This window comes from Rana temporaria, chromosome 2 (assembly GCF_905171775.1).
Source record: "Rana temporaria chromosome 2, aRanTem1.1, whole genome shotgun sequence".
NCBI classification, from domain to species: Eukaryota; Metazoa; Chordata; class Amphibia; order Anura; family Ranidae; genus Rana; species Rana temporaria.
The window spans coordinates 243,014,102-243,517,445 of NC_053490.1; the positions used below are offsets into that span (position 1 = coordinate 243,014,102).

A 503,344-nucleotide genomic window follows, 5' to 3' on the forward strand; every position below is an offset into this window, starting at 1 on the left:
ATACTCAACAATGCCTGTCTGACTGGAGGGTAAAGAAAGCTTAGGAACATTTCTAATTTTGTTATGGGCTTTAATTATGTAATTATGCAATTAATATAATCATAGCATGACAAGCTCTTCCCTTGGTTACATTTACATATACAAAGCAGCTGTTGCTCTGCTTTTTGGTCTGAATGTCTACTAATGCTAATGCAAAAAGTAGGCTGCCTTTCTGATCCAATAACTGCAAAACTTTTTCAGTCACTACGAGGGTTACTATTCATATTTTACTGGCCTAGCCAGCCAAAATTGGACTTGTTGCCAGTTAATTGAAAGAGATATGGCTGTTAATTCTTCCTAATAATGGTGGCAACTTTAATCACTAACCTGGAACAAGTATCACCTGGGTTCAGGAATTATGACTGTGCTCAGACCTTACTTGTTGAATGATTGTTTCAGGTCAGTGAGTGCTGGTTCACACCAGCGCGATGCAGGAACCAGCGAGATTACAGTGCCGGTTCCAGCCTTGCATAGAAATCTCAGGCACAACGTTAATTGCACCCCCTGATCATATCGCAATCCCCTTTTTGTTTATGGTCAAGGTAGGGATGCACCATCCTTTTTTCTTCCCTCTTCTTCTTTCCCTTCCTCTTCCTTTTTATCTTTTCCTCTTTTCTTTCTTCCCCTTTCTCTGCATTTATATTGTTGCTTCCCATGGCTACAATATTAAATCAGCTATAGTTGGTTATTGTCTGTTGGCCCCTTGGGGCTAGATAGTGCTCCGAAGGAAAGATCCTGAGCTGGGTCTGCAGTTGTCTGTACAGATAAATAATTGTAGTAGGAGCACTCAAAGACATAAGTTGTGTTATTGTTATATTTCTATCTGCAAAATTTGTACCTGTGTACTAGTCCTCCAGATGATGACTATGATTGTTTTTCCCCTTCCCCTCTTTTTTTTTGTATCCCCCTTTTTTCTTTTTATTATTTGGTAAAACTTAATAAAAAAAATATTGGAAACGAAACTGTGAATTCGTACAGGAATCTGATCGCATGGGTGTGAACACCCATGCGATTTGATTCTGGTGCGGACAAAAAAAGGGTCTTGTACAATTTTGGTCCGAATGCGATGCAAATTCAGCCATGCAATCTGTATGGCTGAATTTGCATTGCACAGACATTGCATGTGATCTGCACAGCAGTGCAGTGCTAATCACATGCGATGTCTGACATCGCACAGGTGTGAACTGGCACTAATTCACAAATTATTGAACCAGCTGGCTGCCAGGCAAGTAGCATTATCAACCAAACCATAAAATAAGTGTTGCAAAAAGTGTCACCAAATACAAAAAAATAATAATTTCTCAGTGACAGCTGCAATCACAAAATGTCCACATAAACATTACATATTAATAATACTAAAAACCGTAATGCACTGTCAATATAAAGTGCATAAATTCATACCAATTAATCAATCAGGTAAACATTAATATATATATCAAAAACTGTAAATAAGAGTGTTAAAAATAATTCATAATTAATCTTAACGTCCATCAGAAAAAAAGAAGAGAAGTGCTCTTGTGCAAAAAGTTATTTTAAACTTGTGTATCAACAATAATCCATATTTCATTGTGGATAGCAAAATCTTCACACCCAATTCTCAAGCCACTTACCAGCTACTCTGACCCCAAGATGGGGTCCCAGTATCCCTATGGGATGGATGGATATCAGGAGCCAAGGTTCCAGGATGGGTTACAATACGACCAGGATGTTAAACAGTGGGCTCAGCAAAAAGGAGAGACAGAGTAACTCATAGGGTAGTAATTAAAAATGCATGCTTTTTAATGAAGGTTAAGGGTCCTTTCACATGGGCTTGTCCATTTGACGGACTCCGCTTGCTCAGCGGGTGATTGATTCGCTGATTCCTGCTGAGCAGGCAGATGACAGGTCTGTCTCTGTTCACTGTGCTGAGACGGACCCGTCAGAGTCCTGCTCCCCTCTATGGGGAGATCGGATGAAAACGGACTGCCTGTCCGCTTTCATCCGATCCGATGAGTCAGACAGATTCAAATTAGGTCCACCATCTGACTCGGATCGGATAGCAGCGGGTGTCAGTGGACATGTCCCATAGGGGTGAATGGAGCATCCGATCATGTCTGACTGAAAAATTGACAGGCGGACCTGATCGGAAAGCCAGTGTGAAAGGGGCCTAAAATTACTTACAAGGAGGTAGAAGCAAATCGCACATAAAACAATCAATCACCTAGTCACTGAGGAGCTACAGCAGTGACTTTATTACACCCGCTGGGGTGTCTGTATGTGATTGATTGTTTTATATTTATATTTTATTTTACTCCTACCTTCTTGTAAGTAGTTTTAACCTTCATTGAAAAGCCTGGATTTTTAATTACTACTGCATATCCTGTTCCAGGACATTCGTTTGGGCCTTGGCCGCAGGATTGGGTGAGAGAGCTTTTGCTCATTTGCAGGAAACAAGGTAACTGCATACAGACAGAGTTAAATGGACACTGTATACAAACATCACTGCTGTTAGTCATCTTGCTGACACTTGTAGTGTCACAGGGCTAAAAGATAAGGCCATCCATTCACAGAGACACTGTATACCGACAACATTGTTCTTTCACCTTGCTGAGGAAGATCCTGCATTCTTTATTTGATAATCCGGGCCAGTTGTGTTGTTTGGCTCTGTTTTTCAGGAGTTTAAGTGCACCAACGAGAGTGGCTAGCTGAAGATACATAGCCTCATCTTTCTTAAAAAGTACTGAAGCTACTAGTGCCATATGGGCACGCACAAACATATTCAGGGCTCTGTATATGCAGTGGGTGTACAGGACAGTTTATCTGGGAAGTTAAGCCATTAAATAGGGATTTGGAATTTTGGCTCCTCATATCCATAGGGATATGGGGATAAAGTGCAGCCAGATCCCTATCTCGGGGTTAAAGTAGCTGGTAAGCGGCTTGAGAATTGGGTTTGCACTTTTGGGTGTGAAGATTTTGCTATCCACACTGAAATATGGATTTTTGTTAATACACAAGTTTGAACTTTTTGCACAAGAGTACTTCTCCTCTATTTTTTTCTGATGGACTTTACTTATTTATGAATGCTTTTAAAACATTCTTACTTACAGTTTTTGAGGTATATGAATGTTTACTTGATTGAATAATTGGCATGAATTTATGCAGTTTATATTAATAGCGCAACACGTTTTTAAGTAGCATTTTCAGAAGAAGCTCAGCAATAGCACCCTCGTGTTTCTTTCAGTACAGGTTTTACTGAAGACAAATGGCACACCAGCAACTGCATTTATCCCAGCTGTCCCAAACAATGTTGCCACCTTTATTTAAAGAACGGACAATGCATGAGGTAAAATGTCAGTTGGGTTAATTGAGAGAAGGTATCAGAGAGAAGGTTTACTCTTACCAAGTGTTTGTCTATCAGTGAATACACCAGTGCAGTAGTTTGCAACCTATTAGAATAATTTTGTATGACATCAATTGAAAGGTGTTCTCTATAGCCTTAATAAGTGTTTTTTTTAGAAGCTGTTAATTCTTCCATTTAGACTAGGTCACTTTTTTTTTGTTTTCCTTCGAGCCAGTGTGTATGTATAAAAGCCAATGGATGTGAGGGTAAATCTTCACTTGTTCCAGAGTTACCTGTTAAAGAGGGGGATTACTCTAATTTTATAAAGATTTCCTCACATTTTTAGCTTCACATCTGAGACAGGATACAAAGTGACGAAGCGTTACCTCCCTGAACCTGATGCACAGCAAAAACTAAACCCTACTTTATCTCAAACTGAAAACATGCTTTTGGCTTAACATACACTTTAACTAAGGGATAATAACAGTTTTGCTTACGATATTGGGCAATTTGGTTGTCAGTAGGGATGAACACTGGCGTTTTTGTATCCTAGTACCAACCCACCTGAGCGAGCTCACGGGAAGCTGCCCTTGTACTGGGCTGATCATCTGTTGCTGCAGCAATACGTATACAATGGGCATGTATACATGTGGCTGTGGCTGCTAATTGTGATTGGCCCAGTACAGTGACAGCTTCCTGGCACGCTTGCTCAGGTGTATTTGGATTAGGATCTGAACACGATGGAGCTCATGTCTAGTTGTCAGCTTTGGTTGTATTTTAATTCCTTCAAGGTACATTGGAAAGGACTTTCAAACCATTCGTATTGTTATCTAGTTTACCACACTTTAAGCAATTGCATAGAATATGCTATTGGCTGTTTTGTGTAGGCTGCATACCTAATCTATTTATAGGGCCAAATCGTATCTAATGAAAGATTGCAGCTTTATTTATTAAAACAATCAGTTTGGTAGCATTAAAGAGGCATCACATTTTAACATGTAAAAACCAAGAAACAAAAAACATACATTTGTTTGTGCATTTTTAGGAGTTGTTTGATATTTATTAGAAAGTACAGATTTTAATGGGTACCCCTTCCACCTTACACAATCTTTGCCTTTGCCCTGCCCCCCTCTCCCCCCCCTGCAGTCTCCTGGGACATGTGACATGTCCCAGGAGGCCGCAGGATCATGGGAGTGTAGGCTGTACAAAACAATTTAAATTTAATACAAATATGAAATAAAATCACCATAGACCAAAATAATTCAAATAACTTTATTGATAAAAAAAAAAAAATTTGGTAATAGAAATGGCCGCAGCACCTTTATTGGTATATATATCTATATAATCAATTTTTTTTATCAATAAAGTTATTTGAATTATTTTGGTCTATGGTGATTTTATTTCATATTTGTATTAGATTTAAATTGTTTTGTACGGCCTACACTCCCATGATCCTGCAGCCTCCTGGTACATGTCACATGTCCCAGGAGGCTGCAGGATCATGGGAGTGTAGGCCGTACAAAACAATTTAAATCTAATACAAATATGAAATAAAATCACCATAGACCAAAATAATTCAAATAAGTTTATTGATAAAAAAAAAATTTTGGTAATAGAAATGGCCGCAGCACCTTTATTGGTATATATATCTATATAATCATAAATATTCCATTTAATATTATTTAAATTCTAATAAATACAATTTTCAATATTATTTAAATTCTTAATAAATAAAACTTTTAAAACTTTAAATTATCTCTTAAGATCTCGCTCAGTCATAGAACTTGAGCGAATACCATAAATAATAAATACAAAGTCGCCCCTTGACTTCAAGGGTGACATACCACATAACAGGTGCTGCGACAGGGTGGGAGGGAAGGGGGAGCACACCACACCATTCTTGGTCACTGTTGATTAAGGCCTCAGAGAAGTGGGCTTATATAGCCCCCTACACGTGCATAAAACCCGGGAAAAACATGATTTCAAACACCTGCATTAAGCCCGGGAAAAACGTGACCCATCCTGCTCAAAAACACATTTTCCCCGCCTGAGGTACACCTGCTAGCCACAGCAGCCTTAAAGTGACCATGACAAGGTTTTTTTTTTGTTTGTTTTTTTTAAAGTGTACACACATTACTATTATATTATTATTATTTTTTATTTAATTACATTGTTCCGACAGCCACAATCCCATGATGTGGGCACTAATTAATGCCCCCTTTCCATGGGAGTGTAGGCCGTACAAAACAATTTAAATCTAATACAAATATGAAATAAAATCACCATAGACCAAAATAATTCAAATAAGTTTATTGATAAAAAAAAAAAAATTGGTAATAGACATGGCCGCGGCACCTTTATTGGTATATATATCTATATAATCATAAATATTCCATTTAATTTTATTTAAATTCTAATAAATAAAATTTTCAATATTATTTAAATTCTTAATAAATAAAACTTTCAAAACATTAAATTATCTCTTAAAGCGGGAGTTCACCCATTTAAAAAAAAAAAAAAAATCTCCCCTTAGCTTCCTGCTCGTTCGGTCTAGGGGAATCGGCTATTTATATTAAAATATGTGCAGTACTTACCCGTTTTCGAGCTGCATCTTCTTCCGTCGCTTCCGGGTATGGGTCTTCGGGAGCGGGCGTTCCTTCTTGATTGACATTCTTCCGAGAGGCTTCCGACGGTCGCATCCATCGCGTCACTCGTAGCCGAAAGAAGCCGAACGTCGGTGCGGCTCTATACTGCGCCTGCGCACCGACGTTCGGCTTCTTTCGGAAAATCGTGACGCGATGGATGCGACCGTCGGAAGCCTCTCGGAAACCTGTCAATCAAGAAGGACCGCCCATTCCCGAAGCCCATACCCGGAAGCGACGGAGAGGATGCGTCTCGTAAACGGGTAAGTACTGCACATATTTTAAAATAAATAGCCGATTCCCCTAGTAATAACGAGCAGGAATCTAAGGGGGAAAAGTGCCCTCTAAGGGTGAACCCCCGCTTTAAGATCTCGCTCAGTCATAGAACTCGAGCGAATATCATAAATAATAAATACAAAGTCCCCACCAGCCAGTTTTGTCTGCTAACAAAAACGGCCTACCCCAACACCGTGGCCATTTCTACCATAGTTTGGAGATCCAAATTAAAAATATCTAAACCTATGTCAGATAGGTGAATACCATCTTGCCTATAAAGGCCAGAAAAACCTCCTTCCAACTCGGTGTGCCTATATGAGAAACTGTTCAACATAGGCATGAATTTTTCAATTGAGTGATTGACACGTCTCCGTATTTTCTCCAAAGATTTATTCTCTGGAAAAGATAGCCAAATCAGACGTGGAATCATTTCGGAGAAAATTATTTTAGCACCAGGAAAAGATAAATGCATATGCTGCAAATCGCGTTTTATCATAAAAATTAAATCTAACGTTGAATACTTTCCTATATCGTTACCACCAAGGTGGATTATTAAAATATCTGGATAAGGCAAACTATGAGATAACAAAGAAATGTGATGAAAAAGATTGTCCCATCGCAGACCACGAATACCTTTCCAGCAAACTTTAAAGGAATCAGGGGACAAAGACAGATTAGCAGAGTAACATCGTTGGCAAGCCTGTTTGTGAGCCCAGTGAACAAATGAATGTCCAATGATCCAGACGGAAGACAATGAACCTAGAATCAGAGAGAAAGATTAGGGCGGATATACAAATTGAACCTCTTAGATTCCCATCTACCTAAACTCATAATTACTGAATCATTAAGGCCCATTCTAGCAGCTTCCGTGGCAGCTCCGATACGGAACGAGTGAGAGGAAAATGTTAAATGACCAAGGTCTAAAGAAATCAAACAGCGCTGAAATATGGCTGAAAATTTAAATTTTGTCAATGGGGAAAAATCCAGATGGACTAAAAAATTACCCATACAGGAGGGTCTCACTGAAATATATCTGGAAAGGATTAAGTAAGGGCAAATAATAGGATCACTACATGCATGCAGCGTGAGCCAATGACCTCTGCCTACCAAATCTGTTTTTGACTTACTAATAAAAACCTGAACTTTATCTTGCGTAATGCAAACTTCCCCAAATTTTAAACCAGAGTTACTATTTTTATTATTTGGAACTAGTTCAGAAATTTGAAGTGCTGCAAAGAAAATTAGCACAAAAGCTGTATGGAAAAGTAACGCTTCAAATTCTGAACGACACACCTTAGTAGTAATTAAACAAATATTTCTTAAGAGCTCTATTGAAATGGGCCTATGCGTATCAGGCGTAAAGGTCTGTCTTTTATATCCTTTTAAAGCTTGGCGAACCGAAAAGAAACTGTTGCAAGCCGGTAAATTGTGTAATTTTAAGAAAAAGGAAATACCCGCTAAGCTCTTGTTTATGTGATTAAACTATAACTTCTGTTTCATGAGCGAACAAAGAAAAGCAAGGACCGTTTGCTCAGTAGTTGAAGAGCCAGATAAACCCAATTCGTCGGCAAACAAGAGCCACTTTTTCCATGCGACCGAGTACTCGATCCATGTTTTTGGGGCAATCCAGCTCTTGATAGTCGAGATAACAGGGGCTAAATCAGATCCCAAAGATGACTCGGGCAGGTGTAGCCAAACGGGTCCGCTTCTGGAAAAAGCTGCCTGAAACGGGCCATCTGGAAACGAGACAGGCTGTCAGCTATCAGATTACTTTTTCCAGGAACATGCTTCGCTTTTACCCAAATGTAAAACTTTAGACATAATAAAACAAAATATCTTAGCAGTTTTATTACAAATATGGATTTAGAAGAAAGACAGTTTAGCGCGAAGATAGCGCCTTTATTGTCTGAATGTACCAAAATTCTTTTGTTAGCAAAAATGTTACCCCATAATTCAAAAGCAACTACTATGGGGAATAGCTCCAGCAATACTATGTTCTTGGTTGCCTTGTTGGAAACCCAAAATGGAGGCCAGGAACCACAACACCAATGGGTGCTCCAAATTGCTGAAAAACCAAGAGAACCTGCCGCATCTGTGTAAAGGTCCAAATCAGCTGAAAAACTAAAATCTTCTTGAAAGAAAGTATGGCCATTATAATCAGATAAAAATTGGGACCAAACTAAAAGATCATCTTTTAACTCTGAAGTAAGGCGAATGTGGGAAAATGGGGATTTAAAACCGGACATTGTCATGGACAATCTCCTGGGAAAAATTCTGCCAACTGGCATTACCCAAGTGGCAAAAGCCAGTAACCCTAAAAAGGACTGAAGTTCTTTTAACAATACTTTCTTTCTGCGTAAAAGTAGAAAAATGTAATTTTGAATCCTAGTTATTTTAACCAAAGGGAGCTGATATTGGCATAACATGGTATCAATGTTGATACCTAGGAATTCTATAACCGTGACAGGAAAAACTGTTTTTTCAGTGGCAATTGGAACGCCAAAAAACTGAGAAATGTTCAAAAATAAATTTAGTAAAAAAAAACAGATGGAGGAATCAGGGGGACCGATAAAAAGAAAATTGCCCAAGTAATGGATAATTCCATCGCAACCCGACTCCTGGGAGATGACCCATTGCAAAAAAGTAGCAAAAGTTTCGAAATACCGACATGATAAGGAGCAACCCATGGGTAAGCACATGCCATAGAATTTTTTTTCCTCAAAACAAAAACCTAAAGAATTAAAGGATTCAGGAGCAATGGGCAGTAGCCTAAAGGCAGATTTAATGTCAGATTTTGCTAACAGGGCCCCAGTACCACATTTTTTTTAAGCCTAATCGCATCATCAAAACTTGCGTATGATACAGAGGCTAATGAATCATCAATTTCATCGTTCAATGAATCACCCTTTGGATACGAAAGGTGATGTATTAAACTATATGAATTGGGCTCCTTTTTGGGTACAATGCCTAACGGGGAAATACGAAAATTCTTAAAAGGAGAAGAGACAAAAGGACCAGCAACCCTCCCAGCTGCAATTTATTTTATTAATTTTTGTCTCACGACCTCGCTATGTGTCAAAAAAGATTTCAAGTTACTCACCATACTGCAGCCAACCCATGAAAAGGTTGGAAGTGTAAAACCTGAGGAAAATCCCTTAATTAAAACCTCAGCTTTCTCCCTGTCTGGGTACAGCATTAGCCATGGATACATTTTTTCCAGTTTCACTGGAGTGCAGGCCTTTTGAGTTATCTCTACTCTGGGTATGAGGGTAGCTCCTTTTGAAACATTTTGTAACGGGGTGAGTCCCGAAAAACAAAAGGAACATTCCTGCTTGTAACGGCATGACGTCGCCCACTTGCACTGTGATTCGTTATAAGCATAACAAAAAACTTTTTTGTAAACAGATGCTATATTCTGAGCTGATGGCTGTCTTGAAAAAGCCGTTTTTTGCAGAAGAATAAGGTTCAACCACAAACCAACGTCCTTCATTCCCCATCTTAAGTTAGGGTAAACCGAAATTTTTTGGCGGAATGATTCATCATAGTTATACAAACCAAAACCGCCAAAATTCCTGTAGGCTTCAAGAATGTTTACCAAGTGCTGGAACAGTGGCGGCTGGTGCTCCAAATTTTTGGGGGGGCGCAAACGAAGGAAAAAAAAAATCGCAGCCTCACTGTGCCCATCAAATGCAGCCACTGTTCCATCAATTCGCACCACTGTGCCATGCCATCAAACGCAGTCACTGTGCCATCAATTGTCACCACTGTACCATGCCATCAAACGCAGCCACTGTGCCATCAAATGCAACCATTGTGCCATGCCATCAATTGTGGTCACTGTGCCATCAATTGTCACCACTGTGCCATGCCATCAAATGCAGCCACTGTGCTATGCCATCAAATGCAGCCACGGTGCCATCAAACGCAGCCACTGTGCCATGCCATCAAACGCAGCCACTGTGCCATGCCATCAATTGTCACCACTGTGCCATGCCATCAAATGCAGCCACTGTGCTATGCCATCAAATGCAGCCACGGTGCCATCAAACGCAGCCACTGTGCCATGCCATCAAACGCAGCCACTGTGCCATGCCATCAAACGCAGCCACTGTGCCATGCCATCAAACGCAGTCACTGTGCCATCAATTGTCACCACTGTACCATGCCATCAAACGCAGCCACTGTGCCATGCCATCAATTGTGGTCACTGTGCCATCAATTGTCACCACTGTGCCATGCCATCAATTGTGGTCACTGTGCCATCAATTGTCACCACTGTGCCATGCCATCAAATGCAGCCACTGTACCATGCCATCAAATGCAGCCACTGTGCCATGCCATCAAATGCAGCCACTGTGCCATGCCATCAAACGCAGTCACTGTGCCATCAATTGTCACCACTGTGCCATGCCATCAAACGCAGCCACTGTGCCATGCCATCAAACGCAGCCACTGTGCCATGCCATCAAACGCAGCCACTGTGCCATGCCATCAAACGCAGCCACTGTGCCATGCCATCAAAGTCAAACGCAGTCACTGTGCCATCAATTGTCACCACTGTACCATGCCATCAAACGCAGCCACTGTGCCATGCCATCAACCGCAGCCACTGTGCCATGCCATCAAATGCAGTCACTGTGCCATCAATTGTCACCACTGTGCCATGCCATCAAACGCAGCCACTGTGCCATGCCATCAAACGCAGCCACTGTGCCATGCCATCAAATGCAACCACTGTGCCATGCCATCAAATGCAGCCACTGTGCCATGCCATCAATTGTGGTCACTGTGCCATCAATTGTCACCACTGTGCCATGCCATCAAATGCAGCCACTGTGCCATGCCATCAATTGTCACCACTGTGCCATGCCATCAAACGCAGTCACTGTTCCATCAATTCGCACCACTGTGCCATGCCATCAAACGCAGCCACTGTGCCATGCCATCAAACGCAGCCACTGTGCCATGCCATCAAACGCAGTCACTGTGCCATCAATTGTCACCACTGTACCATGCCATCAAACGCAGCCGCTGTGCCATGCCATCAAACGCAGCCACTGTGCCATGCCATCAAACGCAGTCACTGTGCCATCAATTGTCGTCACTGTGCCATGCCATCAATTGTGGTCACTGTGCCATCAATTGTCACCACTGTGCCATGCCATCAAATGCAGCCACTGTGCCATGCCATCAAATGCAGCCACTGTGCCATGCCATCAAAAGTGGTCACTGTGCCATCAATTGTCACCACTGTGCCATGCCATCAAATGCAGCCACTGTACCATGCCATCAAATGCAGCCACTGTGCCATGCCATCAAATGCAGCCACTGTGCCATGCCATCAAACGCAGTCACTGTTCCATCAATTCGCACCACTGTGCCATGCCATCAAACGCAGCCACTGTGCCATGCCATCAAACGCAGTCACTGTGCCATCAATTGTCACCACTGTGCCATGCCATCAAACGCAGCCACTGTGCCATGCCATCAAACGCAGTCACTGTGCCATCAATTGTCACCACTGTGCCATGTCATCAAAAGTGGTCACTGTGCCATCAATTGTCACCACTGTGCCATGCCATCAAATGCAGCCGCTGTACCATGCCATCAAATGCAGCTACTGTACCATGCCATCAAATGCAGCCACTGTACCATGCTACCAAACGCAGCCACTGTGCCATGCCATCAAACACAGCCACTGTGCCAATTGTCACCACTGTGCCCTTTAATTGTCGCTGTGCCAATTGTCCCCACTGTGTCACTGTCCAGTCATCCATCCACCTCGGAGCTTTATATTATAACCTGCTGGGACTTGTAGTTCTCCATCGTCTCCTGGGGCACAGGTGCATGCAATCCACCATCTTTGTCTAGTTTTTCTCACTGCTGGGACTTGTAGTCCCATAGATGGTGGATTGCATGCACCTGAGCCCAGGAGACGATGGGGAACTACAAGTCCCAGCAGGTTATAATATAAGACACCCATCCACCTAGGAGCCTTATATTATAACCTGCTGGGACTTGTAGTTCCCCATCTTCTCCTGGGCTCAGGCTGCTGACGGCTGGCATTTCACCCATAATATGCATTGCATTGAACATTAAAAATCATTATCAGTGACGGCCGCCCGGAAACTTTCAATAAGCGGGGGGGGGGGGGGCTGGGAGTCCTGACGGCCGCCTATTCGTCTAGATGGTACATTAAAAAAGTTTTAATAAGTGAGGGGGTTAGTGCTAGAGGGTGCCGCGATTTTGCCCAAAAATATATTTCTCACATGGGGGACTGGGGGGGAAGGCATGGCTTCAGTTAGTTCCCTACCTCTTTGCAGCAGATCCTCTCACTCAGGCCGTGCGTGTTCTATTGAGCTGCAGCGCTGAGGTCACTTCCTGTGCTTGGAGACTGTGAAAGAAAGCACCGCCCACTGGGGCAGTGAAATAGTTCTATGCACTGTGTGCACTCACTGCACCCGCCCGGCCATAATACAGGCCATCGCGCCGGAAATAGTGGCGCGTCGGTTTGCGCCACAAAGGCATATTTTAGCTGCCAATGTAGCGCCGCGTCTGCAATCTTATGATTGCACAGACGTAGCTCTACCCAAACCGCACTATGCCCGGCGCCCGGTGCCGGGACACAGTGCACATAAGGATTTTTTTTTTTTTTTAATTTTTCGTTTTTTTTAAAGGGACATGTTTAAAAAAAAATTTATTTTTTTTTTTTTTACTGGCTGGGGGAGGGGGGGGCGGCGCCCGGGCGCCCCCTATGGACGGGCCGCCACTGTGCTGGAATAAACCGCTACACTTATCTGGTAATTTTTCACCCATGATAGCAGAATATATACAAAAGGCCTGTAACCAATTATAGAATGATTTTGGAGCTGTGCGACGCCTATCCTCTGCTAATTCCTCCATTTTTTTATCACTTTTCCCAGAAAATTCTTTACCAGGGAGTAAAGTTAATAGTTCAATAAAATCGCCTCTCCAAATTTTATCTTTTATATTGGAGGTTAAGTGAAAGCCCAAAGGAGAAATTTCACAGGGCAAGGGCTCTTAAAAACAAACTGGGATTTGGGAAGAAATTGGAGAAGAATAAACAGATTCTTGCACAGAATTAACATTAGCTGTACTAGCAAGCTGAGAAAAAGTAGGCAACGATTGTGCTGATCAAACATTTGCTGGAGATAAATGCTTCTGACTAGAAATAGATTCCTGTAATTGTCACGAAAGACGATCCAGAGGTCTGGCTACCAATAGTAGCAGCAGGGAAATCTTGCCCCGACGCATGCGCACTGGCGCGCGTTTGCGCGCATCAATGTGCCTGGTGCGTGTGGCGGCGCGCGCGGCACGCACGGCGGTGACAGCGTTTGGCGACAAAGGACGCTATTTAAACAGTCTGGTGCTTCCCCATCTTGCTGACCAGTCTACAGCGTTTACCCTGAGAATCTGCACCTGTTACCTGTTGACCTCCTGTTTACCTGACCCGGCTTCCTGTGACCTTCTCTGTCTGCAACCTGCCTACGACCGCGGCTACGTCTGACTACTGCCTCTGCTCAATCCCTGGTTCTGTTACCTGCCCGCATGTGATACCGACCCGGCTTGGACTTTTGACTATTCTTTGGACTTGCCCTAGTTCCTGATCGCACTGGCTGGCTTCATCTTCTTCACGGGATGCGACGGGGTGTTCGGGAGGCTGGCTCCTGCGACACCTGTGGGAAAGAGATGATGCCTGAGGTGGATGCGGTTCCTAAAAAGCATCCGAAGGACCCGCAATGGCTTTGTCCTCTTCCGCGACGAGAGCTGGCTCCGTCTCCATCTCAGCTAGGCACTTCCTCAGCCATTCCTCTCCGCCTTCAGCTGCCGCTCGTTCCAGGATTTTCTTGACGAGGTTCTTCATGACCTATGGTAAGAGAGATGGGGGGGGAGCACACCACACCGTTCTTGGTCACTGCTGATTAAGGCCTCAGAGAAGTGGGCTTATATAGCCCCCTACACGTGCATAAAACCCGGGAAAAACATGATTTCAAACACCTGCATTAAGCCCAGGAAAAACGTGACTTATCCCGCTCAAAAACACATTTTCCCCGCCTGAGGTACACCTGCTAACCACAGCAGCCTTAAAGTGACCATGACAAAGTTTTTATTTTTTTTAAAGCGTACACACATTACTATTATTATTATATATATATTTTTTTATTTAATTACATTGTTCCGACAGCCACAATCCCATGATGTGGGCACTAATTAATGCCCCCTTTCCATTCACAAAGCACTGTGCAAGCTCATGCATTTGCACTGGGGAGTTCGCTGTGGTTCTTTTAGGAAGCTACAACCAATTCCTGTATCCAAGATGGCATCGCTGAGGGCCGACAACAGTAAGAAAAGCTGGCTGCGAAAAGACAGAGCTTGACTCCAGAGACTGGTAAGTACCTGAGTTTAAAAAGTCAGCAGCTGCAGTATTTGTAGCTACTGAATTTTCAAAAATAAAAAAAAACTGAACTTCCTCTTTAAAGGGGTTGTAAAGGTAAAAAATGTTCCCCCTAAATAGCTTCCTTTACCTTAGTGCAGTCCTCCTTCACTTACCTCATCCTTCAATTTTGCTTTTAAATGTCCTTATTTCTTCTGAGAAATCCTCACTTCCTGTTCTTCTCTCTGTAACTCCACACAGTAATGCAAGGCTTTCTCCCTGGTGTGGAGTGTCATGCTCGCCCCTCCCTTGGACTACAGGAGAGTCACTAACACACAGCTCCTTTCTCTATCTGCAATGTAGAGAGCGTCCTGGCTCTCCTGTAGTCCAAGGGAGGGGGCGAGCACGACACTCCAGTCCTAATTTAAATATTATCCACACCTTCCTGTCAAGGCCACACCCCTTCCTGTTTAAGACCTGCCCTGGAATTTTCCAGTGGGGACACTAGTTCTGAGGGCCTTGTGGGGGGGGGGGTTCCCTTAATCTGCAGAGATTTCCTCTCACTTCCTGTTTGGCTATGTGTCAGGAAATGAACAGATGGCAAAATAAAATTAACAGGGGCTATAACCATCCCTTGCTCTATCCAAAATTGAAAAAAAAAGTGTTGCCTATAGTTCTACTTTAAGCACAAATTTCTGCTAAATTTATGGAGGACTAAGAGGATATAACCATGCCAGTGGTGCAGCAGAAAACATGTAGCACAGTGATGGAGGTATGTGGTCCAGGCAGTGAACAAAAGAAGGATTGGGGGCAGGAACAAATAAATTCATCTGTTTATTTTTCTCATCAGCAATCAACAGGTTGATAGGACAGTCAAAATTAGAAGCAGCTTTATGGAGGCGCTAGACTAATTTTCCTCTAAGCCCAGTCCACCCCATAAGACTGGCACTACACTAACAGTGTAGCGCAAGCCGGCAGCGACTCTTTCCATGCTGACCCCCTGCAAAGTGCTGCCCTAGGCCTGGCGCAGGATACAGCATTGGGTAGCGCTACACTTATGTTCGACTAGAACATTGGGACCATCCTTAGTGTTGGCTCATCATAGGAAAAAATTACCAGTTTAATAATTTTTCTCCCTTGAGGGATGTCATCTGATGGGTCTTCAGTGCAGTATACAGAGATGGAATGGCTGTTTTCATCTGGACCAGGCAATTGTCATCTCACGTCTATTGGACCTTTAGGAGGGAAACAATAACTACAGGTAGATATTGATGGTCGGACTTTGAGGCCAAGGAAGTATGTTTAAAAAATAAAGTTTAATATCATCGTTATATTACAAAAAACACATAATGATAAAAATACAAATACAACAAATGACCACTATATACAAAATCCTTAGAAGTCGCCGACGCACGTTTCCGCCGTGGGGCTTCTTCAGGACGATAACAAGGATTTTGTGGAATAGTGTGTAACAGAGAACAATTACTTATATAGCAGATGGTCTCTCGATGGATGCATCCATAGGGCACATATAGCAGGCGGTATAACAAGATCGATGAGGAACTTGTCCACAAATTTTAAAAGGATCTTGTAGTGATTTTGAGATCAAGACAAAGTTCAAACTTGAATTAGGCATCACAGGTATAATCATACATCATCTGTACTAAAATAAATGGTCCTGTAGCCAGCTGGGACAACAGCCTTCTCACAAACAGCAGGATAAAATACCATCCGCACACAATAGGTGTGCACCCTGGGACACATGCTGTTTGTGAGAAGGCTGTTGTCCCGGCTGGCTACAGGACCATTTATTTTAGTACAGATGACGTATGATTATACCTGCGACGCCTAATTCAAGTTTGAACTTTGTCTTGATCCTTTTAAAATTTGTGGACAAGTTCCTCATCGATCTTGTTATACCGCCTGCTATATGTGCCCTATGGATGCATCCATCGAGAGACCATCTGCTATACAAGTAATTGTTCTCTGTTACACACTATTCCACTAAATCCTTGTTATCGTCCTGAAGAAGCCCCACGGCGAAACGTGCGTCGGCGACTTCTAAGAATTTTGTATACAGTGGTCATTTGTTGTATTTGTATTTTTATCATTATGTGTTTTGTAATACAACGATGATATTAAACTTTATTTTTTAAACATACTTCCTTGGTCTCAAAGTCCGACCATCAATATCTACCTGTAGTTGTTGTTTCCCTCCTATTATATATACGGATGTGGCCCATGTGAGTGCTATCCCTTTGTATTCTAGCCTTCCCTCTCCCCCCCTTTTTTCCTCCCTCCCTCTCCAGCCCTCCCTCCCTTCCCTTCTCTATTCCCAATCCCTTTTTCATTTAATATTGGACCTTTAGATATGTGCAGCTTCTTCACACATTATTAGATAGGTATAATCCAGACACATTTTATCTGTAAAGGCTTTAGCAGAGCTGAGACCTATTATGTGATCTTTTTTCTATCAAAGTGCAAGTGAGTAGGAGGAAAAGACATTTTCCCTTCTCACTCTTGATAGAACTAAAGCTAATATTGACTAAAATTAATTTGAACTCTTACATCCCAGGAGGCATATGTGTATAATTATTGCTCAAAGACTATGTGAACTTGTTTCAGAAACTATTAGCCTAGAAGGCATTTTCATAAGCTGTGTTGTTTACTTAACAGAAAACATGAACAATGTCTCTATGGGATTGATATATAAAAAAAGAAGGAAACATACTTAGGACTCCAAGGCTTTAAGGAAAGTTGGCTGAAAAGGGCAGGTTTTAACACCTTTTTAAATGAGCTGGAAAATCTTAAACTTCTTGGAAAACTCCTTCACGAAGACTGATGCGGCAAAGAGATATGCTGAAAATCACAGCATTAAAGTGTGGAAGATCAATCTAATACATAACATTTGTGTTGCTCATCTGCATTCATCATCATTTCGTATTGTGTTCACTGGCATATAAAGAAGAATCGTTTGTCTCCACAACATTGTTTGATGAGTAAGATTAGCTAGTCCTAGTTCAGCGTTAGCACAGCACAACAATGGTACACCCTTCGGCTCCTCCGTGGCTCAACTGACATTAAGATCCCTTGCATGCAAGACCATTTAGTTGCACTGCATCCATCCCCACTGTCTGCAGCCTGTCAAAGTCTATGGCAGGCTGCAGCCGGAGAGGGTTAAAAGCTGTACCTAGTAATACCAAGAAACCTATGCATTTAGGAATGACCAGTAAACCTGCTATCTGTGCTTTTGTCCTTGAACGCATAGAGCCCTAAACACAGATACCACTTGGTACTGGGCTCAGCTCTGTCCAACCATAGCCTTCCTTAGACTTTGACAGGCTGCAGGCAGCGTGGCTGGATGCTGCACTAAAAGGCTGGGAGGGATGCACTTCAGCTAAACTGCCCCATGTACAAGGGGCCTAAAGCCTGGTACACAATATAAGTTTTTTTTCGTTCAACCCATTGAATGAAAAAAAACCTGTCAGCTCTAGTCGGAGCCGCTGTACTAACTTTACAAAGTTAATATAGTGATCTGCCCCACTGAGCTGTTGTGTTCTGACAGTGGAATGGCCCCCCCGCCAGAACATTCTGATCAGCGTTCTCCACCATTGGCAGAGGCACGCTGATTGGTAGTCAGACAGCTGCTGGTTTTCCAGCATGCTTGTCCAACAGAAGCCATACAGGTTGGCATGATGGGCGGATGTTTTTTTTTTAACCCCCCGATGCCTCCCAACCAGTGGCGGATGGTCATGCAGGGTGCATGAGCCGCCGCCCCCCTAATCCATGTGCCCGGCCCCTAATCTACATGCAGGGTTCCCAGATGCATGGATTCCAGAGTTTTTTCTTATTTTTTAGTAACAAAGCACATGATTAGAGCCGAGGTTCTAATTGGCTTCACAAAGGGTGGGCTTGGGAAGCAGAGCACTGCGCCCTTAGCCCACCCAGCTGTGTGACATTAGCAAATTAATATTCGCTAATGTCTTCCTGTTTCTCCTCCCGGCCAATCAGGAAATGGGTCCTGAGACCTGATTGGCCAGGAGTCCTAAGACCCCATTGGCCACGAGTCCTAATTCGCCTGGGAGGAGAAGCGATCGCTGGGACTCGGGAGGAGATGCAGTGGGGGAAGCTGCCGAAGCCCTGACCTGAATGGCGTAAGTGCAGGGCTGGCAGGTAATGGCCAAACAATGTGGCAATTGAGCAACGGGGGGCGGCGATCGAGAAAGTGCCTGGGGTTATATGGTTGGCTGGCTGGGGAGGCCGCGGGCCACCCCCCAAGAAAATTGAGCACCAGCCGCCACTGCTCATGACATTCTAGCCATGTATACAAGGCTTAATACTCAGTTCCTGGAGTTCATAAAGAGCGTTATAGATGCTCATTAGAAATTTGGGTCCCATCCATGTAACAAATGGCACAACTTGCAACATGGTCATGTGCCTGCCAGTAAGGTGTGTAAACTGGAATGTAGCTGCAGAACTTCTATGTTTGTTATAGATGTATTTTTCTTCTGCAGTGTGGACAGGGTTAAACTGAATATTTATTATAACAGCCGCCATTTTTAAGGAGAGCATTTCTGAAATGCTCATCTATGGCGTGTCTCCATCCTAGCTGGATATGATTCGAACCTGAAGGACAGTATTTGGCTGATGCAACAAATCAAAGATAAGTGGGTCTGCAGGTTGCTGGGAGGAAAAGAGTGTACAGTCTTAAGCCTTGTACACACGATCGGATATCTGATGGAATCTAAGGCGATGGATTTTTTCGTCGCATATTCGATGAAGCTGACTTTCATCAGTCTTGCCTACACACCAACAGTCAAAAATCTGACCGTGCCAAAACGCGGTGGCGTAAAACACTCTCGATCTGTTTTCATCGGGCAAACCGATCGTGTGTACAGGGCTTAAAAGCTAGCAGGGGTGTTGAAAAAGATTAGACTACTGGCTGAACTCTGCTGTAGCTGGTCACAATCTAGAGAGACCTCAGAGAAGACTCACGTTGCGCAGAACCTTGCCTCGGAGACCAGGGACTTTCCCCCTGAGAGGGTATGAGGTGTGATTTGAATGCCAAGTGAAATCAGACTACTAGAGAACTTTCCTACCAATTTTCCGGAAGGAAACAAGGGACTGTCCAAGCAGGATTGAAGGAGTTACACCACAGCAACTCCTATACTTGTCCTAGGAATTGAATTAAATCAGAGCTTGTGTGCAGAAACCCAGGTGGCCTGGGTCGGTTAAAAGACTTAGCCCTGCTTCACATTGGAGCGATTTGGCATGCAAATTAACATGCCAAATTGGTGGCAATTGCCGGCAATGGCACTGTCTGATTTCCAAAAGTATGAATGAATGAATGAATGAAAAACTTATAAAGCGCGGCGGTTGCGAACTGAATCGCTTCTGGGCGCTAGTTGTTCGTGTCTCATGACATCAAAAGAGCAGAGTTTTGATCCGTCTTCTGAAAGTCAGGTGGTTTTCCTCCAACCGAATGCTGGTTGGTAAAGCGTTCCATAGTCTAGGACCCTGAAAAGCAAACCTTCTTTCTCCTTTGGACTTGTATTTGGTTTTTGGTACCCTGACCAGATTTTGGTCGGTGGATCGCAGAACGCGATTCGAATTGTGAGGTTCTATCTTGTCGCAAAGATATTGCGGAGCCTTCCCATGGATGCACTTATGTGTCAGGCAGAGTGCTTTAAATGCAATTCTGTCTTTTACTGGCAGCCAGTGAAGGGTTCTCAACGAAGGTGAGATTGATTCCCATTTTTTTTTCCCAGTCACCAGTCTGGCGGCCGTATTCTGAACGACTTGCAGACGGGAGATTTGGTACTTTGGGAGTCCGAGGTACAGGGCGTTAGCATAGTCCAGTCTGGAATTCACAATTGTTCCCACCACGACTGCTACGTCTTCTTTGGGGATAAATGGAATAAGTCTGCGTAGTAGGCGCAACAGATGGTGCGCTCCGCTGACTACTGACCCTATTTGTGCGTCCATTGTCATGAAGGTGTCGAAGATGACCCCGAGACTTTTGACTTTGGAGCTAGGGGTGATGATTTGGCCCAGAATGGGCGGGGGTGTCCAGGTTGTTGCCAGTTGACTCTTTCGGCTGGCGTGAAACATAAGGAGTTCTGTTTTTGAACTGTTGAGTTTAAGATAACTCTTAGTCATCCAGTTTTCTATCAAAGAGAGACATTTCTCTAAACTGAGATGATGATCCTTTTTGTTGCAGATGCGAAAATACAGTTGCGTATCGTCTGCATAAGAGTGATAGAGTAGTTCTTGGCTACTGATAATATCAAAGAGAGGGCGAAGATAGATGTTGAAAAGCACCGGTGACAGGGGGGATCCTTGGGGGACTCCACATGACACCGTGCGCTTTTCCGACGTGAAACAACCCAATTTAACTGTTTGTGATCGGTTTTCAAGAAAGGAAGAAAACCATGGTAAATCACCTTCTGCGACTTCTGCTACCTTGGCTAGTCGCATCAGTAACAGTTTGTGGTCTACCGTGTCAAAGGCTGCGCTTAGGTCCAGCAGAACCAGGAGACAAGATTCTCCTTCGTCTGCGGCCTCGAGGGCATCGTCCCATATTTTGAGTAAGGCCGTTTCTGTCCCGTGTCCGGGACGGAAGCCTGATTGTAATGGATCCAGTAGATTGTGGGTATCTAGATGCTGTTGCAGCTGTTGTACCACTACTTTCTCCATTATCTTGGAGAGAACATTTAGGCCTGTTATGGGACGGCGGTGAGTTGGGTCCTTGGGATCCAGGTTAGGTTTTTTCAAGATGGGCTGGATTGTGCCCTCTTTCAACAGGGATGGCACTGTGCCTTCCTTAAATGACTGGTTTATAAGCTGTGTGATGGGTGGTGCCAGGATTCTTCAGCAGTTTGGTGGGGATGATATCATTGGGCGATGTGCTGTTCCGCAAAGCACCAATGATATTTTTTGTGGTATCGATGGAGATCGGTTCCAGAGTGAACTTTGTTGATTGTAGAGCGTTTCTGTGGGTGTTTTGTGGTTGATTGACGGTGGGGTTGAGGGGGGTATTGTTTTGCATGATGCTTTCCCGGATTCTTTCAATTTTGTTGATGAAGAAATCCGATAGTTCATTGCAGAACTCTTGGGTGTCTGAGTTGGGGACTTCAAGACATCCTGGATTCATGGTCTGGGTGACCATCTTGAAGAGTTCGCGGGGGGCGGTTTAGGGCGCTGTTAATCGCCATAGAAAAATGATGTTTCTTGGCTTTGAAGATTTCTTTATGATATCGTGTTGTTATTGCCTTGTAGATGATGAGGTTATCCTCTGCAGGACTTATTTTCCAGGCGGCTTCCGCCCTTCTGCGCTCTTGCTTCAGAAGCGACAGCTGGTTGTTGAACCAGCCGGACTTTCTTTTTCGGATGCAGGCTTTGCGTTTCGGTGCTACTAAATCGGCTGACTGTAGCAGGGCTGCGTTTATGGCATCCAGTGTATCTGCGGCTGTTTGATGTGGATGGATTGTTTTGATTCTGTTTCCCAAGGTAGATTTGAAGAGTTCCGAATGGAGCTTCTTCTGAGATCTAGCCCAGTGTATTGTCACCGGCTTGGGTGCTTTTATCACTGGGGGAATTTTGGAGATTATGAAATTAATTGCATGGTGGTCTGTCCATGGCAATGGTTCATTTTCTAAAATGCTTATTTTCAGATTTTGTCTGAAAATTAGGTCGAGTGTGTGACCTGAAGCATGTGTTGGCCCGCATATAAGTTGCTGTAGCCCTAATCCCTCCAGGTGATCAATGCAGGCGTCCGCAATGGGATCCTGTGCGGAGTTGGCCCACAGATTAAAGTCCCCGAGCAGCAAAAGGTGTTTGCTGTTAAGGGTATAAGTGGATATAAACTCCGTTAATGATGGCAAAAACTGCGATTTTGGCCCAGGTGGCCTATAGCAGAGGAGAATGTGAACAGTCTCCTGGGGGGAAGTTTGAAGTTGAAGAGTAAGGGTTTCCATGAATGGAAGAGGATTTTGAAGGGCTGGCTTAGTGATTGTAATGCGATTCTTGTGGATCACCGCCAGGCCTCCTCCTCTTTGCCCTATTCTGTTTTCCGTTATAATGCGATAGTTTTCTGGCACCAATTCTCCGAGAATGGTGTTGCAGTCGTCTGAGAGCCAGCTTTCTGTAATAAAGAGGCAGTCTAGATCGTTTTGTAGTAAGAAATCGTGGATTTCTAATCGGTGTTTTACTGCCGATCTTGTGTTGATCAAAGCACATGATATGTGCTCGAGCTGGGTTAAATAGTTAAAATTTTTGATGGTCGATCGTCGATCGAATCTCAAAAGTTGCTCTATTTTTAAGGCCTGTATCACTTTTGGTGACTTGGGGGTGCGATTTCCAATGACATCTGTGCAGCAACCCGCACAGATGTCTCTGAAATCGCCCCCAAAGTTGGGACTGACATGCGGGAGTGAAATTTCAGCTGAACCCGCACAATTTTATTCCCACTGTCAGTGTGAACCTGCCACAGACCCTCCTTGTTGAACTTGGGAGAAAGTCTCTGCCACAGACTCCTCCTAATGAGCCTCAGAAAGACACCTCTGCCACAGGTCCCTTCTGGATTGAATTCTTGGAGATATGTCTCCTTAATTGAGTTACGTCTGGATCTCCTTCACCTTGTCGCCCAGGTACCAACTGACAGGTAATCAATCCCTCAGTGTCCAAATACCTCGATCCCCGGTGGTTTGTCCAGGCCCTTTTGGACCGCCAGCCTCCCAATGGCACTCCTTAGACTGACTCCCCAGCGAACAGCAGTACAGCTTGGGATCCTCAAAGGTGGGAACCCAGTGACTCACTGGGTGCCCGTCGCTGTTCAGATGCTCTGGGCTAGCATGGCCCCGGAACCAGGAACACCACGTGGCACGCACGCCCCGGCCAGGTAGGCCATAACGCCGGGGCGCCGTGGTGTGGCCACCCTAAAGGTGGGTGCCACACTGGACGAAGAAGACCCAGAACCAATGGCGTCTGCCCCATAAATACCCCTCCCCAGCATGCACCGCAAGGACAAACCCTTGTGATTGGCTGCTGGGAAAGAGCACCCAAACCTTGACTCCACTGCTGCCACCTGCAGCACCGGAGCTTAAAGAACACCCCAGTACAGCAGAATGGGCCCACAGCACAGCCAAGCTGAGACAGAGACCGCATTTTGCCACTAACAATCTGGATCAGAGTTTAACTATACTCTGATCTACCCTTAAATTTAACTAGCACCAGTACTATAAAGTACATAGGTGCTACATAAAAAAAAAGGTTTCCTCATAACTTTAGTTGCAAAGTCTTTCCACAAGCCCTCAAATAAAAGAACTGAATTAAAAAAAAATATATATATATATATATTTAGCGTAACAACTCTGCTTTGCTGGAGCAAAGGAAGATGAGCGGCCTTGAAGTATGTGGGGCTGAAATGTACCTACATAGACAGAAGAGAAAGGACTTTTTGCATGGGATGTGAATAAAATACCTGAGGCTGTGACAGTTGGATCTCAGTAAGCATACATCTCTTGAGGGGAAGGGTAGGATTAGTAAGCTCAGAGCGAATGGACAAAAAGATCATACATCATTGGTATGTGAGCAGAGGCCTAGCTTGAAGTTTGTGGGCCCCCGATGCAAAAGTTGACCTGGGGCCCCCCACTACCACCCACTGCTTCCACCACACACCAAGATACTTAATTTAACCACTTGCCGCCCGCCAATGACATATTGACGGCGGCAAAGTGGTTGTAGAATCCTGGCTGGACGTCATATGATCGTGGCGATCGTTGTTGCAGGGTGTCAGTCTGACACCCCGCAACACCGATCAAGGTAAAGAGTCTCTCACAGAGACTCTTTACCACGTGATCAGCCGTGTCCAATCACGGCTGATCACGATGTAAATAGGAAAAGCCGGTAATCGGCTTTTCCTCACTCGCGTCTGTCAGACGCGAGTAGAGGAGAGCCGATCGGCTGCTCCTGCGACAGGGGGGGGTTTGTACTGATCGATCATCAGCACAGCCCCCCCGAGGATGCCCACTGGACCACCAGGGATGGCCATATAGACCACCAGAAATTAAAAAATAAATAAATAAAGGATGCCACCCTAGACCACCAGGGATGAGGAGGACACAGAAAATGGATGCCAATCAGTGCCGCAATGAATGCCAATCAGTGCCCACAATGGGCATCACTGATTGGCAGGCATTGTTTGGCACTGATTGGCATACATTAGTACAACACATACAATAGTGCCCATCTATGCCCATCCGTACCGCCTATCCGTGCCGCCTATCCGTGCCCGTCCGTGCCGCCTATCCGTGCCCATCCGTGCCCAGCCGTGCCGCCTATCTGTGCTCATCTGTGCCACCTATCCGTGCCCATGCGTGCCGCCTACCCTAGCCCATTCATGCCGCCTATCCGTGCCGCCTATCAGTGCCCATCCGTGCCACCCATTAGTGCCCATCAATGCCACCACATCAGTGCCACCTCATCGGTGCCCATCAGTGCCGCCTTATCAGTGCCCGTCAGTGCAGTACCATCAGTGCCCATCAGTGAAGGAGAAAACGTAGTTATTTACAATGTTTTATAACAGAAACAAACAAAAACTGTTTTTTTTTTTTTTTTTCGGTCATTTTTTTATTTTTTTTGCAGAAAATAAATATCCCAGAGGTAATCAAATACCACCAAAAGAAAGCTCTATTTGTGGGTACAAAATGATAAAAATTTAGTTTGGGTACAGTGTAGCATCACCGCGCAATTGTCATTCAAAGTGCAACAGCGCTGAAAGCTAAAAATTGGTCTTGGCATGAAGGTGTATAAGTGCCCTGTATGGAAGTGGTTAAAATGCCCAATTTTTTTCTTTCTGGGGGGGAAAAAATGCTTCTAAACGCAGATGTGGCCAAACACGGCATGTAAATGCGGCAAAACCAAGCAAGGCCTAACTCAATAATAAGAAAAACATAGAAAAATGTAATAAATAGTGTTGCTCACGAATATTCGCATTGCGAATATTCGACTCGAATATAGCATATTCGAGAAATCGCGCTATATTTCGAAATTCGCGGTGAATATTCGCAATTCCGAATATTCGATTTTTTACAATTTTTTTTTTAAAACAGATCACATCCTAGATATCTCCATCGACGTCTAAAAGCATTGCTGGTATCATTAGAGACCCTGGGCCGAGTAGCTGAAGCGTTCATTGAATTTTCCAGAAAGATCGCAATGCGATTATTCGGCAAACGCAATATCGCGCGATTACTTTCCTCGCCCCGATCTTCCGCATCAGAGCGATTTTTACAGTTTCATTTTTAAAACAGATCACATCCTAGTGATCTCCATAGACGTCTAAAAGCATTGCTGGTATGATTAGAGACCTTGGGCCGAGTAGCTGAAGCGATCATTTTATATTGCCGAATATTCGCAATGCGAATATTCGGCAATAGGAATATTGCGCGATTATTTGCTCCGCCCTTTTGCATCAGAGCCAATCAGAGTTCTCCTTCCACACTCGTCAGAGGTTAGCAACCAATAGGAACCTGCCTGCATGGACATTATATAAGCTCACTCCCAGCACCATTTCATTGCAGATTCAGAAGCTGGCTAGAGAGTGTGGAGGCTGTTTCTGTGTTCCTGTGTCTTTGTTCCTGATTGATTTAGATCAGGGGTCTCCAAACTACGGCCCGCGGGCCACATCCGGCCCGCCAGGCCATTTCTTCCGGCCCGCAGCTTGAATCCTATCCACCTGTTAGCTGTGGAACCTGCGCTGCATATTCGCCCCAGGCAATAGGCAGCGCAGGTCCCGCAATCCCTTCCGGCGTCTCACTGTGTTGTTGGCTGCTGGGACCACGGCATCCCAGCAGCCAATGAGGTGTAGTGCAGACCCCTAGCCGCCTCCCTGCTCCCGCCTCCCACCTCGCTGTTAACCAGTAACGAGTGTGTAATACAAGCGGGGCGGGAGTCGGGAGGTGCAGCAGGTCTGCAAAGCCAGTGATGGAGACGCGCTGGACACATGCAAGGAGGGGGGCTGATACACTTGTGTGGGGGTGGGTTAAATGGCTCTGATGGGGACACAAATGTGGGGGGGGGCTGACTCTTATGGGGACACAAATGTGGGGGGGGTTGATAACTCTTATGGGGACACAAATATGTGGGGGCTGATGACTCTGATGGGGACACACTGGGGGGGGGGGGGGGTTGTAGACTGATGGGGACACACATTTTGGGGGGCTGATGAGACTCTGATAGGGACACAAATGTGGGGGGGGGGGCTGATGACTCTGATGGGGACATAAATGTGGGGGGGGGGGGGTGATGACTCTGATGGGGACACAAATATCTGTGGGGTCTGATGGGGACACAAATGTGGGGGTGCTGGTGGCTCTTATGGGGACACAAACATGTAAGGAGGGGGTCTGATGGCTCTAATGGTGACACAAATATGCGGAAGGGGAGGTGATGGCTCTGAAGGGGACACAAATATGCAGGTGGGGGTGGGCTGTGATGGGGACACAAATGTGCAGGGAGACTCGGATGAATGATGGGGGGGCTCTAATGGGGACACCAATTTGTGGGGATAGCCTGATGAGTGATGGGGACACAGATGTATGGGGAAATGGATGGGGACACAGATGATGGGGACAAAGATGAATGGGGAGACTGATGGGGACACAGATGGATGGGGACACAGATGAATGGGGAGACTGATGGGGACACAGATGGATGGGGACACAGATGAATGGGGACACAGATGATTGGGGACACAGATGGGGAGACTGATGGGGACACAGATGGATGGGGACACAGATGGGGGGACTGATGGGGACACAGATGGGGGGACTGATGGGGACACAGATGGATGGGGACACAGATGATGGGGACACAGATGAATGGGGAGATGGATGGGGACACAGATGGATGGGGACACAGATGAATGGGGACACAGATGATTGGGGAGATGGATGGGGACACAGATGGATGGGGACACAGATGGATGGGGACACAGATGATTGGGGAGATGGATGGGGACACAGATGGATGGGGACACAGATGAATGGGGACACAGATGATTGGGGAGATGGATGGGGACACAGATGGATGGGGACACAGATGGATGGGGACACAGATGATTGGGGAGATGGATGGGGACACAGATGGATGGGGACACAGATGAATGGGGACACAGATGATTGGGGAGATGGATGGGGACACAGATGGATGGGGACACAGATGGATGGGGACACAGATGATTGGGGAGATGGATGGGGACACAGATGATTGGGGAGATGGATGGGGACACAGATGGGGAGACTGATGGGGACACAGATGGATGGGGACACAGATGATGGGGACACAGATGGGGACACAGATGAATGGGGAGATGGATGGGGACACAGATGGATGGGGACACAGATGAATGGGGACACAGATGATTGGGGAGATGGATGGGGACACAGATGGGGGGACTGATGGGGACACAGATGGATGGGGACACAGATGATGGGGACACAGATGGGGACACAGATGAATGGGGAGATGGATGGGGACACAGATGGATGGGGACACAGATGGATGGGGACACAGATGAATGGGGACACAGATGAATGGGGACACAGATGATTGGGGAGATGGATGGGGACACAAATGGGGAGACTGATGGGGACACAGATGGATGGGGACACAGATGGATGGGGACACAGATGGGGGGACTGATGGGGACACAGATGGATGGGGACACAGATGATGGGGACACAGATGGGGACACAGATGAATGGGGAGATGGATGGGGACACAGATGCATGGGGACACAGATGGGGAGACTGATGGGGACACAGATGGATGGGGACACAGATGAATGGGGACACAGATGATTGGGGAGATGAATGGGGACACAGATGGGGAGACTGATGGGGACACAGATGGATGGGGACACAGATGATGGGGACACAGATGGGGGGACTGATGGGGACACAGATGGATGGGGACACAGATGGGGAGACTGATGGGGACACAGATGGATGGGGACACAGATGAATGGGGACACAGATGATTGGGGAGATGAATGGGGACACAGATGGGGAGACTGATGGGGACACAGATGGATGGGGACACAGATGATGGGGACACAGATGGGGGGACTGATGGGGACACAGATGGATGGGGACACAGATGGATGGGGACACAGATGATGGGGACACAGATGAATGGGGAGATGGATGGGGACACAGATGGATGGGGACACAGATGGGGAGACTGATGGGGACACAGATGGATGGGGACACAGATGATGGGGACACAGATGATGGGGACACAGATGGATGGGGACACAGATGAATGGGGAGATGGATGGGGACACAGATGGGGAGACTGATGGGGACACAGATGGGGAGACTGATGGGGACACAGATGGATAGGGACACAGATGATTGGGACACAGATGATGGGGACACAGATGATGGGGACACAGATGATGGGGACACAGATGATGGGGACACAGATGATGGGGAGACTGATGGGGACACAGATGGATGGGGACACAGATGAATGGGGAGACTGATGGGGACACAGATGGATGGGGACACAGATGGATGGGGAGACTGATGGGGACACAGATGGATGGGGACACAGATGGATGGGGACACAGATGAATGGGGAGACTGATGGGGACACAGATGTATGGGGACATGGGTGTAAAGCCTCATGCACGCTGGAAGTTTAGCCCTGCTGCATGATGCTCCAGCGTTTAGTTGCCAGCAAAGAATATAGGAGCACCATCCAGTCCTGCTGTCAGCAGTAAGTCAAATTCTATTCTATTCTTGTTCTACTGTGGATTTATTTATAAATTATTTTTCCGGCCCGCGAATATGTGTAAAATATAGAATGTGGCCCTCGAAGTAAAAAGTTTGGAGACCCCTGATTTAGATCATCACCAGCATTGCTATTTAGTGATTCCAGTGGATCTTTTCCAGTATATCAACTGCTTTTTTCAAAGCAATAGACCCAAGAGCTTTTTTCAAAGCTACGTTTTGTGCTGTTTTGTGCTGTTTTGTTCATTTGTGTTACTGTTTGATCCTGCAATCCTCGCTGTTCAGTGATATTTGCTAGAGATTTCAGAACACATTTTGCTGAGCTTTCTAAAAGAGCTTTTCTAAAAGCTAAGTTTTGTTCATCTTGTGTTACTGTTAGATCTTGCAGGTTCGCTGTTCAGTGATATTTGCTAGGCATCTCAGTTCACATTTTGTTTAGTTTTCCTAAAGAGCTTTTCTAAAAGCTAAGTTTTGTGTTCAGTTTAGTTAAATTTTGTGTAGTAAGTGTACACACTGTTAGTGTACATTTATTTCATCTAGCTTAGCTTAGTGTGTGTTTAGTGTCTGTGTTTTGTGTTTAAAAAAAAAAAAAAAAAAAAAAAGTTAGTGTTTGTTTAGTGCTTTTTTTTTCCTTTAATTTTGTAGTCCTTGTCTGGTGTACTACTTTTCTTATAGTTTAGTAGCTGTCTGTGTACGTCTTTGTCTGCGTGCCTGTCTTGTAAAAAATACACAAAAACACATTTTGTTCACATTTCCCCCCCCCAATAAAGTTTACCCCCCCCACACACATATCAGCAATAATGAGCGGCATCCGTGGCCGTGGCAGCAGGGGTAGGGGAGTTACTCCCAGTGCTGGATCGCTGCCAGCACGGGGTACCTCTCGTGCCCCTACTAGTGTTAGAGGATCGGGTGCAAGGGGAGTACGCCTGATCCGGGAGTTCTTCCCATCGGGCAGCCGCCCGATATTGCCATCTCAGGCTGAAGTAGTGGTGGACTACATGGGGCACAGCAGTGCCACTGAGTCGTCGGTCCCGACTCACAGTAGTACCACCATTACTCCGGTGCCTGTAGTACCCCCCCCAGCCCCCAAGAGTCCAGCATCTTACTGTTCGACAGCGACAGTGATAGGGATATCTTGGGGGAGGCCATGCATCAGGCAGACCTCCAGCTCTGTCCTGATGGTCAGGACCTTTTTGAAGGGATGGATGAGGAGGATGGGATACCTGCTGGCAGTATCCCAGAGACATCCCTTCAAACTGGTGCTGCTGTTTTGGTGCAGGAAACAGCAGCACCTAGTCAGACCCAGGCGTGGGTGAGGGGACAGCGGAGCCAGGCTAGAGGCTCCATGTCAGTTGGTTCCCTCAGACCAACACATTTCAGCCCTTGGTCTGACATCTCTGGGGGCGAAGAGGGTGACCCATCATGGTTGCCATCTGACGCGTCGGCTCACTACGTCAGTGACGACGGGGAAGGTAGGCACCCTGGTGAAACGGTGCGCCAGGTCACCACCAGGGAGACCATCGTCAGGGTCTCCACTGGTGATGGCAGCAGGAGGTGTCAGGAGGAGGAGCAGCAGCAGCAGCAGCAGCAGCAGGCAGCTCCACCTGTGCGCACCGAGTCCCAGCAGGTGCAAGTAAGCGTCACCCCATCTGACAGGAGGGCGGTGCTGAAGTCACCTGTCTGGAATTACTTTACCCTGGTGGCAGACAACCCTACCGTGGCCATCTGCCGGATTTGTAAAGTGAGGGTGAAGAGAGGGAAGTGTTTGGCTCGGGTGGGTACCACAGCCCTGAACCAGCACCTGAGGATAAACCACTGGGCGGTGTATGACGAGATGAAGCGTGGTGGTGGTAGCAGCGCCACCACCACAAGTGAGCAGGGTACAGCAGCCCCTGCCACATCTTCATCTCTTTCCAGCAGGTCATGCCCCCCCGCTCCCTCTAGTAGAGGTACTGGTACCGGCAGCCAGACCTCTACTTCCACAGCACCCTCCACGTCTGTGTCCCGCACTGCCGTCCGGCGCCAGGCGTCGATTTCAGACGCCTTTGACCGCACCACTCCCTTCCCCCCTGGAGACCGACGTGTGCGTTCCCTCAATGGGCTCCTGGCAAGGGTTATTGCCCAACATCTGCTGCCCTTCAACATAGTTGACAGCAACCCCTTCAGGCAGATGTTGGAGCAGGCCCAACCCCAATGGCGTGTCCCCAGCCGCCATTTCTTTGCCAGGACTGGTGTCCCTGCCCTACACCAGCACATTGTGCAGAATGTAACCCTGTCGCTGGATCACGCTGTCAGCGACAGGGTTCATCTGACAATGGATGGCTGGACCAGCAGGCATGGGCAGGGGCGCTACATCAGCTTCACGGCCCATTGGGTTTCCCTCCGAGGCGTCGGTGAGGGATCGGCGGCAACCGATCTTGTGGTGCCGCCCCGGGGTGTCCAGGGGAGAACTGCTGGTCTCCCTCAAGCCACTGTCTCCGCAGCTGCTGAGCCTCCCAGCAAGCGCCCCCGTAGCTACTCAAGTGTGGGGCACGTGCGCTGTCAGGCCGTGCTCCAGCTTGTTAGTTTAGGGGACCGGAGACACACTGGAGAAGAAGTGCTGAAAGCACTTCAGGCTCAGGTCCAGAAGTGGCTGACACCCCGAAGGCTCCAGGCAGGTATGGTTGTCTGCGATAACGGCAGCAACCTACTCGCCGCCCTTAGTGCTGGCAGTCTGACCCACGTGCCCTGTCTGGCACATGTCCTCAACCTGGTGGTGCAGAAGTTCCTGCGCACTTATCCAGGGTTGAGTGACATTGTGGCAAAGGCGCGTAGGATTGCCAGCCACTTCAGGCGCTCCCCAACCGCTACCGCGTCCCTGTCCAAGTTGCAGCGGGAGTACAATCTGCCCCTTCACAGGCTGATTGTGGACAGTGTGACGCGGTGGAACTCCACCCTCCACATGCTGAAGAGGTTGTGGGAGCAGCAAAGGGCGGTGAGGGAGTACCTGATGGAACTAGGCACTGAGAGGACTTCACCACAACTCCCTTTCATCGCCTGTGCGGAGTGGGGGCAGATAAACCAGGTCTGCCAAGTGTTGTCCTCCTTCGAGCAGGCGACCAAGATGGTCAGCAGTGAGCAAATCGGCCTCAATAGCGTGCTGCCAATAGTGTTCATGCTGGAGAGGACACTAGATCGCCTGCTCGAGGCTGGGGAGAGTGCCTTGGTGGAGCAGGAGGAGTCAGCAATGCTCCACCGAGACCAGGGCCAGGACGAGGAGGAGGAGGAGGAGGATGATGATGAAGAGGAGGAGGAGGTGGTTGCTGGTGTCGTCCCGGAGTCAGGGCCTGGTCAGGAGGGAGAGCCGGTGTTGGGGGCACCGATAGTCCGGGGGTTGGGCATGTCTGAGTTTGACCAGCAGCGCCTCAGGGATGAAGAGTCGCACCTCATTCACCTGGCCAGCATTGAGGAGTCACAGCGGGCTGTGCTCTTCCCCATGGCTGCCCACATGCTGAGATGCCTCAGGAGGGACCCCCGGGTTAAGACCATCAAGACGAGGGATGATTTCTGGATGGCCACCCTTTTGGATCCCAGGTGCAAGGGGAAACTGGAGCAGTTCATCCCAGCCAGCCGGAGGCAGCACCGGATGGAGGAACTGCAGGCAGGCATTGTCAGACGGTTGGAGCAGGAAACTCCCCGGCCTCCAGTTGTCCCCCCTCATCTCACCCAGCAGGTGGCTGCACCCAGCTGCAGCCGAGCAGGGGACCTAATGGAAGAGATGAGGATGTTCTTCCAAACCGAGCGACCCAGTACCAGCACCAGCAGCAGCAGCAGTCACCACCAGCGGCTGGCCCACATGGTGGCAGACTACATGGCGTCCGTCGGTGCTTCTGACAGTATGAGCACCGACGACCCCATGGAGTACTGGGTTGCCAGATTGGACACCTGCCGCGAGCTCGCTCAGTATGCGCTGGAGTTATTGTCTTGCCCCCCCTCCAGCGTACTATCTGAGCGGACATTCAGCGCGGCAGGTGGGGTGGTCACGGACAAGAGGACCCGTCTGTCCACAGACTCCGTGGACAGACTCACATTCATAAAGATGAATGAGTCCTGGATCGGCGGTGACTTTCTGGCACCCGTCGTCGGTTCAGGGCGCTGAAGGGTCCCTTGTCATGCATTCCCTGATAAAGCCCCGGACCTGATGTATTTACAGTGCTGAATATAACTATTTTAACATCAGAGAAAATCAATGTTAATATTTGGTACAGTAGGCTTTCTTTGCAATTACAGCGGTCAAACCTTTCTTGTAGTTTTACACCAGCTTTGCACACACTGGAGGAGGGATTTTGGCCCACTCCTCCACACAGATCTTCTCTACATCAGTCATGTTTCTGGGCTCTCGCTGAGAAACACGGAGTTTGAGCTCCCTCCAAAGATTCTCTATTGGGTTTAGGTCTGGAGACTGGCTAGGCCACGCCAGAACCTTGATATGCTCCTTACAGAGCCAATCCTTGGTTATCCTGGCTGTGTGCTTTGGGTCATTGTCATGTTGGAAGACCCAGCCTCGACCCATCTTCAAAGCTCTAACTCAGGGAAGGAGGTTGTTGCCCAAAATCTCGCAATACATGGCCACGGTCATTCTCTCCTTAATACAGTGCAGTCACCCTGTCCCATGTGCAGAAAAACACCACCAAAGCATGATGCTACCACCCCCATGCTTCACATTAGGGATGGCGTTCTTGGCATGGTACTCATCAGTATTCTTCCTCCGAACACGGTTAGTGAAATTATGATCAAAAAGTTATATTATAGTCTCATCTGACCACATGATTTTCTCCCATGACTCCTCTGGATCAGTCAAGACACCTATGTCAGCAGTTATTTCACACCCTATATACTCTTATTAATACTGCTGTTCATCATGGCACCTCCTGCCCATGTGATATGACTCTGTATCAACTACTACTGTTAATACTACTACTGCTGCTTCTGCTGCTGCTGCTGCCCAGTCAAGACACCTATGTCAGCAGTTATTTGACACTCTATATACTCCTATTCCTACTGCTGTTCATCATGGCACCTCCTGCCCATGTGATATGACTCTGTATCAACTACTACTGTTAATACTACTACTGCTGCTGCTGCTGCCCAGTCAAGACACCTATGTCAGCAGTTATTTGACACTCTATATACTCCTATTCCTACTGCTGTTCATCATGGCACCTCCTGCCCATGTGATATGACTCTGTATCAACTACTACTGTTAATACTACTACTGCTGCTTCTGCTGCTGCTGCCCAGTCAAGACACCTATGTCAGCAGTTATTTGACACTCTATATACTCCTATTCCTACTGCTGTTCATCATGGCACCTCCTGCCCATGTGATATGACTCTGTATCAACTACTACTGTTAATACTACTACTGCTGCTTCTGCTGCCCAGTCAAGACACCTATGTCAGCAGTTATTTCACACCCTATATACTCTTATTAATACTGCTGTTCATCATGGCACCTCCTGCCCAAGTGATATGACTCTGTATCAACTACTACTGTTAATACTACTACTGCTGCTTCTGCTGCTGCTGCTGCTGCACAGTCAAGACACCTATGTCAGCAGTTATTTGACACTCTATATACTCCTATTCCTACTGCTGTTCATCATGGCACCTCCTGCCCAAGTGATATGACTCTGTATCAACTACTACTGCTAATACTACTACTGCTGCTTCTGCTGCCCAGTCAAGACACCTATGTCAGCAGTTATTTCACACCCTATATACTCTTATTAATACTGCTGTTCATCATGGCACCTCCTGCCCAAGTGATATGACTCTGTATCAACTACTACTGCTAATACTACTACTGCTGCTTCTGCTGCCCAGTCAAGACACCTATGTCAGCAGTTATTTCACACCCTATATACTCTTATTAATACTGCTGTTCATCATGGCACCTCCTGCCCAAGTGATATGACTCTGTATCAACTACTACTGCTAATACTACTACTGCTGCTTCTGCTGCCCAGTCAAGACACCTATGTCAGCAGTTATTTCACACCCTATATACTCTTATTAATACTGCTGTTCATCATGGCACCTCCTGCCCAAGTGATATGACTCTGTGTCAACTACTACTGTTAATACTACTACTGCTGCTTCTGCTGCCCAGTCAAGACACCTATGTCAGCAGTTATTTCACACCCTATATACTCTTATTAATACTGCTGTTCATCATGGCACCTCCTGCCCAAGTGATATGACTCTGTATCAACTACTACTGTTAATACTACTACTGCTGCTTCTGCTGCTGCTGCTGCCCAGTCAAGACACCTATGTCAGCAGTTATTTGACACTCTATATACTCCTATTCCTACTGCTGTTCATCATGGCACCTCCTGCCCATGTGATATGACTCTGTATCAACTACTACTGTTAATACTACTACTGCTGCTTCTGCTGCCCAGTCAAGACACCTATGTCAGCAGTTATTTCACACCCTATATAATCTTATTAAGACTGCTGTTCATCATGGCACCTCTTGCCCGAGTGATTTGACACTGTATTGTCAATGTCTACTACTACTATTACAGCTCAGTCAAGACACCTGTGTCCCAATTTTTTGGTACACTATTGACTACTATGACCACTACTGATGCTGTAAAGTATTCCCCAAGTGTTTTTATGCTATGTATTACTATTACCATTACTGCTTGTAAATCATGCCTGTGTGATACTTAGTGGGAATGCTTTAATAAGCATTCCCAGTATGGATACCCGTAAATGTATTAATCTTAATTAGTGTGAATGCTTTAATAAACATTTCCAGTATTGATATACGTAAATTTAGTAATCTTATTATTCCTTACGTTTTTTGGTTCTGCGTAACTTCGGCATACTTTCAGCTATTGAGACCATTCAACTGTAAAAATGTTCGTCTCGTTCAGCTAATGATGGGACTTCTTCAAGTTTTTTTCTACTTTTTACACTTTTATAAATTTTAAGCTTTTAGACCCTTTTTTTTAACATTGAAGTCAATGAGAACATCCTTTTCCCCTTTGAATTCACATGCCCTGCCAAAAGTTTCAGCTACTTCATACTTTCACTTACAGACACTGAAAAAACTTTAAAGCGGTGACAAAATATTTAGCTATCCGGCTATGACTTTTCAGATCGTTATCGTTTACAATTTTTTGGTGAAAACGCAATTTACGTTTTGCGAATTTTTCACAAAAATGCAATAGGTTATAATGTAATCCTATGGAGGGGATTTAGAGTCTGTCATGTGACCTTAACATTGGAGATCTTTGTAATTAAAAATATCTTTACAAAAAGGGGAAACAAATTGGTCTCACGCCCACAAGATCTACTTTTCATACACAATTTTTATATCAAAACGTAGCTATGCTTGTCTGGTTTATGGCAATGTGACCAATTCTGCGATACGTATTTTAGTTTTAGTTATTGGAGCAACAGCCAGAAATTATGTCTCATAGACTCTCATGTGAAATTATCTAAAAAATGTTGCTGCAGAACTCACAAAGACGCTCTTTTCTAAATCGCAGACATGGCCACATTTTTAAGTTTATCTACATAAATTTCATATCGATGCGTTTACAAGGGCCGTGTATTTCAAACGGTGTAGTCGTTGTATCAATTGCATGTACGTTTGAGGATTTATTAAGCTTTGTTTGGAGGCTTAAATCATGTATTAGATCTGTGAATTAAAAGCGTTTGTAATGTTATTTCTTTCCATAAATAACTTTCCTGACCTCAGTGCAATATTCCTCCTCACTGACCTGGGGGGGAGGGGAAACCTATTGAGGGGGGAGGGGCGACCAGGAAGTCAGCATACTCTATACTTTGCAGATAGAGAAAGAAGCTGTGTGTCCTAAAGATAGTGTAGTGGTTATGGTGAATGTCTTTGGCAAGGGGCTCACCAATTAAGCTATTCAGCATTCCCACTCGCATTTTCCTCAGGAAATGCATTGTCTAGTTATATTATATTTTAATACTCCTGCTGCTGCCTCCATGCTGAGTAAAGCTTCATGACCTATCTGGCACAGCGGATCCACCAACAGCCTCCGCTACAAGCTACCAGACCGGATCTAAACAGCAAGTGTAACTATAACAATGAACCTTATGTTAAACCCTGTTTTGCGGCATTTATACTGCAACCATTGGGCTGTCTGCAAGAGCTCATCTGCATTCTCTCTCTTTCTTGCTCTCCCTCTCTCTCTCTTTGTATATATATATATATTGTTGCTTTTGTTATGTTCATTTTTCAACAGTTTATTTTGTGTTCGTCGTGTCTGTGTCGTGTGCTTTAGTTTGTCCTAGGTTAATGTTAAATAAAATAATAGTATAAAATGTTTTTGCTTATTATGAAGTTAAATGTGTTGATGTTGATTTGTTTGATGTGAAGTTAGATGTGTTGAAAAACCTACAACTCTATCTCAAAAAGAAATGAAACATTTCCAAAAAATAAGATTTTTTAATACAAAAATAAATTTAAATATAGCTATCAATGCGTTTCTGAATGCGGTGCAGTTCCGCAATATGACCCGATAGCTGCTGCTCTAGCAGAGCATTTTGTTGGGTGAGGTAGCTCATCTTCCGCTGGTTTTGCAGGATCCTCTGGTGGGTCTTTTCGATGAGTCTGTTCTGCCTCCTCAGATCTCTTGATGCTTTTAGGATATAATAAAAAAAGATTTGGATTTCAAATAACGTTACCAAATAAATAAAATATTTTTTTTTGCTTATTAATCAATCATTATCATGTGTATACACTTGTTATGTGTCTAACACATCCCGGGAGTGCAGAATTATTAGGCAAATGAGTATTTGGACCACATCATCCTCTTTATGCATGTTGTCTTACTCCAAGCTGTATAGGCTCGAAAGCCTACTACAGATTAGGCATATTAGGTAATGTACATCTCTGTAATGAGAAGGTGTGTGGTCTAATGACATCAACACTCTATATCAGGTGTGCATAATTATTAGTCAATTTCCTTTTCTTTGGCAAAATGGCCCAAAAGAAGGATTTGACAGACTCTGAAAAGTCCAAAATAGAGAGATATCTAGCAGAGGGATGCAGCACTCTTAAAGTTGCAAAGCTTCTGAAGCGTGATCATCAAACAAAAGAAGCGTGTGGAAAAACAAAGGTGCAAAATAACTGCCCATGAACTGAGAAAAGTTAAGCGTGCAGCTGCCAAGATGCCACTTGCCACAAGATTGGCCATATTTCAGAGCTGCAACATCACTGGGGTGCCCAAAAGCACAAGGTGTGCAATACCCAGAGACATGGCCAAGGTAAGAAAGGCTGAAAGACGACGACCACTGAACAAGACACACAAGCTGCAACGTCAAGACTGTGCCAATAAATATCTCAAGAAAGATTTTTCTAAGGTTTTATGGACTGCTGAAATGAGAGTGAGTCTTGATGGGCCAGATGGAAGAGCCTGTGGCTGGATTGGTAAAGGGCAGGGAGCTCCAGTCCGACTCAGACGCCAGCAAGGTGGTGGTGGAGTACTGGTTTGGGCTGGTATCATCAAAGATGAGCTTGTGGGGCCTTTTCGGATTGAGGATGGAGTCAAGCTCAACTCCCAGTCCTACTGCCAGATTATGGAAGAGACCTTCTTCAAGCAGTGGTACAGGAAAAAGTCACCATCCTTCAAGAAAAACATGATTTTCATGCAGGACAATGCTCCATCACACGTGTCAAAGTACTCCACAGCGTGGCTGGCAAGAAAGGGTATTAAATAAAAAAAAGTAATGACATGGCCTCCTTGTTCACCTGATCTGAACCCCATTGAGAACCTGTGGTCCATCATCAAATGTGGGATTTACAAGGAGGGAAAACAGTACACCTCTCTGAACAGTGTCTGGGAGGCTGTGGTTGCTGCTGCACGCAATGTTGATGGTGAACAGATCAAAACACTGACAGAATCCATGGATGTCAGGCTTTTGAGTGTCCTTGCAAAGAAAGGTGGCTATATTGGTCACTGATTTGTTTTTGTTTTGTTTTTAAATGTCAGAAATGTGTATTTGTGAATGTTGAGATGTTATATTGGTTTCACTGTTAAAAATAAATCATTGAAATGGGTATCTATTTATTTTTTGGTTAAGTTGCCTAATAATTCTGCACAGTAATAGTAGTCACCTGCACACACAGATATCCCCCGAAAATAACTAACACTAAAAACAAACTAAAAACTACTTCCAAAAAAATTCAGCTTTGATATTAATGAGTTTTTGGGGTTCATTGAGAACATGGTTGTTGTTCAATAATAAAATGAATCCTCAAAAATACAACTTGCCTAATAATTATGCACTACCTGTATACTTCTAGCATCAATACCATATTATGGTTCTACAATCTGACAGGTGCGCTTTATATGTTGTCCATTTTTATATCTACATTTTATTGTTGAAATGTTATTAATCATTGTGCACATATTTACCTTCCTGAACGAGGCTCACAGGACCGCTCTCTTCCTCCTGCTCTTCTGCTTGAGAAGTTGGGGTGGTGGGGGGGGGGAAGCTCCTCAGCTTGCTCCTCAACAGGAGCTGGGGTTGGGGAGTGGGAGGGCCCTGGCTGCTCCTCCTCATCCATCTCCTCCTCTGCCGCATCCTCCTCTGCCGCATCCTCCTCCTCCTCCTCATCGGCCTGGCGCCTTCTGCGCTTGGCGCGCACAACTGGCATTGGAGCTCCTATAATAACACAATGTTCATATATTATAAAAATGTTTTCTAATGACGTATGCAAATTCTGTGTACTCTGCTGTATTGTATATGAATACAAATTGATTTATATAGACAGTTAACCAATGGGACAATGTTATATTAAAGGGTCTTGTGGGCACTACAGGGGACTGAGCGTGAGCTGGGATGCCACCATGTTAAAATGAGCTGTTTTTGTCTCCTTTGTTTTGTTCAGACCATCTCATGTTAAAAAAAGGGCCTGATGGAGCACACGGGATTACTATAACAACCCCACTCCTAACACAGGAATTTAGTGGTAATCTATATATATAAAACTCAACGTGTGTGTGTGCATAAATGTATGTATGTATGTATGTATGTATGTTCCAGCATCACGTACAAACGGCTAAAGATATTTATATGAAACTTGGCACACAGGTTACTTATATGTCAGCCACAAACATAGGATAGGTGGTTTAAACCTTACCCACCCCCACTTGCCATGGTCGGGGTTTTTCTTTAAAGTCCCATGCAAAGCAATGGGAAAAGTATGTTCCCACATAACTTCTGTGTTCCTGTCTGCTGTCCCATGTCTTTTTTCAACAGTACTATGAATACCTTGGCTGGTGGTGATATATGTTAGCACAACATGGCATCTTGGTTAACAACATCTGACCTTACATGAATTACATATGACCTTACATAACTGTCACCAAAGGAGCTGCGGTGGCTCCACGCGATTGCCACTGCACTGACAAGTGATTCACCTCTGCAGCTAGGGGTTCGGATCCCGCTCTCGGCTACCTGTGAATTGAGTTTGGTGGTCTCAGCCCCGCCCCTGGTGGGTGTGCTATGCGAGGTTGGGTTGGGAGGACCCCCTCACACCCGCCATTGCCAACCGGGGCATGGAGAAAGGTGGCAGATTGCCTCTGGGGGAGGCCTCCCAACTCCTGCAGGCCGGCTCCTCTCTCTTTCGAGTTCACGCACAAAATACACTTTTTAAAAAAAAAACATAACTGTCAACAATAACTTACCTGGATGATATTTAGCCCGAAGACGTCTGACCTGATCCATTTGGCGCCTCTTCAGGTCAGACCACTTCTTCACAATCGCATTGTGGTCGTGTTGGCCGCCAAAGTCAGCGATTAGGGCGCTGACCACAGCCCTTTTCTCTGGCTGCCTCCGCAGCTTATCGTATCCTGTTTCCAGGAACTTCTGCAAGATGAAGAACAAAGTATATTGTAATACTTCTGTTGACAGCCTTATGGATATATGACGTAAATGTATGCTATTCAACAATTGGAAGCATTCTCGCCTTATTAATCAATGACAGGGGTAACATGACAGATTTTATATCCTGCCATTTCGGTCGCCACCTTTTTTGCATAAATATAGCAGCCATTATCATTTGCATAATTATGAATATATTATTAACAACACAGGATACACATATAGGGGGATATGCGTTGCTAACTCTTTTCCCTGTCAGGAGCCTAACGCCCCGGGGGGTCAGAGACGGGACCTTTTCGGAGGGCCACTGACGTATGTACCCGTCGCAGTTTTTTGTGATGTCACTCTTTAGGTGTGTGCACATTTTTCACTGCATCCGGGTGGAGTTTTTGGGTTGTGTTTTGCACGCCACAGGCTTTTCAACAGGAAAAAAACAGCTGGAGGCAGAATGGTTGCAAAACACTACGGGTTTGTTACCTAACTCTGGGTTTCAAGACCAGTCCACCTCCAGCTGTTGCAAAACTACTACTCCCATCAGCCACGGTCTGTCAGTGCATGCTAAGAATTTTACTTTTGCTGCATCTAGGGTGCCACAGTTTAGAGACCCGTGCATAAAGGCCTGAAAAATGGGGGCCTGCAGAACTTACAATACTAGAAGTGCCAGCATTCCCAGGCATGCTGGAAGTTGTAGTTCTGCAACATCTAAAGGGCAATATGTATTCGAACGTCCTTGGGCCTTGAGGACACTGAAGTCAGGACGTTCGCATACGTCCTATGTCCAAAAAAATGTTAAATTCATTATGCTAAATAACAAGGAAAAGTGCCTAAATACACATTTGCCAACCAGGGTGTCTGCAGCTGTCCAGGCATGCTGGGACTTGTAGTTTTGTAAAAGCAGGAGACACATTTTTTGTGAAATACTAATATCTGATCATATATACTAACTTTTAAACTAGACTAAAATGCAGTTGAAGATGATGAAATAACAGTGGTCAAAATACTTACACAAATCAGCAACTTTTCCTCAGACTTAGTGAAATTGCTTCCAACCATGTTGCTGTGTGATTGCGCTGCGATCATAAGTTGGAAACTGGCAAGGCTCCAGGAAATGGTCGCGTGTTGTTCGCGCAATTGCGCATGCGCGATCGAAAAATCGCAATCGCAATATGTTTTTTGGTTAAAATATCATACATATTCGATTTCAGAGTGCTGCTACAGCAGTTTTCGAAATATCTGCAATCAATTTCGCATTCGCATTTTGTGAAATTGCGTTAAAATATCTCGAATATTCGATTTCAGAGTGAGCCAATCAGAGCGCTCCTCCAGCATTTCTCGAAATTGCGCAATAAATATCGCATTCGCATGTTGCGATATTTCGATAAAATATCACGAATATTCTGAGCCAATCAGAGCGCTCCTCCAGCATATCTCGAAATTGCGCAATAAATATCGCATTCGCATGTTGCGATATTTCGATAAAATATCACGAATATTCTGAGCCAATCAGAGCGCTCCTCCAGCATATCTCGAAATTCCGCAATAAATATCGCATTCGCATGTTGCGATATTTCGATAAAATATCACGAATATTCTAAGCCAATCAGAGCGCTCCTACCGCAGTTATAAAAAAATCGCAATTATTTTCGCATTCGCAATAGCGAAAAATCGCAATCAATTAATTTCGATAAAATATCACGAATATTCGAATTTAGCGAATATATCTCGAATATTCGAATATATATTCGAGATATATCGCGAAATCGAATATGGCATATTCTGCTCAACACTAGTAATAAAGCAATTGTCACTGTAAAAATATAAATGTAGCCTACCTTAAAAGTGGATGGTGTCAGTAGGGCAGTGAACAGTGTCAGCAGGACAGTGGATAGTGTCAGAAAGGCAGTGGATAGTGTCAGTAGGGCAGAGGTTGGTGTCAGTAGGGCAATGGATGGTGGATGTGTCAGTCAGTAGAAAAGTGGACGATGTCAGTAGAGCAGTGGATGAGTCAGTCAGTAGGACAGTGGATGGTGCCAGTCAGTAGGGCAGTGGCAGTGGGGTTCTAGCTAGAATTGGTCCCTCTTTGCTTTCGTTGTGATGTCCAGTCCCCCCTGCGTCAGCAGTGCTTTAGCCTTATGCGCTTTGCGTGCAGCCGGTCTGGGTGACATCACTTCCAGTTTCGGGAGTGACATACGGCCGTTCGGGACGTATATACATACGTCTACAGCGCCTCTCGAACAGAGACAGTTTTGCTCTGTCTTGAGAGGCACGGATGCCGGGTTCCTGATACACTCACCGTTTCTAGGAAAGTTATACACTGCTTATACTCTGCCTGTGTCTTTGGGTAATAAGACCTTGTTTTTTCTAAGCAATGTTCTGTTGCCCTATCTTCCCCAAGTGGATGGTGTCAGTAGGGCAGTGAACAGTGTCAGCAGGACAGTGGATAGTGTCAGAAAGGCAGTGGATAGTGTCAGTAGGGCAGTGGATAGTGTCAGTAGGGCAGAGGATAGTGTCAGTAGGGCAATGGATGGTGGATGTGTCAGTCAGTAGAAAAGTGGACGATGTCAGTAGAGCAGTGGATGAGTCAGTCAGTAGGACAGTGGATGGTGCCAGTCAGTAGGGCAGTGGCAGTGGGGTGGCCCGTTCTGGCTAGAATTGGTCCCTCTTTGCTTTCATTGTGATGTCCAGTCCCCCCTGCGTCAGCAGTGCTTTAGCCTTATGCGCTTTGCGTGCAGCCGGTCTGGGTGACATCACTTCCAGTTTCGGGAGTGACATACGGCCGTTCGGGACGTATATACATACGTCTACAGCGCCTCTCGGACAGAGACAGTTTTGCTCTGTCTTGAGAGGCACGGATGCCGGGTTCCTGATACACTCACCGTCTCTAGGAAAGTTATACACTGCTCATACTCTGCCTGTGTCTTTGGGTAATAAGACCTTGTTTTTTCTAAGCAAGGTGCTGTTGCCCTATCTTGATAATGTCGATTAGCCCATTGATGGATGACCCTTTTCTGTTTCCTTTCAGCCCTTGGACTGTTGGAGCCTTATAGGCCTCTTAGACTGTAAGTGGACCCTATATAGGGATAGCCACATTAAGCTTCCCCTTCACAAGTGCATGCTACTAGTGCCTATCTTTTTAAAGTTCCCTAGTTTGGCTGATGATGATATGGTGACTACCCCCGTTCTAAAGAATTTATAAGGATACTTCGATAAGCAGTTTTTTGAACTTCATATGTCCTCCCTGGCTGCTTTTTGCAGCTAGGGTGTGCCTTCTGTGTCTTGATCTCCCATATATATCTTTGTATATTTCCTTGTAGAGCTATATATTGCTTAAGGCATGAAAAGCAATTGATTGGTGGACAATTTTACCAGGCCTGTCTGCGTATATTTTTTCTTATAGTGTGCACCGTAAATAGTCTTCACTTACCTTTCCAACTGTTGGCTGTTACCTGCCTTAGTAGAACATATTTGTATAGTTATATATCCCCCTGCAGCTAGGTCCTGTTCACCTACGGCCATATGCTTTTCCATATGCTTTTAGGTGGGGACGCACATTTTTGACATGCCAGATACATTGTTTGGCTATTTTCATGTATATTAGACTGCAAGCGCCTGAAGAAGCGCTTAAGGGCACGCAACATGTAGAGTTTTCTTCGCCACATCTCTACCACCAACCAGCTTTCCTCTACTAACATCATTTCATTTGAATCAGTTTGATCAAATTCTCTTACTTGGTAATAGTCGGTTGTGTTGGGTCAGGGGTGCCCAACCTTTTGGAGAGCGAGGGCCACTGAAGCGACTTGATAACCAGTCGCAGGCCACAATGAATGGAACGGATGACAGGTCTGTGCCATGCTACATATGCCAAGTGAACATGGACACAGCCCATGCTACTCTATGGGTTCCCTAATTCAATCCGCCCAGATGGAAGGATCCTCTTCTGTTTCTTTTTTTTTTTATTGGATTGGCGATAAGCGGGGGATAAATGGACATAGAGGTGAATGGAGGGTCTGATTGGGTCAGACCAATCAAGTGAAAGGGGTCTAAGGCTGCTTTCACACTGATGTGCCACATGCACCTGTGGATTTCCTGCAGGTTAGCGGCACTTTGCCATATCCTGCAGGTGTGGTGCACTTTCTGAAAGTGCATCAAATTTGCTGGTAATAACAAAAGTCTATGGCTCAGTGCAGGTAACCTGCAGGTGCACTGAGCTCCACCTGTGGATCAGTTTGAAAGCAGCCCAGTAACCACTGCAGAACAAATATGCCCAGATACAGTATATACACTGTGATTTCAGTAATAAACTTACCTTTAATAAGTCTTCTATTCAGGTATCACCAGCTGTTGATGTCTCAAGCAGAGTATATTTGGTTTTGCTTGTGACGGGAGCTAGTGCTATTTAGGAAGCTTCATTCACAACACTGATGCTCTGGGATGGTGGATCAGCGACCTGCGACCTGGACTTACCAAACCACCATCCCAGAGCAAGAGCTCTGCGGGCCACATCAGAGGGCTCTGCGGGCCACATGTGGCCCCCCGGGCCACTGGTTGGGCACCCCTGTGTTAGGTGGTGTCCGCGTGGTTAAGACTAAATGTTATGCCAATAATGTAATTTTTAATCACAAAAATAAAATTTCTATTTTGTACTACAATGCTATGGGTGTGCCTCTAAAGTCCATATCTCTTTCTCTTGAATAAATTCTGCGAGTCAGTCAGTAAAGCAGTGGACGGTGTCAGTCAGTAGGGCAGTGGATGGTGTCAGTCAGTAGGGCAGTGGACAGTGTCATCAGTGTTTTTTATTTATTTTTTAGTAGCCCTGTAGGGGAACCTCTGGAGGAATATAAGGAGTCCAAACAGACCCCTGATGTCTCACTTTTGACTGAAGTGACTGAAGATACAGTCCTTAACCTCCAACTCTGATGCTCAGCATGAATGAACAGAGAGAGCTCTGCACTGTCTCCCTGTTCACTCACAAACTGAAGCATAGTAAACACAGTTTACTATGTTTCAGGAATGAATGAACACAGTGAAGCATTCACTGTGTCCATTTAGAACAGGAAGGGGTTGGTAAATTAAAGGAACACTAAAGACAAAACATTATTTTTTTAAATAACAAACATGTTATACTTACCTCCACCGTGCAGCTCGTTTTGCACAGAGTGGCCCCGAATCCTGTCTTCTGGGGTCCCTCGGCGGCTGTCTCCGCTCCTCCTCACAACAGCTTTCCACCTTCATGCGAGCGAGCTCGCATGGTGGAAAGCTTTTGCGGGCGCGCTCCCGTGATACAGTCAGCGGCTATGCCCCGCCGCTGTATCACTCGGCCCCGCCCCCCGGCGCGCCTCATCGGATGTGATTGACAGCAGCGTCAGCCAATGGCTGCGCTGCTATCAATCCATCCAGCCTAGCCAATCAACGGCCAGGCTGGGAACCGAAGAGGATCACAAGGACGCGCGCGGGACTTTCGAGGGGTGAGGTAAGTTATACGGGGAAGAAGGGGGACAAGCACCGCCGTCAGATGGGCATTAATCAGGCTCAGGCTGCATTTATCGGAGATGGGCTGCAGATGGGCGCTGATCATGATGCAGATGGGTACAGATCAGGCTGCATTGAGGCTGCAGATGGGCACAGATCAGGCTGCATTGAGGCTGCATATGGGCACTAATCAGGCTGCATTGATGGGCACTGACCATTATTTTGCTTTAAAGTGATTTATTAAAAAAAAATTAAAATTCTAAAAACGTCCCTCTTAAATTAACCACTTCTCTACCGAGTCATAGTAAAATGATGGCGGCAGGGACCTTTCGTCATTCAGACTGGACCGCTAGGGGGCAATCCCCCGCCGCATTGCTCGGGACCCGGTGCACGTGCCCGGCGGCCGCGATGTAAACACACAGATCCATGTCCTGTCAGCGGTGAGGAGACCGATGCTGTGTTCCCAGTACAGAGGAACACACATCGATCTCCTCCCCTTGTGAGTCCCCTCCCCCTACAGTTAGAACACACTAGGGAACATATTTAACCCCTTCAGCGCCCCCTAGTGTTAACCCCTTCTCTGCCAGTCACATTTACACAGTTATCAGTGCAGTTTTATAGCACTAATCGCTGTGTAAATGTGAATGGTCCAAAAAATTTGTCAAAAGTGTCCGATATGTCCGCCGCAATGTCACGGTCACAATAAAAATCGCAGACCGCCGCCATTACTAGTAAAAAAATAAAAAATAAATAAAAATGTCATAATTCTATTCCCTATTTTGTAGACGCTAGAACTTTTGCGCAAACCGATCAAATACGCTTATTGCGATTTTTTTTACCAAAAATATTTAGAAGAATACATATTGGTCTAAACTGAGGAAAAAATGTATATATTTTTTTTAAATTATGATATTTATTAAATCAAAAAGTAAAAGATTTAGGCCCGGATTCACAAAGCACTTGCAAATATGCGCCGTCGTATCTGTGCGCCGGGCCCACAAAACTAACATACGCCTAAAAACAGGCTTCATCCCACCGACGTAACTTGCCTACGCCGGCCTAGAGTGGGCGCATATTTACGCTGGATGCATTTGGCGCTCCCATTGATTTCCTATTCAAATATGCAAATGAGGGAGATACGGCAATTCACGAACGTACGTGCGCCCGTCGCAGTGTGCGTAAAGTCATACGTCCGGCGTAAAGTTATGCCCCATAAAGGAGGTGTAACTCAGCGGCAGACATGCAAAGGTCTGCACCAGGGAACACAAGCCTGTGTATTTTACGTAGTTTACGTTGGACGTGAATATGACTAGGCGTAGGTTACGTTCACGCCGTAGGCAGTGATCTGGCGTATCTTAGGCAGTTGTACCGACGTGATTGTGAGCATGCGCACTGGGATGCGCAGATTTGCGCCGTTCGTTATACGTATCTGTCTGGCGCTCGGCCCATCATTTGCATGGGGTCACGCCTCCTTCCACTTACGCCGACTTATGCCTTAGAAACCCAGCGCAGATTTGGGAGCATTGGCTTTGTGAATTCAATGCTTGCCTCTCTGCGCTGCGTCGGCGTAGCATACAGGAGATACGCTACGGCAGCATAAATGTGCGCCGCTGTCTGTGAATCCGGGCAATTGTGTTTTTTTTCAAAATTGATGCTCTTCTTTTGTTTATAGAGCAAAAAATAAAAACCGCAGAGGTGATCAATTACCACCAAAAGAAAGCTCTATTTGTGGGAAAAAAAGGACGTCAATTTTGTTTGGGAGCCAAGTCGCACGATTGTCATTTGCAATTGTCATTCAAAGTGCAAAAGCTCTGAAAACTAAAAATTGGTCAGGGCAGGAAGGGGGTGAAAATGCCCTGTATTGAAGTGGTTAAAGGTGCCTTTTATACCCCTGTGCGTGTTATACGCCGATAAATACGGTACTTGCTTGCATGTACCCCTAGCCAGGCCTCGCTATGACTGAGGACAGGTGGGTGGGGACATTAAGAGGTAAGGGAGGTAAGGAGAGATCAGCATGCACTGACTGGCACCTGTGTGGAAGGGAGTGGTCTGTCCCATATTATTACTCACATAAATCTTAACGTGACAGGGAGGTTGCAGGGGTTCCCCTGATGCAGAGGCAGGGTCGCAATTGCGACCCCTGGGGCCCCTAATGCTATGCCTATATTTTAACAGTACTACACTCCATAGCCCCTTTTTGTTTTTTATCTACCACTGGGGGCCATGTATCATCATTGAGAGCTGCTGTGATATCGCCAGCCCTGGAAGTTTGGAGTGTTCAATCCGTGATTGTTAGCTGCTGCCATTGGTATTGGGAGGCTTATGTTACAAGCCAGCTGAGGTGAGAGGCTGGTGAGAACGGGTCACTTGGAGTGGAGCACCTGTCAGTTTGCGGTGGAATACAATTTGATTTTCTTTCACTTTGCACTTCTTGAATTTCATGGACATTATTATCTATTTTGCATGAGTTTGGACTTATTTATTTCTAAAGAACAGCCATTTGCATTTAACTAAAATATGAATTTTTGCATGAAGATTATTCTTTTTACTGTTTATTGCTTTTTTGCATTTCCATAAGGATTTTTTGCACATTTACTTGCACTTTATTTAGATTTTTTGATGCACTTCAATTATGCACATTGTACAAAATTGTTATTATTTGCATTCACTTAATTTTTTATGTTGTTTTTGCGTACCTTGTGTAGCGCCCCCTTGCTTTTAGCAAAAATTTAGTGGAGAAGGGAGAGTTACTTTGCTCCCTTCTAAGTGTTTGCTTAAATTTGGGACCTCTGTCATTTCAGAAGTCCACTGGGTCAATCTGTGGTCAGGGAGTGCAGTGTCACCTTTGGCCAGCAGTTGGCGCCAGAAGGGTTCTGGCGGAGCAGATCTTCTCCCAGCGGCCAATCGGAGGACGTTTTCCCTTGCAGGGCATGCTGGGAGAGGGTATATCCGTGAGGAAGGTCAGGTGTTCGGTGTGCTTTTTCCCGTGGGGTCCCCGTTCCATGTGCGGTACCCACCTTCAGGATACGCGCATCCATGGACCCCGTTGGTGTGGCCCTCCAGGCCAGGACCGAACCCTGCAGTGGATCGCATCCTACAAAGAGAGGGGATCTTCGCGCAAGACTTATTGAAAAGATCCTTGTTTGGCATTTTTGCCCACTCTGAGTAGAGTGGCGTGTTCTCAAATTGGTTCAATGCAGAGCAGAGAATTGCTCAGTTCTATATCCAGGCCTGATACCGCATGGTTCTCTTCTTCCTTCATCAACCTTGACCTTTCTAAATCGTGTTGATGTTGGCCGTGTTTGGCCTGAGCAATAAAGTATAAGACCTCCATTCACTCCTGCTGTTTTCAGAAATTACACCCCTAGACATTGCCAAGGTGACCTAGCAGGCCGATCCCAAAATCAACCAGCGGCTCCTTCGGGGGTAGCGCTACACTTGAAATACGTACTATTTATATTAGTAAGCGCCCCAACACCCCCCATTCTTCATATTCATATGCCCAATATTATTCCAGACCACTGTAGCTCAACATTATAGCAGCATGGGGCAAGCAGGCTCAGTCTCTGGACCGTAATTTTTGACTGAATTACAAAACCAGGCTTGCCTTGGCTTGGTGGATAATGAGTCCAACATTGGAAACAAGGAAATACTTCCCCCTGATGATCTGGGTGGTTTCAAGATGGACACCAGGCTGTTGGGCTGCCAATGAGTCTTTGATGCGCTTTCAGTTCAATGGACTAGCTCACTGGATGAATACTTGTCTTCCAATCAACACTATAGAGCTCAGAGCTATTCAGTTTTCCCTTCAATCCTGAACCTCTCATCTTCAGGTTATGTAACCTGGATTTAGTCAGATTACTCCATGGTGGTGGCTTACATCAACCACCAGGGAGGAACCATTAGTCCCACAACTTAAAGAGAAGCAGGTTTGATTCTCACTTGATTGGAAAGTCATGTTCCAGCTCTGTCTGGCATGCACACACAGGGCATAGAAAATTGGCTTGTGGACTTCCTCATTCTTCAACATCTGCACTCTGGAGAGTGGCCTCTTCATCTCACAGTGTTTCAAGACATCTGGCAAAGGTGGGGAATGCCAGATGTAGACATTCTGGCTTCCAGGTTTAGTAACAATGAGGATAGCAAAATGGGGGCAAGTGGGGAGGAAGGGGCAGTGGCTGAAACTGCACCCAAAATATCCCCACTCAAAGGGATTTCCTGGACTATATCGGTACTGGTAATGACAAGATACAAAGTAATATATAAAAAAAGATTTATTGGAAAAATCAATTATACAATTAACTCTATTAAAATTGAACAAACAAGAAACAGACGCTCGGGTGACCCCCAAGAATCATCTGTAATTGTCGATTGCTAGATTGGTCGAAGTCTCGACTAGTTTCGTGGTTGCCCACTTCCTCAGGAGAACCAATCTCTAGAACAGATACAATAAAAACATATGAACATAATATTTACACATACAGCAAATCATATATAAACATATAGGTATAGCTGAGTAGCTTACCCACTGAATAGACAAATAATGTGTGAACCATGGATGCCATACAGGATCCCCTGCGGCGGACAAAGGGGATATGGGTGGATACCTATGGTATAAAGTATAAAATGAGTAGACGATAAAACAATAATGTCAGCCTGGCAAGGCGAGGAAAAGGAAGGGGGGAAGGGGGGGAGGGGGGAAAGATGAGAGGAAGGGGGCGTCTGTTTCTTGTTTGTTCAATTTTAATAGAGTTAATTGTATAATTGATTTTTCCAATAAATCTTTTTTTATATATTACTTTGTATCTTGTCATTACCAGTACCGATATAGTCCAGGAAATCCCTTTGAGTGGGGATATTTTGGGTGCAGTTTCAGCCACTGCCCCCTCCTCCCCACTTGCCCCCATTTTTCTTCAGTTAATCGGATGATGGTACGTTTTTATATATCTTTTTATGTTCTTTAAGTGAAGCCATACTCCACTTTTTAACAATGAGGATAGATTTTTCTCCATGTCCAGGGATCTTCCTGGTCTTCCTGGTAAATACCCGGGTGTATTATGGTGCCCATTGGCAATCACACCTGTTGACAAGGCATAGAGTCAATGTGGCAGTTGGTCTTCACCAGAGCTCCTGATGGTGGAGATGGTCTGGGAACCTAGAGGCCACTTCAAAGGTTAATGCTTAATCAGCAGGGACATTTGGGTACATTCTAAGACTTCTATACCAACAACCTCTCAGACAACCATTCTGCCAGCTCAACCAGCAAAGCAAAAAAATGCTGTCAGGCAGTTCATCCAAAAAATAATCTGAGAAACAAACAATTGGAGGATTTAGGTTCAGCCTCTTGCAATCATAAGTGAAGGCTGTAAGACAGGCCCTTCAAGTGAAAGTTCCATACAAAAAATATACCGGTGCTTTTCAAGCATCTCATAAATGAGACCATCACTCTCCCATTTTTAGACAAAATTAAAGACCTGGTGTAAAAATTGCGGAGCACGATGCATAACAAAAAATAATAAATGCATTTTTTTTGCATGTAAAAGAAAATGTTAATTTAATATCTTTTATTTTAGAAACCTGGAAAGCATTGTACCAGCGATCAGAAGACTGCCAGTGTAAGTCTTCCCATACATCATACAGACAGACAGTTTTACACCGACAGGAAGAATCAATGAGCTGCCACAGCACTCAACAGTGCCATAGTAGTTAATTGAAAACTACAAGCCGACAGCCGCAAAGGCTGTCGGTACTTGTAGTTCATTAAGTCACAGGTATCTGTGAAACAAAGATGCGGTAGTGCGGGCGGAGCCCCGCACAGACGGTCTCTCTTTGAAAAGAGTATACAATAAATACGGATGCATGGGTATCCATATACAATACACATACAAAAAAACCTTATACTATACCCATGCATCCATATTTATTGTATACTTTTTTCTGTTTAAACTATAGATATAGGACTTTTTACAATGAATATCTGTATGAGTAAATGTTCTGAAGAAGCGACAACAGCCGTGAAAACCTTCAATTGACTTGATACATATAACAGCAATCCTGTTTTGTGTGTAAAATAACTGATTTTGGTATTTCTGTTTTTTAATATTCATAATAAAATGTTGTATGTTGATGGTTTTATCTAGTCAATTGTCTTTGATGCATTAATAATATACCAGTGGGCCACCCTAAAAAAACTCTCTCCCTTTCTTTCTCTTTTATTGCTGCAATTTTTGGGTTGTTGCCCTTCTGGTATAAGGCTGTTTAAGCTATCATTTCAGTACCCCCTCAGCTGACATCTCAGCCACACATTATCTATGATTATTAATGTTAAAACAAGGGCAAACAGGCTTCCTTGAAAATGCTAGCTGCCTTAATCGCCGAGCCCAGAGCTATAGGTGAAAGTCTCTTCTGGCTCCAGAAGGGATGATGAAGCACTCAACATGCAATATGTCCATATAAGGCCATGTTCACACTAATCTGACACGAAAGTCGCATGACTTCTGATCCGACTTTGCCCTGCAAATTTGGATCCTTGCGGCTTTAATGAACAGGATCTGGTTTTGATCTGACTTGGAGATGAGTGCGACTCGTCCTTTGACCAGTCAAAACAATTCCTTTGGCTCTGGAATGTATAAAACTTTACACCAAAATTATAGACCATTTGGGTCTTGAGGAGGAGCCCCACGCCCATTTTTTTTTTTAAAGGAGGGGGGTTCCCCCCCACCCAAGTCAATACCAGACCCTTGGGTCTGCTATGGATTTTGAAGAGAACCCCCACATCAAAATTAAAAAAAAGAGGAGCACCCCAAAATCCATACCAGACCCTTATCAAGCATGCAGCCTGGCAGGTCAGGGAAGAGGGGTGGGGGCGAGTGAGCGCTCGCACCTCTTGAACTATACCAGGCCACATGCCCTCAACATGGAGGGGTGCCCTAATTCCTACAGAAGATTAAAAGTCATAAACATGTGCATGAATCAAACTTGTAAGCCAGCAGGTACATGTGCTGAGAAATGTCAACAACTTATCATGAAAGGTGCTGTTGTACATCTACATTTTCTTCCATTATTGTCTGACTGACAACCAAGGATGAGACAGAGAATGATGCTGAAAATAAAGGAAAACATTTAAAAACTCACTCTATGCTAGGAGACATTTAAAAATCTATAGACCATCAAAGCAGTTCTGAAAAGAAGATTGTATACATTAAGGAGAGGTTAAAATTATTTTAGCATGATGTGGAAGCATCACAAATTTTCCCAGGGTATCTCAACAATAACGTAGTGCTACAGCAAAGGGTGTACCCATGCCCATGGAACAAGAAGCATGTCTGATAATAAAATATAAATTTAGTAAATATTCAGATAAAGATTTTTCTTGGGGGTTCAGTGAAACCTCAGCTACATCAATAATTGACTTTGAGGGGTAGGCAGGAAATCAAAGAGTTTTTAAATGAATACCTTTGGGTGTGAGGTAACATGACTATAAAAAAATTCAAGGACAGGAAGAATGTCATTGACATTTTTAAGTTTAATAGACATTTTTTGGATGTTACTAGCATAATAGCAGAGCATCATCAAAGACAAGCGGTTTGCCAGTGAAGAGCGATGATGCAACTGAGTGTATGACAAACTGAGATTCTGACACTTTCTAAACAATAAAATATTACATAATATATTTCATGTTGGTCACTGCAGCCACAATACATATGTGTGTGAAATAAATGACTTTATGAGTATGTATAGCATATTTGTCACTGGGTTAAATGATAACTCCAGCGAAAACTTATTTTAGTTAGATATAGTGGGAAGAAAGATTAGGAAGTTTGTCGTTGTTGTAGCTGCATTCAAGATATGTCTCCTCACTTTCTATCCAAATTACATTCTTCTTACACTAAAAGGCCCATACACACGATGCAAAAATCAGAAGTAAAATTTCGTCTGGCGAATGATTTTCGGATCGTTAGTATGGTGCTTTCAACAGCCAATTTCGTTTTTTCGTCCTACAAAGGTTGGATGCGCAGACTATAAAATTTTTGTTGTACGTGAACTCAACATCCAATTTTTTTACTTAGTATGGTTTTCGTACAAAAATAGTTGTAAGAGCAAGACTACACATGCTCAGAAACGAAAGAATACATACAAAACTATTCAACACATGACGTCACTTCTGAAGTTGTATTCTGTTGTACGAGAATTTTCGTATGGTGAGTAAACTCTTCACTTTCGACATGAGACTCGCATACAACAAAAAACGGACGAAACAGTCGTCTGAAAATCTGATCATGTGTACGAGGCTTTACAGGTAGGGAAGGAAAATATCCAACAAGGATAAAGACAACAAAAAGTCAATGCCTAGTCTACTAAAAACAGTGTTACAACTGTGGCTGTGTATCTGTTGCACTACTATCCTCTAATTTTGGGTCCAGATTACAACATTAGCACAGGACAAGAAGTTTCTTCAGAAGATATACAAAGCTCTTCAACAAATCCACAGACATCAATAATACATTGGCAAGGATTATAACCCTTCTACATTCTTATCAAAAACAAAACTGGAGTTGGAATATGGGGTTTCACTTTAAACGTTGAAGAAAATACATATGAAATAATACTGTTAAAAAATAACACAGTTGACACAGCAATCATGTTCAATTGTCCGAAGGACTAAAAGGGTACTTTTAGACCTGAGATGAGATTTGTGGCTGGATATGGTGATGATTTCATATTTGTGAGCTCTCAGAAATCATTGACTAAACAGATTAGAATACCTGTTACAACCATTATTGTTTCATATTCCTGATATGTGTCTGTTGCACCATGTACTTGTGTTAAATAGTGTAACAGACTCCCCCGGGACATACCAGAACCATCTTATGTCTAAAATCATTCTATGTCCACTAGGGGTATAGGATGACTGAGAAATGATATCTTGGACTACCTGAGATGGGATTATTATGTAATTATTATCCACAATATATTCCAGGATATCTGTAAAGAACTATTTACTGTTTGTTGATTCTGAACTCAACGGGTTAATTGTAAGAGTGACTCATTCATCATGTTGGGACACATTCTGTTAGATGCTAATTGACCCTGCTATTGTGTGAAGATGTCCTGTGTTTACACTTATGATAATGTGTATTGTATAGCAGGTGAGCGGAGACGGGACGTCTACTCTGAAATGTCATATCTTAGTCTCCTAGTCTGGGTAAATGATTAGTTAATTAGCTCATCTTAATTTATTTTCTGGTTACCTCCTCTTTAAACTGTATATAAGGTTGCATTCTTGGTTCTATTAAACACTCCATGTTTAGCACACAAACAAGTCTCGTCTCGTTGTGTGTTGAGGGCAGCTGGAATATCTGATATCTATATCCAGACTGATAGGAAGCGGTATATGACGGAAGCACTCTATGACGGAAGCACTCAAGCGGAGTGTGGGACGTTCCATTACAAATAGTTTCCTGTTCTATTTGTATTGCTTCCTTTGTGTGATTTACCTGGTGATCTTGTCAGTCCCACTTGTTTTTCTATTTCAAACAGACCTCGCTAAGGATGAGAGCACATCCTTCCTAGCGTGGTCAGTTCTATGGCTGAGCAAAACCTACCTGTCCTCCAATGACCAGACTAGTGATGGCGACCCCCTCCCTACTGCACAGCTATTTGCTGAGAAGATCAGAAGATCAGTGTTATGATGTTTCTCCACCCCCGCTCTCTAAACTCTTTATGAAGCTGAGAACTGAAACTATGTGATCACTTATGAAAAAAGGAAAAAAAGGGTATATACAAATGTGATACAGTGACAAGCAGTAATGTGTTTATTGGTACAATTTGGAGTGCCTGTACAGTGATCCATGCAGAAAGAGTTTAAAAACTTCCAAAATCCTGGCTACAGGAATCCCGGTGGGAAAAATTAGAACATGTTTCCTTTTTTTCCCACCGGGATTCCCGGCGGTTTTTAACCCGGCAGTTTACCTATGGGGAAAGCCTGGGGGGGAGCATACACACAGCCGGGATTCCCAACCAAAGCTCACATGGTAGTTTTCCTGGCGGGAACCCGGCCGTATGTAGGGGGAAAGACTGACCTAGCAGTTTCTCGGCTTTCCCCTCGGGTTTCCCAGCCTTAAAAAAGTCACCCAGTAAACCCGTACGTGTGTACGGGGCATTACAGACAAAACTTGTCTGTTCCACAGGCTCTAGAGGCCTGTGTGTGCCAGTATAGTCTAAATTACAAAGGGAGGGGTGTAAATCTCAACTGGACACTTTGCTATAATGCACATGTGTTTTGCCTAACATTTCTATAATAAACTGAATGGGTTGTTTTACATGTTATGTGCTGACATATGCTTTAATTTAAGTCAGGGCCTCCCCCTCTCCACACCCTGGCCCTCAGTTCTCTATTGAAGTCAAAATGGAAAGCTGGCAGTCAACATAAGTTTATGAAGCACTCTGCAGTGCACTGCAGACAGGTTGCTCTGAAGGTGATCAGATTGCTTGCACAAATAATCACCCTCTCTAGTCTGTAGGTTACTTTAGACACTAATGTTTCCTCCCAAGTCTTTCATTTTATCCATTATTTTAGTCTGGGTGACCTCATCAAGCAAGGGGATTTCAAAGGGGTCTAGGGGCTGCAATGTGTATTGTTTCCAATTCATGGTGAGTCCAAAAAATTGTCTGAAGTTTTTAATTATTTTCATTACCTTCAACGGGGAGGTCTGGGTATCTCCTAAAAATAGTAGTTTTTTGTCTGCATATAATGCAACCTTATCTTCTCCTACTTTCCTCCTGATTCCTCGCACCTCTGGGGAAGCCCTGATAGCTATCACCAGAAGTTCAATTGTGAGGGCGAAGAGCAGAGTCAACAAAGGGCACCCCTATCTCGTCCCCCTCGTAAATCTAAATTTATCAGAATATTCATTATTTACTCTCACTTTTGCTTCCAGCATTTTATATAGTTCTTTAATCTAGTTGATGTAGGAAGGGCCAAACTGACACTCTGCCATAGATACTGTCATTTCAGGCTATCAGGACCGTTAAGGTAAGTACTCACCGAGACCGAGATGCCGAGGGTGGCTACCTTTGCGACTCTGTGCACCTCACCCTCTGGGGATGGAGACAGCGAGCAGGGGCACAAAGAGGCACCGGCTGCCGGCAGCGGGAGATGATTAGCTGGAAGTCACTGAAGCTATGATTCGGAGACACCAAGGGAGCTGTAGCAGATGAGGTGAAGATGCCGGTGCAAGTCAGAGTCCACGGGTTAGAGAGCCTGATCGGGTCAAGCAGGAAGTCCAGGAAACAAGCCAAATGGTCAGGGGTTCCAGAAGGTAGAGAGTCCAAAACGGGAAGCCAGGGGTCAAAGGAATGGAGACGGAAGCGGGTCCAGTAAACAAGCCAGGAGGTCAAAGCGTAGGAGAAGGCAAAGAGTAGTCAAGTCCAAATCCGGGTCAAAACAGGTCAGAATACAGGTAATCTTCAAAGGTACTTCAGGTAAAGCTGACAACGAACCAGCCATTAGCAAGGAGGAAGGGGCTGGCTTAAATAGGCCGCTCAGGCCACTGATTAGTCCAAAGTAACATAGGTTCAGCACCAGGCTCCAACGGACAGCAAGCAAAGTAACACTTGAGCAGTGGCTCAGAGGCAAAGAGCTGGACTTATAATGGATAGGTCCTAGGTTCAATTCCACCCGGGCCAACTGGGGAATGTGACCGTAAAGGGCAGTGCCCTGACAGTGCCCCCCCCTAGGGGCGGACTCCGGACGCCCAAACTGTCCATTAGTTCTGGATGCTCCTGATGGGAAGCTCGGATAAAACGGGGAGCATGTATATTTTTACTTTTTCTTTTTGGATTTTGTTGATCCTGAAGTTCTGGTAGTGGGTGCCCTTCTTGCTTGTAAAGCCTGTTCAAATATTACCAGATCCTGTTTACGGACCATAGTACCATCCGAGGCATATGTGCAGTCTGGAGGGAGAACTTCACTTGGGGAGATAGGAACTGAAGACACAGGAACTGGAACAGAAACTGAGGACATAAGAACTGGAACTGGGGACACAGGAACTGAAGACAGAGGGACTGGAGACACCGGGACTGGAAACACAGGAACTTCGAATGGAGATACAGGAACTGGGGACACAGGAACTGGAGACACTGGAGCCGGAACTGGGGACACTGGAGCCGGAACTTGGGACACTGGAGCCGGAACTTGGGACACTGGAGCCGGAACTTTAACTGGGAAGGTAGGTACAGGTTCAGAGGCGTAGAAAAAACTCCCAATAGTACCCACCTGAAGAACCCTTGGCCGAGGTGGGCGAGTTGGGCAGAGCGATATAAGGTGCCCGCTAGCACCACAATAAAAGCAAAGTCCATAGCCTCTCCTCCGCTCTCTTTCTTCCTCAGATAGGCTGGATCGGATGGCCCCGATCTGCATGGGTTCCTCCTCCTCCAAGGTAGGCGTGTGTGCATCCACAGGAGCGTCAAGGCTTGGTGGTGTGGGAGCTTCATGGCTGGGCACATACAGAGTTTCATAATTTGGCACACACTGGGCTGGCTGGATGTCATAACTGTACTGGGGCTTCCTGTCCTTGGGTACCCGTAGGCCCCGTGGAGTAAGAGCAGACCTGGGAGTGCTGGTCCTCTTGGAAGCAGGAATATATGAGTCCAGAGCAGACATGAACGTCTCCCAGCTGTCCAAGACTGGACTTTTTTCCTGCAGCAGCAGGTGAGCCCACGATTTGACCTGCCCTGTTAGCAAGTTGACGGAGGCTCTAACCTTAATATAGTCTGTGGCATAGGTCCTAGGTTTAAGGGTGAACAATAGCTCACAGTCGGTTTTAAAGCACAAGAAGGATGCACAGCTACCATCAAATTTTTCTGGCATGACGACAAATGGTTCATAACATGCTGGTTCCAGGGCTGGGCGTGCTGTCCCTTTAAATATTTGAACTTCTTGTTTAAGTTCCAGAATGGTATGGTTCAGGCTGGAGACTTGCAGAGCCAAGGAAGTGAGCATTTTGAACAAGTCTGCGGACTCCATGTTATCGGTCAGTCCATTATGTAAGGGCTTACCTTCTTGGAGGTTTTGAACGGCACTAGTCAAAACAGACACCTGTTGGCACAGGGTTTCAAAAGGTGAGCGCACCCTGTCGGTCTCGGACATTTTGGGCTGGTTCGTACTATCAGGACCGTTAAGGTAAGTACTCACCGAGACCGTGATGCCGAGGGTGGCTACCTTTGCGACTCTGTGCACCTCACCCTCTGGGGATGGAGACAGCGAGCAGGGGCACAAAGAGGCACCGGCTGCCGGCAGCGGGAGATGATTAGCTGGAAGTCACTGAAGCTATGATTCGGAGACACCAAGGGAGCTGTAGCAGATGAGGTGAAGATGCCGGTGCAAGTCAGAGTCCACGGGTTAGAGAGCCTGATCGGGTCAAGCAGGAAGTCCAGTAAACAAGCCAGGAGGTCAAAGCGTAGGAGAAGGCAAAGAGTAGTCAAGTCCAAATCCGGGTCAAAACAGGTCAGAATACAGGTAATCTTCAAAGGTACTTCAGGTAAAGCTGACAACGAACCAGCCATTAGCAAGGAGGAAGGGGCTGGCTTAAATAGACCGCTCAGGCCACTGATTGGTCCAAAGTAACATAGGTTCAGCACCAGGCTCCAATGGACAGCAAGCAAAGTAACACTTGAGCAGTGGCTCAGAGGCAAAGAGCTGGACTTATAATGGATAGGTCCTAGGTTCAATTCCACCCAGAGCCAACTGGGGAATGTGACCGTAAAGGGCAGTGCCCTGACACATGCTGTCAAAGGCATTAACTGCATCAAGAGACAGAATGGCCCTCAAATCCTCCTCAATCGTTGGGAGTTGTAGGTTTAAATATACCCATCTTATATTTGAGCTAGTATAAACCCTGACTGGTCAGAATTAATACGTTTCTGAATAATTTTGTTTAACCTGGCAGCTAATACTTTCCGCATTTATTGTTTTACATCTGTACATAATAGGGAAAGGGTCTGTATGAAGAAGTATTAAGTGAATCTCTCTCTTCCTTATGTAACACAGTTATGGTGGATTCCATGTGGGATGGAAGCCCTCCCTCCACCGCCGACCAGTTTAGAACCCTCAACAGCTCTGGGAGCAGTACATTCCCGTAGCGTTTGTAGGGTTCTGCTGGTAGGTTGTCTAGCCCTGGGGATTTCTGGCCTGCCATATCCGCTGTAGCCTTTTGTAACTCCTCTGTTATTATAGGGTTATCCAGTTCCTTTCTGTCAGTTTCAGAAAGGACCGGGATCTCCAATCCTCCAAAAAAGACTCCCATTTCCTCCTCCTGCTGAGACTGTCAAAGATTGATTTCCTGTGTCAAAACAGGAGAAGCTTGCAGTGGTTTACTGGCCCAGACCCTTGTAACAAGAAGAGACACACACACAGCTTCCTAGCTTGTCAGAGTGGAAAAGGGCTGAGCTTCAGCCGGGCATCAGTTTTATTAGCCTCATGAAATCACAGGGCATACAGTTGATTGGTTCACATTAAACAGACACACCCACTAATCCTCCCACTCACCCATGGACCCACCCATTCACCCTCCCCTCACCCACCCCTCCTGTGACCACATGTCCAAGTCCTTTGTTTGATACTAAAGCACAGGGATTTCTTGATCAACTTTGCAAGGGTTGCCTAGTCCAAACAGATGAATACAAGAAGCAGACAGAAGGTGGAGGAGAAGATTTAGCATAACAGTTCTTGTTACAAAATTCAAAAGCTTCTTTCAGTCATCCAAAAGTCAATGGTTTCCTTTCAAACAAGCTCCCCTGAGTGTGTGGTAGGGGGATGGGGGGGGGACATCTGCTCTTGGTTTCAAATAGCTTTTGTCCTTCATATGTATAATGCTGAATTCATAACTTTAAAAACCATCATATATCATTCCTGATATAAACTCTTTAAGGAAAATAAACACTTGTTGTGATACATATATTTCACACATGCATATAATTAATATAAAAAGCAATATAACTTCATAAAAAAGATATAAAAAATAAATTAAGATAATATAAAAAGGATAAGACATTTATTTGGTTCTAATAACTAAAATTAACTCAAAAATAGGCATATTATTATAATCTATCACAATCCCCCCTTAAAATGACTATTTTATCAGTACCGTCCCTACATTCTCTTTGCCCTTTCTCTCACTTGAGAATGTTGTAAGTGGTCTTAACAGGTAAAGACTGTAACAGAGGATATGGTCCCTCTTCTACTTCCTTCATTGAATCTCCTATTTCACCCAAATTGAAAAAAGTAGGAGCTACCTCTTCAGCTGCTTTCCCTAACAGCTTCTTTATACAGGGCAGAATACAATAAAACATCACCACAACCAATATAACCAAAAACAAAATTGCTATACCTATTTGAGTACAGATGCATTGCCACCCTTTCATCCACCCAAAATACTGGTCCCAGGGATCTGTCAGCCCTGAATTTCTTTTTAACTCCTTGGAGAGTTCCTCTAATTTCTTAATGGCCAAAGTTACCTTACCATTCGGACCTGTATTGTCTGGAATATACGTACAACATGTACTTGTTCCAGGTAATATTTTACATACACCCCCCTTTTCAGCTAATATCAAGTCTAGGGCCATGCGATTTTAATAAAGATGTTTGTGAAGTGGCCTCTAGGTGCTCAGTAATGTGCTGGAATGCATCCTTGTTTACAATTAACAACCCTCTGTTGACCATAGCAAACATAATTTATCCAATCTATATTCCCATTACTAAGTTAAATTTCATAAAAGCATCCGTTTCACCTAATTACTATATTCTCCTTCATAAGCATTTTAATTGTATATTGGGCTCTGTCCTAAATATTTTATTTCCTAACAAAACGTATTCATTACATTACACTAGTTTTCAGAACCGATCATACAGTATGAATACTCTTGTCACATGACTGTTTAAACAAATATAAATATGGCTCTATCATACTGCATCATCTGTTCATGTTGTATCTTTATTTTTAAACTATTTTAACTGACCTTTTCTTTAGCTATGCAGATTAACACCATATTTTAGTAGAGAGAGAAAAAATACCAGAGAGAGAGAGTGAGTGTGTGTGTGTGTGTGTGTGAGAGAGAGAGAGAGAGAGAAAGAAAGAAAAAAGGAAAGAGAGAGAGAGAAAAAGATCTCTATATTAAACCAAACTACTAAATTAATATGGGCTTTCTTTCAGATCTTCAAACGATTGTGTACAAATTACCTTTTATTATTAAAGAAAGATTTGCCCTATACTAAACCTTTATAGTCCATAACATATTTACTTCAGACAAATATATATTTTTGCCTTCAAACATTGCAATGGACTCTAAGAGTCATTTAAAACCCATCAGTAGAAAGTTACATGGCTTATGGTTTCAAGCCAGCATTCAGTATGTCAGGCCGTGTAACCTGATCTCTAGCAGCCAAAATCACATTTCCTTAGTGCTCTCTACAGGAAAACACATCTGTTCGACAATCTCTTAAGAGGAAACATCTGTCGTCGTCCCCCCCCTTTGCCCAAATTGGACAAGATCTATACGATACACCATACAATGTGACTACAATCAAATTCTATAGTTTTTCTCATTTTTAACCCTTTTTTAAAATTTTAAAACATATTTAGTTTGTACATCTGCCAAAAATCATGTACATTACATTATAATATGACATTTCCCAACTACAGCAGCGACAAAAGATCGTTTAGAGGACAAATCTTGCAAAACCCACTGATCAGTCCCTGTGCATGAACCGACCAGCGTTTTCTTCCGAGAAAATTACGCATAATTTATATTTTATCAGAAATGTCACATTATAATAACTTTTAACACTTGTTTGTTTTTTAATTTTATTTTTACAATTTTTTTTACTATTTTTATAAAGTTTTTAGATTGAACATAACTTTCATATTTTAATATTTTTCCTGGGGAACCTTATAATAAACCAAACCCAAGTTTAGAATCTGTTGTAAACATTGCTCAAACCTCAACTTATTAATTCTTACAACCAGATCTGTAGGATTTCAGTTAAATATTAAATACCATGTTGTTTACCATTAACTGAATTGTATACAATTCTTCACACAATCTCAATCAATATTTTTTCTATTAAACCTTTGTTCTAATCCCATGTTTATGCTTTAACATGTCATAATACATTTTCAGTTGTTGGGGATAACATATTCATAAACATTTACAGGCAGAATTAAACCTAATTATCTCATTAGAGAACTTCTTTACACTCTGACATTAATTAACTAATTACCCTATGTAATATCTCACAGTGATCATAGGACTCAAAACCTGTAGTTTTTTTTAAACTTATCCGGACCCCCCCCTTTGGGATCTATATATATCAAACCTTATATCAACCCACAAATCCCAGTGATCACAATCACATGTATTTGAAAAAAGATATATAGTTTCATTCAGATGTGGGTGGCACAGTCCATCATATCTCATCTCCAGAGAATGTTTTCGAAGGAACCTCTTAATCATCACCCAGGGAATATCAGTAATTATTGGTACCTACATCAGAAATGCGAGAAAAAACTTGTACACGGATATTAGTTAACTATTTTCCAAGAGCGGTCACATAATTTCTCAAAGTATCAGACTGTAATTGCAACTGTCATAGCTTATAACAACCTAATCTAGAGACTGTCTCAAACAAGATTTCAAATGGGGATAATGAATGCTCCCCGTTGGGGCCACTTACACACTAACCCTGAGGGTGGCATGGCATGGTATGTGGAATAAAACCATTTAAATGTGATATCTAAAACGTTCTAATGTTCCAATGTGATACCCAGAATCTCCTCATATTTCTTTTGTGACTGTGAACACTAGGATTGTAGCAATGAACGCAAGGATTTACTCACTCTCTACCACCTCAGTGCTACCCCATGGAATCAAGGCATTGGGGTCAGGGCATCCAGGACAGCAAATGAGCGGATTCTACCTTCAGGTAGGTCTGCTACTCTACATCCTTCTATTCCTTTACGTGTTTGTCCAGCGAAGTGGCATGTTACCTACCCCCCCTGGACAAACTAAGGAGAGAATGAAGAAGAAGAGCCAGTGGGCCAGTGTGGGCAGCGGGCAGTGGGCAGGAGGTGATACCATCTGGGTTCAGGACGGGGCAATACTGAGCACATGGGATAGGGGCAGGACGGGGCAAGGCCTCAAGCATTCGGGTGTGGCCCATGCTTCCAGCAGGGAACAGCATTCGGGCGGGGCCCATGTCTCCACCAGACGGGGCATCGTGGGCAGAACATGAGGGAAATTAAGAGGCAAAAACCATAGTAACAGGCCCTGGGTATAACATTACAACAACCAAACTGGCAAAAAGCCCTCTTGTAACAAGAAGAGACACACACACAGCTTCCTAGCTTGTCAGAGTGGAAAAGGGCTGAGCTTCAGCCGGGCATCAGTTTTATTAGCCTCATGAAATCACCAGGGCATACAGTTGATTGGTTCACATTAAACAGACACACCCACTAATCCTCCCACTCACCCATGGACCCACCCATTCACCCTCCCCTCACCCACCCCTCCTGTGACCACATGTCCAAGTCCTTTGTTAGATACTAAAGCACAGGGGTTTCTTGATCAACTTTGCAAGGGTTGCCTAGTCCAAACAGATGAATACAAGAAGCAGACAGAAGGTGGAGGAGAAGATTTAGCATAACAGTTCTTGTTACAAAATTCAAAAGCTTCTTTCAGTCATCCAAAAGTCAATGGTTTCCTTTCAAACAAGCTCCCCTGAGTGTGTGGTAGGGGGATGGGGGGGGGGGGGGACATCTGCTCTTGGTTTCAAATAGCTTTTGTCCTTCATATGTATAATGCTGAATTCATAACTTTAAAAACCATCATATATCATTCCTGATATAAACTCTTTAAGGAAAATAAACGCTTGTTGTGATACATATATTTCACACATGCATATAATTAATATAAAAACCAATATAACTTCATAAAAAATATATAAAAAAGAAATTAAGATAATATAAAAAGGATAAGAAATTTTTGTGGTTCTAATAACTAAAATTAAACTTAACTCAAAAATAGGCATATTATTATAATCTATCACAAGACCTGTACAGACCCTCATAATACTCTTTAAACTTGTCTACTATCTCTGGTGTGTATGAGGAGATCCTGCCTTCCCTTATTTTAATTTCAGGGACGACCGAAGGAGACGAGTTTGTCTTAACAAGAAGAGCCAGAATTCGCCCGGGTGCCCCACGCTTTCCCCTTTCCCAAAAGTACTCTGCCTCTGAAAGAGTAGTTTGTTCTCTGCTTTCCTAATCAACAGTGTTCTATAATTCTGCTATTCTACAGACCAATCCCTAAGCCTGTCGGGTGTCGGGTTGTCCACATATTGTTTTTCCACTATTGCCACCCTCTCCCCGGCAGCCTTTTCACAATCCTTGATCCCCTTTTTGATTTTAGAAACCTTGTATCATTATATGATATAAGTGTTGCTGGCGCAAATGGAAAACCAAAATTATTCTGCAATAGTGGGTGTGCTGCAATCAGAAAAAAAGGGGCACGACACCCAATGGTGTCCCGTCCTAAATGAAAATGAATGTGGTATGTGGATTGCGCTGCCCTGGTGGTTAGTCTATATCCACCTACTTCTGGGCAATATTTGTAATTGTTAACCCCAATACATATCACCTCCGTTGACAATACACCAAATATATATAAGTGAGTATATGTACCAAGTGCTCATATACAGATATTCTTCTCAGAAAAAATGCAAATAAAACACAAAAAACATATATATGTGTACTATGCAAGTATTAAATAGTGCTCTTAAAGCATGCATTCCCCTATATCAGATTCAAAGAATCATTACCACAGAGACAAACAAATATTATAATGACCAGAAAGAAATTTAAAAAATATACATGTGACAAAAAATAGAGGATTTCTAAATTGGTCCTCTTCTCATAAAAGTCCTAATGTGCTAGCCAAGTGCTTATAGAAACGATCAATGCTTCTCCCATAAGACGTTAAAACAAAACATAATTTCACCACTTCAGTGATATTCCCGTCACCGTTTAGAATGGCCACTCACCAGATCTCATTTAATAAATGCCTTTGGTTCATTCCCAGGATAACCACTCCTGTTATACGTTTTTCCACCAACTGCCAGGTGCCTTGGATATACTAGTGTGGTCTCTTTTTTTCCTACAAAGGCTCACAAAAAAAGAGTGCCCCTCATGGTGTAGTACGTAAAAAATTTATTGATTTCTTAAATAAAAATAGGTATTACACTCACATTTAGTTGTGCCCGTATGCCGGCACCAAGCTTCTCCAGCTGTGTATTCAAAACATGTGAAGGATAAAAAGCTGTTCCTCTCGTGTTCCCCCCTGCGCCTATCTCATGATCCACGTGTGGTTCCATAGATGTCAGCAGCCTCTACGCGTTTCGAAAGGTATATTGCTTCCTCAGGAAGCTGCTGTACTTCTATTGGGCTACTGTATTTATAGCCCTCCTAGCTTGGTTATGATTCAAAATTCCTGCCCCTTGCCTTTCCCCGGAAATGCGCAGACCGGAAGTAGTTTGGTCGCCATTTTGGTTTCTAGAACCACCGCTTTGTTGTACCCCTCTTTAGTTCCCTGTTATTGCTATTTATTTATTATCTGCACTAATGTGCTTGGACCGTTATGCCCTGATAATTATTTATATTAATTTCTGTCCCGTCTAGGGGGCTGGAATCCGCCGTCTGTCGCGCGGGATATGCTTATCCCGCCAGACCGGACACGGTGTCTCCGCCATCTTTGTACTCCCCTCTCTGTTTGTTTAAGCTGAGCGGAAGCCGCTGACTCTATCCCACCGGATGTTGTGTTTCACCCGGCTGAAGCAGCATCACCGCCATTTTGCTTTACCCTTTCCCTTATTTATAATTACTGTGGTTGCCAATACCTTCCGTATAACAAGACAACATGAATGAAAATCTATGGATAGACCTTAAAAGAGCAGTGCGTGACAGACAGCCCAGAAATCTCAAAGAACTGGAAGAGTTTTGTAAGGAAGAATGGGCAAAGATACCTCAAACAAGAATTGAAAGACTCTTGGCTGGCTACAAAAAGCGTTTACAAGCTGTGATACTTGCCAAAGGGGGCAGTACACGATATTAACTCTGCAGGGTGCCCAAACTTTTGCAGACGCCATTTTTTTGTTTTCTGTAATTTTGAAAGTGTACATGTTGAAGTACTGTGTAGGCCCCAAACAGTTACTTTTCTAGGGGCATGTATCTCTTTTGTGCCCCTGTCAGTTGTTCGGACCAAATTCCAATGGGTATTGCTCTCATTCATTTATTTTCATTTGGTTGTCACAGACTCCAAGATATGGTACCATCCTGCTCCACTACATCCAGCTGAAATGGTACTCCTCTCACGGTTCCTAATCTCTATTGCTGCAAAATGGCTTCTTTAGCAGCAAGGAATGTGGTCCGCTGCTCTGAACCCCATGAGAACTCAGTCTTTTTCCTGGTGATATTGTATATAGGCCTAAGGATCAGTCCAAGATGTGGGATGAATTATCTCCAGAATCCAACAACTCCGATGCACTTCTGTGTCTCCTTTTTGGTAGTAGGCTGTGACAGCACCTGAGTACAGTAGTAGGTAGTAGGCTGTGACAGCACAACTGTCTCTGAAATTTTCCTCTCTGGCCTAGTCCATATCATTCCCAGGAATTTCACCTTTGTGACAGGTCCTTGGACTTTGTCTTTGTTGATAGCCCACCCTCTGTTCTTCATGTGCTGTATCAGCAGGTGCAGTACTTCAGTTACATCTTCTTTGATCCCAGAGATCATGATGTCATAAATGTAGTGAAACACAGCAACTTTCAAATTCAGGGAACTTAAATCTCGGGCAATCAGTCAATGAAAACTCATTGGAAAATTAACATAGTCTTCAGGAAGCACGGTGAAAGTGTACTGGCGGTCACCCATACACAAAGGCAAACTGGTTCTGACACTCTGGGTCTATCAAAATAGAAAATAAACCATTAATGTCTATCACAGCATAATATTCTGCTGCCTCTTTAGCAGTTTTCTCAAATATTGAGATTGTATCAGGTACAGCTGACTTCAATGGAGGTTCCACTTTGTTTAGACCTCAGTAATCCACAATCATTTTATATGTCCCTTCAGGTTTCTTTACTGAGAACACCGAAGATGAGAAAGGACTTACAGCAGGTCTAAGGATCCCTACTCTCAACAGTTCTTGAATAATCTCCCCAATTTCTTAGTGGCCTCCAGGAAGTTTGTACTGCTTGAGACAGACTGGCTTCTCTGGTCGAGAAATGTAGACAAGGGTCCATTTTGCATGGCCTCTGACCACAGCCTTCACTGCCTTAACCAGATATGCTTTATCAAAATATCTGAATGTGAATGTACCTTTTTTGGCCTGAAATGACTGACCTTGAAGTACATCCATCCCAAGAATATTTTCGGGTAACTCTGATACCAAAACATTTGTCCAAAATCCTGGTCCTTTGCCAATAGCCCATTTCCCTATAAGGGACCCATCTATTCTGGAAAAGTATTTCATCTGGTTATACAACCCATCTCACATAACCTGGAAATACCCTCTCCTATGGATTTCCAGGAGTAGGTATTTTCCAGGTCAGTAGGACTAGCGTATACTCTGACTATTCCATCTCTCACGAGGTCTAATGCCGCGTACACACGGTCGTTTTATGTCTTCTGAAAAACGACAAAAAAAAAAAATTTATGTCATTTTTCAAATGACATGTAGTTTTTTTTGTCATAAAAAATGACCGTGTGTGGGCTAAAACGACGTTTAAAACAACGTTTTTAAACCCGCGCATGCTCAGAAGCAAGTTATGACACGAGCCTGAATGGAACAGAGTGCCGTCGTACGTGTTGTACGTAACCGCGTTTTGCTAGAGCATTTTGAAAAAACGATGGTGTGTAGGCAACGTCGTTTTTTAAAATGAAGTTTGAAAAACTTTGTTTTTTATCATGATAAAAAACAACGTTTTTTTACAAGACAAAAAACGACCGTGTGTACGCGGCATAACAGTGAAAAATTCACAATAGGCTTTTTGCATGGCCTGATGCAATTGTGGATCATGGGTTAACACTCCCATAGCAAATGCTTTCTTACCTGACAAAACAACATTATCCGTCCTTTCATCCCATAAACATAGGAGCCAACTCAATAGGGGTTCCCCAGACCTCTGTTTGTATTGTTTTGCCAGCTCATAGATTCCGTTTGTGTAAACTCCCGTACTTCTTCAAATTCAACATCTCTGGGGTTGCGATAATACACTTCCCCATTTGCCATATCCTCTCTATCATGTTGCCTTTTCCTATGCTTATTAGAGAGGTCTGGCTCACTTTTTCTTTCCCAATAGCAGATCATCATATGAAATATTAAACTCTATGGTCGGGATTCAGAAAGGACTTACGACGACGTATCTCCAGATACGCCGTCGTAAGTCCAAATGTGGGCCGTCGTATCTATATACGCTTATTCAGGAAAACAGATACGCCGTTTATTTACGCGTTGAATATGTAAATGAGCAAGATATGCCAATTCACAAACGTACTAGCGCCCATCACAGTAAGCTACGCCGTTTACGTAAGGCGTATGTCTGGCGTAAGTTTACCCCTCATAAAGCAGGGGTAAGTCATGTTAAGGTATGGACGTCGGAAACGGCGGAACAGCCGTCGTATTTTACGTCGTTTTCGTAAGTCGTACGTGAATGGGGCTGGGCATAGGTTACGTTCACGTCGCATGAATGGACCCGGCGTATCTTAGGGAGTAAATTCAAAGTGATTCTGAGCATGCGCGCGCATGCGCCGTTCGTTCGGCCATGCATTTACATGGGGTCTCGCTTCATTATAATACAACAAGCCCACTGCCTTGCTACTTTAAATTATGCGGGCTTACACCGGCCCATTTACGTTACGCCGGCGTAAATATGGGAGCAAGTGCTTTGTGAATACTCAGCTTCCCTTTCAATGTTACGTCGATGTAGCGCATATGAGATGCGCTACGCCTATCTAAAGATGCGCCGATCTCTCTGAATCCCGGCCAGTCTCTTTATCCTAACTATTATTTGAGGAGAGCACATCCTCACAATCCCAGTTTTGGGATGTGACAATGACACATACCCTGGCTTTACTAACAGGTTTACACCCCTTCTGCTCAATGCGGCCCGTCGGTTGATTCCGATTCATTGGAAGACGCCACAGGTACCAACCCGTACTGAATGGGTGGTATTGGTGAATAAAATTATGGCTGCTGAGAAGTGGATGGCACAGTGCAAGGACAAATATGACAAATATGACAAATTCTACTCAATTTGGGCCACTTGGATACACTATGCAGGTCCAGATGGATTGCTTGCGCCGGGGCCCGACTGGGGTGACCTCCTCTGGTAAGGGGGCCAGATAATAGAGGATATGGGACGTTGGAGATTCAGAGGCAGAGGGGCGATAGAGTCTAGGCAGGTTTGCTACAGTTTTTAAATTTTGTAGTGCAAGTAGCAGATGTTCCTCTTCTCCCCCCCCCCCCCCCCAATTTCTGTTTTTTTGTACTATTTTACTATTTTATTATTTTATTGTTTTTCCCTCCTTTATTTAAGTTTTCCTTCTCTACTCCCTCATTGTCTGTGGGTCTGACACTCAGAGGTATGATTTGATTCCTAAGGTTATTTGGAGGCATTTACCCTCCACAGGGGTGTGCCAGACAGGGGTGACAGGGCTAACTCACGACTGAGCGAATTTATAACATGGCTCTAATATGTTGTTAATCATTCCCCTGGATGTGTCCCCCGAGATAGGTACACACCTGGATTGTTACTACCCCTATGCTGAACACATGTACCCGGTACACGATCCGATGTGTCATGTCATGTAATGTCTTTGTCTTCCTTTTCCTGAGCCATGTTGGCTGACTGTATGTATGTTTTTTGAAAATTCTTAAAATAAAGATTATATAAAGAAAAAGAAAAATAAAGGTAAACAGAGCCAATAGAGAGGGTGAATCTCCTTTGCGGGGCACAGACAGTAATTAACACTGACAGGGATTCTAATCCCTCTACACTCTATCCAAAACTAAAAAATACGTTTGCCTTTAGTTATACTTTAAGTCTTGGGTAGAATATTCAATAGATGGAAGTGTCAGGTTTCCATTCTGGTAACTTGCATCTTCTGGAATAGAAAGGGCAGGGAAACAAACACATACAGCAATTAAAACCATTTTAAAGGTTGGAACCACTGCCAGTTTTATTTTGCTACCTGAGACTATATAGGACATTTTTCCTTCACTACCTCTCCAAGTTACTGGTGCCTCCTGTAGCCACAAATTGGTAGCATTTGTCGATTATATGCTTATTTGTTGAAACACCTGTCTCACATCTTAAGGAATGTAAAGGAATTTGAAGTATGTGGTAATATATCTAATTCCAAAATTTATCTCCAGAAATATGAAATGTAAAACATTTCCCTCTCAGGTCTACCTGCCTCCCTAACAAGCTTTATCATTTGGTTTGTTAAAGCACTGATATATCTGTATCTGGATTACTTCTAAGTTTCATCAGATTTTCACTTAGAACTATAGACCCTTTCTTATTACAATCCAATCTAATAAGGCTTTTTTCTTGACCCATAGGCCCCTTTCACGCGGGTTGGATCAGTAATGATCCGCCTCCGTATGTCCGTAAGCTCAGCCGGGATCGCTTTGTTGATCCCCGCTGAGCCGGGGGATGACAGGGCGGTCTCCGCACACTGTGCAGGGACCGCCCTGTCTTTTCTCCGCTCTCCCCTATGGGGGGGAGCGGATGAACACGGACCGTATGTCCGTGTTCATCCGATCCACAGATGGAAGAAAAAATTGGATCTTCTTTCGTCTGCAAAATCGGATCTTTGCAGAGGCGGACGACAGGGCCACCATCAGGAATTATGGGGCCCCTTACACAGCTTCAGGCATGGGCCCTCCTGGAGCAGAGAACCCCCGGGGGGGTGCTGCCGCCTGAAATTGAGAAGCAGGGGGGGCTACCGCGAATTGAGAAGCGGGGGGCCCTTTAATAAAAAGAAAAAATATATATATATTTTTTTTTTTTAAAAAGGGGGGTTGTCATCTGGGGACCTGGGGATCTCTGGGCCCTTTAATAAAAAAATGAAACCTCTGGGCCCTTTAATAAAAAAAAGAAAAAGAAACCTCTGGGCCCTTTAATAAAAAATAAAAAATATATATTTTTTTTAAGGGGGTTGCCATCCGGGCCCCTGGGGACCTCGGGGCCCCTTACAGGTGTACTGCCTGTACCCCCCTGATGGCGGCCCTGGCGGACGATTACGGGTGTCAGCGGATGTTTATCCACTGACACCCGCAATCACATAGGGACCAATGCAGTATCTCTCCCTTCTCCCCCAGTGCTTTTGGTTTTATATGTTCCATTTTGCAATTGGGTAGTGTAGTTCAATCTCAGCTAAACTTACAACATACAAGTCCCAGCGACCCCAGCACTCCAGTATTGGCCCTTGTGATGAACTAAGCTGCTGAACACTACCATCTTGTGCTCAAAATAAAGTTCTACTATACAGAAACAATGAACAGTGTTACAGACATATTATACATTTGATCGCTTTTGCAATGTAGGCAGGGCTAGAGAATCCTAAAAAATCTAAATATATTACCCTGCCAAGTAACGTATTCCTGTTCTTTCTTCACCACTGCAGCACTATTCCTAAAAAAAAAAAAAAAGAATTGTACAAAATGAAAATTAATTTAATAAACAACACGTGCGTATATACCAGCTCACTGGAAATAGTTGTACCCTGGTAACAAAGAGATGGCCCCCATCTATAACTGGCGTTCACAGCAAGGAGCACAGGGAAGGGCAAATGCATTAAAGACAAAACCAGAGGAAATTCCCAGCTCAACTCACTAACCAGTCTGCTTACCAACCAAATTAACCTGTCCAACAGTCTGCGTTAAAAACAGGGGTTTAGTTATCACACATTTGCAAACGCATACAACACCAGTAACAAAGAGATGGCGCCTGCCCCCCCTGTTGGACAGGTTAATTTAGTTGGTAAGCAGACTGGTTAGTGAGTTGAGCTGAGAATTTCCTCTGGTTTTTGACTTTTGTGCGTTTATCCTTTCATGTGCTCCTTGCTGTGAAGGCCAGTTATAGGTGGGGGAAGGGGCCATCTCTTTGTTACTGGTGTAAATTTGGTCAGTGGACACACTGGGCACCTTTGCTGCCATTGTGCTATGTGCTGGTTGTCCAATGTGTGCCTGTGCCTTTAAGAAAGACTGGGCTACCTCCAGGCCCACTTGCCCCTTATCTATCTATTAAAATGCATGTGCTCCCACTGTGGAGACGTTTTAAAATTTAGTAGTGTTAGGACTGCAAGCAATACACAGGGTGCCGTGAAGAGGCCTTGCAGCTTATGCATGCGTCTGCAAATGTGTGCTAACTAAACCCCTGTTTGTAACACAGACTGTTGGACAGGTTAATTTGGTTGGTAAGCGGACTAGTTGGTGAGTTGAGCTGGGAATTTCCTCTGGTTTTGTCTTTCAAATAGTTGTACCCTCCTACTTTAGCTTATTGAATTCCCAATGTAAACAACATCATGCATTTGGGATATTAGGACTAAAAAATTGAATATTCAAATCTACAGTGTTTCCGTTTTAATGAGAACAGGTGCACCTGCACCAGATGTACTAGTCATTTTAGAATGAAGTTTATTTTTTGGAATGGAACTGAGTTTTCTATTCTACACAGCATTTTATATTCAATACAATAAGATAAATTCATAGGGCCATATTCTCAAATAATTTACGCCGGCGTATCAGCAGATACGCCGACGTAAGTCCGATCCTATGTTTAAGTGTATTCTCAAACTGAGATACACTTAAACATGCCTAAGATACGACGGCCTGCGCCGTTGTATCTTAGGCTACAATATTTACGCTGACCGCTAGGTGGCGGTCAGCGTAGAATATGCAAATGACTAGTCACGCCGATTCTCTAACGTACGCTTGCCCGCCGTAGTGTTTTAACGTCGTTTCCGTAAGCGATATGCGGCGTAAAGATAAAGATGCCCCCTAGGTGGCGTACTCAATGTTAAGTATGGCCGTCGATCCCGCGTCGAAATTTGAAAATTTTACGTCATTTGCGTAAGTCGTCCGTGAATGGCGCTGGACACCATTTACGTTACAGTCAAAACAAATGACGTCCGTGAGACGTCATTTAGCGCAATGCACGTCGGGTAATTTACCCGACGGAGCATGCGCATTACGATCGGCGCGGGAGCGCGACTAATTTAAATGATCCACGCCCCCTACCAGGATCATTTGAATTAGGAGGGCTTGCGCGGGTGGACTTTACGCGACGCCGCCGCAAGTTTACAGGTAAGTGGTTTGGGAATCAGGCACTTGCCACTTAAACTTGCGGCGGCGTAACGTAAAGGACATACGTTCCGCCGCCTCAGATCTTTAAGAATATGCCCCATTGACAGCATTTACTTACACTCTAAGACAGGGATCCTCAAACTACGGCCCTCCAGCTGTTGTAGAACTACACATCCCATGAGGCCTTGTAAAACTCTGACATTCACAGACATGACTAGGCGTGATGGGAATTGTAGTTCCTGAACAACTGGAGGGCCGTAGTATGAAGACCCATGCTCTAAGATATAAACTGGTACATAAGGAAGACAACAAAGAGTGAAAATAGAAGAAATAACATTTGATCTGGGAGTGGGCTTTTAAAAGTGTACAGTATTGTATCAAAAATTAGACTTATAGCCAGATTCAGGTAGGGCGGCTCACTTTTGAGGCGGCGTAGTGTATCGCATATACGATACGCCGCCGTAAGTAAGAGAGGCAAGTGCTGTATTCACAAAGCACTTGCCTCCCAATTTACGGCGGCGTAGCGTGAATGGGCCGGCGTAAGCGCGCCTAATTCAAATGAGGATGAGGGGGGCGTGTTTTATGTCGTGACCCATGCATGCGCTGTCCGTGGACATATCCCAGTGTGCATTGCTCCAAAGTACGCCTTAAGGACGTATTGGTTTCGACGTGAACGTAAATTACGTCCAGCCCCATTCACGGACGACTTACGCAAACAAGTAACATTTTCAAATTTCGACGCGGGAACGACAGCCATACTTAACATTGACTAGGCCAGCTATTTGTTCGACTAACTTTACGCCTGAAAACGCCTTACGTAAACGGCGTATCTTTACTGCGACTGGAAAGCGTACGTTCGTGAATCGGCGTATCTATTCATTTGCATATTCTACGCTGAACTCAACTGAAGCACCACCTAGTGGCCAGCGGAAATATTGCACCCTAAGATACAACGGCGCAGGCCATCGTATCTTAGATAGGTTTAAGTGTATCTCAGTTTGAGCATACACTTAAACATACGACGGCTTAGATTCCGAGTTACGTCTGCGTATCTACTGATAAGTCTTTTTCATGATCATTACTGCAATAAAATAAAACAGTGTATTTATTTATTTATTTTTGTTGGATTTTTGAGAAGTGTGGCTTATGTCTCAATTTCTACAGAAGAAACAGTGGTGACCAAATGTTTTTTTTTTCTTTTGGTGTGGCCCTAATGGAAAGTAAAACGTTTTATTAACTCATGCAATGTTGTCACCAAAACTATATTTTGACTCAATAAGTCCAGGAAGTCCTTTTTTATGACCAATACCACAAGATAATACAGTTAAATGGTGCTCTATTGCACTTCAATTTCACAAATGTGGTTTTCTTTTCAATTTCCGTCAGAAAATGCTTTTCCTCTCTGCAGTTTAGAAAGTGGATGTTGAATAAAAGAAACCTTGTAGCTGGGCAAGGAACAATGTTGCCAAAAACAGTATTACATAATAAAAGCCTAATAATAGAGTATGATATGGTATTAAAATAATTTTCCTTTCTTAAAAAAAAAATGTTCCTTTGTCACTTTAAACGGCTAGTGGGGAAGTCTGCCCTGGCAAATAACACTGTGCAATGAAGCACAAGAAAACAAACCAGTAGAAAGAGTACATTTTTCACAGTCAGGGCTGGACTGGGACAAAAATTTGGCCCTGGACTTCATCCAGACCGGCCCAATTAAATTTTGCAAACACGCACAAAAACAGTATATAAACTATATGCAATTGTGCAAAAAAAAGTAGCATAACATCACCTCTTTTATTATTTCACTTATTCTCTTCTGTATTTTTCTCCTCCTTCTCACAACACTGCGTGAAGTGGAGGGCTAACATCATGCAGGAACAATGCTACAGCCTCATTGGCCTCCCCTTACAGCAGGGTCCACATAAAGCCTCCTCCATTTACATCAGGGTCCCCAGAGAGCCCCTCCTCACCTCAGGGTCCACAGAGAGACCCCCTTGAATCAGGGTCCCCAGGGAGACCCCCACTTGCATCATATAAGGGTCTCCAGGGAGCCTCCCCCTTACAACAGGGTCCCCAGAGAGCCCCTTCCTTACATCAGGGTCCCCATAGAGCCCCTTCCTTATCTCAGAGTCCCCAGAGAGACCACCCTTGCATCAGGGTCCCCAGAGAGACCCCCACTTGCATCAGGGTCCCCAGAGAGCCCCCCTTAATCAGGGTCACCAGAGAGCCTCCACCTTACATCAGGGTCCCCAAAGAGCCTCCTCTACATCAGGGTCACCAGAGAGCCTCCCCCTTACATCAGGGTCCCCATAGAGCCCCTCCTTATCTCAGAGTCCCCAGAGAGACCACCCTTGCATCAGGGTCCCCAGAGAGACTCCCACTTGCATCAGGGTCCCCAGAGAGCCCCCCTTAATCAGGGTCACCAGAGAGCCTCCACCTTACATCAGGGTCCCCAAAGAGCCCCCTCTACATCAGGGTCACCAGAGAGCCTCCCCCTTACATCAGGGTCCCCAGAGAGCCTCCCCCTTACATCAGGGTCCCCAGAGAGCCTCCACTTATATCAGGGTCCCCAGCATAGGCGTGCGCAGCCTATTGCATTAGGGTGTGCACCCGAAAGCTCAAACACACATATGTGTGTATGCATGTATATATATATATTCAAAAGTATTGGGACACCTGCCTTTACACGCACATAGGCCCAGATTCTCGTAGAATCGCCTATCTTTAGGCAGGCGTAGCGCATCTGAGATACACTACGCCGCCGCAACTTAGAGCTGCATGTCCCCTATTCTCAAAGAACTTGCGCTTTTAATTACACCCGCGTAGTGTAACCGGGCTGCTGTAAGCCCGCCTAATTCAAATGTGGAAGTGGTGGGCGTGTTTTATGAAAATTAATTGTGACCCTGCGTAATTGACGCTTTTTTTCGAACGGCGCATGCATGCTCAGTATCACGTCGAATTTTCAAATTAAATTGCGCCCGCTCAATGCCTAGTCGACGTGAACGTAACTTACGTCCAGCCCCATTCACAGACGACTTACGCAAACAACGTAAAACGTGAAAAATTTTACGATGTTCCGACGTCCATACCTAACATTGAAATGTTTCTTCCAGAAGCACATTTGTGAAGTCAGGTGCTGATGTTGGATGAAAAGGCCTGGCTCACAGTCTCCGCTCAAATTCATCCAAAAGGTGTTCTATCGGGTTGAGGTCAGGACTCTATGCAGGTCAGTCAAGTTCCTCCACCCCAAACTCACTCATCCATGTCTTTATGGACCTTGCTTTGTGCACTGGTCCAAATCATTTGGTGGAGGAGGGATTATGATGTGGGGTTGTTTTTCAGGGGCTGGGTTGATAGGTGGCACCGATGGGCGGCACTGATTGTCAGCAGTGATTGGCACTGATAGGCGGCATTGATGGGCACTGATATGCATCACTGATGGGCTCTGATTGGTAGCACTTATGGGCACTGATAGGCTCTGATTGGCAGCACTGATTGGCAGCACATATGGACACTGATTGGCACTGATAGGCAGCACTGATAGACGGCACTGACTGGCAGCACTGATTGGCACTGATAGGCAGCACTGATGGGCACTGATTGTCAGCACTGAATGGCACTAATAGACAGCACTGATGGTTACTGGTATGCAGCACTGATGGGCTCTGATTGGCAGCACTGATGGGCAGCACTTATTGGCACTGATTGGCACTGATAGGTGGCACTGTAATGCAGCACTGATAGGCAGCATTGGTTGGCACTAATTGACAGCATTGGTTGGCACTGATTTACAGCATTAGTTGGCAATGATAGGCAGCTCTGACTGGCACTGGTTGGCCCTGATAAACAGCACTGGCACTGATAGGCAGCATTGGTTGGCACTGATAGGCAGCACTGGTTGGCACTGATAGGCAGAATTGGTTGGCACTGATAAGCAGCACTGGCACGGATAGGCGGTACTGGTTGGCACTGATAGGCAGCATTGGTTGGCACTGATTGGCTGCATTGGTTAGCACTGATAGGCAGCACTGATTGGCACAGGTTAGCACTGATAGGCAGCATTGGTTGGCACTGGTTGGCACTGATGGGGAGAGGGGGAGTTTCACATTCAGGAGATCGTGAGAATTGGCAGAGCTGTTCAGTGTATGAAACTATCAGATAATAAAACTGCATGCAGGGTGAGACACCAGCTGTTAAAAGTCAGCAGTGATGTCGGGGGTGGGCGGGACTGAATAGTTATCAATGGGATTGGTCTGGGCGGGCCATTACATTTCTCTGGCTCCGCCCCCTATCTAAAGCAGCCCAATCATTGGCTGGTGTTGATGGCGCTTGGTCCCACCCCTGACATTGTGGCTGAGTTGTGATGACTTACAACTCCTCTGCGAAGTCCGGGGTGGGCGAAACCAAGTGCTATAAACATAAGCCCCTCCTTACATCAGAGTCCCCAGAGAGCCTCCCCTTACATCAGGATCCCCAGAGAGCCTCCCCCACTTACATCAGGGTGCTTATCTCAGAGACCCCCCCTTGCATCAGGGTCCCAAGAGAGACCCCCACTTGCATCAGTGTCCCCAGAAAGCCCCCCACATAAGGTTCCCCAGAGAGACTCCCCCTTACATCATGGTCCCCAGAGAGCCTCCCCTAACATCAGGGTCCCCAGAGAGCCCCTTCCTCACATCAGGGTCCCCAGAGAGCCCCTTCCTTACCTCAGGCTTCACAGAGAGCCACTACTTACATCAGGGTCCCCAGAGAGCCCCTTACTTACATCAGGGTCCCCAAAGAGCCCCCCTTACATCAGGGTCCCCACAGAGCCCCTTCCTCACATCAGGGTCCCCAGAGAGCCCCTTCCTTACATCAGGGTTCCCAGAGAGCCGCTACTTACATCGGGGTCCCCAGAAAGCCCTGCCCTACATCAGGGTCCACAGAGAGCCCCTACTTACATCAGGGTCCCCAGAGAGCTCCTTCCTTACATCAGAGTCCACAGGGAGCCTCCTACTTACATCAGGGTCCCCAGAGAACCCCCCCACTTACATCAGGGTCCCCAGAGAGCCCCCTACTTACATCAGGGTCCACAGTGAGACCTCCCTCACACCAGGGTCCCCAGAGAGCCCCCCATTTACATCAGGGTCTCCAGAGAGTATTCCTTTTTACCTCAGAGTCCCCAGAGAGCCACTCCTTACATCAGAGTCACCCGGCTCTCCCGTGCTGCCTGTCTGCTCTCTGGTGCTGCCCGCCGCACTTGTGGCCCAGCTGCAAGAGGCCACGGCCGTCTCTGAGAGACTCAGGGCTATGGGCCCCAGATTCGGGGCTATAGCCCTAAAAGCCACCCCGTAGCGACACCTCTGGGCAGTAAAGCAGTGCTCAAATTCATTGCTGCGTGAGCCACGCAGCCATTAATTTGACAGGCTGTCACTGAAACTGGCCCACTGAGACAATGGCCTACTTGGAAACTCCCGGAAACTCCCGGTAGTCCTGATGGCCAGTACATGCCTGATCACAGCTAGCAATGTCTATTGACTTGCAATACCAAATGTTAAAATCCTTGGTTTTATGAAAAAACAAGTAATAAAAAGCGAAAAAGGCATACTAGAATCTGAAAAAACTTATGACGTGAAACAAGCAATGTCAGTAATGCTGTAAACTTTGGCCAGAGTAGCATAAGTAGGCTAATATAGAATGGAATGATGAGGATTCAGGAAACTTGAAGATTTGGTTACAAATGACAGGTAAATCTCTCACCAGTGATGTCAATGTTAGCTGAAAGTATGTGGATGGGCAAGAAGGACAAGTGGTGCAAGCTTCTCCTGATGAAAATGGTCTCTGCAGCTCAGAGGTCTGAATAGTTTTGTGTGCAAGCAGGCAATGACACAATTTTGCTTCTGCAATGTATTTATAGATGGTCTGTGTCAAATAACACAACCTAATTTCCTAAAAGTGTCACTAAACCCACATCATAAAAAAACTATCAATACATGCTATATTACATGCTGTTCATACTCACTCAGCCACTATGAGATTTGTTTTCTGGTTGATCCTGCTACTCTTTATCTCCACCTTTTGTTCATGTCCCCAATTCATCTAAGGATTTTGCAGCTGTGGTGGTATTTCTGCGCATGCTGAGTTTTCAGTGAGTTTCTATGCTGTGGAAAATGACAGCCCACTCCCTCCCATCTCCTCCATGCCCACTAACCAGCTACGCACAATGGGGGTTAGATATTACATGTAGAATATTGGTGGCTTTACCTCTTTCTTATTCTAATACACAGGCTGGCATAAATCTGCCCACACCATGTTATTTCCGCAAAATAATAAAGATTTTATTTCAAACATATATTTGCATGACAATGAAAACATATTTATTTGTACTCTTTGTCCAAATGTTGTTGTTTTTTTTTTTTAACATGTGACTAGCAGCAGAGGACTAGAAGCTCCTCCTGCTTATGTTTCCCTGCAGACAGGCTGGGACAGAACCGGGTCATGTGACAGCTGTATATCGATTAGGAAAATGTACTTAGATTTATTTATTTTTTCTTATTAAATAATTACAGTGCCATCATCCTCATACAGAAGTAGAAGGGACAGTGAAAATGAAACAGTGTGTGTTTAGTATCACTTTAAAGGGGATGTAAAAGTTTGTTTTTTATTTTATAAATAGGTTCCTTTAAAGGGTCACTAAAGGAAAAAAATGTTTTTGCTGTAATGACTGTTTACAGGGTATAGAGACATAATAGTTAACTGATTCCTTTTAAAAATGATTAAAAATAGATAAAAACCAATCATATAATGTACCTACAGTTTAGTTTCGTTTTTGCTGTTGTTTCCTGGTTCCCTGATGTACAGAGACAAAGAGCCAATAGAGGGCAGTGAAGGTTTTGCAAAACGAAACTGGATTGGTGCTGAGGAGTTTTAGACACCTCCTTGATTAGTCACCACAGTGAGAAATCTCCCAGTACTGTGGTGATCAGGAAACAGACAACCAGGAAGGGTCCAGAACAGAGAGGAATTACAGCAACATCAAAGCAAAAACGAACAATGAGGACATGAAACCAGGACTGCAGTAAGGTAAAGGAAGCTATTTAGCTAAAAAAAATAATTCCTTTAGTGACCCTTTAAGCTAGTGCATTGTTGGTTCACTTACCTTTTCATTCAATTTCCCTTCTAAATGTTTTTTTCTTTGGTAAGGTAAGTGAACCAACAACACACTAGCTTAAAGGAACCTATTTAGAAAATAAAAAACAAACCTTTACAACCCCTTTAACTTTGGGGCAGGACACAGGAGGTGTTGGGAGGGTAGCAGGGCATCATGGATGAATTTGCCAAATGTCACCAAAATGTCACGAATGTCAAATAGCATATTCTTCTTGAATTATTAGCTCAAGCAAGATTTTGGGTCAAATCTTAAACATGGCGTATGGAAATATGTTTTATTAGCTAGACTTCAGAGATTTTCAGTCATGCTCTAGCAAATGTCTAAAGTGTTTGCTTCTAACACTGGTGTTTGAGGGAATCATATAAATTCCTTCATAGCCCACTCAGTAGCTGTTCTGTGTTATACCATGGGAGGTAAGGGTGGTCTTCTTGAAGTTTTCGTCCTAGTAATTTCTATTGCTGGAAAATAAAGAACATTAGATTTAATCCTGGTGTAGTGTGTAGCAATCTGCTGCCTTCTACTGTCTGTGTTTGTAAGTAACTGTCACAGAGTTATTTATGTACATCACTTCCTGTCTCTGTGTGGCTGGATTAGAAAGCCGAGAGGGAAGAAGTACATAAAGGTAGAGGGTCTGAGACCACTAGGAGGGAGCTATTACTAATCCAGACCAGAAGCAGGGAATATTAGGAAAGTGACTAGATGTTTATTAGTTTACTATTGTTGCCCATGCCTTCTATTTGTATGTATGTATGTATGTATGTATGTATATATTTAAAGATTGGCAACATATCTGTCCCCTTGTTATCTCACATGGCACGTGTGTAGTGGTCAATTTGCTGTATGTTAGTAGGTGAACCTGTTTATTGCAATAGAGCTTATATGCAGCTTTTGTTATTCTAGTTAACCCAGTCCCTTGGTCTGGGATTTTATAATTTTAGCACAGAGCCCAATACCTAGCAAAGGCTAGAGCCAAGTTAGACATCTTTAGGCAGCTTAGGTAGTCTGAGGTCTAGATCTGAAGCTACTAGGGACTAAGATACAGAGTAGATAGGCTGACTCTGAGTTCCAGTGCCAAACCACAGTATCTGGTGGTGTGAAGATTAGTTCCAGGCTGGTTTTCCCCATCATCACTGATCTAGTCTTTAGGTCTTCAACACCAAGACAGAGGAAGCGTCATGATCATCTTCAGGGGCCCGTACAACTGATCTTTGTGGCAACATTCATCTGGAGGTATCTTTGTTAATAACTATACCGTGTATACCCAGGTATATGTGCTTAATTGCACCTGGACTTGTTGGGCTGCTTGCTGTAATACCTGTTTGTACATTGGATGTATGTACTATTATTAATCTTTTATTATATAAAGTTCATATTATTTCTATACTGGTGTGCATCTATATAATTATGGTTAATGTTTATGCTGGCTGCAGTAGTTCATATGCTTTGAACATATGCTTTGATTAGATTATTGCTTAATTTCCTAGGGCGGGGATTCCTCCCTGTTCACAAAGGCCCTGTCCTGGGTGAAGGCACTGCCAACTTTATTATTAATCCCACTCTTGATGACGGTTCCGATTCACTTATTTAACTACCGGTTTAGGGCAATAACCTGGAATGGCCATTTCTAATAAATTGTCCCCCCCCCCCAAAAAAAAGGCTACAAGTGATAACGTATTTATAATGAAATTAGTTTGCAGACTGGTATTTAAAACTGAGGAATGGATCCAATCTGCAATAAGGAGGAGCTGCCTTGATTATTTTTGGAGCCTTGGCCAATCCTCAGAGGTAGGCTGGCAAGGGGTTGAGACCACTCCATAAATAGACATGGGCCATGCCAGCAGGGGCAGTCGGGTGAAAGATGGAGATACAGTGTTGGGGAAGCTGTCGGTGGTCCTGAGGGGTTCCCCCTAGTCAGAGGGGTGTCCTGCTTTGGGATGGGGCTCATGCCAAAACTCATGAGAGGAAGTCTTTCCTGGAGGCATGGAAGCAAGAGAGGACAGAGTGAGTAGTGCAACACTGGTGGGGACTAACAAAGGGGGGAGACTGCTACATGTAGCCAGTCTCCCTTAAAGACAGTGATGTGCTTAAAGGAACACTAAAGGCAAGAATGTTTTTGGGGTAAAATAACAAACATGTTATACATACCTCCACTGTGCAGCTCGTTTTGCACAGAGTGTCCCTGAACCTGGTCTTCTGGGGTCCCTCGGCGGCTGTCTCGGCTCCTCCTCGCAAAAGATTTCCACCTTCATGCGAGCTCCCTCGCATGGTGGAAAGCTCTTGCGAGCGCGCTCCCATGATACAGCGGCTGCCATAGCTGCCGACTGTCTCACTCGGCCCCGCCCCCCGGCGCGCCGCGTCATTGGACGTGATTGACAGCAGCCCCAGCCAATGGCTGCGCTGCTATCAATCCTTCCAACCTAGCCAATCAACGGCCAGGCTGGGAACCGAACAGGATGACGGGGACGCGCGCGAGACTTTCGAGGGGTGAGGTAAGTAAAACGGGCGCTCGGGGGGGGGGGGGGTGGCGGCAGTGCTGTCGAATGTTTTTTTAACCTTAATGCATAGGATGCATTAAGGTGAAAAAACATTTACATTTACAACCCCTTTAAGTCTTTAGGCCTTCAGGCCTTTCCCTGAGAGATCTCCTAAGAGTCAGTCGGGTGGACTGGCGTAGAGACAGCCAGGAGGGCTGATGAAAGGGACAGCTGCAGCCAGGTGGGTTTGGCGTTGCCTGAAGAGGTGGTGCTGGGATCAGTAGCCACAGAGGAGAAGTTACATGCTGTTTCACTACATCTGTGGTACACAAAAAGGGGCTACGACTTCCTGCCTGTAATGAGCTAATGCTAATCTGACTGGGAGCCTGTCAGATCCATCAGAGTTATTCAGCTGGAGAGTAAGCAAGTGAATGTTCAGGAAGAAAGTGAAGGAGACTGTATATAGATATGTGTAGCGGGGTCATGACGTCACAGACTATGGATAGTGGTGCAGACTTCAACCCTCATCGGTTTCTAGCCATACTGTACATATGTGTTATATTTGTTCCCTCCCAAGCAGTGCATTGTGGGACTGAAGGTATCAGAAGAAACGGACTCCATTGACAATTGATAGGAAGAGACTACATTTCCCACAATGCCCTGCCTTTCTGGAGCACATGACGCCTCCGCATAGCCTGATGGGAGAGGCTACCTTAAGGAAGGGAGGAGCTGGGTTCGGTCTCTTGGGACCTGCATCTCTCCCTCTGCGGAGCTGTGGAGAGGATCACAACTGAAGACTTAGGCCTGAAGCCTGGACCTGGATCCACAGAAGGACCGGTCAACCCAGCAGAAAGAGACCAAGTGCCTTCAGTTTGCGCTTTCAGTGATCGAAGGGGTTCCGCCAGCCGAGAGTCGTAGCAGCAGAGAGCCCGGGGATCGTGTACTGATTGACCGGAGTGCTTATCGTGAAGACCTCGGGCGGACTGAGCCTGTTTGGGTGAGCGGGCACATGCCCAACTTGCACTGTTACCTCAACCTATAAGCTATAGAACTTCCTAAGCTGGAGTCCTGAGTTACTTCGCTGGTTTATAAGAAAGGATTAAGGCCCGAAAGTTTCCGTTATAAGAGTTGACGGTCGCTGATGGGACAATCGGTCTATCAGCAGTTATATCTCCCATACCCCCTAGACTGGGTTCAACTTTCCATTACCCTTTTTTGGATTACAATTTATACAAGTGCACCAACGTTTCACCACAGACTCTGTCCTCGTGGAACACTTTGAAGCTAATTGAGCCAGGCCTGGCCAGACTTCCTTGCATTTGTATCTTGTGGAGTTACCCATTAGGGGGAGCTTGTGAGTATAGTATCATCTATCATTGCTTATAGACTTATTCTAGTTACCCAGGTTTTTTTGTTGTTGTTTGTTTGCTGACTACTGCAGGGACGCTTGCAGTGTCATTCTTGTACATGTGATATTGTATGCTTAACTGATGTTTACCCTTTTTTTTTTTACCCTTTCTACTATACAAATACCAAAGTAAAGCTATTTCTTTTTTTGGTTTTACTACATTGCTTGTGTAAAGTGTGTTTACTTCCGGAGTAGCAGAAATTGCAGAAGGTAACATCAGTATATCATTATTGTTGCATATTTCATATGTGCTATTGTGACCCCAAGTAGGGGACACAATGCCGTTGCATGTGTCAGGTGTGCCAAGGGAGGGTTCGAGCCACTTAAAGAGGGGCGAATCACTTAGTGAGAGTAGATCCCAAATCTAACCAGCGGCTCCTCCGGGGGTAGCGCTACATATGTATATAGGAATAGGGCCCTGAAGTTTTAATGAAGTGGGCATCCCATAACCTCCCATCCCTATCCAAGTTCTTAACACTCTAATAAATAACAAAAACACAGACTGTTCTCTGACTCTGGGTGCTTATGAACATTTGGTGTGCCTGGCTGTGCAGGAGTGGGAGATCCCTTTCATCTGCAACTCATATGAGGGTAGTGCTACATAAATATATAGATAACAACTGGTGTTTTATTTTAAATTTGTATTACTATTCGTGCCACTAAGGGGTGTGTTGGTGGTAACTAAAATAGCCACAACGATGAATGAATTTACCTATTTCAGGTATTTATATAGCGCCAGTAATTTTTGCAGCACTTTAAATATTGTACATTCACATCAGTCCCTGCCCAAGTAGCTTCCTTTCTCACATTAATGCCTACATACACACTAGGCCCAATTTGGGAAGGAACTAATTAACCCACCAGCATGTTTTTGAAGTGTGGGAGGAAACTCATGAAAACACAGGGAGCACATTTAAACCCCATGCCCATGATGTCCTGACCAGCATGTGAACAGGGAACATCGTACTGCAGGGCAGAATTGCTAACCGCTAAGCCACTGTGCTTACCCAACAAGCTTTTTTTTTTGTCAGTTCTCCATTAAAGTCATATTACAGCAAATTGCCCTTGTTGACCTCTCACTCTGGAAGAACAAACAATGGGTTTTCCCTATAACTGTAAACACCTCTTCAGAATAAAAAAATGCTCTGTCTAACATTCAGAACGCAAGAGCTGGATTTTGAAAAGTCATGCATTACATAGAACAAAGTGTGCTGAAAAGTTAAACTGCTTGTACATACTGTGATATTAAACAGCTTTACTAATACTACTATAGCTGGCTATACAACATATGAAAAATCAAAGGAGTCAGGCAGAATAGCATTGGCTGAACAGCGACTGCAACCATTCAGATGCAGACAATGTTTGGGTATTTTCACAGCAGGTAAGACTGGCTGTCAAAATACAATAACCTACCAGGGGAATTTGTCCATCCTCTCTGTATACAGTAGAACAGATGGAGGAAACTGTAATTTTTTTTTATTTAGCCTGAAGGTAGATCGTAAAAACTGGTGTATGGCTAGCTTAAAATCACAAAGGTGGCTATTTTATATGCTAGCAAGGCACCATGGCCACCATGCTGCAGCTCAATTTTAGGGTCTTGGAAATGTTCTTATAGCCTAGACCATCTTTATGTAGAGCCACAATTCTTTTTTTTTCAGATCCTCTGAGAGTTCTTTGCCATAAGGCTCCATGCTGAACTTCCAGTGACCAGTATGAGAGAGTGAGAGCGATAACACCAAATTTACCACACCTGCTCCCCAGTCACACCTGCAACCTTGTAACACTAACGAGTCAGATGACACCAGAGAGGGAAAATGGCTAATTGGGCCCAATTTGGACATTTTTACTTAAGGGTGTACTCACTTCTTGTTGCCTGTGGTTTAGACATTAATGGCTGTGTGTTGAGTTATTTTGAGAGCACTGCAAATTTACACCGTTATACAAGCTGTACACCCACTACCTTACATTGTAGCGTAGTGAAAGTGTCATTTCGTCAGTGTTGTCACATGAGAAGATATAAAAAAATATTACAAAAATGTGAGGGGTGTACTCACTTTTGTGAGATACTGTGTGTGTGTGTGTGTATATATATATATATATATATATATATATATATACTGAGCAAAATTATAAACGCAACACTTTTTGTATTTGCCACTATTTATTATGAGCTGGGCACAAAAACCTACGACTTTTTCTATGTACACAAAAGGCCTATTTCTCTCAAATATTGTTCACAAATCTGTCTAAATCTGTGTTAGTGAAACAATTTGTATTCTAAATTAACATAACTTACAGTTCCATACGACAATTAAAATTAGCAGCTCGTAAGTGCTTATCAACCAACAAATGTGAAAACGAAAAAAATAACCACATTTCTTGAAAATGCATGCCTCTTTCATATCTTAGGACACTGTATGGTTTTGTATAGTTGTCTGTCCAGAAGGGACCTTTGGGTTTCCATGTAAAAAGAAAGGGTAAGAAGAAGGAGGCTGGAGGGGACAGTAGAGAAGAGACCAGGCAAAGAAGGGTACTTTTTGGAGGCAGAAGTGAATAGGATAAGAGGTAGGTGAAGAAGAGGTAATAAAAAAAGGGGGGCAGAAAGGTGTCTGTGTGAATGTGAGCACAATTAATTAGTAAATTAGGGCCTGATCCACAAAAACCGGCCGTAACTTAACTTTTGGCATTTAAGTTACACCGCTGCAAAATCTCTACCTAAGTGCCCGATCCACAAAGCACTTACCTAGAGATTTTGAGCGGTGTAACTTAAATCCGTCCGGCGCAAGGCGTTCCTAATCTAATGGGGCGAGTCCCATTTAAATTAGGCATGCTCCCGCACCGGACGTACTGTGCATGCTCCCGACGCGATTTTACCGACGTGCATTGCGCGAAATTACGTTACGCCGAGTTTTGTGAATCGTGCCGGGTAAAAAAAGATGCAGCGGGAAAAAAAAAAATAAAAAAAAAAAATTGACAGCGTCGCGGGAAAGAAGGGTCTACTTTTACATGGTGTACTAACTTTACACTTTGTAAAAGCAGCCCTAATTTTGCGACGGCAAACTAATACTTACGGAGAAAAAACGAATCTTAAAAGCTTCGTGGATCTCCGTAAGTGCTAATTTGCTTACCCGATGCTGGATTTCGACGAGAAATGCCCCCAGCGGCGGCTGCGGTACTGCATCCTAAGATCCGACAGTGTAAGTCCCTTACACATGTCGGATCTCCTGCCTATCTATGAGAAACTGATTCTGTGGATCAGTTCCATAGATAGAAACAGGGATACGACGGCGTATCAGTAGATACGCCGGCGTATCCCTTTTGTGGATCAGGCCCTAAGGATCCAGACCTGTATTTTGGGGCGAATTGGAAGTTCTACCAAATAGAACTAAGTTTTCCAGCTTTTATCTTCCTTCCAAAGGAAAGTGGTAAGGCTCTCTATTCTCTGGACTTCATTTACTGCTTAGAACCACAATGTCAACCAGATGCCCAGTCAACAAGATGATTTCCTAATGCTGGAGGGGTCTCAGTGCCCTCCTCATGATCTCTTCTTTTGTAAAAATGTACTCTACAGGGTACATCCAGGGGGTGGTCTCTGAGTGGGTCCGCTTCCCTTCCCAGGATGTTGTTGAGGATGACTGGTACTGTAAACGGAAATTGCTGTCCAATCATCACCTCCATTAGTTCCAGCAGTTGAATGTTGTTTCGTCAGCTGCAGTCCTCACACTGGGAGTTTCAAAAGCTGGAGACATTTCTGGTATATGTACCATGTCCTCTTTAATTTTATCAGACAACCTTCCTGGTCTATGAAGGTGCGGGCAAGGTCTAAGGCAAGTTTAGTGCTACCTAAAGTCTAGCAGCCCAATTATCAAAGTCAGCTTTTGTGGGTTAATGCTGCGATGAGATCAGGGAGGTCTCATTCAACCATGTTAACAAAGGCAACAGAGGTCTGTGAGTAGGTGGAGCAGTCCAACCTGGTGGGTAGACTGGGTGGACAAAATCTGGAGAGTCAGGTGCTCTTGTCTTAGTTGGGTAGAGCAGAGCTTTAGTGAACATATGAAGAATCCCTAAAATGGGGCCCACACTTTTTTTGTCTTGGTCCCATATTGCAAAAGATGTCAAACTGGAGGTGCTGCCTAGCCCGGAGTTGAAGCAAGAGCTGCTTTTGCCAAGAGATGCAGGATAGCCTGAATAAATTGATCCTAAGAAGCTGTTGTAGGCAATTATCATTTTGGCAGAAGCAAAAATCTGGGCGCTAACAGGGAGGTCCAGCAGTCACAAAAATACATCTTCATGGGCTTCCATCATCTAATGTTTTCACTTTCATTGATACTCACAAGATTTATTATCATTTTTTCTATAATTTATTATCTATTCAGACTATTTTCTCAACATTTTTATTATATTGACAGTTATGTACATTCATATCAGTTAAACTACTCTTTTAATTAATTAATCTATTTCACTTACATGCTTATATTTTACTTGTTTATGGCATCTGCTTTACATCTTTTATCTGAGGAAGTATCACCTCACCAAGAACTTCATCATATTGGTATTTAAATAAAGATAATTTTATCAAGAAAGAAAAGTTTGTTGATATTTAAATTTAAATCATATTAACTTAAAGCGGGGGTTCACCCTTAGAGGGCACTTTTTCCCCTTAGATTCCTGCTCGTTTTCTTTAGGGGAATCGGCTATTTGTTTTAAAATATGTGCAGTACTTACCCGTTTACGAGATGCATCCTCTCCGTCGCTTCTGGGTATGGGCTGCGGGAATGGGCGTTCCTTCTTGATTGACAGTCTTCCGAGAGGCTTCCGACGGTCGCATCCATCGCGTCACGATTTTCCGAAAGAAGCCGAACGTCGGTGCGCAGGCGCAGTATAGAGCCGCACCGACGTTCGGCTCCTTTCGGCTACGAGTGACGCGATGGATGCGACCGTCGGAAGCCTCTCGGAAGACTGTCAATCAAGAAGGAACGCCCGCTCCCGAAGACCCATACCCGGAAGCGACGGAAGAAGATGCATCTCGAAAACGGGTAAGTACTGTTCATATTCTAATACAAATAGCCGATTCCCCTAGAGCGAACGAGCAGGAATCTAAGGGGAGAAAAAAAAAATTTAATAAATGGGTGAACTCCCGCTTTAAGAAATTGTCAATGGGTGACTTTGCTACAGTAGAAACCCTTGAGCTTTAACCATTTACACTAGTTATCCTACCATCCTAATGTCCCTCCTAGGACTGGATTCCCCTAAGTATGGAAAGCAACCACTTATCAAAGGTTGTGTATACCATTAGTCCAAGGTCACTTGCAATCTTACTATATTTAAGTTATACTACCCCATTCATTTTAGATATGTATAATAATTGTATTTTATTTTTTTCCTATTGATATTGGGGCTATTTACTAAACAAGTGCAAAATCTGGTACAGCTGTGCATAGTAGCCAATCAGATTCTAAATTCAGCTTGTTCAGTAAGGCCCCTTTCACACATGCGGACCGTATGTCCGCTTTTTCATCCATCCGTTTACGGATGAAAAAGGGACATACATTAATCCCTATGAGATAGCGGGTGTCAGCGGATGAACATCCGCTGACACCCGATCTCATCGGTGTCCGCAATGCTCTGATTCTGCAGACGGAGGAAAATCCTATTTTTCCATCCGTCTGCGGATCGGATCGGGTGAACACGGACAGACGGTCCGTGTTCATCCGATCCCCCCATAGGGGGATCTGTCATCTGCCGGCTCAGCAAGCGGATATCCAAGCGGATACACATGTATGGATCCTGACGGGATCCGTACATGTGAAAGGGGCCTTAAGCTTTGACAAAAAACGCCTGGAAGCTGATTGGTTTCAATGCAGAGCTGCAACTGATTTTTCACTCTCAGGCCTCGTAGACACGACCGAGTTTCTCGGCAAAAATCAGCAAGAAACTTGCTGGGATTTTTTTTTTGCCGAGGAAACCGGTCGTGTGTACATTTTTCGACGAGGAAACTGTCGAGGATCCCGTCGAGCCAAAAAGAGAGCATGTGTTCTTTTTCCTCAACGGGAATGGAGAAACTTGCCTTGTCGAGTTCCTCGACAGCCTAACAAGGAACTCGACGAGGAAAATGATGTGTTTCGCCTGTCGAGTTCCTCGGTCGTGTGTACAAGGCTTCATGCTTTAGTAAATCAACCACTTTGTTTTCATTCTGAAAACCATTAAACAAGATACTGTACAGATACACTTGAAATGTTGTTTGAAGACTGGTTCCGATTGATAACATATTTTACTTGCATTAAAATGATTCAGCTACTCCTATCCAAACTTATCTTTAAATTAAATGTACAGTAACTAATAAAAGTATCTATTATTGGATATTTAAACTGTTTAATAAAATGTTTCTTACTTTAGCAGTACCTGATAATAGGTGATTCATGCTATGCAGCCAGCATCCAGCCTTCAGCCTATCTCATAGTTTAGGCAGAACTCCAGAGTCATACATACATCCCTAACTTATCTATTTTATTAACAGGAAAACCCAGAAAGAGATTTGGACTCTCATTTTCATTCATTTTTTTTTTTTGTTCAATAAGATTTTTTTTGAGTGAAACAGTGCATATAAAAGCATACAGCACAAAAGAACATAAATAAAAAAAGGGGTAAGAAGTAACATGAAATAATATCCGTAGCATCGACATCACCATTACTGGTAAACAAAATAACTTAGCCTGAGGTACCAGAGGAGGCATGAGGTCCCATCAATACGAGAAACGTTCAACATTTTTTATGAAAGCGGCTTAACGCATAATAAAGCTAACTCTCGCGTTTTCCCATGCTATTCCACAGCTCGCAAACCAGAGCTGTGCTTCACTCGGTACGCCCAGACTTGACATTGAAAAGCCCTCATTTTCATTCATAACTGGCAGAAATAACTCTTTAAGTTCTTTTTTTTTTGGATAAAAAATCTGAAGAATTAAAATCAAAATGTACATCAGAGAGAGAATTAGCCAATACAGTTTCCTTCTGTTTAGTTTTTTTTAGGTCACAAAGTATTAATTTACAATAAGTATACCCTAGTGAACAAAATGTTTACATAAGTAACAGATACAATCTGATGTATGGGATATAAAGTAGTATTAAATCCCAAAGCTAAGCATTAGTGGCGTCAGTGGAAATCTAGGACAGTCTACATTTTCCAGTAAGATTTGTAGTTATATTTTGGTTGTGTAATATAACTTTATGGTGCCTGTAAAAAAAGTATGCTATGTTCTCATCAGCTGGGAGATTTTATACACATCTTTTGGGACAGACTGTCTATCTCACAGTATCGGGGAGCCTTTGTGAATGTAATTAATTCAGAAGCTGGTACCTCTTTTGCTTCTTCCCCTAGAATTGGTTTACTGGGCCTAGTGTCCCCACCTTGCCCCCACCACAGTGAAAGGGACCTTGTTGGGTTACCCCTGTTTTATGTCAGGTAGTACCTTGTTTTGGAAGAAATCATCTCCTCCTTCAACACAGTTCTGGCAACCACTAGTGAACTTCACCCTAGCTATGTACAAAGACACATATGCTAACAGGGGCTGTCCTAAAAATTTGATAGAGAGTGGGCAAGGTGGATAGAAGATGCTATTATTTCTTTCATGCCCGAGTCTCTTTGATCTGCTCTGTTTGGTTTTATATTTTACTAGCCTCACTATTAGTTAGCCTCACAATTGGGGTAGTATCCTTACCCTTATGATGTACAATTTTGTTATATTATGCATTTATCCTTTGTTAGAGCCACACAACCACACACACAGGTTGTTTTTGTTGGTTGTTTTCAGTTTTAATTTTTGTTAGTGTGCCTCAACACCTTATTCTTTTACAGGTTGGTGTTCCCCTGTGTGGACTTCATCACCGAAGTGTCTTCTGTTTGTGTACCTATAAAAACATTGCTACAAACAACTTTAGTTTTCAGCAGTAAAACTTTAATAATCTTACCAAGATGCACTCTTTTGCACATGTCTTACACAATTATCTGTAAATCCACTTGGTAATGAAAGGTGACAGCTGTTTTTACGTACAACCTGCATTTACATCCATGACACATTGCAATGCTTAGTTTGTTTCCAAAGCTCCCTGGGATTTTACCCAAGAATGGAGTAATCAAAATTGTTTTCCAACCACAATTTTAAGAGTGTGGAAGAATTAGAAGCTTTTATTGCTGTTTGGGTCTCCACTAAAGACATATCCCCTTACCCTGTCAACAGAAAAGGAAGTGCATGGAAATGTCCCCAAGAAGGATACATGACACATTCAGTTTCCAACTAAGGCTATCACCTTTTCACATTAAATCCAAAGTTAAAAATAAAGCTTGGAATCTCTGTAGAACAAGATAGTTATATGTTGTATTTCGGACTTTAGAGTTTATTTAAACCTTAATGCTAAAAATCAGAGACTACTTTTCTTTGTTCCTCACAATTGACACGTATGTAGCTTGTATTTAAATAACTGGTGATTCTGCCAGTCCCCTTCAGGGATAAAAAAACAACAGGAAAATTAACGCATTTACCTCTCTTGGCAATAGACAATAGGTACACACCCTAAAAATTAGGTATCGCAATGAATAGAAATATAATATAAGTCCTTATGGGTGCTTTGAAAACCAATAGAAACACTAGCGGTAGGCAAAGGAAGTCACTGCATTTATATAATCCAGCCAATGAATGTGCTTGCATGGACAGTCAAGAAACCAAGCCCAGCAACCTAGTCTTCACAGATAGAGAACCTTTTAGACGACCTGCCACTCTGTGATTGTACTAAGTGGTGTACAACGTGCACGTGTCGGCGTCCCCACTCTCCACCCTATAAGACATCTGGTGGATTAGTCTCACCAGCTGTCTCTGGACATCCACTATCGCATGTGGTTGGACGCCTGCTGCACCTACTTGCATTGGATTTGGCTGGAAGCAAGGTTTGTGCCTCTCTGCTTTTTGTTTTTATGTTACTGGGTTCTCTATATCCTATATAGGGAATGCTTACTTTTAAACAATTTTCGTTGGCTCTATTTCTAGGAACCCTCTAAATAATCTATATTGTGTATAGACTGTTTATCTTTATATTGGGCATTTTGATCTATGCAGCATATGTATATTCCCTGCATTAATGCCTCATTTTGCACCCACTTGTGATGGATTGCCTATGCAAACTTATCATTCAATATAGGTGGATACAATAATCCCCACCCACCATGCTTGAATGTTACTTTAAGCAAATAGTATATATACATATATTTTGTTTTGTCTCTTTTTCTTTTAGACTCAATACATATATATTGGGGCATGATCATATTATTGGGAGCTGTACTTCCCCAAAAAGCTTCCTTAGCCATATCTTGCACAAGGTGACTCGAGGCATCCTTTATTGCCACATCGCATGCTGTTATTTCTGCATTTGGAGACACGCATGATCAATTTAATTTTCAATCACTTTGAGTCGGTAGGTTGCCATCCATAGTCTTGCCCTCAACGATGCTCTCTTTTGCTGCCTCTGTTCATGGTTTTTATTTTATTTTATATATTTTTTTATTTTTTATTATTTTCCATTATTTTTATTCTATTTTTATTTTTATTTTACATTTATTTTCATTTATTATATGTATCTGCTTTGTTGTTATGTAGATGCATATGTAAATATTCTGTTGTGTGTGTACATATGGTTTCTATTATGTATGTTTCTTTTGTCTTTGTAGAACTTGCTATGATCGTACCTTCCGGACATACCCCTGATGAAGGGACTATTCATATGTCCCGAAACGCGTCGGGTAGACCAATGACCATTATTATCGGCTTATTACTGTATCAGTGCATATTCTTTGTTAAAATTAATTGTGGGTGTCTCCTACACCACCTTTTACCTTTGTATATTTCCATTCTCATTATATTCTATACATTTTTTACTATTTTGATACCTATTATTTTTAGTGTGTTTACCTATTGTCTATTGTCAATAGAGGCATTTGCACTGCTTTTTTTTTTGTTTTTTTTATTTTATATTACTACACCAGGCTTCACTGGTTCTATACAGTGGCACCTGCCTTTATTTACCCCTGTGTTTCGTAAGTTGAGTTTCGGGGAGAGAAATTTTTCTTTTGTGAATGCCCCCTTTAGTGGTATCCCCTTCCAGTTTGTTCCATACCATGCTAAGCATAAAAGTAGATTTTTGATTGCCTGGTCAGTTTGCATCTTTGTTTCCTGCATGGGAAATACAACATAATGTGTCTGGAGTCCCATAATCAGCCTGTGTTGTCACGGGCTAATACATCCCCCATTCAACCCTGCCCTGCCTGATTTATAGCGGCCCCAGGCAAAAGTGCAGCCTCCAATTCAAGACAGCAGTCCCCACTCCCACAACTTGGAGCTTAGGGAGTAAGGGGGGAGAATAGTGGTCACTTTACTGTCACTAATAAAATGTTAAAAAGTATTTAAAATGATTAATTTTTGCTTTTATTAAAGTTGAATATTTACTGACAATTATTTTGCTTTTAAAACAAAAAGGGTTTACATTCACTGAAAATTCCCATATGCAATATTTAAGATAAATCCATAATATTTTCATAAATATCTGGTTTATCTAATTTTGTATGTTTATGTTATCAAATTTTTACTGTTCATTAGAAAACATCCTGCTTCTAAGGCCTCGTACACACGACCGAGTTTCTCTGCAAAAACCAGCAAGAAACTTGCTGGGAGATATTTTTTTGCCGACGAAACCGGTCGTGTGTACATTTTCGTCGAGGAAACTGTCGAGAAACTCGACGAGGCAAAAAGAGAGCAAGTTCTCTATTTCCTCGACGGGATTGGAAAAACTTGCCTTGTCGAGTTCCTCGACAGCCTAACAAGGAACTCGACGAGGAAAACGATGTGTTTCACCCGTCGAGTTCCTCGGTCGTGTGTACGAGGCTTTACCGTTACCAATAGCTCTCAGGTGTCTGTCACTGAAAACAGCTTGTTTGTGTGTATTTTGGGGGTTTCGAAAAAGATTTTCTCTTCAGAAAAAAATTGACACAGGAAAAACTAAAAATTTCCTATCAAATACTTACAGTCATTTTCCTTACCTCATAGGCTCCATGGCAGCAACGTTTGGGGTTAGCTCCGCCTCCATAAATACCCTATAGGACACCTCTCCCATAAATCTTTGCTCTAGGCTGCTATCCGTGTTCCGCAACTAGCCTACTTCAGACATTTAGGAGGGAACTCTTGCTGCCATGGAGTCTATCAGGAAAGGAAAATTAGGGTAAGTATTTAATAGAACATTTTCAGTTTTCCTGAGAGACTCCATGGCAGCAACGTGTGGGAAATAACTTGCCATACACACACGGATGGGCAAAATGTTGAACAAAGAAACCAAAATTTATATAACACTGTCAATTAACAGTACTTGCAAACCTAAATTGACAGCTGACGAAGCAGATGACCAGGAAGCCGCTCTACAGATTGGGAGCGGCATGTCGAGAAGCTGCCAAGAGGTCGAGATACTCAGAGTTGAATGAGCTGTCACTGCCTCAGAAGGAGCCAAGTCCTTTGCTTTGTAAGCCCTTTGAATGGTCTGTACGATCCAAGCAGCAATAGATCTAATCGAAGCCTGCATTCCAGAAAATCCGATTGTCTGAATGGAGCCGTGACCTCCAGGTACTGTTTCAGAGTGTGCCCCACATCAAGAGGATGGACAACCTGATTTTCTGTTGACCTAAAAGTGGGGAGCACAATCTCTTGATTATTATGGAAAACTGTGGTAGCTTTAGGGTTTGACCCCAACATGGGAATCAACACTGCTCTGTCCAGAAAAATAAGTTAGAAAAGGCTCCTTTGAATCCAAATTTCAAATTTCAGGCACTCTTTTGGCTGAAGTAACAGCTACCAGGAAGGTTGTCTTGAGTGTGAGATCTTTCGCTGAAAGAGGCTTGTCAGGATCTGATCCGAGATTAGAAAGGAAATCCAGAACAAGAGGGAGGCCCCATTTGGGGAACCTTGGTTTCCTCTGAGGTCTAAGCCTGATAGCACCTTTGAAAAACTGACAAACAAGGGGATGATTTGCCCATGTAACTCCTGTGAAAGCCGAGATGGCTGATATTTGTACCTGCAGTGAGCTTACTGCCAGGGACATTCTGACCCTTCTGGCATTAAGATGGGTCAGAATGGACTCTTCTGGGCAACCTAGAGCCACGAGCCTTCCCCTCTTAAGAATCAAACCCTGAGGTGCAGGTAGGACGGACAAGGGTGTAGAGTTGTGCCTTAAGACAGTAGATCCGGCCTGAAAGGTAGGGGAACTGGGTCTCGATAACTGAGGAGTATTAGAAGGGGGAACCATGGCCTGTTGGGCCAGAAAGGAATCACCACTATGACTTCCACCTTCTCTGTTCTGAGCCTCCGGAGAAATTGGAGTATCACCGGCACCGAAGGAAAGGCGTGGTCTTTGTGGAACCTCCACTGGTCCGTGAGAGCATCTATCCCATACGCCTGAGGGTCTCGGAACCTTGAGTAGTATTTGGTTATCTTGCAAGTGCATGGGGATGCAAAAAGGTCAACCTTTGGAGACACTCCCAGGGTCAAGAGCCATTCGAACACCTCTTTGTGGAGAGACCACTCGTTGTTCATCTGAACACAAAAAAAAGCAAGTCCGCCTGTGCATTCTGAATACCAGGAATGTAGACCGCTGAGATGTTGGACAAATTCCTCTGAGCCCAGCTCATGATTGGCTCCACTTCCTGAAGTAGGGACCAGCTGCGAGTTCTACCCTGCTTCCTTACGTAGGCCACTGCAGTTGTATTGTCCAACCTGAGCATCACTGAAGAGTTCATTAGATGGCGGAATGATATGAGTGCCTGAAAGGCGGCCCGCAGTTCCAGTATGTTGGAGACAATCCCCAGAGAAGGGTAGTTACATCTGCCCTGAGCCACTTCCAATAGGCAATAAGCAGCCCAGCCCGATTGCTGGCATCTGAGGTTATCCTGACCCATGTGATGAGAACGATCGAGTGGCAATTGCACAGATTCTTCCCCTGGAGCCACCAAATGAGAGAGACTCTCATGCATTCTATGCATGAAGGTGGAAAACCTTCAGTGTACAGCTCCCCCCACAGCCCCCCTAATACTTTCCTGAGCCTGATTCCGATCCAGTGATGTGTACGAGAGAAGAAGCTCTCCTGGGTCTCTGTCTCTTCACTGCCTGAGACACAGCAGTGGGAGCCATTGGCTTCCGCTGCTGCCAATCACAGTTAGTGAGGAGGTAAGGAGGCATGTCCAAGCTGCACTTTGTGTATCTCATAGCCAGACAAAGGCAGCTTAGGAGTGAGCATACATGAGTGCCAAGAGCAAGTAGCTTGCTATGGGGGCACTCAGCAGGGGGGGAAGCCAGGAACGCCGGTGTGGGATCCAAGAAGAAGAGGATCCGGGCTGCTCTGTGGAAGACCATTGCACAGAGCAGGTAAGTATGACATGTTTTGTTATTTTTTTTTTTTAAATGAACCTTTACAAACATTTTAAGGTACATGCACTGGTATATGGTGGACAATGAATTCTAATTATGGGGACTGATATTATAACAGACGGTGCATGCCTGTATAATAGTTTTTCTCTTTTTGTGAATGATTTGTTATGCACGATTACTAAGATTCTTCTTATGTTTTATTTTAAAGAATATGTTTTGTAGCCTAACTGCTGGTTGCAGAATCCGTATGTTGTTCATTAACTGTACTCCAACTTTCCTTTAAAAAACAGTGGGAAACTATTTTAATATTCATTCCCTAACATAAACAAAAATATGCCCCAGTAAAGAATGTATTTTTTGGGCTCTTTGTATAGCAGTTGGCATCCATCTCTTTGCTCTAGTTCCCCCAAACCTTATGTCATTTACAAAGGTAACCTAAACTTTGTCTCTTGGTGGGATTGTCAACACCTCTATAGTTATTGTGCTCTACTGTTCCTCTTACTCAACAAATATCAATCCAGTTGTTTGCTTTTTTTTAACTCTAATTTCAAAATTTGTTCTGCAAGAGTTCTAATATTATGCCTAACATACCGATAGCTACTAGGAGACAAGACTACAGATCTGAAATGCAATAATTGAGCAGCAAGCAAGTATAATCTTAGTCATGTTAAAAATTAGATGATTACATTAGTAATTGGATGAGTAATTAGATGTTATCCATTTAAAAATTGCTGCAAGCTATAGAGATTTTAAAGATCATAAAGAGATAACTTATGTTATAATTGTGCCTATATACCTCAGATAATTTTTATTGAAAACAAACACAAAAAGCAAAAAAAACACAACTTTTTTTCCATTACACTACACAAAACAAATCCAATATTGGTGAGGACACACAGGTATCAATGTGTAATGACCTTAAGGTATAATCTGTAATTTGTTCATACACTAATAAACATAACCCTACATTCAGATACAAATATATGATATTATAATAAGGCAACTGTGGATGTAGGTCTTCAATCTCTCTGTAGGTCATGAGTGTCCTCCATACGTCATTCTTTCCCTTTCTGCACCTGGCCCAACCATGGTCCACGAGCAGAACAAGGTACCACCATCCCCTAAACAACGGGGAGCGGTGGGCAGCATTATCATATAGTAACCGTTGGGAAAAACATATAAAAAACAAAAACAATTCAACCTCCGCAGGACCCAGTATTGACATAGAAGCCCCCTACCGGAGCAGCAATGTAAGTGAGGGAATAGTTCCTCCCCTGCTCTCTAAACCAGCAAGTCCCACTGATTGCTGACCTCTAAAGTGGTGCACTTGCTGATGTGGTTCTGCCCCCGAGGATCCTATTGTGGACCAGGCGTAGTGGAGCTAGCCCTGGGGTGTCCAACCAGAGATGTTGTTCTCTAATAAGAGAGTCATTTACAGATGCAATCCATTCTGTGTGTGTGGGGGCCATCGTAGAGAGCCATTTTCTTGCAATCAGTTTCCTAACCAGGAATAGTACCCCAAGAATGGCAGTATATGTATGTGGCATGTACAGTTCTTCGTCCAGCCAACCTAGTAGACAACGTTTAGGGTCAGTTGTGAGTTTGAGATTCCATATGCTATTGATAGTGGTTATCACTGCTGCCCAGTACTGTTGTAGTTTCGGGCAATTCCACAACATATGGACAAGCGTACTGTTGTCAACAAGACAGCGGGGACAGAGTGGATCATCTCTTCTGTGCCATTTGTGCAGCTTCTCAGGTGTGCGGTATGTACGGTGAATGATGAAAAGTTGGGTACGTTTTTGAGAGGAGGAGAGTGACACGTTAAGAGCATTGTCTAGTATTGTGTTCCATTCCTCATCAGAAATACGTCCTATATCATCCCCCCATCCCGCTCTACAGTTCAAAGTCATCGATTTAGAGACATGACTAAGAAGGGAGCTATACATAGAGGGAATTTGGCCCTTCCTGGATGATGACATAATGAGTTGTGTAAGCACCGCAGGTCTAGTGAGCTTCTAGGTGGAGGCCGTAGCCTGCGCCATGATGGCGTGCCTAAGTTGTAGGTATTGGAAGAACGAGGTATTAGGCAGGTTAAATTCTGTGCACAGGGATTGGAAGTCACGGAGTATGCCCCCACAATATAGTTGTGGAATATAGTTTACTCCGCTCCTTGACCAATTGGAGAAGTTTTGTAACTTGTTAAGTTCTGGGTAGTTACCGTTATACCAGATGTGTGACCAATTTGTATACCCTGTGTATATGAGAGAGAAGTGAACTTATGACAGACGCTTCCTGCGCTACTCTGCATGTGAAGAAAACGACAACAAGTAAATGCTGACCTGTGCCCCATGTACCCCGATTGTGCCCTCATGTGCCCCATGTACCCTGATTGTGCCCTCATGTTCCCCATGTGCCCCATGTACCCTGATTGTGATGTCATGTGCCCCATGTACCCTAAATGTGCCCTCATGTTCCCCATGTACCCTGATGTGCCCCATGTACCCTGATTGTGCACTTATGTGCCCCATGTACCCTGAATGTGCCGCATGTACCCTGATGTGGCCTATGTGTCCTGATGTGGCCCATGTGCCCTGATTGTGCCCCATGTGCCCCGATTGTGCCCCATGTGCTCTGATGTGCCCTGATGTGCCCCATATACCCTGATGTGCCCCATGTATCCTGATGTGCTGGGCTCTGTACCCTGATGTGCTGTGTCCTGTGCCCTGTATCCTGATGTGCCATGTGCCCTGTCCTGATGTGCTGTGCCCTGATGTGCCATGTGCCATGTGCCTTGTCCTGATGTGCCGTGCCATGTCCTGTACCCTGATGTGGCCTGTTGTGCTGTGCTCTGATGTGCTCTAATGTGCTGGGCTCTGTACCCTGATGTGCTGTGCCCTGTACCCTGATGTGCTGTGCCCTGTACCTTGATGTGCTGGGCTCTGTACCCTGATGTGCTGTGCCCTGTACCCTGATGTGCTGTGCCCTGTACCTTGATGTGCTGGGCTCTGTACCGTGATGTGCGCTGTGCCCTGATGTGCGCTGTGCCCTGTACCCTGATGTGCTGGGCTTTGTGACCTGATGTGCTGTTCCCTGATGGTGAGTGGTCAGTGTGTAGTGTAGTGGTCAGTGGGGTTTGTAGTGGTCAGTGTGCAGTGTAGTGGTCAGTGTACAGTGGTGAGTGTGTAGTGTAGTGATCATTGTGTAGTGTAGTGGTCAGTGGGGTGTGTAGTGTTCAGTGTGTAGTGTTCAGTGTAGTTATCAGTGTGCAGTGTAGTGGTCAGTGTGTAGTGGTCAGGGTTAATAATGCGTCCGCTGACACCAGTGCTGGGGGTAATAATGCGTCCACTCACACCAGTGCTAGGGGTAATAATGCGTTCGCTGACACCAGTACTGTTGTTTTTGAAGTTTGAAGGTTTGCATGCGGCCCCCCATGGGATATGAAAACTTGTCTTGTGGCCCTAATTTGAGTTTGAGATCCCTGGTCTAAAGGTAGTATAGTAGACTTATCCCAATTTATTGTAAATCCGGAAAAGGTTCCAAAAGTACAAATTAATTCCATGAGATTAAAAAGGGAAGCGGATGTATCGCCCAGAAACAAAAGTGCGTCGTCAGCGTAAAGTGTCAATTTATCTTTATGTTCCCCTCGCTTAAATCCGATTACCTGTAATGTTTTTTAAATGATTTCTCTTCTCTTTTACCCAAGCTAATGCAGCAACTGTATTTACTGTAATTTACTGAGAATGTATGCGTTAGTAAAGAATCCTTTTTTCTTTCTGGTTATTATAATACATTTGTTAAAAAGTCATCACACTAAGGCTGTTTCACTCTTTTTATTCTTCATAGAAAAAAAAAGTAGACAAATGCTGCAAGGTTATGAAAGATGAATCAGAAGGACAAAGCAGAACTACATCACAGAAGAACTTAAAATAAAAACAAGCACACTAGATCAGTCCTCGTCTAACAGCCACAGCTCTGCGTCAAGGACATAATGTAGGTGAAACATGACAGGGTGAGTTCATGTAAATCATGAAAGAGACTCATAGCTATGGGTGTAATTTAAGGAGTTAACCATAACCAACATGTTTGTGAAGATATAGGTATAAGGTGGAGGAAGAAGCCTGTCTACTCCTCCAGCACAACTCTTATTTGCAGGTCCAGTGCACCTAGCAACTAATCCGGCCATGTGTAAGATCCAATATTTGTTATCGTATTTTGTGTAACCTTATGGACCGTGACTCACTATAGATTTGTTTAATCTGCATTTCTGTACATTGTAAATACAGTTACCATTTATGTTCTTCAAGATGCAACAAGTGTAAGTGGATACATAAATTATCTTGACAGTTTTCACCATGAGGTTTTGATTTGTGTGTTTTAGAATAAACATACAAACAGCGTAAAATGTTATCTTAACTGGCCAATGTGTCAAAACATGACACTTTATAATGCTGTCTATAAACAAATATAACTAGTACAGCTACTACTTGAAGAGTGATCATAACAGTTCCTATGAGATTTTCAAACAACCTTTGTGGCCTAGATACAAGTGAATTACTTTGAAATTGCTTTAATCATTGTGACTTTTCTGTATAGGTTTTGCCACAAATTAAAGTTATATAGGTAGATTCAGTAAGAGTTAGGCCGGCTTATCAGTAGATAAGTCGACCTAACTCAGAATCTACGCCGACCTATGTTTAAGCGTATGCTCAAACAGAGATACGCTTAAACATATCTAGGATAGGACGGCTTGCGCCGTCCTATCTTAGATTGCAATATTTTGGATGGCCGCTAGGTGGCGCTTCCATTGCGGTCGGCGTAGAATATGTAAATGAGTTAATACGCCGATTCACGAACGTAAGCCAGGCCGCCGCAGTCGATTTACGCCGTTTCCGTAAGGCATTAGCAGGCCTAAAGTTATTCCATCTATCGGGTGGAATAACAATGTTAAAGTATGGCCGCCGTTCCTGCCGCGAGATTCAAATTTTTTACGTCGTTTGCGTAAGTCGTCCGCGAATCGGGATTTACGTCGTTTACGTCCACGTCGAAATCAATAGGCCCGTGCGGCGTACGTGGCCGCAATGCACACTGGGAAATGTAGGCACCCGGCGCATGCGCAGTTAAGTAAAAACGTAAAAAACGTGAGGTCAAGCCTCATTACCATCAAACACGCCCCCCTCCAAGACATTTGAATTTGGCGCCCTTACGCCCGCCCGCTTTAGGCTACGCCGCCGTATATTAGCAGGCAAGTACATTGAGAATCATGTACTTGCCTAGCTAACTTACGGCGGTGTAGCCTACACAGGCTAAGCTACGCTGCCGCAAGTTTAGGCACTTCTCTCTGAATCTACCTATTAATGCCTTTCCTCTATATCTTGCCCTCAGCAAACACACCTCACTTCTCAATATCTGTGCCAGCGATGAGATTAGACATAATTGTTCAAAGGGTCCAGTGTAGAGCGATAGAAAAACTGTGGGGGGTGGAGAGGAAGCAACGTTTTTTAAGTCCAAGAACCGCAAAGAACACTCACTTTCTTTCTGTACATTAAAAAAGTGACATACAGTATATCTGCCCTCCTCTTTTCTTTAACCTATTTCAAACTAAAGTAAAGACTTTTATGTTGCTATCCAATCATACACAGAGTATGAAAAATGTTACAGTATATTGCTACTGCTATAAATTAACACACATTTCATTCCACCCCCCTCCATCTGAAATAATAATGATTATTTTCTCTACTTTCTTACAATCCTAGTTTGTTATGTATGAATATTTTCTGCCTTGACATGAAAAAATTGCAGCAAAACAAATCAGTTGTTTCTCGTAAAGGCGGACACCTAACAATTTCCTCAGGAGAAGAATACTGTGTATTAAAAAGTAGAGAGCAAAGTTTTCAATGTCTGTAAAATGAACGGACATGGATATGACTTCTTTGGGAGCCTAACATACCATGCAGTGGTACTGAACCATCTTAATACATCTTGGAACTGGTTTCGTGAATATATAGTCACAAATGGGGGGTCTCTTGCCAGGACATCATGACCGGACCATAATGAAGAACATTTCTGCAATCCTCTTTTAAACTATTATTTATTTAACTATGGGAGGGTGGGTTACAGAAATGTTTTTGATAGGTCACATAGCATAATCTGTCTAAGCACAAAATCAGTGGTAAGAGATATAGTATATTTTATTTATGTTTCAAATTGTACACTACAACACTCTGAGACTTATAGGTAGATTCAGAGACGTTGCCTTAACTTTGCGGCGGCGTAGCTTAGCGTGTTTAGGCTACGCCGCCGTAAGTTAGCTAGGCAAGTACATGATTCACAATGTACTTGCCTGGTAAGTTACGGCGGCGTAGCCTAAAGCGGGCGGGCGTAAGGGCGCCTAATTCAAATGTGTGTAAGAGGGCGTGTTTTATGTTAATGGGGGTTGACCTTACGTTTTTGATGTTTTTTCTGAACTGCCCATGCGCCGGGCGCCTACATTCCCCAGTGTGCATTGCGGCTAAGTACTCCACACGGCGTGGACGTAAACAACGTAAATCCCTATTCACGGACGACTTACGCAAACAACGTACAAAATTTCGAATTTCGAAGCGGGAACAGCGGCCATACTTTAACATTACTATTCCATCTATTAGATGGAATAACTTTAGGCCTGATAATGCCTTAAGGAAACGGCGTAAATGTACTGCGGCGGCCGGGCGTACATTCCTGAATCGGTGTATCTACTAATTTACATATTCTACGCCGACCACAATGGAAGCGCCACCTAGCGGCCAGCCTCAATATTGCAACCTAAGATAGGACGGCGCAAGCCATCGTATCTTAGATATGTTTAAGCGTATCTCTGTTTGAGAATACACTTAAACATAGGTCGGCGTATATTCTGAGTTAGGTCGGCTTATCTACTGATAAGCCGGCCTAACTCTATCTGAATCTACCTAAAAGTCTCCAAATAATGCCGCAAATGTATATTAGAGAGTGTTTGTTACTATAAGATAGGAATATAATAAAATGTCCAATACATGACGACACCACCACCCCTCTCAAAACCCATGAAACAATTAAACTTATACAATTGATAGTACAGATATGTATGGGAAAAGGCAGGAAACTCCAACAATTTCACAGGATTATGAGGTGAAGAAAATATAAAGTATTTTTCTTGACTTTACTAAGACCCCTTTCACACTGAAGCGTTTTTTACAGCGTTTTAGCGTTAAAAATAGCGCTATTAAAATGCTCATAAAACACTCTCCATGCATCTCAATGGACCCTTTCACACTGGGTCCTGCAAGCAGCATCTTTGGAGACGCTTTTGGGCGCTGAAAAAAACGCTCCAAAAACGCCCCTCTCTATTGAAATGAATTCAAAGCGCTGTAAAACGCCTTGTCCTTTCACACTGAGGCATTGCACTGGGGGGGCGTTGAGAAAAGTCCTGCAAGCAGCATCTTTGGAGCAGTTTTTGGGCACTGAAAAAATGCTCCAAAAAAGCCCCTCTCCATTGAAATGAATTGAAAGCACTGTAAAAACGCCTTGCCCTTTCACACTGAGGCACTGCAAAAACGCTCTAAAATGTTAGGGTCTTTGCGGGGCTTTACCAGCGTTTTTCGGGCACTGGCAGTGTGAAAGGGCTCTGAAAGCACTCGGGCTTTCACATTGGGATTGCAGATGAGGCTTCGCTCGAATAGTGCTCGAATAACGTTTGAAAAATGCCCCAGTGTGAAAGGGGCCTAAAGCTTACTGGAATGGAGAAGAGAAGAGCATTGTTGCTTGTTTTTGTATGACACATAGGTAAAAATTATGTTCTTGGACCCCAGTATACAGGGCTCTGGTGTTAACACTAGGTAAGCAAGGCAGCCACCTAGGGGGCACAGCCGCTTAGGGCACAGCCACGGCCGCTAGCTTTGTAAGACTCAGCACCTGTCTCTATAAAGGCTTGAGTTCACTCAATGTATCAGTCGGCATACACATCCACAGGGGTGAGTCAGTGCCGCCATACACATTAGAACATAACTCTTTGATTACTGACTCCCTTGCTCCCTGCTCTTGTCACATAATGGTGGCTTGTCACTTCATTATTAAGCCACCCAGAGCCTGTGCTGAGAGACTGCCTAATTCTCCATCTGTGCTGGCACATACATAGGTGGGTTGAGCTAGCGCTACTGCTTTTCACTCCTGCTACACAGCAGTGTCCAAACAATTCATCCGGAGGCTGTGCCTGGAAATTGTTTAGACTCCCCAGCAACAAGTTCCCGGGAGGGAGGAAGAGTAAGCCAGTTTAGAGCACAGCCTTATGAGGATGCAGCTAAGACATTCACCCGGCTCAGCCCATCCATCCTGGAGACAGCTCAAGTAGTTTCAGTGTGACCATATAGAACTCTGTGGCTCTGCTGTCAGGTGGTGGTTGTACGATCCTCCAACCGGTAATGGCGGTGTGTTCGTGGTGTGTGGACAGTCAGGTGGACAGATAAAGTTGAGTCTGTAGTCGGGTCCTCTGTGGCTGTGTACACCAGACAGGCAGGGTCGCCCATCAGGGGGGTACAGCCGATACAACTGTAAGGGGCCCAAGCCGCCCACCCGGGTTAGAAGAAGGAAGGACGGGTGAAGGGGAGCCATGTTGTGCACTATAGAAACGATCTTTCAGCTTCTGCAGCTCTTTGTGTCATTGAGCTCAGACATCAAGCTCTTTACTGCCCCCTCTGGCTACTATGTGCATGTGCACCCCTCATGTGAGCTGCCTATACTGTGCTCGTCTGTGTCAACAACATATCAGCTTTGTGAAAACAAGCTGGGACCAGGTGGGAAGATTTCCTTTACAAGTAGGGACTGTGAAGGAAAAGGAGGGGGCTGTTTGTGTACAGGGAGGGGCCAGAGGCTTGTGTTTACAGATTTGTGTATGTTTTGGACACACACACATATATATACAGGTGTGGAGGGCTGACATATATACAGGTGTGGAGGGGGTTCTGGCATATATACAGGGGTGAGGGGGGCTGACATATATACAGGTGTGGTGTGGGGGCTGACATATATACATGTGTGAGGGGGGCTGGCATATATACAGGATTGAGGAGGGGGCTGACATACAGTATATATAGGATTGAGGGGGAGGAGCTGAGTGCATACACGTGAGGTGGCTGGTGTGTGGATTCGGTGGCACAGCCCATGGGCAAGCCCTGGGGAATGTTGGTGGTCAGGCTCGGGGGGGCCCAGGCCTAAAGCTGTGTAAGGGGCCCAAAAATGTATGATGGCTGCCCTGCGGACAGGTACGCCGCAAAATACCAGCTTTAACTATACGCCTGAAAAAGCCGACTACAGACGACGTTAGAAAATGCGATGGCCGTGCGTATGTTCGTGGATCGTCATAAAGCGATAATTTGCATACCCGACGTGGAAAACGACGCGAACTCCACCCAGCGGGCGCCAAAGTATTGCATCTAAGATCCGAAGGCGTACAAAGCCATACGCCTGTCGGATCTTACCCAGATGTCGTCGTATCTTGGTTTGAGGATTCAAACTAAAGATACGACGCAGGAAATTTGAAAGTACGCCGGCGTATCAGTAGATACGCCGGCGTACTTGCTCTGTGGATCTGCCCCAATATATATATTTTGGTCCTGGAATTGAAAAATGTAAGAACTATTGTTCTGGCATGCTACCCAAAAACAAATTGCCACTCTGTACCTTACTTGAAGCGATTGGTGTTTTCCCTTGACCAAGGTATGCAATCATTCTGTTGTACTCAGAATGATGAGATGAGCTATTAGACTAGTAAAGTTCAAAAGAGAACTAAACTGAACTCCAGGCAAACACATATTTTCTGCCCATACAGAGTATATTGCTTTTCTGCCCAGCTGATTCATATACATCCGTGGCTGTTTCCGATCTTACATAATGCTGCAGTGGCTACTGAGAAAGCTCTTATGCATGCCTATATATATATATATAGAAGGGTACCGCTAATTTTCTGTTTTGAAGCTGTCATAATTTTTTTTTAACATGTGCTGGGATAGAATTACTGACTCACAATTGGTCATGTGTTCAAATAATACTTTATGGAACAATCCCTGTCTCCAGGAATCTTATACTCTTGCTGACGTGGGTCAATATAAAACTTTTAAGGAACTAAAAACTGAATTTAATTCTTATTTCGTTGCTTACTTGCAACTCAGACATGCTGCTGTGGCACAGTTTGGTGTGCAGGGGGTGATCCTGCAAACCTCCCAAATGGAAGGTCTTTTAGCCTAAAATGATCATGTTAAATTTATATCACCCTAGCTAAAATATATCCGTCTACATCACCACTATGCTGGCGTTGTACAGATCAAGTTGGTTCCTTATTCCACATTTTATGGAGTTGAAAAAATCTGACCAGTTTCTGGAACTCGATATCCACCTTTATTGCCTCTCTCACAGGCAACTTGTTAAAACTATCACCTGCCCCGGACTCCTGGGCATTCCAGTCCACTAGACTGAAGCATGCTGCTCATGCTCAGTTTGGGACAGAAAGAGTATCCCTTAAAAACTCTAAACTAGAAAAGCTCCTTGCTGCCCCCGATCACATCAAATAGATCTCTAATTACTATAGTACGCTCATACAGTAGACAGAATAAACCCAAGGGAAAGGAAACTTAGAGAAAGATGGACCAATATTATACCAGAACTTACAGAGGAACAGTGGGGGAGGTGTTGACCTCCTATACGCCCACGGTTATCTCTCCCAAAGACAAATTGATACAACTCAGATACTTGCATCAAATGTACTACACTCCACTGAGACTGTATAACATGGGAATGAAAGACAGCCCCACTTGTCATAAATGTTTAGCAGCAGAGGGATCCTTTATTCACATGGTCTGAGATTGTAATAGGATACAGCCCCTATGGTCACAAGTGACCCAGTTTATTGCTGACACATTTGATCTGCCGAATATCTGTAGCCCACTGTTGGGACTCCTAGGCATTATAGAGGGTGAGTAATAACATGCAAACATTACTAAGACTACTGTTAGAAAGTTAATTACTCTCAACAGGATTAAGAGAGAGCATCTCACCTTTGCTGTCTGAAACGGCCTGGTCAATGCCAATGTGACGCTATATAAAATGACGTATGAATCCAGGGGCTGTCCTAAGAAATGTAATAAAGTTTGGGGCAGATGGATTCACAAAGAACCTGCGCCCTAAGTTACGGCGGCGTAGCGTAAATCTGCTGGCATAAGCGCGCCAAATTTAAATTGTAAAGAGGTTGGCATGTTTTATGTAAATAAAACATGACCCCATGTAAATGACGTCTCTAACGAACGGTGCATGCGCCGTCCGTGAACGTATCCCAGTGCGCATGCTCCTAATCACGTCGCAAATAGTCAATGCTTTCGACGTGAACGTAATTTACGCAAAGCCCTATTCGCGAACGACTTACGCAAACGACGTTAACAACGCAAAATTCAACGCTGTCCCGACGTCCATACTTAACATTGGATACTCCTCATATAGCAGGGGTAACCTTACGCCGGAAAAAGCCTTACGTAAACGACGTAAAAAAATACGCCGGGCGCACGTATGTTTCTGAATCGGCGTATCTAGCTCATTTGCATATTCTACGCCGAAATCAACGAAAGCGCCACCTAGCGGCCAGCGTAAATATGCACCCTAAGATACGATGGCGTAAGAGACTTCGGTCGTATCTTAGCAAAATTCCGGCGTATCTTGCTTTCTGAATACAGAAAAAAGATACGCCAGCGCATCCTAGAAGTTACGCGGCGTATCAACAGATACGCCGACGTAACTTCTTACTGAATCTAGCCCCAAATGTCTTAAAGGCTTAGGCATGCACGAAAGGGTACTTTAGGCATAAAATCAGTATTTAACATAATTTTAAAATCATTTTTGTACCAAAAAAAAAAAAAAGAAGCCAAAACAGCCCTGGGGTTTTACTTTAAAAAATAAATTAAAAAAACAACAACATTGTTGTGAGACATGTGGAACAAACTAGATATTACTTTTACTTTTTACATTCTGACAATCAGTTCTGCTTCACAAATGTATATTTTCTGGAACATGCACACTTTTGCTTGTGTGCTTAACGGTAACATCTTTCAATAGTAATTTTACTTCTGAAAATGCTAATTGCCTGAGTGGTATGCTGATTCTGCAGCTTCAGTGGTTAGCGATTTGCTGACCCAGAATAAGCAAGCAGCCAATGAACTCAAATATACAGAAATACATACTTGTTCTGGAGATGTGACTCACTAAGAGCTAAAGTGCGTGGGAAGTTTTAATCTCATCCACTGAGCAATTTAGGCTGCTTTTTCTCACTCTTCTGAGAAAAAGACTGCTGCAAACTTTCAGCAACATGGGGAAGAGTTGAAACCTTTGTCAGGTTATTATTACTATGTTTCTTCCTGTCCTGGTGATAACAACTCTCCTCATTTCTTGTCCTGCTGTAAGAGGGACAGGTAGTGAGAGGTTACATTTCCATAACAGGGTACCAGACACAAATGAACCATAACTGAAGTATTTACTCTTCCTAGGTCTTTCCTAAATTTAAATAAAATGTTTGGACTGGAGCTTGGCTTAAAGTGGTTCTAGTGTCTTAACATTTAGTTCCCTGATGTCTCCCCTGCCCTCCCCTGAAGCTAATGGAGCACAGATTGTGCTCCATTTGCTTTTTCCCAAATCACAGCTGCCTTAAAATGTGAAAACGGAAACCGGAAAGTTAGTGTGGCTGTTTTCTACTGCAATTTGCCTTAAAGGGACATGGTAGTCCATTCTTGGGTACTACATCTTTGATGGGAGCTTTTTTAAATACCAGCTACTGGGAGCTACAGGTGTCACTCTGATATATACAGAATATAAGAGGCATTTACTCTGGTACACCTCCATTTCCTGGGGCATCTGCTGCTGCAACCATTTGATTCTTCATCTTATTTTCAGCATATGTTTATCCCTTGCTATGCATTTTTTATCCATCTCCAGCCACCCACTAGAGTTATCTATGTGATATAGCAGGTTGTAGTCCTCTCTACAGTTTTCTATCCAATTACAGGCTGGATTTTTAAAGCCTATAGACTTTAGCATACGTGGGTCTATAGGCTTTAGGCTTTGCGTGGGGAACTGTATCAAAAACGTTTGCAAATCCCATGTATACTCTATCCAAAGCTATTCTTTTGACTAGGTTTTCTTCCTCATAAGAAGAAAGTAGATTTCTTTGACAACGTTGGTCAAATAATTCATGAATTTCATGACGGCTTTTGCATTTAATATTGTTTTTATGATGGCTATCACTTATAATATTATACAAATTCATCTATGTGGTTCCGTGACAAGCTCTTAAGTATTGTCATATACTTGGGTGTCTTCGAACCTGGGATGTTCCTGGTCCCACAACTGCAGTCTTACCTGTTGTGCCACAGAAGAGCTCTGGAGGTATTGCAATGTTCTCCCACCTTTATGCATTGCCTTGGACTCAGTAGCCCCACCTGCTGCCAGCTGCGAACAATGTACAATCAAGCAGCCCATAAATAGCAGCACTTCCTGTTACTCAGTGCCCGTTTGTTTGGACTTGCTCCCTGGGTCTATTGATAGCTCTGTGATTTTGACTGCTGTGTATTGAACCTATGTCTAAATTCTTGACCATGCTGATTTGGTACTTCACCGCCAGCTCGTGTATGACCTCCGCCTGCCTGACCATTCTTTGGATTTTGATTTTGTACCGATTTGCCTGATCTGATGCCGACTTGACCTGCCTGACTATGTTTTCATCTGAATCCTCAGCATTTAAGCTCCACTTCGGACACTACCTACCACAGGTAACTTACATTACAAATGGGCCCCAATGGCAGTGGTCCCTGCTGAGGTTGTTAAGGCGATTTCATGTCAGGGACAATTGAACTGAGCTCATGAACAGCATCTTTTTTCTCTGGATGCCAAGTTAGATGAACTTTGTGCTATGCTTAAATCTTGGTTGCCTTGTCCCCCTGTACCAATCCAACCCGCCTTTTCTGTGCCACCCAAACTTCCATTGCCTGAAAAATTTAGTGGTGATACTGAGGACTGCAGAGGTTTTTTAAATGTCTTCTGTTTGCATTTCCGCAACAACCTTGGGACTTTTAGCACTTTGTCTGCCAAAGTGACCTTTGTAATTTCCTTGTTAAAGGGGAAAGCCCTGGCCTGGGTCTCTCAATGCAATGATCCTGTGCTGCAAGGCGCTGACAAATTTCTGGCTTCTCTCCAGACTGTATTTGGTAAGCCAGATAGAACTTCTGCAGCTCACTTTTGGACATACAGCAAGGTACCAGGTCTGTGGCACAATATGTTATTGAGTTCTGTAACCTGGCTTCTAAAACTAGTTGGGACTCAAGGGCATTACGTGCAGCCTTCCGAAAAGGTATTCATAGAGCTGTGTGTTCATCTAAATGTCCGGTATTATGAAAAGTGCCAAGAGAGACTTAGAACTCGCTAGCTTCCTAGGCCAGTTTACCGTTCGGCCCCTAACTTCCAAGCACCACCTCAGCCAGAACCTATAATTTCAGTTGAATCCCAGGCACCTGTGAAATCCATGGAAGTCAGTAGTCTCCATCAAACAGAGTCAGAGAAACAACGGAGGCGTGCATTGGGCCTATGCTTGTACTGTGGACTTAAAGGACATTTGTTATCTGTCTGCCCTTCCGTCCAGTAAAAGGCAGGGTCTAACCAGTGTTGGAGGAGCTGGGTTAGACCTTACAGGTATATCCCTCCAAGATCAACATTACTGTTCCCGCAATTTTTCATTTAGCCTCTAAACTTGTCTCCTGTGAGGCTTTTGTGGATTGTGGAGACGCTCGCAAATTCCTGGACTTTTGCTAAAGAAAATAACATCCCATTTGTTCCTAAGTCTACACCCCTGAATATCACCACCCTGAATGGACAACCGTTGGGAAATGGCCTTGTAAAGTTTGAGACTACAACAATCACCCTTAAGGTAAGCGCACTTCATAAAGAGAAAATTTTCCTGTCTCTTATTGGTTCTCCACTTCTGCCTGTTATCCTTGGTTACCCATGGTTACAACACAAACATTCATATGATTGGGAAAATGGAGAACTAACCTCTTGGAGGCCATCATGTTACCTAAACTGTTTGTAATTGGATCATGCTCTGCTGGGGTTTTTTGCCTTCCTCTGGATAAACTGTGGGTATTTAATTGGGTATATGGGATTGTATAATATATTTATTTTTATTTTTTTATTTTTTTTATGGTTGAACTGGATGGACTTGTGTCTTTTTTCAACCTGACTAACTATGTAACTATGTACATTTATTTTTACTGTATTCAACAGTGGGTACATACAAAAAGAAAACACATCAACAGCCTGACAACCAGGCATACAGAACAAACAAAACAACACAAGACAGAAGCACTAGGCCACCAGTATAACTCCAAGGCTAATACAGAGCCTGTATTAGCCTTGAATATATATATTTCAGTAAATGTCACTGAGTCAAAAATTCATATCAGTATTGCAATTTTTTTCGGCTCCCATACCTCATGAATTAAAGTGCCTTGACAAGTTTTTATACCCCTTGAAATTTTCCACATTTTGTCATGTTACAGCCAAAAACATGAATGTATGTTATTGGGATTTTATGTGATAGATCACCACAAAGTGGAACATAATTGTTAAATGGAAGGAAAATGATAAATTGTTTTCCAAATATTTTTACAAATAAATATGTGAAAAGCATGGCATGCATTTGTTTTTAGCCCCCCTGAGCCAATACTTTATAGAACCACCTTTTGCTGTAATTACATTTGCAAGTCACACAGCAGTAATGTTAGCAGAGTACGGCTCACTTTTTTTGGGGCCAGGGAGTCTACCAATCCTAAAAGACATATTTCAATAGATGGCCCAACAAAAAGTGTCTTAAGAACACTGTGTAACTTTCAACTAAAACTGTTGTATAGCTTTGCATTCCAAAAATATGTGAATAAAATCTGCCCTGGATGAAGTGCATCAGTAGCAACTGGATGATTGAGTGGTAAAGATCCTAGCCAATGTGGCTGGAGTGAAGTATATTCTGTAAAAATGTGTACTGTATGAGATGGTCTATAGCCGACACCAGTCTGCAAAAGGTAACCTCCCAAATATCATACCAGTCATCCCCATCCAGCTGAGGAAAATTCATCACCCAGGCATTTCTACAAGGTGCTTAACCTTGCTGGTATCTACTGTATATAAAATGGTTTATATATGGTAGACAAAGCCTTAGCTAAGATATCATCACAGAGCAAGACCTTCAAATCACCCATTCGAACATTGATTACAGCGGATCTAAATTGGGCATTGTAGGCATGGCGAAATTGCAAGTAATCAGTGGCGGAACTACCGCCATAGCGACCCACGCGGGCGCTATGGGGCCCGCAGCCGAGTGAGGATCAGGGGGGCCCGCTGCTCCACTGTGAGGCTAATTGCCAGTGAGAATGGCAGCAACGCGGCACTCTCCGGGCCCCCCCCTTCTTCCCCGTTGCAGAGAGTGGAGGGAGCGGTGAAATGAGATGTCTCGAGTCGCTGCTAGAACCCCCCCCCCCCTCCGCATCTCAATCCGTAAGGGCAAGTCATGTCTCGAGTCCTTGCTAGCACCCCCTCCCCAGGGGTCAAGTCCTGGGGAAAAAAGTGTGGGAACTCCCACCCAAGATGCACTCCCCCACAAAAAAAAGAAAAAGATACGCTCATATGCATAATTACTAAACCGCATGTTTTTTTTGGTTTTTTTTCAATCCACTGTACCTTAGTAATCCTTTATGTTACTGGCCGCTTCCTCTATATGGATTCATCAGGTAGTGTGCGGGTATTCCGTCACTTCCTCGATGCCGCAATGTCTCCTGGGAGCTTTTGTTATTGTTCCCAGGAAACATTGCGGAGGTCTGCCGCAACTTGCTTCTTTCTAAATCCTGCAATAACTCGCGAAAGACCTCCGCAATGTCTCCTGGGAACAATGACAAAAGCTCCCAGGAGACATTGCGGCATTGAGGAAGTGACGGAATACCCGCACACTCCCGATGAATCCATATACAGGAAGCGGCCAGTAACATAAAGGATTACTAAGGTTCGCCTGCCCCTGACAGTGACTCGAGCTGGGCATAGCCGCTTCGTGAAGGATTGGCTCGGGCGGCTCGGCTGCTCTAGTCCTGCAAAGGGAACTGAGTTCCTGCTGTGAAAAAAGTGCAGGAACTCCGTTCCCACGCGTTCCCGCAGGACTTGAGCCCTGCCCCTCCCCCTTCTCAATCTGCGGGGCAGAGGAGGGGAGAGGAGAGATGAGTCTGCCCATGCAGACAGTGACACAGCTCTCCCTCCCCTCCTCTGCCCCGCGGAATGAGAAGGAGGGGGGAGGGGCTAATGAAGCTTGGTGCTTCTGGACATCACATCACTAGCACCAAGCTTCATTTGCCATCCCCCCCCCCCGCTTCTCATTCCGCGGGGCAGAGGAGGGGAGGAAGAGCCGTGTCACTGTCTGCTTATGTAGCTGGAACTGCTAGCACTTGACCAAGCTTCCCCCCCACTCGCTTCTCACTGCGCGGTGCAGAGGAGGTGAGGGAGAGGAGAGAGATGTGTCTGCTCAAGCATCTGATGTAATGGGGGGGGGGGGCTCTGTGCAACCTCTGATGTAATTGGGGGGGGGCTCTGTGCAACCTCTGGTGTAATGGGGGGGGGGCTCTGTGCAACCTCTGATGTAAGTGGGGGGGGGGGGCTCTGTGCAACCTCTGATGTAAGTGGGGGGAGGGCTCTGTGCAACCTCTGATGTAATGGGGGGGGGGGCCTATGTGCAACCTCTGATGTAATGGGGGGGGCCTCCGTGTAACCTCTGATGTAATGGGGGGGCCTCTGTGCAACCTCTGATGTAATGTGGGGGCCTCTGTGCAACCTCTGATGTAATGTGGGGGCCTCTGTGCAACCTCTGATGTAATGTGGGGGCCTCTGTGCAACCTCTGATGTAATGTGGGGGCCTCTGTGCAACCTCTGATGTAATGGGGGGGCCTCTGTGCAACCTCTGATGTAATGTGGGGGCCTCTCTGCAACCTCTGATGTAATGGGGGGGGCCTCTGTGCAATCTCTGATGTAATGGGGGGGCCTCTGTGCAATCTCTGATGTAATGGGGGGCCTCCGTGCAACCTCTGATGTAATAGGGGGGCCTCTCTGCAGATTCTGATGTAATGGGGGGGCCGCTGTGCAACCTCTGATGTAATGGGGGGGCCTCTGTGCAACCTCTGATGTAATGGGGGGCCTCTGTGCAACCTCTGATGTAATGGGGGGCCTCCGTGCAACCTCTGATGTAATGTGGGGGCCTCTCTGCAGACTCTGATGTAATGTGGGGGCCTCTGTGCAACCTCTGATGTAATGTGGGGGCCTCTCTGCAGACTCTGATGTAATGGGGGGGCCTCTGTGCAACCTCTGATGTAATGTGGGGGCCTCCGTGCAACCTCTGATGTAATGGGGGGCCTCTGTGCAACCTCTGATGTAATGGGGGGGCCTCTGTGCAACCTCTGATGTAATGGGGGAGCCTCTGTGCAACCTCTGATGTAATGGGGGGGGCCTCTGTGCAACCTCTGATGTAATGGGGGGCCTCTGTGCAACCTCTGATGTAATGGGGGCCCTCCGTGCAACCTCTGATGTAATGTGGGGGCCTCTCTGCAGACTCTGATGTAATGTGGGGGCCTCTGTGCAACCTCTGATGTAATGTGGGGGCCTCTCTGCAGACTCTGATGTAATGTGGGGGCCTCCGTGCAACCTCTGATGTAATGGGGGGCCTCTGTGCAACCTCTGATGTAATGGGGGGCCTCCGTGCAACCTCTGATGTAATGTGGGGGCCTCTCTGCAGACTCTGATGTAATGTGGGGGCCTCTGTGCAACCTCTGATGTAATGTGGGGGCCTCTCTGCAGACTCTGATGTAATGTGGGGGCCTCTGTGCAACCTCTGATTTAATGTGGGGGAATCTGTGCAACCTCTGATGTAATGGGGGGGCCTCTGTGCAACCTCTGATGTAATGTGGGGGCCTCCGTGCAACCTCTGATGTAATGGGGGGCCTCTGTGCAACCTCTGATGTAATGGGGGGGCCTCTGTGCAACCTCTGATGTAATGGGGGAGCCTCTGTGCAACCTCTGATGTAATGGGGGGGGGCCTCTGTGCAATCTCTGATGTAATGGGGGGCCTCCGTGCAACCTCTGATGTAATGGGGGGCCTCTGTGCAACCTCTGATGTAATGGGGGGGCCTCTGTGCAACCTCTGATGTAATGGGGGGGCCTCTGTGCAACCTCTGATGTAATGGGGGGGGCCTCTGTGCAATCTCTGATGTAATAGGGGGGGCCTCTCTGCAGGCTCTGATGTAAGGGGGGGCTCTGTGCAGGCTCTGATGTAAGGGGGGCCTCTGTGCAGGCTCTGATGTAAGGGGGGCCTCTGTGCAGGCTCTGATGTAAGGGGTGCCTCTGTGCAGGCTCTGATGTAAGGGGGGCCTCTGTGCATACTCTGATGTAAGGGGGGCCTCTGTGCAGGCTCTAATGTAAGGGGGGCCTCTGTGTGGCCATCACAGGTCCTCTTTATACTCCTATATACATGTATAGAGCCATGACAGGTCCACTTTAGTTATCCTGATATAAAATAATGAATGTGGGGGCATTTTGGTGGGCGTGATTTATTTTTTATTTTCTGGGGGGGGGGCAGCATTTCATTCTTGGTACCAGGCAGCACAATGTCTTGGGCCGGCACTGGATTAGAGCATCACCGGCATGGTCTCCCAGCCAGGGGAAGAGAGAGGAGAGGAAGAGGTGAGCTGTCCGTATCAGCAGAGAGCGGAATTGCCCGCTGTAATAGCTTTCATTTGGACTTCCAGTGTTCCCGGGGCTCATGTCACATAGCTCCACCTCTTGGTCCGGCACCTTTGATCGACAGAACGCCGGTCCAGTGTGGGACATGTGACATCATCAAAGGCGTTGGGCTAAGAGGTGGGGCTATGTGACGATGAGCCCCGGGAAGACTGGAAATTCAAATGAAAGCTATTACAGCGGGCAATCCCGCTCTCTGCTGATCCGGCCGGCTTGCTTCTTCCTCTGTACAGGTGAGGCTATATTGGTCACAAGCAATGCTGTAATGGGCACAGGTCATGCTGTATGGGCCACAGGCAGTTCAGGCTGTATTGGGCACAGGCCACGCTGTATTGGGCACAGGTCATGCCGCATTGGGCACAGGCAATGCTGTATTGGGCACAGGTCATGCTGTATGGGCCACAGGCAGTTCAGGCTGTATTGGGCACAGGCCACGCTGTATTGGGCACAGGCCACGCTGTATTGGGCACAGATCATGCCGCATTGGGCACAGGCAATGCTGTATTGGGCACAGGCAATGCTGTATTGGGCACAGGCAGGCCAGGCTGTATTGGGCACAGGCAGGCCAGGCTGTATTGGGCACAGGCAATGCTGCATGGGGCACAGGTCACGCTGCATGGGGCACAGGTCACGCTGCATGGGGCACAGGTCACGCTGTATGGGGCACAGGTCACGCTGCATTGACACTAGGGCGGCTCTGGGGGGCCCCATACAACATTTCGCTATGGGGCCCTGTGATTTCTAGTTACGCCCCTGCAAGTAATGAAACAAACGTGAGTTAGATAAGTGATTTATTGATTACATAACATCAAATTGAGGGAGTGCTCCATTGCGCACTATATCACAAACCTTTTTTAACACCAAACTTCGACCATGTAATAGAATCCAGGTAATTACAAAAGTTAGGTAATTGTGGGTTTCTCCACAATGGTGTGTAAAGGGAAATTTCATGGCCATCTCTCATCACAGCCTTACTAGCCACCCCCCACACCTTGACAGTAGCACACATGGACACAGTGAGAGGGTATTGGGCCCTAACTCCCCGAAACAACACATGTGTCAATGCCTCGTAGGAGTTTACCCACAATTTAATGTTCATGATATGTTTATTACATAGATGTGTGGTGTATTTCTCACCATATAACCAGCGTTGCTGACAAGACATTTGCTGATAGATTGAGCTTTGAGTTTTTCTCACTGTTATTGTCACCATTAAGCGTCATGCAAACTGGACATTTTGCTAACTCTCCTAGACTCACTTCCTCCTGCTGCTTGTAAACTTGTGTAACATGTTTAGGCTTGTCAAGTGCTTGGGCGTTATATAATTTTTTTGCCCATAATAATATTTTTTTCTGGATATTGAAATTAATTAATGCTCAAGCGCTAAACACGCCTAACGTTAACACGCGTGTAGGCGTGTCAATAATTTTTTCTGACAAAACTCTGCTGCTCTTGGGCACACTGGCTTCTGGGATTTATTTTTCTGCTCTAAGCTACTCTAAATGCCTATGTGTGCATGACATAGGCTATCATGCAGGGCTTTTTTAAGGCAGGGGAAAAAAAAGTCAAACTCCAAAACAACAGCAGAAAATATGTCTAGTGTGTATGAGGCCTTATTGTCACTACTGAAGTATTATTTTTACTAGTGTTATTGTCATTGCCAATTGTCATAATTGACCATTTGTTGCCTGCATATCCCAACAAAAATAGTTTGTAATCTATATATTGTCAGTAGTTACTTTTGTTTCCTCAGTATATTTGAGTCAATGCTGTTCTTAGAGGGCTATATTACTATGCAATTGAAACCCTTGCAGTCCTGTCACTAGCAAACCACAGAATAGAACCCCACATTTGGCCACAGTGCACTAACGTGCAGCACCACTACTCCACTGCTTCAATTTTGATCATGCATGCGTAAGTGGTAAACAGGTATTTTTTTTGTGTTTGTGAAGCATTTCTGAATAATTTAAAAAGCTGTGTTTGAAATCTGAATTGGATCTTAGCATACCTATTTCAAATTACACATACAGTACATGGTGGCAGATAACATCAAAACCATGCTTCCAGCCAGGTCCAGGGAGTGTACAGATTGTATATGATTGCTTTGTTATCTTAGGAAACTTTTACTGAGAAGAAAACTGATCGCTGACCATCTTCTTCAGAAAAAAAAAGAGTTTCAAAGTTTATAGTGAGAGGTTGATAGTAAACTGACTCTACTGTGTTGGCGTATATGTGTGAAATGAATGAAATTGTATCTATTGAAACAATGAACCTTTGGGAAAAGAATGAGCCTGAACGTTATCAATTAGTGTGGTTCCAATGGGACTATTATAAGTCCTCTGCAGACTTTTCTTCATACCTGTAATACTGCAGAGCAAATCTTGTACAGCATTCTGGGGCATCAACTGCCTGTGGACCATCAGATCCTGGAGAGCACCTTGCCCCATTCCCCTCTCTTTCCTTCTGTCTCTGCTTCCTGCCTCCCCCCACACACCTTTTTTCTTCCCCTTTTAAGTTCATCTTGTCCTTTCATAATCCTATGCCAGTAGAATTGTGTTAAAATTTTTCAATTTTTCATAATAGTCATTCAATTTTCTAATGGTTAGTGTAGTCAAAATAATGATCCTTTTCAGCCATAGTGATGAGAACATTTGAGGACTAGGATGGAAACATTTTCTCTAGCAAACAAAACTCTAAATGTGAATGTGGCTTTCAATCAGGATGAATTGTAATTTTAAAGAAACCTGTTTAGTACATCTAGGATTCCATTCAAGTAGCAGGTCTGGATGAAATTTTAACCACTTCAATATCGGGCACTTTCACCCCCTTCCTGCCTAAAGCCAATTTTCAGCTTTCAGCTCTGTCACACTTTAAATGACAATTGCACAAAAGTTTTTTATCTTTTTTTTCACACAAATAGAGCTATATTTTTGTGTATTTAATCACCTCGCCACTGGGTTTTTAATTTTAATTTATTTTTTTATAGTATTTTTACAAAATAAATGATAAAGACCAAAAGCTTTGGTTGAATTTTTTTTCTTTGTTTTTATTATAAAAAATTCTGCAAATAAATATTCTTTCTTTATAAATTTAGGCAAAAATACTGTATATTCTGCTACATTTCTTTGCTAAAAATAACCCTAATCAGTGTATGCTATTTAGTCTGTAGGAAAGTTATATAGCTACAGTAGATTCAGGTACGTTGCCCCAACTTTAAGGCGGCTTAGCTTAAGGCATTTAAGCTACGCCGCCGTAAGTTAGCGAGGCAAGTACATGATAAATAATGTACTTGCCTGCTAAGTTACGGCGGCGTAACCTAAAGCGGGCGGGCGTAAGGGCGCCTAATTCAAATGTGTGTAAGGGGGCGTGTTTTATGTTAATGGGGCTTGACCTTACGTTTTTGACGGTTTTTATTAACTGCGCATGTGCCGAGCGCCTACATTTCCCAGTGTGCATTGCGGCTAAGTACGCCGCGCGGGCCTATTGATTTCGACGTGGACGTAAACGACGTAAATCCCTATTCACGGACGACTTACGCAAACGATGTAAAAATTTCGAATTTCGAAGCGGGAACGGCGGCCATACTTTAACATTACTATTCCATCTATTAGATGGAATAACTTTAGGCCTGATAATGCCTTACGGAAACGGCGTAAATGTACTGCGGCGGCCGGGCGTACGTTCGTTAATCGGCGTATCTACTGATTTGCATATTCTACGCCGACCGAAATGGAAGCGCCACCTAGCGGCCAGCCTCAATATTGCAACCTAAGATAGGACGCGCAAGCCGTCGTATCTTAGATATGTTTAAGCGTATCTCTGTTTGAGAATACACTTAAACATAAGTCGGCGTAGATTCTGAGTTAGGTCAGAATCTAGGTCTACAGATAAGCCGGCCTAACTCTTTCTGAATCTAGCTAATAGAGTCCACAAACTATGATATGTACGTACAGTATCTCACAAAAGTGAGTACACCCCTAACATTTTTGTAAATATTTTATTATATTCAGTGACAAATTACACATTGCTACAATGTAAAGTAGTGAGTGTACAGCTTGTATAACAGTGTAAATTTGCTGTCCCCTCAAAATAACTCAACACAGCCATTAATGTCTAAAATGCTGGCAACAAAAGTGAGTACACCCCTAAGGGAAAATGTCCAAATTGGGCCCAAAGTGTAAATATTTTGTGTGGCCACCATTATTTTCCAGCACTGCCTTAACCCTCTTGGGCATGGAGTTCACCAGAGCTTCACAGTGGAGTCCTCTTCCACTCCTCCATGACGACATCACGGTGCTGGTGGATGTTAGAGACCAAAACAACAGCAGAAAATATGTCTAGTGTGTATGAGGCCTTATTGTCACTACTGAAGTATTATTTTTACTAGTGTTATTGTCATTGCCAATTGTCATAATTGACCATTTGTTGCCTGCATATCCCAACAAAAATAGTTTGTAATCTATATATTGTCAGTAGTTACTTTTGTTTCCTCAGTATATTTGAGTCAATGCTGTTCTTAGAGGGCTATATTACTATGCAATTGAAACCCTTGCAGTCCTGTCACTAGCAAACCACAGAATAGAACCCCACATTTGGCCACAGTGCACTAACGTGCAGCACCACTACTCCACTGCTTCAATTTTGATCATGCATGCGTAAGTGGTAAACAGGTATTTTTTTTGTGTTTGTGAAGCATTTCTGAATAATTTAAAAAGCTGTGTTTGAAATCTGAATTGGATCTTAGCATACCTATTTCAAATTACACATACAGTACATGGTGGCAGATAACATCAAAACCATGCTTCCAGCCAGGTCCAGGGAGTGTACAGATTGTATATGATTGCTTTGTTATCTTAGGAAACTTTTACTGAGAAGAAAACTGATCGCTGACCATCTTCTTCAGAAAAAAAAAGAGTTTCAAAGTTTATAGTGAGAGGTTGATAGTAAACTGACTCTACTGTGTTGGCGTATATGTGTGAAATGAATGAAATTGTATCTATTGAAACAATGAACCTTTGGGAAAAGAATGAGCCTGAACGTTATCAATTAGTGTGGTTCCAATGGGACTATTATAAGTCCTCTGCAGACTTTTCTTCATACCTGTAATACTGCAGAGCAAATCTTGTACAGCATTCTGGGGCATCAACTGCCTGTGGACCATCAGATCCTGGAGAGCACCTTGCCCCATTCCCCTCTCTTTCCTTCTGTCTCTGCTTCCTGCCTCCCCCCACACACCTTTTTTCTTCCCCTTTTAAGTTCATCTTGTCCTTTCATAATCCTATGCCAGTAGAATTGTGTTAAAATTTTTCAATTTTTCATAATAGTCATTCAATTTTCTAATGGTTAGTGTAGTCAAAATAATGATCCTTTTCAGCCATAGTGATGAGAACATTTGAGGACTAGGATGGAAACATTTTCTCTAGCAAACAAAACTCTAAATGTGAATGTGGCTTTCAATCAGGATGAATTGTAATTTTAAAGAAACCTGTTTAGTACATCTAGGATTCCATTCAAGTAGCAGGTCTGGATGAAATTTTAACCACTTCAATATCGGGCACTTTCACCCCCTTCCTGCCTAAAGCCAATTTTCAGCTTTCAGCTCTGTCACACTTTAAATGACAATTGCACAAAAGTTTTTTATCTTTTTTTTCACACAAATAGAGCTATATTTTTGTGTATTTAATCACCTCGCCACTGGGTTTTTAATTTTAATTTATTTTTTTATAGTATTTTTACAAAATAAATGATAAAGACCAAAAGCTTTGGTTGAATTTTTTTTCTTTGTTTTTATTATAAAAAATTCTGCAAATAAATATTCTTTCTTTATAAATTTAGGCAAAAATACTGTATATTCTGCTACATTTCTTTGCTAAAAATAACCCTAATCAGTGTATGCTATTTAGTCTGTAGGAAAGTTATATAGCTACAGTAGATTCAGGTACGTTGCCCCAACTTTAAGGCGGCTTAGCTTAAGGCATTTAAGCTACGCCGCCGTAAGTTAGCGAGGCAAGTACATGATAAATAATGTACTTGCCTGCTAAGTTACGGCGGCGTAACCTAAAGCGGGCGGGCGTAAGGGCGCCTAATTCAAATGTGTGTAAGGGGGCGTGTTTTATGTTAATGGGGCTTGACCTTACGTTTTTGACGGTTTTTATTAACTGCGCATGTGCCGAGCGCCTACATTTCCCAGTGTGCATTGCGGCTAAGTACGCCGCGCGGGCCTATTGATTTCGACGTGGACGTAAACGACGTAAATCCCTATTCACGGACGACTTACGCAAACGATGTAAAAATTTCGAATTTCGAAGCGGGAACGGCGGCCATACTTTAACATTACTATTCCATCTATTAGATGGAATAACTTTAGGCCTGATAATGCCTTACGGAAACGGCGTAAATGTACTGCGGCGGCCGGGCGTACGTTCGTTAATCGGCGTATCTACTGATTTGCATATTCTACGCCGACCGAAATGGAAGCGCCACCTAGCGGCCAGCCTCAATATTGCAACCTAAGATAGGACGCGCAAGCCGTCGTATCTTAGATATGTTTAAGCGTATCTCTGTTTGAGAATACACTTAAACATAAGTCGGCGTAGATTCTGAGTTAGGTCAGAATCTAGGTCTACAGATAAGCCGGCCTAACTCTTTCTGAATCTAGCTAATAGAGTCCACAAACTATGATATGTACGTACAGTATCTCACAAAAGTGAGTACACCCCTAACATTTTTGTAAATATTTTATTATATTCAGTGACAAATTACACATTGCTACAATGTAAAGTAGTGAGTGTACAGCTTGTATAACAGTGTAAATTTGCTGTCCCCTCAAAATAACTCAACACAGCCATTAATGTCTAAAATGCTGGCAACAAAAGTGAGTACACCCCTAAGGGAAAATGTCCAAATTGGGCCCAAAGTGTAAATATTTTGTGTGGCCACCATTATTTTCCAGCACTGCCTTAACCCTCTTGGGCATGGAGTTCACCAGAGCTTCACAGTGGAGTCCTCTTCCACTCCTCCATGACGACATCACGGTGCTGGTGGATGTTAGAGACCTTGCGCTCCTCCACCTTCCTTTTGAGGATGCCCCTCAGACGCTCAATAGGGTTTAGGTCTGGAGACATGCTTGGTCAGTCCATCACCTTTACCCTCAGATTCTTTAGCAAGGCAGTGGTCGTCTTGGAGGTGTGTTTGGGGTCGTTGTCATGTTAGAATACTGCCCTGCGGCCCAGTCTCCAAAGAGAGGGGATCATGCTCTGCTTCAGTATGTCATAGTACATGTTGGCATTCATGGTTTCCTCAATGAATAGTAGCTCCTCGGTGCTGGCAGCACTCGTGCAGCCCCAGACCATGACACTCCCACTACCATGCTTGACTGTAGGCAAGACACACTTGTCTTTGTACTCCTCACCTGGTTGCTGCCACACACACTTGACACCATCTGAACCAAATACGTTTATCTTGGTTTCATCAGACCACAGGACATGGTACCAGTAATCCATGTCCTTAGTCTGCTTGTCTTCAGTAAACTGTTTGTGGGCTTTCTTGTGCATCATCTTTAGAAGAGACTTCCTTCTGGGACGACGGCCATGCAGACTAATTTGAGGCAGTGTGTGGTGTATGGTCTGAGCACTGACAGGCTGACGCCCCACCCCTTCAACCTCTGCAGCAATGCTGACAGCACTCATACGTCTATTTCCCAAAGACAACCTCTGGATATGATGCTGAGCACGTACACTCAATTCCTTTGGTCGACCACGGCGAGGCATGTTCTGAGTGGAACCTGTCCTGTTAAACCATTGTATGGTCTTGACCACTGTGCTGCAGCTCAGTTTCAGGGTCTTGGCAATCTTCTTATAGCCTAGGCCATATTTATGTAGAGCAAACATTCTTTTTTCAGGCCCTCAGAGATTTTTTTGCCATGAGGTGCCATGTTGAACTTCAAGTGATCAGTTTGAGAGCGGGAGAGCGATAACACCAAATTTAACACACCTGCTCCCCATTCATACCTGAGACCTTGTAAAACAGGTTCTGAATCTGGGGAACAACTGTCAGCACTGGGAAGACCCTCCACGCCGAAAACTTACCTGACATGTGATGGCAGAGGCCAGCACAGAGGTGGGTGGAGACAAAGAGGTGCAGGCACTAGAAAATAGTATCAATAAAAAATGACTGCGCTTATTCAAAAAATGTGAAAGCGACGGCTATAAGTGTTATACAGACATTGCACAAGATAAAGAAAAAGAAGCTGCACTAATGAGATCAAATTAATACTAATAAATTGTAAGCTAGTTACTAACAAGATAAAACAATAAGTTATAAGGGTCTATAAGACCTAAAGTGCTACACAACCACTAAAGAAAGTGAATGGATATCAGTCCATGTGCAATGTATATAAACCAGTCCTTATAAATTGACACTAGTGATATTGTGAACCACCATAAATGTCCATGTACATCATGAATGTCTCCAAAGTGCAAATAGTACACAGCATCCAGAAAGTAGTGGTGATAGGAAAGTGGTTCCACCTGAATAACACACAGCCGCTTAGACCCGGAAGATACGGGCTGCTAGATCGAGGAGCCGGCCGGCTCGATTGTTTACATGCTTTCATATATTGCATCTATAAGGACTGGTTTATATACATTGCACATGGACTGATATACATTCACTTTCTTTAGTGGTTGTGTAGCACTTTAGGTCTTATAGACCCTTATCACTTATTGTTATTAATCTTACTAGAAAATAGTAGATGAGTGACAGTATGGAAGGGTATAGGGGGAAGTGCCAGGGAGGTCGATCCAGGGCTGGAGCATCCCAATAAGTATGCTCCCTTGAGTGACATTGATGAAACCAGTCAGGGACCAGCACTGCTGGAGCTGAGGGACTCTCCTAGCTGCCGGGGGAAGAACTGCTCCAGTGAGAGTGGGGGGCAAGCAAAGGGAAAAGAAAGACAGATTCTGGTGGTAGAGGACTCAATTCTTAGAAGGAAAGAGAGGGCAATCTGTAACAAAGACCTGTAGAGCCGAACTTTATGTTGTCTACTGGGCACTCGGGTTTGGCACATCACGGATCTGGTGGACAGATTAGTGGGAGGGGATGGGGAAGACCCATCTGTCATGGTGCACGTTGGCACCAATGACAAAGTCAGAGGAAGATGGAGTGTCCTAAAGAACGATTTTAGGGACTTGGGAGCTAAATTGAGAAAAAGGACCTCCAAGGTAGTATTCTCAGGAATACTACCGGTACATCGATCCACACCAGAAAAAAAGATTAGGGAAGTAAACAAGTGGCTGAAGAGCTGGTGTAGTAAGGAGGGGTTTGGGTTCCTGGAGGACTGGGCCCGAATTCTCAGTCAATAACCATTACTATAGAAGGGACAGACTGCACCTAAATGAGGAGGGTGCAGATCAACTGGGAATGAGGATGGCCAAAAAGTTAGAGTGTTTTTTAAACTAGGTGACGGGGGGGAGGGTTCAGAGATAGAGATAGTCAGCATGGAACATATTCCGGAGAGTAATATTAGGGGCATTAGTGGTAGGGTAACCAAAGCACATAAACCCAAGGTAAGTATAGTAGCAAGTCCTAGTTGCAATCTCAGAACACCCAAGAGGATAGTATGTGACCAGTCAAAATATATTAATGCATTAAAGTGATTGTTCACCAATGCCAAAAGTCTGCCAAGCAAAATAGGTGAGTCAGGAGAGCTATGATGTAATTGGTATTGCTGAAACTTGGTTTCATTCCTTACATGACTGGTCTATTAATATTTTTGGCTATGCACTCTTTTGGAAAGACAGGGTAAAAGGGAAAGGTGGAGGGGTCTGTCTCTCTGTGAGAAGTGATCTCAAAGCGAGTGTGAAAGAGGACCTGGTGGATGGAGAGCGTGATGAGTCTAAAGCATTATGGGTGGAACTTCATACAGATGTGCATAGTTCAAAGTTAATCATTGGAGTTTTTTATAGACCACCCAATGTTATTGAGAAGATGGAGAGCTCCTTGCACAGATGGAAAGGGCTGCAAGTGCTGGGATAGTGATAATAATGGGGGATTTTAACTACCCAGAAATTGACTAGAGTAATGGCACTGCTGGGACAGTTAAAGGGCAATAATGTATAGACCTATTACAGGACAATTTTATGGTCCAGTTTATTGAGGCCCCCAACTAGGAATGATACTCTGTTGGACCTGGTAATCTCAAACCATGCAGAGCGTATTACTAATGTTCGGATAAAGGAACACCTGGGTAGCAGTGACCATAACATGATTTCATTTGATGTTAGCTGTAAGCAAAAATCACATACGGGAAAGATAAAAACACTTAGGCCCAGATTCTCAAAGGACTTACGACGGCGTAGCGCCATGTACGCCGTCGTAAATCCCAATGAGAGCCGTCGTATCTATGCGGCTGATTCTTAGGCCTTGTACACACGGTCGATCCAAACCAATGAGAATGGTCCGACGGACCGGTTTCATCGGTTCACCGCTGAAGTGGCCTGACGGCCTTATATGCGTACACATCATCGTTCCAAAAAACGATCGGGTCAGAACGCGGTGACGTCAAACACACGACGTGCTGAATAAAACGAAGTTCAATGCTTCTAAGCATGCGTCGACTTGATTCTGAGCATGTGCGGGTTTTGAACCGATGCTTTCTGTACTAACCATCAGTTTGGACCAATCGGGCAGTGGTCCATCGGTTCGGTTTTGAAGCATGTTTTAACATTTTGGACCGAAGGAAAATAGACCGATGGGCTATACACACAGTCGGTTTGGACTGATGAAACTGAACCTCGGTCCATTCTCATCGGTTTTGTCCGACCGTGTGTACGGGGCCTTAGAATCAGTTACGCATAAATTCGGCTAAGATAAAAGCGGCGTAAGTCTCTTACACGTCGTATCTTAGGGTGCATATTTACGCTGGCCACTAGGTGGCGCTTCCGTAGATTTCCGCATTGAATATGCTAATGATCTAGATACGCCGATTCACGAACGTACGTGCGCCCGGCGTATCAAGATACGTTGTTTACGTAAGACATACGCCGGCGTAAAGTTACCCCTCATAAAGCAGGGGTAAGTCATGTTAGGTATAGACCTTGGAAACGTCGGAACAGCGTCGTGTTTTACGTAGTTTGCGTAAGTCATCCGTGAATGGGGCTGGACGTAAGTTATGTTCACGTCGACTAGGCATTGAGCGGGCGTAATTTTATTTGAAAATTCAACGTGATACTGAGCATGCGCGCGCATGCGCCGTTCGATAAAAGCGTCATTTACGTGGGGTCACAAAACATTTACATACAACACGCCCCCTACCAGCCTAGTTTGAATTAGGCGGGCTTACACCGTATCAGATACACTATGCCGCTGTAGCGGAAGATGTCTCTGAATACGGGACCTGCCGCTCTAAGTTACGGCGGCGTAGTGTATCTGAGATACGCTACGCCCGCCTAAAGAAAGCTTTTTTGGGAATCTGGGCCTTAATTTCAAGAGAGCATATTGTGAGGGCTGCTCTCCAGGACTTAGACTGGGAGAGAATATTGGCATCAATGGGCACAGAACAGAAATGGGAATTCTTCAAAAAGACTGTTTATGAACTCACTGAAAGTAAATTCCCATGGGCAATAAGTTTAAAAGGCTAAAAATAAAAAATATGTGGCTCACGGCCAAAGTTAAAAAAGCTATAAACTATAAGAAAAGAGCCTTTAAAAAATATAAAATGAAGGAACACTAGTGTCGTTTATTAAATGTTACAAAGGATATAACAGGATATGTAAAAAGGAAATCAAGGATGCAAAAACTCAAAACGAATGACAGATTGCAAAAGATAGTAGGACAAACCCCCAAAAAATATTCAAATATATTAATAGTAAAAAGGTCAAGTCTGAGCATGTAGGCCCTTTACAAAATAATCTAGAGTGGGTGACTGGGGATAAAGAGAAGGCTAATTTATTAAATACTTTCTTCAGCTCTATGTATACAAAGGAGCATGGTGGTCGTGACACAGCCCCAAATGATCCACAATGGCTCAAAAGTGATATGGTCCAGAAATATTTAGACAGAATAAAGGTGGATAAAGCACCTGGACCAGATGGCATACACCCACGGATCCTAAAAGAAATTAGCTCTGTAATTTCAAAGCCATTGTATATAATTTTTAGGGACTCATTAATGACAGGAATAGTACCACTGGATTGACGTAGAGCCAATGTGGTGCCTGTATTTAAAAAGGGAACAAAGTCTTTACCAAGTAACTATAGAGTCTAGACCTGTTAGTTTAACTTCTATACTTGGGAAGGTACTGGAGAGATTAATAAAAGACCACATAGATGAGTTCTTGCTGGAATAAAATATTTTAAGCAACACACAGCATGGATTCATTAAAGACAAAAGTTGTCAGACAAACCTGATTTCTTTTTATCAAGAGGTAATTAAAACCTTGGATAGTGGGGTGGCGGTGGATGTGGTATACTTGGATTTTGAAAAATACAGTTCCCCACACACAGCTAATGTGTAAGGTATAGTCTATAGGCTTGGAAATATCAGTTTGTAAATGGATAGAAAATTGGCTAAAAGACAGAATTCAATAGTGGTTAATGACTCTTACTCTGAATGGTCTAAGATTATCAGTGGTGTACCCCAAGGTTCAGTGTTGGGACCCTTACTTTTTAATATATTTATAAATGATATTGGGTCTGGGATCAAAAGTAACATTTCTGTCTTTGCAGATGATACCAAACTATGCAGTGGAATAACGTCCTTGCAGGATGTCTCCAATTTACAAGCCAAACTCAATGCTCTGTCTAATTGGGCAACTATGTGGCAGATGAGGTTTAATATTGATAAATGTAAAGTTCTGCACTTGGAGGCTAAGAATATGCATGCATCATACATACTAGGGGGAGTATAACTGGGGGGGATCCGTAGTGGAGAAGGATCTGGGAGTTTTGGTAGATCATAGGCTCAATAATGGCATGCAATGCCAAGCTGCGATTTCGAAAGCGAGCAAAGTCCTTTCTTGTATTAAGAGAGGTATGGACTCCAGAGAGAGAGAGAGAGATATCATTTTTCCCCTGTACAAATCATTAAAGTAAGACCTCATCTGGAATATGCAGTTCAGTTTTGGGCCCCAGTTCTCAAAAAGAATATTGGGGAACTGGAGAAAGTGCAGAGAAGGGCAACCAAACTGATGGAGGAGCTTAGCTATGAATGAAAGATTAGAGGAACTGAATTTATTCTTTCTTGAGAAGAGGAGATTAAGGGGGGATATGATCAACATGTACAAATATATAAGGGGTCCATATAGTGAACTTGGTGTTCAGTTATTCACTTTACGGTCAACACAAAGGACAAGGGGGCACTCTTTACGTCTAGAGGAAAAGAGATTTCACCCTTCAAATATGGAAAGGTTTCTTCACAGTAAGAGCTGTGAAAATGTGGAATAGACTCCCTGCAGAGGTGGTTCTGGCCAGCTCAGTGGATTGCTTTAAGAAAGGCCTGGATACTTTCCTAAATGTACATAATATAACTGGATACTAACATTTATAGGTAAAGTTGATCCGGGAATATCCGATTGCCTCTCGGGGGATCAGGAAGGATTTTTTTCCCCTGCTGTAGCAAATTGGATCATGCTCTGCTGGGGTTTTTCGCCTTCCTCTGGATCAACTGTGGGTATATAATTGGGTATATGGGATTGTATGATATTGTATGATAATTGGACCAAATTTAGACATTTTAACTTAGGGGTGTACTCATTTTTGTTGCCAGCAGTTTAGACATTAAAGGGGTTGTAAAGGTAAAAAAAAAATCCCTAAATAGCTTCCTTTACCTTAGTGCAGTCCTCCTTCACTTACTTCATTCTTCGATTTTGCTTTTAAATGTCCTTATTTCTTCTGAGAAATCCTCACTTCCTGTTCTTCTGTCTGTAACTACACACAGTAATGTGAGGCTTTCTCCCTGGTGTGGAGAAAGCCTCTTGAGGGGGAAGGGGGCGAGCAGGCAAGTCAGGACGGTCTCTACTTTGCAGATAGAGAAAGGAGCTGTGTGTTAGTGGGCGTCCTGACTCTCCTGCTCGCCCCCTCCCCACTCAAGAGGCTTTCTCCACACCAGGGAGAAAGCTTTGCATTACTATGTGTAGTTACAGACAGAAGAACAGTGGCCCAGATTCAAGAAGCACTTGCGCGGGAGCAAGTGTGATTTGCGCCGCGCAAGTACTGATTTGCTCCCAGGCAAATTTGCGGCTGATTCTGTAAACCAGTTAAGCCTGAAATTCTGCCTTTTTCCCGCGCACGCAGCCTCGCTGCTCCGGCGCAATTATTGCGCAAATTTTGCGCGGGGTGTAACTTGCGCCTTCATGGAATTCCCTCAGCGAATATGCAAATTAGGTACTGCCGATGATTCAGAAACATGCGCGTGTGATGCGCATCTTGCGATGGAAGCGCGCAAGCTTTTTTCCCCGCGCAAACTTGCTCCTGCTAAAAGCAGGGGCAAGTTAGCAAAAGATGGCCAAATGTCAGCTGCAGGAGCGCGCAACTTCAGCAGCACCTAGACAGACGAGCTGAACAAGCAGAGCACCCACATTTTCGGGACCTTACATCTGTGCACCAACATGCCAGGGGCAGCTATGGTTCTTGATATTCTATTGACTGAGCCGACTCGTAGGAGGGCACGGGAGAGGATTTACAGAGGGCGCTACAACCTTTTTGATATGAGTGATAATGAGGTGTATCGCATGTTTCGCTTCAGCCCTGAAGTCATCCTTGAGTTGGTAACAATCCTGCAGGATGACATCAGCAGCCCGACCCATCGGGGACAGGCAGTGCAGCCACTGGTGAAGGTAGTGGCAACCCTTCATTTTTTGGCAAGTGGCTCATTTCAGCGCACAGGTGGAATGGTGGCGGGGATGTCCCAATCCAGCATGAGCAGGTGTGTGCACCAAGTGATCCCTGCAATACTCAGACGCATGGGCACACAATTTATCAAACCAACCACGGCTGACCTGCGGCAGAAGGCAATCAGTGATTTTTATGAAATAGCCAGATTCCCACGCACTGTGGGTGCAATAGATTGTACCCATGTGGCACTACGCCCCCCCCCCGGCTCCTCGAGCATATCTACTGCAACAGGAAGCATTGGCATTCGATAAATGTGCAGGTGATTGTGGATGCACATGGCCTCATCTGGCATGTCCGTGCCAAACACCCAGGGTCAAGCCATGACAGTTTTATTTACCGACACAGCCCCATCCCAACCGAGTTTGACCAGAACATGTATGGAGACAGCTGGCTGATTGGTGAGTGACATGGGTGTCAGGTATGACTGCCCCCCCCATGATGCAGACATCACAAGGGGCACATGCACGACTAACATCCTCCTGTCTTTTCCCTTCCAGGTGACTCTGCATATGCCCTGGGACCTCACATGATGACCCCATTTCGTAACCCTCAAACACCAGGAGAGGAAAGATTTAACGAAGCCCATGCACGTACCCGTGCGGTGGTGGAGCGCACATTTGGCATCCTTAAATCTCGATTCAGATGTCTGGATAAATCAGGGGGGACCCTGTTGTATTCACCCAACTTTGTGTGCCAAATCATCGGGGCATGTTGTATTCTCCACAATTTTGCTGAGAGAAGGAGCATGCACATTGAGCTACGCAATGACCTTACCCCCGAACCACGCAACCCCCCCCCCAATAAACACTACCGGATCTTCTGAGGGAAGAGCAATCCGGAATGGTCTTGTGGAACGTCTCTTTGCACATTAAACACACCCTGATCTTGTCACAAGTATAATGCATGTATGCACACCACTGTAGTCCCTAGCACACACACGACACATGCACCCCAAATTGGATTAGACCCAACAATACCCCATGGTATTAGGGAGCAGCAACGCCGCGTCAAGGCTCCAATTATGTTGCTGTCCATTCATACACCTTTCACATGGCAGAGGGTGACACCCCTTTTCCAGCAGGAGTGCCACCCCCCCCCCATTCACACACCAGTCACACTGTAGTATACACTCCTCACCGTGTGTAGGGACTACAAATAAGTATAAAAGCTCATATTCTGAGCATCTAAAAAAAAATAAAACTCATATTCTGAGCATATAATAATTTTTCAAATTATATTAATTTTTTTTTTTCTTCTTTGGGCCAAGAGTGCCCCGGCTCCGGCTCCTCAATCTCCGTGGTGCGGAGGAGGCATGGGGTGGGGATGGAGGGGGGGGAGGAACATCAACCCCTACTTCCAGACTCCTCGCAGGTGGTGGCTGCATGCCCTCCATGGCGTTGGCCAGGCGGGCGAGGATGGTGTTGGTCTGGGCCAACATCCGCATTTGGCGAGTGGTGGTGTTCCGCTGATGACGGCGGGTAACTCTCCCCTCCTCCCGCACTGCAGCGGTGTTGGCCTGCACAGCAGCGGTGTTGGCCTCCACCGCAGCTGCCATCCTGCTGACCTCAGCGGTTATTAAAGCGGGGGCGTTCTGCTGAGCCACCAAGCAGGTGACTATGGCCTTGGAGTTGCCACTTATTTCATCCAGGCTCTGTGAGACATGTTTGTCCCGGTCTGCATGCAGGGTGAGGGCATGCTGCACAGAGGTGGAGGTGGATGCCATGCTGTCCGCCAGACGTCTAACATCTCCCACCATGGCCCCTATATGGCGGCTCTGGAGGGCCTGCTCCTCCAGCAGACCGTCACGGAGGCTGGAGGGTATATGCCTGGTTTTTGACAGAGCCTTCCTGGGAGGAGAGGCTCGGGCACGGACAGAGGGAGAAGGGGAGGGGTCCACAATGGAGGGGCTTGCCCTGGAGGGGCTTGCCCTGGAGGGGGATGACGTGCTGGCCGGGGGGGTGGTGGGTTGATCAGGGATGGTGGTATCCTCCTGGAGGGAGCCAGAGTCCTCCTGGATGAGGAAAAAGGAATCCTCCTCCAAAACAACTTCCTCCACCATACTTGTCCCCGGTAGGATCTCCTCCTGTACAAGCATTGCCATAATGTCCATGGGGCCTGACTGGACCCCTGGCTCAGGTATGGATGGCGTGGGTCGCCCCGCAGCCGAAGACGGCCCAGCTTCATCATCCTCATCACCACCTGTGGATGACACCAAAACGAAAGATTTTGCTGGTGCAACACACTGCTCACATGTTCACTTCTACCCCCTCCCATGATGCACAGCAGATATGAAACAAAAATAACTTACCAGTCCCCAAGTTCCCAACAGTGGAGTCATACCCTGCAAGTCCCTCCACCTGCTCCTGCACTAAAATTTGGGCAATAAGCTCCTCCTCATGATTTAGGCGGATCTTACATCATGGTCCACCTCCCGTGCCACCGGTATGTTTGCGGATAAGAGCCAGTTTATCCCGGACCCTGCGCCTCATGTCATTAAGTTTTTTCTGGATGTCATCCCAGGAACGGTCTTCATTACCCAGGGCATTGATGTCCAGGGTTATGGCTTCATAGATAGCCCTCCTTTGGGCAACGGTGGTGTTTGCCCGCTGGGCACCATATAGGACTTCTTTATGTTGCTGGAGTGCAGCAATTAGGATGTCCATCTCCGCAGCCACGAAGTTTGCCTTTCTTTTTTTAGTTCCTTTGGGAGGTGCCATCTCTTCAAAATGGGCTGAATTTCCTTGCTCAGGGGGGGTTGGAAAAAGCAGGATGAAATTCAGCAAAGAACCTGCGCAAGTCTGCTCCTATTTATTTGCTCAGTGCAAGCAGCTGAGCAGGATTTGCCCTGAAAGTATGCTAGGCGCAGTTTGACGCATGCGCAGACGGCAGCGCTCTAACTGCGCATGTGCGCGCCCGGCGCAAACCTCTGCTGAGCCGAAAAATGCTAATTTATATAGGGGCACACCCACTTTGACTTGCGCGGCCTTGCGCCCTCAGCTTTGCCTTAAACAGGAGCAAATTAACTGAACAAACGATTCCTGAATCAGGTGGCAATTTGGCTAAATTGCCCCAGCGCAGAGAAATTCAGCTGAGCAGCTCATGTGTAAGTAATGGGCAAATCTACCTGAATCTGGGCCAGTCTCTGCCACAGACCTTCCTTTCTCGTGAGATATTTTGGTCTGGAATCCTCTGCCACTGGATTCAGCAACCGGATCTCTTTAGCTTTTTTCGCTAGAACCTTTAGACCCGACAGACGACACTGTCAGTCCTCTCGGTGTACGGTGCATCCTTTGATGAAGCTTCCAGGCCTTCTCCTAAGGTACCAGCCTCTTGCATGGTCCTTACCAGGATAGGTCCTCCCCTGGTCTCCTTTATCAAGTGGCTTCCTCCCGCAGGACGGACATCACAGGATCACCTCTGTCAGACAACTGGGCCCAACAGACGAAGCTGCAGCCCCGGGCCAACTGTCGCGGAACCATGAACCAGACGTACAACAAGAGATAAGTGAAAATAAGAAGGCTTTATTGAAAATCAAGCTGTAAAGCAAAAGTCCAAACGGATGGTTAAACAGAGTCTTGCGAAGCCAGAGGTCAGGAACCAGAAGGGTAGTCGGACGAAGCCAGGATCAGGAACCAGCAGGGAAGTCAGACGAAGCCAGGATCAGGAACCAGCAGGGAAGTCAGACGAAGCCAGGATCGGAACCAGAAGCAGCAGCAGTCTTAGAAGCATGTGAACACAGGAGGACCAAGCAAGGAACTGAAGCCACAGAGCTCCTATATATGTGAGCCAGGCATCCAGCTCCTCCCAGTGGGAAGGAGGAGCCGCAGGGTGGGAGGCTACAAGAGTCCCAGAAACCAAGATGGCCGCCAGCACATGTCAAACGAAGGAGACAGGAGAGAGGTAAGACCATGACAGTACCTCCCCCTCAAGGGCCCCTCCTCCGCGGTGCAAAAAACGGTTTCTGAGGGAAACGTGCGTGGAAGGCTCGGAGCAAGGCAGGAGCATGGACATCTGCGGAGGGAACCCAGGAACGCTCCTCTGGACCGTAACCACGCCAGTGGACCAAAAACTGCACCCGACCGCGGACCAGGCGTGAGTCCAGGATATTGCTCACCTCATACTCCTCATGATTGCCCACTTGGACCGGACGAGGCCGAGGAACCGAGGAAGTGAAGCGATTGCACACCAGTGGCTTCAACAGGGAGACATGAAACACGTTGGAGATCCGCATGCCAGGAGGAAGCGCAAGGGCATAGGCTACCGGGTTTACCCTGCGAAGCACTCGGAAGGGACCAACAAAGCGAGGAGCCAGCTTGGGAGTGGGCACTCGAAGGTTGAGGTTGCGAGTGGACAACCATACACGGTCTCCGACCTGGTAGGAAGGAGCAGGCGCTCGTCTGCGATCAGCCTGGAGTTTCTGGCGCTGCGCAGAGACCTCAAGGGACTTCTGGATCTGTACCCAAGAGGCGCGTAGGACGGAAAGGTGATCCTCCACAGCCGGAATATCCTGGGGAGAGAATGCCTCCGGTAACACGGCAGGTTGGAACCCATAATTGGCCATGAAGGGAGACGTCCCAGAGGAAGAGTTCACCGCCGTGTTCCTGGCAAACTCAGCCCAAGGCAGGAGGTCAACCCAATTGTCCTGGTGATCGGAGACATAGCAACGAAGGAATTGCTCCAAGGCCTGATTGGATCGTTCTGCGGCCCCATTGGACTGAGGGTGGTAGGCCGAGGAGAAAGAGAGATGAATCCCCAACTGGGAGCAAAAGGCGCGCCAGAACCTGGACACAAACTGACTCCCCCGATCCGACACTATCTCCTTGGGCAAACCGTGCAACCGGAAGACCTCCCAGGCAAAAATCGTGGCCAATTCTTGTGCAGAGGGTAACTTCTTGAGAGGAACACAGTGGCACATCTTGGAAAACCGATCCACAATCATGAGAATGACCGTATGGCCTCGGGATGCAGGGAGATCCACAATGAAATCCATCCCCAGGTGTGACCATGGGCGCTCCCCGGTGGCTATGGGTTGCAGCAGGCCCAACGGAAGGTGCCGAGGGGACTTACTCTGGGCACAAACGGAGCATGCCGCTACATATGCGGCGATGTCGGAACGTAGGGAAGGCCACCAGAACAGACGTGAAACAGCCCAGGACAGCTGATTCTTACCAGGATGCCCCGCGGTCTTGGAGTTATGGTAGGTTCGCAACAACCGAGTGCGCAACTCCTCAGGCACAAAACATCTGCCGTTGGGTCTCCCAGAGGGAGCACCAGATTGAGCCGCCAAAATCTGCTCACCAAGGGGAGAGGTCAGGCTGGTGCGAATGGCGGCCAGGATCTGATTCGGAGGTATGACCGAAGTCGGTATAGATTCCTCCCTGGACAGCTCGGAGTACTGCCGTGATAAGGCATCCGCCCTGATGTTCTTGGAACTGGGTAGGTAGGAGACCACGTAATTAAAACGTGACAAGAACAGAGCCCATCTGGCCTGACATGGTGTCAATCTCTTGGCCTCAGAAAGGTAGGTCAGATTCTTGTGGTCCGTCAGGATGAGAACCGGAACCACGGAGCCCTCGAGCAAGTGCCTCCACTCTTTGAGAGCCTGCACTATGGCCAATAACTCCCTGTCACCAGTTTCCGGGAGTAAAACCCACAAGGAAGCAGCGGACCCTCTGGTGTTCTACGCTGAGACAGAAGGGCGCCTACTCCCGTCTCAGATGCGTCCACCTCGAGGACCAAGGGCAACCCAGGGTTGGGATGAGACAGAATCGGGGCCGACACAAAGGCGGATTTTAGGGCCTCAAAAGCCCGGACGGCCTCGAGCGGCCAGACCTGGGAATTACTGCCCTTCCTGGTCAGATCCGTGAGAGGCTTGGCCAGCATGGAGAAGTCCCTGATGAACTTCCGATAATAATTGGCGAAGCCCAAAAAGCGCTGCAAGGAACGAAGACCACTGGGCTGAGGCCACTGTAAGACAGCCGAAACCTTCTCAGGGTCCATGGAGAACCCCTCAGCGGAAATGATGTAACCTAAGAAGGTTACCTGGGATCGGTGAAATTCGCATTTCTCAAGCTTACCGAACAGCTTGTTCTCTCGTAACCGTTGCAACACTCGCTTGACATCCAGAATGTGGGCCTCCATGGATTCAGAGTATACCAAGATGTCATCCAAATAGACCACCACACACTGCTGCAACAGGTCACGGAAAACATCGTTGATGAATTCCTGAAAGACTGCGGGCGCATTGCACAACCCAAAGGGCATAACCAAGGATTCATAATGACCGGTCCTGGTGTTAAACGCGGTCTTCCACTCATCGCCCGCCTTGATCCTTACCAGGTTATATGCCGCCCTCAAGTCGAGTTTGGTAAAGACCGTGGCCCCCTTAAGGCGATCGAACAGCTCGGAAATCAAGGGTATCGGGTAAGCGTTCTTGATCGTGATGCGATTAAGGCCCCTGTAATCGATGCAAGGCCTCAACTCACCGCCCTTCTTTTTCACAAAGAAAAATCCAGCCCCTGCCGGGGACGAGGATTTGCGAATGTGACCACGGGACAGCGCCTCCATCACGTACTCCTCCATGGCCTCATTCTCTGCAACCGACAGTGGATAGACCCTGCCGCGAGGAGGAACGGCACCAGGTTGTAACTCTATGGCACAATCGTATGGGCGGTGCGGAGGTAGGGCAACTGCGCGCACCTTATCGAATACATCCCGGTACTCCTCGTATTCAGGAGGCAACAGAGAGTCCGAGGAAGTACACAGCAACTTGACAGGCCCATGGATGCAACTAGCCCCACACTGTGGTGACCATGAGAGGATCTCGGCCGATCTCCAGTCAAAAGTCGGATTATGCTTCTGGAGCCAGGGGTACCCCAAGACCACCGAGTAGTGTGGAGACGAAATAACCTGGAAGCAGACTGACTCTCTGTGAATGGCACCAATGGCTATCCCCACTGGAAGGGTCTCATGAGTCACGTGTGACGGCTGGAGGGGTCTGCCGTCTATCGCCTCTAGAGCCAGCGGGGAACCTCGAGCCTGCAGAGGAATGGAATTGGCGGCAGCGAACTCACTATCAATGAAAAAACCACCAGCACCAGAGTCCACCAACGCCTGGGTCGTCACCGAGCCCCCGACCCAGGAGAGGACAACAGTGATCAGTGGTTTATCAACACGGGAAACCGGGGACGAGGAGACTCCACCCAAGATCTGCCCCCGACAGGATCTCAGGTGCGAGCGTTTCCCGGACGGTTCGGACATGCCAACCGAAAATGCCCACCGAGACCACAGTACGTGCATCGGCCCTCGCGTCTCCGGAGTACCCTCTCCCCCTCGGACAGGCGAGCAAACCCCAGCTGCATGGGTTCACCCCCAGACAAGTCAACCCCAGGAGGCGTGGGAGGAGAGGGAGGCACGGGTGGGACAGCAAACGTAGGCGCCAAACTGTTAGGAGGCCTCCGCAGGCTCTCCTTAAAGGAAGGTCTCTCCCTGAGTCTGGTGTCAATCAAAATCAGGAAAGAAATAAGAGCCTCGAGCTCCACTGGTAGGTCCTTAGCTGCAACCTCATCCTTCAAGGCATCCGAGAGACCATGAGAGAAAGCAGCGACCAGAGCCTCATTATTCCAGCCCACCTCTGCTGCCAGGGTACGAAACTCAATGGCATATTCGGCTACGGATCGTGAACCCTGTCTGACGGACATAAGGAGCTTCGCAGCAGAGGCGGCGCGAGCCGGCACATCGAATACCTTCCGAAGAGAAGCAACAAAACCGGAAAACTCGGCAACCACCGGATTGTTGTTCTCCCATAAAGGGCTGGCCCAGGCCAAGGCCTTGTCCGAGAGCAGCGAGATCAAAAAGCCCACCTTTGATCTCTCAGTGGGAAAGGCATGTGGCAGCAACTCGAAATAAATGCCCACTTGGTTAAGGAAACCTCGGCACTGAGTTGGCTCTCCCCCAAATCGCTGTGGAAGGGGGGCAGAACCGGTCATACCCCGAAACACCGCAGGCGCAACAACAGGTGTCGGGGTAGACTCTGGCGCAACAACCGGAGCAGCAGTAGGAGCGGGCCCAGGAGCGACAACCGACCCATCGGCAACGGAAGCGAAATGAGCCGTGCGTTCAAGCAGGGTTTGCAACGCCACGGCGAACTGACCCAACAGGTAATCCTGCTGATCAAGTCTGGCAACCAGCGTGGGTAGCGAGGATGGCCCTGTACCATCAAAATTCATGGCTTGGTCCTAATGTCGCGGAACCATGAACCAGACGTACAACAAGAGATAAGTGAAAATAAGAAGGCTTTATTGAAAATCAAGCTGTAAAGCAAAAGTCCAAACGGATGGTTAAACAGAGTCTTGCGAAGGGTAGTCGGACGAAGCCAGGATCAGGAACCAGCAGGGAAGTCAGACGAAGCCAGGATCAGGAACCAGCAGGGAAGTCAGACGAAGCCAGGATCGGAACCAGAAGCAGCAGCAGTCTTAGAAGCATGTGAACACAGGAGGACCAAGCAAGGAACTGAAGCCACAGAGCTCCTATATATGTGAGCCAGGCATCCAGCTCCTCCCAGTGGGAAGGAGGAGCCGCAGGGTGGGAGGCTACAAGAGTCCCAGAAACCAAGATGGCCGCCAGCACATGTCAAACGAAGGAGACAGGAGAGAGGTAAGACCATGACACCAACATGGTCCCGGAGCTAGGATTCACAACACGCACCCCCGGCCAGGCTGGCCACGAGGCGCGTACAGAGACGGACCCCGCACCAATGGCGTCTGTCCCTTAAGTACCCCTCCCCAGCATGCACAGCGGGGCAACCACTCCCACTAATCGTTGCCGAGGGGGACACTCAATATACCATGACCTGACTGCTGCCACCCTTGGCCTGGGGTGGTAATAACACCCCCAGGCGATCAATGGTGGATCACTCCTAGCACAGCCATGGCTGGAACAGAGACTAAATTGCCTTTAATCACTCTGGTCTGAGCCAAATAACAGCTCAGATTTGAGGCAGCGCCTGTTCATCAGGAGCAGGGCGCTACACGTGGATCTCCTATGAGCTGAAGAGCTGGCAAACGTGGATCTCCTATGAGCTGCCGATCTGGCATATGTGTGTAGCACTACCCCCGGAGGAGCTGCTGGTTATTTTGGGTGGCACATTTACCTCGTGGCTCTTCCGAATTCCTAGGGGTGAATGGTGCATATAGCAATAGTAAGGGAATGTCCGCAACAAGTGTCTTTGCTGTGCTCTTTATTACCCAGCCGGGTAAAAACAATCAACTGGTGATGAAAGGGATACAGTTTGCAGGAAGACGGAGAACAGCAAATTCAGGCGTAGTATTTGGAACAGTCCTGTTCCCATATGTAACACTTTCCGTACTACTCCTGTCTGAGTGGGTTTAGTGTACCCGGACAGGCCCCTCTCACTGACCTGGCAGCCGTAGTATCACTTGAACATTTGTAGGATAAAGTCTCTGCCACAGACCCTCCTGAATTGACTTCAGGGAGACGCCTCTGCCACAGGCCCTCTCTGGTTGCAGTTACGGATGTAATCCTCCTTAGGTGAATTACGCCTGGATCTCCTTCTTGATGTCGCCCAGGTACTAACTGACAGGTGATCAATCCTTCAGTGTCTTCCCACCGAACAGCAATACCGCTTGGGATTCTCAAAGGTGGGAACCCAGTCGCTCACTGGGTTCCCGTCGCTGCTCAGATGTTCCGGGCCAACATGGCCCCGGGAACCAGGAACACTGCGTGGCACGCACGCCCCGGCCAGGTAGGCCATAACGCCGGGGCGCCGTGATTTGGCCACCCTAAAGGTGGGTGCCACACTGGACGAAGAAGACCCAGAACCCATGGCGTCTGCCCCATAAATACCCTCCCCCAGCATGCACAGCGCGAGGCTACACCCTCCTGATTGGCTGCTGGGGAAGAGCACCCAAACCTTGACTCCACTGCCATTTACTGCACAGGGGTGGGAAGAACATCCCAGTACAACAGAATGAGCCCACGGCACAGCCAAGCTAAGACAGAGACCCTGTTTTAACCACTTACCCCCCGGACCATATTGCTGCCCAAAGACCAGAGTACTTTTTGCGATTCGGGACTGCGTCGCTTTAACAGACAATTGCGCGGTCCATGGCTCAATTAGTGCAATCAGAAGAAAAAGAGAAATAAAACAAAAACGTTTTCCTCTTCTTCTTTCCTTTTTCTTGTGTTGTGGAGAAGCTGGCGGGACCCTGTTCTTACTAACTATTACCCCCCCGAAGTTCTGCACATGCTACCAAACATGGATCCGGCAAGGATAAAAACACAAACTGGAAAGGGTGATTACCCCCTCGGGGCTTCCTCAAAGCAGCAGACAAAAAAACACAGCAGTTGTATGCAAATGTCCTACTTGTAGAACCTTGGGTCAGGCAAAGTGATGATATCCCCTCTCTTGGTAGTGAGTATCTTAAAAGTGTGAACAAACAGTTCAAAAGATAAACAGCGCTGGTGAGATGAAATATCAGCTCAAAACTAAAAGAATAAATAACCCTGTGGATCCAGTTGGTGTAAGGTAGTGGACTCCTAAGTGTCAGTGCACCAAAACAATTCAAGAGAAAAATACCTCTGTAGACAAACTCACCCACCAAGGGTGTGAGATTGCCACAGTAGAGCGATGTTGAAGCTCTATAAGTACACCATCTGGTCCTCCAGGTAACAGTACGTCAAACACAGTTCTCAGCAAGGTGTCATGAAAGACAAATAAAGAAACAAAAATAGTGCAATATTGTTTAAATGAACCTATCTTGAGAGGGTTAATAACCTTAAGTGAGTGCCCGTACAATAAATCACTGAAAAATAAGCATAGAATACGATCACCGCTGTCACCGCCGTTTAATATCCTCCAGGGGCCGCGCGCGTGCTGAGCAGAGGCTGTTTATGACAGGCGCTGGATCGAGGTTGGTGGATGGTGGAGCGCGGTGGAACGCAGGCTATGTCCGTATGTAGCGTCGTTGTAGCCACGCCCTGACGCGTTTCGTCACTTCCTGACTTCAACAGAGGGCGTTGAAGGTGTTGTTGCAACACTAAGCGCCGGCAGTGCAATAATAGGCCTTTCATTTGCACTCTTCACTTTATATCCCCTCTCTTGCCTGTAGTGGTAACAGAGAAAACTTGATCCACTTTTCCGGGGCATTTGAGAACCACTTTGTCACTGAAAATGAGTCCAGGTCAGAAGTGTCATACTCCTCAGCAGGCAAACACACTCGCTCTCCAAGAAAGGTACTGACCTTGTCATGTTTGCAAAAGGGCAGGCCTCTACCACAGCCGTGGGAGACCTGAGCGGGGCCCATCTCTCCAATAGCGTGCCAATTGGTAAGTGCTGTCTCCGTTGCGGCATCCGCTTCTACAACAGGCATATACTCCTTATCTTCAGCATTGCTTACCTCCGGTGACACGATCGGGGGAGCAGCCGATGGAGGAGTCAGCGTTGATGAAACAGTCACTATCTCTGGATCAGCGATCACAGTAGTTGAAGAGGGTTCCGGCCATGGGGCCTCTTCTTCCCCGGTCACTGTCCAGTAATCCAATCCACATTGTACTCCCTCAGGGATTCAGTCGGTGGCTCCACTTGGAACAAATAGTCCTGGCACTTATTGCACCGAGCAAGGGGCAAAATACGGATGGCCAGCTCCGAACAGCGGGGGCAGGACAGTTTGAGGGCCTCCACGCTACAGCTGGAAAACAGGACTAACTTCACCTGGGTCCGCATTCAGATTCCGGTATCTGTCAGGGGGACTCCAGCAGTAGCAGACATTGCGTTGACTCCCGGCACAGACATCGGGGGTCGCAGCCTTTCAAATGGCGTTGATGGCACAGACATGCTTGCACGACTCTCTCTCGTAGGCGGGCAATCGCAGGGGTGGGTAACTCCTCCCATTCTCTTTCCTGCACATTGCAGGCACACGTGGCTTCGCCACACACGCACCCAACTTCAATGGCGATGTTAACTCCTTCCTTTCTGGCACAGTTTAACACACGACATTTCCTTGCATTAATGGTGGATTAAACTTCTGAATTTGTGTATTCGAGGTAACAGCCTATCCCGGACGAGCCCCCACATGTAGCACTACCCCCAGAGGAGCTGCTGATTGTTTTGGGTGACACATTTACCTCATGGCTCTTCCGAATTCCTAGGGGTTAATGGTGCATATAGCAATAGTAAAGGAATGTCCGCAACAAGTGTCTTTGCTGTGCTCTTTATTACCCAGCCGGGTAAAAACAATTAACTGGTGATGAAAGGGATATAGTTTGCAGGAAGACGGAGAACAGCAGATTCAGGCATAGTATTTAGAACAGTCCTGTTCCCATATGTAACACTTTCCGTACCACTCCTGCCTGAGTGAGTTTAGTGTACCTGGACAGGCCCCTCTCACTGACCTGGCAGCCGGAGTATCACTCGAAAATTTGTAGGATAAAGTCCCTGCCACAGACCCTCCTGAATGGACTTCAGGGGGAAGCCTCTGCCACGGGCCCTCTCTGGTTGCAGTTACAGAGGTAATCCTCCTTAGGTGAATTACGCCTGGATCTCCTTCTTAAGGACCGGACCAATATGCTGCTACATGACCCAAGGGGTTTTTACAATACGGCACTGCGTCGCTTTAACAGACAATTGCGCGGTCGTGCGACGTGGCTCCCAAACAAAATTGGCGTCCTTTTTTCCCCACAAATAGAGCTTTCTTCCCGGATCGCTCCCCGCGGGAACCCGACCGCCGCATGTAGCGGGGGGGTCCCGATCGGACCCCCCACCCAGGGCCGGACTGGGAATAAAAACCAGCCCTGGAAAAATGTCATACCAGCCCCATAGTTTTAAACTTTTTCGGCCACTAGCGGGGGTTGAAAGTGCCCCACTGCCCCCCGAAAAGCACTGCAAAAAAGTTAGTAAAGCACCGCTAAAAACTGCATCGCTTTACCGCCGACGCCCCCAACGTGAAAGCAGCCTAAGGTAGGGGGGGGGTTACTGATATAAGGGGGAAACCTTTATATCAGTGTCCCTTTACATTATTGTATTAACTCCCCCTTACATCAATGACCCCCCTTGCCCCTTAGGCTGGCCTTGCGGCGCTGTCACTGACCTCCTTTTAGGTGCACCGTGCAGGGATCAGTCAGGCGGCTCCAGCTTGGTGGCTCTGGTTTTCCTATAGTCTCCTTTCCATAGTCCACACACCTCTGACTTCTCCCATGACCCCCATCCCAGCGACACTCCCACTCTTGACTCCTCTCCAAACTCCCTCAGAGACTGCAGACTTCACATGATACAAGAGATGATCAGAGACTGCAGACATGATACAAGAGATGATCAGAGACTGCAGACATGATACAAGAGATGATCAGAGACTGCAGACATGATACAAGAGACCAATGCAGAGAGAACAGGCAAAAAAATATATATAAATGCACATTTTTTTACCTGAAAAATGTTTTTAATTATTATTATAATAAATACATTCACATTTTATTATTTACAGTATATTATTGTATTATAATACATAAGTTAACTCCATGAGAGAGGGGCTACAATGGCGAGAGAGAGAGAGAGAAAGGGGCTGCAATGGTGAGAGGGGGGCTATAATGGTGAGAGAGAAAGGGGCTGCAGTGGTGAGACAGAGAAAGGGGCTGCAATAGTGTGTGAGAGAGAGAGAGAGGGGGGCTATAATGGTGAGAGAGAAAGGGGCTGCAGTGGTGAGACAGAGAAAGGGGCTACAATAGTGTGTGAGAGAGAGAGAGAGGGGCTGCAATAGTGAGAGAGAGGGGCTGCAATAGTAAGAGAGAGAGAGAGAAAGAGGCTGCAATGGTGGGAGAGAGAGAGGGGCTACAATGGTGGGAGAGAGGAGCTGCAATAGAGAGAGAGAGAGGCTGCAATGATGAGAGATAGAGGGGCTGCAGTGGTAAGAGAGAGGGGCTGCAGTGGTGTGAGAGAGGGGCTGCAGTGGTGAGACATAGAGAAAGGGGCTGCAATAGTGAGAGAGAGAGAGAGAGAGAGTCTGCAATAGTGAGAGACAGGAGCTGCAGTAGAGAGAGAGAGGGCTGCAATAGTGAGAGAGAGGAGCTGCAATAGAGAGAGAGAGAGAGAGAGAGAGGGGGGGGCTGCAATGGTGAGAGAGAGGGGGCTTTAATGGTGGGAGAGAGGGGGGGCTGCATTGGTGGGCGAGAGAGAGAGGGGGGCTGCAATGGTGGGAGAGAGAGAGGGGCTGCAATGGTGGGAGAGAGAGAGGGGCTGCAATGGTGGGAGAGAGGGGAGCTGAAATAGTAAGAGAGAGGGAGAGAGAGGGCTGCAATGGTGAGAGAAAGGGGCTGCAATAGTGAGAGAGAGAGGGGGCTGCAGTGATGGGAGAGAGAGGGGGGCTGCAATGGTGGGAGAGAGGGGAGCTGAAATAGTAAGAGAGAGGGAGAGAGAGGGCTGCAATGGTGAGAGAAAGGGGCTGCAATAGTGAGAGAGAGAGGGGGCTGCAGTGATGGGAGAGAGAGGGGGCTGCAATGGTGGGAGGGAGAGAGAGATGGGCTGCAATGGTGGGAGAGAGGGGGGCTGCAATGGTGGGAGAGAGAGAGGGCTGCAATGGTGGGAGAGAGGGGGGCTGCAATGGTGGGAGAGAGAGAAGTGCTGCTATAGTGTGTGAGAGAGGGGGCTTTAATGGTGGGAGAGAGGGGGGGCTGCATTGGTGGGCGAGAGAGAGAGGGGGGCTGCAATGGTGGGAGAGAGAGAGGGGCTGCAATGGTGGGAGAGAGGGGAGCTGAAATAGTAAGAGAGAGGGGCTGCAAGAGAGAGGGGGCTGCAGTGATGGGAGAGAGAGGGGGGCTGCAATGGTGGGAGAGAGGGGGGCTGCAATGGTGGGAGAGAGAGAGGGCTGCAATGGTGAGAGAGAGAGAGGGCTGCAATGGTGGGAGAGAGAGGGGGCTGAAATGGTGGGAGAGAGAGGGGGGCTGCAATGGTGGGAGAGAGGGCTGCAATGGTGGTAGAGTGAGAGGGGGTTGCAATGGTGGGAGGGAGAGAGGGGGCTGCAATGGTGGGAGAGTGAGAGGGGGCTGCAATGGTGGGGGAGAGAGAGAGGGGGGGCTGCAATGGTGGGGAGAGAGGGGGGCTGCAATGGTGGGGGAGAGAGGGGGGCTGCAATGGTGGGGGAGAGAGGGGGGCTGCAATGGTGGGAGAGAGAGAGGGGCTGCAATGGTGGGAGAGAGAGAGGGGCTGCAATGGTGGGAGAGAGGGGAGCTGAAATAGTAAGAGAGAGGGAGAGAGAGGGGCTGCAAGAGAGAGGGGGCTTCAGTGATGGGAGAGAGAGGGGGGCTGCAATGGTGGGAGAGAGGGGGGCTGCAATGGTGGGAGAGAGAGAGGGCTGCAATGGTGGGAGAGAGAGAGGGCTGCAATGGTGGGAGAGAGAGAGGGCTGCAATGGTGGGAGAAAGAGGGGGCTGAAATGGTGGGAGAGAGGGGGGGCTGCAATGGTGGGAGAGAGAGAGGGCTGCAATGCTGGAATGGTGGGAGAGTGAGAGGGGGTTGCAATGGTGGGAGAGTGAGAGGGGGTTGCAATGGTGGGAGGGAGAGAGGGGGCTGCAATGGTGGGGAGAGAGAGGGGGCTGCAATGGTGGGGGGGGGGGAGAGAGAGGGGGGCTGCAATGGTGGGGGAGAGAGGGGAGCTGCAATGGTGGGGGAGAGAGGGGAGCTGCAATGGTGGGGGAGAGAGGGGGGCTGCAATGGTGGGGGAGAGAGGGGGGGCTGCAATGGTGGGGGAGAGAGGGGGGTGCAATGGTGGGGGAGAGAGGGGAGCTGCAATGGTGGGGGAGAGAGGGGGGCTGCAATGGTGGGGGAGAGAGGGGGGCTGCAATGGTGGGGGAGAGAAGGGGGTGCAATGGTGGGGGAGAGAGGGGAGCTGCAATGGTGGGGGAGAGAGAGAGCGAGAGAGAGAGAGAGGGGGGGGCTGCAATGGTGGGGGGGGGCTGCAATGGTGGGAGGGAGAGAGGGGGGCTGCAATGGTGGGAGGGAGAGAAGGGGGCTGCAATGGTGGGAGGGAGAGAGGGGGCTGCAATGATGAGAGGGGGCCTGCAATGGTGGGAGAGAGAGGGGGCTGCAATGGTGGGGGGGAGAGAAGGGGCTGCAATGGTGGGGGAGAGAGAGATGGGGGCTGCAATGGTGGGGGGGGGGAGAGGGCTGCAATGGTGGGGGAGAGAGAGGGGGGCTGCAATGGTGGGGGAGAGAGAAGGGAGCTGCAATGGTGGGGGAGAGGGCTGCAATGGTGGGGGGAGAGAGAGAGGGGGGCTGCAATGGTGGGGGAGAGAGAAGGGAGCTGCAATGGTGGGGGTGAGGGCTGCAATGGTGGGGGAGAGAGAAGGGAGCTGCAATGGTGGGGGTGAGGGCTGCAATGGTGGGGGGGAGAGAGAGAGAGAGGGGGGGCTGCAATGGTGGGGGAGAGAGAAGGGAGCTGCAATGGTGGGGGTGAGGGCTGCAATGGTGGGGGGGAGAGAGAGAGAGGGGGGCTGCAATGGTGGGGGAGAGAGAAGGGGGCTGCAATGGTGGGGGGGAGGGCTGCAATGGTGGGGGGGAGAGAGAGAGAGGGGGGCTGCAATGGTGGGGGAGAGAGAAGGGGGCTGCAATGGTGGGGGAGAGGGCTGCAATGGTGGGGGGGGAGAGAGGGGGGCTGCAATGGTGGGGGAGAGAGAAGGGGGCTGCAATGGTGGGGGGGGAGAGAGGGGGGCTGCAATGGTGGGGGAGAGAGGGGGGAGTTGCAATGGTGGGGGGAGAGAGATTATACAGTTAAAGGAGTTCTCTGACCTAACACTTTTAACCCCCGCTGTGCCCGGGCTGTAAAACTATACAAAATAAACTGTCACTTACCTGCCTACGATCCCCCGTTGTTCCGATATTGCCGTCCCGTTCTCCGGTCCCTTCCACTTCCTGGGGGTCGGTGACTCACAGTGCGCTCAGCCTATCAGCGGCCGCAGCAATGTCCCGTCGCGGCCGCTGATAGGCTGAGCGCACTGTGAGTCACCGACCCCAGGAAGTGGAAGAGACCGGGACCGGAGAACGGGACGGCGATATCGGAACAACGGGGGATCGTAGGCAGGTAAGTGACAGTTTATTTTGTATAGTTTTACAGCCCGGGCACAGCGGGGGTTAAACGTTTTAGGTCAGAGAACTCCTTTAACAATCTGCAGGGGCAGAAAAGACAGGTGCAGAGAGGGGGGAGATTATACAGTCCAGATTACAATTTGCAGGGGCAACAAAGGTGACAAAGAAAGGGGGGTGCACCATGCAACCCCCCCCCCCTCTCTCTCTCTGTCACCTTTGCTGCCCCTGCAAATTGTAATCTGGACTGTATAATCTCTCTCACCAATGCATGGTCAACCCCCCCCCCCCCCTCTCCCCTCTCTGAGATTATTAGACAGACGATTTAGATTTTCCAGGGGCAGCAAATTAGGTAGGTGGCAGAGAGAGGAGGGGGGCCCGGGGGGGTGCACCGTTATATGGTGAGAGATACTGTCAGCAGGATTTCGAATCTTTTTTCCTCACCTTGTGCTCCAAGGGTGGCTGGCCCGGGCTGCGCGTTGTCTTCTTCTCCTCTGCGACACGTGACTCTGCACTGGGCGGTGCTGGCGCCGCACGGGAAGAAGGAAGAACATCTGACGTTCGTTTCTTCTCCTGCTTGGCTCCTCCCCTCCCTCAGACACGTGACACACACGATCGCTCACAGCCGCGAAACTAGTGCAGCGGCGAGCATGGCGGCCGCAAATAGCAAGCGGCCTGGCCGCCGCTGCTTTAAAAAACTTTAAAAAACATGCAATGATTATTGAGGTGAGGTGAGAGGACATTAACGTGACAGTCACTGGAGTGGAGAGGGCTAGTTGAAAAGTGCGGCCGCGATGGCGGCGGCGGCCGTGGCCCGGCCACACAGGCAGCTAACTGGTTGATTTTTGACAGACAGCAGGCGGCCTACCGGGAATTTTCCCGCTATCCCGGTAGGCCAGTCCGGCCCTGCCCCCACCCGCTAGAAGGCAGGGACGTACAGGTACGCCAATGTGCCTGTACGTGCCATTCTGCCGATGTATATATACATGAGGCGGTCGGGAAGTGGTTAATGTCGCCCAGGTACTGACTGACAGGTGATCAATCCTCCAGTGTCCGGCTACCTTGATCCCTGGTGGTTTGTCAAAATCCTTTGGGATCGCCAGCCTCTCATTGGCGCTCCTCAGACGGACTCCCCACCGAACAGCAATACCGATTGGGATCCTCAAAGGTGGGAACCCAGTTGCTCACTGGGTTCACGTCGCTGCTCAGATGTTCAGGGCCAACATGTCCCCGGGAACCAGGAACACCGCATGGCACAAACGCCCCGGCCAGGTAGGCCTTAACGCCGGGGCGCCGTGATTTGGCCACCCTAAAGATGGGTGCCACACTGGATGAAGAAGACCCAGAACCCATGGCGTCTGCCCCATAAATACCCTCCCCCAGCATGCACAGCGAGGCTACACACTCCTAATTGGCTGCTGGGGAAGAGCACCCAAACCTTGACTCTACTGCTGCAATCTACTGTACAGGGGTGGGAAGAACACCTCAGTACAACAGAATGAGCCAACAGCACAGCCAAGCTGAGACAGAGACCCTGTTTTAAGCATAACAATTTGCATCAGAGTTTAACTACACTCAGATCTCCCTTTAAATTTAAATAGCAGCGGTACTTCAAAGTAACCAGGCGCTACATGTGAATCTCCTATGAGCTGCAGAGATGGCATATGTGGATCTTCTATGAGCTGCAGTGCTGGCATACGTGGATCTTCTATGAGCAGCGGTGCTGGCATATGTGGATCTCCTATGAGCTGCGGTGCTGGCATATGTGGATCTCCTATGAGCTGCAGTGCTGACACACGTGGATCTCCTATGAGCTGCAGTGCTGACACACGTGGATCTCCTATGAGCTGCGGTGCTGACACACGTGGATCTCCTATGAGCTGCAGTGCTGACACACGTGGATCTCCTATGAGCTGTGGTGCTGTCATACATGGATCTCCTATGAGCTGCAGTACTGGCATACATGGATTTCCTAATGAGTTGCTGTGCTGCCTATAAGCTGGAGCCACAGGTGACAGGAGTGGCTGTAGCTCAAAGGTGGAATTACGGACAGAATGAAATCCCCAGTGTGTGCTGAGTGCACAATGGGCCCCCCTCCTTTGGGCCATGTTGCATTGATCACATTAGGAACACACCAGTGGCCCAGAACCCCCCCAGGCAAGCCTTTTCCTTATTCCATCCTTCACCATGCAAGTGTTTAAAACAAATGGGTGCCTGCCTGCATACAACTGTAATTTAAAGAGATGCCTTAATCGAATTAATCTAAGGCCCCTTTCACACTGAGGTGGTTTGCAGGAACTATTGCGCTAAAAATAGCACCTGCAAACTGACCCTAAACAGCCGCTGCTGTTTCTCCAGTGTGAAAGCCAGAGTCCTTTCACACTGGAGCGGTGCGCCAGCAGGACCGCTCCAAAAGTCCTGCTAGCAGCATCTTTGGAGCGGTGAGAGGAGCGGTGTTAAAACCGTACCGCTAGAGGCCGAATACCGCCGCAATTCCGACGGTATAGCGCCGCTAAAAAAAGCAGTGCTATACCACCATCGCACCTCCTGCCCCAGTGTGAAAGGGGCCTTAAGGTAGTGGCGGGTACAATCGCCCATATTGGTTTAATATTGAGACGAAATACCTGGGGCTGCCCCAAACATGCCCCTGGTAAATTTTTTTAGAAATTAGGACTATCTCGGTACCCAAGGATTAAGCAGGAATTATAATAAAAATAACATTTTATTAATAGAAAAACATGATTAAAACAATTTTCACAAAAATTACTATTTACAATTGGAGGTTACAACCATGCATTGTTCATACAAGAGGTTTCAAGGAGTCGATGAACCCCAAAGATCATAAGGGGCACGAATTGTAGATCTCGACAAAATCCTCTACATGTTTCGCGGCTTGTGCCGCTTCCTCAGGAGGAGTGAATTATTGTTACCTGAAGAAACCAATGGAATGTAAGGCAGCACAATAGAGGCACCCAAAGGTAGTCCCCCCCCACGGCAGACACAGGAGACATAAGAATACGCTGATTTCTAGTATATCTGAATGTTCAGTATAGCAACGCAAAGGTCAAAGGCAGAGGGCGGAAATCAGTTTCATCTCATCAACATTAGAGGATCTTTAAAGATTTTTTTTCACCTTTTTAAGGTGTGGCTTGTAGACAGGGAGTATGTTGGAGGACTCCAAAAGTTATCAGTCACAACAGAATTCCAGCCCCCTAAAGATTGCCTTGAATGCCTTTGAGTACCTCTATTGTGCTGCCTTATGTTCCATTGCTTTCTTCGGATGACAATGATTAGACTCCTCCTGAGGAAGCTACCCAAGGCGCAAAAGCTGTAGAGGATTGTCACTACAATCTACAATTCGGGGTTTGGGGTTCATCGACTCCTTGAAACCTTTTGCATGCAACAATGCAATGTAACCTCTGATTGTATATAGTCATTTTTGTAAAATTGTTTTAATCGTGTTTTTCTATTAATAAAATATTATTTTTTATTATAATTCCTGCTTGATCCTTGGGTACCGAGATAGTCCTATTTCCTCCATCTTTATCAGGGGCATGTTTGGGGCATCCCCAGGTATTTCGTCTGCATACAACTGTTGTGACACATTTCCCATAACAACACAACTGCCAGTGCCTCTTATCTCGCCTGCCCAGCGGTTTCACCACTTAACCCCTTCCTTGCTGCACCTCACCAGCTTTTGCATTTAGCTCAAAGTTCTCAGCTGCAATAGAATAAGAGGAAGTGAAGCTTTGAAGAGGGAGGAGGAGGAGGGGGGGTTGTTCATATCTATACATGCTTGAAAGAAAAAAAAAAAAAAAAGATTTTCCACTGTAAAACTACCGGAGGCTAAAATGTTCAACATGCTAATTTGAAGTAAGCACGGGCCAATTGGGGAGAGGCAAGGGAAGGTTTGTGTGGGCGGGCAGTATTTGGGTGCTGTAGCCAGCCAATGAGGAAGCTGCAGGTAATGAAGACTAATAAAGAGACGTTTAGCGGAGGCTCTTGAAGTGAGGGAGCTGTGTGTGTGCGCGGAGGAGAAACTTGTGAGGGCTGATAGTTCTCAGTCATGACTAGGAGGAGGGCACAGCTGGACGAGTCAGTGTAGACACAGAGAGGCGGCTCCCTCACTACAGCTCACCTTACACCAGAGGAGGCACACAAGGTGCAGCGGGACTTCTCCACACAAGACCATAGAGAAGCTCTCTCCGTACATAGAGGGACCTCTCTCCGTACACGACCATAGAGAAGCTCTCATCGTACCTAGAGGGACCTCTCTTCGTACATAGAGGGAGCTCTCTCCGTACATAGAGGAACCTCTTCGTACACGGTCATAGAGAAGCTCTCTCCGTACATAGAGGGACCTCTCCGGACACAGCAAGGTCCCACCATGGACAGCGCGCACGCCAAGCCCGTGTGTGAGGCGCTCCGACACTTCGAGGTGAATGAGAACTGCGGACTGAGCAGCGAGCAGGTCCGGAGGAGCAAAGAAAAGTATGGAGCGAACGGTGAGTGAGTCCCCGTGCTGTCACCTCATAGTGATAGATTATCATTAGGTGCAGGCTATTGCTTGACTTGTGTCACTTCTTCTTCCATGTGATCATTAGGCCTGTCTAAGGAGGATGTAAGGAGTGTAACTAGTGACAGAGGGTCCCCTATAGAAGATGACGAATGCTTGTGTGTCAATAGATGTGTGTAGTGACAAAACTGGAGGAGCCTTGCTGGACAGGAAGTCCTGAATAACAAGGGTTCTCCCCAATCTAGCAGAATAGGAGCTGGTTCTACATTCATTGTCAGGACCTGACAGCTGCTCTTCTTCTCACCTCTGGTCCACCACAACAAAGCAGGTTGCTGTTTAGGTCATAAACCTTAATCATCTGATCCAAACACTCCTCACAGAATCAAATATATGATCAGATCTTAGAAATTGAGAAAATATACATAAGGTGTCAAGCAAAACTGATCAATCTAAGCCAAAAGGATTCTGATTGGTTTAGATGGAAAGTGCAATCGTAGGAAAGTAGATCGATCATTCAATATGATGCATATATGGTATATCAATCTCCTCTTTTTCGATCTGATTGTTTTGGACAGTAATTAAGTGTTTACTAATGTTCTGAAAATGTTCATTTGCTACAATACAACTCCTGGAAGTGTTGTAGTGTACAGTAAAACCTTGGATTGCGATCATAATTTGTTCCAGAAACATGCTTGGAATCCAAAGCACTTGTATATCAAAGCATTTTTTTTACAGGGTATACAAGAGAAGAGAGGCGCCTCTAAGTGTAGCAATAAGTTGCTAAAAGTTGTACCTTCATTAAATGTAACCATATTGCTACACTTGGAGACTCCTCTTCTTTTATTTTATTTTTTTTATACTCAGTTGTGACATGACACTACTCTTATATCAATACATCGCTTGTATATCAAGGCAAAATGTATTAAAACATTTTGCTTGTCTTGCAAAACGCACTCAAACCAAGGTTTTACTGTATTCGTATTGTGTTTTTGAATGACATTGTATGATCTGGTATTGTCCCATCGGATAATATTGTATGACCTCCTATCGTGTGCGTTTTCTAATGATCAGATTATCGTATGGTTGCTTTGAAAGTGGTGTGTGTGTGTGTGTGTGTGTGTGTTTTGTTTTTTTTCTTCTCTAAAGGCTGGGTTCACATTCAATGGAGCCGGTTCACACATCTCCGGAGCGGCTCCGGTGCTAATTGCACAGGAGTCCTGTGCGTCTTTTGGTCCGTTTCAGGTCCGAATTCAGACTGAAATCTGAACCGAGACGGTGGACAGGGACACACCAGACCCCTGTTGTGAGCCGCTCCGTGCTGCAGTGTGAACCCTAAACTGCATGGGAATTGCATAGTATCGCCTAGCCGCAAAGCCTTCACGGTTCGCCATGCCATTGAGATGACCAAAATGTACAATCTTCCTTTTTAGGGTTTTTTTCACACTAGGCATTGCATGTGAATCGCACAGGAGCGCTTAGTGGTTCCTGTGTAATTCACATGCAGTTCTGTGCAGTGTTTTTTTTAGCCCTATTCATTTTGAATGGGCTGAAATTGCAGCACACCAAGAGTAGTGCATGCGCTACTTTTGGAAACTCGCTGCAACCTGGATTGAGTGGTACTTTTGTGCCATGCAATCTAGTGCAGGCAAACACACTGCATTTGTGACCTGCCTTTAGGGTGTCAGTAACTTATTGACAACCTGCTGAAGATCAGAGTGCGTTTTGAACACTGTTCAGGAAACGCATGGAATGCAGGTTTCCTGCACTGCGTTCTGATGTGACCACGCCAGATGCAGTCTAATGTATTCCACTGGCCCTAGTTCACACCAGTGCAATGTGTTCTAGTGAAGTATATCTTTCTGTATGGAACAAAACATGGTATGCACTTGAACGCACATTTGTTCTGAAATTCTTTAAGTGTCCAAATTAAAAGCGGGGGGGGGGGGGGGGAGCACTAATGGAAAAGGGGCAAAGCCTTGGAAGTCACATGTCTCTGCAAATCCCCATGAAAAGGTATATGACAGCCTCAGTTTGGGGGGGAGTGGCCTGATTGGAGCCCATGCTAAGGTTGTCATAAACCTTCTTATGGGGATTTGCAGAGATGTGAGACTTCCAGGGCTTTTCCCTTGGATGTCTAGCGCTGGGACGAGCTCTGTACTTGTCTGCACCCCAGGTGTATGCTACATAAGGCTACTTTCACATTGAGGCGTTTTACAGGCGCTATAGTGCTAAAGATAGCACGTGTAAAGCACCTCTTGTCACTCCCGTGTGAAAGCCAGAGGACTTATACACTGGAGCGGTGCACTTGCAGAATGTTCAAGAAGTCCTGCAAGCAGCATCAATGGGCAAAAGCGTTAAAGTGTGCTTTTTAATCCTTTATTCAGCCGCTAGCGGGGTTTAAAAGCACCCTACTAGCGGCTGAAAAGCTCTTCTAATACGACGGTAAATCACCGCTAACACTAGCGGCGCTTTACCGCTGACGCCCCTGCGCCTCAGTGTGAAAGTGCCCTAAGAGGACCCGGTGGAGCCTTGAGTGGCACCTGTCAGTTTAGTTTGGGGCATAGGGCAAAAACATGGAACATATCAAAACACTTATAAATGCATATGCATCTAGAACTTGTGTGGGTCGTGTCTGCATATTTGCATGCGCACTGCAGCCCATTCATTTAAATAGGCTTCTGTATCTGTGAGGAAACACTGGGGGGGGGAAGTATCTGACCCTTTTTTTTAAAAACGCAGGCACATACAATTAATTTTGTAGATTTACCAAAACTATGAAATCTGAGGACCTTCCCTAACTATACAATTGATTTGTAGCCTGACAGGTAGGCCAACCAGTTGGTAGATCTAAAGAAGATTGTACAATCGGACTGGAATGGGTGTGTTGAGCTTAAAGGTGATTGTATAATCAGATTGCATAGTGTACAGCCTGCTTAATTCCCCGTTCAAACCTGTGCAATTTGTGGAATGGCATAACATTGTCTGTGAGGCTTTTACACACACATGCAATGCGCTTCTGGGTGGTTTGGAAGAAGATGCAGGTGCTTCTTCTGCAGATTTAGTGTCAGACTTCAATAGGAGCTTTCCTGGAGATCCTGCCAGTAACAGCACTTTTTGTAATTGATTACCAATGCTAAGCCACTGCCCTCCAATTAGCAGCAGCATTGTCCCTGTTGTATACACACTCTTTCATTTGGCTGCCTGTCTGGCTATTAGAATGACAGCCCGATGACTGACTGAAGGCACTTGCACGTCAGACTGCCAACAGTGGCAGTGGCTTACTGCTGTCACCCCATGACAAGAGGTGCTTTCCAGGAAAGATTCTTTTCCAGGATTTCCAGTAAAGGAGTTGGCAAAGTTTGCAGTATACAGTGACGCATGATGCCACATATGAGTGATAGATTTTGGGTTTACATACACTTTTTAAATGTACTTAAAACAAAGAACAATAAATAAATATAATGCAGCTTACCAGTCCTCAAATGTGGTAGCTGTATTTGTACTCCCCCCTTAATTTACCTGATGATCGCAGCAGTAAAACACTCCCTGCCTTCGATCCCTTTCACACTGGGGCGCTTTTCAGGTGTTTTAGCACTATACAATCTCCTCAAGCCTCCCCAGTGTGAAAGCCTGAGTGCTTTCACACTGAGACTGTGCACTTGCAGGACCAAAAAAAAAAAAGTCCTGCAAGCAGCGTCTTTGGGACAGAGACACACCGCTCCTAAACTGCCCCTGCCATTGAAATCAATGGGCACCGCTACCGAAGCACCTGCAAAGCGCTTTGCAGGGGCTTTAAACCCCTTGTTGACCCATTCTTTGGGGTTAAAAGCACCCTGCACAGCGCCAATAAAGCACCGCTAAAACGACTGCGCTAGCAGTGTGAAAGGGGTCTTGGGATGACTGCACTTGTTGTCGCCCTAGGACAGGAAATGTTAGGATTGTACAATACTACCACTCTTCTTTTCTTTATAACATTGTTTAGAGGTGTTCTGTAGTCCTCAGATACCTTGGCACAGGGTAACTGAGAAGAGTGCAGCACAGTCAGAGAACAGGAAGTTTTCAGCTCACAAGATATTTTTTTTTTTTTTTGTAGGAACCACCCTTTTTAATGCACTTATTGTGCACATAAAACACAACGGTTTTAATTGTATATTTTATTAATCAATAAAAAAAAAAGCAAGTAAGAAACGTTTGTTAGAGCTAGAAACAATTTAATTTTAAAGATTGTGATACTCCCAGCACTCAGATTTACTTCTTTTGTAACCTGGGTCCCCAGAGACTCGTCACATCAGGACAAGATTTTACCAGAGAGAGTCTTTTGTCTTTCCTGTTCTTCTGTTGAAGAGAACCTGTTATTAGCAAAACACTGACATTTCCTTCTAAAAATGCTAGTTGCCTGGCTGTTCTGTTCTTCTGGTTTCAGTACAGTACCTGATCTGGAATAAGATAAGGACTTCAGACTTTTGTCTATCTACATAATTGGATTTATTTCAAGTACAGTAAAACCTTGGTTTGCGAGCATAATTTGTTCCAGAAACATGTTTGTATTCAAAAGCACCTGTATATCAAAGCATTTTTTTTACAGGGTATAAAAGAGAAGAGATGCACCTCTAAGTGTAGCAATAAGATGCTAAATGTTGAACCTTCATTACATGTAACCATATTTCTACACTTAGAGGCTCCTCTCTTCTTTTATACTTGGTGACATGATGCTACTCTTATATCAAGACATCGCTTGTTTTTGAAGGCAAAATTTATGAAAACATTTTGCTTGTCTTGCAAAACGCTCTCAAACCAAGGTTTTACTGTACTTATATGGTGATGACAATTTACATAGTGCTTTACATATGTATTCACGTCAGTCCCTGCCCTAAAGGAGCTTAGGACCCTAACTCTTATTCATTCATTCATTCATTCACATACTAGGGCCAATTTATACATGGACCAATTAACCTACCAGCATGTCCTTGTGACTAGTATGAAAACCAGAGGGCCAGCATAACTCGGACAGCTAGCTTTTCAAGGAATGCTGGCAGTTCCTACATAAAATTGTGTCTGTACACATGTAACATTTGTGCTAATGTTACACGTGTACAGCGCAAATGTACCTTATTTGTTAGGAGGTATGTGCCTTTTTCCACCTAACCTCCTTGGTATTCAGAAACAATAGCATACATTTACAGCACAAATGTTTACACAGTTACAGGGTTAAATGCAGTCCATACACAGAAGCATGGGTACAGATTTTTCTATTGAATTTTTAACAGAGCATGGAGTTGTGTGTATGGGCCCAAAGCATAACTTTTGGCTGATCTATCTTTAAACAAAAATTGACACATTGCCAATCAAACTGAAGCATAACGTCCTTATTTTTATTTAAAAATAAAATTTCCCCAAAATGATTCATAAACGCAGTCTGACTTCTAAACCTAACTTTTCGTGTCCTAATCTGTACTCTGCACCTGTGGTGTTCGGAGGGTGCTGTCAGGTGTTGGTGCAAGGTCACGCAAGAGCCATTGATGCTAGTAAACCTTTAAATTACAAAATTAATGCACAGACTCTTTACTGAGCCTGTGAATAGTGGATCAGCTCTATGGGAGCACATGGGAAGTGCTCGGAGCCTGTCAGGCAGGCGGCATATTTTTTCACAGGCGTGACAAGCTCTTGTGTGATTCTAGATGTAGGAGTTTTCTGATTCATACACATGTTTATGTAATAAGTCATCTAAAGTGTGTTATCTGTGAATGTATAGGCAATTTCAAAACCTGAAATGTTGTGTGAAAAAGAAGGCTATTGTTAGATGGTGTCTGTCATTTTCAATTTGCCTTAGCTAGAAGACAAAACTTGCTAACATAAAAATGTTTCTATAAAATGTCAGTTTGAAACGCCCAATTATTTAAAAATAGAAACTTCCTTTTCTTTATGGCAATGTTTTTAAGTAAGCATAGGTTCACGCACTGTGCTCTGACCCAACTGAAAGTGTCAATATACATAATGCGTTTATTTTTTTTTATTTATTTTTTACTCCAGGTAAAATATGCAATTGGGGGTGTGTCTTATTTCTAACCTACCCTTCTTTTTTTTTTTTTTTTTATCAGAACTGACTTATAATGTTACATACATAAGCCACGATCTTCAGCAAGATTATTAATAAAACCTTGAGCAAAGGGAAAAATAGTGGTGTTGGCTTTCATTGAATAATCTGCTCTTTGCAAATGACAGCTGGATTCTCATCATAGCACCACTTTTCCTTTCTGTCGGGTTTCTTCAAGCGTTGCAGAATTATAGCTAGTCATGTTTAGATTTTATTATATATGAAATAGTGTGGCAGTTCTTTAACAAAAATGTATTCCATCTTTATGAATACGTCAACATGTTGCTTATAACTGCAAGTATTGACTTGGCAAATAGCCCTGGTATCTTTATTTCCATTTTAGGCAGATGCCTTTGGCCCATAGGTGCTCCTGTAATGGAATATGTACATTGTTATGTTGCATATAACTTTTCATGTATTCTTAAAGCGGTTGTATAGTTAAATTTTTTATTTTTTGCCACCTGTAAAGGAAAAGGCATAATGAGCCTTTTCCTTTTCATAATGAGCCATAATGCACCGCATACTAGCTCATTATGAAATACTTACCTTAGATTGAGGCGTCGGTACCTCCTGCCGGTCCACACAGAGGGAGATATTTCCCTTTGGCGTGTCTTCCGGGTATCACGGCTCCAGCACTGCGCGTGGCTGGAGCCGCGATGTCGTCGCTCCTTATTATAGGCTTACCTGTAGGTAAAAATAAAAAATTAGACTATACAACCACTTTAACTACTATGCCAGCAGAACTTCTGGGGAGTAAGCCAGCAGATTTTTGAATGTAGGTAGGTAACAAACACCAAGAGTATTAAGGAATGTGTATTACGGCATGTGGGAACTCTTGTGTATCTATTTTTCAGCTTGACATGTATAAAGGAATGGCTACTTCACTGTATAGTAGCATTTCTCCGATACCAATACTGGTGCCGCTACTAAGCATATGCACGGTTACTTGTGCAAATGCTCCGATACTAAAACTGATACCTTCAAGTCCGAAGACTGACTGGGTTCACATACTGTATGTGTGGGACCGGTTTTAATGCGATTTATAAAAAAAATCCAGTGCAATTTCGTTCAGAGTGTGAATCTTTAAAGTGTATGACACTGGAAATCGCACCTGAACCAGATTGAAAATCGTACTTTACTCTTTTTAAAATTGCACTGTGGCTGGCACATACTCTATTCTACCAAAAGTATTGAAATGCCTGCCTTTACATACACATGAACTTTAGAGGCATTCCCGTCTTAGTCCGTAGGGTTCAATATTGAGTTGGGTCACCCTGGGCAGCTTCAACTCTTCTATACTGGGAAGGCTGTCCAAGAGGTTTAGGAGTGTGTCTATGGAAATGTTTGACCATTCTTCCAGAAGCACATTTGTGAGATCAGGCACTGATGTTGGGTGTCTTATTTGGTTGAGGTCAGGACTCTGTGCAGGCCAGTCAAGTTCCTCCACCCCCTAACTCGCTCATCCATGTCTTTATGGACCTTGCTTTGTGCACTGGTCCAAATCATTTGGTGGAGGAGGGATTATGGTGGCGCGGTTGTTTTTCAGGGGTTGGGCTTGGCCCCTTCATTTCAGTGAAGGGAACTCTTAAGACTTCAGCATACTAAGACATTTTAGACCATTTCATGCTCCCAACTTTGTGGGAACAGTTTGGGGATTGCCCCTTCCTGTTCCATCATGTCTGCACATAGATGAACACGTTTGGGGTGGAGGAACATGACTGGCCTACAGAGTCCTGACCTAAAACTGATAGAACACCTTTGGGATGAACTGGAGCAGATACTGTGAGCCCAGCCTTATTGTCCAACCTCAGTGCCTGACCTCACAAATGTGTTTCTGGAAGAATGGTCAAACCTTCTCATAGACACAATTCTAAACCTTGTGGACGGCCTTCCCAGAAGAGGTGAAGGTGTTATAGCTGCAAAGGGTGGGCCAACTTAATATTGAACCCTACGACTGGGATGCCATTATTTGCATAAATGGGAACCGGGGCTAAACATAGGTATTGGTAAATGGTATCCGTGAATACTTGAGAAAAAGTATCAGTACTTTTAAAACCTACTGTTTATTATCTATGGGTAGTAATGAGCACTGGCGTAGCAAGGGGGGGGGGGGGCAGGGGGTGCTGTGGCCCCGGGCGAGACATTTAGGGTGGCGACTTTCCGTGCCTCCTCATTTTAATTCCCCGTGTCACCGACACTGATGTCCGCCGGACTGGCCAGCGGTTGTTTAATATCCAGCGAGCGCCCTGTGATTGGGCATATGGGGGTCATGTGAGGAGTGGGGCTGGAAGTCCCGCCTCTGCACATGACCGCATACGCCCAATCACAGAGCGCCGGGAAAGTCTGAACATGGCGGCGGGAGAAAGTGTGAGCCGCCGTCTTCCCCTCCGCTCTGGTGCTCTGCGGTACGGCGCTGTGTGGAGGGAGTTACAGCATGGAGCGGGCTGCGGGTGGATGGCTCTGTCGGCCGGCGGGGAAGAGAGTCGAGACTCCGAAGCAGTTCTGGGGTCCTGTCCGTCCTGAGGAGAGTCTCTGGAGAAGAGCAGACAGAGAGGTAAGGAGGACTGCATTTTCACCAAGCTGGGGGGAGGGGGGTGCGAGTATTACAGGAAGTAGGAGTTAGGTGGGTCGGTGCAGGTGTCGGTGCAGGTGTCGGTGGTCAGTGCCATTACCGGTTGAACTTTCACATATACACGATTGGCGGCTCTATAGCCTGCCAATTGTGTATATGTGCTGGCTGCGTGCCCCCCTACCCCCTCCAGTACTACCGCCGCCCCCCCTCCTGACCCCTCACCTTTAATCCCGAGATCCGCTGCCCCATCTGCGGCCCAGGACCGGCTCGGGAGGGTGTCAGGAGGTAAGATGGGAGGGAGACCAGCATCTTCCTCCTTGCTGATCTCCCTCCAGGCTGTGAATGCAGAAGTGATGTGTATTACATCCGCATTCACCTGTCAGTCATCTGGCTGCTATAGCCAGAGAGAAGAAGCAGATCTGTGCTTCATCAGCTTCTTTTGGGGTCCCCAGGTGACATTAGGGGTCCTAGAGACCCCTAATGTCTCCATAAAGAGTACCTGTCGGTGTACCTGTGCTATTATATAGGGGGATTTTTATCCCCCTATGTAATAGCAATGACATCAAGTGTAAAAAAAAAAAAACATAAAAAGAGTGAAAAAAAAAATAAGTAACTATAAAAAAAAAGCTCCAAAATGTTTAAGTCCCCCACGTTTACGCACATATAAACGTGGATGTTTATGTAAGGGGGGGCGAATTTATTTATTTATTTTTTTTTTGCCCCGGGCCCCCAGAACACTGGTTACGCCACTGGTAATGAGAGTGAACGAGACAGAGTATATACTCTATCTCTCATACACACGTGTGTTCAGGCTATCTCTAGCACCATCCTACGAACAGGTGCATAAATGCCTAGAAGGGGCACTCCCTGTGTCTGGGTGTTGTCATTTTTCCTGCAGGTATAATGCAGAGCAACTTAACATGTTCAGTGTGTGAAATGGGAACGCTAGCCAGTTTTTAGCCCAGCAGAATTGTAATTAATAGAATACTTCACCTGAAGCATTGTGTTTTAAGCTTGTGAAATGGTTTATTGGGCAAATTGCCTCATTGTTTCTACAGATGTAATGACCTGCAAGTTCCTCATACAGTACTAAATGTGAATAGTAAAATGTTTTAATTTTTTAGGTGTTTAAAACTTTCAGTAAGCATTTACTTATTCTGTAAAATTTAGAGCAGGACTAAACCCAAGAACTAAAATAGCAGGTACACTTTAATTAGCTGGTGTAAATTCATAAGTCCTTACGGTATTTGATATCGACTGTTTTTTATGTTTTTAATTAAAAAAGTACTTTGGTCTTTGGAGGTTTCTGTTCGGGTATTTTCTGTCATGTGGTAAACAGGGGCTCTTGGCTTTCAATGGAGACGATAAGTGGCTGTGTTAACATATATTGCGTATGGTTTACTGTTGTCAATATTAACAAACTTGCCATATCCAAATGCAATTGCTGGAGCACATTCCTGTAGACAGGAATTGGCTGTATTTTCCTTCCAATGGTATAATAAAAGGAATTTGCAGCCAGTGAGCAGAGAGCCAGGAGAAGCTGCGGTGTGTCTATCAACACACAGCATGACTCGGGATCGAGCCCACACGAGTGCCACCATAGCAAGCAGTTCATTATGGGAGCACCTGGCAGGGAGGAGGTAACAGCAGGTGGGGGGATCCTCTCCAATCACCACTGTCACATTTTAAAATCTGTGTGGCTGTGCAGGATTCTACCCACGGAGCCGCATAATTTGACAAAGTTCTGTGAATCGATAAACTACAAGTTTGTCTCCTCTTTGGAAGTTGGATTTTAGTTCTCGGTAAACTGTGAGTGTGCTAGAGCAGTGGTCATCAACCTTGTCCTGCAGGGCCCACTAACAGGCCAGGTTTTATGTATTACCTTGGGGAGATAAAGTCTAGAATACTGCAATCACTGAGGAGCAAATGATATCAGCTGTGATGTATTTCAGTTATCTTGCAAACCTGGCCTGTTAGTGGGCCCTGCAGGACAAGGTTGATGACCATTGTGCTAGAGCGCATCCTTGTAGTTCATAGATTTTTTTTTTTTTTTTTTTTTTCTGCACTTCAGTATCGGGAGGCAAACTTTTGTGTTGTGTTTTTTTTTTTTTTTTCCTGTCAGATAAAAAAAATCTATGTTTTTTTTTTTTTTTGTTTTCTGCTATCTGTGCCATGTTGGAGAGATTTACCTTTACTTCCTTTCCCATGGCCAAAACAGGAAGTGAGAGGCTTTCTTTGCAAATTAGGGGAATCCCTTGACCTCCACCACCATGTCATCAGGACTAGTGAAGCCCTAGGAAGGTTTCCCCTTTATTACTTGTAATACCTTACCACTCATAGGCAAAACTTATTTTTTTTGTTTTGGATAATTTCTACTTTTAAAAGAAAGGTAAAGTCTTAGTTTTTTACCTTGATGCATTAAGGTGAAAAACCTTCTGTGGTGCAGCTGCCCCCCAGAGCCCCCCTTTTACTTAAACTAGAGCTGGGGAAAAAAAATTACGATTTTATTTTGCTTTGAATGAAGATCGCAATGTAACATATTTCACATTTTTATATATACTTTTTTTTTTTTTTTTGTTTGTTTTTAATTAAAGTGTAAAGTGTTCCCAGAAAATTGCATTTTAAAAAGACTGCTGCGCAAATACAGTGTAATATAAAATTATCATGTAATATTTTATTCTCTACGGTCTCTGCTAAAAAAATGTATGCATGTGTGTGTTCTAAGTAAATTTCTATTAAATTATTTTTAAGTGGTTAAACTTCCCTCATTTACAGACCGAAGTTCATTCCTTTTGATCTAAAGAACAAAACCTTTACAATGTTTATAGTTAGCTGGCTGAGGAATGTTGTGAAACTTGGCAGACTGCCTGGTGTTTTGGGGGTGTGTTTTTTTTTTGTTTTTGTTTTTTTTTCCACTTTAATGCATGCGTGTAACATGCTTTTGATTATTAAGCTACCCACACACAGCAGTTGAAAAAATGTGCATTACCCACAGAACTCAGAGCTGTACAACATACCATATACAATGTGGTGTTCTTGGCCATATTGTACAATGCATTTTTGGAATAGCATTGCAGCACAACTCGCATATAAACCATGGGCATTGCCATCTCGTGTGTGTGTGTGTGTGTGGCCACTTTTGTACAAGTAATAGAGCTCTCAACCCACGTTCACATTGGGCTGATTTGGCATGCGATTTGACATTCACTTCTAGTTCTAGCCACATGTATGAAGGCCTGGGCACTTGATCTTTTTATTTTATCTAGAGCTGTAATTCACCCTTTCGAATACCCACTACACATGCCAGAAGACTCGCCACATAAGTTGGCATTTCAGTATAAGTCTACTTTAAAGTTGTCGTGTGCACACTGTGTGTTAGGAACAAGTGCAAAATCATGCTTTATCCTGACGTACAGAAATGTGCTGCCCTTCAGCAGACACACAGCAGTGCCATTAATTGCACCCCCAAGCACCTTTTAATGTACACAGTGCATTAGTGCAGTATATCTGCTACGTATTCCTGAAGATTTCGGGTATAGGTGTCAGAGGCAGGAGCTGGGGGGGGGGGGGGGGGGGTTAAATGTTACAGGAAAGAGGAGAAATGCTCTGTTTTCAAAGAGTAACGGAACAGAGGCCTGCCACTTGTTGCCATAACAAGAGTTGCATGAGGAGTCGATCGCCATAGTTAAGTCTAATATTCTAGGCTAAACAGCTTGGGAGAAGGGGCTGACTTTTGTTGGGTCTCCTGAAATATATGAAAGGTATCCAGTATAGTCTGAACTCCAAAATGTGGAGGATTGTTCACCCACATTTTCCCATATTCGGTAGTTTTCTGTTAATTGTTCCTATATAATAATAAAAAAAATTATCGATCTATCTTGTAATGAGAATATTCTGAACATTTTAAAAGTGGGTTTAATACCTTCTCTTTTTTTTTTTTTTTTTTAAAGAGGAGTTCCACACAAGTGGAAGCTCCGCTGATCTGCCCCCCCCTCCAGTGTCACATTTTGGCACCTTGCAGGTGGGGAATGGGTAATTGTCCCCACTTCCAGGTGACCTGGATGCGGCAAGGCCCCCCTGAAGTTCATCCCCCTCTCATTCCCTGCCGCCAGGCCATTTACAAAGCTCAGCAGGGAACCGGCTGTGAAGTCGCAAGGCTTCACTGCCTATTTCCCTTCAAGGCAATGGCAGCGGCAGCACCTGAGAGCCGATGGAAACGTCAGTTGGGGTGCCAGTATCGTTGGATTTCAGGACAGGTAACAGGACAGGTAAGTGTCCCAATATTAAACATCAGCAGCTACAGTATTTGTAGCTGCTGACTTTTTTAAATGTTTTGTGGGGGGACTGGAGCTCCGCTTTAATAAGGTATTTCTTGAGTGAGAAACTTATATAGCGCAACACATGTGAACTGAATCGCCTCTGGGCACTTAGTATCCGTTCCCTACTGTCCTTTGCCTTCAGAAAAGATGGAGTTTGAGTTTTTTTCTGAAGGCCAGGTGAATCTCCTCCATTCGGATGCTGGTTGGTAGAGCGTTCCATAGTCTAGGTCAGGGATATGCAATTAGTGGCCCTCCAGCTGTTGCAGAATTACAAGTCCCATGAGGCATAGCAAGACTTTGACAGCCACAAGCATGACACCCAGAGGCAGAGGCATGATGGGACTTGTAGTTCTGCAACAGCTGGAGGTCCGCTAATTGCATATCCCTGGTCTAGGTCCTTGGTCTGCAAATCTTCGTTCTCCTTTGGACTTGTATCTGGCTTTGAGTATCTGGAGTAGATTTTGGTTGGTGGATCGGAGAACGCGATTGGGGTTGTGACTTTTACATTTTTCACATAGATATTGGGGGGGCATTTCCTTGAACACACTTGCGCGTCAATCAGATTGATTCCCGTGTTTTTTTTTTTTCTCCCAGTCACGAGTCGAGCGGCTGTATTTTGAACGACTTGCAGACGAGTGATTTGGTATTTTGGGAGTCCGAGGTAGAGGGCATTTGCATAGTCTTTTCTGGAGTTGATAATTGTTCCCACAACGACTGCAATGTCTTCTTTCGGGATAAAGGGGACGAGTCTACGTAGTAGGCGCAGCAGATGGTGGGATCCACTGACTACTGACCCTATCTGTGCATTCATTGTCATGTGGGTGTCAAAAGTGACTCTGAGATATTTGACTTTGGTACTAGGGGTGATGATTTGTCCCAGAATGGGCGGCGGTGTCCATCTTGGTGCGGGAAGTCCTTTTTCGGTTGGTGTGAAACAGAAGTTCTGTTTTTGAGCCGTTGAGTTTAAGGTAACTCTTCGTCATCCAATTTTCTATCAATGATCCTTATTGTTGGTGTGAAAATATAGTTGCGTGTCATCCGCGTAGGAGTGGTAGTTACTTCTGGTTACTGATTTCAAAAAGAGGGCGGAGATAGATATTTAATACAGGCGACAAGGGGGATCCCTGAGGGACTTTGCATGACACTATGCGTTTTTCAGATGTGACAGGACCTAGTTTTCCAAGAAGTAGAACCAGGGTAAATCTGAGTCCGCGACTCTAGCTACTTCAGCTAGGCGGGTCAGTAATTGTGGTCTGCAGTATCAAATGCTGCGCTTAGGTCCAACAGTACCAGAAGACAGGATTCTCCTTATTTAAGGGTTTACTGAAAATCTATTAACTGTAATTAACAAATTTTGCATTACGTATTTTCAACAGCCTACATCGCGTGTGCCTAACCTGCGAGCCGCATGCAGCTCAAGGTCAGCTATGACTGCAGCCCAAGACAAAATTGTAAACTTAATGTGTTTTTTCCTTTCCAAAGAAAATATCCCACTCTTCACAACCGCGCCTTTATTCATATCATCAATTTATCACCAGGACCTCCATTTGTGAGCAACTATTTTCAAGGATGAAGCATGCAAAGGGCCAAAATATCCAATGAGTATCTTAAGAATGGCTACTACCTCCATCAAACCCAGATATAGATGCGTTGGTTTGTCAAATATCACACTAGGTTTATGTTGCCCTCCTTTTTTACTTTTATAATAAAGATTGTTGTGATCCGCCCTACTTTTTTTTTGCTCACCAGCTATCCTTGTTCGTGTATTTTATGTGTGGCCCAAGACCATTCCTCTTCTTCCATTGTGGCCCAGGAAGGTCAAAAGGTTGGATACCCCTGGTGTACATGATTCATGTGAACTGTTACTGGTAGAAACAGCAACTGGCAAAAGCCATGCTAATTATGCTGCTAAAAGAGCAGAAACCTTTCCATAATTTGCCACCGAAAAATAACTGGTTTGCAGTAAAGTTTAAAACGTGCAAAAAACAAGCTTTTCTTCATTCTTTTAGTCTTGCTTGGTTGTGAAAGTAGACACCTGAAAGAGGATGCATTGAAATAAGCTGTCAAAGTGTTACTAACCTGCAAGAGTAAAATCTGTCTGTATATATAGAATGGCATGCTTGTTATACTCACTATGGAACTTAAAGCGGTTGTAAACCCGCATCAAATAATTTTTTTTTTTCCCTGCAAGGTAAGAGTCATAATGAGCTAATATGTAGAGGTCGACCGATATGGGTTTTTCTCCGGCCGATGCCGATATTTAGAAACCGTGGCGGCCGATAGCTGATTTATGATGCCGATATGTTAAGCCAATTTTTCAGGCGCTTTTTTTAGTTATTTTTTTATTTGTTAAAGTATATTTTTTCACAAAAAAATGTGTTTGAAAGACCGCTGCGCAAATACCGTGTAACATTAAATATTGCAGCAATCGCTATTTTATTTCCTAGGGTCTCTGCTAAAAAAAAAATATATGTTTGGGGGTTCCAAGTGATTTTCTAGCAGAAAATATAGGATTTTTACTTGTAAGCAACAAGTGTCAAAAAAGATTTGGCCTTTAAATGGTTAAACTGAGAACTCTCCTACACGGAGTTTAGTTCATTGATAAGTAGCAACATTGTATATCTTTCTCAAAACTTGGCAGGCTTGCCCAGGAGAGGGAGAGAAGTCTTCTACGGGAAGCTTCAGGCAACTTGCATTGACTTCTATTACAGAAGCTTTTTGCAAGTCGCGGTGCTGGAGTTTAAATCGGCTTTTTTAAAGCACAAATCGGCCGATGCCGATTAATTTAAAAACGCCAAATATCGGCCAGCCGATATATCGGTCGACCTCTACTAATATGCACCGCATATTGGCTCATTATGAAATACTTACCTCGGAACGAGGTGTGTAAAACTTACCTGGTTCACGCCGAGCGAGAAATCATCTTGCTCCGGCGTGTCTTCCGGGTATCGCCACTCCAGCGCTGTGATTGGCGATGACGTCACTCCCGCGCGTGGGAGATTTAAATTCGGCAAGGTCCGGCGGCTGCCGGTCCTTTAGCCGAGGATCCCCCCTGCGCATGCGCCGCTGACGTCAGCGGCGCATTGCGAGGGGAATATCTCCTAAACCGTGCAGGTTTAGGAGATATTCTTTATACCTACAGGTAAGCCTTATTATAGGCTTACCTGTAGGTAAAAGTTTACAACCACTTTAAGGGGTTAGTTAATCCTCTGTATTGGGAAACTGAATCGGCGTTCGGTCTATCGTGGACGAGCAGGAGTCAGGGCTTTGTTACAGTAGACGGCCGCCTTTGACAGAACACCGCCGAACAGTTGCATGACACAGCGGGAGACCGTAAACAAGGTGAGGCTGCAGTGTACCATAGGCTTATACTCGAGTCAATATGTTTTGCCATTTTTTTTTGTGTAGTAAAATTGGGTGCCTCGGCTTATATTCGGGTCAGCTTATACTCAAGTATATACGGTACATGTAAAACTTTATGTAGGAGGATTTGTTTCATCCCTGTATCATCTGAGGCTGTTCAATTTACTGGATATATGTGAGGGTTTACATGCACTTTATTCATACAGTACATCGGTGGTTCTCAACCATGTCCCCAAGTGCCCCCAACAGGCCACAGGTGCTTTAAATCTGACCCAATGGCTTGCTATTTTATCTAAGCGAAATTCCTAAGCCCAGATTCACACTGGGCTGCCTGAGTGAAGCCGTGCGAGTTCAGCTGAACTCGCAGGATTTCACTCCCGCTTGTCAGTTGCGATTTCGGCCGCGATTTGCAAAAAGTACAGAAACAATTTTTTTTAAACTGGTATAGCGCCGCAATTTCAGCATTGCACCGTTTTAGGATGGTGCCATTGCCGCCGATTTGACATGTCAAATCGACCAGTGTGAACCAGGGCTTAAAAAAATGGTCTGTTGGGGGTACTTGAGGACAGGGTTGAGAACCACTGCAGTACACACAGGACATGTAAATTGTATTAATAAGCCATGGGTTATATGCAGACTATCTTCAGACGAGAAGTTTTAGTCCCTTTTCACACTTGTAGCACGATTTTGGACAGCAAAATCGTATGACAACTCATTCTTCATGATTTTCAATGACTACCATTCATACTGGCACAACTTTAAGTTGTGCCGTCTTCAAAGTAGTTCCTGCATTAATTTTTTTCTGAAGTTGGATTCCGTATTAACAGATCCTACTTTGGCATGCGACTTGTGCATGAAGGGGAACTCCACGCCAATTTTTTGGAAAAAAAACGGCATTGGTTCCCCCCTTCATGAGCATACCCTTCATATGGATTTTAAGGGGAGCCCCACGATGAAGAAATTACGTGGGCCCCCCCCCCCCAAAATCCATACCAGACCTTTATCCGAGCACCGGCCGGTCAGGAAAGGGGGTGTGGACGGGTGAGCACCCCCCCCCTCCTGAGCCGTACCAGGCCGCATGCCCTCAACATGGGGGGGTCAAAAATTAGCGTGGAGTTCCCCCTAATTATTGGGGGATCAAAGTCGCGTCCCTGCTCATTGAAGTCGTACTTCAAGTTGTGGGGCAAAGTTGAATCCACAGTCGTATGACTGTCTTGTCAAAATCGCGCGACTTTGTCGCACAAGTATGAAAAGGGCCTTAGTCTGTGTGTATATATATATATATACACACTGCACAGTGGCACTTCTTTTGTTCTGTGAATCTGTTTTGTGTACATTTTTATTTATTTTTTCTCTTGTATGCATGCTGCACGGCTTGGTTGTCCTGTATGGGGTGTAATGGTGTTTCTGGTCTCAATTTGTATGCATGGATGCCACACAGCACTACTCCTCCTCGTTCTGCATGTTGGATGTCATTTTCAGTTCTTTGTGTTTTTAATGGACGGTACCACCCACCATCCTGAAAGTGTATCTTGGCATCTGTTTTGTTTTTGCTTTGCACTGTACAGCTTCCCCTTTATTTAAAAATATATATATATATATATACAGCCCTCTAATATTTTGTGTTCTAAGAAATCCCTCTTGTGTGCATTGGGGCTTTTTGTGTCTAAAATCTCAGCTTATTTTAGAGGCCGTAATTAAAGGATAAAAACGGGATAAATGCTCTATTCATTAACGCTGGGATTGTTAAACAGGCTCCGGAATCTACGTTACCGAAGCAAGGTAAACAATGTAAGGGGACAGACATTGACACTAGCTGTTCTGGTATGCAGTTACACTTAAAGCAATACTAAACCTAAAACCAAAAATTAATATATTGCAGCTTACCAACTAATCACTAGATGGGATTAGTTGGGCTTTTTTCCCTTGTGTTTTCACTTAGTGATCTGGCCAGTTATACACCTTGTGTATTAGAGTGCCCCCACTCTGGATGAAGAACAGGGGGCATATTTGAACAGCAGCATTGTCTGTCTGGGGCAAGGGGAGTATTGGATGTACTATCAAAATTAAATGCACTAACCAAAAAAAATGCATTAATGAATTGCATATAGCATGTCAATGAGTTGTGTTGTGTTTTTATGCGTTTAGGAGGCATTTATAAAAGATTGTCTAAAGCTTTCAACCCCCCTTTTTTTTCCATTTTCACTGTGTCTAAGGCAGAGGGGTGCTCAACCCCAAGGTCCACAGAGCCCTCTGAGGGACTTGCGACCTCATGCTTTGGGATGGTGGTCATCAATGCAAGATTTTTGATGAACAACTTGCCGACCCTCCATCCCAGAGCATCAAAGTACATTGAGCCGGTGCCCGCAGCAAAGGAAGAAAAGGGAGCAGGAGTCCTATCCAGTGTAGAAGTCTTTGGCTCAGTCTTAACACAAAACCCAGCTAACCCGCAGGAGCACTGCATGGGTAAACCATCAGCACATCGGCCCTATAGCGGGCTTGGCACCGTAAGGGCTTGTTTACATTTTCAGTTTAGTCAGTTTCAAAGAATTTTCATTCAAATCTTATTAGTGATTTTTTTTTTTTGCAGCCATCGAAATTGGATTGACTTGGCATGTTGAATTATTTTTTTTTTTTTTTTTTTAAACCATGCCTATGGAGATCTTTAGGGGTCAAAATTTGTCTTCATTCCACGAACAGGTGCAATTCTAAAGCATGACATGTTGGGTATCAATTTACTCGACATAACATTATCTTTCACAATACTCTAATTTTTTATATAACCTGCACACTGTGCAGGGACTGCCCTGTCTTTTCTCTGCTCTCCCATATGGGGGGATCGGATGAACACAGACATACGGTCCGCAGGTGTGAAAGGGGCCTAAGTCAGTGTATTTTTTTTTTTTTTCCCCAAAAAAAAGACTGCTGACATAGTAATGCAACAACCGCTGATTTATTCTCTGGGGTGTCTGGAGGGGAAAAAAAATTATTTGTAGCAAAAAAGGATTTTAACTTGTGAACAAGTTTAAAAAATAGGGCTAGTCTTTAAGTACATTTTTTTTTTTTTTTCCAAAAAAATTACAACTTCAAAAAAACTTGCCATGCCTCTCTTGCTAAATACATTGGACTGTCTGCTTTCCAAAAGGGGGTAATTTTGGGGGTATTTGTACTATCCTGGCATTTTCAGGCCTGAAGAAATAAGATATGCCATCAGTAAATCAGGATTGATAAATGTCTCTAGATGTATCCCATAGTTTGTGGACTTTCACGCATTCTAAATAATATTCACTGATTTGCATTATTTTCACCTTTTTTACCTAAATTTAGGAAAGATTATTTAGAAATATAACAAACACTTTTTTTGCTAAATGAAACAAAGAAGAAAACCCAGTTTGTGATTAAATGCCACCAAAAGAAAGCTCTTGTTTGAACAAAATTATAAATATTTTATTTGGGTGCAGTGTTGCATGACCGTGCCATTGTCATTCAAAGTGTGACAGCGCTGCAAACTTGCCCTGTATTGAAGGGTTAATTCTACTGGAGAATTTTGGTGCTGGTGAGATGAATAAAAAATCTATGCCAACTGATGAAAGGAACATAAAGGCAGCCTAATTGTTGTGTCTATTAGACCATTTGCTTTTATGTTGCAGAACAGGCATCGGCTTTGCAGGGGACTTGGTTCACTCTAGCGCGCATTGTACGCTCAGGTTGCAGGTGAGGGAATTGCATCGAAACCTGCAACCAAATCGCACTGGTCTTGTGAGGCATGCAGGGCTTCCATTCATTCTGATCAGTCCCCCCACGCACCTCAGTCCACAGTGCGAATGTTGGTGCAGGAACAGCAGGGGCAAAAAGATAATGTGATTTTCGTGCGGCCGCGTTTAAAAAAAAAAAAAAGTGCATGCACTTTTGTGCATTTTTCACACGGCACAGCAACCTGTTCAAATTAATGAGCTGTTGTGTCCAAACAAATGTTTTTTTTGCCTTTCTAAGCTTCAGTAGCGCACAGCAAATGCTTTTTCTTTATACCGGTATGATCTAGGCCCTATTGTAGGGGGATACCTGTAATTGGGGGTGTGGTGTGTGTGTGTGTGTGTGTGTGTGTGTGTGTGTAAAACTTGGAGATTATCTATCTAAGTCCTTGTATATGCTTAATGCATTTAATGGGTACATTTGTTTGTTGCATATTTGCTTGTCTCTGTAGGTTTATGCAGTCTGATGTGTTATATGCTGAATTTCCTGTTTCTTTATCCAGAATCCTAGTTTATTTCCATAGGGTTTGTTTTCTCTTCGAAGGTTCCTTTTTTAGTATATAACTTCCAACCACTGTGAAAGTATGCTAGTTTTGCATGTGCTAATTTCCCTATAAGCAAAAAAAGATCTTATTTGGATTCAAAACACATCCTTTATTTGCATTGCAAAATAATCTAGGGTATGTTTTACAGATTATACGTGTGTGTGTGTGTGTGTGTGTGTGTATATGTAGACTAATGTTTGAATGCTAAGGGCAAATTTTGAACTTTCTGATAAATTTTGTTATTTTAAATGTACTAATCCCAAAAACGTTTTTTTTTTTTTTTTAATTGCAACTTGCCTATTACTAGATACGATGGCTTCATTTGTTTCCTATTTTAGGCTTTTTTCTTTTTTTCCCTTCTATATGCATCTGCTGATCCAGCCAGCAAGTTTGTTGCTTTTGAGACGCACTATCAAATGTATCAGTTTACATGGTTGAGACAAACCTTCAAAAGTGCCAGGGGCGATTTTAAAATGACCGATTTTTTTTTTTTGTTTATTCATGCAAAACCTTTATTGCAAAAGGGTAAAAATAGCTGTTTGCTGTAACTGATTTATCAACGATTCATGCTAAAACAGTTAACACTACCCTCCCCCAGATTGACCTTGCTGGTGTTAGCTTTGCTGCCTCTTCTCATTCCTCCAGAGTTGTCTCATTAATACAGGAGGTGTGTTGCTGGCCAGATCACCAGGTGAAAACGGGGAAGAACACTAAAACAAACTGATGCAGTCACATCTAATGATTGGTAAGCTGCAATATACCATATATACTCAAGTATAAGCCGACCCGAGTATAAGCCGAGGTACCTAATTTTACCACAAAACTGGGAAAACTTATTGACTCGAGTATAAGCCTAGGGTCAACAATGCCCATTTGCAACCTCACTGCTCCCAGCCTCACTGTGGCAGAGTCAGTGAACCTGAAATTGACAGGCTGCGGGCACCCATTCATTAAGTCGCGGTCTCCTCCTGGTCCCTTCCACGATGGGTGTTTCTCAGCAGACACGGTTCCGCCTATCACGGGCGTTCTCGCATCCTCGGACTCGGTGATTGGCGGAACACTGAACAGTGTCTGCTGGGAAACTGAGTCAGAGGATGAGAGAACGTCTGTGATAGGCGGAACTGTGTCGGCTGAGAAACTCCTTTCACTGAAGGGACCAGGAGGAGACCGCGACTTTTAAACAATGGACGCCCGCAGCCTGTCAATTTCAGGTACACTGACTCGAGTCTAAGCCGAGGGGGGTATTTCCAGCCTTAAATGGCTGAAAAACTCGGCTTATACTCGAGTATATACGGTAATACATTCTTGGGTTTAATACCGCTTTAAAGTGGTTGTAAAGGCTTAAGTTTAGTACGAAAGCTCCCCCCAATACTTACCTGAGCCCCATCTCGATCCAGCGTTGTGCACAAGAGCAGTGGCTCTCCTGGATATCTCCCTCCTGATTGGATGCGATGCATCAGCTATTGGTTCCCGCTGCTGTCAATCACAGCCAGTGAGGCAGGTGTGGGGCTGAGCTGCAGAAAGCCGGCTTAGGAGCTAGCACACAGGGGTGCCCCCATTGCAAACGGCTTGCTATGGGGACACTTTGCAAGGGAGAGGGGCCCTGAGCACCAGCAGGGGACACGAGAAGAGGATCGGGACGGTCCTGTGCAAAATGATTGCACAGAGCATTTAAATATGACATGTTTATTTTTTTTTGTTTCCTTTTTAATAATCGCTTTAATTTGTTAAATTTAAATAATTGCCATTCAACCTTGAACAGGGTGGTTGGTTTCTGTAGGTTCAAAATCACTTGGTGCTCAAAGTTGAAAATTGTGTTAAAACCAAATTCTATTTTTTAATGCCTCCCTACCCTGAGGATACCTCCAATGCAATGCTTATATTATGTGTAGAATACTTCTGTTTTTCCAGCAGTATTTTTGAGTAGTCGCATGATAAACCTTGGTCCTTTTTCCTCTACTTCCTATGGAAGCTGTAGCCAGTACTGAATGCTGCAGAGGATGTTCGTGTAGTGCATTAAAACTGCTCACAATAAGTAATTTAGGGCCGCTTTCATACTGAAAGTGCTGCTATTTTTGGCTGTGATTTACTGTCATTTTTGGCTGTTAGCGGGGAGCTTTTAACCCCCGCTTGTGGCCTGAAAAGGGGGTTAAAAGCGGTGCTGCATCGCTTTTTCGGCGGCGCTGCACATTGATTTCTATGGGCAGGGGCGCTTTAGGAGTGGTGAGTTTACCACTCCTAAAGCGCTGCAAAGAAGTTGATGGCTGACGCTCTGCCAGCGCAGAGCCCCAGTGTGAAAGCACTTGGAGTTTCACACTGGGTATGGAGCTGAGGCTTTTTTCAGGCACTTTACAGGTGCTATTTTTAGCGCAAAAGCGCCTGAAAAACACCTCCAGTGTGAAAGGGGTCTATCTAGCTCAAAGAATGGTGATGCAGGACAGAGGTGGGCAAAGAGGAGAGTGGTGAAATACAAGCTGTACCTAGTGTGTGTGTGTGTGTGTGTGTCAGTATGACATTAAAGCCCACCCCCCGCGCCTCCACATACCGGTGTACGGCCAGCATAAAGCGTAAATAAACCCACTATTTTAACCACTTTCGCAAAACTGCTATTTTCAAGGCATCTAGTGATTGAAGTTTCCAGTGTTCTGTCAGCCCTTAACTGAACTTTCAAACCCTTACATGGCTGGTGTCACAGCCAATCACATGTGCAGCATTATGGCAACTGCTGACCTAAATCAAGGCTAAGGTGGTACTGTCCTCAGATATAGGATAGGAGGGTTTAGTTTTGCCTTAATATAGATCAAGCTCACAGTTCAGTCCTATTAAAAATGATTGCCTTTTGCTTCCCCTCAAGCCACCGGTTATTTTTGCTATGCTGTCTAATTTGCCATTGAAATCTACAGAATCTAGTTCTATACTCATACCCGCTCTGGACATGTTAGGTTGTTCTCTATTCTTGGAATTGTGCCTAAAATCAGAGCCACTAGAGGCCAGTCAGCTGACTGCTTTAGGATTTACTGTTGCTGAAGGGGCAAGAAAACGACAGGAATGACAGACTGTGCGGACGGAACACTGATTGGGGAGAGAGAAAAGAAAAGCAGGAGAGGTGATGGCAAACTCTGCTGCAAGGGAGGCAGTAAAGAGTTAAACTTCCTTTCATGCCATTTATTGTATACAATTGTGGTGCTAGCTTTGATTGGTCAGTGATCACATGGTAGAGACAGGGCCAATCACAGCCCCCCTGTACCATGTGATTAACTTTGGCCAATTACAGCTAATCGCAACAAAGGACACAATACATCCTGACCACTTCCCCAGAGTAGTAAAGTGTTACTATGGTAACACTATATTTTTCTCTGGACAGTGTTAAAAAAAAAACAAAAAAAACAAAAAAAAAATTTAAGAAAATTTATAAAAATATATATATATATATTTTTTTTGTTCATACAGTCGTCTGTCAGTGATCACTGCCATACCAGTTATATAACGCTATACTGCACTGGTGTATAGTCTCTTTTGTGTTTAACTCCTTCCCTGTCATTTACACAGTAATCAGTGCATTTTTTTTATAGCACTGATTGCTGTATAAATGACACTGGTCCTAAAATTATGTCCGATATGTCGCAGTCATAATAAAAATTGCAGAAAAAAATTAATAACAAAAATGCTATAAATCTATCCCCTATTTTGTAGACGCTATGACTTTTGCACAAACCACTCAATATACGCTTATTGCGATTTTTACCAAAAATATGTAGAATACATATCGGCCTAAACTGAGATCTATATAATTAGTATAGTAAAAAATATTGCACTTTTTTTTTTTTTTTTTTTTTTTTTTTATTATAGCGTAAAAAATAAACCGTAGAGGTGATCAAATACCACCAAAAGAAAGCTCTATTTGTGGGGGGGAAAAAAAGGACCTACATTTTTGTTTGGGTGCAACATAGCACGACCACGCAATTGTCAGTTAAAACAACGCAGTGCCATATCGCAAAAAGTGCTCTGGGGGTAAATTCTTCCCGGGGCTGAAGTGGTTAACTAGCACAAAAGGAAAGCTCTCATTGCATGAAAAAAACATGAACATTTCTTATGGGAACCATGTTGCATGACTGCGCAATTGCCATTCAAAGTGGGACAGCTGAAAATTGGCCTGGGCAGAAAGGGGGCAAAAGTGCCCAGTATTGAAGTGGTTAATCTGTTTCTGTATTTGGGCCACATGCTCAATGGTTTGTCTCTTCTGTTTTAAAAAATACAAAATCGTAATGTTTTGCTGCTTGCAAACACTACATAGGATAGCCATACTCAATAACTATCTTCAATACATCTCTTCACTCCGTTACTCTCCATTATAATAGCAGTGATTGGCAAAGGAAGACAATGCTGACTTCCAACAATAAAGCAAACTCTGTTCTTTTTAATTATCCCAGGTCATAGGCTCAAAAGCCTTTTCTGGAGTCATCAGCCTCTAGTTTTCTCTGCAACCGTATATAATATATATATATATATATATATATATATATATATATATATATATATATATATATATATATATATATATATATATATATATAATTTTCACCCCGGTGACTGTTATGATTCTAGAAATCTTCTATTGCAGGTTTTAGCCCAATTTGTGGCCTCAATAGTTTTTAATGGTACACAGGAGGCCCAGATTAAAGATGGCTGTGAGGGGGAAAATGTCAGTATGTAAATACCTGAAAAAGCAAAATGATTAAGGCTACCATCAGGAAATTAAAGGCGAGCGGCCTAGGAGGGCTGACAAGTTAACGGTGCATAAAGTTTCTATAGCATATGTGCAGTAAGTTTCCATCACTGCTTATGTGCAGATGTAAAGAGGTTTTAGCTGAAGGACATGACCGGAAATGGCGACTGGTTAATAAGATGTGCGTTGTCTGATCCCAGCAGGCCCAAAATGTTAGTGGCCAAGAGTCCTCCTTAAAGTGTCGTCATTATGGCGTTACAAGGGGAGGCCAGTGGAACATTTTTTATTTATTCATTTATTTTTTGCTCCAAGACCCTTTGCAGTACATGTAGACTGTTAGAGATCAACGTTGCATTACTCACAAACGGGGTACATTTTACTAATTGTGAATTAAAAGAATTGTCATGAACATATAGTTTATGGGGAAAAAAATAAAATCAAAGAATATAGTCACAGATGGATGTGATAATTCGGGATTGGTCTCTAGGCAACTATATTCATATTCAGTGTTTCTGCTGCTTACAAAATATTCATACTATAGTGAACATTATGGTGATAATTGCTTTATTGTGTACGGTTTATGCCTCATGTACCCTAGGTGTTTAGCCATTGTGCATGATATTCTGGTGTTTTTGTGTAGATGGGAGGCATTTGTCCCTGGGTTTGTAATACTTTAGTGTTTGGTACCACTTGGCCATCCAGCTGCAGAAACTTTCAGCCTCTAAAGCTTCATGTACACGGGATGTTTTTACAACCTCTCCTGAACAATTTAACTTGACAGATGGTAATCGATGTTTAAAATGTCAGCTTTGCCATGTTTACATTTCGTGTTTTTAGAAGTGTGTGTGTGTGTGTGTGTGTGTGTGTGTTTGTGTGTGTGTGTTTTTGTTTGTTTTTTTTGCCCAAAAATGAAAAGCAAAACGCGGCTAAATGCGAGTTACCGCGTTTACAAGCTGTTACAGGAATTTGGCGTTTCAAATGCCTCTGAACATCCATCCTGAATGCTATACTTTTATTTTTTTGCATTCTAAAAAATTGTTCTAATCTTCACTGCCTAGAAACAATTATAAATGACCCTGTGTACTTGTACTGATAAGATAACATAGGGGAGAGTTCAGGGGCAGCTGGGGAAAAAAAAACCCTCCAAACCGCTCCTAATTTACCAGCAGCAGTGTACATGAGACGTAAGGCTCGGTTCACATCTATTCAGTTTGCATTTTTTTTTTTTTTTTTTTTAATGCTTTCTATTTTATTTTTGACCAATTTTCTTTGTTGGCAAACTTAAAAAAAGCAAATCCTGGCTACATGCTTTTCTGCATCTTCTCCACTTTAGACAACATTAATTTCAATGGGCAAGAGCAGTGTACACAAAGCTCCTTCACCACTCCAAAGATGCTGCTTGCAGGACATTTTTTGACGTCCTGCCAGCGCACTGCTCTAATGTGAAAGCCCTTGGGCTTTCACACTGGAGTGAATGGAGACACTCAGGGCGCTTTGCAGGCGCTATTTTTAGTGTTCTAGTGCCTCAGTGTGAAAGGGGTTTAAGTCTGGGGAGCAAAAGCACTTTTTTTTAATTTATTTTTTTTAAGAAAAGTCCCTGACCCTTTCCAAAAACGCAGCAGCTGAAAAGCATAGACGTGAACGGTAGGAAACCATGTTAAATGGACTGTGGTGCTTTTTGCAGAAACGCACTAAAAAAACGCATACTGAAGGTGTGAACCAGGCCTTAGGATTTTACAGGCTATCGGCAATGAGACTGAAATCTTGAGACACAGGTGCAGACACATGTACAGTTGTGCTTATAAATTTACATACCCTGGCAGAATTCATGATTTCTTGGCCATTTTTCTGAGATTTTTTTTCATATGACTAACTCAAACCTTTTTCACTCATGGTTAGTGTTTATTATCAATCAACTGTATTTACTCCTTTTTAAATCGTCATCACAACAGAAACTACCAAAATGACCCCGATCAAAAGTTTACATACCCTGGTGATTTTGGCTTGATAACATAAATGGCTATTAAAGGTTACCATCCCCACCTGTGATCTGTTTGTGTGTGTGTGTGTGTGTGTGTATATATGTGTGTGTGTGTGTGTGTGTGTATATATATATATATCTCTCAATGAGTTTCTGGACTCCTGACAGACCCTTGCATCTTTCATCCAGTGCTGCAATGAAGTTTCTGGATTCTGAGCCATGGGGAAAGCAAAAGAATTGTCAAAGGATCTGTGGTAAAAGGTAGTTGAACTGTATAAAACGGGAAAGGGATACAAAAAGATATCCAAGGAATTGAGAATGACAATCGGCAGCGTTCAAACTCTATACAAGTAGTGGAAAATTAGGTTTTCTGTTGAAAACCACTCAGGTAGCCCAACTAAAATTTCAGCCACAACTGCCGGGAAAATTGTTCGAGATGCAAAGAAAAACCCACAAATAACTTCAGGTGAAATACAGGACTCTCTGAAAACATGTAGTATGGCTGTTTCAAGATGCACAATAAGGAGGTAAGAAAGATGGGCTGCATTGCTGAGTCGCCAGAAGAAAGTCATTACTACGCAAATACCAAAAAGTATTCTGTTTACAATGCGCCAAACAGCATAGAGGCAAGCTTTAAAACTTCTGGCATTAAGTCATTTGGAGTGATGAGACCAAAATGTAGCTTTTTGGCCACAACCATAAACGCTACATTTGGAGAGGAGTCAACAAGGCCAATGATGAAAGTTACACCATTCCTACTGTGAAACACGGAGGTGGATCGCTGATGTTTTGGGAATGTGTGAGCTACAAAGGCACAGGAAATTAAGTTAACATACTGCATTCATCATGCCATGAATTTTATCAAAAAATACTGGAGGAAAATTTGCATTCATCAGCCAGGAAGCTGCGCATGGGATGTACTTGGACATTCCAACATGACAATGATCCAAAACACAAGGCCAAGTCAACCAGTCAAAGTGAAGATTCTGGAGTGGCCATCTCAGTCTCCTGACCTCACTATTATTGAGCCACTCTGGGGAGATCTCAAATGTGCAGTTCATGCAAGAATTTGCAGGAATTGGAGGAATGGGCAGCTTTACCATCTGAGAAGATAAAGAGCCTCATCCACAAATACCACAAAAGACTTCAAGCTGTCATTGATTCTATAGAGGGCAATACACGGTATTAAGAACTGGGGTATGAAAACTTTTGATCAGGGTCATTTGGGTAGTTTCTGTTGCCATTATGATTTAAAGAGTAAACACAGTTGACTAATAATAAATGGCTTCAGCCAAACACTAACCATGAGTGAAAAATGTTTGTTATTCATATTCTCTCACAAATTCTGCCAGGGTCTGTAAACTTATCAGCACAACTGTATGTGCTAGCCGAAGGGTACCTTTTATGTTTTTATGAACCAAGGAGAAATTCTTGAACATTCAAAAGGAAAGATTTCCTGACTCATATTTCTGTGTTGCCCACACCATCCACCCCCAGAACCTACGCTAGATAATTTATCTGATTCATATGGCTGTGAGTGCCAGCCTCTGATACAGGTTCCTGCAGGGAATTTGTTCATAATTAAAGGGTATTATAAGCTTACAATCGTATCTTATAGCTAAAACTTGTATAAAACGGCAACAGTTTTTTTTTTTTTTTTCTTCAGTCTTTCATTGGCTTATGAAATATTCACTGTTCTAAATGAGCAACAGAACTGAAATAAAATGTAATTGCTGACAGCAATTTGTGTCTTAAGTGTGTTTTGCTATTTAATTTATTTTCTTATGAGTACACAGGCAATAAAACCAATTCATACTCCCATATACTTTCTTATGATATGCTTGTATGAGCAATGAAACAAATTCACATACTGTAATACCTTTTTTAAGAGATAATGAAAAGTGGAAAGGAATGGTTTAATAAAACAAATTTACATTTCTACTATACTGTATGTTTTTTTTTACATGGTTAACTACATGACTCGTAATAAAACTATCTGACCCGCATCAGTAATTTTAAAAGAACTGAAGATCAGTTATTTGCGGATTCGTTTGCCTTGAGCTGTAAAAACCTGCAAATTTGGTTACATTACCATACAGGTAACCATGTTCTCTTTCTATAATCTATATCCTGATCGTGTTGATAGACATTTTCTATCAGAGGCTGATTATACTTAAAGGTATATTAAACGCAAACATTTTAATTTTTTTTAATAAATTTTTTTTTTATATATATATATATATATATATATATATATATATATATATATATTGCAGCTTACCAATCCTTAAAGTGTTACTAAGTCCACAACAGTAAAATCAGTCTGTATATGCAGTAAAGTATGCTTGTGAAACAAAAAAGGTCTGTAACAAAAACAAACATAGGAGCCTGTGGAGCATGATCCTACTAAATCCAATACTATATGTTCCTATGTGATAGCGAGTGTCAGCAGATGAACATCCGCTGACACCTGATCTCATCGGTGTCCGCTATACTCCGATTCAGCAGACTGAGGAAAATCCTATTTTTCCATCCGTCTGCAGAGCGGATCAGGTGAACACGGACAGACGGTCTGTGTTCATCCGATCCCTCCATAGGGGAGAGTGGAGATCTGACAGGGCGGTCCCTGCACAGTCTGTGGGGACCGCCCTGTCACCCGCCAGATCAGCGGGGATCAACAGAGAGACCCCCGCTGAGCAAGCGGTCAAGAAAGGTACGGATCCTCCCGGTATCTGTAGGTCTGAAAGGGCCCTTGCAAATCTTTCTTCCGTCAGTGACCTTAATTTAACCATTTATTCAATAGAGGCGTGGCAGTTCAAATTGGTGTTTGTGTGCGCATGTTTGTGTGTTCAAGAAGACTGTCTGAACTATTTTGACTTTGATCAGATGACATTTTCTTTTTTTTTTTTTCATGCAGAAACGTTTAGGACTCGCTTACTTTTTCTTACAGCTGTAGGATTTACTTAAGAAAATAATCTTGGAGATGTACCTGGAGACTTTTTTTAATGTTGTATCATAAATCGACCACATTGTTTTATGAAATTTAAGTGCTGTTTTTTGCACACTAATCTTTTTATACTTCCATTTTCATCTTGTAGTCAGCAGAAGATGAGGTAAACATCTTTGTGTAAGTGTTCTCTAAACTGGGTTTATTGTAATACGTGTCTTACTTTTTATGAGGGCTGCTGCTGTATATAACCTCAATCTGTGGTTGCAGATGTTGTATAATATGTCTTTAAAAATTAGCAGACCTAACTTATAAATGAAATGTAAATAAATGCATTTCCAGTGGGCTATATGAGTGTGGTTTCAGATTATGCAATTGAAAACGCAATGCCAGACCACAGAATGCTGGAGAAATTGTTGCTGTAGAAGTAAAGAGGAATACGTTTGGAAAACTTGTAGCTGAGTTTTACCATGACAAATTAGTCATTGGAAAGGATACAACAAACTTTTCCACTCCTAAGGAAAAATAATAAAATTAAAAAATTAAAGTGGGTTTAGGGGTTCTATACTGTTTAGGTAAAAAAAAACTTAAGCATGCAGCTCTCCCTTTCCCTCTAAATACATACCTTTTTTTTTAAAAGGGGGTTGTGAAGGTTAGTTTTTTATTTTCTAAATGGGTTCCTTTAAGCTAGTGCATTGTTGGTTCACTTACCCTTTTCCTTCGATTTCCCTTCTAAATGTTTTTGTTTTCTTTGAATTTCTCACTTCCTGTTCCTACTCAGTAAGCTGTTCTGGCTGGGGGTTAGTCAGCCAGATGACGGGGGCAAGCTTACTGAGGAGAAACAGGAAGTGAGAAATTCAGACAAAGAAAAAAAACATTTAGAGAAGGGAAATCGAAGGAAAAGGTAAGTGAATCAACAATGCACTAGTTTAAAGGAACCTATTTAGAAAATAAAAAAACAAACATTTACAACCCCTTTTGACCCGATCTCGATCCAGCAATGTGCATTGGAGCGCCGTCTCTCTGTGTCCTCATAGGACAGAGGCAGCAGTGGGAGCCATTGGCTCCTGCTGCTGTTCACAGCCTGTAAGAAGAGAGTTGGGGTGGGGCTGAGCTGTACTCTTGAGTGTCTATGGACACACAGCCAGCTTGGAAGAAAGCATGCATACAGTGCCACCAGAGCAGGAAGCTTGCTGGGGGGGAGGGTAGGAGCCAGGAAGGCTTTCACGTGGGGGACCCTAGAAGAGGATTGGGGCTGTTTTCCTATTTTATGAGGGTTTTATTTTTATTTTATTTGGTTTCCTACACCAGTGTTTGCCAACCTTTTTCTGGTCAAGGCATCCTTTAACTTGACCTCTGGGGCATTTACCCCCCCCTTTATGACAGGACATTTTTTTTGCGCTATAGACCTTTTGAAGAAAAAAAAGTGTTACTTTTTGCTATAAAACATACCCAATACTTGTAGAAAATCTAATTTCTTCATCAATTTAGGCCAATATGTATTCTGCTACATATTTTGGCAACAAAAAATCCCAAAAGGCATATATTAGTTTGCGCAAAAGATATAGCGTCTACAAACTATAGGATATTTGTGTGTGTGTTTTATTTTTTTATTTTTTATTTTTTTAATTTTTTCTAATAATGGTGGCCATTAGCGCCCCAGACCTGGAAGTGTCAGATCAGGAACTAGGTACGTGATCTGGCACGGAGTGGCCACCCTGCCGCAGTATATGTACGGTGGGCGCCTGCAAGTGGTTAAAATTATAGACAATCTCAAGGCATCCTTTTAAAATTATGGACAGTCTCCAGGCGCCCCATTCTAAAATGTAGAATCCATATTGGTCTACAGATAGACCATGGAAGTTGGAGGTCTATTGGGACACCACGTTAAAAAGAACAAGACTCAGGAAAGGTTGCCAAGTCAAACTTTTTATTAAGCTAATATGCCTGAAACCCACTTTAACTGCATAAAAAAAAATGTTTTCCTGTCAAGGACTGGACTTGACGAGCAGCAAAAGTGCTTCAAAACAAGCCACCCCTTGTACAGTATGAAGTAATTTATTCTCCAATATCCTGAACGATCTAAAGTTGGGTTTAGTTGGTGTAACAGGAGTGACTTTTGGGCACAGATTGAGCCAGGAGATGGGGGACACATGTTGGATTGTTTTGGCGTGGACAGTGATCTACAGTATATTCCTTAATGTCTGGAAAAAAACCTCACCTAGGTGGAGTGGTCTGATGCTGCATCTGTCCCCCGCCAGTTCTAAGACTGAGAACTGAGCGATCAAAGACCGCTGATCACTCGTCTCTCAGTCTTCAGGCTGCAGAGAGCTGGTAACTGTCAGTCACCAACTCTCTGCTCTGCCCCACCAGTGCTCACTGGAGCGCTGAACTGTATAGGAGGTGGGAGCAACTGGCACAGGCTCTCAGCTGCTGGCTGAGAGTGAGCCAGCTGCTGATCCAGGGATCTTTTTTTTTTTTTTTTAAGCCCACTGACAGAAAACTGGCCACAGCAGTGCAGAAGGAACTGCACACCTGTGATCATAGAAGTGTAGTCAATTTTTTTTTAAAGATTCAATTCTCCACAAATACAACTATTCTGTAATTTAAAATGAAAATATTACTGGAATGACTTCTTTTGAGCTATATGGTTAGTACTTTTCCACTCTCTAATTTGATGGAGTATAATTGTGAAGTACCTGGTGATGAGGCCTGATGTAAAGAGGTCGGAATCTTGCACCTCTGGCTCCATACCCCTGGTAAGGTAACACGAGGCATGAGAGCTTGATGTGGCATGTGTGCCTGACAACAGTTGTGGAAGAGTTGTCCTTATCCAGACCATAGATACAGAGCGAAGGAGATGACAGGCTGGGAGGTCACTGACAGTAGGTGCTTGGCAGGCTGAGGGAGGGCTGAGCACAGATGAAGCCACAGGTTCAGAATACAGAGTAGAGTCAGGCAAGCCAGGTCATTAACTGGCAGGCTGGTAGGGAAAGGAAGCAGGCATGGTCCAAAGGCAAGCCTGGGGTTGGCACAGGCAGAGTTCTTGGCATGGTCAATGCAGATCAGGTTGGCAACTGGAGAACACACCACTTTTCTTTTTTGTATTTGTGTGCCAAAGCTCTGGAGGAATGAGAACCGGAGGCACAGCAGCATTTGTCCGTTCTGGTGGTGGGGGGGTGGGGGGGCCCAGTGTGAGCCAAACTCCAGCTCACACTATTTAATCGGTTACAGCAAACTGTTTTTTTTTTTCTCCCATTCATGGCGGATAGGGCGATCGCTCCCACTGAGCTATTGTATTTTGATAGCAGGGAGCCGCCTTTGCTTCAGAACACAACAGTCAGTATTGCGGGCTATAGCCAGTGGCACAGTTTGAGAAATATCCAACAGGTTTGTTCTACAGAAATCGCTTTTTGCTTTGTGTGCAACCAGCTAGCTCATACAGACATACATGAATCAACATTTGGCCGATCCTTGGTGAATTGGACGAATTTTGATCCTTGCATGAGCAGTGGTTGTTAATCCTCTCCGCCTGCCCTCATCCTACTATCATCTGTCTCTTAATGGTGTGTGTGTGGGGGAGATTTATAAAAAAAAAAGAAAAAAAAAGTGTTGTCTATACCTGCTTTCAGAGTGGTGCTCATGTGACTGGCTGCCTCTCTCCGTCTGACAGCTGCAGCACGAGGGGCCAAGAATCCCCCGCTGACGTCGGTCGAGAGGTCACGTGAGCACCACTCTGAAATCAGTCGGCCTTTTCTCTTTATACATCTCGCGCACACGGGGGTAATATAAAAATGTATGTAATTTCAGCAGCGGGAGAGGCGGGCACTGTTACTAGCTGATAGGCAGGGAGAGGACAGCTGTGGATGACGGAGGCACGTATACTGACTACAGTGTCAGGGCAGCCATGATAAATCGTAGTCAGTTTACAGGGGAGTGCAGAACCAAGCAGGATCAGCCAGGTGATACATGGGGCCAAAATACGCAGCACATGCTTCAAAGGATTGGGATCCCCCCTTTTTTTTTTTTTTAAATGCTTTAACCCTGCATTACAAAATCGTATGCTTTAATTCAAACATGTAAACAAAACGAGCAGCTGGACTAGTATTTATATAAAATTACTTTGTACATTTGCAAGAAGAAATTCAGATATTCATGTGTAAATATGGTACTTGAGTTGCCTGGCAACACAATGGCTCAGTTTATGCTTGTTCTATATTAAAAAGGTAAAAGTTCAACCAGCAAGAGTTTTAATAAATTGTTTGCTTACAGGTTTTCCATGTTCATACACAGGAAATCAGGCAAGCAAAAAAAAAAAGCAATTATGTTTTACAAGGCAACACAATGTTCAATGTTCTTCCTGTTATAGTAACAACTTGCTCTTCTCGCAGTTTGTGTAGTGTTTTTAAGGATGATTTTTCTCGTGCCTTGTTTTTTTCACTATTTAAACACTTGCGCATAATAATTTGTGAAAAAATGATGGGTATTGTTTTTACTTGTCAAGGTTACATAGAAAAATGTTTTGCCTAATATATTGCAAAGTTGGCACTAGATAGAATCGTAGCGCGAAGATAAATGAGCCAGGGGCCTCTAGCTGTATTTTTGAACAATTGACTTTTTGGTTTAAAAAATAAAATAAAATAAAGTGAAACTTAAATCAGAGCTGTTTAAGGATCCAGGTATTAAAGCCCAATTTTGTATCCAAAAAAAGTATGCAAGTTGCTACAGGGGGCTTACAATTGTGATAGTCTTGCAGTTCTTTTTGTAAAGTAGCACCAGCGGAACTCCTATGCTTGGCAGTATGTTGTAGAGCTTTGTGTGCAAGCAGCTATCAATGCACAACAGTCTGTTACACCTCTGCACCACAGATCTGCAATCCTAAAGGCTGCTTTCACTCCCTTGTTGAAGCACCTTTTTGATTTTATTGCAGCACTCTGTCTTTTTTGGGTATGAGTCTAGCAGCCTGGCAATATTTGTCCACTGTTCTTTGTAAAAACACTCAAAATCTGTCAGATTGTGAGGGCGTCTTCGGTGCACAGCCCTCTTCAGATCGCCCCACAGATTTTCAATGGGAGTTCAGGTCTGGGCTCTGGCTGTGCCTTTTCTGAAACCATTAATCTTCTGGTGAAGCCATTTCTTGTTGTTTTGGGTGTATTCTTTAGCTGCATTCACACCTAGACGACAAAATTCCTGAAGCGCGACGCCCGTGCCGCTGCAGGGGAGAATTTCCATTGATGTCTGAGATGGTTCACATCTCATAAACGCCGTACGCCTGCCGCCTGAAAACAAGTCCCGGACCCTTTTTTTCAGGCGGCATTGGCATTCGGCCATAGACATCAATGTAAATTCTTTGTGAAAAAAAAAAAGTAAACTAATCGCGGCAAAATACGCCGGCGTTACAATGTGAATGGAGCCTTAGGGTCGTTTTCATGCTGAAAGATGAAGTCCCTCTTCGTGTTCAGGCTTCAGCTAGAAAGCTGAAGGTTTTGTGCCAATATCGATTGGTATTTGGAACTATTCATAATTCCCTCTACCTTGACCAAGTCCTCTATTCCAGCTGAAGCAAAATTACCCCAAAGCATGATGCTGCCGCCACCATGCTTCACTGTGTGTGTGTGTGTGTGTTGTGTGTTTTATTTTTTTTTTTTTATTTTTTTCGGCCAAACATATCTTTTTGGAATTATGGCCAAAAAGCTCAACCTTGGTTTCATCAGACCAGAACACATTTTCCCACATGCTTTGGGAGACTTCAGATGTGTTTTTGTTAAATTTAGCAGGACTTGGATGTTTTTCTTATAAAAATTCTTCCATCTTGCCACTCTACCCCATAGCCCAGACATATGAAGAATACGGTAGATTGTTGTCACACGTAGCACACAGCCAGTACTTTCCAAATATTCCTGCAGCTACTTTAATGTTGCTGTAGGCCTGGTGGTAGCCTCCCTGACCAGTTTTTTTTTTTTTTATTCTTTTTTTTTTTTTCATCAAGGGATGTCCAGTTCTTGGTAATGGCAATGTTGTGCCATATTTTCTCCACTTTGATATTCTTCACTGTGTTTCATAGTATATCTAATGCCTTGAAAATTCTTTTTTACCCTTCTCCTGATTGATACCTTTTAACAATGAGATCCCTCTGATGCTTTAAAAGCTCATTTTACTCCCCCCTAAAAGATTTCAGTTTGTATTTTCAATTGAGTATTTTTAGGTTATAGATCACATTAAATTATAGGTGGAAAAGGTTCTGAAATTTTATCTGTCTCCTTTTTTTGGCGTTTGTTTTTTTACATCATATTCCTGACATTTTAACAGGGGTGTGTAGCCTTCTTATATCCACTGTATATGTATTCCAGGACCATGTTGAAACAGAATTTATAGCCACCTGCTCTTCCACTGATGTATTTATTAAGAAAGGTGTACTTATAATTTTAAAGTAATATAGAGTTGTTAATGCAAAGCAAGTTCCTCTAACTGTTTTCAATGCATGCAACTATTTTCCCCTAATATACAGTATGTAAACAAGTCAAGTTTGCATGTTTTTTCTAGAGGTAGCTGGAAAACAAAATTGAACACACATTTCATGTAAAACATGCAATGCAGTAATAATTTTGCATAATTGCTACATTTTTTTTTGTTTTTAGGTGCATCTATTTGAAGCATACTTTGGGCCCGTAGGCATAAATGGCAAACCTATTCACAGCATGATTTTATCCAAACGTGAACCCTCCCTACACCAGCATTTAGTGACTTTGGCATTTAGTTCATGTACACGTGTCGTCACAGGAGCATGTATACATGACCTGAATTTTAGTTGGTTTACTGGTAATTGTTCTGACTAGAGTATTCCTTCAGATAATGACTACTTTCTAAGCAATAGAGTACATTCAAATTTTTCCTGTCCAAAAGCATGGGTAAAACTTCCCAATATTTGTCTATGCTCCTCCTCTTATTACAGTAAAAAAAAAAATATATATTAGTTTAGTAATGCATAGCATGTCGGGCAGATTTTTTTTTTTTTTTTTTTTTTTTTGTAGATCTATCCATCTATCTCTCTATCTCGAATCAATGAAAGATTCGTTTTGGCAGACCGGAGGAAACTATGTTTTGTATTTTGGTCATGCCCCAAAGTTCGAGGGCTGCGGATTTGGGTTTACACTTTAACAGCTTGCCTACTCGGCGAAATTCTTTAACTTTCACATAGTCATGGGCAAAAATATTGGCACCCCTGCATTTCTGTCCGATAATGCACCACTTCACCCAGAAAATTGTTGCAATTACAAATGTTTAGGCATTTAGGTTGGAAGGGTTCCTTTTCCTAACTGCTGTTTTTGAGGTGCTCAATGGGGTTTAGATCTTGACTCGTTGCTGGAAAGTTCAGTACTCTTGAGCGCTTTATCTTAAACCATTTCTGGGTGCATTTTTGACCTGTGCTTTGGGTCCTTGTCCTGCTTAAGACCCATGACCTCTGACGGCGACCTAGCTTTGACACTGGGCCCTACAATGAGGGTTCATAATGCCATGCACACTGTTAACATCCAGTGCAAAGCAACCCGAAAACTTCAGTTAACCTCCACCATGTTTGACTGTAGGGGCTGTATTCTTTTTAACCACTTGCTTACTGGGCACATATACCCCCCTCCTGCCCAGGTGAAATTTCAGCTTCCGGCACTGCGTCGCTTTAACTGAAAATTGCGCGGTCGTGCGACGTGGCTCCCAAACAAAATTTACGTCCTTTTTTCCCCACAAGTAGAGCTTTCTTTTGGTGGTATTTGATCACCTCTGCGGTTTTTATTTTTTGCTCTATAAACAAAAAAGAATGACAATTTTGAAAAAAAATACAATGTTTTACTTGTTGCTATAATAGCCAAATTAAAAAAAAAATAAAAAATTTCAGTCTAGGCCGATACGTATTCTTCTACATATTTTTGGTAAAAAAAAAAAAAATTGCAATAAGCGACTGGTTTGCGCAAAAGTTATAGCGCCTACAAAATAAAGGACTGAATTATTATTTTTCTTTTTTTACTAGTAATGGCGGCGATCTGTGTTTTTTTTTTTTTTTTTTTTTTTTTTTTTTTTTATTGCGACTGCGACATTATGGCGGACACATCGGACACTTTTGGCACCATTTACATTTATACTGCAATCAGTGCTATAAATATGCACTAATTACTCCTATAAATGTGACTGGCAGGGAAGGGGTTAACACTAAGGGGTGAGGAAAGGGGTTAAATGTGTACCCTATATAGTGTTCTAACTGTGGGGGAAGGGGGGTGGCTGGGGGAGGTGACCGATCTGTGTCCCTATGTACAAGAGACACAGATTGGTCTCCTCTCTCCCTGACGGCACACTGTCATTGTGAGAGCTGGCAATGAGAAATTATCTCATATATTTACATATGAGATCATCTCTCATTGGCCACACAGATCACCTACCAAACGGCCACACCGATTGGCCGTTTATGGCGATCTGTGATTGGCTGTGTCCAAGGGACACGGCCAGCACAGAAGTTCCCCGCTACGCACTCGGAACGCGGAAAGGGGCGGCCATAAAAAGACGGCGCCCCGGAGAAGTAGAACCACCCTGCGGCCGTATATAGTCGTACGGCCGTCGGGAAGTGGTTAAAGGCCTAATTTTTCTGACTGCAGTAGAAAGATGGGCTTTACAAAAAGCTGTAATTGTTGTTGCGTTTGTCCAGAGCACATTCTCCCTAAAGGATTTTGGCTTCCTCGGATAACTTTTGGAAAACTCTTTGATCCTCCTTCTTGAACAAAAAACATTTTTTTTTTTTCTGACCACTTGTTAAAGCGGAGGTTCACCCTAATTCACATGTATATCTGACCAGCTTCCTTATATTCGTAACAAGTACAGTCCGTATTTTTTTTTATTTTTTTTATCCTTTACGTAATCCATGTTTTCAATGTACTTCTCCCCGCGGGAGTAAGCGTTGCTATGCCTAGGGGGATTGTCATCTGGGAGGTCGGCCATATGATTGACGGCTATTCCCCCCGGCGGTTAAGGCCCCGCTCCCTGTATTGCGCAGGCAAGCACGAGTTACGGGGTTTCCGAAAGAAGCCGAACATGCAGAGATGTGAGTCGGCTCTATACGGCACATGCGCTCTGCATGTTCGGCCTTTTCCGGAAACGCCGTGACTCGTGCGCGCCTACAAAATACGGGGGGCGGGGCCTTTTCCACCGGGGGGGGGGGGGAACAGCCATCAATCATCTGGCCGACCTCCCAGATGTCGATCCTCTTAGGCATAGAAACGCCTACTCCCGCGGGGAGAAGCAGATTGAAAAGATTGATTACAAGGTACGTGCGGCATAAAAAAATGCGGACTGTGCTTCTTGCAACTATAAGGAAGTTGGTCAGATGTAAATATATTGGGGTGAACCTCCACTATTGCTATTTTACCTAATAAACAAGCTTGTGTGTGTTGTATAATATAATGCATGCATACACCACCAGCTAGGTAACCTTTATTGGAGTTTGTTATCCTGTTTGTAGAATACGGGAGATTCTAAATTTTGAGCACATTAAATACCTTTTTAAGAAAGTATAAAATCTTTTTGCTGTAGTCAACTGTGTACACTGTGATGCTGGGGAATTCAGCTCGGTGGTAGAAGCATTATTTGGAGTCCAAACTGTGGTTTTAAGACTTGCCCATGCAGGGGATTTTGGGAAGCAAAACAGGTAACCGAAAATGCCAAGCCACGTAGCTCACTTTTCAGCAGCACCCCTCTCCTGGGACCCGTCTGAAGACCTGTTTCCTAACCTGAGACCTCTAGGCTTTCGTGTGAAGTACACCTGTCCTCTCGACAGAGCAGATCTGTCTCCTGGATGGAGCCCTAAGCTATGGTCAGGTCCTTGCTTATACATTTGCATACTCAGTCTGCAATGCTCCAAAAATACCTGGACACAGGATTTAAGGCTTTGTCTCATCCAAGGCTCTTTAAAGCCTTCAGACTCTGGATCCTGATCCGGGATTATAAAGCCTGGAGAAAACCAAAAAACTATTTTTCTACGCTCAGTACAGACACTCCGAAGCCCTGCACTCTTAGTGTGAAACCTGTATTGCTTTTCCCTTTTACTCATACAGTAGCAGCCCCTATCGCTGCCACAGTACATACAGCGACGTGTTCTGATGAGGCTTCATTACATAACAATGTATTTTGCTGAGTTTAGAAAGATGCAACGCCATAAGGTGCCAAATGTGACAGTGGTCCGGTCAGAGCAGCACAGTGTTGATTCGATGATAGCACAATTTAACTTTTTATTTTAAACAAGCTTTATTGAAATGTCAGTGACCTTTAATAGTGTTCTATCAGCAGGCATGTGGTGACCTGCGCTGGGGAAAAAAAATACACTTTTTTTTTTTTTTTTTTTTCTCACACAGCCTGCAATGCAGTGGTGTGAATCAGCCACACCGGAGATGAGGCATTTTGTCATTGTGCGGTTGGACTGCACTGCTGTAAATGTACTAGAAGGAAAACATCTTTGTACTTTCTTTCTTTTATTAAAAAGCTAGTACACTATTGAAAATATACATACGTTTACAGGCTAAAATAACCCTGAAATGTGTTTAAATGAGCTTTTAAACTGAGACTAATCCCACTGTTATTAATATCACAACCTCATCCGGTACAGGAAAAAGTTTCATAAATAGATCTGTGTACATGCACTGGAAGTGGGAGTAGTAAAATGGGAAAAGCAGAGAAAATCCGACGAAAAAGCACATTTTAGCCTGAAGCAATAAAGTAGGTAAACTGACCAATGGACTGAATCTTTGAATGTATGTTCCTAGTACCTTTTTTCTTAAAAGGGTTTATCAAAATTAGTAATTGTTTCCCAAATGTAATAACACAGTACTTTTGCATTTCAAAGTTTGAAGGACTGTGTATTATTCCAAGACTAGAATGTTGGATCCCTAAAACATATATTTGTCATATGTTCCTTATAACATTTGCATAATCACAAATAAGCACAAAACTTCCCCAGTATTCAAAAACTAACTGATTTTGGGTAAAAAAACATGAAAAATGGGTTTTCTGTAAGAGATTCATCTATTTAAAGTGGAGTTCCGCCGGGAAAAAAATGTCAGCTACAAATACTACTTTTTAACATAAGGACACTTGCCTGTCCATGGTGCCGTCATGTCTTCACCGGAACCCGACCCATCCCTCTTCAGTAAGGGAATTGAAGCCTTGCGGCTTCACAGCCTGGTTCCCTACTGCGCATGCGCGAGTCGTGGGACCTGTGTGTCTCCCAGAAGACGGGGACATGGAGTAGATCGCCGCAGATTCTGCGGCGCTTATTTGCCAGAAGTGGGAGAAAATGCCTGTATTGGACGGGTATCTGCTCCCCCCCCCCCTCCCGTAAGGTGCCAAATGTGACAGCGGAGGATGGAACCCCGCTTTAAGTGCTGATTCAGTCCTGTGCATTAAACGGTGGCATACCTCTTGTATCTAAAACTCAGAGTGGATAAACTTTAGTAATCATGACATTTAAACTAATAATAATGGCCAGGAAAGAAATGCAGATGGTGCAGCAGTCAAACATACAATGCCTTGAAAAAGTATTCATACCCCTTTTTGTCATGTTACAACCAAAAACGTAAATGTATTTTATGTGATAAGTGGCACATAATTGTAAAGTGGAAGAAAAGGGTTAAATGATTTTTAAATGTTTACAAATATCTGAAAAGTGTGGTGTGCATTTTGTATTCAGCCCCCTTTTACTCTGCTACCCCAAAGGCCGCTTTCACACTGAGGCGTTGGTGGTAAAGTGGTGCAATTTTTTGCGGCGCTATGTGGCTGCTAGTGGGGAGCTTTTTTTTTTTACCCTCCTGCCAGTGCACTGCTCCAGTGGGAAAGCCCTCACACTAGAGTGAAAGGAGATGCTCTTTTAGGGTGCTTTGCTGGCGCTATTTTTTTTTAGCACTATAGTGCCTGTAAAGCGCAGTAGTGTGAAAGCAGCCCTACTAAAATCTAGTAGAACCAATTGCCTATAGAAGTCAGCTACGGTAATTAAGTAAATAGAGTCCACCCGTGTGTAATTTATCTCAGTATAAATACAGCTATTTGTTAGAGAACCTTGGTGAACAAACGGCATCATGAAGTCCAAGGAACTCACCAGACGGGTCAGGGATAAACTTGTAGAGAAGTTTAAAGCGTGGTTGGATTTAAAATAAAAATAAAAAATCTCGCAGAGCACTGTTCAATCCATCATCCCAAAATGGAAAGAGCATGGCACAATTGCAAACCAATGCTGAATATGCACACCACACTTTTCACATTTTATTTGTAAAACCTTTTAAAAACCATTTTATATATATATATATATATATATATATATATATATATATATATATATATATATTTTTTTTTTTTCCTTCCGGTTCACAATTATGTGCCACTGTCACTTTGTGTTGGTCTACTCTATCACATAAAACGCAAATTAAAGGAATTTCCCTGTTCTGCCTAGTGACATGACAGGAATCTACTGCTCCCTGTCATTGGGAGCAGTGATCGCTGTCATGTCAGTGGTAGCCCACTCTCCCCCCCCCCCCCCACAGTAAGAATCACTCCCTAGGACACACTATACCCCTTGATTGCCCCCTAGTGTTTAACCCATTCCCTGCCAATGTCATTTACACAGTAATCGGTGCATTTTAATAGCACTGATCGCTGTATAAATGAAAATGGTTGCAAAATGGTGTCAAAAGTGTCCGCCATAATGTCGCAGTCACGATAAAAATCGTAGATCGCCGCCATTACTAGTAAAAAAATAAAAATGCCACAACTGCTTCCTAGAGTAATTCTCTGCTGTAGCATCTGGGGGATTCCTTCTCTCTTTTTCGCTTTTTTTTTTTTTTTTTCGCTCTTTCTCCTCACATTGATGTCAACATTTTAGAGGTGTGTGTGTGTGTGTGTGTGTTTTTGTTCTTTTTTCTTATGAAAATATCTGGACTTGCACAATGCAAAGTAATCATGTTTATACATGATGATTAGTTGCACACAGTTTAGCTGCATTTAGGAAAATAAGGGAATTGCTGTGTCCAAGGTCGACAATGCACGTTTGAAGATGGCTGCAGTGCATTTAGCGGCAGAAAATGACCGACATGCCTTCCCTTTTCTTCCTGAAAAATTGGCATGGTTCATTCATCCTCATGTTGGTATTCTTTGCAGACATTGTGTAATAATAGTTGGTAAGCTGTCAAAGGTAGACACTTACATTCTGGTAAAGTTGTAAAACTTATCGTGATGGGTTCTGATTTTCGGATGCAACAGGACAAAATATCCCCTAGTTTAGTGGGTTCTCAACCTACTAGTGGCGTGACCCCTTCATAAAATTTCCCAAGTTGTGGGCACCTCTAACAGTAAATTTATTTTCGTAATGTGGGTTGTCGGCACCCAAGGCAAGACAAGTAATTTGTGCCCCTAACCTACGGACATTTAGCGCTCCCTGAGTCCTTTTAATGGCAACTATAATCACAGGTAGTGTCACTAGCTGTGTCTCCGACTTCACTGTGTTTCCAATGTTGTTGTGTCTCGTAGCGGTGAGACCTATGCCGAAATCAGGAGATGGGGTTTCCTCCAGCCCCTCCCACTTCACATTTCTCACCAGTCAGCTAAACTCTAGTCTTTGCCCCCTCAGACATGCCGTGAACTGAGAGGGCAGATGTGGGCTCCAGGAACAGCCCAGCTGGGCGGCCACAGGCTCCAGGGACAGCCCTGCTGGGTGGCCGCAAAAAGGCTGGGAGAGTGATGCAGGCTTCAGGAACAGCCCAGGATTTGGTGACCACTGGCAAATCATCATTTGACCCCTGAGGGGGTTCTGACCCCCCAGGTTGAGAACCACTGCCCTAGTTAGATGCTGGGATGTTAGGGGATGTACTCCTCTTCCCTTCGATTGCCTCTCTATCTGCCTCAGCGCTAGTTTACACCAGAATGTTGTTTGGGAAATGCATGTTCCCAGTGAGTTTACTGTACTGCATGGATATAAACGGGAAGTTTGAGACTTTAAATGAGGCCATAGACGGAATAGAGGTATAAGAATCAAAGTATATATTAATCATAAAATTGTAAAAACCAAATCCCTAAAGGAAACCACATGGAGAAAGACATTCTAGTGCACATCCTTCCATATTTGTTCACACAGGCATATGTATGTGTGTGTGGACTATGAGCATCAAGGGTATCTTAGTATATACCACCTTGTGCTACCTTGTGGACTGAATTGATTAGTAAAAACATTAAATGATATAGATATAGATTATATATATATATATATATATATATATAAATGAAACGTCAAAGTAGCATATGCGAAAAATTGAACAATGAGTACATTCATATACAAATATTGACATCATATATGGTGAATGGGTAAATTCCAGAGTTGATGGTACAGTGTGGACATGTATCTGCATCCCCAAGGAAGCCCGACGCATTTTGTGTATTTAATACACTCATCAGGGGCGGATGTTCAGAAATATCTACAAAATATAATAGTATAGTTGGTATAATTGTAACTCGGTGATCGGGAAAGGCATTGCGGCCCGACCCATATACTTAGAGGGTCGCTGAAATGAGAATTGGTGAATATGGAACCATGGCCAGAATTCTGGTCATGGTTCCATATTCACCAATTCTCATTTCAGCGACTCACTCTGAGTTACAATTATACCAACTATACTATTATATTTTGTAGATATTTCTGAACATCCGCCCCTGATGAGTGTATTAAATACACAAAACACGTCGGGCTTCCTTGGGGATGCAGATACATGTCCATATGCCTGTGTGAACAAATATGGAAGGATGTTCACTATAATGTCTTTCTCCATGTGGTTTCTTTTATTGATTTGGTTTTTACAATTTTATGATTAATAAATATATACTTTGATTCTTATACCTCTATTCTGTCTATGGCCTCATTTAAAGTCTCAAACTTCCCGTTAATATATCCACAAACAGGGATGGAGGCACATTATATGTGTGTCTCATTTAAAGTCCCAAAATTTTTTTTTTCTCTTGCTGTACTGCATGTGACCACACTGCCCTTGCAATCCCAATTAACGGCACCCTATACACAGATCGCAACGCGCTGCGTTCAATTACATGGCTCTCCTTGCTCAGAAAACTACCATCAAAGTGGAAGAAGAGGTGTTTTGGGTATAATAGAGAGAGAGACACTCTAGCACACCTAAGAGCAGATAATTTACAAACCGCAACTATCTGAAGGAAATATTTCAATGTTTTCAAGTTCAGATTACTAGCATTCAGCTGCTGTCCAATACAAATGTAAATGTAGCCTTCTAAAGGCGGCAGGTTCCATTTCCCTTGATGCACTGTCGGCAGTTTTGGAGTTGTCGGCCTGCTGGGTGGAGGTCGAGTTCAGGTGCAAGGTGAGCAAGAAGCACATGCCCCCACATATGGAAACTATTTGTTGGATCACTAGATGATTCTGGGGCAGTGGAAAATGGGTATAGCAGATAAATGTTAACAGCCAGAAATCTTTTGTGTGTGTGTGTGTGTGTGTGTGTATGTCTATTTGTTCACCTAGCATAAATTGTGTGGCATTACAAGAAAATCTGTTTAGGTACATGAAGTAAAGTTCTGCTTTATATAAAGCTTTCCAGAACTCTAATATGGAATAAGGATAAGGAAAGATATGGTATTAAAAACATATGCGCTGCTGTTTCTTGACTTTTTTAAACATTCATGTTCACTGGCTAGTGAAGCCATGATAAGGATGAATTTAACAATACTGTTTTTAACATTCTGCCCACATATACAGTTTCACCTTTTAGGTGTCCGTTTTATGAAGAAGTGATATACAGTCACTGCTTCATTCGCCAGCATTCACAGTGGAGATCTTTCTCCTCTAGGTGCCAGTTTATGAAGCAGAGTAGATCGCTTCATGCTTGGAGGACTGAAGCGATCTACAAACGCTTCAAACACTGGAGGACGGCCCTTGATACTGGAATTTTGTGAGACTCTACGAGATTACCGTATCAGAAATTCACAAACGATGAGATATCAGTTTATTAAGCAGTAATAAATTATCACTGCTCAGTACACTGACTGCGTGTATATGTTATTAAAATAACCAGTCCCCCTACATAATACAAATTTATGCATGTATACACATTAGAGGTGCAACGGATCAAAAAACTCATGGATCGGATCGATCCTCGGATCAGGAGTCTCGGATCATTTTCGGATCAGTAAAAAAAAAAAAAAAAAAACAGACAACCAAAAGTTTTGCCTTTTTACATTTTTATTAATATTTTTTTACTACTAATGGCGGCGATCAGCGATTTTTTTCGTGACCGCGACATTATGGCGGACACATCGGACAATTTTGACACATTTTTGGGACCATTACAGTGGGAAAAATGGCAATTACAGTGTTACTGTTTTACTAGTGTGGGGGCAATGTTGTCTATGGCTATTATTAATAGCCATAGCCAACATTGCCCCCACACTAGTAAAACAGTAACACTGTAATTGCCATTTTTCCCACTGTAATAATAGTCATAGCCAACATTGCCCCCACACTAGTAAACAGTAACACTGTGTGTATAGCCATTTGGGAAAAATGGCTATACACACAGTGTTACTGTTTACTAGTGTGGGGGCAATGTTGGCTATGACTATTACAGTGGCAAAAATGGTAATTACAGTGTTACTGTTTTACTAGACCGAGTACATCAGTACAGTGAGTTGGCTAATGGCTATTAAGCCATTAGCCAACTCACTGTACTGATGTACTCGGTCCGTCTCACTGTACTCAGGTTGCATGCAGCAGAGTCAGCGGCGCAGCGCGCTCTTGCAAAATAGAAAAAATCCACGAGCAGAGGGAGGGGTGATGACGTCAGCACGCACCGTCGCCGAGTGTACCAAGATGGCCGACCGCTCCGGAGCTAGGCCGAAGCCGCGGTCTTTCCTAAGGCCGCGGCGGCGGTGCATTCCGTGGATTGCATACTGTGCCGATCCGAACAGGTCGACCCGTTCGGATCGCGGATCGGGCACGATCCGTTGCACCCCTAATACACATACATTTTAAAGGGGGACATGGTTAGTCTTGGGGGAGGGGGGGGCAGAACAAGCTAGAGAGAAGTTAATCACTAAAGGGCCAGGCCCCTTTTTGCGATTCAGCACTGCGTCGCTTTAACTGACAATTGCGTGGTTGTGTGACGTGGCTCCCAAACAAAACTGATGTCCCTTTTTTTTTTTTTTTTTTTTTTTTTTTTTACATTTTTATGGCATTTGTATTTTTTTTACTACTAATGGCGGCGATCGTCTTTTTTTTATTTTTTTATCAGCGTATATCGTTGCTCAGCGGTCCCTTAACAGGCCAGGTTTTATGTATTACCATGGGGAGATGCAGTCTAGAATACTGCAATCACTGAGCAGCAAATGATATCACCTGTGATGTATTTCAGTTATCTTGCAAACCTGGCCTGTTAGTGGGCCCTGTAGGGCAGGGTTGATGACCACTGCCTTAAGTGGTTAAAAATCTTTCTCCTTGGATCCCCCGGAATTCCCTCTTCACTCCCCTATTCTCCACCTCCTGAGCTGGTGAATCAGGGAGTGTGAAGCGCTGAGATCGCAGCTTCATAAACTGGCCGTTACTGTGTCTTTCAATGACACTTCTCACTGTGCAGAGATCATTGGCAGGAGAACATGTTCAAACACTTCTCCCCGATTATCTGTTTCATAAACTGTTTATGGACTTGGGATCACCGCTGACACCTAAGATCCCAGAGTCATTTTGCTACCTTATATTACCTTCCATGCCTTACCATTGTTTATGTACCTTTTTTGTTCTGAACAACCTGGCCAATAGTGAGATGTCCGTATTGTAAACATGAGTTTACTTAGTCTGTGTTTCCACAGACTGGCATATAGTGGTAAAGTTTTCTGTAATCCTTTGGGTTATTCACATTTTATACCACCACTTTTACTTATTTTATCTCCTCAAGGGATTTAGTTGAAATCTTTTTCCACTTCGATCTTTCAAGGGGAAAACAAAGCACTCCTTCAGTATACTTTTTTTTTTTCTCACTCGGGGAAGGATAGTTCATCTGATGCCGCAATAAGCTTGAGAAGGCTTTGCATTTTTCCACTACTTACTGCCAAACCAATTGTTGAAAAGATGAATAAACACTCACGCTGTCAGAAATCAGACTTTCCAAGGGAAAAAGGGGACCTGGGCCAGACAAGAATGTTTCCTGCAGCTGCTGCCAGCTAGTAGGGCAGCTTGTGTCTATTACAGAGCCTGTGTAAAACAGAGCTGTTGCTGCACTGAGTTAGCATGTTGTAGTGTACTCTTTCTGTGGGGATGTAATCTGGCTGTCTTGGAATGTGGCTGGGCAGACTATGCAAATGGAAACTCCTGACTGCTGCCTGGGGAATCCCTTTGTCTACCATTGAAGGAAACCCTTGGCTGCTGAAATTCTTGTTGGTCCCCCCCTTCCTCTTTTCTGCCCTGCCTAGAATAAAAAAAAAAGATTGCGTAAGGGAATCCTCGGGAAACCACTAATAGGACTGCAAACAAGATTATCATGATTAACAGGTGCACTACAGTACGCCAAATAAAAGATTATGGACCTGAGTTTTTAGGTTTTAGCTGGTATTGTGGCTATCAGTCAGCCCCTATAGAGGAGGTGCTGATGTAATTGAAGTATACACTTCCAATAAACATTTTGTGAGTTGTAGTGGCAATAGGAGCCACTAAATCACAATTGCATTTTACAGTTTTTAAAGCTAAACAAAACAAACTGGCGGTGTATAATAACCATATTAAAATTGTTCTATGTCTCCCCAAACCCCCCCCCCATTTTTTATTTTTTTATTTTTACCTTTTCTGTGCCCGTCCCTGTGCTCCTTTTGTTTTAACTTAGCTGGCCAGACCATTTTTGCAATTTTTCCATTTGCTTTATTTTTTACTTACCACTTTCAGAGTATGCAATAGACCCCCAAAACCATATGTTTTCTGAAAGCACATGGCCAGTAGAATAAAAAAATGCTACTGATTTTTATTGCCCCATGATATTTACGCAAATGTTTATCGAATCAATATTTTCTCAAATATGCTAAAATCAATATGTGCACATAAACACAGGAAATGTTACAAATTCCTTTCAAAATTCCTACTAAATATAAGTTTAACCTGTATTGAGTTAATAAATAACAATCTGGAGGATTTCATTTTTCACTTGCAGCTTTCAGGGTTTGTAAAACACCTCCACCGAAACCATATATTTTTTGAAAGCACATGACCAGTAGACTGAAAAGAAGGTGCTACTGTAGGGGCCCAATAGTTGTGCAGCGCAAATGTTTATCAAATTTTCGGTTTTGACTCAAACACTAAAATCCTTAGTCCCCTACAAAACGCAGCATTCCTGCTAAATCCTAATTTACATGGGGTGTACTAAAGTGTACGCACACGGAGGGCCATTTGGAGAGCTCTGTGCAGGTAGTCCAGCTCATGTCAATTTGAGATGCAGCGGCTATAAGGACAAATCTGACATCTGTTCAGGTGTAGGTGCATGGCCCCAAACGCAAACCATGTGGGTTCAGGGGTGTCAAGTTGGGAGCAGTGGCTGTGTCTATACGTTCACTCTGTCCCAATTGACCTGATACGAACACATGTGCATCACTGTGCAGCTAAACATGGGGTTGTTTACATTCTGCAGCTGCAATGCGTCGCTTTGTGTCCACGGCAAAGTTGCTTTGCACCTGCCAAAAGATGCATTGAAGTCAATTGGGAAGTGCGCAGCCGCGTGCAATAAATGTGGTTTCAACGCATTTGTCTGCAAAAATGGGGTTCAAACAGGCGGTGAGGAAGCGGCATATGGTTTCGTCACTGCCTGTCGGCCACTGGAATGTGAATTTAATGTGGATCGGACTTCAGAGGCAAGGGAGACTTGGATGCATGTCTAAATCTACCCTTGGACCCCTTTGACACGCTTGCTCAGCGCGGAATCTGACCGCTGAGCAGGCGGCTGGCTGGTCTGTGTCCACTCTGCTTATGCAGAACAGATAGTTATCCTCTATGGGCAGTGGGGTATATCCTTCTGTGTTCCTAACTCCCGTGCCCTTTTTTTTTTATTATCCCTTAACTGTGCTTTGTCATTTTTTTTGTAATTATTTTTTTTTTTTTTTATTCAATTACTATTTTTTTTCCTGGTGCAAAGTATTCGTTTTCTTTTAACTCTGAGAGGTGAATTGTATTCCTTGTCTATTTGTTTGTGTAGTGTGTCCCATATTTTTAGTGCATTACGTGTTACCTCGTGAGTATTCTCGTCCAGTGCTCTAAACTGTGGGGCGTTCCAAATTATACTCCCTAATTTTACCTTGGACAGTGCATTTTCTAGCTTCACCCATCTTTTTTTCCTGGTTGTCTCTGGCCCACTCAACGACCCTAGACGTCACCACCGCGTTATAATATTTTCTAATGTCCGGGACCGCAAGTCCCCCGTGTGTTTTTTTTTTTTTTTTTTCCTGTGGAGATTCTGTGTTTTTTATTCTTCCATATATAGTTCATTATCAGCGTTTTTAGTACTTTCAAATAATGTTGCGGCAATGCGATTGGTATCTGGAATTTATAAATAATTTTTGGGAGGAGAACCATTTTCAGGATGTTAATTAAACCTATCCAAGAAATTGGTCTGTTTATTACTTTTTTTTATTTATTTTTATTTTGATTTCGTCTAGTTGGGATATCATTTATTTCATATACTTTCTTGATTGAGATAGCTAATTTGATTCCTAAATATTTAAATTCCTTCTGCCAGGGGAACCCAAACTCTGCCCTTAGGAGCCGTTCTTCTGACTTATTTTTGTTTACGTTTAGGATCTCCGTTTTAGTAACGTTAATTTTGAAATTAGATATATCCCCGTACTGTTTAAATATGTTTAATAGGTTCGGGATTGACGTTCTAGGGTTAACAATATAGAACATTACATCATCCGCAAATGCGGAAAATTTATGTTCTTCTTAATCTACTTTAATTCCTTTCATGTCGGGGCTATTGCGTATATTGGCCAAAAGGGGCTCTAAAGACAACACGAACAGAAGCGGCGAGAGGGGTAACCCCTGTGTCGTGCCGTTTTTCATTACGAATGCTGGAGATAACCTGCCATTAATTCTTATCCTTGCCGTTGGGTGGTGGTACAGTGTCTTAATCCACTTTAACATCCTAGGTCCCAAGCCCATGTTTTACAGGGTTTGAATCATGAGTCCCAAGTCTACCCTGGGGACTCATGAAGAAAGGGTGATGGACGTGAGGTCTCTCACGGAGGGACTGGAGAGTGTCAGCTGGCCGGGCCGTGCAGAAGATGCGAGGAAGCCGCAACGGACCCGCTGTGTGAGAGCCATCAGGGATGCCGCGACTGATACTCCTGCCAGGGTACCCGCTATAAACATCAGCGGATCTCTGGGCTATCCATGCCGCCTTACGGTGGAGCGGAAAGGACAGTGCATGGTGGTCGGTAGAGGAGGCTGAGTTCTGCCGCCCTCCCCATAAGCCCCCCTTCCTAAGCATCTTTTTTTTTTTTTTTCTGCATACCCTCTAATCCCCCCCCCTGATCTACTGCGGGGACGATAGAAGCTCCAGCACAAAGGAAAGGCAGCAGGAGGGGAGGTGAATAGATAAGGATTTCCCTCGCCTCGAGGTAGTTTTTCTGCAGGAGACCCACCTGACCCTAGAATCCAATGTTAAACTACCCAGACTCCCCGACTTGGTACTATGGGGACACCATTTCAAAACGGGCAAGGAGAGTGGCAATAGGTTTCGCAAAAGGGGTACGGTTTATACTGGAAGACGGGTGTAGAGGGAAGATTTCTCTTTTTAAAAGGGTAATTAGGGGAGATGGAATGCACGTTGGCGAATATCTATGCCCCCAATGCGAACCCAATTAAATACTTCAGTGAAATCTTAGGGAAACTGGAGGACTTAAGGCAGGAAATGTAATCTTGATGGGTGATTTGAACTTTTGCATAGAGCCGGAAGTAGATAGTACGTCCCGGGTACAGGAGACAAACAACGCACAGCTCAAAAAAAAAATGCATAGTAGACATCTGGAGAATATTACACTCAAAACAGCGGGACTATACGTTCTACTCCCCTGTACACGGGACATACTCCAGAATAGATTATATCATGGTAGATCAGTTTGCTGGAAATGATTGTGGACTCGAATAGAAATTGTTTTATTGTCAGACCATGCCCCTGTGAGTATGACAATGAATATCCCTGGCCATCAGAGGCCATATCTTACATGGAGACTGAACGAAGAATTGATTTTGGATGAAGTAAGCCTAGAAAGGGTGAAAAGAGTTAAATCATTTCAAGACAAATGATACCGAAGTGTCAAAAGCTACTCTGGGAAGCACACAAAGGTTTTATTAGAGGGATTTTGATATCAGAGGGGGCCAGGAAGAAAAAAGAAAGTAGGGTAGGAAAATTAACCTGGCTGCCGAAATATTTAAAATTGAACAAGAACATAAACGGGGGAAGCAACAGGAGCTTTACCATGAATTAATAAGAAAAAGAGATGAACTTAAAGAACTCCTGGAACAAGAGACTAGAAGGAAATTTAACATTATTTTTATTTAACATTATTGCAAAAGAAAGGTATATGTAGGGAAATAAACCTCGCAAGCGCCTAGCAAAAATGGTGCAGAGAAAAAAAACCAGAAATTACATAGAAAAAAAAAGAAGGGAGAGGTGGTACACTCCACAAAGGATATAGCAGAAACCTTCAAAAATAACTACAAGGGGTTGTACTCTGTCGAGCAGAAGAACTGTTGGAAAGGGGGAAAAAAGTTTAAAACAAGTTTTTGGAAGGTGCAAGACTTCCCAATATTGGACTGAGCGAGGGATCAATCTTGGATATGCCAGTGACCGAGGAAGAGATTAGTGGAGCATTGGCAGACTCTGCCAAAAGCCCAGGCCCAGACGGGTTTACAACGCTCTACTTTAAAAAGTGTAAGGGGATACTGATCCCAAGACTGTGCCAATATTACAATGGGTTAGGGACTGAATACGAAATGAGTAGGGAAGCCCTCGCCGCCACAATCATAGTAATCCCGAAGGAAGGGAAAAATGAAAGGCTCTGGGTACAGGCCGATCTCATTGCTAAATGCGACACCAAGTTGTTCACAAAGGTGTTGGCAGAACGACTGAAACGGCTGATGACCACACTGGTCCATCCGGACCAGGCGGGATTCATACCTGGGAGGGATAATGTGTTGAGAGCTCTGTTACTCATTAAAAAGATGAAAGAGGATGGGTCCCCAGGTCTACTCCTGTCGATTTGACGCGGAGAAGGCGTTCGAGGCTGTTCATTCATAAACTGAAATAATAGTAAACCGTGTTTACTATACTTAATGAATGGACAGAAATCACTCTGTTTATTCAAGAAAGAAAGGGGGCCAATTTTGTTTGGGAACCACGTCGCACGACCGCAATTGTCAGTTAAATCGACGCAGTGCCGAATCGCAAAAAGTGGCCTGGTCTTTGACCAGCAATATGGCTTCTTTACTGAGATAAAAAAACAGGGAGAAATCTGTGCCACCACTTCCCCCACTGCTGTGACTGACATCTGCTTTCCTTATCTCATGCACTAGCATGAGTGCAGTATGTCTACGGCACCTAGTGTATAACATGCGCAGGAAAGAGTGTATATGAATGGGCTGTGCGCGCGCTCTCTCTCCTACAGGTGCGAGGTTCGTCCTTGCGATGTTGCTTGGCCATGTGTAGTATAAAGGTGGGCGGGGAGTCTGACATCATGACCCACCCACCTATTCCAGAGTTTTGCAGGGCTCCAAATGCAGAAGGGGTGACAGTTCAAAGGTAGGGATACATGCAGGAGGCATACATATAGATCACTAGTATGCAGGGGTGTATTTAGGTTTTGTGCTGCCCTAGGCCTGACTAAACTCGTGCACCCCCTAATTTAAATATGACCCACCCCTTCCTGTCAAGGCCACACCCCTTGCGGTTTAAGACCCACCCTGAAATTTTCAAGTGGGGACACTAGTTCTGATGGCTTGGAGGGGAAATGGATTCCCTTAAAGCGGCGCTCCACCCTAAAGTGGAAATCCCACTGATCGGAACCCTCCCCCCTCCGGTGTCACATTTGACACCTTTCAGGGGAGGGGGGTGCAGATACCTAAAGACAGGTATTTGCACCCACTTCTGGCCACACAGTCTCGGGCAGACTGCGGGCATGACATCACCTCCCGTCCCCCCCCGTTGTGTTCTGGGAGCACTCGGCTCCCAGTACACAGCAGGAGCCAATCGGCAGGCATAGCGCGACTCGCGCATGCGCCGTAGGGAACCGGGCAGTAAACCGGAGCCCTTATTGGTTCCCTCCCCGAGGATGGCGGGGGGGGAGGCAGCAGAGTGACGAGTGATCGCTCCTCCTCTGCTGAGGATGGCGCTGGACTCAAGGACAGGTAAGTGTCCTGATATTATAAGTCAGCAGTATTTGTATCTGCTGGCTTTTAATAATTTTTTTTCAGCGGAGCTCTGCATTAATTTGCATAGATTTCCTCTCACTTCCTGTTTGGCTATGGGACAGGAAGTCAAGGGAAATCTCTGCAATGGGACAGGGATGGTAAAACATTTGAAGCGAGGCCCCCCCACAGTTGCAGAATGCCAACCGCCCACATACTGGAAGCAGTGCGGCCGATTTATGGGGGAGCTAAACTAATTTGCCTAACAGTGTAGCGTAAGCCGGTGGGGACACTGTCCGTGCTGCCCCCCTGCAAAGTGCTGCCCTGGGCCTTGTTGGCCTAGGCCAGGATACAGCATTGCTAGTATGCCATTACTTTGTAAATGAGGAGCCTGGGTTCATCCACTTTAAGGGAGCACACTAGTGCTGTATAATTGAATTATATGAAGATAAAGACCATTTTCCTCTGCGTGAGTATAAGGCCAGCCATAGATGGAGCGAATGTGGTTGCAGGAATGAAATTTGCTCGCTCCCCCCCCCCCCCCATCAACAGTGTTGATGTGGAAATATCTCCTGCCGAGCCATTGGACAGCCCTGCTGGGACAAGACAGTGTTAATTGCAAGCAGCTATTATAGCAGCTAGCAATAATCGCATGTAAAATGCGGCAGGCTGGTTGTACTCAAGTTGATCTATTGATCAATTTGGGTACATTCAGCCTACCCAAATGTGGTTTGACTTGGCAGATATTCAAACCCTTTATGAGCTGGCTTAGCGATCTCTCTTCAGTGGTTTGATAAGTCTCCAGTTTTCTATCAAAATGTTCATGCTCCCTGACTCCACCTTTTTCCTCCACTTGGGGGAAGCAACAATATAATCAATAGTCAATATCTTAGACCAATACTATTTTTACATCTAGCGTAGCTAATATTGGTGTGTAAGGTGTCTTGCACATGATACACGTTTTGAGCATCTATTTTTTTTTTTTTTAGACTTTATTTATTTTTTGTATGTATTTGCGTGTAATTTATGAGCATTTTTATGAAAATGTGTTCTCGTTCTGCAGAATATGTAAATTGCTTTTGTTCACACGGTAACTGTTTTTTTTTTTTTTTTTTTTATTTAAACTTAAGATTGCACGGTGCTTGAGCTTTTTCAAGCTGTAGTGTGCAAGAGGTCTAAGAAATATTAACCTTCATGTCCAGTTCTGACTACAGATGACAACCCCCTTCACCTCCCACATGGTGCTGGCTTTTTTTTTTTCCTCCATATTACCTGACAATGATGAACTAAGCAGTGACCTCTTAGGGCTGGATCCAGCAGCATTCTGTTAGTCGAGTGACGTACACATGTCGCACAGTGATGCATATGCACCACCAGTGCTAGCTAATAGTTGCGCCTTCTGCAGTGCGCAAAACCTCTAGGAGCCCCATGATGGCCTGGGCACCAACTTGTGTTTAATGAGACTTTTTCATCCAAACTGAAAGTGGGGCAGCAGCTATTGTACTGTGCAAAATGTCTGCAGGTGTTTTGTTTTAAGGGAGAAGGTGAATATTGCACTGTTATCTAAAAAAATAAATAATCACATGATATCGATCTCTAAGTTTGATAGAAGATTGACTCCTAAATGCACTATCCCACTGAAGCTTGGACAGAGCAGCATGCTGTGGGGATGTTTCCCTGCAGGAGGTTATAGATGGTTTGTGAGGCTAAACTGTTAAAATACAGCTAAATACTGGGAAATCTCATCTTGTATAATGCTTTTTCACAATGACTATTATACTTTGTCATTTTGTATTCCTTCTACCTTTGTCTAAATCATAGGCACTATATAATCGAATGATACAAATTATTTAACACGATGTAGATAGAAAATGATGTGACCCAACATATTTTGTAAAAGTGTACTTTGGCATCCAATTGCCAATATTCATTTTTGTAATATTGCATTTACAATTTTTTTTTTTTTTTTTTCTGTTTTGCTAATGCCCTAATAGGTCAGATTTTTTTTTATTTTTTTTATATACATACCGTTGTGTGCATAAGTTTACATACTCTGGCAGAATTTATGATTTCTTGACCATTTTTTTTTGAGAATATGAATAAAACAAACTTTTCTTTCACTCATGGTTAGTGTTTGACTGAAGCTATTTATTATCAATCAACTTTTTACTCCTTTTTTTAAATCGGTCACACCAGAAATGAACCTGATCAAAAGTTTACATACCCCAGTTCTTAATACTATGTATTGCCCCCTTTAACATCAATGACAGCTTGAAGTCTTTTGTGGTATTTGTGGATGAGGCTCTTTATCTTCGATGGTAAGAGCCGGTTCACACTGCGGCGGCACGACTTTGGGGGAGACTCTGCAAGTTGTCCTGAAGACGACTTCAGAGGCGATTAGTAAAATGACTTCTGTATAGAAGTCAATGCAAATCCCCCCGAGCTGCCCCCAAAGTCATACAAGAACCTTTTTCTAAGTCGGAGCGACTTGCATCGCTCCTATTAGAACGGTTCTATTGCATAGAATGAGACGCGACTTGTCGGGCAGCTGAGCCGCCTGACGAGTCGCCCCAGTGTGAACCGGCTCTAAAGCTGCCCATTCCTCTTGGCAGAAAGCCTCCTGTTCCTGTTGTGATTATGATTTAAAAAGAGTAAACACCGTTGATTGATAATAAATGGCTTCAGCCAAACACTAACCATGAGTGAACATTTTTTTTTTTTTTTTTTTTGTGGTGTTATTCATATTCTCTGAAAAATGGCCAAGAAATCACACATTTTGCCAGGGTGTAATTTTTTTTATTTTATTTTTTATCATATAAATAAAATATCTTTTAGAAGTGTTTGTCTTTCATTATTGACCTTTTTTGTTTTATTTTTAGTTCCAAACAATGTATTTGTTTTTTTTATGCGGATACAAAGTAGGTCTAGAAAAGTGATGGTGAACCTTGGCACCCAAGAAAGGGAGTGAGCAGGAGGAGAAAAGATAGCTGGCTGCAAATGAGAGGCACATAAACAGACCACTGTGTCAGGGCTCAGCAGCTGTGATACTCTGTGGTCAGTTTATAGAGGGGAGGGCATATCCAGGTAAGATCAAATGGCTATTTTTAGACGTTTCAGGGGTCCAAACGACACAGCACAAGCACTGTGCTGCATAACCTGATCTGTTTTTTAACCCCCCCCCCCCCCCAAAAAAAAAACTCTTTAGTCTACACATTTATAATGGCATTAAACTTTCAGTTCCAGGTAGGAGTGGGCTTTGTCACTGACACCTGAATACCTTATTCCCAAATGTAGCATTTTTTTAATGAAAAGGTATAAAAAGGCACACCCAGATTAATCAGCGCTGCCCATGTAGAAATTGTAGGGGCATGCAAGGACAACTTATTTTTTTTTATTTTTTAAGGATTATGTTTTTAAGAACAAAGAATTGTGAATCCATGATGAAAGTTTTCTGACACTTCGTCCAAATAGACAAATGTAACTTTGCACTTAAAGACAATAGTTTTTGCATTTGACTTTTCAATGCAATCTGGGCAAAAATACAGGACTTAAACCACTTCAGGCATTGGTTTCTGCTGATATTTTTTTGTTTTGTCAATACAGCTGGCAAAAGTAAAAAAAAAAAACTTCCTTATAGTTTGTTTTAATGACAGCATACTTGCAAAACCTGTTTAACATGATGACTAGCAGAAGGGAGGTAATTCAGCTCAATGCATTGCTGTGTATATTTGTAAGATAGTGTGGGGGTTATCCACAAAAGGGATACGCCGGCGTATCTACTGATATGCCGTCGTATCACTGTTTCTATTTATGGAACTGATCCACAGAATCAGTTTACCATAGATAGGCAGAAGATCCGACAAGTGTAATTGAATTACACTGACGGATCTTAAGGATGCAATTCTAGGCCGGCCCCTAGGTGGCGAGGCCATTGCGGCCGGCCTAGAATATGCAAATGAACACTTACGGCGATCCACGAACGTTCCGACGGGCCCGTCGCGCTAAATCTACGTTGTTTACGTCGAGTTACGCCGTGTAAAAATAGGGCTAAGTCCTATTTGACTTAGCCCTATTAAGTATGGCCGTCGTTCCCGCATCTAAATTTTAAACTCTACGTCGTTTGCGTAAGACGTCCGTGAATGGCACTGGATGCCGTTAACGTCTAAGCATATGATGTCGGAGCGACGTCTGTTAGCGCAATGCACGTCGGGTAAGTTACCCGATGGAGCATGCGCAGTACGTCCGGCGCGGGAGCGCGCCTAATTTAAATGGGACTCGCCCCATTAGATTTGGCACGCCTTGCGCCGGACACATTTAAGTTACACCGCCGCAAATTTCAAGGTAAGTGCTTTGTGGATCGGGCACTTAGGTAGAAATTTTGCGGCGGTGTAACTTAAATCGGAAGATTTAAGTTACGCAGAATATTTGTGGATCTGGCCCTGTGTTTTTATGATGAAACAATAATTTTAAAATGAAACGCAACCCATCAATGCCCTGAAGTGGTTTGACATTTTAACATGTTCAATACCTACAATGGTGCCTTTCAAAAAATAATGGTTACGTGTGTGTTTGTTTTTTTTTCTTCTGTTCAGTTCAGGATTAAACCTGAACTCCAGGCAAAGAAACAAAGTTTACTCTAATTATATGTTTGGTGTTTTATTTTTTTTAATTTTTTTATGCATGCATAAATGTCATTTTAAGTTCTTCTAGTGCCTTTACACATCAGAACAGGTATAAAGATGAAACTAATACATTTTAAACATTTCTTCACTAGAAATCCTCCAGTCCTTAACATGCCATTGTCTTTTTCATTAATACATTATGCAAATAAAGCATTCCTCAATTTAAATGAATTCCAAGTATGTTAAATGTTTACATAGTTACATTGGTCTAGCTTGGATATATCATACCTGGCTGTTGCCCCTGCAAGCTGGAAATCACTGAAGTAGATGCCACTACTCCAGTGATCTCCACTTGCTGCTTCTAGGTCCAATGCTGATTGGCTGGCCTGCTGTAAACTGCTCTGTACGGGTGCCATTCAGAGAATGGATGCATAGCGTTCTCTGACTGAATGAGGTGGAGAGCATGGGCCAGTGAGGTCATGCACTATACCTTGTCCAATCAGAGAATGTCTTGCATTTATTCAGAAAATGTGAAACATTCTGTGAATGGAGCCTGTGCCATATGGATGATCTGTATTCACAGTGCAACAGGCAAGCCTGCAGCAAGTGTAGCTCGCTGGGGTAGCAGTGTCTACTTCAGTAGGTTCCACTTTTTAGAGGCATCAGCCAGGTAGATTCTATGAATGGGTACATTGGCCCAAAATGGCCATTCCTGAAATTCCTCTTTTAAACACTCTTTCCTATATAAATGAGAAAGCTCTCTCTCTATTCTCTCTCTCATGTTTCTTTTTATTTTGTTCTTGTGTGAACAACTTAATTTTCAACAGTAAATCTTCAAACTATGAACCTATTGTAAGGTTCCTGTAAGACTAAGGAACCAAACTCTTTTAAATTATCTTTGTGTGCAACTTTTTTTAATCCGTTTACCTACAAAACATTCATATCCCTTATGTACTTTTTATAATCCAGTGCTCCAAAACTGCAACCTATTTTCTAGACAAGGTCTCAAAACTGATTTATACAGAAATAGATTTTGTTTGGATTTCCAGCTTCTACTTGCCATTGACCCGGTGCTGTTAAGTTTTGCAAAACAGTATTACCAAGTCCTTTACCATTTATTTAAAAAAATATAAAAAAAGTCATACTAGCCTCCACTGTGCAGTTCATTTTGCACAGTAGCCCCGATCCTCGTCTTCTGGGGTCCCTCGGCGGCTGTCTCTGCTTCTCCCCGCAAGACCTAACCCCCCCTCTGGGATGCGCTCTTCCAAGAGGGTTAGCTTGTTGGTGCCATAGCTGCCAACTATTACTTGGCCCCACCCCCGGCACGCTGCATCATTGATTTGATTGACAGCAGCGGGAGCCAATGGTTGCACTGCTATCAATCATCCAGACAAGTGCCCGTGCTGAGAAGACCGCATGTTCACAACGCAGGGCTTTCGAGGGCTCCGGTAAGTAAATGGGAGGGGGGCTGTAAGCATTGGATGTTTTTTCACCCTAATGCATAGGATACATTAAGATGAAAAAACGCAAACCTTCACAACCCCTTTAATTTTAAAAATGTTTAGTTAACAGCCTCGGTTTACCTTGTTTAACTAGATCTTTACCCATGTACAAATGGTGGCACCTAATCCTTACATCTTCAACTTCTACTATGAGAAGCTTTAATGCTTGGCTACAGTCCATACATACCCACATAGGGGCCATGTCAAACTGGTGATTTTAATTTATTTTTTCCATATGGATGCATTGGCCATTGGCAGAATCGCTGAAATGCCTCTGCCACTAATGAAAGTTGCTCTCTTCCTTGCCAGAACACTACAGGATCTTAATCTCTAGCATAGAAGCAGCAATAGATAACGTCACAAAAAAAATGACAAGTCTTTGCAAAAGAATTGCTTGTGTGGCCAAGGATTTGGTAATTTTGACCTAAAGAGCCTTAATAAGCAGTGATGTTTGTGAAAAAAACGCTGTGCCCATTGAAAAGAATGCGCTTTGGCAGCACCGCAAAATTGGCACTTTTAACCCTTTCTTCAGCCGCTAGCGGGGGTTAAAAGTGCCCCGCAAGCGGCTGAAAAGCTCTGCTATAACAGCGGTAAAGTGGCGCTAAATCTAGGGGGCGCTTTACCGCTAACGCCAGCACCGCCCCAGTGTGAAAGTACCCTAAGCTTTTGTTGGCTTTTGATAATAAAAGATCAAAGTCCTTAGTACTAGCACAGTGAAAATTGGGTTTCTCTGTAGCATTGCTAGACTGACGGTGACAGCAAGTTGTTTGATCATGGAGACTTTCAGAATACAGCTGCCGTTTATAAAATTTAGCACGCCCATCAAAAAAAAAAAAGCCCCTCCCTCTGGCCTCCTTACCTAAAGGGCTTCAACCATATAGACTTTTATTGGTTGGTACTCGGCATTACTAATGCTTGATATGGTGTCTGAGAAGTTACTCTGTAGGTACAGAGAAAATTGCATACCTGAAAAGCAAACATAAAAAAACATAGTAACAATAAAACATTGCAGTTAATAAATATAGTAAAACAGAGCAGAACAATAGAAAGAGAACCGTAAAACGACTTTTTTGTCTTTTTTGATTTTATATGAACTTCTTCCTTCTTTTTTTTTTTTTTTTTACACACTTTTTTATTTGTAACGGTTCCAGGTTTGGGTCTCTCAAAATGTGATGGTATCTTTGGAGACCCTGAAAGTGTTCCCTAGAATGTGCAGTGCTGTACCCTACGCTAATACTCCACTAGTATGTGTGGTGGTGGCATTTGAAACATTCACAGATGAAAAGACCAGGTTAGACAGGAGGGACAATAATAGTGGGTGTCATGCCTATATTTGTGTTTTCCAGACATGACATCTTTGGGGTAATTGTTGGGTAGGGGTACCAGGGAGGACATACGGAAAATGCCTCCCATGCAGCCGGCTCACTGCATTTGGATTGGGAAGTTGAAGCCAAAGCACCGTCTAGAAACAGAAAGGCTGTGATGATCTAATCCTGGAATTCAAGGAAGGATCCAGTTCATCCTGACGCTTTGTATAGCACATAGGCGTTCAGCAGAGCCAATTGAAATGGGTATACAGATACTTTTTTTTTTTTTTTTGTACCAGTGTCTGCCCTTATGGGCAATTTTAAATACGGCGCTATGAACTGGTCGCTGAGGTCCACCCCTCCCATATTAAGGTTGCATTCATGGACACAGAGGGGTTTCTCCACAACACCAGTTGGAATTTGCGCGAGGACAGAAAGAAAACCTTCCGATTGATCCCTCTACTTCACTGCAAGCAAATTACTTCTCAAGCAGGCTCTCTCCCCTAGTCTGAATTCTATAAGCTGTTGGGGAACCCCTGCGATTAGCTCACATGGTGCCACATGTGCCAATTCCATGATCAAGCAAGTGACTAAAGTGGCACACTTGTAATTGTCCATGTACAAGTGGTACCCCTTTCCGAAATAAGGGTGACACCAAGTCCCAAACAATCTTGCCAGTGCTCCCTATGTAGTCTGGGCAGTTCTCTGGCTCCACGTGACCAGCTCTTCCCTCATAAACCAAAAAACTATATATATATATATATATATATATATATATATATATATATATATATATAATCTGTCACGCTTGCTGAGACGATACCGTTTGAATGACAAGTAGCCAAAAAACGTAATCAGGGACTCATCAACGCAGACAGCTTGATCAAGAGTAAATAGGGCTGCAAACTGTTTATTAAAGTGGTTTACGAGGGGCCGAATTTTGTGGAGCCAATTGTATCCAGGGTCACCCCGAGGACAATAGTTCATTGTCCTTGAAATACATGAACCGCAAGATCTGCTCGTATCATGTCCTGGTCATGGAAGCACAGAACACGGCATATGGTGAATTGGGTCAGTGGACCAATATGACAACACTTCTTTTTTCTTTTTTTCCCATGAGGGATAGGCCCAGAAAGGTCTTAAATTCGGAAACCATAATAGGTTTCCAATCTCTGACAAGGGGATTAGTGGTGATGAATTGCTCGATGGGCCTGTCTTTGTCTTCTTGGTGGCTGCGGGACACTACTTGTGCTAGCCACCGCACCAGCTTTAACTGCAGTTATGGGAATCGCCACTTCACCATGTGATACTGCAGTGCTGGATGTATGACTAGGGTTTACTAGGCTGCTGGTGCTTGCCAGTTCACCTGAAGGAAGAGTGGCACTAGTACTGGCTCACTGCTCCATACGAGAGCCCTGCAGCTCTTGCACCTCCAACAGAACAATGTTGGGTACTCCTGACCTTAGCAGGGTCCACTACTCCAATGTCCTGCTGAACGCCATAAGCAAATACTTCAGACCTCAACTGTGACACAACAAAAGCAGTTATTTGCAATACTTTGCATTATTTTGCAGTTACCCTAACTGTACTGTGTTTTTGTACTGTATGGCTTTGATGTCTCTCGCCTTTTATGTCGTTTTATTCTGAAATCCAAATGAGGAAAAGTTTATTGCACATGTTTGAATAATCCTTTTTATGAACTGCCTTAGGCCCTTGGCCCTTATCACACAAATTCCCTCGGTTCCTCTTGTACAATTTCGATTTTGACAAATTATATGTTTACAAAGCACAGTATGTAGTATAGTATATAATGGCATTTTATAGATCAAATATAGTTCCTATCCAGTTCAAAAACTAGTGAATTTTTTTTTTAACCTGTACTCTTCATTAACCCCCACTAAATGCAGCCTGCCTAGTAAAGCGGACCTTCAGTCATGTTTTTCATCTTTGACATCATGCCTCTCCCTCCCCCTAGAGAGGGGGGTTGAGTCACATGAGGGCTGCAGATCTGGAGGTGTGCCTGTCTGTGTAAATCCAGGAAGTCAACAGGCAGCAGCTTCAGCTGCCCATAGTTATAATGGTTTCAGCCAGACTTGGTGGAGGCATATTTGGCAAGCATGGTGTATATATAAAATATACAAAGTGGATGGAGGGAAGCTTCAGAATGGCAAAGATGTGTTTTTGTTTTTTGTTTTTTTATACAGATTATGTGAGCAGACTGCAGTTCCTCTTATGTACTTTACTTTTTAGATCTACTTCTACTTCATCACACACCAGCTGTACTTACTAATCACAGTAACCATTCAGATGCTTCCTTTTAAGGCTGAACTCAGAAAATGTAAGTTTTACCTTGCAGTGGGCCTGCCCCTGCACTGCAAGGGGGGTTAACTGCTTATTTAAAGCACTTTTTACTTGCCTGATACCTCTCTCCTCCTTGGGTTATGGTCTCTGCATCGGTCTTGATGACATCAGAAGACCTTGGACTGCTGGAGTGCAGGGAAGAAAAAGTTGCTAGGACCTGGTGTAGCATCACTGAGGAGCCTGTTCGGGTCTCTGGCCAGCCGGCAGACATGGTGAGAAGGGAGAGCCTGGGTGAGCGTCAGAAGGCGGATGTCTCCTCCCGCTGCTTGTAATAACAGCCGAGCGGCTGCTGAACCGCATCGGTGATTATTACGAACTGTCCGCTCTAGAAAACGGTACCTGGGTAAAAACCCTCAAAGCAATATCGGTAATGTCAGGTATGTTCGCGCCTGGTACGATACAAAAGTGAAGATCGGCCTCACCGATAATCGGTCCATCCCTAACGTATTGTATTTTTTTTTTTTTTTTTTTAGTATGAGAAATTTTTAATGCTCGCCCGTTCATGCGAAATTATCCGAACTGTCATGATTGACTCTCAAACTGTGCACTAATGATAATCTTATGGGACAATTGCTCCAAAAACATTTTATTTTTCTTCCAATTTTATCATTGTGTGTACCAGGCATTGGGCTTCATTCACACGGCCATTAAATGCATATAGAAGTGTGTTTTTAGTTACGGATCTGAACGCAGCTGCATGGTTTTCAATTGGGCAATGCACACTGGTGATTAAACATGCACTGCATTCAGATCCGTAACACAGAATCCAAAGATCTGCATCTTAGAACGTGCGCTTTACATGATTACACGTATAAACCTATGTATATGCATTTGTAAGCACGTAAATTAAGCCTAAACAAAGGGGAAAAATAGACGATCAATAGGTATGCGTAATGCGTTTTTACGTTGAGTATTTTACTGATCATTACACAGGAACTTTTTAAATTTTTATAGAAAATATGTAATAACGGTAATAAAAATAAAAAATCCAGCCGGGTGAATAAAGTGTATGGTCAAAGGAAACTTTTATTTGGCTGTGTAAGCTTTTGCTGACGCGTTGTCATGTTGGGGAGATTCTCCTGCCACTTTTTATCCCAATGATTGCGTGTTCACTGAGGTTTGAACTGAGGAAAGATCTTCAGTAGGGATATAGGGCCAGATTTTCGTACCTGCAGCGCAGCGTAATGTAACCCGTTTACGTTACACCGATCCACAAAGCACTTACCTGTAAACTTGCGGCGGTGTATCGTAAACACGTCCGGCGCAAGGCGGCCCAATTCAAATGGGGCGGGTACCATTTTTAAATTGGGCGCGCTCCCGCGCCGGGCGTACTGCGCATGCTCCGTTCTCAAATTTCCTGACGTGCTTTGCACAAAATTACGACGCGCTGACGTGTTGAGAATCGCGACGTGCGTAACGTACTTACGCCGGGAAAACAAAAATTCAAAAGCGACGCGGGAAAGACGGGCATACTTTAACATGGTGGAGTAATTTTACACCATGTTAAAGTACCCCTATCTTTGCGACGGGAATCTAAAACTTGCGACGACGTAATGACAGGAAAAACCTTCGTGAATCGCCGTAACTGCTAATTTGCATACCCGACGCTGGTTTACGACGCAAACTCCCCCCAGCGGCGGCCAAAAGTATTGCATCCTAGGATCCGACGGTGTAATTCAATTACACCTGTCGGATCTTAGGGCTAGCTATGCGTAACTGATTCTATGAATCAGTCGCATAGTTAGAATGGCCCTAAAACAGAGATACGACGGCGTATCGGGAGATACGCCGTCGTATCTCTTTTGTGAATCTGGCCCATAGTAATTAAAAGCTTAAAGCGTAACTATGGCCAAAATCAAAAATGAAATGCGTGATACGGTCTGTCGGTTTTTTATTTTTTTTTATTTTAATCTTGTAGTAGTTTTATTAACTGGTGATCAAATAGGATTCAAATAGATACCTGACCAGCAGCTGGCTCAGCCTCTTGGCATACTGCTGAGAGCCTGACTAGCTGCTATCTCCACCTTCACAGCCTGACACTCCAGTGAGTGCTGGAGAAGCAGTGACTGACAGTTTCTGCTCACTGAAGGCTGAGAACTGAGCGATCAGTGGTCTTTGAGTCAGGGTAACAGATGGAGCATCAGATGCTGCTTTTTAAAGTGGTTGTAAACCTGTACATATACAGTATACCCAGTGAAGTGACCATCCTCAGATAAAACACAAAGATGCTGATTGCAGGACTTTTTCTAACGTCGTGCAAGCACACCGTACCAGTGTGAAAGGACTCTGGCTTTTGCACTGGGGCTGCAGGGGAGTTGTGTTTTAGGCCAGGGCTTGACAATCTGGGCCCCGGGCGCCAGGTCACAATTTGTCACAATTGCACCCGGGGCCCAGATTGTCGAAGCCTGGGCCTGCAGAAGGCTGCAAAGCCGCAGCCTCAATTACCGGCCGACGCGGGGACAATTTAAGGGGTCCCCAAAGCTGTTTGTTGTCATTCTGCAACATGAAGTTCTGTTAATGGCAGGTTCTCCATGTAAGAAACTTTCTAGTAGACTAAAAGAAATCCGCTCAATACTATATGCAGTAAGGCATGATAACAAATGTACTGAAACGGGGGGAAAAACCCTCACTTAATAAATGTTCATAGAGTATTGTACATCACTACACATGTTGGTGTGGTGAAGGTTTGATTATTTTTATTTTTTATCTTCATGTTTTTGATATTGATAAACTTTTTGCATTCATAAAGTGTGTGTATGTAAATCTCCCTTTCCCTCTTAAATTATTGCAGATCTGGTTTTATTACCTGTCAGCTGTAAATAGGCACCACATCCCTTGATTCACGAATAAACATGGGAAAATGATATGGGATTTTTAAGGTGCATGAAACATACAAAGGATTTATATAAAAAAATGTTATTATACAAAAATAGATGGAATAAAAAAATCCATCAGGTAATGTTTTCAAAAATGCATGCAGACATGTCGGGTCACCTGTGACAAGTGCATCCCGTGGGGGTCAGGGATGCACCACAGGGTAGTGAACCCTATAGCCGACTGCCGCAATCAGAGAGGAAGCGTGAGCCCAAGATTCCCCAGGGCGCAGAGTCTAAGAACCAGCTTAGTGGTCACCAGAGCCTCTAGAGGTGAGGATGGCCTTCGCTGCAGCTGAATCCAGGTCGCGACCCCTGGGGAGAGGAAGCGGCAACCAGGACTAGCGATGGTGATGGATAAGCCAAGGTCAGGGCAACAGGCAGACAAGGGTAACCGAGGGACAGGCAAAAGGTCAGGGAAACCGGCAAGCAGGAGTAGTCGAATACGAGCCAAAATCGATACACAGGAAGGTAAACATGGCACACAGCAGACAGGTACTCAAGCTACAAACAAAGTTGAACAGCAAAGCAGACCTGCATTGCAACAGTTAATATAGACTTCCTGGGGTGGGGCCATACAGGAAGGAGAGATGATAAAAAGGCAGCCAGAAGAGCGTCAGGCCTCTAATGGAGACATGAGGAGAAGGTAAGCTGCCAGACATTATTGCATGTCCATGACTGCATGTCCATGACGACAATTCTCTCAACATGTTTCGCCATTCGATTTGGCTTCTTCAGGAGTTTTTATGTCAAGTACTACGGAAAAGCAAAATCGCACAATATGTACACAAAGGATACATGAATAGACACATTTGAAACACAAGAATATAAAATGATGACTAGATCAAAGTCCATATCATGATCAGAGTGGCTTGGGATATGAAAAATAAAATTAAACCAAAATTTCTTTACCTGTAGATATTGATGGACCCATCTAAAAAATATATATTTCTTAGGACAGCATCAGGAGGAGAACCTTTTTAAGAAAGAGTCATATGGTGTACCATAGAGAGGGGAAAATATTCTATATCAAGCACAAATGTAAACATTTAGGAGATGCTGGGCCATCTAGAGGGGCAGACAAAATATCTAAAATATATAAATATTTAACGATCATACTAATATTGCCATATCCATAAAATAAAAGCTAAGGCAAATAAAAGATTACCTGGCCTCTCATACAAGAAGTTTGTAGGCAATCAAAAATAAAGACCTCAGCAATTTCCTTTCCTCCCCTGGATTTTCCACAAGAGAAACCGCTCTAAAGAATAATAATAAAATACAAAAAATAATCAAGAGTTTGATAATAAAGAATGGCCACAAATCCTCACATCAAAGCAAGTGGATACCTGATGGATGCAGATAAATTATCAATGCAGTCAAGGTAAATGGACATCCGAAAGCCATATAAACGCAATCATCCGGCAAGTAATCTGTAAAATATTAATGCTCAATGGGATGTGGACCAAAAGAAACCTCCATTTCAAAGAATCCAAACAAACAAGGAAAAAAAGGAAAATCTAGCTACTTACTGCGAAAATGGTGCCTGTCCTTCAATCGCTGGCCCTGCCGACCATAAAGACAACCACACCTCTTATAGACCCCATCCTCCTTCCCCATTGGATGCGCTTGGCACCAAAATTAATGGGAGGAGCGGGCGCATCAGGTTACCTAGAACTGCTGCGCCAGCCCAAATACCCGAAGAAAAAACCTAAGGGCATCAGGATGAGCGCCCTGGGTGCCCATATGGTCACCTGATTCAATCAGATACGACTCCTGCATAAGAACATATCAAAAAAATAATGTATAAATAAAAATATATAAACAAACTTTAACCCCAAAAAAAGAACCATTCTGAATGCATGGATATTAATCAGACCTCTACAATACACAAGATAAACAACAAGAACTAAATAAACGAATGTGTGTGTGTGTGTGTTTTAATAAAAAAAAAAAAAAAGTTTGCAGAAAACATGACTTGGAATCACCCTAGAGCAGTGGTCTCCAAACTGTGGCCCAAAGGCCAGATGTGGCTCTTTGCTTGCCTTTATCCGGCCCTTGGGGCACTATGCCTCCCACTGATACGAGACACTATTCTGCCATCTGACACAACTAATGGAGCACTATTCCTCCCTATGCTACCAGCAATGGGGCACTATTCCTCCCCCTAATACCAGATGTTTACTAACAATGATGCCAAGAAAATTCCCACTCCCGCTGGCCAAAGTCCGGCACTCCAAGAGTCTAAAGGACAATAAACCGGCCCTTTGTTTAGAATGTTTGGAGACCCCTGCCCTAGAGGAATGGCTTAAAGCTGTTGGACTCATTGAGCTCGGTATACCGGGTAGCTGCCAACAAGTGGATCCATTTAGTCTCCATTTTGGAGAAGGCTCTTGGCGACATCCTCACCTCTTTCATTCAGAGGTGTAAGTATTCCAATGCAAAAAATGTCATTCCTAAAGGATCAAAAGAATGAAACAAACCACTGGGTCTACTTGTAGGAGTCTAATTTTCTTTTTCTGAATAAGATACATGATCTCTAATTTGTGAAAGAAAGGCCTCTTTGTTTTGCCCACATAAAACGCATTGCAGTCACATTTCATAAGGTAGACGATCCCAATTGACTGGCAGTTTGCAAAAAAGCTTGGTCTGTATGTAGTACCAATTGGAAGGACCATTTCAGTGGAATTCGAACGAAATTTTCAAAATTCACATCGGCCGCATGGCCCTACGTTTTGCCCCAAATTTGGTTTGGAGATGGCTATAAACCAGTTGATCTTGCAGGGATCTGGATTTTCTGTAGGTGATTTGAGGAAATTGCTTAATGGTATTTATCAGCAGACAATAGAGGCCAAAACTTTTTGAATGATCTTTTTGACTTTTTGATCGTCTGAAAATCTCATGATTAATCGTACCTGTTAACCATCTTTTGGGCTCCTTCTTTTTTTGGGAGTGAATCAACTCCAACCTGTTGTTTTTTATTTTTAGCCTGTTTTTTTGTAGGCTTTCTTAAGAATCGAGCGACACTAGTCCCTATTAATCGGGACTGCAGAGACGAAGCTTCTGGTTCAAAATCTTGATCTCGGCTACAATTTCTTCTGATTCTTAAATATTGGCTATAGGGTATGGTCTGTACCAATGACTTGGGATGAGAGCTAGTAGCATTTAAGATCCTATTGCCAGCAGATGGCTTTCTATACAAAGAAGAACCCAAAGTGCCATCTGAGTTCAAGTAAATTGATCAGCTTTTGATCACGAGTCATTGTGAATTTTAAATTGTAACAATTTTCAGCCAATAATAAAAAGGAGGATAATTCCTCAAGGCTGCCGGTCCATACAACAAAAATATCGTCGAAGCGACGCCAGATCAGAACATGGTAAAAAAAATCTTTAAATTTGTCTGAGGAAAAAATCTCCCACTCCCACCCCCCCCCCCCAGGTACAGATTGGCGTACGATGGGGTAAACTTGGTTCCCATCCCAACACCCTGCACCTGGAGGTAGTGGGAGCGGTCGAACACAAAGATGCTGTTAAAATTAAATAACAGCAAATCCAGAATAAACTGATTATACTTGGAGGCACCCGGGCCTCTTTCTGATAGGAAGCCCTTCACAACTCTGACCCCCCCAATCATGGGGGATGGAGTTGTAGAGGGCTTCCACATCAATAGCCACCAACCATGACCCAGGTGGTACACACAGACCATCCAGAGATCTCTGCAAATCCGCTGTATCTTGAATATAGGAGCTTAAAGAAGCAACGTGGGGTTTAAGATCGTCCACTAACTTACTTGGTACATGGTGAATGAAGGGGGCGCTCAATATAACTAGTGGTAATAAATTATTATTATATTAAATTAAACAAATAATTAAATAACTATATTAATATATAATGAAACCAACAATATATAAATGTGTACAATCTCCAGAGGTACCACCCAGACTTTTGGATTTATACAGAGTGAAGATGCAGAAGTCCGTATAAAATTAAATAAAGTGCTTGTGCTCAGATGTCTTCAAACTTTGCTGTGCAAAAAAGTTTCCACCTTCACCAGTTTTAAAGTCACCCAAATTGTGCTCAAAGGATGGCACCTTACCAGATGGTGTTGACCTGTTAAATTAAAAAGAGGTCAATAGTAGCTTTGTGTCACAATGGACTATACATGCAGCTTGGTTCCTTTTGGTTCAGCCTGACTTCAACATCATGTAGCGGGACAAAGGAATGAAAAACCGCCATAGTATAATTCTGTTTATTTTAAAAGTTTAAAAGAACAGTGCCGAGTGGCTCCTTACTTTTGTTGGTACCCATAACCCTGCACTGAGGCTGTTCAGCTTGTAGTTAGGGAAATGGCTCCACGCTGGGGAAGCTGGCGTGCGTTCTACCTCTTTGTGCAGAGAACCAGTGGGACTGGAAGTGAATAGCTGTGCGTGCTCAGGTACTGCCTCACCTTGCTGACTCCGTTAGACAGCCATTTCCTGACACAATAGGTCTGCCAGGAGGGCAGTCTACATTTTTGTGGCCTTTAGGCAGTGCATACAGAGTGGGAAGTCCTAGGTTTATCAACGGTGAGAAACTCACAGGTATTTTTATCTATGAGATTTTCATAGAAGCCACGAGTAATAAGTATGCAGTATTTTGTCTCCGCATATTTAACTTGTGCAAATGGGACTGAACGATACCAGCTCCTATTCAGGCGAAGATCCATCACCATCTGTTTGTAGTTAAGAACATCCATCACTACAATATTTTCCCCTTTATCAGAGGGTTTGATAACGATGTGCTCATTTTGTTTCAAAGTTAATAACGCCTGACAATGGCATTATTGCAGAATATAAAGCCTCATGCTACATATTTACATTTTTGGTAAACTCCATTAATGAGTCCAAGCTCTGCAAGCTGAGATAACTTGTACGGCATTGATGCATTCACACAATTTCACAATAACAATGTAATAAAAACAAAGTTCATGAATATTCCTTTATCCCATTGTTTTGAAAATCTATGTACACTTCAAACTGTATGTTTGAATCGGTTCTGATATCGCTGTTTTACTAACCAGACAGCTTATTCCAAATAGGGAAACCTTCATTTTGTTTGTAAATATTAAAGATTATAACTACCAGCAAGAATACCGGTAAATCCTTACATTTAAAGAGCACCTGTTATGGTCATATCCACCATGGCAGCGCCTGTTGGCAGAAATCCACTCACTTGCTGCCACCACATCCCCCACCTTGTTGTGTCAGTGCCGTATCACCAGCTGTCCTATTAAAGTGAATGGGACTGTCAATGAGTCAATAGCGTGTCAGAGGGACAGATGCTCTTTAAAAATTGTATGTCATACTTGCCTCCACTGTGCAGTTCATTTTGCACAGATCCTCGTCTTCTGGGGGTTCCTCTGTGGCTGTCTCAGCTCCTCCCCGCAAGAGCTAATCCCCTTCTGGGAAGCACTCTCCCAAGGGGGTTGGCCTGCAGGCATGCTCCTGTGTCATACAGTGGCGGCCATAGCCGCCAAGTGTATCACTCGGCCTTGCCCCCTGCGCACCGAGTCATTGATTTGATTGGCGGGAGCCAATGGCTGCGCTGCTATCTCCATCGAAGAGCTGCCTCAAGCTGGGGGAAACCATTGCGGGATCGAGCCCACAGTTTCATGGCTCAGGTAAGTAACAGGGGGGGCTCGAGAGTGCAAGGTGTTTTTTCACCTTAATGCATGCTTAAAGGAATTGTAAAGAATTTATTTTTTTACAACTTAATGCAATCTATGCATTAAAGTGAAAAAACATTGAATGCCGACGCGGTCCCGATATCCTCTTCACCGCTCAGCCTGGCTGCTGATTGTCTAGAGCGGATGGATTGAGAGCAGCGCAGCCATTGGTTGGCGCTGCTGTCAATCACATCCAGTGACGCGGCGCGCCGATACAGCTGTATCACGGGAGCACGCCCGCAATTACTGACCACCATGCGAGCTCTCGCATGACTGATTAGTAATTGCGGGGAGGACCAGAGACAGCCGCCGAGAAACCCAGAAGACGAGGATCAGGGCCACCCTGTGCAAAACGAACTGCACAGTGGAGGTAAGTATCACATGTTTGTTATTTTAAATTACTTTTTTTTTTTTTGTGACACTTTAGAGCGAAAAAGCACAAAGCTTTACAACCCCTTTTTTAAAGGGGAGATTATTTTAAATCAAGCCTTTTTACTAGTGATTTAAATCAAATCCACCCTGCTAATAAATATGCTGCAGTGAGTTTCCTCTTGGAGCCTTCCTTCTAGCTCTGGTTCCACCTGAACCACAGCTGAATTTTCATGTACATGACAGACGTACTGAAGAATGCATTTTGGGTTTTAAAACCCTTTAGGGCACAGACAGAAATAGCTTGAAAAAATGTACTAACCCTTCTGCAAATGCAAAACTCAACTTAGCAGGAGTTCCATTTAAATTCTGACTTGCGGCAATAATGATCTAAAGGGAGAAATTGATTGGCTTACTGTAGGTACCAAGAACCGGTCTGTCTTCACTTGATTTCAGTTATGACGTTTGTGTGTGTGTAATGGGAGTTGGCTCATGTAAACATGGATAGTGAAATTGTTTGGTTTTCTTTAGCTAACAACCTGTAGTAAAATGTATTTCTTATCGCATTCATGTGTTTTTTTGTTTTTTTTTGGGTGGTGGGGGGGATTTTTTGGCTTTAAAAGATGAACAGAACAATTCTGTTTTGTCATACGTTTTACTCTGTTCAACATGTCAGGCTTGCTTTCATTCTTGCTCTGTATCCAGCAGGTGTCTCTTATCTCTGGAGCAGGTTGTTTGACAAGGTCAGTGACCTGAATCTGGATTTATTAAAGCTCAGGATCTCTTTACAGTATACAACAGTAGCCCCTAATATTGCAAATTACAGCACCAGATGTAGTTTTTAAAATTATTTCTGCCTTTTATTTTTTTTAAAAGCATTTTATGGGAAAAAAAAGATGTTCCAGAAATCCGAATGCATAGATCTGTCAGTTTAACTCCAATTGAATATGGTTATTTGTAGCACCTGAAGTACAACAAATTGGTTTGGTATTTGTGGCGATTTATATAACTGAAATATACCTTTTCGGCAGACTGGCCTTGACTAGGGGTCGACTGATATGTGTTTTTCTCTGGCCGATGACGATATTTAGCAATATGTGATGCTGATTTTATTTTTTATTTTTTCCTCTGGCAGGTGGCACTGGCAAGTTTCACAGTTAGATCAGTTTCACACAGTTGCACTATATCGGCTATGTAACCGAATGCAGAGAGACCAGCTGTTAAAATTTAGCGGGGATGTTGGGGTGGGCGGGACCCAGCAGCTATCAGACACCAGCCAATGATTGGGCTGCTTAAGAAAGGGGACGGACCACATACATGTAGCATCCCGCCCAGATTCTATCCCATTGGCTTGTTTGATAGCTGCTGGGTCCCACCCACCCTCGACATCAAACTGAATTATGACCGCTCCTCTCTCTGCGGGTCAGTTTCACACACTCTGCGGCTCTGGCAAGCGCTGCTTTTCCAATGAAGTGTGGGGAGGGGCAGCACAGTGGTCTAGTGAGTAGCACTTTCGCCTAGCAGCAAAAGGGTCGCTGGTTCGAATCCCGACCACGACACCATCTGCCTGGAGTTTGCATGTTCTCCCTGTGCCTGCGTGGGTTTCCTCCGGGTACTCCGGTTTCCTCCCACACTCCAAAGACATGCTGGTAGGTAAATTGGATCTTGTCCAAATTGGCACAGTATATATATGTATCTGTGTGTATGACTGTGTGTCCAAAGCGAGTCACGATCCTACGGGGTAAAATGACCACACCAGCCAAGCAGACACTGGCTGGAAAAAGCGCCCAGAGGCGATTCAGTTCGCATGAGTAGCGCTATACAAGTCATTCATTCATTCATTCATTCATTCATTCATTCATTCATTCAACAGGCATGGGGCGATTAAATTGACCGAATGTGCATATTAATCAGCCGATGCTGATTTTCTTAAAGGCCAAATATCGGCCGACTGATATATCGGTCGACCTCTAGCCTTGATGTACATCATAATTTTAAAGTAGTAAAGAAAATTGTGAGGCAGAAAATGTAAGTTCTATCCCAAGAAGAAAATGCAGGCTACCCAACTGGTAGAGTATGTCCTCTGCATCTGTTTCAGTGCAGGCATTTCCTTCTTGGCCAGAATATACCTTTTAAATGTATTACTGTAAAACTCCTTTCCTGGTTGTTCACATGGAAGAACATAAGAAATACAAGGGAAAGCCTGCTTTACATATGGCTCTTTGCGGGCTACCATGCTTGTATGAGGGGAAATTTAAAACACAAGGAATGTCACTGTAAAGTCAAACAAAATAGTCGGCCCTTGCATTTACGCCAACAGTTTGTTCAGTGTTTTACAACACAAGGGCAGACGGTACAGTTATAATACAACTCAATACAGGCGAGATCAGAGGGCCATGCTTGTTGGAGCGTTCAAGCTAGAAGGGAGGGTCAGGTGAAACAAAAGGTAATTACTGGCGGATGAGCTGATGGAGAAAATGAAAGTAAAGTTGTTAGGTGTGGGTAGGATAGGCTTCTCTGAAGATTAGGGTTTTCAGGAATCGTCTACGAGCTAATAGAGTAGGAGATAATCGGACAGATTGGGGGTAAGGAGTTCTATAGGATTGGAGAGGCTCTTGAAAAGTCCTGGAGGTGAGCATAGGAGGAGACGATGAGCGAGTTGGTGAGCAGGAGGTCTTGAGAGGAAGGAATGATTAGGTTGGTATTTTGAGACTAGGTTTGTGATTTAGCTGGTCGCAGAGTTGTGGCTGGCTTGTAAGTTGCTAGTTTTTTTTTAAGTTTAATTTGTTGGGTGAGCGGAAGCCAGTGGAGGGATTGACAGAGCGATTGGTAAGGTGGATGAGTCTGGCAGCAACCTATAAATATTTTATTGTGGACTTGGCTGGCATGTGTGTTTTGATATGCCACACCACTTTTCTGTATATGGCGTGCCATGGTGGCATCCACAGTAAGGAATCGACAGCACCAGAGGGGGAACCACAAATAAAGAGGTAAGGGACTGGTCTGTGCAAGTTGAGCTACATTGGTTGCCTACAGCTCTCATAGACTCTATCCATACATCTCTTGTGGTTTTACAATTGGGAACAAATAAAAAATTCTGGTATCCGGTAGCAAGAGCGAGCCATGTTTACTGTGGTCAAGTTGGATGGACAGACTTGTAAACTACTCTGGGATATCTTACTGCTGGAGACTGAGAGGGCAGGTAATTCAGCATACTGATGTCCAGGTGAACAATGATATCACTTTTCAGTGGTTGCAAGTTATGAGTCTGAAAAGATAATAAATTGTACTTTAAACGCTGGCAGCTATGAACTGTCACCAAAAGCTTCCTGCAATTAGGAATTACTGACAATTAATTTTGTTTGTGGCACAGGTATTTGACACACACACAAAAAAAAATGCTGCAAAAGTAGTGCAATATTTCTTTGCCCCAAGAATGTTTTACACTATATGGCTTTGGTTGTTTTTCTGCATGGCTTTCTTCCCTGTTTGTCAATCCGTCTCGTTGTTGAACTAAAATACAGTAAATAGTGGTTATTTTTAGCATAGAACTAACAATTTTGAGGAGAGTGTCAGGTTTAAAAGTATAATTTATCATTTCCATGTGAGTGCACTGAACAGAAGACTGTAGTCATTCTGCAAGAGATCTTGCAGATGTAATCAGGATATACCGGTAAAGCTGGCTCCATAGGTTGTACAGTGCCGGCAGACAATGAGGCTTAAAGAAAACTATTTGATTTGTATATATATTTTCTCCTTCATTTAAAGTAAAACATGACACAGATTCTACAACAATCTGGTCCTATATATGGTTCGAAGATCTTATGCTTTCTACAGAATTACAGTTCTTGACAATTAGACTGTTACTGAACTCTAGGTCCGGGGTAGGCAACCTTTTGACAAGTGTGCTGAATTTTTATTTTATTTTTTCAAAGAAATTAAGCGTGTAAATTTTATAACAAAAGGATGTCAACCTCGCACAATCGCAAAAAGTTTTTTTTTTTTTAATAAAGTAAATGCTGTAAACTACTTGACATCCTGCACTCATGCCTCAGATCAGCCCCATTTCCTGCAACTTCACACCTTCTGATCAGGCCCAATTCATGCATCTTCACACCTCAAACCAATGTTCTCATCTGCTCCACCGCCATACCCCCATGCTTATTTTTTGGTTACCGCTGAACCATCTTCTCATCTCTCCCACCACTGTACCTCCTGCACATCGGTCCAACCTCTGTTCCCCCTACTCTTCTGCCCCACCACTGTACCTCCTCTCTCCTCTGCACCCCTCTGCACATCTGCTCCGCCGCTGTAACCCCCCTGCTCATCTGTTCCACCAAGGTACCTCCTTTCACATCTGCCCCAACACTAAACCCCCCCGCTCACCTTTCCCACCACTGTACACCCCTGCTCATCTGCCCCATTTATGTACATATTTTCTCATCTGCCCCATCGCCGTATCCCTATGCTCTTTTGTCTCACTACTAAATTACCTTCTCATCTGTCTTAATACTGAACCCATCTGCCCCCACCACTGTAACCCGCTTTCTTATCTGCCCCACCAATGTGTACCGCCTGCACCTCTCACCTCTGTTCTCCCTACTCTCCTGCCCCACCACTGTAACCCCCTGCTCATCTGCCCCATCACTGTACCCCCCATGCTCTTCTGTCCCACTGCTGAACCCCCTTCTCATCTTTCACCACTGTACCTCCCTGAAGACCTGTCCCACCTCTGAACCCCTCCTGCTCATTTTTTCCCCACCACTGTACCCTCCTCATCTGCTCCACCGCTGTACCCTCTTATCTATATGAGTGATATGTAGAGTGGTGAAAGGAGAGATGACACATCTACCTGTCCTGGCACACTCATCCTGCTGATCCGACTGAATGCACATACAAGTGCATTCAGCCCATGCACTTGTATGTGATGTCACATACAAGCATCTGGAATAGATGCGCAATGATGAGCTCAGATCGGGCATTTTCTAAAAGTGGGCCTGTGTGCAGGATCATAAATGGGGGCCCTGCAGCTGAGAAGTGCGGTGCTCTGCGCCTCAGCAAAAGTTAGGTGTGATTTTTTTTTTTTTTTTTTTTTTTTTTTTGAATTTTTTTTTTTTTGTTCATTGCGCTGAATACTGGCTCTGACTTAAGAGTGCAGGGTTTCAGTAGTAAATGACGCAAAGATTCAGGATTAAATTCAACAAAGTTCCCAGAAGCTCATCAGTAATTCCACAAACTGATTGTGGTTTTCTCAATCAAAGTGAAATCCCTTCTTTCTGAGATTGGTAGTGGCAACCAAGCGAGTCATCTTCCTCCAGATAGTGGGCAGAGCTAGCAGGACTGTGATTGGCTTTAGCAGTGGCCAGTGACCGTCGTCATTCTGAAAACAGGGACTGCCCCAGCTGAACTGCACCCAATCTCTTCCCATCTCAAAATCTGACGATCGCAGCTACAGCAAAGTTGGAGAACCAAACCTTGTTTCCCATTTTTTACAATGTGTGGGGCACAGTGTGCAGTGTGGGGAATTGTGAGATTGGAATGCATTAGTGTCTCTGACACTTTCCTGCTCTGCTGACATGGAGGAAGCCGAGTGCCGGCTAAAGAGGCTTTGCGTTCCGGTGTTCCGTCGAGGTGCCCAGGATGTACGGCGCATGCGCCGTTAGTGAGTGCACAACAACTGATTTGCCGATCAGCTGCCCTGTCATAACCATGGCGCATGCGCACATTGTAGGAGGTAGCTCTCGATGAGAGATACCATGTCAGACACAATTTAAACCTATACAAATAGCGGGGGAAATCTGTAGTTCTCAGAATGGGCTTCGCTGTTGCGGGGCGGCTTTACAGTGTGCTGATGGTCCAGTTTTGTCTGTGTTGCAGGGCGGGTTTGCTGTTTTTCAGCATAAATTAGTAAGGGCCGGTTAACCCTAGTGCTGTGACTGGCGTTTTACTGCACTGTAAAACGCTGGCAGTCACCACTAGGATGCACAGAACACGGTTGTTTTCTATGTGCCCTAATCATACTTCAATTCAACCTGGACCTGGGCTGTAGTTGTCTGTGAAAATGCAGACAATAAAGGTTGATTAAAAAAAGGGCATACATTTCATGTCCAGGTGATGACAAATCTCTGCAAATTGAATTAAAGGAGTTGTAAACAAAAAAAAATTCACCTTAATGCTATCTATGCATTAAGGTGAAAAAACATCTGAAGATGCCGGCCCCCCCCAGCCCCCGTTTTACTTGCCTGACCGCTCGAAAGTCCCGCGCTCGGTCCCGGGATCCTCTTTGCCGCTCAGCCTGGCCGCTGATTGGCTAGAGTGGATGGATTGAGGGCAGCGCAGCCATTGGCTGGCGCTGCTGTCAATCGCATCCAGTGACGCGGCGCGCCCGAGTGATACAGTGAGCGGCTATAGCCGCTCGCTGTATCATGGGAGCGCGCCCGCAAGGACTTGCTACCATGCGAGCTCTCTCGCATGAATGTGGTGAGTTCTTGCGGGGAGAACCAGAGACAGCCGGCGAGGGACCCCCAAAGACGTGGATCGGGGCCACTCTGTGCAAAACGAACTGCACAGTGGAGGTAAGTATAACATGTTTGTTATTTTAAAGAAAAAAATAATTCCTATAGTGACGCTTTAAACTACAACAAACAAACAATAACTAAAAAATAACATTGCATGCATACTGTAAGTATACATCCACAGTTGGTTAGTACTTTTGGCAGCAGTTACAGCAAAGCTGATGATGAGTTTGACAATGTTGAGGTAATGCACAGAGGTTTTCCATCCCCTCCTATCTACAGTTTTGTCATGTCACAATGTTTTTATATATGCAGAATCCGATTTCTGCATGAGGCTGTCGGAATTCTCTTGCTGAGGCAATAGTTTGACTCCATTTGGGTACTTTTTAAATACATGGTCCTATCTTTATTTTTTTTATAAGCAAATACTTCAAAGTTTCTGATGTAGAATTGTTCATTTTTTTAAGCTACTGAGAAAAAAAAGTGAGTTGATCGTCCGTTGTTTTTAGGAGGTATTGATGGTCAGGTTCTTTTGACTCTATAGTGTACACTATATACTGCATAATGGCAACAAAAAAGTTAGTGTGTGTGTGTGTGTATGTGTATATGTATATATGTATATATGTGTGTGTGTGTGTGTGTGTGTGTGTATGTGTATGTGTATGTGTATATATATATATATATATATATATATATATATATATATATATATATATATATATATATATATATATATATATATATATATATATATATATATATATATATATATATATATATATATATATATATATATATATATATATAATATATGTGTGTGTGTGTATATATATATATATATATATATATATATATATATATGTGTGTGTGTGTGTGTGTGTGTGTGTATGTATATACAAATGTATTCACTACCCACTGTAATAAGCTAAATTTCATTCCACCATAAATGATTATGTATAATAAATTGCCTTGAACTTTTTGGATTCTTACAATTTGTTTTTTCTTTTGCCTTCTTTTTCATGTCTTCTTACTGAATTGGGTGACAGAGTTGCCAGCTGAAGAAGGTAAGATCCTCATCTGTCTTAAAAAAACATTAAAGATATTTTTTTTTTTTTTTTTTTTTTTTTTTTTAATAACATGTTACACTTGCCTCCACTGTGCAGCTAATTTTTGCACAGAGTGGCCCCGAACCTGGTCTTCTGGGGTCCCTCGGCGGCTGTCTCGCCTCCTCCCCATAAGAACTAACCACCTTCATGCGAGCAAGCATGGTGGTTAGTTCTTGTGGCCACGCTCCAGTGATACAGCCGGCGGCTATAGCTGCTCACTGTATCACTCGGCCCCTCCCCCGGCACGCCGCATCATTGGATGTGATTGACAGCAGCGTGAGCCAATGGCTGTTGAGCTTGACATTGACAATTTCCTTTTAACCACTTGACCAGAAGTCTTACCCCCTTCATGACGCGGGCATTTTTTTGCTATTCATCACTGTGCTACTTTTAATGCCTTCGCACCCAGCCTATAGTACAATGACTGATAGGTGGGAGCACTGTTGTTCTGAGAGGACCTCCTATGACTATCACGTGACAATTTTTATACAGCTGTGATTAGTCACAGTGATCACATGGTAGAGACATGGCCAATCACAGCCCGTTTGTACCATGTGATTGGCTTTGGCCAATTGCAGCCAATCGCAACAAAAGGCGCTGAATGAACAGTTTCATTCAGTAAAAGCGGTTGCCTAAATCGATGCAATTCATTGGTATAAATAATGTGTTACAAAAAAAATCCTGATTTGTTTCCCCAGAGTAGTACAGTACTATGGTAATACTGTATTTGTGGTCACAATGTGTCAGAAAAAAAATTGTAAAAAAAAAAGTAATAGACATTTTGAATTAAAATGTATTTCTTTAAAAACTTTTTTTCATACTGTCACCAGTCAGTGTCCCTTTATTGCTGCCACTCCAGTCATGACAACTCTATACTACACTGGTTACAGTCTAAAAAAAATTGTATTTCCTTTTTACTCTCCAAATAACCATGACAAAAAATTTCAACTTAAAAAAACTTGCAGTGCCTCTTGCACTCTTGGACTGTCTACTTTCCAAAAAAGGGGTCATTTGGAGGCAGTTGTACTATCCTGGCATTTTAGGGCCTCAAGAAGGAAGATGGGGTGTTAGTATATCAGGGTTATGTACCAGAATTCTGAATAAACAAAATAGTAGCGCTATGTGCAAAAATTACTATTAACAGTTCTAAATAAAAATAAATTATAATAAATAATGTAAGGAGTGAAACAAATGTGTACGTCAATACATATATATCTAAAAAAAATATTGTTATAAAGTGTTTCGAGAAAAACGTCCATACAGTGAAAAATGATTCAACAAGACAAATTCATAAGTGATTATACTCCAAGTGAAAACAATTAAAGTGTCCAAAGAAAAAGTCTTCTTAAATCTTCTTGATTGAGACCTTTCACCACACCAAAGTGCTCAGTGACTCCACACCCACAGGAATTGTGCTTACCAATAGGATATGCCTTGCATTCGCATGCTTGGCAAAAGTGCTGAATTTCTCGCCACACAACATAATCAATTCCACCAGTGTTCTCACAAGTCAAAACGTTGCTCCACATGTAAAAGTGACTCCAATAGTGAAGTATATCAAACTCATTTATTTAAAACCAGTAAAAAAGGCTTCACACGTTGCACTCACATTTAGCACAGCAAATAAAGGCACTTCAACAGTGAACTTGGCAGCGGGTTCCACACCACAGGTAATTAACTTGTTGTATTATGGTCTCAGCGGACCCAAGTTAAACCGTCAGTCTCACCCCCCTGCTCAGTTTGTCTCACTCGTCACTTCAAAAGGCAATAAAACACGCGGTGGTCGGTACTCGGACGTTTTCCTGGTATGCCGTGTAATACCCTATTTGAAGAAGTCCTGAGCGACAAAACTGGTCTAGGGGAAGTTACACGGCATACCAGGAAAACATCTGATTACCGACCACCGCGTGTTTTAGTGCATTTTGAAGTAACGAGTGAGATGAACGGAGCAGAGGGGTGAGACTGACGGTTTAACTTGGGTCCGCTGAGACCGCTGTGCTAAATGTGAGTGCAACGTGTGAAGCCTTTTTTACTGGTTTTAAATAAATGAGTTCGATATACTTCACTATTGGAGTCACTTTTACTTTTTCATGTGGAGCAACGTTTTGACTTGTGAGAACACTGGCCCAGATTCAAGAAGCACTTGCGCCCGCGCAACCATAGGTTGCGGGGCGCAAGTGCTTACTTGCTCCGGTGTAACGAGTGCTCCTGATTCAGGAACCTCGTTACACCGACTGCAGCCTAAGATATGACAGGCATAAGCCTCCTTATGCCTTCATATCTTTGGCTGCATTCTTGCGTTGGCCGCTAGGGGGCGCGGCCATTGTGATCTGTGTATAGTATGCAAATTGCATACTACCACTGATTCACAAAAGTTGCGCGGGCCCTGCGCACGCAAGGTACGGAGTTTCCGTACGGCGACTTTAGCGCAAGGTTGCTCCTGCTGTAGCAGGGGCAACCAATGCTAAAGTATAGCTGCGCTTCCCGCTCGTGAAATTTAAATTTCACGTTGTTTACGTAAGTGAATCGTGAATGGCGCTGGACGCCATTCACGTTCACTTAGAAGCAAATGACGTCCTTGCGACGTCATTTGCCGCAATGCACGTCGGGAAAGTTTCCCGACGGAGCATGCGCTGTTAGCTCGGCGCGGGACCGAGCCTAATTTAAATGATTCCCGCCCCCGGCGGGATCATTTACATTAGGCGCCCTTACGCAGGGCTAATTAGCATAGCGCCCGCGCAATTTACGGAGCAACTGCTCCATGAATCGCGGGCAAATCGAAATATTTGCGTGGGCGCAGAGAAAAATCTTTGCTCTTTGCCCACGCAAATATTGCTCCGATCTACCTGAATCTGGGCCACTGGTGGAATTGATTATTTCGTGTGGCGATAAATTCAGCACTTTTGCCAAGCATGCGAATGCAAGGCATATCCTATTGGTAAGCACAATTCCTGTGGGTGTGGAGTCACTGAGCACTTTGGTGTGGTGAAAGGTCTCAATCAAGAAGATTTAAGAAGACTTTTTCTTTGGACACTTTAATTGTTTTCACTTGGAGTTTAATCACTTATGAATTTGTCTTGTTAAATCATTTTTCACTGTATGGACGTTGTTTTTTTTTAAACCCTTTTTTTTTTTTTTTTTAGATATATGTATATTGACACACATTTGTTTCACTCATTACATTATTATAATTTGTCACAGATTTATTTTTATATTTATTTAGAACGGTTCATAGTCATTTTTGCACATAGCGCTACTATTTTGTTTATTCAGAATTCTGGTACATATTATTTATTTTTAAAGTAGCTGCTTTTTTGGGTTTGTATTGTGATTGGCACAGTGGGGTGGAAGAAGGTAGAAGGGTGCACATATTTCTTTTTTTTCACTATTTCTTTAGTATATCAGGATTGATCACTTTTTTTTTTTTTTTTTTTTTTTTAGATCTATAGACCAGGTTTTGTGGACTGTCTAACTGTCTTACAGACTAAACAATAAACACTGATTTGTGTTATTTTCACCAAAGAAATGTAGCAGAATAAATTGTGACCTAAATTTATGAAAGATTATTTATTTGAAAAAAAAAAATTGGTATTTTTTCATTTATTTAACCAAAAATACAAAACCCAGTGGTGAGTAAATGCCACCAAAAGAGCTTTATTTGTTTGAAAACAAAATTATATCAAATTGATTTGGGTACATTTTTGCGTGACCGAGCAATCGCCAGGTAACCACTTCAATACCATGCACATTTACCAATATAAACAAGTAGTGAAGATACAGGCCTAGTTCCACTATCTCGGCGCTATGGGCTAAAGGTATTAGTAACAGAGCAATAGTGATTAAATGTTACTATTTATCATTCAATAAGATTTGTCAGCAGCCGCTTAAAACTTCAAAACATCAAAATATATAGTAAATTCTAATAAGCAAATACATAAATTCTTATTAATTACTAAAGCAGCGCTAGTTGTCACTAAAAACTGTGACCCCTCTTTTCTATGACCGAGCATAAAAGAAAATGTTCTCGAGATAAAAGAATGTAAGCAAGAGTCCAGTGAAAAAAGTGTTCTTAAAAAAAAAAATAAAAAAAAATGGTGAGCTCTCTGCTGCAGGTGACATCAAACGTGCACCCTTCAGACGTCTCATGTCAATCTCCCCTCAAGGGAATGTACTGTACTCACCAGATGGTAGAGTTCAACGGGCTCTGAATCACTGCTCCGTCCGAATTCCTCCAACTCCAAAAAAACAGCAGTTGATCAGCGCACTATGCTCCAGGCCAGCTGGGATGATAGAAGATCATCTGCAGGCAGCACGTTGTCACTTCCTCTGGCTGGGATGTATGGATGGTTAGGGGGAGCCGTTGGTTGCTGGAAGTTTTCAATATCCCTTCATAGGATGATCCGAGTCCTCGGTAATGACAAGCCCCCTCCTATCTCATCCAGATGTCGCCTCCATACGCCGTGTCCCCGCCACATCCCTCTCCTATCACTGATCACAAAAAATAAAATAAAAAGGCTCCTTAACCACTTCCATACAGGGCACTTTATACACCTTCCCGCCCAGACCAATTTTTAGCTTTCAGCACTGTTGCACTTTGAATGACAATTGCGCGGTCATGCTACACTGTACCCAAACTAAATTGTTATCATTTTGTTCCCACAAATAGAGCTTTCTTTTGGTGGTATTTGATCACCTCTGTGATATTTATTTTCTGCAAAAAAATATTTGTTTTTGTTTCTGTTATAAACATTGTAAATAAGTACGTTTTCTCCTTCACTGATGGGCACTGATGGTACTGCACTGATGGGCACTGATAGGCGGCACGGATAGGTGGCATGGATGGGCTTGGATAGGCAGCATGGATAGGCGGCACGGATGGGCACTGATAGGCGGCACGGATGGGCATAGATGAGCACTATCATATGTGTTGTACTAATGGATGCCAAACAATGCCTGCCAATCAGTGATGCCCATTGTGGGCACTGATTGGCATCCATTTTTTGTGTCCTTGTCATCCCTGGTGGTCTAGGGTGGCATACCTGTGTGTTTTTTTTTTTTTTTGCATCTCTGGTGGTCCAGTGGGCATTCTCGGGGGGGAGGGGGGGGGGCTGTGCTGATCGATCAGCACAAACCCCCCCTGTCACAGGAGCAGCCTATCAGCTCTCCTCTACTCGCGTCTGACAGACGCTAGTGAGAAAAAGACGATTACTGGCTTTTCCTGTTTACATCGTGATCAGCCGTTATTGGACATGGCTGATCACGTGATAAGAGTCTCTGTGAGAGACTCTTTACCTTGATCGGTGTTGCGGGGTGTCAGACTGACACCCTGCAACAACGATCGCCGCGATGCGCGCCCCCGGGGGCACGCAGCGGCTCAATATCCTGAGGACGTCATATGATTTTTTTTTTTTTTATACTTAATGGCTGTTGCTAGGCAGTCATCCTAATCTGCCACTTCCTTCTCCGCGGAGCTGTTCCTTTTCTTCTTCCCTCGCGTTGCCTCCTGGGAAATGGGATGTGCTGTCTTCTGGGACCTGTGTGTCTCAAGAGACAGCCGCCCATTCACAAAGCGCTGCAGGAAATGGGCAGTGAAGCCGCAAGGCTGTTTCCCTTTGTTAGGATGGCGGGCCGTGATCCGATAGATCGCCCTCAAGGGGCTGACATTGTGGGCTCCCTGGACAGGTAAGTATCCTTTATTAAAAAAAAAAAAAAAAAAAAAGCAGCTACAGTGTTTGTTTGCATCTGCTGACTTTAAAAAAAAAAAGACATCGCGGCTGGAACACCGATGTAATCGTCACTGGGTTTTGTATTTTTTTCCTATGTGTAAATGAAGACATAACAAATTCTGAAAACAAGTTTTTCTTTGTTTGTGTTTTATAAAGTTGTGCAAAAAAATAATCTTTCCTCATAAATTTAAGCACACACACACACACAAACACACACACACACTTTCAGGTTTCTTTGATGTAAAAAAAAAAAAGACAAAGCTAAATTGTTTCAGAACTTTTTCCACTTTTTTTTTTTTTGAATGTGGCATATATACTATACAACTCAGTTGAACACCAAACTGAAATCTTTTAGATGGAGGGAGGTAAAAAATAAAATGTGGTTGCATTAGTGTGCACACCCTTAAACTAATACTTTTGTTGAAGCACCTTTTGATTTTAATCACAGCACTTAGTGTTTTTGGGCATGAGTCTGTTAGCATGGTATATCTTGACTTATTAACCACTTAAGCCCTGGACCATTTAGCTGGCCAAAGACCAGAGCACTTTTTGCGATTCGGCACTGCGTCGCTTTAACTCACAATTGTGTGGTTGTGCGATGTGGCTCCCAAAAAAAATTGACGTCCCCCCCCCCCCAGAAATGGAGCTTTTTTTGTGTGGTGGTATTTGATCAGTTTAGGCCAATATGTATTCTACATATTTTTGGTAAAAATCGCAATAAGCATTTGATTTCACGCAAAAGTTATAGCGCCTACAAAATAGGGGATAGTTTTATGGCTTTTTTTTTACTAGTAATGGCGGCAATTTTTTTATTATAAAAAAAAAAAAAAATTATATATATATATATATATATATATATATATATATATATATATATATATATATATATATATATATATATATATTATTATAATATTCTATATTATAATATTCTATATTATAATATTCTATATTATAATATTCTATATCATAATATCGTGACTGCGACATTATGGCGGACATTATCGGACACTTTTGACGCCATTTTGGGACCATTGTCATTGATACAGCGATCACTGCTATAAAAATTAACCATTAGGGGGTGCTGAAAGGGTTATGCGAGTCCTAGGAAGTGCTTCCAACGGTAGGGGGGATGGGCTATGTGTGACATGACACTGATCACCCCCAATTACAGGAAGTTGTGATCCATGTCCTGTCACTAGGAAGAATGGGGAAATGCTTGTTTACACCAGTATTTCCTGGTTCTTCCTCTCTGAGACGATTGCGGGTATCCCCGCAGATTTCAAGTCCGTGGGACGCGTGGTCGAACTTGCGGTGGCACGCCCACAATGCCGTATCTTAAAGGGGGATGTACAGGTACCTCATCTGCCCAGCCATGCCATTGTGCCGACGTATATAGTCGTGCGCTGGTCCTTAAGCGGTTAATATTTGCCCACTCTTCTTTACAAAAACACTCCAAATCTGTCAGATTGCAAGGTTATCTCCTGTGCACAGCCCTTCAGATCACTCCACAGATTTTCAATGGGATTCAGGTCTGGGCTCTGGTTGGACCATTCCAAAACTTTAATCTTCTGGTGAAGCCATTATTTTGTTTATTTGGATGCATGCTTTGGGTCGTTGTCATGCTGAAAGTTTAACTTTCTAGCAGAAGCCTGAAGGTTTTGTGCCAATATTGACTGGTATTTGGAACTGTTACTAATTTCCTCTACCTTGACTAAGGCCCCGCCAGCTGAAGAAAAACAGCCCCAAAGCATGATGCTGCTGCCACCACCATGCTTCACTAGTGGGTATGGTGATGTGCAGTGTTATTTTTGTGCCAAACGGATCTTTGGAACCAAAGTTGAACTTTTTTGTCCAGAATTCCAAAAGTGTAGTGTTTATACTGCACTAAAAGTGAGAGAATTATTTTTTAACTATATAACAGCAGCAATTAATCCCAGTGACATAATCAAGCAAAATGGTGTATTCAAAAAATAATTGCGCTAATAATACACAAGTGCAGTGCAAAAATATATAACATTAAAAACTATAAACAATTTAATGTGCAAAAAAGTCCTTATGATGGATAAATTCTTATATCAAGTCCATGTGAATAAAAAAATTCCATTAGAATCCACCACCAAGTAATTGGGCAGAACTTCAAACAAAACGGCACTTCACACCCAGTGGCAGGGACGCTTACCAGATGGAGTGGACCACCTATTGATAGAATGTCCCTCTGCGGGGTGTACAACAGAAACTCCTCTGAGATGGAACCAGACCCTCTGTGAACACACTGACAGCCCAAAGGTTAAAAACCTCAATCTCGCATATAAAAACAGATTTGCCGGCAAATTTGCAGATACAAAAACCTGCACTTCTGGGTCACATGGATCGCGATGGCGACAGTGTGTATCCCATCCCCACACCCCTTGATTGCCCCCCTGGTGTTAACTCCTTCCCTGCCAATGACATTTATAGTAATCAGTGGCTATTTTTTAGCTCTGATCCCTGTATAAATGTCAATGGTTCCAAAATAGTGTGAAGTGTCCGATCTGTCTGCTGCAATGTGGCAATCCTGATAAAAATCGCAGATCGCCGCCATTACTAGTAAACAAAAAAAAAAAAATGCCATAAATACCATCTCCTATTTTGTAGACACTATAACGTTTGCGTAAACCAATCTATATGCTTATCGAGTTTTTTTTTTTTTGGTTTACCAAAAACATCTTGGAATACATATGGGCATAAACTGAGGAAGAAATTTTTGTTATTTTTATATATGCTTTGTAAGCTCTCTGCAGACCATGGCTTTTGCTGTAGCATGTGGCTAATGTCAGGAATGACCTACTAGAACAGCGGAACTTTTATTTGGGATTAATCAAAGGCACTTTAAATGATGGCAGATGTGTACGGACTCCTATTTAACATAGGCTTGAATGTGAATACTTTGTTATGAACACAGCTACATACCCAGTTATAGGAGGGTGTGCACACTTATACAACAACATTATTTTATTTTTTACTTCCCTCCTAAAAGATTTCAGTTTGTTTTTTCAATTGGAAATTTCTCTGTCTCATTTTTTACATCACAGAAACCTGACATTTTAACAGGGATGTGTAGATTATCTATATCCACTGTGTGTGTGTGTGTGTGTGCATAATGTATATACTCACTGCACACACTCATAAGTTTGGCACAATTTTTTATTGCTTGCACATTTTTCAGAGACTATGAATGATGACAGACTTCTTTCACTCATGGTTAGTGATTGGCTGAAACCATTTATTATCAATCAACTGTGTTTACTCTTTTTCAATCATAATCGCAACAAACTACCCAAATAACCCTGATCAAAAGTTTACATACCCCAGTGACAGCTTGAAGTATTTTGTGAATGAGGCTCTTTACCTTTATCTTCTCATATGGTAAAGCTGCCCATTCCTCTTGGCAAAAAGCCTCCAGTTCCAGTAAATTCTTGGGCTGTCTTGCATGAACTGCACGTTTTGAGATATCCCCAGAGTGGCTCAATGATATTGAGGTCAGGAGACTAAAATGGCCACTCCTGAACCTTCACTTTATTCTGCTGTAGCCAATGACAGGTCATCTTGGTCTTGTGTTTTGGATCATTGTCATGGCTGATGAATGTAAATGATCCTCCAGTACTTTTTGATAACATACTGCATTTATCTTGCCATAATTTTTGACCAAATTTGCTGTGCCTTTGTAGCTCACACATCCCCCAAAACATCAGCGAGCCACCCCCTGTGTTTCACAGTTGGAATGGTGTACCATTCCTCATATGTCTTGTTGACTTCTCTCCAAATGTAGCATTTTATGGTTGTGGCCAAAAAATGTTTTTGGTCTCATTACTCAAAATGACTTTGTGCCAGAAGGTTTGAGGCTTGTCTCTGTGCTGTTTGGCGTATTGTAAGCTGGATACTTTGTGGCATTTGCGTACTAATGGCTTTCTTCTGGCGACTCGGCCATGCAGACCATCTTTCTTACCTCCTTATTGTGCATCTTGAAACAGCCATACTACATGTTTTCAGATAGTCCTGTATTTCACCTGAAGTTATTTGTGGGATTTTCTTTGCATCTCAAACAATTTTCCTGCCAGCTGTGGCTGAAATTTTATTTGGTCTACTTTTTAGTTTCAACAGAACCCCTAATTTCCCACGTCTTGATTAGAGTGTGAACACTGCTGATTGGCATTCTCCATTTCTTGGATATCTTTTTATATCCCTTTTTCCTGTTTTATACAGTTCAACTACCTTTTCCCGCAGATCCTTTTGACAATTCTTTGGCTTTTCCCATTGGAATCCAGAAACCTCAGTGCAGCACTGGATGAAAGATGCAAGGGTCTGTCAGGAGTCCAGAAACTCATTGACCTTTTATACACATACACAGACACATACACAGATTAGAGGTGAGGATGGTTGCCTTTTTTTAATAGCCTTTCAAACACCATTTGTGTCAACTTGTGTGCATGTTATCAGGCCAAAATCACCAGAGTATGTAAACTTTTGATCAGGGTCATTTGGGTGGTCACTGTTGTCATTCTGATAAAAAAAAAAAAGTAAATACATTTTGATTTGATAAGTAGCTAAAGTGTTTTTTTTTTTCACTTCCTCAGAGTAGTATATTGTTACTGTGGTAAAAAATGTGTAAAAAAAAAAAATTCTATGATAATGCTGTACTGCACTAGTAACAATTGTGACAAAAACTTACAACTTCAAAAAACTTGCCATGCTTCTTACTAAATACCTTGGGCTTTCTACTTTCCAAAAAGGGGTACTGTCCTGGCATTTTTAGGCCTCAAGAAATTGGACGTGTGTGTGTGTGTGTGTGTGTGTGTGTGTGTGTGTGTGTATGTATGTGTGTAAAATTATTTTTATTATTTATATATCTATCTCTATCCCAGTGGTGATGAACCAGTTCCTTACCGAGCCATAGTAAAATGACGTCGGCAGGAACTCTTTCTCTTTTGGACATCATATGACGTCCTGGGCTTCTCAGCCGTCTAGGGGGCACGCGACCACCGCCTCGCTCGAGACCCGGTGCGCGTTCCCAGCGTCCGAGAGATGTCCGCCGGGCACCTGCCTGTGATCACAGCAGGATGGTGTATCTGTGTGTGTAAACACACAGATCCACGTCCTGTCAGAGGAGAGGAGACCAATGTGCAGAGAAAAACAGATCGGTCTCCTCCCCTTGTGAGTCCTTGCCCCCTACAGTTGGAATCGCTCCCTAGGGAACATATTTCACCCATTGATCGCCCCCTAGTGTTAACCCCTTTCCTGCCAGTCACATTTACACAGTAATCATTACAGATTTATAGCACTTATCGCTGTAAAAGTGTGAATGGTCCCAAAAAACGTGTCAAAATTGTCCAATATTTCCGTCACTATGTCACGGTCACAATAAAAATCGCAGATCGCTGGCATTACTAGTCTAAAAATTATTAGAAATAAAAATGTCAAATCTATCCCCCATTTTGTAGACGCTATAACTTTTGCGCAAACCAATCAATATACGCTTATTGCAATTTTATTTTTTTGCTTTTATTTCAAAATTGTGATATTTATTAAATCAAAAAGTAAAAAATATTGTGTTCCCCCCCCCCCTTCAAAATTGTCGCTCTTTTGTTTATAGCGCAAAAAATAAGAACTGCAGAGGTGATCAAATACCACTAAACGAAAGCTCTATTTGTGGGGGGAAAAAAATAAAGATTTCATTTGGACACAGGTGTGCATGACCGCGCAATTGTCATTCAAAGTGCAACCATGCTGAAAACTAAAAATTGGTCTGGGCAGGAAGGGGATGGAAATGCCCTGTATTGATGTGGTTAATTACCTCTAAAAGAAGGCTCTAGTTGTGGGGGAAAAAAATTATACCAATTTAGTTTGGGTACAGTCGCTCTTTTCCTTTTTTTTCTTTTTCTACCAAAAATATGTAAGGAATACATATCGGCCTAAACTGAGGAAAACAACATTTTTTAATTTTTTTTGCTTTTATTTCAAAATTGTGATTTATTAAATCAAAAAGTAAAAAATATATATTTTTTTCTCAATTTTCGCACTTCCTCTTTTGTTTATAGCGCAAAAAATATGAACTGCAGAGGTGATCTAATACCACTAAACAAAAGATCTATTTGTGGGGGGTGGGAAATAAAGATTTCATTTGAGTGCAGTGTTGCATGACCGCGCAATTGTCATTCAAAGTGCGACAGTGCTGAAAATATTTGGTGCATTTTGAAACACAAAATATGACAAAGGCCCTCCTTCTGCTGGAGTTTAGGGAGAGGAAAGTTGTCTCATTCTTGCTTGATGTAGAATTCTAACTGCTCAATAGTCCTGTTGAGCTTTTGAAATTCTGTATCGGGTAAGAATGAGACCACTTTCCTCTCCCAAAACTTCAGCAACTGATCTCCGTTCCCAGACGATTACAGACATGCTGTTTGTTTAAAAGAGGGAATGCTACACTGTGGTAAACATGGCCCTGTTCCAACTTTTTTGAGATGTATTGCTGTCATTAATTTTAAAATTTACCAATTTTTCTTTTAAACTTACAAAATGTAACATTTAAACATTTGATCTGTTTTCTATAGTGAATAAAATGTGGGCTTTAGAAGATTTGTAAATCATTGTATTATGTTTCTATGTAGATTTTACACGGCATCTCAAATGTTTTGGAATTGGGGTTGTATAACCTTGCACTTTTAAAAAAAATCCTCACTTCCTGTTCTGTCTGTAACTCCACACAGTAATGCAAGGCTTTCTCCCTGGTGTGGAGTGTCGTGCTCGCCCCCTTCCTTGGACTACAGGAGAGTCAGGACACCCACTAACACACAGCTCCTTTCTCTATCTGCAACGTAGAGAGCGTCCTAACTCTCCTGTAGTCCAAGGGAGGGGACGAGCATGACACTCCACACCAGGGAGAAAGCCTTGCATTACTGCGTGGAGTTAGACAGAAGAACAGGAAGTGAGGATTTCTCAGAAGAAATAAGAACATTTAAAAGCAAAATTGAAGGATGAGGTAAGTGAAGGAGGACTGCACTAAGGTAAAGGAAGCTATATACCTTTACACCCCTTTAAAGCCATTCTTTATCCAAACACACAGATTAAGATGCAAGCTTGGTGGATGTAGGAGTTTAGCTTGTCATGACTCCCTTAAAATTATATATTTAAACTCTGCTGAGCTTTATTATTTTGTAGTCTTGCTAACTAAATGCAAAGTAATGCTATTTTGGGGGCAAACATTGAGGTAGAACTTACATATTCATACCCTACATATTTTATGTTTTCAGGTAAATCTTTATGGGAACTAGTAGTGGAACAGTTTGAAGACCTGTTAGTACGCATTCTACTCCTAGCTGCATGTGTATCTTTTGTAAGTAATTGTTTTTTTAGTTCTTTACTTTTGTGCTAGCATGTTGAAATACTTTTATATGCAGCAGACTTTCTTGTACTACCCACTCACCATGATGTCATCTGATATCGCATCACTCAAACATCATCATGTCTGCCAGTTCATCCAGAATGTTACTGGGTACACATTTTACATTTGAAGCTTACAATAAAGCACAGTTCCAATACCACATTCACACAGGCCTTGAAAAGAGGTGTCCGTCGCATTTTTACTGCTTCTTGACTACCAATGCCACAATTGTTAAAACAGGAAACATATGAATGTGTACACACAGAGGTGTTAGCGCTGTCTTACATTGTGAAAAGGCAATAGTAATAATGTTGCCTGTAGAATTCAGCAGGCGTTGAAGTGTTGAAAACGCCTCTATTCACCTTTGTTGGGAGGGGGGGGGGGGGGGGAGGAGAACAGGTACCCAAATTTGACGGGTAACTGCTCCCAATTCCGGTTGCCTAGGCAACCGACGCAAAAGCTCTCTTTCCCCTAAGTCTTCATATGACAGATCCTAGAACATTATGGGAACCAGTCGCAGACCGCAGCACTGCTCGCGCATGCACAGTGGGCACCCGCCTGTGAAGCCGCAAGCTGCATAGTCAGGTGCCCATAGTAATAGTAGAGATGCCGGTGCCACCGAGGGAGGACACGTGGAGAACATGACTGTGGTGAGTACACTGCTGTACCATGGGACATGTGAGTGTCTGTTTATTAAAAGTTGGTCATTACAAAAAGTGGAGCTGCTGACTTTAAATAAACAAGTGACTGGAACTCCGCTTTAATGCATGTTAAAGGCTTCTTTATAATTCCATGTCTGAACTCAGCCTAACTGCTCATGTCGCCTATATTATGTTATAAAGAGATATGCATAAAAAAATTGTAGCTCTATCCGTCTTATTACTGTATCATGACAATTAAATGCAGGTGTGAAATGTGTTGTTTGGAAGCCTGTTATCCAGAGATAATTAATTAAAACTAATCACTTCAACATTATGCTCATGGAATGACAGTGAGGCACATTTCTTATGAATGATTTTATTTGATTTTTTTTACATAAATAACTTGTGGTTAAGTATTATTGCTGAAAGGCAAAGTCCACCAGTTTTCTTATTTAAATGATTGGGGAAAGTAAATGGCCAAATCATTCTCTTGCTGAATTTTATTGTTGGAAAAGTGCAATAGGATTGCAGTAATTTTCACTCTGCCCTATAAGTGTGGCAAAGGTGTCCTGCTCTTATGGGCTTTCTATTATGCAAATACAGAATCCAGCAGTGATTGGCATCGTTCTAATGGGATCAGTGGTGTGCTGAAGTTGGGATATTAAACCACTGGAGTAAGTAAAAAGGCTAGCTTGTTCAAGTCACAAGGATCCATCCAGTAGTGTTTTTTCAGTTTACTTACTTGACCTAATTTGTTCAGTGCACACTGAGGCCCACTGTGCACTTACAGCACACGTTGGTGATTTAATTCAGAAAGCACTCTCACCGTGACACCATCCTATCAGCAGCTGCACCTGTCACTTGCAGCTGCAACTCGGATTAGACCTACATACTGTATGCCAGCACTGCACCCACCTTCTGAAGGAGTGGGTTCATGCTGATCAAGTAGGCATGTAATACTAACTAATCCAGTGGATGCACAGGCCAGGCTTTTACTGACCAGTCCCAACAAACTAGTCCAAATTAATACAAAGCATTTATAAAACCAAGTTATACCACGCAGTGTGAAGGTTTGCGGTATGCGGGGTACAGGTGCTGGGCAAAAATCAATGGCCAGCACTGATCGCATGCAGCTGCTCACAGGAGTTGGTACACGTGATCAGCTCATTTGACCGATTTCTGGACGCAAATGGTTTGCAATTAGGTTTGCCACTTCTGGCCACATACATGCAGCACCTAGGTGTATGTACTCATCAGTAGCATAGCATATTGTCTTGACGAAGGGGGCCAACGTATGATCTTTCAAACAGGCCCACTGCAATCAAAACTTCATGTTGCAAAAATGCCCATTACAATGAAAGTAGCTGACCGAAATGAAAAAATGCAGGTAGATGGCCTACTCTTCATGCTATAGAAATGACTCCCAAACACGATAAGCACAAGTAGGTGGTATAGCAATATTTTATCAAAGTAAGCTTTAAGAGTTCTGCAGTGTGGGAGTGAGATTTTTTTCCTGCTGTTACAAGCACGTGAGTCAGAACTATGCAAAATGATGTAAAATCCAGGAGGATGAGCAGGGTTACAACGCTAAAGAAAAAAACAAAATGTACAGCTATTGTCCGTTTTATGTATTCAATGCTTTACATTTGTCTCTCTATGCTGAGAAGCTTCAGCCTTGAATCAGAGCAACCTTTATGACAAATACAAAATGCCTGAAGGTAAAAAAACTGCCTGGTAAATTTTCCTAAATGTAAATTTTTCTAAATATGCAAATTAAAGTGTCACTTGTATACAGTAGTTTACGCTTTATTGCTATTTATGGATGTTTTCTTCTCCTCTACAATATAGATGTAAATATGAAACAAACATAAGGAATCTATTTGGGGAGCTCTCACAAACTCGGTGTGCTGAGTAAGTGAGGATGTCCCCTTACCTTACTGCTGTAAGGTAACAGCATAAAAACCCAGGTACACTTTTCTGGTCTTATCCACAAAAGGTGTCATCAAAATGGAATTGTTGTGATAAAAACACTTTTACTCCTGAAGAAGTGACGAATACGCGTAAGAGTATTACATAGAGTCCACCAAGAGGTACCGGAGGTGACGTTGGCGAACGCCCTGTTTTTTATATGCCTGTTTTTATCAAAACAATTCCATTTTGATGACACCTTATGTGGATAAGACCAGAAAAGTGTACCTGGGTTTTTATGCTGTTACCTTACAGCAGTAAGGTAAGGGGACATCCTCACTTACTCTGAAGAAAACACCAGAAATCAACCCCTTTTGTCACGTCACTTTGGCATCTACACCAGCACTTTTATTTTGGATTTTGCCTGCTGCTATGTTTATAGTTATCTGCTGCATGGACATTTAACCTAGTTTATTACAGTCACTGGTGTGCTTCGCACGCTGTACACTTTATTGTGTATCAGTACGTTTGTTATTATTTATTTCACTATATGACACCAGCACTGTCACTCTGTATTTCACATTTCTTCAGCTAGCTTTGGCTGCATTGTAGCACGTTTATTTTGATGATATTTATTTGTATGGTATACCAGTATAATTTTTTATTATTGCTACTCATGATTAGTAGCCAGACTATATTTTCCATTTTTTTCCATATATAAGGATTGGCTACACTTCCTCTGCACGTTATCCCACTCCCTATTCACAGCGCAGCACTACCCCTTTATTCTACATTTGTTCCTGGTTTGATACACTATTTAGTGCAGCAGCTGTACCCCTTCCTTTTCCCTTCCCCCCCACTCTTGTGGTAAGCGCGGTAATATCCACCCCATCACAAAAACGATGAAGTGCTGCTAAAAATGGCCCCAGTGCTTTCAGTGTGAAAGCGTTCTAAGTGTCTTCCAGCGATAAGATGACTTAGGCTCTTGGCTCTCCCCATGTGATATCTCCAGTGGGCAGGGCTGAGATTCCCCTGCTGACGTCGGCCAGTGGAGGGGAGGGGAGAGCCGGGAGTCGTCTGATTGCTGGAAGACACTGTTAAAAAAAAAAAAAAACACGATGTCTACCTTTTTTTTTTTTTTTTATATATATAAAGCACAGGCATTAGGATGCAGCTTTTTATGTGACGGAGGGGATGATATACAGATCAGTTTGTTTTGAAGCAGTGGGAGCGATAGTGAGATGACAGGGAGGGGGGAGGAGGACGACAGAGGGAGACACTGGGAGAGCTGCAGATAGCAGCGTATGAGGGAGGCACATACACTGACAACAGTGTCAGGGCTCAGCAGCTGTGATAGATCCGAGTCGGCATGGAGAGGGGAGGGTAGAATCTGGCAGGATCAGCCAGGTATTTCAGGTAATGCAGGGGGGAAAATTTCACGGCACAAGCACTGTGCTGTATAACATGCTTTAAAGGAACGGGATCTTTATCTTTATCTTTTTGGAATTGACAAACGCTTTAAGACACTTTTTTACAAGCTCCAGGCATTTTTTTTCTGCAAAAATGCTGATGGCTTTTAGGAGAGTTAAACGTCCTGTGTGCATGAGACCCAATTGTTGTTTTTTTTTTTTTTTTTTTTTACAGCCTTAAGTAGAGCTCAAGAAGACTTGAACTGAAAGTTTGTAATTCGCAAATTACATGATGTTTTGTGTTGGTACCAAACATATTTTAGATGACTAGCTGTTCTAGCCATCTCTGAAACAGCGATAGAAATGGTGAGGTTAACCACAATCTCTTATTAGTTTACCAAGTTTAAGAAATTAAGCTAAATGTAATTAAAAAAAAAAAAAAATTACAAAGCATGCTATGACGAGGAAAATTGACTGCAAAATAGACCAAAGTAATACATTTGATCATTCAGTTTACTTTTTGCATTGACTACTGTTAGAGTGGGTGCTTGTGGTACTTAACATTTGGAAAGGGGGAGGGGTGGTTCTACCATTCACTTTGTTATGTCAAGACTGGAAGTGGAGAATCTCGCCAAAGAACACCCCTGACACCGTGGTCAGTTTACGTGCCTCCGTCATCTGCAGCTCTCCTCTTCTCTCCCCTTCCCTGCCTCTCAGCTAGTGCCAGTGCCCACCCCTTCCCCTCCTGCTGCTTAAATTACTTTTCAATTTTCACACAGTCTTCTCTGTTTGGTAATGATAGGTGTCCGAGTGTATGTGCTTTATTAATAAAATTGCATTCTATACCTTATTTCAGAGCAGTGTTTAGCGCTCCCATTACTGGCCACCTCTCTACTCCTCCCCTCCTGACTGATGTCAGTGAGTGATTCTCTGCCCCTCCTGTTGTAGCTGTCAGATTGAGAGAGAAGAGAGGTGGCCAGTCATGTGCGTGTTGAGCGGCGCATTGAAATAAGATATATAGAACGGCATTTTATGTATAAAGCATACACACTGACACCTATCATTAACTAACAGAGAAGATCGAGTAAAGAGAACAGCGTGGCTTAACCACTTTAATACTCTGAATCAATTGCCTATTTAACCACTTAAGACCGCGGACCAATATGCAGGTAAAGCACCAGGCCCCTTTTTGCGATTCGGCACTGCATCGCTTTAACTGACAATTGTGCGATGTGGCTCCCAAACAAAATTGGCGTACTTTTTTTCCCACAAATAGAGCTTTCTTTTGGTGGTATTTGATCACCTCTGCGGTTTTTATTTTTTGTGCTATAAACAAAAATAGAGCGACAATTTTGAAAAAAATGCAATATTTTTAACTTTTTGCTATAAAAAATATTTCCCGAAAGAAGCCGAAGGTCGGTGCGCAGTATAGAGCCGCACCGACGTTCGGCTTCTTTCGGCTACGAGTGACGCGATGGATGCGACCGTCGGAAGCCTCTCGGAAGAATGTCAATCAAGAAGGAACGCCCGCTCCCGAAGACCCATACCCGGAAGCGACGGAAGAAGATGCAGCTCGAAAACGGGTAAGTACGGCTCATGTTTTAATACAAATAGCCGATTCCCCTAGACCGAACGAGCAGGAATCTAGGGGAAGAAAAAAATTTTTTTTAGAAATGGGTGAACTCCCGCTTTAAAGGATAAGTTCACTTTTTGAAAAAAATACTGCACTTTTTTTGCAGGTAAAGGAAATGGTGTTTGTTTTTTTGTGGAGCCTGTAAACCATTGCACCTGCCAGTGTATCTGCTTGCCCATATATCCTGTATGGGTAGGCAGATGCTGGCCTGTTTGTAACATGTTACACCCTAAATATGGTTGTAACAAGTAACCTGTTACAAAAGGTGAACTTATCCTTTAAGTCAGTGCACCAAAATCAGATATTGGCCTATTACTTCATTTTGCTAAACTTTACAACTTAGACACAATGACGGGATGACATCTTAAACCTCATCCACGATGTTTGGCAGGATATCCTGGGTTCTCATATCACTTCCAAGTATAAACTAATTAAGCTAAAATGCCTGTATTGTGCATATTGTACATCAAATTTACCTACCCCCTATTTGTCCCAAATGCTACTTACAATCTGGTACTTTTTTTTCACATGATCTGTGACTGCCCTTGTCTGAAAGTTCTATATTTACCAATGAATTTTTTGCCTTGCCGAATATCTGCTATCCTGTCTACCGCCTGTCAGAATACTTTAAGGGTGCTGAGATGCTTATCTGGAGATTAACTGGAAATCTCCAGATCCCCCCCCCCCCCAATTATAGACAGTTGGATGCAGCTTATTAACATTATTATTGATGAATATTATTTTTATTTTTTAATAAATATATTAATCCATTGTTTAAAATAATATACATGGCAAAAGGATGGCCAATATATATTTGAAAACCTCTTGGCTGAACACAAATGATACCATTGCATTAACTACATTTCTATCTTCTTGTATGGCACTTAGATGTAATCCTATACAGTGCCTTGTGAAAGTATTCGGCCCCCTTGAACTTTGTGACCTTTTGCCACATTTCAGGCTTCAAACATAAAGATATACATTTATTTTATTTTTTTTTCAATCATGAAGTGGAATGAAATTTATTGGATATTTCAAACTTTTTTTAACAAATAAAAAGCTGAAAAATTGGGCGTGCAAAATTATTCAGCCCCCTTAAGTTTAATACTTTGTAGCACCACCTTTTGCTGTGATTACAGCTGTAAGTCACTTGGGGTATGTCTCTATCAGTTTTGCACATCGAGAGACTGACATTTTTGCCCATTCCTCCTTGCAAAACAGCTTGAGCTCAGTAAGGTTGAATGGAGAGCGTTTGTGAACAGCAGTTTTCAGTTCTTTCCACAGATTCTCGATTGGATTCAGGTCTGGACTTTGACTTGGCCATTCTAACACCTGGATATGTTTATTTGTGAACCATTCCATTGTAGATTTTGCTTTATGTTTTGGATCATTGTCTTGTTGGAAGACAAATCTCCGTCCCAGTCTCAGGTCTTTTGCAGACTCCATCAGGTTTTCTTCCAGAATGGTCCTGTATTTGGCTCCATCCATCTTCCCATCAATTTGAACCATCTTCCCTGTCCCTGCTGAAGAAAAGCAGGCCCAAACCATGATGCTGCCACCACCATGTTTGACAGTGGGGATGGTGTGTTCAGGGTGATGAGCTGTGTTGCTTTTACACCAAACATAACATTTTGCATTGTTGCCAAACAGTTCGATTTTGGTTTCATCTGATCAGAGCACCTTCTTCCACATGTTTGGTGTGTCTCCCAGGTGGCTTGTGGCAAACTTCAAACAACACTTTTTATGGATATCTTTAAGAAATGGCTTTCTTCTTGCCACTCTTCCATAAAGGCCAGATTTGTGCAGTATACGACTGATTGTTGTCCTATGGACAGAGTCTCCCACCTCAGCTGTAGATCTCTGCAGTTCATCCAGAGTGATAATGGGCCTCTTGGCTGCATCTCTGATCAGTCTTCTCCTTGTATGAGCTGAAAGTTTAGAGGGACGGCCAGGTCTTCGCAGATTTGCAGTGGTCTGATACTCCCATTTCAATATTATCGCTTGCACAGTGCTCCTTGGGATGTTTAAAGCTTGGGCAATCTTTTTGTATCCAATCCGGCTTTAAACTTCTCCACCAGTATCTTGGACCTGCATGGTGTGTTCCTTGTTCTTCATGATGCTCTCTGCGCTTTAAACAGACCTCTGAGACTCGGTGCAGGTGCATTTATACAGAGACTTGATTATACACAGGTGGATTCTATTTATCATCATTAGTCATTTAGGTCAACATTGGATCATTCAGAGATTCTCACTGTACTTCTGGAGAGAGTTTGCTGCACTGAAAGTAAAGGGGCTGAATAATTTTGCACGCCCAATTTTTCAGTTTTTTATTTGTTAAAGTTTGAAATATCCAATAAATTTCGTTCCACTTCATGATTGTGTCCCACTTGTTGTTGGTTCTTCAAAAAAAATTACAGTTTTATATCTTTTATGTTTGAAGCCTGAAATGTGGCAAAAGGTTGCAAAGTTCAAGGGGGCCGAAAACTTTCGCAAGGCACTGTATGATCAGAGGTACTCAATGTATGTTTCAAGGCTGATATTACTGAGTTAACCTGAGTATATACAGGATGCAAGTCCTGTGCGTTTTTGATATTTCCAAAGATGTATGTTTTGGTATTTACAGAGCACCAATTCTTTCTATATTCAATTTTTTTTTTAAACTGCTATTAGGTTACCACATTTGTGTGCTTCCACTTTCTTTCACACTGTATTGACAGGAAATGTCTTGTGTTATGTTAGTTTTTCTACTGCAAAACTAATAGAATATTGACACATGTGCTTCTATGGTCTCCTTGCAACATAAATGTGCTCTGATCATGTGATCCACATGCATACCCCAGAAATAAGGTAGATGGGGTATGGTGACTACAATAATAATGCAAGTGTGCCAGTTGCATAAATATTAGATTTTTGCCAGTAGCATAATGTCTGAAAAATATGTTCGTTTTTTACAGCAATGCAGCTCCTAAAAAGGAATGTAAGAGCAGTTGCTACCTGGTTCTTTAAAGTTGCCAACATAGCCTGACGAACAGGTGTTTGCATAATAAAATATGTTAAATCACATATTTAAAGAATTGAAAATGTCAGTGATCACTCATGTGACTATAAAAATTGTACTTTTCAGCAAATATTAATTTTGACATTATCCAGATAAATACTGTTCTATTCATAGTTTGTAATGCTGTCCATTTTAACGCAAGAGAATAAAAATGAGACCAGGGCCTGTCTGTAAAGCTTCCATGAATAGAGGTTAGAATTGGATGTATTTTGTTCTTTGAGGATAAGCTGGATGGATCGTAGTTTGGTCGGTTCAACAGGGACCAGGCGAATTTCGATCTATTTATGACCATTTCTGTTCCAGAGAAGTTAAAGTTGAACTGACTTGTTGGAAAATGTTCCTTCAATCATGAATTGTTCAGTATATTCTGACAGCGGATCAGTCCCTGCTGTTGGAATACAATACCACAGCAGGGGGAATGCCTCCACCCACCTTGCTTGTGTGGATGGAGGAACCCGTTAGAAAAAAACATATCAGTCTACTGGTTGAAAAAAATTGATCCACATACCGCTAGCTATAGTGCAATGATGCACAGTAACTCATGACAATTGTTCAGATATCAGCTGAAAGACAAATGAAGACAGATTTTAGATGAGCTTCTATAGTGTTTTTTTTATTTTTTTGCACTTTATTTTTCATTTAACTTTAATGTTGTATTTCTAGATCTTTCAATATCTTTCTATCTATTTTATATTGCGACACCTTTTTATGAAGCTTTCACACAATCCTGAATTTATTTGGTTTATTTTAGGCTGTAGAAGGAGAAAATAACTCAAGCTCTAAAACCCGGTATACACAGGCCAAAATATTGGGCGGTATCAGCCGGCCGACACTTGGCACAGCCGGTCTGACTTCTATCGAAAAGACATGACCGAACAAGGTCGGCTGAGAGCTGACCGGTGTGTTATTGCAGTGGCATACCCCTGTCAGAACACAATAGCTAACATTGGATTGTTGGTACAGGATCTCCTCCTGAGTGCTTGTGTGTTTTTGTTTTTTTTTGTTCAGCCCGCTGGGTTGAACAGAAAAAACTGATACTGTGTACTAAACTTAATAGAGCAGGAACACAGCAATTTCATACAAGACTGGGCCAAGCCATATACTCATATTTTTGCTTCTTTAAGTCCCCAATGCTACGCAATTCTAGCCCTGGCCAAAAGTTTTGAGACTGACACAAATATTAATTTTGACAAAGCCTGCTGCCTCAGGTTTTATGGCAATTTGCATATACTCCAGAATGTTATGAAGAGTGATCAGATGAATTGAAATTAATTGCAAAGCCCCTCTTTGCCATGAAAACGAACGTAATCCCAAAAAAACATTACTACTTGATTTCAGCCCTGCCACAAAAGGACCAGCTGACATGTCAGTGATTCTGTTGTCAACACAGGTGTCAGTGTTGACGAGGACAAGGCCGGAAATAGCTCTGTAATGCTGATTTGAGTTAGAATAACAGACTGGAAGCTTTTTTTTTTTTTTATTTCAATCGTTTTTTATTTATATTTTTCAATCAAACAAAATAATGCATTACAATAGCATATAGTACACAATGCATCGTAACAGTAGGAGACAAAGTAATACTCATTATCTAACATACAGATATGTGTTGGCTAAGCAATATAATACTACCAATCATCAGAAGAAAAATTGTAGAGTATTTTCTGTAGAATATTTTCTCAATAGTATCAAGTCAATAAGAGATCAAATCACAATATCAAAGGAAAAAGAAAGAAATACATTAGCAAACAAATAAAATAAAGGAACTAGCTTTCCCGAACACCCCATATGGGAATCATAGTGTTTGAGAGCTATCTCCTATCTGAATAGTAAACAACGTGTCGGAGGAAATACGGTAAACAGAATTATGTCCTGTTTTTAAACCAGACGTTCCAGAGGTCCCATTGGATTGAGTATTTATGAAGAGAGCCCAAGGATGATGCTAAAATCCTTTCGTAGGAATTATGTAAATCCAAGAGGTCAATAGCGTCATCAGGGGAAGGCGGATCGGGATCTTTCCACTTTCTTGTAATCGACAATCTAGCTGCCAAGAGTAGATGGGTTATCGTTCTACGAAGATTAAATGAAAACCTGTCTATTCCTAATGATAAAATAGCCAATGCTGGATCAGGAGCCACTCGTGTTTGAGTCAGGTCAGATATTATATTGAAGATTCCTGCCCAATAGACTGTGAGCTTTGGACAACTCCATAATATATGGAATATGTCTCCTCTGACTGAAGTTGGGCAACGTCTCCAACAAGCTGCAGGGGTTTGGGGGTCAAATTTAGACACTATTACCGGAGTAAGGTACCAACGCAAAGTGATTTTGATAGATAACTCCAACAAGGAGGTGCAACGAGTGGCAGATTGATTGGCCTTACAGGCCAAGCGCCATTGGTCATTCGTGAAAGAGCATTTAAGATCTTTTTCCCAAAGAAGATGGGAGGCAGATTTATTAAAAACTCGTTTTTGTTGCATTAATTGATAAAATAAAGAAATGCCCTTATTTTGTCGTATTGGCGAAGAAAAATAGGTCCAAGCTGAAGCATTAACTTGTTTGGAAATATTGCCAAGTTTATATAGACAATGCATTAATTGAGTATATTGAAACTCGTTGGTGTGAGGGAGGTCATATTCCGATTTGATAGAAGAAAAGGTCTTGATGTATCCATTCGAATAAAAGTCGTCCAGATACCTAATACCTTTCTGGTTCCAAAAGGAAATCGGCATCCTGTTAGTAACAAAGTATAATGTTTGGATGGGAATTCTAACTTCGACTCCGGGCCCTGCTAGACCAGTGGAGCTTATAAATTTTTGCCAAGTTCGTATGGATGCAAGCATCGTAGGAGGTAAGTGTATTGGGGTCTTAACACCCAATAGAGAACCAAACAACCAGAGGTTGGTAGAACCATACGTACAGTAACTAGCCTCTATCAGCCCCCATTGAGTAGTAGGAGTATGATAGAACCACTCCTTCAGTTGGGACAAGATGGAGGAATGATAATAGTCCTGGAAATCAATATATCCAGTTCCACCGCTCATTCTATGTTTAATCAACCTATCATGAGTACACCTGGATTTCTTCCCATTCCAGACAAATTTAGATAAGAGAGATTGCATGGACTTAAAAAACATAACAGGAACAGGAATGGGCAAAGTCCTGAAAAAATATAAAACTTGTGGAAGATGTACCATTTTGAAGGCTGATAATCTACCCCACCAAGAAAATTCGAATTTGCTCAAAATCTGAAGGTCAGTTTGTAGTTTACTTCTAAGGGCAAGGTAGTTGTGTTCATATAATTTTTCGGTGGTCCTTGTGAGATGAACACCCAAATATGGGATGGTGGAATCCGCCTAAACATAGGGGAATTGATGTTGCAACAAATTTTTATTAACAGCATCAACTCCAATGTCTAAGATGAGTGACTTCAAGGCATTAGCCTTGTAAAATGAAACCTCGCCAAACCAGGATAGAAGCTTTTGGATTTCGGGTAAGGAGGAGAATGGATTAGTTATTAAGATGACATCATCCGCAAACAAGCTTATTTTATGTACTTGATTGCCAATATTAATTCCTGAAATTTTAGAATTGGTTATAACATGTTCTGCCAGGGGTTCAATCAGCATGTTGAAAATTAGGGGAGAAAGTGGACACCCCTGTCGAGTTCCGTTGGAAATATCAAAAGGTTTAGATAAAAGACCTGAGGTAAAGACTCTGGCTGTAGGAGTAGTATACAGAGCCAGTATTGCTTCAAGGATAGGCCCAGCAAATCCAAATTTCCGAAGAGTCAAGTTCAAGTAGTCCCAATTAACCCTGTCGAACGCCTTCTCTGCATCCAGAGAAAGAAGCAGAGAAGGCGTTCCCATCAGTCCCACATTGTGAATCACATTCACCATTCTCCTAGTAGCATCTGAAGCCTGGCGGCCTCTCATAAAACCCGCTTGGTCAGTGTGGATTAGGTCTGGGAGAACCTGATTCAATCTGCTGGCTATCAACTTGGCATATATTTTCAAATCAACGTTAAGTAAGGAGATTGGCCTAAAATTAGAAGGAGAGTTGGGTTCTTTACCAGGTTTGGGTAGAGTAACTATAATGGCCGACAACATTTCTCTTGGAAAAGCGGAGGTAGAAATCGAGTGGTTGTACAGTGTTGTTAAGTGAGGGGAAACTAAATCCTTAAATAACTTGAAATATTCCCCAGTATACCCATCAGGGCCCGGAGACTTAGAGGAAGGCAGACCATCAATGGTTTTACTGATTTCATTTATAGTGATAGGGGCATTCAATTGCTCAAGATGTTTAGCAGATAATTTAGGTAAAGTGATTTGATCGAGGAAAGACCCAATCTCCTCACTAGTTGGTTGATGGGTGCTAGCATCCAATTTGAGGTTATACAAATTATCATAATAAATGCCAAAGGCATCGGCAATGGATTGTGGATTGATGAGCTTTTCACCAGAAGTCGGGTGATAAAGGTAGGGGATTTTAGTTTTAAGTCTAAGACCTCTGATGCGACTAGCCATTAGCTTCCCTGACTTATTATTAGCAGTGTAGGAGGTTGCTTTAAGTTTCCTCAAATTAAGTTCATAGGATTCAAGTAGTAAGGACCGTAATTCGTGTCTCAGCTCAAATAGTTGGGACCGAAGGTGAGGCGACGGAGTAGATTTATTTCTGAAATCAACCTCCTCTATCTTTTTGGATAATTCATCGAGTTTCTTAGTTCTTAATTTCTTAACTCGCGATCCGAGTTGAATGAAGAAACCTCGCATATAAGATTTGTGGGCATTCCACAGTACCGCCGGGTCGGACACCGAACCTACGTTGTTGGAGAAAAATTCCGTCAATTTTTGTTTAAGAAATTCCTTGTGAGTAGGGTTTTGGAGTAGATAATTAACACACCACAGGTACGAGTGCTGTTTAGAATTCTTATTGGCTATTTTAATACTGATTGGTGCGTGGTCCGACCAGGTGATAGAGTGGATGCGAGAGTCAATAACATTCTGTAGTAGCCATTTGTCAGAAATGAACATGTCAATTCTGGAATAAGTGTTGTGACGCGAGGAGAGAAACGTATAGTCCCTCTCCTCCGCATGACAACACCTCCATATGTCAAAAAGATCATTTTCTCTAAAAAAGGTGGATAGAGGGGAAGAAATCCTCTTGGGACCGGAAGAAACATCCATAGTGACATCTGGAACAATATTAAAATCCCCACATAACAGCAGATGACCTTCCTGTACTTTTCGAACCTTCTCAAGCACGGATCTATGAAACTTCAATTGACCGTGGTTCGGGGCATACAAGTTTGCAATAGTATACAAAACATTGTCTAATTTACAAACTAATATAACAAACCTTCCATTCGGATCAGTAGTGCAGGATATTAACTGAAAAGAAATAGTGTCACGGATGGCAATCAAGACACCCCTTTGTTTTCTAGAAAAGTCAGCCTTAAAAACATAGGGAAAGGATCTATTGTTACATTGGGGGGTCGCCCCTTGAGCAAAGTGCGTTTCCTGCACGCAAAGTACATCGCATTTGTGGGAGATAGCAGTTCTCCAAAGCGAAGAACGTTTTGCTGGGTGGTTCAGTCCCTTCACATTAAGTGAAAGAAAATTGATAGACATTGTGAATAGCGTGTAGAAGCTGCTGGAATGTGTCGATGAAGTTCAAATTTTGGGAGTAGTGTGCAGAAAAAAACTACCTAGTACACTATATACTAGAATGATAAGGGGAAAATAAAAATAAAAACACAGGGCAAAACAAACACAAAAAAAAAAAGGCACACAAATATAATTAAAAATAGGTATCGGTGAGTTGCTCAATCAGAACAGGACCAAGGAAGTAGGATATTCAAGGCAAGATATGCTTAAACAGAAATATATCCTACAAACTTGGATAGAGCAATACCAGAACAAAGGTGTCAAATGCAACTAATGTCGAGTGATATTGGTAACCCGACACTATAACAGGGTAATGTTCAAACAGCAAAGGATGTAAAGACTGGCATCCAGGGAACATTGTTGCAGTGAAAAATAACATCAACAAATACTTCTTCAATGTATCACTTTGCAGCTGGGATGTGATGAGCTGTGTTGCTTCCTTTACCAAGATGTATACCGTCCATAGCCCGTCTTTCCTCATCAGATAGTTCAGGGAGAATGCCCCACGAGTGCAGCAAGCGAAGTCCATCTAGAGGCTTGGATATGATGATGGTTTTCCCGTTAGATGTTATCAGCAATGTAGCAGGATGTCTCCACTTATATGGGATCTTATGGTTGTTTAAAGCTTTTGTGACAGTTTTCAGCTGCCTTCTCATATTGAGAGTATATTTTGACAAATCAGCGTACATATGAACCTCCTTATAAGGAGCAGGGAGTTCAGGTTGGGATCGAGCTCTGGTCAGCAATTTCTCTTTAGTAGGGAAAAAATGTATTTTCATGAGAACATCGCGTGGGACGGATGCGTCCAGGTGTTTCGGTTTAGGAATGCGGTGTATACGGTCAATCATTCTTTCTATTGGGGATATGTCCGGTAACAAGGCCATTATCATGTCTCCCGCATACTTTTGTAGATCTGCCTGAGCAATAGATTCAGGAACTCCCCTCAGTTTAATGTTTTCCCTCCTAGAGCGATCTTCCAAATCCGCGATTTTAGCACGCATCCAATCTGCATCATCCATTTGATCTCTATATGCGTTAACCAAATTGTTCACAGTTTTTGATTGTTTCTCAATCTTATTTTCTACATGGAGGACCCTCTCTCCCAAACCTTTCATTTCAATAGAAAAGTTATTGAGCATAGCAGATATATTCACCATAAGTGACAATTGAAGGGATAAAAGCATATCCTTCATGGTAGTATCAAGGACCGGTTGGCCTGAGGTAGGATAACAGGCTATTGATGATGCCACTTTAAGGCCTACCTGGTCCTGGCTTGATGATGTCGCAGGAATTACAGGGGATTGCTCTGAATGGTCATATTTCATCCGCGTTTTAGCTGGGCTTTTAGAGGATGGACTATGAGGGGGAGACACCTCCGGGTTAAATACATGAGAGTCTGGATCCCAGTTGTCCTGTATCTCATCAGGGAGATCAGTATAATAGGAGGATGGCATTACCTCAGATCCGTGGGGGCCATTTTGAAGCTGATCCTCTGCTGCAGCTGACATATCAGACATGTCAGTCAGCTTTCTAAAGCGAGTTTCTTTAATCCGCTTGCGTGACTGCATCGAGTGTGTTCTCCCCTCACAGAATATCCGTCTCAGGCGATTCACAGAGCGATATTTTGATGGATTGGCCGAGAAATCCCCAGATGCCAGTCAGAGCTGTTAGCTCAGGCATCCATCACGATGCATGCAAGCCACGCCCCTTCAGACTGGAAGCTTTAAAAGAAGGGTGGTGCTTGAAATAATTTTTCTTCCTCTGTTAACCATGGTTACCTGTAAGGAAACACTTGCAGCATCATCATTGCTTTGCATAAAAAGGTATTCACAGGCAAGGATATTGCTGCTACCAAGATTGCACCTAAATCATCCATTTGTTGGATCAGTAAGAAATTCAAGGAGAGAAGTTCAGTTGCTGTTGTGAAGAAGGCTTCAGGATACTCAAAGTCCAGCAAGAGCCAGGACCGTCTTCTACAGTTGATTCAGCTGCGGGTTCAGGGTACCACCAGTGCAAAGCTTGCTCAGGAATGGCAGCAGCCAGGTGTGAGTTCATCTACATGCAGTGAGACAAAGACATTTGGAAAATTGCCTGGTGTCAAGAATGGCAGCAAAGAAGCCACTTCTCCAGGAAAACCTCAAGGACAGACTGATATTCTGCAAAAGGTACAGGGATTGGACTGCTTGGGACTGGGGTAAAGTCATTTTGTCTGAATCCCCTTTCCAATTGTTTGGGGTGTCTGGGGGAAAATACCTCGTCTAGAGAAGAAAAGTTGAGCGCTACCATCAGTCCTGTTTTTAATGCCAACAGTAACGCATCCTGAGACCATTCCTGTGTGGGGATTCTTCTTAGAAAAGGGAGTGGGCTCGCTCGCCTAAGAACACAGCCATGAAAAATGCAACAAAAACATCCTCTTAGAGCAACTTCTCCCAACCATCCAAGAACAGTTTGGTGACAAAACATGTCTTTTCCAGCATGATGGAGCACCTTGCCATAAGGCAAAAGTGAAAACTAAGTGGCCTGGGGAACAAAACATTGAAGTTTTGGGTCCATGGGCAGGAAACTCCCCAGACCTTAATCCCATTGAGAACATGTCGGTCCTCAAGGTGGTTGAAACCCCCCCCCCCCCCCGCCCACACAAATTCTGATGAACTCCAAGCATTGATTATGCAAGAATGAGCAGCCTTCAGTCAGGATGTGGACAGAAGTTGATTGACAGCATGCCAGGGCGAATTGCAGAGGTCTTGAAAAAGAGCCAACATGGCAAATCTTGGTTCTTTGCATAAACTTAGTGTGTGTTACCCTAAAATAATAAAAAATAAATGAACCTGTCCCATTAAAGCATGAATAACAGCACAGTGCTTGTGGTGCAAGTTTGGCCTCAGTTTTCCTGTCATCTTGGTCCCCCCCTTCCACCTGTCAGCTTGTGACCGTGCCCGCCCCCTCAACTCCTGCTGCTGAATTAACTATAATTTTCTGTGAAATCCCAGTGTATGTGCTATATTTAAATGCCTCTGTATACCTTATTTCCTAGCGGCGCACTTGTGACCGGCCGCCTCTCTCCTCCCCTCTTCTTCCCGACTGACGTCTGTGGGAGATTCTCGGACCCTCAAGTTGTAGCTGTCAGATCGGGAGAGGTAACGTTACGTCAGTCACATGAGCTGCGCTGAGAAATAAGGTATACAGAGGCGTTTTTTTGGTAAAGCACATTTACTGGAGACATTGCATCATCTAACACAGGGGATTGCCTGAAAATGATAGTGGGTTTACAGCAACTTTAATGTAATTGTCAATAAAAGTCGTTGACACTATGAAATGCTTGTAATTATACTTCAGTGTACCATAGTAACATCTGACAAAAAAGACTTAAAAACACTGAAGCAGCAGACTTTGCGAAAATCGATTAATATGTGTCATTCTCAAAACTTTTGGCCAGGGCTGCAGTCGGTGGATTCTTCAGCATTTGCTCCTAAATCATGTTTTGCACATGCTTTTATATAGGGGTTGTCACGTGGCGTGCTGTTCTCATGTTGGCCAGTAAATAACTTTTGTAAATTATTTGGCTTCTGTCTAAATTGGACATAGAATGTGTGTGTGTAAGCATGTGAAGTAGAGACTTTAGGTTGTAGGCTCTTCAAGAGCAGGAACTGATGCGAATTTACATTATAAAGTGCTGCATTGATATCCAGCTAGGGTTCAGCTCTAATTTTAAAGGTAGCTCTGCAATATAAACTCCCTTTTTATGCATAACTGTGATTAAGAAGAAAACATTTAAATCAAACTACTACTGTATATGCACAAACAGTTGGGGGGGGGGGGAGTGTTTCATTACAACTTAACCCTGGGTATTTGTTTCCCAGATGTTCCAGTATGTAAGTGTTTTAATTATGATTTTCGCATATGTGCTTGTCAAGTCCACATAACAACTTAACATTATTTCAAGCCTAATTGTTTTATATTAATCACAGGGCTACACACGCTCGCACACTAATCATACTGTATGTGTTATACATCATATATTGTGCACACATGCCAAACAAGTAGTACTGTACCCAGTGATTTATCAAGATCCATTAATCTGAGTCATACTTCAGTATATCTAAGTAATTACATGTACAGAACCTATAAACTGACTAAAACAATACTATATCTAATGACAGCTGGCAATGACTCCAGACTGAGTGCCACCTGCCTGCTGTAAAATTTACCATCTGCCCTGCTAAGTCGCTTTCATTTGTGTGCATTAATAGGTGTAGGTTCTGTATCCTCCCAAAAGATAAATAAGGGAGGAGGAAAATAAGTGCTTTCCTTTTGCCAGATGCAGCAGTGAATCAAGGATAGAGATCCGGATCAACAGATATTTACAAAATGTTCCGGGGTACTTACATCACAAATGTGATTTCATAGTTTGACTTTAACCACTTCAAGACCAGGCCCTTTTCTGACACTGCTTAGAAGTTAAATTCAGTATTTTTTGCTAGAAAATTACTTGGACCCTAGAGAATAAAATGGTGGTCCTTGAAATCTTTTATATCACACTGTCTGCGCATCGGTCTTTCAAACTCAATTTTTTTGGGGAAAAATACACTTTCATGAATATAAAAGACAAACTTAAAGCTTGCCTAATTTTTTGTAGAATGTGAAAGATACGCATAGTAAATTGGTACCTAATAACATGCAGTGTTTTAAAATTGCGCACACGTGAAATGGCGACAAACTACAGTACTTAATCTCCATAGGCTATTTGATTTTGTGGCAAGTGGTTTAATACTTATTGACTTCAAATAGAGTAGCACTCACATTGCCAACATCCGTAAATAATGTGGTAAAAACAAAAATAGGGCTAATCAGACTTTCAGCGGCACAGTAAACAATAGAGATGTGTAAAAAATGTATAAATGTTCATTAGAAAAAGAAAACCACATATATGACATAGGATACAAGAATTAAAAATCATACATATGAGTACATATAAATGATGAGAACCCGAATGCATCAATGCGTTTCACCTTGAGGGCTTCTTCAGGACACAAATTCAGGAAAACAGTAATTGTAGAGGCAAGAAGGATCTCACTTTTACAAATTTGTTTTGTGGTTAGCATGTGGCCAAACCAGACATCCAATAGAGGAGAAAACGAGCCACGCAAAGAAGGCGCAAAAATGGGGAGACCAACTGTAATTTCCAAATAGCCGGTGTGTGTATATGACTACAAAAGTCACAAATGGGGAAAATGGATATAAGAAAAATGTCTTCCTTTTCAGCCGACAAGCCCAAATATAGGACGTCAAAGTGATAATTCAAAATATCAATAGGCTGGGATCCATGGCTTAAGAGGGATATACAATACAGATCCCCCAAGTAGTGACTATTAGACTGGACAGGTTCAAGATGACAAGAGCTCGAGAGCACAAAGAGGGCTCTACAGCCTTCAAGGTGAAACGCATTGATGCATTTGGGTTCTCATCATTTTTTATGTACTCGTATGTATCATTTTTAATTCTTGTATTGACCTTGTATCCTATGTTTTATATATGTGGCTTTCTTTTTCTATTAAATATATATATATATATATATATATATATATATATATATATATATATATATATATATATATATATATATATATATATATATAAAAATTTTTATACATCTCTATTGTTTACTGTGCTGCTGAAAGTCCGATTGTGGTTCATACCCCTATTTTTTGCTTTTTCTTTACCACTGTTTGACTTAACCACTTCCCGACGGCCGTACGACTATATACGGCCGCCGGGTGGCTCTGAATCTCTGGGAGGCCGTGTTTTTACGGCCGCCCCTTTTCGCATTCCCCGCGCGCGCTCCCGAGCGCGCAGCGGGGAACTGCTGTGCTGGCCGTGTCCCTTGGACACAGCCAGTCACAGATCGCCGTGAACGGCCAATCGGAGCGGCCGTTTCCTAGGCGATCTGTGCGGCCAATGAGAGATGATCTCATATGTTTACATATGAGATCATCTCTCATTCCCGGCTCTCGCAGACAGCGGTGCTGTCAGGGGAGAGAGGAGACGGGTCTGTGTCTCTTGTACATAGAGACACAGATCGGTCACCCCCCCAGTCACCCCCCCTCCCCCACAGTTAGAACACTAATTAGGATACACATTTAACCCCTTCCTCACCCCCTAGTGTTAACCCCTTCCCTGCCAGTCACATTTATACAGTAATTAGTGCATATTTATAGCACTGATTGCAGTATAAATGTGAATGGCGCCAAAAATGTGTCAAAAGTGTCCGATGTGTCCGCCATAACGTCGCAGTCCCAATAAAAATCGCAGATCGCCGCCATTTCTAGTAAAAAAAAAAATTTATACAGTAATTAGTGCATATTTATAGCACTGATTGCAGTATAAATGTGAATGGCGCCAAAAATGTGTCAAAAGTGTCCGATGTGTCCGCCATAACGTTGCAGTCCCAATAAAAATCGCAGATCGCCGCCATTTCTAGTAAAAAAAAAATTTATACAGTAATTAGTGCATATTTATAGCACTGATTGCAGTATAAATGTGAATGGCGCCAAAAACGTGTCAAAAGTGTCCGATGTGTCCGCCATAACGTCGCAGTCCCAATAAAAATCGCAGATCGCCGCCATTTCTAGTAAAAAAAAAAAAATAATAATAATAATTCTGTCCCTTATTTTGTAGGCGCTATAACTTTTGCGCAAACCAGTCGCTTATTGCGATTTTTTTTTTTTTTTTTTTTTTACTAAAAATATGTAGAATACGTATCGGCCTAGACTGAGGATAAAAAAAAAACGTAAAAAAAAAAAATTTAGCTATTTATTATAGCAAAAAGTAAAAATATTTTTTTTTTTTTCAAAATTGTCGCTCTATTTTTGTTTATAGCGCAAAAAATAAAAACCGCAGAGGTGATCAAATACCACCAAAAGAAAGCTCTATTTGTGGGGAAAAAAGGACGTTAATTTTGTTTTCGAGCCACGTCGCACGACCGCGCAATTGTCAGTTAAAGCGACGCAGTGCCGAATCGCAAAAAGTCCTCTGGTCAGGAAGGGGTTTAAGTGCCCAGTAAGGAAGTGGTTAAAAGCATGTGAGAATAAAATATGTAGATAACTTGGTAGATTTTGTTTAACTACTTAAGACCCGGACCAAAATGCAGGTAAAGGACCCGGGCAGTTTTTGCGATTCGGCACTGCGTCGCTTTAACTGACAATTGCGTGGTCGTGCGGCGTGGCTCCCAAACAAAATTGGCGTCTTTTTTTTTTTTTTTTTTTTCACAAATAGAGCTTTCTTTTGGTGGTATTTGATCACCTCTGCGGTTTTTATTTTTTGCGCTATAAGCAAAAATAGAGCGACAATTTTTTGAAAAAAATTCAATATTTTTTCCTTTTTGCTATAATTAATATCCCCCAAAAATATATAAAAGAACTTTATTTTTTTTTCTCTCAGTTTAGGCCAATATTTATTCTTCTACCTGGTCTACCTATCGATTTGGTTTGCGCAAAATGTATAGTGTTTACAAAATCGGATAGTTTTATGGCATTTTTATAAAAAAAAAATTTCTTTACTACTAATGGCGGTGATCAGCGTGTTTTTTTTTTTTTTTTTTTTTTTTTTCGGGACCGCGACATTATGGTGGACACATTTTTGGGACCATTGTCATTTTTACAGCAAAAAATGCTATAAAAATGCATTGTTTACTGTGAAAATGACAATTGCAGTTTGGGAGTTAACCCCTTTAGCGCCCCCTAGTGGTTAAGTGTGACCTCCATATGTGTTTCTAACTGTAGGGGGAGGGCTGGACGTGTGACATCATTGATCGTGTGTCCCTATATCGGAGAACACACGATCAATGACGGCGCCACAGTGAAGAACGGGGAAGCTGTGTTTACACACAGCTCTCCTCGTTCTTCAGCTCTGGGGACCGATCGCGGGACTCCAGCGGCGATCGGGTCCCGTGGCCACGGGCCAGCGGCTGGGCACTTAAAGAGGACGTACAGGTACGTGCTTGTGCTCAGCCGTGCCATTCTGCCGATGTATATGTGCAGGAGGCGGTCCTTAAGTGGTTAATGAAAATGCTTTAGTGCTTGTAGTGCAATGTCCTTTAATTAAAAAACTTGGTGAAACGCTAAGAGGTCAATTTTAAAAACTGGTATGGCTAAACAATGATTACAGCGCACTAAAAAACTACAACACCTTTATAAAGCACTCCAGTATGCCTTTAAAATATGCATTTCACTTTGTCCCATGGTATGCTAGAGTAGGAAAGAGACTAAAAAAAAGACAAGTGAAGGGTCTAGTCATACGACCTGTCAAAGTATTTCCTTTTTAATCGGAGCTCTGCTGCATTAAGTTTAAAAACTTGAGGGGCTCCATACTGCAGCCTACATTTTATAACAAAACTGTAAAATGTAGGCAGCGGTGTAAACTTGCTTTTGTGAGGTATAACTAAGTGGCTAGTTAAATCTGCTCCCCCCCCCAATATAAATCTTCAACAGCAGTATGGAGGTTTTATTCCTAACCTTTCCTTTTGAGAATGGTGGCTCTTATTAAGATAAGCAATTGTGAATTATTTTTTGACACTCATTTACATCTATCTTGTTCTTGCCCTTGACTATCCGGGGTCAGACAGCTGTACGTATTTATAAGTCTCTCCTGAAGGTATATATGTTCTATGCTAGTAAGGAGAGTTGCACTTTTTAAGTGTTTTTTTTTTCTTTTTTGTTAATGTTTTTAAATTAAAGTTTGCATACAGAATACGCTATGGTTGTATGTGTGTTTTTTTTTTTTTCCTTGAATGGGGAGGATGCAAGGAAATAAAGCTGAGGGAAAAAAGAATCTGATGCCAGTTGCTGGGATAAGTATGTTTTTCACCTTGGTTTTCGTTCACTAGTTTTTGTTAAGACAAAAGTAAACTGAAACATACAGCCTTTTAAAGGAGTATATCAATGCAAGGCATATAGTTTATTGTACAAAAATGATTTTTGGCAGCACATCGACTTCAAAGAAAACCTCACGAGATAGCTATCCAAACATCAAAGAATCCATAAGTGTTGACTATACATTGCGCCTAAGTACATAAAGCATAGAGCTGTCAGTCCAATCACTTGAAAGGACTAGTATAAAACATACAGCCACGGTTTATACAACCAAGAAAAAAAAATGAGACGGAGCATGAATAAAACGGGAAACGGACAGAAGGGCAGACCTAGGACCCTTGTCAAAATACCTAGAGTGTTCTCTAAAAATGTACATATTTAGCACATGGGTCCCATGTTTGCTCAAACCGCCTTAGCTATTAGTAATTGTACTAGCAATTTGCACTTGGACCATATTCCAGGAAATCCTGTTCTTCATCTGCTTCATAGGGTTTTCGTTTTTTTTATTTTATTTTTTCCATGCTCCCACTACTGCAATTTTTGCAATCAAGAGAATGAAAAAGATCAGCCATTGAGAACTGTTAGGAAACCCCTGATAAAGGGTAATTTAATAATGCTATTTGAGTCTGTAGCAGGACAGAAATGCCCATAACCCAACAGAGTAGAGAAAAAAACCCTGTTCCTAAAACCCCTGATCTTTGGGCACTCCCGCCATATATGAAGCATAGTGCAACCTCTTAATCCGTATGAGGATGCATTTGTATACATTTTATGGCAAGGCGAAAAGGAACTAAATATCACCTAGTTAAGCCATGATTGAGCACTGATCGCAGTGCAAAGCGTGTGTGCTGTTTGTAGTGTATTTTCCATTCAATTTTTTGAAATGGGGACAACCTAGGTTTTTTTTTTTTTTTTTGGAGGTGTGGCTGTCCATCCTTTCAGTTTCTACATCACCTAGTTAAAACTTTGAGATTGGCTTGTATTGAAGATGCATTTAAGATTCCCCTATAAGAGGATTGAAGTGGAGAGCACCAAGAATCAAATTCAATGTCCATAGGTCTCTTTCCCAAGCCAACATATATGGTAAGTATTTGCTTATAGATCATAGAGAAATCTCCTCCCCTCATAAACCCTAATCCGTAATGGGGCACTTCTAGTAGTCTGTTAGGGAGAAAGGATTGAATCCGTGGGATCTAAGGGATTGAAAAAAATTGAAAATTTGGAAAAAACTGAACTGGTCGGACTAGGGCATCTTAAGGTTAGGGAGACCAGGGTCCCTTATGGGTGAAAAATTTACCAATACAGTATAGGCCCTTATCAATCAACCACTGAAACATCTTTGCCTGGGGGGAATTTAGGGTTGTTGAATATGTGGGCAAGGAGAGTAAAGTCCATTGTTGGAGAAATATGAGTCCACATGCAGTCCCATAATGCAAAGACGTGAGATGACTAGGGGTCTGTTTTTAGGGAGTCGCCATAACAAATCTAAAGTTAAAAAGATGTGCAGCTTGTCATTTCATATACATTTGTGCTCATAAGTTTACATACCCTGGCAGAATTTATGATTTCTTGGCCATTTTTCAGACTATGAATGGTAACACGCAAACTTTTTTCTTTTCACTCCATGACCCTGATCAAAAGTTTACATACCCAAGTTCTTAATTGTGTGTATTGCCCCCATTGACATCAATGACATCTTGAAGTCTTTTGTGGTATTTGTGGATGAGGCTCTTTATCTTTTCAGATCATAAAGCTGCCCATTCCTCTTGGCAAAGTCTCCTGTTCCTGTAAACTCTTGGGCTGTCTTGCATGAACTGCATGTTTGAGATCTCCCCAGAGTGGCTCAATGATATTGAAGTCAGACGGAGATGGCCACTCCAGAACCTTCACTTTATTCTGCTGTAGCCAAAGTCGTTATGTTGGAATGTCCAAGTACGTTCCATGCGCAACGTTCCTCCAGTATTTTTTGATAAACTGCATTCATCTTGCCATCAATTTTTTGTAGCTCACACATCCCCCAAAACATCAGTCATCACCTTCGTGTTTCACAGTAGGAATGGTGTACCTTTCATCATAGGCATTCTCCAAATGCAGCATTTATGGTTGTGGTCAAAAAACAAAATTTTGGTCTCGTCACTCCAAATGACTTTGTGCCAGAAGATTTGATGCTGGTCTCTGTGCTGTTTGGCCACACCACGTTTTCAGAGTCCTGTATTTCACCTGAAGTTATTTGTGGATTTTTATTTGCATCCCAAAAAAATATATTTTCCTGACAGTTGTGGCTGAAATTACTTACCTGACCATGATTTGAATTTAACAGAACTCCTCATTTTTCACTTCTTGATTTTAGAGTTTGAACACTGCTTATTGTCCTTCTCAATTCCTTGGATATTTTTATATCCTTTTCCTGTTTTATACAGTTCAACTACCTTTTCCCGCAGATTCTTTTACAATTCTTTTGCTTTCCCCATGACTCCAGAAATGTCAGTGCAGCACTGGATGAAAGATGCAAGGGTCTGTCAGGATTCCAGAAACTCTTGACTTTTTTATACACTCACACCAATTACAAGCAAACAGATGGAAGTGACCTTCAATTGGAAATTAGGTGAGTGCAGTCTAGCCTAGACTGTATAGCAGTGAACACATAGAGAATCTTCCAATGTAAATACTTAATAAACTACAACTCAAAAGAAAAACCTTGGATTGGAGATGGAAGTCAGAAAAAATAAAATAAACAAGACTAAGCAAAAAGTGAAATCCTACAAACAATATTGGAGTGCAGTCCAAAATTCCAAGCAAGTTCAAGGTGAAAATGGGTGAAATAAGTAGTTAAATGTGAGAGGTACCAGACTCAGGTGAGTGAAGGTATGTAATCGGGTGAAATCCACACACTGTACACCCTTCACCAATGGTGAATCAAACAGCTTACCTCCCTACTGACATACAGGGCCAAATGAATGATCACTATACCAACTTTCTATTTGGTGGATGTCTTCTTGTCAGATCTCAGTAGTTGATCATACATGTAAAGATAATGGTAAAGGTATTGTAGCTTTATCCTCTTTAAGACAAGGAGGAAAATACTGCGCAAAAGAGTGGTCAGATGTCCACTTGCACAACTTACAAAGTGTGTAGGGAGCGTGTGCCTATCTCCACGAGCGCCGAGCTCGTATCCTTGTCTTCTTCCTGCTACCAATTTCTCCCCTTAGCATCCATAGAGCCGTCCGCTCATAGCGAGATATGAAAGGCAGGGGTGGAAGAAGAGAAGGGGGCACATCGCATAAAACCGTACAGCAAAATAAAATTTAATGGATCATAAAACAATCGGTAAAAGACTCACATGGGGCAGTCTAAAGGCGGTCACGTAGCCACGAACACCGCGCTCGTCCACCGTCCGTCAGGTACTGCTCCTGGTGAATGCTCTGTGGCCCCAGTGGCCATTCTATCCGGACCGCAGCCCTGCCAAGTAGTTTCCTGTGTGTCCTCTGTCACCGGCTCGCTCGCCGTGTTTTCTCGAACATCGCTGCACTCCCCCCTCCCCACACTGCCTGTCTTAATCACACAGGACATGAAGCGCGACTGCTCTGGACAAAGGGCGGGACTTTTTAAGTTAAAAAGTGGGTGATTGGTTGCTAGGCAGCGGGGGCGGTCCCAGCAATAAATCACTCACTTTTAATGCGGAAAGTCCCGCCCATTGTCCAGAGCGGCCATGCTTCATTTCCTGTGTGATTAAGGTAGGGTTCTGTGGGGAGGGGGAGTGCAGTGCAATGCAATGTAGGACAGGACAGGGGAGGTCTGCGATGGGGTGTCTGATGTGTCAGGACCAGTTTGTGATGGAGGGTCATCCTGTGATAGGGGGGTCTGTGATGGGTCAGGACCAGTTTGTTATTTGGGGGGTCAGTCTGTGATTTGAGGGTCAGTCTGTTATAGGGGGTCTGTTATGGGTCAGGACCAGTTTGTGATGGGGGGTCAGTCTGTGATGGGTCAGGTCAGTCTGTGATGGGGGGGTCTGTGATTTGGGGGGGTCAGTCTGTGATGGGGAGTCTGGTGTGTCAGGACCAGTTTGTGATGGGGGGGTCAGTCTGTGATAGGGGGTCTGTTATGGGTCAGGACCAGTCTGTGATGGGGGGTCAGTCTGTGATGGGGGTCTGTGATTTGGGGGGGGTCAGTCTGTAATAGGGGGTTGGGGATTTGGGGGGGGGTCAGTCTGTGATAGGGGGTCTGTGATTGGTCAGGACCAGTTTGTGATGGGAGGATTAGGCTGTAATTAGGGGTCTGTGATTTTGGCTGTCAGTCTGTGATGGGGGGGGGGGGGGTCTGTGATGCGTCAGTCTCTGCAAGGGCAATAGAAAACCATTGTTTTCTATGTGTCCTGTTCACACTGCAACAGCGCCCCTGCGTGCTGAGCAGTGTGTTGCAAAATGTATTCTGTTTCTATGCACCGTAATTGAACTGTGGTGCATAAAAATGAATGAAATATATTTTTACATTTCAATAAAGTTGAAAGAAAAAAAAGTGCGATGTGTGTGGTGGTGATGGGGGGGGGGGGCCGCTGTGATGGGAGATTGTCAAGTGTAGGATATCATGTGGCGTCATAGCACCAATTTGGCATTCAGACCTCCGCTGGAAGAAATTTTTATCGACTGGACCCCCGTGAATTTTAATTCAGTACCCCTGGTGTAGTGTGTAAAGTCCTCGGTGAAAATAATTTTATTCCAAAATGTTCCATATGGAAAAAATATATATAATGGTGATGTTAATCCCAGTGCTTCAAATTAAAGTGCAATAGAAGAATCCACCACCGATAGGGCTATCTGACCTGACTTGTCCTGTTTCCGGATCATTTTAATTGAACTCTGTTGGCTCTACTGCTTAGGATTCAGTTTTATAGAGCTCAATAGCTCAAGTGAACAAAAGTTGCCAATGATGTGATTCACCCCTTTTATGGGGCAGCTCATTCTATGTTTGAATCGGACAAATCCTGCCTCGGTTCAAGCACCCATTTTTCTGAATCCCTCTCCTGGTTTCCCTTTGGATCGACGTACGAGTCGTCTCAGTGGAGATTGCAGCTGACGATCCAGGCCCGCCAGTGGCTTACATTTCTGGCCTACTGACCCTCTGGGCGTATGTCCATTAGGGTACAGTATTTCTGGTAAGCTTCCTCTTCAATGATCGGTGGTGGATTCTTCTATTGCACTTTAATTTGGAGCACTGGGATTAACATCACCATTTATATATATTTTTTCCACATTGAACATTTTGGAATAATAATTTTTTCACTGAGGACTTTTTACACACTACAGTGTTTTCATTTATCGTGATTAAATATTATTGTCACTTTATTTTGACCGTTTTTATTTATTCATTTATTCAACTGGGTGATTTTCATTTTGCGCTAAACCCCTTTGTGTAAACTTATGTGCATGTTATCAGGCCAAAATCACCAGGGTAGGTAAACTTTTGATTAGGGTAATTTGGGTAGTTTGTTGTCATTATGATTTTAAAGAGTAAACACAGTTGATAATAAATGGCTTCTGCCAACCTCGAACCATGAGTGAAAGATTTGTTCTCATTCATAGTCTGAAAACTGGCCAAGAAATCAAATTCTGCCAGGGTATGTTAATTTATGAGCACAACTATAGACTCATGCCGCGTACACACGATCATTTTTCAGCGTGAAAAAAAAGGTTTAAAAAAAATGTCATTTAAAAATGATCGTGTGGTGGGCTTCACATCATTTTTCAGGTTCTGAAAAACGAAAAAAAAATTCCGAACATGCTGCATTTTTTCACATCGTTTTTTAGGTTGTAAAAAATGATTGTGTGGGCTAAAACGACGTTAAAAACTTGTGCTTGCTCAGAAGCAAGTTATGAGACGGGAGCGCTCGTTCTGGTAAAACTACCATTCATAATGGAGTAAGCACATTCATCACGCTGTAACAGACAGAAAAGTGCGAATCGTCTTTTACCAACTAGGAATCAGCTAAAGCAGCCCAAAGGCGAATGGAACTTCCCCTTTATAGTGCCGTTGTACGTGTTGTACGTCACCGCACTTTGCTAGAGCATTTTTTAAAAACTATGGTGTGTGGGCAACGTCGTTTTAATGATGAAGTTGGAAAAACTTTTTTTCTACATGCTGAAAAACTTCGTTTTTTTCTTTCATGCTGAAAAATGATCGTGTGTACGGTACAGTCAGGCTTTGACCATAGCTTTCTAATATACGGCTCATCATGAAAGGTGAGTAGGTCTCCAAACTGAGGTAGAAGCGCAATATTTTAATACTTGAAGGTGGGCTGCACAGGGATTTTATGCTTCAGAGCTTTTCACTGAAGGGATTGGAGGAGTTCATCAAGCAGGATTGCTTTTGTGACACTTAAGGATTTGACCCTTTTGGGCATTTTTTTCCCCCTACATTATTTATTTGTCATTTATTACACTTTTGTTTTTTGTTTTTTTTTGTTATGGTGATTTTATAAGAGTACGATACTATTTTGATAATGTTTGATATTTCACACTTTATATTTTTACAAATTATTCTTGGTCTTACTTGAGGTTTAAAGTCCAATACAGCAAGGCAACTAACATTTTCAGACATAGGCTAGCAGTGGCAGTCACCATGCTTCTGTGCTTCTTTGACAGGTGTGCTTTGCCATTATAGGTAGGACATAGCAGTCAAAAGGTTAAAGCGGAGTTCCGGCCACAATTTTACTTTTTAAATATAAATACCCCTGTAGTACACAAGCTTAATGTATTCTAGTAAAGTTAGTCTGTAAACTAAGGTCCGTTTTGTTAGGTTGTTACAGCATTTAGACACTTTATAAAATAGAAATTGACTGGGGCCATCTTAAGTGTGGGCATCATGAAGCCAGACTGTATGACTTCCTGGATTTCAGCCTTGCAGGTCTCGCACATGCTCAGTGCTGCACAAGCAGTGTCAGATCAGGTTTCAGCACCTGTGCTGTCCAAGTCACATGATTCTTTGAGATTGGGGAGTACACAGACTCCTGGAAAGTTACACCCACTACATTCCCAGGAGTCTGTGCGTTGTAGGTTAGGAAGCATTAAGCACCTAGGTGCAGGAAGTGGGAAGATTAACTATTCTGCCTAGCAACAACACTTTGAAGGCATCTAAAAATTTTTTCGTAAAGGACTAATGACATTTTTTTTAAACTACTGATGTAATGTTATATTTATGGGTGGAACTCCACTTTTAACTTCTTAAAACAAGCTTGCTACTTTAAAGCTGTGCAATCACTTCTACTGCCCTCAGGGGTGGTGGTCCTCACAAAAATGTGTGTGTTTTCTTAAGGTGCAGAATTTTCTTTAAATTATTGTATGTGTATTAGAGCTGCAACTAACGATTATTTTCATAATCGATTAGTTGGCCGATTATTGTTTCGATTAATCGAATAATCGGTTAATGACCCTATAAAAAAAAAAAAAAACAATGTGGTTTTGTTGCGATTTGCATTTTTACATATTTTTTTGGCCAATTTGTTGTTTGGCAGATTATAAAACAAATTGCCGCTAAAACGCATTACATGGTTTTCTGCAGCTTTTGAATTGAAGTATATTGAACCAAAAAAATAAAATAACATTTTTTTGCATTAAAAAAAGAAAGTCCTTGCCCTTTCCAAATATGCAGCAGCTGAGAAAAGTATGGATGTGAACGTGTCCCATAGGAAACCATGTAAATGAACTGTAGTGTGTTTCTGCAAAAAGCACCAAAACAGAGGTGTGACCCAGGCCTGAGATGTTTAGTATCATAATGGGGTTAAAAAAACAAAAATTGGCACAACAAAGAGCAATTCGCTACTGTAAGGGGTTTATCACTGTGGGACAGTGAAGGTAATATTTACATTAGCGATTTGCTCTTTTTGTACTATAAAGGGCTCATTTTAGTGTTTTTTTAACCCCATTATGTTACTGGGCAATTAATCGATTTATGAAATACATCGATTACTATTTTCATAATCGATTAATCGATTAGTTTCGGTTCTAATGTGTATAGAGGTTTTTGTATTATATTTCTTGCTTTGTAAATATCAGGTTTTTTGTTTGATATTGTTCTTTAAATGTATTTTGGGCATCATAAATGGATGCCTGATTTCCATACACATCCTACACAGTCTAGACCAGACTTCTGTTCTTTGGAAGAGGAGACATGAGAAAATATTTACTAAAAGTACAGCAGATTGGCAGTGTGAGACTGGGTCTCTACAATTGTGTAGTATACTTGGCTTGCAAAAATAAAATTTAATTTTGTTTGGATAATGTGAGTGTGTAATATAAATATTTAAACCCGTTTTTATCCAACACATAATTTCCTCATTTAAAAGAACAAAAAGTTTTAAACACCCTTCTCTAGATTTAGTTAGATCAAAACTACATTGCTTAACCAAAGAGCTTTTTCAGATCACCCAATAGTGTTAAACTGTAAATGTGGGGGGGGGGGGGGGGGGGGGGGGTTTGTCGGTTAAAGTGACGCAGTGATGTATCGCAAAAAATGGCTTGGGCAGGAAGGGGGTGAAAGTGCCCTGTATTGAGGGGGTTAAAGTATATTCGCGCTTTTTTTTTAGGAGATTGTTAAACGCAAAACGGCACCAAAAACTAATGTACCTGCAATTTTCACTCCAATTGAAGTCTATATAGACAAAAACATACACAAACATGCTGCACTGAAAAAATGCATGTAATTTTTCAAAAATCGTGTTGCCTTGATGTGAATGGACACTATAGAAAATAATGTGATTTCCATTGCTGTACGTTGGCAGTCGCAGGAGAAATCACACTAACGGGAATATGGGAGTTTTTATGGTCGCCACATACACTTTCATTTTATAACCTCATTGTAGTAGTAACATACCTCCTGACTTTGGAACTTGGGAATAAGGGACATCTATGGATGGAAAACACATGCGGAGTGCACCACAACAAAAATGGGTGTGGATAAAATGTGCTTAATATTGAGGCGGCTTAAAGAAGCATGGTGAAACAAAGACTGTGATAGCTCCATTAGTTATCTTTTTCTTTCTTTTTTAGGCTTTCTTCTATTTTCACCTGATGATCCAGCCAGTACATCTGTTTTTCAAAAGAACAAGCTGTCCTGCAGATGTAGCAGTTAGTGTGTTGAGACAATTTACCACTGACAGGGGTGCTTACAATGATCAGCTTTTATTTAATCTGTGTGCTACACCTTATAGTGTTGGTGCATCTACAACTGCTAGTCCAGCTAACACTCCCCTCCCCCCAGACTGACAATGCTGCTGTCCAAAGGTGCCCCCTGTGCTCCTTATTCCAGAGTGTAGGCACTCTAATACAGGAGGTGTGTTACTGGCCAGATCACCAGGTGACAACAGAGGGGGGAAAAAAAAGCCTAAAGAAAATGAATGCAGCCATCACATCTAATGATTGGTAACCTGCCCGGAAATGTATATATATTTTTTTTTTGGGGGGGTGGGGGGTTGTTAATACTGCTTTAAGTCTACATATGGAATATGGTGTACACAGCCTGCAGTCCTTGTACCCAAAAAGTACTCCCTAATTTATGTGCTATGAGTGAGAGGCTCATTGACATAAACCTGCCATTTATACACTCGGATACAGATAAGGACTGGTGTATAGTTAGTCACCCTTCACTTCAGAAGTCCGACCTTTGACATCGGGAGTCCTCCTTCACATTAAAGCAAACTCCTTTCACACCATGAGTCCCCTCCTTCACATCAGTAGTCCCTCCTTACATCAGGAGTCCCTTCTTCAAATTATTAGTCCCCCCTTTCATATCAGGAGTTCCTTCGTTCACATGAGGAGTGTCTTCCTTCACAACAGAATCCCCCAAACTGCAGAGTCCCCCTTTCACATCGGGGATCCCCTCTTGCATTAAGAGACACCCTTTAAATCAGGTGTTCGTGTTCCCCTTTCACATCAGAGTCCCCCTTAACACTAGGAGTTCCACCTTCACATCAGCAGTGGCCCTTTTTAAATTAGGAGCCCCCTATACTTAACATCAGGATTCCCCCTTCACATCAGGAGCACCATACTTGGCATGTGGAGTCCTCTTTTCACATTTAGAATCCTATCTTTTCATGGGAGGGGGGAGTGTTTGGAAGGGTTTTCTGGGGATATGAATAAAATAGATAAGGACTGGGACAGGGATCCTAAGCTTAAGATGTAGGGAGCTGAAAGGGAGATACTGCAGGCTGGATTACAATGTTACAGTAAGTGGAGGGAGTTGGGCTGTGGATGGGGGAAATATCTAGAGAATGGAGGAGTCTATCAGGAACTACTGGCAGGGAAAAGGGGGATGCTGGTGACTGAACCAGAGTGCCTGTGAGAACATAGGTCTGCTGTGTCAGGACAGGAATGATTTATGAGAAGGAGAGATCTGTATTGGGATTGGAGATAAACCGAGCTGTGGGACGAAAGTCACTGATTGCAGAGAAAGGAGTATTGGAGCTGGAGAATTGGTTGTGGGGAAAGTAAGGAGAGAACATATATGACTGATCCAGGATGGCAGGGAGGAGAGAGTGCAGACCAAAGGAGAATAGATGGGTACAAGCCCCCCCATCTAAAAATAATCATCTTCTCTAGACATGTCAAAACCTAGGGGGAAGACATTTTTTTAACCATTTTATGGGCAGCTGGGGGGGAGATATGCCGCTGCTGAAGGGGTATGAGAGCGTGGCTCACAATACACTACTGGCTGTCAGATCGGCACTTTACATAGTTTGCTTACCTTTCCATTGCTGGGAGGAGATTGGGGATGGGTAAGCAACCTGTAAAATTCCGATGTGACCGTGCCAATGCAGGAGTGCTACAGTGACAGTGTGAAGCTGGAGAGGAATGTGAGCACATCCCACACCTCCTCTGGGCTCTCTCCTGCTCCGATTTGACTTTTCTCATTCAGCGCTAAGCTGACAGGAGTAGTGATGGCGCTGTCACTACTTCTGTTGGCCTTTTGTAGCGGCAGAAATGCTCCTCCTGCTCCCCACTCACATCTTACCACCCTCCTGCTTGTCCCTGCTCTGTGCTCCCGCCACTGCTGTTGATGATGGTCCCTGCAAAAACTATACCCGTTCCACGTACCTGGGCTGGTGGATGGCTACAGTCCCTCAGTCACCGCCGGCTGCAGCGCCGCCTTTTGCTCTCACAAGAGGGAGTGAGGCAGACGGGCATTCCCTCCATATCACTCCGTCAGGGACAGACAGACTGTTGGGAAATGCGGCACTAGCTGCCTCCGCACCAACCAATAAAGAGTTTCCACTCTGCTACTGCCTCCTGGGGCCCCACTGATGGATGGATGGGGCCCCAGCAAATGTTATTTAATGGTCAGTCAATCTAGGAGCTGCTCACAAGCATTTCTCCTGCCTCCTACGTGCTGTGCAGAACGAGAGTGAGTGGCAGTGGAGGCAATGCGGGAAACAGCTCAGCTGTGCGGGACATAAGCCAGAATGCGGGGCTGTCCCGCAGAATCCGGGACTGTTGGGAGGTATGGTAGTAATACAAACTAATAGTAACTTTTGACAATCCAGTATAGGATAACTTGAAAAATCTTCTTTCATGTTGTGATTTCTGCTGGTCATCCCTATCCACAGCTTTTGGATTCCCTGCATGCTTTTCAGCTTCTCCTCTGCTGTTTACTTTCAATTTAACCACTTCAATACAGGGCACGTATACCCCCCTTCCTGCCCAGACCAATTTTTCAGCTTTCAGCACTCACGCTTTGAATGACAATTACTCAGTCATGCAACACTGTACCCATATATTTTTTCACACAAATGGAGCTTTCTTTTGGTGGTATTTAATCACTAGTGGGGTTTTTTATTTTGTGTGCTAATAAATAAAGACCGTAAATTTAGTGAAAAATTGCCTTTTTTTTTTTTTTTGTCATAAAATTTAGCAAATTTAGTAATTTTTCTTAAATTTTGCCCAAATTTTTTACTGCTACATACATATCTTTGGTAAAAAAAAAAATAACCCAAATTAGTGTATATTTGGTCTTCGTGAAAGTTGTTCTACAAACTATGGTGCCAATCACTGAAAATTGATCACACCTGATGTACTGACGGCCTATCTCTTTAGACACTAACAAGTCAGAAAAATACAAATACCCCCCAAATGACCCCTTTTTAGAAAGTAGACCTTCCAAGGTATTAAAGCGGAAGTAAACCCATCGATTTGATAGTTTCAAAAAACAGTTAACATTCCCGGCATGCCGGAAATGCTAGCTGTCACATTTTGCTTGTGCTCTCATCCAAACTGTCAAACCATCCAATGGCTGGTGTCATAACTGATCACATGTGCAGCATCATGGCAGTTGCAAATTAAACAGAGGCCAAGATGGCAGCTTCCTTGGTTGAAAACGATAGGAGGGTTTACTTCCACTTTACGTAGCATGATGAGTTTTATTAAGTTGTAATTTTTCCCACAATTCTTTGCAAAATGTATTAATTTTTTTACACAATTGTCATTTTAACAGGTTATTTCTCTCCCAGAGCATATGCATACAACAAATTACACCCCAAAATGCATTCTGCTACTCCTGAGTATGGTGAAACCACATGTGTGAGACTTTTATACAGCCTGGCCACATACAGAGGCCTAACATTGAAGTAGCACCTTCAGGCGTTTTACAGGCATAAATTACACATCTCATTTCTCAACCACCTATTACACTTTTGAAGTCCATTGTCCTGGAGCACCAGGACAATGAAATTGCCCACAAAATGACCCCATTTTGGAAAGCAAACCCCCCAATGCATAATCTGAGGCATAATGAGTCTTTTGAACGGTTCATTTTGGGGGGGGGGGGGGGAAATGAAACCATATCTTTTTTTTCTAACACAGTTGGGCAAACAAGTGTCCCAGAGTGTCTTTACATGTTCTGGGTCAGACTCAAAGCATTGACGTCAAAACATCACCCTGACTGCCAGGGAGCTAACCTTCTCAGCAATGGCAGCCTCCATACTTTTCCAGAGAGTCAACCTAGATAACCTAGATATTTTGTTCATGTTTTTATGGAACTAGAACAAGCATCCCCCATCCTGTTATTGGACAATCAACATCTACAATTTCCATGGTGATTGGAAATTTATACCACTGGTGGTGTTTGGGTAACACTGGCACTGAGAAGGGGACAAAATGCCTCTGAAAAGGGATCTACTGTGGAACCCTTTACAGCAAAGGGCAGCCATGAGGGCTATTCATGTAAACAAGCTCTAAGTGTGGCTGGAGGAGATTGGGGGGGGGGGGGGGTATGGTTTCTCCTGCCTGCAGCAAAGAAATTACATTTGAGCCTACGCGGAGTCACTTGGCAGAAGTTTAAGTGTTTTTTTTGTTTTGTTTTTAAATTACGTGCCGCCCACCGTCAAATGGCCGGATGGTGTGGTTCTCATTCTGGGATGGCGTTGTACGAGGCCCACAGCGGCACATTGATCGCGGTTGCGCAGTGTTACTAGGACACAGTGGGACCCTCGATCTCTATAAAGAGCTGCGTCCGTGGCACTCTGTTAAAACTCTGTTAACACTTGTGAAATGCAGGCACCAGTGTTTTTTCTTTTTGTTTAGATGCACATACCAAGTTTGGGAGCATTAGTATGCATCAACTGACGATACTCTGATTTAAAGTTTCAATCTGACATCTGAGAACTAGAAACGCACAAATGTTTATTCCTAGTTCTCTGCTACAAGGTTATTTATTATTATTATTTATTATTATTTATTATTATTATTATTATTATTATTATTATTATTATTATTATTATGTGTATAAGGCATGGCAAGGAGCATTTTTATGTGGACTTGCTCAAAGAAGTTAAGATATTTAATTTTGTATTTCAGGTACTGGCATGGTTTGAGGATGGAGAAGAAACTACAACTGCCTTTGTGGAGCCTATAGTCATTGTTATGATCCTGTTTGTAAATGCATTTGTAGGCGTATGGCAGGTATGTTATTAATCTTGTATACTTTTACACCTGCTCATCAATTTCTTTCATTTTTGTAGCTGCCAGTTGAACACTCCAGGTATATGGTATACACTCTGTGATCTCCACTTCACTCTGTAAATCCTCCACCCAGCCACTCACCAGAATACCTGGCCCCTTAAATGTGTCCTTTGCATTTTCTTATAAACTGTCAAACCAGTCTACTTTCTTAAAGCGGATCTCCACTCTAAAGTGGAGTCCCGCTGATCGGCACCCTCCCCCCTCCGGTGTCACATTTGACACCTTTCAGGGGGGAGGGGGGTGCAGATACCTGTCTACAGACAGGTATCTGCACCCACTTCCGGCCCTACGATACGGGCAAAGGACGGGTTTTTTCCTGGCTTCCCGTCCATCCCCAGTTGTATGCTGGGAACACTCGGCTCCCAGCACACAGCGGGAGCCAATCGGCGGGCGCGACTCGCGCATGCGCCGTAGGGAACCGGGCAGTGAAGCCGGAGCGCTTCACTTCCTGGTTCCCTCACCGTGGATGGAGGGGGGAGCAGCAGGGTGACGAGCGATCGGCTCGTCATCTGCTGCGATCACCGCTGGACTCCAGGACAGGTAAGTGTCCTTATATTAAAAGTCAGCAGCTGCAGTATTTGTAGCTGCTGGCTTTTAATATATTTTTTTAGTGGCACATCCGCTTTAAGAGATCCATACACATGAAGAGGAAGCAAGACAAGGCATACTGTACACAGTATAAAACTGTTAATTTTCATTAATACAATAATTCAGGTCACTTACATTTTTTTTAGGTGCCCGTCCCAGCATTAAAACAGTTTAGTATTTTCATACAACAGCTTTTGGATGCAAACGGGTGCTTTGTGTGGGATGTCATGTGACTGTGCCTAATTGTTCACAATATAAAATTCGTAGGTATCGGGAGGTATTCTAATAAAGCAAAGATAAACATAAGGAGCTGTGCTCTCAAAATGACATGTGAGCCAATAATAGGTGCAAACAAACTTAACTTAACTAACTTAACTATGACAAGTCCCAATAAGTGAATCATGTGACATAAATGTCCTCCAATGAATGGGTAAATCTTGAAAAATCCTCCAATGAAAGAATGGGCAGATAAATCAAACAAAATATGGTGACTTTATCCTGTGACTTTAGACCAGGGGTCCTCAAACTTTTTAAACAGGGGGCCAGTTCACGTTGGGGGACCGGACTATAGTTTAAAAAAAATATGAACCTATGCACACATCTTATTTGAAGTACAAGAAAACAGGAAAAAACAATACAATATTTAAAATAAAGAACAATTGTAATCCACATAAACATATTAGTATTTCAGACTCCCCTCATCACAGAACCCCTCCCCATCACCGATTCCTCTCCATTACAGATCACCCCCATATTAGGTCCCCCCCATCACAAAGTCCCCCAAGACAAACTTCTCTCCATTACAAAGCCCCCAATAACAGACCCCCAACACAAAGGGAGGGGAGAGCATAGGACAGAAAAGGAGCAGTCAGGTGGAGGGTAGGACAGAGTGGGAGCAGCCAGATGAAACGGGTGGATGCAGCCAGGTGGAGGGGAGGACAGGGTGGGAGCAGCCAGTTGGAGGGGAGGACAGGGTGGGAGCAGCCAGGTGGAGGGTAGAATAGAGTTGGAGCAGCCAGGTGGAAGGAAGGAAGGACAGGGTGGATGCAGTCAGGTGGAGGGGAGGACAGGGTGGATGCAGTCAGGTGGAGGGGAGGACAGGGTGGATGCAGTCAGGTGGAGGGGAGGACAGGGTGGATGCAGTCAGGTGGAAGGAAGGACAGGGTGGATGCAGTCAGGTGGAAGGAAGGACAGGGTGGATGCAGTCAGGTGGAAGGAAGGACGGACGGGGTGGATGCAGTCAGGTGGAAGGAAGGAAGGACGGGGTGGATGCAGTCAGGTGGAAGGAAGGACAGGGTGGATGCAGTCAGGTGGAAGGAAGGACGGGGTGGATGCAGTCAGGTGGAAGGAAGGACGGGGTGGATGCAGTCAGGTGGAAGGAAGGACGGGGTGGATGCAGTCAGGTGGAAGGAAGGACGGGGTGGATGCAGTCAGGTGGAAGGAAGGACGGGGTGGATGCAGTCAGGTGGAAGGAAGGACGGGGTGGATGCAGTCAGGTGGAAGGAAGGACGGGGTGGATGCAGTCAGGTGGAAGGAAGGACGGGGTGGATGCAGTCAGGTGGAAGGAAGGACGGGGTGGATGCAGTCAGGTGGAAGGAAGGACGGGGTGGATGCAGTCAGGTGGAAGGAAGGACGGAGTGGATGCAGTCAGGTGGAAGGAAGGACGGGGTGGATGCAGTCAGGTGGAAGGAAGGACGGGGTGGATGCAGTCAGGTGGATGGTAGAATAGAGTTGGAGCAGCCAGATGGGTGGTAAGTTCTTACCTTGGAGGGTAATAAAAGAATCACTGGCTCCCTCCACTCGACAGCCTCATGGCATTTCTTCTCCTCTCTTCCCCCTCCCACTCAGCATGTTGGGGGCTGAACTCCTCTCAGGGAATCATCATGGGGCCTGCTGGTATCTAGGACTACAATTCCCATAATGCTCTAGTTTCCCAGCTATTGGCTCTGAATGTAGCCAATGCTCTGCTCAAGGAGAGGGAGGGGTGGAATTCCCCCTGCAGGTGCAGCTCTGCCTGTGTCCCCTCTCAGAGCCTGTCAGTTTTGTCACCACTGCCCTGTCACTAGTTTCAGTCCACGGGTCGGGAAAATCACACTGACGGGCCGGATACGTCCCGCGGGCCGTAGTTTGAGGACCCCTGATTTAGACGGACAAAAGTGAATCCAGCTTACCAGCTGCACAAGCTTTAAAGCTTGTGGCCAACACTGAGGCCAGGCCCTTTTCATCCAGGGACCTCGGGTTACCGATCAAACCATATGGTACTATGGACTGTTGATCGTGAAGGTGGTCAGAAGCCCAACATTCAAATCCACTCTGTATAGATGGGATTCTTCTGCTGTATCCTGCATATCACTATCCCATCGGCAGATTTTTGACCTTTAGAACCTTTAGGCATTGACATAACTCGGCCCCCAAAAATTCCACTCGCCTGCTTGGGGGGCGAGCACAGCTGGAAGCCTGGATGGTATGGGAGCCCTTCTCCCAGCAAAGCGAGGAGAGCCCTTGCCACCGCCTGGTTGATTGTGTGTTCCCCACTGTGCACTGTCATATACAGCCCCTCCCCCTTGTCCGGGGGAACTTTGATAGACAAATCGCCCATCCCAGGATTGGACGGGTGATCTGTCTATCAAAGTGCCTGAACGGGGGGGGGGGGGGGGCGGCTGTATATTGCAGCGCATGGTGGGGAACACACAGCTATTGAAATGAAAGCTGTTCCCCAGCGCTCTAATCAACCAGGTGGCTGCAGCGGCTCTCCTCTCTCTTCCCCTGTACAGGTAGACTGCATTGGGTGGGGATGCAGGCTGCATTGGTGGACACTGATGAAGCTGGTAATAATTATTTTTAGAACTGAATTCTATATAATGAATTGAAGTGTAATTTCATGAGATAATTTATGAGGACATGTTTAGGGGCAGAATTAAGGGCAGGGTTGGGTGGGGTAACTGGTGGCGAGTAACCTTTTTGAGGCCTGGCTAGTAGCTCAGGACTTGAACTTTTGTGCCCTGCATAACGTATATATCGTAAGGAAATCTATCCTAAGGAAATATGCACAGCTGAGACTGTCAATCGCCTGTTATGTGTGGTAGGGTGGCAGGGCCGTCTTATGGGATTGCTTGGTGTCAGCATTACCTGTTAGAAGGGATTTATGTAGATGGCAGAGGAATGGGAGAGGACACAGAAATGTTTGCTCTGTGCTTTTTGGTTGAGGCAAGTACAACTTTTTTAAAATGTTTTATCCCTCAGGGGACCTCCCATTTTCATTGGTGGCACTGTTGCAGAGCAAAAGCCTCTGTGTTAATGCTAGCTGTAGCTCCACTATAAAACTGAACTTATGGAGGAGCTGCGGTGGCTCAACGCGATTGGCACTCTGCAGCTAGGGGTTCGGATCCCGGTCTCGGCTACATGTGAATTGAGTTTGGTGGTCTTAGCCCGGCTCCCGGTGGGTGTGCTATGCGAGGTAAGCCTGCGCTTAGTACGCCCACCACCACACTTACACGCACTCGAAATTGGGTTAACATGCACGCACTTTTACCACGCGGTCTCTAAAAAAGAGAGGCAAAGGACTAACGGGGGCTGGTTGAGCGGGCAAATCCTCACTCCCTTATAGGGAGTCCCTCTGCCCCGTTGGGCTTCAAAGCGGAGCAGGTAGGGCGGGCTGTGTGGGAGGACCCCCTCACACACCCGCCATTGCCACCCGGGGCATGGAGAAAGGTGGCAGATTGCCTCTGGGGAGACCTGCCTACTCCCAACTCCCACAGTCCGGCTCCTCTCTCGAGTACACGCACAAAATACACTTAAAAAAAAGTGTCATAAAACTGAACGTATGGGCATGTCTGTGGGGGGAGGAACAGCCAGCACTGAGCTATGCACTCTTTAAACTGTTCTTTTTACTATTCTGATTGAACAATCAGCGCTGACCTGACAACACTGCCTTGTTCATAAAAGTAAAAGATCACTCAATGCTGTGTGGGCTCTATGATCCATCGTACAGCACCCTTGCACGTGACTTGCATCATACTACAATACAGACTGGTACTGTGTAAGACACAACCACGCAGTGCTGATCATACATAAAAGCTGCAGGGTTGTGTGATTGATCAGTCGAGACTGTGTATATTTACAAGAAGCCATAGACAGATCACGCAGCGCCGTGACTTTTTTTTTTTTTTTTTTAAGCGAATGCCATCTCTGCCAAGTACCAACACTGTCGCTCATACATCCTTCTTTTTTTTCTAGCAGGGTTGTTGGATAGCAGGCTCTAACCACCCTTCCTAGCAATGGGATGAAGTCCAACATGCAGCGGGTCCTCTGATGGGGTTCCATAAAAAAAATTGTAAAGGTTTAGACCGATGAAAGGAATTCTGGAAGCTTTGCCCAGATAGGCAGACAGAGGATAAGGGACTAGTAACCAGCATTGCCTGTGGTTTTCCTGTACCCACGCATACCAAGGAGCAGACTGCTATTTTTTTGTAGGAATACAAGGCAACATTTTTATTTTTCAGGTAATTGCATTTATAGTCCTGAGGAAAAGATACTCATTCTCACACACTTTCAACTAACGTGAGATTAGATTTACTTATGCAAGAGGTGATACTGCATCTCATGGTTACTATGCATTGTGCTTTAGCAAAGATAAGGATATACCGAAGCACAAAAGGATTTGAAAACAAAATGTAAAAATAGAAGGGTTTCAAAATAAAAAGCTTTTGATCCCTTCCCAACTTTGATGTCAGGCCTCACGAGTGAGGTCAGCCTCACAGTTGGTGTATCATTGCTCTAAAGCCTCTTTCAGAGTATCTTTCAGAAACACTGTTGTGTTTTATTTTTTCTTTTTTTTTTCTTGTGGCTACACACAAGGAAAGTCCAATGTATTTCAGTTTTGTTTCTTCATTTTTACATCTTCATCTGTACCTATTTCTGTATGAAGATGGCAATTGATTGCTATGGAAACACAAAGATGATGCATATAGAAGGCATGCAGTTGTGAATAAACTGATGATGAATTATGAGCAATGAATCTGCATGCTTGGAACCTGAATAAGTTTACAGGTTTGTTGCATGTGACATTGGAAAGTATTTTTCCTATTTCCAAAAGGCCAAAAAGACTTCTACCTTTGACTGCATTGGCCAATGTACGGATTGTTGTACAGGGGACTTTAATTGTAGAATTTAGGGTTGTACACATCATAAACCTATATTTAATCACTTGCTTACTGGGCACATATACCCCCTTCCTGCCCAGGCGAAATTTCAGCTTTCAGCACTGCGTCACTTTCAATTAAAATTGCGCGGTCGTGCGACGTGCCTCCCAAACAAAATTTACTACCTTTTTTTCCCACAAATAGAGCTTTCTTTTGGTGGTATTTGATCACCTCTGCGGTTTACATTTTTTGCACTAAAAACAAAAAGAGCGACAATTTTGAAAAAAAAACACTTTTACTTTTTGCTATAATAAATATCCCATTTTTTTTTTTTTAAAACAATTTTTTTTGTCAGTTTAGGCCTATATGTATTCTACATATTTTTGGTAAAAAACAAAATCGCAATAAGCGTATAGTGATTGGTTTGCGCAAAAGTTATAGTGGCTACAAAATGGGGGAGAGGATTCTGGCATTTTTTTTATTTTTATTACTAGTAATACGGCGATCTGCGAATTTTGTCAGGACTGCGATATTGCGGCGGACACATCGGACACTTTTGACACATTTTTGGGACCATTCACATTAATACAGCAAACGGTGCTATAAAAATGCATTGATTACTGTATAAATGTGACTGACAGGGAAGGGGTTAACACTAGGGGGCGAGGAAGGGGTTAAATGTGTATCCTGGGAGTGATTCTTACTGTGGGGGGAGGGGACTGACTGGGGAGGTGACCGATGCTGTGTCCATATGTACAAGGGACACACAGGGCTGGACTGGGACAAAAATTTGGCCCTGGATTTCATTCAGACCGGCCCACTTTAATTCAATAAAATGCTGCCCCCACCCCCCGAAAAATCACGCCCACCAAAAGGCCCCTACATCCATTATTGTATATCATGAGAGGGTGAGAAAGAGAGAGAAAGAGAGAGGGGTGAGTGTAAGAAAAAGAGAGTGAGTGTAAAAGAGAGGGGGTGAGTGTGGGACCCCTTTTTACACGGAGGCATTTTTTAGGTGCCTTTGGGCTAAAAATAGCGCCTGTAAAGCGACTGAAAAACGCTTCCGCTGCAGTCCCAGTGTGAAAGCCTGAGTGCTTTCACACTGGGGCGCTCCCAGGGCGTTACAAAAAGTCCTCCAAGCAGCATCTCTGTTTTAAAAAAACGGCCCACTGAGCCATCGGCCCACCGGGAAACTCCCTGTAGTCCCTATGGCCAGTCCATCCCTGGGGACACATCTGTCTCCTCTCCCTGACAGGACGTGGAGCTCTGTGTTTACTTGGTAAGAAAAAGTTTTCCGTCTTGCCCCACCATAGCCCAGACATATGAAGAATGAGAGATTGTTGTCACATGTACCACACAGACAGTGTTTGCCAAATACTCTGCAGATCCTTTAATGTTGCTGTTGCTTCCAGTACATCCTTCCTTAGGACTGGTGCCCAGAACTGGACAGCACTCTCCAGGTGCGGCTGGACCAGAGTCTTGTAGAGAGGGAGAATTATAGTTTTAGCTCTGGAGTTAATACCCCTTTTAATGCATGCCAATATTCTGTTGGCATTGCTGAGCCTATCATCTACTAGGACACCCAGGTCCTTTTCCATCCTAGATTCTATCAGAAGTCCCCCCCCCCATTGTATAGATTGTATTTGTATTTTTGCCACCCAAATGCATTATTTTACATTTTTCTACATTAAAGTGGATGTAAACCCGATTTTTTTTTTCTTGCCGTCACAATGTAGAGTAAAAGATTTCCTATCATCTGTGCCCAGTCTTGCCACAAAGAGTTAATCCAGCTCTAAACAATCCTCTTTTCTTTTTTCAGGGAAATAAACAGACAAACGGGAGAAAACTTTTGTCCGTTCTTCCTCCTTGCTGTGAATGACGGGTGATTTGCATATCTCATGCACTAGCCTGGAGACGGGCATTATTTTTTAATTCTCACCCCCACTCCTTTTCTGAAGTCATGTGGTTACTTTTCTGGATTTGACTTGATGTTGGTGATCATAGCAGAATTTAGTGTAAGGAATACACAGGAAAAATGCATGTTGACAAGGGGAGTGTAGAGGTGGGCAGGGACTCTGCTGACATCACGACTCCACCCACGAGCTCCAGACAACAGACCCCACCCACAGAATCTGCAGTTTTTCAGTTCTTATAACAGACAGAGGGGAGACATTTGACAGGTAAGGATACATGCAGGAGGCATGTATATCCTTACAGATGACCACTATGGCAGTAGTTTAAAAAGAATGAGAGTGGGTTTACATCCACTTTCCATTTGCCATGTAGTTGCCCACACCATTAATTTGTTCAGATCTTCTTGCAAGGTCTCCACATCCTGCCGAGAAGTTATTGCCCTGCTTAGCGTAGTATCGTCCGCAAATACAGAGATTGCACTGTTTACCCCATCCACCAGGTCGTTTTATGAACAGGATTGGCCACAGCACAGAATTCTGGGGGAAACATATCTTCTCTGATTCCCCCCCCCCCTTTTTTTTGTTGTTTTACTGTCCCCAATCCATCTCCTATTAACACAGCCATTGGAGTCACTGCACATGCTCAGTTTGGTGTGTTACTTTTTCTTGGGAGGGTGCATGTGATCAGCACAGGGCCAATCAGCACTGTCTAGAGAGAGAGTCTGGGGTCTTGTAGCCTCATAGGACAGTCAGAGTAGAATAAAAACTCCTCCAAGCATTAATTTGACACTAATAGAACATGAAAAAAGGGGAGGGAGAGGTAGGTAAATTAGGAAATTTAAATAAGGCATAGGACTTGTAGGTCCAGTGTCTCCATCCCTGTATAGTGATTATGCTGGAAGGCAGGTTGGGACTTTAAATGAAACATGCACCTAAGAGTGATAACGGACAATGGGTGTCTGACCAGTAGAATGCATGTTAGAGCTATACTAGCTGAATCTCTATACTCGGCACACAGGACAGTAATACATAATTATATTTATTATATATATATATATATATATATATATATATATATATATATATATATATATATATATTACATTATAGCATAAAAGCATTACAGTACTTGGTAATAGTATACAAAAAGTCAGACAGATTAATCCATACATCACATGATAGCTATATACATATCATGATTGTTACAGCATAATACTTATGTATGAGCTGTATTATGCTGTAACAATCATGATATGTATATAGCGATCATGTGATGTATGGATTAATCTGTCTGACTTTTTGTATACTACTACCAAGTACTGTAATGCTTTTATGCTATAATGTATTATATGCAGGGCTCAAAATTTCAAATCCTGAGCTACTAGCCAGGCCTTAAGAGTTACTCGCCGCCAGTTGTTCCACCCAACCCAACCCGCCCCTTGTAAATGATCATATTTTATTCAGCTCATACATGGTATGCAGGGTCGTATAATGTTAATTGGACCCTGGGCAAACATTTCCGTGCCCACTGTAGAAACACTAAAAGAGAGGGTCAGAAAAACTGCAGACATACTACAGGAGAGGACCAGAGAGACTGCAGATATGACAAGGAGAGGGCCAGAGACTGCAGACATACTACAGGAGAGGGTCAGAGAGACTGCAGACATGGCAAGGAGAGGGTTTAGAGAGACTGCAGGCATGACAGGGAGAGGGTCAGAGAGACTGCAGGCATGACAGGGAGAGGGTCAGAGAGACTGCAGGCATGACAGGGAGAGGGTCAGAGAGACTGCAGGCATGACAGGGAGAGGGTCAGAGAGACTGCAGGCATGGTACAGGTACTGTGGATGGCGTGGTGATGAATGGTTCCCCCCCTCCCTCCACATTTCTTGTTGCAGCTCAGTGTACACAGCTCTAGGACCTGGGAGAGCATGTCCTCCTTGTTCAGTGTGATCCATGATCCCTCCCCCTGCTCTGAGTGTCGGACTCCTCTGCTTACTTTCTCCTCACTCAAATCGTCAGCAGTGTCCAGATACAGACGGCACACAGGTCCCCTCTTACTCAGACAGTCATCTCAGAAGTGTCCCATAGCAGACAGCAAGTCCTCTCCTGTTTCCTTCCATTGTCAGCAAGTCGGGAAGGAGGAAGTTACATCTTCCTCCTCTGAATGCCCAAGCACCTGATTGGTTGTTAGGACACTAGCAACCAATTATTTTAACAGGCGGGACTTGGGAGACAACAGGAGAAAGCCAGTAGTTACATTTGATTGGGCACCTTTTCTGCTACTCGCAACCAGTTAATATGTACTCGCCAAATGCGAGCAGACTAGTACAAATTTTGAGGGCTGTTATATGTAATATGTATGTAATATATATATATATTTATAGTTATTATGTATTACTGTCCTGTGTGCGGAGTATAGAGATTTAGCTAGTACAGCTCTAACATGCATTCTACTGGTCAGACACCCATTGTCCGTTATCACTCTTTTAGGTGCATGTTTCATTTAAAGTCCCGATCTGCCTTTGACACTGATAGAAGTCGCAAGACTGCTATATACTGCTGATGATCGTTGTAAGTGGTAAATGGTTTTGTCTCAACACTCTAAGCCAGTGTTTCTCAACTCCAGTCCTCGGGGCGCACCAACAGGTCATGTTTTCAGGATTTCCCTCAGATCAAACTGCTGTGGTAATTACTAAGGCAGTGAAACTGATCAAATCACCTGTGCACAATAATGGAAAGCCTGAAAACAAGACCTGTTGGTGCGCCCCGAGGACTGGAGTTGAGAAACACTGCTCTAAGCTACTGTAGCGCTACCCCCGAAGGAGACGCTGATTTGTTGTTGGGATCGGCATATTAAGTTACCTTGATGTGGCCCAGGGGTGCAGTTGTAGAATCAAAGTAGTGAGCGAAGGTCCAGACAGTGAATAAGGGGTTTTCCAATGCTTTATTTCCAGGCCAACATCAACATCAAAGAAAAGGGTGATGAAGAGAAAGGGAGAACCTTGCGGTATCACGCCTGGATATGAACCGAGCAGTCCTGCTCTCAGTAGTATCAAATTGTGATTCATTGCCACTCTTTCTGAGTGGGTGAAGTGCCCCCGGACAGACCCCTCTCTGGCAGCTGAGGTGTCACTTTGGATTGCTGGGAGGAACAGGTCTCTTTCACAGACCTGGCTCTAGGGCCTCTGCCACAGGCCAATTACTTTAAGTGAGCTAAATGGATGAATGGAGCAAATCCTCAGTAGGTTTTTAGAATAGGTCACCGGATGACCGCAAAGCGTACCTGTCAGCATTCCAGTCACCAGATCCCCGATTGGTTCGTTCAAGCCCTGTTGGACAACCTGCCTTTGGGTTCCCCTCAAGCCGACCCCCCAATCGAATGGCACCCAGCCTGGGATCCTCTCAATAGAACTGGGGACCCAGTAAGTCACTGGAGTCCCCTTTTACCTCTGGATGAGGTTCCGTGTAGTCTGCAATTTTGGCCAGGTGGGCGAAGATCTTGAGCACATGACACCTGTCACAGATATAACCTTCCCCAGCATGCCCTGCGAGGGAAAAACTCCTCCGATTGGCTGCTGGGGAAAACTTGCTCTGCCAGAACCCCTCTGGTGCCAACTGCTGGCCAGGGATGGTACTGCATTCCTGGAGCACAGACTGACCCAGCGGACTTTTCTGGATTGACAGAAGTCCCAATTTAATGAATTGTGAATAGGAGCAAAGTAACTCTCCCATTCCCCACTAACTTTAGCGTAGTGCCCATACTGAAAGTAAGGGGGCGCTACACTACATTTGCAGAACAGCCTGTTCTTTTAAACACAGATCACCAGGTTAAAACCAAAAAAGGCCAAAAAAACGTCATGCAGTGTGGCTGACCGTTTGCAGTTCTCAAAGAGCTGCAAGGGCACTGATGAGCATTCTCATACTTCATTCACAAGCCCAGACGCTTGTAAACAGTCAGGCTATATTGGAGGTATGGGCTGACAGTTGCAGGGCTTGTCTGGAGGAGCCTGGCATTGCACCCCTGGTCATTGGATGTGGTGACTGTACCATTGATCAGGGATGCAATGTTTTGCAAGCTCCTGAGGGGGAAATGTTTTTTTATTCTTTTCCAAAAGGTGAACTTGGCTTTTAATTCCATAGTTATAATCTACTTCTAAAACAATTGGTATAAATTGGAAACATTGGGGATGGTGGGAACTAGGATGGTTAGCTACCCATAGTATTTAATATGGCATTCTACTTCTAACCATCACTATCACTAATCTTTAGATGCATTTTTATGCTTCCCAAAAAAAAAGTACATACCCTAGGGCTGTATTATTAACACATCCCTTTAATTACTGACACATGTAGCATACTGCCAAACCAGTTTTGCCAGTAAGAAAAAAAAATCTGGTTCCTTCTCCAGTTTTACAATCTGTCTGAGTCCTATCCCGATATGCCCCACCTAGAAGGTGGACAAAAAGGGAAAAAGAGTACCTGGAGGCAGTGTTCTAGGAGGCTGCAAAAGATTTCCCACTCCCGGACTCCTGTAGACCTGAGAATCCAGCTTCACGCAATATGTTAGCCTGTGTGGATATGCACACTTCTGCTATGTGCAAAAGCCTGTGTTCTCACACTTGACTCTCTCCAAGTCCCTCCGGGTACACTAAAGATATGATAAATCAAAAGATATTCCCCATTCAATTGGCGATTGCAGCAATTTCTATCTGCCAATATGCAACTAACTGTACTAGGGAATGAGCCTGTATTCGAGGATTGTGTTTTAACTGAGCAATTACAGCAATAACCTTCTGCTCCACTCTATGGGGATGCCCTAAAACAAATTATTTCCAGAATAGCTTTATTCTCTATTCACATGCACATAATCTTGTGACTCGATGCCTGATCCGCTGACATTGCTTGAAAAGGACTCCTCTCACATATGCACATTGAAGGAGGATGTCACTTTGAACTTTACAGGTGCCAAAAATGTAACTGGAGTGAAGATAATTAATTACATTTTTTAATTAAAAAAACCTTTTCAGAAACCGCCAACTTTTTCAAAACACTGAGCACATCATTGCTATATCTGAGCTTCTACCTCAAAACCTAAGGTTGACCCTTCCTTTTGGCATCCTTAATGAAGAGGTGTCCTTGCTTCTAGGGGGGTGGTGTCATAGTTTGTTTCGTTCTCCAGGTTACAAACATCCCAGACCTTGTGGGTTTAATTGGTGGTTTGACAGAGGTACAAAATAGTTTAAAATTGTATCGCTTTAGCACTTCTCTCAAATCAACCAAAAATCTTCCCAAGGACAGTCAGAGAATGCCCTGGGCTATCTCTTGTCTCAGAGTGGTTGTGCCAGTACCCCTACAGGATAGGTTCTAAGGATTCTGTTCAAACCTGTTCATGGTACCAAAGCCCAACAGGGATATTTTCCTATGCTGGACCTAAAATCCCTTAACAAATACTTTTTCATAATTTTGCATTGAATCTGCAAGGTCAATTATTGCCTCTCTGAGACAAATAATTGGCATCTGTAAACATCTAAGATGCCTATCTGCATATTTCCATTTATCTACCTCCAGATTTCTATGATTTACAGTTGGTGACTTTACCTTTTCAGTATGTCACACTGCCCTTTGGCCTATCCTCTGCTCCCACAATATTCACAAAGGTCTTAGAACCTCTTCTTGCCCCTTAAGAAATCCATAACACAAGTTATCTAGGTGACCTCCTCCTGAAGGCTTTGTCTCCATTTCTAAATAACCTGCAAATGCCTACAAGACCATTCTGATGCTTCAGGCTTTTGGTTGGATGATCAAGTTCCAAAAATCTTCTTTTCAGCGTTCTACTTGCCTGGAATTCTTAGATCTGATCCTAGACGCATCCCAAGAAAATCATTCCTTTCAGAGAAGAAACTGCTTTCTATCAGAGCTGAGAGAAAGATGGCTGGATGGGAGCCCATGATGCTCAAAAACCTGGATATATCTATTGGCAATGATGTTACCGTTCCAGATGTGCAAGCTGCCCATTCCCACACTAATGCACCCCCCTACCATCAGAGATGCAGGCTTTTGAACTGAGCGCTGATGACAAGCCAGAAGGTTTCTCTCCTCTTCAGTCCTGAAGATGTGGCACCCATGGTTGCCAAAAATGTCAAATTTCAATTAGTCTAACCACAACAACTGTTTTCAGTTTTGCAACAAACTATATTAAATGAGCTTTGGTCCATTGAAGATGGGGGCATTTCTGGATCATGTTCAGATCTGGCTTTTCAGACAGTGATTTTTGGAAGTATTTCTGAGCCCATGCAGTGATGTCCATCACGGAATCATACCTACTTTTATTGTAGTGCCGTCAGAGCCGCAAGATCATGGCATCTAATGCTTTGCGCATAGAGATTTCTCCGTATTCTTTGGATTATTTTGACATGTACTCTAGGTGATGATAATAGTAAGTCTTTGCCATTTTTCTGTTGAACATTATTCTGAAGTTGTTTGACAATTTTTAGACACAGCTTTTCCGACTGGTGAACCTCTGGCCATCTTTATTTCTGAGACTGACACTCTAAGATGCTTTTTATACCCAAGCACATTGCTGACATAAATTAACCTAATTGGTTGCAAAATATTTATGTTCTTCCTTGCTAGTTCAACTTACTTTGCCAGCTTTTTGTTGTCTTGTCCCATTTTTTTTTTAGACGTTTTGCTGTCCATCAATTTCAAAATATACATTTTTTTTTAGTACATTCTCCGTTTGAACATTTGATAGGTTTTCTATTTTCTTTAAAATATGGGTTTATGAGATTTTCAAACTATTGCATTTTGTTTTTATGTAGCTTTTACACAGCATCCCCACTTTTTTGGAACTGGGGTTGTACAAAAACAGGCAACAGACTTTTTATACTTCAATATTATTTTGCTGGTTATCTACAATGGCTGCTTATGCAGTACTTTACCTATTCTGCCTCCTCATTGGTCTATCCCTCGATACATGCACACCTACCAGGCTACATAGACAGATCTTCAAGCCTTACTGCAACAGGGAATCTTGGTTGCACTGAGTAAAAATATGTGAAAATGCAGACAATGAAATAGCGGCATTATGACAAGGTCATTACTTTGTTCACACTCCAAGATATCCCTGTCGGCATATGTACCTACAGCTTGTTGGCTCTTGGTGCAGTGTTTCCCTTTGCCACTATGAGTGCTGCTGTTCAGGAGATTATAGGAATTGAATATCAAATTAAAGTACTAATTGCATTTTTTTTTTTTTTTTTTTACTGTATTCATTTGTTTTTTACATCTGTTTGGAGTTTGTGTGCCAAACATATGTCAACAATGCTAAAGAGGGCTTTATAAAGTTTCTGTGTTTTTTTTCATCTCCACTCATTAATGAGATGCAAACAAAGACACTTATCCCATGATAAGTGTATCCTATGAAAATTGTGTGGATATATATTTTTGTACTGGAAAGAGTCTTCTGCTGCTGCCATTCCCTTGAAGCAGAGGCGTACTGGGTGGTTCCGTTAATTTAGCCATGGGGATCTCCGTGATGAAATGCACTGGAAAGTTCTTGTTGGCACACCGCAGTCACACAGGATGCTGGCAGCCAAGAAGCCCAAAAGATTTTCTCCACTAAATAACAGAACTGGAAAAAGCTCCAAATGACTTTAAAATGTATCTAATTCACTTCTGAAAGCACATTTAATAATGGGGAATTGAGAAGAGATTAGCACTGCAGGGAAAACCTTTTACGTTTTGTTATTGGAAGTGGTCATCTACTTTAATTTATCCACTCATAACCAGAGCCTTTGTAAACAGTCTTCCCTAACTTTAGAAATCTCACTTGTTCTGCCAGGAAAACGAAAGGACATATATTTTTACTCCTTTTTAAAGAAGGCTTGTATAGAAATTATTTAAATTTTGTCAATGGTTATTGAAAATATACATTGTTCCCCCTAAAGAATGGATATGGGGCCTAATACACTTAAAGTGGAATTCCAGTCAGAACCTAAACTCTAAACCTGCTCTCTGCCACATTCGAAGCCCAATCTATCTAGCCCTGTAAAGAAAAAATCGCTGTACTTGCCTGTTCTGCAGCTGGTCGGTTCACATGCTGAGCTGTCAGCGGCAACTTCAATGTGTGGGCATGTGCAGGAGGGGCAACCAACATCCAAAGCCCCAAAGTAACATCACTTCACAGGCATTACACAGCCGTTTTCCATTCTCTCCTGCACAGAGAATCCGCCGCTGGAGACTGGATCGGCTTCAGAAAAGGTAAGTGTATCGATTTCTTGCTGTACAGGGTTAGATCGATTAGGCTTAGAATGTGTCAGAGTAGGTTTAGCTTTACGAAGTTTGGGTTTCACGTGTAAATATGTTTTTTTGTTCAGGATCACCTTTATTTAGTTTTTTTGATGGCTTATCATTCTTTGTGTAAATGTATATTTGTAATTAAAGGCAAAACTTTTTTTTATTTTGGTAGTGTAAAGTAAGGTTATAATGACTGACGCCCTCTTTATTTTTTGCCATAAGCCTATTGGGATATTTCCTTTCACTTCCTGTCCGTTTAAAGATATAGGGACACATGAGACACCATGTACTTATTGTTGCTAAGGCTAGTTATCAGTTAGGGAGGTTGCCATTTGTTTGCACAGTTTGAGAATTGATGTGGGCTTGCACAGGATATCGTCAGCTGTCATTGTGCCCTTGTTGGGTGTCCCGTGTGTCCCTATAACTTTTAAGAGGGGTGGGCTCCCTGCAGGCAAAGCGCCCTTAATCTATATGTGCTCCAATTTGAGAGACTCTCAAAATTGTGTTTAAGACCGCAGTAAACTGGGGTGCTGTAATGTGGCCACTGCAGCTTAAGCATATGTCTGCAAATGTGTGTTACCAAACCCCTTTTTTAAGGTGAACTGTTATACAGGGTTAATTCAGGTTTTGTTATAAGCTATCTGGTGAGTGAGCTGAGAATCTGTTTGTTTTTCATGTTAATTGCCTTTACATGTGCTCCGTTCCGTGCTGGTCGCTTGCTCCAGCTTGGGCTCGTTGCCATTCAGTTTTTAAATTGCCTAAATCCTTTGGGGTGTCTAATTTTCATAAATGGGTCATTTTGGGCAGTTTGTACTGTTTTGGCCTTTTTTTTTTTTAAGAAAAAAAGTAATAAGCAGTCACATCATGGCTGATAAATTTCACACAAACTAAATATACACACATTTATTTAAAAAAAAAATTCTACTAGGAAGTAATTTTGCAAAATACATTTTGGCTTAAATGTGGGAAGAAAGATTATTTTGATATGTTTTTAGATAGAAAAAGAAAGCACAGCCTGTCTTAAAAAGTAATTTGGGTACAGTTTTGCATGGCTGAGTAATTGTCACAGCACTGAAAAATTGCCTTGTTTGGAAGGGGGTGTAAGATCCAAATACTAAGGTGGTGTGAAGTAATCTCATTGTAAAAGTCAGAAGTTCTTGTATGCATAGTTGTTGCAAGTAAGTGATTCAGAGATGTGATTGGAAAGTTTTTTTTTTCCGTTTTTTTGAATAACAAAAATGTTACTTACCTGGGTTAAGGATTTTGCACAGAGCAGCCACAGCAGTGCTCCTGGCCCCTCCTCTTCACCTGGTCCCCCCATAGAGCCGCTTTCCATGGGGGCACCTGTGCGGGCATGCTCACGAATCCCACCGCTGCATCCATTCACACAGACAGCAGGACTCGTCCATGTCCCACGCTCTCATGTCACTGGATTTGATTGACAGCAACGGGAGCCAATAGCTATCAATCTATCCAATGAGGACAGACAGCGGCTGGAGCCGCTGGGCTTGTGCTTGTCACTGGAATGAACGGGTTCAGGTAAGAAAAATTGGGGCTCTGGGGAGCATAGACTGCATTATGGTGAAAAACCTTGAGACTTTACAAACCCTTTAGGAAAAAAATTAACTATTTGTTTTTGTCTAACAAATTCTTTCTGTGATGTTGCAGGAAAGGAATGCTGAAAGTGCCATTGAAGCTCTGAAGGAATATGAACCAGAAATGGGAAAAGTTATTCGTGGGGACCGAAGTGGAGTTCAGCGTATAAGAGCCAGAGACCTTGTTCCTGGAGACATTGTAGAGGTGGCAGGTACTACACATTTTGAACTAGAAAATGTTCTTGTAAATTTAAAATAGAAATTTGATGAACTGAGACATTTCTTAGGGAAGATTTAACAAAATGTATATTTTACCCAAATGGATATATCTAACCAGATTGTCAATGTTCTAATATTAGGATTCGGCCACAGACATCTAAGTTGACTTTAATTATCCAGTGGTTAGCAAGCAAGTATTTAAGTATATTTGTGTTAACAAAGTATAACAGGCAATTTCTTTGTGGAATCTAAAGCACAATCTAAAAAATAAAAATTTACAAAAAACCGAACTGGCCCAAGAGATGGCTTCCTGTGACCTCCTTGGGCCTCTTGCGCACAAAAGGCATTAAACAAATGGCTGTTGGCGGAGTTTCATAAAAAAAATTTCTTCGTCTCTAAATGCCCCTCTATTTTAACCTATGCGTCCTTGTAAACATAGGAGTTTACAGCTATTTGGAGACAGGAGTGTTTTAAGCGATTGTATAAAAAAGAAAAGGCAAAGGCATAATGAGTTAGTATGCACTGCATACTAGCTCATTATGAAATACTTACCTTAGAAAGTGGCATCGGTATCTAATCCTGGTCCACAGCGAGGGAGCTGACATTTTGCCCTCAGTGTGTCTTCCGGGTACGTGGCTCCGGCGCTGTGAGTGGCCGGACCCGCAATGTCGCCACTTTTTTTTATTTATTTTTTTACGTCAGCAGGTGCATGCAAAGTGAGTATCTATCTCCTAAACCTCACATTTTACCTAACAAAATTGGTGTACAACCACTTCAATCCCTTTACGCCTAAGGATAAAACAAATCTAAATGCCGAAGCACAATTTTGACTTTGACATGCGTAAGTAAAACTGTACATATTGTCACCACTACTTGGTGTATCCATGTGGATTATACCATGTTTGTTTCAGGACAAATTGAGCTTTCTTTTGGTGGTAAATGGTAATGGATATTGTGTGTGTGTGTGTGTGTGTGTTTATTTTATATTTATCTTTATCAAAGGAAAACTGACCCAAAAATGTAAAATTCATTTAGCTGTATATTTTCTTGCTATTATCTTTTACCACCAAAGAACAACCCAAAATAAATCCTCCCGCTCCTGACGATTGCAGCCATACACATGTATGTTGTTGTTTGTACCCGTAGTAAGCCCAGAAACAATAGTGCACATTTTACTTTTTTTTTTAATCCTGCCTAAAACACCAATTGATGCCAATTGATTTTTATTTAGTTTTTATTCTACCTAAAATATGCTGACCCCAACCTTGACGCTAACACTAACCCTGGCAAACCATGCTCTTCTTTATTTTTTATTCTTAACCACTTCCTGCCTTGAGTGGGGATATCTGAAGCCTGCAGGCATTGTTCAGATCTTGCAGGCTTTTTTTTTTTTTATATATATATCTTAGGCTTTCCAGCCTGAGGAGAGATGTAGGGTTATAGTGACCCCAGATCTCTCCATAAAGAGGACCCGTCATGCACTAATTCCTATTACAAGGGATGTTTACATGAATAGAAATGTGATAAAAAATGTTTCAAAGCGAAAGTGTAAAAATAAACAAAAAGTAACTCACTCCTGTCCCCGCGTGCTCGCATGAGCTAAAGAGAAAAGATGGATTTCTCTTGTCGTTCATGAACGGACACTGCCTCATTCTTTCATGACAAGTGGGTTATGTTCCCTGTTTACAGGAGAGGACTAGGCAGAACATGGTAGATATATATATACATGTCATTTTAAAACCGAGCTGAACAGCCCCGCCCAGGGGGCGGTCCCTCCGGACATAACCCTCCTCCCAGCAGCATGCAGCCTCAGTTTCGTTCTGCCTAGCAAAGGAGAAGGACGTATGGCTCCCTTTGGGCCCAGCGCCCCGAGAAAAGGATTTTATGTTATTTCTATTTATCGTTTTTTTCTTTTTCTATCAACTGTCGGCTGAGAGACAGGCTGGATATTATAGATCCTTGTAGTCTTCTTAGTTCGGCCAGCGAGCGTGAGCACACCTTTGCAAAGAGGCTGGGTCTGCCACGACATGCCCCATGACTTCTGGGGTGGCCGGTGAGCTTTGCTCCGAGGTCCGCACATGACTGAGCTGTAGTGTTGTCTCACTCACAGTTGACCGGGCTGACGGCCACCTCCATTGCGGTTGTATGCTTGTCTGGAATGCGCCAGTGAGTCGTCGCAGGACAGGCAAGTACAGTCCCTCCTTAGGTGGGGTGGTACGGCTGAGCATTCCTGGGGTTTGGGTATCCTCCCTTCCCTGCTCCCTTTTTTCCCTCTGCTGTTCTACATGCTGTCGGGGTGGGGGGCACCCGGTTGATGGGTCTGTGCGCATGCCCTATGTGTTTTTACTGATGAGGGTCCCTTTTTTTCTGGACGTTTGAGGGGCTGAACAGCCTTTCCAGGCTTTCACCCTTTTAAATGCTGTGTTTTGCCACCATTCTGACGGCGCTGGCGCCATTTTTAAGTGGATTTTCAGTTTGCATTGAAAATCCCATTGGTGGCCATTTTGTTGTAGCCGCACCAGGCTCCATGTGGGCGCTCGGCGGCCGTCTTGCTTGAGTCCTCGGCCTCTAGCGTTGACTCTCACGGCGTGCAGCGCCGTTCTCCTCACAGCATTCCAAAGCTACACACGCTTTACCTCACGGCTTTTCCTCACACACAGACACAGCGGTGTGCGGGACTCGGGCAGCGGCGCTGAGCAGTTCCTCTCCGGTGTGGACCCCCTCCCCCCCCGGTCAGCGCAGCAGGAGTGGTGGGTGTTTTTTCTGTTCATTCTGCCCTGGGAGATTTTTTCCTCAAATATGGAGTCAGTATCTTGTCCTCCTTCCCCCAGCATGGCAGAGGCAGCTGGTACTTCTGCTTCTGCACTCACTATAGACTCTTTGTCGGCAGTTCTGGACACATTTGTGGCCAGGGTGGAAGTGGCGTGTGGCAGTAAGGGGGGTAAAAAGGACATGGTCTCAAGTCAGACCGCTCTGTTAAGGTTTTTCCTTATGTGTCCTTCTTTAATAAATTCATTGATGTGGAATGGGAAGAGCCGCAGAAGGCTTTTGTAGTACCTCACAGCCTGGCGGTTCGGTACCCCTTTGAGGAGAACCTCTTAAAGAAGTGGACTTCTCCTCCGGTGGTGGACCCTCCGGTCGCCCGGCTAAACAAGGTGACCACTCTCCCTGTAGAGGGAACTCCTGCTTTTAAGGATCAAACTGATAGAAGATCCGAAGCACTGACCGCTCCATGTTTACCATGCTGGGGTCTGCCTTGCGGCCTATTGTGGCCACTACCCTGGTGTCTCAGACACTTTATGAGTGGGCAAAGATTTTGCGCCAGGCCGCGGAGGAGCACCAGGTCCCATCTGAGGTAATTAGACTGGCTGACCAGCTGGTCCAGGGCCTTGTCTATGTTTGTGATGCTTCACTAGATGCAGCACCCTTGATATCCAGGGCTTCTGTTTCGGCGGTGGTTTTACGCCGCCTCCTTTGGCTAAAATGCTGGTCTGCGGACCAGGCCTCTAAGAAGGCCCTGGCGGATTTACCTTTCAAAGGTGAGAGGCTTTTTGGGTCTTCACTGGACGACGACATCAAGGATGTCACAGGAGGGAAGAGCACTCTCCTCCCTCAGTCCTCCAAGGGGAAGGAACCCCGCCGCAAGCCGGGTTCTTTTTTTTTTTTCTCACACAGAAGCGTTTTTTTTCGTCAGTCGTGGCCCGCGGGTAAACCATCCCAGCCCAACAAGGGCTCAGCTGGGGGACAGAAACGTCCCTGGGTGCGTAAGCCGAACAAGCTGGCACCCAAGCCCGCAACTGCATGAAGGCCTGCCCCCGCCCGACTCATGGATGGGGGGACGGCTTTGCAGGGTCACAGCTCGGTGGACCTCTTTGCTCTCCGACTGATGGGTCTGCGAGGTGGTCTCTTCGGGGTACAAAATGGTTTCTTTCCTATCCCCCGAACAGATTCTTTCCCTCAAGTCTCCCTCTCCTACCAGCTCGTCGGGCTGCCCTGTTGGGGGCAGTAAGGGACCTGCTAGGTTGCGGAGTTATTTCACCTGTCCTGCAAGACTAGAGGTTTCAGGGTTTTTACTCTAATCTGTTTGTGGTCCCGAAGAAGGACGGGGTCCGTCTGATCCTGGACCTCAAGGCTCTGAACGTCTTTGTGAAAGTAAGGATTTTCCGCATGGATGCGATTCGCTTGGTGGTAGCTGCGCTCCACCCGGGGGACTTTCTGGCGTCCTTGGACATCAAGGACGCATACTTGCATGTCCCAATCTGCGCAAGTCACCAGAGGTTTCTGCGTTTTGCGATCGGGGAGGATCACTATCAGTTTGTGGCCCTCCCTTTTGGCTTGGCGTCAGCACCAAGAGTTTTCACCAAGGTGCTTGCGCCGATCCTAGCTTTGCTGAGACAGCGAGGCATTGCCATCGTGGGCTACTTGGACGATCTTCTTCTGAGAGCAGCTTCTGGCTCAGAATTAAGGGAGGACGGGTCTATAACCAGCCAGACCCTCCAAGAGTTCAGGTGGGTCTGAAACATTCAGAAGTCGGTCCTGGCTCCGACTCGGCATTTGAATGTCCTGGGGTTGATTCTGGACTCCTCGGAAGCGAGGGTCTTTCTACCCCTGGAAAAATTGCAGACACTCCAGTCTGCTGTGAGAGTTTTGACATCCCGCAAATGGTCGTCTCTCCGGTTTTGTATGCGAGTTCTGGGCCTCATGGTGGCCTCGTTCGAGGCTGTTCCGTAGGCCCAGTTCCACACTCGAGTACTACAGAGGGAGATCCTGTCCAAGTGGAACGGATCCCCATCTCTGGATCGTCAGATTCAGGTCAGCCAATCTGGTCAGGGCTTCTCTGAATTGGTGGTTGAGATCCCCGGCTCTTCAGGCAGGGAAGTCCTTCTCCCCTTCCAGTGGACGGTGGTTACGACGGACGCCAGCCTCTCAGGCTGGGGGGGCATCTGGGCGGTCCAGTCGGCTCAGGGTTGTTGGACTCTAGAAGAGTCCCATCTACCGATCAATGTCTTGGAACTTCGAGCGATCAGGGTATGCCTCTCCTCGTGGTCAAGGAGGTTGCAAGGCCGCCCGATCAGGATCCAGTCGTACAATGCCACGGCGATGGCTTATATCAACCATCAGGGGGGAACCCGAAGCTCTGCTGCAGCGTCCGACGTCGCTCACATCCTAAAGTGGGCAGAAAGAAGCGTGCTGGCTCTGTCGGCGTCTACATCCCAGGCGTGGGGAACTGGCAGGCAGACTACCTGAGTCGCCAGATGCTGGACCAGGGAGAATGGTCGTTGCATCTGGAGGTGTTTCAACTCTTTTGCAGGAGATGGGGAACACCGGATGTGGATCCCTGGGCTGATGCGTTGGTAGCCCCGTGGGGTCAGTATCGATTGATCTATGCCTTTCCCCCACTGAAGTTGCTGCCTCGACAGCTCCGCAGAGTGGAGGTCGAGGGGATTCCGATGCTCCTAATCACCCCGGATTGGCCCCGGCGTCCTTAATACGCCGGTCTCGTGCGCCTAATGGCGGATACGCCCTGGCGGCTGCCAGTGTGGGAGGACCTTCTGTCCCAAGGTCCTATACTCCATCCTGCTTTACAGTCGCTGGCTTTAACGGCATGGCTATTGAAAGCCAGGTTCTAAGGGACCGAGGTCTTTCCAACTCGGTCATTCCAACTATGCTGCGGGCTAGGAAGTCTTCCTCTAGGAAGATTTATCATCGCACTTGGATGGCCTACATCTCTATGTGCGACGAGAAGTGGTGGAGTCCACGGACGTATTCGGTATCCAGAATCCTGCTGTTTTTACAGCGTAGCGTGGATCAAAAGCTTGCCTTAAGCACCATTAAGGGTCAGATTTCAGCTTTGGTTGTATTCTTTTGGCGGCCCATTCGCTGGTGGGTACTTTTGTGCAGGGGGTTCGTCATATACTTCCCCCTTTTAGATCACCTCTTTCCCCGTGGGATTTGAATCTGGTGCTCTCGGATCTTCAGAAATCTCCCTTCGAGGACATCAGAGAGATTCCTCTCGACGCTTTCTCAGAAGGTGGCCTTCTTGGTGGCCATTACGTCTCTCAGAAGGGTTTCTCAGCTGGCGGCCTTGTCCTGCATGTCGCCATACTTGGTCCTCCATAAGGACAAGGCGGTGTTACGCCCGCGACCTTCCTTTCTTCCAAAGGTGGTTTCATCTTTTCACCTTAACGAGAACATTGTGCTTCCGTCCTTGTTACGCCCCCGTTTCCAGTCACGGCACATTCGACCAGGGCAATTGGTGCTTCCTGGGCTTTCCCACATCAAGCGTCTGTCTCACAGGTGTGTAAAGCGGAGACTTGGTCGTCCGTTCACACTTTCTCAAAATTGTATATGGTTGATGTGAGTGCATCTTCAGATGCTTACTTCGGCCGCAAGGTTTTGCAGGCGGCTGTCTAAAGTTGCATCTCCTCTGTTGAGGAGCTCTGCCTGTTTGGGGTGAACTTGTGTGTGGTTTTTTTTTTTACTGATATTGTTCCCACCCCTCATTTTTTTGTCACTGCTTGGGGACGTCCCACTTGTCATGAATGAAAGAGGCTGTGTCCGTCCATGGACGACAAGAGAAAATAGGATTTTTTGTACTCCTTTTCTTTGTCGTCCATGGACGGACACAGCACCTACCCCTCCTTTTTAGGATTGTACTGCTTGTTACGAACTGAGGCTGCATGCTGCTGGGAGGAGGGTTATGTCTGGAGGACCGCCCCCTGGGCGGGGCTGTTCAGCTCTGTTTTAAAATGATATGTATTGAACATGTTCTGCCTAGTCCTCTCCTGTAAACAGGGAACATAACCCACTTGTCGTGAATGAAAAAGGCTGTGTCTGTCCATGGACGACAAAGAAAAGGATTTTACGGTGAGTACAAAAAATCCTGGGCCAGATTCATAGAAGAGATACGCCGGATCTACTGATACTCCGGCGTATTTTCAAATTTGCCGCGTCGTATCTTAATTTGTGATGAACAAACAAGATACGACGGCTTTTGGCTAAGATCCGACAGGCTTACTTACGGCTTCGTACGCCTTCGGATCTTGGGCTACAATACTTTCGGCCGTCGCTGGGTGGAGTTTGCGTCGTTTTCCAGCGTCGGGTATGCAAATGAGCTTTTACGGCGATCCACAAAGGTTTTCGCGTTCGTTACGTCGCCGCTAGTAATTTTTTCCCGTCACAAAGTTAAGCATGCTTTTACATGGCTAAACTTTAGACGAGCCATGTTAAAGTATGGCCGTCGTTCCCGCGTCGACTTTTCAATTTTTTTTTTTTGTCTAAGACGTCCGGGAATACAAAAGTACGATGCGCACGTCGCCATTCAAAAAAATGGCGTCACTTCGTGCAAAGCACGGCGGGAATTTCAAAACTGAGCATGCGCAGTACGTCCGGCGCGGGAGCGCGCCTAATTTAAATGGTACACGCCCCATTTGAATTAGACGGGCTTGCGCTGGACGCCTTTAAGTTACACCGCCGTAAGTTTACAGGCAAGTGCTTTATGCATTAAGCACTTACACTGAAAACTTGCGGCGGTGTAACGTAAACGGGATACGTTACGCCGTGGCGCAGGTACCTGAATCTGGCCCCCTATTTTTACGGTGAGGATGGCCCATGGGCGTAGCCAATATTTTTTTTTTTTTTTTTTCTGCCTAGTACAACTCGTGCAGAGGACGATATAACCCTTTAGTCAAGATTAATGAAGCGCTCCATCAATGAACTTAGAAATGGATTTTACCAGGAGTACAAAAATTCAATTTTTTACATAGAGCGGATTGCCAGAATTGGCCTGATATGGAAGTGGTTAAGGCCTCATGGACATTATAAAAACTCCTCCAGTAGCAAAAGCTGTACTTCTTCTTTTTTTTTTTTTTTTTTTTTTTCTGCGTGTTTGCAGTAGCGTTTTTCAGTGTGTTTGTTTTTTTTGACAAAGCTATACTCCCACAAAAGCTTAAGGCTCATAAACACTGAATAGTTAAGTTTTTTTTTCCCGCTTTTTTCAGAGTTAGAGCGTTTTTTTACAACTTAACCACTTGAAGGGGTTGTAAATCCTCGTGTTTTTCCACCTTGATGCATACTATGCATTAAGGTGAAAAAACTTCTGTCACTAAGCATCCCGTTTAACTCACCTGAGCCCCTTTGTTCCCGAAGAGGATCTCTACCTCTCTGGCCGGGGTTCTCGGCTCTTGATTGGATAGATTGATGGCAGCGCAGCCATTGGCTACCGCTGCTGTCACAATCCAATGATGCGGGCGGGGCCGAGTCTGACATTCTGTGTCTATGGATGCACTCGCACAATATCCCCCAGGGAGAGCACTTCTAGGGGGCTTACCGATGCGGGGAGGAGCCACAAGTGCTGTTGGGGGGGACCCCAGAAGACGAGGATCGAAGGGCCACTCTGTGCAAAACGAACTGCACAGTGGAGGGAAGTATGATATGTTTGTTATTAAAAAAGGGGGTTTACAAGCCCTTAAAGGTAAAAAAAAAAAAAAAAAGTTTGTCACTCGGCAGCCCCCCGCGCCCCGGTTATACTTACCTCAGCCCTGTGTTTCCCATGACAGGAACAAGCACACCAGCTCTGGCTGGCGTATCATGTTCTGATTGGTTAGATTGATAGCAGATAGCAAATCCTGCTGGGGCCGTGTCCTGCTTTCTGTGTCAATAAATGCAGAAGCAGGACATGAGAGCGCGCCTGCATGGGTGTCCATGAAGGAAATCCCTTCTCGGACGGGCCACTTGAGAAGAGGTGGAGCCAGGAGCGCTGCTGAGGGACCCCAGAAGAAGATTGTGGCCACCCTAGAGAATAGGCGTGTTGCCACGTCGTCGGGAAACGCGACGATGTGGCAACACGAAACGTACGTCGAGGCGCCTGGTTACGCACAATCACGCACTTCCGGTCCCGCTGGCTCTCAGGATCCAAGAGTTGGAACGCACGCCAGCTTCCCCAGCGTGGAACATTCTCCACAACATTGTAACGCTCCATAGCCTCAGTGCCGGGACTAAGGCACCAACAAATGTAAGGGGCCACTTGGCGATGTATGGTTTTATACCTTTTACATTAAATGGCATTATACTATGGTGGTCTCCCTTTCTCTCTGTTCGGTTCTGTGACATTTCGAGTCTGGCTGTATCAAGGGAATTAGAGCCGCGCATGGCACTCTGAAGTATCGGTCTTGTGAGCCAAAGCTTTTTTGACCTCCTTTTTAATTCAATAGGTCAACATCTTGTGGTAAGGAGCCATCCTTTTTGTGCACATTTGGGGTGAATTCTGGTCCTGGTGGAGGTGGAAACCCCTATTGTTGAACCTCAAGTACTTCTTTTTGAGCTCAAGCACTATTGAACACGGACTTATGTGAATGGACTTTATTCATTTATTTGTCTATTGGTGGTGACATTCACTACCTCTTTCACTGGTTTATTATTGTAGTTAAATTTATTCTACTAGTATTTGTTCACTTAATGTTGGTTTATCATCAATAATTTATATTTATTAATTTATCATTTATTTAAACATCACATTCCAGCGCCCCCTACCTTTCACTTTGTTCACATAAGTAAACATTTACTGAAGTGCATTAAACCAATCGGCTAATTAAATTAAGATTTAAAACACTGGGCCACGCAGGGCATGGCCGTCTTTAACGATAACGCTGCAATAACCAAATATTATTCAAATATGAGTCCTATGTATACTCTCTGAATTTTGATCAATGTTTTTCAAATCTCATTGAAGTTTTTTCTTCTGTTCTTCAAAATATATGTAACTCATGAAATATGCTTGACAAAACTGCTCTTTTACTCTTGTTTAGATAATTTCAGTTGCCTTGAAACCTAGGAAATTGTAGGTTGTTCTATAATTTTGTGTGTGTTTGTAGGTGTGTGTATATAAATTATAATTTTGTGAAGCCTCGATTCCTGTGAATTACAAAATAAATCTGTTATCAATGTATACACAAATAAAAACAGTTTATGGTAAGTGATGCCAAATATAATTTTTTTTTCCTGCCTATAACAGCCCTAATACTGTATTCATTACCAGTATTTTCCCCAGATGTGTGGTAAAGTGGTTTCTTGTTTTCAGTCAGCTTTGCTTAGCTGTGCAGATTACTACTGAATTATCTTCCTAGGAAACCACATTTTTTCATAGCCACAGTTGATACACCTGCTGTATCGCAGGCCTTTTCAGCCTTTAACCTCCTGTTTTCTAAACCTACAACAGCAGAAATCAAACATATCATTGTGATTGAGCAACCTTGAGATATTTTTCTTATTACTAAAGAACCTACAGTTTTGCTTGAACAGGTTTTAGTTCCAAATGTAGTACAAACGCAGATATTCCCATGCGTTTTGTGAGCAAAGTACAGTAAAGACGTATTGTACATTGTTCTAATGGATCTTAGCTGTTTGCATTTTGCTACTAAACATTGTGCATTATGACTTCTTGTACTGCCTCATTAAGGGCTCTTGCATGTGTTGGCCATACAGCTGTACAAAATAAAAATATGATTCTTGTTGTGATGCCCTGGAGCTGCAGCACATTTTTGACTATTGAGAAAATGCTAAGCACTGCTATGTATGCATAATTAAGTTTTTTTTCACATAAACAAACTTTGTATTTTAGTGCAAGATCCCATTTAAAAGCATATGGTATGGTGGCCATGCAAACCAGCCTCCTAGCTATTTAAGTAGCAATCTAATGCTCCAGACTAGTATTCCAAGTGGTTGTTCCAGTCGTTTATTTTAAACTAAAAACATATACACAATTTTTGTGACACTGCAGCAGTAGTAGGCTACTTTTGTGTATACTGTGTCAAATAATGAATGAAGTCAAAGATGACCTGCAAAAAAGAAAAGGGTGTGGAATTTATTAATAAACCTGAATGTTAAGATAACATTTAAAAAGCAGCATGGCCAATGCTTTTTTGGTTATACTTATACTTATTTTCTGGGTCACAGGAGTGCACTTGGTTTTGTCTTCTGTGTCCCAGAATCACCCGACGGCAGGCTAAAGCCTGCTTTAAGCTGATGTCGCGGAGCTGCTCCAGGCTCTGGAAGGATCCCGAACATATTTTCGGTAACGATCTGTTGCCTGATTAACTGCTGGCTCCAGCTCTGTGCAGATGGCTGAACGTTGAAGCCAACTGCACCAACACCTCTCCAGCCTGGTGCTCCAGTGACTGCTGGAGGGACAAAGTGGAGAGTGTTGACTGACAGTCACTGCTCTCCTCGAAGGCAGAGAAATTTGTACTTTTATCATATCCTCCTGATACCAGGGACTACCTTATATTCACCCCTTCATTGGACATATTTGCAGATATAATGCATCCTTTGTCTTCTTAGGTAAAACCAGTTGATTAGGAGACCAAGACCTCTATTAAAACAAGCAATATCTGACCATACCCCTGTAACCCTCACTATCCCCCTGAGCAATCAGACACCAAAATCTTGTCACTGGAAACAAAATGTATTCTTTTTATTCAGGATGGGACCCACGAAAAGGAGATCAACAACCAGCTTAAAGTGGATGTAAACCTTCTCCTATACCCAGTAAAGTGAACAGCCTCAGATGATACACAGGGATAAAGCAAATCTCCCTATATAAGTTTACATTTGTATATTTGCAGTCTTTCAGCTTGCTATATTCTTTAGAAAGTGAACATAGTGTTAGAATTTTTAGCTCCTCTTTCGGCAGGGGGAGGGGAGTCTTGGCAATCACTGTGTGACAGCTGATTGAATGATTGGAGGAAAGGCATTACCCCCCCTCCCCCCTCCACATAGGCAAAGGAACAAAGAAACATGCAGAGCTGTGCTGCGAATAGATCAGCTCTCTGCTAATCTATTTATAGAAACCTCCCCAACACAAATGTCCAGCTGCTTTTATCTCCTGTGTCATGCTGATAACAGAAGAACGCAGCAGCAGACCGGGGACTTGGGGTTCTAGGGAGAGATAAGTAAACACTACAGATATACGTACCCAGGAAAAATTTCATGAATCGGGTTTACATCCACTTTAACTGTTTTCTATGAATCTATGGGCCAAGCTACCCCACTTGCATGATGAGAGGCGTCTTTATTCATAAAGGCAATGAACTTTAAAAAGTGAGACTTCAGGAAGAATCTGGACTCCTTGACCATGTGCACCAATTAGAAGCACTAGATAAAAAGATCACTCTTGATAGCCCAAGCATGGCACTAAAAATACAGAGGGGGCAACTCTCCAATCTGCTACTACAAAAATCCAAGGCTCAATTGGCCAATTATAGATGCTAGGAGACTGATGCGGTAGAAAAAGCTACAAAATGGTTGTCATTCCTTCTGTTATGCCATGTAAAGTAAATGGAATCTCTATTACTCCCTCTCTCCTGTCACAACTCTCAAGCAATCCATATATAGTTCAGACTTTAAATTAGACTTTTTAGGGTAAAGTTAAAAATGTATGCAGCATTTCTTGGTTGTCTGAAGTTAAAGTAAATATGAACTGGATTTTATGGAGTTTTCAACTGCCATCTGGAGTTTACTAGAGAGCAATAAGAAAGGAGCAAGAAATAAAAAAAAAAATTAAATTATTAAAGTAACCTCTATTTCTGGTCAAAGGTACTGTACTGTTGGATTGCATAGCAAAAAAAATGGAACGATTCATTTGTAAGTCAATTCTACATAAAATTTGGATGCCTTAACATTTTCCTTGATGCCTTAAACTAAAATTTGACATCCTCAGGGGAAAATGTGCTGGTTACAAAGTAGAAACAAAGTAGAAACCAAATTAGTCCTGTCCAACATGTTCATGTTAAAACAAAGGGTTTAGTTGGGCACACATTTGCAAATATATGTAAAAGCCACAGTGCCTTGCCAAGGCTCATCTGTATATTGTGAACCTAATATAGCAGTGAATAAATTAAGGGCATGTTTGCCTAGAGGAATCCCACTGCTCCTTAAAGTATAAGTCCACCATAAAACTAAAATCCCTACATCTACAGACATCCACGATCTAACTCTAACGATCTAACCCTGTAAAGAAGAAATCTAAATGCATACCTTTTTTGAAGCCGATCTGGTCCCATGCCGAGCTGTCAGCTTCACTGTGGAGACGGGTGCAGAGGACACGTCTGACAGCGGAAGCCCCATAGTAAGTCTATGGGTGACGTCACTTCCCATTAATTTCACAGCTGTTGTCGGCTCTTTCCTCTGCAGAGCTTCCGCTGCTGGGAAACGGGTTGACTCGGCTTCAAAAAAGGTATGTAATTGTATATTGATTTCTTCTTTACAGGGCTAGATGGGTTAATGTTAGATTGTCAATGTCTGTAGATGCAGAGATTTTAGTCTTGGAGTGGACTTGTACTTTAACCACTTGCCGCAATATCACATACATGTATCTTATTCTGCGTGGTTGTACCGGGGTAATGCCTGCAGCCACAGATATTCCCCCAGTACTGTTTTTTTAGAGCCAACGGTCCCCTTTTTCATAACAACCAATGCGACTAATCAGCTGCTCGATTCTTATCACAAGCAGCGGGAGGGAAGCGCCGCCCCCCCCCCCCACTTGCCACTGCTCCGCCCAGGCTCTCCCATCCCACCAGGAGGCCTGAGCGTCCATCTGACATGTCTGCCAGAAATCCGCTTTGATTGGGTCCCAGAATTCCAGAAGCAACGTCGCTCTGGTTTAGTGGAGTCTTGAAGGTGCCAGATTATAAATAAAAATTTAGTATTCAAAACAGCCAAGCTTGACGTTTTGAATGCTTTTACGTGCAAAGGAGGGATTGGGGGGGCTTATAGACCTCAGATCTCTCCCCAGATATTTACATTCCTTGTGATGGCAATAAAAGTGTTTAAAAAATAGAGACAGTGTAAAAATAAAATTGGACGTTTTTTTTTTTTTTAAAGAGCTCCATCCCTCTGTGTTCATGCGCAGAAGCAAATGCATACGTAAGTCATGCTTGCAAATGTAAACAGTGTTCACACCACACATGTGAGTTTATCTCTGTGATCGTTGGAGCGAGAGCAATAATTTTGGCACTAGACCTCTGTAACTCTAAACTGGCAACAGTTAAAGGGTATGTAAAGGTAATTTTTTTTTTTTTTTTTTAAATAACAAACATGTTATACTTGCCTCCACTGTGCAGCTCGTTTTGCACAGAGTGGCCCCGAACCTGGTCTTCTGGGGTCCCTCGGCGACTGTCTCGGCTCCCCCTCGCATGAACTCATCACCTTCATGCATGCGAGTGAGCATGGTGATGAGTTGTTGCGGGCGCGCTCCTGTGATACAGCCGGGGGCCATAGCCACTCACTATCACTCAGCCCCGCCCCCCGGCGCGCCGCATCATTGGATATGATTGACCGCAGCGTGAGCCAATGGCTGCACTGCTTTCAATCAACCAATGAATGACCCGAGAAGCCTGCGCTTTCACGGCGTGGGACTTTCGAAGGGGCAGTTAAGTAAACGGGGGCTCGGGGGGCTGCTATTCCTCTGATTTTTTGTTCACCTTAATGCATAGAATGCTATGAAGCAGAGGTTCGGCCAAATTTTTTTTTTAAAAGCCTGCAGCTACAAATACGGCAGCTGCTGACTTTTAAAAAATGGACACTTAACCTGTCCAGCGTGCCCGCGATGTCAGCAGCCGAGGCTGAGAAATTGCTCTGTCCTTAGCTGCTTCCGCCTCCATTCTCGGTGTGGGAATCAGGCAGTGAAGCCCATTCCCTACTGTGCATGCGCGAGGATCGCGGCGCGCCGTGCCGTCACTGGTCCCCGCTCTCTCCTGGGAACAGTGTTTCCCAGAAGACGGCACGGGTGGGGGTGACGTGCCAGGCTGGATTCCCCACGGGGATCCAAACCCGGAAGTGGTGCAAATGCCTGTCTCAAATGTGACACCGGATGGGGGGAGGGATCCAAAAAGCGGAGGTTCACTTTTTGTGTGAACCTCTGCTTTAAGGTGAAAACTTTTACCTTTACAACCCCTTTAACATTTTTGAAAGCGTAGTCTATGGAGATCTTTACGTACTGTAGTTTGTCGCCAATCCATGTGTGCGCAATTTGCACCACTTGCCAACCAGACCAATTCTGACATTTCTCTCCTACTTGTAAAAATCATAATTTTTTTGCTAGAAAATTACATAGAACCCCCAAACATATGTTTTTTTTTGTTTTTTTCTCTTTAGCAGAGACCCTAGATAATACAATGCATTGTAACTTTTTCTATCGTGCAGTATTTGCGCAGCAATTTTTCATGCTTTAAAAAAACACAGTAAAGTTAGCCCAATTGTTTTGCATAATGCGAAAGATAAAGTTGCGCCGAGTGAATGCATACCTAACATGTCACGCTTAAATTGCACACGCTCATAGAATGGCGCCAAACTTCGGTACTTAAAAATCCCCATAGGCGAAGCTTTAAATTTGTTTTTACTAGTTACATGTTTTGAGTTAGGAAGTCTAGGGCTAGAATTATTGCTCTCACTCTAACGTTCGTGGCGACACCATTTTCATTTGAGGGCGAGACTTGTGAATGCATTCTCGTCTGTGTGCAAGCACATGGGGACAGGGGCTCGTTAAAAAAAAAATATATATATTTTATTGTTTAAATTTTACTTAAATTTTTAGTTTTACACTTTCAACAAATAAAACAAATAGTTGATCACTTTTATTCTTTTATTCCTATTGCAAGAAATGTAAACATCCCTTGTAATAGGAATATGACATGACAGGACCTCTTTACAGTGAGATATGGGGTCAAGACCCCACATCTTGCCTAGGCTGGGAAGCCTGAAAAAAATAATCAATATTGGCTTCCCAGCCGAGGCCGCACAGTTTTTTTTTTTTTTTTTTTTTTTTTTTAATGCAGAGGCTGGTTCTAAATTGAATAAAGGTTGGAATTTGGGTCCCAAACCGTCAAAACATTGCACCCAGTCTCCGACCATGGCGACCTTCTTGTCTGCCGGAAATCTCTCTGGTGGGCATCCGGGGGCAGGTGGATCCATTCTCCGACTCGCCGATCGCAGTGGCACTTGGCAATTAGGATTTAAAGTATGGAAAAGATTAATTTTGGGTTGGGAATTTGTAATAATGCATGCTGTCACATGGAAAGAAACCAATCATTTGGATTGTAAAAACCTCAGTGAGCGGACTCCCGACCCCTTCCCCTTACATTTTAGCCTTTGGGTTCCTGTATTTTGGGCACTGGTAAAGCCTTTTTTATAGAATTTTGTAAATTTGTTGCTGAATTCTAAATATTGTGAGAAAGTGGTGGTAGTATGTGCATGTATAATGTAATGGCTTTAAAAAGACAACTACTTTTTTATTTTTTTATGTTTTAACCTTTTTGGTAAAATATTTTGTCAGAAGGAAATCTAAATCAACATTTCACTGTTTTCAGTTGGTGACAAAGTACCTGCTGATATCCGCCTCATCGACATCAGATCTACAACATTACGAGTGGACCAGTCGATTTTGACGGGTAAGAACTTTAGATCTATTGTACTAAGGATATTACATTTCTAATGGGGTAGCACTATTTTGTTCAGCATTAATAATTTGCAGTTCTGACTACCTTTGAATATTTGCTTGAATGTTGTCCATGTTCCATCCACATTTCTAAAACCTTTTGGGAAGATTTTAGGCTAAATTAACCCTTTGAGTTTATGCAGGTTTGACTGTTTTAGGGATATTACTCTTTCTGGACAAGGAATTCCATGCGTTGTTCTATGTTCTCTGTACAAGTCATGTAGTATATCGGCACTGAATAAAGGTTGGAATTTGGGTCCCAAACCAAAGACCAGGGAAGTTGTGGGCAATTGGACTATTACGGTACGATAAGCAAAGGTAAGGAATACACATGTGAAGGAAAGTACACATTTTTATTAATATGGCTGTAAAACAATAAAATACAAACAAACATGAAATTAAAAAAGTGACACTCCATGTGTATCTCCACAGTTAACGACCCCTAAGAGGGGGAAGGTCATAGTGGGAGTAGAGGTCACTAGAAGTTTTCTCTACTAGTTTCGTGGGCAAAGCCGCTTCTTCAGGAGTACAGTCTGGAAAAAATTATTAACAAACAATCAATAACTAAACAGGTAACAGGCGTAGAGAGCAATCAAGCCTGACTTGCATTAGATAAAAGGGAAACAAGGGTTGAGCTGCTTACCTATGACCCCCGCCATCCGCGGGGGCAGGAGTGACCAGGTGAGGTCTTCTGCGGCGACGAGCGGGGGACATGTGTGTGGATGGACTTAGAATCTAGGCAAGGTGACAATTGAAACGTGTAAGGTAACCGTGGATAAAATATGGCAATGACATTAATGCTCCAGAGGGAGGTGCAAGTGATAGTGATAAATCAATAAAAAAGGTGGATGAGTGAGGGAGGTGAGAATGTGAAGTGAGGCAATGAGGGAAGAAAATGGGGGGAGGGATAAAGGGAGAGGGGAGGGAAGGGGGAAAAGGGAAAAGGGAACGGGGAGAGGAAGACACATGAGGGAAGGGGGACATGAGAAAAGGAGGGGGGGAGGAGGAAAAGGGGGGGGGGGGGGGGGGGGCCGGGGATAAAGAACGGAGGAGGGAGGAGAGAGACGGGGTGGGGGCGGAAGTTTCCTCTCCCCCCTTTTCCTTTTCCCTCCCTCCTCCCTTCCTCCTCCCTTCCTTCCCTGTCCTTCCGCCCCCACCCCGTCTCTCTCCTCCCTCCTGTCCTCCTCCCCCCTCCCCCTTCCCTTTCCGTTCTTTATCCCCGGCCTCCCCCCCCCCTTTTCCTCCTCCCCCCCTCCCCCCCCTTTTCTCATGTCCCCCTTCCCTCATGTGTCTACCTCTCCCCGTTCCCTTTCCCTTTTCCCCCTTCCTTCCCCTCTCCCTTTTTCCCTCCCCCTACCCCCCTCCCCCCATTTTCTTCCCTCATTGCCTCACTTCACATTCTCACCTCCCACACTCATCCACCTTTTTATTGATTTATCCCTATCACTTGCACCTCCCTCTGGAGCATTAATGTCGTTGCCATATTTCATCCACGGTTACCTTACACGTTTCAATTGTCACCTTGCCTAGATTCTAAGTCCATCCACACACATGTCCCCCGCTCGTCGCCGCAGGAGACCTCACCTGGTCACTCCTGCCCCCGCGGATGGTGGGGGTCATAGGTAAGCAGCTCAACCCTTGTTTCCCTTTTATCTAATGTAAGTCAGGCTTGATTGCTCTCTACGGCTGTTACCTGTTTAGTTATTGATTGTTTGTTAATAATTTTTTACAGACTGTTCTCCTGAAGAAGCGGCTTTGCCCGCGAAACTAGTAGAGAAACTTCTAGTGACCTCTACTCCCACTATGACCTTCCCCCTCTTAGGGGTCGTTAACTGTGGTGATACACGTGGAGTGTCACTTTTTTAATTTCATGTTTGTTTGTATTTTATTGTTTTACAGCCATATTAATAAAAATGTGTACTTTCCTTCACATGTGTATTCCTTACCTTTGCTTATCGTACCGTAATAGTCCAATTGCCCACAACTTCCCTGGTCTTTGGTTTGGGACCCAAATTCCAACCTTTATTCAATTTAGAACCCTGGATGATGGTACTTTTAATTATTTCTATATCATATGTACCCTATAGAGGCTAACTTTATATCATAGTATATCAGCACCACATAAATATAGAGAAATACATTTATATAAAAAACTGTAATAATGAGCACACAAATATTAATAAAACATGCTTTTCTGCTTCTAATAGGAGAGTCTGTTTCAGTGATTAAACACACAGATCCAATCCCAGATCCTAGAGCTGTTAACCAAGACAAGAAGAATATGTTATTTTCCGTAAGTAGTGTTATCTGTTTTAAAAAGGGTCTTGTATAACAGCCAAAATGCACAGACCGTAATATATCAAAGTATTCAGGTAAATTTTACCAACATCATTGCAGATCTCTCAACGATGCCTGTGGCCTGGCTGTTATGACAGTTAATTAGCTTCAAGAACTTGTCACTAACTTGGAACAAATATGCAGGTCAGGCTGTGTTTTGCCTCATGTGTGTTCCAGAACTGTGAACCTGAAAATACTGAAGCCAGAGGTTACCAAGCAACAAGTATTTTCAGCAATGGTGGTCTACATTATTCTTTCAGCGTAACTTTTCTTTATATTAAAAAAAAAAAAAAAATAGACCTGCATAGTTTATTACTACTAGTTTTTTCTTTTCACTATGTTTTACCTGGGCGCAATTAAAGCAAACGTGAGGAATATGTAAAATACATCCCATTTAAAACAATTGTGTGTGTGTTATATATATATATATATATATATATATATATATATATATATATATATATATATATATATATATATAAATATATATATATATATATATATATATATATATATATATATATATATATATATATATATATATATATACACATATACACATATACACATATACATATACACACATATACATATGTGTGTGTGTATATATATATATATATATATATATATATATATATATATATATATATATATAATCATTGTTCGCCTCTTGTACAGTAGTTTCCCAACAATGGGATAGAGATTGGGGTAAACAGGGGCAGCACTATATGCCAATCAGATCTAACTACATTGTACAGTACAAAATAATTTGGGTTATATGAATGAAGAGCCCAGGGTTGTCATTATTGTGCCACTGCTCCTTTGTTGTCCAGATACAGGCAAGGGGAATTCATGACCAAAGTAGTTTGCCTTAATCACAGTAGCGAAAAATGAGGACAAATTAGGGATGTATGAATCGGAAGAACTAACATGGTTGCACTTCACGTTGTTGTTTTTGTGGATATCACTTGCTGTGACTGACTATTTTAATGTACATTTTAGGGAACTAACATTGCTGCTGGCAAGGCTGTTGGAATTGTAATTGCAACTGGCGTTTACACAGAGATTGGAAAGATCCGGAACCAGATGGTTGCAACAGAGCCAGAGAGAACCCCTTTGCAGCAGAAACTGGATGAATTTGGACAGCAGTTATCTAAAGTCATCTCCTTGATCTGTGTGGCTGTTTGGGTAATCAATATTGGTCACTTTAATGACCCTGTGCATGGAGGATCTTGGTTTCGTGGAGCCATTTACTATTTTAAAATTGCTGTGGCTTTAGCTGTAGCTGCTATTCCAGAGGGCCTTCCAGCTGTGATTACAACTTGTTTAGCTCTTGGTACACGTCGGATGGCTAAAAAGAATGCAATTGTGAGAAGCCTCCCATCAGTGGAAACTCTTGGCTGCACATCGGTCATATGCTCTGATAAAACTGGCACCTTGACTACCAATCAAATGTCTGTGTCTCGGGTAAGTGTATTCTCATTAAGCTAGCACTAACAATGCCACTTTTGTTGGTCAAAATACCACTGCAGTCAAAATTAATAAGTAATCCTAGAGATGCATACAGGGAGTTGCATTGCAGTAGTTCACTGTTCCACTCAATTTCCCTCTGTCTTTAATTTGATTATCTGAGATGCTTTGTTTGAGATACAAGATGCCTAAAGGCTGATGCGCATTAACCGAGTATCGGTCGGTTCGTCAGAAACCGGCTGACAATTAACCAGTGTATACAGCAGCCAGTCGGTCAAACGGGCATGCTGAAAAATCAGCAGTTGACCGATCAGCGCTCTCAGCCAATGGCTGCGAGCATTGACTGGTGTGTCAGAGGACCGGGGGAGAGCAGTACCTCTGTCAGGGCACAATAGCTCAGCAAGCAGATCGCTGTATTAACATTGCATGGTTAGTACCACATGCGATAAGAGTATCATGTTACTCATTTGCATAAATTATTGCATGCAGTAGATTAATTCACCAAAAAAAAAAACGGTATTTACCGGGAAATAAAAAAATAAAGCGTGCCTGTAAAAATAATGCAATAATTACCACCAAGGTTTTGCTGGCGGCATCACATGCAGTATTTGTCAGAAAACAGCCTGGGGGTCAGGGGACAATTAATAAGTAGACCCCCCCCCCCCCCCAAATCCAGACCAGACCCTTATCCTGGCATGAAGCCTGATGGGTCAGGAATGGTGGGGGAGGGGGGGGGAAGAGCAAGTGCCCCCCTTCTGAAAAATGCCGTCACATGGGGGGGGGGCGTGCTTTGGGGCATGCACTCGGTATTTGACAATTTTATTTAAAAAAATTGTGTCCCTCTTATGTCAATCACGCCACCTGTCAGAACCCAAAAAAAATAGTCTCACGCCATCGGCTCACTGCCTACTGCAGGCTCTGCTGTCTGAGCTTTCTTCTATAGGTAAGGGGTGGAGCCACCTGGAGAGTTGAGAGTCCAAGTCCAACCTATGTGTGTGATTATATGACAGTTTTACCTTGTATATATCCCTGTATGTTGTGGTTGTTCAGGTGCTTATCTAATAGTTTCTTGAAACCATCAATGCCCCCTGCTGAGACCACCGCCTGTGGAAGGGAATTCCACATCCTTGCCGCTCTTACCGTAAAGAACTCTCTATGTAGTTTAAGGTTAAACCTCTCTTCTAAATTTGATGAGTGGCCATGTGTCTTGTTAAACTCCCTTTCCGAGAAAGTTTTATCCCTATTGTGGGGTCACCAGTATGGTATTTTTAAATTTAAATCATATCCCCTCTCAAGCGTCTCTTCTTCAGACAGAATAAGTTCAGTGTGCACAACCTTTCTTCATAACTAATATTCTCCAGACCCATTATTAGCTTTGTTGCCCTTCTTTGTATGCTCTCCATTTCCTTCCTCGTTCTTTATCGGGCCAATATGGTCTGTCCTCCCTTTTTTACAGTTTTTTTGTTCTCTTCCGCTATGTGTCTTTCATGTTCTATCTTAGCTGCCCTAATTGCACCCTTACATCTCTTGTTGCATTCTTTATAAAGTCTGAATGCTGATGATGAAGGCCTTCTCCTTTGCTTTTAAGCCATCCAGGACTTTTGCTTGCTCTTTTAAAATGATTACCCAATGGGATGCATTGGCTAATGCCCTTATTTGATATGCTCTTAAAGCAAACCCATCTCTCCTCCGTGATTTGTTCCTAAGATTTCATCCCAATTTATGCCTTCTAGCAAGGTTCGTAGTTTAGGGAAGTTGGCTCTTTTGAAACTCTGTGTCTTCGCATTCCCCTTATGTTTCCTATTTGTGTGATTTATACTGGAGCCTATTGTGTTACCTAAATTGCCCTGTATTTCTACATCCGTGATCAGGTCTGTATTGTTGGTATTCAGTAGATCTAGTAACGCTTTATTTCTAGTTGGTGCGTCTACCATCTGACCCATAAAATTTCCCTGCAAGACATTTAGGAACTGGCGAGCCTTAGACTGGGTCGAGGGAACCACGCATTCATCTATGTCTGGATAATTAAAATCCCCCATTATGATAACGCTTCCCATCCTTGCTATAAATCTAAATTTTGATAGAACTGTCTGCCCCCTCTTCCCTCAGGTTAGGCGGCATATGACATTATTTTTTCCCCTTGGCTTCATCCCTTTAGAGCTCTACCCATAAGAATTCCTCCTCCTCCCTAGCTCCCTCAGTGATGTCATCTCTCTCATTCACTTGTACATTATTCTTAATATATAGGCATACCCCTCCCCATTTTTTTACCCTCTCTATCCTTGCGATAAAGGGTATACTCTTAAATGGTTGCCAGCCACTCATGAGAGCTGTTTAACCTGGTCTCTAAAATTCCCACAAAATCCAAATCCTCCCTGTAGAACAGTATCTCTAGTGCACCCATTTTGTCTGCAAGGCTCCTGGCATTGGTGAACATGCCATGCAGTTTAGACCAGTCGCATACTATCCTCTTATTGGGTGTTGTGAGATTGCAACTAGGACTTGCTGCTATACTTACCTTGGGTTTATGTGCTTTGCTTACCCTACCACCAATGCCCCCAATACTACCCTCTGGAATCTGTTTCACGCTGACTATCTCTACCTCTGGACTAGGGCTGCAACTAACGATTATTTTCATAATCGATTAGCTGGCTGATTATTGTTTTGATTAATCAGATAGTAGCCTTAAAAAAAATATATAGCATTTTTAAATTTTTTAGGGCCAATTTGTTGTTGAGCAGATTACAAAACACAAATTGCCGCAAAAACACATTGCATGATTTTCTGCAGCTTCTACATTGAAGTATATTGAACCAAAAAAAAAAATAGCACAGTTTTGCGTTTTAAAAAGTCCTTGTCCTTTCCAAATACGCAGCAGCTGAAAAAAAATCATGGATGTGAACGTGTCCCATAGGAAAACATGTAAATTAACTGTAGTGTGTTTCTGCAAAAAGCACCAAAAAACACAGGTGTGACCCAGGCCTGAGATGTTTAGTAACATAATGGGGTTAAAAAAACAAAAGTAAGTACGAAAAGAGCAAATCGCTACTGTAAGGGGTTCATTTTTTACTGTGGGACAGTGAAAGCAATATTTACAGTAGCGATTTTGCTTTTTTGTACTATAAAGGGCTAATTTTAGTTTTTTTAACCCCATTATGTTACTGGCCGATTAATCGATTATGAAAATTGTAATCGATTGATTTCATAATCGATTAGTTGTTTCGGCCCTACTCTGGACCCTCCCTCCCATCGCCTAGTTTAAAAACCCCTCTAACGTTTTGACCATCTTCATTCCCAGCTGATTTGCACCCTCCTCCTCCTATAGTACTGGTTATCGACTGAAGTTGGCCCAGTCCTCCAGGAACCCAAACCCCTTCTTGCCACACCAGCTCCTCAGCCACTTGTTTATTTGACTAATGGCCCTCTGGCTTTCTGGTGTGGCTCGATGTACCGGTAGTATTCCTGAGAATACTACCTTGGCGTTCCTTTTCCTCAATTTGGCTCCCAAGTCCCTAAAATTGTTCTTTAGGACACTCCATCTTCCTCTGACTTTGTCATTGGTGCCAACGTGCACCATGACAGCTTTGTCTTCCCCAGTCCCTCCCAGTGATGTGCCGAACCCGAGCACCAGGTAGACAACATACAGTTTGGCGCTTCATGTCTTTGTTACAGACTGTCAACCATCTACTATTTTCTAGTGTCTGCACCTCTTTGTCTCCACCCACCTCTGTGCTGGCCCCTGTCAGCACCGTTTCCAGCTCTCCTTTAGTGTGGAGGGTCTTCTCAGTGCTGAGTTGCTTCCCCAGATTCAGAAGCTGGGCTTCCAGGGAAACGATTTGCTTACATTTTGCACAGCAGTATTCACCCTCGATCAGATGATCAAGGAACGGATACATGCTGCAAGATGTACACAGTCGCCTCTCCACACACGCCGGGCACCAGTCCGTGAAGTCACAAGGGGGCGAGGACCACCAGGGGACGTAGCCAGGTGGCCCCACGCCTTACCTAATATAAGAAATGTCAGACAGTGGAGCCTGCAGTAGGCAGCCAGCCTTCCCAGATGGTGGGATTGTGTTTCTCTCTCTCTCTCTCTCTCTCTCTCTCTCTCTCTCTCTCTCTCTCTCTCTCTCTCTCTCTCTCTCTCTCTCTCTCTCTCTCTCTCTCTCTCTCTCTCTCTCTCTCTCTCTCTCTCTCTCTCTCTCTCTCTCTCTCTCTCTCTCTCTCTCTCTCTCTCTCTCTCTCTCTCTCTCTCTCTCTCTCTCTCTCTCTCTCTCTCTCTCTCTCTCTCTCGTCCAGCGGGTGGAGTGATTGACGGTGAATTTACATCAGGGGACACTTTTTTTTTTTTTTTTTATAAAAAAATTAATAATATTGTCAAACTGTGTGTGTTTTGTTAACTTTTGAAACTATTTTGGTGAATGGGAGGCCTGGTATGGTTCAGGAGAGACTGCATGCCCGGATAAGGGTCTGGTATGGATTTTTTACAATCTGCTGTCAGTGGGTTTCCAATTCAATTAAACACTTGCACAGTTTTTACTGCATGTGTTACTTCACCGCATATCATTAGCTGTTATTTAACGCTTTAGTCTGTCTCCCGAACGATCAGTGGGTCCTGGCAAACTTTGCATCTGCCGAGCCATATATGCACCAGCTCTACCTTTTTCTTAGTTGAATCAATGCCTACATAGTAAGGCACCCCCACTGCTTTTAGGAATATATTGTAATGTGTGTGCAGGTACCTGAGAATTCCTGCTTTCCAATTGTCTTCACTGTACCTGTGGTATTCATATTTTTTTCTCCTTAGTGGAGTTTGTTAAATGAACAATTTCTATGTTGTACATTGAAGCATCAGTAATGCCTTACACTGGTTTATTTGCTGTAACTGCTATTCGTTAACAGGCTTAAAGATAAAAATGACCTTTTGAGCTTCTGGGTTAAGCTTGGGCATTAAATCCACAGTAATCCTGGTTGTAAATCATGTAAGCGACCTGAAAGCCAGGGTGATAATTATGAAATAGTTTCCATTTTCACTCTCATTATTCCATTTATCATTTTCTCTTGAGCAAACGGAAAATGGCCAATGTTACAAAACTGCCAAAAATCTAATGTCTTTTTTTTTTTTTATGACCATTTTGTGCCCTACATGATCATTTTAGTAATCTAAAATGTCATCTGTTTGTATACAAAGTTCTGAAAACGAAACTTCTGTGTGTAATCTGCTGGAATTATGTGTCGGCATAACTGCATATGTTACCTTGTTCCATGTATAGTAGTTCAAAAAAAGTCTAAACCACACCGTTCTGTAAATATGCCAAGTTTATTTCCACAATTATCACTACCATTCTGAATTACCTTTAAAGCTGGAGCCGCTGCAATTTGGGAATGAACAATGTTCTTGGTTGTCCCTAAGAAAAAAAATTATAATCCTGTTCCCTTATAGCAGATTTAATTACCACAGTGCTTGTGCTGTCTAACCTGTCCCTCTGTAAGCTGAAAAAAACCTGGTTGATCCTGCCTGTTTCTGTGTCGGTAATCAAGGCTGCTGAGCCCCGATTACCATGGTCAGTTTACATGCCTCTGTCATCCGCTGATCTCCTCTCTTCCCCTCCCTCCCTGCCTGTCAGCTTGTGTGTGTGTGTGTGTGTGTGTGTGTGTGTGTGTGTTAGCTGTCTCCACCCCCCTCCCCTCCTGTCACTATTGGTAGTAAAGTAAACTAAAAAAATTCACTGCCAAGACCCTCTTTTATGCAACCATAACACACTGTAAGTGTTTGAAAACTATGCCTCTAAATAACTTTTTTCAGATATCTTCAGACAGGTTACGTGACACCCGGCCACTCTCCTCCCCATCTAAGGGCTTCAGCGACAGGGGCTGAGTGGCCAGCACTGTGGTCACGTGACCTCCCAGGCCAACGTCAGAGGGAGATCCCAGCCCCTCCCACTGTTGCCCGTAGATCGGAGGAATAGAGAAGCTGGGAGTCGCATGACCGGCCTGAAGAGATCTAAAAAAAAAAGGTTATTTAGAGGCTTAATTTTCAACAAACATTTACAGTGTGTTATGGCTGGATAAAAGAGAAGGGCTGGCAGTAAATGGTATTGTAAAGTTACAACTATTTTAACATAAACTGTTAGAAGGTATCAATCTTTCAAACTGGATATAGTAAAAGGTTTGCTGAAAAAAAATGTTCTGTTGGACTATGTGCAGAATGGCATTTTTTATCTGCATTCTATTTTTACTAGGGAAAAGAAAATGAACAATTAGGTTTATTTTACAAAGCTATAACGATTACTTTTCTAACAGCGAGCGGCCAGCGTCACTGGATGTGATTGACAGCAGCGCCAGCCAATGGCTGCGCTGCTCTCAATCCATCCGCTCTAGCCAATCAGCGGCCAGGCTGAGCGGCGAAGAGAATATCAGGACCACACTGGACTTTCAAGGAATCGGGTAAGTATAACGGGGCTTACAACATCAGAGGGGGGGCCCGACAACATCAGATGTTTTTTCACCTTAATGCATAGATTGCATTAAGATGAAAAAACATTTTCCTTTACAACTCCTTTAAGGAAATAAAACAATTAAGGGCATCATGAAGAAGATACAGTAAACATGTCTCCTACATCAGACACCCGATTCCAAAAGAGTTGGGAAACGAATACGTTCCTGTACGAAATATAACAATAAGGCTTTTGAGATTCAGTACATTCTTGGCAGGAATTTGTACATTTTGAGGCAAGATCCTGTCCCTACTAAACCTAACATTTTCAGGAGATCTAGAGATTTGACAGTTCTGGAAAAGTTAGGAAGATGATCAAGGATGTTAATTCAAATCAGTGTTTTGTTTTTTTCCACTAGAAGAAAAGCAAAGGTAGAAAAGTACAGACCCACTGTGAGTTGGTCAATGGATAGCATTAACCCTTTGGGAGTATCTCCCCAAAACAGACCCTTTTGTTGCAGAAGATGTCCAAAATTAGATTTGTCTTTGTTCAGACTTCTGGGGAAAACAGCCAATCACAGAAGCAGTAAATGACATTTCTAGGGGGTGTTCTGTACACATCTTTGTACAGAACACCTCCAGGGGGCCATATTGTATTGCAGGGATATGCAATTAGCGGACCTCCAGCTGTTGCAGAACTACAAATCCCATGAGGCATAGCAAGACTCTGACAGCCACAAGCATGACACTCAGAGGCAGAGGCATGATGGGACTTGTAGTTTTGCAACAGCTGGAGGTCCGATAATTGCATATCACCGTTGTATTGTATAGCAAATTGCAGAACAGCAGAGTTTTAAACAATGTTGTATCACAATATGGCTTATCGCAATTGTTTACGTTAGATAATTTTTTTTAATTTGCAATATATATATATTTTTTTCCAAGGAAGTAGAGTTACCCTTTAAGTCACCAAAGGCCTGCATGAGCTGTTTTAGAACATCAACTTTCAGGTTCCAAGGCATTGTTACAGACCAGTCTGTTAATGTTTCTTTCTTAGCCCTGAGATAAATCCCCTTTATTGTCATTTAGGGCCAGTTCAAGAGGAAGTAAAGCCCCTTAAAAAAAAAAAAAAAAAAACCCTGCAAGGCAAATGCATAATTAGCTAGTATGCATAGCATTCTAGCTCATTATGAGGTACTTACCTGAGCTTAAAGCCCCCGTAGCGGCCATTGTTCGCCTCCTCCGTCACCGCCATTGACTGTATTGGGAGAGTGATGATTTTTCTAAGTGTGCTCACTTTCTGTATACATGTAATTTTACTGTGTTAAAATAGGTCACTATATGATTACTTGGCTATTATGCCCTTTTGTGTATTGTTTTCAAGTTGAGTTATGCCAGACGCTTTGGAACATGCAATGTTCATTTTTTATGTAGAAAGCGTTGAATAACTGCATTCTTTTTATTTTTCCTGAATATATGAAAACTAGCTGCTAAACACCACAATTAGACCAAATTTGTAATAGTGCAACAAAATATAAAGTGTAGCGCTGTGAATGTGAATAGATGGGGCAAACCATCAATATCAAAATGACATAAGTGAAACCATAAACATTTGATAAATCCCAATGTGCAAATTAATAAGCCCTTTTGATATATGAACAATATTGGGAATAGTACATATACCCAGAAAAGGGGAATATATAAAGTGTAAAACAATATAGACCATAGAATGTGTTGAAGATATTAACACAAATGCAGTGAAAATATATCAAAAACAGCCAACAACAAATAATGTGAGTGACAACAAGCACCCATGGAGAAAAAGAAATGAAAAAATATCCTCATAAGGGTAAGTGGTCAGATTGAAAAGCTGTAATCATTAAAACAGTTCATCAATAGATATCCAAGTGAGGGGAGACTTGTCCAAAGTCGCACTGTATGCAGTACTTCAAGTGACCTATGTGCTTTGTGCAATATGCAGAATGTCACCCGGGAGTGCCTTCACTAAAATGGGGCAAGGGGAGAAATGAATACTCTTACCCTTCGGAGTGGAACCAACTCACCATACGGTGGTGGATCGCATGCGCTTAATCACACCAAGGACTTGAAAGGACTGGATCTGCAGAACACCTCCTCTCTACCGGAAACAGCCTGCTGTGTTGAACCAACTGTTATATCCAGGTCTGATATGTTGGAGTGAAATATGCAAAAGCTAGGATTTCGCCAGACTTGAAGGACATATAAGAAGAAAAAAAAGCCTCCACCTAGTGTAAATCCAAAAGCTGACAAGCTTTATTATAAAAAAATATATATATATTCAGAAAACTCATCCAAGCAGAACATAAGAGGGTTAGCGTGATATAGGCAGCTGGAGCTGGCGTACGGACCGATGCGTTTCGTCTTAAACAGACATCAACTGGGCTGCACGTCAACCCGCTACCTTAAATAGAGAGATCAACAAATCATGTGTGTCCTACTGCATACCGCACTTCCGGGATCGCTATGTCTGAACTGCATGTGACGCGGTCACGTGGGTATAGTCATGTGGGTGGATACACCCATCTCACTGACCATCACTGAAAGTGGTGGACGGCGCTAAAGAGAAGGGATTGGTGGACCCAAATAGTCACGCCCACCGCTGGAGTCGGCTCCATGCGTGATTACCTCAGCACATGACCGCTAGATGTGTGCGCGGTGCAGTCTGGGACTTGTAGTCAGGAAAGATGTTAAGCCGATGCGTGACAGACCGCTGCACATCAGCCCTTCTCCACAGCTGACATCTCCCAATAACGAGCCTCCCGTGATATATACTGAGAAGTCAGTGGGCATATGGCCCCTGTTGGGAGATGAGTACTAAATATACTACTAAAAACATAACTTGACTATCAAAGCCATTATGAAGAAAAAGCAAGTGAAATGTACGTAACAGGACTGTACTATATATACATAACGGCCAATATGGCAAAGATAAAAATTGTGCGAACAATGGCTTAATAGCACGAAAATCGATCCCGGAATATGCAAATATCGGTACCACACGCATTCACAAATTATGTAAGCAAATATAGTGTGTAATGGAGAAAATGTCACTCATAAGCGAAACATATTACTCTATTAGGTGACAATATGTGAGAGAATATATAATCTAATTACAAAAAATTACAAACCATATGAAACTCATAAATTACTCAGAACGACCAAAAATGTCTATAGATATATCCAATAAATTGACATAGACACTCTGGACTGGTAATATGAGAAGACAGAAGAGGCACTTCTATTTTACATACAAGACAGGTATCATGGGGTTTATGCCAGATTGATAAAGGCATTGATGTCCCATGTTTAGGCCATAAGGCCTGTAACTCTTGAGCTGGTATATCCAGAAGGTTTCCAACTTGGAAACCCCCCTAAGGCATGATTCGCCCCTCCAATTCGGGACGAACTTATCTATGATTTGAAACTTAGTGCCCATGGGGTCCCTGTTATGCGACTCCAGATAGTGCCTTGGGACACTATGATTGGTTTTGCCTTTACGAATACTGGTAATATGCTCAACTACCCTTGTGGAAAAAGTCCTGATGGTACGACCCACGTATTGTTTTCCACAAGGGCAGGTGATCAAGTAAACGATTTACTTGGTAGCGCAGGTAGTGAAGTGTTTTGTATTCGTCTCCAGTGGATGTGGAAGTGAATGTGTCGACCTTTCCACGTCCACATGTATTAGATTGGCATACTTTACATTTCCTGCACGGATAGTATGCTTTCTGGTGTGCGAAAAAAACTGGGGCCACTGGAGGATCCAATACGTTGGCCGCAATTTTTCCCCTAAGTGAGGGAGCTCCTCTGTATGTCACTCCTGCCTTATCTGGAAGTGTGGGACCTAGAATGTGGTCATTCTTTAAGGACATTCCAATGTTTTTGGATAATGTCCGTAATTTATTTGTGCTAAACTGAATTTTTTTTTAAAAAAAGACCATTTGTGTTTAGAATCCTGGGTTGGTTTGGATTTCTCTATCATCAAAGTATTTCTGTCAATAGATCTGTTCAATTTCTTTATCTTCAACAGAAGACGGGTAACCCTTGTCCACGAACCTAGATTTCAATATCTCGGCTTGATATTGAAAATCTGAAAGATTAGTGCAATTGCGCCTAATCCTCGGCAGTTGGCTCCGGGGCACTGATTTTAACCAGGCAGAGTGGTGGCAACTATCTGTCGGAATGTAACCGTTCCGATCGGTTGGAAGAATGTTTTTGTCTTTAGTTGGCCGCCACTGGAAACAATTTACAAATCCAGGAAATGTATACTGCTATAGCTTGCTTCATGGGACAATCTAATGCCTATCTTCTTATTATTCAACTGGGACATAAAAGTCTCCAACGAACTTTGATCACCCTTCCATAGGAGGAGGATGTCGTCGATATACCGAACCCAAAGCATACTTTCAGGTCGGTTATATGCATAGACGACATCGTCCTCCCATTTGGCCATGAAGATGTTGGCCAGGCTGGGCGCAAATTTAGCCCCCATTGCAACTCCCTTCTGTTGCAAGAAGAAGTCATTATTATACCAGAAATAGTAGTGCTTAGTTGCAAACTTTAAGAGGTCCATGATGTATCTTTTCTGGGTACCTGGAACCTTATCTCTAGACAGAAACGGCCTGTTTTCGGTGGAAAGGAGGAGGTGTTCTGCAGATCCAGTCCTTTCAAGTCCTTGGTGTGATTAAGAGCATGCGATCCACCACCGTATGGCGAGTTGGATCGACTCCGGAGGGTAAGAGTATTCATTTCTCCCATTGGTGAAGGCACTCCCGGGTGACATTCTGCATAGTACACAAAGCACATAGATCACTTCAAGTTAGGGGTGCAACGGATCAAAAAACTCACGGTTCGGATCGTTCCTCGGATCAGGAGTCACGGATCGGATCATTTTTCGGATCGGCAAAAAAAAAATCTCCCCCACTGTAATATCCACATCTCCCCCCACCAACTATATTACCCCCTCGGTGCAGACACCCCCCCTCCTCTCAGTACAGTGACCCCCCCATCTCTCAGTACAGTGACCCCCCCATCTCTCAGTACCGTGACCCCCCTTCTCTCAGTACAGTGACCCCCCCTTCTCTCAGTACAGTGACCCCCCCCTCCTCTCAGTACAGTGACCCCCCCTCTCAGTACAGTGACCCCCCCCAGCTAGTACAGACAGACGAGCGGTGTGTCCCACGAGTGCAGGCTCCTCCTCTGTGGGTGTAAACAGAGGAGGGCCGCCGCCGGGTGTACCAAGATGGCCGCGGCTCCGGAGCTAGGCCGAAGCAGCAGCCTTTCCTAATGTTATGGCGGCGGCTCCGGAGCTAGGCTGAAGCTGCGGCCTTTCCTAGTGTTATGGTCGCGGCTCCGGAGGTAGGCCGAAGCCGCGGCCATAACTTTAGCAAAGGCTGCGGCTTCGGCCTAGCTCCGGAGCCACCGCCGTAACATTAGGAAAGGCTGCGGCTTTGGCCTAGCTCCAGAGCCACCGCCGTAACATTGGGAAAGGCCGCTGCTTCGGCCTAACTCCGGAGCCATGGCAATCCACGGATCATAGTGTGTTCCGATCCAAAGGGGATGACCCGTTCGGATCACGGATCAACTGTGATCCGTTGCACCCCTACTTCAAGTACTGCGTACACTGCGACTCTGGACAAGTCTCCCCTCACTTGGATATCTAAATAAGCAGAGGTGGGATAGTACATAAGTTGTTTGAAAAGGCCATAAAGTAAAAACGCAAGGTGTTTTTTTGACAAAACATTTTTTTTTGGCGCCAAGAAAATATGCCAGTCTGAGTATTCATAGGAGGTGCAACCTGTGTAGCAAATTCCACCCTTGCGAAGTGGGCTGGTGAATACAGTTTGCTTCTTAGACTATGTGCCTCGGGTCTTGCCCACTGGCACCACATTTTGCAAACAACCAAAGGTCAAATGGTATAGTGAGAAAATATATGAATTTTAGACGGAAGGCACAGATTTCTTGTCAAAAAAAAAAATAAAAATCGAAGCTTTGAGGGCTTTTGGACAACCGAATGGAAAGGAGAGATGGCAGAAGGCTGGAATGCTCGTGTTTGATTTGGGCAGGGACATCCTTGCAAGGACTTTTTTTTTATAAAAATTTCCAAAAAAGTTGTTCCCCCTGGAGTGGGATTTTAAAGGCCAGACAGTGATGTGTATAGAAATGTTTTAATGGTTCACAATTAAAATGATTACAAATGTTTAAAAAGACATGCACCATAGACAAGGTGTGCATGTATGCAACGAATAAACGGCATATACTGTACAAAACCGCACATATAAAACAATGACACCAAGACTCTCCTAAAATGGATGTTCCCTAGTACCCGATGCATTTCTGGTGTTTAGCCGTCATCAGGGGTCACAGGTAGGGAGCAGTGTGGTCACGGTTCTTTTTAACTCCATAACAATGATAAAAAGATACATCATGGAAAACTGTAAACATGTTATAGGGTAAATGTACACAGCCTCAAAGTCACGGCATGATTTCACACGCCAAACATGCTACATATCAATTAGAGTGGTCTCATACAAAAATCTTGTAAACGCAAAATGGAAATGGAGATAAATCTGAATGTCAGTCTGACGACACTAACTGAATAGGATCAGACTCGGGTCCTGTAGCTGAAATAGTGAGCAGCAGTGTCCAGACTTCAGTAATGCAGTGTGGGGCTGGTAAAGAAGACAGGCAAGGAGGGGGATGAAAGATCAATGTCCGAACGCCTTAAACAGGTGGAGAGAAAAGAGGGGCGGAAAGGATACAGGAAGGAGGGGAAAGGGGAAACTAAAGGAGGGGAGGAGAGGGGGGAAATGAGAGAGGAAAAGGGAACCGAAGGAAGGAAGGGGGGGGAGAAGGGAAATAAAGAAACAAGGAAGTTTACAAAAGCACCAGGAGGGAGACGACTACTCCCCTGCACATGGTGAGGATATGAGGGCAATGACCACCAGTACAGAATTTTTTTTTTTTTTTTTTTTATAAAAATGTAAATAAAAAGTATTTAAAGTAAATATGCAAATGATTTACAAATATATATAATCCATGAAAGTATACTCAGGCAAGCGCCGTTTATGCACAATGTGACTCTTGGCCGTGTAAAATACATATAAATCCAACACAAATGATTCAAAAAATAAACTGAAATAAAAAACTACAGAAAGTCCAAATAGTATTCATAAAAAGCTTAATCCCAATTAGATTGAGTGACATCCGATTTATAAAGTCCTCTCAGTTTGCAGACTTGTGCCATGTGATGTCCACAATAAATGGTAATTGCCCTGTGTTAACCCAATCACCACGTGAAAAAGTGAAGTGAAGATCCCCACTCACCAGATGCTGTTGACCCCATTTGTCAAGACAACAGATCGCAATGGTTATATCCCAACACACAGCTATAACCTTCCAAAGTGGATAAGGGGAATACCTAAGGGGCAACTTATGTGGCTTCACCGTAATTCTAAAGAAGGAGGAATTTAGTCATCAGGCAGATTTGTTTATTGATGGGTTTAAAGCGAAAGGGTATAAAGATCAACCCTACAGGAGGTAAAACACCATACAGAATTTGGATAGGGTAGAGTTGCTAAAGGATAAACCCAAGGAGGAGTAGGATCATAACATTGTCTTCCTGACCTGATTTAGAACAACTGTTCTAGAGATTTTTAAAACGTGATACGAAAACACTGACCTATCTTGTTAAGGGATAATATATTGGCTACCATTTTTCTGATCAAAGAGTTTGTTTCTAGCAACTGTATACTTGGTAAATGCAAAGCCAAAATTAGTTCTTCAGTATGTTTGACGTGTCTGTCTATACAGTTTTCATTGGGATTTTTTTTGTTTCTTTTGTGCATTATGGAGACAGCTTAGATGGGAGGCTGATAACACTTTTTGCAAGAGAGTGGGTTAGCATTGTTAGCCTGCGATAGTAAGTACTGTCTACAAAAAAGAAAAAAAGCACAATCCCAAAATAAGGAAAAATTAATTGTGGTTGCCCACGCTTCATATGGAATGTATAGTCTTCATTAATTTTAGATCACTTATAAAAGACTGGTTTGATGGAAATATTCTATGTGAACAAAAAACTCCTATACACTGGATTTAATTTACTATCTTTTTATGTATGCATTTTCACATGTAAAGGGTAGCACTACACTACAACAATTTTATTTATTTTGATGTAAATATTACCATCCGTGTATGAGTGTGGTGACAGTCATATTAGTTCAATATACACTTGGGCTATTTTTCTTTGTTTGCAGTGCTGCATAAGTTGTGTTTTAACTGCTACTTCTCATAATACAAGCCTTAGGCCTTAGTCACACTGGGTGTTAAAAACAAGGCTGTTGGAGACATCTGATGCCTTTTTTTTTTTCCTGCCTCTAAATACCTTTTGTTAGCCTTGCATACATAGGTGTTTAGAGGCAGGAGCATTTATGGGCAGAAAAGAATAACTTGCACGTTCAGGAAAGAAGTCTTTTGGCGGAAAAGATGCTAGACGCATGCACTAAAGCGGTAAGCATGTTGTTTGCTTGAGCATTCATTCATTCCAATAGCCAGAATAAAAATAATAATCTGGCCAATGAAACAAATACCCAAATGCTTGGAGCACCCAAGCGCATTTGCCAAGTGTAGCCCCCTCACATTCTTTCTCTCTCCCGATGCAGTAGCTCCAAGCTCAGGGTTGGAGAGCTCACTCCTGTGATGGTGGAAGTGAACAGTAACCACTAGACCTCACTTTGCAGTATCCTGGCAGTATTCCAGTCAGGCTTTAGGAGGTATGTAAATTGTCTACACCTATATAAAGGCATTATTCAACTTTAGTGAAAGCTGCCGTTTTTTTTAATCTACAGATGCCTCGTATTGCATATGTTTTTTTTTTTTTTTGGGGTTAAGGTAAACCAACAAATTAGGCAAAGGCATCCAGGGGAGAAAAAAAATGTCCTGTGTGCATGAGGCCTTAATGTGCATTTCCACTTTTTTAGAGATTTTGTAAGTTTGTTGCCTTTCCACAAGCATACACAAATTGAAAACGTGACATATTGGGTATCTGTTTACTCGGCGTAACATCACCTTTTACCAAACAGTTGGGCATTTTACTGTATTTTTGTGCATTCAAATTTATTTTGCCAAAAATGTGGTTGGAAAACCGCTGTGCAAATACTGTTACATACAAAAGTGCAACAGAACATTTTTATTCCCCAGGCTTTGGCTTTCAGAAAATTTGGAGTGTAATTATCTATTTTTTCATGTGATATAAAATTGGTCAGCTAGAATGCCACATATATTGATTCCATGAATTTTGTGACAAAATATGGACAGGGTAATCTTCATATACTACCCATACCCAGACACTTAAAGGGGTTGTAAACCTTTGTTTTTTCACCCTCATTCATCCTATACATTAGGTTAAAAAAGCACCTTGCGGTCATCGCCCCGTGCCCCAGTTTTACTTGCCTGAGCCTCGAATCTCAGATTCTCCCACGTTGTTCTCCCCATGCCTGATCAGCTCTTCGCTGGATAGATTGATAGCAGCACAACCATTGGCTCTCGCTGCTGTCAATCAGATCCAATGATGACGCCACCAGGGGCAAAGTCATACAATCGGCGGCTATGGACGCTGATTTGTATTGAACGGGAGCGCGTTTGCAAGCTAACCCCCTCGGGATAGAGCTTCCCAGAGGGGGTTAGCTCTTGTGGGGAGCAGCCGTGAGAGCCACCGTGGGACCCCAGAAGAGGACGATCGGGGCTACTCTGTGCAAAACTAACTGCACAGTGGAGGCAAGTATGAAATGTTGTTTAAAAAAAAAAAAGGTGAATCTTTTAGTGTAACTTTAAGAGATGCCTGCAATAATGCTGAATTCATGCATAGTGCACCCAATCCGAACACACGTGCTCGCTCTTTAACAGATCTCCATGATCACTGTAATTTACAAATGGTCGTTTAGTGCATGAAAGGGTTAATAGCCTCCCAGCAGCAGGTATTGCTCCTCCACAAGACCAATAGGAGATCTGCAGCTACAATTCTCAAAAGTAAAATATAAGGGACAATTCCATAGTGTAAATCCGTAAAAGCAGCTTTATTAAAGGATGTAAAAAATGCACACTCACAGGTAAACAGGCATCAGTGCAAAGTTCATAGCTTGCCGTTCTTATGGGCTGACAGTCCGGACTAAGCCACCAATCAACAGCTCATGTGTGATGTCCCTGCCATAGGCCCCTAATTGGATTGTTTGTGTATATCTGGACAATTTTTTTATGTTTGATATTTATGTAGTTTCTTATCAGTTTATAGCGTTGCACTTTTTTCTTATATTAACATTGTGTTATAACTTGTAGTGCTGGCAGTATAGATCAGCTGGAACGCAGTGAGTTTTTTCACATATTTTAGTTTGTATGTGAGATGTGTTGGAATTGGTTTGGACATCTAGTCCAAAGATCTGGGTCCCCTGCAGAGAAACAGATGAGAAGGTTAATATGGCTCTACACTCGGGGACTCAATAGTTGTAGTAGTATAATATAAAAGTATTATTGACCCAGTCTCTGGCATGCCATATTAAGCTGGCCAAGTTGGTATACACTGAGGTTAGTGCTTGGTGATTTTATAGGCATTTGTATTTTTTTTTTTTCAGCGCAATTCTACGTCTCCTCCATACAAATGAGAATGCTGAGTTTATTCAGTGAATGTCTGAGTCTTAGCAAGTGGAAAATGATTATTATTATTATATAGGATTTGTATATCGCTAACCGTTTGCACAGTGCTTTACAATATAAGGGGGGACAGTGCAATTGCAACACAGTTCAATACAGAAGGAATAGGACACTGCTCTCTGTAGAGCATATAACAGTCTGATAAACCTAACCATTTTGGTCAAATGACACATCCCTAGCATGGAAATGGAGCGATCTTCCCAAAACTATAATTCATATATTCTCTTATTTGAAAGGGGCATAAGGTCCCTTTCACACGGGCGGATCAATAATGATCTGCTCCGTGTCCATAAAAGCTCAGCGGGGATCCTCTGTAAAATCCCTGCTGAGCTGTCGGCTGACAGGGCGGTCCCCGCACACTGTGCAGGGACCGCCCTGTCTTTCCTCCACTCTCCCCTATGGGGGATCGGATGAACACGGACCGTATGTCTGTGTTCATCCGATCCGCCAGACGGAAGAAAAATAGAATTTTCTTCCGTCCGAAAAATCGGATCTTTGCGGAGGCGGACGATTACGGGTATCAGCAGATGGTCATCCGCTGACACCCGCAATCACATAGGGATCAATGTATGTCCCGTTTTCATCCGCAACGGATGGATGAAAATGCGGACATACGGTCCGCACGTCTGAAAGGGCCCTGAGGCTACTTTTTCACCCAGGCGTTTTAGCACTAAAAACAGCACCTGTAACGCCCCTCCCCTGTCACTCCAGTGTAAAAGCATGAGTGCTTTCACACTGGAGCGGATCGCTTGCGGGCTGTTAAAAAAAAAAAAAAAAAAAAGTCCTGCAAGCAGCACCTGTTTTTAAACCATTATATGTATGGACATGTGTATTGTATAAATGTGTACAGATATAGTTTGGTGTACAGTGTGATCTGCTCTTTCAGTATACACGGCTTCAACTAAACTCATACATAAGGCATTTGGTTTACTGCTTTGTGTGGGGTTTGAGAGTACAAGTTCTGTGTTTAGCTGCAGCATACTCTGTTCTGCCTGTTTTGCGTAATAACCATATAATTCTTTGGCTCAAATCTCTGACAAAGCTGCCTGGTTCTGAAATGCCTCCCTGGCTATTGGGGCCAGCTCAAGCATAAGTCTGTAGGGCACACGCTATTATAGATCTGCAAGCTTCAAGTTGGAGTGGAGAGCTCAGTTAATGTTTGACTGCTGGGAGTTCCCTGGATAAATAAAGGTGAATGCTAATGGCAGGATTATAGATGTTGTTCATGGATTTACAGACCTGTTGAATTGTTAAATATTTGCCTACTAGCAGTAGCATAGGTTCATGGAACAAATGCATACCCCATGTTAGTTCATGACATAAACAGGCTATATCTGTATCACACTATGAACTAGATAATATTTGTATGTGGATAATGAATGACAAACGTACTAGGGATTCTCTAAATGATGAAATATGAAAGCAAATACTCAACATAGGGACATGGCTCACAGTGCATATGTGCTTTATTAGGCAACAGGGGAACTGTAAACTGTGCATGCATGTTATAATTTTACAGCTCATGATTTTTTTTTTTTTTTAACTCTCCCTGAATAATTAAAAAAAAAAAAAAGCCTCATCGTTAACCTTTTAGTGAGAGGGGTAAGGGATGCCTGGATGCCCATGCAACATTTTGCAGTCATGTGCTAAATGTTATGTTTTAAGAATATTTAGGGCATTTATTTGGCATGCAGTTTTAATAAAAATGTAAACCCTTGAAAATTTCTGTAAAGCGCATTCAATGAGAAATATTGGAGAAACCGCACACGATGCGGTTATTTCCCTATTGCTTGCTAGAATAGTGAGACTAGCTACGAGTTGGAGAGGCTATATAAATGCTATCCCTGCAGCTTTTTATTTTTATTGCCAGTGTAATCACCTGAAGGTAGCTGTATATAATTTATAGTTCAGACTAAAGATCCCATGTCGTGTCCTGTACTGTACTCTAGGAAAACAGATTTTACTGGTAATTAAAAAAAAATATTGTACCAAGAGAGATGAACTGCTTGTGAACACATGTAAATCACAGAAATGTGTATTTTGCTGGTCTGCAGTGCCATAAGTGAAGGTACCGTGTTACATTTCTGCTCTACTCTCAACCGTTTTGAAAGCTTGCCAACAACTTAATGGACACCTATTGAATTACTTTAGGTGTGTTCAGGGTTCAAATGTTGCTTACTGGCACTCACATTAATCACAGAGCGCTTGCTTATGTGGTGTAATATTTGCACACAGCACTTGGATACAGGTTATTGGTAACTCCCAATTAAAGTAAGTAGGGAATGTAAGTGATACCCAATAATCTGAGCAATCTTGAATCTTAAAGTAGTATTATGACCTCCAATTAAAACAAAAACGTGCTGCAGCACTTAGCCCCCGTTCACACCTAGGCGTATATACGCCTGTAGTGCGACGCCGCAGCCGCCCCTGAGACGCTGGAGGGATGATTTCACATTGCCCTCTATGGAGATGGTTCACATCTCCACGCCGAACGCCTGCCGCCTGAAAACAAGTCCCGGACCTTTTTTTCAGGAGGCTTTCGGCATAGGAGATGTGAACCATCTCCATAGAAGGGGGTAAGGCTGCATTCACAATCGCGGCGTTTTGTCGCTGCAAATCGCGGTACAAAACGCCGCAATTTGTCGCTGCAATTTGCGGGACAAAACGCCGGGATTTTGTACGCCAAGGTGTGAATGCAGCCTTAGGCTGCATTCACACTATAACACGGCGTATTTTGCCGCGACAAATTGCGGCGTATTGTACTGCGATTTGCCGCGACAAAACGGGTCTTTTTTTTTTTACAACACATTGTTGTCTATGCCGAACGCCGCCTGAAAAAAAGGGTCCGGGACTTGTTTTCAGGCGTACGGCGTTTCGGCGTGAGATGTGAACCATCTCCATAGACAAGAATGTAAAATCACCCCTCCAGCGGCACGAGCGTCGGGCGTAAATACGCAAAGGTGTAAATGCAGCCTAAATTATAAGTGCATCCACATTTAAAAAGGTACTTCATTATGTTTTTGAAATACAAGTCACTAGCTACAAATACTTTACAGATGCCTTCTCTATGCAAGACTGAGTCATGTGCTCAGTGGAAATACTCTATACTTTGTCTCTATTTGGGGGACTCCCTAATATTTATAACTGATTATATTTATTACTGGCATCATATATTTTTTTTCCTGGTTTAGGCCACAGTATTATTGAGGTATGCTCTACATATTGATTTAATTTATCTATGCTCTGTTCTTATTAACAAATTTTGAACCGTATTCCTTGAATGGCAAGGAAGAATAAGGGAAATTGTACATAAACTGGTTAAAATGCCTGTTCTGTGGGAGGCTGGCTTTATTCCAAGTAGAAAAGCCTCCGCATAAACTTGCTTCACTGTTTACCTTATAAGGGCGGAGGGCACTTTCTAACTCCAGTGTTAAACAATGAAGGGAACTCTGTTGGCACAGGACCAGCCTCAAACAGGTCTTGCTCATTTAACACCATTGTTATGCTTTTGCAGAAGTATTACGCAATTATTATTTTAAAGGAAACCTGCTCACTGAGATATGTAGGCTGCCATCTGTTTCTGAAAATGCTAGTTGCCTGGCTGTTGTGCTAACCTCATGTTTAAGCACTTCAGCTTTCACACCTGTACACATCCCATGAACGAGAACAATTTTTACATTTCTTCTTTGTGCATGTTTATTTAGTATTACCTTTGTCGTTGCTTGACATAAAACTGTAATATATCTTTTTAGAGCAAACAAGGCTTTTAATTTGGTGCTATTGTCTTGTTTTTTTTTTTATATGGATTGCGTTAAAATAACAAAGTCAAGGTAAAGCTAAAAAATATTGTTACTGTAGATCAATTCTAAATTTTCAGTTTAAAATTATTCTAAATTATGATTCTGGTACAAAGCATTGTAAAGATATTCACATTTTTTATGTGGCACTATAAAACAAAAACATAATTTTATTTTATTTTTTAAATAATGGTTAAAAAAAATATAGAAATATCAAAAAAAACTAAAAGCAGATTAACAGCTGTTCTTTGACATCGGCAGATGAAATAAATCTAGACAAACTCTGGGCTGTCATTTTGACAGCCAGGAATTGCTGGCAAATGCAAGGGGGGAGTGGTGGTGCTCATGGAGTAGGCTGCGGTGTACTACTCACACACGCTGTATACTTCAAGAAGGTTTTTTTGGGGTCCACAGCTGATTGATATATTGGAATATCAGATCACTACTGTGCAGGCTAGAGTCACGACTTGGCAAACAAGAGTCTCTAAATATGGCTGTAACATGCTCTAAAAGATGGAGGTGAAAGGTACTCCTGCGATATTTTAAATCTGCAGGCCAGCTCTGCTTATAGTAACTGTATTTGTTTTAAGATCGGTTTTTAAATTGTATAGTTTTTTTTTTCCTTTGTATAGTTTTGTTTGCTGTGTCATCCTCTTTATGTGAATTTGGCTCCCGATTTTCCTATGTTGTTAACCTTGCTTATTGGGGAGGCTATATAAAAGGATGTCCGTATCCTATGACTAAGGTCAAGACTGGCTTACACGCATCAATGAAGACATACGCTTATCCTGATGTTATCTATATAAATCTTAATGGAGCTAAACCCGGACTTTGCTGCATGCTGGTTTTTATGGCCTTTTGGCTTTAATGTTTGATCACCTTGCATACATTCTGACATCGCTTTTACTTCTTTTGCTCCATTGCATGTGTTGACGGTGATGTATTGAGACCAATGTGAAAGTCAATCAGCTGAAATTTCTGGAAGTAAGCCAGTAACAGCAGTCTTTATATTTTCCATAGCATATTAGTTGCATGTAAAACCACACTGCCATTGGAAATGATTACCTTTATCTATGTAGGTAAAACAAATCATTGGAAAGTGCATGCAACCTAAAGATCACATATACATTTTAATCCTTTATGCACATTGGGCAGATGTTTCGGCCATAATGGCTTATTTATTAAACTGTTTTAAAAGCCAATTCTTCTTTTTTTTTTTATGGAACGGGGCTAGAACCCATGTCAGATTATAGTGCTGGATGTGTCCCTGCTGAAAGATTCACCCCTCTCTGTTTGTTCTGGTAAAATCAACAAGGTTGAGCTCACCAAAACAGGAAATCTTTCATTGGGGACACTTCTTCTGTTGACATCTGTCTTGAAAAGGATTTCCCTCACCTTGGAGAGACTTCCTTTCCCTCAATGTCATTTCTACAAGACAGTGTTGCAAGCAACAAATGTCGCCAATGGCACAAAGATAGTGAAAATCATGCCAGGGTTGTACTTATTCAGTGTGAAAAAAAAAGTATGACTTTAGATACTTTAATTCAGTGAATTAACCACTTCCCGACCCCCGCATGTATATGTACGTCCACAATATGGCACGTACAGGCACATGGGCGTACAGGTACGTCCTCGCCTATTAGCGGGTGGGGGGTCCGATCGGGACCCCCCCCCCGCTACATGCGGAGGTCGGGTCCGCTCGGGGAGCGATCCGGGACCACGGCGCGGCTATTGGTTTATAGCCGCTCCGTCGCGATCGCTCCCCGGAGCTGAAGAACGGGGAGAGCCGTGTGTAAACACGGCTTCCCCGTCCTTCACTGTGGCGGCGCATCGATCGCGTCATTCCCTTTATAGGGAAGACACGATCGATGACGTCATTCCTACAGCCACACCCCCAAACAGTTGTAAACACATACTAGGTGCACCCTAACTCCTACAGCGCCACCTGTGGTTAACTCCCAAACTGCAACTGTCATTTTCACAATAAAGAATGCAATTTAAATGCATTTTTTGCTGTGAAAATGACAATGGTCCCAAAAATGTGTCAAAATTGTCCGAAGTGTCCGCCATAATGTCGCAGTCACGAAAAAAATTGCTGATCGCCGCCATTAGTAGTAAAAAAAAAATAAAATAAAAAAATGCAATAAAACTATCCCCTATTTTGTAAACACTATAAATTTTGCGCAAACCAATCGATAAACGCTTATTGCGATTTTTTTTACTAAAAATAGGTAGAAGAATACGTATCGGCCTAAACTGAGGAAAAAAAATGTTTTTATATATGTTTTTGGGGGATATTTATTACAGCAAAAAGTAAAAAATATTGCTTTTTTTTCAAAATTGTCGCTCTATTTTTGTTTATAGCGCAAAAACTAAAAACCGCAGATGTGATCAAATACCACCAAAAGAAAGCTCTATTTGTGGGGAAAAAAGGACGCCAATTTTGTTTGGGAGCCACGTCGCACGACCGCGCAATTGTCTGTTAAAGCGACGCAGTCCCGAACTGTAAAAACACCTTGGGTCTTTAGGCTGCATATTGGTCCGGGGCTTAAGTGGTTAATTGTATCCTTTTGAATCTCTCCTTGTAACCATTTTATTTCATAATTGTCATCCAGTTTGTAAAATTGTTATGCCAGAGTGTAGTGTAGTGTAAAAAATAGGATACATCTACAAATCTGATAAACTGCAGTGAAAAAACTAATTGCACAAGGTAAGAATTCTTCATATGGGACACTCCTAGGTTGTGGCCCTCAGTTTGTTAATACTAAAGCAGATAATCTAAAGTAACAAATCAAAAGGCAATGTCCTAGATAGGGAGGTAGATGTAGTCTGGGCAAGCATTGTTTTCATAAGATCTTAACACGGGCAGAAATAAAAGATGTTAGAATAAACAGATTGTTTTAACATTTCAAGGCGGTTAAAACAGTTGAAATGTTAATGTCTGCCTTTAATAAATGTTATTTTATTACTTTATAGTACTTTTATTTTTGAGCTAACTAAAACTGGCATAAAACATCCTTGTTTAAAAATTCATTGTATTCTAACATATAATTTTAAAACCCCTGTCAGGCAGTCTCTCCTGTCATTATTACCATGTCTGCTTTATTTTATTTTTTTGCCAGTTTATCATATAAAGGAGGTGATTTCTTGAAGTTCTTGTGCTGAAGACATAACAGAAAATTAAAAGGACCCTGCAAAATAAAGGGAAATTCCCCCTTAGCCATTACCTGAACATGCACCTTGTATTCAAGCTTTCCATATGATAATGGCTATAACATTTTGGCTTTCCTATCACTTCACCTGTGTGTATCCATTATTTTTTTTACAAAACTATAATTACCACTGGGGCTAATTGGGTGTATTATAGGAAGAGCATAGACTCCTATATGAATAAAGTGTCACTAATACTTCAAATAAAGTAAAAAATAAAGCTGTGCAATGCGCTGAATAGCACATCACTTCGCTCCCTGTCAGAGCTCACACTTGCAGCTGCATAGTAAAACATGCAGGCTAGTGCGAACAAGGCCTTGGCTTAGTTTACATTGGCTCACACAGTAAAACACAGCATTTTACCATGCAGGCAGCTGACAATGTGACCCCTGGCAGGAGCAGCATGATACGCATTTCAGCACAAAGTACTGCTTACTTTTTTTTTTTTTGTTATTCATGTATTCGCGCAGAAGTGCTGTGACATGTGGTGCTATCCACTACTCGTAATCGTCAGCATTTTTTTTTTCTAACACCATTGAGAATAAAATGGCAGTCGTTGCAATACTTTCTTTCGCAACGTATTTGTGCAGCAGTCTTACAAGCACACTTTTCAAAAAAGAAATACACTTTTTTGAATTAAAAAATAAGACGGCATTAAAGTTATCCCAAATTTTTTTTTTTAATATTATGAAATATGTTACGCCAAGTAAATTGATACCTAACATGTTATGTTTCAAAATTGCGCCCACTCGTGTAATGGTGACAAACTTTTACCCTTTAAAAATCTCCATAGGCGACGTTTCAAAACATGCAACCTGTGAAATTTTCTAGTTAGAGGAGGTCGAGGGCTAGAATTATTATTCTCGCTCTACCGATCGCGGCGATACCTCACATATGTGGTTTGAACATCGTTTTCATATGCGGGCGCTGCTCACGTATGCGCGTTCGCTTCTGCGCGCAAGTTTTTTTTTTTTTTCTTACCTTGCACTGTTTTTTTTTATCGCTTTTATACCTATTAAAGGAATGTAAACATCCCTTGTAATAGAAAAAAAAGCATTACAGGACCCTTTAAAGATGAGATCTGGGGTCAAAAAGACCTCATATCTCATCTACACTAAAATGCAATAATAAATAAATATTAAATATAATTTAAAAAAAATAAAGGTGATCTTGCGACGAATTTGCCGCAGAGACCTCTTTTATCTGAAACCGGACCGCTTACTGAAGAAGAGGATACTGGTGTTGGGTTAGCTAGCTGCGCCATAACGATGATATCCCCCTTCAAAGTGCCGACGTATATTGGCATGAGCCAGTCCGGAAGAAGTTAACACTAAACCACTCCCCCCCCCCCTCAATTTCAATGAGTGGCCACATGTCTTATGTTCCCTGAAACTGGATATTGTTTTCCCTATAATAAAATCACCATTGAAGGTTTTTTATATCCTTATATCTCTGATCATGTGTCTGTTCTCCAGGGAGAATAAGTTTAATGTTGGCTTTGTCGCCCTTCTCTGGACTCTCTCCAGTTCCAGTACATCCCTCCAGCGGACTGGTGACCAGACTGGACAGCATACTCAAGATAAGGCCGGACTAGTCTTGTGAAGTGGTCGAATTGTATAGATGTATCTGAGTAAATACCATTAAATACCCTTTTTCAATAGTTAGAAACGTTCCCTTCTCAACAGCACAGTTACACAATAGGAATTCACAAATATATATTGGCTACCAAAAATTATCATCCAAAAATGTGGTTATCTGCGCTTTGCTCGTGCTAATAATGGCCACCCAAAAATCGTAAAGGAGATGCGTTTTTGTAACTGGCCCACTCTACACCTAAAATGGGCAAATGGAAGCGCAAGGGACCAGTGGGATGACACAATTTAAAGGGATTCATTTTTCTTGAGCTTTTCTTGCACGTTTTTTTTTTTTTGCGCAAAAAGCACTTAAACTATTCATCAAGTTGAATACAATACAATTTTATATATATAAAATTTGTATTCTATTTTTTTTTAAAACTGTCCGTTTTCAGTTTTTGGCCTGAAGTGCATCCTGAATTTTCTGTTTAGGTCCAAAATTTTCATTTCAGTGCACCACCATTGCACAAGGAACCTGCGTGGCATGTTTCACTTAACCCCTTCCATACAGGGCATCTTCACCCCCTTCCTGCCCAGACCAATTTTTAGTTTTCAGCGCTGTTGCACTTTGAATGACAATTGCGTGGTCATGCAACACTGTACTCAAACTAAATCTTTGTTTTTTTCCCCCCCACAAATAGAGCTTTCGTTTGGTGGTATTTGATCATCTCTGCGGTTTTTATTTTTTGCGCTATAAACAAAAGAGCGACAATTTAAAAAAAAAAATACTAATTTTCCTCAGTTTAGGCCGATACGTATTCTTCTACATATGTTTGATAAAAAAAAATCGCAATAATCGTATATTGATTGGTTTGCGCAAAAGTTATAGCGTCTACAAAATAGGTGATGGATTTATGGCATTTTTATTTTATTTATTTTTTTACTAGTATTGGCGGCGATTTGCGATTTTTATTTTTTTTTTCTTTCTTTTTACCGTGACATTGTGGCGAACACATCGGACACTTTTGACATGTTTTTGGGACCATTGACATTTATACAGTGATTAATGCTATATATATGCATTGCTTACTGTGTAAATGTGACTGGCAGGGAAGGGGTTAACCACTAGGGGGCGCTGAAGGGGTTAATATGTTCCCTAAGGTGTGTTCTAACTGTAGGGGGAGGGGACTCTCAAGGGGAGGAGACCGATGTGTGTTCCTCTGTACTGGGAACACACATTGGTCTCCTCACCACTGACAGGAGGTGGATCTGTGTGTTTACACACACAGATCCACACTCCTGCCGTGATTACCGGCAATCGCGGGTGCCCGGCAGCAATCACGGCCACCGGGCACCTGTGCCGGGTCACGAGCGATGCCGCGGGCCCTAGATCGCCGGGAACACAAGACGTCATATGACGTCCACCCGGGTCGAGAGAGGGTCCCTGCCGGCGTCATTTTACAATGCGCCGGTAGGGAAGTGGTTAATCATAACCTGCCGGAGTAAGATTATGTGTGTGTGTGTGTGTGTGTGTGTGTGTGTGTATATATATATATATATATATATATATATATATATATATATATATATATATATATATATATATATTGTATGTGTGCGTATAGATTTATTATTATCCAGCAATCGAGGTTTAACCCCATCAAAGCTGGACATAGACCCCCACCCCTTTTTCCACTAAACTCTGGCATTAAGCATTAGAACTGCAACCATGTAGCATTTTTACCACATGCCAGTCTTGGAATTTGATACAAATTTTGGCATGCAGTTTTTTCATTATATTGATCGATATAAATTCTATTTCATTATATTGTAAAATACATTTTCTTTTGTATGGCTAATGAATGAAAGGGAACAATGTAAGCATGTTCAGGTTGCCTTCCTATTACCACTTCTGCCTCAACTTGAGATTTCCCACACTGTTATTGTGCTGTTGTGCAACTCATCACTGCTTGTTTCATACAGCATGTTTATAAATTGTCTCTAACATAAGCCAGGTTTGGCCGGTAGTGACACATAGTCTATACAGAGCGCAAGTGAAAAAGGAAGCATTGAAATATGTCAAGTATACAACAAGACTACAGAATGTGTGAGATGTTTCGTTTGCCTAGAGATGGACAATTTTTAAAGGACAATCCTGTTTTTTCTCACGGTTAGTTCCCATTCTTACCTGAGCAATTTTCTGCTCCTTTTTCTCTGACTACACCTGACTATTCAAAATCCCATTATTGCTTAATTGTTCCTGTTCATACTTGTATGCTCAGTTATCCTACACTCCACCCCACGCTGGAAAACGTACATAACCTTTTTTCTAGTCTGGCATTTTTGGCTCCGTAGACTTCAATTGAAATGCTTGCTTTTGCACACATTTACATTTACACCTAAAGGATTTCCTTTCCTTTTTTTAGAACTGCTGTCCTCCCCTTGCTCAGCCAAGGAAACAAATTCCTGAAGCTTTATACACATGCAAAAACACTTGAAAGAAAGCGTCAACATTTTCAGGAATACGCTCTGCTCAGGTGTTAATGTGGATTTAATCAGGTTAAGGGCACAGGTTTATGATCTGATCATCCTTAACCACTTAAGCCCCGGACCAATATGCAGCTAAATGCCCAGAGGTGTTTTTACAATTTGCCACTGCGCTGCTTTACTGGTAATTGCGCGGTCATGCAATGCTGTACCGAAACAAAATTTGCGCCCTTTTCTTCCCACAAATGGAGCTTTCTTTTAGTGGTATTTGATCACCTCTGCGGTTTTTATTTTTTGTGCTTTAAACAAAAATAGAGCGAGAATTTTGAAAAAAAAATGCAATATTTTTTACTTTTTTCTATAATAAATATCCCCCAAAAATATATAAACTTTTTTTTTTCCTCCAGTTTAGGCCGATACTTATTCTTCTACATATTTTTGGTAAAAAAAATCGCAATAAGCGTTTATCGGTTGGTTTGCACAAAATTCATAGCGTTTACAAAATGGGGGATAGTTTTATTGCATTTTAAAAAAATTTTTTTTTTTTTTTACTACTACTAATGGCGACAATCATCGATTTTTTTTTTTTTTTTCGTGACTGCGACATTATGGCGGACACTTCGGACAATTTTGACACATTTTTGGGACCATTGTCATTTTCACAGCAAAAAATGCATTTAAATTGCATTGTTTATTGTGAAAATTACAGTTGCAGTTTGGGAGTTAACTCCTTCAGCGCCCCCTGTGGTTATGTTTCACCTAGTGTGTGTTTACAACTGCAGGGGGGTGTGGCTGTAGGTCTTACATCGATTGTCTCCCTATAAAAGGGATGACACGATCGATGCAGCCGCCACAGTGAAGCACGGGGAAGCCATGTTTACATACGGCTCTCCCCGTTCTTCAGCTCCGGAAGCGATCGCGAGGGGTGTCTAGAAACAAATAGCCGCCCCCTCATCCCGGATCGCTCCCACACGATTAACGACCGCCGTATGTACCGGGGGGGGGGGGGTCCCGATCGGACCCCCGACCAGGCAGCGACGTGCGGGCACGTCATTCTGCCTGTCCGTGCCATTTTGCCGAGGCATATGTACATGCAGCGGTCGTTAAGCGGTTAAAGTGGATGTAAACCCTAATGAAATTTGAGCTGGGTAGATACTGTATATCTGCAGTTTAAAAAAAGAGAGAGCGAGAAGTGGGACTTTATATCAAGCACATAGCGGCAAAAAAGGAAGTCAAGCGACTGGGAAAATTATGTTCATTTATATTGTACAATCTCATATAGCACATTATGGGCATAAAACCTCTAAACAATAAACTTTTGTTAATTTTCAACACAAAGTACGTAGTAATCCACAATCTGGTAAACATTTGCATATTAAATACAGAAATAGCAGCTGATATAGCCAAGATAAAATTGGAGTCTGAATGATCTTTCTATATAAAATGAGGAAAGGGAGAAGAAAAAAGGGTAACACAATTTATGTAATAAATTAAGAATATGAATTGGGTCATAGAGAATAATATTGGTCCATGGTAAAATGGTGGTGAGAGTTGGTGGCTCGGCGCGTTTCGTGGCCTTGTAGCCGCTCATCAGGAGCATAAACCATGGAGTTTATCTAGAAAAGGAGAATATACATATCTATATAGTCTGAAATAGTTTTAATAAAGGGATATAAAAAAAGGGGAAACAAAATAATTATTATATACAGGGAGAATTTTGAAGGGTTGTGTGTCCAACTTACATCTGCAGCGCATCATCAAGAATCGCCAGTATATAGCAGGGCCTTACCTCATCTCTGGGTGCTGTGGTAGCTTGAAAGGGCAGCAACAACCGGGACAGGCAGATCCAAGGCAGGGTGGGTGTTAATGAATACCCTAGGACGCCGGCGGGTGCTGGCATGATTTCTATGACTTGCAGACTGTGATCCATAAGAGTCTTTGTTTAAAAGATTACCCCATGTTACATAATTTATGGTCCATACCTGACCCATAGCCATGTAAATTAGAGGTATTGGTAGTTGGAGGAATTTTGGCTGTTTTAGGTGACGCTTGTAATCACATATTTAAGGAACTGGAAAAGGACCACATAAAAGTGCTATGCATGGAAGATATTGTATGTGACGACATGGGTTCATCAGATTTAAAGCAGTTGTAAACTGTTGCATTAGCCCAGTGAAGTGACTGGCCTCCAGTGATATACAGATATTAACCACTTAAGGACCGGACCAATATGCTGCTAAATGACCCAAGGGGTTTTTACAATTCGGCACTGCGTCGCTTTAACAGACAATTGTGCGGTCGTGCGACGTGGCTCCCAAACAAAATTTGCGTCCTTTTCTTCCCACAAATAGAGCTTTCTTTTGATGGTATTTGATCGCCTCTGCAATTTTTATTTTTTGTGCTATATACAAAAATAGAGCAAAATTTTGGAAAACAAATCAATATTTTTTTACTTTTTGTTATAAGAAAAATCAAATAAACTAAATTTTAGTCAAACATTTAGGCCAGAATTTATTCAGCCACATGTCTTTAGTAAAAAAAAAAAAATCGCAATTAAAAAAAAAATAGCTACCTAGCGGGAACAGCGACACTAATACAGCGATCAGAAAATAATCGCTTAGTGACACTGGCAATAGGGAGTGAAAGGGTTAACTAGGGCGGTGATCAAGGGGTTAAAACTTTATTAGGAGGGGGCTACCCTGGACCTAACACTAACTGCCTGTCACATTGACACTAAATGCAGTGATATATGATCACTGCATTCAGTGACACTGTGACAGGGGTGTGGGGGGGGGGGGGGGTGATCGCAAGGGGTTAATGTGCCTGCGTGTCCTGGTGTCAGTATAGTGTTGTGCAGACTCACTGTGTGATGTCTTCTCTCCTCAGCGGCGGTTGAAAATACCGCTGAGAGGAGAGATCACATCACTTCTCCCTCTTCCTGTGTTTACACAGGCAGAGGAAGTGACACACGGGGGAGCGCGCGGATTGGCTGAGAGCGATCCGGAGGGGGCGGACAAAAACGAACAGCCGCCCCCTCATCCCGGATCGCTCGGACAGCCACGGGAACCGCCGCATGTACCGGGGGGGGGACCCACGTCTAGGCAGGGACGTACAGGTAAGTGGATGTGCCTGTCCTTGCCATTCTGCCGACGTATATGTACATGCGGCGGTCCTTAAGTGGTTAAACAAATCCTCCTACATAAGTTGTACCTGTTTATCTGCACACTTTTTTTTTCCTCTCTCTACATCCATTCAAAATCCAGATAAAAAAAGATTGTCTGAGCTGTCAGAAAATTGGATGGAAAGCTGAAATTACACATTGCAGAGCTCAGTGAGGAGAGTGAGGTTGTCGATCACAGGTGTGCCATAAAAAGCAGCCAATCCCCCGCTGAGGAAGTTCTATTACGTAACATGTACGGGGGTTTGGCTGCTTTTTATGACGTCACCCGCCCTGCTGAATGAGTCCACAGACTACATGCTGTTTTTTATCGTGATGTTTGTGAGTAACCTGACTTTTTTAATAAATGCCTATGCTTTGTTACCAAACGGAGAGCTCTTAGATCCTTTTCCCTTATCTTTCTTGTTTATTCATTTTGCCTGCTGAGCCTGGAGCTATTTATTAGCCGTCTCTGTGGAAGTTTTAAACATCATTGGAAAGGAAGTTTCTATTGGGGATTCGATCGATTTATTTCTCTGCTTATTTTGACTTCCTGGTAGTTCAGGGGTAATTTCTGGAGGTGAGAGTACCTAGTGAAACTTGCGGTGGAGGGATTGTCGCACGTTATTTTGTGGATTATCTCCTATGGACTTTTCTTTCACTTGCTACATGCTTATTTATTAATATATTTATTTTTATATAATTATATTTTTTTTCACTCATTTTTAAATGATTACATATGTTGATTGATGTACTGTATTCTAGTTTAGATTTTCACTATTTGCGCTGCACTTTTCTTTATCGTACATCACGGGACACAGAGCGGCATATTCATTACTATATGGGTTATATGGAGTACCTTCAGGTGATGGACACTGGCAATCTCAAACAGGAAATGCCCCTCCCTATATAACCCCCTCCCATAGGAGGAGTACCTCAGTTTTTACGCCAGTGTCTTAGGTGTTGGTCATGGTTTAGCTTGCCTCCGCATCCTTGGGATTAGGTGAGCTAACCGGTTCTGTCCAAAGGCCTCAGCGCTAAAGTGGTCAGTAACCGGACCCCAAACCCTTGGGGTATAGCCCATAATGCTTTTCTTTTTAGAGAGCTGGACCCTGGGCCCAGAACTTAGAAACCTTTGGGGGCCTAATGTTTCTGTTGCCAGAGTGCTATATGGGCCCAGGACAGTGGATCCTTCATAGGAACCCAGGGCCTGAAGGTCTAGACAGCCCCACGGAGATGGGGGAAGATTGGGCCTCTTGCTTGGCAAAGTCCTGCGGCATGGAGCAGGTAAGTGAGGGGGAAACTTGCGGAACTTGGTTCTTAGCAGGTTTTTCTGGGGGGTCACAGGGGACATGCCTAAAGTTATGCGCTGCATCTGGCAAAGTAAGTCACATATCTTAATGATAGGATGGCTTTATGTGTTGTTTCCCCATAAGAGGTGACCTCCCTGGTAGTATTGAAAAGCATTGAGTGGCTGTGTGTGTGTGTGTGTTAAAGAGAGCTGTGCTTACCTGCAAGCCTCCAGGCGATGCTGCATTGGTTCTTCCTCCTAGCCTGGATGACAGGCAAACGCTGGCCTCCTCGTGGGCTCCCTGAACCCCCACCACCCCCCCCCCCCCCGTCGGCGGGCGCGCGCGTCCCCGTGTTATGAGCGCAATTTCGCGCCGTTAGCTGAGGGGGGAAGGGCGGGTCAGTTGGTTTAAGGAAGGGGCGGCCCTTCCTTTTCGTTCCAACAGCTCAGTTTATGCTGGAACTGAGGAGGAAGAGACCAGAGCAGCAGCACGGGGCGCCGAGGACACACAGTGGCCAGGAAAGATATTAGTCTTCATAAGACTGTCTTGAAGCCTAGAAATAGGCTGTTCTTTTCTATCTCAACAGTGTTTTTTTTTTGGCAATACTACTAAGGGGGACAGAATGTTTTTTCTTTCTTGGGTTTGAAAAAAAAAAAAAAAGAGAAAAAATCCATCAAAGGGAGAGAAGGCATTTTTTTCCCCCAAACGGGTTTTTGGGCAATAATTGTTTATAGTTCCAAACACCGATAAGTTAGCGGGCGTACCTCGGTATTGTACCATGGCATCCGGGTCAGAGGGTACAAGAGGTGGGGATTCCCCCAGAGAGTCTGAGGTCTCGGAAAAAATTATGCCGCTGCTTTCCCGAGAGGGAGCCTTGGGGCCATCGGGATCTGGGGCTGGAGCTGGCTCGGGTCAGTCCAACCCTAGGGTGGTCACGGACGAGGTATTGTCCACCTCCTTAAAGGAGATGGAAAAAAGAATGGAAAAGATGATAAACATGGCTCTGCGGGGCAGAAAACGGAATAAATCTCCGTCGCCCGAGCGTGGACCCTCTGAGGAGGAGGTCCTTTCCGCAGGGGAATTGGACGACCTCTTGGACAAGGACCAAGCAGGTTCGGGGATCGAGGATCCGGATACAGGGGAGTCTGAGGCAGTCTCCCAAAGGGAGAGCTGGTGGGTTCAAGCCTTAACGGACTTGGTCCATAGTGCTTTCAACTTGCCAGTACCAGATCTCCAAGTATCGACTGTTTCAGCTTTGGGCTCACTAAGGGCGCCTCAAAACAACGCAGTTTTTCCGATCCATCCTCTGCTAGAGGAAGTTTTGTTCCAAGATTGGATCAAGCCAGATAGAATCTTTTTACCACCTAAAAGATTCTCTGCCTTGTATCCTATGGAAGATAAATTTTCCAAGAGATGGGCAACCCCTTCGGTGGACGCAGCCATCTCATGTGTTAACAAGTCTTTAACATGCCCTGTAGAAAACATACAGGTGTTCAAGGATCCGGTTGATAAACGCTTGGAAGCACTACTTAAAAACTCCTTCACTACTGCAGGGGCAGTAGTGCAGCCAGCTGTGGCTGTGATTGGGGTTGCACAAGCATTATCGGATCAAACTAAGCAGATGCTTAAACTTATTCCTGCCCAGCAGGCAGAAGAATTTTCGGATGTCCCTAGGGCCATACATACGCTTTACAGAAGATGCGATTAAGGATTCTATCCAGCAAGCGTCACGTTTATCGTTATCCCTTATCCATATGAGAAGACTCTTATGGTTAAAGAGCTGGGAGGCCGAGCCTCCATGCAAGAAGCTCCTGGTAGGGTTCCCCTTCCATGGAGGACGACTCTTCGGAGAAGACCTGGATAAATACATTCAGACCATTTCAAGCGGCAAAAGTACGCTTTTGCCAACTAAGAAGAAGTTTCAGGGGCCTGCGTTTAAACGACAGCACTCCCCTGGGCAGGGGCCCTCTAATGCCAAACAGTATCGACGGCCTCCTGCAAGATCAAACTTTAACTTCAATAGCAGATCGCAGGGCCAGGCGGCCAGAGGCAAGAAGCAGTGGTTTCGCAAACCAGCAAAACCAGCCCCCAAGCCGACCTTATGAAGGGGCGCCCCCACCCACGAAGGTGGGGGGAAGGCTGCGTCTCTTTTTAGAGGTTTGGGAAGCCAGCATTCCCGACAAGTGGGTACGGTCTTCCGTGGCCACGGGCTACAAATTAGACTTCCTAAGGTTTCCTCCTCCTCATTTCCAGGAGTCAAGGATTCCAAACGATCCGGAGAAGGGAGCCGCATTAATGACGGCATTAAATCATCTACTCTCCCAGGAAGTAATAATAGAGGTACCAGTCCTAGAACAAGGGCTGGGTTTCTACTCCAACCTATTCATCGTCCCAAAGTCCAATGGAGATGTCAGGCCAATTTTGGACCTAAAGATGGTAAATGCATACCTAAAGGTCCGCTCATTTTGGATGGAATCCGTGCGGTCAGCAGCTGCCACACTCCAAAAGGACGACTTCATGGCTTCCATAGACATAAAGGATGCCTACCTTCATGTTCCAATTTATCAGCCACATCAAAGATATCTACGCTTTATGGTGGCTTCGCGTCATTTCCAGTTCGTGGCGCTTCCCTTTGGGTTGGCTACGGCCCCCCCGGGTGTTCACGAAGGTCCTAGCCCCAATCCTAGCCAAGCTAAGGATCCAAGGGGTCACGATCCTAGCGTACCTGGACGACCTCCTAATCATAGATCACTCGTCTCCTGGCTTGGAACGAGCAGTGGCCCTCACGGTCCAATACCTCGAGAGGTTCGGCTGGGTCCTAAATCGAGAAAAGTCAGCATTCCAGCCCACAAGGCAGTTGGAATATCTCGGCATGAGGTTAGACACAGAACAAAAAAGAGTGTTTCTACCTCTGATGAAGGTCAAAACCATCAGGGAATTGATCCTACTGGTTCTAAGCAAAAAGGAACCAACTATTCGCCTATGTATGCGGTTACTAGGCAAGATGGTGGCCACATTCGAGGCGGTACCGTACGCCCAGAGCCACACTCGCATCCTGCAGGCAGCCATCCTGTCAGCATGGAGCAGGAGGCCACAGGCCTTGGATATCCCTTTGCCGCTCTCATCAAGAGTCTGACAAAGTCTGTGTTGGTGGTTAGACCCTCAGAATCTACTGAAGGGGAAGTCTTTCAGCCCAGTGGCTTGGAAGATAGTAACCACAGACGCCAGCCTGACGGGCTGGGGAGCAATTTTGGATGGTTGCACTCGCCAGGGTACTTGGGCAAAGCCAGAGAGGCAGTTGCCCATCAACATCTTGGAGCTCAGAGCTGCTCGACTAGCCCTCAGGGCTTGGACGTCCAAATTGCAGGGGTTCCCGGTGAGAATTCAATCAGACAATGCCACGGCCGTGGCATACATAAATCACCAAGGGGGAACCAAGAGTCAAGCCGCTCAGAGAGAGGTGAGCTTGATTCTCCTATGGGCAGAGGCTCATGTGCCCTGCATATCGGCAATATTCATTCCAGGAGTGGACAACCTTCAGGCGGACTTCTTAAGTCGCCAGACTCTGTTGCCGGGGGAATGGTCTCTACATCCACAAGTCTTTCAGACACTCTGCCAAAAATGGGGAGTGCCGGACGTGGATGTCATGGCATCGAGACTCAACAAGAAACTAGACAGGTTCATATCAAGGGATCCGATGGCCTGCGGAACCGATGCGCTGGTTTGCCCTTGGCATCAGTTCAGACTTCTTTATGCGTTTCCCCCGCTCCAGTTACTACCCCGCCTGCTGCGCAGGATCAGGGTGGAGCACATACCAGTCATCCTGGTAGCTCCAGCATGGCCCAGAAGGGCATGGTATTCACTAATCCTGAAGATGGTAGTGGGAGACCCTTGGACTCTTCCTCTACGGCCAGACCTGCTATCGCAAGGTCCAATCCTCCACCCTGCCTTACGGCATCTAAATTTGACGGCCTGGAGGCTGAATCCCTGATTCTCAAGGGTAGAGGTCTGTCTCAGAAAGTAATCTCTACCCTAATCAGAGCCAGGAAACCGGTCTCTAGGGTGATTTATTACAGGGTCTGGAAGGCCTATGTAGGCTGGTGTGAGTCCAAGCGATGGCTTTCTCGCAAGTTTACCATCGATAGAGTATTACGTTTTCTCCAGCTAGGAGTGGATAAAGGACTGGCATTAAGCACAATCAAGGGACAGATTTCAGCTTTGTCAGTGTGGTTTCAGCGGCCGCTGGCCACCCACTCGCTGGTTAAGACCTTCATTCAAGGGGTCTTGCGTATTAATCCTCCAGTTAAATCCCCAATTTGTCCGTGGGATTTAAATCTTGTTCTGTCAAGTTTACAGAAACAACCTTTTGAGCCGTTGGCTGAAATTCCTTTGGTTTTACTGACAAGGAAGTTGGTATTTTTGGTCGCCATAGTTTCCGCCAGAAGAGTATCGGAACTGGCAGCCTTATCCTGTAAGGAACCATATCTTATTTTACATAAGGACAAAGTCGTTCTCCGCCCTCATCCTTCCTTCCTACCAAAGGTTATATCCAGTTTTCATCTAAACCAGGATTTGGTATTACCATCCTTCTTTCCTAAACCTACTTCCAGAAAGGAAGGGTTGCTGCATACCTTGGATATTGTGAGGGCCATGAAGGCCTATCTTAAAGCTACAGAGAAGATCCGGAAAACAGATGTGTTGTTCATTTTACCGGATGGGCCCAAGAAGGGGCAGGCAGCTGCAAAATCCACCATCTCGAGGTGGATTAAACAGTTAATCACTCAGGCCTACGGCTTGAAGGGGTTGCCTCCTCCGTTATCATTAAAGGCTCATTCTACTAGGGCCATGGGCGCATCCTGGGCAGCACACCACCAGATCTCTATGGCTCAAGTTTGCAAGGCGGCAACCTGGTCTTCTGTCCACACGTTTACAAAATTCTACCAGTTGGACGTAAGAAGGAATACTGATACAGCCTTTGGGCAGGCAGTGCTGCAGGCTGCAGTTTGAGACCCTCGGATTCCGGGGGCTCCCTTTTGAGTTAAATTTAAAAATTATTTTTCTCAACTAAGTTGGATTTATTATGATTTGAGTATATCTCTAAATTAAATCCTTTTGTCTTGGAGATGTTCTCCCTCCCCTCATTGTAAGCATTGCTTTGGGACATCCCATATAGTAATGAATATGCCGCTCTGTGTCCCGTGATGTACGATAAAGAAAAAGAGATTTTTAATACAGCTTACCTGTAAAATCTTTTTCTTGGAGTACATCACGGGACACAGAGCTCCCACCCCTCTTTTGGGGACCATTTTGGGAGGCATACTGCTTGCTACAAAACTGAGGTACTCCTCCTATGGGAGGGGGTTATATAGGGAGGGCCATTTCCTGTTTGAGATTGCCAGTGTCCATCACCTGAAGGTACTCCATATAACCCATATAGTAATGAATATGCCGCTCTGTGTCCCGTGATGTACTCCAAGAAAAAGATTTTACAGGTAAGCTGTATTAAAAATCTCTTATTTTAGATTTCATATGGTTTCACTCATGTGGCAAGTACGTTGAGATCTTTTGATTTGGGTAATTGTGCTGTAAAGGTATCATTTTAATGTATTTATAAATGATATATACAGGTCATTCTAAAAAAATTAGCATATTGTGATAAAGTTCATTATTTTCTGTAATGTACTGATAAACATTAGACTTTCATATATTTTAGATGCGTTACACACAACTGAAGTAGTTCAAGCCTTTTTATTGTTTTAATATTGATGATTTTGGCATACAGCTCATGAAAACCCCAAATTTCTATCTCAAAAAATTAGCATATCATGAAAAGGTTCTCTAAACGAGCTCTTAACCTAATCATCTGAATCATCTAATTAACTCTAAACACCTGCAAAAGATTCCTGAGGCTTTTAAAAACTCCCAGCCTGGTTCATTACTCCAAACTGCAATCATGGGTAAGACTGCCGACCTGACTGCTGTCCAGAAGGCCATCATTGACACCCTCAAGCAAGAGGGTAAGACACAGAAAGAAATTTCTTAACGAATAGGCTGTTCCCAGAGTGCTGTATCAAGGCACCTCAGTGGGAAGTCTGTGGGAAGGAAAAAGTGTGGCAGAAAACGCTGCACAACGAGAAGAGGTGACCGGACCCTGAGGAAGATTGTGGAGAAGGACCGATTCCAGACCTTGGGGGACCTGCGGAAGCAGTGGACTGAGTATGGAGTAGAAACATCCAGAGCCACTGTGTACAGGCGTGTGCAGGAAATGGGCTACAGGTGCCGCATTCCCCAGGTCAAGCCACTTTTGAACCAGAAACAGCGGCAGAAGCGCCTGACCTGGGCTACAGAGAAGCAACACTGGACTGTTGCTCAGTGGTCCAAAGTACTTTTTTCGGATGAAAGCTAATTTTGCATGTCATTCGGTAATCAAGGTGCCAGAGTCTGGAGGAAGACTGGGGAGAGGGAAATGCCTGAAGTCCAGTGTCAAGTACCCACAGTCAGTGATGGTCTGGGGTGCCATGTCAGCTGCTGGTGTTGGTCTACTGTGTTTTATCAAGGGCAGGGTGAATGCAGCTAGCTATCAGGAGATTTTGGAGCACTTCATGCTTCCATCTGCTGAAAAGCTTTATGTAGATGAAGATTTCATTTTCAGCACGACCTGGCACCTGCTCACAGTGCCAAAACCACTGGAAAATGGTTTACTGACCATGGTATTACTGTGCTCAATTGGCCTGCCAACTCTCCTGACCTGAACCCCATAGAGAATCTGTGGGATATTGGGAAGAGAAAGTTCAGAGACGCAAGACCCAACACTCTGGATGAGCTTAAGGCTGCTACCGAAGCATCCTGGGCCTCCATAACACCTCAGCAGTGCCACAGGCTGATTGCCTCCATGCCACGCCGTACTGAAGCAGTCATTTCTGCAAAAGGATTCCCGACCAAGTATTGAGTGCATAACTGAACATAATTATTTGAAGGTTGACTTTTTTTTTATTAAAAACACTTCTTTTATTGGTCGGATGAAATATGCTAATTTTTTTAGATAGGAATTTTGGGTTTTCATGAGCTGTATGCCAAAATCATCAATATTAAAACAATAAAAAGGCTTGAACTACTTCAGTTGTGTGTAATGAATCTAAAATATATGAAAGTCTAATGTTTATCAGTACATTACAGAAAATAATGAACTTTATCACAATATGCTAATTTTTTGAGAATGACCTGTGTATATATAGAGTTTTGAGATTTTAAGAAGCATTTCAGTATTTGAAGAGAACACTAAGCTATGTAATGTAAATCCGTCCTTGCAAGATGTCTTATCAGCTGACCTGAATGTGCTGGTTGATTGAGCTGCTTCTTGACAAATGAGGCTCAATGTTGGGCATTCTGAGATTGTTAAAAACATGCATGCATATACAGTTTGTTTTTCTACATCGTTTGAAAATGTTTAATACTTTTCCTCAGAAGCATGTAAAATAATATTGTAGAATGTTGATTGAGGGAGTTATCTTGTTGCCTTTAGGGATCAGGAAGGAATTTTCTTCCCTGTTGGAGCATATTGGATTCCCACCATGTGTGCTTTGTTTTAACACACAAGTAGATGGTGCATTCTTTCTTTTTACGTTGTGCTTATGTGCATCGTTTTCCACAGCAGAAGCCAAAAGTACTGGTTTTCTTTAGCAAGGCTATAATGCATTGAAGTACAGTGCATTTAAGAATTGCTTCTGCAACTGTTGTTAATGGTTATTGCTGAAGGCACAACTGGCATTAATGGGGCATTGTAAATAATAGATGGGTGTCATTGCCATGGAAGAAATAACCAGAAAATGCTATACATTGCGGGGGAATTGGAATACTGGAATTTGTCTGCGATGCCTTTCCTCCTTATTGGAATTTGTTGGTGATATGTATGTGGGGAGCTGTTATTAGATGACCATGTTGGTAATAATTGAATACACCTGACCCATAGCAAAAGTTTTGGTAGAATTCCCAGATACATATTAACCCTATTAACTTTGTTTTCCAAGGAGATTTGTTGTCCAATTTTCACCACATTTCCCTATAGAACCGGTCATGCCATTGAATAAGAAACTATAGTTTTAGGTCATCAAAGTTGTAGCACCTATTCTGAATTCAACAAGAGTAGAGTCTTGAATAGAGAATAAATGTACTCTTTTTATAGTCACCCCTTTAGTTGTTGGGTATACGATAAAGTGTTTTAACACTTGTGTACTGGTTGTGTATCCATTTATTTTTTTGTCCATCCTCGTGTTTCTTTTCCATCTGCTTTGTAATCTACAGTAGCAAATGGTCATTTGCTAGTGAACACTGCCTGTCACCTACACATCTGCACTGTAAACCAATATTTGTGTGCTTACTTATCCACTTGCTTACTGGACACATATACCCTCTTCCTGCCCTGGCCAATTTTCAGCTTTCGGCGCTATCACACTTTGAGTGACTATTGCGCTGTCATGCTACACTGTACCCATATGAATGAAAATCTCATATACCAATAATAAAAATAATTGCCCCACGTTTTCCCTTGTATTTGAACTCCGGACCCCTCCCAGTATGTGCTTATGAAAGATGCTCATGAAAGACTTGTGTAGCTATAGCAGTAACATTGACACCTCAGGGGTGCCCAACCTTTTTTAAAAAGCGAGGGCCACTTTAGCGACTTGGTAACCGGTTTGCGGGGCATGATGAGTGGAGCACAGATCTGTGTTTTTTCTGCAAATACAGAGCAGACACAGACAAAGCCTGCTCTACTCCATGGGCCCTTCAATCCGCCCAGACGGAGAGAGACAGACCCCTCTTTTTTTAAGCGGATCGTATTGGAGATAGGCGGGTGTAAAAGGACACAAATCGGTTTACATCTGCTGCTCTATAGAGGTGAATGACTGGGTCCGCCTAAAGAAGAAAAAAACAGGCGGAACAGACCGGGCCTAAGGCTGCTTTCACACTGATGTGGGTGCAGCACAATGCACCTGTGGCTTTCCTGCAGGTTACTTGCACTATGCCAAAGAAATTCTATTTGGGGCTTGCTGACCTGCCATCCCAGAGCAGAAGGTGGTGGGCCACCTCAGAGGGATGGCGGCCCCCTGGCCAGCGCTCTGGCACCCCTGTCCTACTACTTTTTGGAGTTCTGCTTTAAATCAAGCCGTGCTAATAAAGGTTTAACAAACAAAATAAACAAATTCTTCATCTGTCAAGCTTAAACTACAACCTCAATGATTTTGATCTGTATTCTACGGAAACCTAACTGCATAACATACATTTTCAATGTGTTTTATCCTCCTAATTCATTGGTGACATGTTTGCAGCAAGTACAAAGATTGTGCATTCTTATTTAGTTATATCCAGCTAACTAGGTAATAGTCACATTTAGTGTAAAGCAGATGATAATAATTTCAATTTTCAGGTGGAAGGTAATATCATTTGATTCCCCCATCAAGGCAATCAGTGTGGATTGTTGAATGCCTCCTGCAGCACTGGTGTGTTCTGCCAGCGGGGGGCGCAGGGAGCCTTCCCTGACAGCAGAACACCATGCTTACTGCTGGCGGCTTAGCCACCAGCAGTAATTGCATGTAAAAAATCCAACAGGCTGGCTGTAACCAAATCAATCAATGAATCAATCAATGAATCAACTTTGGTACAATTAGCCTGCTGAACCAGCTGTATTTAGAGCCATGTATGGCTCTGCTTAAGGGTGAATTCACACCTGTCAATGCACTGTGTCTGTGGGTACATGCAAGAGCGTCAGAAGGGGCTCTCGTGATTAGGAAGCCCCTTTGAAAGCAATGGGAGACTACCAGCTCTCCCAGGTAATCACGCCCACTTGTATGTAAACTCTAATGCCCCTGTACACACGATCTGTTCGTCTGATGAAAACGGACCGATGGATTTTTTCATCAGATATCCGATGAAGCTGACATTCATCAGTCTTGCCTACACACCATCGGTTAAAAATTAGATCGTGTCAACGCAGTGACGTAAAACACAATGACGTGCTGAGAAAAATGAAGTTTAATGCTTCTCGGCATGCGTCGACTTGATTCTGAGCATGCGTGGATTTTTGACCGATGGATTTCCCCACTGACGATCGTTTTTTTTCGATCGGTTTTTTAACCATTCGAAAATTTTAAAACGGGTTCTATTTTTTTTTTTACTAGATGCGTTTACTGTTTGAGCGTTCCTTCCAATTAGCAGAATAGTGTGTGCAAAATGCCACTTTTTTTTTTTTTTTTTTTTTTAAAGCAGCTTTTCTCCTGCCAGGTGAAAGTGTTTTGGGGAGGTGAGTAAATTCTCACTGTGCTATGCTGTGGTTCACATGTGAATGATCGGCCCTGGACGCAGACTGCATTAAGGACCAATCACTTGCATGTAATCGCAGCTTGAGAGATTACATGCAAGAGCCAACAGCCTCCCTTTGCTTTCAATGGGGCTAGTGGGGCTAAATGGGTGCAGTAAGTACAGTCTAAATTAAAAAACTTTCAGGTCCACTCGACATTATGCAGTGTGATGTTTCATGGCTAAAAAAAAAAAAAATCTTTTTGTTTTCTTTAAATTATTATTGCTAGTTGCCGGATGTAAATATTCTTCATTCAGCTTGTGATGCTCAGGAGATGGTTTTTTTTTATGCCATGGTTGAACTGTTCATTTGCAGTGTTCCTAAAATCTGTTTTAGAGAACCAGGGGCAATCATGTAGAACAAAAAGCAGAAAGCTAAAGTGGTTCAGTGCCAGCATTTTCAACTATTTTACAAGCTGTATGACCTTGTTTGGACATTTTTTAATTGTAAAATGGGTTACATGGATTAACTAATATGTAAGCTAAATATTCTTTTCTTCTTCTTTTAAGATGTTTATAGTTGAGAAGATTGAAGGAACGCATTGCAGTCTTAATGAATTCAGCATCACTGGCTCTACCTATGCTCCAGAAGGTCAAATGTGAGTATTCTGTGTGACCATTTGAATATGGGAATGGGCTTTATACCTTCTTGCTAGCAGGCACCTCCGAAATATAATAAACCGCAGTAGCATCTGCTATATTGGCATCGGCTTAAGAACCAAAAAAATCTAGAATGATGTAAGCTTTTATTACTCATGTAACTGGAGTTACAGAACTGGAGCCATGAAACTGTTGGGGTAAATTGATGGGGTAACATTTTATGTTTCATAAACTCCCATCTTTTCTGAGGACTGTAAGGTGCAGAATTTGTACGGAGAGGTGGTTTGAAGGAGATGTAAAAAAATCCATCTATGTCGCATTAGAACAGCCTAGGGGTGGCCTTCACGGTCGAAATAAATTATCCTGCCAACTTCACACCTCTAGTTTGACTTAATCTACCAGTAAACATGGCTAGATTAGATTAAAGATGACAAAAGTTGCACCAATAAAGTTTTTGCTGATGGCTTCCAGTAATACAACTTTGTTAGCTGTGTGCAGTCATTTTTAAAAGCCATTACATTTTCCAGCACTTTTAGTCAAATTGGAGACCAACCAATCTTTATCATTCATGCAAATATCCTAATGCCTATAGAGTGTAGAATTATTTAAGACTTTCAGTGCCTCTTCTCAAGCAAATATTCTCCAGGGTTAAATACTTTAGGTATCTGTCATGCTAAGGATGACTGTTCCAAACCAAATTTACAAAGTGGCAGCTCAAATATTTATAACCCTATTTGTGTAATGAGCTGTGTTTGATAACTTGAGTGCCAGCCAACTTGTTTGAGTTGTCTTCAGCATATTTCCATTGTATCCTTCTCTTCATATTGTGTGTGATTGAGATATATATATATATATATATATATATATATATATATATATATATATATATATATATATATAATGTGTTTGTGTACCTTTTTAGAGAGTCGTCATTATTCAAAATTATTATTATAATTATTCAAAATAATTATTCAAAATAAATTGAAAAGTTCTAATAATGTAATGTGTGGCATGGGAAAATGATTTTCACTTCTAGATTGTTATATTCAAATTAAAACACATTTAAAGAATGAAAAAATGTGTTGGTATTTGAGGCAGTGGAAAGATTGTGGACAGTGTTTGTCTCAGTTTTCCCAAATACGCATAGTGAGGGACTCCAGGATTCATGGCTGATGTGGATAAAACTCTCAATCTTTAAAGTGGATGTAAACCCAATTTTTTATTTTATTTTTGCTGTCAGTGTAGAGCAGTGTTTCTCAACTCCAGTCCTCGGGGCGCACCAACAGGTCTTGTTTTCAGGCTTTCCATTATTGTGCACAGGTGATTTTATCAGTTTCACTGCCTTAGTAATTAGCACAGCAGTTTGATCTGAGGGAAATCCTGAAAACATGACCTGTTGGTGCGCCCCGAGGACTGGAGTTGAGAAACACTGGTGTAGAGTATAAGATTTCCTATCCTCTGTGCCCAGTCTTGCCACAAATAGTTGATCCAGCTCTGAGCAAACCTCTTTTCTTTTTTCAGTGAGATAAACGGACAAACAGGAGAAAACTTTTGTCCGTTCTTCCCCCTTGCTGTGAATGACAGGTTATTTACATATCTCATGCACTAGCCTAAACCGGCATTATTTTTTAATTCCCACCCCTTTTCTGAAGTCGTGGTTACTTTTCTGGATTTTGACTGGATGTTGGTGGTCGTAGCAGAAATTGGTGTAAGGAATACACAGGAGAAAATGCATTTTGACAAGGGGAGTGTAAAGGTGGACGGGAAGTCTACTGACATCACGACTCCACCCACCGAGCTCCAGACTACCGACCCACCCACAGAATCTGCAGTTTTTCAGTTCTTATTACAGACAGAGGGGAGACATTTGATAGGTAAGGATACATGCAGGAGGCATGTATATCCTTATAGATCAGCACTATGGCAGTAGTGAGAGTGAATTTACATCCACTTTAAGTTCTGTTCTGGGTCCTGGAGACAAATAGCTTTGTAGAGCTTTGTGTGGGATAAAGCATCCATTCCTAGTTCTGTATCTTACCTGCTAGATAGACCTGTTGATTATTCCCAGACATCTGTAGGCTTTCATATATGTGAGTTGACTGATGCTTAGGGCTCTTTGCTTTGAGTACTTGCTATTGTGTGAAAAGTTAGCTGAATACAATAGAAGTCCTGTTTGTGTTGGGGATTCCATTAGGGCACCCCATTAAATGGTTTACTGCTACCAATACCTTTTGCACACTTCCCCCTTACAACTTGGTGCTCTGATATGAGTAGCGACCTGTTTAAAAAAATTGAGAAGCTTATAAAACAGCTTATATTGGCAAATGGTAGCCAGCAAAAAAATATTTTACGGTGTGCAGATGCAACAGCTAACTTTAGTGACATAACCGTTAAATGGCACATGTAAATTAGCTGTCAAAACTATTCTTGTTTAAGGGTAACAGTCCATAAAGTGGAAACGGCCCCAGTGCCAGAAATAACAAATATACGAGTGGCTAGGATTTTGGGACTGCAGTGCAATCCAAATGGGGGGGGGGGGAATGATAAACGGGGCACATCAAAAACCAGAAGTTGGCTCGGTATACCCTCACTTTGCAGTATCCCACACCTTACTGTATCACGTAAAGAAGGAATGAGAGCAAGTTGTGGCATAGTTGGTGGTTCCCCTGTCTCACACAAGGGTGGTGTTGTATCTGGCCCATTCTCACGTGTTGGTTGGTCTTTTTGAGGTAGACCTAAAAAGTAGGCTCAGCAGCATTTTGTTCTGGCCTGGTATAAACAAAGCAGTTGAGTAATTTATGAATCTTACCCTGAGTGTCAAAGTGATGACACTGCAACAAGGGTGCCCCCAGACCCCCCTCCCCCATTTGAATGAGTATAAGGGTACATTTTACCCTTACTCATTCACCCAAAACAGTGTAAAAAAAGAAATCAGATTGTTTTTGACAATTCCTTTATTAAAAAACTAAAAACAATGCCCCCCCAGTGTAGATCCTCATCAGTCACAATGCCTGATGCCACTGCTAGCTTGGAAAAAAAAGTCAGATTTGCCATCTGACAGGTTTTAATTAGCTAAGGGGTGATCATCCCCTTTTGACATTGACCACTGCATGTCCACCCCTTAGCTTGGCCTTGACCAGGCCCCTTGGCTATTTAAGAACTGTCAGACAGAGCGCAACTTTTTTTGGGGGGGGGCAGTTGTGATTGACGATGGATCTACACCGGTGGACATTGTTTTTGTTTCTTTATAATACAGGAATTGTCAAAAATGGTCTGTTTTTTTATTTATTTTTTAAACTTTTTTGGAGAATGAATTGGGGTAGATGCTGGTGGCCACTGGCTCTAAAGATTTGAATCCGACCCACATCAAAACCGCAACTGAACCGCTGAAGTGAAAACCTTAGTGAAAACGAACAAGAAATTTACACCGGACATGTGTGAACCTAGCCTTAATGTTTTCAATAAGTGAAGTGCCAGTCATCATCAGGGTTTTTCCCCATTTGAACTTATGTATAGAAGATAACCCCCCGGAGACTTCTGAATTTAGCCCAGGTAACATGGATGCAAGAATTCCACACCTAACACAAGTGTAATCAAACACAAAAAATATTCCGTTGGAAAGGGGAGAGTATAGCCTCTTTTACAATGAAAAGTTAAATAAAAAATAAAATGTGCCAACATCCCATTGAGTATATAGAACAATAGGATCAAGGAATTGATCTTGCATTGGCTGCCTGGAACCAATAAACATCAACTCATAGATCAAAAAGGGGAACAAGGGATTTGGGGATTTTGGATGGGGGCTTTATCGTGGCACTGATAAGAGACGGTATGGTAAAAATTAACAATTTTATTATTACACATCAAACAATATACAATAAAATGACATTTAGGGACAGGCCCCACATTGCACATCAGAAAGCGTTAAACCAACTGTGTTAAAATGCAGGAAGTCGATGACCTCGACCGGTTTCGCGGTTTTACCGCTTCTTCAGGAGGAAGTTTCTAGAAGGTATGCATAAGACATATAAATGAACAGGCATAAAGTACAATAGAGGTAAATAATAAGTTAAAAATAAATAACAGTACGTTCCTCAACGGAGAAAAACTCACCCAGACTGGTCATAAGGTCGTACACAGAACCTGGTTGGAACCTTCTTTGGCGCATGGAGGGGGATTTTTATTAACACGGGCTCTGATAGGGTAAAGGGTATGGTCAGTATGTAATGTTAAGAAAGGGCAATAGCTTACGTGAGGTTGGACACCAGTTGGTGAGAGAGGGGGGGGGGAGTGTTTTTAGGGAGGGAAAAAGGGGGGGTGGGGGAAGGGGAAGAGAAAGTGCTGGGTAGTGATGGAAAAGGGGGTGGGGAGGAACCAGGAAGGGGGGGGGGTTAGTTGGTGGGCCAAAGGGGGGGAAGGGGGGCGGGGCGACAAAAAATATTCCCTTCTGTCACAGACCACTGCTGGCACAGTATGAAGAGGACGGGGACCATGTTGCTTTTTAGATGGACCTACCCTGTAATCTCATCTGTTTGGACATGAATCTTTACAATATTTGAACAAGTGATGAGCATTCACATTTCAGGGACACCGGAAACTGCACTTCTCTCCTTACTCCCAAATCTCTGTTAAATGTCTTTACCTAGAAACTAGAGGTCTAATCTCTCTTCTTCCATCAAGAACTAGATCACCTGCAGCTCATGGAGAAACTGACAGCTCAGTTAAATTATACATTTTTTAGCAGTATATCTCCATTTAAAGTATCTGGATTGCACTAGTTCACATTGTTACTATATTTTGGTACACCCTCACCCCCATTCATTTATATGTAATATTGCACCAAGGGGTCATTTACCCAGTCGGTGGGTCTTGCATCACTCCCTTGTTTGTTTTAGTTACACAGCGCATCACCATCACCCATTCACGTTTCCATTTTTCTGGCGAGGACAGATTATCAGGTGATCGCAGCAGTGCCCCCTAGCGTTCAGTATCAATAGCGCAAGAGCCCTTCTATTTCTACTCTTCAATCTGTTTTTTGGTTTTTTTTTTCTCTCCCCACACTTTTTGGTTTTCCCTCTTGCTTACTTTTCTCTTTATTGCTTACTTGAGTTCTGACTGTTTAAGAAACGTTTTGTGGAACTACTTCCTTGGATTGGGCTGTTCCTTCTTGGCGACTACCCTAACTACTTTTTCCTTTCTCACATCTCTTCTCTTCTTACTGCATGCCGCCTTTTAATTTTTGTCACTCTTATCTGTTTTATCTCCTATCCCATTACCAGGTCAACCCATGTTCTGCATGGTGATCCCCTCACAACATTGTTTTTTTTCTAGGTTCTGTCCTGGCCCCACTATTTTGGTTGATAATGTATCTTTTAGTGACACTGCAGTCATTTTTTATTTTGTCCTATCCTGTAGTACAGGTCAGCTCTTTGTACCCCTTTTACATTTTGTGCTGGAAATGTTCAACAAACTTTTTAGTGTTTTAATAGAAAAAATATATATTTTTATGTGTTTTCAATAGTGTACAGTTCTGGTTACTAATGCATTTTTCCTTTTTAAACAGCTTAAAAGATGAGCAGATTGTTCAGTGTGGTCAGTATGATGGTTTGGTGGAATTGGCCACAATTTGTGCTCTTTGCAATGATTCATCTTTGGATTTCAATCAGGTTGGTATGCTGCAAGTTCAACATGTAATGGAATGTATTTAATATAAAAAACATGTTTTAGGAGGCAAAAGTTGTTTACCCTTCAGATAAGTGTTGTGGCCGCAATTCCATTCTTGTTGCCTGGCAGTACTGCAATATAATCTTTTTAGTAATCACTAAGTGATAGTTTTGAATATTAAATCAAGTATGTTTAGTCATATGACAAAATTAGAGGAGATATATATATATATATATATATATATATATCAGTACAGACCAAAAGTTTGGACACACCTTCTCATTCAAAGAGTTTTCTTTATTTTCATGACTATGAAAATTGTACATTCACACTGAAGGCATCAAAACTATGAATTATACATGACAAAAAGGTTCTTCAAAGTAGCCACCTTTTGCTTTGATTACTGCTTGGCACACTCTTGGCATTCTCTTGATGAGCTTCAAGAGGTAGTCACCTGGCGCAGCACCCCATCACTCTCCTTCTTGATCAAATAGCCCTTACCCAGCCTGGAGGTGTGTTTGGGGTCATTGTCCTGTTGAAAAATAAATGATGGTCCAACTAAACGCAAACCGGATGGAATAGCATGCCGCTGCAAGATGCTGTGGTAGCCATGCTGGTTCAGTATGCCTTCAATTTTGATTAAATCTCCAACAGTGTCACCAGCAAAGCACCCCCACACCATCACACCTCCTCCTCCATGCTTCACGATGGGAACCAGGCATGTAGAGTCCATCCGTTCACCTTTTCTGCGTCGCACAAAGACACGGGGGTTGGAACCAAAGATCTCAAGTTTGGACTCATCAGACCAAAGCACAGATTTCCACTGGTCTAATGTCCATTCCTTGTGTTCTTTAGCCCAAACAAGTCTCTTCTGCTTGTTGCCTTTCTTTAGCAGTGGTTTCCTAGCAGATATTCTACCATGAAGGCCTGATTCACACAGTCTCCTCTTAACAGTTCTAGAGATGTGTCTGCTGCAAAAGGTGGCTACTTTGAATAACCTATAATATGACATTTATTTTCAGTTGTTTCACACATATATAACTTTTTAGTTCAACCAGCGAGTTGAATGAAAAAGTGCCAATTACACATTTGAGGTGCATGGGGGAGTCACTCCAACCATACTATTGTGTTCTTACGGCAGGGACGGTTGTACAAAATCGATTTATGGATCGACTTCTGTACAACCAGGGTTGCCTATACATGGATCGGGTACCTGCGGCCAAATTCCAATCCATGTATGGCTGGCTTAAGCATTTAGAACACACCAACAGAAAACAAATTCAGAAATGTTGTTCAGACAATGACATTTTTTCACTAATTTCACAAATTGTATTTTTTTATTTTTCACAAATAAAGATATTTTAAACAGATCCTATTTAGAAAACTGCATTGTAGGGTTTTCTTTATACCTGCCTGGGTTCCAACTTGATACCTGAGAACTTCAAATTTTCACTACTTGTCTGTATGCCAGTAAACAAACTATGCTGTGCTAAGTATGCCATCAATAGATGTTAAAGTAATAGGTGGGCTAAATATGGAGACGCCAATGGGGCCAATGTCAATATTTATTTTTATATTTGCATATCAAACTTCAGATGAAACCTTTTGACATGTGATTTTTACAATATCAGTTTAAATTACTCAGGTTTTCTTTATTCTCTATATCTCGAAACTAGCTATAACTGCTAGTGTAATTGATGAGACTGTGTGGGGTTTATTTACTAAAAAATTATTTTTTTACATAGTGGTTTGTTCATTGAAATTGCATTTAAATGTGATTGGTATGAATGCAGCACAATCACATGTTCTCAAGCTATTTTCGAATCAAATGTCATTGAAAAAAAAAGTGCATAGGAAGCATACTACATTATGACCACTAAATGGATCTGTGGAGCATTTTCCTTTTTGTTAATGGATCCCAAAGTGTTCCTTCAGAGCTGATTTTGTAATATTTACTGCAAGCTACTGATTTTATATTGTGTTGCTATTTTACTATAGTAGACAGGACCTATGTTTATAATGTCAGTGTTTATTTTTTAGTCAAAGGGAGTATACGAAAAGGTGGGAGAAGCAACAGAGACTGCTTTAACCTGTCTGGTGGAGAAAATGAATGTCTTCAACACCGATTTGCACAAGCTTTCGAAGGTGGAACGAGCCAATGCCTGCAATTCTGTGAGTACACCTTCAAACTGAGGGTTTTTATGTAACACTTGTACTTTGAAAGGGAAACCAGGCAAAACACACAATCCAGTCATAATCCAGCACTGTAGGTGGGTAAAACGGAGCTGAGGGAAAAACTAGGACTTACTGATTAAACCAAAATATAAACCTGTATTATATTGCAGCTTACCAATTCTTAGTTGTGATGGCTGTATTTGTGTGTTTTTTTTTTTTCTTAGGCTTTCTTCTATTTTCATCTGGTGATCCAGCCAATAAGTCTGTTTTTTTTCAACAGACAAGCTCTCTTACAGATTGAGTGTATACAAAAATTAGACAAGCCATTCAACATTGACAGGGGTACTTAAAATGATCTGCTTTTATTTATTCATGTAAAACTTTTATCTCAAAAGAAAGTTTGCTGTAACTGATTAAATACTATTGGCTGTAGTTCAGCTTTAATTAGTGTATTTAAATCTATTGGTACATCTAAAGCCTCGTACACACGGTCAGACTTTTTGCCAACAAACTTCAAAATTAGCAAGTTTTCCAAAAAATCCGACCGGGTGTACGCTCCATCGGACAAACTTTTTCAGTTTTCATCGGACAAAAGTTCCCTCTGCAAACGGACAAACTTTTCAGCAACAAAAGTCTGATGGTGCCTAGTGCGACCGTGTGTACAGAAATCCATCAGACTTGTGTCCAAAGTACAAACACACATGCCCAGAACCAATGTTAAAATCAACCAACAATGGCAGAAGTTGACCAAACGGTGGGCGGTAAAGAGCAGAAGAGAGCAGAAAAAACACGTGTTTGGGAAAGTTTGCAGGAAAGTGCCCGGCCAACTCCCTTCGGACAAAAATCCACGGAAAAGTTTGAAGTCCGATCGTGTGTATGAGGCTTTACACTCCCCACCCTCTGAACTGGCAATACTGCTGTCCACATGTGCCCCCTGTGCTCCTTCATCCATAGTGGGGGCACTCTAATACAGGAGGTGTGTTACTGATCAGATCACCAGTAGAAGAAAGCCTAAAAAAAGAAAACTAATTAATGCAACCTTCACATCCAAGATTTGGCAAGCTTACAATTTATGTTTTGGGTACAATACCGTTTTAGGAGTGGGTTGACACGTGTAGATGGGTTGGATGTACTACTCCAATGAGATACCTGATTCTTAAATGTTTTTTCTTTGTCAAAGTTCAATAAAAACTGATAAAAAAAACAAAAAACTGGGTTGACACTGTTGCATTGTTGCCCTCTAATGCCATTAATTCTTGCACCTTGCCAATGCATCTGCTTTGCAGCATACCCGAGTATATGATAATATGCTACTGTACGCTGCTGTTTGCTGCATTACAAAACAAATGGTGCATGCAGCTTTTTTGGTGCCTTGGCCCATTTAAATAAATGGGCTGACTTAATGCAAGTGGGTTAAAAACACAGCAATAGTGTGAATCCATGCTAACCGTACTGTAAATTGCACACCTCAAAAGCAAAAATGTCTGGTTCACTGATCTACTTCTGTGCTTATTGGTTTTCCAGACAAGTTGTAAAGCACAAGCAACCAGAGTCCATTCAGCAGAAAACCATCCTTTTCTTTTCCTCAGCTCTGGGGAGTTCATTTGGAAATTGTAGCAGATTGAAGCTACTGTTTCTGCTTACAACCAAAAAACAAATACATGAAATCTAATATTTTGATTACCTTATATTTATTTTTTCATTCGTATGTTAGCAATGTTTTTGCTATTCCACTGCTTATTAGGTCTTCACTTATGCAACTTAAACCACATTCATAAAAAAATTATATTCTTCTGTGTTGTATGTAGGTGTTCTACAGATCCTGCGGTTTCAGTGTGTAAAATCGTTCATGCAGTTTACAAAAGGCTGTATTTGACTAAAAACAAGCTCAGATTGTGTTGTACTGCTCAGTGTAAATTTCAATGCATTCACAAACTGTAAATTAATTTAGTATGTATTTTGTATTTATGTATATTGCACACTTTAATGAGCAAATTTACTAAGGTTAGCTCTAATATTTTGGCCTTTTATTGGCTGTTAGATGATGAGGTACAAAGATGACTTCTGTAACCCAGTACGTCATTGCAAGTTGGCTTGTGTTGTACCCATATAATTAGAAAATTAGTCTTGGGTATTGAATATCTAATTTGGTGAATGTCTGTCAGGCATAGTCCTTTAGTGCAAAGGCATTGTTATAGTTTTCCTATGGATTTTCAGTATGTAAAGTATGACTGGTACAAGAAGCAAAGACGAGGAGTTACATTTTTTATTTTTACTCTAAAATCAAGAAATGTGACTGATCAACTTTTTATAACCACAGAAATCTTTTTTTTTATTTTTTTTTATTTTTTATGTTGAAACAGGTTATTAGGAAGCTGATGAAGAAGGAATGTACCTTGGAGTTCTCTCGAGATCGCAAATCCATGTCTGTGTATTGTACACCCCTTGGTTCCAGTGCTGCTGGTACAAAGATGTTTGTTAAGGTAACCGCATTCTCTGTGTCTTTTTTTATAATTCTTATCTGAAAATGACTTCTGCACTTCTTATTTTCTTCTATTGTAGATGTTATATGCAAAAAGCCCATTATTATTTGACACAAATTGCCTTGTAAGGGGCTGTAACAGTCCATCTCTACCTCTCACCATTCTCACGTTTTTAACATAGGATACAACTTTTATTCTTAACGTGTCCTTGACATTTCCCTTCCAGTGTTGCTGAATAGCTCTTATATTCAGTACCTTTATCTTTCCTGAAGTTATTCCTCTGGATTCAGATTCATCCAGGAATCCTCATCCTCTTCTTCCTAGACTGATGATAACCCACAGTTCATATGAGCTGAGGTCAACCCACTTGGATGGCTCCCACCTCTCCAAACTGGAGGAACCATATCTCACCCTCATACTAATGATCACCAGAAACACACCACCAAAAAGAATGTAAACCCATGATCCGCTTTCCATATATCAACTCATGCCTTCCTTATGGATGATCACATTTCTTTTTGTGCTAATGACCTCATAATGGCCTGCAGACTACCTCTTCCAGACTGTTGATCAGCTTTAACAACTGACCTGGCATAACTGAACACACATAAACTTTTCATCACACCCCCACAGACACATTTTGTTCACATTTTATCTATTTTTCTCTTGACAGAAATAACAAACATTTTATCCATTAATAGATAATTGTGTCTCTTCATAAAATCAAGCAATATACCAACAAATAAACCTATCATTTTAAATGCCCTGCACATATTTAAAAACATTTTTTTTTTTTTAATGGTTACCAAGCAGGCTGTTTTGCTGCCTTTTTCTTTTTTGTATTCCCTTATACATAAGGGTTCTAGCGCCACCTAGAGGGTAACGGCAATATAACAAATCACAATCCAATTGGGCTACATAGATAAAGCCACTATAATTTATTATTTTTTTACATTCCATGAAGTTTTAACTTATGGGAGATGGTTTGTTTTACTTATCTGGATCAAGAGTAAAACCATGATCTCAGTTATATGTAATGCTATAAATCGTTTCAGAGCACTATTAGTGTAAAAAGATTGTAGTGCAAGCTTTCAAAGCATGTTGGGCTCTTAAGCAATAGGAGCTGACCGTAAGAAACTGGAATTTTATACATGAAACAGAGATATAGATATCAACTTGACACAGACAAGTGGCATTAGGTGATAATAAAATTAGGATACATAGACGAGGATCAATGTATCTATGAGTCAGAAGAGAAATCCTGTTACCTGGTGCCAAGTCATTTTTGGTTGTATGCTGGCCTATAAATATCTAAGCCCTGCACCCTATACATACCTAAACCCTGTACTTTGCAGGATATGCACTCCTGGACCCACCTCAGATTAACACTAAGGACACAAAGGCATTTTTTCCCACACTGACATTGATGCAGCTCCATTTTTGCTCTTGGAAACACCACTGATGCAGGGGGTTTTTTCCCTTCAGTATGCAATTTCCCATTTTTGCCCTGTGCTCTGGATTGCCTTGTCCCAGCACTGGTGACGCATAACATTTCTGTCTCTGTTTAGGCTGAGCAGGCTCTTCTAAATTTGCCCTCCCTTTCCAATTTTTCTTTTTGTGTTTTTAAAGGCACAATCCACATAGAAGACCTTGTTTTATGTTGCATGCATATTTATGGTTTTAACATGAAACTTTGTCGCATACTGTATGGCACCCCCCCCCCCCTTTCCTCTTTTTTAATTAACTAAATGTGAGGTTGCATTACCTTCATTCCCATAACATACATTCCCATAACATACAGTACCTCCATATAGACCTGGGGCTGAGTAGGGGGAAAAAATGCAAGAGCCTGTGCATTGCACCCATGATAGAACACATTGATTGTAGCAGCAGTGCTCTGCAGGCTTCTATACAAAAATGTAGTAAATGCACATTTGGTCATAAGATCAGTGTTGATGCATTTATTACTTTATTGCAAAAGGTGAATAGTGCTTTTAAAATGCACTGCAACACAGAAGTAATTTTAGTTGTGGTCTTTCCTGCAGAAGTTAACTGCAACATAAATGTCAGCTTTGTGGTTTAATCTTCATGCCCACTGGATGTTATGCTAACTCTTCTAGACTCCTTTTTTTTCCTGGCGGCAGCGTTTTGGCAGAAAAAAATCTTGATTCTTGTAAACACTTGTAATATGTTTGGGCGCATCAAGCGCTTGGGATTTGATACATTTCAATGACTGGACTAAATTATTCTTCTGGCCAATGAGTTAACACTCAATCGCTAAACGCACGTTTAGACGCATCAAGTGTTTTTCTGCTAAAACGCTACTGCTCCTGAATGCGTTGGCTGTAGGGTTTTTTCTGACTCTAATCGCCTAACAGTGAATCTGTTTGCTGGCATTATCTTTGTCCAGTTTCACTGACAAACAGTACCTGCAGGGTATTTTTGCACACGTGATCAGGTATACTAAATTAGAGGATTAGCAGGAGAATGTGTCTTGTAGAATATCATCAAAAAGTTTATCTATTTCAGTAGTTCAATTAAAAAAGTGAAACATACAGTTGTGCTCATAAGTTTACATATCCTGGCAGAATTTGATTTATTGGCTGTTTTTTTAGAATATAAATTGCCTAAAAACATTTTTCACTCATGGTTAGTGTTTGGCTGATGCCATTTTTTAACTGTGTTTACTCTTTTTAAATCCTAATGGCAACATAAACTACCCAAATGACCCTGATAAAAAGTTTACATACCCTGGTGATTTTGGCCTGATGACATGCACACAAGGTGACACAAAGGGATTTGAATGGCTATTAAAGGTAACTGTACTCACCTGTGATCTGTTTGCTTGTAATTAGTGTGTGTGTGTATAAAAAGTCAATGAGTTTCTGGACTTATGACAGTCACGGTCAGGTAGAAAAATAGTTTGGGATGCAAATAAAAACCCACAAATTTCAGGTGAAATACATGGCTCTGAAAACATGTGGTGTTGCTGTTTTTAAAGAAGATGCACAATAAGGAGGCACTTGAAGAAAAATGTGCTGCATGGTCGAGTCGCCAGAAGAAAGCCTTTACTACGCAAATGCCACAAAATATCCCGTTTACAATGCGCCAAACAGCACAGAGACAAGCCTCAAACCTTCTGACACAAAGTCGTTTGGAGTGATGAGACCAAAATTTAGCTTTTTAGCCACAACAATAAATGCTACATTTGGAGAGTCAGCAAGGCCTATAATGAAAGGTACACATTCCTACTGTGAAACACGGAGGTGGGTCGCTGATGTTTTGGGAATGTGTGAGCTACAAAGGCACAGGAAATTTGGTCAAAATTGATGGCAAGATGAATGCAGTATGGTATCAAAAAATACTGGAGGAACATTTGCATTCATCAGGAAGCTGCACATGGGACATACTTGGACATTCCAACATGGCAATGATCCAAAACACAAGGTCAAGTCGACCTGTCATTGGCTACAGCAGAATAAAGTGAAGGTTCTGGAGTGGCCATCTCAGTCTCCTGACCTCACTATCATTGAGCAACTCTGGGGAGATCTCCAACATGCAGTTCAGGCAAGACAGACCAAGAATTTCCAGGAACTGGAGTTTTTTTGCCAAGAGGAATGGGCAGCTTTACCATCTGAGAAGATAAAGAGCCTCATCCACAAATACCACAAAATACTTCAAGCTGTCATTGATGTTAAAGGGGGCAATACATGGTATAAAGAACTGGGGTATGTAAACTTTTGATCAGGGTTATTTGGTTAGTTTCTGTTGTTACTATGATTAAAAAAGATTAAACACAGTTGATTAATAATAAATGGCTTCAGCCAAACACTAACCATGAGTGAAAAAAAGTTTTTGTGTTATCATTCATATTCTCTGAAAAATGGCCCAAAAAATCATAAATTCTGCCAGGGTATGTAAACTTATGAGCACAACATGTTATGTTTCAAACATGTTTTTCTTTTGATTTTGATGATTATGGTTTACAGCTAGTGAAAACCCAAAATTCAGTATCTCCTAAAATGTTAATATTACACAAGACCAATAAAAAAAAGGCTTTTTAATACATAAATATTGGCTTGCTGAAAAGTGTGTCCATGTATAGTATGCAACCAATACTTAGTTACTTACTTAGTTGGGACTCCTTTTGCATGAATTACTTCATCAATGCGGCGTGGCATAAAGGGAATCGGCCTGTGTTACGGAAACCCAGATTTCTTTGATGGTGGCTTTCAGATCATCTGCATTGTTGGGTCTGGTGTCTCATCTTCCTCTTGATAATACCTCACAGATTCCTTATGGGGTTTAGGTCAGGCAAGTTTGCTGGCCAATCAAGAACAGTAATGCCATGATCATCAAACAAAGTATTGTTACTTTTGGCAGTGTGGGTAGGTCAAGTCCTGCTGGAAAATTTAAATCCGCATCTCAAAGCTGGTCAGCAGAGGGAAGTATGAAGTGCCCTAGAATTTCCTGGTAGAGAGCTGTGCTGACTTTGGACTTGATAAACACACAGTGGACCAACATCAGCAGATAACATGGCTCCCCAAATCATCACAACCTGTGGTAAATTTTGCATTTCATTTGGAAATCGAGGTCCCAGAATCTGGAGGAAGAGTGGGAAAGCACAGAATCCTATTTACATGACGTCCAGTGTGAAGTGATGATTTGGGGAGCCATGTCATCTGCTGGTGTTCACTGTGTTTTATCAAGTCCAATGTCAGCGCAGCCCTCTACCAGGAAATACTAGAGCACTTCATTCTTCCCCCAGCTTTATGCTGATTTAATTTTCTGGCAGGACTTGGCACCTGCTCACACTGCCAAAAGTACCAATACCTGGTTTAATGATCATGGTATCACTCTGCTTGATTGGCCAGCAAACTCGCCTGACCTAAACCCCATAGAGAATCAGTGGGGTATTGTCAAGAGGAAGATGAGACACCAGAACCAACGATGCAGATGAGCTGAAAGCTGCTAACAAAGCAATCTGGGCTTCCATAACACCTCAGCAGTGCCACAGGCTGATCACCTCCATGCCACGCTGCATTGATGCAGTAATTCATGCAATAGGGACCCCCAAGTATTGGTATAGTGCAAACTATACTGTACATGGACATATTTTTCAGTAAGCTAACATTTATGAATTTAAAATCTTTTTTTTTTTATTGGTCTTTTATAATTACATTTTTTGACATGCTGAAGTTTGGGTTTTCACTCGCTGTAAGACATAATCAAAGTTAAAAGAAAAAATTGCTTGAAATATCACTGTGTTATGCATCTATATAAAATATATGTTTCACTTTTTAAATTGAATTACTGAAATTAACTTTTTGATAATATTCAAATTTTATGAGATGCACCTGTATATAAGTGCAGGTTTCACATCTTTACGTGCTTGCATTGGTATGTCATGCTAAATCCAAACTTCTAATTTTGTCAATGACTGACACTGTATAATACTACGCTGAAGTTATCAAGCACCATTAGAATGTTTCATCTCTGTAATCTTTTGCTATATGACCTGGAAATTATCTTTATTGTGTGTTCTCTTGTCACAATCTTGATTGTAGGGCGCTCCAGAGACTGTAATTGAGCGTTGCAATTATGTGCGTGTGGGTTCCACAAAGTTGCCACTAACTCCATCAGCAAGAGAGAGGATCATGTCCAAGATCCGTGACTGGGGATCTGGCATAGACACCCTAAGATGCCTTGCTCTTGCTACAAGGGATGCTCCACCAAAGTTAGAAGACATGCAACTGGATGACGCTAACAAATTCATTAGCTACGAGGTATACACGTCTTTCCAAAATGTTTTATTTTATTTTTTCTATAAATCTGTAAGTACATGTTAATACATTTATTTTTCTTCCAGACAAATTTGACATTCATTGGTTGTGTTGGAATGCTGGATCCTCCCCGCAAAGAGGTATCTACTTCAATTGAAATGTGTAGAAAAGCTGGCATCAAAGTCATAATGATAACCGGAGACAACAAGGGCACAGCTGTGGCTATATGCCGAAAGATTGGCATTTTCTCAGATTCCGAGGACATAACGGACAAGGCATATACTGGAAGGGAGTTTGATGACCTCCCACTGGAAAAACAAAGGGATGCTTGTCGTACAGCTCGATGCTTTGCCCGTGTTGAACCAGCACACAAATCCAAGATTGTGGAGTATCTTCAGTCTTTTGATGAAATTACTGCAATGGTAAGGTTTCTGCAAAACTGGCTGTATATTTTACTTTGTAGTGAAATTTTGGGTGTCTGAGGAAATATAACTTGAATGTATTTATTTATTTTACTCCTAGACTGGTGATGGAGTTAATGATGCTCCAGCTTTGAAAAAGGCTGAGATTGGCATTGCCATGGGTTCTGGTACTGCTGTAGCAAAATCGGCTGCAGAAATGGTTCTCTCTGATGACAATTTCTCCACTATTGTGTCTGCTGTGGAGGAAGGCCGAGCCATTTATAATAACATGAAACAGTTTATTCGCTACCTGATCTCCTCCAATGTTGGCGAAGTAGTCTGGTAAGATATCCTCGCTACCATGAATGTCCAATTCATAAATTTTGTTTGTAATAGGGTTTTTACTAGATCTTCTGTCATTCTACAGCAGGGGTAGGCAACTTGGGGCCCTCCAGCTGTTGCAGAACTGCAAGTTCCATCATGCCTCTGGGAGTAATTGTAACTGCCAGCCTTGCAATGCCTCATGGGAAATGTAGTTCCACAACAACAGCAGGTTGCCTACCCCTGATCTACAGTATATTAAAGTGTTTATACCATAACCTAAAGATTTTCTGCACATTTTGTTTACACATTTCAGTATATTAAGACAAATGAAGCAACCAAACGGCTATACCCATTTTTGCTTCTTTTTCATTCTGCTCTTTATTTCCCTTTTTTTTTTTTGGTTTGGTAATCTCAGTCCAAACCTCTTGTGCAGTAGGTTTTAAAGGTATCTGCTAATGTCTTCAAACATAGAATATCAATATGATATAACAAAGAACATGTTCCCCCCAAGACATGCTTGCTTCGAGTCTCCTGCAAGGCTGAGCAGGCACATTTGAAATCATTAGAAGTGACTCATGTTTTAAATTTAAGACAATTAAACACTTGCCTTTTTCAGCCACACAGTACAAAAAGATACTTTGCTGAGACTTTGTTTTGTATCATTGTTCATTCAACAGATGTCAATAAAAATGTTGAAAATTATAAAATCTAGGCAGATGAAAAATTAGACATTTAAAAAGGTGAATAACTGTGACGCTCTTGTATGATTACTGTTACAATAACAGGTTATAAGTATTTTAAGTTCCTTTTTTTAATCACACAAGTCACTGTTTTGCATATAACACAAGTAAAAGCATTTTTTTCCAGCTGAAAGAAAATAAAATAAAATTTTATTTTTAACCACTTAAGGACCGGACCAATATGCTGCCTAAAGACCCAAGGTGTTTTCACAATTTGGCACTGCGCTGCTTTAACTGGTAATTGCACGTTCATGCAATGTTGTACCGAAACGAAACAAAATTTGCGTCCTTTTCTTCCCACAAATAGAGCTTTCTTTTGATGGTATTTGATTGCCTCTGCGATTTTTATTTTTTGCGATATAAACGGAAAAAGACAGAAAATTTTGAAAAAAAATGATTTTTCTTAGAACAAAAAGTAAAAAATATCAAATAAACTACATTTTAGTCAAACATTTAGGCCAAAATGTATTCAGCCACATGTCTTTAGTAAAAAAAATCGCAATAAGCGTATATTTATTGGTTTTCGCAAAAATTGTAGCGTCTACAAACTAGGGTACATTTTCTGGAATTTACACAGCTTTTATTTTATGACTGCCTATCTCATTTCTTGAGGTGCTAAAATGGCAGGGCAGTACAAAACCCCCCCAAATGACCCCATTTTGAAAAGTAGACACCCCAAGGAAACTGAGAGGCATGTTGAGTCCATTGAATATTTTTTTTTTTTTGTCCCAAGTGATTGAATAATGACAAAAAAATATATATATTTACAAAAAGTTGTCACTAAATTATATATTGCTCACACATGCCATGGTTATATGTGGAATTGCACCCCAAAATACATTCTGCTGCTTCTTCTGAGTACGGGGATACCACATGTTTGGGACATTTTGGGAGCCTAGCCACGTACGGGACCCCGAAAACCAAGCACCGCCTTTAGCATTTCTAAGGGCGCAAATTTTTGATTTCACTCCTCACTACCTATCACAGTTTCGAAGGCCATAAAATGCCAAAATAGCACAAAACCCCCCCAAATGACCCCATTTTGGAAAGTAGACACCCCAAGCTATTTGCTGAGAGGCATGTCGAGTCCATGGAATATTTTATATTTTGACACAAGTTGCGGGAATATGACAAACTGATTTTTTTTTGCATAAAGTTGTCACTAAATGATATATTTCTCACACATGCCATGGTTATATGTGGAATTGCACCCCAAAATACATTCTGCTGCTTCTCCTGAGTATGGGGATACCACATGTGTGGGACTTTTTGGGAGCCTAGCCGCGTACGGGGCCCCGAAAACCAAGCACCGCCTTCAAGATTTCTAAGGGCATAAATTTTTGATTTCACTCCTCACTACCTATCATAGTTTTGAAGGCCATAAAATGCCAAGATGGCACACAACCCCCCCAAATGACCCCATTTTGGAAAGAAGAAACCCCAAGCTAACGGGCGAACCTCAAAAAATAACTAGCTACCTAGCGGCACTAATACAGCGATCAGAAAAACGATCGCTTAGTGACGCTGGCAATAGGGGGTGAAAGGGTTAACTCTAGGGGCAATCAGGGGTTAAAACCTTTATTTAAAAATGTATGGGGGTACCTAATGCTATAAAAACCTGGCGGGCGAACCGCAAAAAAGAACTAGCTACCTAGCGGCACTAGCGACACTAATACAGCGATCAGAAAAACGATCGCTTAGTGACGCTAGCAATAGGGGGTGAAAGGGTTAACTTTAGGGGCAATCAGGGGTTAAAACCTTTATTAAAAAATGTATGGGGGTACCTAACGCTATAAAAAACATGGCAGCGAACCTCAAAAAAAACTAGCTACCTAGCGGCACGAGCGACACTAATACAGCGATCAGAAAATCGATCGCTTAGTGACGCTGGCAAAAGGGGGGTGAAAGTGTTAACTAGGGGGTGATCAAGGGGGTTAAAAGTGTTAGGTCCAGGGTAGCCCCCTACCCCCCCAATAAAGGTTTTAACCCCTTGATCACCCCCTAGTTAACCCTTTCACCCCCTTTTGCCAGCGTCACTAAGCGATCGTTTTTCTGATCGCTGTATTAGTGCCGCTAGGTAGCTAGTTTTTTTTTGAGGTTCGCCGCCATGTTTTTATAGCGTTAGGTACCCCCATAAATTTTCTATCGCTATAAAAACATGGCAGCGAACCTAAACAAAAAACTAGCTACCTAGTGGCACGAGCGACACTAATACAGCGATCAGAAAAACGATCGCTTAGTGACGCTGGCAAAAGGGGGGTGAAAGGGTTAACTAGGGGGTGATCAAGGGGTTAAAACCTTTATTGGGGGGGGTAGGGGGCTACCCTGGACCTAACACTAACTGCCTGTCACACTGACACTAAATGCAGTGATCAGTAAATGATCACTGCTATTTAGTGACAGTGTGACGGGGGGGCTGCGGGGGGGGGGGGCTTTGTGTGCCTATGTGTACAGGTGTCAGTGTAGTGCTTGTGTACTCACTGTGTGATGTCTCCGTTCCTCCACCGGACGAATATTCCGGCGGGAGGAGCGGTGACATAACTTCCTCCTCTGCCTGTGTTTACAGTGCAGGCAGAGGAGGACGCGCATTGGCTAAGAGCGATCCGGAGGGGGCGGACAAAAACGAACCGCCGCCCCCTCATCCCGGATCGCTCGGACAGCCGCAAGTACCGGGAGGGGTCCCGATCGGACCCCCGACCCACGTCAAGCAGAGCATGTACAGGTACGTTGATGTGCCTGTCCGTGCCATTCTGCCGACGTAAATGTACATGCGGCGGTCCGGAAGTGGTTAAGAAGGCTACTATGATATAAAATACTTAAACATATCAATACCTCTTACAAGATGCAAATCTGTGCCTTTTATTTTCCAAAGCATTGCTGCAGGGTGCCCAGGGAGCCCTTAAACACATTATGCAGACTATAAAGATTTTAGAAAATGTATGCAATGTGGAGCAGGCAATTTATAGCACCCTGCATTAGATTGGGGTGGGGGAATGTTTCAGCACAGACATTTCCAAAGTACACTGCAAAAACTTTTGGGATAAATTAAAAACTGATGTATAGTAATGTGTAAACTTGCTTTCAAAGGTTAGTAGGAATACTAATACGCTTTTATTTATTAAGACTAACATTTGTGTATTAAATGCTTTTATTGTGTGTTCTTTTCTTTTAGTATCTTTCTCACTGCTATCCTTGGCCTGCCAGAAGCCTTAATCCCCGTCCAACTGCTCTGGGTTAATCTTGTAACCGATGGATTACCTGCCACTGCACTGGGATTTAACCCTCCTGACCTGGACATCATGGATAAGCAACCCCGTAATCCTAGGGAACCACTTATCAGCGGGTGGCTTTTCTTTAGATATCTTGCAATTGGAGGTATTGTTCCTTCTACCTACCCCATCTATGTAATACTGGCATACAGAGAGAGAGAGAGACTCAAGAAAAGGCAATTTATTGATTAACTTGCTATTTCTTTATCGTACATCACAGGACACAGAGCGGCATAGTCATTACCATATGGGTTATAAAGTCTACCTTCAGGTGATGGACACTGGCATTCTCAGACAGAAAGTCCCCTCCCTATATAACCCCCTCCCATAGTGGGAGTACCTCAGTTTTTTCGCCAGTGTCTTAGGTGTTGGTCACAGAATAGCTATGCCTCTAACGTCCTTGGGCGGGCAGGCTAACCGGATCTGTCCAGAGTGCCTCAGAGCTAAAATGGACAGTACCCAGACCCCAAGCCGTGGGGTTTTGCCTATAACGCCTCTCCTCCGAGGGCTGGATTCCGGAGTCCAGAACTTTGGTCTCTTCAAATCCAAAGGTTTCTGTTGCCAGGATGCTGTATAGGTCCAGGGGAGTGGTGTTCCGTTCCAGGACCCCGGTCCCTGAAGGTCTAGAACAATACCCACGGCGATGGTAGAAGGTTGGGCCTCTTGCTAGATGGGGGGCCTGCGGGACTTGGTTCGACGGCAGGATTTACCAGCGGGAGATTTTTGGGGTAGCCTTTAAGTATGCTCTGCATTGGCAAATATTCCACTATGTCTTGCAAAGACAGGATGGTTTAATTTTTCCCCATATGTATGTTCTCCCTGGGCTGTGTTTGCATGGCTGCTGTGGCTGCAGGGTTTTGCATGGGGAAGGCTCGTTCCTGTCTCTATGGGGAAAAGAAGTCGGCCACCCCTTCTAACATGGGAAATAGGAAGGTTTCATTGCAGGACCAGGTTTGTCTTACCCTAGAACGGGTGCCGGGTCCGGACGGTCCCTCGTGGTCTGTGTGTGCCGCGGATTGCTTCTCCAGCGCGGCGCCTCGGTCCCCCCACCATGACAGCATAGGTGACGCGTGCGCGTACACGTGGTTTATTGATGCGGGACGCGGCGTCCGGGGGCGTTCCTTCCTCGCCTGACGTAAGCAGCACACGGCTCACTTCAGCCCAAGGTGGCTAGCAGACGGCTGGAGGGTCACAGAGCGGCAGTAAACGTCGGATCCTGCGAGTCCACCAGACCACAGCGGCACCCAGTGGCGGCATAGAGCTGGCTCCACTCTGACCATTTTTTTGTATTAAGCCAGGGGTCTCTTTCAGCAGCCTGAGTTTGTCTAAGCTCAGCAAAACACAGCACATAGGAAGGTGGGATTGTAATTCCTCACTGGTATTCCTTCCTAGGGGCAGGGATAATGGGTTCTTCCTAATACTCCCCTTGCGTGGGTTTTTGGTCTTCTTGCTACGACAGTGGGTTGTTGTCAGCGGAGTGCCTCAATATTGTACTATGGCTCCCAAAGGCTCGGGGATGGCAAAAAATGCTAAAAATGTTAAACAAAAGGGTTCCCCCTCAGGCTCTGAGGATCTTGCTCAGGCCCCGCCCGTTCCGACCTCTCCTGAAAGACCAGAGGAAGCTGCCTTGGATGGGCCATTGGGGTTGCTAGGTGCGGTGGACCCTCTCGGCAAGGGTGCGACAAAGTCTGTGCTGGTGGTTGGTCCCTCAGAACCTACAGAAAGGAAAGTCCTTCAGTCATGTTTCCTGGAAGGTAGTAACCACGGATGCCAGCCTGTACAGACGGACGCAACAAGGAATTTGGTCGGAGTCGGAGAGGCTCCTGCCTATCAATGCCTTGGAGATCAGAGCTGCACCGTTGGCCCTAGTGGCTTGGACCTCCAGTTTACAGGGGTCACCGGTGAGAGTGCAGTCCAACAATGCCACGGCCGTGGCATATATAAACCACCAGGGGGGCATGAAAAGTCAAGCCGCTCAGAGGGAGGTGAACTTGATCTTTCTTTGGGCAGAGGCTCATGTGCCCTGTATCTCGGCAATATTTATCCCCGGAGTGGACAACTTACAGGCATATTTTCTAAGTCGCCAGCAACTGCTCCCAGGGGAGTGGTCTCTCCACCCCCAGGTCTTCCAGGAGGTTTGCCAGAGGTTGGGGTTTCCAGATGTAGACATCATGGCATCAAGGTTCAACAAGAAACTGAACAGGTTCATGTCCCGAACAAGGGATCCGTTGGCCTGCGGAACCAATGCGTTGGTTTGCCCCTGGCATCCGTTCAATCTACTGTATGCATTTCCCCCATTACATTTGCTGCCCCGCCTGCTACGCAGAATCGGGGTGGAGCGCAAAACAGTGGTCCTGGTGGCTCCGGCTTGGCCCCGGAGGTCGTGGTATTCTCTGATTGTGAGAATGGCGGTGGGAAAACCCTGGGCATTCCCACTTCGGCCAGATCTACTCTCTCAAGGGCCGATCCTCCACCCTGCTTTACGGCATCTAAATTTGACGGCCTGGTCGGCTGAATCCCTGATTCTCAGGGGTAGAGGCTTGTCTAGCCAGGTAATTTCTACTCTGATTAAGGCTAGAAAGCCAGTCTCCAGAGTAATTTATTACAGGGTGTGGAAGGCCTATGTAGTCTGGTGCGAGTCCTACAAGTGGCACCCCCGAAGATATACCATTGACAGGGTTTTACAATTTCTACAGTTGGGAGTAGAAAAGAACCTGGCAGTAAGCACTATCAAGGGACAGATTTCGGCCTTATCAATCTGGTTTCAGAGACCTTTGGCCACCCACTATCTGGTTAAAACTTTTTTGCAGGGGGTCAGGGTATTAATCCTCCGGTCAAGGCACCCCTTTGTCCATGGAACCTAAATCTGGTTTTATCTGCTCTCCAAAGACAGCCTTTCGAGCCGTTGGCAGAGGTTCCGTTGTTGTTACTAACTAGGAAGTTAGTGTTTTTGGTAGCGATGGCTTCCGCTAGGAGCGTGTCAGAGCTGGCAGCTTTGTCTTGCAGAGAACCATACCTCATTCTGCATAAGGATAGAGTGGTTCTCCGTCCTCACCCATCCTTTCTACCAAAAGTCATATCTAATTTTCACTTAAACCAGGACTTGGTTCTACCATCTTTCTTTCCGAAGCCTACCTCTAGAAAGGAGGAATTGTTGCATACCTTGGATATTGTCAGAGCCATGAAGTTCTATCTTAAGGCCACAGAGGGAATTCGGAGGACGGAGGTGTTATTCGTCCTACCGGATGGACCTAAGAAGGGTCAGGCTGCAGCAAAATCCACCATCTCTAGATGGATTCAACAATTGATTGTCCAGGCCTACGGCTTAAAGGGGTTATCCCCTCCTTTGTCGGTCAAGGCCCATTCTACTAGGGCCATGGGCGCCTCCTGGGCAGCGCACCACCAGATCCCCATGGCTCAGGTTTGGAGGGCGGCGACCTGGTCATCAGTCCACACGTTCACAAAGTTTTATCAGTTGGATGTTAGAAGGAGTGCTGACGCAGCCTTTGGGCAGGCGGTTCTGCAGGCTGCAGTATAGGATCCTCAGATCCAGGGCACCCTTACTTTGATTTATTTCAATTTAAATTGATTTTTTCTTTTTGTGATGTCTCCCTCCCCTCATTAAGCATTGCTTTGGGACATCCCATATGGTAATGAATATGCCGCTCTGTGTCCCGTGATGTACGATAAAGAAAAAGGGATTTTTATATACAGCTTACCTGTAAAATCCTTTTCTTGGAGTACATCACGGGACACAGAGCTCCCACCCCTCTTATGAGGAATATTTTTGGGAGTCATACTGCTTGCTACAAAACTGAGGTACTCTCACTATGGGAGGGGGTTATATAGGGAGGGGACTTCCTGTCTGAGAATGCCAGTGTCCATCACCTGAAGGTAGACTCTATAACCCATATGGTAATGTCTATGACGCTCTGTGTCCCGTGATGTACTCCAAGAAAAGGATTTTACAGGTAAGCTGTATATAAAAATCCCTTTATTATATAAAATACCTTAACCTGTCAAATCTGTTGTAGAAGATCTGTATATATTTGTATAAAAATGTCATAAAAGCAATCTTTTATCTTAAAGCAAGTGTGTGGCAAGGACAATTATGAACCAAAATATGCATAACAAACCTGACAACCTAAGCTGTCAGCAAATGTTTTCACGAACCTTGATGATGGCACCATCTTGTGCTAAATGTACATAGATGATGGTCCTGACTTCCTTATCTGTTCAGTATATGAGCAAATACAGACATCCTGGCTATAGAAGCATCGTTAGTCTTACATAGAAATAATATATTTTATACAAAGTAAAGTTTTGTCTTTACAGTATATTCTGGTTTCTTATCTACAGTAGTTGGTTTTAGCACTACGGATGTTTGCTTTTTACATGTGTTCTAATTATTGTGGAGTGCGACTGTGCTACATTTCTGAATGTATTCTATTTTTGCTTTTTGCACCAGTTTATGTAGGTCTGGGCACTGTGGGAGCTGCCACATGGTGGTTCCTATATGATGAGGATGGACCACAGGTGACATTTTACCAGCTGGTAAGTCAAATGGATTTTGTATAAGAATATTAGTTTTATGTATGAAAATTAAATAAAATTATAATTTTATAAATAAATGGAATATTCATTAAATAGCTACATCTTTCTTCCCTTTGAACTTTAATAGATCCCTATTACATTGGTGATGTACTCCTAAAAATTCTTATACGTATGCCCCTAATTGAACCTTCCCATCCTGGCATTTTCCCTTTTATCCCCCTTTCCTTTTAGTTAATATTAATGTCAATTATATTCCTTGTACTTTACAATTTTACCTTTCGTATACCCTGTATACAGTGTTGTAATTTTTATTCTTCAAATTTAATAAAAATTATTATTTAAAAAGGTAACTAAACTCAAGAACAAAACAAGTTTTCATTCTACTGATCCATCTAGGCTGATTTTGTTACATTTATTTGGCAGGGTAAATCAATTCAAAATGGCAGACACTCTGTTCAAATCAAAACTCAGGAGTGGAGTGGGATTTCCAGACCTTCCCTTAGTTATACGGCTGACCTTATGGCAAGAGTAGTCGATTGGTGTAAACATAAGATACACAAACTCTGGGTCTCCCTTGAACAGGACTACTCCCTCTTCTTTTGACCCTGGTCCCATGGTCATAAAGGAGCACTGTGAAGGCTTTTCAAAAGTACCTATTAATGGGACTCTACCTGACACCAACACATATTTTAAACTACTTAATTTGTAACACTCCTTCCTTATACTTTATAGTAGGACATCCAACATTTTCCCCAGGGGTTACAGATACATTTTTTTTTGGGGGCTCTGGCAACTTGAAACTAATGTCTTTTTGCTTTTGCTCTAATCCAGACTCTTTTGACATGTGGCAGCTTCTTCTGCAGGTTTAGGACACGGTCTGTTCTTTCTAAACATTTCCCATAACAGAGTGATATATGCTGGTGGTGTAATGCCATGGCAGACACTATACTGCATGTTTTTTTAGGGAATTCTTTACTGTGACTTTTTTGGCACCAGGCCACCCAAATCATATCACAGCTTACTCATATCTCTCTATGATAATATGGAAGCTGTCCTAAATGTGACCCCATCATCAAAGAAACGGTGCAAGAAATTGTTTAACCATATCCTGAAGCCATAAGGGCTTGTGCTTGAAAACAAACGACCTCTTCAACACTGATAGGTCCAAAATCATATGGCCATATGGATCTATTGGGAACAATTTAGTGTCTTGCAGCACTGTTGAAGTACTTTATTTCTACCTCCTTTTGTTTGCCGAGGCCACATGCTATTCTACCACCCCCACTTTTTTTTTTTTATCCTCTGCTTTTCCCTTTTCCCCCTGTCTCATTCACTCCATCCCATTGCACTGACAGGTACTTGTTAAATGTGTCATGCAACTCCATCTGCTACTTTATGTGGTATCTGAAAATATATATATCCTACCAATGTCATATTTTGTATTCGTATTGTTTATTATGACTGCATACCCTGTAAGTGAAACTACTGAATGAAGAATTTAAAGGAAAAAAAAATAATACGTTTATTGCAGGTCAGAAGTCCTTCGACTCCAGGGTCTGAATTTGGATTTCCTAGCCTCCAGATAAACATGCAACAAACAATATACTACCTTTTGTTTGTAATTAGAACCAGGCATTCTCTAGCTCTGGCCTTGTATGCTCTAGTTATCCCCTGGTCTTGATTCCGTCTAACCTTCCCTCCACTAAGAATTCCACCTCACCTGCTCTACAAAATGGAGCAAGAGAGAAAGATGACAATTCCGGTACCAAATTTGCCCAGAAGAACCTGGTATACAGACATACTCAGACTTCTTGCAGTTGACCCCTGGCATATCCCCACCAGGCTAGATCTATTATTTCAAGGGATATACCCTTAGAAATTCTAGCCACCAAAATAGCCTTTTTGGTGGCTAGAACATTTATGAGATGTGCCCATTAAATGTTGTATTATATTAAAATAAATTCAGTGTGGTGCAACACCTCAATTAATAATAGTTCAAAGTCCCATATAATTGTGTATTACATGTATATCCAACGACTTCCAGAAAAAAATATTTCAAAATGGTGATGAAAATATATTGAGCAAATCACCCAGTGTCTTTACTTTTCACTCTTCATGCAACGTGCACATCCATCACCAGGTGAAGGACCTGCTCACCTCAATAAAATTATCAACACGCTTATCAATCTTTACCCAGGTACATCTTTTGTATCCTTGATTGACACAGGGCATCCATCCCCTCCACTTACCAAACCTCTCCACGGACTCAGCTCACATGGCAAACAAGGCTGAAAGGCACAAACATGGTGTACTCCTTTTATAGTTCTTTCTTAAATATCCTGCAATAAAATACACTTACAAAATGACAGAAGCTAAAGCTAATCAGAGCAATATCTCCAACCGGCTCACCACCACACATGCCGCGACTCTGGCGTGACGTCACAGGCTTTGTTTAGGCACTACCTGTTATGGGGTAATAACTGTGTCTTAATTGTTCTCCTGTATTGTCGCCCTGACACATTTTATCCCTGGTTGAAATTTCAAGCGGCTGTGTCAAAACACATTGTGCAGGCATAGTCTGCCGTTGTCATGGTCAGGTGGTCAGTCCAGAACTATGATGAGCAAAGGCTGGACAAGTGCCTGCAGACAGGAAATGTCTCGAAAAAGGATAGAGAAGAAGAAAATTCTATTTGAGCATGTAGTAACAAAAAAAAAATTCTGCTGTGATCAGACTTCTTGTTAGACTGTGACTGCGTTTATTATCCATGGTCCCACTGTTACTGTATGTGGGAATGTGGACACCATCTTTTTCTCGCTCCTGAGATGGCCTAGGGCAGTGATGGCGAACCTTGGGACCCCTGATGGTTTGGAACTACATTTCCCATGATGCTCATGCACTCTGCAGTGTAGTTGAGCATCATGGGAAATGTAGTTCCAAAACATCTGCCATGGTTTTCCATCACTGGCCTAGGGGCTATGGGATTTGTAGTGTGCATAGAGCAACACACATGACTATAACTAACTTGCACTTCTTGTTCCAAACAGAAATGAGGGGGGAAAGAGATTTGGGTACAAGGGGAAAATGACATGTTACAAGGAGGCAGACAAACACAATAATAAGTTATTTAATGAAGAAAAAAAAGAAAGTCCAAGTAGTGTATGTGTATGGAATATTTAGTAGCTTTATAGTTTGTCGCTTTAAAATCTCTGTACAAAAAAAGTCTCACTAGGAGAGGTCAGTCACATTACTTGATTTGATCACATAACTGATGAAACCTAGGAGATCAAATGCCACCTGTCAATGAATTCTGAATACTCTCAAACCAATACTACTGGCTCTTTTGTATGAACAGTTTCTTTAAACCACATAGCTCTTTTGTATGAACAGTTTCTTTAAACCACACTGTGAGTTGAAGTTCCACCTAAACACAAGAGTTCATTTATGAGACCACTTACTAATGCTTGTGGTGCTTTTTTCTTTTTCTTACATTCCTTATAGAGACACTTCATGAAGTGCACACCTGAAAATCCATTATTTGAAGGAATTGACTGTGAAGTGTTTGAGTCTCGCTATCCCACTACCATGGCCCTGTCTGTGCTGGTAACCATTGAGATGTGTAATGCTCTCAACAGGTAAATCATGATGCTGTATAGAGATATAGCCTTTAAATGTTAACTATCTTATTAAGAATTTCTGAGCATTATACTCATTAGACTTGGACAAAAAAAAAGTGGCCAAACCTTTAGAACGATTTCAACATACAACTTGTTCAAAGTTGTTAAAATTACAATCATGTGGGTATGATGGGTAATTTTAAGAGAACTAGGTAAGAACAGTGAACTATTTCCATGCAAAGTTTAAATTGTCATTTATACTAGTGTTTATAAAACTACTAAATAAGGCAAAAAGGTTACAGCATTTAACATACCATAAGCAGAGAGCTGGAGGAAGGACTTTTTTTTTTATTTTCTCCCTTTTACTTTTTGGAGACTTATTTTCCAAATCTGTATATTATTATTAAAAACAAAGCAAGTTGATAGTGCACTGGTTGATGTAACAAATATCTTTGTGGTTCTTTAACTTTTTATATTGCCATACAAGGAACGTTTAGTACTTCATGATGCTGATATAACAGTTTCAATAAAAACTAAGTCAATATAACTTATTTCCCATATAAAAAGATTTTAATCTGCCTTGTAGTTTTCATCATGGGAAAAATAAAGATACTAGACCTCCCAGTGAACAAACTACCCCCAAGAATTGAAGCGTAAAAAAGAATACTCTAAAAAAAAATATTGCTATTTTATTTTTATATATACATATATTTTTTTTTCCATTGTAAAATATCAAATAATTTTGGTGCAGGTGGCAAATGTAATGTTGACATTATGCCAACAATTGCATAAAACGTCCAAGGTCAGCATTCTGTTTCTCGTTCTCTTATTATTGGTTGTTTATGTAATTCTGTTTGAAAATATCCAGCACTTTAGAGATCAAGGAGAAACATCAAGTTGTCACAATGTAACTATATTTCACAAAATAAGCCAATGCACAACTCACTTATCTCAATTTAATATCTGCAGTTTGTCTGAAAACCAGTCCCTACTGAGGATGCCACCTTGGCTTAACATCTGGCTTCTGGGTGCAATCATCCTGTCCATGGCACTACACTTCTTGATCCTCTATGTGAAACCAATGCCGGTATATATTGTGTGCTAAAAAATGTCTTTCTGGGAAAGTTAAAGTGGTTGTAAACCCTCACATATACCCAATGAAGAGAATCGCCTCAAATATATTTCTGCAGTCTTCCCCCTTCTACATCCTTTTGAGAAGTGCGGATTGTGTTAAAAATCTTTCTTCCTCTTCCAGCAGTACACAGGGGTGGGTGGGCAGACTGGACATACACTGTGAGAGTTAATTGGAGGAAAGAGACCCCCACCCCTCCACATAGGTAGAGGAACAAATGAACATGCATAGCTGTAGTCTGAATAGACAAGCTCCCTGATTATCTACCTCTAAGCTCCCTCCCTGACACAAATTTTGAGTTCATGTTATCTCATGTGTCAGAGCTTGTCAGAAGTGACTCCTGCAGATAACCAGAATGAAGCACCAGAGAGAAATTACATGTAGAATTTTGGAGAGGGATAAGTAAACACTACAGCTATATGTGCTTAGTTCAAATTTCATGAATGGGGTTTACAACCACTTTAATTTAAAAAAAATCTAATTCAGTAATATTTGTTCTTCAGTTAAATTTAACTGTGAGTGTTTAATGGTGTTGATTGTTTTATTGAATAATTTCCCAACAGGACATTCCTGTGTTCATGTACGTAGATATCTCAAAGGAGCATTAACATTTTTTTTTTTTTTTTAACCACTTTGAGTCCCCAGGCCCTTTTCTTTCTAACGCTTCCCTAAAGTCCCCTTGTCTACATTCTACCTATTTATATCTTTTAGATTTCTTAGTTTATCCTCACACATTTTACATAATTGTTTTAGATGGATAGGTTTTCAATTTGAAAGCAAATTTGGTTACATATACTTTTTATTTTTGCCAATACATTATTGCACAAAATTAGAAATAAAAAATGCAGTTTCCTGCAATTTTTCCCAATGTACGATAAAATACATACCGTATTTATCGCGGTATAACGCGCTCCCGCGTATACCGCGCACCCCTAAAGTGGCCCCCAATCCTGTGGAAAAAAAGTTTTTTTGTTTTTTTGTACTTACGGTTTTGGTGTCTTGCGCGGCGGCCTCGTCGGGTCCGGCGTCCTTCTGCGGCTTCGGGTGTCCTCTTCGGTGGGTCCGGCGTCCTTCTGCGGCGTCCTTCCCGCCACAAGTTTGAATACTGCGCCGGCATATACCGAGCGCAGTACACTCGTGAATCTTCGGGCAGGCTCGGCAACTGTCGCGCTGACGTCCTGTACGTACAGGACGTCAGTGCGAGAGGTGCCGAGACTGCCCGAAGATTCACGAGTGTACTGCGCTCGGTATATGCTGGCGCAGTATTCTAAACTCGTGGCGGGAAAGCGGGTATCGGCGTATATGGCGCACTCGCGATTTTGCCCTGATTTTCAGGGCAAAATAGTGCGCGGTATACGCCGATGAATACGGTAATTTATGTACTGAACCCCAAATGTTTACACAAAAATATAATTAACAGTATAATATTATATACTTGATTAGTCTGCTGAATTTTTTTTTACAAGTGTGATTTTTATGTAATGAATCACAAAATGAACGTGTGCATTTTATTTTGCTTTCAGTGCTACATTGCGAAGCACACAAGGGAAAGAGCAGTTTGTGTAAATTGTCAGCACAGGATAAAATTACGTTGGATTGACAAGGGCCAAATGAGCATGATGACTTTTTCACAGCTTTGCAATCCCTTAAAATTTGAATTGCATTATGGTTGCTTACATGAGCATTTTATGCTTGAGCAGTGAACGTAATTGTCATCAAGTTCATTGCAAACTGTTTTTTTTTTTTCAACCACTTACCCTCAGGAGCAATTTTTTTATTTTTTCACACACGTTAAAAACTGTATTTGTTGCCTATAAAACTGCAGAGGAGGCACTTTAGAATAAAAAAGTTGGTAGATGCAATGTTGCATCATATTTGTGCAACTGTTTCAAATTAATTTAAAGCTGATCTCCAGTAATTCAGCCACTTTGTAAAATGTGCTGGCATAGTATGAGTTAAGTTCAACAAGGTGCATGCCACCTCGTAGCCTTATCTTTTATTTGGATATGAACGTTTTACGGAGCTCAGGGAGCCATTGCTACAATCCTGGGACTATGACATGAGAGACACTGCACTCTCATAAAGCAGCAGCTCTGCCGCCCATTCCCTCCACTGTTCATTCCCAGGAGCATTTGTATTTTTGAATGGTCGGGCAGGCGAAGGGGAGGGGCGCGCACATCGGCTGCGTGTGATGCTTCAGAAGCTGAGATCAGAAGGTTCAATGTAGGAGTGCCGATGTCAGGGTTCAGACTTGGAGACCAGTATCTATAATAGTAGAGAGGTTCCCACCAACCAGCAGGATAAGTATACAAGCAGGTGAAACTGGCTCACCCAATGTTCAGGTTCTAAGCATTAACCGATATTCACCAGAGCTCTTGATGGCGAAGTTGGGTTTCGCTGTGTGTTGGTACCATATCCTGGTCCTCAGAATTGCCATACCAGGAGAACAAGGGGAGCAATGAGAAGGGATCCAGTAGCAGATATAGTAGGTAGGGATCAAGCAGAAACGTAGTCAGTAAATAAGCCATAGGTCTGTAACAAGTGGTTGTAGGTTGGAATCAAGCAGAAGCATAGTCGAGGAACAAGCCAAAGGTCAGTAATGATTGGTAGTGGATATAAGCACAGCTGCAGATATGCATAGGAGTAATATATTGGCTGGAGAGGGCACAATAACCTGGCAAACAAGAATTGCAGAGACCCAGATGATTAGATTAGCAAGTTGTGGATCAATGGGAGGAGCAAAGAGCTTAAGGCTCACCAGAAATATAGTTCAAGGAATTGTCCAGGAGCTGTCCAGCATCTTGGGTGGCTAAGCAAGAAGAAATAATCCTAGACACAGCACAGGCTGCAGGTTCAGATCCAGGCCCTGACAGCCTGAAATATAGCAATGGCCATTTACCTGGCGCTCAGTAAAAATATACATTTTAAATGAATGCCCTTCTATGGACTTAACCCATAGTAAAACTAGCACATTGTGGCTGAATTCCTTTAATTACATTTCATGCTAAATTTATATTTTCAGAAAAAATAAAGTAAAATGCACATAATTGGGTTGTAAAAAATGTGGTTTTGTCGGGTAAACAGATATCAAATATTAAGCCTCAAAACCATGAAATGGTGAAAACTTACACTTCTCAGTTATCAGTTGGTGACACTTTAAATGCCTTTTTACAGCTTATAAATTTAGCGTTTACTGTAGATTAAGGAGCCAGAATTATTGGTCACACTATGGCATGTATGGCCATATGTAATGTGCACAATTGTTTACATACACGTGTGCACTTCACTTGTGAATTTGTGTTAAAGTGTGTGTGCACAGTGGAGGTGCCTTTTAAATTTTTTTTGGTTATTGTATTTTTTTCAAATACTTTTTATAACATATATTGTCGGGTGATGCAGACATCAGAGGTCTCCTAACAACTTTAGTTTCTCAGCTTCCCTCTACATCTGTGCACCATGCTTTAGCGCCCAGATTTTGACAGCTCCAAGCTGATCACGTCTGGGTTCACACTCAGCAGACTCCCACTCGCCATGCTCATAGTGTTTATTGTGGTCCTGGGCTCCCAGTGGGGATGGGAGAGGGGGATGCTTTACCCCACATAAAAGTAATTGAATAGATAACTTTTAACAGTTTTGGAACTCCCTGCCTCTAAAGTTAAGGCTTGAGATGTTTTATGTTTACCTGGAGTTCAGCTTAAAGAACATGCTATCATTTCTGTGAATTCACTGTTTACAAACAAAATAATGTGAAATTCAATCATATAATGAAAATACTGCATGCAATGTACTTTAGTGAACTGGTCCCTATAGTTGTACAAAAACAGTATTAGATTAGAAGTTTAGAAGAAAAATTAAAAATTTCTTCTATGCAAAATGTATCTTGTTCAGCACAAGAAATGCATATTAAAGCTTACTATTCTCCTAAGTGCACTTGTATTACTTTCTTATTAGCTTTTCTTCTCAGGAAATAAATGTTGAGATACAGCCCATAGTATTCAAATATCTTAGAGCTTTAAAAATTCTTTATACAGGTGTCATTTCAGTAAAGTAAAATTTCATTGGTTGCTCTGGGCACTTTGCACACTATTTTTTGCATTCTCTAATGCATATTCCCCCATCTATGGGTAGAATGGGGCAATTGGTTCAAAGCATCAAGTTTATTAAACAAAATACAGGGATTATGTGCAATGTACAGTAAACCAAAGCATCAATTTAATGCAGAAAACTCAGGTCATCTTCCCCAATACACTTTTATCACATCGTTTTTACTTTGTACATGGCATTACTGAATATCATTGTTGCATCTTGCACTGCATTACATTTGGTTAGTAATGTAGCACCGGGAGCAGTAATGTACAAATCACATTTCATTGTTCTTCACATCAGTGTTGCATAAATTCTGATTGCTTAGCCTGAACTTGTACATGTCTCTTAACTTATTAAAAATAGTGTTTATTTGTACTTGTATTTTAAATGTTTTTTACAATTTACAGCTTATTTTTCAAGTAACCCCTCTGAACTGGACGCAGTGGCTTGTAGTCATGAAGATTTCATTGCCTGTTATTTTGCTTGATGAAGGTCTCAAGTATATATCACGGCATCACCTGGATGGTAAGGTCTTTCTTCCGTGTTCCTGTTATTTAATACTATAAAAATTAAAGTGGAACTTCACTCTCCCAATCAACATGGATTATTTTAAATCCTCATGCTGCTAGCATTAGTAAATGGATAGGAAAGTATATATTTGCTTGGTTAAACATTTATTTTACATTTCTTCAGTTACTTCCTGGTTTGCCTAGGCAAATGTCATACAGGAGTCTTCAGGAGGGGAGGAGAGGAGGAAGGTTTTTTTTAATAGGCTTTCTCCCCTGTTTTTACCTGGTTACCTGGCCAATAATACACTTCCTGTATTGGTGTGCGACCACTCTGCATGAAGGAGTATTGTCAGTCTTGGGGAGAGAAGAGTGTTCGATGTTTTAGCACATTTAGATATGCTAACACATTGTACCTGAACACCAGCTCACACTTCAAAAGAAAACTTTATATTTTAAACTGCTTATAAAGTATGAGAATCTTGTATACAAACTTTGCCAGCTGATGGAGAAATAATTTTGCGATACCCAGTGGTACATAAACAGACTGCTTACTAATGATCTACCAAATCAAAGGCTAATTTCTTGCACGTGTTTCCTCTCATGACCAAATGTTGTGATGTGACCTTTTGTTTATCAATGGCAAAAAAAAATAGGATTTGTGCTTGATCAAGATTGGATGTTTAATTTAAAAACCACTTCACTTCATTCACTAAACTCCCCGACACATATATACACAAAGTGCTCTTTTTCTTTAGTAAATAAGCACTGATATTTAGCTTGTGCTTTTTTAAATGGCATTCTTTATTTTAGCCACTAGGTGTCATCTGAAATGTTTGGAAATATTTTAGCTTTCACTTTTTGGTTGACTTTTATTTATGTAGTTATATGTTCATTTTCACAGCTTATAGCACACAACCTAGCAGCTTGTTTTAGTGTAGGAGAAATAAACATAAAAACATTTCCCTTATGAATCTTTCATAGTTGCATTATTTAGCATAACCATTACTACTTGAAATTCAGATGGCACATGTGTTTATGCTCTCAGTATTTTCATTATGGATCCTTAAAATTTTGCAATTGAATTTGTTCATGAATAGGAAAATTAACATGTAAAAGACTGAAATAGAATGTGATTGTATAAATATTGTCAACAACAGGGTTATATTTACAATATACGCTATGTAACCAACATCTGTGGGGAAAAAAGCAACAGTGCAAAAAAAATAAAAAATGTAAACAATTTATTATAAATGATGGAAATATTCATAGTGCAAAAGGAATTATCAACTTAAAATACAGCGTAGTAGTTCACAACGCGCAAGTTAAAGTGGAACTTTGGTCAGAAAATTAGGTCCTGCTAGATGACTTCAGGCTGGCCCCATTTGCAGGTATAGCTATGTAAAATATTATAAATGCCCATAATGTTTAAAATCCAGTAATACACTGTCTCACCCTGCTCTGCACATGATCAGTTGCTCTCCATATTTAGGCACTGCCAAGTTTGTAGAGGATGATCTGCTGACAGCCTTAAAGCGGAATTAAACACTCCTATCCTTTACAGCCAAGGAAGCTGCTTCTGTTTGATCTGCAGCTGCCATGGTGCTACACATGTCATCACTTATGACACCAGGCATTTGATGGTTTGACAGTTTGGTTGAGGACACAAGCAATTGTAACAGTTAGCAATTCTGGCATTGAAGAAGAATGTAACTGATTTATAAAACCATTAAATCGATGGGTTTAGTTCCGCTTTGATTTACTGCTGTTCAGGGGCTTTGGGCTTAAACAACATGGCAGCCTCCTGTGAGAAGAAACAGGAGAAATTCTGGAGGAAATTTACAGCACAAACTCATTTTGGTAGCATAATCATTAATGTGGAATGTATGTTCCTTGCTAAAGAACTAGAGGAGGCTAATAAAAATGCAAATAAGGGGCTGTTTTAAAATACATTAAGTATATTTAATGCTTGGCTCTTTTAAATGAGTGTTTAGATTTGGCTACACTTTTTAATATGAGTTTCTATGCAAAACAATGTACCGCTTTGAGAGTTAAAAATCTGACATGTCACCAGGGAGGTTAACTGATTTTCTGCCTTAAAGTTCCAAAGTCAAATGTTTTTTTACCTTCATTCCCTGAATTAGGGTTTTTAAAAAAATTAAACACTTAGGCCCCTTTCACATTGAGGCGTGGAGCCGCGGTGACGGTATAGCCACGCTATTTGTAGCGCCGCTATACCGTCATATTTAGCGCGGTATTCGGGCACCAGTGGTGAGGTTTTAACCCCCGCTAGCATCCGAAAAAGGGTTAATACTGCGGTATTACCGCGGTTTCCCATGGACTTCAATGGGAAGGCGCGGTATAGGAGCGGTAAACACACCGCTCCTATACCGCTCCAAAGATGTGGCTAGCAGAACTTTTGGAGCGTTCCTGCTACCGCACCGCTTCAGTGTCAAAGCCTTCGGGCTTTCACATTGAAGCCTGCAGGGCATGATTTTTTCATGCGGTATAGCAGCGCTATTTTTAGCGCTGTACCGCATGAAAAACACCTCAATGTGAAAGGGGCCTTACCTGTGTCCTGTTACCGATACAATGCTGTCCAGCTGCAGCATCGCTCCTTTCATTTCCTGGTTTCACAGGAGACACTGAGGGAAGTTGGAGCCATAGGCTGTCAGTCAAACTTGTGTGAAGAGGCAGTGAGTGGGGCATAGCTTACCTGAGCTGTGTGTGTCTCCTGGATGCACACAGCCCAGCTTGGGAGTGCACCGGCACAGGTGCCACCATAGTATCTGGCTTGCTAAGGAGGCACCCGAAGAAAGGAGAAGTGGACAGCGCTGGTGGGGGACTTCCAGAAGAGGTGGTAAGGCAATATAGTTGCACAGAGTTAAGTATGACTTCCTTTTATTTTTTTAATTATCATGTATTATCACTTGAATCCTAGCCATCACTGAAAATCAAGTCGGTGTCTTTTGGCTAACAAATATCATTAAGTGTTGCAGACAGAATTAATTTCCAGTGTGTACCGACTTATTTTGTAATCCAAACAAAATGAGCTTCCATTTATACAATTTTGACATAAGGAAAACAGACCTTTTAATTTTGTCACGCAACTGTAGTTTTCAGTCCCTTGGAGTGACTTGAAAATAGCTGTCACTTTCTTGAAAATGATTATTCTTATCCTGTATGTTATCTTTAAAGTGGTTGTAAACCTCAGATATGAAATATGAACAAAACCTATCCCTATACAATGTGTACCTGTCTCAATTCAGAGCACGAAGTGTCATTTATCTCTGTTTCCTTGTTTCTCTGCTAGCAACATAAATCTCTTCTGACAAGGTTACCTCACGCCAAGAGAAAAAAGGTGACTGGAGGGATTTCCAGCTGATTGACAGCCTCAGCTCTGTTCCTTCCCTCCAATCATCTTTTAGAGCTCTCTTCACTTAGCTATGCAGTGTGTAATTTCAGCTCTCTGACCGTTCAGACAAGCTTTATAGACCTTGGATGTAGAGAAGACTTCGGATAAACAGTTATAACTTATGTAGGAGGATTTGTTTCACCTCTGTGTATCAATTGAGGCCAGTCACTTCACGCGATATGCAGAAAGGTTTACAACCACTTTAAGTTAACCTATCGTGATTTTTCATCCCCATTTGTTGTGTTTTTTTGTTTTTGTTTTTTGTATCATTTGGGACACTATCCTCTACTTTTGCTTGTTATATGCCCAAAAGTATAAGAATGACAGCATGTTATTGTTTAGTACAAATCTTTTCATTTCCCTAGGCTTACTAAAAACCGTAGAACAGTCTTGGAATGGGACTGCCCAGACGAAGACTAACCGGAGTCAAGATCAGACTGGGTGATTATTATTATTTTTTCATCAGTTTGTTTAGGATGACCTGTTGCTTTGAAGCACATGGCAAGTTTTATGCTTTTTGTAGTCTATTGTTTGCTGTAAACAAAGAGATATATATATATATATATTTTGTATTTTCACACCACTGTTAAAATTAAATGAGACAAAGCTAAATAATTTCTGAACCTGTTCCACCTTTAATGTGACTTACAAACTGTACAACTCAATTGAAAAACAAACTGAAATCTTTTAGTGGGGGGATAAAAAAAAAGCTAAAATAATGTGATTGCATACGTGTGCACACCCTCTTATAACTGGGGATGTAGCTGTGTTCAGAATTAAGCAATCGCATTCAAACTCTTGTTAAATAGGAGTCAGTACACAACTGCCATCATTTAACCACTTAAGGACAGAAGGTGTTTTTCAGATTCGGTGTTTACAAGACTAAAACTGTTTTTTTTGCTAGAAAATTACTTAAAACCCCCAAACATTATATATATATATTTTTTCTAACACCCTAGAGAATAAAATGACGGTCATCGCAATACATTTTGTAACACCGTATTTGCGCAGCGGTCTTACAAGCGCACTTTTATTAAACTTAAATGCAAGAAAAAAAAAAGGGAAAATTTGTCATTTAAAAAAATGACAACAAAATAATTCTCTCTTTAAGAGGCTGGGCGGGACTGACGTTTTGACGTCACTTCCGCCCAGCAAAGCTATGAGGACGGGTGGGGGCCATCTTGCCCTCACTCAAGTCCTCACACACCAGGCAGCAGCATCCAATCTCCTCCGCCGCTACCGACGGCTCCGGTAAGCGGCGGGAGGGGCCCGATAACGGCGATCTCGCGGTGAACGCCGTTATCGTTTACTAGCCCGCCCACTGAAAAGATGGATACCTCGGTTGTGGCAGCAGCTGCTGCCTTTACCGAGATATCCATCTTTAAAAACAGGACGTATATATACAGTGGGCGGGCGTTAAGTGGTTAAAGTGCAATATACACAGTAATGGCGCACGCTACAGTTAGAAGATATAACACATGTCAAGTAAAAAGTCCTTTGAGCACCAGGCTCTGAATGGTAGTGATAATATATCTTCTATTCCCAGTGTATCAGATATTACCACCAATGGGCCCATTGATCCTGATACCATTATCTTATCCAACCACTCTGTCCCTCTATCTACTGATTCTTTTTTTAGTGCACCACCCCTCCTCAGCTGCTCCAAAAAAAGAAAGTTTGTAGGAGAGGCTGTAGAGGGGGTAGAAGTAGATCTCGGAGCAAACCCCTGCAAGAACCGAAACTGTTAGGATCTTTAATCTGTCAAAACATCATCTCACAGGAGCAGAAACCTCCCTATTAAGTCGTGGTTTAAATTTTGCACCTTCCAACAAGCCAGATCCCTTTACATTGTTCAAAGAGCTCAATAAATATATCCGCAACCTCACTCTCAAACGTTTTTTCCAAATAAAAAGTTCTAAAAATATATTGGCTGCCAATCCATTGGTAGAACAAGATCTACTGAACCAGTCTACGAATTCTTATGATTTTGATCTTATTGAACAACTCAAATTATTGTACCAAGATGAATCCCACACGACGCTTGAACTTTTTACTCAGCATCTCCACACTTCCCCTCCTATAATTAATACCCCGCTGAAACCAAAATCTGTCTTTTACCCTGATCATTCTAAGGGACCACATTTTATAATATGGTATTTTCTGATTTAAAAAAGATGTGTGCAAGCTCCAACTTCCAACAGTCTGAGCTGGGACGTCTTGCGCCATGAGAGAATGCGGCCCTATTGTCCCTCACCAAAAATAATGACATAATAATCAAAACTGCCGAAAAAGGCGTTGGGATCGTCATTCGAGATGATTACGTATTGGAAGCAGAGCGTCTACTTAGTGACAACTCTACATACATCAAATTGACCTCAGATCCCCTCCCTAATTACAAAATAGCCATAGAAGCATTAGTTACAACAGCTCTAGAAGATTTTATTTCCAAAAAGGAAGCTTCCTTCCTATGTAAAGAATATTATAACACGCCTTTATTTCTACCACATACCTAAAGTTCACAAAAGCATTACGCATCCTCCTGGTAGACCGATCATAGCCGCCATGGACAATGTGACTTCAGGTCTATCAAAGTATATCGACTGTCATCTACAGCCACTAGCACAGGGTCTACGTTTCTACATTAGGGACGGAACACATCTCTTGGAGCTAATTAAACCATACAAATGGGAAAACAGTTATCTTTGGATCTCATTGGACGTGTCTTCCTTATATACGTCAATCCCCCATGATTTTGGCCTGGCAGCCATACACCATTTTCTAACAGACAATCCATGCATGAGCAATTCCCAAGCCGAATTTATATTGGAATGTTCCAAATTTAGTTTGACACATAATTATTTTTCCTTTGATCAGCAATTTTACTTGCAGACCCAAGGCACGGCTATGGGCGCTAATTTTGCGCCCTCTTATGCAAACCAGGCTATGGGCCTGTGGGAACACACACATTTGGTCTAACAACCCATTCCTGAAACACTTAGTTTATTACGGTAGGTACATCGACATCATCTGGGATGGTGATGTCGTCGTCGATGCTTTTGTTGACCATTGCAACAGTAACACTTATGGCTTGGATTTTACCCACGTCCGGGATCCTGAAAGTCTAACCTTCCTGGACTTGGATCTGTATAATTTCAAGGTAATGAGGCAAAAAAAAACACTTTAAACCAACAGCTGGGAATTCTCTTCTGCACTATCACAAAAAATTGACCAACAACATCCCAAGAGGTAAATTTTGCCGTCTCAGGCATAACTGTACCCAAACAAATAATTGCATCGAACAGAGTGAGATCTTAAAATAAAAACTTTTTGAGATAGATTATCCTGCTTCTCTGGTTAATGAAGCGTTTAAGCACTATCTTGAGCCAGAGAAAAACAGTAAACCCCAAAAGAAGCCTTTTGACCAGTCCACACGGTTCATTACAAAGTTCCATACGGATTTAAAAAAAATGGAAGGAATTCTGAAAAAGCATTGGCCGATCCTTTTGGAGGACCCACATCTTATGCCAATTCTACCCCATACTCCTAGAACCACTTACAGACGAGCTATCAATCTAAAACATAGAATCGCACCCAGCAAATTAAAAACTTTACCTTCCTCAGAATTTGTTCCCATGATTTCGTTAAAAGGGCACGCTCCAATGCACAAAAACTGCGTGTAAAACGTGTTCCTTCATAAATCATGGTCAAAGAGAATTCACAACAAAAGGAAAAACCTACATGATTAGCGATTTCTATAATTGTGGTTCAGACTTTGTTGTATATGCATTGACTTGCCCCTGTCAGCTCCTCTATGTTGGCCGTACCATGCAACCACTTCGCCAACGTTTTGGTGAGCATAGAAGAAAAATGGGAAGACGTGACAAACATAGCGTACCCCGCCACTTTGTGGAACATCACAATAAAACCACCAATGGCCTAAAAGTCTGGGTTTTCATCGTTTGATCGTTTGTGTGAGAGGAAAACCTATTGGATATATTCCTTAGATATGCTAAAACCTGGAGGTATCCACGAGGAACTGGAAGTATCCACTATATTATAATAATAATTTTTCTTTTTAAATGCGACTAGTCTTTTTTATATGTGGTATATACCCACAACATATACACTCATTATATATATTCCCCATATGATATTTATTCTAGTCTTACTGTGGTCCCTCCTCCCCCCCCCCTTTCTTCTGAAACAAAAAAATACCCCTCCCCCCTTTTTTATATATTTTTTTTATCCCAACTTTTTTTCCCTCCCCCCTCTGTATATGTATCTTTTTTTTACGTGTGTGTGTGTATGTGTGTGTGTGTATATATATATATATATATATATATATATATATATATATATATACAGTTTTGCAAAATAATTTTGTATTTGGCTTCTGGGTCTTTTAATGTTTATCTTTATGCTTTTTATGTATTTTTATGCATCTTTTATATTTGAGTGCATACCCCATTATCATCTTGTTGTTCCAAACTATTTGCCAGCCTTAGTGCATAATCCCTCATCTTTGTTGAGGTCGTTTGCACTTTTTCTCCACTAGGTGGCCACACCCCATAGGCATACATAAGCAGGCTGTTCACAGCTTTTCCAATTAGCTTGAGAAAGGTGCGCGCTGTGATCCCCCAGAACTCACAGTGCTAGCACTGAAACGCGTTGCATTCTGGGTCCTGTGACGTCACCCCCCTCTGCACACCGTTGTGTCCCAGCGTGCGCTTCAGCCCTCTATCTAGCTCCCGCACAGTTTACCTGGAAACTTCCTGTTTGGGAAAACAAGCACCTGCATTCATCTCTGCAACACACAACAGCTGCTACAAGTGGACTTCCCCAACACGGCCAAGAGACTGACTGTCCTATGAACCCCATCTTTATGCCTAAATACAGTAATTTCTATGTGAGTAACTTGATGCTGTTTATACATTTAAAAGTATACAGTCTTTTCTAAGTGGCGCCTGTTGTTTTCTTTTTGTATCATGTAAAGTGCCTCTGATTAACTCAAAATAAAGATTAGCTGTTCTATTAGGTCTTTCCTGACATTTTCTTAGTCGCATCCTACAGCAAAAGCCATGGTCCGCAGAGAGCTTCCAAAGCATCAGAGGGATCTCATTGTTAAAATGTATCAGTCAAGAGAAATTCCAAAGCATTCGATATACTATAAAACACAGCGAAGACAGTCGTCAAGTATAGAAAATATGGCACAAGGACTGGACGTCCCTCCAAAATTTATGAAGACGTAAAGAAAACTGGTCAGGGAGGCTGCAGCAACATTAAAGGAGCTGCAGCAATATCCGGCAAGTACTGGCTGTGTGGTACATGTGACAACAATCTTCCGTATTCTTCATATGTCTGGGCTATGGAGTAGAATGGCAAGACGGAAGCCTTTTCTTACAAAGAAAAACAACCAATCTAAATTTTGCAAAGAACTCATCTGAAGTCTCCCAAAAGCATGTGGGAAAATGTGTTTTGGTCTGATTAAACCAAGTTTGAACGCTTTGGCCATAGTTCCAAAAGATAACACTACATCACCAAAAGAACACTGTACCCACTGTGAAGCGTGGTGGTGTCGGCATCATGCTATGGGGCTGTTTTTCTTCAGCTGGAACCTTGGTCAAGGTAGAGGGAATTATGAACAGTTACAAATACCAGTTACAAAACCTTCAGGCTTCTGCTAGAAAGTTGAACATGAACTTTCAGCATGACAACGACCCAAAGAATACATCCAAATCAACCAAGGAATGGCTTCACCGGAAGATGATTTAAAGTTTTGGAATGGCCCAGCCAGAGCCCAGACCTGAATCAGATTTGAAAAACTGTGGTGTGATCTGAAGAGGGCTGTGCATGCACAAGATATGCCCTCACAATCTGACAGATTTGGAGTGTTTTTGCAAAGAGTGGGCAATATTGCCAAGTCAAGATGTGCCATGCTAATAAACTCAAACCCAAAAACACAGAGTGCTGTATTAAAATCAATAGGTGCTTCAACAAAGTATTATTTTAAGGGTGTGCACACTTATGCAACCATATTTATTTATTTTTTTATTTTTACTTCCCTCCACCTAAACGATTTTAGTTTTGTTGTTCAATTGAGTTGTACAGTTTATAGGTCACATTAAAGGTGGAAAAGATTCTGAAAATTATTTATCTTTGTCATTTTTTTACATCAGACATGACATTTTAACAGGGCTGTGTAGGCTTTTTTTACCCACTGTATAACATGTTTGTTATTTTTAAACAAAAAAAATGAGACTTACTATCACTTTAAAAAGTTTATTTTAACAATGACAATACAGAGGCTACAAAATACTGCAATCTGCCATCTGTAAAAAAAAAAAATTACTTTTTGTATCATTTATAATTGCAATCATTCAAATGTTTTCCTTGAGATTTATTTGCATACTTGGGATACTAAAGATTAACGTTAATGTTTAGAGTTTGTTTAGTAGCACAAACAAGTGATCTGTACTTGGAAGACATTTTGTTCTCTTGTCAAGTCCTCACTGTGTGTAGAAATGTAATGTAGGGCCGTATTGCCAGTAACAATGCTGATGAAAGGCAAGAGTATAAATATTCTTCCTGTGCCAGCCTTGTCATAATAGTGTACTCTGCTCTAAATGTATTTAATCAGACATTGCTGTATACTTTCCATTGCTCCTGTAGCAAGAATGATTTGGAAAAATATTTTGGTCCACTAAATGTGCAACCATGCATATGCTCCTTTCTGAAATGTTGGTATCCTAAAATGGCAGTGGATGCTAGCACAGCCATAAATAGACTGGCAGACAGTACACATTTGTGACGGGAAAATTTGCACAGTGACATCTTGTTACCAGTTTCCCAGGGAGACCTCTGAGATAAACAATGAACTGATCACACAAAGCCCACAAGTTAAATTGCTATTGCATATTTCCAACATTATATGGTTGTCGGCCAGATATTTTTAGTAAAAGCATTATTTGAACTTCTATCTTGGTTGTCTAGGCATTCTTGGCATACAAATACTAAATTTACAATGTGTGGACAATGTTTTACCTATTAGACATTTATTTATGCTTTTCTACTTTCTTGCTTTTCTTGCATTGCTTTATAAATCAGCACCTAAAAAAAGGTAAGACCCATGCCGCTGACTTTCTGCTTTCATTCATTTAAGTGGTAAATTGCATTTTTTTTAGGCTGATACATTTTTGTATAATAAACGCCTCAATAACTGCTACACAGAGAGCCACATTTAAAAACAAAAAATGATGTATTTAAGGAAATCATATATAAGCTCTTGACTGTGAAACGGCTTTGAGTAACCTGAGAATATAACCTTTGCTGCAAACAGGAAGGTATGGAATCTCGCAGAAACCTGGGATTGTCATCCATGTATGCATGCTTTAAACTTGCAGCATCTGACATTTTTTTCTTTTCATTACAAGTACCTTGGTAAATATTTTAACCACTTAAGCCCATTAAGCCCCCACTGGCCATTAGGCTGGCCAAGGACTTGCAACGTGGCTCCCAAACAAAATTGACATCCTTTTTTTCCCACCAATAGAGCTTTCTTTTGGTGATATTTAATCACCTCTGCAATTTTTTTTTTGCGCTATTAACAAAAATCTAGCGACAATTTAGAAAAAAAAAATCAATATTTTTTACTTTTTTGCTATAATAAATATCCCCAAAAATAAATATGTGTGTGTGTATATATATATATATATATATATATATATATATATATATATATATATATATATATATATATATATATATATATATATATATATATATATATATATATATATATATATATATATATATAAATAAATATACTTTTTTACCTCAGTTTAGGGCGATATGTATTCTACATATTTTTGGTGAAAAAAAATCATAATAAACGTTTACTGATTGGTTTGCGCAAAAGTTATAGTGTCTACAAAATAGGGCATAGTTTTATGGCATTTTTATTATTTTTTTTACTAGTAATGGCGGCGATCTGCGATTTTTTTTTTTTTTTTTATAACCGACTTTATGGCGGACACTTTTGACACCATTTTGGGACCATTGTTATTTTTACAGCAATCGGTGCTATAAAATTGCACTGATTACTGTGTAAATGACACTGGCAGTAAGGGGGTTAACCTGTAGGGGGCGCTGAAGGTGTTAAGTTTAACCTAGGGAGTGCTTATCACTGTTGGGGGGCGTTTTCTGTGACGCGTCGCTGATTGCTGTTCCTGATGATAGGGAACAGACGATCAGTGACATGTCACCAGGAAGAATGGGGAGATGTTGTGTTTACACTGACATCTCCCTGTTCTTCAGTTCTGTGACCTGATCACAGAGCTCACGACAGTGGCACGCGCCTGACCACATGGCCGCAAAATTAAAGGGGACGTATATATATACGCCTATTTGCCCAGCCGTGCCATTCTGACGCCATAAATCTGCGTGCGGCGGTCCATAAGCAGTTACTCTACATTGACAATGTTCATGCTTTTTAACTATGCTGCTACATACTGATATATAAAGTTAAATATAGTGGAGGTGCATTATAGCGGCTGGTAAGGTTCCAGTAGGAATTTTTCTAGGGTAAGTGAGAAAAGTAAATGTCATGTGCCATCAGCAACTTTGAAGCACAGATTTGTATCCTCTAATAAATCTTTGATTCTTTTCTCTGGTAGTTGTAGCTAGTTACAATACTTCTCTGTTCAGCTACAAACTGCTGGTGTGCCAGACTGCATTCACTGCGTTTTGAATCGCAGGCAGATTTGCTACCATTCTGCCTGTGATTTCAAAGCGCCCAGGTGTGAATGATAAATCGCACATTTGAGATGCCACTCATTTGAATGTGATTTGTTACGCTGCAATCACAGCAGCACACATCGCGTGAAGCGCGTCACCCAAAAGTAGCGTGAACATTTTTTGGGCGACCTGCTTCACGCAATGCAGGTTGCCGCAATTGTAGCACGATTTATCATGCAGCAGAACTGCACCACGAATGAATGGCATCTCAATTGTGCATTCTGCGATTTATAGTTTACACCTTGGCGCTTTGAAATTGTGGGCAGAATCGCTGCAAATCTGCCCGCGATTCAAAACGCCAAGGTGTAAATGCAGGCTCATTGTCACTAGCAGTTGGGCTGGGTAGAGATTCTGCAGTTTGGTGCAAACATTAAAAAAAAAAAAAAATGTAATCGTGCATCAACTGAAAAATGAATCGCTGGAATCTCTGCAACCACATACCCCTTTTTTCTCTGCTATTAAAAAAAATACCAAGGCAAGTGATTCTCCCCGTGCTACAGGTCTCTTCTATGCATTGCTGATGTGACAAGGCCCTATGGCTAAAAACAGATTAGTTGCTGTTTAGGAATCCGATGTGTCTTTTTTGTCTTGAGCTGTCCCCACCTGTCCACTTTTAATAATTGCCATTGGTTATGCAAATTTTTAGAATGTGATATTCCTACAAATGCTACATTTTTTTTTTCCTTTTACAGGCGAAAAAGATACCCACAACACTCGGACAACAATATTTCTAAATAATGTGTCCCATGAAACCAGTTCAAACTGAAGAATCCTGTATGTCTGAAAGTCCAAAAAAAAACACAAAAAAGGACAAGCTTTTACACCTATTAGACAAATGCGGGTGAAAAGTATAAAAGAAAAAAAAATACTGAAATATTTGTTTGTAGCTTTTTTTCTGTACATAAAGGTGCAATAACTGGACATCTTTACTGTGGCTTGGGGATACAATTACATAGATTTGGCCATGCAGGATTTAAACCAGACGCTACTGAAAAGTCAGGATTTGTTTGTTATTCATATGTGTGTCATCGATGTGAAATGAAGAGGTCCTGAGGGTGCTGAAATACTTATGACAGGGAAGCTATAACAGGCATTGATGGTTAAGAAAAAACAACTAGCCTGTTTTTGCAGCATGGTTGTGTCATCATGGGAAACAGAGGCACTTCCTACTCAGTGCTTTATTGTCAGCATATATAGTTCATAATACAGCAACATTGTTGCTCTTGCCAAAAAAGGTGCCGTAAGCTGATGTTTGAAACCACACAATCCGCTGATCTACCAATTCATATTTCACTTTTACAATATTCACTGAGAAGCTGTGACATTTTACTGTGTGACATTTTATGTTATGCAATTATGAAGAGCTATCTTTACTGTGGAAACATTTGTTTTAAGTTAACCTGTCATAACATTTGTTCCCTGACACAGCCAAGGCTCCCATACAGCACTTGAGGCTGTAATTTGCCTGACTCCCTGAAGCTGCACTAATTACAGAGTAGAATTGTCACCCTACAAGGTGCTGCTCTTCCCCGGAACTAGCGCGGCCCCTTGAGCAAAGCTATGGCTTATTCTAGCCCTACATGTGAGGCTGAATTATAACGGGTAACAGTTGTCATTATGGGTCCCCTTTTTAGTTCATTTCAGTGTAGCAACACAAAGTTCTATTTAACTGTAATATAGCACTGTAACTAGCTTATGTAATAACAGAGTATGCAACGGTTCTAAAAGAAATGTAATGCAAGCCTGAGAATGTAGGGGTTTCAGTGACTCCAGAAACTAAAAATACACCTACTAAACTAAAGATTTTAATGGATTGTTTCCCCTCTTCTTCTTTTTTTTTTTTTTGTTTAAAACAAGAAACCTATTTAAGTAATTTTAAATCTCAAACACTTAAGTTGTTCTGAACATTAATGATAGTGTATTATATGGATGTTGTTTGTTTGAAACGTTGCAGTAGGACTCAGGCTAATGGCGGTTTATCAATGTTGCTTAAGGCTCAGGTTTGTGCTTCAGCACAGGAATAAAGTGATTATACATAAGCATTTTGTGCTGTCTTAGTAACTTATTCTTTTTACAGTGTGCTGTAAACACAACAGTTCATTAATGATGTGTCAGGATCCTTTGGGATTAAATACATATATATTTTTTTTTTTGTGATGCCTTATTTTTATACCCCTGACCATTCAACCTTTGTGTTAAGCATATGAATTAACACGAGTGGCTGCATCTAGCTATACAGAACCTGACTTAAAGGGTCACTAAAGGAAAACATTTTTTTTGCTGAAATTACTGTTTACAGGGTATAGAGACATAAAAGTTAACTGATTCCTTTTAAAAATGATTAAAAATAGATTAAATTCTATCATATAATGTGCCTCTAGTTTCACTTTCGGTTTAAAACTTGTTTCATGTTTGTGAAGTAAAGAGACCCACAGAACAAAAACAAACAAATCCAGGGCAGTGTTTTGTTTTTAAAATGAATCTGATTGGTTCTGAGGAGTTTTAGACACACAGCTTGGACCACAGTGAAAAGCTGCCATGAGTTTTTTCATAAGGAGCCAGACAAGCAGGAAGTGTGGAGATCACAGCAGAATTAGTTACTTCAAAGCAAAAACGAACAATGAGGACATTAAACCAGTACTGCAGTAAGGTAAAGGAAGCTATTTAGCTAAAAAAAAAAATTCCTTTAGTGATCCTTTAAATGGCCCTTTTACTACCTTTCTCTAATGAGTATTCCCTTTTGTATCTGACTACTCCTTTTTATCAAAAATATCATGTGAAATGCAAGGAAGAAGGTACTTTCAGCAGTAAGTGCACGTTGATAAGTCCGCTAATGATTTTCAAGTCCTTGTGAAAAAGTCCAATTTCATTTAAACGTCAACCACATTCATTCAGAAATGCCAGTCCTTCACACAACGAAAGCCGATGTTATAAGGACTTTCCATCATGGTTTTTCATAATTTCCTTGCTTTTTAGTTTACATATCCTCCAGTTTTTTTCAATACACTTAACACATACACAAGTATGGCAGTTCTGCTTAACAGCAGACCACACAAAGGGAACAGAAAATTGCATGTTGTCAGGTCAATAGACATAACTTCCCCATTTTTTCATTGTATGGACCATATTTATAAAATATTGCTTGAATTGTTAGATATTTGATAAAAAATAAGGTATTAAATATGGCATAATATAATAAGGGATTTCTACCACACTGTCAGCGAACGGTCAAATTGGGGTCAATGTTTTACCATCTTTTCTGATATTCATCCAATATCTTCCAATGCATTGGAATGTATACACTTGTTATACTACTGAGCAGATCCATTGTACAGAAAAAATGCAAAATATATTACTGTAATTAAATAATATATTCTATATTTAAGGAACACTTGTTTTACAGAACACCAAGAAAATGTTTGACCAAATATGCTATTCAGTTTTTTTGTTGAAAAATTGTATACCGGTTTAGAGTGAACTCTGATTTTAACTATTTGTATATGAGTGAACTTTTTAAAGAATAAAGCTATTATATTAAGTTTGCACTGGGTTAAATGTGTTTTTTCTTCATTTGTAATGATCATTGGCAATACATATTACTTCAAAAGAGGCATAAATTGGGGCATTTTAGTAGAGGCATATAATGTTTACAGGGAAAAGGCACAAATTGTATGCATAGTCTATTAGTAGAGATGGATAAATCTGCTGGGGGTTCAACAAATTCTAACAGCAGTATTTGACCCAAAAGGAAACATTTATCATGTTGCAACCCTCCAATTCTTAGATACAATGGTTGCATTTGTTTCCTTATTTAGTCTTAATTTCTTTTAATTTATTCTAATCCAGCCAATAAATCAGTTTTTCAACAGGTCACGCTCTAATGCAGTTACGGAAATGAGACATACCATTTAACACTGGCAGGGATGCTTAAAATGATCTGTCTTTATTCATGTTTTCCCAAAAGGGGAAAAAAACTGTTTGCTCTAATTGCAAAGTATTAGCTGGAGTTTGGCTGCCGTTTTTTTTAGTGCATTTAAATGTGCTAGTACATCTATCTCTCCTCTCCCTGCAGACTGACAATGCTTCTGTCCAGCTGTGCCCCCTTGTGCTCATTCAGCACTCTAATACAGGAGGTGTGTTACTGGCCAGATCACCAGTGGAACATAGGGGGGTAAAAAAAAACTTAAAATGAAAACTAGTGCAGTCACCACATCTAATTGTTGCTAAACTGCAATATATTACAATTTCCATTTAATATCGCTTGAACTTCAGAGTGTCCCATTGAAGATTTTGTAGTGCCAAATTTTAGTACTAAATTCTGCCCAGGTTCAAGTATAACACACAACCTAAGGGCCATGGGGAGAGCCATGTCAACAAATCGGAGAGGCTTGAGAAACTACATGGGGGGGAAAAAAAACACCAGTCTTTTTTAACCACTTAAGCCCCGGACCAATACGCTGTCTAAAGACCCAAGGTGTTTTTACAATTTGGCAATGCGCTGCTTTAACTGGTAATTGCGCGGTCATGCAATGTTGTAACGAAACTTGCGTCCTTTTCTTCCCACAAATAGAGATTTATTTTGATGGTATTTGATCGCCTCTGCGATTTTTATTTTTTGCGATATAAACGCAAAAAGACCGTAAATTTTGAAAAAAAAATGATTTTTCTTATAACAAAAAGTAAAAAATATCGAATAAACTAAATTTTAGTCAAACATTTAGGCCAAAATGTATTCAGCCACATGTCTTTAGTAAAAAAAATCGCAATAAGCGTATATTTATTGGTTTTCGCAAAAGTTATAGCGTCTACAAACTAGGGTACATTTTCTGGAATTTACACAGCTTTTATTTTATGACTGCCTATCATTTCTTGAGGTGCTAAAATGGCAGGGCAGTACAAAACCCCCCCAAATGACCCCATTTTGGAAAGTAGACACCCCAAGGAAACTGCTGAGAGGCATGTTGAGTCCATTGAATATTTAATTTTTTTGTCCCAAGTGATTGAATAATGACGAAAAAAAAAAAAAAATGTTTACAAAAAGTTGTCACTAAATGATATATTTCTCACACATGCCATGGTTATATGTGGAATTGCACCCCAAAATACATTCTGCTGCTTCTCCTGAGTACGGGGATACCACATGTGTGGGACTTTTTGGGAGCCTAGCCGCATACGGGGCCCCAAAACCCAAGCACCGCCTTCAGCATTTCTAAGGGCACAAATTTTTGATTTCACTCCTCACTACCTATCAAGGTTTCGAAGGCCATAAAATGCCAAAATAGCAAAAAACAAAACAAATGACCCCATTTTGGAAAGTAGACACCCTAAGCTATTTGCTGAGAGGCATGTCGAGTCCATGGAATATTTTATATTTTCACACAAGTTGCGGGAATATGACAAACTGATTTTTTTTTGCACAAAGTTGTCACTAAATGATATATTGCTCACACATGCCATAGTTATATGTGGAATTGCACCCCAAAATACATTCTGCTGCTTCTCCCGAGTACGGGGATACCACATATGTGGGACTTTTTGTGAGCCTAGTCGCGTATGGGACCCCGAAAACCAATCACCACCTTCAAGATTTCTAAGGGCATACATTTTTGATTTCACTCCTCACTACCTATCACTACCTATCACAGTTTTGAAGGCCATAAAATGCCAAGATGTCACACAACCCCCCCAAATGACCCCATTTTGGAAAGAAGACACCCCAAGCTATTTGCTGAGAGGCATGTTGAGTCCATGGAATATTTAATTTTATGGCCCCAAGTGATTGAATAATGACCAAAAAAAAAAAAATTTTACAAAACGTTGTCACTAAATGATATATTTCTCACATATGCCATGGGCATATGTGGAATTGCACCCCAAAATACATTCTGCTGCTTCTCCTGAGTACGGGGATACCACATGTGTGGGACTTTTTGGGAGCCTAGCCGCGTACGGGACCCCGAAAACCAATCACCGCCTTCAGGATTTCTAAGGGCATAAATTTTTGATTTCACTCCTCACTACCTATCACAGTTTCGAAGGCAATAAAATGCCAAAACAGCACAAAACCCCCCCAAATGACCCCATTTTGGAAAGTAGACACCCCAAGCTATTTGCTGAGAGGGATGTTGAGTCCATGGAATATTTAATTTTTTTGCCACAAGTCACTGAATAATGACCAAAAAAAAAAAATTACAAAACATTGTCACTAAATGATATATTTCTCACACATGCCACGGTTATATGTGGAATTGCACCCCAAAATACATTCTGCTGCTTCTCCTGAGTACGGGGATACCACATGTGTGGGACTTTTTGGGAGCCTAGCCGCGTACGGGGCCCCGAAAACCAAGCACTGCCTTCAAGATTTGTGTGAGTGAAATCAAAAATTTATGTCCTTAGAAATCTTGAAGGCGGTGCTTGGTTTTCGGGGTCTCATACACGGCTAGGCTCCCAAAAAGTCCCACACATGTGGTATCCCCGTACTCAGGAGAAGCGGCAGAATGTATTTTGGGGTGCAATTCCACATATAACCATGGCATGTGTGAGAAATATATCATTTAGTGACAATGTTTTGTACATTTTTATTTTTTTATTTTTTTTGGTCATGATTCAATCACTTGGGGCAAAAAAATTTAATATTCCATGGACTCAACATGCCTCTCAGCAAATAGCTTGGGGTGTCTACTTTCCAAAATGGGGTCATTTGGGGGGGTTTTGTGCTATTTTGGCATTTTATGGCCTTCGAAACTGTGATAGGTAGTGAGGAGTGAAATCAAAAATTTGCGCCCTTAGAAATGCTAAAGGCGGTGCTTGGTTTTCGGGGTCCCGTACGCGGCTAGGCTCCCAAAAAGTCCCAAACATGTGGTATCCCCGTACTCAGGAGAAGCAGCAGAATGTATTTTAGGGTGCAACTCCACATATAACCATGGCATGTGTGAGCAATATATCATTTAGTGACAAATTTTTTTTTTTTTTTTTCTCATTATTCAATCACTTTGGACAAAAAAAAAAAATCAATGGACTCAACATGCCTCTCAGCAGTTTCCTTGGGGTGTCTTCTTTCCAAAATGGGGTCATTTGGGTTTTTTTTGTGCTATTTTGGCATTTTATGGCCTTCGAAACTGTGATAGGTAGTGAGGAGTGAAATCAAAAATTTACACCCTTAGAAAGCCTGAAGGCGGTGATTGGTTTTTGGGGTCCCGTACGCGGCTAGGCTCCCAAAAAGTCTCACACATGTGGTATCCCCGTACTCAGGAGAAGCAGCAGAATGTATTTTGGGGTGTAATTCCACATATGCCCATGGCATGTTTGAGCAATATATCATTTAGTGACAACTTTGCGCAAAAATATATATATATATATATATTTATATTTCCCGCAACTTGGGTCAAAATCTAAAATATTCCATGGACTTAAGATGCCTCTCAGCAAATAGCTTGGGGTGTCTACTTTCCAAAATGGGGTCATTTGGGGGGGTTTTCAATTGTCCTGGCATTTTATGCACAACAATTAGAAGCTTATGTCACACATCACCCACTCTTCTAACCACTTGAAGAAAAAGCCCTTTCTGACACTGTTTGTTTACATAAAAACATATTATTTTTTTGCAAGAAAGTTAAGTTGAACCCCCAAACATTATATATTTTTTTAAAGCAAAGGCCCTACAGATTAAAATGGTGGGTGTTGCAAATTTTTTTTCCACACAGTATTTGCGCAGCGTTTTTTCAAACGCATTTTTTGGGGAAAAAATACACTTTTTTTTATTTTAAAGCACTAAAACACACTATATTGCCCAAATTATTGATGAAATAAAAATTATGATCTTAGGCCGAGTACATGGATACCAAACACGACATACTTTAAAATTGCGCACAAACGCGCAGTGGCGACAAACTACATACATTTTTAAAAGACTTTAAAAGCCTTTACAGGTTACCACATTAGATTTACAGAGTAGGTCTACTGCTAAAATGACTGCCCTCGATCTGCCCTTCGCGGTGATACCTCACATGCATGGTGCAATTGCTGTTTACATATGACTCCAGACCGACGCTTGCATTCGCCTTTGCGCAAGAGCAGGGGGGGACAGGGATGCTTTTTTTTATTTTTTTATTTTTTTATATATTTATTTCGCTTTTTTTATTTTATTTGTTAACTGTTCCTTCCATTTATTTATTTTTTTACCATTTTTATTGTTATCTCAGGGAATGTAAATATCCCTTATGATAGCAATAGTTAGTGACAGGTACTCTTTTTTTTTTTTTTTTTTAAATGGGGTCTATTAGACCCTAGATCTTTCCTCTGCCCTCAAAGCATCTGACCACACCAAGATCGGTGTGATAAAATGCTTTCCCATATTCTCAATGGCGCCGTTTATATCTGGGGGGGGACATTCCCTCCCACTGAATGTAAAAGCAGTCTAGAGGCTAATTAGCCGCTAGGACTGCTTTTACATGAAAGCCGACCGCTGGCTGAAAAGAATGATACCAAGATGATGCCTAAACCCGCAGGCATCATTCTGGTATAACCATTCAAAGTCCAGCAACATACCAGTACGTTGATGGTTCTTGTTGGACATGTATTGTAATCTTTTTTTTTTTTTTCATGCAGCCTGTTGGCTGAACAAAAAAAAGATTGATCGGTGGGTATGCCCACCATTAGAATACCTCCCTTCATCCACCCACTTCTAATGATGGGCATACATGCACCATTTATATATGCCGAAGCATGGGGGCATCCTCCCGCAAAAAAGTTATGCCGCGTACGGTCGGACTTTTCTATGCCGCGTACACACGGTCGGACTTTTCTATGCCGTGTACACATGGTCAGACTTTTCCACAGGAAAGCCTCCGTAGGAATGTCAACCGTATGTACGCGGCATTAGGAGCAAAATCGCTCCTCCGCCCCTAATGCCCCCATGCTCCGGCATATATGCTCTTTTTTGAACTGTAGTGGTGAAATCACCTCCTACAGCATTGGAGTCGCGGCTTTATATATCGTGGGAGCAAACGCTGTTGCTGTCACGCTAAATAAATCCGCACTGCAACTGAATGGCGTACCTGCTAAGCAAATGATGGTTAACATTAAAACAAAGTAACATTCCAGTACAACAGTAAGATCATACCATACCTGCAAAGCAAATACCTATAAAAAAACATAGTAAAAAATAAAACATTTTTTAACGCAACCTGTGCCTAAAATATATATATGCCGAAGCATAGGGGCATCCTCCCGCAAAAAAGTTATGCCGCGTACGGTCGGACTTTTCTATGCCGCGTACACACGGTCGGACTTTTCTATGCCGCGTACACACGGTCGGACTTTTCTATGCCGTGTACACATGGTCAGACTTTTCCACGGGAAAGCCTCCGTAGGAATGTCAACCGTATGTACGCGGCATTAGGAGCAAAATCGCTCCTCCGCCCCTGCTGCCCCCATGCTTCGGCATATATGCTCTTTTTTTTAACTGTGGTGGTGAAATCGCCTCCTACAGCACTGGAGTCGCGGCTTTATATATTGTGGGAGCAAACGCTGTTGCTGTCAAGATAAATAAGTCCGCGCAACAGCTGAATGGCGTACCTGAAAACAGTAAAATAAATTACATACCTGAAAAGCAAGCATGAAAAAACATAACAACAATAAAACTTTGCAGAATAGAATACAGTAAAAAAGAGCAGAACAATAGAGAGAGAATAGAGAGGGAGAGAACAATAAAACGACAACTATTTTTGGTTTTTTTATTTTATATTTTTTTGTGTTTTTATTTTTTACTTTTTTTTTTTTTTTTTTTTTAACACTTTTTTTTGTAACTGTGAACTGTAACTTCAACTTTTCGGTTCCAGGTTTGGGTCTCTCAAAATGCGATGGCATCTTGGGAGACCCTGTGTAAGTGAGCCTAGCCTGTGAAATGTTTCACCCTACACTAATAATTAACTCGTGTGTGGAAGCGTTCAAAACATTCACCAATACAAAGACCAGGATTGGCAGGACATTTGGGACAAAAATAACGGGTGTCACGCCTAAATCCGCGCTTGGTACAGACACGACATTTTCTTTCGTTGGGTAGGGGTACTCTCGAGGACATAAGAAAAATGCCTCTCATGCAGTCGGCTTACTGCATTTGGTAGGGGATGGTGAGGTACAGTACCGCCTGGATACAGGAGTTCTGTGATGATATCCCTCTGGAATTGAAGGAAGGATTCATTCCGTCCTGAAGCTCTGTATACGACATGAGCATTCAGTAGAGCCAATTGAAATAAGTGTAGAGACACTTTTTTGTACCAGCGTCTCGTCTTACGGGCAATATGATACGGTGCCATTAACTGGTCGTTGAGGTCCACCCCTCCCATATTAAGGTTATATTCGTGGACACAGAGGGGTTTCTCCACAACACCAGTCGCCGTATGAATTTGGACTGTCGTGTCTGCGTGAAGGGTGGTAAGAACGAAAACATTCCTATTGTCCCGCCACTTCACAGCGAGCAAATTTTTACATCTGCAGCAGGCTCTCGCCCCCGGCCTAATACGGGCATCTACAAGCCGCTGGGGGAAGCCCCGGCGATTAGGTCGCACGGTGCCACATGCTCCAATCTGTTGATCAAATAAGTGGCTAAAAAGTGGCACGCTGCTGTAAAAATTGTCCACATACAAATGGTACCCCTTTCCGAATAAGGGTGACACCAAGTCCCAAACAATCTTGCCAGCGCTCCCCATGTAATCTGGGCATCCTTCCGGCTCTACCTGACTATCTTTTCCCTCGTAAACCCTAAAGCTCCATGTGTAGCCTGTGGCCCTGTCACAGAGCTTATAGAGCTTGACCCCGTATCTGGAACGCTTGCTGGGAAGGTACTGTTTGAAAGACAAGCGGCCAGCAAATTTAATCAGGGACTCATCAACGCATACAACCTGCTGGGGATTAAACAAGGCTGCAAAACGTTCGTTGAAATGGTTTACGAGGGGCCGAATTTTGTAGAGCCGGTCAAATTCAGGGTCTCCACGTGGACGACAAAGTGCATTGTCACTGAAATGCAGGAACCGCAGGATCGCCTCGTATCGTTTCCTGGCCATGTGAGCAGAGAAAACGGGCATATGGTCGATGGGATGTGTGGACCAATACATCCGCAATGACGGAAATTTGTGTATGCCCATGTTGAGGGTAAGGCCCAGAAAGGTCTTAAATTCGGAAACCTCGAGAGGTTTCCATTCTTTGGCAAGGCGAGACTGGGGGTTAGCGGCGATGTAGGTACCAGCATATAAATTAGTCTGGTCCACAATAGATCTATAGAGATCTTCCGTGAAATACAGCGAATAAAAATCAAGTGACGTAAAGTTCGCTGTATCCACCTGAATACCGGGTTGGCCAGTGAATGGGGGAAGTACAGGTGCTGTAGAAGTGGTGGGGACCCAATCAGGATAGGCAAATTCTACAGGAAGGGCACTATGGGCACGACGGGCCTGTCTCTGTCTTCTTCTTGGTGGCAGCGGGACACTACTTGTGCTTGCCACATCGCCAGCTTGAACTGCACTTATGGGACTCGCCACGTCACCAAGTGTTACTGCAGTGCTGGATAAACGACCAGGGTGTACTAGGCCGCTGGTGCTTGCCAATCCACCAGAAGGAATAGCGGCGCTAGTACTGGATCTCTGCTCCATACGAGGGTCCTGCGGTTCTTGCTGCTCAACAACATCAGAATGGGATCGGGTACGCCTGGCCTTAGCAGGGACCTCAACTTCGTCGTGCGAGCTATCTGACATGGAGCCGCTGTCGTAAATGGGTTCATATTCTGAGCCAGAATCTGTCAGATGCGTGACCTCCTCCTCTTCACTATCTGACATGCACATGAACTCCAAGGCCTGCTTATCATTGTACCTTCGGTTTGCCATTTTGGACTCTAAATTTAGTGGTACAATGGTAAGGATTCACAGGTAAAAAAAGCACCTGACTATAGAAAAGCAAATGTAGAAAACGCTTCAAAAAAAACTGTAAGCGATCGCAGGGATCAGGCCTGTCTCTGCGAACGCTGCAGTTATGTGTCTTGTGTTTTGTAAGTGACAGTGATCGATCGATACTGCACTTGGGTGGGTTGGGCTGGGCAGAGGGGGAAAACGCAGGTGCTAGCGGGTATCTGGGCTGATTCCGCTAACAATGCGTTTTTGGGTACCCTAAACTGCTGGGTACGCTAGTATAGATCTGATCAGATCAGGTATCGATCAGTTCAGATCCTATACCACTAAGGGGGGTGTATGCTTAGCGAGTGGGTGTAAGCGGTACTGGCTCTAACCTAACGCTGCCTGGGGCGACGCAGACCCTGACTGGCGCTAAAATTAAATTTATATCACCCGCCGAGTGATCAGGGGGTTAAACCTATTGGGTTATATACGGCGGGTGCTCTGATGCTATAAACAGCAAACTAACCAACCAGCGTCAACCGTAACACTTATACGGTGATCACTGGTGAAAGGGTTAACTAGGGGGCAATCAGGGGGTTAAAACCTTTATTCGGTAATATATGGGGGTACCTAACGCTTTCTAAAAACCTGGTGGCGAACCTAAAATAACTAAATAACTAACTGACTAACCACGTCACCAGTGACACTTATACAGTGATCAGTGGTGAAAGGGTTAACTCTAGGGGCAATCAGGGGTTAAAACCTTTATTTATGGGGGTGCCTAACGCTATATAAACCTGGCGGCGAACCTCAAAACAAAACTAACTGCCTAGCGGCAACAGTGACACTAATACAGCGATCAGAAACCGATCGCTTAGTGACACTGGCAATAGGGGTGAAAGGGTTAACTCTAGGGGCAATCAGGGGTTAAACCTTTATTGGGGGGGGTAGGGGGCTACCCTGGACCTAAAGGGGCCTAAACCTAACTGCCCTGACACTTTTTTCTGTCACACTGACACTAAAAGCAGTGATCAGAAAATAAATGATCACTGCAATCAGTGACACTGTGACAGGGGGTGATCTGGGGGTGCTGGGGGGGTGATCGGGGGGGGTTATGTGCCTATGTGTGCTGTGTCAGTGTGCTGTTGGTGCAACTCACAGTACTGACGTCTTCTCTCCTCTGGAACCAGACGAAAAGACCGCCAGAGGGGAGAAAACGTCACTTCCTCCCTGCCTGTGTTTACAGTTACACAGGCAGGGAGGGCTCAGGTGGAAGCTCATTCGCGGAGGGAGATCAAGAGGGGACGGCTGGAAACCAATAGCCGCCCCCTCCTCCCGGACCTCCCGTACACCGTTCCCGGCCCTCGCATGTACCGGAGGGGGTCCCGATCGGACCCCCGAACCTGGGTAAGGCGGGGACGTACCTGTACGCCCATGTGCCTGTACGTGCCATATTGTGGACGTATATGTACATGCGGGGGTCGGGAACTGGTTAAATGACATGCTTTAAAGATGTCTTTAAACTGTGTGTGGCGTTACAGAGCAGTATGTTTTTCAAGAACTGCTTCAGCAACGCCATCTTCGGACATCACATATTTTAGATGTGTATCAATGGACAACAATTTTTTTCAAAAGTTTTCGTTTCTGGAAAACATTTGGTGATTTATGACAGACCCCTTCAAACTGAACACAAATATAAACTTCAGAATCAACTTTTAATGACTATTGTAGTTAATTGCATAATGTTTTCACTTTCAGTAGGTCCTTATTAAAGTTTTGGAAGATGCATGGTATAACCTGTTTAAATGTAATCAGCATTGTAAAAGGGTACCAAGTGCGGCTCTGAACCATGGAAAAACGTAATGGTTATGATACAGATTAATAAGTATGGCAAAATATAAGTTAGGTTTACAGTAACAATATACATATGAGCTACATGGATAGGTAGAAAATGGGAGATTAAGGGAGGGGGGGGGGGGCAAACGTGTAATGACTGTAAACCAGGAGAGACACTTGGAATAGATACGAGAGTCAGGCCTTGCACAGAGGATAGTCAAGAGGCAGTTGTCAAGGCCTCACAGAACAAGTTTTCAACATGCTGCATGCGTTTGATGGGTCTAAAAGTGTTTTGCTGCTGATTTTTATGTGTACTCTTTGTACAGTGCATCTTGCTGAAGTGTCCAACAATAGTCAGCTAGCATTTATGAATTCCAGTTGCACAGATACCATTTTTCCATTGTGGCAATATCCTGCTGAAACCTTTGGTCATGTTGTATGTCTGTCCTTTTTGTACTTGTAACAGTACTTGCTATAACTGAGATGCACTCCAGGCAGCAGGGTCACTTTCTTCTAAATCTTCATATATTCCTGTTGTGCTTGGCATACTGGATGTGCTGCAACAACCGTTTCATGTTTTTGTAAGTTTCTATCATGTGTGCAGCATAGGCAACAGGTATTGTTGAATGTACATTGCCATTGTGTAACAAGACAGCCTTAAGGCCTAACAGTGATGAATCAATAAGGAGATTCCATTCTAGTGGGCCATGCTCACAACTCAAAGCTGTGAAGAGGCAGTCCATGTCTGTACAGAAGATTAGGTTGTCAAAAAAAAATTGTTAAATCGTATTGGCAGTTTCAGAAGACCGAAATGTTCAAATTTGGTGATGGCAAACACACCATCATTGCAGTCTTGAACCCAGTAGTTCTGCTTTTGATTTTGACAAACCTAAGTTCCTGACCAGGTCATTTAATTCTGACCGTTATTGGATGAGGCTCCTCAGATACACAGTTCAAAATACTGATCATTGTCACGGTCAATGCCTGGCTGGTGTATCTTTGTCTTTCATCGAAGCTCTTTCTGGTGGCTTCGGACTGGCAGATTGTCATGTAGCACTGGTCGAATGGCTGAAGGCATACTGAGGTATTCAACTGATTTCTTGTATTTTAGCAGAGAAACCAGTGACAGTCAGAAGTAGGAATTTGTCATATGATCATTTCAGTTCTCATCAGGACAGCAAACTGCAATGACTTTTGATTTCCTCTGAGCCAAACTGAAAGGTGCCCAGGCCTTGTCTTGATCACCAATCGTTCAAAGTACAGTTCATACGCTTTAACAAGTCCAGTTATGGTGTGAATAGTATAGTTGCGAGTTTTTCTTTTATTCACAGTACAGAGCTGCATTGTTAACAGAAAATAATAAAAAGTCAAAACAGATTGCAGAAAATACTTCAAAATCACAATGTTCCCTGACCCACTCACTCATCCCCCTTATTCCCAGTTATTCACAATATTCAAAATCTAGACTTCAGGCATGCATTTGGTAGAAATTGGCTAGCATTTGGTAAGTATTTGAATAAGCAGAAATAGAAAAAGACAAAGCATTTTAAGTTTTATTTTTTTCAATAAACAGAGTATATTATTTAGGACACATTGGGCCAGATCCTCAAAAGGGATACGCCGGCGTAACTGCTGTTACGCCGTCGTATCCCTGTTTCTAACTATGGAACTGATCCACAGAATCAGTTTTCCATAGTTAGGCAGAAGATCCGGCATGTGTAAGGGACTTACACTGTCGGATCTTAGGATGCAGTACCGCATCCGCCGCTGGGGGCATTTCGTGTCGAAATGCCGCCTCGGGTATGCAAATTAGCACTTACGGAGATTCACAAAGCTTTTCAGCTTAGTTTTTTTTGCAAACGCTTTAGTTTAGTTTTAGTTTGCAAACGCAAAATTAGGGCTGCTTTTACAAAGTGTAAACTGTTTACACCTTGTAAAAACAGACCCTTCTGTCCAGCAACGCGATTTTATTTTTTAATTTTTTTTTTCGGGCCGTATCTTTTTTTTTTTTTTTCGACGCAACTTTATTGACCCGTCGCAATCCACAAAGCTCGGCGTAATGTAATTTCGCGCTATGCACGTCGGGAAAATGACGTCACGAGCATGCGCAGTACGGCCGGCGCGGGAGCGCGCCTAATTTAAATGGGAATCGCCCCCATGAAAATAGGAACGCCTTGCGCCGGCAGAATTTAAGTTACACAGCCAAAAATGTCTAGGTAAGTGCTTTGTGGATCGGGCACTAAGGTAGAAATTTTAAGGCAGTGTAACTTAAATGGGAAAAATTAAGTTACGCCGAATCTTTGTGGATTACCCCCATTAGCTTTAAATATATTGGACTTGCATGTAGTACTATTTTTTTTATTATTTTTTTTTAACTTTCTTTTTATTGTCAAAGTAATGCAAGACTTTTTTTTTAATTGGTACTTAATTTTTAAATCATCACATGGCAAGTATAGAAACCATAGAACCAAAGAATAGACACGTCAAAAATAATATGTACATAAAAAGGCTCAGCAAGAGGGTCACATGCTAACCCCGACAGAGCAATCCCGCGTGGAAATCAATTCTAGGCGTGTAGCGTGGATATATATATATATATATATATATAATGTGTGTGTGTGTGTGTGTGTGATAGATATATATATATATATATATATATATATATATATATATATATATATATATATCTATCTATCATGTGAGGGAGAGAAAATGTTCCAGAAGACCAGGCACTAGAAAGTCTTTGTTCCCCATGTGGCATTTTACATGGTAACCACCAACAGGAGAAAACAAAGAAAATGGCACAAAAGGAAAAAGAAGAAAGGGAACACAAAAATAAAGGGGGTGTTGGGAAGGGGAGATGTAATGGGGGGGGGGGAGAAGCCCCGCCATACCTCCCAGGTTCAGGAGAACCTCCGGGACGACCTCCAGTTTTTTAGGGAGGCGATTTCAGCAGAGCTGTAAACAAATTTGTGCACGTAGAACCACATTTTGAGGATTTTTTCATAAAGACCCTCTCTGTGGCTACCAAGTTTTCCAGCTCAGTGATTTCAGTGATCTATTTCAACCAGACAGATATGGGCGGAGCTTGTGTGTCTGCTTCCAGAAATAAGGAATGTAGCTCTTTGCTGCAGTGAACAATAACCGTAAAAATTAAATGCCTGTAGGCCTTACTGGAGAAACGGTGATGCAGGAGCAAAACTGGAGGGTCCCATGGTAACACATGGTCAGTAAATTTCTATGTTACACAGTGATCTTCTGTCCAATAGGGATGTAGTAATCAGCAGAACCAGTCTTATCTCATACCGCCAGCAGGTGTCACGGCATTGGGGGGTACATCTTATAAATGTTGACCAGTGTATAATACCAACAAGTTAACAATTTGAAACTGGATTCTAGGTGTTTGGAACAGACAGAAGTTTTGTAAGTGAACAGGAGAATTCTCTCTACCTGCTTATCCATAACCCTAGGTCTTGTTTCCATTTGGAAACATATGGAAGTCGATGGTGGGGACACAAGCAGACAGTAAGTCTGAGAAACCGCATGGCACAGTGGGAATATATTCAGACATAAGAATTCAACATGGTGAGGCAACGTCTAAAGGCACCCAGGAAGGGTAAAGAGCTGAGCCAACTGTAGCTTTTGCCAGAAAGCTAATCCCACAAAGGTCGGATCATCCAAAATTTGCTGTCTGGTAACCCAGCATCCAGCCACTATGATGCTGGGCCTGAAAAAAGCCACCGGATTTCAACGCCTGAAATCTTGAGTCATGTAGGCCAAGGCTGAAGGCTGGGTTCCCTGACAGTGGGGGTAAGCGGGGAAGGAATCAGAGATATAGAGGAAGACCGAGCCACTTTGGAGCAATACGCTCCAGGTTTCACCCACAATAGGGTAGTTGAGAACTAATGTAGGCAGGTCTGTCCGGTCCCTGTACAGCATACCAGACAGGTCCCCCCCCCCCCAAAAAAAAATCGGAATTGTATTTTCACTAAAAATACTATAAAATCTTTATTAGCGGACCCAAACGCAAAAAAAAATAAAAAAAATCCTCCTAAATTTTACAGGTAAAATTGTATTGGGTTAATAAAGCTCTATGTTGTTGAGGTCCTAGGGCTCATTCATATGAATGCTGTGGCCTGTACAGTGTGAATCAGCAGATTGTGGTTAGAGCTGTGTGCAGTCAGCCTTGTGTCATTATGCAATAAAGATGCAGTGCTTGTATGAACACAGGACCTAATTTGACAGGTGTCTGGGTTGCAGGTGTATGGCCCCAAATATAGATTTTTTTTTCACATTCCTGGATTGCATGTCAGCCTTGCAATATGTTATGATGTAACTTTTGTTATTTACAGATTACAACCCAGAAATAGGCCATCTCAGAGCATGTTCTGAAGTGCTTGTCACATAGCACTCATTGGAAACAGCCGTTGCCCGACAAGCATTGCTAAGCAGGTGTTGGGTATCTATAGGAAAATACTTTCAATATATTTGTAATTGTTTAAACCTTTTTAACCTATATTGTATTTTTAGGAAAATACATAATTTAATTTATTTTGTACTTCACATATACGCATATGGCTTAGTGTATGGAAGGACAGGGAAAAAAAATCTGTTTTTCTCTGCATTACATGCACATTTCACCACACTTTTTCTCATTTGCTAAATTTTTAACGAGACCATGTTGATCTGTCAGAAATCCAGTGAGCTTCTAACTTTCCACAGGGAGCTAATGACACGGTATGGTTAATTTTACTAATGGGATAAAGCATAATTCACTTTGCTAAGTGAATATTTACCTAGCTTAGGCTGGCCATAGATGGAGTGAATTTCCTTCCTGCAACACAAACCACGTTGACAGGGAAATCCCTCCCGCTGAGACATATTGTTCTCCCATACTCATACGAAATTTGAACAGTCTATGGCCGGCTTTAGTGTATGTGGTGAACCCAAGAGAGATTTCACTTTGCATAGAATACCCAATGATGTGCAAAGAAAGTAATAAAAAAAACAGGGTTTTGCTCTAACATGATCGTATAATTGAAATCAACACAACTTCAACTCTCATTTAATTTAGGTTGGTCTCCTGATGCTTTGTGTGTTTATGTTGCAGGATTATGTGCTTTCAAATGAACGAGTTGAAGCTGTACTTATTTCAATCGTACAGTCATGTGAGAGCAACATTTTTTCTCATTGAACATGATTGGGAATTCTTTGCAATGTGGAGTTGTTCTGCAGTTTAACAGAAGAGAACTTTGCAGGGTTGACAATACTTCAAATTTGATTGTAATAGAGACGACACACTGTTATCACCCTGGAAAAGAAGTTAGGAGTTAATTGTATTTCCGGATTAACAGGTGTTTTTATGTACTTGCAGTATTTTTAAAGGGCTTAAAAACTTGGAAATGTGTGTGTATTGTCGAGATGTACTGTTTTTTTTTTTTATTTATTTTTTTATTTCCTTTTTTTTTTACTTTTGTTTAGCCCAGACCTGCACTTTAATAAGAGTTTAAGCAATTGTAGCTTCCTGCATGGGGATCTACAAAACGTGAATGTTTGATGGAACACAGAAAAGTGATGGTAGACTTTAATCAAGCGGTCCATCGAGTCAGCCCCTTGAGACTTGAGAACAAATTTGTCAAACGCTGATTTAGGCTGACAACTTTATAGTGCTAAAATATATTGTCCTTGAAAAATTATCAGTAAATTCATCATACCTAAATACCTTCTAGGCTAAAACACACCTTTTGTTAGATTGGCACCCCAATGCACGAAGGCAACACAGCTCTGATGCACACATTGCAGTGTGACAGTGATCAGGGACACCGACTGGTGACAGTACGGTACAGTATTTTGTTTACGATATTTAATTTCACACACTTTCACCAGAGCAATATATTTCCATAGTAACATTGTAGCGTGGAGAAATAATCATTTTTTTCTTTCATAGTTTGCATATACAGGTGGTTCTCAAAAAATTAGCATATTGTGATAAAGTTCATTATTTTCTGTAATGTACTGATAAACATTATACTTTCATATATTTTAGATTCATTACACACAACTGAAGTAGTTCAAGCCTTTTTATTGTTTTAATATTGATGATTTTGGCATAAAGCTCATGAAAACCCCAAATTCCTATTTCAAAAAATTAGCATATCATGAAAAGGTTCTCTAAACAAGCTCTTAACCTAATCATCTGAATCAACTAATTAACTCTAAACACCTGCAAAAGATTCCTGAGGCTTTTAAAAACTCCCAGCCTGGTTCATTACTCCAAACCGCAATCATGGGTAAGACTGCCGACCTGACTGCTGTCCAGAAGGCCATCATTGACACCCTCAAGCAAGAGGGTAAGACACAAAGACATTTCTGAACGAATAGGCTGTTCCCAGAGTGCTGTATCAAGGCACCTCAGTGGGAAGTCTGTGGGAAGGAAAAAGTGTGGCAGAAAACGCTGCACAACGAGAAGAGGTGACCGGACCCTGAGGAAGATTGTGGAGAAGGACCGATTCCAGACCTTGGGGGACCAGCGGAAGCAGTGGACTGAGTCTGGAGTAGAAACATCCAGAGCCACCGTGTACAGGCGTGTGCAGGAAATGGGCTACAGGTGCCGCATTCCCCAGGTCAAGCCACTTTTGAACCAGAAACAGCGGCAGAAGCGCCTGACCTGGGCTACAGAGAAGCAACACTGGACTGTTGCTCAGTGGTCCAAAGTACTTTTTTCAGATGAAAGCTAATTTTGCATGTCATTCGGTAATCAAGGTGCCAGAGTCTGGAGGAAGACTGGGGGGAGGGAAATGCCAAAATGCCTGAAGTCCAGTGTCAAGTACCCACAGTCAGTGATGGTCAGGGGTGCCATGTCAGCTGCTGGTGTTGGTCCACTGTGTTTTATCAAGGGCAGGGTGAATGCAGCTAGCTATCAGGAGATTTTGGAGCACTTCATGCCTCCATCTGCTGAAAAGCTTTATGGAGATGAAGACTTCATTTTTCAGCACGACCTGGCACCTGCTCACAGTGCCAAAACCACTGGTAAATGGTTTACTGACCATGGTATTCCTGTGCTCAATTGGCCTGCCAACTCTCCTGACCTGAACCCCATAGAGAATCTGTGGGATATTGGGAAGAGAAAGTTGAAAGACGCAAGACCCAACACTCTGGATGAGCTTAAGGCCGCTACCGAAGCATCCTGGGCCTCCATAACACCTCAGCAGTGCCACAGGCTGATTGCCTCCATGCCACGCCGCATTGAAGCAGTCATTTCTGCAAAAGGATTCCCGACCAAGTATTGAGTGCATAACTGAACATAATTATTTGAAGGTTGACTTTTTTTAATTAAAAACACTTTTCTTTTATTAGTCGGATGAAATATGCTAATTTTTTGAGATCGGAATTTTGGGTTTTCATGAGCTGTATGCCAAAATCATCAATATTAAAACAATAAAAAGGCTTGTACTACTTTAGTTGTGTGTAATGAATCTAAAATATATGAAAGTCTAATGTTTATCAGTACATTACAAAAAATAATGAACTTTATCACAATATGCTAATTTTTTGAGAACCACCTGTACAGTAGCAATGAATTTCATTGCTATATGCAAGCATTTTATAAAATAGATTCATTTAGTTTTGTTGTGATTGGCCCGGTCTGTACCATGTGATCACAGTGACCAATCACTGCTAGCAACACAATTGTATACAATGGATGGCTTGAAAGGAAGCCATCTATTGTTTCCAACTGGCATGTGACCTTCTGTGAATGGTTACAGCAGTTACATAGTACCAGCAGTGGGTCAGTACAGTGATCAGTCATCGGCTGTGTCCGGTGGATGCAGCCGGTGACCGTTCACGCCACTGCATGGGGGACATCATATGACGTCCATTCAGATCGACAAGAGGCCTGCCCGGCCTTCAATTAACTATAGGCCAGGCAGGAATGGGCTAAAGAACAACTTCAAGAGTAATGTTAGAGTGCAGTGGTCAAGAATTTGTTACAAACAGCCCAGCATACAAAGTACAGTAGTCAGGAGGGTGACCAGTGCCAGGCTCAGGAGCGCATTAAAGGGGAGTTCCAGCCTTTTAAGTCAGCAGCTACAAAAAGTGTTTGAACAAATTAGTAATTTTGTTCAATTGTTATACTGCTACGTATATTAGGTAACAATTGCCCAAATCAGTGTATATTATTTGGTCTGTGTGAAGGTTGTAAGATCTACAAGCTGTAGTGTCAATCATTGAAAATTGATCACACCTGATGTACTGAGTGATCTAATGTCACTCACAGCAAGGGGGAAGAACAGACAAAAGTTTTCTCCTATTTGTCCGTTTATCTCACTGAAAAAAGAAGAGGATTGCTCAGAGCTGGATTAACTCTCTGTGGCAAGACTGGGAACAGATGATAGGAAATCTTATACTCTACACATTGTGACGGCAAAAAAAAATCGGGTTTACATCCACTTTAAAACCTACTTTCATCTTATAATGGCAATCTTTGACAATGTTTCTATGTGATGTTTGAAGCATTTTCTACAAAACATAGTGATGCTGGAATGCTAAAATGAATATGTCTTCCATTACTAAAATGCAGTGCATGTTAGAACATGCCACTATCACATTAGTATGGTAATTCATTGATTATAACACGACTTGCAGAGATGGATTCCTGTTTAAAAGTCCAATAAGGATGTTGACTGTATTACCCGTGTTTGTTCTTTCACTGTATGTGTACTTGCCTTGGTGTTCAGATTCATTTTACAACCCAAAATTATATAGGTAGATTAACCCTTTTATGGCAAGAGGTCATAGATGCTTAGATGTTCAGACCAAATTGAGCAGTGTCCGCTCCGCATGCATCAGTTAACTTGACAATGACTATAATTTGCATTCCGAATTTATATTTACTACATTTGGGTTTTATTTGGTATTTTCTTTGTTTATTTTTATTTTCAGATAATGTTTTATTAAAGTTTTTATCGCTTTACATACAACAACCAAAACAAAAAGACACCAAGAAAAAACACAGAAACCAGTACATTTGCACTCACACAGTACAGTTGTTACACAATTCCATAAGAATTTGAGTAAGACATGGCATCAGAACAGAACACTGAACCATCTAAACATTTTTAAATCAAGCAACTATTAAATGCAGAGGAATGCAATCTTACTTTTAATAACCATTATTGTGGTGAGGAATAAATATATGTCTAATATACAAACCATAATATAAGAAGCTACAGTTGTGCTCATAAGTTCACATACCATGGCAGAATTTATAATTTCTTGGCCATTTTTCAGAGAATATGAATGATAACACAAACTTTTCTTTTGCTTATGGTTAGTGTTTGGCTGAAGCCATCTATTATCAATAAATTGTGTTTACTCATGTTGTTTGTTCATAATGACAACAAACTTCCCAAATCATCCTAATCAAAAGTTTACATACCCCAGTTTTTAATACTGTGTATTGTCCCCTTTAACATCAATGACAGCTTGAAGCCTTTTGTGGTATTTGTGGATGAGGCTCTTTATCTTGTCAGATGGTAAAGCTGCCCATTCCTCTTGGCAAAAAGCCTCTAGTTCCTGTACATTTTTGGGCTGTCTTGCATGATCTGCACGTTTTGAGATCTCCCCAGAGTGGCTCAATGATATTGAGGTCAGGAGACTAAGATGGTCACTCCAGAACCTTCACTTTATTCTGCTGTAGCCAATGACCGGTTGACTTGGCCTTGTGTTTTGGATCATTGTCATGTTGGAATGTCCAAGTACGTCCCATGTGCAGCTTCCTGGCTGATGAATGCAAATGTTCCTCCAGTATTTTTTTTTTATAACCTACTGCATTCATTCTGCCATCAATTTTGACCAAATTGCCTGTGCCTTTTGTAGCTCACACACCCCCAAAACATCAGAGATCCACCTCCGTGTTTCACAGTAGGAATGGTGTACCTTTCATCCGGGCTGCTAATAGAAATCGTGGTGCCCCGTACAGCCTACCTGACTGGGCTTCCTTCAGCCCCACCCCTGGTCACTCCTTCAGCCCCACCCCTGGCCCCTCCTTAGCCCCCTGCCTTGAAACAGATTTCAGGTTTGTCTTTAAGTGATATTTACCACTGCAGACAGTGCCACCCATGCCGCTAATGCCATAATATACTGCAGACCGTGCAATCTATGCCAACAATGCCATAATGTACTGCAGACAGTGCCACCCATGCCATAATGTACTGCAGACAGTGCCACCCATCCCGCCAATGCCATAATGTACTGCAGACAGTGCATTTCTTTCACTCATGGTTAGTGTTTGGCTGAAGCCATTTATTATCAATAAACTGTGTTTATTCTTTTTTAAATAATAATGGCAACAGAAACTACCCAAATGACTGATCAAAAATTTACATACCCCAGTTCTTAATACCATGTATTGCCCCCTTTAACATCAATGACAGCTTGAAGTCTTTTGTGGTATTTGTGGATGAAGCTCTCAGATGGTAAAGCTGCCCATTCCTCTTGCCGAAAAGTCGGATAGTAATCGCTTAGAAAGCTTAAATATCCGTAGGGGCATTGCCAAGACATTTTTTCCCCTGTGACAGTGACATTCTGCGTATGAGGTTCTGGAGAGATTCATAGGAGGTAAGGATGGCTGCCTCCAAAGCAGTTGCAACAATCATTGTTGGCTTTTGGATAAAACCACTAATGCGCATGTGCCAATTGCAAGGCCACATAATATGTTTGAAGGGAAGGAAGTGCCAGACCCCCTTCCAGAATAGGTATATGCAAGGTATTTTTTGCGATCTGAACCGCTCCTCCCCTCCAGAGAAATTTGGTAAGGATGGAATCTATCTCTTCAAATTTGGTTTCAGTAATATAGATCGGTGAGTTACTCAGAATATATAAAAAGCATGGCAGAAAAATCATTTTAAAAATATTTATCCTACCTAGCAATGTCAGAGGAAGATTGGACCACATCTTCAGTGTGTTCCTTAACCACTTCCATACAGGGCACTTACGCACCTTCCCGCCCAAGCCAATTTTCAGCTTTCAGCACTGTCGCACTTTGAATGGCAATTGCGCGGTCATGCTACACTGTACCCAAACAAAATTGGCGTCCTTTTTTCCCCACAAATAGAGCTTTCTTTTGGTGGTATTTGATCACCTCTGCAACTAAAAAAAGACTGAAAATTTTGAAAAAAAATTACGTTTTTATTTTTTTCTGTAATTTTTTTTGTAAATAAGTAAGTTTTCTCTTTCAATTACGGGCACTGATATGGTGGTACTGACGGGCACAGATGAGGTGGCACTGATTGGCGGCGCTGGTATACAGCACTGATGGGCACACATAGGCAGTACTGATGGGCACTCATGGGCGGCACTGATTGGCACTCATGGGCGGCACTGGGCACTCATGGGCGGCACTTATGGGTGGCACAGATGGGCACTGTGGGTTGGCACTTATGGGTGGCACTGATGGGCACTGTGGGGTGGCACTGATGGGCACTGTGGGGTGGCATCGATGGACACTGTGGGGCGGCACTGATTTACTTATGTTGCCAGTCAGTGCCCATTTGTGGGCACTGATTGGCATCTTATTTTTTTTTTGGCATCTTTTTATTTATTTTTTCCCAACTTTTTTTTTTACTTTTTTTTTGCCCCCCTTTTTTTAGTTTGCCCTTCCCTGGTGGTCCAGGGTGGGCTTCCCTGGTGGTCCATGTGGCGATCCGAGGGGGGGCTGCGCTGATAAACAATCAGCGCGAACCCCCCCTGTCAGGAGAGCCGCCGATTGGCTCTCCTCTACTCGCGTCTGTCAGACGCGAGTGAGGAAGAGCCATCAACGGCTCTTCCTGTTTACATCGTGATCAGCCGTGGTTGGACACGGCTGATCACGTGGTAAAGAGTCTCCGTGAGAGACTCTTTACCGAGATCGGTGTTGCGGGGTGTCAGACTGACACCCTGCAACAACGATCGCCGCGATGCGCACCCCCGGGGGCGCGCAGCGGCTCAGAATCCTGAGGACGTCATATGACGTCCAGTCAGGATTCTACAACCACTTTGCCGACGTCAATCTGTCATTGGCGGGCGGCAAGTGGTTAATAACCAATAAAAAGGTCCAGATAAATTTCATGTATTGTGAGATAGGGTGCTGTATCAAAACCCCCAGATATCGAAAAGAGTGGACGATCTGTAGTGGGCATGCAGGAGGCAGTACTATAGAGTTTGCCTGGTCTATCATAAATTATACATTTATCCCAGTGAACCTGGAAAACCGAGAAATAACCAAACTGCTGGATAATATCCAGCAGGGCTGGGAGAGACGATTGAGGGTCTGCCAAATATATCGGCATGTCATCTGGGATACCTTTTCTTCCAGACCCCCAGTCGTCAATCCCACAAAAAGCTAAATTTTGGTCTCGTCACTCCAAATGACTTTGTGCCAGAAGGTTTGAGGCTTGTCTCTGTGCTGTTTGGCATATTGTAAGCGGGATACTTTGTGGCATTTGCATAATAATGGCTTTCTTCTGGCAACTCGACCATGCAGCCCATCTTTCTTCAAGTGCCTCCTTAACGTGCATCTTGAAACAGGCACACCACATGTTTTCAGAGAGTCCTGTCTTTCATCTGAATTTATGTATGGGTTTTTCTTTTGCATCCAAAAAATTTTCCTGGCAGTTGTGCCTGAAATTTTAGTTGGTCTACCTGACCGTGATTTGGTTTCACCAGAACCCCTCATTTTCCACTTCTTGAGTAGAGATTGAACACTACCGATTGGCATTCTCAATTCCTTGGCTATCTTTTTATAGTTTTATATCCCGTTCCTGTTTTATACAGTTCCACTACCTTTTCCCTCAGATCCTTTGACAATTCTTTTGCTTTCCCCATGACTCAGAATCCACAAAACGTCAGTGCAGCACTGGGTGAAAGATGCAAGAGTTTGTCAGGAGTTCAGAAACTCATTGACCTTTTATACACACACTAATTACAAGCAAACAGATCACAGGTGAGAATGGTTACCTTTAACCACTTAAGGACCGCCTAACACAGATATACGTCGGCCACAATCATGTAAGGGTACGTCCCCTTTAAGTGCCCAGCCGTGGGTCGCATGCACGCCCGCGACCCGAAGCTCCGTGACCGCGGCCCCGATCGCCGCCGGTGTCCCACGATCAGTCACAGGAGCTGAAGAATTGGGAGAGATGTGTGTAAACACACCTTCCCCGTTCTTCACAGTGGCAATGTCAGTGATCATCTGTTCCCTGATATAGGGAAAGACTATCAATGACATCACACGTCCAGCCCCGCCCCCCTACAGTTAGAAACACATATGAAGTCACACTTAACCCTTACAGCGCCCCTAGTGGTTAACTCCTAAACAGCAATTGTCATTTTCACAGTAATCAATGCATTTTTATAGCCCTTTTCGCTGTGAAAATAACAATGGTCCCGAAAATGTGTCAAAATTGTCTGATGTGTCCGCCATAATGTCGCTGTCACGAAAAATATTGCTGCCATTGGTAGTAAAAAATAAATTAATAAAAATGCCATAAAACTATCCCCTATTTTGTAAACGCTATAAATTTTGCGCAAATCAAATTATTGCGATAATTTTTTTTACCAAAAATAGGTAGAAGAATACGTATCGGCCTAAACAGAGCAAAAAAAAAAATTATCATTTTTGGGGATATTTATTATAGCAAAAAGTAAAAAATATTGCATTTATTTCAAAATTGTCGCTCTATTTTTGTTTATAGCGCAAAAAATAAAAACCGCAGAGGTGCTCAAATACCACCAAAAGAAAGCTCCATTTGTGGGAAAAAAGATGCCAATTTTGTTTGGGAGCCACGTCACACGACCGCGCAATTGTCAGTTATAGCGACGCAGTGCGAATCGCAAAAAGGGGCAAGGTCCTTTTAGCTGCATAATGGTCCGGGTCTTAAGTGGTTAATAGCCATTCAAACCCCTTTTGTGTCAACTTGTATTCATGTTATGAGGCCAAAATCACCAGGGTATGTAAACTTTTGATCAGGGTAATTTTGGTTGTTTCTGTTGTTATAATTTAAAAAGAGTAAACACTGTTGATTGATAATAAATTGCTTTAGCCAAACACTAACCATGAGTGAAAGTTTGTGTTTTCATTCATATTCTCTGAAAAATGCCCAAGAAATCATAAATTCTGCCAGGATATGTAAACTTATGAGCACAACTTTAGGAAAAAAAAACAATATGATGAACTTTAGCGGTACCAGAAAGGAACTTACAAACAAAATATTTACTGAATATTTTAATTTCATAATAGTTAAAATATTGATAACATTCATAATCATTAAATTTGCAATTGGGTATCATACATTTTTTACAATTCACATTCTTGCTTCTTCGGGACCTTAAATCCTTGATTGAGAGCAGAGACCTTGATCAAAGACAAAGAAGTACATAGACATTGTTACTGATTTGATTCTACATGGACACAGCAGAGCCTTCTCGCACCATATTATCTCCTTATGTGAAAAAACAATAAAGAAGATTAACTTGCATGTAGACGAGACCCATGTAGAATAATCAAATCGGTAACAATGTCCATGTACTTTTTTGTCTTTGATCAAGGTCTCTGCTCTTAGTCGAGGATTTAAGGTCCTGAAAAAGCAAGAATGTGAAACGCGTTGACCACTTGATGTCTATAATTAGAGACTTGTAAAAAAAAAAATTATACCCAATTGCAAATGTAATGATTTTATGAATGTAATCCAATATTTTAACCATTATGAAATTAAAATATGCAATAAATTTTTTGTTTGTCCCTTTCTGGTACCGCTAAAGTCCATCTTATCTGTTCGTCTTTTCTAAATATCTTAAAGGATGAGGTACCCCCATAGCCCACTCTATCTTTTTACATTCATGAGCACAACTGTATGAGCATACTGTAAGCATGCCAACCCAACATGTGGAACAACTTGGTATACTCTTTAAATAAAGACCTTGCTGTATTTTATTATAGACAAAAATGTGTAAAAATCCAACAATTAAACACTAGTAGTATTAAACCGAGACCGTGGGATATATTACCTTTATGCCCAAAAATGTTGCCATATGTTGTCTTTATGTAAGTTAAGCTGGCTATTCACTGCCACTGTTAAAAACTGATTACTCCTCTTGATCCCTGCTGTATTCAACCACTTTCCCACGTAGGGCTGCACCCCATTGGTGTTTCAGTTTGAGAGCCATTAGGGTTCTCTGAGACTAGGTCTCCTCTTCGCCTTTTGTATACTAGCTTTCTGTGACTTCTGCTTCTTTCTGTCCCTTTCCTCCACTTCCCTACCTTATCCCCCCATTTTTTTTAAGCTTCTTCCAGTCCCCGCTTTGACCATGGGTAAACCAGAGCCTCTTCGTTTTGTGTCTACCAATGTGAAGGGGTTGAACACCCCAGAGAAGCACTCTATGGTGCTTTCCAACCTGAAACATATGAAGGCCCATGTCTGCTTCCTCCAAGAAACACTTTTTTTTTGTGCCGATAAAATACAGAGATTCCATGACCGTTTTTTCACAATGGCTTACCATGGCTGATTCCGATTTAAAGTCAAGGGGTGCAAGTATTTTGGTCCGGACCACAACTCCATGGTTGGTGCAGGATCAGTCGAGTGACGACGAGGGACGGCCTTGGTTCGTAAAGGGGACCCTGGGTAGCTCATTGGTCACACTGGTAAACTTTTACCTCCCTAACTTATGTCAGATTGACTTCTTGGAACCAATTGTGTAGGGGGTGATATGAACTTCACAATCGGCCCGACCCTGGAATGCGTCCAGGAGTAAATCTCAGATTTCTTATGCGGCACTGAAACGTTTAAAGAAGGACTTCTATGCTTTCCATCTTGTGGATGTCTGGAGGGTGTTTAACCCGACTAATAGGGACCACACATTCTACTTGCATCCCCATGACTCCTACACCAGAATTGACCTCTTCATGGAGCCCCAATCCATCCTATTCTTGATGGGCTCCATTACTTTCTTGGACCATGCTCTGGGCCTTCTTAGACATTGACTTGTTGCTTCCCATCCCCAAACAGTGGATGTGGAAGCTTAACAATTCCTTGATTCAGACCCCTGAGGTCATGGAAGAAGTGTCCAGGGAATTGAGAATTTGTGGGCCCCGATAGTGCTCCCTTGATGGTCTGGGAGGCTCATAAGAGCTACATCAGAGGAATCTTGATCAAGATCAAATCCCGACTCAAGAAGACTGACTCAGCAATCGGTTGACTTGCTGGATAAGATGAGGTCTTTGGAGGCCACCTTACTATTCTGATAAACCAACTGTGATCCCTGGCTCTAGTTTGGGCCAAGACCGTGATTGTAAAATGCAAACTAACATTCTACAGACATAGTAACAAGTGCAGAAAATTACTAGCAAGGACTTTGAGAGCACAACAAGCCTGAGCTTTTATCCCTGAACCCCTTGGAGAAGGTTATACTAGGGTGCAAGCTATGGAGGAAATCGCTGACTTGTTTCGCAAATACTACACCTTTCGTTACAACCTTCCGTGCCCATCCTCTGAGAGAGAGAAATCACCGAATGTGGTGCCAGATGGGACTACCTACAAAAGTCGGGTCTGCCCCGTCTGCTCAGGTGTTGACAGCTCTGGAAGTACCTCTTGTGACGAGGTGGCCCTGGCGATAGCCCAAATGTTAAAAACGGTATGGCCCCGGGCCTGGACGGGTACTTCCTCTTATATTACAAGACTTTTGGAGATCTTTTGACTCCACATTTTCTTATGGCATATATTGCCGCTGGGGAGAGGGAGTGATTCCCCCAGAGAACACACTGCAGGCTTTCATTGCAGTGATCCCTAAGGAGGGAAAGGACCCTCTCCATTGTCAAAACTATCGACCGATATCCCTTCTTATTGTGGATCGAAATATTTTTTACCAAAGTCCTTTAGATACACTTTATGGAGCTGATCCCGCAACTAGTCCACTCTGACCAAGTAGGTTTGGTACCCATGAGTGAGGCTCGCGACAACACCACAAAGGCGATTAATCTGATTCTTGCAGCTTGGACACAGGGGACCCCTATGTTGCTCCTCTCGACTGACGCCGAAAAGGCATTTGACAGGGTAAACTAGCCATTTTTGATAGAGACCCTTCGTAGTGGGGGGTTAGGTCATCTGATGATGAATTGGATACAAGCCATCTACTCTCGCCCGTGAAGTGAAGATGAATGGTCACCTCTCCTCTTCCTTGGGGATAGCTAATGGGATGAGACAGGGTGCCCCCTGTCCCCCCCCCCTGATATTTATCCTGACCCTTGAACCCTTTTTTCGTAAAGTTTGGGACAATCCCGATATCTCAGGCCTTTGCTTGGATGATACGTTGTCCCCAAAAATTGCGGTGTTTGCTGACGACCTTTTATTCTTTGTAACCAATCCCCTGGTGTCCATTTGAATGGACTGCCTAATGCATCAAAAAGTACATGTAGCATTTTTGGAGGTGCATGTGCAGCCACACATTTGTCAGCAAGGTGCGTTAGCGTGCCTTATAGAACAGTGCTGAAACATGTAGCCATTAGAAATTTACAATTGTATATCCTATAGAATAACTGACTTGAGCTGGGTATACACAGACCAAAAATTGACCAAAAAAAAGACAGACTTTCGGTCTATGTGTACCGCTGACTGTCCAACAGAAGGGACATGCTGGGAAATCGGCATCCAATCAGTGCTTGTAGCCAATGTCTGCAGTGCTGACCAGGGTATTCTGACAAGATCGGGGGGGGAGCAAAAAAATTACACAGCCTCCTGTACAAGTTAAGTGTATGAAAGTGCTCATCTCAAGCTGACACTAGTAAATATATTTTATTTTACAAATTTGTTTCTGAATTTGATGTATTCCTGAAGTTCTTTAAACGTCAGTCAGTTTTTTTTTTTTCCCTTCAACCCAAGGAAAAAACTGAGCGTTACTCTATACAGCGGATAGACTGTGTGTAATGTCAACCATAGCTCATATTCTGTTCACTTTTTCATGTCTGATATGATATCAGTAGTTGTAATCCATACCTAGTGATTACTACCATGACACAGTTTTAAATCACTGTCACTTAACTCCGCTTTATGAAGTGATAATGTGAAACCATTCCTTTTCTTGTACACAAAGATAAAGGAATGTCAAAAATCCTGCCAGAGGCTTGAGGGTTTTATCCTTTTTTTAACTGCTAGGCCATTTGATGCATTAATTGCCTTCTATGGTGAAAAATTGACCCAGTGCCTCAATTTAGCCACCCCCTTTTCCTAAATAGCTGGTTAAAAATTTGAATATCGTGAACACAAAAAAATCATTGAATAAAAAGGAATGCAGTGATTGTATTTAAATAATTAAAAAAGACACTTTATCCTAGGGATGCATTTATCATGAAGTAAAATACTTTTTCCTGTAGACATTAAAGTCTAGTTCACACGGTATGGGAAAGACAGGTTCTCTGCACGTTTCCCATACCCATACTGAACACATTTCCCTTGTGATTTGCATGCGGGTGCTAATGTATTGTTAATGGCATCGCAAACGCAACACGTTTGCGGACACCAAATCGTATGGTACTGCAGTACCACGCGGTTTGGTGCAGTGTGCTTTCAAAAAGTAGTGCTTGCACTATTTCTGTGTTCCATTGTGATTTGCAGCCTGTCCAAATGAATGGGCTGTGAAAATCACACTGCGCGGGATTGCACTGGAATGTGTGCGTTCTGGTGCAAATCGGCTCTTAGGAAGAGCCCAAGCATTCTATAACAAAAATATGATTTAACTGTGCATAATACTACAACCATTTTAGAGTTGCTAAACAAACATTTAGGCTCGATTCACATCTGTCCGTGTTGGTTTTGAGCGTTTCTGCAGTGCTTTTTGCAATGCTTGCCGTGTTTTTGAACACACGTTTTTACCATGATTTTGCTGTGATTTGTGTATTTTTTTACACTGTATATAGCTGGTTGCTAAGGAGGGGGCCGGGAAGCCGGCCGCTGCATACATAACAACCGATGAGTCATCGGCTGTCAGCGGGTTTCCCGCTGAATGTAAAAAAAAATATGCCGGCTAAATATTTTTTTTTAAATCTAGAAAAAAACACGTGGGGTCCCCCCCCCAGGTCCATACCAGGCCTTGGCACCCGCCGACATCCCTCCTCCGATGCTGCGTCCTGCTGATCTGACGGCGCAGATGTCCTGCATTTCTTAGATAACGAAGGGGGTGGGGCCATTTGTCTACGTCATATGGAGGCCCCCTGCCCCAAAGCACCCATCCCCCCATGTTGAGGGCATGCGGCCTGGTACGGGTTCAGGAGGGGGGCGCTCGCTCGTCCCCTCCCTTTCCTGACCTGCCGAGCTGCATGCTTGGATAAGGGTCTGGTATGAATTTTGGGGGGATCCCCACGCCATTTTTTTACATTTTTGTGGGGGGGGGGGGGGGAGGGTCCCACCGAATCCATACTAGACACAAGGACCTGGGGAGGACCCCACGCTGTTTTTTTTTTGTTTTGTTTTTTCACAATTTGTTTTTTAGCCAGCATTTTTATTCAATTTTTTTACATTCAGCGAGAAGCCAGCTGATGACTCATTGGTTGTTAAGGACATGTGGCTGGCTTCCCATACCCCTCCTTAGCAAACCAGCTATATACAAAAAGAAATTAAAAAAACGCAAATTGTGTTTAAAATTGCGTCAAAGTCACGGTAAAAACGCGGTACTTGAAGTCTATTACATCCATACACTGCATTTTGCGGGGAAAAAAGGCCCAGGCCCTTTCCAAAAACGGAGGCACAAAATGCATTGATGTGAACATGTTCCATTGAAACCCATGTTAAAAAAAATTCCTTGCATTTCTGCAAAATGCATCAAAAAAGGCATTGGTGTTAATCACACCTATGCATGTTGCTTTTGAGCGTTTTTGCGGTGCTTGTTGCGTTTTTTGACTTGCGTTTTTACCGCGAATTTTCATTTAACAACCAGCTATAAACAGGTTAAAAAAAAAAACGCAAATCGCGGCAAAAACGCGGTACTTGCATTTTGGATGCAGGTCCATTGACTTCTATTAAATGCAAAACGCTGCTTTTGGCTCCATTCACACTAATGCTTTTTTTGTATGCATTTTGCAGAAATGCAGGGAAATTTTTTAACATGGTTTCCTATGGAACATGTTCACATCAATGCTTTTTTGTGCCTCTGCGTTTTTGGAAAGGGTCTGACTTTTTTTCCTGCAAAAAGCAGCGTTTTGCATGTAATAGAATTCAATGGACTCACATCCAAAACGCAAGTACCGCGTTTGTACCGCGATTTGCGTTTTTTTTTTACCTGTTTATAGCTGGTTGTTAAAGGAAATGTAAAAAAATGTAAATTGATGTAAAAGAAAAACGCAAATTGCGTTAAAAATGCACGTCAAGACGCAGCAAGCACCGCAAAAAGCACTGCAAAAACGCTATAAAGCAACATGCATAGGTGTGAATCGAGCCTTTTGCAGGAAAAAAAGTCCCTGACCCTTTCCAAAAACGCAGAGGCACAAAAAAAGCATTGATGTGAACATGTTCCATAGGAAACCATGTTAAAAAATTTCCCTGCATTTCTGAAAAATGCATCAAAAAAAGCATTAGTGTGAATGGAGCCTCAAAGAATTTCAGGAATAAGGCTCGATTCACACCTATGCATGTTGTTTTTGCAGTGCTTTTTGCGGTGCTTGCTGTGTTTTTTTGCAGTGCGTTTTTACCGCGATTTGCGTTTTTTGTGGGTTTTTTTTTTTAGCCATCAATTGTAATTTTTTTACATTTCCTTTAACAACCAGCTATAAACAGGTTAAAAAAAGGCAAATCGCGGCAAAATCACGGTAAAAACGCGGTACTTGCGTTTTGGATGTGGGTCCATTGAATTCTATTACAAGCAAAACGCTGCTTTTTGCGGGGAAAAAAAGTCCCTGACCCTTTCCAAAAACGCAGAGGCACAAAAAAGCATTGATGTGAACATGTTCCATAGGAAACCATGTTAAAAGATTTCCCTGCTTTTCTGCAAAATGCACCAAAAAATGCATTAGTGTGAATGGAGCCAAAAACAAACTCAGTAACAAATGTATAAAATTTAAATATATATACACTAGTGTCTGCTTGAGATGAGCACTTTTGTTCGCTTAAACTTGTACAGGAGGCTGCATTTCCAATGTAAGCTGCGTGTGTCTGAGCAATTTTACAACTATAGCAATTTTTTTTTATCGCTATGTAAAAAAAAAAAAATATTTTTAAGTGTTGCACTACAAATTCATTTGTAAATCACTTTGCCACATTTTATAATAACATTCATTTTAGTGTCAATATATATTGTACAGATCAAAGAAAAAAAATTGCAATTTTTATCAACAGTTGCAGTAGTTGTTTTAAAATGAACATTGGTCACACAAAAAAAGGTGTATAATAGTTTAATTGCATAGAAAATCAATTTTTTTTTTTTCAGACAGAATTAAAAGATAAATGTTGTAAAAATAAAGATACATGCAGTATAATGGTCAAGTTAAAGCTCAATCAGTAGGCTCATTGATAAAATGTCAAAATGGCTCTGGTCCTAAAGGAGCATCCAGGTACAGGGCCTTAAAGCATAGCTAAATTGTTAGATGGCCTAAATAAATATACTTTCTTCAAAATCATTCGCCCACATTATCTAGCAGTTTTGGTCCACAGGAAGGAAAAAACAGATCCCTGGGCAATCATGCCCATTTTGCCACATCATTTAACCGCTTAACGACATCCTCGACTTTGTGCGGTGATATCTGAATGATGCCTTTAGCTACAGGCATCATTCAGATATCACCATCTTCAGCCGCCGATTCTGTGCATAAGAACGATCAAAGTGGCAGTTCCACCGCTTGATCGTTCTTATAGGCAGCAGTAGGGGATGTCCCCCCCCCCCTCCCACCGCCATCAGGTGCTTCTCCGGGCTCTCCCGTGCCATCGGGGGCCCGGAGAGCAAATCGACCGGCGCTGGCTGGGAAGCATAGAGATCAGGGCCGATCCTAGGGTCACATGCGCCTGGGTGCAGAAATATTTCTGGCGCCCCTACAAGGGCGTGGTCACCTTACTAACTCCTCCCCCTTTATAAATGTTTCTATGGCAACGATTCAAACACAGAGATGCTCCCCTAAGGAGTCATTGTTGCCCTGGGATCCTCCCACAATCTCTTAACAATAAACAAAATACAGGAAGAGAAGCAGAGTACTCTTGGACCTGGAGGGAGGTCTCTCTAATGGACACAGAGAGCCTCTGTTAGAGAGTCTGTTAGAAAGAGCCCCAGACATACTACAGGAAATGGTCAGAGACTTCCAACATGATACGGGAGATGGTCAGATGGTACAAGAGATCAATGCAGCCTCACCAGTGCCCATCAAATGCAGCCTATCAGTACCCACCAAATGCAGCCTACCAGTGCCCACCAAATGCAGCCTACCAGTGCCCACCAATTGTAGCCTACCAGTGCCCATCAAATGCAGCCTATCAGTGCCCACCAAATGCAGCCTATCAGTGCCCACCAAATGCAGCCTACCAGTGCCCACCAAATGCAGCCTACCAGTTCCCACCAATTGTAGCCTACCAGTGCCCACCAAATGCAGCCTGTCAGTGCCCACCAAATGCAGCCTATCAGTGCCCACCAAATGCAGCCTACCAGTGCCCACCAAATGCAGCCTACCAGTGCCTGCCAATTGTAGCCTATCAGTGCCCACCAAATGCAGCCTATCAGTGCCCACCAAATGCAGCCTACCAGTGCCCACCAAATGCAGCCTACCAGTGCCCACCAAATGCAGCCTAACATTGCTCACCAATTGTAGCCTACCAGTGCCCACCAATTGCAGTCTTATTAGTGCCCACCAAATGCAGCCTACCATTGCTGACCAATTGTAGCCTACCAGTGCCCATCAATGCAGCCTCACCGGTGCCCATCAATGCAGCCTCAACAGTGCCCACCATCAATGCAGCCTCACCAGTGCAGCTTATCAGTGGCCAACAGTGTGACCTCATCAGTGCCTATCAGTGTAGCATATCAGTGCAGCCTAAGGCTACTTTCACACTGAGGCACTTTGCAGCTGCTATAGTGCTAAAAATAGCGGCTGCAAAGCTGGCAGGACTGCAAGCCGCATCTTTGAGGCACTGTAAGAGCGGTGTATACACCGCTCCTACAGCTCCACTGGCCATTGGAATCAATGGGCAGCGCTGCCAGGGTGGTTTTAACCCCTTTTTTGCCCGCTAGCGGGGGTTAAAAGTGCCCTGCTAGTGGCCGAATAGCACTGCAAAAAACGTCAGTAAAGCGCCGCTAAAAATAGCAGCGCTTTACCGCTAATGCCTCAGTGTGAAAGTAGCCTTAGAGTGCCGCCTAATCAGTGGCAATGAGTGCAGCCTCAACCTCCTTAAAGCGGGGGTTCACCCAAAAAAAAAATCTAACATTACATTGAGCCGAGTTGTTAGAATGACATTATGCTGACCCTTTTTCATTTCCTTGCCGTACATACCGTTTTATCTATATTTTCACCGCGGCTTCCGGGTATGTAATCTGCAGGACTGGGCGTTCCTATTTGATTGACATGCTTCCGCCACTTCCGGGTACGATGCTGGGATCCGAACGTCGGTGCGCATGCGCCGTATAGAGCCGCACCGACGTTCGGCTTCTTTCGGCATCTCGTGACGTGATGGATGCGTCGGTCGGATGCCTGTCCATCATTTAGGAACGCCCACCGCCAGCATCGTACCCGGAAGTGGCGGTGGGAACGAATATGGCAAACGCTACGTACGGAGGTATTTTTTCAATAAAACCAGCCGATTCTAATTGTAATTAATGTAGCAAATGCAATGTCAAAAGTTTATTTTTAGGGGAACCACCCCTTTAAACACCTTCAGTGAAAGTTCATGTACTGCAAAGTTTGCAAAACATGAACTTTCACTGAAGAGAGACTGTTTAATGAGTTTGCATGCATGGATCACTTTATTGCAATAGCATATTAAATTGTACCTGCTCTCCTTAGCAGGGGGTTCCCCTCGTGCTTCTCTCTCTCCGACTCCTTGTCCCCCTCATGTCATCAGACAGCCCCCCTCCCCCAAGTGAGGATTCAGTCATGAACAGCCAGCCACACGAAGGGGTGGGCGGAGCTTCAGTCTCCGCCTCTGCCAGTCTATTATCATCGGCCGCTTATGGAGAGCGCTCCGTACTACCCGTCCACACACCCCCGCCCCCGTCCCCCCCGGCCAAGCACACCGCCGCAAATACAAAGCTACGCACAATACACACAAGTACCGCTACAGCAAGCCGGCCGCCACACTGCACAGCCTGAAAAAAAAAAAGTAAAACAAGCTGAGGCAGCGCCGCGGCCGTTTTATCAATAAGGCCCCCCCTCCCGGCCCAGTCCGCCCCTACGGCGCCCTCGCGACTCGTCCAGGATGAAAAAAATCGGCGCTCACCACCAGGGCAGCTGCTGCGGGAAAAGCACAATCAAGATTCGTTGGCAACACACTCGGGACCAACGGTGCTCCTGATGCTTTGGCGCCCTCTCCCCTCTGGCGCCTGGGTGCAGTGCACCCTGTCTCGAATCGGCCCTGATAGAGATGACTGGTGACCAGCCATTTTTTTCCAATTTAACACTATGACCTTTCTTGCGTAAAAGAGCAGCAAACCCACCTGTATTTTTTTTCCCCTGGGGGCCATAGTTTCCTCTACAAGACCTAACAAGCAGGTCCCTGCCTCTAGCCCAGTTTACTTTAAGTCCTGTAAAACCTGAGAAGACATTCAGTAGCTCTAGGGCTACCTTCAATGATGGGCCTGCATCCCTTAGAAATAGCAGCATATCATCGGCATACAGGGCTACCCTCTCCTCCAGCCCCCCTACTCGGAGTCCCTGGATGTCTTGTGAGGTCCTTAGACGTTATGACGACACGCCTGGTACCCGGAAGTAAATAAGATCGGTGAATTTTTTTTCACAATCTCATGCTTGTAAGCCTGGAGGAGAGATGTGGGGTCTTATTGAACCCACATCTCTCCATAAAGAGGACCTGTCACACAAGGGATGTTTACATTCCTTGTAATAGGAATAAAAGTGATAAAAAAAAAAAAAATTAAAAAGTGTAAAAATAAAAAAATGAAGTAAAATAAAATTAAAAAAATAAATGTTTTAAAACGCCCCTGTCTCCGGTAACTCGCGCACAGAAGCGAACACGCATGCAAGTCCTGCCCACATATGTAAACACTGTTCAAACCCCACGTGAGGTATTGTCACGTGCGTTAGAGCGTGTGCAACAATTCTTGCACTAGACCTCTTCTGTAACTTGAAAATAGTACCCTGTAAACATTTTTAAAGCGTCGCCTATGGAGATTTTTAAGTACCGAAGTTTGGCGCCATGAGTGTGCACAATTTTAAAGCGTGACATGTTAGGTATCTATTTACTCAGCATAACATCATCTTTCACATTATACAAACAAATTGGGCTAATTTTACTGTTTTGTTATCTTTTAATTCATGAAACCATTTTTTTTTTCAAAAAAAGGCGTTTGAAAAATTATTGCGCAAATACTGTGCGAGAAAAAAAGTTACAATGACTGCCATTTTATTCCCTAGGGTGTCTGCTAAAAAAAATATATATGTTTGGGGGTTCTGATTTATTTTCTAGCAAAAAAAATTAGATTTTTACATGAAGGAGTGAAGTGCCAAAATAGGCCGGGTGGTCAAGTGGTTAAAAAAAAAATCCCTCCTGATTGTACTGTCAGATTGGTGTCTTACCCATGTAAAACCTGCCCTATGCATTTAAAATTGCGTGGCTGTGGATCTGTGAATGAAAAAAACTACAAGTCCCAGTGGCAGATGGCTTGTAGTTCTCATTGGATTAGCGCACTGACTGAAATCTCATATAGAGGTATGGGCAGAAAGCTGGAGGACATGTCTGCAGAAACCTGACTTTGCACCCGTAATCAGTAGATTACAATGTTTTCTAGGCTCCTGGGGGGAAAATATTAACCACTTCATGCCTGTGCTATAGCCAAAAGATGGCTACACCGTTGGCTTCCAGTTCTGGGAGGGCATCCATTGACGTCTCCCCAGAAACCCACCTCCCGCGCACCCCCTGTGACCTTTTGGACACAGCTGATCACAGATCATGGTAAAGGTGGAGCTGCGGTGGCTCAACGCGATTGGCACTGCGCTGACAAGCCATTCACCTCTGCAGCTAGGGGTTCGGATCCCGGTCTCGGCTACATGTGAATTGAGTTTGGTGGTCTCAGCCCGGCCCCCGGTGGGTGTGCTATGCGAGGTAAGCCTGCGCTTAGTATGCCCACCCCCCTCCCACAAAAACCACCACACTTACACGCACTCGAAATTGGGTTAACATCACGCACTTTGACCATGCGGTCTCTAAAAAGAGAGGCGAAGGACTAACGGGGCTGGTTGAGCGGGCTAATCCTCTCACTCCCTTATAGGGAGTCCCTCTGCCCCGTTGGGCTTCAAAGCGGAGCAGGTAGGGTGGGCTGTGTGGGAGGACCCCCTCACACACCTGCCATTGCCACCTGGGGCATGGAGAAAGGTGGCAGATTGCCTCTGGGGGAGGCCTGCCTACTCCCAACTCCTGCAGTCCGGCTCCTCTCTCGAGTACACGCACAAAATACACTTTAAAAAACAAGAAAAAAAAAAAGATCATGGTAAAGGACCAATCACCATGGCCCTTTATCATGTGATCAGCACTGTTCAATCACAGTTGGACACGTAAACAGATTTGCTGGTTATCGGCATTCCTGTCTTCGCGCGCTATGTCTGTGTCAGCAAAGCCTGTCAGTACATTGCTTTGCCAGTTTGCCGACTCCCTCATTTTTACTTTCTATATTTTTAAATTTTTACGATAGTATCTGTATGACCATAAGGATGTCTACATGCACTCGTGAATTTATGTATACTTGTGTAATCTCTAACGTGAGGACCGATATAATCAGGATTGGCACTGTAAATGGTTTTGCTGGTTTGCCGGCTCCAATGACAACATCCACACATATGTACCTGTGGATTTGTGTTATTATCCATATTCTCTATCTTCATTTTCAATTCCCATTCTCTATGTTCTTTTCTCAATGTTAGTATAGTCTATATACAGGAGATGTGTGTGTATATACAGTACAGACCAAAAGTTTGGACACCTCATTCAAAGAGTTTTCTTTATTTTCATGACTATGAAAATAGTAGATTCACACTGAAGGCATCAAAACTATGAATTAACACATGTGGAAATTATACATAACAAAAAAGTGTGAAACAACTGAAAATATATTTCATATTCTAGGTTCTTCAGAGTAGCCACCTTTTGCTTTGATTACTGCTTTGCACACTCTTGGCATTCTCTTGATGAGCTTCAAGAGGTAGTCACCTGGCGCAGCACCCCATCACTCTCCTTCTTGGTCAAATAGCCCTTACACAGCCTGGAGGTGTGTTTGGGGTCATTATCCTGTTGAAAAATAAATGATGGTCCAACTAAACGCAAACCGGATGGAACAGCATGCCGCTGCAAGATGCTGTGGTAGCCATGCTGGTTCAGTATGCCTTCAATTTTGAATAAATCCCCAACAGTGTCACCAGCAAAGCACCCCCACACCATCACACCTCCTCCTCCATGCTTCACGGTGGGAACCAGACATGTAGAGCCCATACGTTCACCTTTTCTGCGTCGCACAAAGACACAGGGGTTGGAACCAAAGATCTCAAGTTTGGACTCATCAGACCAAAGCACAAGATTTCCACTGGTCTGATGTCCATTCCTTGTGTTCTTTAACCCAAACAAGTCTCTTCTGCTTGTTGCCTTTCTTTAGCAGTGGTTTCCTAGCGGATATTCTACCATGAAGGCCTGATTCACACAGTCTCCTCTTAACAGTTCTAGAGATGTGTCTGCTGCAAAAGGTGGCTACTTTGAAGAACCTAGAATATGAAATATATTTTCAGTTGTTTCACACTTTTTTGTTATGTATAATTCCACATGTGTTGATTCATAGTTTTGATGCCTTCAGTGTGAATCTACAATTTTCATAGTCATGAAAATAAGAAAATGAGAAAGTGTGTCCAAACTTTTGGTCTGTACTGTATATCTTCTGAGTGATCTTTACATTTTTCTCTCCAGAATCCCTTTGTCTCTTTAGATATGCAGTAAGGGTCCACTCTACAGCCATAAACTAACCGACCAAGAGCCATTCTTCTTTTTTTTTTTTTTTTTAGCTCTTAGCATTTTATGCAGAGAACATGGATGCATAATATATGCACTCATACATTTACTAGTAGAATGCATGGACATAATGACGGTACGATGTGTTTAAGGATGTGGAATAAATACATTCCAAACAACAATTATTTTAATCATAGTTTTTTTTTTTTTAAAGTCTATCCATATATGTATCAAGTTAAGATTTTTATATCAATTGTGTTTAGAACATGTGTATTAACTAGCTAGATTTTGCCTATTATAATGTGATATGCCATCAATTTATAGGTTTCTTTTCACACAATGCCATTTAGTCTTCTAAAATAGATTATTCTATCAGTATGAAAATATCCTGGAGAGGGGTACGAAAACAAAATATAAAGATATATATATGTGGTTGATAGAATTTTGTGTGTTGGTTCCTCCCATGCACTCTCCTCTCAGATGTTTCTCGTTCATGGTCTAATTGTGTAGGGCGGGTGTTCCCGACATATTTCTTTATTGATTGGTCACCAATCCCTCTATATATACATATATATATATATATATATATATATATATATATATATATATATATATATATATATATACACACACACAGTCAGACCATGATACTTTAGCTATGCTAAAGTACCAACACATGGTGTGAAACGCATCAGCTATTCATCCCTGCCTTTGCTAATATGACTGACCTGCACCTGAGTGTTCCAACAGGGCTTGTGCCTTAGAGGATTTGGGTTTGGAGCAGTAATCAGTACATTGTGGACACTGATCATCAGTGCAGCCTCATCAAGAAAAATTACTTATTTGCTAAATTTTATAACAGAAACTAAGATTTTATTTTTTGTCTTTTTTTGTTCGTTTAATAAAAAATAAACCCTATGATGATTAACCACCTCATTACTGGAAATTTTTACCGCCTTCCTGCCCAAGCCAATTTTCGGCTTTAAGTGCTGTCACAATTTGAATGACAATTGTGCGGTCATGCAAATTGTACCCATATGACATTTGTATAATATTTTCACAGAAATAGAGCTTTCTTTTGCTGGTATTTAACCACTAGAGTACCGGGCCATCGTCAAATGACGGCTCCACGGTGACTCTGAATATTCAACAGGACGTCATATGACGTCCTGTATTCCTGCGGCCACTGGGGGGCGCGCCCCTGAGATGCCGATGCGCGTGCCTGGCGGTCGCCAGGTACCCGCGATCGGTAACGACAGAGCAGGGACGTGGAGCTCTGTGTGTAAACACAGAGCTCCACGTCCTGTCAGGGGAGAGAGGAGACCGATCTGTGTCCCTTGTACATAGGGACACTGATCGGTCACCCCCCTTCCCTCACAGTTAGAACACAATACAGGTATACATATTAACCCCTCCCTCACCCCCTAGTGTTAACCCCTTGAATGCCAGTCACGTTTATACAGTAATTAGTGCATTTTTATCGCATTAATCGCTGTATAAATGTGAATGGCGCCAAAAACGTGTCAAAAGTGTCCGATGTGTTCGCCGCAATGTCACGGTGACAGTAAAAAAATCGAAAATCGCCGCCAATACTAGTAAAAACATTTATAAAATAAAAATGCCATAAATCTATCAGCTATTTTGTAAACGCTATAACTTTTGCGCAAACCAATCAATATATGATCATTGCGATTTTTTTTACCAAAAATATGTAGAAGAATACGTATCGGCCTAAACTGAGGGAAAAAAAAGTTTTTTTAAAAAAAATTGTTATATTTATTAAATAAAGTAAAAAATAGTGTTTTTTTTTTTTTAAATTGTCGCTCTTCTTTTGTTTATAGCGCAAAAAATAAAAACCGCAGAGGTGATCAAATACCACCAAAAGAAAGCTCTATTTGTGGGAACAAAATGATAAAAAAATTGTTTGGGTACAGTGTAGCACGACCGCGCAATTGTCATTCAAAGTGCGACAGTGCTGAAAGCTGAAAATTGGCTTGGGCAGGAAGGGGCGTAAGTGCCCGGTATGGAAGTGGTTAATCACCACTGGGGTTTTATTATTTGCTGAATAAAACCCCATGTTAATGTTATAAACTTTTGCAAATAAATTATCTTTCTTCATAAATGTAGGCCAAAATATATTCTGCTACAAGTATGTATTACCTCAAAAAGTACCTCCTATTTCTCTCGGCCTTCTCCAAATTCCTTTTTCCTTTTCATTATGATCATACGTCCTCTTAAAGGGTGGTCAGATAAAGACAAGTCTCCTGCGCTTCGGAATTTTCGAGAGGTGCTATGGGGTGGTGTAGTTCAATTTAAAAGCTATTTTCTAGAATCTTGCAGCCCTCCTCAGAATCGTGGGAATTCATAAAACTAGGAAAAAAGAAAAGAGCGGAGGGCGCACCGACCTAGTGTGATACTGCTAAAATGAATTTATTCGAATGTAAAAATCAATCATTGTACTCACCAGTACTAAAGTACTAAGTACTAAATCAGGCTTTCAAAGACAGCAGCAATCCAGCAACATCAGTGGAACACAACAGTCTCTTGAACCAACGATCGATGTTGAAGCTGACGCGTTTCGGGGGCGAACCCCTTTCTTCAGAGCTAGGTGGTCTGCAGTCAGCTTCAACATCGATCGTTGGTTCAAGAGACTGTTGTGTTCCACTGATGTTGCTGGATTGCTGCTGTCTTTGAAAGCCTGATTTAAATTTTCACATTGTGAGTACAATGATTGATTTTTACATTCGAATAAATTCATTTTAGCAGTATCACACTATGTCGGTGCGCCCTCCGCTCTTTTCTTTTCTCTTAAAGGGTGGTGTCAGGGATCAGCGGCTAAGGAGACTGAGACCAAACAAGTATATATCATTAAAGTGATATTTATTAACAGTGAATCACACACCAATAAACATACACAGCAAAAACAAACCCCAAAAAGACAAAATAACAAATGAGCCTAACTACTATCTATGTGCAATGGGGTAAATTCACATAGAAGATACGACGGCGTATCTCCAGATACGCCGTCGTATCTCTGAGTGTGCGGGGTCGTATCTATGTGCCTGATTCATAGAATCAGTTACGCATAGATTTCCCTAAGATCTGACCGGCGTAAGTGTCTTACATCGTCGTATCTTAGGCTGCATATTTACGCTGGCCGCTAGGTGGCGCTTCCGTATATTTACGCAAGGAATATGCAAATGAGCTAGATACGCCGATTCAGAAACGTACGTCCAGCCGGCGCATTTTTTTACGTCGTTTACGTTAGGCTTTTTTCGGCATATAGTTACCCTGCTATATAAGGCGTATCCTATGTTAAGTATGGCAGTCGTTCTCGCGTTGAGTATTGAAAATTTAACGTTGTTTGCGCAAGTCGTTCGCGAATAGTGCTGGACGTAATTCACGTCGAAAGCAATGACGATTTGCGGCGGAATTTCGAGCATGCGCACTGGGATTTTTTCACGAACGGCGCATGCGCCGCTCGTAAAAAACGTCAAATACGCGGGGTCACAATTAATATACATAAAACACGCCCACATCATCCACATTTGAATTAGGCGGGCTTACGCTGACACAGATACGTTGCACCGCCGTAACTAAGGGCGCAAGTTGTTTCTGAATACAAAACTTGCGCTCTAAATTACGGCGGCGGCGGATAGATAGACCATTCTATCTGAATCTAGCCCAATATCTACAATAAAGGTAACAGGGATGCAAGGAAGGGAAACAGGACTGGGTACAAGAGCAGGAGCAAGGAAGAGGGGTGCAGAATGGCTCAGGATACAGGAGGCACAAGGATCTGGTAGCAAGGGGGCAATCAACAGGATAGTGATGCGCTGGGGGAAGTGAGGAGCAGACTTAAATATCCACCTGGCAGCTGAAGCCAGGTGTGGCTGATCAGAACCTGCTAGCTTCTGGGAGACACCTGCTGGTGGACACTGAAACTGCAGCCATCGGCCCAGAGAACCACAGTGCCACCAGCAGGTTACCTCAGTCCTGACAGGTGGCTACCAGGGGCGACCCATCCATTAGGGGTGCCCAGGCGCCGCCCCCCCTCTTAGCCATGCATCCAGTCCCCATGCAGGTCACCGGATGCATGAATTCGAACGGGTGGGGGTTGGAAGCACCTGATTAGAGCAAGAGCCTCTAATAGGCTTTAAAATAGGGTGAGTCTGGGGTGCAAAGCAGACCCGTTTCCTGATTGTCCAAAAGAAGAAGTGTCCCGATTGGCCCCCGAGGAGGAGGGAGGAAACAGAAGCCGCTGTGATGCCTGTGGAGAGGAGGGGAAGGGGAAGCCGCCGTGATGCCCGCGGAGATCAGGGGAAGCTGCCGTGATGCCTGTGGAAAACAGGGGAAGCTGCCGTGATGTCCACGGAGAGCAGGGGAAGCCGTCAGTGATGCCTGTCGATTGGTTGAAGCGATGCCCATCCTAAATGGGGTAAGTGCTCTGGACCCGATTGACCAGACCAGGGGGGAGAATTTGGGGGCACTGGTGGCTACCTTCTTTTTCCACAATCCCATTGTAAATAAGGGCATAGCTTCCCTCTAGTTTTCACTCTGGAGTTGGACTAGAGATGTGTATTATGCATAGATCAGCATACATAACCACAACTAACATGCACTGCTCGTTTGTCAAAAAGTGGCAAAGGAGAGGTTCAAGAGGTCACGGAGGATATTGCAAGGAGGCAGAAAAACACATTAAAAACTGATTTCATGATAAATAGATTACAAGACCATTAAAGAGAAAGTAAACCCTGATGGGTTTTACTTCTTCTTTTTCCCCCTGCAAAGTAAAAGCATAATGGGCTAGTATGCATCGCATACTAGCCCATTATGTTGCACTTGCATGCAAACGAAGCTTGCGATGTCCCCGCTGGTGGCCGCATCCATTTTCACCCCTCTTCCTTCCGGGGCCATGGACTCCGGCTCTGTGACTGGCCAGACTCGCGTGACGTCACTCCCGCGCATGCACGCGGGAGCCACCGGTCATGGCATGGGCCCTTTAGAAATCGGCACAAGTGTATATATTATTTTTGAAAAATAAGGATTTTGTTTAGTGTTGTTTGCAGTTCTATATTTTGATTATTAATTTTAAATACAGATCTTTGAATCCTCTCTAGTGGTCATCTGTATTTTGAGGAATGTTGCTAATACCCCTTCCCAAAGCCCAACTGTAGGCTTAGTGCTCTCCCCACCCAGAAGACACTCAACTTGAGGCTCCCTACGCCCAGCAGTTTGTTTTATTTTTTTAATTTATACTTATGTCTTCAGAGTGGTCACATGACACACTGAGCCCTCCTTTTCTCCTCCTGGAGGTGGCGTCTGACTGTCAAGGAAGGGTTGTCTAAGGTCTGAATGTTAAAGGGGGTGGCTGTTCTGGGATCTGAACGTTAAGGAGAGACTAGTCTGGGATCTGAATGTTGAGTATGGGGGGGAGGGGGGGCTTGTCTGGGGTCTACATGCCAAAGGGGGACTGATATAAGGTCTTGAGTGTTGAGGGGACACCGACTACTGACACCCAAGACATTTTTTTTTACTCTCACTGATGCAAGAGCCATTTTTTCCTTCCATTTACCAGTAACTCCAGGCATTTTTCTTTCAATAACCAATAATGCCGAAATTTTTCTCCTACAGACCAATGACATAGGCCATTTTTTCCCACTGATTAATGAAGCCAGGCATTTTTCCTCCCACTGACCAATAGCACCAAGCATTTTCCTCCCCATTCATTTTTATTCAAACTGACGCCATTGTGAATTTCAGGGCATTTCATTCTCCTCCTACCTTTTGAAATAACCATGGGAGAAATGTAAGAGGCACTGTTACATATTTTTAACTGCTACAATCATAATGTGTACAGTGTATATTGTTTGTAGAATCAAACTCTAGTTGCCATAACCCTTTAAACCATGCCCCATATTCATTGTATAATGTAGGCAAGCCCACAGTTTGCTGTGGCAAGGGCGTTATTCCATCTCTAAACTGTCCTTGAACATTTCTTAACTGTGCATGCATTTTGAGAGAAAGACTCTCTAACCTACAGTGGTAAAACTGTTGCAGAGCTTTTCAAAGCTGTCCCAGTTTGCTGCCCAGGATTGTAGTAGTTGCACAAATGGTCTATATATTCGGCTCAATGAGAAGCATCAATTTGCCACTAATATACTTGAACAATATTTCTCCGGGATGCTTCCTAATAAAAAGCGCACCATGTAAAAAAAAAAAAAAAAGAAAAACGCATCCTATAGATGTTTTTTTATTTTTATTAACTTTTAATATTAGTATTCTTTTTTTTACCCAGGTCTACAACATATATTTACAACATAGGCAACTAAATGAATCATTATTTTCAATCAATATTTGGAAATGCTGAATAATGCAGTAATAACTGTGTTCATTGGTGCTTCCCTACATTTGATAATGATAGATGACAATTAATTGATCAGTCTGATATATCCGAAAGTAAACCTTGTTATAGACCTGAACAAACTTTCTCAATTGGCAGGCATACCCTTTAAGGAGCTCCCTTTTTATTAGCAAACTGAGAATCAGTTTATTCTGCAGTGCCAAAGGATTTGTCATGTCATTTGATACTTTAAATGTAAACACTGAACATAGAAAAGGAAATGCTAAACGGTGTCTGTAATTTCAAGAGGCTATGCAAGACATCCACTTGAAACATCATTTAGGGAAAACCTTTTATGGAAGTTTGTCAGAGTTCAGTAAACAGAAAATATAGAGTCAAGTACTTGGCTTTTAACCCAAAGGGTTGTGTACTGAAATTACTCAACAATGTATGGTTCCATTGTGTAGTAGTTCATAAACTACTGCCACCAAAAACACCTTCCCTAAGCAGCAGTAACAATCACTCTTAAAACCATACATTCCTAAATAGTGGTAAAAAACTAATGGCATATGGACCCATTCATAAACCACTCTACAAACCTCCAGGAGAGTAGAGGCCTCCTGGAGCCCTCGTGGATAAGTCCCAGAATAAAAACCTCTGGTAACTATGACCAAGGCTGCTCCAAGATGGTACCCCCTAGCTAACGCTACAGGCCTCATCATCCTCTATATCAGATATATTTGAGTAACTACTGGATACCATGCTGCTGTCCTCTCTGATCACTCTCTCCCAGACAAACAGCTCATATTTCTATGATTGCTAGGCTTGGCTGCAACAGAAGGTAAGGAGCCTATGCTCATGAAAATGTTCCACACTATACAGATCAATCATACATCCCTTATCAGCAAGTTCAATGGACACTTCCTGTCCCATAAACACAAGAATTAAAGGGGTTGTAAAGGATTTTTTTCCCCCTTAAATAGCTTTCTTTACCTTAGTGCAGTCCTCCTTCACTTGCCTCATCCTTCCATTTTGCTTTTAAATGTCCTTATTTCTTCTGAGAAATCCTCACTTCCTGTTCTTCTGTCTGTAACTACACACTGTAATGGGAGGCTTTCTCCCTGGTGTGGAGAAAGCCTCTTGAGGGGGGAGGGAGCGAGCAGGAGTGTCAGGACACCCACTAATCCCCTTCATCCCCAAAGAAGACACAGCAGTAGTGGTAGGGACAATTATTAACTCCAGGTTAGATTATGCAAATTCCCTCTACCTCGGACTCCCAAAATACTAGCTGGCCTGTCTCCAAGTCGTCCAGAACACTGCAGCATGACTGGTAACAGGGAAAAAAACCTGGGAATCGATCACCCCGTCCCTGAGATCACTCCATTGGTTTCCCGTAAAAAAACACATTTAAGGCCCTGTGCCTAACGTACAAATGTGTACACGGAAGTGCGCCCCAATATTTATGTGAGAAAATAAAACAACAAAACCCCAATCGAGTGCTTCGATCAACCAACCAAAAATTATTACAAATCCCCAAAGCCCGCTACAAGATCAAAGGAGAACGTCGATTTGCAGTCCAAGGACCTCAACTGTGGAATGCATTACCAACTAAAATCCGAACGCAAATTGATCACCTGGCCTTCAAAACTTAAGACCCACCTATTCTGAGGGAGAAACAGAAGTAAAAGGGATACCAAGCGCCTTGAGGCGATTCAGTTCGCAATTGTTGCGCTATACAAGTTGTTCACTCACTCACTAACACACAGCTCCTTTCTCTATCTGCAAAGTAGAGCGTGTCCTGACTTGCCTGCTCGCCCCCTCGAGGCTTTCTCCACACCAGGGATTACAGTGTGTAGTTACAGACAGAAGAACAGGAGAGGATTTCTCAGAACAAATAAGGACATTTAAAAGCAAAATCGAAAGATGAGGTAAGTGAAGGAGGACTGCACTAAGGTAAAGGAAGCTATTTAGGGGAAAAAATAATTTCCTTTACAACCCCTTTAAACTCCCTCTTGGATAGCTGTGATTCAAAACAAATATACCCATTGAAAGATTTCTACTATATTCCTGTTCTGGTGGATTTTTTCTTACCTACAGTCCCAGTGACAGCAGTCAACAGGACACACAAGGAGGGAGAATCTTCTAATCGGGGACACAGATACAGTATCAATAAAAGAACGAGAGTTCTAACTAGAGTTGAGCGGACACCTGGATGTTCGGGTTCGACGGGTTCGGCCGAACTTCGGAAAAAAGTCCGGGTTCGTGACCCGAACTTGACCCTGAACCCGAACCCTATTGAAGTCAATGGGGACCTGGACTTTTGACTACTAAAATGTCTCTAAAAACGAATGGAAAGGGCTAGAGGGCTGCAAATGGCAGAAAAATGTTGGTAAGAGCATGGCAAGTACTCTGCAAATAAATTTGGATAGGGAAATAACTTAAAATAACATTAAAAAAAAATCTTGACCTAGGACAAGGTTAGGGTTTATCTCACAGGAATCTATGCAGTGCTGGTGTAATATGCAGAGTATCTCACAGGAACCTAGACAGTGCTGGTGTAATATGCAGAGTATCCCACAGGAACCTAGGCAGTGCTGGTGCAATATGCAGAGTATCTCACAGGAAAATATGCAATGCTGCTGCAATTTGATTTGTGAAGCAGGACTGATTCCTATATATTTCTCTCCCTATAAGAACAATCTGGAACCTTTCCCGAAACTATCTAATGTAGAGTATCTCACAGGAACATATGCAGTGCTGGTGCAATATGCAGAGTATCTCAGAGGAACATATGCAGTGCTGGTGTAATATGATTTCTGTAGCAGGACAGTGTGACTCCTGTCTAAATCTCTCCCTCAGATCAGCAGCAGCCTTTCCCTACCCTATCTAAAGCAGAGTGACCAGCTATGTCCCTCTAGCTTATATAGAGTCTGAGTCACATACTGGGTCACATGCTGCACTGGCCAATCACAGCCATGCCATTAGTAGGCATGGCTGTGATGGCTTCTTAGTCACGGTAGCAAAACAAATGGTGATTGGCTGCCCTGCAGCCCGCCATTACATTGCCGAACACCGGACCCGAACCTGAACTTTCAGCAAATTTGTTCGGGTTCGGGTCCAGGTCCAAAAAAAAACAAAGTCCGTACCGAACCCGAACTTTACAGTTCGGGTTCGCTCAACCCTAGTTCTAACACCTCCACACCACATCCAAAAATAAAACAAAAAAGCTTTTGTCTTTAGATTTATTTTATGCTAGATCTACATATACTGTGTCAGGATTTACAATAAAAAATTTGAGACACAACAATCGCTGAAAAGTACAGTGGGAGAGCTAGATGATGTAGAGCAAGCTATAGCCTGTATGCCAAGATTGCAGTTATAAAATATAAAAATAATCATTTCGAAAACATGCTACCCCATAACAATAAATTATTAATTGAACTCACTGAGAAAACAAAGGTTAATAACCCTGAACATTTCCTGGAGGACTACCTCTTTGCTATATTTGGCAAGGCCCAAGTGATTTCTTATTAAAAGGCCATAGCAGAGCTAAAGCCTTCTCCATGTCACCTAGTAGCTATTAGACTAAAGGAATAGAGATTGTATTTCCTGGAGCTCATCATGTCAGCCAACTAACGGGTCAGCTCCACCCTCTGACCCCACAGGACAACCCCTTTAAATAGAACAACAGGAGAGATTGCCCTAACCTTAGCATTCCTGTTCTGTCCCCTCTCTCTGGGACATCCTCAGTTGTGACGACTTCCTACCTCTGCCCATTCTGGTTCAGCCAGTCTGGGGGGGATTTTTGCAGTTGGCCCTGGAAAAAGTTTTTAATTACAGCACTATCCGGGGGAAAATACCCCCTCTCGGAACATATTTTTTATGGGTGGGGGACCCTTTGACACGTTTTTTGAAAGATGTCATCAAAGTAAAGCCCCCTGTGAGATCAGTCTTCCCTAAATTGGACAGCTTCTCAAACCATTAATGGAGGGACCCTTTTAGTCAGTTGTTACTATGTCATTGTCCAAAAATACTAAAGACGACTTTTCTTTTTTTTGGTTTTGTCATATGAAAGTTACAAAACGTAACAATTAACATTCAGCACTACAAGGCATCAGCACCAGTGGACAATGCAGCTCCCATATAGCATTGTGACAAAAACAGTTAAAGACTTGACAACATATTAGAGAATCTACACTTACATCCCCACATATCAATTCCCCCATAGTATTGAGGACATTTTTGGCAGTGGTTACTTTAGCCAGATGGGTCAGCCAGGCTTTTTCTTCCATATTGCTACAGTATATTGCAAAATCTAGGTGATTTTGCATTCAGTCCTGTATTTTTTTTTCCAAAAGTCACTAAACTGGGAGGTAGTGCTATCCTTCTTCACAATATTACTGGATGTTTCTATAAAGGAAACCTTGAGCTTCTTCATGTCATTACAACATATCTACCAAGAACAGAGGATTTCAGAGTGGCAGAAAATGTATTTATTTTACCTGAAGGACCTAAAAAAGGTCAAGCAGCCTCACCAAGGATTGTTTCTTTATGAACAGTCCAGGTAATTAAGCGGGCTTATCTGGCTGCAGCTCTTTCAGCACATTCTACAAGAGTGACAGCAGTTGTTTGGGCAAGTTATGCCAAGGTGCCAGCAGAAGTAGTCTGTAAGGCTGGCAACTGGAAGTTCCTTAACAACTTCATCTGCCATAAAGGTATCAGGCTGTTCATGGCAACAGAATAAAACATCTCTAATAAGACAGACACAAGATTTAAACATCAATAAAACATAGATCACTGTGACGGTATTGGTATGATATCCCCGTCAAAGATTCCCTTCTTCCATAAGAACATCACCCAATATTCCACTAGGAGGAATATTCCTGAGATCGCCCCTTAAGCCACACATGAGTCCAGGCTTACTGCTAGAACAAGACAGAGTTTAATGTTATAACACAGAGCTTATATGTAATTTCCAAAACTGTTACAATGACAAATCTCCGCCCCCTCACACTGGGGCTTCCATACAGATGATTAGGCAGACACGACGGAGCCGATTCTGAAAACACATTTTCTTTAGACAATGACATCAGTGACGCTGATTACTAGTTGTACTGAATACATTAACTAGACAGCTCGACCCCGCATATAGAGAGATAATTACCACAATGGAGCAATCAGAATAATTAACACAAGCCACTTAAACACAGATCTCCTTCACACAACACAATAGATCAATTAACCTTTAGAAATAGTGAGGGGACATTAGCACTTCAATAACCTGTTAGCCGAGGACTGAATCACACATGGCAAGCAGGGAGAATTAAACTGAGACATATAGGCAAATGCATCACAATCACTAAAAAGATCCACATTCAAAAGTGTTGAATGGCATACATTCATAGTAAACATTAGATCGGGAGTTGGGAAGCCATTGATCCCGATCTACCAGTCGGCCGTGGACAGCCCACATGTAGATTGAGAACACAGCTCTGTATTGCTAATGCTGCCCCTGCCTTCCCAGTCCTTCTACTCCTTCAACCTCCGAGATCAGAGAAGAATTACAGCAACTTGAGAGCAAAAACAAACAATGAGGACATGAAAACAGCACTGCATTAAGGTAAAGGAAGCTATTAATATAAAAAAAATCCTTTACATACCCTTAAAGCTAGTGTATTGTTGAGTCACTTACCTTTTCCTTCAATTTCCCTTCTAAATGTTTTTTCTTTGTCTAAATTTCTCACTTCCTCTTCCTCCTCAATAAGCTTGCCGCCATCATCCGAGCCGTTCTGGCTGGCGGTTAGTTTACAGCATCCCCCCGCAGGGGTGTAGTCCCAAGGGAGGGGGCGAGCACATTGACTAACCCCCAGCCAGAACGGCTCGGATGATGGGGGCAAGCTTATTGAGGAGGAAGTGAGAAATTTAGACAAAGAAAAAAAACATTTAGAAGGGAAATTGAAGGAAAAGGTAAGTGACCCAACAATACACTTGCTTAAAGGGTTTGTAAAGGATTTTTTTTTTTATCTTAATGGCTTCCTTTACCCTAATGCAGTGCTGTTTTCATATGTATTGAGGAGGAACAGGAAGTGAGAAATTCAGACACAGAAAAAAAAACAGAAGGTAAATGGAAGGAAAAGGTAAGCGAACCAACAATGCACTAGCTTAAAGGAACCTATTTAGAACATAAAAAACAAACCTTTACAACCCTTTTAAATAGGATCACTGTTTTTTTAAACTTGAAAAGTTGCTCTACCTGACATTATATGTGGGAAATGTACCCTCTTTGGTCTGCTATGAATGAACCAGAATATTTACAATGTAACAAAATAACATTGCTACATGGAAACACTTCATATAGCAATGGTTGTTCTGCTAATTTACACAGAAACAGCAAGATCTCCTTCAATAATAATGAAGTCCTGGCTGTCCAAATTACAGCAGGGGTTAGCCAGTTAACAGTGGCCAGGGGAATGCGGGGGAAGATGCTACTGTAATAATGAAGCCCTGGCTGTCAAAATGACAGCTGGGATTTGGCAGTTAACAGTGACCAGGGGAATACTGGGGAAGATGAGAGCAAGGTGTACCCCCCCCCCCCACACACACACACACAGCTCTACTACATTACTCACACAAACATATTTAGATAAAAGTCCAAGGGTAATAAGGTTATCTTTCTGTCATCAAGGTACCTCTCTGCAATAAGGATTCTTTGTTGCAATAACACAGTTGCTTGCCCCTTTCTGACCAACAGGTGTTTTTTTTACATTCAATTTAGCTCTGCAGTGGGGTGGCTGGATAAACAACAGTTCAACAGCATCAGATTGACTGCCTCCTGGTGAATGGTTGACCTATGTGGCAAGTAGTGAGGCTTGTATAAGCCTGGATGGGAACTTATAATTTCCTTTAATACAGCAGAAGGGGGATATTAGACTGCATATAATGAATGTACGGTATATTGTGTATAACCCCCCCCCCTCTCCTTTTCTATGATTTTTTATGGAAATATTTCTGACGTTTGCTCTTATTAGGTCAAGGAACTGCATTGTACACTGGTGCTGGATGTTTACTACGTTCTATGCTTGTATTCCTCTTTTTCTACGTGAAAAACCTTTTAATAAAAATAATAATAATTTTTTTTTTTTTTTTTTATCTCAGCAGTTTTTCAGTAATAGACATTTAATCATTATTGAGTCACAAAGTATTTACCATAAATATGTGTAAAGTTGCTGCAAACTGTAGTTTGAAGCTCCAGCAAATTTTCAACCACCACATATTAAACTACAATTACCGTATGTTGGCTATACCGATGATAGTGTCCTATGTGTAAACACAACTTTTTACTCTCAGGAATGTTCAAGAGCACCCAGGGTCTTTTAAGGCCCTTATAACATGTACTCTCCAGCATCTAGCTAAAACTAAAATATACCTTTTGGATGGACTGACAATTCAAAAACCCTTTTTTAGCACTTTACCAGTTAAAATCTATATCAGTTATATGTTCATTGTACTAATATGTTTTCATGTAGCTAATTACATATGCACAAAGTGATGATTGTACAGTTTTAGAGGTCTAACAGGAAGTATTCTTCTGAAGCCATTAGCTTTGAACAAATCACTTTGCTTACTATTCAAGAATTGGAAAGCAAACCAAACTAATGGAATTTCCTGATAAGTCCTGTATGTGACAGATAAATACACCAAACCGTAAACAAAAAGTGCTTTAATCTTAGAATATGCAATACATTCTTAATGCTAAACTCCATCCAAATCAGAATTCTTCTTACACTTGTGGTCATTGGGAAGAATTACCTACTTACAGATAACTAAAAAGATCAATGAACCTCTAGCAACCTCTGGAGGAAGCCTAGTTGAGAAACCCGGACAGAACACAAGAAGAACCTAACCAGGAGAGACTCATACAGCAATTATAGCATTTTGTTTAAAGTGGTTGTAACCCAAAATAAAGAAATAATTATTCTGTTCCTTTAAAGCATGAATAACAGCTTGTGCTGTGTAATTTAACCCTTTGTACCATCTAAAAAACCTGGCTGATCCTGCCTCCCCTTTGTAAACTGACCACATTTATCATGGATGCTCAACCCTGACACTGTGGTCAGTTTACATGCCTCCGACATCCGCAGACTCTCCTCGGTCCTCTTCAACCCCCCATAATGCCAGTCAGCTCCGATATGCTCCCTGATCCTCCCCTCCTGCTGCTATCATAACTGAGTATTATTGCTACAATCCCCTTTGTTACATTAAATGATGTGCCCAATGTATGTGTTTTTAGAAAAGGAAGCCAATGTATACCTTTTTCATATCGCCACTCATCGCTCACGTGACTGCCCGCCACACTCCTCCTCTCCTCCTGGCTGACATCAGTGGTGGATTCTCATCCCCTTCCGCTGTATTTATCAGACTGGGAGAGGAAAGTGGCTAGTAGTCACAGGAATTACGGTATACAGCAGTGGCGGCCCATAATGTAGGGAGCAGGCTCCTATCCATGCGCCGAATGCATGGATTCCATTGCGTTTTTTTAAGCACATGATAAGAGCCTGAGGCTCCAAATTGCTTAAAAAAAATGGTGGACTCGGGGAGCAGAGCATTGTGCCCCGAGCCCAGCCACTTGTGCAACAATAGTGCATTATATTTTGCTATTGTCTTCCTGATTCTTCTCCCGGCTGTCTCCCACTGGGGGGGGGGGGGGGGCGGGTTTAGGTGTTAGTTTGCCGCCCCTATCAAAACTGGTTTACAGGTGGCTTATTTAAGAAAAAACACATACAGGCATACCACACTTTTAAGTACACAATGTTTTTTTTTTACTAAAGCTGGAAAGTGCAAAATCAGGCTCGCATAGAAACCAATGAGCTTGAAAGTTTTATTACCAAAGCTTAATTGAACAAGCTGGTGTTAGAAGCTCATTGGTTTCTATGCAGAAGTGAGCCTGATTTTGCACTTTCCATCTTTAGTAAATAAACCCCATTGCGTACTTAGCCTGTACACTGGGCACATCATTTAATGCAACACAATGGATTGTAGCAATATCACACAGTGGCTTTACTTTTTATATGTATAGAGTGGAGAGAGGTTAGAACTTGAGTGATTTTTCTTTTTTTTTTTTCCAATGTGGTCACACCAAGGAAAATTAACTGGGCTCAGGCAACAAGACAAATCTGACAGAGGCTCCAATCGTTCCCCATTTTACCCAAAACTATATAGTATAAAAAGTTTTGACTGAAGATAGCTTTGATCTAGTTGCATGACATTCCGGTATACAAAAAGGAATGTAGGAAATTACAGTATTTTTGTATAGATTTTATTTTAGAATGTTTGGAATCAGAAAAATATGTAAAATTGTTTTTATTTTTGTTTTATGTCTTTAGTAAGGTAAATATAAAATGCTGCATATGAATATTTCTGTTTTAAAAATTTCAGGCAGCGGGTAGACCTCTTTGTTTCTATTGAGACTCAATACCTTAAGCTCAAATGACACACGCAGTTGAAGTCAGTCAAGTGCCTCATCCCTCTTTCAGCTTACTCTGTTCCTTTGAGATTGTACAGAGATTCAGTTATCAATAGCTCACACTGTGTTCAACGTGTACCCTGTATTCATTTTCTTTTACAAACCTAATGAAGCAAAACGATTACCAATATGGCTTTTTAGATATATTAAAACTAAATTATTATACTATTATTAAGCATATCAAACGGCTTTATAGAGAACATTTAACCATTTACATCAGTGCTTAGGTGAAACCCATATCTAGGTAAAAGAATATACAAAACCAATACAGATATGTTCTTTCCTAGATTTAAAATACAGTATTAATGAAAGTAAAATGCTGCTTTTACTGGGAAAAAAATATCAGTCAGATCAGTTACATATACAGTATTTCCCAGAAGTTTTGCAGACCTCAGTGCAGTCCTTTGACATTTGCTGCTTGAAAGAAACCGATAAAAACATGAATTCCAATCACTTTTTCCTTGATATGGCCTAAATGAAAAGGTCTTCCTGTCATAGTCAAATGATCAGCCCCAGTGTTGTGGGAAAAAATAATTCAGGGAAAAGCAGTGCGCCACTCAGATTTCTTTTGGGGGTTGTGTTTAATGTGATTTTGTTTGTATAAGTCTGTATTGTCTTAATGTTGTTTGCATATAAAAATAAAAAAGGATCTGATTTAAAAAAATAATAATCAGAAACTCAATGCTGCTGGGCAGAGGTGCTAGCCTGTGAGCCACAGTGCTGCCGCATATTTTTATGCTGCATCTCTGTGGTGTAAAACTGTCATAAGTCCGAGGGGTGCAAGAAGTTAATCAATGCAGATGTACTGTGGAAAGCCAGCATGCTGAGAGCTAAACAGCTGACATTTTTGGTTTAGGGCTTCCTGGTGGGCCCTTGGGGAGCACTTGGCAGGTGTCAGGAATGTTTGTTAAGTGCTTCCTTTTACAGCTGTGCAGACTAAAGGATTATTTTGTAAAACAACCCATTTAGTTTAAAATCGAACTTAAAGTCAAAAATGTTCTGTATAGCTATAAGAAAAAAACATTATAAATACCCTTTCCCCCCTTTAAAAATAAATAAATAATCACATTCCCTCTGTTCTGCATAATAGCTGGGGTAGGAGAAGCAGCAGAACACTGAGCTTCCTAGTGAATGGCTGTGCAACGGGGGCATGTCAGAACATGTCTGATCATTGGAGGAGGGCACACCAAGTTCCCAGCACTGTGTTCTCTGCTGCTTAGTGTGGTCAGTTTTTAACAGGAAAGCAAAGGGACTGGCATAAACACCAGGGACTTCACATAAAGGAAGCAATACAAAGAGAACGGGATACTTTCTCATACAAGTACATGGTACAGCAGGAACATATCAGGAATATGAGGTGTTGTGCTATTAAACACTTTAAAGCGGGGGTTCACCCTATATTATTTTTTATTCTACCATTACATTCGGCATCGTAGCGCGAGCTACAGTATGCCGGTCTTAAATTTTTTATCCCCGTACTCACTGTGCTATGGCTCATTGAAGATTCCGGGGAATGGGCATTCCTATGGTGAGAGAAGGTGATTGACGGCCGGCCCTGGCACGTCACGCTTCTCCGGAAATAGCCGAAATAGGCTTGGCTCTTCACGGCGCCTGCGCATAGCCTGTGCGCAGGCGCCGTGAAGAGCCGAGACCTACTCCGGCTGTCTTCGGGGAGCGTGACGTGCCAGAGCCGGCCGTCAATCATCCTCCCTCTCCATAGGCACGCCCATTCCCCGCGGGAGTCGGATTCTTCAATGATCGATGGCACAGTGAGTACGGGGATTAAAAATTTAAGACCGGCATACCGTAGCTCGCGCTACGATGCCGAATGTAATGGTATAATGATGTGAAGGAGGGTGAACCACCGCTTTAAGTCACTACTGAGTTTTGCTTGGGCCAATGGGGGAAACAGAGCAGTATTTACAGTTTATAATTTTTAGATATCGGCATGTATGAATATGTCTAGACTTGTGTGCATATTCAGAAATGGTATTGAAAAAAAAAAAAGGGAGGTGCAAAGATGCTTTAAAGAATCAGAAGACTGTCTATAGCACAAATAATATGCAATTGCTTCCAGTTATCATGCCATATTTGTTCTGAATATAAGGTTGCACGCAACATTCAGGAGTGCATTCTGGTGCACTAAAATTGCTTTGTTTGTGATAAGTGATAAAAAAGAGCCACAAGGGCGTCACCAAAAATGTGTACCTAGGGCAGCATAATATCGTGGGTTATATAACATAACATCTTGTATTCATTATATTGTAGTTAGATCTCTATGAGAACATATCTCACATGTTTGTTTGCATTTACTTTATTATATATTATTGACACAGGTTAAATCAACATAAAGATGATAGAAGCATTTATTTTAATCTATCAATCAGCACATCCAGCCTTTCACACCAGTTTTTTTTCCTTTTTTGTAATATGTGTAATGAGAGCAATAAAACGACTTGCCATTTTTTGTTTAATTTTGTATAAATGTTTCAGTATCTTATCAATTTTGAGCCATGTTGGTTCTTTTGGGGCTATGTCAATACTATTCTTATTCCCCATTTTCTTTTGTATACACAGAGCTGAAAAAGGTAATTAAACTGGAGTTCTGACCCGTGACGAAAACATTTAAAGTCATCAGCTACACATTCTGTAGCTGCTGACTTTTAATATTAGGACACTTACCTGTCCTGGAATCCAGAGATATCGGCACCCCAGCCAATGTTTTCATCAGTTGCTGCCGCCATTCGGAGTAAGGGATTCACAGCCGGTTCCTTACTGCGCACTCTCACTGGCCCGGCAGCAGAGGAAGGGGGCCGACCCTCTGACGTACCTCACCACAGTGAGGTCCGACAAAAGTGGGGACGGGTACCTGTAAAAAACAGGTACCCGCACCACCCTCCCTCGAAAGGTGTCAAGCGGTAGAAGATAAGCGGACCTTCAACTTTTGGGTGGAACTCTGCTTTAGTACATTTGCCTTCTCTTTGTCCCCAGTCATCAACTCTAAATTATCTTTTAAAGGGCATACATGCTCAGACCTGAATTTTCGACTATTAATATTTTGAAGAATTTTTCGAGGTTTGTTCTACTCTTTTGCAATCTGTCGTTTGTTTTGATTCTTTGAGGATTTGATTTACTTTTTACATACTCTGTTGTATTATTTGTAAACTATAAATGGTGAATGTAACGGTCACCACCGTTTACGATATTCCCATTCCATCAACCCACGACAGCTTACCCGACAGACATCAGACACGATCCATCTCATTTCCCATAATAACGAGACACGCTCTGTTACTGGTTTCAAAATGTATGAATGAATTTTTAATGGTACACTCTCAGCTTTTTATGCAGTTACAGGCATGTTACAGTTAATCACAGGGACAAAGACACACTCCACCCACACATCACACAATGGGGGGCTAACGAGTCTCCAATACACATCCCTCAGACTTTTTGGCACCGGTCTGACATAATTAAAATGACCTAATTACTACACCTGCGAAGTCAGACGTTATGTCTCTCACCTGCTATTCACAAAACACATTCCTTTACTAAACATAATTGACATGCTAATTCCCTACCCCTGAAAGGAGACATCTGACCTTTCAGACTTAATCAGTACAATAGACACAACACAGTATTAGCATCACACAATGGACAATGGAATGTCTTTCAGGAGCCTATTGACCTGTTGTGGGTCAGCATGAAATCACCTGTAATATGTCCAGATCTCCTGCAATACATGAATTATCCGTTATCAGTCACCCTATGCCCAAAAGGGGCACAGGGTGACCCTAGACCCAAGAGTCATTAGTGACGCTGGCACAGGAGTACCCCCCATCCTTCAAAAGTCTCTGGGTGTCACGGGTCATTCCGTTACAGTGAAAAACACTCCTTCATTTTTATAAAATGTAAGTTTTGTTTTCTTATTATATATAGCTTTAAACTTTGGATGTGAGCCAAATAGATTTTATTATTAGCCTTTAAAAATGTATTCCCCTGTCACCGGTTGGAAGGATCAACCTCATTAAAATGACATTCCTCCCTAAATTCCTTTGTGTATTTCGTAATACCCCTATTCCCATCCCCAACTCCTTTTTCCGAAAATTGGACCAGGTGGTGAGCGCGTTTGTGTGGGGAGGGCAGGCCCCCAGGGTTGCCCGAACCACCCTACAGCTCCCTTTATCATTAGGGGGCCTAGCCTTCCCCTGTTTTAAACTGTACTACTGGGCGGCAGTGGTTGTGACTGTGCGCTGGTGGTTTTCCCAGCCGCGGACCAACCCTGCGGTCAATCTGGAGGCGGCTATTCTTGGCTCCTACTCGGCACTGAGTAACTTGGTGTTTAGAGGACCTAAGGCGCACCCTGAGATGACGACCCCTATGCGCACTACCGTCAGAGTTTGGGAACAAATCACAGCTAAACTCAGTGGCCCTGATACCATTTCTCCACACACACCGCTGTGGAGTAATCCTCGGTTGCCCCACCTTCAGACAATCCCTGATCCGGCGTTGTGGGCTCGATACGAGATTAAGGTCCTATGTCAGGTTATGTCCGGGGGTAGGATTTTACCATATGATACGTTGAAGAGAGATTTCCAATTGCCCCCCAAGATGATCTTTCGCTACCTACAACTAAGACATGCAATACAGGCCCAGTTTCCCGGGGGGATTGAGCTACGGCCACATAGAGTAGAGACGTTCCCGACTTCCAGGGGGGTGGATCATATTCTTTCTTCTTTGTACCTTAGGTTGTCCTGTGAGGATATGGAGGGAGGGTCCAAATTGTATGATAAGTGGAAGGGGGACTTGCCGTCCCTTGCTGCTTATGATTGGGAGGAGGGAATTCAGCAATTTATTCCTCTTATGGTCTCGGCAAGGGACAGGTATATCCAGCTCAAATTTTTGCACAGGGCGTACTATACACCTGTGCGACTCTCTAGAATTTTCCCATCAAAGTCTGACAGATGTCCCAAATGTGGCTCAGACCTGGGCACCTTCCTACATGTTGTATGGGCTTGTCCTGTTCTTCAGCAATTCTGGTCAGAGGTGGTAGGTGTCATTAATTAAGTGGGGGATTTGCATATAAACCTGGACCCAATTATATTGCTACTGGGGGTTTGTGATAATGTTATACCCAGCACACATAAGAGGCTGTTTGTGTTTTACGCCTCCTTTTATGCTAGAAAAGCTATCCTGCTTAAGTGGAAACAGCCGTAGCCTCCAACGGTCTCCCAGTGGAGAGCTCTTGTGGACGCCACATTGCCCCTATATAAGCTTACGTATATGAACCGTAAATGTCCCAAGAAGTTTGAGAAAATATGGGGCGCTTGGACCAAGCAATGAACGCATGACCCCGGTTGCTGGCCTTGTGTCATCTTTGGTGTTGTCTGTCCCTCCCTCCTCGCCCCCCCTTCTGCCTCTCCCTTTCCCTGCATGGTCGCCTGCTCCCCCTTTCTCTTCCCTGCCATTACCTCTCCCTTTCCGTTCCTCCCTCCTCTTTGCTGCCCCTCCTGAGGCCCCTGCCGTGGATCTCTACTGGGTAGTCCCAACCATTACCCATGATGAAACGCTATGAATATACTATGTAACTGTCAGGTGCTCAACGGAACTGTATATGACCCTGTTCTTGATTTTGTGTAGTCTGTAACATATAGCTGCAATGTGTTAATTTTGTTGCTTGCTGTTTGCTGTATGTCTTTATGCTTCTCCTTCTGGAGACAAATAAAAACTTTTCTGTTGAATATAATTTGCAGTGTGCTTTCATACAGTCAATTTGGAACCATTCCCATTTCTGTGCTGTGTTCTTCAGTGAAAATATTCCCTCCCAGTCTAAGTCTTTGAGAGAAGCCCTCAGCCTTGGAAAACTAAGCTCTTAAAATTAAGAGGAGGGTTTTCCAGTATGTGTTTGTTGTTTACAACTTACAATAAAATAAATCATGTTATGGTCACTGCTACCCAGATGTTTAATATGAATATTAGTAATAGGTTCTGCAATGTTTGAAATTAACAGGCCCACCACAGCAATATTTCTAGTTGGGGCTTCTATAAAACGGTAACATAATTTGTAATAGGTTTAGGCTGGGTTCACACCTAATACCGATGCTGCTTCCAGCAGGGGTCCTGTGCGTCCCAGTTCATTGTTTCAGGTCTGATTACAGCCCCAATTTTCAGCTGAATTCGGACCTGAAATGGACCAAAAGACATACAGGGCTCCTGTGCAAATTCGCATTGGAGCCGCATCTGTGATATATGAGCCGGTCACAATCTCTTGCTATTGCGAATCCCTGCATCCAATTTGCAATAGTGTGAACCCAGCCTAATAAATGTCCACCCCTTTACTGTCCTAGTAGTACCATTACAGGTAATTTCAGAGTAGGTAAAACCCACCATTATTATCACTGTCCCAGCCCTTGCAAGCTCTTTCTATTCATGCAAGGAGCTTAGACTCCAATATCTGCATTAACACTCGATAACAAACCCCAGTAATTAACGATGAAGTGCGCACACCCATATTGCTTCAGCACCATCACTCTCTTCATTAATAAGGTCCTCTTTTACACGCATTCATTTTGCAGCTTACCAATTCTTAGATGTGGTGACTGCATTAATTTTCCTTGTATTTAGGCTTTTTTTCATTTTTTTCCACACTGATCCAGACAGTCTGTTATTTTTCAGCTTCCTTTAAGAGACCATGCTGTCCACCAAAAGTGGTAGTTAGGGGATTGAGACAAACCATTTGACACTGACAGGGGTGCTTATCCATCTTATGTAAAACATTTATCCTAAAAGGAAAAAAGGCTGTTGCTTACAAAGCTTTAATTTATTTGTCAAATCCATCTAAATTTGCTAGTGCATTTTACACTACGTTTTCCTTAGATTGACAATTTAACCACTTGAGACCCGCGCTATTGACAAAAGACGTCAACAGCGCGGCTCTCAAGTGCCAAATGGACGTCTTTGGACGTCATTTAAAGTGCATTACCCGTGCGTGCCTCTGGGGGGCGCGCACCGGCTAAACACTGTCCCGGCGCATCGCTGAAGAGCCGATGCGTGTACCTGGCGGCCGTGATGTCCGCCGGGTACACGCGATCGTCGGTAACACAGCAGGGACGTGGAGCTCTGTGTGTAAACACAGAGCTCCACGTGCTGTCAGAGGAGAGGAGACCGATCTGTGTCCCTTGTACATAGGTAATGTGCGGGACTGGGCGTTCCTAAGTGATTGACATCCTTCCGACCGGCGCATACAGAGCGTCACTAGTTGCCGAAAGAAGCCGAACGTCGGTGCGCAGGCGCCGTATAGAGCCGACTCGCAGTCCGGCTTCTTTCGGCAACTAGTGACGCGCTGTATGCGCCGGTCGGAAGGATGTCAATCACTTAGGAACGCCCAGTCCCGCACATTACATACCCGGAAGCGGCGGTGAAAATAAGGTATGTGCTGCACTGAAAAAAAAAAAAAAACAGCCGATTGTCATTCTGACAACTCGGCTGAATGTCATGTTAAAATTTTTTTTTTTTGGGTGAACCCCCGCTTTAAAAAAAAAAAAATGCTTTCAAAGCATAACTTCATGACAATGTACACAAGCAAGCTGTAATGACAAGATTTGGTGGTATTGACCAAAAGTGGAACAATTGTTACCTTGAAGTGAATGCAAGCTTCAGACATGAAATATGAACAAAGCATATTATTCTGAAATGTCAAACAAGCTGTATAAATGTATGACTTTTAACAGCTGTACAGAAGAGAAGACTGCAAATAAACAGGTACAACTAGAGTTACCACCCCCATCCCTTTAAAACCGAACACATAATTAATTACACAGGTTCTGTGGCTGATTAAAGTGGTAATTAAACTGATTTGGTGCCTTATCTGCATTAAATTAGCCTCCGAACTGGTGTAATCCATATGTGTTCAGATTTAAAGGGATGAGGTGGCAACCCTAGGTACAACTTATGTAGGAGGATTTGTTTAATCTCTGTCACTGTATCACTTCACTGTGTATAATGTAAGAGTTTACAACCACTTTAAAAACATTGGTGGACTTACAATAACTTCTACGTCCTTTATCCACTAGCCGACGCAGTTATACGGCGGCAGGTCGGCTCGGCTGCGCGAGATCACGTAGCTATACGTCATCTCGCAATTCAGCCAATAGGGGCACGCGCCCCCCGCTCACCCCTGGTCCCGACGCGTGTGCCCAGCGGACGCGATCACCTCCGGGCACCCGCGATCGCTCGTTACAGAGCGTGAACCGGGAGCTGTGTGTGTAAACACACAGCTCCCGGTCGTGTCAGGGAGAGAAATGCTGATCTTCTGTCCATACAATGTATGAACAGTGATCAGTCATTTCCCCAAGTCAGTCCCACCCCCCATTCAGTTAGAACACAGAGAGGGAACATAATTAACCCCTTCATCGCCCCCTAGTGTTAACCCCTTCCCTGCCAGTGGCATTATTATAGTAATCAATGCATTTTTATAGCACTGATCGCTATAAAAATGCCAATGGTCCCAAAAATGTGTCAAAAGTGTCCGAAGTGTCCGCCATAATGTCGCAGTACCGATAAAAATCACTGATCGCTGCCATTACTAGTAAAAAAAAAAATATTAATAAAAATGTCATAAAACTATGCCCTATTTTGTAGACGCTATAACTTTTGTGCAAAACCAATCAATAAACGCTTATTGCGATTTTTTTTTTTACGAAAAATATGTAGAAGAATACGTATCGGCCTAAACTGAGGAAAAAAATAGTTTTTTTTATATATTTTTGGGGGATATTTATTATAGCAAAAAGTAAAAAATATTATTTTTTTTTCAAAATTGTCGCTCTATTTTTGTTTATAGCGCAAAAAATAAAAACCGCAGAGGTGATCAAATAACACCAAAATAAAGCTCTATTTGTGGGGAAAAAAAGACGCCAATTTTGTTTTATGAGCCACGTCGCATGACCGCGCAATTGTCAGTTAAAGCGACGCAGTGAAAAATCGCAAAAAGTGGCCCGGTCATTGACCAGCAATATGGTCCAGGGCTGAAGTGGTTAACATTTCCTATGAGAACAAAACCAAAGAAAATTCCCAGCTCAACTTACCGACCAGTCTGCAACCAACTGAATTATCCTGTCTAACAGTATGCGATAAAAACGGTTTTAGTTTCACACATTTGCAAATAGATGTGGAAGTTGCAGAGCCACTTCACAGCAGCCTAGTATTATCTGCAGTCCTAGCTCTTAATTTTGACAGCCTCCACAGTGGAAGCACATTCATTATAATGGATAGGCAGAGGGCAGATGGGAGGGAGCCTGCCCCTGGGACCCACCCCTCAATAAAGGCACAGGGGCACACTGGACACCCAGTATATAGCACCATGGCAGCAAAGGTGTCCAGTGCATCCCCTCACCAATATTCCAAGAGTACATACGACCACTGACCTCACCTATAACTGGCCTCCATGTGCCCCTTGTCACAAAGGCCAGTTATAGGTGGGGGGCAGTGGCCATTTGTTTGGCCTATGGAAACTTAGCCTGCATGGTGTGATAACAAGTACTAAGTAAGATGTGAATCCTTGTAACTCCTGTGCTTGAAATGTCATCATAAAAATCTTCTGTTTGCCTTTGATTTTTAAATTAGATAACAACTGGCGACATCGCCTGGTGGTATCTAATGATAAGTGAATTGTGGATTACAAACATCCATAACGATGTGTGGATCCACCTATTTATGGTTTCAATTCATAATGTTTAATGTCTATTATAATGTTGCCCAAGAATATAAAGCTGGCCATGGGATCTAATCATTCAGAACCAAAGAAAGGCATGTCCATCATTCAGTATTTGTCAAGGCCTATTATTATTTACTGTAAAATAGATCTGTCTGCCTGGTGTTCTACTATTCATCTCTGTTTTTTTTTTTAAACGAAGTTAAAGGAGATACAGGAAATGTTTTCTAGTCTGTTGCTCAGTAAATTGCAATATATTTTCAGTACTAGTATAAGGAATGGTAGGGAAAATCTGAATGTGAAGGCCAAATGGAATGCATTTCCATTCAGTATAATTTTCAAAATATATCATATGCCACAACATATTCGGTTTCTTTGTGAATAGCTGTTTAGCTTTATGACAAAACATATCCATATCATGATTATTCTCAGGACCTGTAGTCTCCTGCTGTATTCTAGACATAAGACCATCCCATACTAACTGCAAAAAAAAAATACAATATACTCAACGCCATTGGCGGCTGGTGCTCAACATTTTTTTTCTTTGGGGGGGGGGGGGGGTGGAATTGCAGCCTCACTATGCCCAACAAACGCAGCTACTGTGCCCATCAATTGCCACCACTGTTTCCATCAAACGCAGCCACTGTGCCCAAATGCAGTCACTGTGCCCATCAATTGTCGCCACTGTGCCCATCAATTGTCGCCACTGTGCCCATCAAGCGCCGCCACTGTGCCCAGCAATTATCGCCACTGTGCCATGCCATCAATTGTTGCCACTGTGCCATGGCATCAATTATCGCCACTGTGCAATCAAATGCAGCCACTGTGCCATGCCATGAAACGCAGCCACAGTGCCATCAATTGTCACTACTGTGCCCATCAATTGTCGCCACTGTGCCATCAATTGTCGCCACTGTGCCATCAATTGTCGCCACTGTGCCATCAATTGTTGCCACTGTGCCATCAATTGTCGCCACTGTGCCATGCCATCAAACGCAGCCACTGTGCCATCAAACGCAGCCACTGTGCCATCAATTGTCGCCAGTGTGCCCATCAATTTCCGCCAGTTTCCCCCCTTTAAAAAACACCAAATTGCTGTCCCCCGTCCCCCAGCACTTACCTATCTCGGGTCAGCCATCATCCCTCGATGTCTTCTCCCGAGTTTTGCGCCCACTATGGACGCACCGCCGCTGCTCAATACACAATATTCTAAAATAAAGCCTCAAAACTGTATATCCATTCCTAAGAGGATATCCACCAAACATCTCAAAGAAAAAAGAAAAGCGGGTGTTTACCACCTACAAATGTAACATTTCCCGAAATTTTGGAGCCATTAGAAAAAAATAAAAAAATAAAATAAAATTCCGGGGTAGATTCAGATAAAATCGTCTATCTTTATGCCCAGCATAACGTATCTCAGATACGTTACGCCGCCGTAATTTAGGGCGCAAGTTCTGTATTCAGAAAGAACTTGCGCCCTTAGTTACGGTGGCGCAACGTATCTGTGTCGGCGTAAGCCCGCATAATTCAAATGTGGATGATGTGGCCGTGTTTTATGTATATTAACTGTGACCCCGCGTATTTGACGTTTTTTACGAACGGCGCATGTGCCGTTCATGAAAAAATCCCAGTGCGCATGCTCGAAATTCCGCCGCAAATCGTCATTGATTTCGACGTGAACGTAAATTACGTCTAGCCCTATTCGCGAACGACTTACGCAAATGACGTAAAATTTTCTAAACTCGACACGGGAACGACGGCCATACTTAACATAGGATACGCCTCATATAGCAGGGGTAACTATACGCCGAGAAAAAACTTAACGTAAACGACGTAAAAAAATGCGCCGGCCGGACGTACGTTTCTGAATCGGCGTATTTAGCTCATTTGCATATTCCTTGCATAAATCTATGGAAGCGCCACCTAGCGGCCAGCGTGTAAAACACTTACGCCGGTCGGATCTTAGGGAAATCTATGCGTAACTGATTCTATGAATCAGGCGCATAGCTACGACGGCCCGCACTCAGAGATACGACGGCGTATCTGGAGATACGCTGTGGTATCTTCTATCTGAATCTACCCCTCCATTTTTTTTTCCTGAAAAAAATATACATTTTGGGAAAAATAAATAAATAAATTCAGTGTGGAGTAATTTTACAAATTCAGTCATTTTGTTCACTGGGAAGGTGAAATGCAGTGTATATACAGGTAAAAGTATTATGCTTAAAATAAATGTACAGCTTATTCAGTAAAGAAAATAAACTTGCTTTTTAAAAAAAAATTTTTTTTTTTTTTATGTAATAACAAGGACTGCACATGTAAAAACATTTCACCTATATATGAGAACAAGTAACCAACCCCCTTAACTCATAATAATTTTAAATCCTCCGGTCAACATGCATTTTTCAGTTGATGACAATGCTGATGCAGAAGCATAGATTGCTCTATGAAGAGCTTGATGAATGTTCTCCTGAGGCCCCGTACACACGACCGAGTTTCTCGGCAGAATTCAGCCAGAAACTCGGTCGGAGCTGGATTCTGCCGAGAAACTCGGTCGTGTGTACACTTTTCAGCGAGGAACCCGTCAAGGAACTCGTCGGGCCGAAAAGAGAACATGTTCTCTATTTCCTTGTTGTTCAATGAGGAAAGTCGGCCCGCCGAGCTCCTCGGCGGCTTCCACACTGAACTCGCCGAGGAACTCGATGTGTTTGGCACGTCGAGTTCCTCGGTCGTGTGTACGAGGCCTGATTCTACAGTGTCTATTTTTCTATAAATAAAGGGAATGTGTATTTTTGGGAGGCGGTGGTTTGTGACACTTCCTTATGTGAAGATTCTGCTGGTGAAGAAACACTTTGTGGTGATCCAGAAGCAGCAGAAAGCAGTGGCGGTGCGTCTATAGAGGGCGCCCGGAGCGCCGCCCCCTCTGGCTCTCGCACCGCCACTGATTACAATAACATAGATTCATGCATTGCATTAATCTATGTTATTGTTGCCGCTGCCGCCGATTATTCAGATGGCCGGATGGTGAGCGCCAGCCACCTGAATAACAACAGCTGGTTGGCTGTGTTGAAGTGCCTATCAGAGCCAGCGGCCTCAGGCTGTAGTCGGCTTCCGGAAACGTATCTAAGGGACATACGGGGGGTGCGTTCCTTAGATAAGACTGACAGGCGTCTCAGCCAATCAGGTTCACCGGTTCTGGTTACCGGTAACCTCATTGGCTGAAGCGTCATCGAGGGCGGGAGAAGACATCGAGGGACGTGGAAGGAGGATGGCTGACCCCCAGAAAGGTAAGTGCCGGGTGGGGGGAGGTGCATTTTACAGGGCACAGCGGCGACAATGGGCACAGTGGCGACAATGGGCACAATATTCATTCATTCTTTGTTTGATATTGCGTTCTTGACTATTGGATTGTTTTTCATTTTCACGTTATTACACTGGACACGTTTCTTTATATATATATATATATATATATATATATTTTTTTTTTATATATATATATTGTTTTATATTGACATTTCTTGATTTTTTTTTAATTCCTTGGTGAATTATATGGGACATTTTTCACTGCAGTCATTTATGGATTGAATTTTTTTCACTTTTATGCATTTTTCACTTTTATGCATGGATTGGAATTTTATTATTTATATTTCTTTTTGATGTTTTTTTCACTTTTATGGATATTATTCATTTATTGCACTATGCACTTTGGATTGGTTTGAGCTCATTTGCATATTTGAACTATATATGTTATATGTTTATGAAGATAGCTACTGCTTGTTAATTTTATCTGAAAGATTCCAGATCACTCGCTATTAATATTGTGCGGGTCACTGGCACATTTGTCTTTTTTATCATCATTTATCCATTCTTATTACTCTCCACATTACCCAGTTAATGTTGGGTGGGTATTTGATTTTATTCAGAGTGGAACACATTTTACACAGGAACCAGTGGAGCACATTTTCCTGACAACTTATTCACATTATGGAAATCGTTATTGGTATTTAATTTTAATTAGATCCTGTTGCAAGCGCCATTACACCCCCCCTTGTCATTAATGGGCACAGTGGCGACAATGGGCACAGTGGCATTAATGGGCACAGTGGCGATAATGGGCACAGTGGCGATAATGGGCACAGTGGCGATAATGGGCACAGTGGCGACAATTAAAGGGCACAGTGGCATCAATTGGCACAGTGGCGACAATTAAAGGGCACAGTGGCGACAAAGGGCACAGTGGCGACAATTGGCACAGTGGCTGCGTTTGATGGCATGCTACAGTGGCTGCATTTGATGGCATGGCACAGTGGTGACAATTGATGGCACAGTGGCTGTGTTTGATGGCATGGCACAGTGGTGACAATTGATGGCACAGTGGCTGTGTTTGATGGCATGGCACAGTGACTGTGTTTTATGGCATGGTACAGTGGTGACAATTGATGGCACAATGGCTGCGTTTGATGGCATGGCACAGTGGCTGCATTTGATGGCATGGCACAGTGGTGACAATTGATGGCACAGTGGCTGCGTTTGATGGCATGGCACAGTGACTGCATTTGATGGCATGGCACAGTGGTGACAATTGATGGCACAGTGGCTGCGTTTGATGGCATGGCACAGTGGTGACAATGGATGGCACAGTGGCTGCGTTTGATGGCATGGCACAGTGGCTGCGTTTGATGGCATGGCACAGTGGTGACAATTGATGGCACAGTGGCTGTGTTTCATGGCATGGCACAGTGACTGAGTTTGATGGAATGGCACAGTGGTGACAATTGATGGCACAGTGGCTGTGTGATGGCATTGCACAGTGACTGTGTTTTATGGCATGGCACAGTGGTGACAATTGATGGCACAGTGGCTGCGTTTGATGGCATGGCACAGTGGCTGCGTTTGATGGCATGGCACAGTGGCTGCGTTTGATGGCATAGCACAGTGGTGACAATTGATGGCACAGTGGCTGTGTTTGATGGCATGGCACAGTGACTGCATTTGATGGCATGGCACAGTGGTGACAATTGATGGCACAGTGGCTGTGTTTGAGGGCATGGCACAGTGACTGCATTTGATGGCATGGCACAGTGGTGACAATTGATGGCACAATGGCTGCGTTTGATGGCATGGCACAGTGGCTGCATTTGATGGCATGGCACAGTGGTGACAATTGATGGCACAGTGGCTGCATTTGATGGCATGGCACAGTGACTGCATTTGATGGCATGGCACAGTGGTGACAATTGATGGCACAGTGGCTGCGTTTGATGGCATGGCACAGTGGTGACAATGGATGGCACAGTGGCTGTGTTTGATGGCATGGCACAGTGGCTGCGTTTGATGGCATGGCACAGTAGTGACAATTGATGGCACAGTGGCTTCGTTTGATGGCATGGCACAGTGGTGACAATTGATGGCACAGTGGATGCGTTTGATGGCATGGCACAGTGGTGACAATTGATGGCACAGTGGCTGTATTTGATGGGCACAGTGGCTGCATTTGATGGGCACAGTGAGGCTGCAATTGTTTTTTTTTCCGTTTGCGCTCCACCAAAAATTTTGAGCACCAGCCGCCACTGGCAGAAAGAGTGTTTCTGCAACAAGAACTCTGGCGGGAAAAGCTATTTGCACTTTCATTATGGTCCTCAATTCATTCCATAAAGTAATAATTCATGTCTTTAGGACACCTTTGGCATGCATGGATGTGTTTTGTCATCCTTGTAGCATTTGGAAAATAATATTTCTTCTCACAATATTTGCAAATTACAGCAGAAATTGCACTGTGGAAATGGTTCCAAACTCTAATGCCGTGTACACACGATCATTTTTCGGCATGAAAAAAACGTTGTTTTTCAAAAATGTCATTTAAAATGATCGTGTGTGGGCTTCACATCATTTTTCAGATTCTGAAAAACGACAAAAAAAATAATTCGAACATGCTGCATTTTTTAACGTTGTTTTCAACAATGTCGTTTTTTGGGTTGTAAAAAATGATCGTGTATGGGCTAAAACGACGTAAAAAACCTGCGCATGCTCAGAAGCAAGTTATGAGACGGGAGCGCGCGTTCTGGTAAAACTACCGTTCATAATGGAGTAAGCACATTCATCACGCTGTAACAGACAAAAAAGCGCAAATCGTCTTTTACTAACACAGAATCAGCTAAAGCAGCCCAAAGGCGAATGGAACTTCCCCTTTATAGTGCCGTTGTATGTGTTGTACGTCACCGCGCTTTGCTAGATCATTTTTTAAAAACGATGGTGTGTAGGCAACATCGTTTTAATGATGAAGTTGGGAAAACGTCGTTTTTCGACATGCTGAAAAACTAAGTTTTTTTTCATGCTGAAAAATGATCGTGTGTACGCGGCATAAATGTTGGTCTCACCATTTTACTGGGAGAAGGAAAAGAAAAAAAAATCCTGGCCCACCTCACATCAGCACACAATGGATTAACACCTCTAAACAAAGTGTAAGTCCACAACAACGAGGTGATGCTCCTCAAATGGATGGATGTAAAAAGGCTGATAAGCAGGGCATTCAAGTTGATAGTGAATCTTCTCTAGAATGTTAAGAATGAATACTCTTAACAAGACTGGTGAACCTGTATGTCAGTGACAGCGAGTCATGTAAGCACGAAAAGCCAGATCGATGAATCACCCAGACAATGGAATGGACCCGGGATCTCCGGTATAAACTCCAAAGAACCTTGTGGCACTTGACCGAACTGGAAGGGCAGACCACTGGATTGGATTACCACACAACTCTTATCCCAAGATGGAATGTGGAGAAAAAAGGGGGCTCCAATAGTGTAGGTCAAAAACAGATGGGTTTATTTTAAAAACTGACATACATAGAATAAAAGTGATCACGTTAAATAAAGCAATGTGGGGGAGCGATGAACCTTGCCCTACCCGTTTCGTCCTACTAGGACATCTATAGAGGATACATTTTCTCCTATTTGTACATAGGTTTTTTGTTTTTTTTGAGTATCAATTCCTTGATCCTGTCCAAGTTATCCCAAAAATAAAAAAACACTAAAAAAGCAAACCCCTGGACTGTACAATGAGCCTAAGAGTGACTGACCGCGTGCCTGGCTGTGAGGCAACTGTTGAGAAAAGGAACCCCGGGCATCTTTCTAGCAGCTCCTTCAGGGGTAGCGCTACATATGGTATTAAAGCTGTGCTTTTTGGTGTTTATATGCTTTAACTAACACTAGGAAATTACCAATCACTTTTTTCTTGTTGCTGGCTATTACTGTACCTTTATTATCAAAGTGAGCCATACAGCTAAATGGAAAAGCTGGGGACTTTCTCGTTGATCAAAATGGATCCTGTAAGTTGTTTAAACATAGGAATGCTCTAAACAATTGCAGGATGATCTAGGTGTGTCTAGGATTTCAGCACTATTAGAGTCAGTGTCACATGAAGATAGAAAAAAAATACTATGCATCTATATTTATAGATTTTAACATTTTATTTATTATGCAATGTTTAATATGTCATGTTACCCAACATCTAAGCACTTTAATTGATCATCCCATGAACAGTGGTGAAGTCTATTGTAGATACGTTGGTGCACTTTAACTTATTTGTAATCCAAAGGGTTCTCTAATCGATGAAATAATGTAGAACAATATAGAACAGTAACTTCAATTATATATCAGACAGGAGGCTCATATCTTATGCATTATCTTCCTTTAATAATGCGCACAGCAGAAATACAACTTTCAGTGAATTTCAATAATAAAAGAACTTTTTATAAACAAACTACAAGTCCCAGCAGTCCTCTGGGTATGCCGGCCAATCACACGGCAGGTCAGGTAGTATATAAGGGACTGTCTCTTTAAACACCTCCCTCTTTCTTTCTGCTCACAGCATGAAATCAGATGAGTATATTATTCTCAGATATAATTTTACTGTTTGAAAAAAGATTTTTTTCATATTTAATGGGACTTCGTTTGGGACTTGTTCCCATTATATTTCCCATTATATATTTTTAATCAAATACATATTTGTATGATATTCTATTTGTATGATATTAACATTACTTAATCTGTAATAAGGTGATGATATTTGTATCATGTAATGCATACATAATTTTGGTGCCTGTAGCTGTCGCTTTAAGCGACAGCGTTTTTCTACAAGAGGTTTGGTTTTCTCTGAGGTAGATTCGTTGCAGGTCGGCGCCATTTTACAGATCTTGGCGCCTTCCTGTCAGTTTCTCAGACACCGCACGCTCCCCCTCAGAGCGTCCCGTCTCTGAGGGGGCGTATCGAAACATTCCCGCGCTCCTCCAATCAGCACATCGCGCGCTGCGGGGGGCGGGCTCGGCAGACCTCAGCGCCGTCCTATCACAACTCAGGAAGCGTAATCTCGCGAGATTACGCTCTCCTGATCGTGGACACGCCTACCGTTCGCCGCTGCTCCAGTGTGGAGTAGTCGGCTGTACGGGTAGGACGTCCCTGAGGGCCCCTGTTAGAGAATTAATAATTCTAATTAATAATAATTAATAATTTATCTATTTAATAAGAGATAGGTTTACCCTAAGTTTAAACCTTGCTGAGCTGGTATAAATACTCTGGGGAGCCCCAGTTAAACTGTGCTTAGTGGAATCAGAGTGTGGAAAATCTTCCCACCTGCTTTCCCCTTTTTGCCCTAATTGCCTTTTAATTACCTTTTTTAACAAGGTTATACCCTCAGCTGGTAATTACCATGGCTGATGAGGAGCATACTGAATCCCCTGTCACCCCAAATGGAGGTGACCACACTCTTCATAGCCCCATATTCCTGACTGCTGCCCAGATCCAGGAACTCATTAACCATTCGGTACAAGTAGCCATGGCTTCGGCCCCTATGACACACTTGGCTGCTCCTGTCATGCCTGGTCCCCCAGGCTGTGGTGAACCGCCCACAAAAAAGGGCAAAGCGACTCATAAGCGCAAACACGTTCCCACAACATGCGACTCCCCGGCAGGGGAAGTAAATAATGTGCCCCAGGCAGCACCCAACCCGGTCTGCCGACCCACTACCCTCCCAGACTCTCACCGACCCCTGAGCCTCGGGGAGCAGCAAACGCAGGGGCAAAGGTCCGCAAGACGGTCCAAACCTGATTCCTTGTGGACACGTCTGATTCGTCCGCGCAATCTGAGGCGGCAGACGCCTACGAGTCTGATGATGATGTTGATGATATTGATTATGAGGGTAGTGGGCATATGGCGCCCACTGACAACGCCACCCCTGTAACCCAGGGCGAAACAATTCTAGACGCTAGAGGAGAACCCTTCTTCGATCCAGAAGGGATTTCTCACCCCCGCTCTGGAGAATGGGCCCCTCTTCCGGAGGTTGCCCAATATATCCAATACTGGGCCCGCAGGTCCGTGGATAAAAACAACCGCAACAAATTGAGAGCGGAGTGTCCTCGCCCATGCATCCCGAAAAAGGCGGTTTTCACCCCCGAGGTGGACCCGGTACTGCTCAGGTACCTTACTAAGCAGGGCAAATATTCAAAAAAGGGTATCGAACAATCCTTTCGTTCCATCCAGGATCGCATCCTCGACCTGTTTGGCCCTGTCACAAAAATTTTGAATATAGCTGAGCAAGCTTCCTCCTCGGATAATCCGGTGGACTTGGATCAGCTCAGAGGCTGGGCCCAAAGAACGGTTTGCCTGTTAGGCAGCGCAAATACCATTTGCTCCACGGAGCGTCGCCGCTCCATTTTGATGAGATTGGATCCTCAGCTATCCCATCTCGCAGACTCAGAACCTGGCCCGTCAGCCGAAGGCATGCTCTTTGGCGATTCCCTTATCAAGGATATTAATAAAATGGTCGGACTGTACACGAGTCTGGACAAGGCCCAATCTTCACTGAAGAAATCAGGGACCGCCAAAATTTTTCCTAGGGCCGGCAGAAACAGGGGCCGTTCTGCCGGTCGCTACTCCGCAAACAGGCAATACTATAGAGCTCCCGCTCAGTACAGCCAGGCTCCGCAGTCATACCCAATCCCGGTGGCTCAACCAGCACCATTCTTTCCGCCACGCGGACGTCCCTGGAGGGGACGCGGAGGGAGAGGCTATCCCCGTTCAAGACCTTCTACCGGTGAGTGCCAGTATTCTTTTCACACTCTCCTAGGGGGAAGACTGAGACATTTTATCCACGCCTGGTCTGCGATTTCGGCAGACCCCTGGATACTCAACACGGTTACGGGATATCAGATAGAACTGTATTCCTTACCAGAACTGAATGTGGTACCTCACCCCATCCGGTTCTCAAACCAAAACTCGATACTTATAGACCAAGAGCTCCAAGCTCTCCTCTCCAAACAGGCCGTCATAGAGGTGGACCCTCTCTCCCCAGGGTTTCTCAGCAACCTCTTTCTGGTCAGAAAAAAGGATGGCGGATTCCGCCCCGTTATAAATCTAAAAACCCTCAATCAGCACGTCGTTTATCGACACTTCAAAATGGAAGGGATTCATCATCTGAGGGACCTCCTGCGTCCCGGGGACTGGTTGGTAAAGGTGGACTTGAGGGACGCCTACCTCACAGTCCCCATTCACCCTTCCTCCCAACACCTTCTACGCTTCATTTGGAGGGACAAGATATGGCAATTCACCTGCCTTCCCTTCGGGCTATCCTCCGCCCCATGGTGCTTCACCAAGTTGCTGAAACCCGTGGTGGCGGCCCTACGGAGCAGAGGCGTACGATTAATTATCTACCTGGACGACCTGCTCATTATGGCTCGTTCCATCCACCTGGCAAACATACATGCCTCCTGGACTGTCAACTTACTCCAGGAACTAGGCTTTGTCATAAACCGCGAAAAGTCCATCCTGATTCCATCTCAAGAGATGGAATTTTTGGGATTCTTAGTGGACACCAATCGCGCTGTCCTTCGCTTGCCCAAGACCAAACTGGCTATTATCCGCAAGGAGATTCGTTCCGTATTGTACAAACGGCGAGTGTCCCTACGCGGCTTGGCACGACTAGTGGGACTTTTATCGGCATCGGTACAGGCCATCTTTCCGGCACCCCTTCATTATCGAGCCCTTCAGAGGCTCAAAGCGCTTCACCTACGCCAGGGTCTTCGCTACTCAGACGAGGTACCACTGGATGCGGAAGCTGTGGTAGAGTTACGCTGGTGGTTAAGACACGCCATCGATTGGAATGGAAAAACCATTTTCAGCTCCAATCCGGATTACATTATAGAATCGGATGCGAGCCGACACGGCTGGGGTGCTCGCTGCGGACCCTCTACCACAGGAGGGACCTGGTCCGCAGAGGAGTCTATACTACACATCAATGCGTTGGAACTCACGGCGGCCTTTTTCGCCCTCAGGAGCCTTCTGCCGAACGTATCCAATTGCTGTGTATTACTACGCATGGACAACGTGACCGCAGTCCAATATGTCAACCGCCTAGGAGGCTCCAGATCCAGAACCCTGGCAATTCTAGCAAAGGAGTTTTGGCATTTCTGTCTGGAACGCAACATCGTTCCCTTGGCAGAATACATCCCAGGCACCTCGAATTTGGTTGCGGACTGGAATTCTCGGTACCTCACCGACTCCAGCGATTGGCTACTGGACCGTTTGGTATTCCTCTCCCTGCTTCGACTGTGGGGTCCTTTTTCCATGGACCTTTTCGCCTCACGCCTCAACCGGCAACTCCCGCACTTTTTCAGCTGGAGACCGGATCCCGAGGCCCAGGCGATAGACGCCCTTCGCCAGACCTGGCCACAAGGGACGCATTATGCGTTTCCACCCTTCTCAATGATCCTCAGGGTTCTCCTACATGTGGCAAACCTGGGGGCCTCGGTCGTGTTGATCACTCCTTGGTGGGCAGCACAACCGTGGTTTCCCCTGCTCCTGGGAATGACTGTCGATCTCCCCAGACTGCTTCCCCGGGTTCCACATCTCTTATCCAATCCAACAGGGGAACCCCATCCCCTGGTAGTGGGTCACGACCTTCATCTCCTCGCTTGGTTGGTCTCGGGGTCCCGGACTCGAGTAGCGACCTTTCACGAACGGCTAGGGACCTCATCGCCCTGGCCTGGGCCCCCGGGACTAGATCGGCGTACCAATCAGCCTGGGGAAACTGGGTACGTTGGTGTGATCAACGGCAAATTGATCCCGTTCACGCACCTGTACCAATGATAGTTAATTACCTGGCGGATTCATTTGAATCCGGGAGATCATATAGCTCCATCAACGTGTATCGATCAGCCATTTCGGCTTACCATTGCCCGGTAGATTCCCTTCCGGTTGGTAGACATCCCTTGGTGTGCCGCCTCTTACGAGGTGTTAGATTCCAACGTCCACCACATCCCAGATATCAGAACACTTGGGACGTGGCATTGGTATTGAACATGTTTTCTACATGGGAGGACAATGACGCTCTCCCGCTAAGACTACTGTCCTTTAAACTTACTGTTCTTTTATGTTTAATCTCCATCAAACGAGTATCTGATGTCAAAGCCTTAGACGTTTCTAGGCGCCAATTTTCACCCCGGGGCGTTCAGTTCTCGGTTGTTCGTCGTACAAAAACAAGAATACAATCGGTCTTCTATCCGTCTTTTCCATCACACCCACGCTTATGTGTGGTTCGCTGCTTGCAGGCTTATGAGTTACAAACAGCTGCGCTACGATCTCCGTCGTTGTCACAACTTCTCATCTCCTACGTACGCCCACATCTTCCGGTTTCCTCGGCCACGCTGGCCCGGTGGGTGAGGTTCACCATGGACATGGCTGGGATTGATGTCACTCTGTTCAGTGCCCACTCTTCCAGGGGTGCCATGGCTACCAAGGTAATCACCTCGGGTGGCTCACTTTCGGATCTTCTGATGGCGGCAGACTGGTCTTCCGAGACCACCTTTCGCCAATTTTACTTTAGACCGGAGGACCACGTATCTATGACAGTTCTGTGATTCTGTTATTATTTTGATTAGTCAAGTTTAACACTGTATGTATATCCATATATGACTTTGAACTTGCATAAGATATGAGCCTCCTGTCTGATATATAAATTGAGATTTTCCTAGCTTGTGACGGAAAATATTAGTTATATGAAGACAGGAGGCGAGTATCTTCCCACCCGACCCAACCCTATCACGGTTTTATCTCATGTTGTTCCAGGTTATTGATGAACGAAACACACGAGCCACGGGCTGAGAAGTTTCCGGAGTGTTCCCCGTTGTTGTTCCCCGTTGGGACGTCTACCTGCTCGACTCGCCGGATCCGATTCCTGACGGACGGAAGACTAGTTGCAGTTGAAGTTTTTTCGGTTTCAAGTCCTTACCAGTTTCGCTCCAAGAAAGAGGAGGTGTTTAAAGAGACAGTCCCTTATATACTACCTGACCTGCCGTGTGATTGGCCGGCATACCCAGAGGACTGCTGGGACTTGTAGTTTGTTTATAAAAAGTTCTTTTATTATTGAAATTCACTGAAAGTTGTATTTCTGCTGTGCGCATTATTAAAGGAAGATAATGCATAAGATACTCGCCTCCTGTCTTCATATAACTAATATTTTCCGTCACAAGCTAGGAAAATCTCAATTTGTGCAAGGTATCTGTGCACTCCTCCCTGGGAATATACTTGCAGCAGCAGTCACTTGATAATTAAATTTGGCTTGAGGCCTATACACACGTAACTGTATTAAACTGAACTGGTGCTGACACACTTATTGTTTCTCCCGGTATAATTGTCTATTAATCTCACAATATCAGTCCCCAAAGCAGTTTGGAACTTAGGCCTATTTGTAACTCAGTTCAGCTTAATGAAGTTTTCTCCGAAGAACTACAAGTTCCAACAACACTGTGGTAGTAAGTCTAAGTGTAAGGCCTCGTACACACGACCGAACATGTCTGCTGAAACTGGACCAGTTCCCGCGGACATGTTTGGTCGTGTGTACGGCCGACCGGACAATTTTCCGGCGGATCGGACAGGTTTCCAGCGGACAACCGTTTCTTAGCATGCTAAGAAACACGTCCGCTGGAACCATGTCCGCTGGACATGTCCGATGGTCAGTATGACTCATCGGACATGTCCGCTGGCCCGAGAACCCACGCATGAAGTCGAATTGGTTTGACGCATGCGTGGAAGCTTTGACCTTCCGCGTCAGAGAACGTCGGTGTCATATACGTCACCGCGTTCTCTGTCCGCGGGGATTTCGGTTTGATGGTGTGTACAGCCATCAGACTGAAATCTCCGAGCGGACATGTCCGATGAAAACGGTCCGCGGACCGTTTTCATCGGACATGTCCCCTCATCTGTACGGGGCCTTAGCGTGTATCAAGTAACTGTGGGCAGCTGTCCTGCTCACCACACTGGGCCAGGAAGAACTGGAAACCTCCGCTCCGGCTGTCCCTGGATCCTGCTTTCAATCGGCACAAGCAAGCCGCTTAGCTTCACAGGACGGCTGGAACCCGCAGATGTCTCTGGATCCTTCTTGATCCGTTCCTCTGTCTCTTCAGCTCAGGGATGTGACAGGATCGCTGGATGTTCTTCCCCACAGTCTTGTAGGCTCTCTGGATCACCTCCTCACAGCTCCCTGTAGGCAGGCCACACGTCCAGAAGAGACCCAAGATGGCCACCACAGGGCCTTTTATCTCCTACCCAGCATGCACTTCAGCCTTGAGGGTTCATGGGTAGGTTATTTGCATAAAATCTCACCATGTTCTTGAAAAATGAAAATAAATGAAGTCCATTTCACGTTTTTGCCACTAGATGGTGCCACATACCAATTTATCACATTAGTCATGGATTAACACTAGTATAACACTTGAGAAGCAAAAATGCCCACGCTACACTTGGATGATAAAATAAATCTACAATTTGTGTCTACTCTACTTCTGTATTTTGCATTGGCCTGCTACGTTAATAATTTTCATGTAGTTATTTTCTCTGCTCTATGATAGAGTCAAATGAAACCCCTGCGTAAGAAACAGACAGCTCATTGGCTAGCACAGCACTTTCTGGTTTTAATGGGGATAGGCAAAAGAAGCAGCTGCTTTGGGCGCTACAGCAGGAGGGGGCAAATATAGGACAAGAACTGCAACCTCTTCCACTGAAATAATTCACAGTTCATGGGGAAGGGTTCATAATTTGGCCTTTTCACCTTGGGTGCTAAAGGACCATGTCCCAGGCAACAATTATTGTCTACTTCCATTCCTTTGATCCAACTAATCAAATTCTCACTTTACCATTGAGAAGCAGAGACTATTTTTTGGTAAGATCTTTCATGTGAGGCTGAAAAGGTTCAACATTTGCCTAAATTGTTTGAGGAAGTACAGAGAAGAAGATGTCTATGACTTTTTATTAGAATGCGTCATACATAATGATATCTGTATTGGGAAGTGTGGTTTATGAGACCTGGCATACTCATACATCTCATCTTTATTGATAAACGGGGTGGGGACTTTACAAAAGGGTGTTAGCTCCAATATTTACAGTATCTAGATATATATACAGTATCTTGATAGCACAATGTTTACATATACCATTGGTCCCCCAGGTTACAAACATCCGACTTACAAATGACTCCTACTTACAAACGGAGGGAGACAACAGGAAGTGAGAGGAAATCTACCCCTAGGAAGGGAAATTCTCTCCTGTAAGAGTTATTATGGGAAAAAGGTACCTCCACTGACGCTTTATCACCAGTCCATGTTTCCACAACAACCCAACATTTTTAAAATCCAATTCTCATTGGGACAGAAAATGAGGTGACATCTTCTGATCAGGGGCACAGACAGCAACACAAATGTTACAGGGATGTTAACCCTTCCCTATGCTATCCAAAAAGCTAAAACATTGTTTTTTTTGGCTGTAGCTACACTTAAAAAATGTACCTGTTCCGACTTACAGATTCTATTAAAGAACAAACCTACAGAACCTTGTTTGTAATCCGGGGACCACTTGTAACTGGTATAAAGAAAACAAAAGTTATCTATTTCTCATTAAATACCCGCTTGGATTGACTGAAGAACAGGAATGGATTTTGTTTGTATTAGGCCCCGTACACACGACAGAGTTTCTCGGCAGAATTCACCGAGAAACTCGGTCAAAACCCGGATTCTGCCGAGAAACTCTGTCGTCTGTACAGTTTTGGCTCGATGGAGCCGCCGAGGAACTCGACGAGAAAATAGAGAACATGTTCTCTATTTTCTCGTTGTCCTCGTTCTTCTATGGGAGAAGCCGGCCCGCCGAGCTCCTCGGCGGCTTCATCCCAAAACCCGACGAGGAACTCGACGTGCCAAGCACGTCGAGTTCCTCTGTCGTGTGTACGGGGCCTTAGACATCAGACTGTGCGTCTAATCCTTATGCTACTAGCATTAGTAAATAGATGGGAAAATATATTGGGCTAGATTCAGAAAGCCGTGAACGTAATTTACGCAAAGCCCTATTCGCGAACGACTTACGCAAACAACGTAAACGACGCAAAATTCGACACTGTCCCGACGGCCATACTTAACATTGGCTATGCCTCATATAGCAGGAGTAATGTTACGCTGGAAAAAGCCTTACACAAACGACGTAAAAAAATCCGCCGGGCGCACGTACGTTTCTGAATCGGCGTATCCAGCTCATTTGCATATTCTACGCTGAAATCGACGGAAGCGCCACCTAGCGGCCAGCGTAAATATGCAACTAAGATACGACGGCGTAAGAGACTTACGCCAGGCGGATCTTAGCCTAATTTCGGCGTATCTTGCTTTCTGAATACAGAAAGAATATACGCCAGAGCAGCTTTGAATTTACGCGGCGTATCAATAGATACGCCGACGTAAATTCTTGCTGAATCTAGCCCATTATATTTACTTGTTTGAATCTAGCCCATTAGTTACTTCCTGGTTTCTGTCCTATGCCAAAATGTCATACATCCCAGGTAGGCCTGGACTGGCCATAGAATACACCAGGCATTTACCCAGTGGACTGGGGCCACTCAGCTCTCTCCTCTTCCTCCTTCCCCCGGGTCCTCCGGGATCTCTGCTGTATCTCCTCAGCTCCACACATTGTACGGTATGGGGAAGAGGGAGTGAGGCAGATGCAGACAGCTCTGGAGTCCTGGAACCCAGTTCGGCAACAAGTTCCAGCATTCACCTCACAGGGGATTGCTATTTTGGGCACCTGTCCCACATGTCCTCCAGGAACCAGCACCAAAATCGCCCACTCTATTATTGTGACAGGCAGCAAGGAGAGGTGCCGGCTGCCTATCACAATTACACACCTAAGAGCCAATGGCACCTAGGCTCCTCCTCCACTCTGACGGTACATCCACAACAGGAGGAGGAGTCTAGGAGGAGAGACATCTGTGTGGACAGAACTGATCTGAAGTCTGTAAAGGGAGATTTACACTGAGCATAGTTACACTGGGCAGATTTACACTGGAGGGTTTGCATTGGGAGCATAACATTGGGTGGATTACACTGGGGGTGATTACACTAGGGGGATTACATTGTGTGATGGATTACACTGGGGGTTTTACGCAAGGGGGAGTACACTGCAGGGATTACATTGTAAGGATTGCACTGGGGGGATTACAAGGGAGGGGAGATTACACTGTGAGGATTTAAACAGAGAAGTGCAAGGGGGGGATTATGCTGTGGGGTAATACACTATGGGGGATTAAACTGAGGGGATTACACTGGGGGGATTTACATTAAGGGGTATTTATATGGGGGAGTACAATGGGGGATTATGCTGGGGGTGTTTACACTGAAGGGGGAAAAAACTGAGGGGGATTCCACAGTTACACTGTGGGGGGGGGGGGGTTACACTGGACAGATTACAGTACATTGGAGGCATTACACTGGGGGGATTATATTGGGCATTACACTGGGGGGTTTTACACTGCAGAAATTACAATGTGGAGATTTACACTGTGGGGATTTACATAGAGGGGGGTACAATATGGGATTATGCTGGGGGGATTTACATGGGAGGGAATTACACCGAGTACGAGTAATTTGGTGGATTGCATTTTGGGGGGGGGATTTACATGGGGGAGTACAAGGGGAGGATTACGCCTGGGGGATTTACACTGGAGGAATTACACTATGGGGGATTAAACTGGGAGAGTACACTGGGGAAATACACTGTGGGTTTTACACTGGGAGGATGGCACTGTTACACTGTAGGGATTTCATTGGGGTCATTACACTGGGGGGGTTACATTGGGGGTATTACACTGGTAGGATTTATACTTGTAGGGAATACACTTCAGAGGTTTTACACTGGGGGATTTCACTGCAGAGATTACAATGGGGAGATTTATACTGTTGGGATTTACACCGGGGAGGGATTTACATGGGGGGAGTACAATAGAGGATTATGCTGGGGGGATTTACATGGAGGGAATTATACTGAGGAGTACTTTGGAACATTCCATGGGGGGAGATTTACACGGGGGAGTACAATAGGCGCACTGTGAACCCAGTTTTATTGCTGGAACAATCCTTGCTATTGGATGACTTCCATTACTGTCCTTCTCCTGAAAATCTTGCAAAAGTCATTGACCTGGAGCAAGCATGAATTCAGTGAAGTCAGTGAGGGGGGTACAATATGGGATTATGCTGGGGGGATTTACATGGGAGGGAATTACACCGAGTACGAGTAATTTGGTGGATTGCATTTTGGGGGGGGGGGGATTTACATGGGGGAGTACAAGGGGAGGATTACGCCTGGGGGATTTACACTGGAGGAATTACACTATGGGGGATTAAACTGGGAGAGTACACTGGGGAAATACACTGTGGGTTTTACACTGGGAGGATGGCACTGTTACACTGTAGGGATTTCATTTGGGTCATTACACTGGGGGGGTTACATTGGGGGTATTACACTGGTAGGATTTATACTTGTAGGGAATACACTTCAGAGGTTTTACACTGGGGGATTTCACTGCAGAGATTACAATGGGGAGATTTATACTGTTGGGATTTACACCGGGGAGGGATTTACATGGGGGGAGTACAATAGAGGATTATGCTGGGGGGATTTACATGGAGGGAATTATACTGAGGAGTACTTTGGAACATTCCATTGGGGGGGATTTACACGGGGGAGTACAATAGGCGCACTGTGAACCCAGTTTTATTGCTGGAACAATCCTTGCTATTGGATGACTTCCATTACTGTCCTTCTCCTGAAAATCACGCAAAAGTCATTGACCTGGAGCAAGCATGAATTCAGTGAAGTCAGAACTTGTGACTTGTATGCTTGTTCTGGGTCGGGGACTCACAATGTACTGAAGTCACAGCTCAGCAAAGACCATCCGTAATGGTTCCAGTACCTATTTACATGTACTGTTATGGGTCAGCATAGGGAAGTTGATTAACCCATTGGTTTTCTTATATCTCTCAAGGACAGGCGTAGTAACGTTCCTTCTACCCAAGCAGTTTCCGGAACTGCTGAAATCAATCAAGAAGTCTTGCCAGAGTTGTTGCTAGAATTGTAAAAGACCAGGGGCAGTGGGCACCACAAAGATAGCAGTAATATAGCTTAGCTAAAATATGCCTTGATTGTTGTGCCACCAGCAAGAGACTTTCAGACATGTATAAACCTCAACACAATCATGAAAAACGCTTCCATTACATATGGGTTTCTGTACACAGAATATAGAAAGACTGCTAGCACTTTGTCTGAGCCTACCTTAAAGTGATTGTAAAGGTTTGTTTTTTTAAATAAAAATAACAAACATG

General features: G+C 43.1%; 1 protein-coding gene across 2 annotated transcripts; it reads left to right on the plus strand.

Annotated features, from left to right (window-relative positions):
• Window positions 1-155,566: 155,566 nt before the first annotated feature.
• Window positions 155,567-418,243, plus strand: ATP2A3 (ATPase sarcoplasmic/endoplasmic reticulum Ca2+ transporting 3). 2 transcript variants are annotated; one of them, XM_040336717.1, is made up of 23 exons: window positions 155,567-156,099; window positions 237,181-237,198; window positions 250,253-250,335; window positions 287,401-287,505; window positions 305,174-305,312; window positions 321,681-321,761; window positions 324,016-324,101; window positions 325,148-325,612; window positions 369,172-369,260; window positions 374,825-374,927; window positions 376,966-377,097; window positions 379,464-379,583; window positions 385,151-385,369; window positions 385,453-385,788; window positions 385,889-386,109; window positions 390,004-390,206; window positions 394,569-394,654; window positions 398,154-398,287; window positions 399,239-399,356; window positions 403,895-404,012; window positions 407,774-407,849; window positions 414,513-414,525; window positions 416,894-418,243. In XM_040336717.1, exons 1-22 carry the CDS (start codon window positions 155,982-155,984, stop codon window positions 414,517-414,519), a joined length of 3,057 nt encoding a protein of 1,018 aa, XP_040192651.1. In that variant the 5' UTR covers window positions 155,567-155,981; the 3' UTR covers window positions 414,520-414,525; window positions 416,894-418,243. The 2 variants fall into 2 exon arrangements, with proteins under 2 accessions (XP_040192651.1, XP_040192650.1); XM_040336716.1 differs by lacking the exon at window positions 414,513-414,525 and having other exon boundaries at window positions 155,568-156,099.
• Window positions 418,244-503,344: the final 85,101 nt, after the last annotated feature.

Excerpts from the sequence above, each read along its gene's own strand:
- ATP2A3 (XM_040336716.1), top strand. The coding sequence starts at position 155,982 with ATGGACAGCGCGCACGCCAAGCCCGTGTGTGAGGCGCTCCGACACTTC. Across the intron at positions 325,613-369,171 it reads ATCAAATGTCTGTGTCTCGG|ATGTTTATAGTTGAGAAGAT; the intron begins GTAAGTGTATTC and ends TCTTCTTTTAAG. Across the intron at positions 377,098-379,463 it reads GAGCCAATGCCTGCAATTCT|GTTATTAGGAAGCTGATGAA; the intron begins GTGAGTACACCT and ends ATGTTGAAACAG.